This window comes from Apteryx mantelli, chromosome 17 (assembly GCF_036417845.1).
Source record: "Apteryx mantelli isolate bAptMan1 chromosome 17, bAptMan1.hap1, whole genome shotgun sequence".
Classification (NCBI taxonomy): Eukaryota; Metazoa; Chordata; class Aves; order Apterygiformes; family Apterygidae; genus Apteryx; species Apteryx mantelli.
Genome location: NC_089994.1, coordinates 19735537 through 20312252, shown reverse-complemented (window position 1 = coordinate 20312252; position 576716 = coordinate 19735537). Strand labels below are relative to the sequence as shown.

The 576716-nt window shown below is 42.1% G+C and overlaps 10 protein-coding genes and 4 long non-coding RNA genes across 29 annotated transcripts; 8 read left to right on the top strand and 6 right to left on the bottom strand.

Moving 5' to 3' along the window:
* Nucleotides 1–12574: 12574 nt before the first annotated feature.
* LOC136993550 (uncharacterized) lies at nt 12575–20902 on the bottom strand. 7 transcript variants are annotated; one of them, XR_010885917.1, is made up of 9 exons: nt 19871–20005; nt 19580–19735; nt 17747–17919; nt 16866–17558; nt 15999–16190; nt 15725–15913; nt 15223–15306; nt 13974–14247; nt 12575–13857 (listed from the first exon to the last, which is right to left on the bottom strand). It is a non-coding gene; the product is annotated as an uncharacterized lncRNA (long non-coding RNA). The 7 variants fall into 7 exon arrangements; XR_010885916.1 differs by having other exon boundaries at nt 12575–14247; nt 16866–16990; nt 17373–17558; XR_010885918.1 differs by having other exon boundaries at nt 12575–14247; nt 16866–16981; nt 17373–17558.
* A 7580-nt stretch (nt 20903–28482) lies between these two features.
* SUSD2 (sushi domain containing 2) lies at nt 28483–55608 on the top strand. The gene is made up of 15 exons (XM_067306973.1): nt 28483–28549; nt 30247–30451; nt 32230–32381; nt 32884–33051; nt 33301–33475; nt 35117–35318; nt 36565–36650; nt 37254–37522; nt 39907–40050; nt 42697–42852; nt 44727–44975; nt 46054–46326; nt 47324–47506; nt 52882–52972; nt 55527–55608. The coding sequence occupies exons 1-15, from the start codon at nt 28483–28485 to the stop codon at nt 55606–55608; spliced, it is 2502 nt and encodes an 833-aa protein (XP_067163074.1).
* On the bottom strand, nt 51193–52943 carry LOC136993545 (uncharacterized). Its single transcript, XR_010885906.1, has 2 exons — nt 52848–52943; nt 51193–52208 (listed from the first exon to the last, which is right to left on the bottom strand). It is a non-coding gene; the product is annotated as an uncharacterized lncRNA (long non-coding RNA).
* A 3701-nt stretch (nt 55609–59309) lies between the features above and the next one.
* Nucleotides 59310–100793, top strand: KREMEN1 (kringle containing transmembrane protein 1). 2 transcript variants are annotated; one of them, XM_067306818.1, is made up of 10 exons: nt 59310–59603; nt 70758–70920; nt 74794–74885; nt 80900–81024; nt 81486–81639; nt 85606–85938; nt 86552–86710; nt 88646–88730; nt 89605–89808; nt 100684–100793. In XM_067306818.1, exons 1-9 carry the CDS (start codon nt 59525–59527, stop codon nt 89765–89767), a joined length of 1353 nt encoding a protein of 450 aa, XP_067162919.1. In that variant the 5' UTR covers nt 59310–59524; the 3' UTR covers nt 89768–89808; nt 100684–100793. The 2 variants fall into 2 exon arrangements, with proteins under 2 accessions (XP_067162919.1, XP_067162920.1); XM_067306819.1 differs by lacking the exon at nt 100684–100793 and adding an exon at nt 91365–91561.
* An 85-nt stretch (nt 100794–100878) lies between these two features.
* On the bottom strand, nt 100879–209433 carry ZNRF3 (zinc and ring finger 3). Its single transcript, XM_067306817.1, has 9 exons — nt 209191–209433; nt 142832–142957; nt 115806–115880; nt 112040–112171; nt 110998–111108; nt 109571–109738; nt 107333–107435; nt 104785–106527; nt 100879–103655 (listed from the first exon to the last, which is right to left on the bottom strand). The coding sequence occupies exons 1-9, from the start codon at nt 209431–209433 to the stop codon at nt 103612–103614; spliced, it is 2745 nt and encodes a 914-aa protein (XP_067162918.1). The 3' UTR covers nt 100879–103611.
* Nucleotides 209434–226710: 17277 nt separating this feature from the next.
* Nucleotides 226711–228357, bottom strand: LOC136993561 (uncharacterized). Its single transcript, XR_010885935.1, has 2 exons — nt 227918–228357; nt 226711–227024 (listed from the first exon to the last, which is right to left on the bottom strand). It is a non-coding gene; the product is annotated as an uncharacterized lncRNA (long non-coding RNA).
* A 206-nt stretch (nt 228358–228563) lies between these two features.
* On the top strand, nt 228564–231974 carry XBP1 (X-box binding protein 1). Its single transcript, XM_067307014.1, is given in 6 exon segments — nt 228564–228838; nt 229034–229130; nt 229198–229326; nt 229938–230015; nt 230018–230101; nt 230933–231974. Coding segments are annotated over 6 exon segments (1146 nt in total). The 5' UTR covers nt 228564–228638; the 3' UTR covers nt 231491–231974.
* Nucleotides 231975–237669: 5695 nt separating this feature from the next.
* CCDC117 (coiled-coil domain containing 117) lies at nt 237670–245121 on the bottom strand. 3 transcript variants are annotated; one of them, XM_067306991.1, is made up of 6 exons: nt 244991–245121; nt 244425–244789; nt 243638–243688; nt 243005–243238; nt 241424–241561; nt 237670–240877 (listed from the first exon to the last, which is right to left on the bottom strand). In XM_067306991.1, the coding sequence occupies exons 2-6, from the start codon at nt 244781–244783 to the stop codon at nt 240625–240627; spliced, it is 1035 nt and encodes a 344-aa protein (XP_067163092.1). In that variant the 5' UTR covers nt 244784–244789; nt 244991–245121; the 3' UTR covers nt 237670–240624. The 3 variants fall into 3 exon arrangements, with proteins under 3 accessions (XP_067163092.1, XP_067163093.1, XP_013808077.2); XM_067306992.1 differs by lacking the exon at nt 241424–241561; XM_013952623.2 differs by lacking the exon at nt 244991–245121 and having other exon boundaries at nt 244425–244786.
* Nucleotides 245122–245565: 444 nt separating this feature from the next.
* LOC106492736 (solute carrier family 2, facilitated glucose transporter member 11-like) lies at nt 245566–261851 on the top strand. Its single transcript, XM_067307362.1, has 11 exons — nt 245566–245681; nt 245908–246004; nt 249251–249349; nt 250698–250858; nt 251463–251587; nt 252512–252641; nt 253892–254040; nt 257428–257615; nt 259003–259093; nt 259637–259764; nt 260804–261851. Exons 1-11 carry the CDS (start codon nt 245566–245568, stop codon nt 261005–261007), a joined length of 1488 nt encoding a protein of 495 aa, XP_067163463.1. The 3' UTR covers nt 261008–261851.
* Nucleotides 261852–261887: 36 nt separating this feature from the next.
* Nucleotides 261888–266713, bottom strand: HSCB (HscB mitochondrial iron-sulfur cluster cochaperone). Of its 3 annotated transcripts, none has more exons than XM_067307124.1 (6): nt 266463–266713; nt 266292–266388; nt 265802–265891; nt 265081–265225; nt 263727–263774; nt 261888–261967 (listed from the first exon to the last, which is right to left on the bottom strand). In XM_067307124.1, the coding sequence occupies exons 1-6, from the start codon at nt 266687–266689 to the stop codon at nt 261897–261899; spliced, it is 678 nt and encodes a 225-aa protein (XP_067163225.1). In that variant the 5' UTR covers nt 266690–266713; the 3' UTR covers nt 261888–261896. The 3 variants fall into 3 exon arrangements, with proteins under 3 accessions (XP_067163225.1, XP_067163224.1, XP_013808087.1); XM_067307123.1 differs by lacking the exon at nt 261888–261967 and adding an exon at nt 262239–262405 and having other exon boundaries at nt 266463–266711; XM_013952633.2 differs by lacking the exons at nt 261888–261967; nt 266292–266388; nt 266463–266713 and adding exons at nt 262239–262405; nt 266078–266183.
* A 56-nt stretch (nt 266714–266769) lies between these two features.
* Nucleotides 266770–289319, top strand: CHEK2 (checkpoint kinase 2). 5 transcript variants are annotated; one of them, XM_067307119.1, is made up of 17 exons: nt 266770–266827; nt 267824–267870; nt 268541–268795; nt 269437–269561; nt 269811–269958; nt 270760–270850; nt 272893–273001; nt 274943–274996; nt 275763–275824; nt 276301–276400; nt 276977–277024; nt 277781–277944; nt 278166–278281; nt 279698–279783; nt 286678–286758; nt 287415–287506; nt 288758–289319. In XM_067307119.1, exons 3-17 carry the CDS (start codon nt 268546–268548, stop codon nt 289005–289007), a joined length of 1776 nt encoding a protein of 591 aa, XP_067163220.1. In that variant the 5' UTR covers nt 266770–266827; nt 267824–267870; nt 268541–268545; the 3' UTR covers nt 289008–289319. The 5 variants fall into 5 exon arrangements, with proteins under 5 accessions (XP_067163220.1, XP_067163218.1, XP_067163223.1 ...); XM_067307117.1 differs by having other exon boundaries at nt 276938–277024; nt 288758–289318; XM_067307122.1 differs by lacking the exon at nt 288758–289319 and adding an exon at nt 288305–288742 and having other exon boundaries at nt 276938–277024.
* Nucleotides 289320–290316: 997 nt separating this feature from the next.
* Nucleotides 290317–528347, top strand: TTC28 (tetratricopeptide repeat domain 28). Its single transcript, XM_067306781.1, has 23 exons — nt 290317–290490; nt 305517–305795; nt 440072–440219; nt 443403–443675; nt 444701–444831; nt 472385–472892; nt 481827–483168; nt 484215–484738; nt 486392–486501; nt 486968–487097; nt 487534–487752; nt 489637–489802; nt 498503–498643; nt 506160–506304; nt 511933–512112; nt 513244–513964; nt 515720–515844; nt 516904–517135; nt 517625–517701; nt 519826–519849; nt 520702–520831; nt 521930–522037; nt 522764–528347. Exons 1-23 carry the CDS (start codon nt 290398–290400, stop codon nt 524392–524394), a joined length of 7437 nt encoding a protein of 2478 aa, XP_067162882.1. The 5' UTR covers nt 290317–290397; the 3' UTR covers nt 524395–528347.
* Nucleotides 528348–535395: 7048 nt separating this feature from the next.
* Nucleotides 535396–574293, top strand: PITPNB (phosphatidylinositol transfer protein beta). Its single transcript, XM_067307410.1, has 11 exons — nt 535396–535459; nt 538171–538201; nt 539079–539224; nt 541172–541263; nt 541877–541884; nt 543128–543202; nt 544347–544430; nt 559424–559501; nt 566611–566721; nt 567892–568014; nt 572352–574293. Exons 1-11 carry the CDS (start codon nt 535440–535442, stop codon nt 572400–572402), a joined length of 819 nt encoding a protein of 272 aa, XP_067163511.1. The 5' UTR covers nt 535396–535439; the 3' UTR covers nt 572403–574293.
* Nucleotides 546625–551026, top strand: LOC136993564 (uncharacterized). Its single transcript, XR_010885937.1, has 3 exons — nt 546625–547064; nt 548437–548609; nt 549177–551026. It is a non-coding gene; the product is annotated as an uncharacterized lncRNA (long non-coding RNA).
* Nucleotides 574294–576716: the final 2423 nt, after the last annotated feature.

Sequence of the window (576716 nt, the reverse complement as noted above, 5' to 3'; positions counted from 1 at the left end):
TAGCTGGCTGCACAGAACAAGATGCCATCCACTGGAACAAAACTGATGCCATCAGACCACTCAAAAGACAACAGATGCCTACCGCACTAGTGCTGCACAGCATGCTTCTTGAGCACAAGGAACAAGAGCAACATCAAGACCTGAGCAAAAGATAGCACAGCTACAATGCACACCACATAGACTACACAACAACACAGACACAGGCTGGAGCTGCCCTGCCTAGAACACACTCACCTTCTGCCACGCACACCCCACCACCTCTGCCTCACACACAGCACTCATCCAGAAGAGCCTCCACACTGTACTCACCGTCAGCACACACACACACACACACACACACACACACACCACCAAGACACACCAACACCCTTTGCCCCTCAGCTTAGCCTTTGCACTGCTCTGGGTCACCATCTGTCCTTCAAGAGGCATCCTCAATAGCAGCCGCATCCTCTCTGATCTTCCTCCGGTCACCACATTCACCTTCATCACCTGCCAAAACAGAGCGCAAGCGGTCACCCCCCACACCAGTCAGCTCCAGCCTCATCCGCAAGAGCACCCTCCATGCCAAAGCCCCGCTGGCACTGCGCTCACCTGCACTGCGCCAATCCCAAACTCCAACATTGTGGCCGGGGAACACCCACGGCACCTGCAAAAAACAAAACAAAACAACATTTCTCCTCCGCCAGGCAACGCTCACCAACCCCACAACACCAACACCAGTCAACGTTCCAGTCCACTACTCTCCTCTGCACACTACCATAGCTAAAACCCACAAGCAAGGCAGCTCCAGCCCCAAACAGACACACACACACACACACACATCAGACACAGACATGAAGGAAAGCCCTACACAAAAAGAACTATTCCTACACATAAGACACTGCCAGCCAGAAAGCACTATGAGGCCACAACCACATGGCTCGGATGCTCTGGATGAGCCCAGAAAAGTCAAATGCCCACTGCCCCTGATGGAAAGGGCCTGCAAAGCCAGGCAGATCGATGCGGAAGAGGCCGGCAAGAAAGGCCTAAGGACATGACGATGCAGGGAAGAAAACCCTGAAAGGAGGCCAGGAAGATGCAAAACGAGAGTGGCCTCAGAAGAGGAGCAGCCAACGAGGCCTCAATGAGGGCCACGGAGATGACCGGCCTCAAACGGCCTTGATGCAAAGACGGAGCAACCATCAGCCCCTTTTAGCTGGCTGCACAGAACAAGATGCCATCCATGGGCACAAACTGATGCGTCAGACCACTCAAAAGACAGATGCCTACTGCACTAGAGCTGCACAGCATGCTCCTTGAGCACAAGGAACAAGAGCAACATCAAGACCTGAGCAAAAGATAGCACAGCTACAACACCACACCCACATAGACTACACAACAACACAGACACAGGCTGAGCTGCCCTGCCTAGAACACACTCACCTTCTGCCTTGCACACCCCACCCACCTCTGCCTCACACACAGCACTCATCCAGAAGAGCCTGTCACCAAAGGAGCAATGCACTTCACTTCTAAGAGGGAAGCAGCACTACATTTATTGCAGTAAGACAGCAACTTAACAAAGCTTACAATTAAATAAGAACAATTTAATGAGGTTCAATTGGCAAGGTTCACTCAGTTATTTACTGCATGAAGGACAGGGTCAGATGCATGTGCAACAGAGACCCTCCCATTGGAGTCATGAGGTTCAGACTGGACCCCCTTGCTTTCTAAACTCCTTTCGAGAGGAGCCTAGGTGCGGCTGGATCCAGTCCTAGTCCCAGACTTGGTCAATGGTTTATGTCTAAAAGCAGTGAGTGCAAAGGGAACCCTCCCAATTGAGTCATGAGGTTCAGACTGGACCCCCTTGCTTTCTAAACTCCTTCCGAGAGGAGCCTAGGTGCGGCTGGATCCAGTCCTACTCCCAGACTTGGTCAACAGTTTATGTCTAAGGAATTATGCACGCAATTAGTCAGAGCTATAACTCAGGAAAGTTTCACAAAGTTCGCAAAAGTTCAGCATGCTATTAATCACTTGCTGAGGATCTGTCACAGGTAAGGAATCTCTCAACCTCGAGAATTAACCTGGAGAGGCGTCCCAGCTCAAGAGGAGGTTCTGCAGTGCAGTCCGCTGCCCTGCAGGAGGGCTCAATGGGCTCTGGGCTGCCCCCTATTTATTGGGGGGGGGGGGGAGATGATTGACTCATAGTCACATTGGCATACTAGACAGGCCTTAGTCGGCACATGCTCAACTAGCCCCTACATACGTGCTGTTTACAGGGAAATCAGGTTGAGGGGGACAGAGCACATCAGTGCTGGGGGGGGGGGGAAAGGAGCACACCATCACAGAGCCCTCCACACTACACTCACTGTCAGTGCACGTGCGCACACACACACACACACGCACACACACACACACAGTCAAGACACACCAACACCCTTTGCCCCTCAACTTAGCTTCTGCAGTGCTCTGGGTCACCATCCATCCTCAACAGCAGCCGCATCCTCTCTGATCTTCCTCCAGTCACCACATTCGCCTTCATCACCTGCCAAAACAGAGCGCAAGCGGTCACCCCCACACCAGTCAGCTCCAGCCTCATCCGCAAGAGCACCCTCCACGCCAAAGCCCCGCTGGCACTGCGCTCACCTGCACTGCGCCAATCCCAAACTCCAACATTGTGGCTGGGGGGACACCCACGGCACCTGCAAAAAAAAAAACAAAACAACATTTCTCCTCCGCCAGGCAACGCTCACCAACCCCACAACACCCAACACCAGTCAACGTTCCAGTCCATCACTACTCTCCTCTGCACACTACCATAGCTAAAACCCACAGCCAAGGCAGCTCCAGCCCCAAACAGACAGACACACACACACACACAAACATCAGACACAGACATGAAGGAAAGCCCTACACAGAAAGAACTATTCCTACACATAAGACACTGCCAGCCAGAAAGCCCTATGAGGCCACAACCGCATGGCTCTGATGCTCTGGGTGAGCCCAGAAGAGAGTCAAACGCCACTGCCCATGACGGAAAGGGCCCGGCAAAGCCAGGCAGATCGATGCGGAAGAGGCCGGCAAGAAAGGCCTAAGGACGTGACAACGCAGGGAAGAAAACCCTGAAAGGAGGCCGGGAAGACGCAAAACGAGGGCGGCCTCTGAAGAGGAGAGGCCGATGAGGCCTCGATGAGGGCCACGGAGATGACCGGCCTCAAACGGCCACGATGCAAAGACGGAGCGACGGATGGCCCCTTTTAGCGAGCTGCACAAAACAAGATGCCATCCATTGGCACAAAGCTGATGAGTCACGCCAAGCAAAAGACAACGGATGCCTACCACGCTAGCGCTGTACAGTGTGGGCTGTGCTCCTTGAGCACAAGGAACAAGAGCAACATCAAGACCTGAGCAAGAGATAGCACAGCTACAACACACACCACATAGACTATGCAACAACACAGACACAGGCTAGAGCTGCCCTGCCTAGCACACCCTCACCTTCTGCCATGTACACCCACCGCCTCTGCCTCTCACACAGCACTCATCCAGAAGAGCCCTCCACACTACACTCACGCACACAGAGTCAAGACACACCAACACCCCTGGCCTCTCAACTTAGCTTCTACAGTGCTCTGGGTCACCATCTGTCTTCAAGACACATCCTCAATGGCAGCTGCATCCTCTCTGATCTTCCTCCCATCGCCTCATTTGCCATCATCTGCGAAACCAGAGCACAAGCAGTCACCCCCAGGCCAGGCAGCTTCAGCCTCATCCACAAAAACACCCTTCACAAAGTGCCATGGGCACTCCGCTTACCTGCACTGTGTCAATTCCAAACTCCAACACTGTGGCTGGGGGGAGCCCACAGCACCTGGAAAGAACAAAACAAAATTACTCCTCTGCCAGGCAGTGCTCACCAGCCCTACAACACCCAACACCAATCCACTCACCTGACATCCTCAGCCATGCCTGGAAAAGGCCCACATGGTACCTGAAAAAGCAGAGCAAAAGACATCACCAACAGGCAGCCCAACACCACCCACCGCACAATAAACCTCTGACCCGACAAGCTCCCCCTCTCATCTGCTCAGGCTCTTGTCAGCACTCAACTTCTCCTCTCCACAACTTCCAGCAAAACCTGAAAACACAAACAGAAAGCAAGCACTCAGATCATGCCTGCAAAACCACAGCCCACCCACATCAAGCATTTGCTCCCACACCTTCACCTGCTCTGCTCACCCATCCCGACCGCCATGCTACGGGTCGCCACGCCGAGGCCTGCCACCCACCTGTAAAACCAAAAGAGTAGTGGGCAACACAGACAGCGCCAACGAGACAACAGCCCTACCCTAGGCTCTACTTCCACTATCGGACTGACACTCACCTTGCTGTGCTCCTCCTGCATGCAAGCAACCTACTCTCCACATTGCTCCACACCTATAAGCACAAAGCAAAAATTAACCAGAGAACCACTGACCGCAACACTCCACTTCCAGCAACAAATCTCTAGCTCACCTTCCTAGGGGCATGACCCTTTCTTCCTCCATCTCCCTCGGGCCCGCTGGGAATGCTGCACCACATCTACAAAAACAACAACATAAGGTGCACGCAGAAGCTGACCAATCACCATTCCAGTTCATCACTGCCACACTCTGCACGCTACCATTGCTAACACCCACAAGCACGGCAGCTCCAGCCCCACACAGACAGACATACACACAAATATCAGACACAAACATGGAGGAGAGCCCTACGCAAAAAGAACTATTCCCACGCATAAGACGCTGCCGGCCAGAAAGCCCTACGATGCCACAACCGTGCAGCTCTGATGCTCTGGACGAGCCCAGAAGAGAGTCAAACGCCACCGCCCGTGATGGAAAGGGGCTGGCAAAGTCAGGAATATTGATGCAGAAGAGGCCGGCAAGAAAGACTTGAGTTCATGACAACGCAGGGAAGAAAACCCTGAAAGAACGTGAGAAACACACGGAAGAAGAATGGCCGACAAGATCTCAAAGATGGCCGCAAAGATGACCGGCAACAAATGGCTACGATGCAAAGCCAGTGTGACAGACCGCCGCTTTTAGCTGACTGCACAGAAAGAGACACGATCCATTAGCACAAAGCTGATGAGTCAGGCCAAGCAAAAGACAACGGATGCCTACCGCATTAGTACTGCGCAGCGTGGACTGTGCTCCTTGAGCACAAAGGAGCAGAGCAGCGTCAAGACCTGAGCAAAAGATAGCACAGCTACAACACACGCCACAGACTACGCAACAACACAGACAGGCTGGAGCTGCCCTGCCTAGCACACCCTCACCTTCTGCCATGCACACCCACTGTCTCTGCCTCACAGCACTCATCCGGAAGAGCCCATACTATGCTATGTCAGCACACACACAGCCGAGACACACCAACACCCGTGGCCCCTCAACTTAGCTTCTGCAGTGCTCTGGGTCACCATCCATCCTCAACAGGCATCTTCAATGGCAGCTGCATCCTCTCTGATCTTCCTCCGGTCACCTTGTTTGCCATCATCGCCTGCCAAACCAGAGCGCGAGCGGTCACCCCCGGGCCGGTCGGCTCCGGTCTTGTCCGCAAGAGCGCCCTCCGTCAAAGCCCCACGGGCGCTCCGCTCGCCTGCGCCGTGCCAATTCTAAACTCCAATATTGAGGCTGGAGGGACACCCACGGCACCTGGAAAACCAAAACAAAGTTTCTATGCTGCCAGGCAGCACTGACCAGCCCTAGAACAACTAAAACACCATTCTGATCGCCCATTCTACCTCACCTGAAATCCTCAACCATTCCTGGAAAAGGCCCACACGCTACCTGAAAAAGCAAAGCATACAGCCCCAGAAGCCAGGGTAGGGGTCAGAAGCAGAGCCACAAAAGAGCACGTGGCAGTGGGTTCAGGGGCACGGACGGAACAGAGGAGTTGGCAGGCAAGACTGCCGATGGTTTCCTCGTGGTCCAGAGGAGTCCAACAGTTTCTTCCCTCTCAGCGCCAAGGCTTGAGCAGGAAAAGAGATGAGCTCATTAGTTGTGTGTAGGATAGTTTCTGAGCCTTTGGGGCACATGCGCTTACAGTTGGGTTTAGTGTCCAATGATGTGACTTCTTTTCTCATCATACTGCACTTGCAGGGTGGGAGGACGCTTCCTTCCCTCTTCAGATAAAGTCGGGACTCTTCTGCAAGTCTACATACCACAAAAATCCCACACGGTTTCTCCCTGAACAGGGCTGACAATATTTCTGAGGAGCAGCAAAACATCCAGCAAGCGAGCCAGAAACCAGACTAGCTGATGAGAGCGATACCTCACACACATCCCAATTACTAGAAATGCTACAAAAGCAAACAAACAAATAAAAACACACACACACACACACTCCTCTAGGGTGTAAATGTAGGAGGAAATGTTTTCCCAGGACCTCTGCTGTCTCCTCTTGTCTGCAGTCCAGGAGAGGAACAAACAATTCCTCAAGTGTGATCCTCTTGAAAGAGTCCAGTGATGAAGCTGCATCCCTTCCATGGTAAACACAGAAACACCAGAAAACAATACTGACAGGTAACAGAAGATACAACCGGACATTCACAAGCCCTCTTCCACCCCTGAACACCCCACACCGAGATACTGACCCAAGAAAAAAAACTGTCTGCCATAAGCAGCTTTCTGGCATGCTCACAGCTCCAGCTTGAGCCATCCCCTTGCTCTTACATCAAGGAATAACCTTTGCTTCTCCAAATGCAGCAATAAATCTTCCTGAGTAGCTTTACTTCCTCAAATGCTGTTATTTGCCAAGGCAATTCCAGACCACTGCTCCCGTAGGAGAACAAAAGCAGAATGAACTCCCTGGCCCGAGACCCTGGGTTTATGTAACCCTAATCCCACCCACTGACCCACCCACAAGCCCTTGGAAGGGGAGGGGCAAACCACCGGCAGCCATAAATACACAGGGCTAGGCAGAAGCAAGGCTTTTTCTTCTGCTCGGTATCTAGAATGGAGAGCACAGAAAGCATAAACAGGCCTCTTTGATGAAACGGACCATCTACTTGGTTACTGAGACTTCATGTACTGTATCCATAATATCAGGAGGTATGTTCTCTTTTTACCCTAACTACACTAGCCTTTGCATTAAAAACTAGAAATCAGTTCTGCTTATGCTTAGGAAGAAAGCTCCAACATTCCACATAACCTATAAAGGGCACACACTATACCACACTCCTGTGATTGGTTCAGGCCTGCAGATAGTACAGCTGTTCTAGCAGGGCAGCATTTCCTGTAGGGTAAAGCAAGTTATCAAAATAAACTCCTGGAACATGTGTGCTTCTGTAATGTGAGTACTTCCAAAGAGAGATGTTTCCTATATAGTACCTAGAGTAATTAGAAAAAGGGGTCAGTGGGCAGAATGGGTAGATCTCCAGGGGAACACGAGCTCTGTTTCTCTAGATGAATGAGACACACAAGGAGACAAGAGGGGTGCTAAGAGGACTGGAGAACCAACACGGGGCTCTAGGGCACAAAAAAGGCTTCCAAAAGAGGTTCTGAAGGCACTAGAGGGGTCCTACAAAGTCTAAAGGGCCAAAACAGAGCTTGGGAACAAAAGGAAGGCTGAAAGAATAGTCCAAAGTAAAAGAAAGGGGTTCCTCAGAGCTATACAGGACAAACAGAGATCTATGCAGAACAACAAAGCTCTAAAGAGGAATCCAGAACAGATGAGACATCTCTTATAGAGACTAGAGAAGAACTAAAAGAAGCCAGAAGAGAACAACCAAGGTCTCCCAAAGGGTCCAGAGGAAAACAGGGTGCTCAGGCAGCTGAATGATGAAAAGAGCACTCTAGGGCGTAAAAAAGGCTGCAGGAAGAGTTCTGAGAACACTGCAGAAATCCTAAAGGAGCTAGAGAGCCAAAAGACAACTCTAGGAAACAAGAAAGGCCAAAAGAGTAGTCCAGAACATGCTAGAGGGGTCCTAGGGGGACCAGATGGGCAAAAAGTAAAAACAGGGGAGCAAGGAAGACCTGCAGAGGTGGTCTGAGGGGACAAGAGAGGTTCTGCAGGGTGTGGAGGGCCAGAAGGCAGCTCTGGGGCACAACCAAGGTCTCTGGTCGGGTTCTGGGGGAACAAAAGGGGTCCTAAGGGGTCTAGAGGGCCAAGATAGAGCTCGGGGGCAGAAGGAAGCTGAAAGAGCAGTCCAGAACTCACTAGGGGTGTGCTAAGGGGTCTACATGGCCAAAACATGACTCTGGGGAACAAGGAAGACATCTGGAGGGCTTCTGAGGAGACTAGAGGGTTACAAAGGGGACTGGGGGGGGCCAGCAGACAGCTCTGGGGCACAACAAGCACCCCACGAGGGGTTCTGAGCAGACCAGAGAGCTTCTAAGGAGATTACATGGCCAAGAAATAAAAACAGGGTAACAAGAAAGATCTCCAGAAGTGCTCTGAGGAGACAGGAGAGGTCCAGTGGAATGTGAATGGCCAAAAGAAGGCTCCAGGGCACAACAAAGATGTCGGGGGGGGGGGGTTCTGAGTAGACTAGATGGGTCCTCAGGGGGCTGGGGGGCCACAAGACAGCTTTGGGGCATGACAGAAGCCTTTGGAAGGGTTCCTAAGGGGACTAGAGTGGTGCTGAGGGGTCTAGAGGGACAATGGAGGTCTGTGGGTGGAAACCAAAAGGCCAAAGGAGGGGGCCAAAGCAGAACAGAGGGCTGCTAAAGGGACTGGATGGCCGACAGAGGGCTCCAGAGCATGAAGAAGGGCTCCAGAGGGATCCTTGTAATCCTGCCGAGTCTAGAGAGAAACAAAGACTTCTTAAGGGACAAGAGAACAAATGCAGTGCCTTGGAGCACACCTAAAGGCAAGTGGATAGGTCCTGAGGGAACTAGGGAGCAAATATGAGAGTGCTGGGGAGACAACAGGCAAAACTGAAGATTCTGGGGCATTAACTCACCCGCCATCATCTTCCTGCTTGGACCCTGTCTCTTATCTCTGAGAAGTTGGCCTTTGCTTTTATTCTACAGGCAGCTGTCAGCTGTTGCGTAGTCTTGGCAGACAAGTTGGGGACCACTGCCCAGGCAGTCATGACCCGCAACACCACATGTTCAGAACAGTTCTCAGGAAGTCATGCAGATTCATAACCCGAAGAGCAAAAAGCAAATATCTCTTGAGAACAGTTTTTATTTCATCATAGGAGCAATTTTTCCCTCTCTTCTCCACTGTACTGCCTCTAACAACACACCTTCCTCATCACCATTTTCCCCCATTACTTCTACTCCTCTCAGTTGCCCCTGTTGCATCTCAGTTGCATCTTAGTCCTCTAAAGCAGCTGTTTCTCATCCACATGTACTTTCATTTCCTGTCACCGATTCCCCTTCCTCTTTGTCCTATAGCAGGCAGCTGAGACACCCTGGCCTGGTGTTTAGCCGCACACCCCTTTTCGTCTGGCCAGCAGCTGAGACAGAGCAGAGGGCAGCAAGAAGGGTGGCTCTGAACATAGTAGACCTGGGTACCAAGCAACACAGAAGCAACAGCAAGGCATCAAAGAGATCGCATCTTTGTAAAGAAAATACTTATAGTTCCAGGTCCTTAGAGGCAACTGGGGATTCTCTGTATGCATGCCCAGGCCTCCTACAGGCTCCTTCTGCACAGTTAAAGGTACCTGAATGCAATGACCTTGGGAGGCAGGGACACAGTGTCCCTGGGGCTGCTGTAAGGTACCTGTGGCTGTTCCAGGGTCTCTCAGGCTGTTCTAGGCTCCTTGGACAGAAACAGTGCTGATCACATTTCCTTGAGGACTTTCTCTTGTGCTGCATAACAGGACAGCTCTGCACCGAGCCCTCCCAGCACCGCTGCTCCTCATAGCTGATGCCTAACTAGCCTCAGTTCTGAGCAAAGCTATGACTACCAGTCCACACAGCCCCTCACACTCTCCTTGCCCTCCCCATTGCCGAGAGGGACAGCCCCAGCCCCTGGGGACAACCCTGCCTGGTCACACCAGAGATAGAAAACATTTCCTGACCTGTACGAGGGAAAAACTGGGAAATTCCACTGTCCCTGATGACCTATGGGGACTCTCACGTGAGTGGCACACGTCCAGTAAGGACCAGACACAGCAGGCCACTGCTGCAGGGCGGAAAAGGCACAGGCACCTGGAACTACAGCTGCTGGCCTGCCACAGAGCACAACGCGGAGGGCTGCTGGGAATCCTGCTGACAGAGACCTGCACCTCCTGTCACCTCGAGAGGCGCAACGTGGTCTCCCAGAAGGCCAATATAGGAAGACTACACCTCCCGGCATGCCCTACAGAGTAAAATGGCCACCAGGAAAACCATTGTTAAAAGACTATGCCTCCCAGCATGCCGTGCAGGCTAAAATGGCCTCCCGGAAGCCCCGTGCCGGAAGACTATTGCTCCCGGCATGCCGCGCAAAGCAACATGGCCGCCCGGAAGTCCAGTGCCGGAGGACTACTGCTCCCGGCATGCCGCGCAAACCAACATGGCCGCCCGGAAGCCCCGTGCCGGAAGACTACTGCTCCCGGCATGCCGCGCAAACCAACATGGCCGCCCGGAAGCCCCGTGCCGGAAGACTACTGCTCCCGGCATGCCGCGCAAACCAACATGGCCGCCCGGAAGCCCCGTGCCGGAAGACTACTGCTCCCGGCATGCCGCGCAAACCAACATGGCCGCCCGGAAGCCCCGTGCCGGAAGACTACTGCTCCCGGCATGCCGCGCAAACCAACATGGCCGCCCGGAAGCACCGTGCCGGAAGACTACTGCTCCCGGCATGCCGCACAAAACAACATGGCCGCCCGGAAGCCCCGTGCCGGAAGACTACTGCTCCCGGCATGCTGTGGGGGGGGGGTGTTTATGCAGCGCTTCGTGAGGTTTGACCGTCTGGCGATTCCGTTCCGATCCGCCCCTATTCCCCCCCCCCCCCCGGGACCCGGATACCACCGCAAAGCCGGGACCGCGGCCCCGCGATCCCCAGCACCGGCCCCGGACTCCCACGACACCGCCGCGACCGGCCCCGGTTCAGCTCCGACACTGCCTCTCCCCCCCCTCCCCGACACGCTCCCGGTCTGACCCAGGACCCCCCCCCCCCCCCCGCTCCTCCGACCGCGCAATAAACCTCACCACAGCCCCGGCGCACCCCCTTCCTCTCTCCCTCCCCCCCCCGGCACCAGCACAGCCCCGGCGCTCCCCCTTCCTTCCCCCCCACCCCACCACAGCCCCAGCGCGCCCCCTTCCTACCCCCCGCACTACCAAAGCCCTGGTGTACATCCTCCCTCCCCACTCTCCATGGCCCCAGTGCACTGCTCTTCCCCACCACGTCCTCGGCCGGCCCCCAGTGCCCCGGTGCACCGCCATCCCCAGCCCCGGTGCGCCCTGGTTGTGCCACATTGCCCGGGACGCTCCCATCCGTCGGGACCCTCAGCACGTGGGGGACCCGCAGCCCCGAGTGTGGACACCCTCACCCTGCTCACCTCCTCCATGGCGCAGCCGCCGTGCTGGTCCCAGCGGGCGGTGCTCAGCAGCAGCTCCATTGTCCCGGACTGGCCCCAGCACAGGCTTCCCCCAACTGCAGCCCCAACCCTGGTGCATACCCACTGTTGCCATCAGCCCCACCTGGGGCTCATCCTGCCCCCCAGCCCCACCTGGGGCTCATCCCAGCCCTAGGGCCCACAGCTGCACCCATCAGGAACTGGAGAGGGGGAATGGCTATCAGCCCCATCACGGACAGCTGGGGCTCCCAGGGTAGCAGAGGCACCCCCACTCCTGAGAGCAGCTTGCTGAAAGCTGAAGGGAGACCCCTGGGGTGTACAGAGAGGAAAAGGGAGTATTCAGGGGACAAGAGAACAAATCCAGAGCTGTGGGTGCAACAAAAGTAAAAAAAGGCAATGATCGAGCAAACAGTGACTCTGGGCGCACCAAAAAACAAAGGGAGGGCCCTGGGGCACACCAAGAAGCACTGCAGAAAACTCTGGGACAGGGGAGAAAGCTAAATGAAGAACTTTGGGGTGTGCTGCAAAGCAAACACAGGGCCCTGGGGCACACCAAAAGACACACAGGGGGCTTGAGGGCAACCCAAAATGTGAATTGAGGGCTCCTGAGGGCATCAGAGGGCAAACACAGGGCTCTGGGGCAAACCAAAATACAAACGAAGGGCCTTGGTGCATACAAAAGGGGCCATAAGGCACATCACACGGCTCGAAGTGGCTGACGGGACAGTGCCTGCAGGCTCCCCCCTTCCCCACAGAAACTATCTCCCAGCTCCAGGCACACAGGCCTCATCCCAGACACACGAGGGACATGGTAAAGTGCTGAAAGCAAATCCGGAAGCAGCCTGGGGACCTCACACAGCCCTGGAGGGGCCCTGGCTGCCCCCAGGATGATGAGAAACGCCACCGACACCGCCCCAAGGTCCAGGCAATGCAAGGGAAATTCCCCACAGCCCTGCGAACAGCACTGGGTTCCCTGGGAACCGCAGGGACACCAAAGTACGAGGGACTTGGGGACCAGCTCCCAGCACCACACGCAATGTGTAACCTCCTCCCCTGGGCATCATCTTCAGGCAAAGCGATGGCAGGAACCACAGACATGAGTGCAAAGAATAAAGCAACTGTTTATTGTTTTACTGAACAGAAACAACACCTGGGCGCGAGTCTGCCATGCTTCCCCTTATCCTGTGACACCTGCAGAGTCATGACCACACCAGTGTTCATCCATCCGTCGGGGAAGGGTCAGCTCCTGCTGCTGCCCCTGACGTGGCAGGTTTCTGAGTAGTCAACAACCTACCCCCTCTGCTTTTTCCTTCAGGGATAGGATCCAGCTCTGAGAGTTGAGAGGAAAATGCCTGATGTCGCCTGCCTGTGCTTCTGCCCTACCCCAGACTAGAGCCCTGCAGGACACTTTCACAGCGCTCAGCTCGCCCGTCACATCGCCAGTCTCGGTGTGATGGGCCTGCGCCGCATGAAACCCGGACCTCAGGTCAGCGCACAGAGCTGAACGCTGGGTACAGGGGAAGGTTACAAACCTCAGAGGAGGGTTTGCAGCCTGCTGCTTAGGCTTCAGGGCTTACAGTTTATTATCCGAGGATTTAGCCCTTTTCGTTTATCAGTAAGCTGAAAACCCTGCACCCTAAGTGACAAACTGCAAATCTTGGAATGCAAATGGTTGCCAAGGCTTTAAAATTATGGATGAGGTTGGATTTTAAATTCTGTGCCCTGACTGCTAAATGAGCAAACTGTAAACTCTGACTGATAAAGACTGAGCCCCACAAAATAAAGTAATACACCGTAACTCCTGAGTGACAGAACCTCAACAACAAACTAAACAATAAACCTTAAGTGAAAAACTTCAAACCCTCAGCTTTAAGCAAGAAACACCAAAGCACCCATGAGCGTGAGAACCATACAGAGGAGCCATGGGGTTTTGCCCACAGTTTAAGAAGTTTCCCCTTCAGTTAGAAGGGCAGCAGAACAGGAAGACATGCACCAAAATCATGTGACAGTTGCTGTTTATAGGCTTGGTTTTAGCCACCATTCAAATGCGAGCATGTGCAAGAATCACACCACTGGACTGTACTATGCTGCACTTCCACTGAACCTACCTGAAACACTGCAAGCACTAATTCATCTCTGTTACAGACAATTAAATTTTTGGTCCTCTCAGCTCCATGGGCAAACAGCCACAGCCAACGACACCAGTAACCACCTAGGACAAAAACAGCTTCCACCTCCCAGCCCTGCTCACATACAGTGCAGTCCCAGGACTTAACTGTGTCCACGCTGCAAGTCAGAGCTCATCCTCCATGGCCAGCCGCAGATCTCCACAGAGCTCCCAGCTGTGTCAACACTCCTTCAACTGCTGGACTATACTTCAGCACCTGCAAAGCGGCCAGAACAGTTACTGAGAGGCACAGCCCTCCTAGAACTACTCCCTAGTCCAAGGCCCGGAACTGTTTCCACAGTTACAGCTGACCCTCTGTGCTGTTTCACTCACCCTCTCTGGCTCCATTTGATCACAGGGACGTCACAGCAACCCTCACATACAGTCAGGCTCGATCAGTCACCTGGCCACCTCCAGCCTTTGGTAGATGATACTCCTCAGGGAAACTGCCACTCACAGACACTCTCAGAAAGCGCTGTCCAGCCAAGGCAGGATAAAAACTAAGGCCTCCAAAAACTCCAAACTCTGGAGAGACTGAGCTAATGGGAAACTGACTCTTGCCATGACAGTGACAGCAGGAGGATTTTGCTTCACTTGCTCAGGCTGCCTAGTGGACAACAAAAGTGGCCCAAGTCAGACAGATACTGCTGGAAAGCCCTATGACATAAGTGTGCCAGAAAGCAGAGTCGAGCACAGGCTCCTGGAAAAGGAGCAGAGCAAGGCTGATGTAGGTCTTGCATAAAGGCAGACCTGACAAAAGTGGGCCCGATGCCAGCACCACGACCACAACTCGAGCTGCACCGCGCGGCAGCCCTGTCTGCGCACAGGCAGACAAGACGCAGTAACTGCAGGCCGCGCTGACGAGTAGGACAGACGACAACAGCAGCTCCAAACCGCCCTACCATGAGCACCTGCCTTACCACCCGAGTACTCGGAGCCTCTGCTGCTCTCTGCCTCCGTGACACCTTCCTTCCCCAGGAGCCTCTTCACTGCCTACTACATCCCCCACCGCATCTCTGGCCCGTTAGCGCCCCCCCACTGCACATCCACAGCCCTCTGCACACAGAGTCCCTGCAGAGGTGTCTCACGTGACCTGAGCCAGGCAGATCGATGGGACCCACTGGTCACTGCTGGCACCGGCCCGAGTGACAGGGAAAGAAAGAGAAGGGTGGCGAGCTGGACAGAGGGACAGGGACCGGAACTGGATGGATCCCGTCAGCCCGGAACAGTTCTCGCCACGCTCCAACCCCACTCGCCTGCCGAGCACGCAGAGCTCTCTGCGCACCGCTGTGCCCAAAGTCTGCTTGTGGGCCTGCTTGCCCGTTTCCCTACAGCTCCAGGGTGCCTGCGTCTGCCAGAGCGAGGGTGTGCGCACAGGTCTGGACTGGGGAGGAACCTTGTGTTCAGTCACGGTATTTCACTGCTCCTTGCGCCTTAGCCCCTTTCAGAGGCTTGACCCCAAATTCTCTCAGCCCTTAACAACTTCAGTACGTTCATGGCACCTAGTTTTTCCACATGCTCCAATCTTCCTTGCTCTTTCCTGTCCTGCTCAAAAACCCTCCCAGATCCTGTCTGTACTTACGTGCTTCCTTAAAACAGTACCACTGAAATCAACAAAACGGGCTGAACTGCTCCTCTTCAAGTTGCCGATCCTCAGAACATTACCCTGCAAATAAATCAAACCACCAAGGTCACTGTGAGAGTCTCGTTTTGGAGCTCCGCCCCCCCCCCCCCCCCCCCCGCAAAGCTTTCACGATGGTCCCCTAACCCAGGCAAATGCAGATCCTCCCTTAAGCACTGTAACAGTTTTTATTCTGGGATCCCGAGTTGCTGTCACGACATTAAGCAGCAAAGCAAGGCAAAGACAGCTGGGGTCACAGCTTACCCATCTAGCCACGAAAATTCTTATTTGAGGCCTCACTGCTTTTTCCTGGTAAACAGACCAAAATAAAGCTCCAAAGAGGCAGCTGAGGCTTCACACGGGCCTTGCGGCCCTGCTAGCAACAGCAATGCCGTAGCGACTGGGCTACCGGTCGCTGTTCCCCCCTCCTTTGCTGGTCCGTGAATTGCGGCTTATTACTCACAAGTCCAGTAAGGACGTGGCCGACCCTCCTACGGCCAAAGGCTCCTTGTCAGGACCAGGCGGAGAACCTTTCTGCTGGCGTTTCGATTCTCCTGGCCACTCTTGACATGCGATAACTTACAAAGGGCTGAGGACGGTGGCCTGTAGTTCTTCACGGCAGCACGCAGTCGTTCCCCGACGTTCTGAACGCCTAGGATTAACACAGTTTATAAATACAAAAATACTACCGCTACAGGGTGTAAAGCCAAGCTAAAATTTCTGCAACCAAAGAAAACCTCTTCGTGTCTGACGAAATGAGCCGTGTGCATCAGCGCCTATAGCTCAAGGCTAGCAACCCCTCCCGGGCGACGTTCTTCCGGCAGGCTGCGTACCCGAACTCCCCCGTCTTGCCTAAGAGTCTCCGTTGGGACATGATGTAATTTTGCCAGCCAGCGCTTGTTGATGGAGGCATAGTAAAATCCATCACCCTACAAAAGTATAAAGCAAAGCAAAAACCCCCAAAACCATTCAAAGCTCTGCAGAGAATCATAAGAATCCAAAGTTGTTTATAAGCACAAAAAACGGATCTAATACACGCACACAAGCAAGGTAAACGAGAATACGCAAGCCACAAATACTGCCTCCCCCAACCCCTCTTTTGGAAGCTATGTCGACAGTCAGGCTTGCTGTGAAAGGGAAGGTAGACTAAGTAGCCGCTAGAGATTAATCTTTCAGAAACCTTCTGCGTCCATGTTTTTGGCACAACCGTGCTCTGTCAGTTCAGACACGCGCAAGAAGATCCACTTCTTGTGACGCTTGCACAGTAAAGCCCCCACCGCGCCCCGCTCGTTAAGATTAGTGCCCACTGTGCCACTTGTAGAGATGATACTCTGCTGTCTATTCGCTTCCCTGACATTAGCTACTACAGAGGGAATTGAGCAGATGGGATTGCCTCGGTGCTCTCAAAGGGAAAAGCCTCAAAGACAGTTACCAACCAGACTGCTGCTAAACACACTTTCTCACAGCTGGAGAATTTCTGTTCTGGCCCCAAAGGGGATGCAAGGATGATGCTACTGGCACCCACTTTTCCTTACTGCTGTTTTCTAACGGTGCTGCTCCCACGGAGTCAGCAGATGTGGAAAGCATTACTGAAAAAGGCTTGCCTTGTCCTGGGAGTTTGAGGGCAGCAGATTTTACAGCCATTTCTTCCAGTCCAGTGAAAGCAGCGGCACGTTCCTTGTTCCATTCCTGACTCCTTTCCAGGAATTTCCACCACGGCCTGCTGATACTGGAAAAGCTACGTTAACACTGCTGGAGGAAATTAAATCCTCCTAAAACTGCTCTAAGTTGGAACTGATGAGAAGGAGCCTTAACTCCACAAGGCTTTAACCTTTCTTCTGTCTGCTGTCTTTCCCTTTCCCCAAGTACCATTGCCAGGCATTTAACCTGGGGCTGCGCTAACTGAGCCTTCCTGAAAGCGATCTCTTAATTTTACAATTCGGACACTTCTGTCTCTCTGTCTCTTCAGAGACTCTGGCCACTTGACCACCATTACCCTAAGATAATAGCTTGCTATCTTGTAGTTCTTAAAGTATGATGCTTCATAGACACATAAAGTCACACGTGCAAAAATATACGTACGTAGCATACTTTTTGTAACGCGTACAGACCTTCAGACCTTATATGTTGGTGATCTATTAGTCCAACCGCTATTAATGGCGATCCTTCCTCGCCAGGAGGAACGGGCTTTCCCTTTTTGGGCGATGCAGGCAGCTCTCAGTTGGCTACGTTTGATTTCATTACTTCAGCTTGCTTACGTTTTTCTGGTCTCTTCAACTTCAGCCATAGCAATTAATCTAAAAATTAAATACGACATCTTTCCCTTTCTACATATGCACGTACGATAACAAAACAAAATAGAAACAACCAAAGCAAAACTAAGGCAGATACAGTGAACAATATCCACGGGGTAGGAACGGGTTACTTAGTCTTCAGTGCTGCCTCTGGGAGGCCGAAATAACTAACAGCCATTATCAAGAGTTACCTTAGTCACCCATGCCAGAACACCTCCTACTGCAGCAGGTTCTGGTGATATCAAGGGTCCGCTAAACTGCATTTTTGCTTCCTTGCTTCATCCTGTCCCTTCGGTATTAATCATCAAAAAACTGCTTGTCCAGCTTTTCTCTTCATCAGCATTTGCTATCATTGGTTCCATCTCTGTAACAAAGAGAGAAACTTGCATTTCATTGGCTGTGAAACACTTAGATTTATGTGTGTTCTTTTTCTCTTTACTGTATTCTTTTTTTTTTCTTTTTTTTTTTTCCCTTTCCTTTTCCTTAAAGGAAAGGTCTTAATACAGCACCTTGCATCATACTTTACAGGGTAAGCAGTTTGGAAACATGACATACAGCAATTCGGGCTAGGTTATTAGACAGGCAGGCACATCACCTAATACTTACCTACACCATCTTCCATGAAACCTGATTTTTATTCTGCTTCAGTATTATTGTTACTGTTCAGTAGCCTTTCTCAAACCCTTGTATACGCACACTTAACCGACAAGTCTCTCAGCCTTTAGCTAAACGGAAGAATGACAGCACTTTTTTTGCCTCTCTCTGCTTCAAACCTATCACCTTTTTGATACAGCTCCTAGATTCCTGTTACACTCGGATGCTGGCCTCACAGGTGATGACCAAAACAAAGAACTGGATCGCTAGGTCGAGCTGTGTCTCTTCAAGATGTCCCCCTTTGGTGGACTACCCTGCCAAACAAACCAAGAAGACTGACGAGGCTGTGAGGGTATCAGATCTCTGGACCACTTCTCCAAGGCTTTCCGGGTGATTGACGTAACCGCTTCTCTTCACGTTACTCAAAGCCACATTCATCTATTACTTAAAACTAAACAGTTTCTTTTTTAAGAGAGGATTGTTGTTGAAACTTTACACGTAGTCCATAACCCGCTACGCATCATCTCTAGTCCCTTCTGCTTTCACAACACTTTCGGTAATTCAGGGTTGTAATTAAGAGCACCCATTGTCCTATGGGCTGGAGTAAGTCATTTCTCCTGCTCTGAGGAGGTGCCTAAAAGCCATGCTGTTTTCTGTAGTAGCATCACTGGGGCTTCCCGTAGCCCACCAGCGTTCTCTTAGGCTCTTCCTGAGCCCTGTATTTTTTTAAGGTTATTCCTTAACCAGCAATTTTATGTTAAGTTGTTCTTAAGCACTGTGCACAATGCACTTATCCCAGACTAGCCGCATTAACAGAGTCCTCTTGCACACACAGAGGCTTCTAAGAGGTGGCTCAGAAGAAAAGAGAGAAAAGTCTGCTTGTCATCTGTGCACCCACCCGTCAGCATTCTTCACCGAGAGGTGCTGTAAATTCCCTTTTCTCTAAAGTGGGACTGAGTCAAGGGGGAGACACAAATCACCCCCCATATTTATTAGAACACCTCACTGCCATGGGCACTGGGTCTGGGAGTGGCTTTAGGATTGCTTGGGGCTTTGGGACATCAGGCTACTGTGCCACTGCTGGAGACATCCGGACCCCTATGCAGCATACGAGAGCCTGGGGAGACATCAGAGGCAACGGAGGACCCGTCACTACATACTGAGCTGGGGAAGCCCACGGCTTTGGGGCAGCTGGACAGGAGGGAGCGGGCCTTTCAGTCAGTCGGTGCCCGCATTGGCTGGCGCCCACACTCTGTGCCTGGGGGTGGGGGAGGCCTCCAGGTGCCTGGGAGTGTCATTCTTCTATCCATCTTCTTGCTTGCCTAGCCACAACTCTCAAGGAAATAACCTGGGGCTGCACTAATCGTACCTGACTAAAAGTGACCTTCAACCTGCTTGATCCAGAAGTTTTAAACCTCCATGTGACTTACCAGCACTCTCGGGTGTGCCTGCCGCAACAAGAGCTGTCCTCCCGCGGACGCCGCGCCACAAGCCCGCTCTGGGGCCCGCCTGCCTCCCCGCTCCTCCGGGCCGCGTCCGCAGGGGCGAGCGCACGTCCCGGACCGCACTGGCGAGGAACTGGGGTCCTAAAGGCGACACACGGAACAGGGAAAGTCAGACCCGCACTCCCGGCGCGGCGCGGGCCCCAGCCCCCCCGCCCCGCCGCCTCCACGCAGCGACGGCCGCAGCGGGCAGGACACAGCCCGACGCCCCCCACTCGCCTCATCGGGGCCCCCAGATCCTCGACTCCAGGCGGCCTCGGCCCTCACCCGCCGCCGCCGAACGAAAACGCCGACGCTGCTCGCCGCCATGCTGCTCGCCGCCATGCTGCTCGCCGCCGCGCATGCGCCGGCCGCCAACGCAGCGCGGCCGCCGCGCCGGCCCGGCGCTCGAGCACCGCGCATGCGCCGGCTACGGAACGGCTCGTGGGGGGGGGGGAGCGAGGGGGAGTGAGTGAAGCAGGAGGGAGGCGAGATCCGCAATGGCGCCCTCGCGTGCTTACGGCGCGGCGCTGCAGCCGGCCGGCTCACGCGTGCGAACCGCAGCCCGCCGCGGCCCCGCGGGGCTCCCACCGAGCAGCGAGCGCCCCGAGAGTGCTCTGCCCGTGCCCGTGCCCGTGCCCGTGCCCAAGAGAGCGGCGGGAATCAACGAGCAGGCTCTGGTGCTGCACCAGTGAGAGGGCACCGCCCGTCCCCGCGACACCAAGAAGCACCGATAAGGAACAGCGCTCTGCCCTGCTTCCTGCCCTGTACCAGGGAAAAACAGGGAAATTCCACTGTCCCCGATGACCTACGGGGACTCTCACGTGAGCGACACACGTCCAGACACAGCGGGCCACTGCTGCAGGGCAGAGAAGGCACAGGCACCTGGAACTACAGCTCCTGGCCTGCCACAGAGCACAACGCGGGCAGCCGGTGGGAACCCCGCTGACAGAGAACTGCTCCTCCTGCCCCCTCGAGAGGCGCAACATGGTCTCCCAGAAGCCCAGGATGTGAAGACTACACCTCCCGGCATGCCATGCAGACTAACATGGCCGCCGGGAAGGCCTCTGCCAGAAAACTACATCTCCCAGCATGCCGTGCAGATTAAAAGGAACTCCCGGAAGCTCAGTGCCGGAAGACTACTGCTCCCGGCATGCCGCGCAAAACAAGATGGCCTCCTCTTCAAGTTGCCGGCCCTCAGAACGTTGTCCTGCAAATGAATCAAACCACCGAGGTCACTGGGAGGGTCTCGTTTTGGAGCTTTTTCCCCCAAAAAACGCAAATGCAGATCCTCCCTTAAGCACTGTAACAGTTTTTATTCTGGGGTCCCAAGTTGCTGTTATGACATTAAGCAGCAATGCAAGGCAAAGAGAGGTGGGGTCATGTGACGGTGTGCTCCTTCCCCCCCCCCCCCCCGCCCCCGATGTGCTCTCTCCCCCTCAACCTGACCTCCCTGTAAACAGCACGTATGCAGGGGCTAGTTGAGCATACGCCAACTAAGGCCCCTCTAGCATGAAAATAGGACTATGAGTCAATCATCCCCCCCCATAAATATGGGGCAGCCCAGAGCCCATTGAGCTCTCCTGCAGGGCAGCGGGCTGCACTGCAGAACCTCCTCTTGAGCAGGGATGCCTCTCAAGGTTAGTCCTCGAGGTTGAGAGAGATTCCTTACCCGCGACAGATCCTCAGCAAGTGATTAATAGCATGCTGAACTTTTGTGAACTTTGCAAAACTTTTCTGAGTTATAGCTCTGACTAATTGCACGCATCATTCCTTAGACATAAACTGTTGACCAAGTCTGGGACTAAGACTGGATTCAGCTGCACCTAGGCTCCTCTCTGAAGGAGTTTAGAAAGCAAGGGGGTCTTTTCCGAACCCCGTGACTCAACGGGAGGATCTCCTTCGCACACACCCGTTTAGACATAAACCATTGACCAAGTCTGGGACTAAGATTGGATCCAGCTGCACCTAGTCTCCTCTCTGAAGGAGTTTAGAAAGCAAGGGGGTCCAGTCTGAACCTCGTGACTCAACGGGAGGGTCCCCTTTGCACTTGCATCTGACCCTGTCCTTCATGCAGTAAATAACTGAGTGAACCTTGCCAATTGAACCTCATTAAATCATTCTTATTTACGATTGAACTTTGTTAAGTCGTTATCTTACTGCAATAAACATAGTGCTGCTTCCCTCTTATGAGTGAAGTGCATCGCTCCTTTGCGACAGGTCACAGCTTACCCATCTAGCCACAAAAATTCTTATTTTAGGCCTCACTGCTTTTCCAGGTAAACAGACCAAAACAAAGCTCCAAAGAGGCAGGCGAGGCTTCACACGGGCCTTGTGGCCCTGCTAGCAACAGCAATGCCGTAGCGACTGGGCTGCCAGCTGCTGTTCCCCCCCTCCTTTGCTGGTCCGTGAATTGTGGCTTATTACTCACAAGCCCGGTAAGGACGCGGCCAACCCTCCTACGGCTGAAGGCTCCTCATCAGGCCCAGGCAGAGAACCTTTCCGCTGGCGTTTGGATTCTCCTGGCCGCTCTTGACACACGATAACTTACGAAGAACTGAGGGCGGTAGCCTGTAGTTCTTCATGGCAGCACGCAGTCGTTCCCCGACGTTCTGAACACCTAGGATTAACGCAATTTATCAATACAAAAATACCACCGCTACAGGGTGTAAAGCCAAGCTAAAATTTCAGCAACCAAAGAAAACCTCCTCGCGTCTGTGGAAGAATGGTTAAGTGAAAAGGGGCATGATCTCTTAGAAGTGAGCAATCCTATCTTCACGATGGAGGGAGGATCCCACGGCTATGTGAACTGTCCTTGAACATTCCTAGACCATTACAAAAGGGGAAGGCAAGTAGTGGTAAACAAGTCAAGGAGGGGGCCGACAAGCCCCTCCACGTGAACAGCAACTTTGCACCAATCATGTATTCGCTTTAGGCGTGTGAACAGAGACTGTAAACCAATCATATAGCTATTGCTAGCACATGCTCTATCGCCTGTCTATATATACTCTGTAACAGCTTGAATAAAGGGAGAACGATCATACTCACATTGAGACTCATCGTTACTCCGGGTCCGTCTCCCACTCCGACACGCGTCTGACACAACGAGCCATATGCATCAGTGCCTATAGCTCAAGGCTAGCAACCCCTCCCGGGCGATGTTCTTCCGGCAGGCTGCATAGCTGAACTCCTCCGTCTTGCCTAACAGTCTCTGTTGGGACATGACGTAACTTTGCCAGCGAGCGCTTGTTGATGGAGGCATAGTAAAATCCATCGCCCTACAAAAGTATAAAGCAAAGCACAAAACAAAAAAAACATTCAAAGCTCTGCAGAGAATCATAAGAATCCAAAGTTGTTTATAAGCACAAAAAGTGAATCTAATACACGAACACAAGCAAGGTAAATGAGAATATGCAAGCCACAAATACCGCCTCCCCCCAATCTCTGTTTTGGGAGCTATGACGACCGTCAGGCTTGCTGCGAAAGGGAAGTTAGACTAAGTAGCCGCTAGAGATTAATCTTTCAGAAACCTTCTGTGTCCACATTTTTGGCACAACCGTGCTCTGCCCCTCAGTCAAGTCAGACACGCACAAGAAGATCCACTTCTTGTAACACTTGCTCAGTAAACCCCCCCACCCCACCCATTAAGATTAGTGCCCCCTGGGCCACTTGGATAGATGATACTCCGCTGTCTATTTGCTTCCCTGACATTAGCTACTTCAGAGGGAATTGAGCAGATGGGATTGCCTCGGTGCTCTCAAAGGGAAAAGTCTCAAAGAGTTACAGACCAGGTTGCTGCTAAACAGTCCTTCTCACAGCCGGAGAATTTCGGTTGTGGCCCCAAAGGGGATGTAAGGAGGATGCTACTGGCACCCACTTTCCCTTACCGCTGTTTTCTAACAGTGCTGCTCCCACGGAGTCAGCAGATGTGGAAAGCATTACTGAAAAAGGCTTGCCTTGTCCTGGGAATTTGAGGGCAGCAGATTTTACGGCCGCTTCTTCCAGTTCAGTGAAAGCAGCGTCACGTTCCTTGTTCCGTTCCTGACTCCTTTCTGGTAATTTCCACCATGGTCTGCTGATACTGGAAAAGCTACGTTAACACTGCTGGAGGAAATTAAATCCTCCTAAAACTGCTCTAAGTTGGAACTGATGAGAAGGAGCCTTAACTCCACAAGGCTTTAACCTTTCTTCTATCTACCTGTCTTCCTGTTTTCCCGAACTGAATTCCCATGTAATTAACATCGGGTTGCAACCAACTGAGCCCTCCTGAAATTGATCTCTTAATTTTACAATTCAGACACTTCTGTTTCTCACTTCCTCTTCAGTAACTCTGGCCACTTGACCACCATTCCCCTAAGATAATAATTTGCTGTCTTCTAGCTCATAGAATATGATCCTTCATAGATACATAACATCACACACAGAGAAATACATGTTTGCATCATACTTTTCATAATACATACAGACCTTCTGTTATATATTGCTGATCTATTATCCTGATCACTATTCGCAGGGATACTTCCTCAACAGGAGGAATGGGGTTTCTCTTGTTAGGAGATGGAGACAGCTTTCAGTTGGATACATTTGATTTTATTACATCAGCTTGCTTACATTTTTCTGATCTCTTCAACTTCAGCCGTGGCAATTAATCTAAAAAGTAAGTATTATCTTTCCCTTTTTATATGTGCATACATGATAACAAAACAAAATAGAAACAACCAAAGCAAAACTAAGCCAGTTACAGTTAACAATATCCACACAGTAGGAATGGGTTACTTAGTCCTCGGTGCTGCCTCTGGGAGACTGAAATACAAACATTCATTATCAGTAGTTACCTTAGTTACCCATGCCAAAACACCTCCTTTTGTAGCGGTTTCTGGTGATATCAAGGGTCCGCTGCATTTTTGCTTCCTTGTTTTATCCAGTTCATTAGATATTACACTCATCCATCTTTTCTCTTTGTCAGCATTTGCTATCGTTAGTTTCATCTCTATAATAAAGACAGATACTTCACCTTTTATTTTCAAGGAGACTGTGTTAAATTTATGCAAGTTCTTTTTGTCTTTACCCTGTTCTTTTTCTTTTTTCTTTTTCTTTTCCTTAAAGGAAATGTCTTAACACAGCACTTGCCATCGTATGTTACAAGGTAAACTGGAAACATTACATTCAGCAGTTAAGGCTAGCTTATTAGACAGGTAGGAGCATCACCTAATACTTACCTACACCATCTTCCATGAAACATTATTTTTATTCTGGTTCAGGATTATTGTACTCTCTCAAACCCTTGTATACATGCATAACTCAATTCTCTCAGTCTTTAACTACACGGAAGAGTGATAGCATGTAATTTGCTTCCCTCTGTTTCAGACCTATTACCCTTTCGATACCTTTCCTAGGTTCCTCCTGTACTTGGATGCTTGCATCAAAGATGATGGCTGAAATGAATGAGTAGATCACTAGGTCTAGCTGCTTCTCTTCAAGTTGTCCTCCTTCAGAGGATTACCCTACAAAACAAATGAGAAAACCAATGAGGCCATGAGGGTATCAGATTATCAGTCACTTCTCCAAGGCTTTCAGTGTGATTGATGGAACCACTTGTATTCACATTAGGTACATTCATCTATTACTTAAGTCTAAACTGTTTCTGTTCAAGGGTCTTTTGTTGTTGTTTTTTGTCTGTTTTTTTTTTGTTTGCTTTTTAATTTACATATGCTCCATAACTTCCTGTGCCACATCTCTAGTCTCTTCAGCTTTTACAACACTTTTGGTAATTAAAGGTGGTAATTAATAGTACTCATTGTCCTAAGGGCTGGAATAACACATTTCTTCCTTGAGGATGTGCCTAAAACCCATGCTGTTTCCTGAAGCATGATTGGGACTTCCCACAGCCCTTCAGTCTTCTCATTGACTTTTCATGAGCTTTTTTTTTTTTTTTTTTAGGCTATTTCTTGTTCTGAAATTTTATCTTAATGCTCTCCTTAAGCATTGTGCACAGTGCTATTATTCCAGACTGGCCACATTTAGAATCATCTTGCACGTACAAAGGGTTCTGAAAGATGGCTCTGAAGAAAAAGAGAAAATATCTGCTTGTCAGCTGTGCATCCACCCATCAACATTCTTCACCAAGAAATGCTGTAAATTCCCTTTTCTCTAAAAGGGGACTGAGTCAAGGGGGAGACACAGATCACACCCAATACTTATTAGAACATCTTTTATAAATCAATCTGTTATTATTAATAAAATCAAGCTGCTATTACCTATTGTGAATAGCTACTCACACAAAACATCAGGTTGGTGGGAGCTTTAGAACAAGGTATGGGGGCCCTTGGACAGGGCTTGATGGTGTTTTGGGTCTTTGGGATTGCTGCAGTCCCATTACAGGTGCCAAGGAAGATCCCAGAGCAGCATGAGACCAGCAGGAATCACATCAGCATCCAGCAATGACGGTGCCAAGCAGGTAGTGGGGCTGTCCAGTTCAGCCTCACTGTTTCTAACTGACTCTAATGACATCTGCGTTAATTGAGAAAAAAGGGTATTGAAGGGCTACCTTGCTGCTATTCGGATTTGGGAGTGGTATTGCGGTTGTATGGGGTTTTGGGACAGACTTGGGGGGAGTTTCTGGAGTTGATGACAGCACTGGGGCAGAGTTTGGGGGTTCTTGGGGGCTTTGGGGCAGGATTTGTACGTGGTTTAGGGGCTGGTTTGGGGAGGCGAGTTTGCAGGGCCCTCACGGTGTATGTGTGGGGGGAGGGGATTTTGCAAGGAAGGTTTGCGGGGGGGAAGAGGGGGAATTACAGGCAGGGAGTCAGGGTAGGGCAGTTCTATGTCAGAGGAGAGCTGAATGCGTATCGGTGCCCGTACTTTGGGTGCTGCATGTGGCTGCTGTGTTGCAGAAGGAGCCGTGGGGGACCACAGAGGATGCATCAGGGTTGATGTTAATTTTAATGCTGTGTGGGACCAGGCTGCTCCACAGGGCTCAGGGTAGCTCTGGAGACCCCAGAGAAGCTCCAGAGATCATAGGAACAATCTAGAGATGCTATAACTGCCTCGGAGTTACTGAAGAAGCCATAGGGATAATGAGAAAAGTCACAGAGACTGTGAAACAGACCCACAGAACCCATTGTAACCCTGGAGACCCCAAAACTGGTGACCTGGAATCAGAGTGAATACAAGGAAGACCCAGAGATGAGTTAGGATCACTGATGGTGTCATTTCCAAATTAGCAGAGCAACCTGAGCTCTCTCCTAGTTCATCAGTTGGTTGTTGAAAATTTTTCTTAAGCTAAAGCAGCTCTAGTCATGCCCACATCCCTGTGTATGCTACAATTCTTGTAGCCTCTGTGCTGCTGCCCCATGGCAGGATGGAGACCGCCTCTTGCGCACTCACCTCTATCCTCTGTGCAGGCGCAGGAAGCAGGATACTTGGTACAAGAATGAACAGTGTAGTGTGAGGCACTTGCTCCTGCTCTCAGTTGCCCTTCCTTCCACTAGGGAAGAAGCACATATGTGAAGGACCTCCAAGCGGCAAGGTGCCAGTTCAGAGTCTCCAGCTTCTTTAAGGAGTCCAATACAGAGTAGCACTTCTGCAAACAACAAACAAGGGAAGGAGAAGGAAACAGAGAGCACCCAGACCCCTAAAGCACTAGAAGTAGCTATTATGTTTCCTTTTCACCCAACCCAAACCTAGCTGTTTGTAACCTTTACTTGAAGAAGTGCAACATGGCCTACTGCTGCCTTCCCTATATCTGAAGGAATGTGAATCAGAAGTCCAAGTTTTGTCATTTTTCCCTAACTTTAGCTCTGACTCATCTCGAATTCCAGTAATGAATGCATGCTGTTCTAGCTTCCACCTTCCCAGCGAAGTGCAAGGTCTAAGTGACTATGACTACGAAGAACACCCCTGTACATCAAACTTAGTTGCAACTCTCTTGCTGCACCAAGCAGCAACCACACTTTCCAATCAAAATTGCATGTTTTAGCATAAACCGTGCTAATGGTAAGCTGCTTTGACCCCACTGTAGACCTTCTTTCAATTCACATGCAACAAACCTCAGTTATTCCTGTGAAAATCTCCACTGCACAAAGTCAGTGAAAGAACTGCTCCCAAGCCTTCAAGCAGTGTGCAAAGTCAAAAAGAAAAAACAAAAAACAAAAAAACCAAAAATCTTTTATCGTAAAGCTCCTTTCTCACTATTAGAACAAACAGTTATACAGTAACTTCTACAGCACCAGCTCTGCAATATTTCTTTGAATATTCTCGTACTTCTGTCAAAAGGCTTCTATAGTCCATTTCATTTCTCTGCCAGCATACTGTCATTTTCAATTATAGCTTCCTCAGAATGTTTTTACTTCTCTCATTTACAGTCCTCTCCTGGCACACTTTATGCAGTAAACATGTGCTTTCTCAATGTCTCAGTATCTCCTGAACAAAACTGTACTGTCAGCATCTACTCTTTATGGCTCCTCTTATCGATAACTGTTGTCATTCTCTCCAATAAAATTAAAACATATACCTCATGCCACTGACCCCATGGTCCTGAACTTTGGAGCAGAAATGCTTGCAAAAAGAACATACACTTCCTTGCTTTACAGAAAAAGTAACTATTAAAGTAATATATAGTAGTTGCACTGACTAGGTTTTTTTTCATCTTTGCCTGTTTACACTTTTTCTAAATCAGAGATGAACTTTGAAAAGGAGCATCTCCTTCAGTTTGTTTTGCTTCAGTAACTTACAACAGACCTTTGAACACTGAGAATCTCGATCATTTCTGGGCACGTGTTTCTATAAAAGGCTTTTCCCTGACAGACACAAAGTCAATTACAATCACTCATCTTGAATCATCCGGACAAGTCATGAAATTCATTGGCATAGGTGTCTCTTTCTTCATTCCCATCTCCCTTGCTGCCCTTTGGAATGCAGGTGAGTGACTTTCAACAACTTTTCTGCTTTAAACTACAAACCTTTTTCACTTTTGAACCTCAGAATATGTACCTCAATAATAAATTACTGATACCATTTGTACAAGCTAAAGCAGAGGCACACAAGCCAGCTCTTATCCATACCTTGTAATTTACAACCCCTTCCTCCTGTCCATTTTCAGTAGGGCAGTGGATCTCTTCTGTAAGTAACGAGACAATCTGGAGAACACAGTAACTATTTGTAAGGGCCTAGATCAACTCTCTAGTTTCCTGTATTGAACAGGCATTACTAACTCCATCACAGAAAGGTTTTCTGGCAGAAAATGAAGGCTGACCTTTATTTCTGACCCACTACCACTGCTAGGATGGAAAGTCACTAGCAAAAACACATATACACCCTCTACCTCCAGACAGCGTGAGCTTTAAATTTGTCCAATATCCACGCCCAGTTCCCAAATCCCCTAGCTGGTCAACAGCGGGTCTCTTTCTGCTTGCTGACTAGTCGAGCTTGAAGTTTGCCAGCAGATTACACAGAACAGAGACCGCGATCACACAGAAGATAGGAATGTGATTTAAAAAAAGATTGTGGTGATCAAGTGCAGGACTCAGTCAGACAAGCATATTGACCAGCAATTTGTTTACATATGACTAGTTCCTTTTACCTTCTCTTCTCTCTAATTTTTCTATACTTGTTCTTCCTCATCCGCTTCAACCCCTCCTTTTCTCTTCCCTTGTGTCCTCCTAAATAAACAACCCTTCCCTAATTACTTTTTCCTCATCGGTCCCAGTTTTGCCACATCCAATCTAAATTTGGTATTCCTGCTACTGTTACCTAGGTCATCTCAGCCTTACGTGGTATTATTGATATGGCTACCCTGGCAGCGTTGGCCTTGCAAGAGTCCGGTCCCCCAAAGGTCCTCAGTACTCCTTTCCAATTATGTGTGAAGCTTGGTCATCTCTCATTTAACTCCCCCTTAACCATCTGTGAAATCCAGCCATTCCTCACAGTGCTATCTGTAACTTCTGACAGCTTCTCACTGTATTGTCTGCTGTGTTCGGCAATTTTTCATGTCACGTCCAGCAGTTTTTCACATTCTATTCAGCTAGCTAAACCTCAGGCCGGAGCCTCTCTGTCTGCATACCTTAACAGCGACATTTTTAGTTTAGACTCGGACAAAGTACACAACAGAAATAAATTTTAGTAGCTTTTCGTAATCTGATGTTGGAGGACACTGTGTCATTAATGTTAACTTTCCATTCACCCAAGAGTTCTAGCCTTCCATTCTCATTGATTCCTGTGCAGTCTTGACAACAATGGGATCCCATTCTGGTTTGCTGCATAAGAGCTACTCTTACTAATAAATATGACTAGTGATACTCACCAAAGGACTGCTCTGGAGATTTATGATTCTCCTTCTATTAGATGTAAAAAAACCATGGAGCTGGTGGCATTATATATTGGTTAGGAGGTAAATAAATGTATTTCTCTATTCAAAGCAGAGCCACTTTAATACACAGCAGATTACACCCTTCATCTAAATACATTCCCAATCTAATGTCCATCTAACATAAACACCATACTTCACTTATTTACAGTGGTTCTTTAGACATTGTTTTTCTGTTTCAGAAACCATCTAGAGAAGCTCAGTAACATTCCTAACTAAGTGTTTTTCTTCCCTTACTTTCTTTTTTAACAAGGAACTCCAGATTCTTGTTCACACCGATGTGGGGAGCTGCTCAGTACCTGTTCTTGCCAGGTGACATGCCAGTCCTTGAGGATTTGCTGTCCTGATTATAAAGAATTTTGCCTTCACATTTCTCCATACTCAGGATCCCTGATGGGAGGCAAAGACTTTGAGATTGAAAATACAACTTTTAATACCTCTTCTGTGCTGAGATGCAGGTGGGCCGTGATTTAATATTCCTATATCAAAGAGAGATGAACCTTTGTAATCTCACTAAGAATTTCCAACAGTAGGTAATTACCACAAAACAAGACTTGTCTGTACAGGAATGAAAGCGTACTTTATAAAGTTGTCAGAATTCTTCTAACTCCTCAAACATGCAAAGACTCTGCTAACCCTCACCCTCAAGAATACATCTTGTATGTATTTCTACACAGGAGCATTTATTTTAGTTTGAGTCATTCCACGATACAATCCTTGCCCTGTTAGTCCTTCACTTAACATATCACATCAGTGGCTTTTCTAAAAGGGAATTCTTTCAGGGCTTGTTCACGGTTGTTAATATTTTTTTAGCTTGCCATTTCTGGAAAAAGAAATACTAATTTCTCAAACTGAAACAGAACTCCAGCAAAGAGAAAGAAATCCATGTAGGACACCTTATTTTTGGCTTGTAAGACAAAACCTTAGATCCTAAGTATATGTCATTCTGTAAACCTTATGCACATGATATGTAAGGTATACTGCATTTTTCTGGTGCCAGTGTCCCGACATTTTTTCCGCCAATGGCTCTAAGCAAGATTTTTGAATCTTTGCTCTCTGGATAGCAGCACCTGAAATGATTTTAGTCCTACATCAGGAAAACTGTTAACTTTTTTACCATGGACCTTTGGAAAACACAGGAATTCATTCAGTAGAAATACAACTGTGTACTGTGAATTACCTGCACAGTTGCTTTATCATAGCCAATACAAACTTCAGTGCAGAGAAGCAAAGATATCACTTAGCGGCAGGCCTCAAACTTCCTACGATACAAGGAGTAGCAATACAGTCACCCTACATCTATTGTCTGGGAGAGTTCCAGGTAGGATTATACTTCAGGATAGTGGGCAAGAACCCTAATTGCAGGCAGATGGTTAAATTAGAATCACAGAATCACAGAATCGCTGAGGTTGGAAGGGACCTCTGGAGATCATCTAGTCCAACCCCCCTGCTCAAGCAGCGTCACCTAGAGCACATTGCACAGGATTGCGTCCAGGCGTGTTTTGAATATCTCCAGAGAAGGAGACTCCACAACCTCTCTGGGCAACCTGTTCCAGTGCTCTGTCACCCTCACAGTGAAAAAGTATTTCCTCATGTTCAGATGGAATTGTCTGTGTTTCAGTTTGTGCCCGTTGTCTCGCGTCCTGTTGCTCGGCACCACTGAAAAGAGTCTGGTCCCATCCTCTCGACACCTCTTGACACCCTCCCTTCAGATACTTGTACACATTGATAAGATCTCCTCTCAGCCTTCTGTAGTAATGAGTTCTCAGTTAATCTTTGCAACAGAAATTCTAGAATGGTGTTAAATGACCTTCATTGCATTCATAGCAAAAAAAAAAAAAAAAGATCAGAAATCTATCTGTCATACCTATGTATCGCTGTCATTGTTAGCCACCCTGTAATCCTATAATGTTAACATCACTTTTGTCTTACTGCTCTCCCTTTTGTTGTTTGTTACTAATTTATCACACTCCCTTTTCCCAGAAATTAAATAGTAAATCTAAGGCTTGCAGCTTGCTGTGTATTTGTGCAGTGCACAGCAGAGTCCACACTGATGTAATATAAGCACAAAGTACACATGAACTTTTCAAGTTTATATTCACTGCTACAGGCAAAACAACCATGGGGCTTTGAATGATCTACACACGACATGAGAGTGCTTAATGAAACACAACTGAGACATTTAGAATGTTTTGTCTCTCAGTAGCACACTGAAAAATGTTTTCAATATTAACAGGTTCAAGCAGAAAATTGAAACCAGTGGCTATGTTGCGAAGGATGGAAAAGCCCACTGCATCTCTCCGCTGCTGTATGAGACTGGTTTTGTCCCCTTTGAAATTTCCACAGATGACGGGCTGACGTTTCCATACTCTGGAACCTGGTTATCAGGTTATTTAATTAAATTTACAGTATCCCTCTTGTTTTCATATTCTTGCTCCATGAATGCATTATGTAAGCCTTCCCTTTTAATCACTTCTTTTCTTCCTAAATGGGCTGTTTGACCTCAGAAAAGTCATTCTTGCTCCCCTCATGGTAATTTGTATTTTGAGAGATGAGCTTTTGCAGCAATCTAGTTCTGCAGCTATTTAGCACCAATAGCATTAAGTCATAAAAATTTCTGGTCAAAAGTAAGATCGACCAAAACAGTGCCCTTTCAGTAGCTACTTCTATCAGAAAATAACTGCATCCTGATGTTGAAATCTAAGGACTACACACATTACTCAAGGTTCTACATTCTCTCAGCTTCAGCTTACTGTTGTTATATCATGCATCCTGTTAGGAAACATACACAGGGGAAATACTGCTAAATCTCGTGCTATAGTGGCACCTTTTTTAGGGCCATGCAAAGCAAAAATGTCATTAATCCTTCTTTTTCTGTTCTGTAATGCAGTACATCACAGCAAAGTTTCAGATGGAGAAAAATCTGTGCTGGTAAATGCGACAAAATGGCAATATTATGGCACTCCTAACACTGACGGAAACTTAACTCTCACCTGGACACACCAGGCGCTTCCAGCAACCCATATCAATATAGAAGTCTGGGGATATGAGGAAACAGGTAAAGTGACACTTTGCCTATCTGAGCATAAGCAGCCATCATCTTGTGTAACTTTTGTGCAGAGCTCTGTGCAGCATGATACTACCACTTTCACTGAAGCCTGAGGAAAAGATATGCAAGTATGAATAACTCATGACTATAATGTCGGTTTTTCCTCTTCATTTCCATATGGGTGGAGACAACCAGTTGACACAGCGTAGGTAACTTCTTTTCCGGCATCCAAAAGCATTTTGTGCCTTTATGTGACAGGTGACAGCTACTCAGACAACTGGCTGGCCAAATGGAAATATCTTTATACTTTGGCAAGAGAAGCACCCAATACTGGGACATTTTCTTTCACACCTGTACCTGCTAAAGGAAATTACAATACTTGGGACTTTGGAATTTTGAGAATTACACCCAGCAGCTATTCTGACGGGCAGAGGCAAGTACTTCCTGACATTCGTGTATCACAGATACCTTACTATTGCTTCCTGTATTAAAGCTGCCATCTCCTTTGATGTTTAAAACCGGGGCTCAAGCTCTATTTTGTAAAGAAAAAAACCAGCATATCCTCTTCAAAAACTACACCACTTACATTTTGGGCATAGACTGTATCTAAAGAAAAACATGCAATTACCTACACTAATTAGCACAAGATAAAAATTAGTTGCACACACAGTATTGAAGATATCTAATGGGAGATACCAGAGTGCGTTGTCCGCTCTAGGTATGTTTTCTTGATTTCCTTCTTTCTAGTAAGAGTAATCTCTCTCAGGCTTAGTGTTGCCTTGTTTCTGCAAAAATTTTTTTTTTGTTAACAGCAACAATTTGTTTTCTTTGCATTACTGGAAATTTTAGCTTGTATGTGCATTTCCATAATATTCTGCTCGTTGTTGTTTTTGAAATGGCATCATGATCATTCCTCCAAACATAGCCAAATTAAAATTATATGTTTGAAAAGGTCCGCTAGCAAAGACTCAGGCTGCAGTTTAGACTTCTTCATTCCTTACCATTGCTGGTAGGTGGAACTTTACAAGCCGTTTTTTCGTTCTCTTGTGCCACATCAGTTTCACTTGCACTGTTTAGTCCTCTGAGGTCTCAGTTTGATTATTTGATGTGATATATTTTGCTTTTTCTCAGCAAACTAGGACATGCTGATTTCTTTTATTACAACTGTGATATAGGCCTGAATTGTAGAATTTTTCTTCATGGTAACCACAGGTCCTCCTCTGTGTTTTGCTTTCTTCTGTTTTGTATGCAGGCATTTGCAGGCCTACAAATTTTATACCCACTTCTTTTTATTTCATTATGTATTTCCCCATGATTTTTGGTGATTTAGCTCTGTTAGTACTCCATACATACTCAGAGTTTGGAGGCATTTGCCTTCATTATTTTTCTGAATGTCTACAGTTATTGGTGTAGATGGTGTAGTCCCTGTGAATATGTCAATTTCATCTCTTCAGCGTTTGATCATATTGCTAATCTATCAGACCTATTTATCTTATCAGTTCGGAGCTGCTGAACATAGGAGGATGACCATTACTCTTTCTGCAGGATTTTTTAATTGCACTTCTTGAAATTTTTCTTTTTATGTATGATATTTTTCATGGGTGGAAAACAGAGTGGACTTGGAACACTTCTAGGACTCTCAATGGTTTCTCGCCACTTACTGACATTGAGCCCAGTACTACTTGGACACAGGGTTACGTTCAGATTTCTGTTAGAGAATCTGGACATCCTGAATTCTGGCCTAAATGAAACCATGATGTGAAAAGGTATGAAAAGAAAACCTGTCTTTCAAAAGATCAGTGTAGGCCAGAAGCACAAATGCTAAAATGTATTTCTGATTATTGCATACTTACTGCATGCGTCATGTCACCTTTTAAATTAGAAAAATTCCAAAGTGATATAACTTTTTGCAGGAAAAAGAAAACAGTGACCTTTGTAGTCGAAGAAAAATTTCAGGTTATAAGATTCCTCATAATTATAGTTAGTGATTAAGACCCAGAATTACTGTAAAAATAATGTTTCCTCAGCCATCTGATAAATTTTTCCTCTTGCTTTTCTTTTCTTTTTTCCCCAGCAACATTCCATCAGTTTGGAGCTCAGTGCATGCATTGGCTTGGCACCTTGGGGAAGACTTCAGAAATGACCCAACTGCATGGGCAACTGCTAAATGCCTAGAATGGGACAGGAAGGAGGAGAAGCTTCCAAACTTCCTTGAAGAAATTATAGATTGCCCTTGCACCTTGGCACAGGCGAGGGCTGACACTGGCAGGTTCCATGTAAGTTAGTAAATAGAACGCTCTGGTTTATTATGGTTCTAAGCAGGAGTTTAGGGACTCCTGTACTTCCCCACTCCCCACACACCCCTGTTCCCTCTAAAATTCAATATGCGGAAATAAAATGATATTTAAATTTGCATAAGTAGCATGTCAAATGGCAGAGGCAAATACAGCTTATCTGGGCAGTATGAATAAAAAAGTGCCTGTAGGACACCCAGCTGAAGCCATCTTCAAACAGGGAGTTAAGACAGTGATTCAACAGATGGATAAAAAACACTCAGGGAGGGCACAGTGAGCCCTGTGGAGCTGGGAGCAGGGATGATTTCTTCAATGTCCTACAAGTTGGCAGTCTGCGTCTGTAGTCAATATCCTAACACATTTCCTTGCCAAAAGAAGCAGACTGCATTTCTGCCTGGTATACCATAATTTGCTGCAAGCCCTTCCATTTTTTTCTGGAGTTTAAATCCGTAGTCTGTAATCCACTATTTCCAGTCTCCTGCTTCCTTCTGCCTTCTCTGCTTGGCTGTTAAGAAGGAACTTATACACATGGAGAAATCAGTTGCCATTTATTTTACATTTTCAGACTTACAACATGGACTTGAGGACCAGATAGTGTGACTTTATCTCCTATTTATGATACCAAATGATGGCAGTGTATTTATGCATATTGAAAATAAACACATTAGATATTTTTTGTTACCATCCTTTCCTGGTTATGAAGCTCCAAACATGATGTGCATTTTAAATCATACACACAAAAACACATAAAGAGAAAAGATTAAATCTACTGCCTCCATCTAAATACATAGGACAAAAGTATAAGCTTAGTCTGACATGATCTTTCTTATGCTTACAGTTGAATCCCCCATTTACCCCCATGTATTCTTCAAGGTCTGCCGTATTAGTCTGCAAAATACTGAGGTTAGACTGACATGTCTCTACTTGCTCCAGTCACTTCAGTTTTAAATTCACTGTTTTTCCTATACCATGCTACACAACTATCCAGTAAAAAGGACCATTGTTGAATTTGCAGTCTTGGTATTTTAGATGTCCTTCCAGATCAAACTGATGGAAAAATCATGCTGATAGCATGGGGGTCAAAATATGAAGCAAACAGCAGAGCCACAACCAGATCATTTAGACTATCCACATACCTCAGAGACAAAGGGGAGGAAAGAGGACATTAAAAAAAAAAAAAAAGACAAAATGAGAACTCTATTAATAGTGAGCATTGATCTTTTTTCAGACTGATTATGGCTGTGACATTGAAAAGGGGAGTGTGTGCACTTATCACCCTGGGGCTGTGCATTGTGTGAGGGCCATTCAAGCCAGGTAAAGAAAATTTTTAAAAACTGCATTTTTTTATGATTTGTTCCACTTGAGATGATAGATAGCATTACCAGAGGAGTCACAAAGGTCTCTGGACCCTCAACTCTCAGGCGCATAGCAACCATTGTTTCCCTCTTATTCACTTATTAGCCCTCATTGCTGAGATGAAGTTAAGGCTTTAGACTTACTAAGCAAGTAACTGCACTGTGCTAAACCTCAGTATACCTAAAAAAGCACCAATGCCTAAAAGAGATTTGATTAGGCCTAATTAAGCCTTTCTTGTATTGGTCTGCTTTAGTTCAATAAGTTAGTCTTTGCACCTGTCCTATTAGAACAATTTTAAACAATGCAATGTTCCTGTAGTTAAAAGGCCTACAGACCTTCCTTACTGCCTTGGTTATAGCCCCCTCCCTCCCACTCTCTCATATAGTCTGTTTTGCAAGAATGGAAAAAAAAATCTGAGAAGCGTTATTTCCAGACATCATATAAAGTTTGCTAACCACAACAGTTAGCTGCGTCCATAAAAAAGCAATAGGTGAACTCCAAACACAAATGGACTTCACAGAGCTGAACAGTGACTTTCTTCTCACTGCATTTCTCAATCAGTCCCCAGTACGCAGCAGGGCAACAGTGTTGCTATGATGCTACAGGGACCCAAATCCTCACGCAAGACTCCACAGGAGGCAGCACTCCTGATCGAGGCCACGACTGGGGTTCGCCACCCTTCATGAAGCCTCCCCGAATACCTGGATTTTCCCATTGGCTTTATGATGTCATCAGCTTCTATTACTGCTGCCTGTGGTCTGATAATTGTCAGTTCTACATGAAACGCCGGCCCTCCAGCGACTGCAGGACGTACCGCCCGCCTCGGGCTGGTAAGGGTTTCAGAATTCCATTGTGGAGTACAGCTATTTTATACAGGTTTGGTTTTGGTATGTTATATATTCTCAACTGACAATGCTGAGGGTACAGCGTCCGCTGGAAAATTTCCACGGAAGGCTTCAGTTGATCTGTCGGTGGCAAAAACTGTATATTTCTTTTAACTCTCCCGCAAGATTTTCAGCTATTAAGTATCTCATTAACCCCTGGAAGCTAAATAGCTGAAATTTAGTAATCTCCATGGCTTCTTATTGTCTGTGGGCACTTTCTCAGTAAGAAGCTAGGGATGTTTAATGACAACTCGGCAATAGCTAGAAAAAGCTGTCATGCTGAAAAAAGCTATTCATCAAATATGGAAGTATTACTATTTGCTAGTGCCTCTATTGCTCCTTTCCCTCACTTTTAGGAAGCAGTCCTTGAGTCTTGCCATACTTCTATTGCTACCACATGTCTCACCTTCTTCTGCACAGCTAGGGTGCAGGTACCTCCAGCAGGACTGTGTCCTCCTGTAAAGAAGGAAACAGCAAGGAAGCAGTGGTTGGTTTCAGGCAAAAAGGAGAAAACTGGAGAGGGCACTAAGGGATCTAGCTTGACATGACATGACATGATACGAGCTAGGATTGGTGCCTTAGCTTTGCTGCCTTCACCTGCCTCTCTTGTAAAGGTGAACTGATCTTTGATTTTTTTTTTTATTTTTTTTTTGCACGTCCCCCATTTTAACAGCTTTTTTCGGTTCTTGATGGTTCCTTTGAGACTCTCCCAGGACTAGCAATAGTGAATAGTCATAGTCTCTGCTGATTCCCCCATTGAAAGTCCCTGTCAGGAAGCAGCAAGGGCCAGCTTCTCCCTAAGGGTTGGGGAACTGGGAGCCAAGTGTAATAGCAAGGCTGGTACACCTGCCACATAGCTCAGGCAGAGACTGAAGGCCCAGGCCGGAGCTTAGGCAGATCCCCCAGGCCAGTGGGCTGAGCATGTAGGCAGAGGGCCCAGGTGAGGCCAGTCAGGGCAATTAAGGCCTGTTAGTGTACTCAGGGCCCTGACAGCTGCTCTGCATGAAAGAAAGGCTAAAATGTGCCTCTCTTAAGCAAAGACAGTTGATGAGGGATGTGAAGCACATGGTCTCACAAGATTCCCAAATGTAGTTAGGCCATTACATCCATCGTTCAAACGTGACAAAATCCACCGTGCAATTCTCACTAAGCCCCAAAGACACTTGCCTTTCTTCTGGGAAGTATACACCAAACTGCCTATGCAACTGCACAGCCAGCAGAGTACTCTTTAACCTTGTGCAAGCCTAAGCTTCTGAGAAAAGTAACCCTCAAACTCCACCAATCCCTCTACAAAGATCTTAATGCTAAAAACTTCTCAGAGCATGCCTAAAATGGACACAGTGGAAAAACACCTCAAAAAAAGTGACTTACCTCAGTACTTAGAGAACTCTCCTGGAACATGAGATGCTCGGCTTAAATACCCCCTTTGTCTGATGTGAAGAAACTCCTTGAACCTACCTCTCAGGTGTTCGATGTGACTAATTATAATAGGGACTTGCATTTTAGCCTGCAAATCCCAAGTGGGTGCACTAACTATGGCAGGGAAAAATGACCTTCTTTCCCCTGGTCTAGTGAATATAATTTATGGAAGGGGCTCTCCCTCAAGCAAGATTGAGAGAGGCAATCATCCCAAAATATTTAATAACCAAGCAGTTAGGGACTCACCTGTCATATGGATTTCTTTAAGCATGTTATGGTTCAGATGGCACAATTTCAGCAGCTTTTTTGGTTGGGGGCTGGAGGAGAAGGACCTTCTTCCCTCTTATTGTTCTAGATGGGGAAAATCAAGGATATCTGCTGAATTCCGGAGAGGTTTCAGGGCTGAAGATCACTGGCATCTCTCTCTGTTCCGGCCAGATGAGACTTCAAAGTCCCATCCTGTTCCTTCGACTCCTTCCAGCCTTTGAAAGCTCCCTGGTGAGCTGCTTTTGGAACAGCCCTGCCTGTGTGCCCAGGCCTTCCCATGCATTACATGGGAGTCAGGCATCTAGCCTGAGGGTGAGGATTCCAGTAGACTGCCTACCAGGTAAACATTGCTGCACATGGCAGTCTTTGAACCTTTTGTCCTAAATGTTGGTGGATGAAGGCAAGAGTCACTGGAAAGACATTTCTAACTGTTCCCACGGTGCTATTCAAGGTGTGTTGTCAAGCTTGTACCTCATGTCACATTTACCACAGGTCAGCCTCCCCCTTGCATTTTTTTTTCTTTCTCTAAGTGCCACTCTTTGGATCACCACAGAGAGTTTTTTTTTTTTTTCTGGTGAACCTAGGAAGTGTAATGAGTGGCATTTTTCGGTTGTTCTGATTTGTCTTTCCACTGTTTAAAACAGCATCTACTTTTGGGGACCCTCACTTGGTCACATTTGATGGTCTGAACTTCACCTTCAAAGGCCAAGGGGAATACACATTCGTAGAGTCTGATCTGACATCTCTAAGAGTGCAAGGGAGGACCCAGCAGGCACACTTTCCCAATGGTAAGTTGGTAAGAGAGGAAGTGGTGATGACAGATAATAGTATGTGAGGCTGCTTGATTTACTCTTTATAGCATTCCTCCTGTCTTCTCTTTTCCTTTTTTCTCTCCTTAACCAGTTACCAAGCTAGGTTACTATTTCTCTGGTCTTTAACACTGTCCTTCCTCCATCCTCAGACAGAGGAACATCTCAGATTGATGTTCTTATCAGTGACAACATAACTTTTTATATACAGTATACATTTGTGCTTTCTGGGTAGTCAGTATAGATATTCAAACTTCACTGTAAGATAACTGACAAAAGAATGAGTTGGGTTACTTGCATCATGTTTAAAAACACAGTTGTGAAGCACAGTATTTCCTCATATGTGTGCAGAGTAGGGCTAGTATTATCTGTTTAACTCTGTATTTATTGACTCAAGACAGAAAGTAAAACCCCAGAAAAACAGTAGTCAAGAGAACTGATTATAACTCAAACTTTGCAAATCTCCAAAAGGAGATTTACCGCAGTAAATAAACAGATGAGTCCTGGATAAATTGCAGAGTCCGAAATGAAGTCAGGAATACAAAGTACTAGTTAAGAATAAATTTAAATCTTTAGAAGATTGCTTTGTAATAGTTACAGGATGCCGATGTAGCTTGGGGAAATCCATCAAAGACAAGCTGAAAGAATCACATGTGAGACAACATAAATAATTCCAGAATTAAACAACAAGTAATAGTTTGATAGAGAATTGTTACTGACCTGTAGCAGAAGCTAGGTATTAATAGAATCTCTTTTATGTTGCATAATGTAAAAAGAGGCGGCAAGATATGGATGAGATAATTTCTGTATGATCTGGAGGAAAGAGAGCCTGTGAGAAGTACTGAAGTTCAAATGAAAAGCTGTAGGGTCAGGCATCTCTTTTTGGGCCAACTGATATACATGCATGGGAAGAAAGATAAGCCTTTGGGTATGCAAGTCCAGAAGTGCCTTTAGAAGTATATAACAGCAAGAAAGAAAGGAGGAATACCAATTTATTTATTTATTTTTAAGAAGCATAAGAAAATAAATGGAAACAGATTTTTCTGAACTTTAGTTACAAAAAGCATTATTTTGCAAAGATGGAAAGAGCATGCTAGTGTCGTTTTTATTACTGAAATTGCCAAAGGTTTAAAAAAAAGAACGTCATTTTTTTCAGGCAAGTTGACCATTTGTGAAAGATCAGCATTTTGAAGCTAATCAAAAGGCAGTCAGGATGTTCAGTGGAAAAAATAACTTCCTGATCAAAGGTTATTTGCTAGTTTTGTTGGGTTTGAATAATGAAAGTTTAAGGATATATGTTGCCTTTAAGAACTCAGGGAAACAGCTGTCATTTCTCTCCACACCCATCCCCATCTGTAAGGAAACATGAGGTCAATACTAGGAATCAGTCAACAGGCATAACTCCCAGCTGATTCATTCTGATAATACTATAGCTGGTAATTAATAGGAAGCAGGTAAGTGCATGTCCTGTTTTATATTCCTCCTGCGTTACATGTAGAGGTATGCATGCGCTGACAGAGAAAAAAATGTCGCAGAAGGAGCTGAGAGAACATCTTTTGAATAAGGAGAAAATTCTCTCTGAATACCCCAAGCTAGTAGAAAAGTGCTGAATGTCTGACATGAAGGTGGCTGAGGGGATTTTGTTCAATGGGCCTGATTGCCCTGTTCTTTTGGCTTGTTTGTAAAACAAAGCCTAGGGCACAAAACCTAGAGGCACCTGTGGCCTTCATCATCTGACTGGGCAGATTGCAAAGCAGCCCGTAAGATGGAGACAAGCATATAACCACACTTTAAAATGAGGGAAGAAATTGAGTATAAAACAGCTGAATGGCATCTCATTTCTCATTACAACCCGAAAAGCCTTATATCAGATACTTTCATTTATGCTCTTCCCGTATCTAGTGCCCATGGAGCATAAAACAACAGGCTGGCTTCAGGAAAGAATATTCCAGCTGACATCTGGGATGCCATTTAAGAATTTGGTATTTCTCGTAAAATTGTTAGGATGGATTAAAAATCGTCTGTGGCTAAAAGCATCCAAGCAGACATGAATCCCCTATCCATACAGTGTGATATTCAATATGAGATTATCAGGGAAATATTAGGCTCTTGATACATTTTGCTGTAGCTGTGGGAGAAGTGACATGAGTCACTGAGCAGTCCAGTCTTGAGTTTACCATAGTGGTACTGTATTATACTTTGAGATCAGCTGCTTAGTTCTTGTTCACCCCTAATCCTGTCTGCTATTTTGTTCTCTCAGCTTCCTCTGTTTGCCACGCCTTCTGTGAGATCATGGGTTTTCCTAGGCCATACTCAGAGAGATGAACGTGCAATGAGATAAACCATTCTTCTAACATACCTCTGCCACTGCCATTGGGTTGAAGAATTTAGTATTTCCAGACTTTTTGAGTATTTAACATTCCGCTTTCAATACATTATATTGGTAGGAGAATTAAATTGTGGGTTTATATGTGGTTTATATCCTTAACAATTCCCTCAAATACAAATAATCATATTTATTTATTTTTAGTAAATATCTGTTTTTTCCTTGTATGATTATTACTTTCCATATTTACTTTATATGATGTCGGGTATTTTGGGGGGGTTGGTTTTTTTGTTTGGAAGGAACGGAGGCTCAGGTGACAGGCTTGTCTGCAGTGGCCATGCAGGAGAACAACTCTGATGTGATTGAAGTACGCTACTCGGAGGATTTGAATATGGAGGTCCTGTTGAACCAAAGGGTGGTCAACTTCTCTGAGCAAAGTTGGATGGACTTAAAAGGTTAGATACAAGTATCAGCCTTGAAAGCTATTGATTACTGCGCTTGTGTTCCGGGCATGCTTTGTGTTCCCATGTAGCCCATGTAAAATCTCTAGATGCATGTGTTTCAACTCTCTTTTCACTGTACTTGTGAAAAACAGGCTGGAGGTCGCTCTGAAAATTATGTGATGAATGAAACAAAGGACTAGCAATATCCCAACTAATGGTATTTAATTCTTTAACTTGACTTTCTTCAGTCCAGTTGCCGCCAGATGATGAAGAGAGACACTGAGTCAAGGCAGATTTAGTGGTATTGCACAGCTGGCATGGGCCTCAGTGAAAGAAATCAAATTGAGGGCAGGGCGTGGGGGAGAATGCCCTATCTATCCAATCTGCCTTGCTAAACCTGTCTTTATAGTAGCCTGGTGCATGGATTCCTCTGGCCTTTGAGACGAATTACAGCTGTGCCATTTGTACTCTTAATTGATACACTGGGGGCAGGAGTGTGGCCACCAGAGTTACAGGGTATGAATCCCTTTCGAAATAGCCGCAGATCAAGCGTGCTGCCAAGAAGCGCACTGTGACTATGTCCCTATGGAGAGGTATAGCGAGGAGTGGAAGTTTGGGTGAGCACATCATATCTCGCAACCTTCCTGCTTTTCATCACCATTACTTGTAAATAACCTAGTTGTAGCTGGAAGTACCTATGCTATGTCCAGGAAGAGATGGAGCTGTCAAATTTGCCAGTAGGCTGGGCTGTGGCATGTTCTCCTCTCCCAGCATGTCCAAATAACATAAATGACCTTGTCAGCACCTGGTGCTTCCCTGAGCTTTCTGGGATGTAAGAGGGGAGTACAAAGAGATGGCATGCAATCCTGCCAATGATATTGAAACGTTTAACAGCTGGCTTCAATGCCCACTTCTTCCATGCCGTGTTTCAGAGGCTCGTGGAACAGTGGTTTTCCTTCTCATCCCATGAAGGGTGAATGGAATGAAGAACTCCTTCCTCTTCATTCTGTTTTGAGCCTACTAGGTCAAATGCAATTAAACCTACCAAAGTAAAATGAAATGTAACAAAATATAACCAAAATATGTATTAAAATACAGCTTAATTTCACATTCCCATACCAGGAGCTCTCTTGATTGGTCAGATGCTATTCCATCATTCTTCTGTCAGAAGAATGAACAGTTGCACTTTTATTCCTCCATGGACACGAGCATTTGATTACTCATTATGATAATTTGACAAATATTCTAAACATTACTGGAATTTTAACAGTGAGCCTCCTGTTCTGCAGAAGAAGTTTCTGTGGCTAGCATGTAGTATACCTCAAATGACTGAAAAACATAATGAAGAGCAGAGGGAAGGATACATAGACAAGGAGCTGCAGAAGCAGAGAGATGCAGGAAGGAAAAAATGGATGGGACAGTGATGGGGCTTGGAAAAGAAATCATAATAGGGAGGTTTTGGCAAGACAATCCAGGAAAGTTACAGAGGAAATCTGTAACTATTGAGAGCAGTGCTTCCAGCTCACAGACACTCACTAATATAATCATCTCCTATCCTAAAGCTTCTGCTCCAGGATGCTGGCAGAAGGCAATGCAGCTCATACCAACTGTGAGCCTTTTTTTTTTTCCTACTACTCTGTAGTAGTTGTCTTACCGCAGTCATACAAATCTACTGCTCCAGTCCCAGAGGTTTTTCAGAGCTGTGCTCCTCTTCTCATTCCAAAATTGATGGTGTGAAGGTGCAGCCTCCCTTTAAAAGCCTCTCAGAGTGTAGCCCAGAGAGGAAGGGAGGAAATGCTTTAAGAAAAATGGTTAAAACTGGTGACACAACAAACTGTTTACTATGGATGATGAACTATTTTCTCTTCTCCTTCTCATTGTTATAGGCCTCTTTCTCCATTCTACAGCTAATCAGAACATCACAGTGATGTTCTCTTCCGGGGCTGGAGTGGAAATAAGAGGAAGTGGAGGACTTCTGATGCTGACCGTCCTGCTCCCAGAAAAATTTATGAATCACACACAGGGTCTCTTTGGGGTAATGAATGGTAATGCGGAGGATGAGTATACCTTCAAGAACAAAACAACCATATCAGTTCATGCCAATCCCCAGCAGTTGTTTGAGTTTGGAGCTGACTGTAAGTGATTTCTCTGAACTGTAATTTCATTTTCTTTGCAAATTCAAGATTGTTTGTGATTTACAGACTAGAAAACTACGTCTATGCTAAGCACCCTGTACGGGGAGGAGAAAAGGGAGGAAGAGAAGTGTGACCTTCTTTATACAAGCGGGCGAAAAATCTAACCCAAATAGATGAAGCCAGAGCCAAGAGCCTCCTGCTCTTGGCTCCATCAACAGTTAGTGTCCATATGTGACAGCTTACACGCAGAATTCTATCTACTGTGCCCAGCTGGACACAGGATCACAACACTGAAGTGTCACAAAAGTACGGCAATATCCAGGGTCAGCTATCTTTTTCCAGAATATTAGCAATGTTTCCATTCAGTACCATGTTGACAATTTTAATAATCAATTTTCCCTTTTTAAAAAGGTAAAAGAATATCTTCTTTCATTTAATGAAAATGAATAGGCTACTATGTCTCACCTGCAGAGTTAAATTGTCTGCATTCTTCCTAATGTAAAGTAAGCAGATGAGCCAGAAACATGATGCAAAATACGCTCTGGCTACAGTCGCTCTCTGTATCAAGCACAGCATGGCCCTACACCAAGATTCAGATCATACTGAAAAGTCTCACTGCTCCTACTTCAGCAAGTTTCCCATGTAGCACAGTAAAAGCAAAGAGCAGGACGACACTAGAAATGATAAATTATGGACAAATAGGATCTGGATTTGTGTTGCTTGTAACGTTTGGTTTAACTAGTTCTGTCTGAGGTATTTTTTATCACCATTTTGCCAGCAGACCTCTAAAAACCATCTTTATGTAAAATAGCTACACAATTATTTGGATCTAATTTTAAGTAACTGATCAAACACTAGGTTAACCAAACACTGACCTTAGTGCTGGGTTAAGATGGTACTAGTGAAAAGAAAAATGATCTTGAACTCTGGGAGAAAGATATACTAAGTAGGGCTTCATAGGTCTTTTCCAGCTCTAGCTATGTTTACATAAATAAGCACCTGGATTATGATCAGAATGTGGTATAGGTCTGTAGACAAAGTTATACCTGAATCTCTGTCTCTTTCTCTGTTTCCCAAGGGGCTGTTGAAAATGGAACTTCCCTTTTTACTTATGACACAGAGTTCTTATTGAACAATTTCTTTTATGGGGAAAAGCACAACTCCTCTTTTCTGCCAGTGTTCTTTCCTTATGAAGACCCCGCTGATCCCTTGGTGAAAGACATGGTCTTGCTCTGTGACTCTGACCCATTCTGCAGATTCGATGTCCTGACAACCAGAAGTCTTCAAGTAGGACATTCAACAAGACTATCTCATCAGAATCACAAGTGGCTAGTAGAAAGTCTAAAGTCAGGTGAGATGACATTAAACAAAACATCCACCACTAAGTTCTTTCTGCAGGGCATCTAAATAGTTGAGACTATTAAAGGAAGCTTTGCTCAACTGTTACTGCATGTGCCTGTAAACACTCTTACCAGGAGGAATCATCATTGTACCAGGAAATCTGCACTGGTGGAATACTTAGACAAACACAGAACACATTTCTTTGCATCATCTGAACTCTTCCACCATTGCCGTGTGTAGAAACCTCAGCTTCATTTTCTGTGCTTTCATCTGTCCTCCTCAGAATTAAAAAACAAGCAAAATGAACAAATATCAGATAATCCCAAACTGCGCTGCGGATGGTCTTCCATCTCACCTACAGTTCCCTTGTCCATTTATAATGTGATGCTAGCTCTTATTGCAAGGGGTAACTTAGCAACCTACCTTCTGGGTTCCAGGCTTACCTTATACACAGAGTGACAGATACACAAAGGACGAAGATTTTTAGCACTTTCACACAACAGGAATTTCAGGATTCAGGAAATATGACATACTAAAGAGAACCTAAACGAGACACGTCTGCCAGGCTCTGAGGGTCTGGGATTTCTATCAGTCAACCTCAGCAGGAGTAGTATCTAAATTCATGTCTTGAGCTAGGTGATCAAGACATTTAGATCCAAAGTGAGCATACATCCTCAACCACCATCTTCAACCTGAATACCTCCCAGCCAAGTCTTAGAACAGCACCTGACAAAGATAATACTCTCCAGTTTTATGGCTGAATCCTGCAATAATTTTCCATAGGGCTAATCTGGAAATGTGGCTGAAAATGTAACTTGCTTCAGTTTTCTGCAAAATCATGAGCTATTGAAAGAAACTAGATGGATGCTAACATAGTAATCTCTTTCAGTTAGCCTGAAAATCTTTGTCCTGTTCTGAGTTGCTGCTAAAATACTCTGTGAATCATTGTGATGTGGATTTGCTAACCAAATCCAAAAGACTTTAACCAAATATTTCTCTTTTACTAGTGATCTCTTGTGGCTGGCTGGATCATCCAGCCAATGGAAGAAAGGAAGGAACAAACTATCTGTTGGGCTCAGCCGTCCATTTCATCTGCAATCAGGGCTATGAGCTCACTGGGTCAAAGGAAAGAATCTGTCAAGCGACAGGCGCCTGGTCCAGGGAAACACCCCGCTGCGTCTGGAGAACAGGTCTGTTTCTTTTTAAATGTTACAAATCGTCATCATAAATCAACATCACAAACAAGGCAATATTATGATGCCTCTTGAGAAAAGCAGCTTCCTTTGCTTGAGAAAACATTGGACGTGAGACCCTTGAGCACCTAAAAAGACTGGTACTTAATCTTTCTACTCTAATATTTCTAGGATTTTTTTTTTAAGCTAAACTCATCACCACTTCAGTCATCTGTAATAGAAAATAAAGTACTCGGGGCATAATGCATCTCTTTCTCTTGGTTTGACCAAAAGGAACTGGTAGTCATGCTTCTTGAACAGACGATTTAAAATAAATTTCAAACTCATTCATAGAAAAGTTGGAAAGTGTAGTACTTAGCTAATAATTGTTACACAGGTACAAAGGACAGAAAAACAATCCTTATTTACAGCACTATTTTTGTGCGCTTTTCTCCTATAACCCGAATGTTCTTTCATCAGTTTTCTAAGTATACGTATCTACATATACATACATACACATAGATAACTGTAAAGTATTTAATCCTTGAGTATCCACATAATTAGAGCTATTTTTCAAGAATGAATGATGGCACAGTCCCCAACCATTTGTTGCCATTCTTCGTTCTGTCATGCCTAATTTAGTTTTAATTTAGTTTTAACTTTCTTTGCAACTAACTGGGGCAAACAGAGATCCACTCTGAGCCATCTGAGGGGTGGCTTATGAAGTCACGTATTCTAAAATGAATCATTCAAGAGAAACTCGCTACTAAACAGTCTGTGATAATAGGGGGCAGGGAGCAGACATAGCACCTCTACCTCTCCCCATGCTTCCCCCAAAAAACCTGCACTTACTGAACACCTCTGCATTTTTTTGTTCTGAAGTACTATGCTATTTGAACATACAATGTATTATTCTATACCAGCAAAAGTATTGTGAATGATGTAATACTAATCATTATAAAAACCAGGAATTTATTACCCCTCTTGTGCCACTACTATTATATTATTAATTATCCCGGACTTTTTGTATTTAATAACAGTTAGACTGACTCTATGACTTATAAGAAACCGCATAACATTTTCTAACAGGCAGCTTGTGTAGAAAATAAAGCTCTTTTACTCATAGCCCATAGATAGTCTAAATGTCCACAAGGTGGCGATGTTTCAAAGCACCAGGGCGAGGCGAGGCCACATGGCGCGTTGAAGCACTTTTAATGCCGGGTTAATTGTTCTGAAAATACTCAGCAAGGAAGTCCCGTCAACGAATTCTCCGTTCTGAGCTCCTTCCAAGGAAATGTGGAAAATGCAGAACACATCAGCGATGAGTTCTTGGCCAGCAGACACACTTCATCAGCCTTTGCAGGCCTGTGCCAACTAGTTGTTTATTTGCCACACAGTTCCACACATTTGATCAGTGATACTGGCAAGATGAACCACAAGGCAGTAGACTGGACTTTAGCATAAAGAATAATTACTGAACATTTGCACAGAACAAGTACGAAGCAGATGGTGTTGCTTAATTTTAAATAGATGAGTGAATGGTTTATGAAATGTTGTTATCTTAGACCAACTATTGTTGTAGTAATCAATACGCAGCTGACTGCGTTCACAGAGGCCAATCTCAGCAGTGATGCTATTTTGGAAAGCGTGAGGCTAGAGGCATTCATACATTTTTATTTACTATGATAGGCCAAAGATACTTATGGAGTACCTTAGTTAACTGTTGAAAATGTGAGATTCAGAAGCTCTAGCAGATGATAATTTACCATCCTTCTTAGTTCACAGTAATAACAGATCTGTCGTCAAAAGTCTGAGAAGAATAAAATCTTCACTAAGTAAGGCCAGAGCTTGAAAAGGATCAGTGGCAAAACATGTTGCCAAACTGAAAACTTAGAACATTTTTCCGTTGCTGCCATCAACCGCATGCATACTGGATATGAGCCAGTCAGTCTCAATAAGCAAACTGGATGTTAACATTTACACTCGAGAGAAGGGGGCAAAAAGCCAGCCCTGAAAGATCAGAGCGAAGGAATTGGAAGATACTCAGAAATCAACTGCATTCAGAATGACGAAGTGCCACAGCTTTACGGATAAGCAAACAAAAAATGAATGTTTTCCAGCAGTTTCCTGAAAGATGGCAAAGAAAAAGGTGTGAAAGATTTAGTTTTAATTTGGTTGTAACAAAGACCTTCCTTACTATTGGAAATTTGGGATTGTGGTTCATTTCTAATTTGAGCCAAAAACTGTATTCTTTTCAGGAAGCTGGAGTAACAGTGCTGCCCATAGCAGCAGGATATCATAATCAGACAATATAAAATATAAATTGCATACAAGGTTTTTCATGCAGTTTTTCTAACTGCTGTGTCCTGGTAATGACATTCCTGTATAGCCTTATTCCTCCTTTCCTCCTTTGACATCAGAAGATATGCTTCTGGATATCAATCTCCATCTGAGAAAGTTATTTTTCTGAGAGATCCAAGTTTCTCCAGAGAAGACCAGCAAAACAGACCAAAGTTCCTCTCACTTGAGTTTAATGTTCTAGTAATTTTATAACATGGATATCCAGTACTTGCTTTTCGCTAAACACATTTTAGCCTGCAATCTAACAGAGTTGAAATCCAGTGACAGTTTGCCTTATGCTGATTTTGAATTCAGCATAATTACAGAGAACATCTTCACATACCTGTTGCTGCTGAGGTCAGTTTTCCTCGCTGTTCTCCTCTCCACACAGCAACATGTTGCTGTTTCACCAACATCCATTTTACCAAGCTCTGTGACAGAGCGCCTTCTTAATACCAGAAAAACGCTGGCAAAATTAATGAACAGCCCTTCCAAATTTCTGGGCGCCTGAATGGGTGACCACTGGCCTAGCTACTGTGATTACTGGTCACATTTTTACTTCCAGCATGAACTATTAAAACACTATTTTATTTTTTTTTAACTCTGATTTCTTTCATGTTCATCAAGAACACAGGGCCCAGACTTCTCTTATTCTCAGCTTCCAGGGGTACTTCTTTCCAGTGTTCATTACACTTCCTGCAATTTTGTAGCACATCAAATTCAATCTCTTTTTATAGCAAATCACCCAGATTTTTTAGTTGCTACATGCTTCTGTTTTTCAGAATCTAGAAAAGCTAAAGTGAAGGCATGAGGATTTTGAAAACTGGATAGGAAGGGAAGCAGAAGCAAGAAAAGAAAATTAAACAACAGCTATTTTGCAAGCTATATTTTTGTATTTGAAATTTCAAACATACATTATGCTTTTAGGCTTGCATATTGTTGCTTTTGAGTTTTGTTTCCCTGAATTAAAGTTTCCATGGAAATCCTCTGCTAATAATTATTTTGCTATGCTTCTAATTACAACTCTGCTGCAAGGCTTGCCACTGCCACAGCAATCCCTCTTCTCAGAACATTGCATAGCAGGAGAGTAAGAAACCATCCAGAAAAAGCAACAAGGAGAATCAGAAGTAAAATGCAACTAAAAATTATAAAACCTCAGCAATATACATACATAATCTGTTCATGATAGACAATGATTTGGCATTGTTAAGCACACTCTGCTTTTGTCTCCTTTCCCTCCTCTCATCACTTCAAGGTCTAATTTTCCAGGGTCAGGTTCTGTGTAAATACCATTCTTTTTTGGAAAGTTGGCAGAAATCTCATTAGTTCTCCCCCTTTTTTTCAGATGAGAAACATCAGGCAGATTTACTATGAAATTTTTATTTATCTATGGTTTCCAGGAGAATGACTGCAAAACATGTAACAATGAAGACAGATTACTTGAAATTAGAAATGAAATAATACAAAGTTTTCACAATACAGACAATTCGCCACTGGACCAAACTACCAAGACCAGTGGTGGGTTCTTATTGCTTGACAGAGACAGGGTACCTGTCTGTACGGTGGTGTTTGAGTCAAGCATAAATTATTGGGCCTGGTACAAAGGTTACTGGATGAAGCATTAATGTCTGTGAAATAGTTTATCTATCTCACTTCCTTCCTTAAACTTCAGTATGAGGCAAGTTACCTATTCTAGGTTCACAGAATTGTAAATTACATCACTCTGCCATCACTGTGTGCTAGGCTGTAGCTTGGGCAGTCCTTCCTGCAGACATGACAAAGCAATGGAGAAGCAGGCAAAAAGGGATGTTAGAGCTCAGATGCACCACTGCTCATCTGTCTCCAAACAGACTACATGCTCCCTGATACATGCAGACAGTGCTATTGACAGGTGCAACAAACAGGGCAGAGTCTTGAATCTAGTTCCACCTTAGGATACTACAGTGTCTCAGAGACAAGGGACTACACAGCTGTTTGGCCCTTTGGCACTGAGCGTGGGACAAACGTTGCTCACACTGGGACTCTCAGTTTTTCAGAGGTAGTGCTCTGGCTGGTATTTTCCTTTCTTAAGTGGGACATAAAATTCAGGAAGCATTTGTTCTGCCAGACAATTCACTCAAGATACTAAATCTCCTAAAATTTTACCAGTCTTCTTACATGTCATCCAAAATTTACCTTCATGATATCTTTAGCTTCTGTTACTCACCACAGCCATACAGAAGCCTGCTGTCACTCTCCTACATCGGTAGGGAAGTGATAGAACTGCCCCACTGGTACTCTGCAACCCTTTGGTAGAATGAGAAAACAGAACTGAAGATTTGTTCTTCAAAAACTGTCATGTCTGATTTCTTTATGTCTTTCACATATCCTTATTACGCAGCTGCAGAATTAAATTGACACTTTTAGTGTGTTCACATGCTGATGCAAGAACAGTTCAATGTATTCACGTATCACAAGAACGGTCACTTTTTCCCTCAAGCTACACAGCACATGAAACAACAGTTACAGTTTCACGATTTTAATTTTCGTGGAAGAGCTTTGCACAATATTTTTAGGAACCTCGCTGTCATTTAATGTCAAGCTAATTTGACTTGAACAGCAAAACAAATTCCTGTTCTTGCTAAGTCCTTTCAGAATACTAACACAGGCATGTCTTTATTTAATCATCAGAAATCACTTGAGGCAAAAATAAGGGCAATTTTTAAAGCAATCAAACTATTTGGGAAAGTGATTGAAAAATTGTCAGTTGCTGGGGTAGGGAGTTCTAAATTAACATTGTAGATTCATGACACTGACTGCATATAAACCACTAACCATCCTGTCCTTGTGTTAGAACAGCTTTCACAGACACCTGCCCTAACCTTCAAATGTAGGAATTATGTGATTTCCTACTCTTTACCGTTTTGTTCCTCAAATACAAAGAGTAGTAAAATAATAGCACTACATACACAAATTAAAAAATTCTCACACGTGACTACATTCAAAAAAATTCATACGAAGAAAAATATCAGTGTCTTACTGTTTTGTTGTGGTTGCTTTCTTTTTTTTTGCAGATGTCAAGCAAATAATCCTGCTTGGCTGTGTATTTGGAGCTGTCGGTCTTGTAGTCCTGGCACGTCTGATTTTCTTGTGTAGAAAGGAGAGGTAAGGACTCAACTGAACTGAAAAGAAAAAGGAACCTGCTAAAGAAATAGCAAATGTCATGTCTTTTTCACTCATTTTTCTCAATGAAAAAGAAATCCAGCATGATATTTTTTCTGCTACTATTTTTAATAAAAAAATCAAGTCTCGATAGCTCTCACGTCCTGCTGGAACACTATGCAGCAATGTTGGGAGTGTATTATCAGGACAAGCAAACATGCAATTGATTGATTGAGAGGGGACAGGATTTGGGGGTCATAATTTCTTTGTTAGGTGATAAGGTTACCTCTCTAAAAGAGTTCTGTTTAAGAACAGATGTGCTGATAACACCAATAAATAAATTGGAGGTATCTAAAGAATGTATTGCATGACACTGTAACTTAACACACATATTTGAACCTATTCCCATCTTTAGGCATGCATGAATCTGCCTTGAGAACACTTATAGCTTTTGTGCCAAAGGGGTGAATAGAATTTAAAGGATCGTATCAGTTTGCTGCACATTCTTTGAACCTTTCTACCAAAGTTGGCAGAAATACAAGGCACTAGAAAAACTATTCTGTGTTTAAAAGAAATCCCTACAAAATGTTTGGTAGCTAATAAATTACTGTGAGTTTTTAGTCATTTGTTTTAAAAGGTTGATATGATTTTATCTATTCTGTATACGATCCATTCTGTTAGCCAATATTAACAAGACACTTTAAAAAAATATTTTTGGCTCCAAGGCTTTCCAACAGGTTCATCTTGCAGGCGCTCTTGGAACATAACCCACTATGACAGCCATATCCACCACTGAAAATATCATTGAGTCTGTGCTCAGTCATCAATTAATTGTGTCTATCAGAGTGCTAAATTTTGCCGCTCTCCTTTAAATCACTTAAGCATTGTTTTCTATACTTCACAAAGAACACCCACACCCAAAACATTTTTTCTTCTTCCCCTGTATGAAAAAAAGCAGACTCTACACAGTATAGATATTTGCAGCAATTAATATTTTTTTGTATACATATCAAATGCATAAACAAAGGGAACCTCCCTTATTTGCTACATTTTACACACACCTGATTCTCACATTCAGAGCCTTAACCAACTGCTATGAAACAGTTGTTTTACTGTTTTATTACTACTATTACTGATGCCTAGACTTCTCACATTTGAGAGTATGCTTACAGAACTACCACTGTAAGCTCATCATTGTGCATCAAAAGCCAATTAAAAAAGAATTAAACCATCACCCCTTCAAAACTGTTGTACATTTTGCCTATCTGTAGGTAATTTCCATATGCTGCAAAAAACTTGTCCTTTATGAATATTTTGAGAGAATTTAGTGAAAGTCCATAGCAATCAGTGGGGCTGTATGGTTGGCTAACAGTAAAGAATGCAGTCATTTGTGTAGCTGCAACAAATTTTGAACAGAGAAATTTTCACTGGAGAAGGCTAATTAGACCATTATTGACTCATGAAAGTCTGTCATCTACTGTATACTCTTCTGTATCTTATCCAGTATAAATATGACAAGTAATATGTTTTATATAAGAAGGGAAAGAATAAACTGTAGGACTTTGAAAACTTCTGTCTCTGCACCCAGCCCATCCAGATGAGGAGCTGCTCGCAGCATTCACGACTAGGACCTTACTTACATAATAAGATGTATAATAAGTATCTTAAAAAGCAGAAAGGCTGATAAAAATATACAAAAATCCTAAGTCAAGACCCAGAAAATCATTAAATGCTATGTGTTTTTAGATTTCTTCCTGCTTTAACACACAGAAAAAAAATGTAGGGGTTACACTTTCAAGCTTACCCCAACCACCCTTCTATGCTAAAAGCAAAAACTGAGTCTCTTAGTCAATCACATGCTCTTTGAGCAGAGATTTGTTGGGGACAGAGATCACAGGACTTACAAGAGAAATTGCAGGAAATCAAAATACTTAGTAAATTTGCTTTCCCTCTCAGTTAGCTGTGAGAGTGTCCAGGTAGTTGCAAATGTATCTATTAATATTTTGGCTCTATGCTTCTCTTAGCCAAAAAAAGTCAGTATAAGGTCCAGAATTTCCCATTGAGTTCTGAGTTCCCTGCTCACTCAGACTTTTTTGTTCTTTCCTTTTTCTCCTCCAAAACCAGCCTTTTCTCCAGACACTTTGTTATCGTTATTTTCAAAGCAGATAAATTTGCCCAGTTTCTCCTTTTGCTTCTGTAACATTGACCATACTACTAGAAAAGAGAAATAGATAATTGCACAGGGATAACAGCAAGTCATCAGTATTTTGTAATTTCATTAAATGTTGCTCATACAGAAAGAGTGCTACTTATCCTTCAGTCACTTCTTTTGGTGATTTGAGCATCTCGAGTCTTCAGCAGTGTGTGACAAGGGAGGGATATAGTGCCTCGGGGGAGATATGCACTGAAATTACACAGAACTGGTACTTTAAAATTTGTTATGTTCCTATTCCACCTAACCCTGTATTCCTCTCACCCTGCTTTAAATAATATTATAACTATTTTAACAGTCATCTCTAGCTTTTTTAAAATTTTTTCTTTGTCTTTTCCTCCCAAGACACAAACACAACCAGAAGCTTGTTTCAGAGGTTCCGGTTACATCAGAACAAGAAACAGTGAAGTTCCAGAGAAGTTTTTAATGATATACAGAAAAAATATAGTGGAGGATTAAATTAGCTGCAGCATGTGCCTTTTTATACATCAACCAAGGACAGACTTTTCAAACACAAATGATGGTTTTACGTAGTATGCTAACAGTTAATTTCTGCTTTCTATACAATGAGTGTTCAATTGCATAGGGAATGCTAACTGATTTCATGAGATTATGTCATGGCAGGTTCAGCCTATCGTGTATCACAAGCAAATGATAATACCTCTGAAAGCATCAGTTTCAAAGTTATGTGTGTTAGTTTCTTATCTCAGTCACATCTTCCTCAGTAGAACCACAGCTCTGAGAAAAAAACAAAAGAGTTTGTAATTTTTCTGCACTTTTATTCTTTTATGCTTTTACTTGAAAACAGATAAAATGAAAATAATCCTAGTCTCTAATGCTAGCCCTTACCTAAAGAAAGACCTCCTTCCTGGGGCATGTAAGGTTAATTTAGGAAAATGTGAAAGAGGATGCAGAGTCAGATGGATAAAAACTACCTGCAAGTCAAGTTGAATTTACAGATTTTTTTTTTTTTGATGGAAAGGAAGAGATATTGAAAATATTTAAACATTGCATTCTTATATTTTGGTGAATCATGGAATACTCTTTGAAAAATGACACTTTTGCTTCAGTACTGACTGAATTTTAAAAAGGGGTGCAACTGAAAAAAAAAAAGTACTCAGAAAATGAAACGTTCATTTCGGGTTGATATGAACAGATTTTTTTTGAAATCTGTCTTTATTCAACTGGCAAGTTAGGGTCCAGCTTCAAAACACAAAAAATTCACTGCTTGCACAGTTCCACTTGCAATGTTTTTCTTGAATAGCTGCAATACGCATACTTCTCAGTTAAAAGACTCTAAGGCTTTTTTTTTTTAAATATCTAGCTGATTTCTGAGTTACTACCTTGTACAGACTCTCTTTACAAAAAATAATCACCATTTACCTTTGCCTGTGTCCCAGAGGGCTTGCAAAGACAGTTCTGTGTTGTGCAACTCTTTTCAATAATGAAGGAGTTATTAACCTTGCAGGTCATAGGGTCTGTTTTTCTAAGGTCTTTAAATCATAAACTACAGGAAAATCATGTTTTTTTTCAAAAAAGCAAGAAAAATTATATACTACATGTAGAGGAGAGAATGAGAGAATGATAGAATGAGAATGAGAGAAACAGTACAGACTTTATGATGGAAACACAATGAATTGAAAGAAGAGCCTCAGACCACGTATTAAAAGTATAAAAGCATTAATTACTTATTAGCTGCTGTTGTTGTCATTGTTGTTGTTTTTAAACAGAGACCAGAAACTATGAGCAGAAGATTACAAAATGAGAATGAGTGATCTTGAATACAGTAAGCTGAAATACAAACAATTTTATAGAACAGAAATAAAAATCTTGTAAACAGGAATTTTGAAAGAAGACTGGAGAATGACCAGAGGCAACAAACTGTCTATTCATTGCCACTGTGCTCCAGTGAGGAAAAAAATTGGTGCAACTAGTGTGTACACACACATCCCAGTTGTGTGTGCAGTGGCTGAGTGGAGAACATGGGCAGCTGAATGAACCAAGGTGATTTTGCCTAGAAGTGCTGGAAGACCGAACTGGACTTTTCTGAGATATAAGAAGCCGATTTTGTGAACTTGGGTGTCAATACAGTGTTTAAAGAAAGATTGCAAGCCTTCTCTGTCCCAGGGTCCCTAAGGAACAGAGTGCCAGACCAAATGGGATCCAAATCGGGTGAATAAGTAACACAGTGGGGTCCCAGTCCTTGGATGGGAGAATTATGTGTGTTAGTAAAACACAAAGTAATAATGTTTCGTATGCTGTTAGACAGCATGTGCCACAAGGAAGTGCTGCATGCACAGACAGTGAATTATAAAGGAATGCTAGTGACACTTCCTGTCAGTAAGAAAGACTGGGATGGGAATATATGGAATGAACTAGATTCTGGCCTTCCTCCTGAAAAAATTGTATGTTAATGTGAGAACACAGCTGGTTTCTATGAATCAGAATTATCCAGCTTAGCCTATCATAAACAAAGCAGTGGTAAAAACAGACACAGCCACACACATGCACACACACACATTCAGTGGGCACAAAATCATCTCTTCTCATAGAGCTCTTGTGCAACCACAGTTCAGGGTCCAGCAACTTTACCAGAATGTGTGAAACAAATAACTGAACATACATAAACAAAATATGTTTGAGGAGGAACTCAATACTTCAGCATTTACCCCAAAAAAAAAAAAAAAAGCTTAACACCAAACTAAGAACATTTTTTTTTCAATATTTCATTATCTTAAAAATTCCCCATTTGCTAGGAATTTAGCTCAAAGTAAGAAGAATGTGACACAATAAACTCTGGTACCAAAATATACATGTAAAGCCGATGCTGACATGTAATCCCTTTTCTGTGTTCTATATACCTCACAATAGCCAAAAGAAATTTTAGCACATTTTTCACCTCAAAATCAACTTTGCAACTACATATAATGAAAGGTTCCTGCATGCTAAAAGCTAGGCATATCATAGTACGTATTGATATAACAGTTAAAGCCTATAAACTTTTAGATGTTTGACTTTCTAACTCCACTATATAGCAAAGGTATAAAGGTGCTGAAAGGACAAGAATGTTTGTTCTGTTCCTGTCACTGACAAAGGAAGCGTAACGTTCTGTAAGTGGTTTTTGCTGTTGTGGTTTGGTTGGTTTTTAGCAAGGAGGCACTGCCATTGACAAACATGCTCACAGGTCAGCTATAAAACCTTTGTAGAAACGAAGGCAGAGGCTTTATAATGTACCACCTTGACAAAGAACCAGTTTCACTGCTTGCACGTAGCCGAAAAAAACCAAGCTTACCTGCGTTTGCAGTTACCGTGCTGACAGTAACCCTGATACTTTTCCTTCGATTGCGTTGCCCCCGAGTGATCCACAGGCTGTTGGCTGGGCTACCTGTGTGCACGTGTGTGTGCGTCTGTGCCTCGGAGTCTGGGTCCGCGTACGTCCATGTCTGTGTGTCCTTGTGTCCGTGTGTTTGTGTTCGGGTGTGTACCCGTGTGGGTGTGCGCGGGTGCGCCCCCGCGGCTGTGCGAGCCGCACCGCGGGGCCGCAGCCGGCGCGGGGGCTGCAGCCGGCGCGGGGGCTTCGGCCGGCGGCGCGGCCGCCGAGGGCTGCGCCCGCGGTGCCCTCTCCCGGGGCGCTTCGCCTCCCAGCCGCCGTGCTTGGCGGGGTACGGCTTTTCACACCCCCTCATGTCCTGAGCCGCGAGCCTGCCTGCCTGCCGCCCGGCCCGGCCCCGCCGCGCCCGCGTGAAGCGGCACGCGGTGAGTGCGAAGTTTGTGGCGGTTTTGTTTGGTTGGTTTGATTTTGTTTCCTTAAAGCAAAGAAAGACGTGCTGCATCTGCTCGCTCCCGCCTGTTGGCAGACGCCGCCGGCGCGGAAGGGCCGCCCGCAGACCCGCGGGAGCCGGCCTGGCGGCGGGCGAGCGTGGCTCCCGTGCCCGCGGCGGGGCCGGACAGCAGGACCGCGGGACAGCGGCCGGTCGCAGCAGAGCCCTCGGTTGCGCCGCGGGGCTGGCGGGCTCCTGCCTGGCCTCTCCCCCGGCCGCGGGCGGGGCACGGTGTGCGGGAGGGCAAGGGGAGGCGGCCCCGCGGAGCCCGGACCGGCAGCCCAGAGCCGTCGTGTCACACGCAAAAGCAGCAGTTCCGCGGCCCGGCGCTGCAGCAGGTTGGGGTGTTGGTTTCTATCCTTTCCTGTCACATGGCTGGTAATAGGATCCCTCATCTGCCACTCGGCACCTCGCCGGGGCGCAGTTACGGGACACGCTGTAGGGCCTCCGCTTCTCGCACTTAGCGCTCTTCCCGGCCGCCGCCACCGCCCCTGCTCGGAGCCGCGGCGCGCCGGCCCCGCCATGGAGCCCCCCGCGCTCGCCGCCGCCCTGGCCGTGGCGGGGCTGGCGCTGAGCTGCTGCCGCGAGCCTCTGCTCTCCGGTGAGTGACGCTGGGCGCGGAGCGGAGCGGGGCGCGGAGCAGAGCGGGGCTGGCGGGGCCGGGCAGCGGGAGGGCGGTGCCGCCCGCTCCCCGGCTCCGGCGGCGCGCGCGCAGCCTCCCGCGGAGGCTCTGCCGCCCGGCAGCACCGTTGGGAGCTCGCGGCGCCGCCCTTTCTGCTCGCCAGGTCACTGCATGGCTCGCAGCTGCTCGTGCAAAGCTGCACGGGGGGGGGGGGGGTTGTGCGGTGTTTGTAGCGTGCGGCTGTTTGCGGATCTCCTGGTGCTCGCTGAGCGCGGAGTTTGGAAAACGTGCGGAAACGTAAGAGGAAGAAGAGCGGTGCGTTTCTCTATCAAAGCGGTCTGCAACACGGGATCATCTGCAGGGAGAGGGGAGTGGGTGCACTTAATCACTGGGATATGAAAAAAACAGGTGGCAGCAGGGCAGGATCGGGACCGCAGAGCCAGAGCTTAGGAGGGGGCCGTCTCGCCCCCCTGCCAAGCACCGACTCCTCTGGCCATTCAGGTACTCATTCAGCCAGCCAGTCCGGAAAGCCTGAAGCTTTGCTACCTGTCAGTGAGCTTTTCTGTGATTTTTCACTTAGAATTTCTCACCTCAGTTACTGATGATTGCAAGTACCACAGTTCTCTGCTGGTGAGCGCTGGTCCTGCTTCTCACGATCTGTAGCGGCTGTTCCAGATGGTCACACTCCCACAGCCATCAGATGCTTGGTCCTCCTGGATACATTTTGCATATTCTAATCCTTAAATCATTCTTTGTAACAGATTAAGGGATATATTTACTCATTAAATGAACACATAATTTGCCCTGCTTACTTTACCGTGAATAGAAATTTGTTAATCTTCACTTTTTTGGCACCACTTTTTAATTTGCTTACAGCTATAAAGCAGTGAAATGTCAGCTTTTAGTTTTTGTATATGCACTTAATTAGATTTGGAGATGATTAACATAGATTTTCTTGAAAAAAAAAGTCCTTTTGCCAGAGAGAGTTTTCAAAAGGTAAACTTTACAACTTCTCAAAAGGAACTTCAGTTATCTGAAGTGAGTAAAACATAAGAATACTTTCACATAAGCCTCTAGGGAGCCTGAGAGCTGCACAGAGAGGGACAAGTCTAGGCCTTGTCTAAGGGTCCGTTCATAGTACCATCAGGCCCTGTTAGTTGCACAGGGTAGGTACCCCTTCCTTAGCAAGTTGAAGTGACTGCTTGTAAATTTCCTGAGCAGGACTGAGGACAGAACACAGTCCTTATGTTACCCTGTTCCTCACAAGACGCTGCATGAGAGCAAGTGGAGGATATCCCTGTGTGAATGTTTGTTTCATAGGCTATTGAGAAGATTGTGTCTATTATATGCACCTGCACTTCCATCCTCCAGCCCAGCCAGCTATCTATCTCCTGCTAAAGGACCTGAAAACAGTGCAAACCTGCTCTTCAACAAGGACCTGCAATTTGTATGGCACCTACAAAATCTGCAGAGTTCTTCATATGCACAAACCGTGCCTCAAAATCTTCTTCCTCACCCTTAGTCCCACAGGACTGAAACAGGATGAGCTGGGTCAAGAAGCACTTAAAGCAAGGCGTGCATTTCAGAGTTCTGAAATGACACGTTTTAATTTCTTTGGTAAGGTAGCTTGCCATATGGTGTGTTTTTAATGCCTATTCTTTTTTTCCTTATTAAATACAAGTTTTCATACTGTTATAAAAAGTGTAGTCTGAAAATGCAGCACCGTTGTTTCCCAAGTTGAGAGAGAAACTTTGACTTCCGGAACTGCCTGATGAAAAATTACTTGAATAGACAACAATTAGAGTTAACTGACAATCATTTTTGCACTTAGTACTGTGCTACATTTCACAGAAAAGTAAAGATGCAGTCTGTGAGGTATCTAACGGTTTCTATTAATTCAAACACTGAACTTTGCAGCATTCAAACTTCAGTCTTACCACATTTCACAAGCAAGTATGAAATTAAAGATGGGTGAATACATTGCCTAAGATTAAAGGACTATCTGAATTTGATGAGTTTAATATTGCAAAGACAGAGAAATTGAAATGGCTTCCTCTAATCATAGTTTCAATGAATAAAGGTGTTTTTACATATTCAGTGTAGTACGTTCTCACTTCCAGTTTCTGTATTTATAGAGTTCACTTAGTTTGCCCGTCAGGAACAGATAAGATTATCAGATAGTTTCTTTTTCCTTTCTCTATTGTCTTCCCATTCAGTAATACTGGATCGCCATGTGCTTGTTTTCCTTCCCAACTGAATCTTTCCTTTAAGCTGCTACTTCAGCCCTTTCTGACAAAGCTGATATCACTCTTGCCACCCTTTTCTGCTTACGTCTTGCTGATACAGTGAAGCAGTTGGACTTGATATGCCTTGAGCAGTTGTCATGGAAATACTTGAAGCAGCATTTCTAACCAGACGGAGAGAAAATGAAATAGTCACCCAGACACTTCAGTATATCATGTTTACACGTCATAGAGTGTAATTCAAAATCCAGAGTTATGTGAATGAATTTAAGCAGGGTGGAGTTAACCGAGTGGGAGGGAGGCAGGAATTACAGTGCAGCCAGCTGCACAGTTTGCGTTATCATATCACACCATAATAGTTGTGTGATTGACCGCTCCCTCCATCCACACAGTGGCCATGGCCTATCCTGGTAAAATTTCCAAAGGGATTCAGTCTACCACACTTGACAGTGGAACAACAGTTTTAAAACTTCACAAAGAAAACAAACTGCTGTATTAAGGAACAGAAATTCCTCTGGGGCCACATCATGCATTCTTACTTGCAGAGATAAAGAATCACAAGTCAAACGTATTTATCATTTTGTGTCTGAAAACCAGCCAGCAACTGCAAAGCTGTGGCTAATACAGAGTGTTTGTATTGTGTGAATAAAAAGGCAGCATTTACAAAACACATATTTTTAAACATTAAAAATAATGGTAACTGTCTCTTCGGCTCATATCCTATTTGCCTGCTTCCAACATGTTCCAGAATCAGTCTGGCCCAGTCAGATAGTGTTTCCTGTGTTTTTTTTTTAAGCAAAAATGATGAAAAACTGATTAAAGACAAGTAATCAAACTTACCCAAGGATAGCAAACTCACATATATAACCACTCATGAACTGAGACGTATGTGCCAGGGAGCAAAAATACAGAATTGCATATGTCCATATATCCCCAGGCTCATCTTTACTGGACAGGCCAATGCTTAAGTTGAGGTTTGAAAAAGTGTCAGGTGAGTATGCACTGAGTCTGCTCTCTGCTTTGGACTGATGCTAAAAAAGCCTCTGGTGCTGAGCCGAGAAAATGGTTATATTTGAGGATTTTAAAAGATTATGTATATGTGTGTGTTTGTGTATACAGAGAGTGAGAAAGATTTTTTTTTTTTTTTAACTATATCCAAAATACCCCTACGCTGCAAAGGAGAAATCATCAGCTAACCTGGTGACTTCATATCATCAGATCAGGTTTTTATTGGGTGAATTACCAAATGGGGAGGCATTTTTTTAGCAATTTGAAAATCGCATTTTTAAACAGAGATCATTCTTTCTTGATTTTTTTCTGTAGTTCATATCAGCTGTTGTGGTTTTCTACCATTACAGTGTAGGCACCCAAGCATGATAGTTTTGATAAGGACTTTTGTTACATTGGTAGCATTTAGAATAGTAAAGTAGTGAAATGTAAAAATACTACACTGATTTTCAACTGGGGAGATCTAAAACAGTCATATACTTCCCCAAAGCATTTATTTTGCATCATAACATAATATGGAATGAGATTTTTCCTGTCCAATCAGATGGAAATATGCAAATGAACTTTTGGTTCAATCAGTAAAACTGCATCTTCAAAGAAAACCATTGTACTGCTAAAAATATTTTTAATACTGACCACAGAAGCCATATTTGCCTCTTTGATCTCCTGAAGCGTCTTCTGTTTTTAATCAATGTTCCCACATAAAGCACTGTGGCAACCTACGATAATAAAATCCCTATTCACATGTCCACAGGGAAACAAAAAAGTTCTCATCTGAAGAAGGTAATTTGGTGTTCTGCCTCTTCCATCCATGGGCCCCTGCCTCTTACTGCTGGGGTATCTTGGCATCAGTTAAGTGGTTTCTGTCCTTCGCTCTGTGCATTACTCTCTCATTGAAGTGTTTCTGCTGTCTAATTATACCCTTTCAATCAAATTAGAGACTGCAGCATCTGGTTAGTGCCTGTAACTGTTGCCATCTGCACCTAGATACAGTGCTTTCATTTAAGGAGGAGTGCTCAAATTGCAAACTCGAGCAAGAGCTTTGAAAACAGTTTAGGTAGAATGGAAATAACTTGAAACTTTTCTTAAAACACAGTGCAAGCATGTGCATCAAGCAAGTGACACCTAGCCATTATCAGATCTGGCACCTTTGGTTCCATATTCTTAAATTCTGCTCAAGCATTTCTCTGACTCTTCTGAAAGGCTTCAAGAAAAACAAGTGACAACCGAGCAGGCAGTTATACCAGGTAAATTATAGGAACCTTTATCTCTTGCTCCAGCCTTACAGAGCATTTAGTGTTTTGGATATCACATCACTGTAATGAAACCTAAGGCGTAAATGGCAGCCACTTTCATTCACCTTGCATTATCCTTTAATCTTCAGATTCTGAAAAGAGAACCTTGCTTCTTGTCTCACTGTGGCTAGTAGGATAATTTCTGGCCAATTGTTATCAACTTTAGTCTCTCTGGCAGCAAGCCAGAGCTTCAAGTAGCTTCCCAAACGTAAAGCAAATGAATGAATCAAGTAACTTTATCTTTTGGTGAAATAGTTAAATGAATTGACAAATGACAATTCAGAATGAGAATTCCGAATTTTCTAATAACCTCCCTCAAAAGCTACATATACAGCCCAAACAGAGTACTCTAAGATGGCATTTAAACCACTCCGAAACTTCCATCTTTTTGGTCTGCAATCTGCAATGTCACTAAATACAGGTCTTTGAGAAAAGATGGCTTTGAAGAATGTTCAAAAGATACATAAAATTTCATCCTTGTCAGCCTGAAAGGGAAGAATGTTTGAGAGGTAGATAGCTGGGGGGTTTTGTTTGTTTGTTTGTTTTTAATTGTATAAAAAAGGCTGCAGATAAAATTCAAATGTTGCATTGTCTCCATCTGGGGTTATGTATCATGAAATTAGTGTTTCTCAGGTAACTAGGTCTCTCACCATTAAGGATACTACAGATTAATACCATAATTGAAACTCCATCTTAGCAAATCATTGGCAGCCAATATAGACTCTGAAATTTCAGTGTTTTATTGTCAGTGGTTCATACAGTGTGGCTATTATTCTGCACTACCTTAATTTTCCAAATGATCCTAAGGTGGCACCCATGTGGAGCACAGGCATCCATACAGTCCCAAAGTAACAAAAGCATAAATGATCATTGTAAGGTCCCTACATCGAAGAAGAAACCAAGGCAGATGGAAAAAATTTATATTACAGCTGCTGTTTGATCTTCCAAACATCGATCTGACTCTAATGAAACTAATTGTGAACCTGTATTGCACACTGATCATTCATGGTGGACAGCCATTGCCAGGCTTACTTCTCTGCTTTTTCTTACTAGCGGTTGCCACCCAATACATACATATCTAGTCTCAGTAATCATTAAAAAAAAAAGTGTTTTTTGTTGTTGTTGTTGTGTTTGTTTTTTTTGGTAACTGCAGCATCTGATGTATTGAAATCAAAACAACCTTGACAATACACTGCAGCCTGTGTTTTCACACTGTAGCTCATAAACATTATCCTGAACAGGACCTGTTGGTCTTTCCAGCTTTTCATGAATAAAACCACTGCAGTGGTTTTACTTCTAATTAATTCTATTTGCAGACATCCCCATGAAACAGAAGAAGCAGCAGGGTCATTAGGCAATTAACAGTGGCATCATCACAGACACTTTGATTTTATGCATTGATTTGACACAAACCTCTACTTCAGACTATGGCTGAAACCCAGCTGACTAAGATCTTAGAAGTATGAGGAGCCCAGAGACTTCAACATTTGATTGGAGATAGTTTTCTCCATGACCTTTCCTTCTAGGGAGCTGTCAGCAGTAACTCCCACAGAGTCCATGCTCTTTTCTTGCTGTCTTCACCAGCCAGAGGAGACTAAGATACATTGCACAAGTTCTGTCAAAGTATACCATAGTCTTCCAAAACTTCAAGGAATAAAGTTTGCTGAAATTCAGGTAACTGATATTAACTTCCTTGAGTCACTGTTCTGATATTAGTTAGATTTCAAGCTAACAGTTTCATAGCTCAAGGTAGTATGGAAATATCAGCCAACATAAGGCAGTTGGATCCAGCAGGTGACAGAACAGTAAAGGAGAAGGTGGTTGCTTTTTTGTTTTCTGATTATTTTTTTTTCTTTCTCCTACATGATCATAATCTACCAAGGAGAGAACAGGTAAATGGAGTAAGCCCAAGAGTTTTACCCATTCTGTTCAGTCCACCCTTTTCTGACTGTTTTATTCAGATGATCTCTCCTGGCTTAATTTTGTGCAGACAAATCAGGCTGATATTTTAAGTACATCTTTTCACAGAATCGTTGTAGCAGTAGTGCAGAACAAAATTAGGACAGAGGTTCCAGCCTACCATTTTCTGGAATCTTTTAGAGCGTTTGTCTTGAAAGAGCAGCTATGGGTCTGAAGTGGAAAGGGCAGTGGTCTGTTTGCAGATGGAACATTCACTTCTCACCTTCAACATGTCCTGAATATTAATGGCATGGTGAGATTGCTAAGGTAGCGTCTTGGATATCATGCAGCAAAATACAGAGAAATCAATATGTATGATAAATTAAAGCAGCTATTTACTGCCAAGATACTGAATATGCTGAGGGATCTCTATCAATTTTACCAGGAATTTTATAGAAAACAGTACAATATATACAACCATAGTTTAGTAGAACCCCAAACTGTTCAAGTTTAAAAAAAAAGTAGTATTGAGGTCTTGATTTTTTGAATACCAATATTTGCTTGAAAAGTCTGCACTCTTACGCTACAGCAAAATTATGATTAGTCATTAAAAAAATGAAAATTTCCTAGCAACTTCCCTTTAAGAAATAAAGTACTTGCTTATATAATTTGATAACAGCTACTAGATCCCATAATTTAAAAATAGTTTTAATTTCAGTATTGTTGGGATAATCAGTGGTTTTACATGATATCCTACTCCTTCCCCCTTCCACATCTAGATGCTAGCAAAGCCAAAGGACCTTCACTATGAGTCAACTGGCACATTTTCCCAAATCTCCTGGCAGTGCAAAAAAGACAAAGGAGACAGTGTTACAGCTACTTATTGTCTGGAGAACAGTACCTTATAGTTAAAAGGAACGATGACAGTTCTGGCTCTTCTTCCCATGTAACAGGACATACATTAATTATTACTGCAGTGAAGTTTGAAGAAAACCTATTCAAAGAGTAAGAAAAAAAAAAGCTGAAGATCAAAATGCAAAGCAGCTGCTACTGCAAGTTAAAACATGGGCCAGTCTTAGCAAAGCCTAAAATGGGCTGACATTAACTTCAGTTTGATGTGCGTGCCACATTACAGTCAGGTATTGTACCATTCCTCAAGTTTCTGAGTGGATGTTAGTAAATATTGTTTCTAGTTTAAAAGTGAAAAGAAAACTAGTAATAGCACTAAACGGAAGTAGACATCTTTTCTGGCTGTGCATATCACTCCTCACAACTGCTTTTTATACTGTACATTATTTTATTTATCCTGTTTGACCATATGTTCCGCTCTTTTCTGCCAAATGCATCAACTTATTTTTTCAGATAAGACATAGAAAAGCTTTGATATTAACTGCAAAGCAGGAGTACTAGAGAACATGACAACACTGTGGTGACTTAAAAGGTCTTTTTCATGAGTTTATGCAAAATTCTATAGTGGCCTGAATACTGGAAACACAGATTTGCATTTTCCAATAAATGTGCATTGCTCATCTGCATGGGTGATATAGCTAGGCAGACTGAAGTGTTTTGAGTTTGCATGGTTCTACACTGAAAATGTCATGTCGCTATGGAAGATATTTGCCTCCATCTCACTAGAAGCAAATGAAAAATTGCTTTGTACAGTATTGTTGAAGAATTGCATTGTACAGTGCTGGCTGTAATAGGTAAAGGTTAAAATGTTATGTAAATTAAGCTGTTCTGTGATTGAAGCTGAAGTGAACAAATAGACATGTATGTCACTTTACAAACTCTTGGCTAACACCTAACAGCAAGCTCAGAAGTTTGGAAAACATATGAGTTACACAAGTGAACTATTAAAATGTATAATCCATTGGTAAAAAAAGTTGTTTCTTTATTTTATGCTCAAAAAGACACTCCCAGTGACCTAGGAAAACAGGTCTTGTGAAATAGACTGGTATGATGCACCTCAGTATATGGACTACTTGGCTGAATAAGTGAGAAATAAAATACACTGAACCGCATATATGGATTATATTCAGATGAATGTGTTGCAGTTCCTCACTCGTGAACCTAAAATATATAGAGAACCACAGACAATAGGCCTGAAAAGGGCCTGAAGAGTTATCTATTCCATCCCTACACCCAAAGGCAGAATCAGTTTTATGTATGCTCCTTCCAGCTCTTTTTTTCCCCTAACTTCTTATTAAGAATCTCCTGCGATGATAATTTGACAATCTCCAGGTCATGAGAGTTTATGCTGAGGTCTAACATAAGTGTCCCTGGCTTTAGTATATTACTTGTTTTTCTATATGATTTGGACATAGAAAATAGTTTAGCTCCCCTAGCAACTGTGTTTTAACAAGTCTTCCATCAAATTCTTCCCTAGACTTTGCAGCTCCAGTTCATCCAAGATTTCTCTAGAAATTACATTTCTTAGGCACTGGTCATTTCTTTTTTTTCTCTCTCTCATGAATTTTCTTGACATCATCTGCATTTTTCTTGGAGCACAGTATCTAAAATTGCCATCCTGAATAAAGTGGAAAAAGTAATTGTTTCAGTTGTCTTGTTTATGTGTATCCGTGTGTGTGTGTGTGTGTGTGTGTGTGTGTGTGCGCACGCGCGCATGTAACCATATTGTTGATTCACATTCACACTTGTGATCCATGGTAAACCCTAAAACTTTGCTTTTAGAGCTACTGCCTGGTCAGTCTATGCCCATCTTGTATTTCTAAAGTTTTTGTCCTCATATGCCATCTGCACACTTACTGTATAGATGAAACCACAGGCATCCACTATTTGTGCTTTTGAGGATTATACAAGATTAATGAAAGGATTGTCATTTCTTTGTTCTGGAGATTATTCAGTAGGTAACACTATGTGTTACCGCTCCTAATCAACCTTTGTTTTGCAATAAATCTTAGTTCTTAGGTAAATTAGAGTAAGGAGGAGTATTGACTTGAAGTTTATTTCTGCTAAATTAGATTTCTGTCCACAGTTGATGGTAGTGTCCATTAATGGCTGTGCAGACACCTTTTCTATGTGCATTCAGCAATAAAGTTACATTTAAAAGAAATTCTAACCTGCCTAGACAGGAAAATGCATAGTGATGTCACACAACCCCCCCCCCCCCCCACAGTTTTTATTTGGCATGTATGCTACTGTGAAATAGTCATACCATTGTAATTGCAGAATTTTGGTATTTGTGGGCCCAGATGAAATTGATTTCAAATATGTGCTTTTAATAATAAATCTTCCCTCTTCCACAGTATTTTGAGATACAAAAAAAGGTATACTGGTTAATATCAGGATTAAGCTTCCCCCCCTCCCCCTTCCAATGGCTGTCTTTCTAGCCCTGTTTTGTAAGGAACATCTGATGAGGAACAGCTCAGATGAGCACAGTCCACTCAGGGCCCAGCAGAGCAGCAGAGCAGTTTCCCTTTCCATCAGGGCAGTGAACAACAGCATCTGTGCAGCTGTTACATGATTTCTGCAGAGAGAATATTGTCAGATAAGACAGAAGGTTGCCCAGCCTGCAAAGTCAGTAAGAGGCACTTGTGACTTTCCCCAGTAATGCTACTCAGGACAAAGAAATGTTTACAGCAGTGTAACACAAAGTTTAATTCTGTTGTGGAATGTTGTATTTTAATACTATTTTTAAATAAGTGAATGGATGACAAATGTTACCAAGTATTAATTATAAATAGGAGGGGTATATTTTTGGTACACTATAATTACTATTTCTGGAAGATAAGATGCATCATTTAATCAAAAAATTGTTTTGCACTTTTAGTAGATGGTAAAATCATGCATGCATATGAATATTTATTTGATCAGAAAATGACATTAATAAGAGACAGCAAAACCAGGCAGCATGAGAAATAGGATAGCGTATTTCATGACTAGAGAAATCACAAGGTTTGCTTTAATCTCTAACTTACTGAATATTAGGAAGTTAGAGAAGCAGACATAAATGGGAGAAAGTATATGAATAAGGCAGAAAAATACTGACTTGTAAGCTTTAATCTGAACAAAATAAATGCTGTAATGGCAAATCACAGTACCATGATTATATATTCTATATAAGGAAATCCCTTTGTAAAGCAGTTCAGGCCAGAGAAAAAAAATCCCTTACATACCTAAGTATTTTTCTAAATCATGATATAAAGGTTTGCCAGATCCATGCCTACAAAATCTTTCACTTTATAAAGTACACAGGATCACAAAAGTAGTTAGACTAGCATGAGAATTCAGTAATGTGCTGTCAAATGGCGGGATGATATCATCACCTTATCTTGTTTTTGGAAAATCTGCACTTTACAGATTCAGCCTAACCGGTAAAACACAAAGAAAACAGTACAAAATGTAGTTTGCTCATTCAGGAAATGTATTTTAATTTTATTAATCACTCTTCAGACCTAATTGTTGTCTTATACAATGTTTAGTAAAAATAATGAAATCGGTAATCTCTTGAAGAGATGTTTGACTCTGAGAGAACATCTAAATCCCAGAAAGCAACTTTAATGGCCTAAACAATGCAGAAAGCATTTTAGTGAAAGGAAACTAGACTCTTGGGGATGGGAGAGTTGGGGGGGGGGGGTGGGCAACCAAACACCAAACCTACATACATTCTCTCTCTTTCTCTCTCTCTCTCTCTCTCTCTCTCTCTCTCCATTTCCATTTCTTCCCAGAATGTTATACAGCAAATGGGGCTGACTATCGTGGCACTCAGAACCAGACCGCCCAGTATGCAGGGAAACCTTGTCTTTTTTGGAATGAGACCTTTGAGCATCCTTATAATACTTTGAAATATCCCAATGGGGAGGGAGGGCTTGGAGAGCATAACTACTGCAGGTAAGGAATGTCTCATTGCTACTAACATTGCCTAGATACCCAGTGTTACTTTAAACAGTTGACACAAAATTGGGGAACTTCCCATAATACAGTGAAGAATGTCAGAGACATGGATATCGAATAGGCATTGTTTTATCCTGGGATCAGTACCCTGGATCTTTGGTTCAACACACAAGCACTGTTAGCAGAGTAACTTTTCTCAACCCAGATCTCATCCAAAGTGGATATCATATAACCAATCTATAGTCTGGCGTAACAGAGAAAGATTACACATTGCTTAAATAAAAAGGGTAGAATGTAAAAAACAAAACAAAACAAAAAAAAAACCCTGCTTCAAGTCAGAAGCAAAAAGCACTGGTAAATGTCTGTAGGAGCATCTGGACCATTATGGTTTTCAGCCTCACCCAGAAGCCTGGTTCTGTTATACACTGTGTTTCAGAGCTTTGTGTTTGTGAAAGTTACATAGACACTAAGAATTCTCAGTGAATACAAGCTGTTCAGTGACTTAGAGTTGTTATTAGATTTCAGAAGCTCAAGGGTCAGTGATTATAATGCCCTTTCAAGCCATGGCATATCTACTTTCATTTCCTTGACTTTTAGGGACTTCCTCTGTAACTGTGGACAGTTACTCAGAATAGAAACCTAAACAAGGAGTTTAGCAGAATTTAGGGGTCAAAGAAAAATCTGCAACTCTGAAAAGCCCAGTTCAAATGCCACCTACATTTGGAAATACTTAAACTCTGCAGGCTCTTCAGCATTCAGCCTTGACATTTCTGCAACATCTAACTTTCTGATGTTGTGCATGCCCAAAAAGCATTTCTGCCTTTGCCCAACTGAGTTTTTGCTCAGTTTTTGCTCACACTTATACTTGCCATGGAGGTAGGTGGGGAAGAACCTGATAGATATATTCTTTAAACAGTGATAATCATCTACTCATTTAGGCTGTATATGAAGTCCAGTGGTGTTTCTTACTCTCTGGGTAATGAGGACAGAACTGCTTAAACCAAGAGATTAAGAATCAAAACATTTACCTGGGGCATGGCAAGAAAAGCTCTAGGATCTCCTTCATGAGCAGGTTCAAACCACTCCTCCATTCTCCTGGAAGATACCGTTAATTAGCAGGTTATAGGCTTTTCTGGGACTAGAGCCTATACACTTGCCGCCTTCGTGCTCAAGTCATTTCATTGTAAGTAATATAAATCAGGATGAATGAGACAAAATGAAGATGCAGGAGTTCAGCCTGATTGCTCTGTCATAGACATAAGAGTTCTGGTTCTTGATTGAAGAACTTTTCTATATTTCATCAGAATTAGTTTTTCAAGAAAATATGGCAGGGACAGAGCCAGTCAGTTAGCAGACAATAGCTAACACTGAACTCTGTTTTCAGCTGTAGAAGGAGAAAGCATCATTGTCAAGTTCTGGATTGACTTTCTTCTGAATCACTTCAGTAGCTCACCAGAATAGAGAAAAATACTGCACTTACTTAAAAGAGAAACTCCGTAAAGTTGGGCATTCTTTTTTGAAAGTGTCCTGGAAACCAGATAAACCTATCAAGCTGTCTAGTCTCAGTTTGGTATCTGAGCACAGGAAGGATTACTTTCACCAGAAACATTTTATGTCATCCTTACAGCCCCACTGCCTTAACCCAACAAGACCAAAAGCATAACAGTCCTCCTGACACGTAGAGATGTGTCTCAGGAAGTGTACTAACACAGAGCTATAAAAAGGCTAGAGGCCACTGAATAAGCCGTGACACAAATACCAGAATCAAGAAAGTAATTTTGATTGCTACTGTGTGGCAATATGCCAGATAGACAAGCTACAGGGTCTTAATTTTGGCAGTGGACTCTAGCTAATACTTAGGCTAGTACAAAGCAAAACATGTGCATGCTGTGAACATGTCAAAGATCGTGTAAGAGACAGAATGTACAGAACAAACTGGTTGCTAATAATCCCGGTATTCAAGTAATCCTTATTAGAGTCTCATTTTAGCAAACGGTTAGAAACGGTTGACCGTTTCCCTCTTTTTTGTTGTATCACCTGGCTCAGGCATAGTCTCACAGGTGTATGGAAGCATGATCCTAAGTGATGGATGCTTTTTAAGTTCACATCCTGTTGAAAAACAGTTTTGAAAGTCACTGTTTTAAGAGTGTCACAGCATAGCTTTAGCATGCAAAGCATGTCTAAGACTTGTGAGTCAGAATACCACTGTTTTAACTCTTTCTCTGCCAATCATTTCCTGCTTGTCAATGGATAAGATCTCCCCTTCTCAGTGGCAACACATATCTCACAAGACTTAAGACATGATACTTTACTTTGAGGCTCAATTTTAGGGACAATATTTGGATAATCTAATTTTATATTTCACAGCATTAATTAGAAGGATGCTATCTCTCCACAGCTGTCCCTTACTTGAAACACTTTTTTTTTCTGCAAAACAACTTGTTGAGATGGAAATGCCTTATAATGTTCTGCTAAACCTCATTTCAGCCATGACAGAACTATGCAGACTGAAGATTTCAGAGATTTTGGAACACACTCAATTGTTTTCTAACTGTGTGCACTTTTGAGGTCTAAGGCAAAGACTTCTAATGATGCTAATCACATTTCTCTGCACTTTCCTTGCATTTTAAGACATTTATATGTGGAATGCCATTACCATGATTTAATTACTGCCATCAGGTTTCTCTCATGCAGATGTAAAAGCAAAATGTCCCATAACTGTGAAAATGAGGAAAATTGTGTTATTTCCAGTACAGGCTCCCCCCATAACTACTGATGAACATCTTCCATCAGCTGATTTTGTATTTCTACCTTCTTTAGCTACTGGAACCTCTGACACTATACCTAAATTCTTAGTACACTAGTCTTGGGCTTTCCTCCTCCACTACTTTTACCAGTGTGTTTGAAAGCCTAACCAGCAGCAGCTTTGCCATTTTAACCAACTGAACTCAACTCACCAGCTGTCTCCAGCATTCCATTGTTTGACCAAAAACATCACTGGCAGTTCTAAAATTGGACCTCCCACAAAGCGTTGTTAACATACCGCAATGACAACATGTAGCCAAACTGACGCTTCACTATATGGGAGGGTCTAATTTATATAAATCGTGCCAAAAATACATGATTGTTGCTGGCCCTAGTTACAGAAAAAGATCATAGTTCCACCTAACTGTCCAAAATATCAATTTATTCTGTTAAACTGTTCTTTCAGATGTAAATAGTTTTTAAAGGCATACATAGAAAAAACTTTAAATGACCTAATGAAGAATTAGGAGTGCATTTGTAAAAGATGCTACACAGCAACAATGAATAATCACGGACAAATAATGAATTATCTCACCCATCCAATATATCAGATCACTGAAACAGATTTCTTCTCCCTCAATAAGGCTGAATCAAAGATCTGAATCTTCCCCAAAACTTTATCAGACATATGGTTTTGTCATTATACACAGAAAGCTGGAGGCTGGACAATATATTTGTACCAAGGCAGGACTCAGTTTTAGGAGTCTAAGGAACTTGTACCCAGCACACGCTGCTGAAAATCCTCCTCTCTCTCAGTACCGTCCAAAAATAGCTCTGCACCTTTTAGAGTTAGAGGGGAAAAAAGGGAGTTCAGAAGGGAAAGAAAGTTTATGTTTTAGACTTTACTAACCTTTTGTGCTTGCTGTGTACTATAATAACCAAAGTTATCTGAACTTCTTGTCCACTTCTGCATTATTCTTGGTATATAAGCCCAATTGGTTAAATATTCAATAGGAATTAAAACAAAAATAGTGCTGAAACTTAAGATTAGTAAGATTTACTTTTGTGTGATCTTTGAAAACATATGATGACTTTTTGCTCACTCTGTCTATTTTTCTCTCTCAGGAATCCTGATGGAGATGTCAGCCCATGGTGCTACATTGCAGAGCACGAGGACGGAGTATATTGGAAATATTGTGAGATTCCATCATGCCGAAGTAAGAACACCGTGTAATTATTTTAGGCCTGCATCTCTGTTGAACAGAGACTGGCAGTTATACAACAGTGGGTAGTGATTTTCCCAACAGGAACTAGGATAAGGCCAACCAGCTTATTTCCACTTGCAGACTAAGCAATATTTTAAAATGGTCTCTAAAGTTAATAACAAGCTTACTGTATATCTGCTCCTCCACTGCTACCCTCTTCATCTCCTGTCAGAATTAATGGATTATATTACTCACAATAAAATGCAAGAAGGGAATCACTCAGAACTTCAGAAGTATTGCTGGTTTTCTGAATCTGTAGAGATAGGTCACTCACTTATTAAAATCTAAAGAGGACAAAAATGAATAGGAAATTATTCATTAATTTTTTTAAAAGGTACATATATAGCCATCATTTGAAATTACTTTATAAATGGATGGTGATAGTTTAATATGCATAACACACAACATATACAAAATTGTTTTAAAGAAATAAAGGCAGTAGGAGAGGATACAGGAAAAAATGTGGCTACTTGGTAGCTATATGGGAGCTCAGGGCTAGACTTCCATTACTTACAGGTGCATATACTTAGCCTTGCTGTTAAAGCACAAACTGTATTTTGTTTGACTTTTTAAAAACAGACAATTTGCAAGCTATTTACCTAAATGTATGTCATCTGACATGAATTCCCACAAAAAATCCTCTAATTCTCTCCTTCCAGTATTTAGTTTCCTTAATGTATTATATTATCTATCTAATCCCAAGTGTGTTTCTTTTTTTCATGATTCCTATCAATGTGTTCCAAAATTTTAATTCGTAAATGCTCCAGGATAAAATCCTAAGAACGAACCATGTTTTTAAAAAATTTGCCTAAATATTTAAGAAACATTCCAATTTTGTATGTCAACAACCATAACTAAACATTTTATTAATTCCTTTACCTGCTTCATATATACAAGTACTCTCAGATTACTAGGGGTTTACTCATGTGTATACTCTTAAGAATCAGAGCAGTTGTCCTTACTTATATGTAGTTTTGATTTGAAGAAGTACAGTTCTTACTTAAGGTTAAGAAAACAAAGCCAAACAAAGCAGAAGGGGTACAATGTGATTTAGACTTTGTCCATAGTTTTCTTTTTTTTATGAATATGAGCAAGTGATTCACATCTGCAAGGCAGGTAAACAAACAAATAAATAAATAAATAAATGTGATTGTATGTCAGATGACTTTTACCTAGACCTAAATACAGATTAAGGAGTTTAATTTAAATAACATACAATGTAATACTTAAGCAATGCTTTTGTTCAGATTGCATCTTACTCTTTCTTTTCTAAGATATCAGGTCCTACTCCAGGAAACATCACCCTACTAATTAAGAAATTTATCTTGGTCTAAAATTCAAGAATTTGCATTTTCTTTAATGTCCACACATGCTAACAAATTCTCTGGATTTGGCACCAGTAAAAATGTTGGAAGGCAAATTTTCTCCACTCCAGTTGTTCTGCACAAAGAATCCTTTCAAAACCAGTCTCGCTCATTTTCTCTGTGGTGGGGAACAGAAGATTTAAACTTGGACACTTATTTGCACAGATAATCCAGACTTACATTTATGAAATGTCCTTTTGACCAGTAGCAGCTGCTTCAAGCATTGCACTGAAACTGGATACTAGAAAAAGGAATCGCAGCAATTTAGAACAAACTGTACATTGCAAGCCCCTCCAAGTCTTAATACAAACCTCATGGCTTATGCAGTTGTGTAAATCAGAAAAACTTTTATTCTTTACCAGATTTTCTGTTTTCAGTAAGCCTGATGATAAATCACAGGACCATCAAAATGAAACTTGTGAAGTGCATAATACAAAACTGGGTTTTATGATACAGGAACAGGAAAGTAACTGTGTAAAGAAAGCCTATCTGAAAATTTTAGAGAAGTTAAAAAAATTGTCTCATACAAGCTGCTTTCACATCATGATATTTAGTACTAGAAAAGCCATGTATCTGGAGGATAATTTAGCTCTAAACCACCTATGCTCACATAAATCCAGAACAAGGTTGACAACATGAAGCTTCTTAATTGCCCAGAGAGATCTGTGTATAATGGTTCATGGTAATGATAATTAAGACTCTACAGTTCAGAAGTTTTTATAGACAGTAATTATACCATGTCTCAAGTTCACTAATATTCATGCTTAATAGTAAATGTTTCATTTCCAAAAGCATTTTGGTATTCTGCATTTGTAAACATGTTGTATAGAGTTTTAGCAGTGTTAAATGAGGGTAGATGGTCATAATCACAAAAGACTATGGTAGCTATCCCAGTAGGAGCTTAGTCTGTCTTTTCCTCCCTCTCCTCTCATTAATGGCTTGTCTTCTAAGACGGCTGGAATGGACATAAACAAAATGAAAGAGAAAAAGCCAATGCTGAGGCCTGAGAGAACGTGTGCATCTCATATGGAAAATTCATAACATTGCTGTCTGAATCCTTTAGACAGTTAATTTGCAATGTTGCAGCTCTTCCTGGCTTTTATGATCTCTTTGCGGATGAGGTTAGGTTGAAATTCAAAGGAAAGACCAGTTTACACTCACTAAAGGCAAATGAAACTAAGGTTCGCTGTCCCATTAAATTGCATCACCATGTTTACGGCCCATATGACTCTCTTATGACAACATGATTTCGCTACTAAAAGCGTATTTCCTCTGTGTGTGTGTGTATAACGTATACTATATATATCTAGATATACTATAAATTCTCCATTGCTTTCAAGTTTCTAAATTGTATATATATTTTTAATAGAGATATATACGCATATTTATTTATTTATACACAGAATAAGAGGATACTCCAGGTTGGAAGGTACCTCAGGAGTAAAGGCACTTCCATGTCTGGCTGTAGTCCTCTTAATACAGCCCAGGATGCTGTTGGCCTTCTTTGCTGCCAGGCACGCTGCTGGCTCATGTTCAGCTCCCTGTCTACCAGGACCCCCCGGGCCTTTTCTGCAGAAATTGCTCTGCATACATAAATGTACTCTGTCTTCTTTTAGATTTATGTTGAGTAGCTCCCTGTGCGTACATCCTGATTCAGTTCAATATCATATGAACAAAGAATGTGTTTTTCTAATATACTAAAAATATTGTCAATAAACAATAATTTTTGATTCTTGTAGATCTGATGTGAAAGCAGTGTTTAACCAAATTAGACCTTCTTCCTCACTTCAGAATACAAATGATCTCCTCTCTACTATTGTGTTTATACTAAGTGTTCTGATTACCATCCAGTGGCAACTCAGTAATGGCTCAGGTCTATGACCAGCCTGGTCATAGAACTGGCATATTAGAATCATATCTGCATATAGAGGATTCAATTTATTAAGTGCTGTCCCAGTTCAGAAGAGTATTTAATCATATATTTGATATGAGACTACTCAAGTGCTTTTAGCTGAACATATGTTTATGGGCTCATCTAGTTTGTTGATTTGATATCAAAGTAATTTGAAGAACTGGGCATTTGCTTGAAAATTGCTGTTTAGCGTTGGGCTAGATTTAAGCTTCTCCATGAACAACGACTTATTCCAAATCCCATGATGCTATTTCTGTTTGCTAGCTATGAGAAAGTCAGAATACCCCTGGGACACTGAAGAGACTCGTTAGCTTTAGGATGTTATCCAAATGGTATGCTTGCTTTAGTTACAAAATGTGAGAAATTTTCAAATGACTGAGTCTGGTTTCTCAGCGTGGAATATATTAAGGGATTAGTCCTCTGGAAACAGAGTTGAAGGTTCTCACCAATAAAGCTAATTTTTTAAAAAAGCTTTAATATGTGGTTTTAGGAAATCCTGAGTCTCCCGGGTAAAATGAGCTAGGTTGGTATCTAGGAAGCATTTGCTGGGCAATGCAGTCATGCACTGTACAGAAAACTGATCTCTCTGAGAATTATCTACCCAGCTGTACTCAGCTGGGATGGGGCTCCAAATGAAAAACCCCAACAGTGTGTTAAATTAGACTGTAACGTGAGATCTGAGTACTTACAAGCATGTTGCTGCAAGGCATATTAGAGCATAGCTCCATGCAAGCAATTCCAGTTGAAATTGTATCATCCTTCAAAAACATAGTTATTTTATGAATATTTGAAGCAACATTATCTAATTATTCAAAAAAACTGTACTTGAATTTTCTTCTCCACTACATTATTTCCTTAATTCTTCTCTGTAATGTTATAATCATCCTCCTTATGAATATAATCATATACATTCTAGTACATTTGCTGGTCACCATAGCTATGCTAACCCACTTCCTCAAAATTAAGACATTGTTGCAATCAACATAGCCTAAGTCTGGGACCAGGTTCTCAGACAGAGCTGTTACTTTTCCAGGTGTCCAGATCACCCAGATTTTACCACCAGGCTGGCATCAGTTACTTGTTCAGTATGTGCTGCTCCAAAAGAAAAGGAAAGAGACCATCTTTGTTAGAATTAGACAAATCGAAGTTTCTGAACTGAGGTCATTATTTGAATTCCTGCTACAGGTGGATGTGTATAAGAAATCCCAGAACTGGGCCTTCCAGAATGCAATAAGATGCTTTCATGACTGCTGTACAAGCCTGCTCATTACAAAAAGAAGCATTACAGTCCTATTATATTTATGTGAAAATACAGTAATACAGAAGTAGTCAGTTTACTAACACGCAGGTTATCTGACAGAGAAAAGGGCCACACGGCTCATCCTGTCCAGTCTTCCTCAGAAGCAGGCACCTGTGCAAGAGATGACTAGTTCAAAAGGAGCCACAAAACATCTAATCCACATGCTATCATCAGACATCAGAGGCTGCAAAACATTTCCCCCAAATCTATCAGTAAGTCAAAAACATGAAGTTGTGCTGTGCCACAAGACATTAGCAAGAGAGTTCAGAGGCATCATCAGTGCACTGGGTAGTGAAATGAAAGATGATTAAGTGAAACTCTCATATGGCTCTAGGACTGCATCACACACTTATGCAGAGGTGTGGAGGTTAGGTGGACAATAATAATCTTTGTCAACTTGGCATAGGGAAAAATTCCCACCTGACCACAGAGCTGATGATAGATTTAAAGCCAAAAGTATGTGAGCAAACATGCCAATTATACATAAAGGATAATTTTATGCCATTAGCATAGCAGTATATTCTACCCCACATCCTGTTTCTGGTAGTTATGGCTAAATTCCACTGTAATGATGGAAAGTGCAAAAACAAAAGAAAACAAAAACAGAAGACAAATTATATATTGAAGGAGGAAAGATTTCTTTCTGACCTCCCACAGTAACCAGAGGAGCCTTGAAACATTGGATTAATATAATATAAATGTGTGTTGTTTTTTTTTTAAAAAAAGCAATATAGCTCCTTTTAAAACTCTTTGTATACACCATAAAATATGATACGTAGAATTCATATTAGAATTTTTGTTCTCAATCTCATGGAATTCTCCTATGGAAATATGTACTCCCTCCCATAAAACTTACCAAGTTCCATCCTAAAACAATTTAGGTTCTCTTCCTCAGCTGTCCTCTTTAGAAGACTTTCAAGAACTTCACTGTTTTGATGGTCTAACAGAAATCGTATGCTTTAATGGCACATTGTTAGAAGATGCACTTCTCTTCATCAAAAAAAAAAAAAAAAAAAAAAAATCACAAACCAAACCTGCACCTAAAAAAGCTCTGCACACATTTACTGACCTTTTTTTTCAATTGTCCCTGTCCGGAGAGATGAATCAGGCATTTATATTGTCTGTATTATTATAGCATACAGAAATCAGTTACAGAGTATTGGAGATATATTGTTAGATAACGTGATGCTATTTCACTACTTGCCACCTATCCCTGGCCATGTTTGGAAAATATGACAAGGATCTAGCAAAGAGTAACATTTCTCATACTGTGACAACAATACTAGAATGTACAGAGAGCTGCTTAGTGACTAGATCGTACATAAAGTAGTCTGTCTTGGGTGTTTCTAGGCACACCTTTAGAATGACTATTCTCTGTTATTCTTGCCAGTGCCAGGGAATCTAGGGTGTTACAAGGACCACGGAGAGCCACCGCCTTTGACTGGCACCAGCGAGACCTCCAATAAACTTACTATCCAAACGTGCATCAGTTCCTGCCGACGTCAGCAATTCAAGGTGATTTCTTTGACATCCATTTACAAAATCATTTCAAAGATGACACTAAGCCTGGAATCCTCTGTCGTATTTCTTTTTTTCCCCCCCCTTCCCCCTTTTTTTTTCTTCAGGAGGTTCAGAAAGTCTAATGTCTCGCTCCCACTCCAGGGAGCCCCCTCTCTGCATCCAGAGCAATTTGGGGGGGGGGGGGAGAACCCTATTAATAATGTTTCGTCTGCCAGAAGACAGTATGTTTGCTTACTGTAGCTACGAGTGATAGGGTGCCCTAATTGCCTTCTGTCCCTCGCTAGCCTTAAGTAGCATCCTAACAGCTCAAATACCCAGTTCATGGTGAGACTCCAACTAATCATACTGCTCCAAAGAACACATGCTCTGCTGCCAGCTTTCTTGCTCATACAACCTACTGCTGTTGCTCTTTGAAATATTATCCCTCCCTTCCTTATGCATCTCTGTTGTCAAAGTTTGCAGGCATGGAATCAGGTTATGCCTGTTTCTGCGGAAATAATCCTGACTACTGGAGATACGGGGAGGCAGCCAGTACGGAATGCAACAGTGTTTGCTTTGGAGACCATACTCAGCCTTGTGGTGGGGATGGCAGAGTCATTCTTTTTGACAGTAAGTATTGAAATGAGCTGACTTTTTCCCAGAGGAGAGGCCTCAAGTGTTCAACAAATTAGGGGAAAGGTTTTAAAGGCTATAAGAACTGTTGCACGCAAAACAGCAAGACACCTAAATTCAGTAAAAAAGAAAGTTGCATTCCACTTCTGCATATAATTTGCAGCCATTAATAGTGCAAAATAAGGTCTTCCAGAAAATGATGTCTGCTCAGGCAACTGACTCATGCTCCAGAGATTGTATCTTACTTTCCCACAAATGGTGCTAACTTATCCCTCACAAACAGCACGTCATGGAAAGGCTCCTTCAGAACTGATCTTACCAGAGCATAGATATACAATTAAGTGAGGCACCTCAGAAAAATTTCAGCCTCGTTGTGTGAAAACACTTTTTTTTTTAAATTAAGCCAGGTGACAATTGCCAAAAGCCAGTTACACAACACAAAGCAATACAGTAGAACTGTGAGAGCAGCAGGGTGTACAGTAAAGGTACAGCTAGGTTGCTAACAGAACCATCACTGATTATATAGTTTCTTAGACACAGAACTCCTCACTTCTACACTTCTTTTCAGTATGCTTACCAGTGCCGGCTGTGTAACTCCGTAGATTGAGGGTATGAGTACCCTAATGCCTGGCTCCAGCACAGGCTCCCAGTACAGCTGGGGTGCTAGGTAAGTCCACAGTGTGTACTGATATGTCATTGATTCTCAGATTTTAACTGCCTCTGATGTAGAAGCTACCTTTAAAGTGAAGTTATAAACTTTCTGGAATTAAAACAGGCATCGTGTTCCAGCTTCTGAATATATACCCAAGCCTCCCATCACCTTACTCGAAAACTCTGGTTCCCAAGCAGTGAGACAGAAAGGTATTTCAGTTGAGGCAGGAATTCACCACTTTGCTCACTCATTTCCAACTTCTTCTCCCCTAGAGATCAAAAGAAACATTTCAGTTGCATATTGCTTTCAATATTGCAATAGCATGTAGCCTCATACTGCAGTGTTCTCTGTTTCCTTCTGCTCGTGGCCTCCCAAATCCCTGATGGGTAAAGGCTTCTTTGTACCTTTCCTTCTCTGACATGACTGAGGGCTCAGCAAGACATTACCCTGAGCATCTTCACTGTCTTTTCTGGCAAGCAGCAAAGGAGAGAAGTGTGGCCAGGTAAGGGAGGTCAGCCCAGTAACGGCCACCTATTTTGCTTTGCTGGTGAGCAGCACCCACTCACCCCACTGCTCTTCTGCAGGGTCATTGGCTTCTCACCTACAGAATATCTGATATCCCCAGCACCATTATCCATGAGCTCTTTCTCTTTCTACAGCCCCCACTGCCTGTCTCTGACAGTTTCCTTAGCTTCCAGCATCATCCCAGTACTCATAGAACCACCCCCCAAGCCCAGTGTCACTTAGTCAACAACAGTTCACCATGCCTATCACTCCAAAGTCCTCTTCAGACACAATAATATCCCATCCCTTCTCTCTCTTCCCCTTGCATGGGGCCCTAGGAGCCCCAGTGACATAGGGCCATGGGGAGGAGATGAGGACAGTAAAGGAGCAGTGACAGGCATCAAAGAGAATTCAGGGTTCTTATACTAGTTCTTTACACATATATTATTAACCTACGTGCTTGTGAGCCACTAACATCGCCTAAAGCTATAACATTCAGATCCACAACACAGAATTCTTCCAGGTCTGGAAGGAACTGATAGAGGGAAAGCATTCCCATTCCACGTGGGGAGATGCTGTACTTTGTTAGGCATCAGTGGAGCACTGGTCATTGCCATTCTTGGTTAATATTGCTGGTTTAAAGAACATCTTGCAGTTCAGTAATTTCAAACGGCACGGCCAAATGTAATAATACCTATAGGAGACCAAACCTGATATCTCAATGTCAGATTTGAATTCCATCATTTCAGTGTTCTGTTAGCATGGAGTAAGTGCCAAACAAATTCCTCTGTGGGGCTTAGCACCTCTATGCGGTCTTTCACATTCTTTCAGTTCCTCTGCAGGGTTTTCCGTAGCACAACACTGAAGCGTAAGGTTTGCTGCTATGATCAGGCCTTTCTCCATAAAAAAAGAGAAGTGTTTTCACATTATTTTCTGGCAGACATTTAGTTCTTTTTCTCTTTCCCACAGCTCCCTTTTAATTTGCATTTATTAAAGTTCTTTCTCAGAGACCTGTGAAAAACAAAAAATTTCACTTCCGTTATTTTAATTTGAGCTGAATGTTCTCACAGGCCTCCATTAAAGGGTTTTCAGAGAAAGGTAGAATATATAATTTGTAACACCAGGTATAAGAAATGTTCCATACATTTTCCTTTCTCCTGCCAATGAGAGACCTTCAAATCAAACTAGTAGTTCACTTTGATTTGGATTTTAGAGGTTTTAAAAGGCAGAAAATAGAGTCAAATAGCTTCAGTAGGAGAGTAAAGGGGAGGAAGAGAAGCCAATGTAGGAGCTATGTAATCTGCATACATAAGTCTCTATATTTACAACTGTGACTCCTCAGAAATAACTGGGGAGAGGGTCGTGGGACTGTTCTCCTCCCCCCCCCCCCCCGGCAACATTACAAACATTTCAGGAAGAATTCTACTTTGAGTCTTATGACCTTCAGCCCATGATATGGGGTACTGATACTTCCAATCAGAACAGTTTTGCCATGAAATAAATTATGATATATATATATGATGTCTATATATACACATATAGAAAATACATATATATGCATGTATAGATGTATACAATATATTATTTAAATAGAGAGAGAGAGAGAAAATCGGTTGGCAGAGTTTTTCTCTGGATTCATTGATCATTAAGTTTGCGCTAGGAATCTGGATAGTTGTCCAGGAATATAAAGACTCATTGTGAGTGTACTTGTCCAATTGATGTTTGACCTTATCTTCACTATGTAACTTGAAAAAGTGCTGGTTATAAAGTCTAGAGAAAAGCTTTCACAGTTATTGCTGTGATCTGATATGATCTTTTATATTCAAAACAAGATCAAACTACAGGATACTTAAAAAAACATATGTAAACAGCCACAAAGATAGTTAAGGGATTAGAGCACCTGTCATACGAGGAGAAGCTAAGAAAGCTGGGATCATTTAGCCTTGAGAAGAGAAAGCTTGAGAAGAGAAGGGGGATCTTATCAGTGTGCATAAATACCTGATGGGAGGATGTAAAGAAGATGTAGAAAGACTCTCTTCGGTGGTATCCAGTGAACAGAGAGGAAGATATGGGCAATTGAAATACAGGAAATTCCTTTTAAACATAAGAAAAAAATTTTTTTTTTTTTTTTTTGGTGAGGATGGTCAGCCACTGGAAGAGGTTGCCCAGGGAGGCTGTGGAGTCTCCTTCCTTGGAGATATTCAAAACCCAGCTGGACACGGTCCTGGGCAGCCTGCTTGAGCGGGGTGGGGGGTGGACCAGACAAACTCCAGAGGTCCCTTCCAACCTCAAATATTCTGTGATTCTGTGATAAAATCTTTTTTTCTTTAGTCCGATAAAGTTGGTAAGCAATTTAAATAATGTGGCAGTGAGAGCTGCAGTTACTATTCCACTTGCCTACCTGCCTCAGAGGGATGGAGTAGAAGCCAGTGAAGCAGTGATCTAGCTGCTGATCCCAGTCCTGAAGGGATGTGGGGATGGGGTTGAGTGAGAGAAAGGGTTCGCAGTTACATCTGAAGACAAAAGAGGGAGGCAGAATTCCAGGTGGATACTTAGTTCTTAGACGATGAGACAAAATGCGTGTATCCCAGACAAAGCGCAGCATAATAGCTCTGCTCCCAGTGTCATGGAAGGTAAATAACATCAGTCTGAGAGACAGTGGGTCCTCCTGGGGTAGCAAGTCTGTGCCTTAAAGCCACATTTGAGTCTTAGAATCTACAGAGTGCAGAAGTTGTGCATAATGCATGTATAACTTACATCAGTTTCTCTTTTTTTTCATTTTTCTCCTTCCCCTCTTCTTTTCACAGCCCTTATTGGTGCCTGTGGAGGGAATTACACTTCTGCTACAGCTGTGATCTACTCCCCAGATTTTCCTGACACGTATGGCACAGGCAGAGTGTGTTACTGGACCATACAAGTTCCAGGAGCATCTCAGATCCACTTCAGTTTTGCCCTTTTTGAAATCAAAGATGCTACAGATATGGTGGAATTGTTGGATGGCTACACCTATCATGTTCTAGCTCGTTTTAATGGCAGTAACCGGCCTCCCCACTCCTTTAACATCTCTTTGGATTTTGTCATATTGTACTTTTTCTCAGACCAAATCAATCAAGCCCAGGGTTTTGCCATCAGATATAGAGGTAAGAGGCTAAACTTTGCTGTTCCTACCTTTCAATGTGCCCTTAAAGCCTTTAATCCACACAGGTGATTTCTGATGTGACAAAAAAAGAGCAAATATTTTAACTCAGATATCTACAGGTTTTTCATCTATCTTATTGCCACTGTTTAGTGGGTAAAAGCTGCTGCTAAAATTTCTCTCAATTTTGAATACTCCGGTCAACTATGTTATAAACAAGCAAACTTTAAGTTTTCCAAAATCCAATCCTATACCTGCCTGTCAGGATAGGTTGGAAAACAGGAGTTGAAACAGAAAAAGCATAGTAGTCTATCTGCATCTTTGGTTCATCTCAGCTCTTTCCAATAGTCTATTCCATTTTCCAGAAAGTCACCAGGAGAAAACTTTTTAGCTCTTCAGCTGTACCTGCTGGTATTACAAACAATTAGCTTCCATGAAAATCCTCTGAAAACCCCAACTTGGTGAAGTACAGGATTTCTCTGGCAGCAGATGTAATTAGATTATTGGACTTCTCAAAGTAAACCAGAGAAGAGCACAAGTCTGGTTATAAACACAAAATATAGTCCAATTTAATCTGTTAAGAAGTTATTAATATACTCACGCTGTTGTGTTTGCAGCTGTTAAGGACAATGTGCATCAAAACAAGATTCCAGTGAATCAGACCCTTTCAGAGAAGATAAACGAACAAGCAAATCTCAGCATCCATGCAGCCCGGTCATCAAAGATACTTTATGTCATCACAACCAGCCCAAGTCATCCTAGCAGCTCCATGCCTGGTAATATTACAAGGGAATGTGGAAATCGCAAAAAGAATCTAGAGTCATTGTTCCCTCTTACTGCTCCCTCACATTATCAGATCCACTGGTCCTATCATGAATAGGTTCCTGAAGATGAATTTTCAGTTAGTCTAATTATAGCTAATTATGTCATTACTTTTCAAAACTCGCTTCTCGCACTAACTCACTTAAAAATAGTGTCAAGATGATGAATCTTTGAGGAAGAAAGCACATCAGAATATGTTGTTTTTAACTTTGTTTTTTTTACTTTGCTTGAGTAGGAAAATTAAATGGCAAGTCAGAGCAGCCTCCTTACCATAACCAGCATTATTCGCTTCAGTGACCAGCACATACTGTAGAGGTGGTGAAGACTTCTGAAAAGAAAGCATGTTTTTACAGGGTCTTAAAATAGCTTGAATGCTGTATGCAGACCAGTTCCTCCAGAAAAGCTACAGTAGTAATACAAAGAAGGCTAGATGACCATGAAGCAAGTTAATCGGGGGGAAAGAATGCGACTGAGAATTATAATGTATCTAGAAATCATCATCAGGAGATCATGTAATTCAGACAACTGCTGAGTTGCAAATAATTGGAGACTGGAAATATACTCTTGAAAAATATCACTACTGGTTTCCCCTATCTTTGAACATTCCTGGGTATCTGCTCTTCAGTATTTTTGGAGCTGGACCTCAGTCTCAGTATAGACACTCTTAACAGTTCTGTAGTCCTGAGGGTACGTCTGCATTCCAAACCTAAAGTCCAAGGGCATGACCGAACATCAGCTGCATTTACCCAAACTAGATAATTATTTGCTGATAACAGTATAACCTCTGGTATTCTTATATTCAGCATGAATAGCAGAACATGCCCAGAACGCTGGGTAGATATTCTGGCATTTGGCCCAGGCTGGAACCCAAGTTACCACAGCCACACTTAAGTTGCCGACTGTTAAGCTAGCTTGGGCATACCTACATGAAATGAAACTGTCCCTTTGGATTTTAGGCAGTATGAAAACACTGTTAAATCATCATGAACAATCTTTGCATTGAAGAAGAGGTGGGGGGGTTGGGGTGGGCGACTGCCTCTCTCTTATTGGTCCTTTGAGGTTTAGGACTTTTGAAGGCGACAGCCTTTACGCAGTTGTGCTAATAATTAAAGGGCCTTGCAAGGCTGTTCAGGGAGCTAAGTTTGTCAGAGTACATTCTGGTCCCATCCCTTTCCCATCTTGACATGCTCTAGCTTCTTATTGCCAGGTTGCGGAAATCTGAATGTAGAAGTGATCTAATAATTTAGAAATCAGCTGCTCCCCTCCCCCCATTATTGTAAATAGTTCAAATATTACGATGTTTCCAGCTCTTCTTTGAATCTTGTTTGAGGTGCTGGTACAAAAAGAGAACTAAATTGGAATGCAAAACACAACGCCCAAGAGCCTTCAATGAAAGGCGATGAAATAACAGAACACAAACACGGATCACAAGTCTCGGTAGACTCTAGAGTGGGAGGAAAAAAAACCAACACACTTAGTGATTACTTACATAATTACTGACATAAAGCCAGACCATCTCCTTGCAAATGTAGAGTTACTACTGTCAGCATATGTTCAAGTATGTTGTTTAGCTTACTTTTAAAATTTTCTAGGAGTGAGTTTCAATTCCTTTCTTAGACACTAGTTAGACAATTTTCTTGATATTTGCTTTTGCATTTTCCCAGCTTTGAATTTTACAGCGAGCAGTACTGCATGGCACAAATGGTCCTGCCCAAGAGTTACACAGTTTCTGCCAGTTATTTGCTAAAGGTTTAAGACATCCTCAAATTACAGTTTTGAATAAAGCGTCAGAAGGCCATGTGTTTCTTTTTTGTAATATTCTTACTTTAAAAACTGTGAATAAATTAATGTGCTAGGAGACCTCCCTTTCTCTCTTTTGTTTTCCACAGAGTGGACAATATACGGTCTCACAGCACTCCTCATCCTAAGCGTTACAGCCATATTGGCAAAGATATTTCTCCACATTACCATGAAGTGAGTATGGAGCAAAACTGTCCCCGAAGAATTGACATCTCAGCTCTGTACCAACACTGGTACACTTCCTTTTCATGCCTGCTGATACTGTCATATTGGCCACATTCAAAACTAAGTTATATGCTACTACTTATATGTGTCCTCAAAGAAGATATAAAATAAGCACATTTTTTTTTAATTTTCCAGTCTGTTAGGATAGCATTTGCTGCTGGAATATCTCTTTGTTCTTGTTTTGACAAGATCTGTATTTCAAGGAGTAAAAAGGATTCTCATGCTGAGTAATGTCATACAGCAAAGAGAAAAAAGTAATCAGCCACTTAGCATTCATGGGAAAAGGTCAAATTATGTCAACATTTTATAAAAAAAAAAATTAAAACTTCATGCCAGATTGATCACCTGCCAAAAAAAAAACAAAACAAAACCAAAACTGTTAGAAAACAATAAGCTATTTAATACTCACTTTTTTTTGTGGAAATATTGAAAGTGGTTCAAAAAGGAATCACAAAATTGATTCTGTGGACTTGAAAAATCTGTATCATGGCATGACACTTAACCAGCATAATATTTTTAGCCTGTTAAAACAAGATTATTTCATTACAGTCTTTTTCTACACCTATACCAAGTTATTCTTGTGTCCTCTAGGTGGACACTCATTGAATGAAATCATGGGAGAGTTATGAACAAATCACAAATGTTAAATGTTGTATTTACTTACCACCAAGTAGCTTAAATATACAAGGAAATGAATCACAGAAGTGTCACAGATTTAGTAGAACCAGCCGGCATTAGCATAATAGCAGTAATGCAGACATACTAATAATAGCAGCTTCCAAAACACTTTAACACTTTTAATGAAATAACACTTGTTTTCTAGATCCCATCAGATACGATCTGCCACTGAAATAGAAGATTCCCACCAGGTTGCTACTGCTGCCGAGATCTGGAGTATTTTTTATGAACCTTCTACCTCCATATCCATCTTCAAGAAAAAGCTTCGAAGTCAACAAGATGATTGCAACCCACTAGTGGGAAACTGAAGTGTCTTTCATTTTTCAAGATTAATCTTCTTAAAATCCAGGTGATTTGGGAATAATCCCTTTTTTTTTTCCCTCCCAGTCTCATACTTGTCTTCCAAAAACTCTGTTTCCAAAGGCCTTTGAATGACTTTTCCTATCTGTTGCTCTCTTGCATATACTAGTGACAGCAGAATTAACTGCTGCAATAATTCTGAAGTATCTGGTGCTCATCAAATCTGTCATGCTGTTAATTACTGCCTTTAAACCAATGTACTTAAAATACATATAAAAATCTTCAAAATTCAAAAAATCCTGCACATCTGCCCAAAGTAATTGAATGAGTATTTGCAGACTGGGGACTTTTTGTCTTCCTGTATTGCTATGTTATATCGGGCCATTTTAGTCCCAAGGTTGAACACAGAGGTAGATACCGTTATCTGTTCAGCTACCAGAGCTACAAGAGCTTACTTAGCCTTAATGTAAATGTGTTTAAACAGTACTGCACAGTGAAATGGGAGTCAAAGACTCTGAGAAGTTTATCAGCCGGGGTGCCAGTGTTCTGCTATTTCTACCTGTTCTGTTTCTACAAGCAGAGATACACAAATAAAAGTCAAATCACAGTCAGGAGGTAACTGCTCTACAGAGCTTCAGCTTCAAGTGTGAGTTTCCATGGAGTAATGCTCACCAGCTCAAGGGCTGCATGAGAAATGAAAAATTTTAAGTGTGTCTGAGCCATCAGATTCACTGTAGTCATGATAATTTTCTTCATATTCCTGAGTGATCCTTTCAGAAACTATCTTACTCCAGTCTGAAAGCCTCCATTGAATTTGGATGTGAGCGTAGGGCTTCTTAAAGAATTGTTCAAGGAAAATGTAAACCCGCTGAAATACTAGATAATGAAGCTGACTATACACAAACTCTTAGGTTAAAGCTATCATTGATACCAGTCCCTACAGAGAAGATGGCACTTTAGGTTTGCAATCATTATTGAATGACGGCATAGCGTAACACTGTCCACAAGAAACAAATAGGCAGTATAAGGCTAAAATCCCTAATTTATAGCCCACAAATGTCAGAATAGTGTGCAGGTTTCTTAGAAGACCACAACATGAATAGGAGTCTTTCAAAAAGGAGTTAAATACCACAAACCAAAACACTGCTAAATGCTTACATGAGCATGTTTATTCTGCATACTGTCTTGAAAGGCTGTGAGCTATGAGTTGTGTGACCACTTGAACTGCTCTGACCCTGAACCATAGTGTGTGTAGCTGTATACACACTGTGAGCTGCTATCAAGAAAGAAAGGATGCAAAATTGAAAGTGCTTTGCAACTTGCCGGATGAGCAATAGAAATGTGTCAGAGAAAGAAAATCTTATTTCCAACATGCATAACAGTTACGTGCACATCTCGTGTTTAATTTCCTCACTGGGACATTTGAGAGAGAACAAAGTCTGCTTTTTTGAAAATCTAGTTAAGAAAAAAAAGAATTACATAGGCCTTATAATTTTTGTCTTTTAAAAATGCTGTTTCTGTGGTAAGAGTAGCTGAAAAAAACAAACAATAGATTCCATAACTCAGTGCTTCATCCTCATTTGCGCTCCTATATCTTGTGTCTAGACAGCAGACTCAGACTTTCCTATACCGGAGGCTCCTGCATACATTCATCTTCCACACCTGCTTCCCTTATGACCTTATCAACATGTCTAAAGTGCATCACATACTTCCCAGATCTTGTAAAACCAGACTTAAAACAGTGGCATATTTAGCCTCGGCTAGCTCAGGCTGCCTTGTCTGTTCATTCCAGCCCACCGAACCACACAAAGAATTGGTGGAACAGTTGGGCTGTGTGTCTGCTGAGTGGCGCAAATATGTAACCCAAATAATCAGAGCAAAGCTCAAAACAGACAATAAGAGAGGAAAATAACTGCAAGGAACAAGCAACAGTTAAGTCAGTCAAAAATCAATAAATGCATCAGATTCAAAAGGAAAAAGAAAAGGTCGGTGTGTCGGGGGGAGGTAGCTGATGTTTTAGGTGGAAGGCAATTTTGAATAGCATTACCAATAGTATCATGAGCAAAAAAGTTCCCTCTTACGCTCTTTGATCCTGAGGATGTGATACTACTTTCATAGCTGTTCTTAGACTCAGCAGTACTGCACAATAGCTTTTCTTCTGGAACCTTTGGAAACGCATCAGTGGATGCTTGCTGTCCCTGTGAGCCTATCTTATGCTGTTACAGACTCTCAACAATTCTTCATTATTCTCAGGAATGCTATAAAAGACAGGAGTCCAAAAATTGGCTCTAGGACAATTACATTAAACTTCATCCAAAAAAACCCTGAGAATTGTGCTTTAATCTGAGCAAGACTATAATTTTGCAGCAAGCTAGTTGATGGCAATCAAGATTACTCTTTATCCTGTTTGTAATTAAGCTGATTGGTAGAACTGTCTGTCAGGAGTTGCCTTCACAGCTTTTGAAAGGTATATAGAAAAGATTAGCATAATTTTAGACAGGATCTGCAGGCTGTCCCACCCTGCTTTTGATAATATGTTTTTGTCTTCCACATCCAAACAGGCACTAGACTTTCCTATTGAATTCAGAATGTGATCAACTGGAATAACTCTTCTGCTAGATGCGATTAGTGGTAAAAAGGGGTAATAGGAAAGGGAATGTAAGATGTAGAATGATACTAAGAAAGCCAGCAAAAAGTGTTTTTTGAACAGAATACTTAGTCCCTGAGCAATAGATTTGGCAACAGCCTTTACTTCTCTTGTTATTTACCGTAGACAATGAAATACTGTGTTCTCACATGGCTACTACCACCCCTGCAGTATCCCACTAAACAGTCTGTTGTTGGGGATATTGCAATCCAAAATTCAGCGTGTCCTTCTACAGTCTCAGGTGCATGCTGCAAAGGATGCTCTTAGTACCAGACTGCTATCGTGGCTGAAGAGATAACGGCTTCGGAATTGGTTAGGAGGTCTTTGCCGGAGTCCCTCTGCCAGGCTGCTGCTGCTCCTCTGTGAAATTTCCAGAAAGTCATAGTTTCTTTCTGTTTCAAAACACTCAGCCCTGCAGCCAACACCTCAGATTTCTTCTTCAGTGCCGGGACTTCAAAGAAAAGCAGATGGAAAACATGTTTCTCATCAAAAAGTCTTTAGTACCAGCAAGGTATTCTTAGCTTTCTCAACTGTTTAGACAGTGGTAGCCTGCCATTGACAGCTCGCTATGCCTGGCTGTGCGTCTGGTCGGAACGATCTCGTCATGGAGAACAAGGTAACGTGGTTGCCTTGATACTTACCTGTGAGGAGAAAAAGCGTCTCCCTGTCTGCACAACTAAAACTGAACTGCAGTTTTAAGAATAATGCTCTTAACTGTCACAGAACTAAAATATCAGTGCGGATCTGTCTGTGAAATAATTTATTTTTGCTCACCAACAAACAGCACTATTTTTTCTCTTTGGTGGACTATCTGTCCACTTATAATGCTCAAACATCTGATCCTACTAGTGGAAATCAGCAGTGAGTCTTTCAGCCTCAACAAGTCCAGACCAGCAATAGTTAGAAAAAATTGACAGAACAGCACAATCAAATAAATGGATTAAAAAAGTTTACTGAGTGAGCAGTTCCTCAAGATAAGTCAGAGTAAATTCAGTGAGGGCCCTTAAAGTACAGTAATTCTAGCTAAGAAGAAAGGAATAAACACCAGTTTAAACATAAAGCAATGGGCAGTATACCAGAACTGTGGTCTGAGAGTAACTGTTAAATGGATCTGCAAAAGATAACTAAGAAAAGTAAGAAAACTGTTACCGTGTTTATATTCACTATAGCAAGCATCTGCACTTCTGTTTTTGACATGTTTCCCTCCCTGCCTTATGGCTATCAAGTTCCTTGAGCCACAGGGCATCTAAGAGCTAAACAATACAACATTGTGCTTTAGTTGCCATTGTAGACCTGGTCTTTTACCTGAATTGAATTCAACCCAGCTCCATTTATGTACCACAGATGAGTGCCAGAGACAGCTGAACAATTTCAAAATAAGTGCTTAGTATGAACAAGACTTTACTAAGCCAGCAATTACAGCAATTATGTTCTTGCACAAACGTCCTGGAAAGATTACAGGGAAAGATAATTACAGTACCTCCAAAAATCAAGAGAGATAGAAGATTTGTAAAATATATTGATTCTCTCCTAAGTGTCAATAGGTTGGACTTTTTTCAGAATTAACAAAAATTCTAAAATTCTCATTTTAATACTCAGAGTTCACATCATGCTGTGTAGAGAAAGATTCCTCTTCACAGATCTGTAGCAAAACAAATGAATTTGCTTCCTATCCATGCTTAATATGGTCCACCAGTGGAGCACAAACCAGCTAACCTAAGAGAAGAGAGTCAGAGAGTAAAGCTAGGTCCTTAACAGATAAGTTATGAGCACATCTCAGAGAAACCTCATTTTCTTGCCTTATCAAATGTTCTTGAGCAGTTAAACATCTAATACTAGGAAATAGAGGAAGAGATAGAAATGCATAGACAGAGTGTCGCAAAGGAACGATTTTATGAGGTTCAATTGGCAAGGTTCACTCAGTTATTTACTGCATGAAGGACAGGGTCAGATGCAAGTGCAAAGGGGACCCTCCTGCTGAGCCACGAGGTTCAGACTGGACCCGCTTGCTTTCTAAACTCCTTCAGAGAGGAGCCTAGGTGCGGGATCCGATCCTAGTCTCAGACTCAATCAATGGTTTATGTCTAAGGGATTATGTGCACAATTAATCAAAGATATAACTCAGGAAAGTTTCACAAAGTTTGCACAAGTTCAGCATGCGATTAATCACTTCCCGAGGATCTGTCGTGGGTAAGGAATCACTCTCAATCTTGAGGACTAACCTGGAGAGGCGTCCCTGCTCAAGAAGAGGTTCTGCAGTGCAGCCCACTGCTGTGCAGGAGAGCTCAATGGGCTCTGGGCTGGCCCCTCTTTATTTGGGGGGGGGGGGAAGATGATTGACTCATAGTCCTATTTTCATGCTAGAGGGGCCTTAGTTGGCACATGCTCAATTAGCCCCTGCATATGTGCTGTTTACAGGGAGGTCAGGTGGAGGGGGAGAGAGCACATTGGGGGGGAAAAGAGCACACCATCACAGAGTCCCTAAATAGCACTTCTTTCTTACAGGCTTGAGACCATAAACAGCATGTAGAACTGCAGTGGATTTTTTCAAAATGTGGTATGGTCACTTGCAGTCCCAGTGCATATGGCCAACATATACGGTATCCATTGGCACAGCACATTATGATCTTTGCTGTAAGGGTTCAGGAGAGAAAAAGGAAAAGCCTGACATACACATCTGCTGCAATCCCGCACGATGCATATCTAGAACCCCCAGGACACTGGCAGCTGAGCTCTGACAGCTGGAGGGCGCACTTCTGCACATGTGATCATGCTAGTGCTTATGGCATTTGCTTCAACACATCAAAAATAACTGCAGCCAGGATTTTGTTTGGAATTTTAACTAAACGGCCTCCTGGCCTCCTACCCAGCAGTTCCCTCAACAGGCTGGGCAGGCTGCAAATGTGACACCAGCCACAGTTTCAAAAGCAATTCTTGTGAGAACACAACTCTCAGGAGGAGCTGCCTCCCCACGTGCACACATGCAGCCCCTGCACTGGCCTCTTCCTTACCCTGTTGTGCTGGTATGGCTGGCTTGCAGCGTACAATAAACTGATCAGGTTAAGAATTACCATCTTTCCAGAAAAATTACCATTTTTCTTCCTTGAGTTACTTTCAACACAGATGAGTTCTTTGATTTTGTTGATTGGGTGGTTGCACAGACAGGTGAGCTACCATAGCTAAGGGGACAATAACCCATAGGAAAGAGAGAGAGGTGCTGAGCCAGAAGCAGGGGCAGTGAGCCCTTAAGCTGGCACTGCCACCAAAGCCATGTTGTCAAACTGCCTCCTTACTTTATGCAGTGTGTCGGTCACAGTAGTCTGCAGAACATTTGGACCTCAGGTGACAGGGAGCCAGCTGGAAAAGTGGCCTCCCTAATTCTAAATTCTACTTTTAAAACTAGCTTAATTTGTTGACTAAATGATTTTATATGTACTTTTGTCTTAATATTGTAATGTCGAGGGGTGAACAGAAATGATGTTATTTAAAAATATGTGTGATGTTATCTACAGTAATATATATATTTATACATGTATAGGAAATGCACTATTTAATACAGCATATTATGCTTGTATTTTGCTAACATCTCATAGGAAGAAAAGCTGTTAGCTTACATTTTGGGAAAAATAAATGTTCTATACACTGTAAATAGAAACATTTAAAGATAATTCATTGGTATATAGGTGGCAGAAGAACACTAAACACTCAAACTCACAGCTTTGTGGCAGAATAGATAGGAATGAAATAATTGCTTGAGATACACATTCTTCCTTTGAATCTCATTTCCAGCTTGTCATGGTATTAGGCTGTTTGTCAGATTCCACAAATTCATATGCATATGCATTACCCTCAAGACCTTTGTAACTTCAAATACTTCATCTCCTTTTTCAATCAGGCATTAACATCATCATCTTAGTTAGGGCTAGTTTCCACCAGATTTTCTATAGCTAGCTAAGGGACTTTATCACATTGCTCATCCAGACAATCCAACGGTCTTGCAGAATTATAGTCACTGTGTTCCAAGCTTCCTTGGCAATAATATAAATGGAAGGTTTTTACTGATAGTCCTGGAAACAATGTCTGTACTGAATCTTAATACTGTATGACTATAGGCGAAACGCATCAGCGGACACTTGGCTGCCACTGAATGCAAATGACTAGCTATTCCAGTTTCATCTTCTACTTAATAAACCTTCTCAGGCAGCAGAAAGGACTCCCAACAGATTTTCTAGTACACCACTTTGCCTCAAGACAAGGTCAATTACAACAAAGTTTCTGGCAAATACTTGTCCAACTAGTTCTTAATAACTTGCAGCAATGATATTTCTTCCCATGCAATATATTCCCATGACATGGTTTCATCTGAATATTAATTCAGATATTTTTCAGCAAGCTTATCATTCTGCTACCTCAAGATTCTGAGAAGGAAAAATTGCCATTTTTGTATGATACCCCCCTGAATTAATGCAACTCATACTTTTTCAACTTTACTGAGCAACTGTGTTTTGGGATGCAATCTGGCATTCTGAATTTCAGTCTCAAGACAATTTACTGTAAATCCAGAGGATATCGCATGAACCAAATAAGACTGACAAGAAAACAGAACAAATCAAACTTGAAATGACTCACCACTGAAATATGTGCTGTGTCTATATGTGGTCATCCTGCATTCAGCAAATGACTGTAAGTAATAATTACAAAAAATTAAATGTTGTGAATTTCTGCAGGAGGAGATCAGTTACCATTACTAAAGGGTAGCAAAATATTGCATGATGGAGGCAGAAACTGCTGCAGGTTCCTCAGCAGATCACAGCAGGATTATTTTCTGTGGAGGTTAAGAGAGAAAATTTGAGCAGAAAATGCTAAGAATCATTACATATGCAAAAATCACTCTGAAAAGCATTTTCTAAGATAATGATTAATTGAAGTGTTCAGCTTATAAACTATTTGGCTTTTTAGTTTAGAATTCAGGCAGCTTCATCATCTATCAGAACCAGCTGTAACAATTGTTCCAGGGTTTTCTCTACAACTGCAACACGCTCATTTTACTAGCTAGAGATAAACCTATTTCCACTTGTGAGATTCATCTGTTCTTTCAGTAGTTCTTCCTTCTGACCAAAATAATGCTACACTCATAGAAATCTTCAACTGCATTTATGTAAATGTCTGAACACCATTGTCAGATACTGAAACTGCCTCCAGCTTTTCATTTGTCAGGACTAATTTATTTTTTCTCATTTTCTTTTAGAAACAATATTGGCAAACAGGTATTGGCCTCCTTTTACCTGAGGGGGGGGATCACTTTGCTCTCCTTTCTTGCCATTCAGGTTATAAGACTCCTCTTATGCTTCTGTCTATTCTGGGAGCTGTTGGGTTTTTTTTTGTTGTTTCCTAAGCACCAGGTTCATTCCCCACGGAGGAAATGTATTCTTTATTCTGAAAGAGACACTTTTCTATGAAGTGTTTAAGGCCCAGAAGCACAGAGCTGCTACTTCCAAGTAAAATATCTCGTTTCAGATATTGTTTTCTCCCCGGACAAAGACTTAGGGCAGGCTGATGCCACACAGTATAAACACAGCTGTCTCTTTAAAAGGCACTCTTCTCTTGACACCAGGGGCCCGTAGGCATAAAGAAAACTGTTAAATACTGAGCACCGAGTTCTGCAGATGCAACTGTGCAAAAGTTAGGTAACAATCAGTGTTTTCCAGCAGCAGTAACAGGATTTGACAGATGCACCTGATTAGCTGCAGCAAAAAAGAGTGCACAAAAATGCCAACTGTTACACAGCGTACTATCTCATCACGAAGCTTCTGCTCCTGCTCTTCTTGTTTTATGGCATGAAGGTTCCGCGTGGGTTTATGGTGCCCACAAGACTCTCATTTTGCCACCAAGTTATTCCTTAAATACTGAACCTCAACAATGAAAGGAAACCCCCCAGAATATCAAAATACTCATTTTTTTTTGACAGCAAATGCTTAAATTTAGTCATTAAAAAAAAACACAGCAAAAAAGGGATAGAACCCACTCACCTACCACCCACCCCCCAAATAAGCGCTGCCTTTGAGTTCAGGCAAGCTAACTATAGTTCGGCCAACAGTCCACAACCACCTTTCTCCTAGAGACAGAGTAGGTGTTCACTGATTATTTTGTAGCTCAGCAAGGGTAAAGGCATGTTGTGTTCCCTAAAGCACAATCCTCTTCATGATCAGTCTCATGGTTTTCTTCACAACAAGAAATGAAAAAACAAAACACTACTCAGGCAGTAATAAATTGTGAGGGGCAGATAGATAGAAGAGGAAAGATTCAGAATTGGCCTGCCAACATAGGCATGGCAGCCAAACACATACACCCATACACCCTAAGCTTCATGAGTTTTTTTTTTTTTTTTTTTTTAAGAGTACTTGCTTAATAAGCCAATTTGCAAATAAAATGCATTTCACTATAAACATCAGCAATTACCAAGATTCTGTTCTCCAAGCAAAAAAGGAAGTGTACAACGACTGGGAAGCACACGTTACCTGCCAGTGCTGGTTAACTCCCTCCTGCCAGTTGCTCTTCCATTACTGTGGCTGTCTTCTCATACGGACCAAGCTTCCCCATAGCACCTGAGATGAGGATGTCAGATGATCCCCATGCTAGAAAGTCCTGTTCAAAATGACACTTTTTAGCACAACAGCCTGACATCCCAAAGATGGAGTTTCCCCTTACAAAACAGGTGGTTGAAGCAAAGGAAGGCTGATTTCTTGGGAGAATTCTGAGAGGTGATTGAATTGCAGTGCACTTAAACAGGCTTGGATGAGAGAGGAAAAAAAATCCAGGGGATTACCAGGTAAAAATGCATGGGAGAAGAAAAAACCTGGAGGAGGAGACTGCAAGGGATTTATTTTTTTCCTGTATCACTGGATGGGAAATAAGTAACATTTGGAGACAAGCTATTTAAACAGTAACATATGTACATATATGACACCTATATGTACATACATACCCACACACTCACACAGAGGTAGCAATCCACTAGCTACCACACATCTCCAAGCCACTCTCTTTAGCTGTCTAGCCTTCTTGAACATCTCTGGTCAAATTATGAACTCTGCTGACAAAACGAGAGTAGCACAACACTCATTTTAACTTCAGTGGGACCAGGGATTTCATTCTCCAGGCTAAAAACTTGGGTCTAGCTTGACTACTCAACATGACTCCTCCAATTATGTCCATCTGCATCATGCTGGCTCAGGTTTTGAAATACTTTTAGTAAAGGACAATAAATTATTCTTAGCTGAAATTGAAGCAGAAATCAGTTGCCCTGCTACAGGCAACACACAGGTTCCAAACACACATGAGGATGCCTTCCAACAGGTACTTAACAGGTATGTGCCACTCATGTTCTCGGAAAGAAACCTCAGGGGCTTAAAAGACCCCTTCAAATGGCTTGCACACTACACAAAGACCCAAGCGTTGTCCTATTTGTTAAGGACTGACACACTGCAGTCTCAACGTCGCTGCTTTTCCTTTCCTGTTTCGCCTGGCAGAGCTCTTCACTCCACCTTTTCCACAGCATACTCTTTCATGCACTACTTTCCCAACCCTTTTCTTTTCCTTCTCTACCCCACATCTTCTTTGCCTTCCCAATTTAATTTTTGTTTTCTTGAAATGAAAATATCTAACTTCCTCCTCCTCAACAGCAATATCTGCCAGGTGAGAGCAGGGACCCTGAAGCAACAGGCAGCCTTTCAAATAACTGGGTAAGATTACCTGGGGACAGTATTAGGAAAGCAGCTAAAATTTTCAAGTGCTGGCTTTACCCTAAGCATAATATACTAGGTTAAAAAAATATATATATATATATATATATATATGTTTGATATCCAAATGTGGCACATTTGCTCTAAAGACAGAGCCTCCCTGGTGCAAAAATTGCCTAAGCCTGACATATTCAAAGTGAAGTATGAAAAGGTAAAGAACAGGTTAGTGTGAAACAGCTAGTTAATGTCAGATTTTTTTAATTATGTGTAGATCTTTGTATTTTAATATTTATTTGCTGATAACTCATTCCCTGTCAATGTTGTAAAAAGTGAATTTTAAAGGAATCAGTTGCCTGAAAACTGAATGGTCCCAAAACAGAACATTATGGGTTGGCTCCAGAAGAAGCGCTTCTAAACTTTCTATCACAATCATTTTTGCTAGGATCTGTATGTGTGTGTACATGCATAGATACCTGTTTGTTTGTTTGTTTGTTTTTTTACAAAAGTGATTATTGCTGATAACAGTTCATTTCAGTGCATCTAGGACTGTATGTTGAGAAACACAGCTATCTGTGTCCTTTCCCCACCAACAAGAAGGACAACCTCCACATGTATATGCAATAAAACTGTATTTTTGTGTTTTTACTTTTTTTTTTTTTATACAGACATTTGTACACTTTCTTACAAAACTGCAGGTAACTACAACTTTTCTTAAATCATTTTTGGTCGGCAAGTACTGTAAAATCTTTGTGTGCAATTATCATGTATTTACAGGGCCTCATGTTAGTGATTTTCAATGATTATTACAATAATGTCACACACTCTCAACATAGGACATGGCTTAAGATAAATATATTAGTAAATAAATATTCTGAGAACATATTTCCATAAATGAAATGTGCTGCTATACATATACAGAATATATACAAGATGTTTTCTAGCTTTTACAACATTTTAAAAAATGGTAATGAAGGAGAAAGAGCCCTTTGACCATATTACAAATTTTACAGCAAATTTTATACAAAACAATTTTAAGTGCTATAAGATAACTTTAATTAAAAACATTTTAAATAGTGCCTCATGAGCCAAACACAATGACAACTGTTCATGTAAGTAGTAGAAAGGCATTTTGTTACAAAAACATCTATCATGGCCAGCTGGCCTATAAGTCTGTATGGACATATAGGTAGCAGAGAATTAACTAAATGTTGAATATAAAACCAAACATAGAAATCACGTGTAGGATATCTTTATAGTAAGGCCTGTAGAGATTATTGTACTGGCAAAGATTTCTGTGACATGTGAATGAGACCAGAATGTCCAGAATCATCATAAGCCAGAACATTCAAATAGCTTTTTTTATAACCGCATTTTACCACAACATGTTGTGTAGTTATAGAGTACAATGCATCTTAATGGCCTTAGACAGTGCCTCATAATACACCAAATAGGATAACCAAGGTAATACACCATAGTTTCTACAACACATTTCTTTTGAGGGGAGGGAGGAGTAAGGCAAGACTGGAAAAAACAAAACAAAACAACCAAAAAACCCCACACCCTTTGGAGTTTATTCTCCCAAAACATACCACTTACTACAGTCATTAAGCGAATGAATAGCTTTTCTTTAGGTTTATACACAGAAAATGTGTTTATTGTAATTTTTCTTTTAACTTTATACCCAGGTATTATCTTGCATTAATTCTCAGAACAGCTGAGGTGGTAATTAATTTAGAGAGTTCTAATGTGGGTTCCTTTGAATAGTTTTATTTTTCTCTTAGCTATTGAGTACTGAAAGTAAAAGGAAACAGGTTTTTTTGTTGTTATTTCTTAGGTGTTTGCTTCTTTTGAAGTATTTCATTTGGGACTATAAAGCAAACAAGATAACTTTTCTGGTTCTCACAGTTAGTCCAGTGCTATCAAGGACTTTGTTTTGGTAGAAACTGTAATGGGAAGTATACATCTCTTCTTAATATCTTTTAAATATCTTCAAAGTGTACTGAACTTTGGAAAAATCTTTTCATAAGACTGACACTGAGTATTAACTAATTAGTTTCCCTTTAGGAGAATTCCTGCTGTGAATACAGACAGGATGACACTGTGTCCTCAGGCACATGCAGCATGACAGGCAATTTAAACCATGCTATGGTAGCCTCTTACTCAGAAGCCGCTGTTTCCACAGGAAACAAGTGCTATCAGAAGTGACGATGTACATTATCTCTTGATAACAAACATCCCCACTAGTACAAGAACAAGAAAAGAAGTATGTGCCCAGACTAATGGGGTACAGAAAGCACTCTGTACACAAGTCACAAATGAAGCGCAACTGGCTGGGCCCAAGAAACCTTTAAAACAGATTGATCTATAGAAGCTACATCAACCACAGCAAAGAAGGAAACAATGACTTAAGCAAGTCCTCACTTTCCCACATGCACAACAGGTGGAAAGCAGTAGTTTTATTAAGCATGCTTGCAGTCTATGTGGAAACAAGACACCATCTGATCTATTTCCAAAAGAGCCAGGCAAGCTATAGGCCCCCTGCAAGCTCTGTTTTCCTGCGTATGCCAGCATTTCTCACCGGGGAACAAGCATAACAAGGGATATGAGTGCCTGAAAAATTGCCTATGGAAGGCAAGATTCATTACGTACAAAGCTATTACCCTTTCTAAGCATTTCCTTCTAATATCTGTTTGAGGGTTCCCCAGCATTCTTCACCAGTCAGAAGGTACAGAGAGGTCCATGCTTTAGCAGGAAGTGGGAATGAGAACATTCTGAGCTACCAGTTTCCCTACCCCCACTCTGTTAAAACTTAATCATAATGGCAGGAGACCCTTCCTAGCCAAATCATCAGAGCAGCATGAAAGGAGGTTGGTGGAGGCGGGGAAGGAAGGATACAGTCCAATGCTTCATCTCCCTCCAAATCTCTCATATAACTTGCTGGCTACTAGGATTTGCTACTAGGAATAGTAAGTATCTGAGCATCTCTTCAGCAGCTGTATTCCTCTGGACTACTTTACTTCAAGGTGCTATCTGGTTTCTAAGGCAGGTGTAGCCCTGAGCTTATCAAAGGCTGGACTCCTTTAAGCAGGAGATAACAGCATCTACACATAGCCTGGCTTATTTAATACACCGTATCACCTCTCAGCAAGAGCTAACACGGTCATTTCTAAAAAGAAAATATAAATAACACTTTGTCAGTAATATAGATATGGCACTAGAGCTCAGAGATGCTCTACACCACGTCCCACATGGGCTTTGCACACCAATGGAGGCCTGAAGGCTTCAGACAAAAGGGAGAAAGGAGACAATCAGGCTGATGTGGACGCAGAGGAACAGAAAGTGGGGGAGGGACTTTCCACATTACCACTTTTGCGTTTGTCAAAGCTTAAAAGATTTTGAAGTTCAGGAGAATTTGGAGTCTCTGATAAGTTCCGCTTTTCCACCTGTGGCAGTCTGGACAGATCTAGTCACTGATCTGGCTTCTCTCCAAGGGATGAGATCCAGCACCTGAAGGATAAAAGAAGAACATTACTGGTTAAAACTAAGGAACACTGCATTTAGAATACTGCATCCCCAGTATGTGAAAGTCATTGATCAACCAGAGCCATATCAGCAGAAAGCCACCAAGATGCTCAGAGGGTTGGAGCACTTGCCCTGTAAGAACACACTGAGGGAATGGGGCTTGTTCAGCCTGGAGAAGAGAAGGCTTTAGGGGGGACCCCATAGCAGCCTTCCAGGACCTGCATGGAGGCTGTCAAGGAGAAGGAAGCATGCTCTTCGGTGCATGGTGGATTAGAGGCAACAGGCATAAATTGAAACAAGGGATGTTCGGACTGGATATATGGAAAATCTTTCCACCATGAGGACAGTCGAGCACTGGAACTGAGGCCCAGAGAGGTTGTGCAGTCTACATCCTTGGAGGTTGTCAAGACCTGACTAAAAGCCCCGAGTAACCTGGTCTGATCGCAGAGCTAGCCCAGCTTTGAGCAGGAGGTTGGACTAGATGACCTTCTGAGGTCTCTTCAAATCTGAGGTATCCTATGATCCTACGAATACCCTTAAAAAAAACTGGTAAGGCAGGTAAGTAATACCTCATTCTTTTTGTGTTTTTTTTTTTTTTTTTTTTTTTTGCACTTATGTAAGCCCATGGCAGAGACCTTTCCACATATTCTTCTACAGCAATCTCAAGTTTTTCATTCTAATTTTATCCTCCAGCTTGTCAGTTCCCTTCCAGCATTCTGCCCTTGCCTACTCTGGGACTTTCCATTCAAACTCACCATGGCTGCAAGGACTGTTTCAGTGTCCCTGGCTGTAAGAACTTTAATGGGGGCCTGGTATTAGCAGACACCTTTTCCCCCCCTCCTCCCCACCTCCTGAAAGGATGAGTATGAAAGCTCTATACAGGGTTAGGCAGGAAACTATCATCTTCTATCCATCTAACTGAAACCAAAGGAGCAATGGTAACAAGAGAATAAAGTAACACTCTTGGATGGAGGATTAGTCAGTAACCTGCTCTTAGGTAAAGGATAGCAGTAACCTCTACGTGTGCACACACCTGGGCAGCTGGCAGGGATCTTGCATTTGATATGCTAGAACAGAAAGTTAGTGAGTAATCAAAAAAAAGCACATGCATTACCTGTGGCCATTGTGGTCACCATCAGCTTCTGGGAGTTCAAAGAGGGACTGGGAAAGAGCATTCTGGCTTCCTCCTCCTGAGAGAAGTTCTGCCGCAGGAAAGACGATGCCTCATAACACACCTCCCTCTCGTCCTGTACCTCTCCTAAACTTTGGCAGTGCAGATAAGTATCTAGCTCAGGTGTCCCATCCCAGGAACTACAGCCTCCTGTGTAGGTCCCTTGACACTCTGTAGGTAGAATCAGCTCACAGTCTCTGTCTTCAGGAATGATGGGAATGCGCTGACCCAGATCACATACACCCTTATAGCAGCTTGGCAAGGTGTCATCAGGAAGTGTGTACTGCACATTCACTGCATAGTCTTCTGTATAGCAGCCACCACCTCCACTGCCACTGTTGCTACTACAGGCTACCTGCTTCTCTTCATAGAAGCAGCAGGGCAGCCCCTCGTATTTTACCCCATCTGTCCTATGCAAGTGGTCTGAGTTAATACTGTACAAGCCCTGCGTGCTCCCTGACTGTGGCTCCATCCCTGGGCCACATGCTCCCCACAGCGGAGAGCTAAGGAAGAGTGCACTACAGTCAGCTGCCCCATTGCTAGGCTCCAGGGCAGAGTGCTGGAGTTCAAAGCAGCAGGTGCATGCTTGCTCCATAAGTGGCCCTGCTAACTCTGGATTCTTCCAGTTCCTTTTAACATCCAAGGCAGCACCAGGAGTGGCCTCAGGTCCTCCCTCTGAGGTAGTGCCATTTGGATCCCTGTGCTCTAGTGAGGAATTACTGCTATAGTTCATATCCATGCTGCAATTAGACAGTTGGTCCCCTGAGGAAGAAGCTGGCACAGGCCGGCAGTCAGCACCCACCAGACTGTGACCATGAGCGGGAAGCTCGTCCTGACAGGGGCCCTCCAAGAGAACAATTGCACCCCTGTTTGCACCACCAACCTCGCCCACTCGGCAAGGGCTCTTACTGCGGTAAATGTAAGGGTCATAGTCACTGCTCAAAGAGCTACGAAAGGTGGAGCAGCTCCCATAAACCCCCTGGTTGCTGACTTCAGTGCAGTCAACCATGGAATCACTAGAGGAGCAGTGGCACTGACCAGAACTGCTGCTGCTGCTGTCACTCCCAGGGCAGTCAGCCAAATATCCACTGCACACTGAACGATGACCATGATAGCAGCTAAAGCTGGAGGTACTGCCACTCTCCAAACGGGACGAGGGCACCACATGTACCACAGGAGGGAAAAGCATGCTGCTACCAGGCTGGAAGGCACGGGAAGGACCCTTTGAGGAAATGCCAGCTGGAGGCTGTCCATCTTGCTCAGGGTAACTAAGGCCTTGGAAGTAGTAGTGCTGATACATGGTCTCATACTGGGAAAAGCACGCTGCTTTGGAAAAGTTGCGTCCACTGAATTTGGGTCTTCGGAAGGTGTGAGCTGGAGAGTAAGCCCTATGTTCCAGGCTACAGTGATGTGTGTTTAAAGCATGGTCCAAATGAATCGGCTGATAACTTCGGATATAAGCTGAGGACTGGGCTGGGTAGAGACTCTGTTCACCATGCCGGTCAACTGTAAGTACCGTGATAGGGTTTCCATGAGGGTCCATGCTTGTCCGGGTGGGATATGCTGTAATCTGGTTTGCTCTGTGCACTCGGCCTGGGTAATGTACAGGCAGAATCACCCTCTGCTGCCGACTGCGTGCTGGGGTGGGTTCCAGACAGACTGGACCTGCACTTCCCTTCTTCTGTTCTGAATGGGAGAAATAAGGACAGAGAAACAGTGATAGGAGGGAAGAAAAAGGAAAATACTTTATGTAGGAAAGACAGATATTTGGTTCTAAATTTAGTTACATTTTGGGCACAACAGAGTTTAAAAAAAAAAAAAGCATCAACTTGTTAAAGAGGAAAAAGAAACAACTCAAAGTCAGTCAAGTGCCTCTGTCAGGAAGCTTCTGAAATACTTAAATGTATTTGCTAGAAAAGAAATAGCAGTGAAGTGGCTGCACATACTGTTCTTCTACATGCAAAGACTGCTACTTACAAAGCATTCCCGATCTTGCAGGTTAAGAGCAAGCCTCAGAATCATGATTTAAGTTTTCACATTAGCTGTTACTTTACATAAATGTGCATTAACAAAAAACATTTTCAAGCCATAGGAACTGAAAGAAGGAGAAGGCAAATAAGGAAAACCACATTCCAAATTAAAACACAAAGAAGAAATCAAAGCCAATGCATTTCCTTTTCTTCATACTTATGAAGAGAAAATACACACATCTTAAGTTTATTTGTCCTTCTGCCATTCAGAGGCTGACCAATGCTGCCCTCTGCAGGGCATAGAGCCCAGAGCAAGGGAAAATCAGAACTGACCCATTTTTTCAGGGCATGCAGTCATTTTTAAAGAGCTTACCATCCCTAACTAGGGTTGCAGTACAACAAAGACTATGGGCTCTGTGGAGATTTACATACTGGCACAATTTCTGTTTCATCTTGTAAGCTGTGAAGTCTAAAACGGGCCACACAACTGAGCATCTGTGCTCACGAGTGTCAGCACTTACCTATAATGTTATGGCGGCAGTGAGGGCAGGTATGATGCTGCAGTAGCCACGGATCCACACATTTCTTGTGAAATCGGTGAGTGCAGGGAATGACACGCAGTTCCTACAGGAACAAAAGGGATGTGAAAAAAATGCTTCTTCCTAAGAAGTGAATCCTCACAGCTTATTCCTGGTTTTTTCAACCTAGCTACTAAACAGATCAATTCCTAGTCTCAAAAAAAGCGATTAGGAAGAAAGAAACGCTGTCTGTTTCAACATAGCCAAGAACACAATGACTAGTGATTCAGTAGTCACTAAGAGAATGGTCTGCAGACATGTTAGAACTCCATACAGCCATCCTACATGTCTTTAAGACACTTTTCGCTATGTACCCCTGCCCTAACACTTTGGAGGACCCCATCATTAAAGTTTTCCTTAATACAGTCCATGAACTTAAGAAAAAAAAAGAGAGAGAGAGAGAAAGAGAGAGAGAGAATGAGAGAGAATGAGAGAGAGAGAGAGACACACACACAACCCATTTAATGCAGTCAACAATAATGCTGTATTTTATCTCCAACTAGCAGCCATGGCAAATGCCCAGGGAAAAGTAAGAACAAGACAGCATATATGATACTTCATCCCTTGCCCAGCACTCTTATTTTTCAGCTATTATCTGTTTATGGTATTTCCTGAGTCTGCTGAGTATCTGCCTATTCAGAAACCCTCAACAAATCTTTCCTCCAAGCACTGCTCAAGTCTCCCCTTGACTCAGGGGTCTGCATTTGTAACATGCTTTGGCAAGAGTTTCAAAGGACTATCACCTGCTGGAAGAGAACCACCACATTTTGTTTCAGATTGGGTCCTGTCAGCTTCATTTAATTGCCCCAATCTTGTACTGGAAAACAATGAACATCCGACTCTTGTTCATGCTCTCCATTCATGATTCTCTATCATAACGCCCTCTCCTCCATATCATTTTTCTTTCCAGATCAGGACTAAATAGTCCTAGCCTGCTTAGTCATTCCTTTTAAAGAAACCATTCCAAATCTTTGATTACTTTGTGACTGCCCTTTTCTGAAGCATCTTAATTTCCAGCATGTCTTTCTTGAAATGAGGGGATCAGAAGTGCATATAGTATTCAATGAGAGAACAACCCTGAACTTATGAAGTGGCATAATTGTTTTCTCTGTTCTGTTCTCTAGACTTTTCCTTCTCATTCCTAATACCTGATTTGCCTTTTTGACTGCTACAAAGCATTGAACTGTTTTCACAGAGGTCCCTACAACAGCCTCAAGATCTTGTTCCTGAATGATAATGCTCAGCTCAGAATGGACCACCTTATACATGTGAAGCTACCATATGTTCTTCTCTATGTGCATCACTTCACATTGAAGTTTATGCACAAATTTATTGTCCAGTCAGCTTTGTACTATCCTGAAATTTGTCTGCCCTCATTCTTGCTCCTCTAAATAATTTCCCATCAGCCAACTTCACTAACTCTCTGCTCAGAGCTTGTAGCCCTCAGATACTGACACAGCTGATACGTTCTATTGCCTGAAAAAGAATGAATCTTTTAAGAACCACTTCAAAAAAATATGCCCTCAAATCATTTTTTATATGGAAGTTTAAAGCTGTAAATGTTGACTGTCTTTGTTCTACGTGGCCTACTTTCTATTTCATACCCTTCATTGCTTCCTCTCGGTGGCATTATGCCAAAGAAAGCAATCACCAACGTCAACACAGAGATGGTAACTGAGGAGTTAAAAGTCTCTTCCTGAACCTTTTGGAGTCTCCTCCTCCTCCTCTGGTTTCCCAGCAGTGCTGTGTACCTGGCACTTTAAAGGCACCATCAGAGCCTGAGAAGCAAAGGACAAAATGTATCCCTTATGTCCATGACTGTTTGAACGCACCATCACCTTGGATAGCATAACATTTGATAAAAATAATGAGATCTCTAAATGTTTAGGAAGCCCCGACTTTTCTTACAAATACCTCCTCAGAAAATGAATGTGAGGGAGGCATCAACCTGCAGAATGAGATCCCTCAACTCTACCTCTGTAGCATGGGAAAGCCCTTGAGATTTCCTTTGGGAGCTGCAGAATGCAGTTGAGGCTGTCCCTGAGTAGGTTACTTGATGCAACCAGTCTGGCAACCCTCAGCCTCAATGCACAATGTACCCAACAGTCAGCTGCTTGCCACAGTGCTAAAAATAATTCAGCCATACTCTCAACCAGGTTGAAGAAACTATTTATCCTTTACCTCCCCATCAATGTACTTCTCCAAGCAGATGGCACAGTCAGAGGTAGAGCTGCTACTGAGTGTGTCCAGTGCTCCACAGCTACCTTCTCGGTGTCCCTTACTTTTGGACTTAAACTTCCTGGTTTCCATTTTTTCCAGTGCTTGCACTGCAAGCCTGTTCATAGAATTCTACAAAAGAAAAAAAAAAAAAAAAGGGAAAAAAAAAAGGAAGGCAACACTGTGGCATAGGGATTGTAGGAGCAGAGAAATGCCACCATATCAAATTAACACATCTCACCAAATCACATCAGGTTCAGACTGCTGTACAATTTCATAAATTAAGCAGGGAGAAGGCTAACTAGAATTTAGATCAGAAGCTTCATGAAAAGAATGTATGCCACCTGCATGAGTGAGAATGATGAGCTAATTCGAATTGAAACAGGGTAAAGGTGCACACAATTGGGATACACTGCAATTGCTTAAATGATAGGCAGCAACTATTTAAGGCATCGTATAGAACTCTGTGAGGAACTTTTTCTTAATCTGTCAATATTGACTGTAATGCCCCATTATGGTATTACTACCATAGTACTAGAGGCAGTATTTCAGACAAGAATTAAAATGAAATGTTACTGAATTAGCTATATCATTTCAGTCTCCTCCCCCCTCAAAATTTAGTTTATGAACATCAATAATGGAAGTCTAGGAAGACGGTGAATTGTTTTCGTTTTACTGTAGAATGCATCATCTCCCTTTCTAACACTCCTACTACATGCTGTTGGTCCATAATATCTTGGATTACTATGCAAGATGTGCAAGTGAGGAGCTCTAAGCACCTACAGTGCTTTGCATTCCTTTTATATATATATATGTATGTATGTATACTGGACAGCCTACAACTACAAGCCACAAAGTCCATTAGCTTCTATTTGCTGTCCCTTTCATGTCTGACAGGAAAAACTGAAAATATCTCATCTAGAATTATTCCTAACCAAACTTTTTACCTTGCAGCCTTCTCCCATTAAGAATCAAAGGATGTCATTCTATTGAAAAGAGTTGCAATTTCTTTGTAACCCTGATATTCCTTCCACAATATAGCAACAAGACTGTGGACTTCTTTTGAAGTACACCAATGCTACTGATAATCAACCTCTGAACAACCAGAAACACTCTTCCCTTCCAAAGGCACTTCTAAATCCACTGCTTCCACATATCCTTTTCATTTCAAGAATTAACTGAACAGACATCCCAGTTCAATGCACATCTCCTTTAAAGACATTTGTAAGTCTTTTCAAAAGCTCTGCATCCATGGATAAACCCCTTTCCACACAGATGGTTATTCTAAATCAATGTTCTGCATTTCAGAAGTAGTGACCAAGTTCTGTGAAAAAAAAGTAAGAGACAGCTATCTTCCAGCATTCAATGAATATATCGTTAACTGGTCTTACCTGACTACGTCGCTGTTTCAGTTTGATCTTGACAAGAAGAATGAGGCAAACAAGAGACACAACCACAAAAAAGGCCAGGAAAATTCCCATATCAAAGTACTCGGTGGGTTGCTTAAAAATTAAAACAAAAATATTAATTTTTCCTCTCCTTAGATCATATTTAAATCTATTGTTCCTTTCTTTTCTCTACTCTCTCAGTGGTCAGTTTACATGTACACAGTGCCAATGGCAAGAATCAAAGCACACACTGTCTTGATCATTCACTATGACTCTATGAGACAAAACCAGGTGTTCATACTTTATTGCAAGTGAGTGAAATACGGAGATTGACAGTCATGGGATGTCAGTTTTATAGCATCTCTGAACTGATCCTACAAAAACGAGTCATTTTTCCCCAAGTGAATCACACTAATACAAATTTTCATGGGTTACTGGTTTGCTTGCACACATATGGAAGCAAAAATCAAAGTTTGAATCTTCAGCAAATTGCCCACTTCTCATATACTTCATATTTCTTAACAAAAGAATTCCGTAAGAATACAACAAAAATGAAATGGAAACTGGGTAATGGCTGATCTTTAGGTTTGTTTTGATCATGTAAACTACATGTAGGAAGTGTTCCCGAGAAAAAAAATCTCAGAAAAACTATTTTATATTATAAATATAATTTTCAGATACCAAATACTTAACCCAAATTTAAAATACTAAATAAGAATTATTAGTCAACACTGGGAAGACTGTCTTACAAATCTGAACTCCCAGGAGTGTGCAATAATTAATTTATTTAGGAAAAAGGAAAATTAGTATATAAAATAGTTGGCCATTTACAAATTAAAGAGGATCCTTATGAAAGACATCATGGGTCACACTGAGGATGCAGTTACTTAATTCTATTTAGAATGTAGAATAGAATTTCGCATCTATTGGTGATCACAGGATGCATCAAACATCATCTTCCCAATCAGTGCAGTTAACAAGCACTGCATGAAAAAGCAGCAGTGTAATACATGTAATACCTAGATAAAGTTTCTTAAAGTCTCACCCGTGGGGCGCGATGCTGAATCCTTGCTCGTGCCACTTTCTGCTTATTAACTATGTTCATTAGCTTAACAGCATCAGCACCTTTCACATACACCACTGGTCTCTTCAGGGGGTCTTCTGAGCCCTGGTTCAGCTAGAACACAAAGAAATAACCTACTCAAAGGCACATTTCAGGACAAATAACTCTTTTGGAGAAAGGAGAGAAAAGGAAAGGAGTATGAAGATGGAAATAATTCAAGCATCAGTTGTTCTTTTCTAGCACAACCCTTCACTTAAGTGTTCACACATTCAAGCCTGAATTTAACTTTTGAATTAACCTGATTTTTTAATTCAATTTTTTTACTGACCAAAACTAAAATGCGAGTATAAGCAAATGTTACTTCTGAACAGCAGCTCAACTTAAGCGCATTATGTGCCAGTGCATATTTTAATACAGTAATAAATTAAACTTCATAATGAAGAATAAAAATCTGCATTATTCCAATAAAAATCGGCCTTGCAACTCTATAATTTTTTGAACCTTTTGTTATTTCAACTTCGAAGTTATATGATTTATATACAGATTTCTTTGGCTTTCTGAACAATCTCATGTCAAGAGCGTGAATTCCTACCTCTTAGGTTCATTGTACCTTGCCCATTTACTCAGGTCTGTAATTTCTGGTGCTTAATTCCACAAACTCATTCAAGCAGTTATTTGGGTTGTAGCACTTACTAGAGCTACTGAGGGAGGCATAGATAGCTTAATTTGCCCTGGAGCAGCCTTCCAGGTCCAGCTGAGCTCTTTTGAAAGGCCAAACCATAGAATCCGAGAATAATTCAGGTTGCAGGGGACCTCTGGAGTCCAACCTCCTGCTCAAAGAAGGGTCAGCTCTGAGATCAGACCAGGTTGCTCATGGCTTTATCCAGTCAGGTCTTGAAAACCTTCAAGGATAGAGACTACAAAACTTCTCTGGGCAACCAATCCAACCAATCTGCTGAACTACATACCAGAGTGAGGAAGAGCAAGACAAGAGAACTGTTCTGCTACCAAATGGCGCACACATGGTAAATTCAAACAGCCTATTCTGACCCAAAAGAGAAATCCTAACGCTGAGACTGACTGATACGAAATAAGCAATCCACTGACAAACAGATGAAGACAGTACAGGGGAAAGGAATGAAATGACAGGAGTTTGAGCAGATCGAACAAGAGTAGCATATGGCAGCGATACCGTACCTACTGGCTAAAGCATGACTAAGACATGCAGAAATTACCAACTGGCTGGTCTATCACTCTGCTTACAAAGTGCTCTACTTAGTAGGTCCAGATAATGATGGTAGATTTCATAGAGACTTTAAAGCAGAACCTTACCAGTATTTAACTGGGCTTCTGAAAAACAGATCAAATTATTTTGTGAGAGAGATGTCTTCTGAAGAGCTAAAAGCTAGCTCACATACTAGAATCCAACCCAGGGATTCTATGTGTCTACAAGGCCTGCTGGCCTAAGGCCAAATCCAATCACTATCTTTAGGTTCCCTGACACATACTCTCTCTCTCGCTAGGCTTCTTGTCTAGGAAATAATTAATTTGCTTCGCCAGTAGCTTTTGCACATTGCTAGACTTTTGCTACACATGACGTTCTGGATACTGTTACTCCTCTTCAAACTATGTGAAAGTAAAACCAAGAGACAAATCAGACTTCACAGAGCAACTTCTAAAAATGAAGCTTCATTCTTAGTCTACAGAAAAAGATATTCAGATCAATGGAAAAACAAAACAAAAAATCTGCATGTAAAGCCTTGCACTTAATTCTTCAGCATTCAGAGCCCTTTCATTTGGTAGCAATATTGGTACCAAACTGTCCAAGGACAATCTTCCCGGTCAGTCCTGCTTCATGTTTCTGTTTAATGGCTGGCAGGAAGGATCACCTTTTATAATCTTCCAGTCCTCCTTTTCAGAGTACTCCCCCTTAGTTGTTCCATTGATTGGTTACAAGCAGATCTGGGAAAGCTTCCTAAAGCAGCAGCTCCCCTCACTGTGCTAGGATACTTCCATTTGAACGAAGGATACTTCGGATCAACTCATGTCAGTTTTTCCTCCATTGTTATCCATCTGTCATTGTTTTCCACAATTCTATTCCAAGATGGAGGTTAAAAAAAACATTTTCAAATTTCATCAGCATCAGTCTTGGATTCTGAAAATGGTCAGCAAAGGTGATTTCAGGTATGAAGATGGTATAAGCCTCACAATGCACAGACTGTCTCAGAATCTCTTAAAAAACATTTAAAATTGGGTGCAGTGGAATCAGTACCTTTTTCAGGGATAGCTCTTTGCAGATCTCTCAGTCCATTTGACATGCAGAACTAACCTGATCTCACTTTTCTTTAGAGATTTAAGCAACAAGACAATTTAGCACAAACTCTGATCTTGAAAAAATACTTGAAGTAATAGGTTTTACATGCTTTCAAGCACCTTAGCACAAAAAGTAAACATTTTTTTAGTGTTTCTTAGAAGGAATGACTGCCAAGAGGCCATTGCTTGTGGAACTCTTTCTCAGAGTGCCAAATCATACTTATTTTAAAGACAAATTAATTATCGTCCCCTCACGTCAAGGGTTCTGAAGACTTTGGCTGAGAATTAAAATGCATGAAACACAAGTGTCCAGAGCAGCATGAGAAGGGAGCCAAACAACTAACACTTACAGTTACAGTATGAAAGCTAGATAGCTGTAGCCATTCACCTCCTGTTTGTGTATGTTTGCATAAGCTGCTCCTCTGTCCTCTAACAGAGCCTACGTTGTCAGCTGCTGCACTAAGCCACTAACCTCTTCCCTGTTTACTGGTACCAACATTTTCAACTGTCCACTAGACCGGTTTCTCAAATTTGGTGGATAGTTGCACCCAGGTTACTGTCAAGAATCAAGGAAGGACAGCTACTACTGGTAGAGGGAAGGGAGCAGGAATCACTGACTCAGCTTCATAAGTTCAGAGCAGAGCTGCTGAAAGTAACTGCAAAATGTAATAGAGAGAAAATACCGGTGTGTGTGTGTGAATAAACAGATTTCAGCTTTGTGCAGATAAATTTTCTGTGTACAAAAGGGGAAAAACTGTCCCTGAGAATGTTTGCCAGATCAAGGCTGTAACCTTGATGCAAAGCACAGTTCTCAAAGCATCCATTGCACAGGGTCTGCATTCGTTTGTCCAACAGATGCTCATTTCAGCTTTTTTAACCTAAACATACCCTACTTGTCTACCAAAGATGTAGCCCAGAAATCATCAGCTGAGGGGAAAAAAAAATGTTTAGAACTTTTCTAAGAATCTTGTTTAGAACAAGGTTTGGAAGCCATTTTGCAACCTCAAAAATAGTGGTTGCTTGACAGTGGCTGCTTCCAGTGAGTATTATCAGTCGCAAGCTGGGTAGGTCCAAACAGACAGCATTTTGTACACAGAGTTGGGCAAAGAGAACTTCCTTAACTAAATAACGGGCCACAAAAATCTGCCTCTGTCCTTTCTCAAAACCCCAATCCCAATCCCGGATTCTCTGTTCTAGCAGCAGGCAAAAAAATACCTCCCAAACTTCCCTTTTTCTTTCATATTCTCAACATCTCCATTGCTTCTTGCCTGCCAAAAGAGGAATAGGAAAACCACAGTGCCATGTTACCCTGCGTTAGAAGCAGTATGTCTTCACGTAGGTGTGCTATGAGACGTTGCACGCTCTCAAGTCTTACCTCAGCAGCCCTAAGAACAGCAAGCCCAGAGGGTGAATAAAGCTAGGCCCTTCTTCATACCTGATCAATGGCATCTGGGTTTTCAGAAACATCAAAGATGACTGCTGTGGCTCCTCGCTGCACTGCTCGTTTTGCCTGCAATAGGAAAGACGGCATCCTCAGTTTCACCCCAAAAGACCACCTCTTACCTCAAAAATGACTCCTCCTCATCTCCAGACACCAAACTTAAGCGTGTGGTTTAAAAAAAAAAAAAACAAACCCCAAACCACTCATAGAATAATTACAAATATAGGAGTCACTGAACCTCTACGGAGTTCAGTTAAACTTCAGTATAGCTCCTACAGTGTCTCTGCTCCTTCCTACACAGACTTCTTCACCAAGCTTTTAAAGGAATTCAGATGAGATTTAGACCCTCTAAAGACTTTAAATATAATAATTCTTAAAACTAAATTATGTTTTTCTTCCCTCTATGTTACTTTGAAGATCACACTAAAAGGTCCATAAAAAACAACCTTTCCTGTCATTTGGGGTAGAGAGCCAAGCTCATTATTGTAGGAAATAAACGTGGACCAGTTTCTTTACACCTTTTAAGTCTCCTGGGTCATACTCCCTCGCAGTCACAACAAAATCTAGAACACTGCAAACCTTGTGCAAAGTGCCTTTTTGTCCTCATCAGAGGATACTTCTCTTTCTGACCATTAGAGGTCAGAAGTCTTGCATGCAACTCTTCTTATGCAAATAAAATCAAACCTACTTAAGCATAAGGCTTTTCTACAAATACACAGTTCAAAACTGAAGTCACCAACAGCACAGAAGAGGTATTAGAACATATTAAAATCCTCTGGGATACAGAAAACAATGTTTTAACCAGTTTCTGCAAGTGTGCCTCTGTACATTCTGCTGACATGTTGCTCAGTGGCTCCATAAAGCAAACATTCTCAATATCTTTTCAGAACTGTCACTACTTCTGTTGGATGCAGAATGCAAACAGCTATTTCTCCAGGCAATGACAGCTACCACCATCACAGACTAAACAAGAGCACCCTGGCTCTTCACAGAGACAAGCATACCCTGAACTTAAATCGAGATTATAAGATAAACTTATAAAAGCGATGAATTATGAAATACCACTCAGTGTTCTTGTAAAAAGAATGTTGGCCAGGACAGGGCTGTTAGTTTGAACATCTACAGGACTTTTTTTTTTGCGCTATTCCTGGATTTTGTTTTCATTTTAAATCTAATAAAGCACATCAGACAGCACCTGAGGGAAACTAACTCCCAAATGGGGTCTCTGTCTCAGCCCAGCAAATATTCATCCCCTTTGAAGTCAGCACACCTGGCTAATCACTAATAGCTGTCAGGGAGGAAGAGTTTAAAGGAATCTAGTACACATTCTCCATTGCAGAGACATGGCCCTGAGGTGAAAGCTCACCCAAGTTTCCCTAGAAGGTGCTTTTTACAGACACCCAGTGCTTGCAGAACTCTTCAGGACATTTAGACTGTTCTTTCAGGATGGTCAGTTGACAAGCAAGGTACTTCTGATCTCATAAGGTATCTTTGAAGAGAATTTGTAGCTTGGTTCAGAAAAAAGCCTTTGTTCTGTGAACACAGTGAATGAGTAGTTCACAGCACAGCACTTCATCGTTAAATTTCCACCAACAAGATGCAATCTGTATTCCCCACTCTGCATTGCAGAATCATAGGTTAGAGATGAAAAGTACCAATTGACTTCAAAAACTGTGCTGGAGAAGTTATTTTTTTCCCCCATTTATCAAACTTAAAATTAAGCTGTATAAAACAACAGGAAAGAATCCCAAGTAATATAGCCTGAAACACTTTCTATAAGACTCTTCAACAATAGTATCACACCTGTCAGGAAGATTTCCCTTACTGTTCTGCCTGAATTTTTCCTCCCTCTATCATTTACTCATAGTAAATTTTATTTATGCCGACTAGCAATTGAGTGACAAGTCAATACTCAGAAGAAAAAATTACCATATGTCATCTTTAGTATCATGGTATTTTTTGGTACCAGTATTTTGAAAGACTCAAATAGTATCATTCATCATTACCACAGTGCTCCCTTTGCTGTAAAATTACTAAATTCCACTCCACTGGGAGGAGCACAGTATCAGCGCTGTGTACATTTATGGGGGCCCAGTGGGGAGTGTGTCCTTTTTGGCAGATGAATAGACAAAATGAGCAACAGACATGTGTCTTCCTGTCCTAAAACTAGTGACTGTCATTCTAAAATGGAAGTTAAGTACCTCTGAACCGCATAAAGCACTGTGAGCGTATGAACGCAACGAACTCTGGCTGTAACTCTGTCCTACAGCTTCGTGGAGAGCTGCACTTCTGAGCTGTCTCTAAGTGCTGATACTTGCACCCTTTGCAGAAACTTTAACGCACTCAGCCTGCTGGATGAAGGCAGATTCAGACACGTGTTAAAGTACCTCCTCAATTCCCAACCCTAGCAGTAACACTAGAGGCAAAGTCAGTGTGTTCCCAGCAGCACTGCTGCGCAAGCCCCTGGAGCAGATGCTGTCCTGACAGGAGGTGGACAGCCCCTGCTCCCCCGCTCCGGGCTGGGGCAGCGTGCAGGGAGCGGGCGTCGGGCTAGCGGCGTGCCGCTTCCCCTTCTTCACCAGCCATGCTGAGCCAGGTCAGCTCCAGCCAGCACCACCCAGCAATTTTTGCCAGGCCCCAAGCAAAGGAAGAGAGCGAGAGCGCTGCGCAGCCTCCTACCAGCAGTTCCCCCTCAGCACATTGTCCCGCTCCCCATCCCAGGTCCCAGCCATGTCCCCGCTGCCGAGCACAAAGCTGAAAAGCGCCCTGGCGGGCAGCGGGCCCGGTCCCTCCCCAACTCGGCAGTGCTGAGTCGCAGTCGCGGCCGCGGCCGAGTGGCAGAGGCGTGCGAGCAGGCCGGGCCCAGGCGCAGGCTCTCGGGGCTCCTCGCCTTCCTCCCTGCCGCGCAGGCGGGCGGCCTGGCCCGGCCCGGGCCCAGGCCTCCCCGCGGCCCGCCTCAGGAGCCCTGGAAAGCCTCGCCACCACTGTGCCCTACTTCCCTACCCAAAGGAGGATCATGTAGGACAACTAAAGCCAATACGGGTTTGAAAATACCCTATCCGCCTGTCAGGAACTGGGACAGCTCAAAAGAACGCAGCAAGTTAAGTCCCACTTATAGACTGGGATCATTCTAACAGGCATGTGATTTTTCATTTTAGGCTGTTCAACATTTAAAGACTGCCCCCGAAAAACTTTTTTTTTTTTTTTTTTTTTTTAAAGCAAAGTGGCCAAAACCTAAATCAAAAAGAAAGACACAAGTTGGAAGAGGGGAAGAAAAAAGTTATATAGGTGCATTCTTTACCTTCATAATATCTAATATCAAACAAACAAAAAGGCATTTCCTCAATTCAATTCCCATGCAATTGACAGAGAGCAGTAAAGGTGCAGGGCCATCACTTGCAGAGATTATTTCCCTTCAGTGGTTAAAAAAACCCCCAATAAACTACTGTCACTACACCCCAGTACTACTACTCTTTCCTTTATCAAAGACCAGTGCAAAAAATTATAACCACACTTTTAGTAATTCAAATGATCATTCTTTGTTGATAAAGACTACAGCCTCCCAGTCTTTCCCTGCTTGCATGCAGAGTTTGAAAGCCTGCACTACAGAACAACGGACTCTGACCTGTTTGCTCTACATGGCCACTAAAAGCAAGTGTCACCATTGTAACTTTTTATGTAAAGCACTTCTACGTCTGGATTGGATTGGTAGGGAGGTTATGTATGCTCTGTATACATCAGCAGCATATAGGGCTCAATCATGCAAAAAGACTCATCAGAGGCGCTTAAGTGCTCCTTTTTCCTAGCAGCAGGACTGGAAATGACATCTTTAGCAAGCCCTGTATTGGCAATTTACAAATTCTTTTGTCCTTAAGTACAAAAATAACAAGCCACAACAAACAGGTTAGATATAAGTAGCTCTCTATAGGATAGAGACAAGTAACCTGTTGTCTTACTTGACCAGCACAACCTTAATTTACTGTCAGGAATCACAGTAAGTTTTGTGGAAAGGAATTATGTTCTTTACAGGGGCATCTGACTGTTACAGCATTTCCCCCTTTCTGTGTTATATATAATGATGTACAAATTATGGTTTGTACTTGCAACCTATGCCACTGTATCTAGGTGTTGTGGTTGGGAACTGCCTTACTTAGGCAAAAAACCTCTCAAACCATTTCTGGTAGAGCACAGATGGTCAACAAGGGAGACCTGACAAAAATCTGGGTGCATACAGATAAAAAAGAGAAGTCTTCTCATTTTCTACTTTCATTTTTAGGAATGAAGTTCCAAATGTGGAATGTCTGTTCCTACAAGGAGTCCTCTGGTATGCATCTCTTATCCTGATCACAGCTGGTAGTCCCTGGGATATGAAGAAGGTTCGTGCTGCTCACAGGGAGGCCCTCTTTTCCTAAACGAGCTCTGACTCAGCTCCCTAACTCCTGCTGCCCAGATAAGGGTACTTCATAAGGCAAATTACAGCTTGAATCTCATATTGCTTGTTGTGTGAACTTGGAGATAGCTATGGATACATTAGGTCTTCGTTTCCTTACCTCAGTCCCACTTTTAAGCTTCCTCAGCGTCAATTACAATCCACTGGAAAGGTCCTCACAGGTCTGGACACTTACATAAGGAGCAAAAACCCCTCCAATTTTGTTTTTCAAATCTGAGCACTGAAAACTTTCACAGATTCCTTCCACAGGTTTCAAAGTGCCCCAATAAGTACAGCTGCAATACAGCCAGAATCACACAGGCCAAAGAAGACAGAGCAACAACCAGCACTTTTGGCGGATGCAGATAACAGGCCATGCAAAAGTAGTCTATATTGCATAAATTTGCTAGAGGGGAGGAACAAGTCTTTAGAATTGCTGAAGGGCAAAGGAACAGGAAAGAGTCTATTAACAGCATGGTAACATCTTGGAGTGGTGATACAGACGGAGCAAAAAAACCCCACCACACCTGATGAGGAAAGCAATATTTGTATTTAAAATTTATCCTAGCAATCTGGAGTAACAAAAGCAGCAAAGGAAACAGAGAACTTAGTCTACAACTGCAATGAGCATTTTCAGCAATGTATTGCAACTATAACAGCAGCAAATACTGTAGGCTGTATTCCAATATCCATTCTAACCTTTTCTTTTGTTACTTATATACAGATTCAAATTCCACTTCCACTAATGTTTTTCTATGTTGTTTTCAAGTTTTATGATTTTTTTCTCCTGAAAGTGCATGCAAAATCAGCTTATCTCAGAACAGCATATAAACTTTTCTTGTTCTGTAGAAGGAAATATTTGTATTTCTTCTTGATAACAGAGTTAAAAGTAACTACACCTGAGTATTTTTAATATTAGTGCCATTTAAAACTAGCATTGTCAAATCTTCAAAAGTTTATTTTTTTTATACATCTTTGATGTAGCATACGGCAGCTAAAGGTGCTTCTGCAATACTTCATTTAATCATAAGCCAGGCATGGAACAATCATGCAAGTTAGTAGTGTTTTCCCCTTAAAAAACAAAAAGAAAACAAGCTGCAAAAATCCACTGTCTTGTGTATCAACAATACTATAGAACTATAGGGTTTGAGTTAAACTTCAAATTTATAATTTGAGATTATCACCTGGATTATATCATCTGTTCCCTATGGAAGAAGATGACAGTAGCAGAGAAACAAAGGCAATCAAGCTCGTGAACTAAGAATGCTGTTAAAATAAGCAGCAAAAATTTGTACTCATCTACACCATAACATATAGAGAACACACACCTTGACTGTAACCCCTATTAGAGTTTCAGCCAGTTTAGGAATCTTTTCAAATGACTCCTTGAATTCTTCTTTGTAAATGAGCATCTGCCATTTGCTATAATTTATTCAAACACCAGGTAGATGTTCGAATATCTTTCCTAACTGAATGCTGGATGCAGGTGCCTCTAAAGCAACCAAACTGATCAGGGATACAATACTTGCCTCTGAATCTGCCCCTCCTCAATTCCTGAAGCATCCCAAGCCTCCTACTTTATCAGAGTCCCTTTGCTGAAGAAAACATTTGCCTACTTCATACTCAAAGATGTGAACAGTAGTATACAGTGTATTTGTTACACATTTTTATAGGCCTTTTATTTTTATTGCAAATACGTTATACTGATTTCATCTATGTTTTTGTAGTGTTTCAATTCACATAGAGATTCTCCTATCACAGTTCATAGAGAAGGCTGAAGAAAAGTTACTTGAGGAGTGTTGGGTCACAGAGACCTATTTGTTATGAACTCACTGTTAATAATCATTATCAGTAAGATGAACATTAAATACTATCTGAGATGAAAACGTGAAAGAATTTACTAGCCCCTGCAATCTAGAGAGCATGAGACAAAACATATGACAGAAGTATGAGGAAAGTATCTCTTCACATCTCCAAGCCTGAGGAAATTCTAGTTATTAAATCTTTCTATAGTTTTCTGAGGTAAAGAACTCTGCACTCCCTTCCTGTGGGCCAGACTAATAGAATAAGGAAGCAGCAGCTTGCTTAATGAGACAAACTTTCAACCCAGGTGGCCAGATGATTATTAAACAGGTGGACCATTTCCTCCCATTCATTCCAAACAGGCAGGAGGACAGCAACAGTCAGAGCAGCAAGAAAGCCTGCCACTTACTGACACAAGGACCCGCAATGCTTGCTGTTATGAACACTTAATAATCTCAGAAGCATCTCCTGCTCTACTTTCTAGTATGACCTCATTCCAATAAATGTCAGTTCTTATGCAGCACTTGTGAAATCAACATAAGAAAAAAAGCTGCTTAACAAGGTCCCCATTTAAGAGAAAAATCATACCAATCTCATTAGCCTTTATTCACTACGCTTACTTCCTTTGCCCAAGTCAGAATTCCCTCACAATAAACAGCAGTATTTACATGTGAGCACAGGACACTAATCTGATGGGTTGCAGGGAATGAATAAATTACAGATGAGAGAGGGAATGAGGCTTGGAATCATAGGTGAGGAAAGCAAAGTTCATTAAGCACTTTTAGGTCTGCCACTTACATAAAAATAGTAATGCATTCCACATAAATAAAACAATAACTTAAACCCTTTGTTGAAAATAGCTATTGGTAGAGCCAGACACTATATACTACATATAAACAAAAATGCTCTTTTTAATTTTTTTAATAAACATTCTAGGCACAACTGACAGGCCGAAGAGAGAAAAATATGCTTTAGAAGTATTGGCTGCCTATGTGAAACCTCAGATATATCCTGCTGTTTTAACACTATGTCCTCGCAAATGCTATTCACATTGAGAATCACATATCTGTTTTCCTGGATTAGCCTCTATAGACCATCCTACTCTAGAAATTTTCTTCCTGGAACACAGTACGCTGTAAATAACAAATGTTAACTATAAATATGGTATATAGTACATTACAGAGCTGATTTATTCTCTGAGTTAAGAAAATGTTAAAGATGGGTGTGAGGGGAGAACTGGGCCATGGTTTAGGTAGCAAACAGTACAGATGACATTGAACAGTTTTAGCAAACTAATTTTATTCCGTCAGGTGTCAGCATGTACTACTAGCTGGTCCTCCAAAATGAATGAGGCAGGAAGCAGAAGAGTAAGGATACAGTATGCAGGAGACAGTCCTATAGATCCCAAAAGCAAAACACTACTTTTGGTCAGAACTGAGGAAAGCAGCACAGCTGCAACAGGTATAACCAAGTTTTTTTTGTTGTTGTTGTTGGTTTTTTTTAAACACTGCTATTGCTGTTTTAGGCAGAAAAACTGGTAATTGGTTTGCCCAAACACTGTGCAGAGACAGCTGAGTACAACAGTCAAGAAACTTGGTTTATGCATCCTTGTTTAGTTAAGAACTGAGCCAGACTGACCAAATTTGCACTCCTTTGTCAGTTTTTGAGGTTTTTCCCCTTCAATTTCTTTATGAATTAATAATCATGGAACTTGAGGCATAATCTGTTTAACCCAGCACATCAGACCCAATATGCCATGTCAGGACTCTCCACACTGCAGGGTTAGGGGTCACTAATCTGCCAAAAGAGTGGGATTATGTAAACTGCATGAGATGGAATCCCTTTTCTATAGCTAATTCTTCTGTCAGCTGTCTTTGATCCTCTGAAATACGCAATAAGCCTCTCACATAGCATATTGGTAATATGTAATCACCACTCAACAGCAAGCAGTTTACATAGTCTGTGACTTAAAGGAACATGATTTTTGATGAAAAGGTCCAAAGTCTTACTTTATTCCTTTGGAAAGTCAGGTCAAGGCTTTCAACAATCTTGATTGCTACGGGATACAATCAGAAAGGGACCAGGTTTCCTTTTGTAGTATTTCATCAAAAGAAATGATGTAGCAAAAAGTAGCAAAATCTGTTCCAATAGTCTTTAGCACTCACAAAGCAATTGATTTGCACATTTTCTCCACATCGACAGCAAGTGAGACCACAAAGACGTCAATATTAGCAGAGCTATGATACAGAAAATGCTGTAATAGGCTCTAGAATATCAGCTTTTCTAGTCACCTTCTGCAGACTTGTCCTCATTTGGTTTTGTTCCATTAGCAGAGGGCAGCTTTGGTACTGAAGAAAACATTCATGAGCTTTTATTATCAGAGTTTGACTTCTGCAGAGGCTCTAAGTTTTAAGGAGTCTTCAGTTAAGTGTGGGTAAACCCAGGAAGGTCTACACATGAAAAACAGATCACCTAGGTGGCTAAAGCATGGTCCTTGTATGAAATGCATGATATATCACATGAATCTCCAGGGTTGACAAGCAGGTTTTGCCACTACCAGTTTGCAATTTCAATCAGTCAAGTAGCATTCAGACTCTGATGCTATGAAAGCCCTAAATTTCTTCAGAAGAGAGGTATGAGTTAAAAAAAAAATCCTATTAAACTGAGCAGTGAGTACAAACTGCACCTCCATTCTACGGATGGCAGCTATAAGCATGATGCAAAAGGTTCACACAAACACAACTGTAGATTTTCAATATTTTAAAAACAGTATCACTTGAAAGTAGGTAATAAAATCCAAGAGTTTTGTGACATGATTCTGACTTCTGCTTGGAATAAAGATTCTCCTTATTACAAGCCAGGTGTAATCTCCTGTCAGGACCAAGATGCACAGGGATTTCAGAAAGTTCTTTCCACCTTGATTTTACAGTACAGCACAGCTACCTTTACAGCGCTATACTTATTACTGCAAAAAAAAAAGTGCTCTTCACTGGAACACCTTACCTGCTTCTCATCATAATTGGGTCATCCCATTAAGGAGGGGGGAAAAAAATGAAACAGCTCAGCAAAATCCGTCAATGCATTTAAGAACTCCACTGGACTGACTGCTACAAAGCCAACTAAGGTGGATATCACTACTGAGGTCAATTTTAAAATATGTTTGGAAAACTATCTGTTAAAGTAAGCAAGGACGTGTGTTCCCTATTGACATCAGACTATCCATAACATACTCAGCAGCAGCAGCTACTGTTAGGGAAAAGAATATGCAATGTTTATTTCATCAGCAGAAGAAAGCCCATTTCCAGCCCCAGACTCACAACTGTACTTGCAAAAACATGGAGCATCAGTCACAGTCAAAGACATTCCAGCATAACACTCCACTGCACTCTGCTCAACGCTGAGAACCCTGCACAACCCCCTCAGCATCATGTCAAATACACTGTTTTATTGCAACTGATAACCCCCTAAATGCCTTTTCTCTCAGAGCTACAGACAATACAGATTAACAACACCTGAGCAGTACAGACATCCCCTGTATCTCTCCTCCACTGAAATTGGGCTCAATCAATCATCAAAAAGTCCTTGGCCCTTGAATCCCCAGCAGAGCTAGAAAGCCAGGCCACAGGCCAATTCTGCATGGCAGAGAAGGAAGGGGAAAAGGACATCTACCCTGCTAATAGCAACAGTTACAAATTAACCAACTGATGTCTTAGCCCTGTTAATGTACAATTCTCCAGTAATTCCAGAAACACAGAGTTAGGCAAAATGTAAGCAGGACACCATTTCAAACCTTTTCTGAAATAAAGAAAAAGGAACCTACAGATTTCACTCTCAAAGCTAAGGTAGACAGTATCACAACAGAACAGTCAAATCCCTGAAGTATCACACTAGCATAAAACCCCTTCCTGACTGGAATCCTCAACTCAGTTCCTTTGGCACTTTCGTTTTATAGGTGTAACCTGTAGATACTGCATTACATGGCATTATGACAACTGCTTTATCAATGCAGCAGTGTAGAACTAGAAAATTCAAAGCAGTAGTCTTAAATTTAAAAATATAATCATAACTAAGAAAACAATACTATAAGCATCACTTAGGAACATCCAGCTTCAAAAGAAAGACACTTAAGATTTTCTAGTTTAAGAAAAAGATCACCTTGTGTTGATTCCTGTCTTACTATGTGGTCACATCAACAATACCAACGTTTTCTGTATTGCTCAGTACTGAGTGGCTCTCAAATGGTTAAAACCGGGGGGGGGGGGGGAAGCATCTGTCAATTCTCAGTAGAAACAGTTTGATTAGTTCATAGTCTAGAGCACATAAAAACAACATAAAAAAATACATTTATTTCATCCTGAATACAGTGAAGCCTTCTGGTTGCAAGTTTCTTGTGATGGATTTTGGAGTCATGGGACTCCATTTCCCAAAGCCTGGCTTATGCTATCACAGACCATGCTGCAGAGCAACAGCCTGCGTTGCTGTGAGGGGGCACAGCCACAGAGAGAAAGGTGAGCTCTGAAAGACAGCACAGAAGGGGGCTGAGGTCTTGAACAGGATGGCATACACAAAAGGGGTTAGCACGCTCAGCAAGAAGTGGTCAGACGCAGTTATGACAATTGATGCTGAAACACAGAAGTGCTGCTACATTTTAAACCACTTCAAGCTTTTTCAGGACTTTAGAATTCCTATATACAGTTACCTCCAAAATATAGTAGTCACAAGATGCATTTATTTTGGCAATTATTTACTAAAGAATAATTTATTATAGAATACCACTGCAGCCAACCCAAACAATTCTTAATTTTATCTTTTCATTGAAGGTGTACAGAAAGTAGATGAACTAGAAATAGAAAACTTGGACTAGGGCAATTAAGTAAAGCATACATATAAGCATGCTGTGATGCTGAGAGAAGTCATTAGGAAACAGAAGCATGGGGAGATGTTGGTGGAGTTATAAGTTAAAGCAACTATTAAGCTAAAGCAGCGTGAGAAGCTATTCCTACAGTACCCAAGCTATGAATATAGTCAGAATGTACCCAAATTCTTCCTGTTCAGATGCACAAGACAATGAAAAAAACAATCTCTCTGTGTTTCAAAAACAAACACGCAAAGCAAAAACTACCTAAAAGCATTTCCTAGGAGTGTAAAGACACTAGATACTCGCCTCTTTTGCTATGGGAAGCAATATACAACAGTCCAGTACTGTTCTCTGGATTTTGAGGATTTTTGGTTTCTTCATACCCCCTTTGGCTATACCTATGCAGCTTTCTCACCCTGGACTCAATCTTCAACCTAAAAGTCAAGTTGGAGATCATAATTTAGCAATTACCTTGAAGATTTCACTAAGAAAAGAAAGGGGGGGGGGAGGGTTGGGAGGAGGAGATTTTCTGGCTGCAAGGCTACACTACCTAATAATCTTGATTTAACTATTGAGACGAGGTTCCTGCAATTGAAGTCTACTAGGAAAATGTTAATACTGTCACCTTAGCTCACTATCAGCTTCCCAAAACTGTCTTCATATGCCTTGCATCTGGACATATTTCTAACTCGCTTAAAACTAACACTCTAGGGGTTGAGTTCTGGTCCATCAAAAACATGGGCACAGAGTCCTTGCACATTTAGTAATATGTGGATTTAAGTTGTCAGAACTCAAGCTCACAAGAAGTCATCTCCTGATCAAGTCACATTCAAGTGAAACTGAATCTCCAAAGATAAGCTAATGTAAAAGAACTATACCCTAATTCCCTTGTGCTACTGTACAGGTAAGTCAATTTCTCATTTTCACTTCCAAAAGTTTTTGATAATGCTACCAATTTCTTCTGGATCATCTCCCCCTAGTTTTATATCTTCTGATCTCTATTTTCTTCTTAAATAGGTGTTTGAAGCAGCATTTAACATCCAGATGTTATTAATTTCCACAATCCTCTCTTTTACAGAGAGACCTCTAGTAGATCTGACGAGGAACAGCATTTCATCATTATCCTCTTTACACTAGCAGGGAAACTTAATAATATGAACACAGGGAACTCAGTGTCTCCAGTCTTCCTAGGATGCCTTGGCCCTGAGTTCTTTCTAAAGTATGTAAGCTACCAGAGAGAACACAAAGTGTTACATGAAATAGGAAGGTAGGATACAATGTTATGTAACTTGTCAGAAAATTCTCAAAATTAACTGTTTAAGCAAACACATGGAGTCTAAGAACAACAGAGACACTTTTTCTTTTTAAAGTGCATGGCAGGAGAGTGTCGATTAGCCAAGCTTAGTACAGCAGGCACCAGACATGTCAGCTAGACACAAAATCATCACTAGCACTAGAAAACTCACATTAGGTTGAAAAGGGTAGTGTGATAAACTATACGGGGGGGGGGGGGGGGATAAAAATTTGCTTTATTTGAAAATGAAAGGTGAACCTGTGAGGAGTTACAGGTCACTTTTTGATAAAGAGCAGAGAACAAGAAGTTATCTACAGCACAAGGAATCCAGGGCCTTGGGATTCATTGTGTACTTCTCTCCACAATCAACACACTGATTTCTCCAAGCCTCTTCCTCTCCACTATGCACAAAGATCTCAGGTTTTCCAACACCCTGGAAACATGAATACAGAGGGAAGAAACCAACAGTGAAAAGGCTTACACTGAGCTAGTGCTACAGAATAAGAGACTCAACTCTATCATCAGACACACCAGATACCAAATTCCGCTCCAGGTGGTAAATTACCTTACTATCAGTTTTAAACAATTACCACAAAACTAAGCAACAACAACAAAAATATCACCCAGAAAAAAGATTACATGTGTGTATCCAGAAGAACAGAGTTAAGTCACTATATCCAATGCACTCACATTTGCAGATGACAGAACATTTTGACAAGTAAAAGCCCTGGACACTAGACTACTCATACATTATGAATTTGATCCAAGCTTCTCTTAGGATCCCCACCATGACCACCAAGTACTTACCAATCAGTTCAATCTCTTTTCTCTGGAAAAGGAGGATTCTCTGTTTACTTGATCTAGGGAGGAGCTGGATGAGTACAGCTGTGCTTTCCTAGGGCACATGAGTAAGCACCACTAGAGATTTTTATAAAGAACTGGAATGATGCAAACACATGGTGCACTAAGTGAATTTAGAAGCTGGCAAACTGATATACGTGACAAACATCTTCAAAATGTGCAAACAGGGTCTCAAGGCTTATGCTAACATATTTTCCATCACCTGAAAGAAAACAATCAAGAAGTTCAATACTGGTAAATTTTGCTAACAAAAAAGATTTGGGGAACAGCAGCTTCTCCAGAGGACAGGACAGATAACTGGTGAAGTTCCAGACTGTCCACTTGCAGCTTATAAAGCAAAACAGGTGCATTTTAAAGTTAAACATAACTTAGCATATCAAAGAATTTCTATGGTCTGATTGATACAGGAGCTGGATGAAATTATTACAATAGCTCTTTCTTTTTCCAAATCTATGAAGAATTAGTGCTATTTCTTTTTTTTTTTTCTTTCTTTAATCAAAATAGCCAGCAAACCAAAAGAAACTCTTCCTGTATCATGACACAGAAGCATCCATTGCATATACACCAATTTCAGCTGCTTCCCACTCTAAACAAGCTCTGAGAAGCTAACAGGGTCAACTGCAAGTCAGCACATGAGTTAATATTTTAAAAACACCAGAGTCTGAACATTGGCTTTAACTAGGACCAAAACAATTCTTTTTGGGCATGCATGGATGATCTCTTGCTCAGAAGCGTATGTATTCCAATAGTTTTGGGTTCATCTACAACACAACTGATTTCTGGTGATGAGCTAACTGCTATTTTCTGAAAAAGGTGACAGAATTTCATGAAAATAAAACATTTTAGTGAAGGACTTCCTGGAAGATGAGAAATAATGTAAAATTGTCCCTTGATAGCTACTATTTTCATTTGTAAAACTCCTTATTGATACCACATCAGGGAATTCATGCTTGTTCATTAACCAGGTTAAAAAAAGACATGAGTTCAAGTACCAACAAAAAAGACAGAGCCACTTCTAGAGATAATAAACTCTGCAACGTATCACAAACATGCTATTTACCCCTAAGGGTAACCCTAATTCTATCCCTCATTAAGGAGGGAGAAAAGGAACAAGGTAACAAATACTTATTGTATTGAAATCACTCACATTAGTACTACAACAACACACTAGCCTTACAAAGACATATATTGTTCCTTTCCGAAACCAAAATAGAATCAGACTTTGAACAACTAGTAAAAAACAGACTGCAATTCCGTCACTAACTTGAGTTTGTATACTAGAGTACTAGACACTCATCAAGCACACAACACTCCCATTAACTGCTGTTTGGGGAAACAAGCTAAATTCTTTTATCTCATTCATCGCCACAGCTGTTGGACTGCCTTCCTGTATTATATTTACTATTTTACCTACCTATTATGTAGGTTCTCTCCTCCTATCCCCAGAGACAGAAGCATGTGCCATAATAGAGTATTACCTTAAATCTATACCCTGGTATTTATAAACATCAAAAGGGAAAAAAGAGAAGTACAGCTTTTGAATTTTTTCAGTCCTACAGGAATTCCATCTAGTCACAGTCAGGTCAACGAGGAAGTCCATCAGTCCTCCTGAGAAACAAGCTTTACATTATTGTAGAAAGTTCTTTTCACCAAACAACAGCTTTAGGCAAATACATAAGTATTTCAGGCAGAGTGCAAAGAAAGACTTTGAACAGACTCAGTCTGTGAAAAATTGATGTAAAGAGTACAGGACAGGTCTGAGACATTTACAGTAGTCTATCCAAGATATACCAACACATCTACATTAACTAAAAATTATCCTAAAGGCTGAACAGCTTTGTGCTCATTAATATCACAGTGCTATCCTCTATCTGGAAGGCAAGACAAGATACGAATATGAACACAAACCACCAAAAGTGCTGAAAAGAAATGAAAGAATGCATAAGCATGAAAACTTAGCAGGTGAGGAACTGAAAAAAAAATACTCCCAAACTACAGGCTGATTAATGCCACTTTTAGGCATATACCTGTCTTCAAATACAAGGCACTGATAGGACTGAAAATTCATGGTGCTGCTTCTGCTTACTATCACCTGTCTCACTTGGGCTCACCTTCAACCAGCTTGCCTCCATCCACAGGTTGATCTCTACTGTAAATGAGGAAGGACATTTGGAGATAACACTACCATCATCTGAAGTAAAGAAACAGCAGATTCAAGCCTCAATAGTGACAGAAAAGGCAATGCTCTTTGCAGAGTTTTTAAGCATCTGCATGCAGTCAGTGAAAGCATGGTCAGACAGACCTCATATATACACCAAGGGAAACTGTCAAGCAGCAAAGGTGTTTTCATTTTGACACATATTAGGGTTAAGCTGCTGTAGCACATTCCCCTGGAGCTTCTGTTCCCTCTGTCAGGTAGGAACATCTGTATTGAACACTACAGAATATGCATGTAACCCACAGTAAGGGATGTGAATCTTTCCAAATGAACAAAAGCTGGCAAGATTCCCTTGGTACACAGTATAATGCTACTGGTGCTTCAGTGCAAGCTTCAGACTTGTGCCTTCTCATTTTTCTTTCAGATTTGTCAAATTATCTACTAGAAGAATCAGCCTGGATAATAAATTCAGTAGTAAAAGGATGCATGGCCCACCCCAGTACTCTAATTTATCTAGCAACTTTGCGTGGGTTGGCTAATAAGAGATAACATGGTTGTTTTTTCAAACAGTGGTCCTTGGTTTTGGATTAGATTAGTTTCAAGGTCCCAAACTGTGGTGGGCCCATGTTGTTAGATTGTTGCTTCTTTCAAAAAAAAAAAAAAAAAAAAAAAAAAGGGGGGGGGGGATTCTTGTTACAAAGGGAAACTGGAAACTTCTCTCCACGCAAGCAGAGACATGGCTGTATTGCAACGGCCTCAGGGTAAGGATTAAAGAAAAACAAAATAGAAACCCTTCCATCTCTAATTAGGGTCTTCATTTGCCAAAGAGCCATTCCACAGCAGGAGGAATTACATTCAGCCCGTTGCTTGGATAACGTATCCCAGCAGGTTGGCTCCTCAGAGCAGGCTACTCTGAGCCAACAATTTCTGGTTACTTGGAGGCAAGCTGCCTGCATATTGTTTTAACTGGCCTGGCTTTTGCAGCCAGTTTTGCCGAAGAACAATCTTCTATTCAGAATGCAGAGATAAAAGCTTCGTTTGGTTTGAATTTGTCCCCAGTTTCTTTCTCCCTTTCTTTTTTTAAACATGGGAATTATAGGTTCTGGAGTTTGCATTATTTCTCTTGTAGACATCACTGTTTTCCCCCCTCTAGCCACTTGATTCTTTGCCAGTGAAGGCTGCTGTCTGGAGTCCAGCCATTCATCAGCCCCTACCTCATCATTAACACTGTGGTGCTGGCGGTCACAGCCCACTGCTGGCGACAGGAAATCCTAACTTGCAAGAGGTTAACCACAGCCCATAAACAGCCAAGCCAGCTCATTAGTCCCTTACAGTCAGCTGAAGGGACCCTCTGGGAGTTTCAACACTGTTCATGGACTCAAGTCTATGTAGCTATGCAGTTTGGGCCCCTAGCAAAATAGCTTATTTTTTTCTCCCTGAAAAGCATTAAAGAGCACCAATAGTTCCCACTGCCAAGCACATCTCACTGCTTGGATCCCCAGGGCTAGGGTCCATTTTTTTCCCATCTAAAGCTGACAAAGTTCTCAGAGCATTTTGAAAAATTAAATATCTGTGAAATACTCTAGGTTTACCAATTAAGCAAAACACTGATGGGCCTATAATTCAGATGTTAATGCGCTAGAACATATATACATGCTTTTGAGATCTTTAATAGTTTTGGTGAGTTTCATATCCATAATGAGCACTTCTAAGGCAATAGCTATGCAAGTGTTTTATATATATATGTATGTATTTTATATATATATATCATACATACACACACACACCCCTAACCTGTCTAGAGAGTTCATAGCACAAATATGTGCAGCTCTAATCTTCAAGAGAGAACCTGCCAGAATTGCAAATAGCTTGCTCGGGGCTCCCTGCGTCAACCAGAAAGCCCACTTCCTACTCATTTCAGTGGTGAGTTTGCAGAATGAACACGACTCATTTGGAGTTGATTCCTTGAACTTAGTACAAACATTAAATCATCATGTCAGCCAAGTAGGCACTTCTATATAATATCCACCTGGACATTGGGAAGACAATGTTTAGAGCAGAGCAACAGCTTCTGACAAATTCTTGGATGAGTAGGATATGAAACACGGCTTGTGTTATATTAAGCTTTTCTTTCCTCCCTTTCAATCCCATGAAAATGATTGCAAAACATTCCCACTTTATGTCTGCAATTTCTCTACAATCCACTGTTCATTTTCTACCGCTGCTGATTAAATCTCTCCATTTGAGCATGCCTTTGAACATCCAAATCCCTCTGATGCAGCTCTAGTTACATTCCCCAGTTCTCCAATTTCTTTCAAGCCCTTCTGTCTCTCAGTGCACTGAAATTAGGCGCGTCACTCATCTGTAAAGTCCAAAATAATTCCATTCCCTGGTTCCACGTCTGCTGCCTGTTTCTTCACCTCCTGATCCATTTACCTCATTCTGCTGCCCAACCTCCTTGTCTGCTCATATCTATACTCCAACATAGCCTCACTTTCTTGCCCATTCACTTCTCTCCTTCAAACTCTCTGTAGTTCTTCCAACCTGTCTGGCATTGTGCATTTCTCCTCTTCTTCCATAGGTGTATTCTGTCTGTAAATTAGTGAGTCCAGAAAGTCTCTCTCAATGTTTAAGAGGCTCACAAATCACATAGAAACATTAAGGTTTAAAAACTTCAGAGACATAAAATATTTACATATTATTATTATTTGAACGTGGGGCATATCTGACAAAATCATTCCTCAGTCTTTACTCAGCCTGGATTTACATTAATTTCACTGGGAGTTCTGACTGAGCAAAGACTCCAGTAACACATGCTGTGCAAGAACAGCTGTTTCTTTAGATTAAGAGAGAAGCAGCTGTGTTCCACAGTTGGTTGCAAAGGAGCAAAGATGGTGGCAGGGACTGTGAAGGACTCGGCGCTAAAAGTGGACATTTGTTTAAAGTAATCAATCCAACAATAGCAAGTCTAAGGAGTGCCTGGGGGGGGGGGGCGGGGGGCAACACAGAGACAGCCTTTCTTCATGGATTGCTATTGCAATGCACAGAGAACACAAAGAAGTTAGTAAAATAACCTAGTAACAGATCACTGGCACTAGTTGGGAATGGAAAGGCCCTGCCTTCCCCCCACCCATGAATTAAAAGCTGACATATCTGCTACTTCATAACTGCAAGACCTGATCCAGTCCCTGTTATCCCACTCCTTTGAGCACTCCCCTCTTTGGCTTTGATCCAGCTTCTTCCTTTCTTTTTACTTCTTTCATCATATGATCCATACACAACACTAACTTTTCTTGTTTCCAAAATTTAATTGGCTCACTTGTCAGTTCTTACCCGTTCTCAAATGTTTCCCTTCTCTCCTCAAAGGGACTGCTGAAATTAAGGTAGAAAGTAATCATGGAATGAGAGGGTTAAAAGAAAAAAACATGAGAAAGATGCTTATGAACTCAAGGCTTCAGCTATAGTGATGAGACTGCATGTTCTCTGCTGCCAAACACTGCTGAAAGCATCTGGTATAACATTTCTTCCTTTTGCTTTCTCATTCAAATCCCTTTTTGATCTATTAAAAGAGGTTTTGTGTTAGAATGTGGTCTGTGGGGTACAGAGGAAGAGGCAAGATGGGAAGCAAACTCCTCGAGCTTTTGGCAAATGTGTTTTATTTTTACACATACGTTATTTTTTTGTTCCAAAATATACACTTGTCCATATCAGGAAGATTATGAGGGCTGACTATTTCTTTCTCTGTCATTATGAAAATGCTGATTCTTCCTGGATAACCATACTATCCCATCTTCTGACCTCATCTATGCAGTTTTGTTAGAACTCCAGAGATCATTATTTCTATATGTTGCACAGGTCTGGCCACACAGCTAACACCGGAGAAGAAAGAAACTAGAATGTCAAAAGAGAAATGACATCAAAAATATTTGCACAAATAACATTATCACTTCAAATACCAATTTTGAAAGATGTTTTATAGTTGTTTAAAATGGATGTTAACATTTCAGATGTCCTGGATGTTATAAAAAGCAACAAGATGGGGAAGACCAAGGAATATTCAGTATATTTGAGTGCTTATGTTCTTCTTTAATGCTCCACTGGCCAGGAAAATGGTCATTCTCTCTTTCCATTTCTCAACATGTTCTTTAGAAGAAATACAGGTAAGAAAAACACCCACACAGCAGGGGTTATAATTACATGTACTACTGCCTTTCATAGTTAACTCTAATTTTAGGTAATGATAAGACAACAGACCATAGAAACAAAAAATTAACATACAAAGTTAATGGAGTCTCTTAAAGAACTTGACTGGTTGAGCAGCTTACAGTCTTTACTGTGACACAGTAAAGTCAGGATACTGTTTTTCCCCTCAAAACGTATACTCTTTTTTCAAGCAAAACCATTGGGATTGATAAACAATGTAGTTTGTGTTTTGGTCAGAATATGGCATGTTAGCACCTTTGCAGTTTAAGTCTACCAACTAGCACAAAGCCAAAAAGAGCCTAATCTCATTCAAGAAACCTTTGTTTTGGTTTGTAACAGCTTGCTCGTTAACACACAATGTCTGATAGTTCAGAATAACCAATATTAAGTTTCTACTGCTGAACTGCTCTTCTTAAGCTGTAGTTTGACATGCATTTAGGCCTGCACTGCCGTCAGAAAGAGCAGTTCCTGTACCCTCCTCCTCTTACAGGTTCCTACCTCCACTGGACTCTACACTGTGCCAACACAAATCATCTTGTAGCCACACAGTGAAACAAATGAAAAAAAAAACAGCTTAAAATCACCTATATTAGTTACTTTTCAACCAGACCAATTATCTGGCTTAAGTTTTGAAACTACTGCCTCCAAATGAGTTCCAAATACTTGTTTTTTAGATACCATTTACAAATAAGAAACACAGGTTGACAAACAGAAGTCAGCAGAAGTCCCCAAACTGTGAAATAAGTACCACAAATGGAATGCCGACTACTTCAAGGGATGTAAGAAGTTTTCCTGAAGTGACAGCATGTTCTGCTGCATGTGCACAGGACTCATCATTGGGTGGCATGACATTACTGCAGCTGCCAATACCAGCTAAAGTGTCTGAATAAGCAAAGTTTTAGAAACACTGATCAAGGATTTTAGACATCTCATTAATTTTAGATCTTAATGTACTGCATAGCTCCATCCTAATTTCTGAGCAAGTTCAGCATGGAAAAGCGTTTGCCTAAATTTCATATGCATTTCTGCAACTGAACTGAATCCATTTGTACATGTGACTATCCACACTGTACATCAAATTAATGATGTTATACATAAAAGATATGCTTATGCAGTCATTGAAATTCTAATTTGTATATATAACTGTATGCTTAATTTAGGGTATGAATATCAAAGTATAAGTTGATTTTAATTTGCTTTTTTCCCCCAGCAACTCAAAACTAAAAGGATCAAAAATGTTTTTTTTCCCCCCAAAGATGCCACCAACTCTTTACACATGAGCAAGACATAATTCAAAGCTATTTTTAATTATCAGACAAGTCCAGTGCTGGTAAGGAGGAATCAAAAATAGTCTAGATGTTCTTGTAAAAAGAAGTTGTCCAATTTTTTTTGCAATGGACTTGCAAGAAATTGAGACATACAGAAAAAGTAACTGCACATAAAGCTACTTACAAAATGCATGTAAAGTGTTACTCTGTTTTTAGAGCACAAACTGTACCATATCCAAGAACCTATTTCCTTATCTGAAAAGGGCCTCTCTCACAACCAGGAAACTCTTGAACCATTATTTGCAAGCAACAGAAAAGCAGGATGGAAAGAAATCAAACAGATTGCATTTCTTAGACTTTATTTTGTGTAACTAACCATTACTGCCACAGAAGAGCGTGGTTTTGAAAACACACTTTTTAAGAAAGATTTTCACAGGTAGTAAATTAGGAGGTGCATCAGTTGATTACCTGTCCACCCATACACATTAATTCAATCAGCGTATCTTAATCTATAGAGCACTTTTATGAGTCTCGTAAAAGTGCGGTTTGCAAATGCATTTCAGAGCATCTCTCCCTCTTCCCCCACAGATAGCCACCAAAAACTTCATTAAGTAATATAATTGTTAGGACAAGAAACAAAAATGCAGAACAGGGCCTGAAACTGGACAATAAAATCACCTATGCTCCCACATTTAGTGCAACAGTGACCAGGCTCTCAGTGAAGTTTTTGATATTCCTGGATAAAAGTATTACTGAAGTTAAATAGAAGCCAATTAGTTTCACAAAGTCCAAAGAAACTTCCCCACAAGCCCTTCTGCCTTGGTTCCTCAAGTCTTAGAACAGATCGCTCTTTTTGCGGGAACTAAGCTACCGACATAATCCTGTGATTCCACATTTGATTACCTTACAAGAATCTTTACATTAAGCTAATCATTAGACAAATTATTAGGAATTACAACTAGACTGTTTAATGAAGACTCAAAGTTATGATGATTTTGGCTCCAACCTAAGTAGTATAATCATAGTGATGATGCAGCAAACAGGGGATTCTTCTAGTCAATATTTGTGTAAATGTTATGTAAACAAACTCTCAAAACAGAAAAGAAGCGAATGGATACTGGAAGAGCTGTTAGGAATTTCCTCATATTCATAGATTCCTTTGATCTGAAGAAAACAGGAAGCTGTAGTAGCAGGGACATCCTCTCTTTGTTAAGGTCTACTCAGATGCATGTCCTCAATTTCACACATCCTATTAATACCAAAAAGTTGTTCTTTAGCAGTCCTTGGAAAAGGAACAAGAAACAAAATCGCTCCCTGTGGGCTTTCCAGCCTGTGGAAGAGGGAAGAAGTTCTAGTTCAAGCAAGTCTTCAAAATTTTCTCAGTATCTTTATTAAAATGAAAAGCAAGGCCCATGGTGGGTTAGGTTTCACCACACCTTGCAGAAGTCGTTACTTCAGACGCAGCCGGGCGGGGGATGCCCCCGCCAGCGCGCAGGACACGCGAGCACCGTGGTGGCGGAGGCGCACGGCGGGCCGGGCCAGGCCAGACCGGGCGCTCTCCTGGTCCGGCGCGGCTGGCGGCGGGGAGCAAGCCTGGCCGCGCCGAGCCACACCGCGCCGTGCTGCAGGCGGGCGCTGGGGAGGCGGCAGCCCCGCAGGGGAAAGGTTCCCTTTGAAGCACATGGCACCAAGAGCTTCCCAGAGACCATGGCAACGGGCTCAGTGGGTTCCCAGCCTGAGAACCGAGCTGCTGCCACCATGCCTCAAACACAAAAAACGTCTGAAAGAAGGAAAGAGAGAGGGGGGAGGCAGGGTCGGGGCCAGGGAGGGAGAAGTCGGGGCAGAATTAGCCTGGCAGAAACCGAGCGGCGCCCTGGTAGGCAAATCCAGCCAATAATGCCGGTCGGGTTCACGGGGTTTCCTTTTCATTTCCAAAGCTTTCTTCTTCCTCTGTCATTCCCCTTCGAGCCCTATTCAGGAGCTCATGAGATCAGTAAAACCCAGGCCTTTGCTTCACTCGCACACAGCATTGCCTCAAACAGGGCTGCGCGCTGATCAAAGGCGGTGTTAAATCACGGCTGCCACACACACCCCTTTCCCAACTGGCATCCAGTTTTTATGGGCCATCTAAGAGAAGATTTTTTTTTTTTTTTAAACTCTCATGCTTTCACTTCCATTACACCACATAAATCTCACTAAAAAGAATGAGCAATTCAAAAATGTATATGGAAATGGACACATTAAATTCTATACATCTACTGATTCTATTTGGCAGATGGATAGAATTAGAATGAAGCTACTGGAAACACAGGCCATGGTTTTACTAAAAAACAAAACAAAAAAAACAAAAAAAAACAAGGAAAAAAACCATATCTTTGTACCAGATTTCTACCTCATGGAATTCAGCATTACAAACAGTTTTTAAATATTCTCTACATCTTACTTCAACACATTCCAAACTTTCCACAATCTCTTAAACACATCAGTTTTCGTCCTTTACCATTGCAATTTGAAGAAAAACTTGACATTTATTCCTTCATATATGCATGCATTCCACCACACAGGCACAAAACCAATAGCCTTTTTGCTTCTACTAGCATATTACTCAACACAAAACTTCAGAAGTTTTAACAAAAAGGGTTTAAACCAGCTCCCTTAAACTAACAGGAGCTTCACATTCTTTTATGGTTTGTATTGCAAAACTGATTTGAGTTAGTCTGAACTTTTAAACAAATCCAATTAAGATAGGCTTAAACTCACAAGAATATCCATTCCTTATGCACATAAGAGATGGAGAGTTTTTGACAGCTGAGCCAGGGTAACTCTCCATGTGTACGCTCTTAGTGCATAGCAAAGATGAGGCCATTCAAACTAGCTTTCTCAATGAAAGTCTCTAAATCAAACAGAGCTGCCCACATTTGCTGTAAGTTGGAAAGAGAAGTGTATACATAAGATCACTACTCTGGCTCTGCCAGGGTAACTTTTTACTTTGCTATAAGTTGTTGAGGTATTTAACCATTCAATTATGCCCGTGACAGTTTTGAAAGAAAGCAAGTCCTTAACTTTTCCCACCTTCATGGCACCAACTTCATTCCTATCATGAAATCAATAGATCAAACTGATCCAATCACATAACTTCTCCCACATACAAGATCCAGCTTTCATTTCACAGAATGGCTTCTAATGGAACTAAGACCAAAGAAAAGATACTAGAAGATCCCAGCCCCAATTCCAGCAGTAAGAAACAAAGGGAAACTCCAGAAGGGAGATGCATCTGTTCTCAGCAGCAGGTATTGTTGATCACACAGTCAGACTGCACTGGACAAAGCAGGATCTCTGTGGCCTCTCAGTTCAAAAGCTGTACATCCTCAGTTTTATGCACACTGCTACATCTTTTAAGGAGCTGAGAATACATGCATTCAAGGAAGTCTTACCTTTACCCACCTGAGTCATTAATGCAGATGTGCACGTAATGAGGGGTGGCTTTGCCATCTATCTCACTTACATAATATCTGGATATCTGCAGTGCCAGCAAAGCTGAAGTGCAACAGTGCATATACCAATACATTTTTAAATGTGTCATCAGTTCTGCATCTTGTAATATCCAAATTATCTCTGCGAGACATGTTGCAGTTGGGCAGTCCTACATGCAGATTTTTGGAATAGCAACAGTTTACCATCACCATACTCAAAGGCAAATGCAGTAACTGCCTGTAAGATCCAATAATGCAGGAAAAGCCACTTTTGGGGCAGGGTAAATCAAAGTAAATGAGGAACAAACAAAAATCAACAATAGTAGGCTCCTTAATTTTCCCCTTCTTTAAATTGAATAAGAAGTTTCTTTCCTTTTTCCCCCTCCCTCAACAAAGTGCCTGCTCTCTCCTGTTTAAGGTCTTTCCCTACACACACACTATTTTGTTTTCCAATTTCTTTAAGTCAAACAGCTACCAAATTCTGGGGACAACCAGAAGATGATCCATATACACATGCAGCAGGTATAGCACTAGCCAGGCAAAACAGTTTACCGGCTGAACTGATTGCTCATGTAGCCATTTGCATCAAGTTGCACGGAAACTGAATTTTTCAGAGACCCAGCCAATCACAATGCAATTTGTGACAGTGCTAAGATACCCAGGGCTGACTTGCTTGACAGAGCTGCAGAAAGCTCACGGCTGATGCTCCTGCTGGTCTGTGCACTCAGCAATGTGCAAAGGAAGTCTGAGAAGTCCTTTTAAATAAGGGCATGACTTGAGCATAGGGAGCAGAAGGGCTGGAGAGAAGAAATGGAGAAAAGTTGCAGCAGCAAGCAGGAAATAGGGAACAAAGATATTTCAGGAAGAGAACGGTAGATGGTGACAAGAAAATACAGGATAGGGAGCTGCATCATGGTTAATGAGAAAAATTATTGCCTCAGGAAGCACCCTGCCAGCCTTTTTCACCTGTTGAATTACCACTGCACATGAACTGACAGAGAAGAGATGGGTCCAAACTCTCCTGGCACACTACATGGAGGATAAAGACGTCACACTACAGTCATTATGCATCTGTCATTCCAAAGTGGATGCTATAGAGCTCCTAAAGCAAAGGCAGTGTCCGCTGTTCAGCATGCCAAGCTTTGAGAAGCGAGGATCATCAGATACTGAGGGGCAGTCATTCTGGAGGTCAGTTTGGCTGCGGAGACATGGAGAATATAGCAGGGGGAATTGGGTATATAGGTGTGGGGCAGGCAAGCAAATATTCCAGAAAATATTTATGACATCTGTGCAGGATATCCCTGTTTTTCACTTTTTCTTCCTCTATTTCTCATCTCTGCTTCCTCAAATGCTTTTCAGGAGCCTGACAGCTGGGACTGAACAGATCCCTTCCTTAAATGGTTTTCCCCAAGACTCAACACCACTCCTGGAGATTACTTATGGATTACTATACATCTTTCAGTACCCAGTCTTCCCTAATTACCATCCTCATCAGACCTTATCCTTAAATTTTATCCTCCCAAGATCAAAGAAGCATCAGCTAGTATTTCTGTGAAACAAAAACAATATAATTTTTGTACTGGTAAAGGAAGGGCAGTCACTTCTTGAGAGATTAATTGTCACCAAGTATCCCACGCTAAACCTGCAGCAAGCTTTAGATAAGCAGATGGTTTCCCAATTCCCTTGAAACATATCTTTTTCCAGAAGTTTTATATAGTTTGTAAATACTCCAAGTTTTACCTACAAAACTTCAGTCTATGATTTTATTTTCTGCCTGATGCAGCGCATTTTCACTACTCACCTGAAATTACCAACAGCACCGTAGCAAAGTCTGAGCAATCTGGGCCAGCTGGATTTTTCCACCTACTCAGCTACTTGAGGCTTATGCCTTTTCACGCACAGACTACTCCAGACCTCAAACGTCAACACATAAAAACCTCAATCCTCAAAGTTCCAAGCAGAGAACAAAAAAAGGACAGCTTTCTGCTTTCCTTTTTAAGATACCTGGCAGAGGTAATGATATCTTTACTGACTTCAACCCATAACACAAAGGGCAATGTTTTGCAAGGAATTTAGATGCTAGGGGCCCTATTCCACAGAGAGACTCCAGCAAGATGGAAATTTGCATTTCTTTGTCCAATACAACAAGATTCACTTGTTATTTAGTGATATCTATCATGCAGTCACTGCAAAGAAATCTCTTCTAGGGTTGAAGACTCCTCCTCCAAAAAAAAGAAATTAATAGATGTTTTCCAAAACAATTGTACCTAATATGAAAGCATTTTATTGTTTTTTAACTGCTTTTGATGAGAAGCTTCCTTTGATCAAGTTCAGCATCACACTGGCAGTCCACCCTATTTCTGCTCCATTACTGCTTCTGCTAAACAGCCTTATTTGCCAAAATCTTTGCTAGGCTCTTACAGAACTGAAAAGAGAATTTATGCACTCAGTTCCCCATCACCATCTCTATCAATTGATTTATGATATTAGTTCTCCCTGAAGCACCTAGTGTGAAAACAGGCAAAAGGGGAATATTTCATAGAGTAAAAGGGTTTTACTCTGGTTTTATTTCTTGCTGATATTTCTCTGAAAGGAACTAACCATTCCAAGAAACAGTTACATGCAGCATTTACCCCAAATTATTCAAACTATATAACCCTCTTACTCCCTTACCTTTCCTAATACAGTGAGGCATGGTTTAGGTTCCAACTCTGGCTGTTCCAGCTTCACCACTCCTACCCAGCCATATTCATATAGGTCTTCTTCATCGTTGCTATTACACAGTCCAAGTGGATGCATCTGAAACAGAATCAGAAAGAAATCTTTAGCAAATCAGTAGAATTCATAAAATGCATATAGTTTGCTTTTGAATAGTTACAACAAATACACTTTTTTTTTTTAAACTAAGCAACATCAGAAAAGCTGAAGTATAAGGCTGCATATGTTAAGAATTCAGTACATTTCTGAAGCGTGCTCTCAGTTCTAAATCTTGCAGTGTTATGTGAACTTACTGTTATCTTGTTTATGAACAATCAGTTGAAGGCCCCCAGCTAAATGTAGTTATAAGTCCTCATGTCAGATATAAAGGAATTAAATATAATGCTACACTTGGGCCTTTCCTTGCAAACTGACAGAAATAATACAAAATCTTTTGTGGATTCACTGACAAAAACTTTAAATAGCCAAGATCCAAAACCAATGTTTGAGAGGCATTAACAGTCTTTTTACATATCTGCACAATATTAACTGTCATCCCTTAGAATATCCCTATCACCCAATACAAAGTAAGGAACAAGAAACTGCCTAACTATTGTGAAACAGTCTCTCACTCATTATTTTGGTTCAGAAGAAGCTAGATGTAGCATGAAGCAATAGACTTTAAGTTTCTTAAATATTTATGTTTCTTACACAGGGCAACAATACATATTTATGTTATTTTCAGACATTCAATCTCTTCCTCCTCCTCCCTCCTTCCAATGCTATGTCATTAGTGTCTGGTTTTATTATTGCAAGGAACTTCCTATGCATTGATTTTTCAAACTTCCTTCATCTGTTCCAAGCTTGCTATCCTTCATTAGCATAGTATCTTCTTGTATAAAGTAGGGTATCAAACATTTAACTTCTTACACAATTTACTATGCTCTGCTTGTTCTCTTGCTTCCTCAGCTAAAATCTAAGATTTTTCAGAGACTTTTGCCCAAGAGTTGCCCATGATGTAACATACACACGCATGTGTTTATATATGTATAAATGTGTGCACATATATGTGTGTGTATGTATATATACACATATAAAAGGTTCACAGCAAAAGAGAAAAAGCTTGTACTTTATCCAGCTTGATGTCTTTCCTTAAATCTCACCTTTGCCAAACTAGGTAACCCCCCCCCCCCAAACTGGTATCAGCAATATGATCGTTTTGTTTTCTGCTACTTGATTATAATAGAAGATTATATAATAGAAGATTATACTGCACAAAATTTCACACACATATACATGTATCATATATATACACGTATAATGTATACACACACACCCCTCAGTAATCCATGCAAAGTAGCACCACGTAACGCACTAATCCTGCCACCTCTTCTGCATCACTACTTTGTCATCTTGTCCTTTTCTTCTTCGTGTTGTACCTTTTCTTTCATTTTGCAAGCTATTCAATCCAAGGATAGCTATTTATATTGTCTTGTGGGGCCCTGCCTTTCTGAAAGACTTGAGCTATTACTGCAAAATACAGAAAATACGCTGGTGATTTGACACAATACAAACAAGAGGTTTTCCCACATCTCATTATTTTTCAGGATACATCACCAATTCATTTGCATTTAGAGGGAAAAAAACAAACCAAACCAAACCACCACAGTACTGGGCAGACAGAAGAATCCTCTCTCCAACTTTTAATTCACCCTACCTCTATTTTTTTTATTATGACTTACTACTCTGCACTATTGGAAGTGTTACTGAGCTGTCCACCTTATCACATGGATCAGCAGTTCAGCTTACTATGTTTAAAAGTGTGGGATATCTTAACTACCACTAGAAGATAAAACACTCCATTAACTCAGTACCTGAAAGATAAACTATTTAGCATACACATAAAAACCAGGAAAGGAGTCAGGTAGAGAGGGCTCTCTCCAAAACTGCCAGTGCATATATTCCAACATAATTAACCCCCAAAGGGCTCAATGTACATTTGACTTATTTTTTTCACTACAAATAAAAATGGAGTTTGCAAACTGCTCCAAACCTATAAAGTTAGACTATAAACAAATACTTTGTCCAATGAGTGGCAAAGAGTCTATGCATTCTTTTGAGTTAACAGAAAACATTAATCAGTGTTAAATATCTAAAGAAACAGAGAACCAGTCCCTTGATGTACACTATATCAATCAAGCTGTGAAACCATAACCCATATCTAAGAAGTTTCTAGTTTAAAATCCTTGAAATGTACTGAGGCACTTTCCACATGCCTGAAAGGGCAAAACTGAAACCACGACTGGGAGGTGCTTTTATCCAAGGTTACAATATCTGTATACACTGCTTAGGGTTTAAAATAACTTCAAAAAGAGCCGCACAAATTTTAAGTGGGTTACTGTTACAGAGCAGACAAACAGTAAAGGAATAAGGAAGGAGGAACATTTTACTCTGTAACTCTATCACCTCAAAAAAGTCCTGATAGCTAAAAGAAAACTTCCACCCTTTTGTCCTTTTCTTTGTCTGCCAGGATAGGACATTATAGTGTTACAAACAACCATATGAACAGCTCAGGATCTTTTAATACACTGTCAAAAGATTAGAAGTCTTGGTCTTTTTTTCCCCAACCATATAAAAAATATCATCTCTGCCTACTTTAGTCCAGAAAACATGTTGGAGGAAGGCCAAGAGGAACAGAAAATTCTTTCCGTTTATGTATCAGCTTCTTTCCTCTAGAACTGTGTTATTCCATAACAGCTTCCAAGTGTGCATAGGCCTTTAGATCATAGCCACAAAGCACATTCTGCAGTTACACCCCAGGAAATCAGGATAAACCAAATGAAGTTAAAAGAGCCTCTTCTCTTCCTTTTACAAAGCCCGAACTTCCCTACCCTAAGAAAGAAATTGGTAATTTTGTCCAATAACAATATTGGCCAACACCTTGTCTCCAGTAACATGCCCCAAACACCTGAGAAGAGAGTCTCCTGATTCAGAGGCAAATTATACTTAATTCCAAAGAGAGGAAAATGTGTGCAGTGTATAACATTAAAGTCCTCTGAATAGAGTTTTCTAGACAGTCAGCAATTTACAATATCAGTCGGTGTGCACTCAGTGTATCCTAGCTCATGCATCTCACTTTCATGCACAGGTCATATACGTTATGCGGGACTGGGCTCCCAGGCATTTAGCAAAATCAAAGTTGTATCTCTGAACACTCCCTCTGCCTTCTTCAAAGAGCTAGATGAGCTGGAAAAAGACCTACATACAGGTTAGTAGACAAAAAAAAAAAATTCACAGACCTGAAAGCAGTAGAGCCTTCACAATGCAAACAGCCTCCATGTTTCCATCAAGAACTGACAAATCCACTCAAACAGAAAGCCTTGCTAGACTTTCTGGGTGTCATAGCTAACAATTCCTCATGACTTTAGACTTTACTAAGTAGAAGAAAGCTTTTCAACCATGATATGAATATTTTGCTGCAGTTCAAGTGGAGGACAGGGCACAGGACTCAGCACACTCTGAAAGCAGTAACAGCAAATTAATGTTGGTAGGGCTCAGGTGAGCTTTGTGGTTAGCATCCCAGGGAAAGGGTGAAACTGTCCAGAATAAATTCTGCTTCACTCTACCTTTACACAACAAGAAGCACGACCAGAAGAGACAAACATGAAACTAGTCAGAGAGGAAGATGAACAGCAGCAAGCATATGGAGCACTCTGGGGCACAGTCAGGTACCAACCTATGACTCCTGAAAGTCCATGCCAGGTTTATATCACACATCAAGAGCAGAGCTCTGCTGAAATGGGGACCGTCACATCATTCGATCCTTGACTCTAGCAGGCCGTAATCCAGCAGAAGTTGCTGAGGCTGACATGGCTGGATCACTTTGACTCTAGCTTCATGTCAAGCCAGCCCCACTCCAAATGGAATAATGAGACCCCTAGAAAGCCACTCATCACTTTCTGGCAAACCACTACCCACATTCACTGTCACTTGATTCTCCAAGATAAAACTGCAGCACTGTATCTCCTGTCATATGAAAAATTTGATATGCAGATTCCAGTATTACAAAGATTAGCCATTCCGGTAGTGTAACTTTGCAAGCCTCCTGCCTTTCAGTCAGGAGAAAGCTATCCAATAGGTTCTCCCTTCCAACAGAGGTACTTCAGCAGGTATATGCTGTCCAAAGACTTGCAGAAAATCTTTGAGAAGAATCCTCTCATCTGGCTTTCCGAGATCACAAGAAAGACGACTCCAAGAAAACTGCATGCATTGAGCAGGATTGGGAGAGCACCATGTGCTTACAGCTGCCTCAAACAAAATTTGCATGACAATCCTGGCTAATATTGGCTGAGGCATGTGTATCGCACACAAGGTACCAGGTATTAAGTCTGAAATCCAGAGACTGAATTGTGGAATATGCAGTAAAATTAAGACCAATGTGTATAACTAGATGAGCTGTCTTTGAAAAGCTGCACGAGACTTCAAATATTACATGGAATACAAAACTGAACTGGAGAATATGTAACAATGAAGAACTGCATGAGACCTGGGAAATATCATGTGTTTTCCAACAAGAAGTGACTTCAGTTCAGCACTTACTGACCATCGTACTGCATTCTGAAACTCCTTTTCCAAATACCACAGTCCTTGTGCCTTGAACCTTGTCCTCAGAACTAGATTTCCTAGAAAGTTTCTGGAGTCTGTTCTGATGCAAGAAGCTAAACAAGGGAGCCCTGGCAAATTTGTCAATGAAGGGAAAAAAAATGAAGCAGGAACTCGTCTCCTTAGTACAGGACTCATGCCATTCACACAGTTGCATTCATGCCGAGGGGAAGAAAGTTTCAAATTCTCATTCAAACCCCTGAATTGAGCCCACTTAGAACACACCCATTTACTCATAAGCTATGGCAAGGCTGTACTGTGAGCTACTTACCTAGAGGAAAGCTGGGCTGTGGCTAGCAAACGAAAACAAGCAGGTGTCAGAAAGGGAGAATTCTACCCCAGTATGGCAGTGCTGCCTACTACCACTGCTACTTAAGGACAATCATCACCCAGAGCAAGTGAATTCTGTTATGCAGTCCAAGAATCCAGGCACAAAATGTTTTCTACCTTACATTTCTTAGATGAATGTGAAGGACTGAAGACTGAAATTTATTAAAACACCACACATTGGCAAAATAATCCCGCACATGAGAAACCTCAAACCTAAATGCAAAACCAAGTGTAAGCAGCAAGCAAAACAGTAATAGGGTGCCTCAGGCTCTGTGCTGGCAAATATAGAGGACTTACTAGGTACATCTGCAGGCTACAAGTTCCCAAGGATTTTGTTGCATCACAGTGGAATCTCACCAGAGTAATTAATGAAACGAATCATATTATGCTAGCAATACTCAAAGTTGGTATGTTTCAGGAAGGGACAACTGACAAAAATATTGTACTGTTCAGTTAAAATCATATGCACTGTAAAACCAAACTGTTGCTGGACTATTTGAATATGAGTGAATGTGGAGATTTACAGGACAAACACCAATACTCAGCTGAGAGAAGTCAGACATTAGTCATCAGTTGTATGGAATCATTAAGACACCTAGGGAAATCATATTCAACTACTTAGCATCAGCTCTTTTAATCAAGTGGCATTATAAAGTCAACTACAGATTGTACAATTTACCAATTTACTAATGTTATCACGACCAAAACTTGGACCATGATCTCTCTTCTCACTCTCCAGCACCATTTGGTTCCTCTTCCTTGATCAGGAGTAGTCAGCATGTAGTCAGTCAGCTTGTAGTCAGCATGGCTTCACCAAGGGGAAATCATGCTTAACCAATCTGATAGCCTTCTCTGATGGAATGACTGGCTGGGTAGATGAGGGGAGAGCAGTGGATGTTGTCTACCTTGACTTCAGCAAGGCTTTTGACGCTGTCTCCCATAACATCCTCATAGGGAAGCTCAGGAAGTGTGGGCTAGATGAGTGGACAGTGAGGTGGATTGAGAACTGGCTGAATGGCAGAGCTCAGAGGGTTGTGATCAGTGGCGCAGAGTCTAGTTGGAGGCCTGTAGCTAGCGGTGTCCCCCAGGGGTCAGTACAGGGTCCAGTCTTGTTCAACTTCTTCATCAATGACCTGGATGAAGGGACAGAGTGCACCCTCAGCAAGTTTGCTGACAATACAAAACCGGGAGGAGTGGCGGATACGCCAGAGGACTGTGCTGCTGTTCAGAGAGACCTGGACTGGCTGGAGAGGTGGGCGGAGAGGAACCTCATGAAGTTCAACAAAGGCAAGTGCAGGGTCCTGCACCTGGGGAGGAATAACCCCATGCACCAGTACAGGTTGGGGGTTGACCTGCTGGAAAGCAGCTCTGCCGAGAAGGACCTGGGAGTGCTGGTGGACACCAAGTTAAGCATGAGGCAGCAATGTGCCCTTGTGGCCAAGAAGGCCAATGGTATCCTGGGGTGCATCAGGAAGAGTGTTGCCAGCAGGTCGAGGGAGGTGATCCTCCCCCTCTACTCAGCCCTGGTGAGGCCACATCTGGAGTACTGCGTCCAGCTCTGGGCTCCCCAGTACAAGGGATGTGGCACTACTGGAGCAAGTCCAGCAAAGGGCTACTAAGATGATTAGGGGACTGGAACATCTCTCTTATGAGGAAAGACAGAGAGCTGGGCCTGTTTAGCTTGGAGAAGAGAAGGCTGAGAGGAGATCTTATCAATGTGTACAAGTATCTGAAGGGAGGGTGTCGAGAGGGTGGGACCAGACTCTCTTCAGTGGTGCCGAGCAACAGGACGCGAGGCAACGGGCACAAACTGAAACACAGACAATTCCATCTGAACATGAGGAAATACTTTTTCACTGCGAGGGTGACAGAGCACTGGAATAGGTTGCCCAGAGAGGTAGTGGAGTCTCCTTCTCTGGAGATATTCAAAACACGCCTGGATGCAATCCTGTGCAATGTGCTCTAGGTGACCCTGCTTGAGCAGGGTGGTTGGACTAGAAGATCTCCAGAGGTCCCTTCCAACCTCAGCGATTCTGTGATTCTGTGATTCCTCTGGGCTATTTGTGATTTTCTGTGCAGGCACTCCTTACACCTTCTCTCTGGGTGCTCTCACCTGTTAACATAGTTCAATGTGAATTATATGAACTATTTTTTAGATGCAGACTATTTAAATCTCAACTCAAATCAGCTTCTCCATCAACCTTGTCCAGATCTCATGCTTCATGGATAAGTTACCAACGACAAACTGATGACCTTCCTCAAAATTCCATTCTCATCTCACCTGCCAAGAGAAGACACTTGATTCCCCCACCTCAAAAAACATGAGTTCTTTAACATTTTTACAGCATTTCCAAAGATCTGTTCTTTTGTTTGCTTCTGCATGTAATGCACACCTCTTCATTCATATAATCACCAATTCCCACCTTACCTCCCGCAACTTTCTTTTACCTGAACACACCAAACCATATAGTAACCTTTCTGATCTACAGTTAGAATCATGTTCATGGTTCCATCACTCTGAGAATGCAGTTTCCACCCACAAATCTCTTATCTGCATAAAACCGTCTCCAGCTCCACATATCCTGGCCAGTCTATTTCATTCACCCTTCACATTGAGACTCCAATGCCTAACAGGAAAGCCAGCCTCAGCAGTCCATTCATAGTTTTTTTGGTTTTTTTCCACCTCCCACTAAAGTAAGGATCCCAGAGGGCCTAAAGAATCAAAAAGAGCCAAAGAGTACACTCACACCATGCAAAGATCACAAGCTAGAGTCAGCCCAAGCCATTAAGCCCACACTGTACATCATGCCACCGAACACGTTTATTGGTTTGGGTGCAGAAGCACGATAGTAATGCTTATACACACCATGAAGATTCAGTTATGTTGTTTTGGAGCCTATGCTCACTTGGGTAAAACAAGCTGGCATTTCTGTACATTGCATACAGTTCCAGTAGTTTATCAACAGACAGAGCATGTCAACACTATAAATACAGATTCCCTAATCTCAGATCCACTTAAAACAAAAGCACAACGCTACCAGTTCCCAATTCTTCCCTTCCCCCGCCAAGACTTTAGTATTAAAGAATACAAGGCAAGTCTGAAAAATGGGATCTGGAGAGTCTTGAAAACTTTAGTAACATGCCTTTGAGAGACAGCACTATGTTCCCAAACTTTCTTCTTGTTAAGTTCTTCATTGTATGTTCACTTCTACTGTAAATCCCACAAGCTGCAGAACATCACTCTTTCCCCTCTACCCTTTGGCAAGAAATAGCTAAAAGATTGCCCATGCTACTAATACCTTCACTGAGCAGCTGCGTGGCCTTAGTGATATGACCTCTGCTCCCCTCTTGAAAAGGTTCCTGAGATATAGCAGTATGGAAACATTAACAAGGCACATACAAAGTTTAAAATGTGTGCTCTCTGGGTCACAGCAACATGAAATCAATAACAATCAAATTAAACAAGAACCTCTCCAGTAAGATTACCTATTTATTCTTCCCATTCTTTTCCTAATTAAGTTTTGGTCTTCCTCCAGATAGTGCTGCCAATATCTTCTTCCATGCTTAGTCCTCTACTACTAATCAGGTGTCAAGAAATAACAAGGGAAGAAATGCAAGACATATGAATTTAAGTTGTTTTGGGGTTTTGACCCCACATTTGAGGTTGCCTTTTTTTTTTTAATCTCTCAGTTTGAGTAAGTCTTCTAGATACCTGTTCACCTTCTGTGCATCATAAAAAGTAGTCATATCTGCTCATGTGTACTGTGCACCAATAAAATCTATGGATGATTTTTATTGGTAATTCAGCATATAATGAATTACTTAGCTTCACAGAGCTACAGTTATGATGTACATACATGTCACAGGGACCTAAGGGGCTATCTGCATTGATCTGGAACCTCTGTTGATAACACTGCCATAAGGACTTTCATACATCCTATGGAAGAGGATTAATGTTAAGAGAAGTATTAAGTACAGTCCACAGTTCATGAAACAAAGGCCAGGGTGTCAACACATCTCCCTGCCTTCTTTAAGGGAGAAGGCATCCTTTTTCAAAAAATCCAAGTATGACTTCCTCACAGCCATGAAGGAATATTTGCTATAAAAACCCAAAGTATAGGCTAGCAGAATCACATTTGATATTGCCTGTCCAACCTAAAGTTTCATAGCCATTATGAAGAAATATATTCCTTTGTGAAAAATCTCTCCAGAGATGTGAAGAGGAAATTGAATTCTGGCACTGTCAGCAGAATTGGAATCTGAATTATCCAGCCTCTCAAATCACTCAGCTTCCCCAACTGCTGCTGTGCCAAGATTAGAGATGGAAGATGTAACTACTTCATTTCCGCTTCAACATACAGAGAGTTACACAAAGGTAAGCATCTCCATCCTTTTAAGGTTCTCACTTGCCTCTGACATACCAGAATATTTTAAAATACAAAATTAAAGTATTTTCCCCTTCATTTAGCTATGTATTTGACAGAAAGATTTGCATAATCTACCTATACCAAATGCTCATGATTTTGCAGCAGTAACGAGAATAAATACCACTTTTTGTTTTGTTTGGGGATTGGGGGAGTAGGGGGGTAAGGGCCGCAGGCAGGTGACATTACTTTTAGCACACATCTCCTATCCTCTGGGTAACTACCATCCCTGCAAGCAAATAGAACTGATTTACTCAAAAAAAAAAAAAAAAAAAGTTTACCAGGCAGGACAAGAAAGGGCAAAAGCGACAAAAAAGGGATTTAAGAATGGCTCACAGACACCTGCCAGGAACAGGGGAAGAGTGAGATACGTTTTTGTAGTGGTGAATGTGGTACAACTGCAAGACCAGCTAAGACCACAAAAGAATGCAGAAGAGCTCTTGAGACCTCCCCTGTCCTAAAGACTGTACAGGATGGGGTGAGAAAACAGACATGGTAAGTTTTGTCTTGATCTGTGTTCTGAAATAAAACGCAATATTATGTTCAAGGTGCAAATCAGAAGTGTCACCCCATGCTCTGAAGAACAGGTGTTTAAAATACAGAAAAATCTAAAGAGTCAACACCAAGGCCAGTAGAACGTGGACTGTGTCACTAGCAAGTTTTCTGTCCACAAAAGCATTCCACCACACCAAAGTAGAGATAGTCCCCAAACTCTGTTCAGTTTTTGCAGGTTTAAATTACGCTAGTCTCGGTAGATCAAGAAAGTGTTGCAATTTTCCAAAACAGGGATAACTAGATAAACTAATTCAGACTGGCATTGTGTAAGAATACAAGCTTAAAATACCAGTGTTACCCCTACTGACTAGGTGTCTAGATGCTACAGTGCACCACCCACTGCAGTGGACAGTGCTTAAAACAGGACACAATTCAATGGAAGTGCCTGTCATGTTCTCGTCCCTGGTTTCCAAGCGAGTTAATTCTGATTCTCTGACAAAGGAGTGGTTTTCTTATCTCCCCAAGATGGAGGGTGTTTACACAAAAAGACCCAATAAGATCAGCTGTCTGACTGGACTTCACTGCATGGCTAGAAAAATGATAGAAAGGAAGAAGGTAGTGCAGCATGAGGACTTAGGCCAGCCTAAAACAGAAATGAAACCAAGAGTGAAATACTAAGGATTTTTTCCAGCATGAACTTCCAAAAAGCAGCATCTAAAACTGGAGTAATAGTGTGGAATTTGAACGTTTGAATGAAGTTTTTCAGCTTGATGGAAGGTGGTCTGTTTATTTTAACATCAATAAAATACCATGCAGCTCTAACATTAACTGCACCTTGCACATGCAGCACATGCAATTCTGCAGCAAGTTCTCCAGTAGATAGAAGACCTGTCCAGTCCATTACTGCACTAAGAAGAAATTGAGACCTTGCTCAAGGGCCTGTGCGCTCTATAGGCACCCTTCTGGCCTCTCGTATAAATGGCATTTGAAGATGCTAGGCATTTACTCTGTAATGATTGTATTCCTAAGCTGTAGCTGCCTACAGAAACATAGGTTATATTTAAGCATTCCCTGAAATATATGCCAAAAGTTACAGGTTGGGGAAATTTGCAAAATAGAAACCGGCACAGTCTCTGCCTGTCATACCAGAAATGCAACACAGACAAGACCCTCCTTCTCATCAAGGCAGAAATCTGCTACAGAGAAACAGGAGAGCACCTTCTCTGAATCTCTACAGCAGATACATACTGGAAGCATTACTTGACAAATTAAAATAAATTTGAAAGAGAAGATACTGATTTCATCTTTTCTTTTGGAAGACAAGCAAAGTGAAGGTACACTGGCTTTCTCCAAAGAGTTGAGAAAGCACCTCCCCATCCTACACTCACATACAGCCCCAAAATTGTCTTGGCTGAAGCACCCTGGTTCTATACCGCTGACACCTTGCTTTGCCTTTTGTAAGAAGAGAAGGTCAGGGGACTTGGCGGGGAAAACACGATGTGACACAGACTAAGGAATCATTCCACTTTAAAGCCTGCAGAGATCAAAGGACATAAAAGGAAAAGGATGAATGAGGATATATAGACAAAAATTCAGTCTCTGAGAGGGTCCAGGGTGTTTCTGGACCACAAACATGTTCACTTCAGACATCATCTCTGACCGATATCCCAGCTTAAATTCAGAACAGCACAGCAAGTCTGTATTTACCACTCACCTCTGCAGAGCTCTAACACACTAACCACAACATGAAGGACAAACTACCAAGGCAACAATAAAACTGAGTAATTATTTTCTGTGAGCGGAAAAAGGATCAGTAGTTTCAAATAGTTGCAGTAAAAAATAAATTCAAAAAAACTACACTACATAAGCCTCTAAAACACAGCAGAACTGTTGAGTCTTTTTGTGAAGACTTGAATTCCTTACTGCTCTGGGGCCTGAAACAACAGAAACACCACAGCTTTCCCACCCGGAATGCACTTGGCACGGATTTGGCTCCCTCCACATGAATTCACATTCTTTCACCAGACAGGCTTTTGAAATAAAATTTATGAGGTTTGCAGGGTAAAAAAGTAAAATAAAAATAACTGAAGGAAAAGCCTATCATCAGGAAAATTCAGTGTCTTCCCAAAACTTCCCTGAAAACCAGGTGTATGTGGAAGCAGCATCTGGTAACTGAGGGGAAGTGAGCCTCCTCCCTCAGCTTTGCACAAGTGAACAGAAGCAGCATCAGGTAACTCAGTGTACACTTCAGGGACCTTTAGTTACCCAGCCCCTTGGTTTTCACTTATCACTTCCAAGCTCAAGGTCTCATTCCTTACCTCAAACTACATTCCCCATGGAGGCTTTTCCTAAGGGATTGATCCAAAGCCTGGAGTACACCATGGTTCAAGTGAAATAAGACAACCAAATGACTTAAATATTTATACGGAGGGGAAGTTGTTAGTACAATTCTTCAGGGACCACTTCTCTAGTAAACTTTCCCCCTACCAAACAAGTCTTATTATACACAAAAAGTGGTCTGACTGTACCTCTTTCCTTCAAAATGCAATGAAGGGAGTTCTTACCAGGTTTCTAGTAATCAACAACTTCCTTGTTCACCTTTAGAGGTTTAATGCACACAAAGTGTGTGATTCAGAGACAATCCAGTATTTTGTTGCTTAGAACCTCCAGAAATTGGATGGAAAGGAGAGATGGAAGAGGGGGCAGATTCCCAAAGACAAATATAGAAACATTGCTCAGGCATGCAGAGATGCAGTTAGGAAGGCAAAAGCTCAGCTGGAGCTCAAACTGGCAAGAGATGTCAAGAATAGTAAGTACATTAATAGCAAGAGGAGGTACAAGCAAGATGTAGATCTGCCACTGAATGGAGTTGGGCACAAAGCAACACCAAAGCAAACAGCAAACCACTGATAGCACAAGAGGGTTGAGTTAGGGATCATCTGTACAAACCAGACGCATAGTAGTCCATGGGATCTGAGAGGATGCACCCAATGGTGCTAAGAGTCGGTTGACACCATTGCAAAGCCAGTCGCTATCATCCCACAAAGGTCATGGAGATCAGGGGAAGGTTCCAGATGACTGGAAAAAGGCAAATACTACACCCATCTACAAAAGGGCAAAAAGAAGGTCTAGAAAACTACAGAGCAGCCTGCCTCATTTCAGTCCCTAGAAAAAATTATGGAACAGGTCCTCATGGAAGCTACTTCCTAGTACACAAAGGACAAGAAGGTGACTGAAAAAGCCAATTTGGATTTATCAAGGGTAAATTGTTCTTGACCAACCTGAATGCCTTCTATGATGAAGCAACTTGCTCTGTGGATGAGAGGACAGCTGTGAATATCTTGATTTTAGCAAAGTGTGTGACACGGGTCTCCTACAACGTCCCTGTTGACAAGCTGCTAGGATATGGACTGGACAGATGGACCACAAGATGGGTGGAAAACTGGTTAAAATGACTCAAAGTCAGCAGTTAGCTCAAAGGATGGTGGTTAATGGCTCAAAGTCAAACTGGCAGCTGGTCATGAGTGGAGTTCCTCAGGGGTCAATATAAGGTCTGACACTATTCAATATCTTTATAATCAATCCAGATAACAGGATTTAATGCACCCTTACTGAAGTCTGCAGATGACAGTGAACTGGGAGGAGAAGCAGATACATGGGAAGGAAGGGCCACCAGACAGAGGCACCTTGAGAGGCTGGAAGTCTGGGCCACCAAGAATTGCACAAGGTTTAATGAAGATAAATGCAAAGTCCTGAACATGGGACAGAAAAATCTTGAGCAGCAGCACAGGCTGTGGTCTAACTGGCTGCAGTGTAGCTCTGCTGATAAGGACTTGGGGGTCCTAGTGGACAGAGAGCTGAATGCTACTCAGAAGTTGAGGCTGCATCAGCAGCTACAAGATAATGAGGCTGCATCAGTAAGAGTACAGCCAGATCAAGGGATGTGATTATCTTGGCACTTGTTAGGCCACACCTCAAGGCTGGATCAGATGATCTCCAGAAATCCTTTCCAACCTAGACTTTTCTATCATTCTTTGATTCTAAGTTCTGTCCTCCAAATCAAGGCAAAAATCATTTTCAAAAGTGGCAGAAACACTTCAGCAAGCTACTATTAGATCCTAAAACAATTTAGCAGATATGTCACATGAGAAATACAACTGTTTTATGGATGAGCATTCCATTACAGAAAACTTTATTTCTATTAAGATGATTTGTTGGACTTCCAGACTGAATAATGAGAAGCCGCAAGCAGAAGGAAAATTCAGTAGAGGAAGTTTCCAATTCTCTGCATAGCTTCAATCCTCATTCATTGTTAATGGGAAGGAGCAAATAAAGAATCATAGAAGTGAGAGGGGCAAGAGTGAGACTGAGTAAGAAAGTTTTAAATTTTAAATTCAGCTTCAGCAATGACCATATTGTAATAGGAAGGAAAAGAAAATCTTGGAGAACAGAATTGCCACTATTTGGTGCCTGCACCTCCTTCTAAAGCAGCCGGTACTAGCCACTTTCAGACCACATACTGAATTGCAAACTAGTTTTTTAATCCTGTACAGCTGTTTGCATGTATTACAGGTGGGGGAAGGGAGAAGCGTTGATTCATTCACACTACTGAGACAGCTGTCACAATGAACTAGAATGACATATACTCAGATTTTGAAAGTTTATCTGCAAGGCTTACCTCTCAGGACATACACAAGAACTCTGGAATGAAAGTCAAGGATTTCAAGTTTCCCTGGAAGATTCTGTTTTAGATTTTGCCTTTTGCTGGGGTGATAATCTTTTCTTAGCATCAACAGCAAATGATTGTGTTGTGTGTGATACAGCTAAGACAGCTTCTCTCCACATCTAATAGAGAAGCTAATACCTCTGCTCTGATTTTCCTTGTTTGTAGTCTCTGAAGCACATGATGTGTGTTAAAAATTCTCAACAGTTATTCATTGGCATCAAAAACATTTCTGGTAGCCACTGTTGAATAGTAAGGTCTGACCTTAACAAAACCAGACACATTGATAAAGGCTAATATACATATATTCTGGAATACTGGCTTACCAAAAAAGCAGCCTTTAAGTATATGAAAAACAATTGCCTAAGCAAATAAAGCTATGACAATGAATTCACTTTGTCCTTGTTCATATTCCTATGGAATAAGACCTTTTCTGAAGAAGCCCCTTTTTCTAAAGAAGTTGCTTCCATCTATGAAAGAAAAAAGTCCAAATCAGGTTGCCTGAAATTGCTTGTTTTTACATAACATTTTTGTTTAGTACTTGGCTCCAATTTGAAACTTTCAGCACCCTCAGATGTGGAATCTGTGGGACATCTGGCGATGCTTGTAATATGAAATGGTTTATTGACATCAATGAACTTGCTGCAAGTTATTGGTTTCCCATTCCAAAAACACTGGAGAACAAGTCGAGAATGTTGTGAGACGTATTTCCAACACAACTGTACAGGCCAGAACAAATGATGCACTATCTCTATGCTGACAAAAGGCACTGGTAGAAAAAACATCTGTGAACACTAAGCTGGTATGTGTTCTTAACAGCCAGAGAAAATACCTTTCTCCAACCTGATGTGAAAAGCGTCTCATGTTTTAAAGGGGAGCGGAAGAGAGAAGAGGCCAAGAGACAGACTTCTACCCCCTCGTCAGACATAGCACCTCCCTCCCTGGCAAAACAGGGGTTCTCCATCAAGAAGGCAGGCAAAATCCCACTGCACTTCAGGCTGGAAGAAGTCTTCACAGGAATGTCAAGCTCCCCTGCAAGCCTTAACATTCTCAGTGTGGAAAGGAAAGAGGCTGCTAAGTGAGAGAAACCCAACAAAAGCTGACAAGCAGAGCTTCCAGCAACACTCTTAAACAGCACTGCACTCTTTAAATCAAAGGTCATTAACCTATTAACAATGAAGAACAGAAGCTGTCAAAAACAAAAGTTTTGTTCAGGCAGGAAGGTACTTTAAAAATTAATGGAATAGTTGCTACTGCAACTATTTGCATTTGGGGGACTGAAGTGCAAGGCTTACAACTCAATCTGTAACAGCAAAGAGCCAGCAAATCTCAGCATCTAAAGAAGAGGGGGAAAAAGTCATGAATGAAATGTGAGAGTGGTTAAAATTTAAATATATGCACATGCATGCACACACTCAACAATTTTAGATCTTTAAGTTTTTGCTTTCTCTGTATTCTACTACTCCCAAGACTTGTATCTTTCTGCAGTGTAAATTAATCTTCAAATTCATTTATTTTTCAGGCAAAATTCCACCACTCATTTTCCTAACTGAAAGTTTTGCTTGTAACAAAACAAAAACAACATATGAAACTTGTCTGCAGCTTTCATTGTTGGGGAATTATTCTTACTAGATTTGCTTTCAGAAACAGAATCAGCAAATCCTGGCTACCACATGGAGGCCACCAAAAATTCTCCTTCCCATACCTTACCCACCTCCCAGTAAAGAACATCCCCCCCTCCCCCCTCAAGTGAGCAATATCTAATGTTAAGAGAAATGGGGAAAACTCCTGTCAGAAACAGAGGACTGATGAGAGCTCAGCCCATCACAAAGACAGGATTGAGCCAATTTCTAGGCTGTCTTGGTGCAAGGCAGTATAATAAAGCCCGTGATTTATCCCAGCAGAAATTGCAGATTTGACAGCTCTATGACACAGAACAATTACTCAGGTATTAGTTAAGTCCACTGAAAAAACACCAAACTTGTCTGTATGTCTCAAACATACTCTCCAACACCAGAATCCAGAAAGGATGTAGGAATTGAGTTTACCGAGTGGAGCTGAGGTCACTGAAGATGAGCACCTAAAGGATGACAGAACTAGAGCTCACTAGCAAAACTGCTCCTCTCTTCCATCTACTTCAGCGACACGGTCAAAACAAACTGATCTCTCTGCTACATGCTGCCATTATTAAAAACGAGTAATTTCTCCACTTTCATCATATGCGAAGAAATTCAACTGTGACAAAGCACAGAGCACAGGACCAAAAAGTGGCATTGGATAGAGGGGAAAAAAGTGGCAATCTAGAGGGGTTTGCATCAGGGCACAAAGCAAGCCTTTTCAGAGCTAAAGAAAGCTTGCTAAAACAATCCAGTGAGTACAGTGAACAGACTGTGTAATGTATTCTAGTACAGCTTATATATTAAAATATTCACTATGAGGCACATGAGGCTGCAAAACAGTCAGTTAATGTTAACAACACTTGGTTTTATTTCCTCTGAATTTGTTCCCAACTTAACTTCTTACCTCTCAAAAGGAAAATTATTTCTTAAGAACTACAAAAACTACTTTACACTCATTCTTCAGAATAGTTTTGACTCATGTCAGCTGGGAGAGATTTTTGCCACTGATGTGATTTTGATCTTGAATATAATGCAGCTACTAATACAACTCCAGTACCACAAAACTGTATTGCTTCGTCTGCTACTTAGGAATACAGTGGAATGAAGAACATCACTTCTGCATCTCAGTTTATTCTTCTGTACCAGCAGAGCAACCTGTTGCCAAAAAAAATGCTTTAAGATCCTTGACTGCAGAATTCCAACCCAGTAGTACTGACTCCCGACTGGGAAGAAAAGGCTCAGGCTGCAGCTTCTTTGTATCAGTGATTTTTAAAAAGGCATCAAGAGAAAGTGCCATTAAAGAAAGGCAATCCAGAACTGTATAAATGGAAACAAAAAAATTAAGATTAAAGAGTTTAAAAAGAGAGAGAGAGAAAAAAAAAAAAGAGGTTTTTGTTGTCTTTGCAGCCTGATAAAAGACAAGGTTTTTATGCTGGCAGGAGCTGGAACATAGCAGCTCTTCTAAAAAGGTGAAAGCCTGAAGCATTTCCCCATCATCCTGTGCTCCATTAGAACATAGAGCTTAGCTATGCAGAGAGGAACATTGAGCCTCCAGTGCAAGTACAAAACTTCCCCATTAAAACAGTTTGTTTTGGTTTTCAAAGGGTTTTGTTTTGAAGAACATCATCCTTCCAAAAACCAAACTGCCACAAAATGTACCATTACAGGACCTGATGATACCAGCAGTGTGCTTTTCTTGGCTATCAGCCGTGACTATGTAGTTCGACCCAGCAGTCAGCACAGAACCCGCGAGCGGGTTCCACTGAACCTTCTCTGTAGCAAGAGCATCAAGCACTCCTGAAATCCTCTCTCAGTCCACATTACTCAAAGCCTGGAGGGATGATGAGAAACCCAGTCTATGCTGTAATTAAATGTAAAAACAGAGATGGACAGTTGAATACATCTACCATGCAGAAAAGCCCGGTAAAATCCTACAATGTCGATGGGCCAGTACTAAACACACTCCATTAGATCCTGCGAACAGTAGTGGAAAACTCTGAGGAGCGATCAGAGCAAGTTTGTTAACTAGGGAGCCAGACCTTGGAAGTGATCTGATGCAACCTAGACAGGCATCCTCTCACAAATCACTCTCACTGAGCAGTGTAACTGGCCGAACATCAGCACACTTACCACCTGAAGCGAGAAGCAGCATCATTCGTGTATTCCTCCAACACAGGGATACCCAACCTGTGGCTCACAGAATACACAAAGTGCATGTGAGCAACTCTCCTGTGCCACAGCTCAGCTGCAAATCCCTCAGGAGAGGAAGCCAACTGCCAGCTGAAAGACATACCCAGCAGCAGCAGCAGCCTGCTCTCATTTCCTTGCTGGGACCGCCCCAAGTCAGAGCAGCACAGCAGACACCACAGTGCTTGCATAGTAACAGATGTGTACAACACTCAAATTCAGCACATCTGCATCAGATTTACTGCACAGATCAAGTGTGCTGCCCACACCACGCAGCTCAGTGACCTGCTACAGCAACACAGGGAGCACTAATGATTGCAGACAGCCCTCTGCAAGGGAAGCTCCCAGCCCGCTCACAACAAGCCCCAGCCTCTCCTCCCATCGCAGGGTCTCAGATGCACAGGTCCATGAGCAAATGTGAATATTCAAGATTAATCTGAGGCAGATCTCTTCTCTCAAGAATTTAAAGGCTTTGAAAAAAACCCTGAAAAAAATCCTCCTCCGTTCTCCTACCTCAATGTTAACAAAGAGGAAACAAAGTCATGTTTATAGCTGCATTTTTTTCCTCTTTAAATGGGTGGAAAGATGTTGGCAAAAGATATAGGTACAATGCCACTAATGAAGGTGGAAACTGGAGGGAAAATGAAGAGCAAAATGATATGTTCATAGACTGTTTTGACAAAAGAGGGCTGCCAGTAGCTATATAGTAAAATCTAAGAGTTCTGGCACTATACAGAACAAGACTGGCCCAAAAATATACTAGTGGCCTGACCAGAACATTAAATATAGCCATAATTGGCTGGGAAAAATAGGATTAGCTTACATCTCATGAACAGCTAGATTTGTCCTATAACACTCAGTGGGAGCTTAAACTGCAAGTATCAGGTCAGTGCCACATACTCACCTGGGCTTCAGTTAAAGACCTCACATGGAGTTACAAATACTTTGTAAGCAAGTTTTCTAGCAGAAAAGGAAAGTAGGAAGAGATCTAACAAGTACTGTACAACATAAAGGAGTCTATTTGTTCAACCCCAAAGAGTGTTTGGGGCCCCAAAAGAATGAATATCATCATTCAATAACAAAAACCAACCAGCTGATTAAAGCTTTTAATTTGAAGATAAATCTCCATTTGCTTTTCCTTGCCAAAAGCGCAGAGGATATACACTTAGAAAAGGAATGAGCTTGGCTGAGATAAAAATTAAGAGTGTTAGAAGGGAATTAAAAAAAACACATGCACAAACACACAAGTGAAGGTAGTATTTTGTTTTTCAGAAGGACAGTTACTGCAACAGTTCCTCCAAAAATCAAATTTATTTTGTCCATCTCTGAGCAACCCATTTGGAGACCATATTTTAGCAAAAAAACTTAGGAAGTAGATTGACAGATCACATGCTGATCCAAAATTTCACAGTAACTTAAGTCTCCAGACAGATAGTGATTGTTCTTTATATACAAACAATGAACTGATTTGTGACTGATTTTTCCAAACTCAGTACAGCTCATTTTTCTGAGATGTAATCTGGTCTAGACCCTGACTTTCCATGAACTTCTTGGTGTTACGTGGAGTTTAAGGGATGACTTGCTCTTCTAGAGTCCTCTAAGACCCTGGAAAGAGAAGATAATCTTACTCTGCATTTTGCAGTTAGCTGTTAACAAGCATAGCTGGTTTGCTCGGGCTCAGAGTTGTGGGGAGCTTTGCTAGATTAGTGGAGAAGGGAAGTGAAGAAGAAAAGAAAGGAGTTAAAAATAACACAAAATAATTTGAAAGCATTAAGTTTCAAAGACAGAATCAAAGCAGCCTCAATAGAGGTCATGCATCAACATGCATAGTATCAGCCAACATGACTTGCAGAACTACTACAGGCCTAAGGCAAAAAAAAAAAAAAAAAAAAACAGTTCACTTAAAATAGACAAGTTATACTAGGAAATGAAGGAAAACCATTTGTGTGAAATTTCAATCAGTAGTTTTCAGTTTTTGCCAGCCAGACTTCTAGGGAATAGGGAAAGATGAAATGGGGAGTTGGGGGGGGGGGGTCAGATCTAAGAGGAAATATCTCTTATACATATTTATTGCATCCATTTGTGAGCTGCACTGTTTGCTGGGGAAATCTTGTGTTATCCATCAATCCTATCTTCCATAATTACTGTTTCTGCTAGTATGTGCTAACAGAAGTAAACACTGAAGTCAGCTCTAAGAGTTAGATCTTCTCCAAGTATGTGGAACAGGGAGGTTAATTGCTGTAAGCAAGGAACTTGTGGAATATATACACAATGATTTCATCTAAAGATGCACAGAATTTATTTAGAAGCTAAGGGTTTGATTCAAGGAAGGCTTTTGACTCATGTATGGACTAGAAAGGTAACTGGAACAAAAGGGTATGGTGTGCCACTCGTTGCTAACATTTCATTAGATTTATAGCAGCAGTTTAAGTGTCCTTCATACATGGAGAGCTGCTTCAATGTCTCCATTTTAGCAGTGAAGAGACTGCTCTAGAGGAATAATCTGCCTATCACTTTACACCCAAAAATGCGCTAGAAAAAAAAGGTTGCTACATAAACTCTGGATTGATCGTGGTGATTTCTAAAAAGACAGAGTTTGGCCATAACCTTCCTCTAAAACAGAATGTAGGAGCTCACTTACTCCATAATGAACCACAATAAATATTTCAACTAGCATAGTAGTCTCTTTACAAGTCTGGCCATACGACCAGAGAAGCTAAAGCTAGACATGATTATTCAGGCAGTCCTGTCTTTCTGCAGCAAGCATGCTGGCTAGTTTCATCTTGCTTCAGTCAAAAATTCATTAATTAGTTATACCCTAACAGCAATTAGTTATCCATTTGCGTATTCTAACTGGTCACCCAGGAGCAAAATCCTTCTGCTTATTGATCTACATTCTGGTCAAAACCCTTGGAGAGCTTGCAAGTATCACAGTCTCCCTTGCTACCCTGTTCACACCCCAGACCAGCTGATACTACCTGCTAACCAAAGCCCAAGAGCATCTGCCCTGACAGAGACACAAAAGTAACTACTAGTCCTGATGCAAGAGATACAGCTACAGTAAGGGCAAAGCTTGTCCACACAAGGAGGGGAAAAAAGTTCTCACAGGGGCTGATCGAATACTACAGAATGAAACTCAATAAATATTGTATTTTTATTTCAGAGGAAAACTGTAGGTATACAACAACTGCCAAGATGCATTAGACTACACCACCTACATTAGCAGTCCCTGGGACATAAAGCACAGAGTTACAGTCTAAATGTCCTACTTTTGCTCATGTAATACAAGGATAAACAAGTTACATGAAGCAGGTTGGTACAGAAAAGACACAGCAATGTTTTGATTTCCATTGGAGAAGCAGGAGAAGGAGCACAAAAGTATCCCTGCACCTGTGTCCTGAAGACAGCCCTTCTCAAAGGAATAATTTATTACTTTTACTAGTCTAGTTTTTCCACTTACTATTTCTAGCAGAGGAGAAAGCAGAGAGGTTGGGTTTGTTGGTTGTTTTCCAAAGAGGAGACTGGGAGGCCCAGTTTGAAAGCAACATTCCAGAAAAAAATGAACTAGTTACATGCAGAGATCAAATATACACCTCCCATATTCTACCGCTTTAAGTTTGGGCACTACGCTGCATTGAGGCATTCTAGCTGCATTCACAGCCACATCCAAGATATTTTCCTCACAGTTACAGTAGAATACCCTACAGCGTGCAACTCCTGACTTCGCTCATCATCATTCAATTGGCAGATGACACTTGCCCTCCTGCTCTCCATGCCCACACTTTAACAAGCCTGAAGACATCTCAGACGGATCTGGTGTTGCCATGGGTAAATTAGAGCGATTTGATCATTGAGGAAAAAAGTGAGAAAGGAGATGGTAACATTTGTATAAATAAGTAAACACCATTAGTCACAATGCCCGGTACTAGACCAACTCCCTCGTCAACCTTTCACTGTACTGAAAATCAGCCATCTATTCCTATGCTTTGTTTGATCCATGACAGTACCTTATTTCTAACCTCATAGCTACTCAGTTTCCCTAAAAGCCTATCAAGAAAGATTTTGTCAGTATTTAATGAAGCCTGGTCATTTGTACTTCCAAAGGGATTCAACATCCATGCAAAATACAACCTAGGCACAGGGCTCTAGTGTCTCCGTTTCCCACCACGACCTTCACTAACCAGGTGAGATGTGCTGTGTTGCCTCCGAGAGGTGCGTACACTGGGCCAGAGGGGGTGAAGGGGGGCACAGAACACGTGCACAGAGGAAGACAGCCCTATAACTAAGAACAACATTGTCTTTAAAAAAGGGGGGGGAAGAGGGACTAACAGGAGTAGGTTGTTACAGGAAGAATGCAGTGTCCTCACCACAAAACTAATCAAACTTCCTCTGTCTTATATACAGATGCCAAGCAGAAACTGCGCATTTTTGCCAGCAACTATTTTCCATATGTATAGCCATATACAGAGGTAAAAGCCACAGAGGAAAAAAAAAAAAGCTAAGAATGCCAAAAGAAATGAGGTTAAAAACCCACAACACTCCATCCCATCCCCCTCCTCATGCCAACCTCTCATCTATAATCCAACACAAGAGAGACAACAGACAAACAGCAAGAGGTCATCTTCAAAGGGCTGGTTGCCAAGGGAGGCCAGTGCAAAGAGAGCAGGCATGTCCCCATCAAAGTCCAGCAGCTGCGAGAGCCGCAGAGGTGCAGCTTCCCCCGGGCTGCAGTGAAATTCAGAGATGGAGGATAGCGCCGGAGCTGCCCTAGCTGGCAATATGAAATGGGTGGCTTTGCGCTTTGCAATAGGGAAAGAAGAACAAGAGAACGGTTGTGATATTTTAATCCTTCTCTCCACCCACTTTTGCATTTCAGATACTTGAACTATCGTTTAGACTCATCAAGATACATCCCGCTGAATCACTACAGTGGAAGACAGGAGGCAGAACCAAAGATGAACTTTGTGCTAAGTTCAAAATTAAAACTCAGGCTCAGTGATTGCAAGTGGAACAGAGATAGAAAAGATACAGCAGATAATGCGCAGTGGTTACTTCTCACGGAAAACACAAACACACCTTCATAGCCAGAGCTTGGGAGACTGCCCCCCCCAAAAAAAAAGCCTGCAAATATTATACAGCAAAGCCTATATCATTTTTCCTGTTTTCCTGGACAAAGCAAGAGATAATAATACAGACTCCTAGCCTACCTGCACCATTTGCATAAAAAAATTAGAGGTCAGCTTACAAACAGCCACAGACTTTGGTTTTATCAAGCCTTGCCAGCATACTGTTCAGTGGAACCATATTCAAGAAGCTGGTCAGTGCTTGCGAGCCAACACACACTCCACACTGCTACATGCCTCGGACAGAACATTTGATCTTCTCCACATCCGTATTACTTAGCTTGTTATTACACTGGAGTCTGGTAGCTTAGTTTTTAAGCTTACTAGAACACTGACACAGAACAGCCCAGCAGTTTTAATTTTTCCTTTACACAATTTTGTATACAGTAATTCAAGATAGTTACGACTAGAAGCAAAAATAAAGAGATGATAACTCTGCAGAAATGCGGAGATAACACCCTGCTCTGAAATATTCTGGGTCAGGAAGACAGCATAAATGGGATCTCAGCAGCAATCCCATATAGATGGGGACGTAGTATTTTAAAACTTATTTTACCACAAGTCTTTTGATCTTTGGTATATTTCTTAGAGCTTTAGCTGTTTAGATTAAAGGAGCACGTGAGACTCATGTAAAAGTTAAATTTCTAGTCCTCAAATATAGGGAAAGAAGTTGCAAATGCAAGCAGTGAAGTCTAACAGATTAAGTAAAATCAGAGAGTAAACATGAATCATTGTTCTATTATGCAAAAAAAATCACAAACTAAAATTCTGACTTTTGTAATTCCCAGAAGACAATGGCCACTCTGTTCCAGATAAATGACCTGTCGACTTCCCCAGGCAAGTGATTTAAGTAGCCTACAGAATTTTAAAATACAGTTGTTGAATTATCAGGTAATGGTAGAACAGAAATACTTTCATTATATCTACCTCCCACTTCATGCACAGAATCCTCCCCAAAACACACACGCGAGAAGCAGCTGGCACTTGCTAAGGACTAACAGACACACTTCTAGAGTATGCATTTTGGACAGAGAGCAGCACAGAGTTTCAGTTGACTTTAGCACGCAATGGTAGCTTGAGCAAAAATGCAAAAAGCACAGAGTTACATGGCCTGAACAAATAGCCTGAGTTGCAATACAAAGGTTGATGGGAAGGAATGTTTTAATATTTAGAAAGTTCTTGATCACCAGCTTGACTGAAAGTCAGTCTGGAAGCATCACCAAGGAAGCAAAAGACCCATTAGAACTGCATTCCTGTTAGCCAACATGAAAAAAGATTTTCAAGGCCAAAACATAGTATTTCTTATGCCTAAAGATGTACTCTATTTTTTAGGTCAGCATGCAAATGAATCTTTGAATACTTGCATAAAGGCTCCTTCAAGATTCTATAAACTGTACAATCTACAGGTAATAAATGTTCCTTCAGTCTGTGCCTCAGAAGATGCTCTCGTAAGTTTTTGAATATGATGGAAGTACTGACACCCTCTATTACAGCAATGCACACTAGACAGCCTAACACAGAATACTGATTTTTCATATTGCTAAGGTGTTTGCAAAAGTTAACTAAAACAAGTAAGCCTTGTCAGCAGTCTTAAATTCAGTACATAAGAGCCTGTTTTAGGAGATGGAAAACCAAGGAGATGTTGAAAACCCTAAGTGTTGGGCATTTAATTCAGAATTTTAGATCTGCAAGAGCAGTGCACAGAGCAGGGAGTTTGTGCCTGCACTCACAGCTGAACCAAGCTCTACCTGGCCCACATGACACGATGACCAAACATCTGTGGAGTTGTGGTGCTTACCTGGATATTTGTTATCATGTCTTCAATATACTGAGTACCCCAGAGAAGAACTTCTTTGAGAACTGAAACACTCTATACCAGCTCTGCTTCTTTCTGTGAACATTCATAGCACAGCTTATTCTCTGAAAAAAAAAAAATCGCCATCTCTGAGATTGTGCCTCAGAGATGCATTTCAGCTCTGGTGATAGAAATAATGATTTCTCCGTTCCCAGAACAAGTCGTATGCCCCTGAACCACTGGCCCAGAGTTCAGGTTCTTGGGTCTGCCCAGGCTACCCGCTACCCAGGGAAGATTTTCCAACATCCAATGTCTCCTCCACATTCTCTCTCACTTGCCCACCCTACACTGCATTATTTCTACGGAATCTTATCTGTTCCTCTGTCTTGATTAAAAACTATCAGCTCTGTGTACTCTTTCCAGTCTTTCCCCAATCTACTCCCCACAAGAAACTCCCTAGCCCTCTGTTCAGATCAGTCTATTGCTAATCCTGTCACACATATCTCTTGTGAAATAAGAGGAAGAAAAATATTAAAATCAACTATGAGTTTTACTCTTAAATACACATTTTCCTTCACTATGTTGCTACAAGGTTAAACTGTTTTGGACACATCCTCCCACACATTTCTTACCTTTGCATGCATTTCTCTGAAGCTTAACCTTATGTTTTCTAGGTTTATAAGTAGGTGACTTGAGGATAACAACCATTCTTGCACTGTATTTTATCATAAACTACAAAGTACTTTCCCTCTCTACATTTTACTTTAGCTTATATTGAAGCAAACAAAAAATGTTCAAGAACAGTATCTACGACATTTTAAAGAATCTGAAGATACAGAGTTCAATCTTAAATCATTTTTCAAAGTTTACCTTTTGGTCAGATTTGTGTTTACATTTTATTGGCTTTAAGCCATCCTGGAATAATACACAAACAGCAAGAGCACACAGGTCACCTCAAGTTTACAGAAGTTCTGTTTCAAACTGCAGCTGTCACATGCCCCTTCATATCCCAGTTCTCCCACTTCACTGTGCTCCAAATTCTCCTTAACTTTCCTCCCCTAGACCTATCACTTGACCTCATTTTCAGTTTTGACAGTCCCATATACTTCAGTGGATTTGTTTTTAATTTACTACTTCTGACCATTTGAAATCATTTTAATGCGTAAGGAAAATTGCACTTCAGAGGGAAAGGAGACAACTAATTCCGGAAGCACAGGTCTCCAAGCAGGTACAGCCTCCTATTTCTAGAATGTCTGCTCTTCGATCAACATCACCAAATCCTCAAGAAATTACCTCCACAGCCTCCTTCGTGCCCTGCCCCTGCTTTGCACCCACATTCACTGGGCAAAGTCCAAGCATTAGTTTTAAATACAGTTCCTCTGTTAGATCCAGTATCATAACCGATACCAGCACAGTCTCTCCAATGTATAGAAAATGGAAATGCAGGTTAAGCCTAAGCCTCTGCTGCAATTAAGTGAGAAGAAACTCTAGAACAGGCTGTACGGAAAGGAACAGAATCTCCTTCATTGGAAGGTCAGGCAACTTTATCATGATATCTCAGCTTATCTCACAGCAGGAAGTTGATGCATCCCCCAGCTCCCAACGTCCCCTCCAGCCCTACACGTCTCGGATTCTCCCAAGGCCACTCCGCTTCAGAGTCCCCGGCGTCAGCAACAGAGCTTTCGGGAAGATACCGGCCATGCTCTGTCACATCCTCTCTTTTTACCAGATGATTCCCTTGAGACCACACGCGCCCAGGAATACATGCACACTTTTGTTATGCTGCTGCCACGCTCCACGTGGGGAGAACCGACGGTCTAGTGATGGGATTTAACCCTAACAGAGGATGGCGGTGGCTGGATTTCTGCTGCAACTAAGCCTTCTCCTGCTAAGACTGTATGGAAGTCGTTCCTTTCTCCTTCTGCTTTAGTTCCTCGTTCACAACATAGGGAAAACATGTCCCTGCCCATTGGGCAATTCAGTGCTTAAAAAAAATGTAGTGGCCAGTATTGGGACATACAAATTTGGTGCAAAGAGTTGTTCCTGGAAACAGATTAAGGATTAATTTTTTTTTTTTCCATAATAGAAAATATCCGGTACACTAGGTTCTCCACTTCAAATAAAGTAACAAGTAACTGCACTGTTTTCAAAGTCTTCCATTGCAAGGATTTAGTGAATATTGAAACATGCTATATCATCACACGGAAAGAAACATTCAAATTCACTGAAAACAAAAATAAATGCCCTTCTTAAAAACAGCCACCTGGTGGCAGCCTGTGGCTTCAGTCCTATTGTTCCCAGTGGCAACTGGCAACCATTTTGAAGGGGATTAGCTCCAGGCTGAGTCACCGCTGAAGAATGCTCTGTAGTAGGGAGTAAAAAGAATGACTTTAAAATAAAAAGGCATTCTTAATTCTAATGTAGCGCATCACAGAAAAAGTCACTGCCAATATTCCCATCTCACACACTGAAATTCTTCTTCCCTCTTTCAGTCTCAGTTTGCTTTATTTTGCACAGCAAGCCAATAACCAAGTTAGGTATAAACCACAGGTCTCCACAACCCAGTCCAGGGCACCATTCAAAACCCCTCACCAGCATACACAAGGCTCATGTGCAGTTTTGCTCATGGTTCACAGTCTATACTTTGACATCTTGAACAAAAATGCTATTTGGTACTCAAGAAATTATTGACCCTTCTCTCTTTTCTATCTTTCGAAGTCATTTATAGAAACTTAACACCTGGGGCCTAAAGGACTCATTTCATATTACTTGAAGTCAAACTATCAATAACAAAAGTTTCTGAAAGTCTGGAGATACCTGATGCATTTCCCTTCCATTACAGAGATGTTAATTCCCTGATCTACAAGCAAAATTCAAATTAACTACAACGTGCAAAATAATACAGCTTTCCTGAGCTGCTTCTCTAACATTTTATTAATGTACATGCTTATCATATTACTGCACCTCTAGGCATGAAAAATAAAAAGCAAAAGTACCAGTAGTTATTAAAACTTAAACATTTGGAACAGCAATGTCAGAAAACTATTTGGACAAAAGAAAAAAGCTTATGTAATTTTATCTAAAACTTTTGTTAAGGCTGCTGTATCAAGTGTTTCATAGTTTAAGTACCAGATTTAAGGTAGCCCATTCAGCCTTAATTTAAATACGTGTGCTTCTGTATTTCAGGATACAAAGATAGTTTTTCCTCCACCCTTTCCCTACCTCTTCCTGGATTCCTCCTTTCTATGGCCACTAATCTATGGCCTGATCTCTCCTTGAGATTCACCTTCTACTTCCTCTCCCCACACCCTCTTTTTTTAAACCAACTTCTGTAGTGCTGGCACACAGCCCCTGATAATAAGTCCAGCAGAGCTTATTGGTGTTGGTTAGTGCTGTGCATCTACTGCTGGCACACCTCACCACGGAGGTATGCCCTACTGACTGGGAAATTAATGGTGTAAACTGTACTCCAAGAACACAGCAATGCAGGGCAAATGAGTGCTGTCTGCAGAGCTCCCTCACACATTACAGAAATTGGACAGTGTGCAGTGAATGAGGTAAGATACTATGAGAAAAGAAAATATAGTCCTGCGGTTAAAGCAGCTGAATGCTTCCCAAGATATTGGATTGCTTCCCCTGCCACAGAGTTCCTAAGTGATGCTGGGCAAGTCATAAAAACAGCCATACAGGGTGTGACCAAAAATCCAACCAGCACAGTATCCTGTCTCCAACAGTGGCCAACTGCAGAAGTTTAGAGGAGAACAGGAGAAGCAGAACAGATACATAGTGATCCTTTCTCTGGTACAGCCTCCAAATCAGAGCTATCTGTGATTAAGAGACTTCCAGAGCTGAGCCTTCACCTAGACCATTACATTTAATAGTAAGCAATGCATCTGTGTTCCACAATTTTGCCTAATCCCTTTTGGAGGATGTTCATGCTTTTGGTTTTCACAATATCCTATGGCAAGAGTTCTACAAGTTACCATGTTAAAAAAAAAAAAAAAGTACTTTTTGTTAGTTTTAAAGCTATTCCATGAATTTCACTGAATACACTGATAGCTCCTATATTGTAAAGAATAGCCAATAATTGTTCCTTAATCACTGTCTCCACATCAGATTTTATGCATGTTCTCAGCCATGCATATTCTCCAGCAGCCTCCTTTCCAAGCTGATGCAATTCAGTCTTTTTCAGTGGGTGTCACTGCACTACACAATGAGGCTGAACTTCACCTTGTGATCTTCCTGTTCTTTCTCTACTCTCTTCTTGCCCTAGTCTCCCTTCCCAGTTTTACACTGCAGTGACTAGGACTGCACACAACATTCAAGCTCTTGGAGGCCAGTGGTCCCTGTGAGGTAGTCTGTTCTGCTATCTATTCCTTTCCTGGTAATTCCAACATTCTCATGAAATTTTCAGTGTTGCTTCCACCAAAATTAGCATTTTCAGAAAACACTGTATCCATAGGAAGGAAAGGAAATCTCAGCCACAATTTTGAGAAGCCTCCCGGCTCCCACTGGTGCATGCTTCTAGCTTGCATTGTAGTTAACCAAGATCTTCCAAAGATCAGCACTGATGCAAAACCCACTGTATATACAGTTGTGACTTGTTGGGGAGAATTCCTTTAACTAAGGTCCTTACATGGCACATTCATCCAGAGATACACATAGAGCAGGGTCTGCAGAAAGTCGGAGACATGTCAAAATACAAACAAGGTCAATGGGATCTGTGCCTAAACTTAGAACAAACAAAAAAGGTTAGCCATCCTGAAAAGAACAACCACGCTCAAAAATACATCTTTGTACTGTAGCTAGGGAACTGCTAATTTTATCCTTAATACTTAAGTAAATGTTGATGCTTAGTTTTTAAAAATGCAAATAAGAGTCCCTTCATTTGATCAGGCATTTTGAAAACAGGTTAGTTAAATGCATATAGAAAGATAAAATATATTGGGACCACTCAAAGAAAAGCCCTCCCCCACCCCCCCCTCAAAAAAGAGCTGTAAGAGAAGAGTTGGGGTTAGGATGCTCTGGTGACTGTCATGTCACATAGAGCCTCTGTCATTTAATTAATAATCAACAAAACTATTTACCAATCTTCAGATGGATCATGTAGTTCAAACATCCTAAAAGGTATTTTAGTTTCTTATTAGTACCTAATATCACAAGATAGCATTGCCTTTTGTTCAGTGACCTTCAAATCATCATAGTTACTATAGTACTAAAACAAAGTATTACTGATGTCAAATCTGCCTCTTACTGACAGAAGGAGGAGTAATTTCAGGCCCAGAAGCCTCCAGTTAGTAAAGTTTTCTTGACATTAAGGAGTCAGCACCTTACTCCCACCATTCTTAGAGCGCTGCCAGCCCAGTCCTGGCATTCGCCTCTCCACTTAACACATTCACCCAGTCTAACAAGAGCTCTCTGCACAAGATCCCATCACCACTGAGTTACGAACTTGATTAAATCCCCGCACAACCAACCAGTTTATATTGTGCACTGCAGACACCTGTATGCTAGTACTTTAGCTGATAAGCTCCTTCCAGATGGGAGATGTTCGAAAGAGAAAAAAGCCAAGATCTCCACCATATTTAACACTGTTCGTGTTAGGCATTAAGGATGCAGTTTCATTATCAGCCTAAAATCAATCTGTGGCCATGCTGCTCCTTACTGGGACAACTGCATTTCCACGTTCCTAGCCACGTACTCCTGCAACACTCCTGGCATCAGTAGTAGTTAGCACACTGCCACACTGTGTATCAGATCTTGCTAAATAACTAATCCTAAAGGAAAAAAAACATAAAATATTTATTTTCTTAACCAGCTCATGATCCAACTCAATTATTACTTCCAACACAAGGAAGTCAGCAGCAATGCCTCATAAAGGACAGACCAAGGACAGGGCTGCAGCAACAGGGCTTTAGATCAACTGCAAGTGAGCACAAACCAACACCCAAGACACTGGCCATCATTTTGACAGCCACTGCTGGCAAGATCACAGCAACTGCCTGATCATCTTAAAACATTCTTCTATAGCATCCTAATTGCATGCAAGCATTTCTTGTGGCCTGTGCAGCTTCAAATGCAAGAGTGAGGTCTATGAAGAACCAAAAAGGAAATGAAGGATAATCTGAGAGAAGAGTCCAGCAAAAAAGGGGCAAAACACCACCACACAAAACACTCCTCACCCTCCCCTTTGAGCCTGAGTAGTCTATTTTGTGACAAAATTTTATTGAGATCTCAGAGTTGGATGTTCACTGACCCCAGCACTTCATACCTATAGAACAGACACCAACACAAGCAGAACAGAAACCACAGATTCGCTGTGGCTGCAGAAAGAGCCTACGTCTCAATGCCTTTTTGGTGCAGGTAAAGGGAATCAAGAAAAGTCATTTTCCTAATGCAAACAAGTCATAGCGAGGTCAAATTGCGCTTCCACAAGCACTGCATTCAAACTTAAACTAGAGTATGAGAAATACCATCACCAGACATCATGAAAGCTTGAGAATGAGAAAAAACCTGAGGAACTTTGTTACATGTGGGTGGAGGGAGAACAGGGGGAAGAAGTTCTCCGTCTCTTCCTCCCCACTGATCATGTTACCTGAGCGGTCGTAAATCAGCTTCCCCAGCGTTTATTAGCCATGCTTGAATCTGGTCCATCACAAACAGGACAATAAATGAGAAAACATCACCTCTGTCAAACTGGACAGAATTCATGATCCCAAAAATAAGAATACAACCATTTAAGTAAACTTCTGTTTGCCTGAGAAAGTGACAGACAGAACTCCTGGATTTGTAGCTGCAATATCACTGTTCAATTAAAAAAAGATTACCACATTTTCTCTCTGATCAATAACCTCTTCCAGTTTTTTTAAACAACTGCCCAATGAACAAATTAGGCACTATACTTGGCAGTGGTACAGCTCAATTCTTATATAAGTTCGCTCAAGCTGGAGTCAGAGTAAAACCTGTTCAAGGTCAAACCCATCTGCTCACTATCATTTGATCAGCTTCCTTTTCATTCACAAGTACAGCAATGGCTACAATACGACCATCAAGACAAAAAGATGGCTTTACAGGGAACATCTTAGAGGAAAAAGTTACATCAGCCTAACACTCCTTTGCTCAAAGAGCTCTGAACATTAATAGCAACTGAAGATGATGCAGCTGCTGCACAAAATTAAAAAGAGACAGAAAGAACAATTACTTTCTGGCAACATTTTTTCCTACAGCTCAAAAAAGATCAGTGGAACTTGAGCTGAACAATTAGGGAATGAGATGAAATTCTGGAGATTTACTCTTCTTCCTTCCATTCATGTTAGTGAGCAATTTCACTAGGCACCTGCCAGATATGCCAACTTAAACTGTTGTTCTAGAGCTCAGAGAACAGCACATTGCTCTTGCATTGAGATGCACCAACTCTGACTCTCTTGCTCTCCAAAAATAAGGATAAGTAGAATGTCACAGTACGCAACAAACCCCACAAGGCCATCAAAACCAGCATAGATCTTCCCCTTGCTCTTCCAAACTCAGACAAGCAATCTATGAACTAAGTATCAGACTGAAAAGCCTGTGGAAGAAAAAGCCATGAAAGGCTCATATATTAGTATATGCTAATAGGAAGTCCTAAGCCATAAGGCTGGACACATACACTGCAGAACTCTCACCATGTGTTTGCTCTAATCTTACATTTTTTCACAGGTATCTGCTACTGGCTTTTGCCAGAGATAGTCAACAGAGCAGATGAATTTTTAGGTTGACTTGGTATGGCAGTTGTGTCAATTCATTTGGCTGCATGCATCAAAAGGTTATGGATGCTGCTGACAGAAGTGGCAGCACAAATTCAGGAAATCAGATAAAAGCACTTTTTCATTCTATTCCTCACTAGAGGCAAAAGTATGAAGATTCTGCATTAGTGGCAGAACCATTCAATACTTCCTTTTCTGTGGGTGGAGAGACCTCTGCTTTATCAACTACTGTCTATACAACAGACTGGAACAGCCTGTACCCCATAAATCTGGTGGGATTCCCAAAAATGAAAATATTTTAAAGTGGATGTGCAAGTTCCCAGAAAGTCACAGTAACTGCTAGGATTCTCATCCCAGAATTTCTCTCTAGCCTCTCCATATCATGAGGGGAAAAAGCCTGAAGCAGTAACAAAAGTACATGTCAGAGCCCATCTCAGAGCTCTGTAAGATGTGCAAATTTCCTGGTGCCTCAAGGTTTGGTAACTAGAAACCAAAATCAGCATATTTCAATTGTATTGAAGCTCATTCCACTAGTGTCAAAGATCAAATCAGTCACATCTGTAGAGGGAGCAGGGCAGAAGAGAGGTTCAAGGGGGTGGGGGAGAGGAAAGAAGTTTTGATGCCAACCAGCAAAATGGGGAGACTTCCACATGAGAACATAGGAACCCCAGTATCATCCCAGCTACTCTACAATAAAGCAGATCCAGCCCTTTTTGAGGCAGCACTTCTTATTGAGGTAATAAACTGATTTAGCAGACTATAAATATAGCTCCAACCTTGGAGTGAAGCATGAAAGCCAACAATATGCATAACCTCCTGTCTATCATGATAGACTTAGATTCACAGTGTCATAATTTTGGGTATTTAACTGTGCTGTAGAATCTCATGCAATGGGGGAAAGCTGGAGACTTTGCCAGCTAGAAACAGCCACTGTGGTTTCTAGCATCCTGGAATATATTTTGGGACTGAGATAATCCCATTAGCTCTTTCTTCTAAAACAATCAGTAAGTGAAACAATGCAGAATGGTGAAGAGTCAGTTTTCAGCTCCAGAGTTAACAGCTCACCAGAGACTAATGGGAGCAGCTCTCTCCCACAGGGACTGTTTCAGGTTGTCACACAGACAGACCCCTAAGTCTATACCAGGAGCAGATGCACGCAGACTTTACTCATGATCCAAGCAGACAAGTTTGTTCTGCCCGAGTTCCAAGCACATAAAAATTAATGCAACTACATTAACTAATATATGTTGCATCTCTATTAATACTTATCCATTCAGGCTTAACATCATGTCTACATGGTCACACAGCTTTTGGAGATCAAACTGTACTAGCTCAGGTCATCCGCAATATATCACAGAGATATATGTTTGGGGAGAGAAAGTTGTATTATTGAGCTCTTCCTCACAATTTCACAAGGCTCCTTTTGAAAAGCTGTTTTCTATCCTTCACCATTATAATCAGAATAAAGGTTCAGAAACAGTTCTGTGGCAGTTTTGCAGCTGCAGCATATAAAGAGAATTGAAGTTTCTAAATGAGAAGACTGAAAACTCCTTCCATCCCCACATGCCTGTTCCAAAAAAGTCACACCTCTCCTTCCTCCCTTCTACATACAGGAGGGGAGGGACAGGGTGGGGGGACAACAACTCACTGTTTCTTTCCCACTCACTTTGTGCCTGAACAAGTCTGTGCTTCTTGAAAATGAACAGGCTTATCGCCTTCCCCTCTAAGTGTACCTTGCCTGTGCTCAACTTCTTTTCATACACATCCCAGAAATCCTTAACTGCAGTTCACAAGAGCAAACAAAATAGTTTCCATTTTAATAAGGAAGGAAGCCTCAAAACAAGCATTCCTTCCTTTGCCATTTTCCTACTTCATCCCACATGGACACCACAAGTGTGAGAATACCACATGCAGAAGTTGTGCAGAGTAAAATAAGGAAAACTGCAAGTTTGCAGTTATTTCCAAATAACTGGGCTGCCTAATATCCACGGAAGTCTTCTAAATAGTTGAGTATCCTTGCCCTACCTCCATGGCACATGCTTCACCTCTCTAAACAAACAAGGACTGTCTTTGTGTCTTTGTTTAATTAAAAAGAAAGAAAAAAAAAAAAACAACCTGTCTCACAGGCTATGATTACATCAGCAAGAGCTTTCTCGTTTTCTCTATCAATCCTGCCTTACTCAGGCTTTGAAGAGCCTCTGTGTGCTGCTGCCATGCGCTTTGATCTTTCCATTTTATGCCCCAGGGCCAGCGCTGATAATATCTGCTTTGCCTGCACAGTTTTGGGCAAAGCAGTAGCACCCATTCCTGCCCAAGAGCAGCTTTGTTAACACACTGAAACAGCATGTGCATCCCTGTGACCCCATCAAGACCAACACAAAAACCCACACACATTCAATGCACATACACCACTATAACAACATTTGGACAAACTACATTTTTCCTCCTGTTAGGAAGTTGTTGAGTGTGACAGTTTATTGTTAGTCTCTCAGCTACATAAAGCCAAGTCACTGTATATCAGCTACAGAACCCAGAAACTCAGATTTCCACATTCTTGTTGCTCCATTTGGTTCAGGATATTTAATAATAATACTGAAACCCATCAAATTCTCTATTCACACAGAGGTGGGGAATATCCTCAACATCAAAGTGTGTCAATTATCACAACTTGTCCTACATGGCAAATGGACTGGAGTTTTTTTTTAATTCTTTTCCTTGCAAAGCCATGCAAAAAGACCTCCACTGCACAGGAGGAGCCAGGCAGCTCCCCTTTCCAAACAAGGATCTAATACAGGCAGCAGAATCTTGAAAAAACAAAATAAAATGAAGTTCCAGAAATGCTGCTTTGGGGCCCTTCACTTTTGCCATGGCACTACTCCTCACCTTTCTAGAAAAATGAATGTGCCAAGTGTAGATTACAAGTAAAGATTTTTAGCGACAGCTTTGGGATGAAGCCAGATCGTCTTTTCTGAGATTCTTAGGCCTATCTTACTACACGCTTTCTCTGGCACTGAAAGTGTTAAATGTGAAAGCAAGGAATTTCAGGTATTAATATGCAAACATTTTGACAGCACCCTCCATACTATTCATAAGACAGAATAAAACCTAGAGGAAAATTCTGCCTATTTTAGCAACTGAATTCTTGACACTTGCGGGTTCGGAAAAAAGACAGAGGTAGGAAGTGAAACAATGAAGCGCTAAGCAGTGAGAAATAAATCTGGAAATCCTACTCACAGCCAAGTGTCAGATCCTGAAATGACTAAACGTAAAGGTACAGAATTATTGCAGGGAGTTAAAAGAGTTTAAGAAGGAATATGATGATCTGACATGCAGCGCTATCATCATCTGCCCAGCAGGAGCAGGTATAAACCATACCCAGAGATGGTGGTAGGCACTGCACACACAGCTTACAGACCCACTTGTGTGGAGGGCAAGGACAAGTTAAATAAATTCAGGTAGGAATCAAATGTAAAGCAGCTTTCCTCATTTCCCCAAGAGACCCCACCCAAAGACAGCACCATTCAAATCCCCCTCAGTTTTTGAGACAGATTAGGATTTGACAGAGCTCTGGCTGAGAACCAATGAAAATAATTTCTTTCCTGAAGTAAAAAGCAGAGAGAAGGTTTTCCAGCACAGAACAGACAGATACAGCCAGGCGTTTTAATGTCACCACCTCACTAGCTGGCGGGTAAACTGCTTTTGATTGTCCCTTTAACGGCATTGATTGCTAAAATGAAGAATTTCTTTTCCATAGTTTCAAACAGTAGTGAAAATGGTATCTCTCAGACTCAGACCTTCCCCAAAAAGGCATATAAATAATTTCAAGAAATACTTACTAGAAGGCACAGTGTTAACCCAGAAAACCAGACAGCAGCTTCAATTAGTCTAATTCTACTGCTGGCAGGGGCAGGACACAGCAAGTGTGCTGGAGCCCAGCCTGCATCAGGTTTCATCTATGAAGAGATCTGCTTTTAAGAAGCCATATAAAGCTATTTCATTCATAGTTATGTAGCATGCTGTATACAGCAGAGAAAAGGGCTTCCTGCCCTGCACAGCACTGTAACCCTGTAGGTAGCAACGTGATGTTCCCCAGTTTGGTTTGAGCAGTCCAGGCTGGTGCCACTGTCCTATCAGCAATTTCACAGCTAAGCTAAGAGATCACCATCTCCAAGATATGGTGTCAGGCCGGGGATTTCACAGGCTCTATCAAACTGGGAAAAAAGATAACTGAAAGCTCTAGAAACATACACTGCTCAAAAGTGTTTGACTCCTTCCACCACTCAGTGGAGACAGATTTTTCTATCAGGACTGCAGCTATGTGCACCTCACTGACAGAGGCAGGCCAGGACCTTTGACAGGAGTGCTAACTCTGGCCTGCCTGCCTTTATGGGAAAGGATATTTTAATCTGCAATTCCTATAACCTGTCCAAAGCCAAGATTTTGCCAAGAATTAACTAGCATTTAAAGAATTTCAAAAACAAAGACTTCACACCAAGACAGTAACAGCGAGTGTGAAAGAAGCGCTGACCTGCTCTGCTGTCTCACACTACCGCTGCAGCCAGCTGCCCGCTCCCTAGCTAAGCCCACTGCAAACCACTGAGCTGCAACCCCATTCCAGGTTTTACACTTAGCCGCTCCTCCCAGGACTTCAAAGGAAAAGTATTTTTGTACAGCCCAGCAAGGAGTGTAAACTGCCCAGCTGCTTCCAAAGCAAGATGATTTAACCCTTCAGTAACCAACATGCTACACCCCCAGCAGGGGCTGCGTGTGAAGAGAGTTGGTGAAAAGAGTTTCACTGGGAGCCTAAAAATTAAGTCTGTTGTGCTACAAAAGTTAATGGCCCATCTGAAAAGTGACATACCTATAGTCACCTTCCCATCTCTCCTCATTCTCCCCCCCCTTTTTTTTGGGGGGGGGGGGGTCAGGATGGGGGGGGGAAGGGGACTTGAACATCTAAAACAAGTTTATGATATGCACATGGATATTTTCTGTAAAGCTTCTGAATTGAGCTTAAATGGCTACCAAGACCTCCCCCTTCTCCCAATAATGCAAATTGTCATCCATAAATATTCCAATACCATCTCAGGCTGGACCCTGAAAGGATCCCAGAAACTCAACACTTCGAGGCAAAACTCTGGTGAATTAAATATCCCCTTGACCTCCCACTTACTCTTACAGTAGTGAGGAGGAGGAAAGCAGGCTTCATCAGAAAAAGAAACTCAAGTAACTCTTTGCAGCAAATACTAAAATGGCCTGGCCATCTTCATGCTGGGAGACAAACAGAAAGGTAAAGGAAGATACTGAATGAAGCTCTTCTCACTGAAAAATGGGATGAATAGAATATCTCGTCAGCTCTGTGGATATGCGAGCGCATCCCTCCGCTGCTCTTATTCCGTTCAGGGTTCCCCCTGAAGTTTGAGTTTCTGTGCTCTGTAGCCATTTCCCCACCACTCTGAGCAGGTAAGAAGCAGAGGCAGTGGTCTGCCTGTTGTGTTCCCTTGGGTCTCAGTTTTGTTTCAGGCCAAAATGGTTCACAGCCAACTCCATATGAACACGGATAACCAGCCTTCAATCAACACAGAGACCCTGAAAAGGCACTCTTTTGTGTGCTAGCTGGTGATGGGTAAGCTTTGATCTCAAACAGGCCACTTGCTTTTGTCTGACATTAGCATATTCACTCAGGTAGTTCAGTTAGAGAATCTTGCAAAACCCAATAGGATTTACAGGATCCAAACTTCTTTTTGCCTAATTATTAAACAGAGGCTGTGTATTACCTACAGACAAGTCTTGCTTACGTTGCAGCTGTCCATGCTTTTATTTTACAGGGGTTTTTTGTACAGGAGCTTGTTTGACTTGTGTATTTGTATGTTACAGGCAAATTAAAGTAGTGTCTTCTTTACTAAGGCACATCTGTATTCAAAAACTCTCAAAACAGGTGGATCAGCTGCCAAAGCCTACAGCCAGATCACACCACTGGGTAAAATATCTCTGCCTTTTGAGTTCAGACATCTTACTTTTGAAATTAGTTTCTCTCCTACACCTAGCTGATACTTCAAGCAACTGCATCTCTGTTATAACACTTGAAATTAAAGCTAGGGGTTGCTTGGGATAAATTTAACTCCCCTTGCTCTTTCAGGTGTTCTACCAGATCTGCAAAATGGCAAAGGAGTTCCTCTGCATGATGTTGCAGGTGCATAAGCAGGTAGGTCCCTTCCTGCAAAGAGTAAGGGGAAAGCATGTTCTACAGCATGAACCCTAGTGGTGCACCATTGCATCTGTGCATTGCTGCATCATGGTGGCTGCACAGTCTCCAGAGGAGGCATAGAGCAGTGCTTAGAGCACAGCATTCACTGCTTATAATCCTCCAGATTGAATGCTAGCTATTCAGACTGCTATGAATAGTTCTAATAACAAGGATGTAGAATTTGCCACAGTAAATTACATGCCAGTTTGCTTCCCCTATTGCCCTCTCTGGTGGCATAAGAAAAAAATTATCCTTTTCTCTCCTTTCTCTTCAGTAGCCTCATCTCCTTGGAGTATAGTCCTAAAGTTTTGAGAGCAGGACAGAATGATGACTGGAGAAGTCAGGGGTGTACATGTGGAAAGCATAAGCAATAAAACACCAAGGGGTGTGTGCATGTTAAATGCACACACCTTGGGTGTGCTAAGGAATGAAGTATAGCAGAGTGCCTTTGCCCCAGACCTGCATTTGCTGAAGGGCAGCACAGTCTCAGGTTCTGTTTCTGAAACTATTAGAACCTTAAACATTCAGCCCACTTGCTGCACCTTCCAGTTTCTCTAGGTACATAATTATTTCTCCAATAACACTTCAGCAGCTAGGCAATTGCGGTAGGGAGGCTGATGTTCTGGCAACGTTCTCTGTGGGAATCCTTGCGCATTGCTGAGTTCAGAGGATGCCCCCTTCAATTCCCCTCCCTGTGAGTTATCTTTCTCCTTCCCATGCTCCAGAGGTACAAGCAGAAAGACTTGCTGGGGAACACAGAGCAACACCCTCATCTCTCCTGCTTCCCCAGGAACATGCTGAGGGCACACAGCTCTCAACTCAGCAACTTGCAACTGGTCAGAGGAACCAAGCAGTGCAAGAGGTGGGCTGCTTTCCTAAAGCTATAGGTACAGGGGAAGCAAGCAAGAACATGGCAGGAAAGCCAAAAAGCAGACAGCTTATCCTGATAATCAAATCTAAGGACCTGCTCTCGGTTTGCATCAGAGCCATTATTCCTTTTTATTCCCAATGTAACAGCACAGAGATAAGTGAAAATATCTGATGCTGCCATTTTCCAACTCTTCCTTTCCTCCCATGCAGTGTGTTTGTGAGTGGGACCACTCCCACACTTCTTCCGTATAAAGATAGGAAATTACAGGTTTTCTGCCAGTAGCATCGATTTTTGCATAGGCACAGCTTTATAGTCCACATGTGCGTTCACTGGTTGTGAACAGAACAGTTTACCCTTCAAATGAATTGTACTTTTCCTCCCATTTCATCACAAAGTTAGACATGTTTCAGTTTAAGCCAACTGAAATGCTAAGCACAAGTCGGGCCACAGGTTTGATATTAGAATCCACTTAACCTATTTGAGTGGCTACGTGCTTTCTCGCTCCAACTTAAAAGACTGCTCCCTAGAGATCAACTCTAAAAATTCTGTCTCAGAATTTTTTCTTTATGTCTCTGTTCCAACCAGAGAAATTAACTCAGATTTAACCTGTGTAAGTTTTTCAATACATAAAGCAGGCATAAGTATGCTTCTATAATATATGGCCATTGTCCTCAGGACCTTTTGAGAACAGACTGTTGGGAGTAACATATTTGGTTACAGCCCAAATGAGACATGGCTCACCTTAGGTGAAGTTACATCAGTTCAATAAGCCCAACTATAATGAATTTTTGTGCTAACAGTTAGCACACATCAGTTCTAGGGATTCAGATTCTGTGTTAGCTGCTTTAAGGACAAAACTGCTTGCATTTGCAATAACAATGGTGAAGGTGCCCTAAATACTTCTTCAAGACTTCTTCGGGCGAAAGTCTTTGGACTGGTGGAGAGAAGTCTGCTTGGTTGCTTCCTAGACCTTGACAAAAGACTTTCACATGCAAAGGCCTTCAGGTGAAGGATTCATGCTGTACTATATACATTTTTCTCTCTGAACAGATTTTCTATCATTTCTCTTTCCTCCTGTCACTTTTATCTCCTTACCAAATAAGTGCTGTGCAGGAAAAAGTAACGTAAGTCTTTAATAATAACATTTTCTTTTAGGATGTGTAACCAACTTTAAAGAGATTGCCACTTATGTTAAATACACATTTGAAAAACAGACCAAGGTAATGCTTTTTTACATAATGGATAATTAAACCATAGCACTCACTGCTGTAGACATTGTGGCAGACAAAAATAAAAGTGGTTTCAAAAGGTGTTAGACAGATCCATGAAGAAGGGGACAATGAAGTTATTAAACACAGGCAGAACTGTGGCAGGACACAGCAACTGGTTCAAGAAAAGTTTCCAGACCACTAACTTAAATACCTTTCCCAAGCAATCACATTGTTGGCTGGTTGTCAGAAAGTGCACTGGGATAGCTGGATCTTCACTTTTATTCATCATATTCCATAATATTTTAGGGAAGACACTATCCCTTCACCCAGCAATATGAAAATCAACTAGTGTGATGATACTATCCAAGTCTAGCAACAGTTTTACAAATGTACCTTTAAGCTTCATCTAATCAGGAAGGCAAGGAAAAAGGTCACGATCACATCCACTGTGCTGTCAAAGACCCAAAATGGCAACCCGAATGCCAAAGACTCATCACACAGCCCTATTAGTAAAGAGACATAGGCCCCAGCTGGAGAAAGAGGCCAGACCTGGCATGAGAACAACCCTTCTCTGCAGATACGCTTGCACCAAAGACTTGCATTTGTAAAAAGCAGAAGTAACAGCCCCATCAATCTGGTGCTCAGCAGATGACTTATGTAGGGGGAGGGAAGGAAATGGGGAGACTACGATCCTAACGTGCTTCCACTGGTCCAGTGAGAGAGAGGGCCTCTCGACAAATTCTCAAGTATAGAAAAATACAGTGGCAAGCCTATTATAAATACATCAGTCTTCAATCTTCAGCTGTGAACATACCAGTTTAAGCTCCAGAATCCAAATCAGCATGTTTGAGCTATTCCAAAATTGCCATTTTGTATTCTCCTCACTTTTATATTTGTCTAAGATATAGACTGCAAGAGAAAGATATTTGCTTGAAAATTGCAAACTTATTTGAGACCTGTAAAAAAAAAAAACCAAAAACTGTCTCTAATTTCCAATATCTAATGTACATCCTGCACAAAAAGTATGGGGGCAGGCATAAGAAAACTTATTTCAGAACATTTTGCTTTGCAATTGAGTCACAATTTTGCAACTGATAACTTCAGAAAAATGAGAAGTTCAGTTGCAAAACCAGAGGTATTTAACAAATAGACCAACACCTTGGATTGTCTTTAATTAAAAAGAAGAAACAAAGAAATTTACATTTTTCTTCAGAAACTTTTCCAAAATAATCTTTGACAGTTCAGAAATAGTGATCAGTAGTCAAAGTTAGAAAATAATTAGGTTTTTTTGTTTGTTTTTTTTTTTAAATTGCCCATACATTCAGCATACAGCCTACTGAGAAGCAAGAGGCTGCATGACAGGATAGGTACTAGGTCCATACCAATGTGAATTTTACTATAAGGAAAAAAATTATGTTTCAAAGTTAAAGACTGTTGTAACTGAAAAAAACCCATACAATTCTGACCCTCTGAACGTTTCCTGTGATGAAGTTATCAATTTCATTACAATATTTTTCTAAAAGACCTATATTAGTGCACAAGATGGATAGACAAAGGAATTAAGTCAGAGTTGCATATTTACTGCAGTTTCTGCCTATAAGAACACCTCCTTATTTAACTGTATGTTGGAAATTTACGTGTCAAACAATTCTATGCAAACATGAGATCAGTTGAAGACCATCCTCAGTACATCTGAATCATAAGGCTGTCTAAATAGTTCCTTCATGGATTTCCTCTACAAAAGGCAGTTTACCTTAAAAAGCAACTTGCACTGGAACACAAGAAGGTAACAGCCAATTCCACATTATTCAGGTTTTTGAATCCCAGCTCAAAATATTTAATGCTACAGTTTCTGGATTACTGAACAACCTAAAGTATGCAAAAGCTGCACGATTCACTCACTGGCAGAGTTTGAAGAGTGAGCATAAACTCAACAGTTAGAAGACTCTAAAATTCAATTTTTTTCCAGGGACTACCTGGATAACTTTGGCCAAACCCCTACAGCAGGTTTCCTCAACAGACAAACCAGAGATAACCGAGTGAAGCAGGACCACAAAAACACATTTCTTGCTGTTTGAGACACACTGATGTTACGACTGAGAGCTACAAGAGAAAGCAAGTCCCAGGGAATTTGGATATCCTGCAGTAACGCCTGCAGCTGCATGCTGAGCACCATGCTGAAGAATCCTCATGCTCCAAGCCTTATCAGTTCCAAATTGGCAAACAAGACGGAATCCAAAATATTTGATAAGGTGACAAGATACCATCATTACCTAGAAGCAGCATTAGGTTTACATGGGCAGTATTTATGAATGGATGGATTTTTATGGATGCAAAAAAGCATTCAAGATAAACAGTTTGCCATGGATTACTGAGGCAAGGGGATGAGTCAGTCCCCCAAAAGCCATTTAGTCATATTTTGAAAGTTAAAAGACTGTTTTATATTTAATTGAGGGGAAAATGAAGCTCTGACTCTGTCAACAATTTCTTTTCAGAAATTTCTTTCATCCAAGTGGCAGCTGAAAATCTCATATTACAATTTCAGAAACATGGTTTGGGCAAATAGGTAATGGAGAAGGGGGAAGATAAATGCAACATATCACTAGATTCGCAATAAAATGGAAGTTGATGACATGATTTCAGCATAGGATTCTACAACATGGTCTACAAGACTACTGGATAGAAGAAGTCCGTTATGTTAACGATGTAAGACACTGCTGCAGCTGTCTATGTAGGAGGAGACCCATTCTTTATGCAATACTATAGCAAAAAGTAAATCTTGCTGTAACTGAGATACACATGCTTAAGAAGCTAGCTCTTTGATCTGCTTTATTTGAATTTTAATTCCTCTTGTCAAACTCCTCATTGTGACTGTAAACTTTTATGATGGGCACAGAACTGATTTCCAAAGCAGCACTAATCAAAAAAGGTAAGATTTCTTGATACAGGAACCACCAACCTTGGTTTCTCTGTCTGCACCCCATCTGGAATACAACTTATCTGTGAAATACAGGAACACGACAGAAATCATCTACAATATCACCATGAAGGAAAACCATGACTCAGCCATCAGTAATTATTCCGTGCATGACATGGACAATAGGCTTGGGCTAAGAATGCCAAGATTTTAAAATAACTTGTCATTTCCCTTCAGCATCCTTTTAGATCTGGTCCATGTCAAAGGACTAGCAATAAGACATTATCTTAAAAAAGACATTTAAAGAGGATCCCATACAAGAAATTCTCTCTCCTCTTGTCTCACTGCACTTCTATGTCTAGATATAAAGAAGGCAACTAGCTTATACCAGACACATCCTGACTGCATAAAACTAGAAGTATCACATTTCAAAACAAACCAAAGCTTCCTTCTCTCCATTTGCAAATGAAGTTCAACAATTCAGAATTCATCTCTGCATTAGAGGTTTATCTTTTTTTTTTCCCCTGTTTTCTACTCAACTGTTCAAGTAAAACACTTGAAACTTTCTAGAGACACAATTTAAATTAAGAGCGTAAGGTATCCAATTCCTAGAATCTCTTCCCCAAACATACTATTCCCTGCTCTAATACAGTTCTGTATCAGAAACAAGTGATTTACAGCTTAGATTCTTTCAGTAAACAGAACCTTTTATACAAAAACGTCTACAGGTATATTGAAGGTTGTCAGCACTGGAGAAATAATACATTTGTGCTGGCTGTTTAGTCTCTTTCACACAGATTAATCAAAAACTGTCATCTTACCTCAAAAAGAAATTTTATCTCTGAACTTCTACACAAATTTGATGTGCTATTTCAGTGCTACACCCTCCAAAGGAAGGCAAAAGGCAGACACCTAATATTTACTCACCCTCTCCAAAGCCAGGCACCTGACCATCCATTCCATCAGAATATTCCCCTAGGTGCTGTAGCACTTCCTACTTTGCATTTATTACTGCACAACAGACATCGAAACTATAGAATCCTATTTAAATTAGGGCACAGAGCTCTGCCACAGGCCTGAGCAAGACAGACCCCTGCCATGGACTTTCTTTTGTATAATCCATTTTAAAGTGTATTTTTAAAGAGAGATTGATTGCTTGAGTACTCCAAGTTTCTATCTTCTGCAGTTTTCCACAGCAATGCAGAGAGTAAGCCAAATCTTTTGGAAGGGTGCTGTTTTCATTTATTAATATAAACTTTATTTTCATCTCACATCATAATCACAAACCGCCTAAGGTTGGAGTACTCCCACAATCTAAACAAAGAGAATGCACCTAGTACACATGGGGCAGAAACTCTATTTAAAAAAAAAAAAAAAAGAGTTCTTCACTCATGTAACAGGACTTAGGTTTGCATACTGCTGTCATACCAAGCTTGCTGTTTTTCTCTTATTCACACTCCAACAATCCCTCAAGAATTAAGGTAGGTTTGAGGACACACCACCATTTGCTGCCCTGTAGAAAAATAGTTTCAGAAACACCACACTGAAGTTTAGATAGTTTTTCAGGGGTGGCAACAGTCTCATCTCTTATCTGAGTATGCCCCGCAGAGGCCCAAATGTAGCTCAGAACAAACCAAGGCACAGCTCTAAAGTTGAAGGCAACAACTGGAGTTCAGCTCATTCTGATTTCTTCTTCCCCAGATACCCATCACCATCACAAGCTTCCCATCTCCCTTCTCTCTCCTAAACAATCTCCAGTTTTTCAGTTTTCCTTTCTTTTCAAACCTCTCACCTCTCCTCCACTTTGCGTTGCATCTGAAGTCACTGCTTCTCTGGTCCATGTTTTGTCACATCCCTTTTGAACCCTACCTGTTCCAAGTCCACCTTGTTAACTAACTACAGGCTCACCCCACTACCAGAAGCGAAAAACACAGGACTTTACATGCACTTTTCCCACTCCATGCCCATCCCTTCTCCTAAAAGTCTACCATTATTTCTTAATGGCACTAGTCTACAGCTCTAGGATTCCACAGGAGAGAGGATCATTCGTCTTATTCAGCATTGCCTCAGAAACCCTTGTTCTCCCTCTTCATTCAGGACCCTGTTAGCAGTTTAAAAAAGTGCTGGTCCAAGCATCCTGGCACTGCACTGCCAAATACTTCAAAGCACTACTAACCACCAAAACTTGCTTCAACTTCTATTCTAGCTTTTCTCTATACTACAGTCCACTCCAAGCAGACATGCTACCATTACAGTCTCTTGCTGGTCTCTCTCCCCATGTGTGAAATCTGAAAGATGGAAGACTACTTTCCCAGATTAAAGCTAGAGGAGCTTTAGAAAAGTTAGACAAACCTCATTTCACATGCTACCCAGCCATCGAATTCCAGAGTCCTTCTGCTCATTCTTCAGCACCCTTTAGTTTCCCAGTGATCCATTTTCCCCTAGTCATGCATGTATATATAGTTCACAGAATACAGTCCAATGACCCACCAAGTCATGTTATCATCTTAAGGCCCACCCTTGCCAAGATATCTACCTCACACATTGAAGAGTGGTACACAACACTATTTGCTGAGCTATTTGGGCATCGCAATTATGCTCTCTGCCTGTTCATTCTCCACCTGTTATTTTTGCACATTAGATAGCAACCTTTTATCACGGAGCCATGCAATTACCAGTGCACAGGGGCAAGTACAACAAAGCTGCACCCTCAGCAAATTGGAAGTACGCTGTACATTTTACTCCAAGATTAAAAAGAACTGATCCCAAGACTAGTCCTGAAGCAATACTGGTTCAACCCCCCCCCCCCCAAAAAAAAAACAACAACAGTGTAACAAAAAGCATGGCTGAAAGATACCTCACTGCACAATTCTTGTACTAAGCCCACTTCTTCCACAAAGCTAATCATTTCCCCCATGTGGCATCATATCCAATGGTCTATTGGTATTCAGTAGATCCCATGTCAGAGTTAATCTTGTATCCCTTTCCAACATGTAACCTGGAAGAAGACTTTGATCTTAATACTTTCACTTCAGATATGGACATCTGTATTTTCCCATTTGTTCCTCTTAACTATTCTCCATTATTCCATATTCAGTATTACCATTCTTTTTAAACAACATGAAAAGATATTCATTTAAGCTCAAAAATACCATGATTTCTCAGTATTTTCACTGCACAGCAGTGCCGATTTCCACTCCTTTATTTGCATGGCTGAAGACCTTTCGTTATTTGTTTCTAGTTCTTCAGCAATGTCCAAATGGGACACAGGATAAGAAATGCTAGGAGTCATGCTATGGCAAAGCTCACCCCATACACACTAGCTGATTATCCTCTTTCCCCTTTACCGCATTCCTTATAATGGCTGATTTTCATCTTAATATCCTCATTTAGTTATTCAACTAACTCAAACTATTGCCACGGCAGAATAGCAATCTGCGTTACAGAAGTACAGGACAAGATTCAGAGAAGAGCCAAAATGTTAGGATCATGAACTTGTAATTCATTTTCTAGCTCACAAATCAGTTTCACCCAAGAGTTCTGAAAAGTCAAAGACACTAGAGGGTGTCCATGCTAACGCACCGAGAGTTTACACAGAAATCAGGAGGGATCAGAAGGCAAGATATCAAAAGCATGGGAAAGAAACAGCAGTTTTGCCATAGATAAGTTATAGATACAACCTTTTCTTATACAAGACAATTGAAATTGTTCAAAATATTCTATTTATAACTGAACTCTAACAGGAAAGGACAAAAATAAGAGCAAGACCCCAGGAAAGAAATAACAGGTCAAGCCTAGATGTTTTTATTCTTCACACACATCCTCATTTAATATCATACACTCCTCATCCATCAGGGCTCACGTAACCATCTTTCACCCCCAGAAACATCTCCCAGCCTATAATCAGCAGAAGAGTCCCTCTTTAGCAGGCTGCCTCTCACCCCCTGCTGCCCCAGGCAGTGCCAGCCACTTCCACCTCCGAGAACAAGAAAGGAGGCTTGGAAAAGCAATCTGGATCTCTGGAGGACAGCAGGGGAGTGCTGCTGCTTTGCCAGGATTAGCCGCCAAGTTTTAAACAGCCTGAATGAAGTTTATTCACCCACTACCTACCTCAAGAACAGAAATATGATCCTAGAGCTTTAACATCAGGGATGCAATTCCTTACCAGCTAATAAGAGACAGGAACAAGCCAATGTCAGAAAACATATTATAAATATTTTCCTAAAACATGCATGATTTGAAAGCTATCCTTTCTAGCACTTCAGATAGGCAGCATACACTTACCCGTAACAAAGCAAAGCATATGTTCTGTTCTAACCCATTTTGTTCACCTTCCAATAATTCACCTTGTTCACTGTCAACAGCCACCCCATAGCATCTGCAAGAGCATTTCACTGACAAGTTTCTGAATGGGCAGTTAAAAAAAAAAAAGAAAAAGAAATACAGGTACCTATAAAGTCCTGATCAAGTGGCACGTTCTTAATTGCTTTCAAAATGACTGTATGTAAGTCTTCTTAAGTAAGAAAGTGACCAGGAGAAACACTGAAAAAGGCTGCACTTTTATATTTGCATAAATAATACAGTTTAAAAGTGACTTTTGTTTCTCAAAAGCTTTTCTTTAATTGACCATATTCTTTTAGCAGTCTCTAAATTGAGTTTGACAAGGTAAACAAAACCATCCCCTCCTCCCTGAGGTACAATTTGTGGTGTTAATTCCATATACCACTAACAACAACAACCTGTGAATTCACTTGGAGATTCTCTCTCAAACCAAGAAATACTATTCTGTGATCAGAAATGGAGCACTACAGTTTAGCATGGATATGCTGCACTATCGTACTGATAGAAAGATCAAATTCCTCTATCATCCAGTTCATGAGCTGTTCCTTAAAGCAGAGGAGCCATAACTACCATGCTTCTGAAGGCAGAAGGAGTGCTAAAGGGTATTCTCCAGCTGTTCAGTTTTTACAGTTTGAGTTATACACCAGCAACTGCTTAAGGCTTGCTCAAGCTCTCTCTATCCTTCTGAGCTTCATTTTTATCATTTTCTTTCTGGTGAGAATGTTATTAAAGAGCGAAGTCCTCTGTCCACAACCTTGCCTTGGCAGATATTCAGGACTCCTATTATTTTCTCAACCTTTTCTAATTGAACTGCAAGTCCTAATCTAGGTCAAAATCTGCCTTCTAAGAATACGTTCAACATTCATCTTCAAAACATACAGTATCAGTGTGTATTCTGTTTTGAAGACCACAGTAACCATTTTATCTGAAATATGTCTATAAAGATTAGATTTCAAGATTCAGCAACACTTGGATAGTAAAACTACTAAAAATACACTCCAGCTTCCTGGGCAATGCAACCTAGTCCAAAGATCTTTATCTAAGAAGTTATTCACTATCAGCATCCTCATCAGCAGCCATATGTCGTATCACTTATGCAGGGAGCGAATACTTTCCTAGCTTCACCAATCGCAATTCAAATTCAAAGACACCAAACAGAAATTAGTGAAGGGTTGAAAATCATTTGTATTCAATTTCCAAAAATTCTCTTTGCAATAGGATTGAACTAGACATATGTTACTGTCTGCTGCTTCCTTGTAACAAGCTCTAGCACAACAGCACCAAGTGAGAGATGGAAATAGCACTGGAAGAGCCTGCTTAAATTTGTTCAAGAACGCTAGGATCTCCACCATCAATCATGTCCTGCAGCATCTCAAAATATTCTAGTTCTGGGTCCCCAAGGAGCCACAGCAACACATTTCAGTGCTGGCATAAGCCTATTCAAGATCCTAGCCAGACCCCAGAATGGCCAGTGTTGTCCCCTCACAGAGGTGGCACAGAACATCCCAAGGGAAGATCTGAACCTGCAGCCTGTGACTTACTTAAAACAGACATAAAAATTAAATAATAAAAGCAGGCCTATTGTAAGTCAGCCTGAGGTCCACAGCTTTTCTGGGAAAAATGTTAGGGAAGTAAATTCTGTAAGTTAAAAAGAAAAAAGTTCTGTCTGTAATCTAAGGTAACAAGTTAGAAAATACAGGCAGCAAGTGTTTGATAGCCTACCTGTGACAATGACAGGGTAGGGAGAAAAAGGGAAGGAGATAATGCTATGTGAAAATAAAACCCCAGAAAGAAGAATCATGCTAAATATTAAGTATACAATCTAAGCAGAACAGACCAGATATATTGAATCAGAAAAAACATATTTCTACCTAAAAAGTCACAAGGTTGGTACAATCATAGCTAAAAAAAGTTTAGTGCTTAAGAAGTCTAAAATCCAGCAATACATTTGTCAAGAAAACTTGTTTTCCACATGTAAACATGCTTTCCAACCAGACTTTTCTCCAATAGTAGAACATACTCAGTGTCCTTCATCAGATGGAAGTAACCCTTTCCAAAGCAGAACCTTTTTCCAAAGACCATTCTTTCTCTAAACATAAGGCAGAACAACATTTGCCAACCACAGTACATGTTATTTAGTTCACTTAAAGGATCTGACAACTCAAGTAGGGTGATGAGAAAGACTATAAAGCTGCAGACTCAACCACAGTGGCTACAGCTACTGTTTCCATATGTGTTTATCAGTGACTCCAGAACACTAAATGCCACTGAAAAAATATTTTCTCTAAAAAAACAGATTAGGAAAATGGGGGAACAATTAACAGACAGGAACATAAAGTCCTCATTTGTGGCAATAACTAAGTGTGTATGCCAACAGGACCAAGGTCTCTGCTACTAGTGCAATAAGGATTCTTCCCCAACATAACATCGCACCTTGAGATTATATGGTCACAATCACAACAGTCCTCTCCAGAGCATCCTTTTAGTGCATGAGTTTATAAAAGCCCATCCAACACATGAACATTCAATACCATTTCAAACTAGTTTTGAAAAGGGCAGGAAAGGAGCAAGGAAAACTAGATTTTCTACACACACAAACACCCAATTCCTCTCCTTTGTATCATGGGATATCACCTGCCAGAAACCCTAAGAGCATTTGGGCCTTTTCAGTAGCTTTCCATTTGGTCTTGATGACTTCAGGCAAGACTGTTCAGCAGGAGGAGGAACCAGCAAGTACTTAAACAAGTACAAAGAGACATCTGTCTCAGTCTACACAACATTAACAATGCTGCTGGGACAGCTGACCACGTGTAGAGGAAGCAAGCTCTGTAAAAAGGAGTTCACTCATTTGCAAATGAGATGTCAGCGTAACCAGAGTTACTGCCGCAAAACCAGGTTTTATACTCCCAAAGCCCTTTCCAAATATGAGAATGCAAGTAACCAAATAAACACTAGAAAAAGCAATGCAATGGCTTCAGGCTGACATTTTACTTTACAACTGGGGAAGGGTAAGAGTGCACGTGATGTTCTCACTTCTCAGCTCATGGATGGCAGCTTTGCACAGCAGCTCAGTGTCCTTCGTTTGAGTGGCCATACTGCAACAGTCTGTGCAATAGTTAGTCCATAAGGAAGGCTGCGAAGTGGAACCAGTTGTTAAGTTCACAGAAGTGAACATGGCAGCTGCAGGCCTGGAAAACTGAACTTAAACTAGCAACAGTGAAGTCACATAAATTGAAAACATTGCTCTACAGAGCCAAAAATCAGAAAGTTTTCTTTTTGACTTGCAGCTTGATCTTTGTATTGGATACTGATTGCTATTAACTTTCATGCTGAGCAGCGATGAGGAGGAAAATTCCCCTTTCCCTTCCGCCTACCCTGTTTTTAACATAAATTTTAGTACTGGGTAATTTGGAGTGGGAAGGGACAAAAAAAAGCCATACTTCAAAACCCCTTGAGAAATTTATTTCAAAAGAAATTCTACTCACAGCTTGAAGAGGCATACCAGTTTCCAAATTACAACACATTTTCTATTGACCTTAAGATGTTTGAAAGTTAAACTTAAGGTTGCAGAGAAGTTTTTGTTCAAACCACAGGTTTGGTGCTGCTCATTCCTAAGTGACAGAAGTTTAGAACTGGTTCTTCAGTCTTAGTGAGTGGTTTTGCTGATACAAGTATGCTTTTTATCTAGGTTGCGCAAACATCCCAAAATGTTTTAAGAAGTTACCGAGTCTAGACCCAAAGTAACTTGCAAGTTTTTCCATGAACTGTAACACCCCTCCTTTCAAACAAAAGAAAAAACCCATCCTGAAGTATTTTTTATTTTCTCAGGAAGATGTTGCAGAGCTAATTAAGAAGTCCACACATGTATTGCACACACATGTATTGCACACCCCTTGCAGTTTGTTTCTTCACATTTCTATAATTCTTTTGTACTAGCAATAGTACCATATCCTGATGGGGGGGAATGAGGGGAGGTGGGGGAAAAGAGCGAAATTTAGTAAAGCTCAGCCTTAGACCGGTAGGACCAGCTTTCTATTACAGCTCTACCAAAAAACAAAGAGAAAGCTGTTGATCTTTGAAGAAATCCATCCCAGAGACAGAAGTATTGAGTATTTTCATACTTCAAAAGTTTCCCTACCTCACAAGGATGTTGCAGGGTATGAGGGGAGAGGGAAAACAATCTACATTAAAAATAATTGGGAGAAGGAAGTGGAAGGGAAAAAAAAAAGCCACAATCATACTCTCCAACTCTAGAAGGAAGTGCTCACATTGTGGTGCAGCAGCCACACGATTTAGGCAAAGACTTCACATTGGCATTAGCATTGACTTCCTGGAGATATGACACTGCTGTTTTACTTTCTACATATGTCTTCACTTTTTCACAGCTAATTTTGAGAGATTTTAGATGCTGTGGGCAGAATTTTGTTTGCTTTAGAAAAAGCAGCAGTACTAAGATATTTGTCTAGTTTTGTATGTTAGTAAAGCTCTGTTCATTTTGGCTTTTGACGCTGTCTCCCATAACATCCTCATAGGGAAGCTCAGGAAGTGTGGGCTAGATGAGTGGACAGTGAGGTGGATTGAGAACTGGCTGAATGGCAGAGCTCAGAGGGTTGTGATCAGTGGCGCAGAGTCTAGTTGGAGGCCTGTAGCTAGCAGTGTCCCCCGGGGTCAGGACTGGGTCCAGTCTTGTTCAACTTCATCAATGACCTGGATGAAGGGACAGAGCACACCCTCAGCAAGTTTGCCGACAATACAAAACTGGGAGGAGTGGCCGATACCCCATAAGGCTGTGCTGCTATTCAGAGAGACCTGGACTGGCTGGAGAGGTAGGCGGAGAGGAACCTCATGAAGTTCAACAAAGGCAAGTGCAGGGTCCTGCACCTGGGGAGGAATAACCCCATGCACCAGGACAGGTTGGGGGTTGACCTGCTGGAAAGCAGCTCTGCAGAGAAGGACCTGGGAGTGCTGATGGACATGAAGTTTAGCATGAGGCAGCAATGTGCCCTTGTGGCCAAGAAGGCCAATGGTATGCTGGGGCGCATGAGGAAGAGCCTTGCCAGCAGGTTGAGGGAGGTGATTCTCCCCCTCTACTCAGCCCTGGTGAGGCCACATCTGGAGTACTGTGTCCAGTTCTGGGCTCCCCAGGACAAGAGGGATGTGGCACTACTGGAGCAAGTCCAGCAAAGGGCTACTAAGATGATTAGGGGACTGGAACATCTCTCTTATGAGGAAAGACAGAGAGCTGGGCCTGTTTAGCTTGGAGAAGAGAAGGCTGAGAGGAGATCTTATCAATGTGTACAAGTATCTGAAGGGAGGGTGTCGAGAGGGTGGGACCAGACTCTCTTCAGTGGTGCCGAGCAACAGGACGCGAGGCAACGGGCACAAACTGAAACACAGACAATTCCATCTGAACATGAGGAAATACTTTTTCACTGCGAGGGTGACAGAGCACTGGAATAGGTTGCCCAGAGAGGTAGTGGAGTCTCCTTCTCTGGAGATATTCAAAACACGCCTGGATGCAATCCTGTGCAATGTGCTCTAGGTGACCCTGCTTGAGCAGGGGGGTTGGACTAGATGATCTCCAGAGGTCCCTTCCAACCTCAGCGATTCTGTGATTTAGAAATTCTCACTGCTACATTAAAAAGTTACAGGTCCTTTTTCTCCTACAGAATTTTGATGACATAAATCTTAATAGTAATATAATTTTACAGCATAAAAATGTATGTGATAACACAGGATTCATCACTGAGCAAACTATGTGGATCAAACAGACATACATGCAGTGTAGGTGATCAAGTACTCTTCTCCTGTGGTTGCTTCCTGGCACTATTTAGTTATGCAGGCAGTGACATAATTGACTTCACTTGCTGAACTAGAATAGGCTGTACCAGCAAAGCAGTGCACCTATAGCAGGAATGTCAAAGCCCACAAACATTTTAATGCATGGCCTGCAGTAGAAAAGTTATTATCACTCAAAGACAAAATTTTTACAAAGTGAAGCCATTCAAATTAATACATGAAAAATCTGCTACTTAGGTAACTGAACTCCAGATAAGCATATGAGAAGAGAATTTTAGTTAGGAGATACAGAAGGAGATCATCACAAAGTGAAACAAGCAGAACTTTACAACAAAAGCAAAGCTCAGTAAAACAGCATGCAGAAGTTGGCCCATACTATTGGCATCCACATGGAAAAGTTCTAGAAAAAAAAACAACACAGTTTTGCTGTCTCAGTTGACCATGACAACATTTTCTCTGGGACCAGGTAGTCCACACAAGATCCGAAAGAGAGCCAAGAGGATAAAGCAGTAAAGAAAAATGGCAGGAAAAGAAGGAAACTGGAAGTTTACCACCAAAGCTAGTCTGAAGAAATACTTTTGTATGACATACACACTTCCTAGTGTGGCAGCACCAAGGCAAAGATTCACATCACAACCAGGCCTTTCCAGGATACCAAAACTAGCAGAGTTAAAGTGGCTAAGAAAAACACATTTCTGTTTTTGAAAGGAAATAGGGTCCCAGCTCTCAGCTCAGCCCCTGGCTGCATGGGTGCTAGACCGCCTCAGAGTCAGAGACAGTGTCTGACAAGCTGCTGGGGCAAAAAAAAACTGGGAAAAGATTTGGCTAGTAGCTGACCCATCAGCTTTTATTTTTTATTTTTTATTTATTTTTTTTTTTTTTAAGATTCTTGCCTGAGTTTGATCGGAGTTTCATATAAGTCAAACCATCCAAGTGGAATGGTTCATTTTAATAAATCGGCAAATTCCAACTAGAATTTTTCCATAATTTCTGACCAGCTCCCACTGAGAGCCTAACCTCAAGTTTTCAGTTCCTCTTTAAACTACAAACCATGATTATAGCCTGATTTAAAAGAGAGAAACTCTTTCTCCAAGACATCCGAGAGACCTCTGCCTTTTCCTGTGAGAGAAGGCCCGCTGCCGAGCCCATAACAGCCTGCCGAACGAAACAGACCCAGGTCCGATCCCATGTGGACACAAGTACCCAAGTTCCCAGAGAAAACAGATGTTTTCACAATAGCTACATTTTGCTTAAATTCCGTTTCACTAGATCTCTCTTCTACAATATAGGTATCTTCAGTGAGGTTCAAACAAGGAGCTAAGATTTATTAGCCAGACTAACCCTACACTGCAGAAACTAGAAGGGAAATCAAGTAGTTCCTCCCCCACAGAAACAGTATTTTTGCAACATAAAACCACTCAGATGACTGCAAATCCAAAAGGCACCCAAGAGTAAACAGAGAGAAAGAAAGTTTGTTGTGTGAGGAAGAACTTCTGCTCCAGTTAAAAAGAATACATATTGTAGTGATCTGAAGCTGCCTATAAATATTTGAGAACATCAAAGCCGGTCCTGTTAAATTAAAAATGCTGTCACACAGATAGGAACTAGCCTCTAGCACTGCCAGCTTCAACATGTGAGCCTCTGATCTGAGAGGCAGAGGCTTTGCTCAAGAAATTTTATTTACCATAAGGAAAAGAAAAGAGAACCAGCAGTTGAGTTTAATAAGGATATTAAATATCTTATGAGTGAGCTAATTAGAGCTTAACTCTTTCATGATACTACCACAGCTCTTCAGACCTTTTACTGACAAGGACAGTAGTTTCTTCCCATATTATTTTCACCACTGGCATGTCTCTAGGTTCCCAGGACACCGGTATCCAAGCCCCCAACACAAATACTGAAACAGACTTCAAAAAAACAGATATTTTGTTGGATTAGTCTTGGCATAACTTTAAATTAATCATACTGCATACATCACATACACACTTACACATGCATATTGGCTGGCTGTCACACATCAGGGGCCTACATTTAATACTAAAACTGCCTGAAAGATTTCAAAAGCCTTCTGCATTTTCCCATTAGCTGATGAAGACAACAAGGGGGGAGAAGAAAGGAGACCAAACCACCTTGACTTCTGTTATTTGGGGAGATTCAGCTTCCAGTGGTAACTGCATATACACAAAATGCACACTGAGAAATTTATCCCAATCTGCCATAACCACCCTGTATTTCTACTATGGAAAAATCTCTGCAAATTCCAAGTACCAAAACTTACAAAGATTATCACCGAAACTTATAAATGCAGTGAGGGAGGAGGAGCTCTGGCAGTGCAGCTTTCTCAAGTAATGAAAGACAAATAAGATCACACCTTGAGAATTTTCTGCATTACCTATTTCGTAATGTCTTTTCCTCAGACAGTTTTGGGATGCTAGAGAAACTATCTTTCAAACAGGCAAAACTGTGCCAGACAGACAGGGGGCACCTTGCCTCCGAGCACCAGGAGGTCTCCAGCCCTCGGCTCCCACGAATCCTGCGCTCGGCAGCTCTGCCCAGCTGCTGCTCCACGGGCTCCCTCCTCTGCTCCCAGCCTCGCGGCATGCCATCCTGGGAGCTGGCTGGCTCGACACCCGGCACACAAGGAGCCAGCCACCTCAGCACCCGGAGCCGGCCGGCTCCCCTTTATCCTCAAAGCACACAAGATGGTACCTGCTCTAAAGGGCTCCTGAATTAATACCAAACAGGTCAGAGGCAGTATGTTGGACCCTTGTAAAATAAAACACTGCAGTGGGAACCAACACACCCTCCTGTTACTGCACACACTGTGGGCGTCAGACACTGACTTCAGAGAAACCCCTGCCTGCCTAGAGAGAGGGAGCAACAGCTGCACCAAATAGGCTGTTCATATCTCCAAAACCAGCATGCAGAGGCAAACCTGGAGCACAGCAGGGACAGATAACAACCAGTGTGCACAACTGGCACACTGTGCATGCATGTGTTCATGTGTGTGTGTATATATATATATATGTTTTAAATAATAAAAAAAATCTGTGTCTCATAGTTAGGTAAAACCTATCAGGGCTCAACTGTGACTGCCACCATTTAGCCAAGCCCATGTCACAAGAAAAATCTGTAAGTCTTCAAGGGCACTCTTTGCAGAAAGAATCTCAGCCTGGGAGATAAGAGTCTTCTCCATGAACGACCAAGTTCCGGGAGAATCGATGCATCAGTGTACAAAGCGGAACAGAATACTTTCTACAATTCCAAAACAGACAGTCCCCAACTCTGCACTTTTCTTAATCTGTCAAAGTGGATTGTTTAAGGCTGGAAACTTTCAGTTCCAAAGGTGAATTCATTGGAAAATTTGGTTAGAGTCTCCTCTATGTTTGGCAAGGGGTGGGGGGAGAGGAGGGAAAGAGGAGGAAAAGGATTTTTCCCCCCACACTTGATCCACTTTCTTTTTTTTGAAGCAGGCCATCATCAAAAGGCTCAAATTGGGAAACCAGATCTTGGCACAAACTGCATAAACTAGGGTCTTTCCTGGATTAAAAGTAATTTTTCAAACACCACAATCAAAAGCATTCGAAAGTTGCTTACTAAGCACATGCAATAAATTCACAGTAGGAGGCACGTACTTGCAACATGCACGTCTGTACAACTAATTAAACAGTTGTACTCAAACCATGACTGCAGTCTCCAAAACATGCCCCTTAGTCCTTCGTCAGGCCAGTCACCTCCTTAGTGATTCTTCAGCTTGTTTTACTACTGCAAATGATACAGGGTGATAAAACAGCTTAAGTGCAAAAAAACAACAAAAAAGCTTAAGATGGCCAACAGCTTCAGAAAACAAGATTCCTTACATTAATGCACAAAGTAACATGTGTCTGGGAAGTCTAGAGAGTCTGCATATATTAAGCTACATATTTAAGGGTGTACTTGTGTCTGGAACATAACAAGCACCTAATCAACCTTTGTAAACCAGCTTTTCATCTTAAAGCCGTGTGACAACAAAAGTCTTTTAAAGCAGCATGAAAAGAAAAAAAAAAGAATAAAAGCAATTCATCACTGAAGAGGACACCCTAAGCCACCACAAACCTATTTCCCTGAGCACTAATACTCAATCCTAACATAAGCATAGCTCCACCAATGGGATAAGTGCAATGAAGTGCAACTTTTGATAGTCTCTACTGGGTATCCAAAAAGACCACACTTTCCTGGTCACCTCAGGTTCAAGTGCCAAGTAGCCAAAAAATGCAGAAAATTTGAGTTTGTTACAACAGTAACAGAAGAATCACATGAAAAAATTTCAGAGCATGTCTTCTAAAAAATCTTTTTCCTTTGCCAGTCTCCTTTACTGTGAAGGGTTCTCCCTTCAAGTCAGGAAACATGAGAAATGAGGCCAAGCATTCAACATGCATTCTGTTTTCATACGTAGGCAGCACAAACTCTGGTCTGACCACATTTGAATACAAAAGTGCAGATGCCCAAAAGGAGAGACTGTTTGAGCTAATATTTAACACTTCCTAAAATAAGCACTTCTAATGTACTCTAAGTGTATTAATGCAAATATATGCACCAGTTGCATAACTGGGTAAAAAAATCTCACAGAATATACAGCAGATTACTGCCTCCAGATCTTACCTTTCCTTAACCAATAAGATGCTGGCCTCTCAAAAGTATTCACACTTTGAAAAACTATGTTTATGAAAGTTATTTTGGGCCAGGAGGGCCTCAGATTGAAATGCCAAAACAAAGTCTAGAAGACTGTAATAAAAAAAGGAGCATTTTTAAATGCACACTACACCACAAGATGGTATAAACTGGAAGAAAATTACTATGTATGCTAATCAATGGTTTTATACAACTACGAGACTTTCCTATAAGATTTGCGTGCAGCAAAGCTGCCTGCATCTCTTTCTTACCAAGTTATGCCACACCAAATCATGACCTCTTTATGCTTCACCTGGAGCCATTTCAGAAGCCCTTCACTAGACAAAGCAATTAAAGCAAAGTTACCCTGTCCCATAATCACATCCACCAGTGGCATGAGCAGAAGAGCATATGCCAGCTCTACCCATGGGGCATGGCCAGCCACGAGCACTGGTAACACTAGGAAGCAGGCTGTAATTACATCTAAACCATCATACTCATAGATCCAGTCTCAACAAATATATATAAATTAAAAAAGTTCTCCAAATGGCTCCATGTTTAACAATTTTTGAGTCTCTCTCCTCTTTGGAATTTTTTTTCTTAATTCCACCCCCCAAACAAGCAATTTGAGTACACAAAAGAGGAAGTGGTCAGCACCCTGCCAACACAGGCAAGGATTTCAACAGTACAGATGCTAAATGTCTGCGTGGAGCTTGAACTAAGCTTACGAACCATGCTGAAAAGTTACCTGAACTTCCTCAAACTATTTCTTCCTACTTTCTTCCCCACCTTTATTTAGCAGAGAACAGAAACTGTACTGGTTAGAGGCTGAGTACAAGACCCAGTGCCATAAGCTTTCTGCTTCTATTTACTTGCTTAACTATTTTATTCTTATTCCTCCAAACAGGTCACATTAGTGTTTTTTTCCCCTCCTTCCAGTGCAACTTTTCCTCCATACTTGGATACCTTTTACTTCATTCTCTTATACTGTGCCTCCTACCTTCTCCTCAAGGGACTGTCTCATCCACGAGAGCCGACAAGGCTCTGGTAAAGGCATTATGGTATTGCCACAACTGTCAGCAAATAGTACGGACACTGGAGCTTCCTCCAAAATCAGCAGTTCATCACTGAATTTGTACCTTATCTTTTGGGCAGCCTTCTCCCTGTAGTAATGACTAGAAACATTTATTATTACCTTAGACTCACTTAAAAACAGTTTTGACTGGTACCCTTATTCTCCAAGACTTAACATATATTAGTTTAAAGCTTAAAAGTTCAACATTTTTAACTAGGTAAATATGGTTTATCAGCCCTTAAAACTCTGTGATAATTTTACATTCACCTTTTTCACTAGGTGTTTCTTTTTCCATTACCATGCAAAAAGATTTCAAAGACCTCTAACTGTCCAACAGAAGGCGGGACAACGATGCGCTCACAGAAGGTTTAAGCAGCCAAGCGTCCTTCTTCACCACAATCTCCAAGATTTCCCTCTTACAGTGTTGCAGTACAACTTAATAGGATATCATACATTTAGGATTCTCAAAGCAGAGCACAATACCTGTAAGCAGGCATGACACAGTAGCAGGCAGCTATCACAGAAGGAGCTATCAAGTCTTTTCACCACCATTCTAAGAGACATCTTGGATATCATAATATTGAAGAAATTTAAAAGAAAAAAACTTAATTACAATAGTGCATTAAGAAGCTGATGAGAAAAGCCAACCCCTTGTACACTAAGCAGCAATGCTATATCTGGGCTGCAGTGTGAGGATGCAACTGGGCGAGAGGACGAACAACCAATGCAAAATACTTTGATGGGCTATCTTCATCTCTCTCCATGTACTACCCTGCACTTGATGGACTGTGACTGAAACTTGGGGGGGGGGGGGGGGGGAGAAGATGAAGGGAGGGATGGAAACAGCCAGACTACTCTAATCTGGAATCAAGCACACTACAATACCTTTCTAACAGCAAACTGCTGTTGCATTACTCACTATAAAGGCTGTCTAGGTGCCTTAACTGTGCATGTCCTTACCTCAAAAATCTCTCATTTTAAATGAGAGTTACAATTCCTCTATCATCTTGGCCGTCTCCTGAAGCAGACCCAGGACCTGTAACTACCCATACTGTTCACATGGATGATGCCTTCCTCTCACAGCAGGCAGGACTGGAGAGTAGCAACAGAGTCTAGGACCCCAGCCCCGACAGCTGCCAGGCAACTCTGGGCATGGGCAATCTCCACTCTTCTACCAGAGACTGGTGAAGGACGAGCACCAATCAAGCTCACATCAGGCATGGCACACAGCAGTAACTAGCAGAGCACCTTGCTGTCAGGAGTACTAACCTGCAAATCTAATCTTTCATTCGCCTATCAAATTACTCCAGTATCCAAGAAGGATGATGAACCCTGCCAACTCACAGAAGCCACCAGATCAGGCCTCAAAACCTGCACTTATGTTTTAGAGAAATAAAATGCGCGATCAAATATTGTAAAATATTTTGCTATTCCATGCATGTAGCAAGGCTGTAGTATGGCAGAGTCTTGTTCCTATCAGCTGGACACTCAAGTCTCAGTACAATGGTAACTAGAAAATAAAAGAAAAATAGAAGCTTAGATTAGACAAGGTTTCTGACCCACAAACCAATAAATCAACAGCTACAGAAATTACTCACTGCTCTGATTGAATAGCAACAAATATGCATCTGATACTGCTATAACCAAAAAGGAGCTGTCACTGTCTTGTCATTATTAAAAAAGAAAAGGAAACAAGAACCATGGAAGCCCAGAGGCTTTTTTTTTTTAAACTTTATTTTTTAAGACAGTAGCAATTAAAGTCCCTTCTATTATTGACTTAGCCTTAACAGGTCAGCTCCTTAACATTAGACAGGCCTTCCAAACAGGGATGGGACTCAAAGTCCTGTCAGAAGCAGGTCCAGAGGAGAGGCTCTGTAGTAGGGCAATGTTTGGATTCAATGGCTGGAAAGGGATATCTCAGAGACGACCTTTCTTACTCGCCTCTCAATGTTTGCCAAATCAGAATACGTGTTCATAACGCCAACGACCAAAATCGGAGAGGACAACATCCATAATCTAGGTCAGCTTCTCGTGTAATACAGACCAGACACATTCCAGGTCTCCTCCTGTCTTTGTGCCGTGATAGAGACACAGTAAATACCAAATAGCCTTTCCTCTGCGCTCCTCTTGGCATCCCTGGCACATCAGCTCTGCATCTGCTGCAAATGAACTGCCACATCCCTAGGGATGCTCAGCACCGGATACTCCACTCCAAGGACAAGATGACATGGCAAACCCGAGACCCCAAAACTGGTACTAGAAACTGAGTTTTACCAGAAGAACATACTACCCCTGATGTCTTCAGGACCTTTACTGTAAACCAGAGCTTTACAGTTAAGGTACAGAAACTAACATAAAAGCAATCACAGGTGTCTTCATATTCTAATACGATAACTAACAAAGAAAATATCCAACAATATGGTGACTTAAAGCCACAAATAATTCCACTTCCTTAATTTGAATGGCCTTCAGACACTCAACTCAAGCAAGAAGAAACTTAAGTTTTTAGGTGAACAGGCAGGTTAAGAAAGTTTTATTTTTTTTCCCCTCTGTTCTCAAAGGACACAAACATTTCCTTGACTCAGACTCCTCTGATCATTGCCAAACATCCATATGTATACACAGTCATTTCAAGTCACTGATTTCAACTCCGTTGAAAACTCTCTCTTAATACTTCTGAGTATGAAGCCTACCTGACAGAATTTTATAGCATTTAGCCATTTTTGCTTTTTGAGAAATCAGAGGGAATGTTCTCAAGTGAAAAAGGGGTGGGAGGGAAACAGAGGGAAGGAACATGAACACACAAATGTGCACGCAAACAGTTTTGCGGTACAATTCAAAGCCTCTCCATCTCCTGCAAGATGACAGGCAGTGGCATTGCTGCAAGAAACTGAACTGTAAGGAGTTGAAGTGCCCCACTTCCATTCTCCTCAGCTTAAAGCTCCAAGTTATGTTTGTTCTTCCCAAACTCTAGCTTTTGAGCACAAAAAAATAAATGCAACTGGAGATTATTATGTAACCTATGTATTTCACTCATGTTTGATGGCTACACAAAGTACATTATTCTCCTGCTGGGGCTTCCAAACAGGAACAGACCAATCAAAACCCAAACTCATATCACATGAGGAAAACAGTGCAACATTCCTGTATATTCCTATATATATATATAGGTTGATACAACTGTACTCAGCAGTGTATCTAAGACAGGGTTAGCAAAATAAAGACTTAGAGAAATAACAACTATGGATGCACACCATTTAAAGTTTTTGACATGCCAGATTTTTTTAATGCAATCTGAAACAGACATTAAGTTCAATCCTCTTTTCCCCACACTTGATCTGACCAGAATCATCATCACCACAACTTTACAAGAAACACAGCCATTGGTGCTCCATACCTTAGCTATCAGGCAGAAACAGCAACTGAAACAGTGTGTTTTGCCAAATGCAAATAGAATTAAGACAGGTAATCCTCCTTTGAGCAAGAGAGCCAGTGCTGATTGACTCAGTGATGCTTATTATCATTGCAGTATATGTCTGTGGTCATGGAGTATACAGTCTGACAAGGAAATATATCTGAGCCTTTGGTCCAAGTGCTACAAGAAGTCCCAACCACAAGGGGTTCACGGTCACAATTTGTTTTAAAGCAAACTATCATTCTAGAGCTTTTCATAAAGTCTTATCTTCACAATGACTCTCTAATCAGAAATTCTCAATTTACAATCTCAACTGTACTAATGCCAGGATATTGCCCCAAGAAACACCATGGTGTACGGGCATGCTGAGATATTCTGTGGTGGTTAGACCTTTGAGGGATTTAAGGACCAGCTGACACAGCAACCTAGGGATGAGCTTGTTGAATACACACTGCGGCCACATTAAAGAAGGCACATGAACATTCCAGCTTTCTGGAGAGTTACTCTGGCAGACACCTGACCCTAATAAGACTTGGTCACAATAACATGAGAAACAATATAATAGCATACCACCACTGGATAGGAATCTCACCAACAACCAGTTTAAGAGTGAACATATGACCTATCAAAAGCTAAAAGTGCATTGTTTCTAAAGTTTTTTTGTTCAGAGACTTTCAAGACCAATGAGTAATTGATGCTATTAACACAAACAAAAACTAAGCCTTTGCATAGTCTCAAAACCACACTTCCTTTGATTCATTCTTTAATGTGTGCCTGATTTTCAAGAATTTCTAATATTTCATTTTAATGAAAAATGCATTTTTCTTTCTAAAGAGCTGTGTACACTGACAAGATGGTCGGGGCCAAGAGCAGCTTGCTTACCTGACTGATGTACCACTAGCTAATGTTAAACAGGTTTTTAGTGTCATTAGCCACATGATGCATTTCTAAATCTCAACATGAGCTTGAAATAATGATCCAAATGGCAGATTCATATAAGGTTAGTTTCATAAATACACAGCCTATGTTAAAAAGGGACAAGACAACATTGTGAAAATGTTTACAAATTTAGGCTCTAACAAATTCATTTTCAGGAGGAGATGAAGGAAGCACAATTCAGACAAGATATCCTATATGTAATCTAAAGTGTCAATGGTGAAGATGTCTGGTAGTATTCAATCTAGCTGTTTTGGAGCTATGCCTGACATATTTTATTCTCTGAAGAAAAAAAAAAGCACACTCTGTGGCTTAGGAAAAAATAGCCCATTCAAGCATAAACCAAGGATATTATTCAATATATGCACAAGTTAGCAAGCAGAACAGTTCTGAGATAAACGATTGCAAAAGGTTTGCCACATAATTTGGCTTTCACTATAATCTTTCCTGTTTCGAGGGCTGTCTCTTTAGGTTTAGAGAAAGCAGATGGTTGATGTTATAAGTAAAAGGCCTACAAAACTTCATTTAATATATTTACTTCAAGTTCTCACATAACAAATCTGAGTCTTAAAAAAAAGTCTGTTTTTTCCATCCACTTTCACTTAAAATCACAAGAAAAGCACAATGTCAGTAAATGGCCTCTGCTCTATTCTTAACACTAGCACCTGACACAAAAATGAAGCTTTAGTGTCTCTTGTTTTCCCCAAAGACTTATAGCGTTGAGTCTTACATATATTGTTTGATAATGCACCAAGAGGTTATAAAATGCCAATGACTGTTTCAGCCCCTACTAACACCATCTTTTTTTAAAAATCTCAAAAATATAAATTAATTGCTCCACCCCTCCTTTCTCTGGAGGAATAAATAAGAGCCCTTATCAGCAACTTGTCCTCACAGCTCTCCTGCCTACAAGAGAGCTTTTACAAGAAGTTCTCCCTGTGACACACTCTTAAAATAAAAAGCACTAGAAAGGCAGCAGTATTCTTTCTTGTACAAGAAGAGAAAAACAGTTATTTTGACAGTTGTATAACTGTGCTTTTAGAGTTTTACCTCACTGCTTGGCTTTTTTTAATACACATACATTATATATACCTATATATGTATATACATACAGTACTAAAGCAAACAAACTCCAAAGCTGTTAATGAGAAATAAGGACTACTATTGGCAATTGCTTAACAGTCAAACTTATTAAAACACCATTTAAGTCATTTTTCTTTACTTAGCCAGAGGGGTAAAAAAAAGTCAACAATTACAAATGACTACAAAGGAGTTCGATAAGCACTTCAAGAGTTCCAAACGCAGAGAGGAACAGTTGCGTTCAGATAAGCACAGACATTATCTCTCTGGCCAGAGACAGGAGTAACTTCAGCACGAGACTTCAGGCTGTAAAACCACTTAAAACCCGCTCCTGGGGCAGGAGCAACAGGCACGAACGCGGGGATTCCCGGGAGGTCAGACGTCCCGGGAAGCCGGGACGAGGCGCAACCGCCCTCGGAAGCCGCCGCGCTCCTCGCGGGCGGCAGTTTCCGCACGGGCTGCGGCCGCGCGGCGGCGGCCCCGGGCGCGGGGAGCCACGCGGGAGCCCCGGCCCGCCCGCGGAGCCGCCGCGCCCGGGGCCGCCCGGCGGGGCGAGGGGCGGCCGCGCGGGGCCTTTGTGCGCGCGGGGCCGCGCGGCGCACGTGGAGCGGCGGCGGCGCGGGCCGCTTTGTGCCGCCAGGTGCCGGCGGCCGCGTCGCGGAGCCATCTTGGCCGGCGCCCGCGGCCGGCGCTCACCTGCACGATCTCGCCCTCGGCGCTCAGCGTGGCCCCCGCGCGGGAGAAGCGACCCTGCAGCCCCGTGGTGTAGGTGGTGTAGTCGCCGCTGGGGCTGGACTCGAAGAGCACCACCTCCACGAACGCCGTCTCTTTGCCCAGCGCCGCGCCCGGCGCCGCGGCCAGCAGCAGCCCCAGTACCAGCAGCAGTGGCAGTGGCGGCGGCAGCACGGCCGGCCCCGCGCCGGCCCCGCGGCCCCTCATCGCGCGGCGGGGGGGAGCGGCGCCCTGCCGCCGCCGCGCATCGCTCCCGAGCGGCTCCAGCTCCGGGGCTGGGCACCGCCGCGCCTCAGCGCCCCATGGCAGCAGCAGCCGCCGCCCGCGCTCCCGTCCCTCACCGCGGCGCCGCCCCGCCCCGCCGCGCCGCTCCCCTTTCATGTGCTCCACGTGACGGCCACCGCTGGGTTAGCCCCGCCACGCCACGCTCCGCCCCCCGCCGCTCCGCTTTCATGTGCTCCACGTGACGGCCACTGCGGGGTTAGCCCCGCCCCGCCCCGCTCCGCCCCGCCCCCACCGCTCCCCTTTCATGTGCTCCACGTGACGGCCATTGCGGGGTTAGGCCCGCCCCCCACCGCTCCCCTTTCATGTGCTCCACGTGACGGCCACTGCGGGGGTTAGTCCCGCCCCCCGCGCTACGCCCCGCCCCCCGCCGCTCCCCTTTCATGTGCTCCACCTGACAGCCACGGCGGGGTTAGCCTCTGGCGCCCCCGGGACCCGGCCCGCTGGCTGCGGCCTGCCCGGCCGTTGTGAAGCGGCGCAGGAGGCGGCTTGCGAGCTGGGGCCGGGCAGGGAGCAAGTCCGCTATTGCCCCGCTCCGGGGCTGCGGGCCAGCCGGCAGCGCAAGCCCCTGCGCAGAGGCGCCTTGGGCTATGGAGAGCTGAGTCTTGGTAACCAAATGTGCCGAAGAGACCGACTTTCTTTAGGCAGACACTGCTCCTCAGTGGCCTGTGCATGGCATTACCCTAACCCCTGCCGTTTCTAGCAGGCTACTGGGGTCCAACAGGTTCCGTGTTTGTGTGGAGCAGAAATGGCTGATCCGGCCCTTGAACTCAGCCCACTGCACTTGCTCCTGTTGGTGGAGACTAGGTAGGCCAGGGCCCTTTGGCTCATCTGTTAACTGGGGTCTGCAAAACCTCCATGAATGATGTGGAAGAGGTGAATGGGCAATGAGTTTTGTCTCAAACTACTGAATGGCAGCCAATGATACAATTTTTCTTAAAACAACAAGTATGTACAACTAAGTTGTGGAACTTATGAACACAAGATGTTGTGCTCATGCACACAAGATCTATGCTAAAAGCATAGATCAGTTACAAGGGGGATTAGACAGACTGATGTTAGATCTCTTGATGGTTATGAGGCAAAATGTCAGGAAGCGAACCCCAGCCAGGGGGAATCCCTACTCCCTAGCTCACTGACAGAAGGGATAATATCAGGGAACAATTGATCTACAAAATGCCTGCTCTTTCCCTAAATATCCTTGTTACTATTGAAGGCAAAATAGTAGGATCCTTAGTGTGACACAGGGAACAATATTAGCTTAAGAAGTCAGTGAAGGCACAGGGTCAAGAAGGGATTACAGGAACATATATTCTGGGCTTCTATCACAAGCCACAAAATACCCCACAAACCTAAGACTTTAGTACAGTGAATCAAAGGTCGCAAAAACTATTGCATAGAAAGAGAGCTGTACAGGGCATCATTGTGGTGCTTTAGCCTGCTAACAGCAAAGAATGCCCGGTATGTAAAATTAGATCAGGTTAACACATGGAACTTTTAGATTGATATAGACATGTTTCAGTATATTTTCAGACATTCATAACGTGCACTGTACTAGATAGAAGCGTATTAATCCCCTACTACAAACTACCTCAACTTAATTTTCCTTCATCTGTGAGGGAAATGACGGGTGTTTGGACCGTATGGGTTTTGCTACATCATAATCGACATAGGAAAAGGTTAAACTTCAGGAGTTTTTCTCCCTGCAGAATCAACTAAATTGTTTCACAGTCTGTAGCAAGGGGGCAGATCTATGCATAGATGATGAGACAGTCACAGTTACCTGTGCATGAGGAGAAAGTCTCTTCACGTTCAGCTAATTCTCCATCCTTCCTCGCTAACTTCAGTGGCTTAAGCAAATGCTACTGAGACTTTTTAACTTTCTGTCTTCTTATCCTTTCAGGAGTCCAGACAAGGCAGTAGCAAGTGCTTGTTCTGTAGGTCCTATGTTCTTCCATTCTTCTCTCTAATGAACAGGGGTCCCTAAAATGGAGAAGCAAAGCTGAATGAGGTCCAGCTCTTACTCAGTACATCCCATCATTCCTTCTTGCTTCCCCATGGGTGTCTCACATTTCTTCTCCCTCCTTACCTGTTTCAAAAAGTCCTTTCAAAAAGTCTTGAGTAGGATTTGTATCCTAAGGACAATATCTCAGAGATTGTTCTGCACTCCAGCACATACGCACTCAATGCATAAATGCATTGATCTTACTTCCTTTATCCCACCTACACTGTGCCAAAGGGTAGGTTTGTTCCTGGGGCCCTTCCTGCCAGCCTGGCCACTTTTTGCCTCTTTCAGGAAAGGAAGAGCAAGAAAAGAGCAGGAAGCCAAAAGCTGCTGAAGTACAACCACCTCTTTCACTAATACCCACAAGACAGCTGCTTCCTGTTTCAGAATTGGAGGACAGGAAAACTTAATCAATCGTAGTGTAGAATGAACCATAAACTACTGTAGACCTGACAGCACTGAGGACATAACAGGTCCAACAAAGAAAGCATCCCACCCAAGAAAGCATTACAGAAATTAACACGTGGAATGCTTATTCATTTGCATGTGAAAGACAGTGAAGGAGCTGTCATTTTTAGTTGCAGTATCATTTCTAAATAAAGTGTTTGAGAGCAGCTTTCTTTTTTTTTAAATCCACCCTCTGTCAATTTTTTTGAAACCATTAAGAAAAACTGGACTTTTGTAACCAGTTCCTCACATTCATCTGACCCATTTATGACGAACACTGTTAAATTCCATGTACCTCTTTTCTTTATTTGAACTGCCTTTAACTTCCAGCCATTAGTAGGTTTTTATGCCCTGCTTGCTAGACTCAGGATTTTTTTATCCAGTATTTTTCTTCTTCAAATGACCTTACACCACTGTAATCAAGTTCTATCAATGCTCTATTAGTAAAGGCAAACAGCTTGAGTTGTTGAATTCCTGTAGATCAAGATTTCCCAACCATCCTAAACTCAATGAATAGCAAAGGATATCGGGGTGTGTGCATGTTGTCACACAAAAGGGAATGAATGGTGCCCCTTACAGAATATGTCTTGCAGTAGGCCCCCTTTGCACAGCTAGGAGGAACTGACAAGCATCACGGTATTCGTCCGACTCCAGGGCTCTCTATACCAGGCACCGCTTGGAGCTGGAGAACAGCCATAGCACTGGATGTGCTAACTGATGAGTTTTGTACTGAGTATGACTTGCCATATCTGGCAGAAGTTTGCCTGTTTTGGCAAAAGCACTTATTTTAAACAGCTCTTCCTCCCACCACTTGTTTCATTTCTCTGATGCCTCCTTAATCATGCCAAAGTAACTGTTTTGTGGAGCTGTGTGGTAAACTGGATCAGGGAACAGACCAAGGCTAAAAGCAGCCAGTGTGTGGGGGGGAGGGATTATTTTTAAATTGAATCAGCAAGCTAAAATAGTATTGGGAAGAGCGGCTTAAGAAGTGGAGATGGGGTTTGGAAATCTAAGTCCTAAGACACCAGGATAAGAGCTCAGTGTATATGGAATTCACAGTTTTAGGCCTACAAAAGCCTGGAAGAACTCAGGATTCCTGATTCTTAGCTGTGAAACTGAGAAACACTCCATGTCCTCCCCTGCTGGTCAACAAAGACACTACCAATTTACTACTGCAGTCGAGGGGCTCAAATGTCAGGCAAATGTGTAAGTTTCATTGCATCATGCTTAAACATCCCTCACTAGGCACAGTAAACACTACACATTGTTTCTCTTTTTTTCTATTTCCCCTTTAAAAATTACGTAAACATCATAGCTTGAGATATTAATAAGATTGCAAATTTAAACATCAAGAAAATACGGAGTATCCAAATTAGACAATCCAATAGTTATCTTGTCCCCTGTGCACCTGCACCGTGAAAGTCTTCTCTTACCTAGGTACATTTTTCCCACAGGACCTTGCTTCATGGGAGAATCCCACTGTAGGTAAAAATCAATGAAGTATAGTGGAAAAAACATTATCTATATAAGACCTCTGCCTCAGTTGTTAATGAAGTAGGATCATTTGTACTTCAGGGATATTTTCTAGGAAGGGGTCCTCTTACACCTGCCTGGAAGTAGGGGCTCTCCCAGTTAGATTGAGAGGTAGGAATGCAGAAATGGCAGTCCAAATAAATCTGGAAACTAACTAATGAAAAATACAGAAATGGGGCTCTATATACCAAGTGGACAGCATCCTAATTCTAAAACAAAAATTGCTGAGATATGATCCACCCAGCAAAACTATCGATATCTGCCATCATGGAGTGCAGGCTCAGCAAAACTGACTTTGCGCTAGCCTCACAGTCCTTACTGAGGAGTGACATGAAGCACTACCTCTTAGGCCACTAAATTCCCTCTGCTTGGGCAGAAATCCAAGCAGAGGTTTTCAGGATGAGAATGGACTGTCTATCATTAAAGCAATCAAATATTACTAGCTGGCTTCCTTTCCCGCTGGCAGCATACAGTTCACAATTCGGTTATGCCATAATACTACAGATATGTTTCTTTTTTTCCCCCCTACATATCAAACTTGAGACCCAGGGTCTGAAATACAGAAGTCCCAAGCATTTACAGCTGCAACTGAGGTCATTAAGAACTGTGAGTTGAACATAATGAAGTGATATATAATGCCAGATGGTCTAAGAAAGTATGTTCCAGGCATCTCACAAGAAGGCAGTCAACATTAGTTGGTGATTTTGACACTAAACTATCTATACCTCATTTCCCTTGCTAAGAAATGGATATTATAGAACCCTCTTCGCCCCACACACTGCTCGTAAGAGAAAACAATGTTAGTGAAGTACCCACATATTACCATGATGAATGTTACCGAAAAATTCCAAGACAAAATTAATAATTTTGTACTGACAGCAGAACTGGAATATTGTGCAGGAAGTATGGCTCTGCACACCAGGCAAGAAGAAAATAAAATGAGTATTCACTCATAATGTGATCATCAGCCATTCTCAACATTATAAAGAGGCAGGAACCCAGTTTCCCTGCTCTTGCGCTTTCTGTAATTGAAAATTCATTTGGCTGAAGATGTCTTTAAGGCTGCTTTCTGTCTCATCTGTGCAGTCAACCACAAATACAGCACACTGGAGAATCCCTTCCAGAGCCTCTTTTAGCCTCATTTCATAATGAAATTAAGCATATGTTATCTGTCTGTCAGCCCCGTTCCTCTTCTGAACTTATTAGCTAATTTTAACTGGGCTTAAAGGCAGAACAGAGGTCTTAAGATAGTACATCCTTGCAAATGCTGTGAAAATCAGAGGATCTGAAGTGGGTGGGTACTGCAGCAGTATCCAAAAAAGACATGAGGGAAGCTGGGGCTATGGCAGTGGGAAAACATCTAAGAAACAGCTTTTTCAATTCTGCACTAAGAACAGTTTGTTTGTTTGTTTGTTGCTGATTTTACATTTATATAGAAATCCATTCTAATGGTATTCCATGGAATTAACAAGAAGCTTTTTTAACTATGCTGGCATTTTAAGGGATTACCTCCAGGACAGGAAGTAAATAAATGTGTGTGTGTGTGTTTAAATGTCTGGTACAAAAAAGTTAAAGGTGTGCAAACACCTCTTTTATTGCTGTAAATTAGTACACTGATAACATTAGTGATATACCCAGGAAACAAGTGGCAAGAATTTTTACACAGTGTAGACATAGAGCTATCTGGTATAAAATTGTGTGCAGATAGATAAGTAACTAAATTCTAATATAAAAATAAGATATATGAACAAAGGGAACTCTGGTTTGACAGTTGCCTGAAGAAAATAATGTTGTTTTGCTGTAGACAATGTATTTTAAGGTAAATCCAAGCCTCTACCTGAGCAAATGCTTCTTCAATTAAGACTGTTATGATGCACGGAATCAGGATGGCATATTCAATTCTTCTAATCTCTAGAACCCATTTGTTTACTAAATTAGCATGGTACATTCCGTATGAAGAACTATGAATGTGCTAAATTTGTAAGTCATACTAATTGTCATTGTTTTCCAAAAAGAATATATGAATTTCTTGTAAAATTTGAAGTAAGTTTTCCTAACAAGATATAAATGTACATGCTATATATATTAACGCAACTCAAACTTCTTAAGCGTTGCAGAACATTTACATTTTCAGATACATTCAGCCTGGATTCCAAAGGAAATAAGGTTTCTGTGTTTGCACTGTCCATGTATTTATTTGTTTACACATATCTTTTGAGCAGTTGGCTAAATTGAACTATATCTGAAGGAGAAGCAGAAGACTTAAAGAACAAGCTTCCACAAATTATATGAAAACTATCAGTGGAGAAACTTAAACAAGTGCCTGACGGTAGGAGTGGGGGTAGATTGGTGGAGTTCAGCTGTTACACATTCTGTGTGGCAGTAGCAAGACGAGCTGTGTGCATGCGCAGCAGCAGCAGATTAGCCACAGCATGTGCTGTCTTTTGCAGGATGGGGATGTTGAAGGAATGCGAAGGGGAGGGGAGGGAAGGGGAGGGAAAGAAAGGGAATGGGAGGGGAGGGGAGCTGATATGAGCAAACTCCATTTGGGTACCTTTTCTTAATGTGCTGGGGCAGCTAAAGATGCAATACTGAACACACTTGCTTTTTGGGCCTGAAATGGCTATCTGTCCAGATAGAAAATTTCATGCAGGAAGAGCAGTCAAAGGAATTTGAGATGCAGTGGCTGAAAACTAATGCTTAATAAACTGAAGCTGAAAATAAGGTCCATTTTAAACAAGGCAATTGGTTACTATTGCAGCTTACCTAGCAAGTGCGGTGGATTATTTATCACTTGAGGTATTAATAAAAAAGGAAGACCATATTTTCTCATATATATTTTAGCTCAAGCCATGAGATTTAGACTTTATGAAAGAATCTTTTTTATGAAACTGTATGCATCTGTATTACAAGAAACTCAGATTAGATGGCCAGAGAAAGTTCTTTCCAGCCTTATTCTGCAAGCGAAAGCCTTGCCCCACTAACTTTGAATCGATCAGAATTTCACCCCATCATTTCTATTAACCTTTTATTCTTCTATTTGATGCACTTCCTTGATAAACAGACACAAGCCACCAAAGCATTTTAGGAGATTCGTGACTTATTTTAGACAAGAAATTAGAGAAACGAGCACTGTATAGAAGTCTAAGTTCCTTATGTTGATACAGCTACTTTTAATCAACCAAACTAAAAGGCTCATTAAAACAAGTGTTTTGCCTAAGACCTATTTTCAATAATTGATTGACATATACCTGTGAAGCAGAAGAACGTAAGCATTGATAAAGTTCTGCAACCTCATACAGAACAGAGTAGGAGAATAAAATGAAAACTTTTAATTTACATCCTAACACATCATGATCACAGTGGCCAGAAGAAGGCCAGAAAGGCTAAAACATTAAATATTTTATGCTGCACTTAATAATGCTTTGCAACCCATAAAAAAATGGTTTTAAAACACATAATCTTGAGTTGCTCTGAGGCTTAAAGAGCCCAAACACTAGCAATCTCACTCTCTGTGGATGGGTAGGAATACTATCCAGCTCACTGCAGTGCTGCATACCCTGGCCCATTCCTGACAAAGGGAGGTGTGTGGATCTTGCCCATTGCTCTTTTCACTTACCACGGAATATGGAGGCTTCCATCAACTGAGGTACACTGCTTTGTGTTCAAATAACCCAAATGTTACAATGCAGTGTTTGAGTACTGGGGAGAAAGTCCATGAGAAGGAGGCTTCAGGAGAGAACCTGGGTCAATAAGCCCAGACTGGTGTTATTACAGACACCACATTCAATCCTGTTCCTAAACTGATCAAATTCTCCCTTAAAATGGATTGTCTTCACTACTGTGAAGAAAGTGGTTAGAATCTTGTAAATGCCAGGTTGCACCTATCAGTAACCCATTTGATGCATTTGTTTTAGACTAACAGAGTTCTTTAGCTTAAAGAATGGTCATCTTCTTCCCCAGTAAGGAACAATATTATCTCACTTCTGCATTAGATTTCAGATACTATTTTGACAAACAGTTAGTGGAAAAAAATCAGGCTGTGCATGATGACTGTAGACAGGCAAGCAAATTCCTAAATTATTGCTCCAAAGCATTTGGAGAAAGGATTGAGAATGGGGGCACCAGAGCAAGTTACCATGAAATAGCTCTGGGTATGAGATTACCTCACACTAACTAGAGGATGGAAATGTACAAATAGACAGTTACCTCAAATAGCTGCTATGATATAAATTCATAGACCAGCTTAACCAGAGTAATTAATGTTTGCCGATGCCTAAGACACTGCCTTTCTTTTCAAACTCGAAAAAGTTCAGGTGAGACCCAAGAGAAACTGAGAAAAACATCACTGACCAATCAAGAAAGATGCCAATCCATCTGGATTAAAATGTAAGAATTATGCTAAATCATTATACTTTAAAATAAGAAAGTCTAGACAGTACCAGTAGATTTGTTTGTAACTTCTGTTTAAAAATTAGGCAATTAATTCTAAGTACTCTTTACAGTGTTTTATAAATGTTGTAAAAGTTTGTTTGAAGTGAGACTAGCAACTGAGGTACACCTCTGCTTATATCTGCTGTCCCTCCTAAAGGGAGAAGTGTCTGTCTTTTGTTTCAATCAAACCACTAAACTGAAACAAAGGAAAAAGTGTAACATGATATAATTGTAAACTACATTGACTAAACATCTCCTTCCTACATTATAAATATTTATTTGGCATTTGTTTTCAAAGTCTTGGCTGTTATGACACTCAAATTTAAGAAGCAGGTGGTGTGTCAAGAGCTGCGTTTGTATAAATTAAAGAACCTCATAGAGGGATTAAGGATATACCTTCACCACACTGTGCAGCAGAGAGTTCTGCACAGCTAGATACAGGTTTTGGTGAACAGAGAGGCTTACTAGACTCTTTACTGAGTGAGAATGCAAGTTTTTCATTAAAGTGATTCTTAAACCAAACTTGAGATCCTTCTTTTCACAGCAAACAATCTATCTGAGAAAGCCTTATAGCAGACTGAGCGGCTGTGTGAAGGACGAGGAGAGCTGTTTGTCTCATTCACCCTCTCTACATCTACGTTTCCAGATGGTTTCAGTAACTGATAACTCAGACTCTCTTCTGTTCATATTCCCTACACACTTTAACATCACACTCTGCAGAGGCCAGGACTACAGTTTATTTCACAAGCAAATGAAATTGCTGTACCTCCTAATATGCTATACAAACAGGAGATGTCTTTTTACCAGTAAATTCAAGGCCATGTACATTCCTGCCCTTTTTATCACTAAGTAAAATTGTTATTCTGCCTCTCTGGAGACATGATTGAACAGCATAAACAAGGGCTTAGGACTGACTGAAAGCTTTACTCAGACATATCCGAGTGCTTGATGAGTTTCCATTCCTGAAGCAGCATCAACAGTTTCATTGTTTTGTACGTGGAGACACATCTCCAGCACTTTTCGGTCATTTCTGGTGTTGCATTTCTAGGAAGATGTCGCATGCACTGAGGCAGAGCAGCCAGTAGGTGACCTCATAGTCTCAGAAAGCCAGACGTTCCTTTGCCCACTGGCAAAACATGCCACATAGTAAAAAAATATGTCCAGAAATTTTAGTTTAAGTAAAGATGTCTCCCATAGCCTTTCGTTTTCATGCACTCGAATTTTACTATTGCAATTATGAGCAGAGCAACAACTGTAATGGACAGAATGTTTTTATATTTACAGAAAACATGTTTTCATTGTTATCATCAATTATTCTAAACGATAAACTAAAGTAACAAACTACTGTAATTAGTAAGCTCACTGAAAGGCCCCCCCACCCCCCTCCCCAAAATCACAAAATCAGTGAAAATTCGTGTTATGAAAAAGTATCATCCAGCTGTGGTTTTGCATCTTGCTATTTAAAGTTAAAAATTGTAAACACAATCTACCCAAGTTAAACAGCATTGAAACAATCCAAACTAACCAACAGACTAGCCATGACAATTTTAACTATAAAAACAATTTTTGAACAAATTTTCTGTTAATGTTCGAAAAGTTAAGGTTTCCAATGTCTGGAACAATGTGTAGTCATTAAAATCTGTGTGAAGGGGTAACATTCTGATTTGGGAGCACTTCACTATCTCTGTACTTACGTAATTGTCTATGGAAGGGAAAAGATAATAAGGAATCAGGCCTGCAAAACTGATATGTGTTAAATAACCCTAAAAATAACCTCATGTAAATAACTGGATCCTTTTCTTTTGGCAATCTATCACCCAATATAAAGTAAAAGTTTACATGAGAGTTGCAACACAGTACAGACAAGCATGATGCATTCTTTCAGGGCCCCCACCAAGCATATAGGTACAGCAGATCTTGTTGCCAAAGAAAGAAAAAGAATATTAAGAAATAAGCTTAAGAAATTGTTGCTATATACTATTTGATTATCTAAAATCTCTGCAAGGACAGACAGGAACAAACAGTATGAGCACTTGGAGCCAAATTTTCTAAAAATTTTTGGAAACAACATCCATTCATTCTGCAAATAGTACCCTCCAATGCATCCATATAAATGTCTTTCACTGTGTTCTTACTCACCTGAGACTGCTCTGTATCATCTCTACACACTTCCAGCTACAACCTCACTCAAAATAAATCCTCTGGGGCCTAGATCAACATTATTTGTATCAGTGTTCAACATGCCATTGCTTAGCAGTTTGTTCCCTTGTAACACTGAAGAAGCATCCAATGTAAATAACATACATTGCATATTTCTGGAAATTACATTTAAGTACAATCTCAATGTTGACTGATGAGCACTAGGGCAAAAGGTATAGTTTTGCTAAATTTAACATGCTATAACAAAAAAAAAAAAAAGCAAACAAGGACAGTTTAGTTGCATCTGGGTCAACTTTCTATAAGTTCTTATTCTAATACCACTAATTCCCAATGAAAAAGTTGGTTCTCACCACTGCAATTGTCAAAAACAAAGTTATAAGCAAAATTAGATTACATGGAATTTTTCCTGTGCTATTCCTGTCTATTCAAGCAGAGCCCAGTCTTCCAAGCACTGCACACTTGGGCAAGTTCAATACTGATACTGCAGCTAGATCTGTGTCAGTGAACTGTCTTGTGAAGCTACTGGTTTCAACTGAGCTTTGCATAAATATAAGCATTTCCCTCAAGACTCAAAGTTTTTATTCATCTGATTATTTGCAAAAGCAAAACTACTTGCAGTCTTGATACAAAGCCACTGAATACCATGGGTAGTCCTGACAAGTCCACAAGCATCTGCTGGCTTAAAACTATAAACACTTCAGTATTTAAGTCAATATTAATATTAGTATTTCTGGAGTCCTATATGGTACAAGTTGCTGTTCATGTGGCCCTACCTCAAGCAATCCATGATTTAAAGTGAACATGTAAACAATACAAAATAAATTTGAAGCATATAATCGAAATCTATAATGTATCAGCTGCTGCTACGAATTGCAATGGACAAATCCTGCACTATTAAGAACTCCTGTGGTTAAAGCTAAGAAATAGATTCCACCCTTTCTGACTGCCAAAAGCAAAAAACATTATTAAAATGTGACAAAGATGAAATTACTACATTAAAAATTGATTCATTCACACAAAAGTGAGTTAAGCAACTATTTATTCTATTTCATCTTAGCTTATCTATTATATTAAAGACTCTGAGTTATGAGCTCTGACAGGGACTTTTAATTAATGAGCTTAAAGCACTCCACTTTGAACACACAAGGAGTAGCATACAATTTATTTAATTAGTACACAAAGGGCTTCATCTGTCCCTTACTATTTACATAAGAAATATGTAAATATCATAATAAATAAATATCATTAAGACCAAGTGCAGCTAACAGAGCAAATAAAATGAAGGTAATCAGAAAAAAAGCATAGCAGATTTGTCCCTCTGTGAACACAGACTATTACCCTGCACCCACAGAGCATTCAGCAAAGCAAAAATGAGTGAGGGAGGAGACAGATGATTCTGGCAATAGCCTTCACATTTTGTGTCTTTTTGAACTTGTGTTGAGATAGAACTCTTTCCTAACTTGCCATTTCCTGGTAACTTTCCCCAACCCCTTTTCATGTTGGGTCTCTTATGACAGCTGAATGCAGGCTTCTGTGTAAAAATGCAGAAATAGGTGAAGTAAGCCAAATAGAAGAATATAAAGGAATCATTTTAAAATTACAAGACAAGAAAGATGCCAATACTCTCAGGGGCTCTGAACTTGTAAGGGAATTCCAAAGCCTGGGGAGTGGCTAAAAAATAACAGCTATTTACTTTCAAAGGCTGGCACTATTCCAAAGAAGAGCTAGCTTTTGCCAACAGGAAGTAGTCATCAAACTTTCCTAAGCACAGTTGTTTACCTCCCACAGTATTTTGCAAGAAGAGTTTCCAACTCTGAACCAGGATGTGCAAACAGGAAAACTTACTGGAACATGAGCTTTTAGGCATGTGAGATTTCAACAGTTGGCTATTTTCCTTAGAGAGCTGGCTCAACATGTTAAATATTTGCACAGAATACAGAACACAGGCTGACAGTTTGCTGCAACAGCACAACAGTAAGTTCAGTCTCTCCAGTATCACCCAAGCACATTCTGCAACATCACCCTAAAGCAGGTACAGGGAAATTTCCCTGCCCAATGACACACTTGCAGTATGATTTCAACCAAGTGCAGGGGACTGCTTTTGGTAGCACCTTTACCTTTTTTCTTCTACTTGTGACTATCAGCAACAATGTATCACCAGGCATCATTGCACAAAGATGGACAGAATACCTCTCAAGGAACACCACAGAACTCACAGCACGCAACTCTACCCTCTAGCGTAGCCAAGACTTTAATCACATTTAGAAATGCTATTAAAACATGGATCTTCCAGAACCTCTAAATGTTGCAAAATCAGAACATCTCTCAGATCTACATTCTCCCTTCAGCACTATTAGGAGAACTTTGCACCATACTTAGGACCACTCTAGAAACAAAGCAGCCAAAGAGCTAAAATAGGACTAAGGCAAGGAAACAGGTATTTCAGTCAGACAAGTCACACCCAGGCACCAGAGATACCAACAGATATACCTTTTAAAGGGAAAGGGAAAGGGAACCCATACAATGAAGTAAAGTCAAGGATAGTGGGATAGCAGGGGAACACGATGGGCTCAGTGCTAAGCAAGCTGGTTGGAGACAGAAGACAGAACAACAAAACAGGGCCACAAAGCAAGACAAACTCTTAACAACCACAACCTCTCCCTGACCAGTGGGATTCCTTCATATATCAGATGGTTGGGGCACCCATCAGTCAGTTTCCCTGACCTGAGCCTAGACCCCTGGCCAGCTGGTCCACTGCTGTTTGATTCCCAGGTGGAGCCTCCCAGGGACCTGCAGATGTAACATAAATCCTGCCAAGGGAATCCAGTCACTATGTACAAAGATCTGTTTAAACAACAAATGTTTGCAGAGCTTTCCAGTAACGTTTCGGATCACAAAGTAGCACAAAGGCCATGTTTGGATTATATCTGGTCAAGCATTTTTACAGAACTAGCAGCGCACAGTTGCAGGGAGGCATGCCCTTCCATTTGCTGTGCTGTGAATAGCTTGTCTTCTTTTTAATTCCCATGGAGAGAGTACTCCACTCTCTGAATCTGCAAAAGAAATTCAGTTCTCAGTCTGACAGCACAAATCCCATCAAGAAATCTTTATCTCAAAATACTGGAATTTCCTTGTAAACATTTTGGCTTTGTCTTTACAAACAGCATTCTGTGCCTGGGGTGGGGGGAGTCAATCTTGATCAGAGCAGGGATTAGCAGGGATTAACAGTTCTATACAGAGACCTCTGCTATTTAATAGTTATGCCAATTTTCTGGAAAAAATAGAGAACTGACAAAAATTGCAATTGTCACAAAATTATATATGTTAGTATATATGTTAGTTCTGGACTTTCCTAAAACCAGAGAATTCCTGAGTTTTGGAGGAGTCTAACAAAACGAAGCCATTGGAAATTACAGTGCAAGTGAAATCCAGTGACAAGATGACCCCATCTATTCGTAAGGATGCTTTTGAACTCCTTATATAGGTTGCTTGTTTTAAAATTTACTGTTACCACTCCAAAAAGATACTATGTATCATTAGACCAGTTTCACATAAATCTGCTGCCTTGTATGCCCTTACAGGAAAAAAAGGAATCTCACAAAATGTTAGAAAGCATGAAGCATGAGATGATTTTGCTGCCAAAAAATCTGTGGTGCAAAAAGGTTATAGAAAAGGGCAACAATGGAAATTCAAATTAAGAAAAAAAAGTTAATCAGTCACTATAAATGAGTCTACAACTGGTTTTGGGGAACTGTGCTCCACACCTGCCTTTTTTTATGAGGCCCTGCATGAAATTAATTGCCATTAAGCTACTACTAAGCTTATAATAGGGCACAGCCACTTTGAATGTGGAACAATGCTACAAAAGTGCCCAAAGCAGCCCCAAGATGTGCTTCAGTGCTTGTAACTGCTGAGAACTCCAACAATAGTGAAGGGAGATCCTTTTCCTGAAAAAAGGCCTGTTAAAAGGCCCAGCCCCTAGCCAATCTTTAAGAATTTGTTCCAAAATGCCTAACAGGATTGTCTGAGTTACTTCATACATCTCTTGTGAGCCAGAAACAAAGCTTGGGGAGATAGAGGAGCCTGGTATGAGGGCATGTGATCTCTGTCAAAAGACATACACTGCCTGACAGAATGAACAGATGTTGACTGTAGTGGCCAGGACACAGGTTGGGAGGAAAACACAGACTGAACTTCAGCATGAAGTTCTGATGGTATTGGAAGACGAGCTGCAACAAGACACGCTCAAGGTGCAGATGTGACAGGATCTCCCTCTCACCACAAAAGCAGCTGGGGACAGAGGACTGTGCCAAAAAGATGATCAAAGTAAGAATCTCCAGCCTATGCCTGTGGCCCACCACACAGGTCTAAGATGGAACCGAGGCTGGTCTACTACTGTTCTTTGTAATTCTGGGTAATAACTGGTCCCAGTAATGTATGTGGGTGGAACATGAGGGAGAGGAAACAGAATGTAAGGTACACATTGGTATGGGAATCAGGGTTTAAAGTCATATTGAACGGGTCTTTTCCAGACTTTTTTGGTGGTACACTAAAGGCCATTAGAGAGGCAAGTGAGGCAGTCTCAATAATAAGCATTAATGGAGAAGGGACAATGGATGAGTGAAAATCACTTTTCTGCAGGATTTGCTGGAGATAGTTCTAGAGAAGGCAAAGCCAACCTCACTTCCTACAGCACACAGGTGGGTTGGCAGTTCTGTATGTTAGGCAAAGGACACAGATTCTGCATAATTCCTTTTTACAGCAGTATCACCTCTTTGCTGAGGGAAAGACATATCATTGTTCCTACTATGCTTGCCAGACCTTGCTGAAAGTGCCATATCCTTTACCAAACTACTGTCACATTGCCTGTAGATTGCTCTCATCCCCTACAAAGTTAGGGCACTGTCAGGGAAAATAGCTGTGTATGAAAAGGACTCACCTGGTGCCAAAAAAATGACCCACAGAGAGATGTAGTGGTGCTCTACTCACTAATGACATGACTAGCTCTCCTGCTCTCCAAGAGAGAAAAAATTGGTGACATCATTTGCCTTGTGGTCATTTCAGACACTAAACAAGGACTTGTGTTCTAATGACATTAAAATCTGGGTCACACATTTTCCTTCTGATAGAGTCCTGAGGGCTAGTATTAGTATTAGAGTCCACCACAACTCACAGTAACCACACTGCTGAGGACACCTGGTTGCAGGAATGCACTGGCTCCATATCTGGCACACACAGACATAAATGTTAACGAGGTTTAAGATCAGTCCTTCCACTTAGGCCCAGAGGAGTGGCAAGAACCCCAACATAGGTCTCCAAGCAGGCACAAAGGGAAGAAACAACATTGCTGATATCCCAGAAAACTGAGTAAGGCAGCTGCAGTAAAACCCTTCCCCTGCTCCAGCTGGTGAGGAGCTCAGCGACTAGGTTAGTCCAAATATCCTACTGGAAGGTCACGGTTACTTCCCACCTAAAGACTGAGAGAACCAGAATATTCAGAGGTGCACTTTTCTGTCCCAGTATGTACTGATGACATTTCAAAATGAGTAAAATGGATACAAAGATCATTGCAAACATTAAAGTTTTGGAATAACCTCATTTTAGGCTGCAGAATAATTCCCTTTGTCATTTAATGAGTTACTGAGACAGATCTGGGAATGCTTCAGCTGTTGACACTAGCCTGAGGCCTTAGGCCACTTTACAAGTGTTTTCAGACACACATGGGACAAACAAGTTGTTTCTCAAACTATGCCCTTGACTCTCGTTGAATTATTTAAACTATCTTTTCTTTACACCTTCTTATTTCACTTTTTTTCCTTCCTCTATTCCCCCCTTTTTCATATTGGTAACACTCAAATATTTCTTTCTCCGTATCTGACATTACACAATGGCAAGGTCTCTCCACCTTTGTTAAACAAACAAAGCTATTTCCTTTGGTGGGTTGGCCATCTGGAACATACCACAAAAAGGTATTTTAGCAGGAACTAAAATGTGCAGTTGGGCACATTGTCTCAGGCAGGACAGCCAACAGTATCCTTGTTGGCACATCCTTTAGACAGTTGTGCTGACTATAAGGCTGGGTATGAAGCTCTCTTGAATAACTTGAGCATGTGGTTCACAGGCTTGAATCCAAATGACTGGGGAAAAAAATGGAAAAAAAGAAAAAAAGGAATGTGTGAACAGCGAGTTTTCCAAAAAGTGGTGCAAATCAGAACTGCACTCGAAGCCCTGCAATTAAAGCTTTATGGAAGAGTGTCTTAGTTCAAGACCAACTTTATTGAACTTTTGTTTTCTGCAATTTTACCCAGTGACTTAACGGCATATTTAATAAAAGACTCTATGTATCCTAGTGATAGTAACATAATTGTAAGTCTGAATATATTCTCAGTAATTAGATCACAGCTAGTCTTAGTAATACTACTACAAACATTCAACAAGACTAGAGCGCAGGGTCTCATGACCTTCTTTTGCCAGCTATTACCAACTAGCACTAGCCATGTTAATGGGTACCATTATTATATTCAGTAAGAATGGACACAACTAGTGTCAGTAGCAGCTTCCAGTTCTGTGCCTGGTCACATACTGATATGCTGAAGTGTCCTGTGTACCACTACTAGTACATATGTCTCTGCACTTGTGAAGTTTATTCATGGTCATAATTGTTTTTCTCTTAAAGAAAAAGAAGTTTTTGTTCTGATTCACTATACAATTATATAGGAAAATTAAATCACATACAGACAAAAAGTTAGGATTTTTCTTTGGCCATAATACTAAGAAATCTGGATTTACATTTGATAAATCACATCATGGCTAGTCTCAGCAGTACGGCTACAAAGCATCACAAAGCAGCAAGAGCAGGGGCAGCCTGTTTGCTGTAAAAAGTTCAAAACTTCTGCTTGTTGTAAAAAAGAGCAACTTCAGTACTTGATATGAATGCCTGAAATCAGAAAAAAAGATATTAATACTGACCTGCTTTTTGTTAGAAAACAGTAAATTTGTTAATTGTGAATTATAATTATAGAAGGAATATGAAGAAATAGGAGTACAAATCCAGAAGAGACATACAAAGGAGAAGCAGATAGTTTTTAATGACTAGTATCTGAGAGGCCTAGCAGGACCAGAACAAACAACTTCTTTGCACTCAGAATAAAAGCCTTATCAAAAGTTGCCATATTTTTCACAGTGTCAAATTAGAAAGGTGAACTTTCAGCCTTTAGTTAAATGTCATGCTGCAGTAAGTAAGAAAAGAACAAACAAAACTTACAAATGCTGTGTTTGTTCTCCATATCACGAAAATCTGGCAGCACTCTAACGCTGGAATAATGCCAAACCAGCACACCAGTTTTGCAGTGCCTTTGAACTTTTAAAGCTAATGTTTTTCCTTTCCTGTTTAACATCGTAACTATTTTTAATTCACTGTACAAATGGACTTCAGATATAAACTCAGTAGCCAAAATTTTAACATTTCATAGCTACTCAGGTCATGGGCAACTGCCCTAGAACAGCAAAACACATGGAACATGGAAAGTTTAGTGCACCAAGATAAAGTTGACATTTAAAAATGAATTTAGTGCCCTAGGTGGTTGTATATTATTGCTTGCACGTTGCTAAACAGCTGTATTTCTATGTGCCAACTATTGCAAGGTTTTCTATCTATAAGACTTTTCCTTGCCTGGGCCCGAGATATCTCAAATTTGACATTAGTCCATTAGTCTCTGATATGGTAATGTCCTTCATTAGACATTCCTGAAAGTGTATTTTCCACTTATCAGACAGTAAAAATCTGGTATTGCTACTGCTCAGAAATATGTTGAATTCAAAATACATCACCTGAGGAATTTCTTTGTGCTCTCTGGCAGCCTCTGCTTGTCCATCACTAACTTCTCTTTGGCTTTCAGTTTTAGCCCCTTTCCCTGACAGCTAGAGCAGCTGCAGTCACGGCACCTGCCTCTCCACAAACACTGCCCTTTACTTCGTTCCTGTTTTTTAACGACCTTCTGTTTGCGATTGCTTTGGGAGAAAGCATACCTGGAAGATAGCAACAGAAGGGTTTAACTGTATCACCAGTCTTTAATCGCGTCTGGTCTCTGCTCCCGAGGTACTGCGCAGCAGCCCCGTGCCCACCCCGGGCTTGCACCCCCCGCAACACCGCTGCGCCGCGGCGAGGCCCACGCGGGGCAAGTGCACAAGCCAGGCGGCGAGGGACCCACGGGCCGCGCGGCGTGGGGCCGCGCCCCCACTCGGGCCGGGCCGCGAAGGTCCCGCGCCCCCACTCGGGCCGTGCCGGGCCGCGAAGGCCCCGCGCCCCACCCCGCCCCCGCGCGGCCACGCAGCGGCGCTTCAGCTGCCCCAGCCCCCTCCAGCTGATGCAATTCCTTCCCCCCTTGCTTTCAGCCACGGGCCAACCACAGGCCAGCCTGGCGCTATCGTCATGCCGCTGCGGCCAATGGGGAAGAGCCACGGTGGTAGAAAGCAGGGAGGGGCGCAAGGCGCCCAGAGGCCGCAGGTCGCGGCGCTGGGTGGTCGCGTCCTTTCCCGTCCCGGTGCTGCCATGGTCGCGCTGCCCGGCGCCGCGGCCCCGCGGCTGCTGCTCATCCCCGGCAAGGCGGCTGAGCCCGCGGGTCCCGCGCCCGGCCGCCACCTCTCCGTTGTTCTGCCGGCGGGAGCGGCCCCGGGCCTGGAGGCGCCGCAGCCCGCCCGCAAGCGGCAGCGCCTCACGCATCTGAGCCCGGAGGAGAAGGCGCTGCGCAGGTGAGTGCGGGACCCCCCGGGGCTGCGGTGAGAGGACCCGGGCTGGGACCCCCGGGGGGCGGCGGGGCAGCGGCGGCGGGACCCGCGGGGGGACCCGGGCTGGGACCCCCTGGGGGCGGCGGCGGGGGGACCCGCCGGGAGGGGCGGGCCGGGGCCCCCCGGGGCGGCGGCCCTGACGGCCGCGCTGCCCCGCAGGAAGCTCAAGAACCGCGTGGCGGCGCAGAGCGCGCGCGACAGGAAGAAGGCGCGAATGACGGAGCTGGAGCAGCAGGTGGTGGAGCTGGAGGAGGAGGTAAGGGCGGCCGCGGGGCGCGGCGGGCGCCGGCGGGGCCCGCCGTGACGCTGCTGCCTCTCTGCAGAACCAGAAGCTGCTTTTGGAGAACCAGCTCCTGCGAGAGAAGACGTGCAGCCTTTCTCTGGAGAACCAGGAGCTTCGCTGCCGCCTGGGCTTGGATGCTCTGAAGACAGAGAATGAGAGCGAGTCCAAGGTGAGCTTTCTGCAGTTCCTGCTGGTGTGTCTTCCTCTGCTTCATGGCAGATCTTGTCAAGGTCTGCAGTGCTCCACAAGGTAATGGTAGAGGGAACAAAAATTCCCCCAGTGCTGGGAGCTCTCAGGCAGAAGCAGGCATGCTCTGAGTGAGACTTCATGTGTCAGAAAGACACTTGCTGTCCTCCAAGTGGAGGCTTTTCCACAGACTGAATATGAGCTGATTCTGAAGTGAGCACCGCTGGCAGTGTGGCAGATGACAAGCTAGTTAGTTATAAGCCATTTAAAACTAAATGGCCTGCTCTTCTACTTTCTGTTCTGGAAGTAAAGTAACTACTACGATCTTGTCTGCCAGTGTCAAAAGAACAGAGGGGATGATGGGAAGTCAGGCTGTCACTTAAAAGTGATGTACAAGCTGTATTTGCAAATACCTAATGTATTAGAAGTTGGCTCAAACTTCCATATGTTTTTGTCTCTTCTGGCACCTATTCCTGCACAAGCAAGTAGAGATTCTAGTATTGGGAGTCTTTGCAGTGAGTGTGTGATCTTCAAGAGGCTGTACTGTGAACCAGAACATCTGTGGTGACTGACTGGGCTTCTTGTTTGGGACAGGTTGTGAAGGAATCTCAGGTGGATGAGATCAAGTTGGTGACCGGGTCCGCTGAGTCCGCAGCACTCAGACTACGTGTTCCTCTGCAGCAGGTGCAGGCCCAGCAGTCACCAGTTCTGACAGCTTCCACATGGATTCTGATGGCAGTGATTCTTCAGACTCTGAGGTGAGCATCCACTCCTGTCTGAAATGCCTGTGAACTTGAGAACCATTGTGGATTTCTAAGTAGTAGGAATTTTGTTTTAACACTAGCTTCTTTGTGTGAAATATCTTGATGGCTTATCATGATGTTCCCCATTCCTTCCTCCTCTTCCCCCCCCCCCCCCAAGCTTTGGAATGCCTTACATGTGGTTCAAGACAGCTAGATAAGTCTATCTAGTGAGTACAGCAGAAGTTCATGCAGTTTAAACTCCTGTTTCCATAAAGTTTTAGATTTTTAGCTCTTGCAGTGAAAATATACAAATATGTCTATAACAGTAAAAGCACAGTATGCTTTCAAACTTGAGCATTTGGATACTGATGTACTGGGACTTTGCAAAGCTGTTAGTACTTAAACTGTCCCACATTACTGATGTTCAGGAAACTTTTAGGACAGGCCATTCAAAGCTTAGATTGCTTTGATCTAAAGTAAACCTTTGGTCATAGACAAATCTGCCTAAGCTAGGTTCTGGCATTTGCTCTGTGGAGCCAGCAGGTAACTGGTGCTTGTACATGATGGGTCCAAGATCTTGAGGAGCAGCTAACAGAGGTTTTGAGTATCAAACACATGAAGAGTTCTGTGAGGATCTCCAATACTGTTGCAAAAGTTAATGGGCTAAAATTCTGAAAGAGATAATTGCTGTAAGTGTTTTTTGCTGATAGCAATGTTCTTGGTAAACTCCTAGTTTTATGCTCGTGTTAGCATACCTTAACTTCCAGGTAAGGGTGTATAGGTGCCAAAACCAGATGTTTTCCTGTAACAGTAGGAAACTTTCTAAAACAGTATTTCATTCTGCAGTCTGATCTCCTGTTGGGCTTTCTGGACAGTTTGGACCCAGAGATGTTTCTCACATATGCCAATTCAGAGTCAACATGCCTGGAAAAGCTGGAGGAAGAGATCTGCGGAGAAACAAATTCCATACCAACCTCCCCCTCTCCCTCTTTGGGGTCCCCATCAGCTAAGTTGGAGGCCATTAATGAACTGATAAGGTTTGATCATGTATACACAAAGCCCCTAATCTTGGAGATTCCTGTTAAAATGGGCAACCAAACCAATATGCTAGTGAAAATAGAGGAAGTATCTCTTTCTCAATCTGAAGATAAAGCTATCCCTGAGACCCCAGTATCTGTGAAGGAGGAACCTGTAGACAGCTTCATGCCTGAACTGGGCATCTCTCATCTGCTCTCCTCTCATCCCAGCCTTGCAGCCTCAAGCTATCTGTTGGATGCCTGTAGTGACTCTGGATACGAAGGATCCCCATCACCCTTCAGTGACATGTCCTCTCCACTTGACACTGACCATGCTTGGGAGGATAGTTTTGCCAATGAACTCTTTCCCCAATTGATCAGTGTCTGACTTGGTAGTGTTAACTCTCCTTGGTTAACTATACCGGTAGGATAACAGGACATGCCCCTTCTAGGGAGAGGGGGGTGGATAGAAATCAAGTTTCTTCGGAAAAGTGTTGCTCACTTCTCTCCATGAATGCTAGTAGTGATGGCCAATGCATTTCTTCTGGGAGGAAAAGTAAATTCTCTTCCCCCCCCCCCCACTCCAAAGATATAATGAATGTTGACTTATGAGGAATGAAATTTGTTCTCTCAATAACTTGCCAGTTCTGGAAGAACCTGAAAATTGGAACTTTTTTATTCTTAAAAGTGAGAATTCTAATACCCAAAGCTTTGGGATGTTTATGTGTAGACAGCTGGGATAAAATAAATCTGTAAGATATACAGACTGTTTAGTTATGTAAATGCTTGTTTTCCATTTGCTATGTAGAGTTGCTTTTTCCATTTTAATATTTAAATGTATCTGTGCAATTAAAGTGCAATGCAGCTCATTATTCATTTTTGTCTTGGGTCTTATGGGGAGGGGAGAGTATCTGGGGCTTGCAGGGTTTAATCAGGGATTGGATCTTTCAGGGGCTGATCCTTGTACCACCTTGATGCATCATTCCGGCAGCATTTACATGCTGCATGTTTGTAGCTGGATGCTTTAGCAGCCTTTGCTATGTCTTACAGCACTTGATGTTGCAAAATAATGTTCAAGGTAGAATGGGGCTGTGTGATGGCCAATGCTGCTATGGCAAAATCTGTTGCCAGAATAAGGATTGCAGGTGGCAGGAGCTTGATGTCTGAATAAAACTACTGTAACAGCTTTTTGTTGGCAATTGATGTCATTTTCAAAACACTGCAGAAAGTCAGTGCATTTCTAGTGTTCCTGAAGCAGAGTGAGATGCTTACGTTTATGGAGTGAAAAATTGCAGATTCTGTGTTACCACAGGACTTGCTGAAGTATAAAATTAGTTTTGCAGGGACTAATTTCAAATACCACAGTATGACTAAACGGTTTCATTGCCCTCATCCACTTGCAACAACACAATACTAAAAATACTTGCATTGGAGTGACTGGGGAAAGAAACTTAAATTCTGTACTCAGTATGAGAGCTGGTCCAGGTGTTTGTACAGCCTGGTATGGTGTTCTTGGTTTCAGTCTTGCATTAAACTTTGACAAAAATAACTTTAACTGGGAGGATACTTGTCACTAAGTCTTGAGGTGACAAGACTTCTTCAGACTACAAATTTGGCTAACTTAGAATGCTGTAATTAAACAGTTATCTGAATATTGGATTGCAATAAAAACTATAGCTGTGCAATGTAGCAGAAAGTTGGAATAAAAAGCAAGCTAAATTTTTACAGTAACTGTAAAAATGTAAGTAATCAGGTAGGTAGCGGGTCTTGGCCTAGTGTTGCAGTGTCTGGCAATAAATTGCATACATTTGTACACTGTAAAACAAAGATGACTGAAAGAGGATTTTCTGTGTTGTGAGTCTGAAAAGCAAATGGGCAAGTGATTGATTCATAATTTTGTATGACTTCATATGAAATTCAAAAATCGATTTAGAGTAGAGTGGAAATGATGTTTTGGAGATGTAGGGAGAAACAGTCTCATTTCTTTAAAACAGTACTCAGCATTCCCTACCCTGGAAGTCTAAAACATAGTTAACAGTTCTTTCTAATATTAAAGAATACTAAAAATTAACACCTGTAAAAGGACTGAGATTTCACATCATTTCCTCTGGGCTACAGGAAGGATAAGATTTGCCACACTGGGGGTGTGCAGCTCATTCCACTGCTCTCGTGGCTGTATTTCCTGTTCTCATGCAGGCAACATCTGGCCTTTGAAAGGCTGTACAGAAAGACTAAATGTAGTAATTGATGTAGCTGCATTTCTGCTCAGTGCTGTGTATTACTTCTAGGCAATTTGTGTGTTCTTGTGAATTCAGTGTCTGAGAAAGCAAAGTGTGGCTATGATTCACTGTAGATGTAGCCTGTTCTGTGTAAGTGTGTGGGGTTTTTTTGTTTTTTTTCTTCCTTCCCCAGGAGCAGATGCCCACCTTTAGGTAAAGGTTTTTAGTGATAGTATTGCCCTTAAAATAGCTCAGGTTATTAAGGATGTCTCAGCCCGGGTTCACTCATTAGCATTAGAATGCATTTTCCATGCATCTACAGGGACTGATGTGGTTAAAACAAGCACTTAAAAAAAAAACTACTGAAAGTAAGGCCTTTGCCAAAAGAAATTTATGTAATAAAATGAATTATATTAAATAAAAGCTGTTCAGGCAGCTAGAATATTAATCTTTCTCTTCCCTTGTGATTGTATTTGGGAGTAGTGTGAACACAGACAAGAGGGCTTGCCATATACCATGAGATGATTTAAATACAGCCTCTGTTGCTAAAAAAAAATATGGTAAGGGCAAGGCTTTAGGTTTTTGGGGGATTTTTTTTATTATTATTTTTTTTAAGTTTTAACATAGCTTATGCAGTCAGAAAGGGTGGCATGGTAAAAGGGCTTCATAGAGCATTTATGAACCAACCCAGAAAACCTTAATGCCTAAACCGTCCCTGTTTTTTAAGTTTCTATGTTGACTGTCTTCATCAAAGAAAAGAATGCCTTTCTAGCCTTTGTCTAAACGCACAGAAATCCTGGAATTTCCCCAAGAAACTTATGTGGAAATAAAGCCAAATTCAAAGGAAATAAACAGTAGTTCAAAGCTTGCAGCATGTAATGCTCAACATCTGCACAATAGGCTTGGACCTATGTTTCTCCTTTCATGGGAGGTGTTTTTTTTTTTTAATAACAGCAATTCTCAAGAGAGAAGTTCTTTTCTCACATTACCTCAGGTTAAGACCTCACAATGTTAGCTGACAGGATGGGGAGGACAGGAGGTGGTGAGATATGCATACTCTCTAGCAAACTGCCCATGAGAACTGCCTGTACTGTTTTCAGACTTGCATCAAATTTCTGGGGAAAGTGAAACCTTTGTTTTCAATGAATAAGGAAGGCAGCAACAATTTTAACTTCAGCTTTTGATGCAACATCAAGATGGCACTGTCCAGTATCATATGCACATTTCATAGTAACTAAATTCAAGGACTCTAAAGAGTAGTTCAGCTCAAACCAAGACCAAAGCAAAGCAATCTTCCTTTCTATTACCAAATTTCAGAGGGACACAGAAAAATATAGCTGCCTGAAAAGAATTGGAAAAGCCATCTACACAGAAAATGGCTTAGGCACTGCTCTCAGCTGTTGTGTTTTCTAGAACAGAAGCCAGTGAAAAACTAAAGAAACTGCTACCACTCACATGTCTGGCAGACATTAAAGTCCAACAGCTGTACAGGAATGGCACATTTGGAGAAATATGAATACATGCAAGAGATGGCCATCCTAAACAAAAGATCCTGTACAAATTCTCTGCCTTCCCTGGACTTCAGCCTCAAAATCACCACCAGGAGTTCAAACATCATAAAGGACTGCTTCAGACAACATTCAGAATCCAAAAATTTATACCTCTACTGCATACTGCTTTCCTTCGTTCTTGTGCCAGCCAAAATGCAGTTCTCAGCTTCTCCTGGGCAAGCTTCTGCTACAGCAATTATTCTGAGCCACTGGTACAAGAGTTCAGTGCTTGTAACTTTAATGAATCAAAGCAATTTCAAATGTCCAAGTAGTTAATGGTGGTTTTAACCAGCATTTTGGGCAATATACAATTTGATAGCTGCACAGGTCAGCTTTTTAGGGCTCCTGTAAACTGAATCCAACTTCAGAGCCTGCCCTAGAGCAGCCAAGTGCTTTGAAGCAAAGGCTGCTACCAAAGCAGCAGTGGTTCAGGTCCCCTTTTCTCCACCTTAATTGCAGCAGCTGTCAATTATCACTTTGAACTAGAATACTGCAATCCTCAGAATTTTTCTTTTGCTACTACAGATACAACTAGGCAAAAGGAGAAGAGTGGGATGGGTGTGTGTGTGTGTGTGTGTGTGTGTGTGTGTGTGTGTGTGTGAGAATGATATGGTAACAGGAAGCTGCCTTCATCTACTGCAGGAAAACCCTCCACTTCAGCTTGTTCTGCTATTGCCCCAGCAGGCAGGAAAAGCACTTCTTGTGCCCTGTGGTCAGAAACACCTCAATGTGGGGCCAGAACCACTTCACCTCTGGCCTTCTCTTCTTCCCTGCAACAGGCTGCTCTGAATGGCTTGACGACACGTGATTTCTCCACCTTTCTGCCTTCTGCCAAAACTGCCTCCATGATGTAGCACTTCTACCCAACTAGCTAGTGTAGGTGCCTGCAATCGCTCTCCAGCCCTGTATCAAGGCTAGACCGATCCTGTTCAGCCACTGCAGCACCATTTGTGACCATGCAGTGAATGAATTGTGAAAGGTCATACAAGATTAAGTGAAATAAATAATCCTCAATGTTTTCTATTGAAAGTTGCTTCAATACCCTGATTACCCAGTAATTTCCCAGCTGTGACTTAAAAATTAAAATACTGCCAACACCGCCATCCAGTGCCTATTTGCAGTATTGCATGCTTCGTAGGCATGACCGTACACTCTCAGCAGCATATCATTTCACTTACCTTACAGATGAAAACATTTTATGTCTCTATGAGCAACAAACATTTTAAACAGAGCTAAAAATTTCAAAGAACAGTTCTGTTATGGTTACATTCCCATCCTATTTGGAACATGGGCTTCTCTTAATAGGTTCACAGACAAACCTTGTTAAACACAGTAGATGAAAATTTAAACTAAGTATTATTTACACCTCTTTGTTTCCCTTTTTGAAGTTTACAGCCACATATACTTCCTGGCATGCTTTATCGAGAATTACTGTCAGTACAGGTTCCAATGTAAATTTCAATTGCAAGCTGTTATCTTTTACTAAAACCTCTCCCGTTAAAAGTACGCAGCTATTTCTTCAGAGGAGTTAGGCATTTGGAAGCCCAATGGAATTCAGAATTCCCATTAGCACTAATATTTTTTACTGGAGTCAAGCCAGCTTAGGAGCTAAGGCACTACAACGTTTTATGCATTTAGATAGTACATCAACATCCACAGATTAAAGTGTGAGAATTTATAGTGGTGCTGCGTGTGCGCGTGTGTGTAGAGGATGGGGGGGATAATACATGCTTGGAGGGACCTCTGAGGGATGTCACCTTTACAGCACGCTTCCGTAACATGACTACTTTCCGATTGCTCTAAATTGTTTTTTGGAGTCCCATGTTCTACTGAGATGCAAGTAAGTCCACTTGCATTACAGCAAGCACAGATCCAGACCCAGCACACATCTGTCACATCTGCAGTTGATTACAAACTATCTGTGATGGAAGCAACACATCTGCCATAGCAAACTGATACAAGACACAAGCTTTAGAGCAATTGCAAGTCCAGCTCCAAGTCCCTGCCAAAATAAATTCTGTCCACAGGGTTGGCTCTGTAACTGAAATACTCCTCCCATCTCCACAACTTGACAGCCACATTCCCATGAGACTCAGCCAGCTGAGAGCACCGTACACAATCCCAGCTGGGTTGGTTTTTATACTGTTTTTTTCTCTCTCCTGCTCCCTGCACTGGAGTCTTTTTCAAATTCAGAATAGATTTAAGTGAGTCAGTGTTTGATTCTGTCTGGAAACTTTTTTTTTTTTTTTTTTTTTTTTTTTAATAAATTTGATGTGTGATTCCCCTCATTTTGAAAGCAAAGGTAGTACTGATCTGGCATAGACATTCATATATCCTGTGAACTGCTTGAAAAACTCTTGAACAGAAGATGTTAAAAGAGGGCAAAGCATTACACTCCAATAAAACAACCTATTAAAATTTGGATTTGTTTTAAAACTCTCCTCATTCAAAGATTTCTTGATTTTAGACAGAGCTAGCTAAGTTAGGCATTCCTAATTTTAGTCTAAAGTAAAATGAAAGATCTGAAAACAAAAGCTATAGCAACACCTCTTGGTGTCCCTTTGCTTTCCCAGAGGCCCTCAGGTCATGACACACCTATAGCCACTCTTCCCTGCCTGCAGCTTCAGGTTTATTTCTACCCTGCTGTTGAGAAAAGTGACATGTCCTTGGGAATATGTGGTTAAATTAAAAACTTTTCCAGGCCAAAGGCCAGAACACTATTTTACCCCCAGTAAAAGGACTGGACATACGCTCTCAATCTTTGTCTTCACCTCTATTAAGAATGAAACACAGCCATCTAAAAAATATTCTAAAAAATTTATTGAAAACTGACATACAAAGGGTGATTTGGTCCCAAGAGAAAACAGACCAGGATCAGATCTTCTATATTTAAAAATAAAGGATAAAGATTTTCCTAATACTGCATCACATGTGCCATCTTGCTTGTAAACAGAATTAATGAAAGTCTTTTAAGGAAGCCAACAACAAATGGAACTGTCACAAATACAGAAGTTTGAAACGACTCAGTAGCCTTCCCCTCCCTTACACTCTCCAAGTCATTGCTAGAGCAAAAAATTTGCTCAATCCTCCTACATGATTCCTACTCATACTCTTCTCCCCTCCCCCAATCAATTTAAGAGATTCAGCTGTTCTCTTCTAAAACAGGAGCACAAATGAATTATGAAAGATTCAAAATAAACATCTGTACTAAAGCAAACTTCTTAAGACATTTTTTTTCCACCATCTCATGGTCTTCATCGATAGTTCATTGCTAAGTTCTTGTTTCAGATGGCAGATTGACAGGGGTCAGTGATACTGCATTGGCATAAAAGGATTAAAAGAAGAAATACTCTGCTAAAAGTCAACCTTTAGTACAAATATAACAGGAAAAAATCATTTTTAAAAGACATCTACATAAGTTTGTTCTCCTGCAATTTAAGCAATTTGTCATTTAACATTTTAAAAGGAAAAAACCCTGCATCTAGATTTCACATATTTAGGCCTCCCACAGTTTTGTACATCCTCTGCCATAATTCAAGTGTTGTTGAGATGGCTTCATCAAATCTTTAATTTTTTCTCCTTTCTTTTCAGTTCATTTAGGATCAGAGCCATCAGGTAAAGTCCCAACCTTGAACCTTCACTATAATCCTGCAAGCTTAAAAACAGTTAGGTATTTAGAGGCATCATATTTTCTACCCTTAGTGACTACAGCCTTCTCCAAACTGCATTGCTTTACATTATGCTCGAGCAACACAGCGAGCAAGACAGTATGTTGAAGACTGTGTATTTTAAGCAAGTTTAGCAGTTTAACAATACTCACATGAGAAATTTTACACAGTACATGCAAGAGATTTATAGCAGAGACTGAAAGGAAAAAGCTGCACACATTCTCCAATTTAATATAAGTTCCAGAATGTTAAAGTTGTACACCAGTTTCCAGACTAATACCTATTCAAACGTTGGTATGATTTTAGTGCAGTTCTGAAATCTTTTAGCAGGAGACAGCAAATTTTACACAACCTTCAACAAGAACAGCAAGACAGACAGGATTTAACAAATGCAGGACTCCTCTCCCTTGACTCAAACATCCTTGTCAAAGATATCTTTCCAATAAAGAAGCTTCTGCTGTCAACCAAGAAAATGACTGCAGAAAGGGAAGCTTGATTTTAAACTATCAACTACGGGTTATTCAACAGTAAAAAACAAACAAACAAGCAAACAACCCAACAAAAAAAAGATCAAAGATTATTAAGAAGCTGTGCAAAGAAAGCAGAGATGATTTTCTCATGCAAACAGCTGCATTACTGAAAGATCAATTATCTGCTTCTCTATGTTAGACAGAAATCAGTAACAGACTGGTTATGCAGGTGGTAACACTCCCAGCAGAACCTATTACGGGGAAAGGAATTTCTTAAGAAAAGTCTCAATTTAGACATCTCTGAGAAAGCTTGGAGACTGAACAGAAGATAAGATTCTCTGCTTTGGTTAAGGGTTTTAAACATAATAGAAGTGTTATGTATTGAGTAAAGGTGAAAATAACAACTCATTGACAGTTCCTTTTCCTAACACCATAAACTGAGATAAATTCTTTTGGCATAAGTCTATATTAACTACGTGGCATTATGTTAATGGCACATTTTCTGGCTTAGACTGTAAATCTAGTTTCACTCAGGAAGAAGGCAAGTATCTTCCTCACTTCACCACCAATGCCAGCAGTCACACTTAAAGTTTGGGACTTAGTTATATATGGTAAGCAGCATTTAACCTTCCTTACCCAAAAAGCAGCTCCCTGTTATCTGATTTACTTACCATGTTTATCAAAACTAAAGCATACCATTTATTTCATCAAAAGTTACACTGACCTCAATTGACTTTTCAACTTAATGCATATAAACAAAGAATCACAGCAAAACATAAAATGTGAATCAATTGGCTGGGAAATACTTTTCTCTAGACTTTGCATCATTTGAAAGGGGAAGGGGGCATCAAAAACCCATAAGTACAATTTTATGGGGCAGTGAACCAAAGAGGACTAATGTTAGGAGTTATCTTGCAAGTTAGTAGTCAAAATTACTTTTTACAAAGCAAGAGGCTTATACCCAGCTATGACATTTCTTCCCTACCACAGTGCAGAATGTATCATTTCTACATTTGAGTTTAAATCAAATGCAAACCAGCCACATATGAATTAACAATTGTGTGAAAAAGTTGTATTTTCACAGGGATTGCTTTTTTTTTTTTTTTTTAAAAACCTGTGGCCGGACTCAGAAGTATTCCTTTCTTTCAATACCTTTGTGTGATTCAGATGGAACTAAGTGACAAAGCACAGTATATGCATCAAAGTCTCAATGGCTCAGTAAGTGAAAGGTGTGGCATGAGCCACAGTTACATTCGGAATTTGCATTATATACTTTACCAGGTACAATTAAGAGGATATTTCCCCATTAACCAATATGGAAAGCTATTTCCTTGTTCCAAAGGCCTCTGGATTTTCTTCTCACCAAAAAAAAAAAGAAAAAGAAAAAGAAAAAAAAAAAAGTGTATTTAACAGACCAGACTACAGAAGTCTTTTCAATTTCCTAAAGTTGTGTCTGGCCAATCTATATTCATATGATAGCTACTAGGAGAAAACAAACAAACAAACGAGAAAATAAAACTCCAGATTCACACATCAAACCAGAAATAAACAGGGAATGAAAAAACAGCAATAAAAAACATCAGAAGGTCACCACTTCCAGTCTAAAATCTGATATCTACAACTCCATTTCTTCTTCTGCACACCCAGGGATCCCCAAACTATCATACAAATTTGGAGACATTGCAGTCTGTTGTGGTTCAGGGAATGAGTCAGTCTGTGGGTGAAAAGCAGCTCCTGGTGATGACTGCTTAGCTTGACACCCTTCTGTACTCTGCTGCTTGAAGTTCTTAACAGAAACAGACGTCAGTTTATCTGTGAGAAATTCAGGAAGAGGTTTCCAAAGCACCAGCTCCATAGAAGGACGGCTCCTAGAAGGGATGAAGTCTCAGTTTAATTAAAGTTCTCCAATCACAACTATTAAATGCAGAAGAGCAGTCAGTATCTTCATCCTTTGTGCTAACCTGGAACTATGTCTCAGAATGCACATACCATTTTTTTCCTATTAAATTTCCTCTTCCTTAACTAGTTCCATTACCTCTAGTTCTAACCCTGTACTCAAGAAAATTTTCTCTTCTGTTGCACCAAACTTGATGACCACTGTTGGTCACACTTTAGGACCTTCTTCTTTTGGAAGCTCACATACATAAAAAACAGGGTATGTATGTGCACTCAACATATTTCACTCTGTACAAATGAGGAGTACAAAACAGACAGCTTGATGACAGCTACAGTTACACTTACTTCTGTTTTACATTAAGATAGCTTTTCCTATTTTTGACCAGATGAATGGTGTGTTATACAATGCTGGCTGCATCATGCAGTAATAAAGGACATCTCCACAAATATGAGACTGGGTCTCTCTTTTAATTTGCATGTGTTAGCTACATAGCACCATGATTTCCTCCAGAACTTACATAGATTCTATTATTTTCTTTGTCAGGACTTCACCAAAATCCCTCTTCATCCCTTTTTTAAGGGTATCTGACAGGATAAGAGTGGGCAGATTGCTAATATTTCCATCAGCATGAACTTCCTCATCTTCATCAATTATCCTAGGAATGGAGGGGGAAGAGGGAAATAAACACCTTTGAGCATACCATTAATAGGCACATCCACTGCAGACTACAGTTATATCTACATGCACTGCATTGTACAGTGTAGATATCTGACCTAGGCTGGGTACCAGAAGCAGCGGGGTCGTGTTAACATGAGTCTCTCTTGGGCCAATTTAACCTAAGAATGAGCATTACAATATAAGCCACTTGAGCAGCTATGCCACTTCTGGTACCTGAGCTAGTTTTATTATCTCTGCATTGTCCAGCAGTATGCAATGCAGACATACACTAGGAGAAAGAAAACAAATTCACTTCAGGGAAAGTGTACAATTCAGTCATATTACAAGAATGAATCTTAGTTATGCAGTAGCTTAACTTTCTCAGCTCCCCATGTCTTAATCTTGAGAATTACTGAAAAGCTACCGAATACAGTTCTTAAACTTTTTTTGTCATTTTAATCCCAGAGAAATTGATGCAATGTCCTTAAAGGTTAAGCATTTAGAACAAACTTAAGGCAACTCCTTTGTTTTTGATAGACCTTTTAAAGAAAATTTAACAGAGTAGCTGGGAGGGATGGAGAACAATCCTCTGAGAGTGCCAAAGCAAACTTTGTAATGTAGATATAACCAGATGGTAAGACAAATATTACTACTCTGATTTGCCCACAAAATATTAAAATTGTCTAACAGTACCTTGCATCCTTTCCAACATTGCCTATGGAGTAATCACCTAAAAACATCTTTAATTCTGTAATTTCTATAACTTTTGGCTTTTCTACTAACTGTTTGCAGGGGTCACTTTAGAATATTTTGGAATACTAGCTCAACTGTGATCAACTCATATATACACATGACATTCTCAGAAATTTTTCAAAGGCAAGAGCTGAATGCACAGTACATTTATTAAATGACTGCCCATATCTGCCCCATTATCCCAATATCAAGCCACCTGACATTTAACTGCAAGAGGAACCCCAGTCTTACTGCATACGTGCAGAAAGATCTCAGTGGTTGCTGCTATTCTGTACACTAACAACTTCACATCTATCCTGAGCATCTAGAAGAATTAATCTGAACAAGTTGCAATTGGTGGAGAAAATGGTGAGCTCAAACCTAACCAGACTACATCAGTTAACATTTGAGCTCTGGATACTCACAAAAGAGCATACAAAACCTACCCTGATATTATGGTGCTGCATGATAATTTTAAAGAGGTGGTTATTTATTCAGTGTCTCCTGCTCTATAACCCTCAAGTTCAGATCATAGTATTAACCCCAAGAGGCATAAGACCATAGGGAGCCTAAAAAGAAATCACTTGAACAAAAGGTTCATCTCAGACTTATAGCGGTGTTGTCGCACTGCTCAATGCTAATTACCCCTGAACGCCCAGCAAAAAAGGGAAAGCTCAGCAAAGCCCATCTACTCAATCCCTGCATTTACCTGTCCTCAATTTCCTGAAGCTTCCTGCGAGCAACCTCGCATTGCTGTTCCCCCATTGTCTGATCCATTTCTTCACCGGGAATTTCTAACATGGCAGCTTCAGGACGGCTGCCACCATACTGACTTGCTACCTCCCCAGCTGCCTGCTGACCTGCACAGAGAATCCATTCTTCAGTGTTGGGATTCAAAGGGGAATTTTTGGCTCCTGTCAGTCTCTTCTTCCTCACAGGACAACTAGGAAACAAAACCAATTTACAATTGACAAAAGAGAAATTGTATTGAGAACTGTTTCCTGTATTTTACAAGAAAAAAATATTTTAGAAAGTCACATGCATTTCAATAGATTTGACACACTATGGAAATTAAATCTCTTTCTCCAAAAGCATGTAAACCAACATTCCTCTTACTAAAATGCAGGTACCCATGAAAGAAAAAAAATCAATGCTACACAAATAATTAGGTAAACAAAATGCATTTGGGCTTGTATATGCAATTCGGGGGAAGAGTTCCAAACAGAAACAATAATAGAGGTTCCTTTCCTATGTATCTTGTAGATGAGATGCACTGAAATCCTTACAGAAAATAAATAGCAAATTAAGATTTTTCAGGCTATAGAAGACAAATTTAATTTACCCTTCTGCCTCTTCTTCTAGTTTATGCTTCTTTCCACAGCGAACAGAGACACTGCAAAAAGAAAGAAAATGGTTATTTGGCTGGTAATTATCTCTTCCAGGGACACTGGGATTTTCAAATATTTTTCTCCCTTTGAAAATTTCACTCACAGCTTGAACAATGCTAAGAGCAACTTGTAATGTGTCACTAGCTGTGAAGGGAGTAGAAATTTGGATAAATAAATAATGGACCAGTTTGTTCCAAAGAAAGTCAAAGAAGGGTGGAATTACTCAGTTCTCTGAGCTGAATTCCAAGGTAATTTCTCTTCCTGTATGGTATTTGTTTTCTCCACAGTGAGCAAGACTGATTTTTCCTAAAACTCAAATGCTTCAAGAAGCAACATGTGATCCAAATTCAGTCTCTAAATACACTGTCGCACAGTAACCTACTCAAATTAAATGTGATCAAACAATAAAATTCTGCATCATAGTTTTTGTCTTCATACAAATACTTTGTGCTCACCTATGAGAAAGAGCAAGTAAAATAAAAGTACAAGAACTTACAAGCACGTCAAGATCTAGCTAAACATGACCGCCTTTCTTTCCTTTCTAGAAGGCTTCTTCAACCCCCACCAATAAGCTTCAAGGTAATAGGACAACCAATTCAATTCTAATACTGCACAAGCAGTGGAATACTAGAAAAGCACGAATTATGGTCTTTTTTGGACAGAAAATTTAAAGATTGCACAGGCCTACTACAACCGAGTCATATTTTGCTCCTCTGCTCGGGGTAGTTGTTTCGTACTTACTGGCTGTGACTGTGCTGCTGGAGCAAGCCCGGGGGACGTTCTGCGTTTGTGAAGGAACCCACCGGGGCAACAGTCAAACCCTCGTTGTAGCTCCCAACCGCCGCTAAGGAGGCGAGGTCGAAGCTGTTCCGCAGCCGCATGTCGGCGGAGCCGCAGCCGCGGGCGCTGGCGCTCCCGTTCCCATTCCCCGCCATCATCACCATCCGCGGCTGCAGCGACTCGACGCCGACGGCTCCAGGCTGCGAACCGGCCCGCGCCGCTCCCGGCTGGCCGTGGCGGTCCGGGGCGGCGGCCGGGGCCTGCGGGAGCTCCGCGGCCAGGGCAGGGACGCCCCGGCGGGGCCTGCCCAGCGCCGCCATCTCCTGCTGCCGGGAGAGAGGAGACATGGAGCCGGCGCGCGCGGGGCCACCAGCGGCCGCCGACCGGGCCGCGCCGCCCCCCGCGCCCCGCCGGCTCCCGCCGCCGCCCGGGCGAGGCGCTCCCGCAGCGCGCGGCGCCGCCCCAGAGCCCTGCCCCGCCCCGCCCCGCACCGCCCGCCGCCCTCGGGCCGCCCCGCAGCCGCTCACCCGCCCGACGCTCTCCGCCGCGCCGCCCCACGCCGCGCAGGGCTCGCTCTCCCGGCCGTGCCGCGCCGCACCGGGCCGGGCCCGGAGCGGGACGACACCGCCAGCGCCCAGCTCCTTCCAGGCCTTTCGCGGCGCTCGGGGAACGCAACCGCGGGGCACGCCGGGAGCCGCGGTTCCGGGCGGCCGCGGGGCACGCCGGGAGTCGTAGTTCCGGGAGGCGGCCGGAAGGACTATGGGAGCCGTAATGCCGGGAGGCAGCTGCGGGACACGCCGGGAGCTGTAGTCCGGGCGGAAGTTGACGCCTGCGGAGTGTGAAGGCCGGGCCGGCGCGACGGCTGCGGCGTCGCTTTCGCCCTAGGGCAGCCCGGGCCCGGCACCGTGGCCGCGCCTGCTGCGCGTCCGCCGGGCAGGCGGCGCGGGGGCTGGCGGGGAGCCCTGCTGCCTTGTCCGGCCGCGCTGCGAGGAGCGCGCAGAGCCCGCGGCCCCGGGGGGCCTCGAGGGCGCGGCGCGTTTGGCCGCGGCCCGGCACCAGGCGCGGGCGGGGCGGGCTGCCGCGGCGGCCAGATCCCAGTCAGATGAGGAGCTTAGTCGGCAGCCGCTTGCTGCCCCGCTGCCCGGAGCCGCGGGAGCTGCCGCGGCACGAGGTTACTGCCCCCCGGGGGCTCTGGCGGGAGTTCCTGCCCCGACTCGCGTGAGGGAATTGCTCCCGTGGTAAGGGGGCCTGGAAAGCTCTCTGTTGTGAGTTGCTCCCTAGCTGCCGTGGCTTGGTAGGAGCTCGCGGAGGTCGGACGTTGCTGCCGTGGGGATATTGCGAACCGCCGAGAGGAGTCTCGGCGGCCGTGCCGGAATGCAGGCCCCTCGCCCTGTGTTCTCGTGCAGCAGTAACTTCCTTTCTTTGGCACCTTTTACTCCTGTAGTGTAGTTTTTAGTAAACTTTGCAAAGGAAATGTAATTCAGCTGGTGCTAAGAATGGAGTACCAGTCCCTGCTGAGAGGGTCTGCCAGGCAGCGCAAGGTGAGCAGAACGGCCTTGGCCCGCAAGGCTGGCTCCTGCAGAGACTTTGTGACTTTAACAACGATTCACGTGTTTGAAAGTCTCCAATTGTTTCACGTTTAGTTTCAAATCAAAATTACATTAAATGATCAGGCTTGTGAAGTTTTATATTTTCCTGTGACTCCTAGCTGTGTCATTAAAATGGGAGCTGTAAAAGCACATTTTCTGATTCTTATGTTTTTACGCTGAGTATAAGTTGAACTGGCTTTTGTTTCTGGCGTGTTTCTGAAATGAGGTGAAAGTGCTCCTAAGCTGTCATGAGTTAAGCAGCTCACAGAACAGGTAAGGCCGTTGTCTCTGCTCTGAAAAGTCTGGGCCTAAGCTCCCATGTGACACAGCATGTGAGAGTAATGAGCAGACTGATTTGAGCAGGAAGAAGAATGGAGATGCTGTAACAAAATATAAGTTACATGATATGTGTTAATTTTTCTGGGTTTGCTTTTCTTTTTTTCTTTCGCCTTAAGTGATATCTTTTCACTGTTTTATTGTTTAGTTCTTGGTCCAATATTAAATAAATCTAAGTATTTTTGGAGAGAAAAATAAGGCTCCTGTGCTATTTTTAACTAGGATTAGAAGATAACAGCATTGCTTAAAATAAAGTGATATAGTAGGAGTGCTTTCTTGTAATTGTAAAATAATGATAATTCTTAATTATTCCTCTGAGTAGAGCTTGAAGTTCTTAACAAAAAGTTTTAAGCATCTATTTTGCTGATCAGGAACCTGAGTTGCAGGGAAATTAAGTGGCTAGCTCGGGTCAAATGGTCAGTGGCAGAGACAGGAATCAAATCCATGGGTTTTGTCTTCTATTTCTGCGCAAAATTCATGAGATTTGCATTTCTACATGTGACTGGTGTTGCTGCTGTGTCAGTGCTGCTGCATTTTCGTTGGTCTTGATAAGGATGATGTTATTTCGTGTTTATTCCATGTTAAGCATGCTTTGATTGTCTGTGGTCATATTATGTAGGTTAAAACAGTGACCTTGGTAAACGTAGGAGATCTTTACAGGAATGTCTTGACATTGGATTGTTCTAGAATTAAAGTGTTAACCATGAAACTTCATTCTGGTTGGTAGAAAAAGATAATATGGACTTGGAGGAGTTAATCACTTGTTAGATAACATGACTGCTTGTCTTATGTCGAAGAAAATTCTTCTCGACAAGAAGTAAATTGATATTTGATCAACACTGCTTTTTCTCTGATCTATTTGTACTTCAGTGGAAGTCACCAATGGGCTCTATCAGAAAACTGGTCCCCTTCATGCATTCTGGGTGTTGGAAAGAGCAGAATAATATTGAGAACTCCAAACTGTTTTGCAAGGGGTTGTTCCAAAATTACTACTTCTCGTTGGTAATTGGAAATAGAGGGCATATGGCAACATCTGATAAGAATCTACTATCACAAACATGCATCAAAGAAATAGAAGATAAAAACCATGGCTATTTTAAAGACAAGAGAACATTGCCTGGACCATGGATGACCTTTTATGGCTTTCAGACTTTTAATATAGTTAATGTTGATGCTATTTTTAAAATTCATCAACACTGCTATCTATTTATAGAAGGTCTAACATATGTAATAATCTGTGCAAAAAAATATTGTATCAACTCAAATGCCATGGAAGAATCAAGCAAATCAATTACTGTCTTTTCTAGATTCCAGGTTGCCTCCCATGAGATGCACAAAATATGCTGACAGTATTTGGGGTTATAGAAAGGTTTGAGTATACAGTGTCTATATTTACCACCTGTAGTTTTAGTTCTCCTATTGTAATCACTGCAGCCCTTACTTGTTACTCTTAATTAATTGCTTTTGAGCAGATTTTCGGAGAATCTCAGAGAAACACTTTATTCTGAGGAAATCCTAAGGCACCTAATGGAAGCATTACTTGGATTTTACTTTGATAAGATCAATTTCAACTCCCTCTGAAGATCAGTTCTGAATGAAGAAAGTCATGGTCAATTATCTTCAGAAAGACAAAACACTTTCAGAATACAGTGTAGCACCTGGAATAACTCAACATTTCTGGGAATAGGACCAGAATGAGAATGATGAAGAACTGGTTTACATACCTTGAGAAGGGAGTACAAGTTTGTCAAAGAGAATTGCTTACAGTCCTTACCTGTGAAGGAAGAGGAAATTAGATAGGAAAAGGGCATTTAACAGGAGATACAGATATATAGATAGAATATAGATATATATGTAGATATAGATCTATAGATAGAATATAGGAGACAGTGCATGACAATGTTGTGTCTACCTTAAGTTAGACAAAAAGATACTATGAGATGAAATTAGGACCTATTTTTTAATGAAGGGATAGTTAACTATTAGAACACCTGGGCATTAATTTTTGTACTGTCATATTCAATATAAAGGTATAGTCAAGAAGCATGACATTATAAAGCCAGACTCTGTATAAACCTCTAGAAATCCTCTCTGACCCAGAGGCCTTATCTGAAGTAAAATGTTTTATGACCAATTAGACAAGAAATTAGAATGTATCATAACAGTGGTTTCTGTTGACCTTAAAATCTCTAGGTCTGTGAAATTATTAGTTTGAGCTCCTAAATATTGACTTAGGAATGTAACTTTAAGTCATCAGATCTGAAAAATTAAACACATGCTAAAAAACTTTAGATTGAATATAGTTATCAATGCACTATGTGTTGTAATTCAAGGTATTAAGGTTTAGCACCTGCTAACTTGTAGAAATTTAATAATCAGCATATGGTCTTGTTGAGGTAAATTAAATATTTTTGTTTCTTGCATCTAGACGAAACGTGAGTTATAGAATTTGGGGTTTGGTTAGTTCTCACACTGATTCCTTGTGCCTTTAACACCAAACATTAGCAGTTTTGACATTCTTTCATAAAAAATGGGCGCCATGAGCAGCATGGTTCATTCAAAAAGCGTTTGCACAGTTCAGTAAATATGCTATCGGATATAAAATGATTGTGTAGCCCACGTTTAATCTGAAAACTTCTAATTGGTTCATCTCTCAAAGATGCCAGTGATCATGGCACAAGTCAGCGCGAAATGTTTCTCCTCCTGCAGGTCTTTGCGAAGTTGTATAGTTTTATAACCAAATACTTTCACTGTTCAGGAATGTTTGATTGTTTCACTGTGATTTTCTTCTAGACAGAATATGTGTGTGAGTTCAAGGCCTTATCCCTTTTCATGCCTCTGTTACTCTCTTTTGCTCTCTAGCTTCCCAGCTGGACTTTATTTCTGTCTGTTTGTGCTGTGGGAATTGGAGGGACCTTTCAGTATGGATATAATGTTTCCATTATCAATGCACCCACCCAGGTAAAATATTGTCCTGTAGTTCACAGGGTTGTTTTATCGTAAGGGGGGTATTCTGTCTCACTGGACTGAGAGGCCAAATGCACTTTGATTGTGATGGCAGTGGGAACCAAAGCAGATTTCCTCTCATATGAAGAATTCTTGTTGATTTCCTAAAGGGTTTCATATGAATTTGTTGTTTGAATATCTCCCATTAGAGGTATTCCATGTCTGATAAAAGTGACAAAGCATGCCACCTAAATACCTCTTTGAAAGTCTGTTTTCGAAGGATTAACTGAATGAATAAGTAACATCTTCCATTAATACCTTTGGCTAATGTAGCCCAGAATATTAAAGATAGTTACAGCAGTCTATTACAAGAAAGCATATTGAGAAAGATCTTTTTAGAGAGCGAAAAAAGTTGGATCTGTGCTGTCTGAGCCTGTATCTTAGGCGTTTCCACCCACTTGTTCGTTTTGCATCCGTTACCATGGCCTTGAGCATTCTGCATACTTCATGGCTGACTCAGGAGGAACTGAGCTAATGATCTTATGAAAGTGGTGGATATCATTTTCTGCTGTCAGCTGATTTATTTTCTTATCCAACTGTAAAGACTGAATTTGCTATAGCACTGTATGCTTTTTGTAAATGTTAAAATAAGCTGATCATGAAGGAAGATGTCATATGCTAGAAGAGGAGGGAGTGTCCAGGAAGTTGGTTCATGTGTTAATTCTTTGTTTGCTGGCTAAAAGCATGAGTCTGTAATTGCAGATGCATGTCAGTTCAAGAGTTTCTGAAGGCAAATTTTACAAAACCAAGCATGTAGAATAACAGTTTGAGAGTACTGACATGTGAAGACTGTAAGAAAGGAGGAGGAAAATTTGAGCTGAAAAAGGGGATTTTACTGTGAATTGTTGGATTACACTAAAAGCAAAATTTAAATCAAATGTCAGGATGAATTTCCTGGCAGTCAGATCTTTAGATTTTGAGACCTCTTTTCTGTGTGGTGTTGCTAAAGCTGGTGGGACTTGCCCATCTTCCCTGTCCCCCTTTCGTTCAGAAGGACCTCAAAGCTCTTTCCCAGGGGTATATGGAAAGGTTATGTGTTTCTAGTGGAATATAGGCTCTCCTGAGATAAGGTACTAAAGGAAAGCCACTCAGCAGTCTTTGAGATGTATGGGGAATAGGAAATGGTATTCTGGTCAGAGAAGATTCTGCTAGTCATTAATATTTTTAATGTAATGCCACTAAGATAGGTGTCTCTTGTTAGCTCCCAGAATGGGATTTCAGGATTTAGATGAAAATTATTTATAGCGCTATGCTATAGGGCTTACACATAGTGCTACGCATTTCTCATTCTCTTGTACTGCAGCATATACACAACTTTTTAAATGAAACCTGGACTAGCCGTTATCACAAGAAGCTAAATCCAGATTTTCTGACTTTCCTCTGGTCTGTCATTGCTTCTGTATTTTCACTTGGAGGCCTGTGTGGAGCCCTTATAGGAGGCAGCATGGCAATCTGGCTAGGCAGGTGAGTTGTGGCACCAAGTAGAGATATAGCATGTTTTTTTTTTTCATACTTTTTTACTGTAATATAATGTAAATAAATAGAAAAAGAATGGGAGAAAATATACCTTAGGTAATTATAAATGTTTTCACTAGGAAGCAGTTTTCTAGCAGTATTTTACAGTTTATTCCAATGTTACTTTAAAAGAGGAAGAATGCTGATTTAGTCTTCCAGTCCAGCCCTTCCATTAAATTTATTGATATCTAAGCAGAGGTATGCACATGCTGTACGGCATGAAACATAGTTTCCCCATACACACGTTTACAGCCTTCATGCCAGTAAGGACATGCTGCATAATTTGTAACATTTCATAAGCATTCCATGTAGATACAGCATGAATGAACACAAACACACCCCTACCTTGTTATGCATTTCTGTTGTATTTATACCTTATGTTTATGTTGGGACTTATTTTTAAATATGAGTAAATAGTTCTATTAGCTAGATTCCAGTGAATATAGTGTGTCTTCAGTACAAAGCCCTTTTTTCCATATTATCAAAAAGGAAAAGGTTTTAAAAAACACGTTACTCCATATATCCATAATGTTCTCTTTTTTTTCCTCTTTAGAAAAGGAGCTCTTTTGATGAACAATATCATAGCAATACTGGCCTCCATTTTAATGGGGATCAGTTTTCCTACAGGAATGTTTGAGCTATTGATTGTTGGCAGGTTTTTGATCGGCATAAATTCAGGTAAATGAATTTCTATTCCTACTTTCAATAAACTATAGTGAATGATAAGTTATCATTACTGCTGATTCTGTACGTAGCCTGATTCATCTTTGTATGTTGCTTTGTAGATATGATGACAAAAATACTCTGCAGTCTAAATTGGAATCCAAAGGCTGTTAAGTTCATAGACAGATCAGAAAAAGTCTGATTTCTTATATGTTTTGAGTAACCCTTCTCAAAGCAAAATCTAGAGACTAAAAAGACTGTAGTGCTGTAATGCTGACCTAGTGTAATATGACATGTTAGTAAAGGCATGGAGAACCATATCTCTGGTGCTATCGGGAATAATGATTATAATAGTGGTGGTATTCTATCACAAGTTTCAGCAGTGGGCTGTGGCAAAGATGGTATCACTGGAGGGACTGAAAAAGCTCTAGAGCTGGTTGAGGGAATTCTTGTACTAATAGTTTGGGAAGAACATCGTAAGAGGCAAAAGCCAAATAAAATCAGATCAAGACAACTTGGATCAGGATGATGGGCAAAATAACTTTGATACAGCCTCCTGTGGAAAGAATCCTTTAAATGCAACAAAACTCAGAAGAAACTATTCTGAGTTTCCAAGGATAAACTCATAGCTCTGTATGCTTTAAAACAAGCTCTTTGTCACAGCAGATGTTTGATCCTGCATGTTGAATATTAAATCAGTCAGGCCTATGAAGAACCTTTGGAGTTTTGGGAGGAAATAGAGAGGACAGTTAAAAAGAATCCAGAGTAAACCAATGTTTCATTAATGGTACTTCGGTATTAATCAATAAATAGAATATGGTAAAGGAGCAAACTTTCTTGAGCGCAGAAATCCAGGGTACATGCTGACTATCATGAACTGTGTGAAAACCTAGTAAGATTTAATCTATTAAAAGAAGAATGTTTTTCTTTTCCTTGCAGGTATTGGGATTTGTGTGCAGCCTCTATATCTTGGGGAGGTTGCCCCAAAACATCTTAGAGATGGTATGGCCATGGGCAGTTCCATCTTTCTGAGTGGGGGGATTCTGACAGGACAAATAATTGGTTTGAGGTTAGAAATAAAATTTTTTGTGTGCCTTGTATTCATCATATGTAGGGAGTTTCAGTTCCGTGCAGCTCCCTGCAAAGCAGTCATTGTAGCATTACTGAATCAACTTCATACAGAAGATCTACCTGCAGGAAGAAAACCCTGCTTTCATGGCCTTATTTCTACTACTGCAAACCATCTATACTGTCTCCCTATGGAGGTATTGTCAGATTAGATGGGTCAGCCAGAGCAACTTCAGTAAAGCAGATACAGTTATGCTGAATTGGTGTTTCTTCCAGTTTCTTGCTGGAGACAGTGGGGCATAACATAATTTATAAGACCAGATTGAGGCAAAGACTATTAATTTATGCATTTTAGCACTACGGCTGTTCTTTGTCCTTTCTGAGCTCAGACCAGGTTGCTAACAGCTTTATTGAGTTGGGTCTTGAAAACCTCCAAGAATGGAGACTGTACAACCTCAAAATGAACAGCTTCTTTCGTGAAGTCTGCTGGAAGCTTCCAACTGCCCTAAGAGCCACTGCTAATACCCTGAAAAATAGCATATCATCTATTGTTCCTCTGTGCCGGTACTAAGAGCCATTGGACTTCCTTTTCTTTTTCTATATTGCCACTTTCTTAACTAACTTCTTTTGCTGGATGCTTTAGGTGTGAAGTCGTACCAGATTCTACGAAATAAAGTAGAAGACAAACTTCAGGCTATATAATCTTATCTTACTTAAAGCTAGGATCACTATTTAAAATGCAATACAATTTCTATTTTAACAAGTTTGTATTGCCCACAATGCATCATTCTGCTGACTCTAGCTATACCAATTTTAATGATTCATTTCTATATTTAAATACACCTTCTCATCAGATCAGCTTGAATGGGAGGTGGGATCAGATGACCTCCTGGGTTCTCTTCTAACGTAAATTATTCTGTGGTTATCAAAAGCAGATATATTGCTGCTGACCTTAAGGTGAGGTCCTTATGTTTTTACTTTTCCACACTACTAAGAAGTACTGCTTTGGCAAACCTGAAAATAATGCTTAGGGCCAACACAGCAGTAAGCAGCAGTAAGGCAGTGTTGCTCATCTCTTTACTTTCCGAACTTTCTGCTGAGCTTCACAAAAAGTAGGTAACTGGTTACAGGGAAACTTTTCTCAAGGGAGAAACATCTTGCTCCCAACAGTCTTCTGAATAGTCACCATTAGCTAATTACTTGGTTTTTTTGTTTGTTTTTTTTTTCCTTCCCTTTCCACACTTCCTCCAGGGAATTATTAGGTGGAGAAACGTATTGGCCTTTGTTGCTATCCAGCAGCTGTTTCCCAGCATTTGCCCAACTTGTATTCCTGCCATGGTTTCCTGAAAGTCCCAGATACCTTCTTATTGACAGAGGTGATGAGCTGAGCTGTGTCAAAGGTAACTTGCAGCATTTATGCTTTCTCTGAACCTACAAAAGATCACAATGGCTATATGGGGTTCCAGATTTCACTTTTCTCTTCATCAACGCAGCACAGTTATATTGCCTTGTGCTTTTTGGCCTGAGTTTTTCACCTAGTGAGCTTACATGGAAAAATGGGTTCTGAAACTCAGGAATCTATAATGGATTGTGAACAGAACTTCAGCACCTTGCTTCAGATATATGTTCATATTTTGTTACTGTCTACTGAAATCTTTGAAGGTTTCATAATTTTTCTCTTATATTAAATAACACATGCAAAATACTTAATCTCTCACTGTTTTGTTAATTTCCCAGGATATATCACAAGTAAGTATCCATTACATCAGATATTTTCTTCTATTCAGTGATACTATTGTACTTTTCCTGTTAAAAAAATAAAAAAAAAATTAAAAGTAATATAAAAAGGAGACAGTATAACTAGCTGAAAAATTAGAGAGCTTTTTATTAAAGAAGATGTCATGTTAAAAAGGGAATCATTAGCTATTTGAGTAGCAAATTCCTTCGATCTCTGTTTTCAAAATATTTGGTTATATTTTTAAATATCCCCCCTTTTTTTTTTCCCCTCCCTGATGTCTCATATAGGAGAACTATGACAGCTTAAAGTTTTCAGGTTATTTTCTCTTTGAGAGATGTATGATTGTTCTTGTTTTATTCAAACTCTACTCATGAAATAACTATATAACTATATAAACTATAAACTATATAACTATAAAATATGCGAAGTAATGCATAAATGAGCAAGTGAAGCCAATGCGCTATGAGAAGAACTTCAAACGCAAAAATTTAGATTATTTCTGATTTTTATTTATCCTGAAATTACACAATTCTTTTACGCTGCAAGAAGAAATTCATTATCAAAAGATTTTTTTCATAATAAAATGCCAAAAGGAGACACCATGTTAGTCATTTGTATCCTCACACACCATGGATAGTATTTCACTTCCCAGACATACCTCATGGAATAGTACTCCGAGGAGCAGGGTATTAGCCATTGTGAGTAAGTAGGTCTACTTAATTCATTCAGCTTGATAGAATGTCAATTCTTTAAATATGAAAAGGCACTCTTAAAAAATCGGGACAGAAAGACTTGAAAGGGATCCCAGTCTACAAACCCACACAAGAAAATAGTGAATCCCAAATTTGACAGAAATGTGCTCAGTGTTTCTACTTCCACCAGGTTTGATCATTTACTGTGACATAAAATAACACTTGTGACCTCTGGATCTTCCATTTAAAATGCTAAACAAGAGAGAAATGAACAAGGGACAGCATATTCTCTTCTAGGAGTAAATTATAACCTGCTTGAGAATGGTCAGATAGGTTAAGTATTGCCAAAGCTCTGTAGATTCCGTGAAGTTTTTGCTGCTGTTGTTGTAAGCTTGTCCCTGTGAGATTGTATTCAGCAGTTACTTAGATCAAGATGGATTCTGTAGAGATGGTGATATTCCTTTGTGTCAAATTGTTGTTTTTAAGATAAATGCTTGTGTGTGAAGTTCTTTATGTAAAATCTCTGACGTGTTTCAACACAAATTCTACAAATTCTACATATCTAGAAGTTTATATTTGTGTAGTATTGCTCAGAAAGAAATACACAAAACCTATTTTCTTTGGCTATTCATCATTAGGTATCATATACTGGGAAGCTAGTGCATCAAACTCTTTCTGTACATAAGGCTAGATAATATCTGCAGAAATTTTAAACTTTAATGATGCACTCAAGGATTGCTAAGTCTGCTTTTTTTCTCACTGAAATAAACCTACTATTGTATAGCTTTATGAGAATATGCATAGTTATTGTATGAATATTATATGAATATACATAATTTAGAAGTTTACCTTTTTAGCATCTGATAAGTGTTTTTTTTTAAATTTCATTTAATTCTCATTGTATGCATAAATAAGGAAAAACTTCAGTTCTTCCTTTGCTTTTTTTAATGTTTCTTCTTTTGAAGTACTGTTGATGAGCCTGTGAGTTTTTACCTGTCTAGAAAAAGTATTCCCAGAGAGAGCAGTATGCCTTGTGGAAAGATCTTCAACAGTCTGTTTAAAAGGAGTCTGAAGAAGCCTCTTTTACTGGGAAGTCTCTAGGCCAAGGTTAAATCTGTTGGAAATGACAAGAGAGGGAAAAGGAAATTCATAGGGAAAGGTGAAATCTTCTGTTAGACTAGCTGTGTAATTAAAAAACAAGCAGACAAAATAGGAAAATTTTGGGGTATGGCCATGTGTGCCTGCAAGTCTATCTCTTCCCCTCCCACGCCCCCAGCCAAGTTTGTCAGCTGATCAGATCTCTCTGCTTACTTTGCCCCAGAGATATTCATAGACCATCACAATTGCAAAAGCACAATAACTACAAATGACATACAGAGTTAATCCTGTCTAATTGGGAAGTCACAGATGATTTTACTGTTACTTTCAGATTATGATCCTTTTTTTTTAAATGCAATTTTGTTAATATAAGTGAAGCTTACAAGCCCCATATCATATTGAAGTCTTTGCCTCTCATTTTTTTTTAACAGCATAATCAAGGATTGCTTTTGTTTTATGTTGTTTTTCTGTGTTTTTTTCTTTTTTTATTGTTTGAGTTTGTCTTTTTTTTTTTCCAAAGAATTGTGGTTGCTCCTGAACTGATACTGAAGAATGGCTAGAACTTCAAACACATTACAGTGTTAACGATAACAATAGGATTGAAAACTTTTTGCTTTCAGGATCATCAAAGTTCTGATGTTCTCCTTAAAAAGACAAATGGTCATTTATGATATACTTAATCTTGAAGATTTTAAAAGGGCTGATTTAGTAGAGATCTTTTAGTTTTCCATCCGAATGAATTTTGTTGATACTTGCTTTAGAAGAGTTACCTATCCTCTTTACTGTGGTTCACTAAATGCATTCCGCTGGCAAAATTAAAGGCATGGACATAGCAAAAGACTTGGTATCAGTCTATAATTTAAGCAAAAGACTTTAAGGTGCTTGCAAACACTGGTTGGAGGTCTTTGATTCAGATATAAAATACTTCAAAATATTCACCAACAAAATATTCACCAAGCTTAGTATTTTAAAGTGAGACAGTCCTCTAAGAACAGCAAACACAAAGAACAAAAGCGAAGTCACGTCAATGAAATGTTCAAATCCACCAGAGCAAAAATTAAATAAAAAGAATACCCTTCATGGTGGAAAACCAACAAGCAAATACCAAATCACTGACCAAATGGCTTTTTCCACAACTTCCTAAAACATACAGTTTTCATATCCTAGCAAAGGTCAGGTCATTATGGAAAAACATGATTTTCCAGAAGTTGTGTTCAATAGGTAAATATACAAGAATCTAATACCTTCTTTTTTATTAGCTTTGAAGCGTTTTTGTGGCTCTTTACAATATCAAATGGAGACGGAAGACATACAGCGGGAATGTTTTGCCTTAGATGGGGAGAAATCCAAGAAACCCTGGCAATTATTCACTGATTGTGGTGTGAGATGGCAGCTCATTACTGTGATTGTGATGACTGTGGGCCAGCAGCTCAGTGGCATAAATGCTGTAAGATTTCATACTTACAAACCTAAATAATTGCTGATTTCCATCTGTTTTTTAACCTTTTATTAAAACGAAGGATCCATATAGAGAAGCTCGGAGAGATGGGGTAAATGAGAAAGAGTACCTTTGTTTTATTCATGTTTATTAAATTGAAACAGATTTCTCCCTGACTTACCAGGTGCAAAGAAGGGTGAATTTATATTACATGATATGACAATAGTGAGTGAAAATCTGTGCTATTCAAAAGAAGCTGTCAGGATGAGAGCTGCATAGGTTTAAATAGCAACGTAACTAATGACAGCAATGAAACATTTCCTAGATGGATTTTGATTAATTCTAGAATGATATTTCCCTAAAATAAGAGAATGCTGTAAGCTAAGAATTGATTCTGTATTTGTCTTAAAGCTACAGTTATGTGCTTAATGCTGTTAAAGTTAAGTAATGACAAAACAGCCTCTTATTCTTTTTAAGTAATTTTAGGATGAAATACTACATAGTGAGATTGAGCATCAGAGTCTGCTTCAGTCACTTGTAAAACAAACAGAAAATCTTTTAAGGATGTTGAGGTTCAAAATATACTTAAGCCCATTAAATCAGAATTAAATGCAAATTCACAAAAACTGCAGAAAGCTCGTTAGAGGTATTCATAGTGCCCTAAATTCACCATGTGAATGTGCTTGTTGATGTAATATAAGGAAATGCATCATAAATTGCTCTGCTTATGTTATCAGCCTGAGTAAGGCAGTCCCACAAACATCCTGAAATGAAGGTTAGAAGAAATGCATCTCTACATTTCAAGACTATGCTCTACTATATACTTATGGTGCAGTGTTAAGGGCCCCATTGTTACCTTCTGGTAATCCAAGCAAGATGATGTAGGTGCAGCTGTCCAGGTCCCTGTTAAGTGCCGAGTCCTTCACAGCTTCTTGCAGGAGGAGCTCCAACAGCAAGCAACTCCATTCAGTTAGTATTTGATTGCCTGATAAATCCTTACCTGACTAAGGTAGGATTAAAGAGCTGTAACCCTTTCCCCATCCACACCACTGAAGTTAACAGGTGCATGTATCGCATGTGGTCACATTTTGGGTCTGATGCTTGGAGGGACAGTAGGTCTACAGGCTGCACAGGTTGTCAAGGAGGCCACAGAAGTGGCACCTACAGGATGTCTGTAAGGTTGGAGTAGAGTAAGTTGCTAGGCCAGGCAAAAAAAATTGACTGAGCCAGGCTTTAGGCAGAGCCTAGACTTAATTATTTTATTGTAACTTTTTGTAAACTTCTGCTTTTCTTTTTGAATAATGAGGGTTGGTCTTAGTTGCAATAAAATAGCTGTGAGAACTGTTAAGCCAGGCTTGAACACTGGATAATCAAAATCTGAATTGAAACTTTTCATTCTCTTCCTTTCCAGGAACTGCACTCATGGGTGCCATATGTGAGCATGACATCTATATTTGCCTTCATTTTGAGCTTTGGGTTGGGACCAGGTATTACACACTAATAAAAGTTTATAAGTGGTGAGATGAGTGTTTGGGTAAAAAAGTCAGAAACTCTGCTGTGCAAGCCAGACAGTGAGTACTTACTGTAAAGCTGCTGATGCTCTGGCTAAAGCAACAAAAGTGGTCCTATCTCATCAAAACAGAGTAGTCTCATATAACCTGAAACACACTTTGAGGCTCATAGTGCATTCTTTTCAGCGCCAGTTAGACATGAGGGAAGTCTTAGTTCTGGCCTTTGATGCATTCTAGTCACATAAAAAACAAGAAAAAAACTGTTGTGCTTTTAAAGGAACGCTAGCACCCTGAGCAGTCCCACTGAAACAGGGACACTTTTTAGAAGGATACGTACAACGTGAGCAATCGATTCATAATTTTGCAGTTAAGAATAATCTGTTGAGAATAATTTTGAATAGAAGCAGATCAGCTAGTAGCATATTCAAAAGCAACTGCCTTTTTTTCAGCTTCAAACATACCCTGAAAATGCACACTTAGCATAACGACCTGTTCTGTTTCTGAAACTGATTCCCCCAGGTGGCATAACAAATACCCTGACAGCTGAATTGTTTATACAGTCTTCACGTCCTGCTGCTTACATGATAGGAGGAGCTATTAGTTGGATTAGTTTCTTCACAATTGGAATGCTCTTTCCCTTTATAGTGGTAAGTATCTATAACTTCTTTTCCTAATTGCCTCACCTCCCCTTACCCTTCTCTTAGGTTTCCTCAGATTGCTTTTTCTTATACAATAACAGTCAAACATAGGATGTGCACAAACCCTCAACAGAGTATAATTAGATTCAGTCCATCTTAAAATATTTTTAGATATCTAAACAATAATAAAACATGACAAAATAATTGAAAAACAAAAAGAATGTATGGGGGTAATTTTCATGCTCAGTCAAAAAATGGAGACTGTATCAAAACTAAAAAAACCTTAATTAGATGCTGAGATTCAAATAATACATTTTTTAATAGCTTCTACTTTGACACAGTAGCAAGAAAAGTAGTACCTGAGGCTAGTAGCTTGCTTACTTCTCTTAGGTCTCAGTAAACTGTCCAAGCTAAACTTACTTACAGGGGGTTCTCTGACCAGAAAGTATATTAGGAAAAACAGTATAGGCTTTCATTTCTAGCCTATTATTTCCATTTTTAGCAGTTACTCTTGGTAGTAGTTACTCTTGAACTGCATGCAGCAGGGTATCTCAGTTTAATAATCCTTTTTTTTTCTTGGTTGAATTCTGCTGTTGAACAAGTATTTATAGTAAAAACTCTTCATAAACATTTATAAAAAGATTAAAAAAAATTTTCAACTCCTAAAATGAGTCAGCTAAGTCTAAGCAACTTTTATCTGAGCAAACAATGAGTTGTCAGTTTATGTCACATGTATAAAAAGTTTTTGTAATAAAAATTTGTCAGATTATACTCTAAGCCTGTGCATGTATAACACGTGTGTGTAAAAAACCCACACTTTTTTAAATGAAAGATTACCAAGTGTATTGCAGACCGCTTGATAGTCTTTTGTCTTCAGGAAAAAAAAATTACATGTAAAGTTATGATAATAGGTGGAACATCTCTTAAAAAAAAAAAAAATCGGGGTGGCAATGTTAGGTTTGACTGGAAACAGAAAGCTTTACATTTTCCAAAACTCACTATCATACTTGACACATGTTGTAATCAAACAAATGTATTTTATTTTCAGAATGGACTGAAACAGTATTGTTTTCTGGTGTTCTTAGTGGAATGCGCCTTAGTTGCTGCTTTCATCTTCGTTGTAATTCCTGAGACAAAAACCAAATCTTTTCTGGAAATCAAAAAGGAATTTCACAAGCTTAATTTTGGAAGAAATACTAAAGAAAAGGAAACAGAGCTGTATGAAAGAAGACAGCTCCATGATGAATTTTGAAAAAGTCTGTGCAACTTCACAGCTCTAACTAATTTAATGGGAATTATGAATAGTCTTTTAAATTAGCTATAACAACATGAACAAGGAGCTTAACTCCTCCTGTACATTCAGATAGAATTTAATTAAAAAGCAAGTTAATCTTTCTGAAATGTTATTAAAAATATACTGTATTATACATAGACTGAATGGTTAGACACAATTTACTATTGCACTAATGCAGAAATGCAGGGGGGAGGTGTTCAGTGGGTTTCTCTATTTTTTGCAGATTTCTTTAGACAGCCAATAAGATTCAGCAGCTCTTCTTTTTATTTCTAAGCCCAGTCTTCAGATCCAGATAATCAAATATATGTTAATATGTTTTATTCAATAAAACATAGCTAGTATTCTGTGGACTTAAAACCCAAATGAGAACTGACCCACTCAGAAACTCATATTTCAAATATTTTAGTTAATATAAAACTTGAGGTATTTGGTTGCTGTTTTTCAATGAAGTAATTCCTTTGAAAGATTTCAGGACATTCCTCACTCAGTCCTAACACCGTAACAATACAAGGATAGTCTATCCCATAGGAACAAAGGCTGTAGAGCACCTATTTGAATTATCCTTATTATTAATAAGGTTTATTAGACAGGCTTATTTCCTAAAAGGGTACAATATAATAGTTTTGAGGGGTTGAATTTATTTTTTTCCTTCCCCAATCTAGCATTTTAACATTTTAAACTGTGTGACAGGGTAAGACCTGCATTGGTTATGACGGTCAATTCCTAGCATACCAAGATCAACATCGTAAAAAGCACCTAAGTATCAGAGAGGGCAGACAATAGAAATTAAATACATTTCACCTTTGAAGACCTTCCAGAATTATCCAGTAGAACGCAGACAAGGAGACTACATAGAGCTTGGAGGGCCTGTGGAATGAGCTTTCTGCTTAATCTTCAACATTCCATACTGGACTTTTCCTCAAAATAAAATAAATTCTTAACATTTTAGTAGCTCAAAAATCTTAATTCCTTACTGTGTTTGTATGCCTGTTTGATACTAATTTCCATACCTGTAACCCCTGCTAGGATGGTAGTCCTAACTTACTATTACAATTTTTCCTGGTTATAAGCATTTCCTACTTCCACCTGTTATTTAATCAGTGCTGCAGTAAGCACTGAATTTCTTTTATGTTAACCTTCCTTCTCTCAGGATCAAGACTTTTAACAAAAAAACAGGAGGCAAACACCATTTTTCCAGTTTTGGTTACTGAATCAGATGTTTAATTGAAGATAACACTAACTCCTAATGGTAAAGGAAGCAGTATCAGGAAGGGATCTTCTTGTTCTTTAGTTTATCCTCTAAGTTTGCAAAATATTTCATTTTGGCTAGAAGCTTCTTAGCTTCTTGAAGATCATCTGAAATGAAATAAAATATTACTACTTCATAGAATTACTACTTCATAGAGGGCTGAATTTTCATTTTCAAGACACATCTCAACATTTTACTGAAAGCGACTGTTTCAGTATTAGAACTGAGAACTAAAAGTTGTAAGGACCCATATACTATTAAAACAGTGATACATATAATTTTCATTTCAGAAGGTTTTGGGGGCCTCAATTCAGGTGTTCCACAAAACATGTAAGAATGTCTGGGACAAATGGCTTACACCTGAAAAAAGAAATGTGACACAAATACCCTTTAATGAGTTTCCTGTAAAGTGGCTATAGTGTTGATGTAGCAACTGGGGAAGTTTAAGTATATAGACAGTTTTTTTTTTTTTTTAAGTGTAGATGATTAGACCAACAGCCATCAATGAAAAATGCAAAAGATTTGGTGTTCAGATACAGGCTGTTACAAAACTGGATTGAAACAATTGCTCCTTACTTAAAAAATTAAGTAACTGGAGAGGAAAGGTGGTTTATCTCCTGCTGACAAGGATAGATGCAACACCGTCCTTAACTCTCATGGAACAAGGAGTGACAGAGTATACCATTATAATTCTTCATATGCTGGTCTAGTCATCACTACTTTCCATATGGTACTTTATGAGTTAACTATTACAACACACACTACATAAACCTAACAATAAAAGCATTCTGAGACGCGGCAAAAAAATATTAAGGTTTCTTCCCTGTCTAATAAGCTAGTATGGATTGGTTCAAACTCCTGTCTGCCAACTGGTCATGTTGGTCAACATTATGTTAACGATGGTCCAGGCAGTCCCTAAAACCTTAGGCTTAGCTAAATGGGGCATCAGGTCCTCTTTTGCTATACAGGTTCAGTTGCAACCAGCTGAAGCATTCCTGTTTGGTTGCTTGCTGCAAAAAAACAGCACCCAGACACTACTTTGTTAACAGCGTCAAGTCTGCAGAACAAGATCTCCAAATTCAAGTTTGAAGCTTTAGATGTTGATTTGAAGTTTGATTAAGAAAAGAGTCTGTCCTTTCCAATGTTTTGGGAAACAAAATCTTACTGTCCGGGATGTGTTGGGAACGATTGTTCTGATGCAACTGGAATTAACTGGAACTTTTGTATTGGAGCTTCCCCCTCCCCCCCATATGAGGTCTGGGACTAAAGGAAAGGTCAAGTTAGAACTATTTGTTTTAAATATCCAACACGGACCACTTATTTAGGCAGTGAATAGTTCAGAAAATATTTGCCAATAAGAGACTGTGGTTTTTTTTAAGCATTTATTACTGATATTATGGAAGCTAAGTACTTAATGGAAATAACTACCTCTTTCAAAAGCTGCAGTCACATCTTTGGTCAGTTCTTCTTGTTTAACTGTAAAACAAAATAGTCACAATTTGTCACATACTTAGTATATTTAATACCACTGCATTATGATGGTCTGTGTGGGAACATTGTTATTTGTATCATAGTTTTTTGGGAGCCAAGAGAGCTTTCTGTATTATTGCTGTCAATTACTTTCACTATCATTTCAAACATGCTTCTTTGTTTAGACAGGTTTTATGGACAGTGACACCAATGGTCACTAGCTTCTTAGAAGTCTGACTTACTTTCAGAATTTCCGTTTACTCTGCTACAATTAATTTTCTTTTTATTCTAATAACTTTTTATTCTAATTGCTTCTGATATACTGTTGTTATTACAAAGAATGAAAAACAGTAATGAACTTATGTTTTGGTTATCACCAACCACATAAAAAAAGAAACTTGCTAGTGTAAGGATAGCGATCATTTACTAAGTTGAAGAAAAATACCACAAGTGATAGTTACTAAGTTGAAAAAAATTACTGCAAATAAATACAGTATGGAGATAGTAACTGTGTTTGTAAATTATGTCATGGTTACTTGCATTAATATGTAGAGAAACTAGTTTGCTGAAAGGCTTAAGTCTCCTCTGTACAGAATAGCTTTGACAGAAAGCGTGTCACATCTCACTTGTCTTATCCTCTTGGATTTGTTCAAACTCCACAACCTTATCACCATCAGATTATGCTGACATCTTGTCTGGATTCTCCACTACCACCAATTCATGAACTGCCTTTTAATGAAATATTTTATCAAGTTCTTTTCTACATTCACCAAAATACTCACCATTTTCAATTGAAGAGAGAACCCGGTAAAAGTTTGGAAGTCTTGTCACTGACAAATGACCACTTCTGGTAGAAAATACTACTCAGTTTGGGCTCCTTCATCACACAAGATTTCCACATATTATTTATCTCCTTGAAACCAGGAGATACCCAGTTAAGTATTTTATTGAACTCCATTTTGAATGGTTCTTTCCTTTAGAACAATCTATTTGCCCTTATCTGCTGAAGACTGAATAAGAACTTCCTTTTTATTGTCAATATATATACCTATATACCTTCAGAATAGGTACTGTCATGCAGATTTTCTGAAACCCGATTTGATTTTTAGGTGGCATAAATTGTAAAAGATAACATTTCTACAAAAAAAGCGCTTGGAGTAAGTCAGTTCAAGTCTAATGCAAATAAGTAATAGGAAACTAAATGAAATACACTGATAGAGTTGAGTCTTAAGAGAGACTAGCTTCTTTTCATGTGACAGAAGATACAGGAATGTAAATTAGTTCTGTACAATACTTCTAGATTGCAACCTACCTTTAATTAAGGTTTCAATTTCTTCAAGGTTACCCTCATTATTAGGCTCTGCTAACTTCTCATTAATTTCCATGATTTCCATGAGAAACTCCGAATCAGCATCACAGTCTGTCTCTTGTGCCAGCTGTATTCCATTCAGCTCCAGCTTGTGAAGAAAATGGGAATTTGGAAACAAGTGTTGTTACATCTATTTCAATGTAAATGATTTTCTAGAACACTAAGTCTTTACACAGAGCTAACTTACAGAGACTCCTATTTGATAAACTTCAAGTATGTGAACTTACTCAGTGAAGCATGCGTTAACAGAGTCTGTTAAAATTAATTCCATAGGTAGACCCTAAGAATAAACAGTTAATCAGAGCAAGAAAAGGTAACAAAGGCTGCAAAGAGCCTGACTCAAATTTAGAAGGAACAACTATGGCCAAAGACAACGTGTGAAACAGGTAATAAATTAGTGACCTAAGCAGGAAGAGAGATTACAGTAATCAGTAAAGCGTTAGAGAAAATAGTGGTCTATAGAAAGGCTGGTAACTTTCAGACAAGCTTGTTTTTGGTTCCTCTTCTGTCCTAGGTAGAGCTGTTTGTTCTTCAGAGGAACACAAATTAGCGGTGGAGTCTGAGGAAGTTTATAAAGCTCTAATTCATTACATTATCACCAGCTGCCCTAACCACCTACGACTAGTTATGGGAGTATTAATATAATATGTAATGGAAGCCTTACTAGATATAGGCCACGGCTCAAAGGATTCAGGAGGGTTTGGTAGGCTTTGTTAATCAAGGAAGAGTGCTGCTCCGAGTAGTACTGTTCTTTCTGTCAACAGAAAATAAATAATACTCAGTAGCAAATTATTCATAATAATAAATAGCAAAATATATTACGTTTAGTTACCTGCAGAGAAATAACATTTCCACACCAATACAGGTGTGTAAAACTGAAAGTTCATTCTTAACAGAAGTAAAATACAAAGACTGGGGAGAGGACGGCCCAGAACGGTACCTTTGCCATCTCCTGTGACCAAGGTCATAAAACCCAGGCGGAGCGCTGGCGGCGAGGCCGCAGGGCGGGGACCTGCCCCGCTGTCACCCTCCCAGAGAGCCTGTGAGCAGAGGCTTCTGCCGGCTTATAGGGAGGCAAAGCCAGGCAGCCGCTGACGGCCCCCCAACGGGAAGGCCGCGGCGCTGCGAGGCGGCCGGGGCCGGGCAGCACTCACCGGCGGCCTCTGGCCGAAGCGGTCGGGGTGGAGGGCGCGCTGCAGGCTCCGGAACCGCCGCCGCAGCTGCTGCTCGTCGAGGCGGAAGGAGCGGTCACTGCGGGCGAGAGCGGCGCCGTGAGCGCGCGGCCGCCGCCGCCGCCCCCCGCCCGCCGCCGCGCCGGCACTCACCAGGCCATGAGGCGGAAGAGGTCAGGCCGCGGCCCGGGCGGCTGCAGGGACCGGCAGGCGGGGCAGAAGCGAGGCAGCCCGCCGGCGCTGGGAACGGGGCTGCCGCAGCTCCAGCACCGCGGCGCCGCGGCGGAGCCCGGCCCGACGCAGCGCGGCCGCGGGGCCGCCTCGGAGACGCGGCAGCCCCATCGCCCCCGGCAGAGGTGCTGCCTGAGCGCCGCCCGCATCCCCGGACTACAGCTCCCAGCAGCCCCCGCGAGCCGCGCCCGGATTGGCGCAGTTCGTAGCGAGGATTCGCGGGGCGCCTGCGCACTGAGGCACGCGGCTCCGGGTCCGCGCGGCGGCCGGCGCGGGCGCTCCCCTCCGTGAGTTCGCACCCGCGTCCCCCCGCCGGCCCGGCCCGGCTCTCGGGCGCCCCCTCCCCGCCGGGCGCTGGGCGCCGCGGGCCGGGCTCGGCGCCGTGTCCCGGGAGGCCCGTGCACTGCGTCCGGCCTGGCGCGGCCGCCCTCGGGCGCTGCGGCGGGGCGCTGGGAGGCGCTGCGGGCGGGCGCTGGGAGGCGCTGCGGGCTGCTTAGGGGGGAGGGGGCGCTGCCGGCGGGCGGCAGGGGGCGCTGCGGGGTGTGAGTGAGTGAGTGAGTGAGTGTGTGAGTGAGTGAGTGTGTGAGTGAGTGAGTGTGTGAGTGAGTGGGTGAGGGGGGCGCTGCCGGTGGGCGGCAGGGGGCGCTGCGGGGTGTGTGTGTGTGTGGGGGGGGCGCTGCCGGCGGGCGGCAGGGGGCGCTGCGGGGTGTGTGTGTGTGTGGGGGGGGCGCTGTGGTGGGGGTGCGCGCGCCCCCCGCTCCCCTCCTCCCCGTCGTGCCACCTCCTCCCCTGTCGCCTCCTCTAGGGCGGTAAAATAAATAACGGACAGCGCTGAATGCTGCTCTGATTGAAGCACTTGGTGTTTGCTTATTCCTTCTAGCTATTAATCTTTTTTTTGCTGGAACACCGCATGCTAATTTTTAAGTAAAACTGATGTGGTGCATGCAGCACAGTAGAAATATGTTGCTCGTGATGGTTTTTTTGTTAGAGTAAGTAATGGCAGAGCTTACAGGCCTGTCTGTGTTTCCAGACACCTCTGTATATGCACGTAAAAAGTAGAAAGGAAGCTACTTTTTCTTCGTGACTAGTAAAGAAATGTAGCAAGCTGGTAAGGAGACTGATTTATGCACTAGCTGGGTGGCGAGGAGGCAGGAGAGCGGGCAGGCACCGGGACCCGAAACTCGCCCGTCCCGTCCCGCCCCGGGGCCGGGGGCGCGGCGGCAGCCCCGCGGCTCGCGGCCGGCCGGCGGGGCGCGGCGGGTGATGCGCGGCCTTCCCGGCAGGAGGAAGGCATGATCTCCCCACCGACGCCCCTGCGCTAGCAGAGCAGGTAAGCGCCGCTCGCGGCCTCCTCCTGTGGCTGCCGGGGCTGCCGCGTGTCCTTCAGTCTAGCAGGGCTTTGTACATCAACTTTTTGTGTATTCACGGTGTACCGGTGTGGTTATTTTGTGAATAAAATTGCTGAATAGAACCTGCTCGAAAGATACGTGTGCACGTTTGTGAGCTGTAAGATGTGTTAAAAGAATTTTCAGCCACAACACTAAACTGGTTTGCTGATGTGTTATGTCTATTGGGCGCTTTCAGTGCCAATAGAAAGTACCTTCATTTTATAGTTCTTTTCCTTTTTTCACTTTTTTCCTTTGTGTTTTGGGAGCTGCAATGGTTATTGTTACGTGGGGGTGCTTTGTCAGAGTGCTGCGCAAATGTTCACGAATTACAGCGCAAATCCTGAAGAGCTTGACTAAAAATCGGGGAATAAGATTTAGTGGTTGCTTTAGAATCAGTAGAGGGAGCACCACATTCTTATTTAAATAAAGGAAAAAAAGTTACTGTTTACAAAAACTTGTGGATTTAAGTATGATCCACTTATACACACTTTGGTCGAAAGTTTTACTTACTTGAAGACTGAAAGTAGACTTGAATGTGAATAGTACTGTATGTAGGTGACTGCTATTCTCACTTTGCTGTAGTAACTTCTCTTTTAAACATTCTCTTTGAAGCCAACATGTCTCGGGAGACTGGAAGTGAAGCGCAGCAGTCTCAAGGTGCTCCGCAGTCACAGAGTGGTACCAGCTCCACTTCCAGTGGGTCGCAGGGCACCAGTCAGTCTTCCTCAAGCTCTGGAACCCTCAGTTCTTTGGACACTGTTCCCACTCAGGAGCTCCCATCAATTCCTGAGGATCAGGAATCTGAAGAGCTGGTTCCTCAGCCTTGGGGTCGCCTCTTTGCACTTGGAAAAGGTTTCAGCAATTGTGGTATGTACATACTATAATAAGTCTCTTGGTCCATTTGTTTAGAAAAACTTTGAGCAGCTTGGTAGAGCACCGCTTTTCATTTTCAAAGTACAAGCAAATGGGAGCTTGCAACGACTGTGTATTCCATAATAGTAATGTTAAATAATACTAAACAATAAACTAATAATTTAGTAATGATCTAATAAAAATACAAAATAATAAACTAATAAAAACCTAATAACAATAAATAAACTAATAATAATGCTAAATAATACTAATAATACTAAATAATGCTTTTACATTAAGCACTGAGATATGTAGCTTCCATGGACTTAGAGGAGGAATTCAGAGGTATTTATGTTCTTTGTTACTTGCTTCATTTTCCATTTCTTAATTTATTTTGTTTATACATCGTATGAGTCTCTATGTATTGCTGAAGGTGACTCTGCTATTAATAAGGAGGTTATACTATAATGAAAATATTGTAGCAAGGTAGACGGCTTTCACAGTGTGTGCTGTTTTGTCTGAATTAAGATGAATAAACTTGATCTTATCTGAAGAATCTTGTCTTACTATCGTTTGGCATCATTCTGTAGTGCCAGACTTAATAACTTACTACAATTTTGTGTTCTCTCTCTGCTTTGCTTTCCCATCCTCTGCAGACTGCGTGAATGATGAGTACTGGTTTGGAAGAGACAAAAGCTGTGATTATAGTTTTTCTAAACTAGGATTGTCCGAGACTGGCTTTTACCAAAACTATAGCAAGAAGCACTTCCGAATTTTCAGGGTAGGTGTTAAAAAGGCTAACTGTGTCTCTCTGTCCTGGCATAATTCTAATGAAATCGAAGTTTAAATACTCTTCAGTGTTGACTCCTTTAACAAGATTCTTGACAACACTCTATTAACCAGGTTTATGAAATAACCTTAATAATATCTGACTTCCTGAGCTAACGATAGTACATTTCTATAGTCTGTCGCATCTTTACAGTAATGTCCATTTTCCCTGTTGTTATCTTTCCCACCTTTTCTCTTTTAGGAAATGGGTCCAAAAAATTCCTATGTTGCCTACATTGAAGATCACAGTGCAAATGGAACTTTCATTAATAGAGAGCTCATTGGGAAAGGGAAGAGGCTTCCACTGACTCACAACTCTGAAATTGCACTGTCTGTACAGACTAATAAGGGTAAAATATACTATAACATAAGTAGATTTTTCAGGTGTTGACCGAAAGGTTCTTTCTGTAGATTTGAATTTTGTTTTCTTGCAATTTAAACTTTTTTCCCAGATACTGTATAGCTAAAACAATAGCTGAGAATACAGTTATGATTTAATGTTTTAGTACTCACATAAAAATTCTCTATATCTACCTCAAGCCTAGAAAAAATGAAAAAAGAAAATCTGAAAGCAGCTGCATCAGGAACCACCATACCAAACTATAAACTTTTATAGTTGTGTTCCTACTTTTGAAATACATTTTTGCCTCAGTAGCTGCATATGTGGTGGAGGAACAGGGGAAATGACTATTCAAGGGAAGTGAAGAAAACACTTACTTAAATGTCTGCTGTATAGTATTAAAAAACTTTTAAAAAATTAGGAGGGTTGGGTTTTTTGTTTGTTTGTTTTTCCCCCAAGGTGTTCTCTTCCTGATTGTCACTTCTCTTTGTTCCTTGATACGAGACTGAAGTTCTTGCCTGTTAATTTTATCCTTAAGTTTAGTGTTAATTGATTAAGTGCTATTGTGTGGAGTTTATACCCAAAATGTAACTAAGTATAGAACTTATTTTTCAGTAATGAGATCATCTTGCTAATCCATGGCTGATGTCTTTTCTAGCGTCAATTAATTTTTCTTATATATTTGTTTTTCCTCTAGCAGTCAGCATTTTCTAAGTTATGTTGTTGGCTAAATGCTCAGGAAGAGTAGTTGTTCATTATAACGAAATTTTTAAGTTAATAACAGGAAAATGATCTCCACTCATCTTCCTAGTGTTTGTATTTTCTGATCTTATGGTGGATGATCAGTTGGGGTTTCCTAGAGAATTCAGAGAGAAATATATCATGTCAAAGACTTTGGGAAGGTAAGCATCCTTCTTTCCACAATATTAAGCGCTAATTTTCTTATAGTTTTCAGTACATTGTACCAGGATTATGACCAGTGTTAACTGAGCTGCTGTTTTAATTTTAATAATCCCACAAATACTCAAGGTGTTTTACAGGGTAGTAAAACCCTGTTTAAAAAAAAAAAAGTAGATACCATTCTTGATGTTTTGGTAGCTATTTTAATCTTTCAGTGACATGCGACAATTCAGTTTGATAAGGACTGAAATGCTTTGATTTCACTGTATTTTTTAGAGTCAGTACGAGGATATCTGGGACTGATATCAGTTTAGAGAGACCATGAACAGTGTAGTATTAATTGCTTCATTTACGTGGATGGTCTAAAGCTGATGCCATTTCAGAAAGCATTTTGCTTGTCCCAGAGGTAAGGGTTTCTCTCCGTGAAAGAGATTAAACCTAAGATACTTTGTGGCGCAGTGCACTTACTAAGACCAGAATATTGAGAATGCAGATGAATATGGTCTTTGTATGTGGGTAATTGGAAATAGAAGATGCTTTCAGGCAGTAAATGATGTGATTACTGAGTTCATTGCTCAACACTTCAAAAAAACATTTTTTTTCCTTTGATGTAATTACTTTCTTTACATGCAAGAACGTTTATATGTTTACAGTTGTTAAAAAGAGGAAACTGGAATTTGAAAACTTTGCTGGAGAAGTTTCTTTTCAGAATACTGGAAAAATTGTAGTATTAATGATGGACAGTTTAATACTTACTTAAAGCATCATCTTACTCCTTCAGACAAAATATTCTTTTCTGTCACTTATTTTAGAAATTGTTTGCTTTTGAGGTATAGCATTTCTAAAATTAAGTTATTTTATAAAACTGTATATAAAATGAGCTTATTCTTTGTTTTTATTTTGAAAGTATGGGACAGAGGCAGAAGGAACTAATTCTTTACAGACAGAGTAGCAGTAGTGACAGTAAATCTGAAATGTAGTAGACTCTTCCTTTATTTGCTCCCCAAATACATGGCTCTCCGATCTGCTCTTTCAACTTTCGGTCATCAGAGCAAAAATCCCTTCATTGGATTTTAGTTCTGTACTCCAGTTTTAACTGTTAAACGATGAAATAATTAAAAATTGAATATATGAATGATAACACCTGAGTAAACCTTTTCTTTACAGCAGCTTAGTCTGGAATTTTAGCTTTAATTCTTCTCATTGGCTTGGGTTTATAAACTCCCATTAACTGGAAACTCAAGTTATTAGGTGATGAGAACAAAGTTTGTAGATTCTTAGCAAGTTTTAACATTTTGTGTATTATTTTTCTCAATGATCAGAAGTAGAAGAAAGAATTGGTTGTATGTCAGAATATAGCCTTCTGCAACATTACTTTTGAGGCCTTCAGAAGAGGAAAGAGCTCTTTTTCAGGAGGAGGGAGACAGGCCATTTTAAGCAGGCACTTTTTTTTTCTCTCTTGATGGTCAGTGAAGAGTTTGGAAGCGTGATTAAGTGGACACACATCAGAGAGAATGATAAAGTAAAGAAATCTGAATGGAAAATGTAAGGCTTTCTTTCTATATTTTCTACAATGCAGAAAAAAAAGAAAGAGGAAAAAAGGAAAAAAAAATAGGTTCTTGCCATACTTGTTTTTCAGATTTGGGCAGTCTTGTGTTGCAAGGGCTCTTTACTAGGTTTTCTTCTCTTCTTCAATACAGAAAGTGTACAAATGCATTTGTGTGATGGAAATGTTGACAGAGCTTGTCCTGGATATTCATTAGTACTCTTTGTACAAACCAACGATTTGCTCTACATGTTTACTCCTGCATTTCTGAATTGGTGGTCCTCAATATCACTTACTATTTAAATAGTGCCTTCCTAACTATTGAACACTTCCTGAGAAAGTTTTGACAAGTTGCTATAGTCAGAGGGTTGGAAAGCGGTAGCCTCTAATTGCGTGTAATCTTAATCAGCCCAGTGTCTTTGTTTTACGTGTTTATACTTGTTATGCAGATTTTGAAAAGTATTTGTAAGCATTAACATAGCTGTGCTTTTCTATTAGTGGCGCCTGTGGAGAAGTTAAACTGGCATTTGAGAAAAGCACCTGTAACAAGGTTGCAGTAAAGATAATCAATAAACGGAAGTTTATGGCAAGTGGTATTAGAGAGGCAGTAAGTATTTTTGTTTGTTTGTTTATTTGTTTCTTTCTTTCTTTTGTTCATCTTGGAGCGGTCCTGAAATATTTGGTAACGTCTCTCTCCAACTCCCCAGCTGTCCTCAGCTGATGAGGTTTTTCTCACTTTGTCTTCTGCATGTAATTTCAAAATGCCTTTTGATTTTACAGAAACCATAGAATTCTGTAGAAAATGTTTTATTTTTCTTTGAACACTTTTCATTATGCTCATATTTTCAGACTGTTTGTAAATGTGGTATGTGCAAAGGTGGGGTGGGTGGAGTCTTGCAGGATGTATCTTCTAAAATACATCAGAAAGGTACATCGTTAACCCATGGAGTCTGACCAGAGATTTACAAACTCTTTTTTTTTTATTTTTGTTTTGTTGTAAGCTCATTAGTTATTTTTGTTGTAACTATCATTATTCTCCACCATTCTCCATCATAATAATTTTTAATAGAATTTTATGAAGCTTTTTGGGAAGGGCTTTTTCTGTGTCTAGTCTTGTAGCAGAAGCCTGAATCTGAAGGAGAAGAACAAGCCAAGTGGCCATATCCCAACAGATGAGAAAGAGGTCCAGACAACTTCACATCTATTAATCTAACTTTAATTATATGTAAGGGTATAGGATAAATTCTGAAGAAAAATACAATTAGAGGTGAAGGTGAATGGGAAATGGGGTGCTGTAATTTGTGTAGCTGTGTATTTACAAAGTTAGATCAAGTTGAACTAACCTGATTATTTAAGAAAATGGACTTAAATGCACAGATTACAATATACAGAATCTATTCAAACTCTGACAAAGGATTTGATAGGGTACTGTGTAGGAAACTACTACTTAATCTGAGAAATATGTTTTTGTAAGGACAAAAATTCTAAGGTGGAAATGTAGCTGGCTGAGGAAGGGATACCAGGAGGCTTCACTGGGAGGGGAATTAGTGGATGGAAGAGAAGTTACTGATGGAGGTTCTCAGAATTTGTCTTGAGATTAGTCTTCCTTGGAAGAATATTTAGAGATCATGGCACAAAAAGTGGGAATGTACTAATTTAACTGTTTGACAGTGATCTGAAGTTGTGTTGATGGAAAGGAGGATTGCAGAATTGTGTAAGAAGAGCTGACACCTTTGTGAGCTGGAGTAATAAAAATTAGATAATGTTTAACAGACAATGCAAGGCTATGTATCTCAAGACTAGTGACATTTTCTGCTATAATCCATGCTTTTCCTAGTTCAGAGGAGGAGGTAAATATAGCTATTTGTAGATTAGTTAGTGGCATCAATGTGATTGAAAACTGCTAAATGCCATTTTGGAGAATTACTAGTAAAGATTAAGAAATGCTGTTACGAATTATAATTATTAAGAAATGCCATTGTACAAAGCAAGATAGGACCTCATGTGGAATGTTATGTATAGAACTGGTCACATGTCTTCAAAGATGATTAATTTAGATTGGAAGAAGAACAAAAAAGACTGCTGGGATGGTTTTATGAGTTGAACCTAAACCATGTGTTAAAAGAGATTAAAAGAACCTGTTTACTTTACCTTGCAAAATAAAGGCTAGGTGTGAGTAGCATTTATTTTTAGGGGTAGCTCACATGGGAAGCATCTCTGAGGCAGGAAAGCTGTTTAAGCTAAAGGACAATATTGATATATGCTGGTCAAGATTAATTTTTTAGCTAGGTAAATTAGGTGAAGATTTCTATTTCTTAGTGAAATGACATGTCTGGAGCAATATCTTGCTACAGATAGTGATGGCAGACTATTCAGTTAATTCGCAGAGGGTGCCTGATCAGTTAAGGAAAAAGGTTATATGTTATGATTGCTTAAAGTAGCAAGGGATGCAAAACAATTGCTTCTCTGGTACTGTCTCTTATTTCCTAAATGTCTTATTTTAGAACATCACTGTCTTACTTTGTATGATATTTGATTCTTTTAATAGAACCCAGCTTTTAATATCAACACAGAAATAGAGATTTTGAAGAAAATAGATCATGTGAGTGTTACTGTACATTTTGATTCCTTTTTGCTGCCTACTATACTTCTCTAAGTCACTTACCTTAGCATAGTAACTAATGTTCAATTTTAACTTTTTGTTTAGAAAATATTTTAGAGGATACTTATCATTCTTGCTGTAAATAAATTCACTGAAAACTTTTTCTTTTAAATAAGCTATGTCTTTACAGACTTGAGATTTAAAACCTTGAATAACGGAGATGTAAATTTGGGAGGAAACTTCACAGTCATGTTTCTACCTGAACAACTTTTGTAGAAAATCTTTTTCCTTGATGCATATTTTTGTAAATATTGCCAGATAACCAAACATAAAAATTACATTCCCCTGGCAGTTTTTAGGATTTGTATCTCTTCCCCCCATTTTTTCCAAAAAAAGCTTTTCTTTTCCTTTCGCTATGTGGAAAGTTTGCATAATTCAATTAACACTCCCTTTAAATGCAACGTTCCCTATAGAGAAAATATTGAGAGTTTGGAGACTCACAATTGGAAAAAAGAAGGGTGACTGAGTTGAAGTTACTGCAAGTCGATATTTTTGTGTGTGGAGGTACAGGGGAGAAAACAATGGACTTGAATGTTTGCCAAAAGCTGGGATGCTAGTGGCTAGTGCATAAACATTAAATTAACTGGCACGGTTAAAATCATACTAAAATAGGAAATTTTGGATGATACAGCGTTGGCAGTGTTAGTTTTTACAAATGATTCTGCTTTCTGTGTCTGTGTGTGCGTGTGTGTTCCCTTTTTATTAGCCTTGCTTAATCAAGATCAAAAACTTCTTTGAAGCAGAAGATTACTACATTGTTTTGGAACTGTAAGTAACTTGTTTGAAAGTAAATGCATAAAATGAAACATTTTTCATGGCCACAAAAAATGTGAATAGTTGTGAACCCTGATTTATTTATTTATTTATTTATTTGGTCTCAACAACCATCTGAAACCTCTGTAAAATTTATGAACTGTGATAATTAGGAGAGTGATCCTTTTACACTTTGAAGTGCCTGGGCAGTTGCCCACCATGCTGTTGTTGTGGATTGCTGCTACTTTTGATTCAATCTTGTAAAAGAAGGTTGATCGAAAGTGTTGAAACAACTCCCAGTGAAGACTAAGAAGACAAGACTTAATTCAGCAGTGCATATGCTGTGTTTAAAGCATTGCTCAGTCATTTTCAGAAATTAAATATATTCTTTAGCCTGAGTAGCCAAATGAAGTTGTTTTGATTTCAGTCTTGCTTAATAAGGTGCATCTTCTGGAACTGATATAGTGACTCGTTACTGGCTTCTCTTTTAGGATGGAAGGAGGAGAATTGTATGACAGAGTGTCAAGACCAATCAAGATGAAAGAAGCTACTTGCAAGTTGTATTTTTATCAGATGCTGCTGGCTGTAAAAGTATGTAATCATGAGTTCTGCCAAAAAAAGTGTGGTTGTGCATATGCATATCCATCAGATTAATTTTTCTGTCATTTATCACTTCTGAAACGTGTGCAAGCAATCAGTACAGTGCTCTTCATAAGCTAATTTAACAAGATTCTTTACCTCATTGCAGCCAAAGAACATTCAAACTCTCTTACTTATTAAAAGCAGGGATTAAAACAGTAATACAAGCCATGTGCATTCATTGCAGGATTATCACGTGAGACCTTTAGCAATGTGTGGGTGAAGAGTCATTGTTGCAGTCGCCTTCAAAAAAAACCTGTGATCAGATGCTTGCATTAAGATTCACATTTGAAGTATGATGGTTTCTAAGTTTTTTTGTTTGTTTGTTTTGTTTTAAAAAAAATTGTGAACTGCATAGCCTTAAATCCATGCACGCCTCTTAGGCATTTCAGTTATCCTGCCATAGCTGTCAGAAAGATTGGAAAGCTCACATTTAAAGAAAGATAATAGTCTGTCTTTTGATGTATGTGTATACTTAAATATATTTAGTACCTTCATGATAATGGAATTATTCATCGTGATCTAAAGCCGGAGAATGTGCTACTTTCATCTTCTGAAGAAACATGTCTTATAAAGGTAAGAAATTTAAATTTCTTTTTGTTCATTTAAAAATCTGAGAATGTTCCTTGCCATTCTTCTCAATATTTAGTTAAACAGAACGATAAAAAGTATTATGGAATTAGTCATACAAACTATGAAGTAACCTAAAACATTGTTTTTTTTTTTTTTTGTAAATTTAGTTTTGTTGTTATGGATATTTCAATCTGTACATTCATGTACGAACAACTGAGAAATTTTGTGCTTAATATCTTCCATAGCACTTAATGGAGTGCGACTTTAAATTTAGTTGCATTTTTTTCAATAAAATCTAAATTCTTGAATCACAGACAGCATTTCCGCAAATATCTAGGTTGTTTGGTGACAATGTTTTTCAGACAAAACAACGAATAGATTTGTACATTAACTGCTTATTTTTCAAGTAGTGTCTTCTTAATAAGGTAGAAAATCTTTATCTTGAGGTCTTCAGTTTGCATTCAAATCTGAGAGTAGCTTTTGCTAGTGCTAAATGTGATCCACTGTCATATTCCTCCCTCCTACTCTACCCTTCTCAGTTGTTGTTGCTGACTTTTTAATAATGGTTTAGGTAACTGGTTCATAGTCATGTACTGGAATTGCGCCTTGGAAAACAGAGTCTTAATGTTACCTCCTGAGGTGTATTGATACCGTATATTGGCATTGTATCAATTTGACATTGATTGTATATTGTATATGATGGGTTGTAGTACAATCAATCCTAATATGTAATGTGCTGTTACTCTTTTTAAATACAAGATTACAGATTTTGGACAATCCAAGATTCTTGGAGAAACTTCTCTTATGAAAACATTATGTGGTACTCCCACATATCTTGCTCCTGAAGTTCTAAATTCACTTGGGACTGCTGGATACAGCCAAGCTGTGGACTGTTGGAGTTTAGGAGTTATTCTTTTTGTATGGTAAGAAATTGCATAGCTGTTGTCTTGATTGGGCAGTCATTGGCATACACGGCTCAAGACTTGGCAACTTTAATATATTTATTGGGAAGTGCATGTGTGTTTTAAAAAAAATTGCACGTGAAAGAGGCTGTGATAGCAGATGCTTTAAAACATCTGATTTTAATTTTTCATCCACTATTGCAAAACCTGTGGTGTTTAATTTGTTTTCTTCTTTTATATAGCTTGTGTGGATATCCACCATTTAATGAGCAGAATACTCAGCTATCTCTGAAAGACCAAATCACCCGTGGAGAATACACATTTATTTCAAAAGAATGGAAGCATGTAACAGACATGGGTATGACTCCATTACAATGGCTAGCAGTGTATCTAGCTCTTTCCTTGTATTTTTTTTCTTTAACTTCTTACCAGCTTTCAACTGTAGGGCACATTGCACACTGATACATTTTTTTTTTTTTTAAGTTGTCTCTTAAGCAAACTTTTTTTTTTGGTTCAGAGTTGAAGCATTAGAATGAGCAAATAAATTTTTCTCGAAGAGAAACTAGCTACAAGTACCTTTCTTAGTAACGTTTAGCATTATTAACTTTGAAAGTATACAGGTCTTGGACCCATACGTCTATTTTTCGTCTTTTGCTCTTCTGATTTCATCAAGCTGATCTGCAGGCTTTGCCTTGCTCAAAGATTCTTTTAAGTTTTGAACAAAAAATGCCCAGAGTTTAAGGAATGTAGGTTAGAATTCCAAGAGAGAAATGTTAAGAGTAATTTTAAGCCTGAAATGCAAAGTCTAGGACCATGAAGCATCAGCCACGCTTATGGAATCAATTGTTAACTTTGGCCCTAAACTAAGTAGTCTGCAAAGCTAAATGAGTCATAAACTAAAATGATAGTTACTATCTGCATGCTTTTTCTTTTCAGGACATTTTAGATGCACCAAATAGTTATAGTATTTGCCATGGATAATCCTGTATATATGCAGAGGTGTTTCTAACAAATGATGTGATTACTATTTTTCTAATAAACTTACCAAGTGTAACCCCTTCCTGAATTGTTTGAAGCTTATCCAATAATAAATTGGACATAGTAAAGAATGTAAATAGTCCTAAACACCTATGGGTGTTTAACTTTGGATCCTGTTTTATAGGCATTGTACACTGAAAAGTAAATCTTGCCAATAATCCTTTATGGGAGATTGGGAGTCATTAAATATGACATAAATGCTGTATTTTTCACAGTGTTTATTAAATAGTTTCCTAAGAAAATGAAATTATATGTGATCATGTTAAGCATACGTATGTATGTCTTGGCTTTTCTTCCTCTGTGAGAGGAGTATCCATCTGGGAAGAAGAGAAACTCATGCTTTCCAAGGCACCATAAACTGTTATTATTTCTCCAGTAATAGGAAATAGATTAAACTATCTTTGCATGTCCATGATAACGTTGAAGCTTTTAAGAAAGTATTGAGCATCCTGTGCATGCGCAGAACATAAACTGTGGACATGCTCAGTAAATCTAGTGGTAGCTTTGGTATACTGAAAGTGTTGAATTGTGTGTGCATATGATGAAAAATGGCTATGGTCTGCAGTTTCCTATGCATGGAAAAAAGAAAAGTGACCTGCCCAGCAGGTATTTTTGGGCATCACTGTTCTGAAGTGCCATTAGACGCATTGCTGCACAAAGCTTTGGTGTATGCATATTGCGTAACTTATTTTCAAGTTACGAATTTATTGATCATATGCCAACCAACTCTTCTTAGCTCTGGATCTCGTGAAGAAGCTGCTAGTAGTGGATCCAAGCAAACGTCTGACAACAGAGGAAGCCTTAGAGCATCCCTGGCTTCAGGTAGGAGTTGAGCCTTTGTTGAACTACAGCAAAGCTGTTTTTTTTTTCTGGGAATAAGTTCTTAATGTAAATTCAAAGGCAGTTCAGTAGTCTGAATTTTATGAGGTTTTGTTAATACCATATGTTTTGTCTCCGCAAGGAAGCGGGGGAACTGTGGCTACTCTGGTCACCAGAGATCTATGTATGCCAAATCCTGCTTCTGTGGAGCACACCATGAAATGCGTACAATGATGGGCAATGAGAACTCCAATTCTGTAGCTTCATGGGAATAACAGCTGTTATCCTAGGTCAGAGCTTAAGTCTGCCTGCTCACAAGCTCTCTCTGACAGTAGCCAGCAGGAGAGCAACTGCCATTTTGTGCTTCTCACAGGCACTGCTGCCTGCCTGCTGGCTGGCTACTGTTTCTGTGAGACTGGTGGGATCCTGCTGCCTACTTATGGAGAGAGAAGAAGAGTAGAAGGCAAGGCTGTGTGTTTGGGAATTGTTTGTTTGTTTCTTTTATTGGTATTGTCAATGACATGCAGAAGGAGGAGCCACAAGATCCCAACCTGTAGGATGACATTAGCCCAGATGCCCTAGCCACCACCTTCCTGTTGGGCAACTCTAAACCAAACACAGTGGACATCTTGAGACTGCTGCCTTGTCTCTCTGCTGGAAGCAAGATGATCTTGCAGCACTTTGTTGTGTGTCAAAGAGTTTGTAGGTTGGGGCCTTCTCTCTGTCAACCCTCTATGCACCTACCTCATCTATTCCTTACAGCATGCAAAATAGACTTGTTTCTTTGCTCTCCTAACAAGCAAATCTGCAAACAGCTTTCCTCCTGTTCCTGTTCTTGGGTTTTCTTCTAGCAATGGCAACTACTCCCTCTGCTTCTTTTCATTGCATTTGTCTTCTTGGTCCCTTTCCCTGGCATGTTCCATGTTCCTTTCCAACTGTTATTGCTGCTATTCCTAGTCTTGCAGTCTTGTCTGATGTTGTCCAGTGCCTTTTCCCATTCTCCTTTTCCCAGCTTCTCCTTTGCCCTCCACCTTGTCATGGTATCTCCACATGTGGAGTAACTTCCTCTCTTTCCAAAAGTGGTCACACTATTCTTAGTTTATGTCCGGTCCCTTTTCTTTTATTCATTGGGTACCGCAACATCTTTGCGGCTTAACTATCTACTAGCACTGCAGATCTCATGACTTCCTGTACCCTCTCTGCACAGGCTGAGGTCATCTTTCAACCTTGACCAATATGATTACCTCCTGATACAGCCTGACTCATGCTGGAATGTTATCACTGCCTGTGTTGGAACCCTTGGCAACAGCCATAGGAGACTGCATAGAAGAGCTTTTTGCTCTCATACAAAAAGGCTCTATGATAAAGGTGTCTCAATGCAGCTCAGGTCCTTGCTGAGTAATAGGATTCTCCCAGACTAAACGCATAGTATCTTATGGTTGATCCATCTTCAGTAACCTCTAACTGAATATTACCTATTCAGTAATATTCAGATAAGGGAGAAGATCTCAGATGCTATGTAGAATTTGCTCTCCTGTCTTCAGCTGGAAGAAGGCACTTCACAGTTTGTGTGATGGCTATTCTCTGGTTATCCTATGGGTGTTTAACTTTGGATCCTGTTTTATAGGCATTGTACAGTAATGAAGAGTTATTTTGTCAAGCTTATCTGGGTCCTGTTCCAGCCTATCACCTTTAGTCAAGGAGTGTGTCAGGAGTCCTCCAGTCCTGCCATCTCTGGCCTTTCTATCAAAACCTTTGTCTCCTTTGTGGGAAGAAGAACAAACAGATGTTGATGTTCAGAAAATAGATTTCAGTAGTCCTAATGGTAAATACAAACAACGAGCTCCTCGTGGTCAATGCTCTGGAAGACTTGGAATAGGTAGAGTTTGCAAATATCTTCCTGGATCAACTCTATAGACTGGTGGTCAAGCACAAGTGATAGGTACAATTCTTTCCAGCCATGTGCTACTCCATTCAGCATGTTGCGAGTCTGCTGCTCTAATTTAATGTCAGCTTTGCTGCCGCATATTCTTGCTCACCAGCCTGTTGGCTTCTGCTGCAGGCTATGGCACCAGTTCAGCAGCAGAGGTTAACAGGCTTTTCTGTCTTTGTTTTTGTAGAAGGATATTGGTCTTAAGGTAGTCACGTCCATACTCTGGTCCTGCTTCGACATCCTTTGTATGCCTCCATGACCTGGTCTGAATTTAATGGAAAATCCTGGATCTCTGCAGTTTTTCTTCAGCAAATGAAGCCCAGTCTGCATCTGTAGCTATTCTAAACTTTCAGACCTTTAGTCCCTGCAGAGATGGCTGTACAAAAATGCCTAGAGTATTCTAGTGAACACCTTCTTTTAATACAACTGACAGCTTCTGCATCCATTCTGAGATACATCTTCCCAAATTTCTTTAACATCTTCTCTGAGAATCAGGATGCAGTTTTTGGAGACCAAGTCCAATTGTGGTTCCTATAGGAAGGACCTCTTCCTTTGAACACTGTAAGAGAGTCACACTCTTCATCTTTTTTCTGTGGGCAGGCAGTGCAGAATTCTGCAGATGTGGTTCCTGGCAGGTGTTTGGGAGCCCTGAGTAGGAGGTGATAGTTGCCCTGCCTCCTGTAATAGTCTAGTTAGGTTTGTGGGAGGTGATCTTAAGTTTTTATTAGCTTTGGCACCCGAGAGGTGACTACTGGGCCTATGAGTTTTCTTGGCTAATTTTTACTTAAGTAGGCTGAAAGAAAGTCATCTAGACTGCCTCTGAGCCACACAACAGGTTCTACCTATTCATGCTGTGCATAGTGCCATTCATATTCCTCCAGTGGGAACAGGGGCTAGTATTAAATGCTTAGGTAAAGAGCATAACAAACAGGGTAGAAGCAATGAAGTATCATTCTGTGCTCAACAGTTGGCCGTTTCCTGAGACAGAGAATGCATTTGGACCCTTCTTTTTAAGAGTCATTAACTTGTCCTAATTATGCTGCTGGGCATCAGAAAATTCTTCCTGGCATTCCTGTCTTTTACTGTTTTAGTTTTGTATGCAGCTTCTACACAAAACTAAAATAAAAGTGGGCTAATTGGCTGCAAATTCTTACATCTAGATTATCATTCTGAGCAGGATATGTTATTGATAAATCATGTTACACTGATTTTAAGATTCAAGGGCATACATAATGGGAAAGGGGAAATACAAGATAGTGATTCAGACAAGCTAAGAAACTGAGATATTTCTGTATGTAAATAGTTTTTAGCATCTTGATTTATATATTCCCTTGGGAAGAGCTCTTATTGCCATGTATAATTTTGAAGACAGGACAAAAAGTTTCAGAAGATATCATACCTGTAAACCAAAGTATCATTAGGTTCAGATGCTATTCTTTAAACTATTTCCCTTCATGGGCTGTTACTAAGAATATCAGTTGTTTATAGGTGATGTGCACTGCCTGCTTGGAAGGCCAACATCCAATATGTTCAGTTCTAGATATCACACACCTTGAATACTACCACCAAAAGAGCTACTTGAGTGCTGTTACTGTGAGTAGTGAGGAGGAGCTACTGGCTCCCCACTCCCTCTTGTATTGTCTGTAAGTATTGTCTTTAAAAGTTAATACAGAAAAAAAGCAGCAGACACATGCTTTGTGTGTATAGCTGATGCATGTTAGCCCTCTAGAGATTTTGGGTCTACTAGAGAACTCTTCAACTATTAAAAGTAAGCATGTTCTCCAAAGAAAACTTAGTTTTCAGCTCTTATCTAAACCAGTAGGGCTCTCAGATTAGTGTTTCAAATACCTGTGCTGTTTGCTCCATTCTTCGTTAAAATCAAAAGCTTGAAAATTTAGTGGGCTGCTCAAAACTGAGTGTTATTCGTTGGAGATGCCTTACCTGTATTTACCTGAGTCATCTGAGGTTTTCAACTATAACTTCAAGAAATCTGCATTAGCAAAATAGCTACTTAGTAAAACACTTTTCAAAGGTATGTAAGCCATAAATTGTTGTCTGTGCCTCTGAAGTTTTTACTGTGACCTTTTGAATGGGACAAGATGAGTTTGGTTGTGTGCTGAAAAAAAAAATCTGTTTGTTATATAAGTGAAAATATTTATCTTGCCTATCAAATTCAAACTTAGCCAAAGTCAGAACATACAACACTGGAAAAGGAAGGTCAGTCCAAATTCCATATAAAATAAACTTGATGTTCACATCAAAGCCTTTTTGTAGTACTTAAGAACATAATTAAAGCAAAAAGGGAGATACTGCAATACTCCATAGCTTCGAAAAAGAACCCTCCCTGTCTTTCCCCCCCAAAACTGTTAAATATTTGAAACCCTTAGGAGTTAAAAGATCCGTATTTCTAATTGTGTCAGTATCGGTGAATGTCCCATTCACTTCTGAGTTTACCAGTCTTTGCAGTGATGATGGAATGGATTTATTACACAACCTGTTAGCTTCCGTCTGTTGTTTAGAATAAAAATCTGGTTTTGGTTCTAGATCAGTTGTTCAAGTGGTGCACATGCAGTCACTGTTCAATCTCAGCCAAAGGAAATAGCCTGTATTAAATCGCTGAGTATCACACTTCAGGTAGTTCTGGGAAAGGTTTAAAGACTGAGTTTCAACTTTGGAAGTCTGATTTAGGGTTTGCAGGAAATTAATCCACAGTAACTTATTCTAATAAAACTCGTGCAGGAGAAATTGCTGAAACTAGAGAAAGAGATTTATTTTTAGAACAGGGAGTACTATGCCAACTAGACTTCTTTTTGGCACTCATTTCCTGTTTCCCTGAGGTTGCCCAACATAGACCATGAACACCATGGTCACTGACTGCTGAACCAGAACTGGGGCTATATGCTAGCTTTTTCTCTTGAAACTCTTCTGAATTTCTACTAAACTTGCTGCTCTCAACAAACGATCTGTGCTGCCTTTCCGGCCTCTTAATGCTTTTGCAGTCAGGCCTGTTTATGCACAACTGGGACTAATAACATGCTTAAGTCCACTCCTTTCAAAGCGCACCTCTCCCAGTTGTTCTGCCTCCACTAGTGGCAGCTTCTGGCTTATCATTTTTGATCTGACCTGGTAAACAGAGAATGAACTATACTGTCCAGTGAACTCCTGTAGCAGTATGAATGCTCTATGAATGATATTTGTTGATAATCATTTAGGTTTTTTAAAAGGGAAACTTCATTTCAGCAGCTGCTTGTCCCAAACCTGAATATTTGCTTTACAAATGTCTCCATTTATAACCTTTAATATGTTATATGGACTTATTGACGTTAAGTGCAACTGTGGGGTATTTTTTAAGATATAATTCTGTTTGAAAGATTTTTGTAGGATATGGGTGTTTTAGTTGATTCTTCTCTACTAGTCATATACAATATTTTTTTCCCTCGGGAAGATGAAAACTACCTACATTTGAGATACTGGTGAAGCCAAGCTAGTGGAAATGAAAATACTCTGTTAGAATAGGAAGTTATTATGAGAACAGAATGTGAGACAAAACACTCGGTCTTTCAAGAGCAATTAACTCTGTTTTGATGAAACCAGTCCGCAAGAGCTGATAAGCGCTCTTCTGATGAGGTTTTGCCTAATGAATTCTCTTCACAAACTCTTAGCCTATGTTTTGCTGTTTCAATGTTATTATACTTAGTTGAATGATAATGCAAGTTCAATTTTACCTTGGCTAGTATTAGCTAAGTAGTAGTTATTGAGGGAAGCTGTCTCTTTGTAGAATAAAATAGAATTATTTTTTCATAACAGTGGTATACAAAAACCCATTGCTCAAAATTCTACTGTGGGGTAGACTAGGAAGGTGTTAATTTTGGGGAAAGCAGGAGGGAGGAAGGTTGTATTAAAGGTTGACTGTTACTGTTGAAGGTCTTGAGAGTGCTTATTCCTGAAAATTTATGTTAGCTAGCACGTTATTTTCACAGAATCACAGAATCGCTGAGGTTGGAAGGGACCTCTGGAGATCATCTAGTCCAACCCCCCTGCTCAAGCAGGGTCACCTAGAGCACATTGCACAGGATTGCGTCCAGGCGTGTTTTGAATATCTCCAGAGAAGGAGACTCCACAACCTCTCTGGGCAACCTGTTCCAGTGCTCTGTCACCCTCACAGTGAAAAAGTATTTCCTCATGTTCAGATGGAATTTTCTAGAAATTGTATATGCTCCAAATTTTCCCTGGGGAATAAAGCAGATCTTTCAAAGGACCAGCAGTGAGCTTGAGCTGATTTGCAGCTGATTGTGCTTAGTCTAATAGCCACAAAATTAGTGTTGTATCAATTACGTTCAATTCAGGATGGAGTCAGCACTTCTTTTCACAAGGACTGGTTTCTTAAGCCTTGGACTAATGAATGGATTGTGACCCCTGTTGTATAGTAAGTTCCATAGCAATCTGGGACTAGCGTTACCGATTCTTTCTCCTAGCACTATATGATTCTTTTTTTAAGTGGTGGTGGTGGTGGAAGGAATAATATCCATGAACATTCATTCATTCCTGTTATTACTCTGCGAGGAATTTTTTTTCCCTCTATTTTGAGGGCTGAACTAGAAAAAATTGCTTGTGTGATAACACCTACCTTTAACTCTGCATTAATATAATAATGTGTTTTCAGTATTCTTCATGAACAATGATGTATTTGACAACTGTGTTCAAATTGAATCCTTCAATTTTCATATCATCATCAAAAATTGAAGTAGATTGGATGAGTTTGCTTTAGGAATATGTCAGTGCCATTATTGGTTTTCTTGCAATAGTCAAGTCTTCAGTGCCTAGCCTTGATCTTCAGTATGTGTGGTTGCTCAGTATCCTGGCAATGTACTTTGAAAATCCTTAATTGCTGATACACATGATTAAACAAGTGTAGACTTTTCCCTTGAATATTGCATGTATTAGAGTTACCACCTTTTTCACAGGATGAGGATATGAAGAGTACATTTCAACATTTACTTGCTCAAGCAAGTGCCACTATGAATCCACCACAAACATCAAAAATGGTATGTATAACAGATTATTTGAAGATTAATGCTTGATGCATAGAGAAACTAGCTTTGAAAGTAATCTGTAATAAGAAAAATCAAATAATTTCCAGAACTTATTGTAGAAGTGTGTATGCTGGCTGTATGTAGTAGCCTGCTACATATGTGATCTCTGCTTTCTGAATAGAAGCAATAGACCTTTATGCTTTGGCAAGACACTTGGCTTAAACACATAGAAACAGTCTCCTAGGCATTAAAGGATTCTTCATATATTTAAAATTAATTACATGAATATGTATACTTTGATGGATTCAAGTCATGGATGCTTAACATCCAAGGAAAAAATTCTCATGTTAGCGAAAGTTTAGAAACGGTATTATAACATTCATTACTAGACGCTAGTTAGGAAAATTTTAAGCACTAGTGAAAGAAAGCTGATTTTGTTAAAAGACTGGGGGCAGTGGAAGCAGGAAGAGGAATGAAGGACAGTGTATTATGTAAGAAGGATCATATATGATTAGATGGGTCATAATAGAGAAATATTTGTTAGTTGTGCTGCTGTTTTGGTTACAGGAAGGAGAGTCTATCCAACATCTGTAATTTTGTAGCAGGCATGACAGTCAGCCTCTGTCTTATCTGATTAATATAGCCATCCTGCTGCATCTTTCTTTTAGCCAACCACAACTAGAAAGCGTCTTCATGAAAATGAGGAAGAATCTGGCTCTTCTAAGCGTGCTGTTCCTTCTACGTCATTTCAGAAAATGAGGTGAAAAAAGAGAAAGTGACTTTTGTTAACTGTAGCTTTACTTTATGTAAAGCAGGCTTTTTATTTTAAAAAAATCTTAATAATGGAATAACTGTTGAAATTGATAATAAATTGATAATGAATTGATAATAAAAATAACTTTGTAAGACTGAAGTGACTACTGTGTATGCATGAGAACCTACACAAATAGTCATGCTACAGTTCATCCAGCTGTCTCACTCAAGGGGAGTATCAGGAAAATTAGTATCTGTTTCTTGCATGAAGTTACTAAAATTTTTTTAGGCTACTTTCATCACCACCTGCACCCTTTGTTATTTCTGTTCCAATTTCTAGCTTAGGCATGGAGATGATGCTTAGTGTACTCACAGGTAAAACAGGAATAATAAGTTTGCTGCGCTCTTGCCTCAGCCATAGTGTTACCTGCAAAATGCTGCCCACAGACCTCTGAAGAGACTTATAAAGGGAACTTTGCTATGAGAAGGATTATGAGTAGAGTAGTTGTAGTCTGTCAAATGATCATACCTGATATAGCATCTTCTCTTTTTGTTCCACAGATTCATCCTGAAAAAATATTAGGGACTAATTTGGTCATGTCTTATTCAGCTCTGAATAAGCACTGATGGAGCTCGAGGCTCTCTGGACTCCAGATAAAGGTTAATGCTAAATACTGTGCTGACATACTCCATAGCATTGTGTTCTGTGAAGTGGTTGATAGGCTTTCAAAGCAGAGGTTATCATCTGCATGTGGGTGCTATTGGTCTCTTCTTGAAAAGTGTGTACTGTGCTTGTTTGCCTTAGGATGGATTGAGTAAGAAGAAACATAACAAATGATGTAGTGGAGATGGATAAGAAGTTCCTTTTCCTGCAAGAGAAGAACAAGGAGTTGAACTGAGAGACTACCCATATTTAATTTGCTGTCTGTTAAGTGAAAAAGTTTTTGGACTGTGTACTTATTACTACAGGGCATTAATTCCATTATTTACTGAGAGTCAGGGAGGAATTTAGTAACTTTGTTCTAAAACATGCATTTTCTGGTTAGAGGCATTTACTGTAAATGGATTTGGAAAGAATAAAGACTAATGCATTATGAAACAAACCAGTGACGAGTTTAAGATAACACATTCATGAGGCAGGTTTTCCCACATCTGCCTATTGCAGAGGGCCGGTACGTTTTGAGATATTTGATATTAGCCATTGTTAATGATAAAATGGCAATTCTTGTATATTTGTATATTTTCCTTAACGAACCAGATGGAGGGACACGGGCATCTGGATGAAAAATACCGCTGGTTCAAATCCAATCCAGATGAACAGAGGTGAGAAAACAGAAGAAATGCATGTACGTCCTCTGACAGCATTCACTGCCGGGTGCACCTGTGAGTGGTCGGCACAACCTCAAAGAATGCTCGTGCTTACCGTGGCTCCTCGGACGCAAAGGGGAACACGTAGCTGCCATTTGCTAGATAAAAGAATCGTAAAGGACTCGATGTGTTTGGGCTAGGTTTTTGACGTGGTGTACTGCAAAAGTTGATGCCTTCCGGATTTGGTTACCAATGATTTTAGGAGGATCTGTCATTACAGAGAGAAGATAATTCGCTAGCTACCACTTACACTGTAATTTAACTGTAATGGTCCTCATGTAGGAACAGAAAACTTCTAAAATGCCCTCATGGACCCTTTCTTCAGATCCTGACTAAGGTCTGTTTCCCCTTGAAATCTTACTTTTGATCTCATTCATTCAAAGTCAGACCTTTGAGCCTATGGCTCATCGTATTACTGCAGAAAGCTTTCTGAAGTTTCAGACTTTTATATTTTTCTCAGGAGAAGGTAAATTTGGAGGATGTTATTAAATTCCACTATACTGAAGTAGTGTCCAATTTCCACTTAGTCAAGAAATTAATCTCCTTTGTGTTTTTTTTTCCCCCTGAGCAGGAGACTGCAGGGTGTTCATAAAGGTAGTGTTCACAGTACAGGAGCTTGCAGTGTTTCAGCAGGCAAGAGTCCACTGCATTTTGAGGACTTCAGTTTGGCTGCTGCTTGTGTAAAAGTCACGGGAAGGCAACGGCTGGGCCTGGTAAGAGCACGTCCCGCAAGGCTGTTGGTGAGCGCCTCTGCTTGCGCTCGCAGCGGCGGGGAGCAGGACACCGCTTTTGCGCGAGGAGCTGTGGCTGAGGCCTTTAGGAGAGCGGTCTCCCGCCTCTGTGTCGATAAAGTGATCTGGACCCCTATTCTTAGGGCCGAGGGGGCTCGGAGTTGTTCAGCCAGCGCGTGCGGCGGGAGGCAGCTGGAGTGGAAGGCTGCTTGCCTCTGCTGCTGCGGTGCGGGCTTCGCTTCTCCGTCCCGGCCGCGGAGGAGAGCGGGGACAGCGGTGCGGGAGGCCCGGGGGGATGGCGGGCGCCGACGGGAGGCGGGCAGGTCGAGGGGGATGGCGGGCGCCGGCGGGAGGCGGGCGGGATGCCTGGCTGCGGGCGGGCGGCTGGGCCGGGCCGGGCCGGGGGGGGGGTGGCGGGCGGCGGGCAGGAGGCGGGCAGGATGCCTGGCTGCGGGCGGGCCGGGCCGGGCCGGGGGGGTGGCGGGCTGCGGGCAGGAGGCGGGCGGAATGCCTGGCTGCGGGCGGGCCGGGCCGGGGGGGTGGCGGGCTGCGGGCAGGAGGCGGGCGGGATGCCTGGCTGCGGGCGGGCCGGGCCGGGGGGGTGGCGGGCTGCGGGCGGGCGCGGTGCCGGCGCCGTGGGGCGGGGGGCGCCCGGAGCCCGCCCCGGGGCGGGGCCGGGGCCGGGGCCTCGCGGCTCGGCAGAGCCGGGCCCCGAACGTGGCGCCGGGCAGCCGGCGCGGGATCGGCCCGGCGGGGGGCGGCAGCGGCCCCGGGGAGGAGGAGGAGGAGCCGCAACGCGATGGAGCAACAGGCGGCGCCGCCCGCCCCGCCAGGGGCCGCAGCGGGGGGCCGGGCTCGGCGGCGGCGGGAGCGGGACGCGGAGCCTCCCCGGGTGAGTGGTGGCCCTCCCCGGGCCGGGTCGGGCCGGGCGGCGGGAGCGGCCCCTTCCCCCGCCTCGGCCGCCTGGCGGCGCCGGGCCGGGCCAGCGATGGCTGCGCGGGGCGCGGGGCCGCCCCGGGCCAGGCGGAGCGGGGAGCGGAGCGGAGGGAAGGCGCGGGCCCGCGGCCGGGGCCGTGGGGCCGTGGCGGGCCGGGCGGGGGCGGTGAGGCCGGGCGGGGGCCGCTCCCCCGCGGCCGCTCCCGGCGCGTCCCCGCCGCGGGGCTGCGGCCGCCGGTGCGGGGCGCTCGGCCCGGGCTGCCGCGGCCGGGAGCGGCGCTGCCCCGCCGCCCCGCTCCGGTGCCGGCGCATCGAGAGCGGGTGGAAGATGACGCGATCGTGCGCGTCCGACGCCGTTCATGGGGCAGAGCGCCTGGCCCGAGAAGCGGATTGCCGTGGCGGTACCTCGCTGGGGCGCGTCTCTGTGTGAGAGAGCCTGGGCAGCGACGGGAAAACAAGTCCTCCTGGCTGAGCAAAAGCTGAGCTTGTTCGTTAGAACGTAAAAACTTTTCTGGTAAGTGTGTCAGCTCCCTGCTTCGTAGCGCTGCAGAGCCGCTCGCCCCGCTGGAGCTGGTGATGCGGACTCAGGTTTTCAAGCCGACTGCGCCTTAACAGCACAGACAGCTACCGAAAAAATTGCCAGTAGCGGTTTTGTTAGTGACAGAGTTTGCAGCCCGGAGAGCGGGCTCGCTCAGCGCGCCGGATGGCCGCGCACGCTGTGAACGCCGTTCCGCTCGCTGGCCGCGGTGCGGGCGGTGGTGGAGGGAGAGGCGCCTGGCCCGTCGGGGTGCCCCGGGTCCTCCCTGGCAGACGGCGAGTCGAAGCGGCTGGGTCAGCCACTTCTGCAACGGATCCCTGCCTTTTTGTCCTCCCTCCTCCTCTTTGCCAGTGGCTGTTCGCATTTATCCTTGGATGCCTTTCATTTCTCTTGGAGGTCTTGCACAATTGTAGGCAGCGTGTCATCCCTCTTGTGCTGGCTGCTGGTGCTGTGTGAGAGCTCTTCAGGTGCTAATGAAACTCCTCACCGGTTTCTTTGCAAAGAGGTTTTTGATAAATGGGTGGATGTGGCTCGAATATTGAAAGATTTTTTTCAGCAGTAGGACTGGAATTCTTCATTTCTGTATATTCTTTTGTCTGATATAAATGCAGAGTCATGTGTTTTTGAAGAGTTAGAACAAACTCATGTATATGAGTAATGATTATTAATGATAACATTATTAATGATTATTATTCATGATTACCTGTACTGTCTAAATATTCACTTTTAAGAGAGGAAATCCACTGCTGCAACAGCATCGGTCCGTATCTATGTTTCTGCTAGGTATTGATCATTTCCTGACTTATGGCTGCTTCGCTCTATTTTACCATGTTATCCCCCTCTTGACTGAAGCTGAATACCGCTTCCTTATCCATTGCATATCCTTTCCTCCTCTCCTGGCTACCGGTTACTTCCATTCCTCCCGGAGAGGTCACCGGGGAAGGGAATTGTAGTGTGAGATTGAAGGTGAAGGGCCTGTGTGCCTGTAGATGCGTGCTTTGTTGCCATTGTGCTGATAGACCTGCACTTGGAAGTGGTGCAGGCCCTTTCAGAGAAGGAAACAGTTGTACTAGAACAGTTGAATGATTAGCAGACAACAACATCCAGGGTGGATGTACACCTGCTACCCTAAGAAGTCTTTCTTAAGTGGCAGTTCCTGTTTAGACCTGGCTTTAACTGTATTATTGACTCATTTATCGTCACTGTCGTGTCTGTCTGCCTGTGACTGACAGATCAGAGGAAAAGGTGAGATTCCACACTGATAACCAAGATGATGAATTTAGTTATCGTGAATAATAATTAAATTAAGGTTTTGTGCTCCCCACTAGATCTTTCTCTTACATTAACGGGAGATTTTTTGGATAGCAATGGGAGCAAACAACCCTTTAGACAGGAGGTCAACTTTTATTTCTTTTCTGTGTCTCAGTGTCATACTAACTCTTATGAGAAAATGAGCTCCTTTTATAATTTCTCCTTCATCTTAGCTTTTCTATTGCTTGCCTTCTGTGCCATGTCTTCATTCTGTTTTTCCCATTCTTTAAGAACTTTTGCTCTTTCACGTTCTTTTTCTGAAATGATTAACAGTAACATAAAGTATTATGTTGATGATGAGGGACTGTCCTGATCTTCAAGGTCACTTTCTAATGAGATTAATAGGGACCTGGAGAATTTGCACTTCTGAGTTGGTTTTAGGCTTTCAGCATGCTCAAACACAAACTTGAATTTGCATTCACTAATTTACTTTTGAAGATTATCTCTGAGGCCACTAATGCTAGATTTTTGTTTTTAAGAGAAAAGGAGAAAGTTTAGTCACCCCCCTCCCACCTGTCCAGTTTGAGTCTGTTGTGCAGGCTGCGTAAATGCATCGTGCAAGGTGGACATGGCCTATGGCCAGTATGTTTGATGACATTGTGCTGAAGTTTCAGTAAGTATATGTTGAGTTTCAGCTGTTCTTACAGTGGAAGCATTCTGAATACACAGGACTAAATAATAAATGTATATTTTCGAGCTTCTGAATGATTGACTAGCAGTGATATATGAGGACTGGTCTGTTTTAGGCATCTGTAATGTGTCCATTACCATTACTGTGGATCTAGGCATCCATAATACAAACATATTTTTTAAACAGAATCTTGTCTCTGCCGTTATTTGAAACTAAATATCTTAAGAATTGAGGTGCATTTGACTTTTGCTTTTACTTGCTGTTAAATTATAATGAAAGCACTGTTTTTTACATAAGTTTTTTTTATTTTGAATGCTTTTTACAATACTTGAGAATTGAGTTAGTAGTTACCTACCATATCACCATATTTTATTATGTAAATGATATTTTCCCTTCTAGCATTGTTGGAGTTAGAAGATAAATATTAATTTTAATAAGCTTTTCAACATTATAGTTCCTTAAATATAAAGATGTATAAAAACAGAGCAAGTCTGAAGAGTAAGTTGTGATTTATATGTAAAAGGCTTACTTTTCAAATTTCTTGACAGTGTGTATTTACAAAACCAAAGACAGTAGTCTTTCATATCAGGCTATTGTAACAAACAAATAATATGAACTTGCTGAATATTCAAAACTTGTAATTTGGCATTCAGTAGCATTCAGTGAGTTTTTTTTTGTTTTTTTTTTTTTTTACATTTTTTTAAATTACTTTTCAAATGCATTATTACTATTGGCACTTGTAACACCTGTGAGCGTGTTAACTACACTGCATGTGTAAGGCTACTTTATTTGGCTTTATTTTCTGTTTGATGTCTGTTTGTTCCTGTAAGAAACAGTAAATAATTGTTCCCTACTCATTTTACCTTTTCCATGTTTGTCATGATTTTATAGACCTTGACTTACTCCCTTCAATTCTCCCTTCAATTTTTCAAGTTTCATAGTCTATCTCAGCCTCTCTCTGGATAGAGAGATTGATCCATGTCTTTGGTTATCTGTTACCCATCTGTATTCCTTTTCTATTTATGTGTGTATCTTTATGTGGGAGTGGGAACAAACCTGAATATGGTATTTAAAATGTGCTTCATGGCATGGATTTTTGGCATGGCACAATTGTTTCCTGTTTTTCAGTTCCCTAAGGATTCTCATTCTTTTACTCATCTTTTACTTGGCTCTCTGACTGCTCATGAGCACAAGGAATATGTTTCCAGGAGAATTTCCCCAAAGACTCTAAAATGTCTCTTGTGAGAGTTAAGGGTAAGTTTAGAGGCAGTTTTCCTTAGCTGTTCATCAGAATTTTTTTTTTTTCCTGTTACTTTGCATTTACTGACATTGAATGTCTTCTGCTACTTCCCAGAATATACTGAAGAGTCTTCTGTGCTCTGGGCAGTTAGTTTTACATTTGACTATCATTTTGTTTCATTAGCGTATAAAAAACAATTACATTTCAGTAGCTCGCATGCATACTGCGTCAAGCAATTTGGGTTAGATCTCTGAGAAGCCTAGAAAGTTGCTTGTGTGTCACAGTCAGAAAATGAGAAAGACCAATGCATTGCCAGTGTCTTGAATTCATTAAGTAAATTTGCCCAGAAATTTGTGAGTGGCATCCACACTCCATGTAGTCTACCTCTTTAACATCCTTGCCAATATAACTTTGTATACATTTCTTTTTAAATTCTAGTCTCATGATTGATTTGACTGTGATCAAGAAACACTAGCAGACACCTGAGAAAGAAGCTGCAGGAAAACATTTTAGAATTTAGATATATTGTCTCCATCTGTTTGTTTCTTAATTCTTTAGAATAAGGTAAAACCTGTCCTCTACACTGAAGGTGTCTGAACAGTTGTGCATTGAGGAAAACTCTTCTTAATAATCCCTATAGGTAACTGACTGAGGCTTTGAAACATTAATCTGCTTCCAGTTTTCTTAGAAATTCTTGAGAAAGTGTTTAACGAGGGAGCTTTTGGATATAAAGCTTTGGATAGAGGTGTAGCTCAACAGAAAAAATGGTTCTTGTGCATGAAATTTACTCTGTCATGAAAGAAAGACCCCCCTCTTTGGTGACACATATTTATCTTGAAGTGTATAATCTGTAAATTAGAATTTTCCATCCTAGTAACAATCTGCCAATGAGGTCTGCGCAGGAAGTCCCATTTACCCCTATGCATCTCCTTGACTGTGTACTGAGCTGGCAGACACAGACTCTCAGGTTTGTTTGCTTTGATTCTGTTTTATTCTGGGCCTTAAAAATAATTTGCTAAGGAAACTAAAATTATATGAAAGTTCTCTTTTGTATTGTGACACATGAATGTTAATTGGTATTTTAAGGAGTAAAACGATTATTGTTTGTTTTGACAAATTTAATTATCGTCCATGCAGAATGTTAATCTAATTCTAGATCAGAAATCTGATATATCAGAGCCTATTTTTATCACCTCAGTGTTACTGTTTTAGTAAAGGAAAATATGGAATGTAAAATGTACTGTATATATAATGGAAAATGAAATAATTCTATATTTGAGACATTGATCACCTTATAAAAGGGACTATGGTTACTTTTATTGTCTTTTAGTGCAATGTGGTCCCAATGGATTAAGGACCTTGTGGACTCATGCACCCAAATGATGCATCATCTAGTCTCCGTGAACTTCCAATTTAAATTTAAGATGCACTCTAACCAAAAGGTATAACAATCAGAAAAAAAACAGGACAGTGAGAGAAAGAATAACGTAGGCTGATTTATGACTAAAGAGCTTCTAGAACCCCCCCAAAAAGTTATGTATGAGAAGATTTTCATGATCTCAAAGTCTGTCTGCTTATTTAGTAGTAGTTGGCTTCATATTGTTACTTGAGATGCTTCTTAAGGGAGGCCTGAAAAGAGCTTGAATGTCACCAATTTTAGGAAAGTGGGAATAAAAGTTTTCAAATAACTTGATGCATATTGCTAATAGCTTTTTAATTATTGTAAATAATTACATTTGGGACTAGACATGTTGTATGAAAAGCTTGCATTATTACATGATCCAAATAGTATTTTGCAGTGTGTTTATAGTGAAATCAGGTTAGTTTCTGAATAGTATTTAAAAATAACGTTTGTACAACTCACTTCTTTCTTGTTTTTGGAGTATATTTACTTAAAAATAGAAACTTATTTCTTAACTTAAATATGTTTGCTAAAGTGTAAATGAGGGCATAGTTTTGTCTGCATAACCTGTAGGTTTTTTAAATGATGTATGAACTGAAGTGTTGCTTAAATTCAGCTATGGATTGCATAGTTCTAATAATTTTAAGCAGCATGTAGCATAGCCTACATTAGAGTGGATCTGACTGATGTTACAATTACAGATATTGGTGGACAGTGATGGCCTTTCTACCCTCGAATCACAGCAGAACTGAAATGATGCAGACCAGGTTTACTTCAGTTATCACGTGTTCAAATTGTAAGCTAACTTTTGGGGGTGTTTGCACACTGTTCCTTCAGAACAGTTGATTTTTTTCAGGTTCAGTACTGGAAGCTCACAGTTGCTTCTCGTTTTTGTTGAACTCTTTAGAAATTTTGTATAAATTCAAGGTAAAAAATCAGTTTCCTTCCTGTTGGTAATTTCATATTTAAAATATGTTTGTCTCTCATTACAATGAAAAACTGAAATAGTAAAATATTTTCAGAACAAAATGCTCCAGAAGCTTATACATATATTCCATTAGGAAATTTACTGAAATGTGTTTTTTTCCTTAATCAGAAAACACAGGTTCATTCTTTTTTTCATAGCAATATAGTCCTGTAATTTATAGAAGGAGTTTTCTGTTGAAGGTATTTATTCCTTCTGATTTTTTTTTGATTCCTTTAGGTAAATTATAGCTTGTTTTTTTAAGATACAAAAATAGATTTCTGTGAACTTCTAAAAATCCTTTCTAGAAGTTCATAAAGTCTTCATCTTTCCCAAAATTCTCTCCACGTGAAAGCAAATTTGCAGGGAGCACAGAGTCTTTAGGTTCTGGTGGATTCTACTTGAAGTTTGAAAAATGAAATGTATTTGGAAGTTTGACTTAGACTTTCACAAAATAATACATAAAATAGAACTTGTTTTTTCCCTATAATGTAGTTTTACTAGAGGAGACTAAAACCTTCTCTGTAAGTAGAACAACATTCACTGAGCCTTGCAGGAGTTCTTTAGACTAGATTAGATAAAAGGTTGGACACCCTGATAATTAACACAGAGTAAATGTTAGGGTTCAAAAGCTGCAGAACATTGAAAATGTCGGAAGCAACAGGAGCCGGTAGGATTTACTTCATACTGCTTCTGCTAGAGAGAAGATTACTTCAGCAGTATGTGTGTTGGGTGGTGGCAGTGTTTTTGTTTTCGTTGAGGCATCAAAATTGCATAGGCCTGTTTTAGCCAGAGGGAGAGGGAGAGGAGAGAGTGTTTTTCCAGTGACCAGACCATTCTGTAACTGATCGTTGAGTAGCGTTTCTCTCAATTACCTACAGTTGTAAGGGAGGGAAGAGCCTTAGCCATTCCAGTTTACTCATGTCCTGCTTACTGGGCTTATATATTATGTTACTGAGATTTAAGGAAATGTTTGCTCACATCTCTGTAAGAAGAGACGGGAGATGTGTTGTATGTACTCCCAAGCATGATACTTCATAGCAATCTGTGAAGATGAAATCCAGGCTAGAAACATCGAGCAGTCTGGATAGCTGTTCTGCACATCCTACAGTGGGCTGGGCAGCAGAAGTAGGTTATTTGAAACGTACAGTTTCAGTGGCTTTTCATTTATTTCTGCATTATTTTTACACAAACAGTGTTCTGACTGGGTGAAGGCTGCATGCGGCTTGGCAGGTTTTGGTGTCTGCTCAGAAGTGTCGTTCTGACTGTAGCTGAAGTGCTCCGAGGTTACGGGGAGGGACTTCGGGTTCTTTGTCTATTCTTGGACTCTTGTCCCACATGTTTTCCTCTACAATAAAGCAATAATACCCAGAGTCTGGAGTGAAAAAAACATGAAGCCTTTTTAGAGGTGAACTTTTCCAAGTTAGGTGAAAGAATCATTCAACAACACTTTCAATCTAGCATGCTTTGGAGGGAATTGTAAAATATGAAATGTTATGTAGCTGTTTTTGGAGAAAGGAAAGCTCAGTTTTAGATTTGAGCTGGTTTTGGAAACCTGTATTTACAGTAAGTAACTGTCACTTTGCTTCAGAATCCTTTTGGAATGCCAGCTTTTTCTGCTTAGCTTTTTCCATTCATTTTTACCCTCCAGATGCTTCACTGAATATCTTGAGCTATTTAAATAATTTAAAACATAAAAATGCTACATATCATACTTAGTTTTTTTTGAAAGTTACTAGGTTTTTTTTTAAAAAGGGTCTTTTAATTATGGACTTGCCACCAAAGACACCATCTATATAAGGCATATTTATTTGAATTGCACTTGTATAACATTACATAAGATAAATTACATATGAAGTAACAAGCTCTGATGCGTAAGAGTCATCATTCTTTAATCAAGCATTCTGTTTATGCTCTTGTACCATGTTGTTTTCCATTATGCTCTTTTACCATGCTGTTTTCTATTGCCCTCTTTTCTTGGAGCAGAATTTGGATTTTTGCTGTTATCTTTTGTCACTCGTATTACTGGAATTCAGTGAGAATCTACTCCCTTCCATTTTCTGTATGGCCATGTGCTGTTCAGACAGTCAGATCTTTCTGCGCATATGAGCACCTGTTTATTTTTGTTTATAAATGTTCAGTCTCTGTAAAGGACTAACCTTAGCAAGCTTGATCTTGGGAGATAAACATTCTTGTAATGTAGCTTTGTCAGTGTGTTCAACTTATTATTTGCTTTGGGGGTTGGGAGTTCATTAGTTCTTGAAAATAAAATGGCTGAAGGAAATTGTGTTTTTAACACTCATCTTGAATATTCAGAAAGGCTGAATCTTGAGCACTCCTGCAGGAGGAGGAGGTGGCCCTTTCCCCAGTGAAGGGGATTAATTGTTGAGTCCAGTCTGAGGCAGATACTGTGCAAGCTTCTGTCCGATGTGACCTCTGTAGTAGGAGCTGGTTTCTGGTGCCCAAGCCTGGTTGCAGAAATGGTGCCGACTCATGCCATCTTCTTCTTTGTTAGTAATACGGGAGCTCCTGCCTTAAATTGTCTCCGCTGGATCCTCTTTTCTGCTTGAGCAGCTCCTTTTTTGTTCCACTGCAGTAAGAAACTTTTGCTGCTTCTACAGTATTGGCTCAGTTTGTAAACAGTGAAGGAAAGAGCTTCAAGTCTTGGGTATCCTGTATAACAAAGTGCTAGGCGGCCTAAATATGTGCATTACCATCACCTTTTACTATAATAATAGGACAGAAGAGCAGTTGTGAACAGAAAATGGGGATGTTTTTGTAATGAGTACTTTTTGTGCGTTGGTACAGTACCTCGCACAGTCGTAATAATCTCTTTTTATTTGTGGTTTGGGTGCCAGAGTGGCTCAGTTTTGCTCTGTGGTTCTTTCCTTTACGTAATGACATTCTACTGCCTTAAGTAGTTCTCCTGACAGCAGGAATTAAATAATAACGTATACTAGAAGTTATCATCATAGTTTCCTTTAAAACAATTCCAGCTTTTTTTCATGAGATTACTTAGCTTCATAGGTTATTAAAGGCAGGAACCATGTTACTTGAACTGAGAGGATGTCTCCTCTTTGTTACAGGCTCACAGTGTGATTCCGGGGAGGTCGTTAGCAGCTTTGTGTTTTGATTTGTTCATGCATAATAAACAAACGGACACAGAAGACAGCTATTGTACAACTTGTATATTCTTTCTGTCTGGATTGTACGCCTTGAGATTTTGCTTGATGAGATCTGCTCTTGCAGTGACCTATTTATGCAGAGTTGAGTAACTGTTAGGTTGTTAAAGCTGCTCCCAAGCAAATAGTTTCTGTGGCTCTAGCAGCATCTGTCCTTGTGGTTGGATGGAGGTGACGAGAAAGATGCCATCTGCTGCGAACTGTGCTGAGCTAAAGGTGGGTTCTTCAAAGTGTGATGCTTCAAAAGAGACTTAGTTGTCCTTTCACAGCTGGACCGTTTTTGGTTATAACAGTTACTGTAAAGAATCTACTTCTTAAAGTACTGCTCTTCTGAATAACTCAGTAAGGGTATTTTAAACATTATTTCATGAGACGTTCTGGTACTCTTGCATCTGAAAGGTGCAGTCATTTGCTCTGAATGTGATGAAAGAATGCAAAGTACGCAACATTTGATGTTTTCATTGTCCTCAACACAAGCAAGTAATCAGTAAATAAAATAAAACAGAGACAGGACACCTTTAAAAATACACCTGAGAAACCAAAATACTTTGTTTGAAATGTTGTGCCCTTATTGTGCCCCCTCATTGTTTAATAAATGAACTATTTTTTTATATGAACAAAATGAGCAATGTTTAAGCTGGAGATCACCTTGGCTGATTCTATTGTGTACCGTTCCTGATAGGTTCAGCTCAGTAGGTCAAAATAGTAAGTTTTAGAAGCAAAATTGTTTCCTTCACAGTCTGTGCTAAACACTGTCATAAAGGAGGTTGTTCCTTAAGAATATATTCAGGCTTTCTGCTGAGAGATTCATGTTTTTTGCTCTGGTTATGTTTGTGACGATTGATTAATTTATTCGAGACTATGCCCTGCTTCTTTCACTCTTGTTGATGGGAATTGGCTGTATTTAACACATCATAATGAATTAAATTCCTTAGTGGACAATGCAGCCAGTTATGTAAGGGAAATTATAATTGCAGTTGATCATTTAAATTAAGGTAGTCGTATAGTTCTTCAGAATTTGAAACTGTTATTCTGTGCCCGAACAATAACACCTATCTGTCTTATTCTGAACAAGCTAGATAAAAATAACAAACTTCTCTTCCGAAGGGAAGAGAAATTTAGTCCTAGTTCTTATGAAGTTCAAATTGCCTCAGTGGAGCCCTGTTACTTTAAACCTGAGGAAAATTTCTGTGATTACTATGAAGAAACATTTGATGATTGATGTGCTAATAAATGAATGCTAAATGGTATGGCCACCTGCAAGGAAGCCACAATTGCAAAATAGTCTCATGACCAGACATTAGAAAAAAAAATAATTTTTCTGGTCCTATAATTGCAGTGCAAACAAAATATATAGTTTAGAGACTAGGGGGAGAACCTTGCTTCAGTTCTAAATGTGGATGATTTCTAAAGAGAAGATATTTGTAACTTTTTCTGAGTGATTTGTTCTGCTCTTCTGATGGATGACTTGTCCTTCTGATCAGTTATGCATATTGTACAAATATTATGCATATTAGTTGTGCCAGAAATTTTGAGTTGTGCTTCCTGACCTACCTCAACTTATTTAAGTTGAATTGCACTGCAGAAGTTTATTTTTATCATGAAAATCTCTAGGTTTGTCAGAATTGTAGCAGGAAGCAAAGAAGCTAAGAAAATAGCAGGGGATTCCAAAAAGTTTTGGTAAATCTATATGGATAAAAACAACATCTATTGCTGTTATAGCTGACAGCTTTGAAAACGGTGTTAGGTTTTTTTGTTTGTTTGTTTGTTTTTTAAGACAATTTCTAAGGATGTTGGATCAGGATGATTGCTGACATCACGAGCGGAATATTGCTGAAGTGCTTGCACTGGTTCTGTTGTTCTCCCTCTGAAACTCCCAGAACTGGCAGTGTAAATTCTCCAATACTCTTGTTGATTTATGTTTGCTAATTTTCTCGGGACCTTCTGAAAAACGTATGATAGTTCTGTAGACTGTCAGCCCTGAATATCTTTGAATATTGTATGAAAGTTCAGCTGCTTTCAGAACATTTTTGACATGTTTGAATTATAAACTCCTTTTAGACCTAAACTAAAGGGTGTATACCTTTTTATGCGTGGAATAGTGCTCAGGTTAAAATGCTCCATACTCCTTATATAGAATGAGCACTTCTGAAACACTACTGGATTTTCATGCCTGTAGTGACTCTGGAGTGTTGGTTCTTGCTGGTATAGAATCAAGTTTTCCACTCTTCTGGTAATTTCCAGGAACAAAGGCTAGTGCAAACATGAGACAGCTGAAATAAGAACAGTGTGAAAGTTCATTAGTTGCACTGACCTTAACGGTAGGAGAAATTACATGATAGCAGTTAGGTCTGCCCGCTGAGAAGAATCTAGCACAACAATATTACATTTGTTAACTTAAATGGGCTTCAAGAGCAGGCAGAAATGTAATTTCTTGGAATCAGAGAAGCTGTTCCTTCTGAAGCTACAGAGGAAAATAGCAGGTGAAGATAAAAGGATATGGGAGGAATCTGATATTTCCTTTGGCTTTTTTTCCCTCTTCCTGCAATGAGGCAACTCTCCATGTAAACCATCGTTTCTCTGGGTGGCCACCTGAGCAGCTGGGTACTCACCAACCCCACCTTTCCGCCTCCTCTCTGCTCCTGTCTTCCCCTAGAGTACTTCTGTAACCTTCCAGCGACTGTTGGGTTTTCTCAGGGATTCCTGATCTTCGTGCTTGAACATCCACTCATCTATAACTGCTGCAAAATACAAGCATCTTCATATTCTGTCCTTGCAAATCCTCAGGTAATGCCAAACTGGCCGCATGATGAAGTTTATGGTTACGTGCACACTTACAAAGATGTGAATTATCATACTGCTTGGCGTAAAGTAATATGTTCAGCTTAATTATTGGAGTTGTTCAAAGTAGGACAATTTTCCTGCTAGTACTTGAGAATATATGAAGTTGCTGTTTCTAAACTTGACTGAAGTAGCAGAGAAATATGCCAGTGCATTTAAAGATGTACTGCATATGGAATGAATTTTCAAGGATGCAGAAATTTGTTTTTTTATAGTGCTGTTTCTAATAAAAAAAATAAAAAAAGCAAGATATTAGCTTACGTAGGCAGGAGTACTAAAGCAATTACATAGATAAAAGGAATGAAGTCTTTGGATAGTCCTGCTGTAGACAGGACAAGAAACTGCATTTACTGATGCAAAGGAGATTTGGAGTCGATATTAGGAAAAATATTTTAATTACGAAAATCAGGAAGCAGTGAAATAGAATTGCCTGAGGAAAACGTGGAGTCACCTTCAGTAGAGCACTTTAGAAACAGTTTGGAAAAACACCTGTCATAAAAATTTGGATATAATCATAAGGAAAAGAAGAGATCCATGCTTTCTAATTTGAAAGTTTGTTTATTTTTTAATTTTTTTAATACTTAAAGAAGTCTATAGACCACTTTGACGCCTGAGACAGGATGTCAGTTTGCATCTTGCTTCCCTTTCCACCTAAAAATATGCCTCAGCTTGCTCTGGTAATGCATTTAAGCTGTGCAATTGTTGTGTTGTGGTAACAATATGTAATTTTCTTAACCTTTTTCTGTCTGGAGGACTAAAAATGGGAAATGCCAGTCTCAATTATAATAGTCTCGAAGTACCTTGTATGTTTCCATATGTACATATTACCTGTAGCCAAATAAAATAACTGTAAAATTCTCAACTGTCTTTTAATCAGAATTATACAAAGATGTTCTTGTGTTGATGTTTTTGAGGGTTTTGGGGAGGAAATATGGTACACATGACAGAAACAGTTACTAAATGAAGATGACTGGTTGAGTAGAATGTAGAAAGGTAAAGATAGAGAGTAATTGGAATCAATGTAACTTCAAGTGTTCTACACTAACGCACCTTTTTTTCTGAGATCCTACAGAGTCCTATGACTAATTGTTAGGAATATTTTTAGCACAAGCCTTTATGACATCCTTCACACGTGAAAAGAAGGTACTGTGCCTGTTAACCCACCTTTGCGCTCTTTAATCTTTCCATTTCTCCACCTGTTGTAAATCAGAATAAGAAAAAGTTAAGGAGAATATAGTTCTCACCGCACCTTCCTTTTACTTCCTTTCAGCATTTGTAATCTTTTTCTGACCTTCCTTTGTGGTCCTGATATTAATTACTACTGAATTGTTACAGACTTATGTTTATTGTTAGTGGGGGAATGAACCAGGTTTCTAGGTTTTTTTTGTTTGTTTGTTTGTTTTTGGTAAACTCTGCTCTTAAAATTCCCTGTTAATGAAACCTAAGGACAGTTGCTTGTTCATCTGTTCATCTAGAGTATGAACTGCTTGATTTCAATGGTCATTTGTATTAATGATGATGGTTTGAGCCTCAGTGAGATCGAGTGAGATTCTGATGCTTCATTTTTGTCCCGTTCAGAGCAGCACCTCGTGCTGAAATTAAAACAGACAAATCTAGAAACTAAGCCCCCCCTTTCTGCTTATACCTGTAGCATTATGAATTTGAGAATGTTCCCATTCTAGCAGCCCCAAGCATTTAGCATGTTGACTAAATGTAGCTAATATTATAGTATGGGAAATAATTCATCCATGATTTATATTGTTATGCCTTAATATTGTGTTAGTCTCATCTGTCAAAGTTCTGGAACATAAACCTTCACTTCTTGTAACGAACTGAAAGCAAGCGTGGTCTTTCCAGGTGATACTGACGTTTGAATGAGGATGACTGGTTAATTGTTTTGTGACTTTGTTCAGCAGTGAGTTGAAACTGCCTGCATGTGTATGACGCCTCCCTGCAATTACGGGATTGGTTACTAGTGAGTTTCAGCGCTGAATGATGATGTTTAAAATGTCCATCCAAAAAAAAAAAAGAAAAGCTACTTTTTGAGTTATAAATGTACAAGACAGCTTGTGCAACTGGGGGCTACTATAGCTCACTTTAAATCTTTAGAGGTCTACAATTAAAGGGCCAAAAACTGTGTAATTCAAAACTGTTTTTCCTCGTCTGTTTGTATGGTCTGATTCTGGCAATCCGGGGAGCAATGATGACTGCTCTGTTGCTAACACGGGCTTTATGCCCCACTGATTTGTGCAAGTATACCCTATTCCACAGACTCATCCTTCTCTTTCCATTCATGAAGAATTTGCAGCCTGCGCTTGGCTTTATATAGAAGTTTGTGAGCAGATGCAGCAGTGCAAGTTCTTTGTTTTAAAGAGAATTTATACCTTTGTCTGTGCGCACACGCGCTTCTTTGTGACCTCTGTATCGAACTTTGCATATACCAGCGTCATCTTCACATTCACACCTGCTGCCTTTTCAGTAAACTTCCTTACCCTTGAAATATGCTTGATGTTGTAGAATCAAGTACTTTGGCTGAGGGAAAAAAAGGTGTGAATATGTGGGGTGCAGCATGTTAAAAACATATTACAGCTTGTTGTATGCCTGAAGAAGGCATACATTTTCTGGAAGACATTCTGCATGGGAAATAAGATGTTTTATAAGGGTCTCTTTTGTTGCTCCCATACCAAAAATAAGTCAATAAATAAATAGTTCAAGATGGGGGGGAAAAAAAAGAAAAGATTCCCAGTTCAGAATTCATTCTGCAGTAATGCTGATGGCTTTAATTTCTACTGTTCAGTTTCTAATATTTTGACAATTTTCATAATATTTTTGAGCAGCAGTTCTTAACATTAACATCTATTTTTCCCCCACAGATTTCTTTTTTGGGATCAAAATCTTTTGGAAAAAGAAGTCCTGACAGCTCCATGTTGAGCAAAGCTGAATTTGTTGAAAAAGTTCGCCAAAGCAACCAGGCTTGCCACGATGGTGATTTTCATACAGCAATCACGTTGTACAATGAGGCTTTGGGAGTCGACCCTCAGAACTGCATTCTCTACAGTAACCGTTCAGCAGCCTACATGAAGATCCATCAGTATGACAAGGCGCTGGATGATGCAATCAAAGCACGACTTCTAAATCCCAAATGGCCAAAGGTAAGAAAGTTTATTTCTTTTCTGGGAAAGCAGTAATTCCTTCACGATTATTCTTTACATTACTAACATGTAATGTAGATGTGTGTAAATATTTCTGTACTAATGGCTCTCTTTGCCAAAAACTCTAGACAGTTGCTTGACTTGCATTTCCTGCTGAGTATTAAACTGTTTTCTGTATAAACAAACCTTTGGCTTTTTTTTTCTTTTTTTTTCTGATGCCTGTGAAGTTACTGCTCTTAACCATTTTTTGGGATGTGAAGACCAGATATCTCTCTTAATGCTGAAAGCAGTAAGTGTTCAGGAGCATCCAGGATTATTTTGTTCTAAAATTTCTTAAAAGGTGTCACGGAGATTCTTATTACTAATGGAGCGATAAGACCTCTCAAAAATAATGTTTAAAGAGTTATGTGTAGTATATTTTGAGGAGACATTTTAAGAAATTCTGTGCATCTCAACATTCTTACTAAGACCTAACTACACGAGGAATCATTTTGGAAAGAGTAAATGGTGTTGGTTACCTCTTTCTTCTAGTGTTGCTTCCCACTTGCTGCTGTTGATTGCTTCAGTCACTCTGGCTCACTCTTGGCTAGCCCAGGGCCAGCCATTTACCTGCTAATCAATTTTAGTAGTGTCTACTGCAGATTCCATTTTCCTGTCAATCCCTTGCACAATCTTACTAGTCACTTTAAAGATGCAATTTAAGATGAGATTCATCACTCGGGTTCCTCTACTCAGAAACTGTGGCAAGTAACAAGCATAACACTCTATATTGGTGATCAAAAAGTACAGTGTGTTCAACTGCCTATCAGCTGGAATCCAAAAAATATAGGTTTATCTCTTTTGTAAGACCAGAAAAGCAGTTTAGAAAAAAATTTTAGTTAGTGTTTTCTAGAGCTCTGCACACTCACAGTCCCAAAACAAAGACCATCATAGTAAGCCACAGGAGAGCCTTCCCTTTTGTGAATTGTTTCTTGGAGTTGCCATCTTGAATTGCAGCACTTCATTTTGTGTTTTTCTTTCAGATTTTATTTTCATGCTTAACCTTTGCACTTTCTTTTTCTTTTCACTTTTATGCTGCTGCTTAATCTTTCGGCCTTTGTTAATGAAAGCAGGGGCTTTTATAAATTCTCCCTGTTATTTGTACTTAGCCTCTCTGCAGTTTATAGTTTGTATCATAGCCCACATTAGCAAGGAACTCCTGTTTCCTCAGGGTAATTATTTACAAGCTTCTCAGTTTCTTCCATCGCTGACTTCTGTATTCTGTTACTGAATGTGATAACAGATTTTGCATGTATTTTTATCAAGGACTGTGTTTAAAAAAAAGAAAATTGCATTACTTTCATTGAACTCCAGATTTCCTGGTCAGCTGTGCAAATGCAGGGAGTCAAAGAATATAAATGCAAGGGTGCTTTTGCTTAGCTTTGTATCCTGTTTCTAAGAAATCTGGCAATGATTTACTGTAGAGCTCACTTAGAAGAACAGTTATGAAAAGACTTCATAAAAGAGTACTCTCAAAATGCCAGTCACAGATAGAAGTATAACAAGACTTTGGAAATGGATCGTTGGACTAGGTTTGTGGATCAAAATGCCAAGTAAGATGGAATAGGAGATTTAGTAGCTTAAATGATAGCTGTGTTAAATGAAGACATTGTTATCAGTTTATTAAATTTAATGCTGCATCAGTACACACTCAATTTTTAAAGTGGAATAGTTTAAATTTTCTTTTGATAATTTAAAATATGAGACTCCTGTTTCAAAGGGATTACATTATCGAGTTAAAAACTTGAAATATCTCTGTTTTGATTCCAGTTCTGCTATTAAGCATCCACCTGACTTTGAGCAAACTTTGTTCCTTTGTTTATTCTCTTTTATACAAAGAGGTGAGGAGTCTGTTTTATAAAGCATTTTGGGCCTTACTGGTGAAAAAGCAGTGGAAGATCTAGATGATATTGTTATGATGACATAGCATCTGTTCTTGCTTTATTGGATCAATGTGTAAAGGATATCTTGCTCCATGGTACAAAATGCTTATATCCATGGAAAGCTACTGTGAGTAAGAAATAAAATGTTCAAAGTAGGTTTTGCAGTCTTTCTTTCCTGTATAAAGCTCATTCTCAATCTCTATTTCTATCCTTCCTTTTATCTTTCCACAGGGGTATTGTCGGTTTGTCAAATTATCAAAGCTTCACACAGTCTCCTCTTTTTTCCCATACCATGAGACTCCCATCTGGAACCTTATTTTCAGTTTTTTAACTTTAATGATTCATTGGCTTGTCATTTTTCTAGATTTGCTCCTACAGCATATACTTTTTTATTATAAGTGAGTACCAATAAAAAAGAGACTTTGTTTTTACTTTGACTATATATGGCCTGTCAAATGGTATTATGCTTTTATTAAAAAAAAAGCCTAATTGACATGAGAAACAAAGCCAAAATTTAGCTGTGTTAGGACATGCCTGTCGATAGGTTCTTAAATGTTACCTTTATAAGAGAATTTGTAGATGAATCAGAGCAGCTGTCTCACAGCAGAAATACTGCATGTCTGCAATTGATATTCAAGAAAAACTTTTTTTTTTGTCAAAAACGGCTGAGTTTTAAAAACTGTTAGAAAATGTCCAATGTTAAAGCATGCCTTTCTGGTACCTATTTAACCTGAAGTGAAAAACTCGTTGTTTGTAATAGCAGCAGTTATTATAAGCTTGTGCTAGTATAGACTTGGTTCCCAGCCCATGCTGGTCCTGAAGCACTTTATCCCAGATGACTTGTGTGCTGGTTACAGCACTTCTTCCTTCTCTTCCAGCCCAGGGCTGGCTGACTGTATCTGTTCACCCCTTTTCTCAGCAATCAGCCGAGCAATGTTCCCCGATTCCACTGCCAGCTCACCTTAAAACTCGGTCTGCCCCTCACTACACAGCTGTGAGACGGGTTCACCCGTCACTGGCTGAGCTCCTGCATGGGACCACTGGTGAGCTATCTCCATCTCAGAGCCACCAGTGACCTTCTAGCTACCAGCTCAAGACTTCAAAGCCAAGCTTTTAGCAAAATTGAGGAATAAATCATACAAGTATCAGAGTATTTAGAATTGATAGGTTTAAGGCTAGTATGTTTTGAAAGGGATATGAAATTGCATACATGAGAGAAGAAGCTGTTTTCTCTAGCTGTCAGAGTCTAGGGTGAGATTTAACATGAATCGGCAGATCGTCCCACGTTACTGAAGAGGTGATGTCTTAGTTATGTCCTCTGTGAAAGTAGATTTATTTCAAGTCTGATCTGCAATTACATTTTTTTTTTCTATGTTTTTTTTAAGCTTTTGAATACGGAAACAGATTTTCAATTTCACTTGTGCCGTAGGTGCGGTAGTGGCATAAACATAAAGTGAACTTCCTTCCAAGGCTCTTTCATTAATTGGATTGATGCTCAACAAAGTGATTGTTGAACAGGAAATGATTTTTAGGGGTCAGAGTCTGAATGCACTCTCTGCCATCATCTAAACAGTCCTGACAGAAGTCTCATAAAAATGGCTTGGCAAGGCGTGCATCCTGGCTGTTAAACAGGAGCCATCGTACTACTACAGTAATTGAGATAATGAAAACCCACAGCTGAATGAATTATTATTTTTTATATTCTGTGTGTTGTTTCCATCTGGACTTGTGATTTTCACACTCTTCTACATATTACTCTCCTTTTGCTTTCAATTGTTGATTCCATAGAAATCATCTAAAATTACCTGAGATTTAGAAGAAAATGGAAAATTTTGCCAAGCTCTGTTTTTTCATTAATTTGGCTGCTGGACAATGAGGGTGACTGTTGTCTGAAGACGTGTCTGTGTCTATAAATTTGAGGCCAGTAGCTGCCGCTGCTTTCTCGTGCCATCTCATGGATCTGTGTTAGTGTGGCCAAGAAGGAGCAGTTGCTCGAGCTGCTTAATCTGACTGTGCAAGTCTCATCCCAGAAGGCGTTTGCGGCCGCCTTACGGCTTCCAAGCCTGAATTCAGCACTTTCTGTCCTGTTTCCTCCAGGGTGGGTTTGTTAACTTCTCTTCACATGCCCTTTCCTATTCTGAGTTAGTGTCCACTTTTTCCCACCTTATTGTTTTAGCCTTATTCTCCAAATAATCTTATTTATTAGAAAATCTGCTTTTTTCACTTGGACACTTAAATAATGCTTTAATTCTTTCATATATCTATGGCTAAGGAGGGCATATTAGAGGTGTCAAAGCTAATTCAGGCATCTGCCTTGGGATAGAACTGGAACTTAGTTATTTCTAGTTTTTGGGGGAATTTTTTTTATTCTGAATGGTGTCAGAAAGTTTACTTTTTTTTATTCCTGAAAATGTAGTGATAATTTTCTCATCAGCAGAACGCTTTGCAAGAGGACAACATTATCATTGTACAGATACGACAGCAAGATCAGTTCAGTGATAGAAAAGCTGGGTGAATAGTTCTAAGTTTACTGTTACAAATCAATTGTCTCCGCTGCTGCTATTTCAACAGTGTGACTAAATGACAATATCAATTAAAAATATTAGAATGAATGGAACTGAAGCACTGAAGTCTGTTGCTGATGTTGTCCTGTTTAATAATAATTCATGTTAATTCTTTTTCCATAAAATATCAGCAAGAGAAAAGAAAAGGATCAGTATCTAGAAAGCTCAGATGAACTTAATTTTAAAAGTGCAAGCCTATTAATGTTGAAAGCCAAGCCTATTAGCCAAGCTCTACCAATCTTTGAAACCGTTAAGAGAAATGGATTGTGATTCTGGCTGCTTTCAACACACCAGCTATTAGCAACTGTTCTAGCCTTATTAACATAGGTCAGTGCATAAGATAAACACTAATTATCTGTAATTGTTTTACCACTGTAAGACGGCTATTTCTCTGTGTGTAGTTGATGATGAATTCTGCATCTCTGTAGACTCAGCTGTATTTAACACATTTCTTTAGTGTTTTCCTGGAACGGGGACTGAAAAGTGCAGTGCAGCCGAGGGATGTTGGTGCTTGCAGGAGCTGGAGCCCTTGGGTTGCTCTCCGTCCTTGAGTGGGAAAGCGCAGGGGAGCCTTTGTTTCTTTTTTATTTAGTTGAAGGACGCAAATATAAATGAGTTTTCTGATTGCCTCGTGTGACTGACAGTTACTTTCCAGATCAGAGGCAAAGTTAGACTCTCTCCTGGCCACCAGGCATTTTCTGCCCCTCTTATTTTACCCCTACTGACAAGTAAATAGTTTTTCTTTCCTTTCTTATGAAGAATTTTCCCCTCCTCCTCTCCTCCAAGATCACTTTGTGAAGTATCAGTCCTCTGCGCTTCTGTGACAACGATGGGAATGCTAGGTAGAAATAGTGCGCGTCCTCGGCTGTTTCTGGTTGTTGGGAGCAATGCTTACCCGAAAGACAAGCTTTGGAAGTCACAGCAGAGATGGGAAATCCTGGAAAGGAGGCAGCTAAATTTTGAGTGGTATGTTTTCCTCATCTAAGCACTTACATTTTCTAAAATGTCTGTTTGATTTTTATGACAAAATTAATTATAATTTTAGTTAGAACAGGGAAGGGTGTACTTTGGGGATTAATTAACTAGTCTGATATTTTTTGAACGCAGAACTTTCAGGTTGGATTTGATATCTGATATCAGAAAATATAAAGCAGTGCTTATTATCTTGTTGCTGGTCTAGATGGTTGGTTGTTAGTCAAGTACAGTGTTTGGTTTCCAGTGCTGTCGCTATAGTTTATGTGGATCTTTTGTGCAGCTTGTCACTGTGAGATTGCAGAAGGGCACTGTCTAAAGTTGAACACTTACGTTACATATTTCAATATCAAGAGCTGCTTTGTAATAAGTTTAAAAATCTGTTTGATTTTTATTAACAGAACATAACTAGAAAATTTTGAGTTTGCTTTCAACATGCAAGCAATTTTATTCATTAGCCAGAAAAGGGAGCTTAACAGGTGTAGCTGGTGTTCTGTTTAAAAGACCTGATTTAAATACAAAACCTAGTTTCTTTATAGTTGGAAAGTACGAAAATGAATAGTTTTCAAATCCAGGTTTTCTGAGAACTAAGCTAGTTGTTGTAAATTTCTTTTTCTCTTCCTCTTTCTTTTTGTCTTGGGTATGCAATTTGTCAGTTCTTAAATTCTCACCTGTTATCACCAACATCTAAAATGTTAATGGAGAATATCACGCCTGACATCTTAGGTCTATTTGAAATACATTTATTTTCACTCTGTAATCAGGCCAGTACAATAAACTGATCCTTACTTCAGAGGATGGCCAACAAAAAAGTGTGGAATAAAGCTGTGAAATGAGACATGGTAGAAAGTGGGAAAGAGGTTGTTCTTGCTTTCTAGCACAACTGGTTATCACCTAAACTTCTGTAGAGCTTTTATTTTCAGTTAGAATCTTGAGTAAATTTAAGTGCTGATATGCCTTCCCTGCCAGCTCCCCCGTGATATTTTTTGCGGGATCGTAACTGAGCACTTCTGAATACTGCAAAATCTGAGCAATGCTCCTTTACGGTGACATAACTCCGTTTCCTGTCTCCCTGCTCCAGGGCACACTAGAGCACACTGTATCCCCAAATGAGCTCATCTTAAAGACGTATATGTTCCCATTGCAGCTGTCCTCTTGTGAACTTAGAAAAAGGCTTGGTGATGGAAATCTGTGGCTGAAAGTCTTTTTCTTAACATAGTTCCCCTCCCCTCCCCCCAAATTCTGTCTTTAAAGCATACATTGATGTTGAATAATAGACAGGTACATTTATACATATACATCTGCTTATCTACTGCATCTTTAAACCAAACATGAACTATGAGAAAAACAATTACAGTAAGAAATTTTCTGGTCTGTTACAGATCAGAATAATTCACTGTGGGTCTTGTGTTATGTGACTGTAGCCTGTTTATCCCAACAACACATAAAACTAATGTTTGCAGTGTTTGTTTGAGAGGGTTGGCTTGTAACTCCTGCTATTTAAAAAATATTTTGTGTAAATATCACTGAGAAATGCAAAGATAACAGAATATTTCAGGAATTAAGTTGTATTTTGTGAATTCCCTAAAGTCAAATTGTATCAGGCTCATTTTCCTCTTTTGATTTCCTGCCAAACAGTTTCCTTTGTTTTATGGTTGATCTGGCTCTAGAAAATTTTTATTCAATTTCTCCTCTCAGCCACGCAGCCTGAGTATCCTAGGTGTTGTAAAGGAAAATGGTGGGATATATATTTTTGACTCTGACATTTGAATACTCTCTTCTCAGTTGGTGCTGACATTTGGGATATGGGGCTTTTTAATCCTCAAATGACGTAAAAATATGCCGTGGCTTAAACGGTTTAGATTTGAACATAATTCTGTGTTAAAATCACTAACAGTTGTAAATGTATACTGCATTTGGACATCAAATATAGATAAAGAACTACTCTGCGTCCTGGGATAGGTAATGTAACTGTATGAAAATTGTACCACTAATAAGATAACAAGAACACTTGCATAAGGTGCATTTTTTTAGTAACCCCAAGTAAAACCATTTCTCTGCATGTTGTAGTGTTAACTTTGCAGAGTCTGTTAAGACTGATGGCATACTTAAGTTTAGTTAGGCACAGAGCAAACTATTTGTTGGATTTTGACCATTTGTTTCTAGTGGATGCTATAGACAAACCAGTATATTAAAAAGTAAAATAGGGTAATTTTGGTATTCGTGAGGTAATTTTATTTCGACTCTGTAAAACATTTCTTTAAAACTGTTTATCCTTATTTGCAAAACTGTTCCAAATGTAAAGCAATAGTAAATGGAAGTGTGTCATTTTCCTGATCCATAGGTTCTGGGTAGCCCTAGGTTTAACTGGCCGTGCCAAACCTCACTGAAATGTGATTCCAGAGTCTGATTACAAATGTCTAAATGACATCAACGCTTTTGTCACTGATCTTTTTTAATAGATGGGCTGGAGAAACTGGGAAATTGTGCAGGAAGAACTGTGAGTTCCTTCAGGGAAAGAAATGCAGAGTGAAAAACAGGGGTAGACAGCAGCAGGTGCTGGAGATACTGGCTGTTCCAAGTGTGAGGAGGTTCTGCCTTCTGAGCAAGACAGATAAAACTTAAGGAGTAGCTAAAAGTATATTAATATGCCCTCTCTTTGATCATTAGTTCTGGTTAGCTCTTTGTCTGTTCTTACAGAAAGTACGTACACAGATCTCACTACATCTTTATTTGACTAAGTGACTTGCCGTAGTGTCACGCTATTTGTTAATATCATTTTCCTCTTTCTAAATAGTGTGGGGAACATGGAAGAAGTCTTGCTATTAGTTATACCATACTGAGGTTTAATGCTCTTATGTTCAGAAAAGAAATGATCAGTTGGGTTGGGCGATGCAGTTGTTGCACAGTGCCTTCGGTGCCTTAGCTTTTTGTGTTGCTAAGGACCTTCCACTTGCGAGTTTGCAACCTGCCTTTCCCTCACAGCTCTGTAGCCTTCCACCCACACTGCGCTGGCAGCGTTTTCCAGAGCCTCTGGGCCAGTATTTTTTTGCTTGCTGTTCCCATGCTGCAGTTTTCACTACCTTGCACCTAAAAAACCCCAACACATGCACACACATGCGGGCCTACCTGCATGCATGCTCTCTCTTCCTGTCCTTTTGTTTTTCCCAGTTTGATTTTTACAGAATTAGCTAGCATTTTGGAGTTACCTCACATGTGGCTCTTGTGCCACTGGCATAGGAAATACTCGCAGTTTTCATATTTGTTGTCAGACAAACTAAACTGAAGTCGATGGGAAGTCTGGTTAAATATGGCTTGCAGATCTTGGCCTTTGATAACATTTTGTTGTAGTGAAATCTTCAGAAATGTAACAGACTGAATGCATCTATAAAAATATATGAAGCATGGCCTGAGTGATCCAACATGCCTCTTGGACAGTTATATACTGTTTGAAGAGTGCAGTTTTGTACATTTTATACATGTTGAAGAAATTTGGAGCACGTATGAAGGGAACACTTAAAATATTTTTTGCAATATTTGAAGAAAAGCTTGAATGACAAATTTTTCTCTGTTATCCAAAGGGACAAAATTTCATATGGTAAAAAGATACCATCAAAGATCTGTGTTCTAGCTTATGCATGGACATAGGGTTTTGGAAATCTGCTCTTTAATTCAGTAAGACTCTGAAAGTCTGGGTCTACACCTGACAAATGCTTCAGATCCAGCAACTATTTGGGTATATTTCTGTAGCATTTAATGGACTGAACTTGACTTTTCTCAGTGTTGTCCAGTGGCAGGACGAGAGGCAATGGACACAAATCGAAACACAGGCAATTCCACTTGAACAGGAGAAGACACCTCTTCATTGTGACGGTGGTTGAACACTGGGACATGTTGCCCAGGGAGGCTGTGGAGTCTCCATCCTTGGAGACCTGAGTGGACATGGTCCTGGGCAGCCTGCTCTAGGTGACCCTGCTAGAGAAGAGGGGCTGGACCAGATGATCTTCAGAAGTCCCTTCCACCCAACGATTCCGTGACTGTGTCGGTGCAAGTATGCAAAGTACTCCGAAGTGTACATACATAACCTGTTCATTGGATTTGTTCTGCTAGACTCAGCTGCATAAAGTGATGTTTATAGTATCTGTGGCCTATCTTTATAAGAAAGGTGCAGTTCTGTGAAGTATGTTAAATTGCATTTCTCAGATATTTTTACTTGAATCTTTATATTATAAATAGATATATTAAATACTAAACTTTTTCTTTGGTGGAACAACATTTTGATGTTTATGTCTTCATATTAAAAAAAAAATCCTTTGAAGGAATTTTTCATTAATCCCCCCCTCAAATCCTTCTTTCCCTTGCTGCTGTTTCTAATAACCCCTGTGGGAGGCTGGTTCCAATCTTCACATTCTCTGAGATTTTATGAAGCATTTTCTGAGTTCTGAGTTTCTTTGGGGGATGGAGAATGACAACGTCTTAGAGAAAAACTTTTTAGTATTACAGAATCACAGAATTGCTGGAGATCATCTAGTCCAACCCCACTGCTCAAAGCAGGGACAGCCAGAGCAGATTGCTCAGGACCGCGTCCAGTCAGGTTTTGAATATCTCCAAGGATGGAGACGCCACAACTTCTCTGGGCAACTTCAGTGTTTCATCATCCTTAAAGTAGAAAAGCTCTTCTCACGTTTAAATGGAATTTCTTTGGTGTCAGTTTGTGTCCGTCTCCTCTTGTCCTTTCTCTGGGCACCACTGAGAAGAGCCTGGTTCCGTCTTCTTTACCCCCCGCTCCCCATCAGGTATTTGCATGCACCGCTGAGGTTCCTGCGGAGCCTTCTCTTCCTCAGGCACGACAGTCCCAGCTCTCAGCCTCTCCTTGTATGACAGACGCTCCAGTCCCGTAATCATCTTTGCGACTTTCTCTGGGCTTGCTCCGATACGTAGGTGCGTGTCTCGTAGCGGGGAGCCCGGAGCAGGACGCAGCGCTCCGGATGTGGAGCGCTCGCCAGTGTCAAGAGGAGGGAGGACGTAATCCCCTCGCTCGGCCTGCGGCGAGGTTCCTTCTAGTGCAGCCCAGGGCGCTGCCAGCCCTCTTTGCCGCAAGGGCAATTGCTGGCTCGTGTTCAGCTTGCTGGGAACTAACAAACATCCTGTTGGTTTTATAACTAGAAAGTCTGCACTTAAAATTGAGTTGTATATAAAATGCTGTTAATACTATGGAAGTAAAGTGTTGCTTGTTCTGCTGTCATGGCAATATCTGGAATGAGCCTAACTCGCTTTAGCTTTGGGAACACTTACAAGAAAAAAAAATCATTTTTGTAATCATGCAAAATCGGATGATAGAAGACTGCACTGTAGCGCTGAACTTAGTATTTGTAGGTTAGAACCAGTGTTTGATGACATGCACAAAGTTCAAAATCGTTAGTGTTGTATCTGTTTGGCTTCTGAAGGGTAGTACCTGCAGTAGTTCTTGATTTCTGCTCGTGTTTCTCATTTTGCAGAATTTTATCATAGTGCTTCTGCTTTTCTCTAATTCATATTTAATCAGGGGATATTTGCACATTTTATGTGTTTGTTATGGAAAAACTTTCTCTTGAGGGTTTGCGGTGATTTGATAATGGGACAGTTGTAGTTTCAAGTAGAAATTATTTAATGAATGTGTTTCGTTGTCACAAAATTATGACAGATGATAACTGGAAAGGAAATCACCTGCCATCAGAATGCATACTTTTCTGTATCCAATAAACATGCAGCTTTGGAAACAAAAATGAAGGTCAGTGTATTTTAAATTATTATCTGAGAAAATGGATGAGAAAAGATCCTTGCCAACAGCATATGAAATTCTACAAACTTCAATTCCTCCTTCAGTGATGTGCGATTTTATCAGTAAGAAGTGCTTGGGAAGTGAACATTTCTTCTGCCTTTGAGAATGACAACTGGAGTGGGTAAGAATGTAGATGAGAGATCCCAGAAGAAAACCAGGATGTTTCTAAATGTGATGCTAATGATCTGGTAGTCGGTACATGTGTTTTGAAATAGCTAACACCTCATTGTGCAGTAATTGCCAGATTTCCCGGAAGAATAAATTGCATTTATTTTCAGAGCATTTTGAATATAAATAATAAAACATATACAGGTCAAATATTGCTTTAAGTGGTGGCTATTAATGATCAGTAGCCATCCAGTTAATCAAAACCCAGCTGAATTACCCATTCTCAGCTCACACACACAAACTCAAATGTTTTCAGAAAACTGAAATCTAAATGGACCTTAACAAAAATAATTGTGTTTTTTTTTTCTTGAGAATCCTTTTTTGCGAGAATCCTTTCTAATTACTAATTAATATTCCACAAAAGTCTATACTTAAAGTATTTTACTTTTTAGGGAGCATAAGGAAAGAAGGCCTGGAAACTTTGAGAATCCATTTTTTTTTTTTAAACTGTATGTAGCCTTGCAAACTGTCTAGAAACTTCTAGTTCAAAAGTAGACTTTTCAGAAAATTCTCTAGATGCAAAAGTAGAATTTTGGTTTCTTCCATCTTTGCTGTTATGCAAATATATATGTGTTATTCTAATGCTTTGCTGTAGATGAATACTGAATCATTTTCCGTCTTGTTAATTCTGCTTGCTTTCACTACATGCTTTTTAAATTTTTTTTTTTTTTTTTTACGTTTTAAAGTTTTTAATGTTTTAAAGTTTTTAGCTATACGTGCATGAATTGAAGTGGAAAAAAGCACTGACTTGAGAAGAGATTGAAAAATACAGAGTTGTTTGCTTTAGAGAAAACATTAATAAAGGGGAAATGACAGATATTGAAAGCTATAAATGGCAAAATACCTAAATTATGCAGAACAGCTCATTCTTATAATACAGGAATGAGGAGGTATGTGAACAAGTTGAAAGGTGACATGTTTAAAACGGACACACAGAAATGTTTTTGGATAATGCATACTTGGTCTGTGGGAATTGGTATCACGATACATCACTGAAACCAGTAGTTTAGCTATATTTTGAAAGGATTGGAAATTTACAGATGATGAGAGTATCAGAGTTAAAAAGGCAAGAGTTGAGGGTGGAGGAGATAGATGAGAAATAAGCTTTCATTTTTGGGGTCATTATCCTCTCATTTGTGCAAGATTTGATACTTTTTTTGGCGAGTGGGAGAGGGCTGTTTTGTAGCTTCAGAGTTCTCTTTCATCCTCCCAGGCATCGGTTGCAGGCAGCTGTTGGTAGTGACCAGCCTTGACGGAGCTCTGGCCTTATCCCGGGCTTGAGTTCCTGATCGTATGTGGCAATCGGTGTTAAGATGAAAACGTAAAATATTTGTAAGATTATGAGCGGACATTTCCTCTGTTATATCGAAATACAGAGGCTGGAATGCACCTTATCCTGATCCCATAGACATTTCCTCATGCATGTGAGGACCAGGATTTGGGGTTTTGTCTTTGTTTTTTGAAAACTTGTCTTTTATTCTTTTGAACTAAAATCTTAGTTTGATCTTCTTGACGGAGATGAATGGCTAGATTGCTTGTTATTGTATCGGCCAAGTGGGTAGGAGTAAGCTGAGACTGAATCCTTACTGGAGTCGAGTTAGGCTTAGGAGCTTCCCTCGCATAGCCCGATGACTTCTGCCTGTTGCTGGGCGCAGCATCTCGCAGTTTGAGTACGCCCTCTCCTGTCCGTGCTGGCGGACGAGCTGCTGTTGGCTACGGTCGTGAGCACAACGTTGTGCTGAACTGCTTGTGTGGTGCTATTCTGAGGAATCATGACTTTAGTCCTATGTTTTGAGACAGTATCTGATGTATACTTAAGTATGATCATTCACGAATTTGCTGCATGTTTAAGTACTGTGAATGTTTCTGTAGCAATAAATATGGAGATTTCCTGATTATGCACTTTGACAGAGTTTGTTTTTCACAGTCTGAATCACATAGAAATGTCTGTGACAGTTTTGTTCCTAGAATTTGACATATTTAACTTTTTGCTTGCTTTTTTTGTTGGCAACCTTAAGTCAAGCTAAACTTGTTTGTCTAATATGCACTTTAGAAGACGCTAAATGTACACAGGCTAGAGTATACTTGTACCAAAAGAATCATTCTGTAAATTAGCTTTTTAAACTACGGCATGCGTGGAGACTAACAATAAATCTTTCTGTAGCTGTGTCTAAGTTTTGCAGAATCTTCTAACTGCAGAAGGGTTTTCTGCCTTTGACTGTTTAGGGAAGGAGACATCCAAAACCCTCCCTATAACAGGAAAGCAACAGCCTTGGAGGCATATATAGGGTTTGATTAAGGTAACTTTGTTCTAGGTGTCAGGAGGTAGTACAACGTAGTGGTGAGAGTTTTTTTTCCTTTAGCATTCAAAAGGCCTAATTGAAAAAAAGCTGGTTTTATTTAAAATAAATGTCTGAGCATTTTCATCGTTCCAGTTCTTAGGTTACTGGAAAGAAATAAAGAACATGCGGCAGAATATGAATAAATTCTGTGGCTAGCATGTCGTTATACCTAATTAGGGAGAACTGAAGGAGCTTTTAATGATACTATTGCATGTAATACCGGGAAGATGATGTTCCTAACTTCTGCTGCAAATTGATTTGCCAGTGTGATTCATATTCTTCAGAAGGACAGAAAAGTTTTGAGTTTCAGAGGCTTTATGCAGGAAAAAAAGTAAGATACTTATTCTAGTGTTAATGTGTGAACTTTTAGTACTGAAATTTACTTGTAATTAACACTTGAGCTTCTTCTGATCATTTATTTTCTTGGAGAACAAATGTTTTGTCTTACAACTATAGGAAGCTTGGGCATAAAGATTTTTGAAATTTCAATAAAAACATTGTTTTTCATATATCTGTGAGGAGAAATCATTTTAACTAATTCACAAAAGTAATTATAAAGGTGTAGCCTATCTTTGCAATTTTTAGGACACTCACAGGTTTACCACTGCTGCTTCCCATTGTCACAGGACAGCAGAGAATATTTGGTTTTGTATTGCAGGACGTTGCCCCAGCTCTTTAGCCCCTCTTTCAGACCTGGGTTGTGTTCCCCTTATGCTGCTTAAAAAAAAAAAAAACCAAAACACCAAAAAAACCACTTCTTTCTCCCATGACACTGGAAACTACAGATATCTGGGGTGATTTGCTGATAGGAAATTTCTTTGTAAGTTTTGGCAGCCGGTAGGACGGCTGGCTCTTGGACATTGCAGTCGAGTTTCTGCAGAATGGTTAGTCGTAACAATATTGGGCAGACAGCTTGCCAGAAGTCAAAACACTAGAGAAAAAGAAGTAGCAGCATGGAAATTAGATCTTCAGCTAGACCTGCAAGCATCAGTGGATACATGTTTTTTCACAAGCATTAGGGTTGATTTCTGTTCCTGTACTGGCTTTCATCACTTTCCCACTAACATAGGTCAGGGCATGAGCTCTACTATCAAATGTCTGCTGTTCGCTGTGGCTTGCATGAAAGCCCTTCTTAACCTTTTTAATGGGGGAAGCTCAAATCCTTTGAGCAACTTCATATGTTTAAAAAGAAATAATGTGAAATAAATCTGGTTTTTGGTTGGCTTATTTTACCTAAGCAATACTAAGTACATCATAAGAACCTTTGGGAAGTAGTAGTGTGCAAAGTGACTCATAGGCAAATGTTAAAGAGCCACATCCACCTGTGTGAGGTTAGTTGTGAAATGAAGCAGGTAAGCAGCCTCTTCTGGTTAATAGGTTATCTTTTTACATATGAAAGAAAAGCCAGATGTGATCCAAGAAAACAGTATCACATTCAATTTTTATATGGAGTTGAAGCATTGGAAAGACTTGTTTCCAAATGGAGGGAAATGTGATACTCCATTAAGGGTTACTGCATTCTAAATCTCTCAGCTTTTTTTTTTTTTTTTTTAAATAACCTATGAAACAGTATTTGCATATAGCAATATCACAGAGTTACCTCTGGAGAAGCCAAAGGATTGGGGAGAGAATTGCTGGTTTTGAGTCTTGAGCAATCTATTCTGCTCTTCTTTGGGATCCAAATGTTTCCGGAGTTATTTCTAAATGGAATAGTTTTCAGTTCTGACGTTCCGATGATGTTTGGTAGCAATGTCGGCCACTTTTCAGATATGTTTCGTTCATCCTCCTAAAGTGGTAGAGAGAGCAGTAGGGCTCATCTTGGACATGAGAAGTTAAACCTGTTCTTCGTATTTAATATATAAAACAAAATTTATTAGATGTTGCTGTACACACATAGTTTGTAAAGCATATGCTTCTGTGTTTTACCAGGAAATAGGCAGCTGAGTCTGTGAAATGGTGGATCTTGCACAGTGTTCTCGCCAGCGTGGCGCGTTGCGGGGCAGGTGGTAAGCCTTGCACCGCTTGTGCGGTGTTGGCGGGATGGGGAGCGGAAGAGCCTGCAGGATCCGTCAGAGGAAATGTAAACAGGGAAGGAGGGAAGAGGAGCCGAGGAGCTTGAGCAAGAGGCTTTAAGTAGGAGGAAAGCGGACAGAGGCTTGAGATGCTCGTGTTGGTTGTTGTAGGCCCTGCTTTTAAGTAATTTTAAAATGAAGACAAGCTGTCAGGTTTTTTAGGGTAAGATTCCACATCTTGTTAGCTCACTAACAGTAACACTACTGTCTCCTCCCTGCAGAAAGGTAATTCTGCCTTAAAGTGATAGTCCACATGTACATTCACATAGCAGATGCATTTGTTCTGTGATTTCAGACTGCAGAATTTTCTCTTGCAGTATCTGTAGAGGGCATGTGCTGACCTGTTTTTCTTCAGGCTCAGCTCAGAGCTTTTAAGGAGGAAAGTGGCTTAAATGAAAACTCAATCACTCTGAGGGAGAAACGTTAATCTTTCAACGGACGTGAAGGATTACTGGTCACCTTCAGGGGTTTTCTCTCGGCCGTTGTTCCAGCAAGGGTCACGGCTATGCTACTTCCATGGCAAGCGGCAGTAACTAGCAGATTAACAGCAGCTTAAAAGCAAGGTTGTTGATAGTGTTCATCACATGGGGAAACAGGCACTTTCACAAGTGGGAACAGTTTGACCGAGCCCTTGACAAGAGGACTAATGGTTAAAAAAACACCACACATGCAAAAACACCGCAACCGCCCCAAAACCTTTTTGAGCATTGTGCAAAAAACAGGAGTTAAATGAGCCTTGAACAAGCTAAAGCATAAGTTGGATTTCCTTAGCTCTAATAAATAATATAATCTGAAGTAAAAAGGGAGACCTGCGGGAATACCAGACCAAGTCCATGTGGCCAGAAAGGTGTGCTCATTTTTCTTTTTAGTCTGGAGAATGGATACCGGGCCAGCAAAACTTGTGACCCTGCAGTGACTCCAGCCATTGGCTAGTATGTTGAAGGGTTCCGAAGACGGAGCACAACCTGGTACACTCATTGTCTGATGAGCTACTTTCAAAAGTGTAACTGCTTTTTGTAAACAGGGAGGAGACAGTATACCCTTTTGCTTAATTATATAGCTTGTAGTGGCCGTGCTCTGCCTCTTGTTACTTAGGCATGATTAACTTCTCTAGCTTTGAAATGTTTGTCAAACATTTTGTGCTGCGTGAGCTCCAAAATGCGGTGACGTTGCTGCTGCTCTGAGAACAGTGATGTGTGCTGCCAAAAGTTTTTGAGTTGAGCTTCCCAGCCCATCCTCAGATACTGCAAGGAGAAAAATCTCTGGTCTTGAATGATAATGCTCATGTATGAATGTAAATGTGGACTATATGTCTAGTAGAATTCTACTTAAGAAGCAAGTAGCCTCTTTTTCATCTAAGATTTGGTCTAGGGGAAAGAGAGTAGGTAGTACTTGCGTGAAAACAATTAACTTTTTTTTTTGGTGTTGATTTATGGTCTTCTCCCCATAGAAAAGCTGTTCATTAACAGGAAATGAAATGACTCTGTGAGACTCTAATACATTTGGTTAAAAAGTCATTTACAACCTGAGTCTAACATGGAAGTAGGACCTAGAGAGATGAATGTTTTCAGCACTCTGAAGGGTACCTTGATTTTATTTTTGTTTTATGTGAGTAGAAGGATGTTGACTGAATAATTTAGTCACACCATGACTATTTCAGGCCCTAGATACTGGTGTTTGAGTACCAGCGTTCCCCAAAGAGCACAGTAAGTTTTTCTCTGAGAGGGAGCCAAGTTGGCTAATAGATTTGAAAACCAGGATGCAGCAATGGTCTGTGATTCTGTGCAAATGTTCAAGCTGCAGACCAGATCAAAATGTTACTTCTCAAAACCGTCACATTCCTTCATATCAAACTATTTTTGAGCTGCAACACTTTTTAGAAGAAAGGTGAATGGGTCAGGAGAATTTCACTGATGTGAAATGAATGCCCTATCTATATGTACGCATATTCCCTTATAAAATATTTAATCTAAAAGTAACTACAATAAATGACTCCTGCTTTTCATCAGGCACAAATTTCTCTTGCTGATCTTTGTCCATCTCTTCTGCTTCATTTTAAAATGTGGATCTGTGTATGTAGATGGAGAAGAATGTTGAAAAGCAGCAAAGAGAAGGGGGATTTTGAGCCATGAGGCCTCTGGGTGTTTGAAATGCAGGAGGGTTTTAGATGTTGTCATGTAACTGTAGGGGAATGCAGCAAAATAGCTTGCACTGGTATTTTGTTAATTGACTCCAGCTGTTAATCATGTGACCATTCCTTTTAAAAAGAAAAGTGACATTTGCTCTGCCTCTTGTACTTCTACTGACTGCTTATGTATCTTTAAAAATGTACCCTCGTGCTGTAGCAATCCATACCAATCCAAAAGTTTCTCAATGAATTGCAAGCAGAATGCTTGCTCTGAGTTGCCATGAAAACTTTTGAGCAAAGAATGTGACTTGACCACATAACTTTTTTCATGAATAGGGCTTTTGTTTTTAATTTGATGAGCAAGGAACTTTCCAGTCCTGTCTTCATCTTTACAATCTGTCTTTAATTTGCAGAAAGATGTGTTCCAGTTTTTCAGGCATTAAACTGTTTAATGGATTTTTTTTTTTTATTTTGCTAGAACTTGCTATGTTAAGTTATACTGAGATTTGTACGTTTGGTTCTCTCTTTCCATCTCACAGAATCACAAAATAATTGAAATTGGAAGAGAGCTCCGGAGATCATGTAGTCCAAACCCCCTGCCCAAGCAAGGTCAACTAGGGCAGGTTGCTTAGGGCATTGTCCCTTTGGTTTTGCAATATCTCTAGCAATGGAGACTCCACAACCACTCTGGGCAACCTGTTTCAGTGTTTGACCACAATCCCTGTAGAGTTTTTTCTTATGTTTAAATGGAATTTCCTGTATTTCCGTTTGTGCCCATTGCCTCTTGTCTGTTCATTGGATACCACTGAGAAGAGTCTGGCTCCGTCTTCTTTACTCCCTCCCATCAGGAATTTGTGCACATATTGATAAGATCCTCCTGGAGCCTTCTCTTTCTCAGACTCAACAGTCCCAGCTCTCTCAGCCTCTCTTTGTATGACAGATGCTCCAGTCCCTTAATCAGGGGGACTCACTCCGGGATGTCCATGTCTCTCTTGCACTGGGGAGCCCAGTATGGGCCAGGATGGGACACAGTACTCCAGATGTGGTTTCAGCTTCTGTTCTCATTATATATAGACTTACTTGTTAGGCATCTTGTTGTTGTTGTTTTTAGTGGCTTCTTCTCATCCTTTCCTCTTTCTTCTTTCTGAATAACTCAATTTTTTGCTGGTGGAGGCGAGCTGGACCTTGTATGGAAGAGATCATTACCAGTGCAGTGGTAGAAGAATGCTTTGTATCTTGGTCTACTTATTTATGTGAAGAAATGTTGTTGTTGTTGTTCATTGTTGGGGTGGAGCTCCAAATCAATAGAGTATGTTGTTTATTGTGATTCAGGGACTGCAGTTGTCTCATTTTCCTGCACCCCACCACTCACTGCTGTTTTCTGGCAATACTCTTGAATGTAATGGCAAGTTTCTGTATCCTTTTTAGTAGGATGTGTACATAACTTTTTTCCTGTATTTCCTGTAACACATTCTTACTGTCTGTACAGCGGGTGGGGTATTGCTATTCTCATTTTACCAGTTGGGAATGAAGAGAGGAAGAGTGTATTTGTTCTGTCGTTCAGTGATACTTGTGTTAGTGCCAAGCTGTGTTGTTGCATCCACATAACATGGCCTTGCCAATGTGGATCTGAAAGCAGTACAGCTGCATAGCTGCAGAACTGTAATCTGAGCTAATAAATCCAGCCTTGAGCATTACATCACCTTGATGTGGCTATATTGCTCTTGGTCCTGGACCTAGGAGAGTTGGACACACTTTAAGCAATTCTTTCCAAGGTCAGACGGGGAGTCTGTGAAATATTAAATTTAACCCAGGTCCTAGTCACTGGACCATCTTTTCTCTGTGTCAGGTGTTTTTCTAACTATATTTTTAAATAAAGAGTATCATGGAGTATTTTGACAGCTTTACAGGATTACATTTTCCTAACACTTAGTCCATTGGAGAAGTATTCTGTTACCTTCTCTGCACCAGAAGTGGTCATTATGGTATTGGTAGAGAAAAGCTGTAGTGCAGATAGGCTGTTTAGGTGTTCCTTTCTCTAAATTGTTAAAATCATAGAGCAGCAGCAGTACACCGCAGGGGGGAAAAAAACCCAACCTCTTTCACTATAATTATGCAACCCCTTCCAAAATCCTTTCCCATGTGTCATGTAACAGTTATCTTTCTGAGAAGAACATACAGAAAAACTGCTCCTTTCTAAGAAATAAGGTTACTGCCTTAAAGTTTGAAAAACCTTAAGTACTTGAGTCTCAAAATGCAAAAAAAACCCCCACAAAATATCCCAGCATTTACTGCAGGCTTTCATTATTCCTTTCTGCAGTTTCTGGAGCTTGTTTGTATGTGGTAGACTTTTTTTTTTTTTTTTTCTTGTGGAATCAGGTTGCAATTTTTGTGCTTATTCTAAATTCCATAATGTAAATTTCTTTTCTGGAAAGTGATAGCTTTTTACTCAACAGATTTCTTCCCAGTTTTAATTCAGTGTTAGAACTATTTATACTGAAGTGTAAAATTGATTCAGTGCTTTTTATTCTTCATAGATCTAAATAGCCAACACACAAATGCAGAATTTTTTATCGTGATGGTCTGTGAGGAGGAGAAGTAATTCTGGATTTCAGAAATCAAGCTGAATCTGCAAGGGTGGTAGTTAAGAAACGGTATCTTTTCATCTGCTCATTGAGAGTCAAGTATAGAGCTACTGGATATAATTTTAAGAAATCTAGATTGTCTTCACCTACGTGTTCAGTACTGGATTTTGTACCCTGTAGCTGTAGACTGACAGTTTTAGTGTGTGCTTTTACCTCTCTTTCTCCCCTCCCCAAACCCTAAGGAGTTGCCAAATGACTTTTCTGATCAGCTTTCAGCTCTGCCGAGGTTTCTTTATTTCGGCTTGTTTATTCTTAAAAATCAGGTATTTATTCCCTCACTTCTCTCATTGTACAAAGAGTGATTTTCCTCATCTTGGGGATTAACTTCCTTATTACCTTCATCATAAGGGTCTCTCATAGTTTATAGTTGAGGAACAGTGAAGAATTATATTAAACGATGCCCACATGAGAGGGCGCTCTGTGCTCAGATATTTAAAAAGTAGTGACTATAGGATTTACTTTCAGTCGTATATAGATTTTTACATAGTTTAGATATTCCTAACAAGATTTCATTTATTTTCAAAGTGCATGCTGTTCGTACTACCTTTTATTTTTCTTTCTTTTCAAACTTTGCCAGTGCTAAACTGGGCTCCCTGAGACTGGAAGATGCAGGGAAGGAGAGCAGGCTATGTCTTATAGGTGCTTTCTGGAATGATTTGCTTTAAAATTTATATAATATGTATACATTCGTTTTTCTTTGCATTTTTATTGTTTGCTCTATTTTGTTGTTAATGCCTCTAAGCCCCTTATTCCCATCCATTGTTTCTTTTTGCTACATTGTTATTTGCTGCTTTAATTAACCAAATCACAAAAAAGTACCTCAGAATTTTTGTTGTTTTTGTTCTGTGGCAGATAGTCTTATTTTTATTAGTTGTATAGTATCCTAGATTGCCAGCTCTCTGGATTTGTGGTACAGTTCTGGCCTGCAGGAAGGCTGCCCAAGGGGTGGAATTCGAGCAGCGCTGCAACACACAGAGTCTTGGACTTTGTGCATTAACAGGACTGCAGCAAGAGCTCCCGTCTGGAGAGCTGCCGGTAGGTGGCTGTACGTCAGCAAAGAACAGAAGGGGATTCGAGGATGCTGGGCCTGGATCCTTGTGTAGTAGGCAGGAATGTCCGTGGAAACCTGCCTTTCTTGTCTGGGTATACAGTTTGATACGGCATCGTGGCTTGCCTAGACATCTTTGGATCCTCGTCAGAGACCTGCTACCTCAACCAGTGCCTGAGGAAATTAAATGTAATAGAAAGTAGGGGGGAAAATAGCAAAGGGAAAATACTTAAAACAGAGGAAGCAGGAAATTATCTTGATTAACAAATCAGTAGGAAACACTTAAGTGTATTATCTATACAGTGTACTGCACTGAGCCAATATCTGAGTTCAAGAAAACCCAACCAACGTGCGGTGAGGCTTGCTCAGAACTATGTAACAGCAGCTTCATAGGAGGCATGTGCTTGGCCTAACAGTTCCGTGTTATGGGCCTTTCAGAACGCACCAGGACTTTGTTCAGGAAACGGCATTCCTGCCGTCTCGCTCCCCTGTAGCCAAGCGCAACGTGCAGTGTAGGTGATAATGTGAAGGTAGCAAATGCAGCATAGGGATAATCACAGCCTGGACAATCTCGCTGAGTCAAAGCATGATCACAGTTCAAACTAAGGAATACAAGAAGGAAATTTGTAGCAAGTCTTATTATTTCTTTAAATCAATTATTCTCTCAGAGTGGTCGCTCTCCTTTGGATCTGAGAGTGCTAAGGTCTCGGCCCCTGGCCTAAACTTTTAGACAAAGCAGTTGACAGGTTTTGGATGAATATGAAAGTTCTGCAGTATTTAACTTCAACAAAAAGACAGTGGGAATAAGCTGATTCTCATTGTTCTTCTGTCAGATACATAGGGTCAAAAGCTCAAGTCCACGAAAGGATTTAAGTGTTCTATATATGATATAGAAGAAATATGGATTTTTAAATTCAAACATAAGAGTTTTGGAATCCTAGTCAAACTTAGCTTTTGTAATCTTCTTTTTGTGTAACACCAGATCAGACCAGGCTGCAACTTAAGAGATGATTGAATTGTCTACTATTAGGAGAGGGTTTGGGGCTGAGGATCTGGCACGGGTGGTCTTTCTGCGCCTGAATTAATCACCTAATCTGGAAGAGGGGCATGACTGAAGTCTCGCTCCTCTTCTCAGCATTTTCTGTTGGCCTAACTCCATGTCTTGTGAATTCCATTCTGACCTTGTCCATGGTATAATACAGAGGTTGAGTGCCTAATCCAGGGCTGCAGATTCTGTTGAGAGCTGGGAACCTAAACGCTAAACACTGTACTTTTATTTCCAAGTCTCTTCGTGGATCTGGCCATGAACGTCTCCCCTTTGCTGCAAGTGTCTTTTTACATGATTTCTCCTGTACCCCAAATGACAATAATTTTAAAGCCCTCTCTCTTTTGTGGAACAAAAGAAATAAATTACTAAATTTGGCTATTATCTGTCTGAGATACCTAAGATCTTACCCTTGAAGTAAAAAAAAAAAAAAAAAAAAAAAAGATTGTTGAGCAATATTGTGGTTTCTGTCATGCAGTGAATGAACAGAGACTCTAGTTTTGCTTTTATTTTCTGGATTTAAGTTAATTCTGAACTCTTTCCTTATTCTCTTCCCTTTGGAATGTTAAGTTTGCCACTGGAAGTTAAATAACTGAACCTCTGTAGAAATTATTAGCAGGGTGTCATAGAACCCCGAACATGAAATACAAGATTTTCAAGCTGTTCGGTGCAGTTATTCTTATAATCTGTTATGGCATTTCCAGAAGTTGGTAGGGGTGTGCAAATTCCTATAATGCTTCTTTTCATTCTAAAGCTGTTGGCTTGGAGCCACCTCATAGAAATTATAGATCATATGTATATTAACATATATCAAAATGTATAGTCGAGACATCCTCTTTTTTCTTTTTTTTTTCTTTTTTTTTTTTTTTTTTACTATTTCAGCATTTGAGTATATTTTCACCAAACTGTGTATCTGATGGATTTTCTTAGTCTTGCATTGGGCACTTGTAGAAATCCGGCTCAATGTGCTTGATAGGCTTGTGACTGAAAACTGTTCCTTTTGTTTTTCCTGCAGTAGAACTAATACAGTGCAGTCATGTGTTAGAGAGACTTCTGTTCACTTCCCCTAGTGGAAAAGCTATTCTCTATTTGGGCAAATGTTAAATTTATGGTTTTATGATGCATTTTTAATGTATTTCTTTAAAAATGTATACCAAGCCCTAGTTATTCTGGATGCTAACTACGAGAGTATGTGCTTTGATGAAACCTTTGTTAATAGGAACTGATACCATATGTGAAGCTGAAGGAAACCTTCTTGAAACACTGCATTAAATATATTCTATGGGCATAATTTTCCATCCTTCTTCAGAGTGAAAAAGAAGATTTCATTTTTGCCATGGGTTATGTAGTCTTTGTTTTAGTCACTGTGGCTATCTGCTTGTAAGCTTTTTTCCTTCACAAACAAGTTACAAAGACCAGTGCAAGAGCTTATAGAAGGGAAAAGTGATTTGTCATACAAAATATTTAAGCAAGATGATTTTATACACCCACATACTCAAAAGCACCAAAACGCATGTGTCCAGGTAGTCTGTCCCATATCACTTGGGTGCAGCTGTGCAGTGTTTAATTATGTCTCTTCGGTTCCTCTCAAATGTTACCAGGGAACAAGTCTTTCTATATATCTTTTATATACCTTAGGAGTCAGTAGTTGTTATGGGGTGGGCCTTTGCTTCAAACTCTTTCTTACTTCATTTTCTATAAACTGTAGGCAAAAATGCTGCTCATTGTATGTTTTTCCTTGATGTTTGAAATGTACGTCTGATTTCCAGGTAGAATAATAGGAGAAGGAATGGCGTATGTGATGTGCTGCAAACTTGTTGTTGTTCTCATGTTTTTAGAGTACAGGGTGTTGTGCTGGTAAGCCATCTGTGCTGTGGTCTGGTCAGAGCATAGACCCTGGGATCATAATAAAAACAACATGTTCCTTGATGTTACTGCTGGGAGCAGTGTCCTGAAATTGGTGTTTTTCCTTATTAATGTGGGGTATTCTTTTAACCTTTTTCTGCTGTTTCTTCCAGTTCTTTTATACATGCACATTTCCATTCATGTTACATTCTTGCTGATCTTAATATTTCTGTTACAAGTCTCTGAGTGCTTATGGCCATTTCTTTTTATGTAGAATTGTTGTATGGCATCAGCTGTCCGATATGTCTCAGTATGCTGAATGCCACTCTCAACTTCCCTCTCTTTGTTCAGCTTGCTTATGCCACTGTTTGATGTTTAACTGAAGTTAGACTGTGTTTGTGAAGTTATACTTTGGTTGTACAACAAAGTAGAAGACAAACACAGAATTTACTTTTTTAGTACACACAGCGCTCGTCTGTTGCAAGAGTGGTCATTTATGGTTATTCTGACTGGGAGGCAGAAGGCCTTTGTATGAGCATAGTGAGACTAGGCAAATCTGGCAAAGGTGTGTATAATCATGCTGGTACCACTGGAAGCATGACTGTCAATGCTGTAATCAATTTAATCTAAACTCATTTTTATAGGATTTGTTTTCTAAAATAAATTCTTCTATTTTTATTCTGTTTTAAAAAAGACACAATTACAATTACTAACATGAACAGCTTTTTAAAAGGAACTCAGGCAGCTGCTCAGTGAAGACTGGCAAAAGCCCGCTTCTACCTCTGAATCCTCTGTTCCCTTTGGACATGGATAATATATGATGAATATCAATTCTGCTTTCATAAGAACTGCTATGTGGGATCATATTGAGGGTCCTCATAATGCAGTATCCTATTTAAACACTGGCCAGTATGGGATGTTTAAGGAAACAGGATGTGTTGGGTGAACCTTTGCCTAGCAAACATTTCCACCTGCTAGCAGTCAGAGATTCAGGGGTTTTCTGACCTGGAGATTGCATCTGAGTTGTTGTATTTTCATTATCACTGATGGACTTCTCCTTGAGAACTTATTTAATCATTTCTGAGCCCATTTATCCCATAGGCCCATAACAGCCCATAGAAGTTTGTTCCATAATTTTACTAAGTGTTGTGTGGAAAAACTAGCTCCTTTGTTTTATTTCTGTTATTCTGGTGACTTTCAGATGGTGCTTTGCTGGACAGCTCCCCAGTGAATTGGGCAGAGCATCGAGAGGGTCCGGTCCTCCCTTTGTCCCTCAGTTGGACTGTTGGAACTCAGGACAGTAATTCTGGACAGCTTCTCTTATTATGCTCTTCTTCTTATTGTTTCTTGGATGATATTCAGTCGTCTTTGGTCCAAAGCAAAAAATCCTCCTTTGCTTTTCTTTTACCATATGGGCGGGAACTGGAAAATAAACAAAGCTAACTGTTTAATCAGTGCATGCACTGTGAGATTTGCCTGGCCTGAGAATAGGATCTAAATGCCTGAGTTCCAGTGTATGCTCAGCCTGTGAATTTCTACAACCACATGTTGTATTCAACTCAAGTTTTCAAATGGCCAAATGACCTGAAATGACTTGGGGAGAACTGGAATTTGCTGTGTGGAATTCGTACTGCAAGTCTGTGAAAGAATGGGACTGAAAACAAAGGGAAATTAACATGGTATCTTTAAGCTCTTCCAGAATGGAGGTTTCTGGGCTAAAATCAGATGAATAGCTTTCTACAAAAATGAAGATTTGTTTAAAAAATAAATAAAGCTTTAAACACTTGCCAGTAAAACTCTCTGCTACAATTCGTGGAAGAGAGAGTTCAATTAATTATAAGAGGAGTAAATGTAAAATTGAGAATGGCATCTGAAATTTCATCAGTTAAAATAAAAAATACAAAGGATATCAGCCTTCTTGCACGTAGTCACAAGTTTGTCACTAGACAGTTTCATATCCCTTTTTTGGTTCTGTATTTTAAAATGGAAAGTATTTGGAGGAATTTGCATCTTTCCCCCTGAAACAGTATTTGTTGCTGGAGACAAAGTACCAGAGTTATCTGACCATTGTTTATTCAAATACAGCAGGTCTTGTGCCACTATAGCATGTAACTTAACACCTACAGTCGCAACTCATTAATTCAGATCACCCGTAGATTCTGTTCTTCCTCATGAAGCACCATCTTACAGAGAAATAATATTGGTGATACTTTTGGTTCATGAGGAGTTTTGCCGAGACCTGTATCTTTCCTTGCCATAAGTCTAGTCTTGAGACTTAAGAAACTGTAAGTCTGGGCTGTTTTTTTTGCCTCATTTTGAGGAGACAGGTGTAATCATTTTGATAATCCCATTTGGCATTGCAGACAGGTGTGGGGGAAGAGGAAGGGTGAAATCTAATGATTCTTGTAAATGTAACCTTCAGTCTCCCTCAGTTATCATGCAAGGATGGACTTTTTTGAAAAAACAGGTAATTTCACACGTAATCATCTTGATTATCTTTTGCTTTTCATTGCTCGGGCATCTCGTTTTTGTCTTTAATAATTCTCCTGCAGTGAGCCATACTGTTACCAGAGTATTGTAGGCACTATTAGCAATGTATTTTAATGACTGTTTCCCTCAATCCTCTCCCGTGCATTTAGAGATGTGTCTCGTTAAATCTTTGCTGGGAACACAGACTAGTAGTTTCACTCTGGAGAACCGAGATGTGCCACATGCTCACGTTTATTTTATGTTGGTACCTTTTGTTAAGTCACCTTTGTACCAGTTTGTTCAGGGAAATTACCTTTGAACGTGAGTAGTGTGGATATGAAATGCGTGCAGCTGTATTTCAGGGAGTAAATTTTTCATGATTCTAGCACATGGATACTAAATAAAAAATGCCAGCTTCTTGGATTTGGTTGCACTGTGAATGTGTGCCTAGAAAAATGGATTCTGTGACCGGAAAAGGACAGCTATAGCACTGAACCTAGGAGAGCAGAAAATATGTGCGCTTACTGCAGAGGGAAATGTTCGGTGCTGCAATGTACGATCATTAAGGCTTTGGAAAGCTGTAGCAAAATAGGGAATACAACAGAACAGGAATGTGAATGAGAGTAGTGTGTGTAGTAAACATAGCTTTTATAAAGAGCCTAAATCAATGTTTCAAAGACTTAAAAAAGAAATTGGTTGCCTGTTTGATTTCATATGCTCCCACATTCATTCCGCTTTGTCTCACACTTGGGCTGTGCTGAAGAGTGATGCCGGTTCTCAAGTCTGTCTGCAGAGGAGTAGTAAGCATCAGAGCTGCTAGTTAATAATCCAAAACAGCAACGCAGTTCTGGCTCAGAAACATCCTTTGTCCCTTACACTCTCACACAATTTCTCCTTGTAATCCCTTCTCCTTTTTTCCTTTTCTTCCTCTCTCCCCACACAAAATTACGCTTAAACTAGACGAAAAAATTTACTAAATTGCCAACAATAAAAATTACCTTTCAGAGTGCTCAGGACTATTGAGTGTTATAATGCTCATTATGTTGTTCTTGGTGTTTTAATAAAATAAGGAAGTTTAAAATGTGTATAAAAGTAGTCCTCTGCATTTGACCAATTAAAAATTTACTGTAGCTTCTGTGAATTCATATTTTATTAAAACACACTGTAGAACAGAAAGAAGCAACTTGCAAATTCCACTTGAACAGGAGAAGACACTTCTTCACCATGAGGGTGGTTGAACACTGGGACGTGTTGCCCAGGGAGGCTGTGGAGTCTCCATCCTTGGAGACCTGAGTGGACATGGTCCTGGGCAGCCTGCTCTAGGTGACCCTGCTAGAGGAGAGGGGCTGGACCAGATGATCTTCAGAAGTCCCTTCCACCCAACGATTCTGTGACTCTGTAAACTTGCATGTAGCAGATCTACAAACCTACCTTCTGTTAACCTAAGAAATGAAGATAGTCTTTATGATAAGGTAAATATGGTGAACTAGCTGGTGTCTTGAATATGGATGCCTCTGAAGAGGCTTTTAAAATTTGTTTAGCTTAATTTCTTGCATTTTGTCAGAGTAGAAGAAGGTGTTTGTGTTTTACTTTAGGTGCCTCTAACAGTGTGTTCATGTGGCTACAAGCTCCCGAAATCCTAACCATGACATGCAGACATTTTGTTTTCTACTTCTTACCCGTGCTCAGGTGAATACCCCAATCCTTCAATATCTGATTCAAGCCCTAGCCTCTTCAGCTGAATGGAGAAGAATTGAGAGTTGGGAACCAGTATACTTGTTAGCCCATATACTTCTTCCAAGAGAAACTGCAGAAGTGAACAGCAGCACGCTTCAAATATTGTATAGCCTTCAGGTTGAGTCTAAGACTATATTTGAAACTCCCCCTGTAGGTGAAGTTCTTACAGCTGTATGGGAACTTCATCTACTATCTTTTAATCAGGTGGCAATGATAAAGATGGAAATACGCATACCCTTTGTGATCAAGAGGTACAAGGAGTTTATCACAAATAATATGCAGGAACCAGACACAAGAAAATGTTGTTAGTCTTGGAATATTTCCCAACAGCTAAATATGCAAAATTTTGAACAATATCCAACAGGTTTTTATTTTATTTGCAAACAAATACAGGATGTGACTATTTCTCTAGTAATGTAGAGAAAGCTAAATTTGCACTCAAGAATTAGAGCAGGTATCCAAAACAATTGGCTCTTTAAAAAATAAAACAATCCCCTCCCCAGTCACTCCCACCAACAAAAGTTTTTTTTCCCTACCAAAAATTAACCATCTGCTTGTTAGATGTGTTACAAATGTAAGAATCGGGATGGAGCTGGTGTGGATTGCAGCTTTTTGGCAAATGCTGAGAAACATAAGTAGGGTTTAGTAGTACTTTTCAATATTAATAATGGTATAGACAGGCCTATATCAGAAATACATAACCATGTGAGAACTATTTACATTCCAACAATGCCTATACTGCACGCATAGCAAGTTTAATAGCCAGCAAGGAGGCCTCTACCACATGTTGCAGGCATTTTAAATAATGAAAGCCCTTGAAAGACTATTATGAAATTTATATCCTTCACACCAATACAAAACTCAGTCCTCTGTGAACTCCAGAGTCTATATTCCACACTTACTGTAATATATAATGCCAAAACCAAATGTGTAGTGTAGGCATTTTGCTTCTGCATGAAATGCAAAATTTTTATGATAAGCTAGTCTGATTAAGATACATAGGAGATTCTGTAGTTTAAAGCTTTTCATTTCAGTGGCTGATCAGGAAGGGACCTGAGACCTATGCATTCAATACACAGTCCAGTGGCTGTGGAGATAGAGAAGCATATGGGCAGTACATTTTTGTGCCTAACATATCATGATTAAACCCCAGTTAAAGGCGTCTTAAAACTAGAGAGACAGCTTTCAAGATAATACCAACAATTGGAGAAAGAGACAGCTTTTGAGTTAATGCCAATAAACCTTTAAGTAGCTGTAGGTTAACCTACAGTCCACTTTCCAAATATGTTTCAAGCATTTTTTATTGTCAAATAGCTCTTGAGGATGTTCTGTAAAGTAAAATTCAAGGAAGCACGTTTTCAGCTCTAGGTTTCTGTCTTTGTTATAATTGTGAGTGATTTGGGGGAGCCAGCTGATGCATAGCAAAGGATTAATTGAGATAATTTTTGAATGAGTTTGCTTGGACATGATTATAAACTTTGCTGGAAGAGAAGAATCCTGCGAAGACTCCAGTTTTCACATAACTGAATGGTAGTTACTGCTGAATATCCATTTGTATTCAGAATGTTGGCACTATTCTGAAAGATAAATATGCTAAATAAAAGTGACCTTGATTTTGAAATGAGCAAGGAAAATTGCTAATAGAGAATATGATGAATTAAGATTCAGCTTCTGTCGAGCTGGTATTTAAGTCATCCACAGCTGCTACAGTGACAGCCCAACACTGCGAGTGGTTCAAGCATATGGTGAAGGAGAATGCCTCTTTCGGCAATGTGGAGAAAAGTGGGCGGACACAGCTATTAAATGACAGCCTTGCTAGTCCCCTCTATTCTGCTGCAGCCACTTCAATAGGGAAATTAGTCGTGACGGGCTGTGTCTCAATCTAGGATTGCTGCAGTGCATCCTAATGAAGCACATTAGTGCTCCATCTCTCACATTACAGAATATCTTTTCTTTAAACTTTCCATAAGGGCTCCGTAAAGAGTAACTTGCCACAAAAACAGATGCAGAACTGAAATTTGGGAAGACTAATTCTGTTCCTCTGATAATTATGTGCTGCTTTTCTCCTGGATTGCCGATACAGGTGAGGAGGACCAGAAGTATTCAGAACTCCCCTAAGTGTTGTTAAAGCAATCAAACTCTCTAATTGTAAGTCTAGCAGTGCAAGGTTGCTCTTGAGGATCTACTCCTTGTTTCAGTCCCTTTTAAATGTGGTATTTCTAAGGGCTTTTACTTTAACTACAGTTGTGATTCTCTTTGTATAATGTGTTTGTCTCCCCTCTAAAAGTAAAATAGAAAATACATAATCACTAGAGTATCATATGTGAAGATCAATTTTAAGTGTTCTGAAATTTAGTGATCAAAGAGGTTGTATAAATGTATATTTGAATGTGGAGAGTGCTACAAAATTATAACTAAATAGCATTTCCTAATTTTTATGAATACAAACTAAACGATTTAGTTTAAACACAGATCATCACTGAAAAAATGGTGAAAAAATCGCCTTTTATGTGGCATAACACCAGGTGAAAAGGAACTTTGCAGGGTGTATTCACGGAGGAGGATGATCGGTACGGTCATTCTAAATTATCAGCTAATTAGCCTTATTTTTGGTAAGAAACAATGGAACTTGTTTAAAGTAGTTATTACAAGTATGTGTAAGTCTGTTCCATCAACTCCTTTCTGAATGTTTTTGTCAGTTTCCAAAAAATCCAGAGAAACCAATAAATTCTTTCACAGTGTTACTGTGGATATTGATCTGCTATTACACGGCATGATTTGGTGCCCGAGGATATCCTGCTTGTGTTCAGAGGGCAGCGGCTGGTAAGAGAGCTCCATGACATAGTACAGCAGGATTAAACAGTCGGTCGGCCTTTCAGAAATATGTTCTGTGATTCTTTTACTTCTTTTTCTACCTCTCCTGTCTTCTAAATGACACAACCTTTTTATTTTATGTTTCTTAAAAGTATGGGTTTTCTTTTTAATCTTCTCTTAGGTATGTTTTAGTGGCACTAAACTGGATTCAGTACTGTAGCCTGTAGGCTCCACACTGCTGAGTCGAATGGAATAATTACCCCACGTCTGGAATGTTGTACTTATGTAAACGTGTTCCATAAAGATATTTGCCGCCTTTGCTATAATATCGCATTGTTAAGGATCAATCTGCTATATTTTCCCTTTTAAAAAAAATTTCATTTAGTACTGCTGCACAGTCAGTTATTGAGTTTGGGTTTTATTTTCATTTACCTGTTTTTCTTCATGGAAACAATATTTTATATCATCAATATTAATTTTTTGTTGATTATTTTTAATACCAATTTACCATTTTATCAAAAACTTTCTATTCTGACCTTTTCTCCAGTAGTGCTTTTAGTTTCTCCTAGGGTGTCACCATTTACATACATAATAAACATACTCTCCATTCTATCATCCAAACTATTTGAGGAAGTATGGATTGCTCTCTGATCAGGTGCAAGTGCACTCAGCGTCTCACTGGTACTTCTTTCCAGTCTGATAGTGAACCGTTCATGGATAGCCATCTCTGCCTGTGCTTTACAAGGCTTTTTATGCCGTACAGTAGTTTAATTTGACCATGTTTCCCTTCCTTTTGACGCATCTGCAATAGTGTCAAAAAGCCTTGCTAAAATCAAAGTGCAACACCTACTGTATCTTTCTTATCCACAATGCACTTACCACGTTAAAGGAAGAAATTAGTTTAGTTTGAGATTTCTGCTGGATAAAAAGCAATTGTTGGTTATTGGTTAAACTTGTCATCTTGTTTTCCATATCCTTACAAATTGTTTGTGAATTCTTTTGTTCCATTATATTTTCCAGGAATGAGTGTTAATCCCACTGTCTTTCAGGAATACCTATAACTATCTGCACATTGCTCTTAGACTGCTTGTCTGTTCTGTGTGTATTTCTAACTTAGATTTCATCAAGCCCAACTAATCTGAAAACACCTGACTTAATAAATGCTCTCAAACCTGTTCTTTTCCTATTTTAGCCAAAAGTCTCTACCCTGAGGTGCTAGCATTAACTGCATCTCTGTAATTGACCTTTTAAGTGAAGCTTGAAGCACCTGTCAGTAACTACAATTAATTAGTAGAATTTGTTGCTGCCAAATGCAGCAGTTTAAGCATGGAAACCCTTTAGTCAGGGTAGGAAATATGAACAGTTTTGCTTTTGCCTTTAGAAGCCTAGCGACTTGAAATAATTTAAATACCCTCATTTCTGTATCCTGGAACATTAGACTGGTATCTGGAAACACTTCAGTGGCCAGCAAAAGAGATTTCAGCAGAATCACTATATCTAGAAATGTAAGTAGTATCTTGGGAAAAATGGATTTATGGGCTGCCGTTGCTTTGAGCCAAAATGCTTGTTAATTTGTGGTACATCTAGCTTCTAGCTTTTGTCATATTTCTGTGGTGCCCTTTGAGTGACCCCAACTGATGAACTAGTTGGCTCTGTTGCACATGAAACTTTTTTGCATGAGGGGAGAACTGAATTCTTCATCTTGAAACCTGAATCTGTTGCAATTTTTTTCCACCTTATGAATTCCTTCAGGGTTGATAATTCAGCCTACTTGAATGGACTCAATCCTGGAAACTGTGTTCTTCATCTGCACTGGGGGACTTGTTGCTGGGAGATCTTAACCACCTTGCTTGTCTCTCATCATTGCTTTGTTACCAGTTGCAGTATCTGCATACCTATTTTCTTTTGACTTACTTTTTTGGAATCAATAAAATGAGCTGAAGCAGAGAGCCAACTTTGGTAACTGCCGAATTTCTGTAGTCGTGGGAGATAGTTTATGGAGATGGGCACACCCAGATGATTCATAATTTGAAAAAGATATCAGTTCTTAATTCCTAAGAAATCTTAATATGAGAGATGCAGCTAGTGAGAAACTTAGAGGTGGTCCATACTGCCCCTGTTGCTATCCCAGCAACTCAGTGTCACGCAAAGAATAGCAAATCCGTGCTACTTTCTTCCACTTATCTGAGAGAAAAACAAGAAAATCAGAGTGGCATCCTGTGCTAGAGCATTGAAAACTGCATGATGTTCTGCATTTATAGCACTTGAGAGCTTTTCATTCAAAAAGCGTTTTCCAGCTTCTTCTTGTCCTTTGGTCTCAAACTTACCTTAAATTTGCTCAGATGAGCAAGTGTTGCTGTTCTTAGGACACTGATTGCTCTTTCCAAAAACTTCAGGCTGATACTAAGCAACTTAATAAGTTGCCATCTTCATTTCACAACAGTCTAAGCAGCGATGACCATCAGCTTCTGTCTCGCAGTCTGGGAGCTCTAACTGATTTGAAAAACTTACCTCCTCTCCTTGGCCAAGTGATGGGATTTATCCTCCTTTTTGTTTGATTGAGGTCAAGGTGCATGCATGGTGTGTTTCTGGTATAGAAAATAAGCACCTTAAGAAAAAGACAGCATCCTGATGACATATGCCAGTGTGCATATGCATATATTTATGGCATGATAGATGAAACTTGGTCTTTAGGTATGTTCTTTTCCTCTTTCTTTTGCACTGATATTGGGAAAGATGTACAGAAAAATATGCATGTGTTTGTGTAACTATATGTGTGTAAATACATGTATGTAGATAAAAGTCATCCCTTAATGAGTGCAAAAATGATATGATGTAAAATAAAGGAAATGTAAGTGACAAATAGTTATGAATTACTGGCCCTATAATTCCTTCAAGTGAGCTTGAACTCATGATCTCTTAACTCATGAGACCAAAGAACAAACTTACAAAATAATACTTCACACACATTCAGTTACGTACACTGGAACATATACGCTATATTCATTTTAGAAAGTAACTGATACCCTAATTTGTACTGCAAGTCCTCAGGTTAAGTTAATGTGCAGGGAAGTCTTCCAACATAAGGAAAACACTGAAGTAGGAAAACAGATATTTTCCAGTATGAGATGCTGCTAACATTAATTTCTTGAATCTTTTGAGTAATGCTATTACTCTTGCAAGATACAGGTGATATAAGGAGAAGTGGGCAGTAGCTTTAATTCAACTCAGATTTTTGTGATCCTGAATTGGATCCTCCATGGGACTTGTGCAAATCCATAGTGGTGACTCCATCTGACACTTTGCTTAAAGAAAAAAAGAGATGCAAGGAGGAAGGTTGAGAGAGACTGACCAGCAGCACTTAGGGTACACTCCACTGGTCATAAATATGTATTTTTTGAAGGAGAGATTGAATCTTTTAGCCTTAGGATTAAGACCTTCACCAGAGGTGTTGGAGATGCATTTTTCAAATTGCTTCTCTGAATTTCTTTTCCCTACTTTCTAGGTGAATTCTTTAAACATTAAGTTATCAGCTCTCTTGGTGTGTTTTTTTCTCCCCTCACCTTCCTGGATGTGAAAAAATTCCCTTATACAATCTGCACTGAAAAAGAAAATTCCATGAAAAGCCAAATTCCATGAGCCAGTGTTTTCAGTCTAACAGCTTCAACGAAAAATGCTTTTGTGACTGGCTTTATCATCCTTCTATTTCACAAATTAAAAGAGCAAAATCTTGAAACTGGGCAGTGCACTGGACCACATTCAAGATGTGACTATTAAAAAGCTACTCTGTAATAGTGACTGAATTCAGTATCCCTGTAGCTAGAATAAACAAAAATTGATCACTGTAATGGTGAACTTTTAAAAAAAGGAAACAACATCAAAATGAGAAAGCTTGTGAACAGAAAATTTAAAGAGCAGCTAAAAGGGTAAAATGCTTGCAGGCAATATAGATACTGCTTAAAGATACTGTTTTACAGCCTAAGAATAAATGTGTATTGCCAATCAAGAAAGACTCTCAAAGATCTAGACAGGGCTTAAAAAAAAAAAGTTTAAGCTGTAACTGAAAGAAGTAGACCATTAGAAATAAAAACATCCTTCCGAAAGGCGCAGACATGTTCAAATGAGGAAAACAGTATAAGCTTTGGAAAGCTAACATAGAGCAAAAATGAGAAAAGTCAAAATGGGAATTTTTAAGGAGTAAATTGCTGAAGGTAAATAGTTGGGTTCACTATAGAAATCAGTGATAATATGAATAAATTTCTGTGTATTTGTGAAATTCTGGGTGTTGTTCCTTACCAAAGGCATGTACAAAACCTAATGTGTCATGAGACGATGGGGAAGCACTCTCATGCATTAAGAACAGATTAAAAAAAGTAAAAGAGGATAGAAATATGTGGTAGATTGCCTATGGGTCCCAGAGTAACTACTGAAATTTGTAGTGTGCTGTGTTTTCATAATTGGGTAAATAATGAGGTAAGAATAGTTGCAGATGATCCTGAATTGTTCAGGATAGTCAAACTTAAGCTGCTTATGAAGAGCTACAAAAGACTTTGGAGCATAACTGAGACAGATTTTTATAGTGGTCTATAAAATCACAGTGTGTGGAGAATAAAAATAGAAAATAATTATTTATAGTTTTTCACAATACAAGAAGCGTAGGGCACCAAACAAAATTATCAAGCAATAGAGTTAAAACAAATCTAATTATCATACCATTATACATGTTGCTCTGGTAATCTGTTGAAAATCCAGTTAGAGGATGGAGGCTGTGGGGATTCAAAGTCAGGATAGCTCAAGTACCAAATGGAAGAAAATTTCGCTTTGTGTTACCTGCACAATATAACTGATGTTAGGCTGAATCTCGGTGCTATAATTAGCTTTCAGGTTGTGTGTGTGGAAAATATGGATTTTTTTTCCATAAACAGCTTAATTACTTTGTGGGACATTGTTTTATACTTCCTTTGCTTCTTAAGCATCTTCAAATCACAGCTGTCAGAGACCAGGCACCCACATGGTCTTTTGGTCAGACTTCTTGGTCTGGGTCACTGTAAGGCTTTAGGGCCTTCCGCATCACAGGTGAGTACATAAGTCTTGGGCTGTTGGATCCTTCAATGTTGGCATATGTCTTGTTTTTCTATAAAATGCTTTAAAAGAACATTTTCTATAAAATGTTTTGTTTCATAGACTAGAATTATTTTTTCTTCTAATTTGCTGTACAGGGTAAACAGTATTTTCTTACTCATACTAGAGAGCTTTCTTGCTGTTGAGTCATTGATAAATAATGAATATCACACAAGATAAGCCATTGATCTTTTCTCCAGAGAGAACAAAGAATCTGTACTGAATCCCTACTGTTACCCATAGCAATGAAAAACAAATATAGCTTTCTGGAGGAAACAGAGATCTTGGAGTTTTCAAGCAGATAAAGAGTTAAAAAAACCACTGTGAATAAAAGGAAAAAGGCCTGTTCTGTTAGGAGAAATTATGTGGCCTTGCGCAAAGAGAAAATGTTTACAGGCAGGATAAAATAGACGTAATTTAGGAATGATTTGAGAACTGTTTCTGAGCTGATGGGAAGTAGAATAGGCATGAGTAGGAGAGAACAGAATGCAACAGATGAAGCATTAAATAAGGTTTTGCAAGAGAAAAACCTTTTGGGTTGGAAGTTAGCCCTTCTCCCCCATGGGGACTTGGGGGCTCTGTTTTGGTGGTCTGTACAGTAGAGGCTGAGCTTTGGCAAGCCGAAGAGTGCATGATGTCATTGGATGCATAACATATGCGCTGAGAGCTAGTAAATGCTGTTCACACTGCAGTGCACAGCCAGATGTGTGTGCTGGAACACACTCTGAGAAATGGAAAAATCATCTTTATGAAGATACGAAGAAATGAAATAAGAATGTCCTGTACTGAGCCTGGTCAGATCCACAGTATCTGCCAAGTACAAATACTCTCTGCAAGGTTTCTCACTCTGAAACATCAGGTTTCTGCTCGCAGGAGCAGTCTGTTTAGAAGGCCTTATTCAGCATTTTTCTGCTGTTCAGAGATGAGCTCAGAGGAGCTCTTGTTTTATCCAGAAAAAATATTTAATGCTTAGTATGAATGAATTGCAGCAGATGAGAATCAAAGGAATCTATTCACTCCAGTTTCCACCTTTCTTTTCCTTTCTATTACGAATGGTCACAACATTATCCTAGCAGAGGCTTCTGGTGCCGGCCACTGTCCTGTTTGCTAATGCACAGATTTCTCTGCAGAGTAACGTGCTTCCAGGTCACATCTGAAACCCTTACTCAACAGTGTTTCACATGCAACAGAAGTAAAGGTGGGTTTACATTTTTCTGTATTTCAGGGTGAAATTTACTTCTGTTTTATCCTACCTGTAAACATTTTCTCTTTGCATAAGGCCTCCAAATTCCTTCTAAATTTTGAGGTCTGCTGAGGCTATTTGTGTTAAGTACAGTATGTGTTATCTGGTCATCAGTATGCAGAGAGTTAAATTTAGCTTTGCTTCTCCTTGCTTTCGCACAGGCTCTGAGTGATTAACGGGAGGAGGGGAGCTGCGGGAAGGCAGCAACAGGAGCACGCCTACAGAAAGTCAGGAATTCCTTACCCAAAAGGGAAGGATAGAGTGCACTTCAGGCTTGGGAGATGTTTTGTATAGTTGTGCTAGTTTTCAGTGTTTACTGATGATTTTTCCTGCTGAGAGGATTATTGCTAACTAATGGTATTCTAATCTTGCTGGTTTGTTCACAGGAGCACAAACAAGTCTCCTGTATTAGTTGCGCAGATAAATTGCCACTTCGGAGGCTGGAACTGGGCTGTTTTTAAGAGGTCTGTTTCAGATGTACTCTGATCATTGCCGCGGGGGAATGTTGTGCTTAAATCTGTTTCTTGCTGGGAGATTCACGTCTTGCACTCGTTGAGCAGGAGTGGTTCTTCTACTGAGTTTTCGGTGTGCACCACCGCAGGGACCTGCGTCCTCCCGTTTGGGATACCCAAGCATTTCTGTTGTGCAAATGGTAATTAGTGACTGTCAGAGAGACCGTATCAGCAGTTTGTGCGGGTACTTCTTGAGCTCAAGTACTAAGGGGGCAAATCACGTTCAGTGCCATTTTATTAAGGAACAAGGAATAGCACAGTCTTGGAAATCTCACTGTGCTGGATAGACAGGATAAATAGTACTGAACTTCAGACTTCAAGGCATAAGTTTTTAACAAGTGGTGTCAGAAAGGAGTTTTCTCCCTCATGTGCAAGATCACACAATTTGCTATATCCTTCCTTCTGTAGAAGGAAGATCTGCAAGAGGTATGTTGCCGGACTGATTGGACTGATTTTGTCTGTAATGTCAGAAGGATGGGGAAAAAACAAAATAAATGATTTATTTAGTAGGCTCAAATATCAGACTTAGGGAACAATTTGTCTAATCTGGTATGCGGTTCCTGTGGCAGTTCAGCAGCCAGGACTCCTTTCTGTTATTAAGGCTGAAATAATTTAGGAGAAACCACTGCAAAACTATTATAGTTTCAGGACTTTAAAGTCATGGTTATTTGGCCTAAGCCTTTACACAGGTTAAGTAGAAGGGATTTTTAATCAGAAGAATAGTAAGTTTCCCTCAAGTGTTGATATGAGCTTATTGGCAACACTTTACCTAAAATACGAGACTTACACAATGTCAGGCGGGGAGATGGAAAACAGTCATTCCAGGTGGTTTCTGAAAGGCTGCTATGTTGTCGTGAAGGACAGCGGAAAAGTCTGTGACCAAGCAGAGAGAATGTTACCAGGCTAATTTCTCTCTTACCCTTCATCACTTCTATATATGGCACATACAAAAGGCATCATATGTAAAATTCTACATGTATGGTTTTTTTTCCACCTCACTTAGATTTTAGTAGATCACAAGGGACAGTTCTCATAGTTTTCAGTTCATTCTTGCCCTTTCTTATTTTTGCTTAAACCAGCCAAGTAATTCCTTCCCATACTTACTGTTTTAATATTTCTGACGTATATTCAGTTCCTGCTCTCAAAGGTATTGCTTATCCAATTTAAAGATACTTGCCACAGTCTTTTTTCCATATGTAATTCCTTCATTATATTGTGAGTTTTTATTGTGCTTTCTGTGCTGCTTCTGGAGTATCAATAACTTGCTGATGAGGTGCTCAGAAACGAGTACTATAGGAGAGTAATAGCAAAGCTGCCTCAAAATTGCGATAAAGTATTATTATTATCATCCTATCAATGACTGGATATATGTAATATAAGACTAAGTTGGTTTATCTTGCAGCCATGCTGCATTCGTACACGGACTTGGTTTGTTTTTGGTTGTAATTCTGCAGTCTCTTTCAGTTCCCCGTTGGTTCTGTCATTGTATATTGAAGTTTTATTAGCTTGCATTAGAAGAAGCTTTGATGGTAGGCTGCTAATGAACTGATACACTTTTGGCCAGAAAAGCAGTATTTCAGAAGTGATCAGGAAGTTCATTTTTCCTTTTGCCTTCCTTTATATCCTTATTCGTTTGCTGGTACTGACTTTGTTCAGCAGTTGTTTGAACTGGATAAAACCTTGGTTTCTGCATCCTAATGCTGAAGTCATACGAGCCTGAAACTGTGTGTCACTAAAATAGTGACTTCTATTTATTTGTCTGATTATTTGAATGAAAGAAAGGGAACGGTATAAGTAATTTTGCAGTTAATATGGTTGCTCAAAGCCGACTCTGGAAAGAAACATGGCCACGTTTTTCTCCACTGATTTGGTGTCCTGCTGAATTCATGTTCATACTGAAGTCATAATTTTACAGCACCCAGTAGTATAAATCAGAGGGTTTTTTTTATGCCCAGACATATTAAAGGTCAGTCTCTGAATTTAGCAAATATAACAAATTATTGATCTGTTCAAGTCTAATGACTGAGCTGTGTTTGTGATGGCATGATTTGAAAATAGCACTGGCCATTATTGATCTGTATTACAATGTGCTCTGTATTATCATGGTACAAACTCAGTGTGATTTATTTTAACATAAAGAGTAAAAGAAAAGTGTCAGGCTGATGGGATGTTTGAGGGGATTGATAATGTATTTATATAGATTTAGGCTCACAGGTCACTGGTTTGAAACAGCATAAGCTTGTGGAAGTTGGTAGCTGCTGGGTAGAGCGGAGCTGGTGGTCTGTTCGGTGCCTCGCAGGTGGCGTTTGCATGAGAGGATCTGCGTCTTGAATCGACATCGAGCAGGTCTGGCTGATGGTCACAGCAGAGGCCGTGTATGAAATGGGCTGTGGAGCCTGGGCACGGAGTCCTGCTCCGGCCTCGAGAAACCGTCCTTATCCTGCGGATGTTGGACATGTCAGCAGCGATGTCATGGGGAAGCGCGTCATGTTACTCATTCTTTTCTATCTGTTCTGTACACATGTAAAGAGCCTCTGTTTTGGGGTATCCACTGATAATCTCGTTTTGGTAAATGGCAAAATCTATGCTGGAGAACAAGGAAGGTGAAATGAGTACAGCTGTAATAGTTCTTAATGACTGAGTTTGTGCTTTTGTGTCTGTCATGGGATCAGCTCTCATGATAAACATTTAATTAAATGCAAAAATTGATGACGGAGCAGCCTTCTATTTACATAATCTTTTAATTGAATGGTTTAAATATTTTTTCTTTAAAAAGTATTTAAAATTAATCTTTTAGCATCAATAACTACTTAGGTAGATGCAGACTGAATACATTCTTAATTTCAGTTCTTGCAAATAACTTGCTCCTCACCTTTCCTGTCAGCCTGAGATGGAAATGTTACATGGTTGGCCGCTTCTGCTTCTCCACTTAAAAAAATTTGTAGTGCCTCTCGAAGTCTCATGTTCTTTCAGTGTTGGATGCTTCAATACAAGAATTTAAATTAACCAGGTATGTGCTTTTAGGCTGGAGCCAAGTTTGTGCTACAACTGACCTAGTTATTCTTAAATTCTCTCCCAACTTTATGCTGAGAAATGTCGTTGTCAGGTTCTGAATAAATGTTTTGTGATATAATAGCATGCTGATCTGTCCATACGAAAACAAAGTTGACTGAGACCTGCCTTGGTCACTGGCCTGCAGTGTGGTACTAGAAAGCTGTGAATCAGTTGGCCACCTGACAACATGAGGCTGTGGTTTGCAGGAGTTATCCTGACTGTCCAGACCTTTTTCCTGATTTTCTTGCTTGCTGTCATCTGAAAAAATGGCCTCTGAAGCCATCATGTTTTTCCTGGTATGAAATAGTAAATGTCAGACTAAAATTAAGCTGAAAGTATGTAGTAGAAATTAGGTGAAGTCATTACTGCTAAAGAAAAATCTAGGAATCTATAGGCAGTTAAGGGTCTTTACAGTTCATAGTGTTTACAAGTGGTGATAAAACCAGCAATGCACTAGTAAAACTCAATATTTTGTTGTTGTTTTTGCTAAGCAGAGAGGAGAACGGGTTCTGACATTGCTGGTTATTTGGTTCCTTGGAATAACTCTGTTGTAATAAGCCCCAGAAAATAAGTAGCTGTGTTTCCAATTTAGGATATATTTGTTTTGGCTATTTAGTTCTTATTTTGATAAGCTCTTCTGAGCTTACTGCACAAAGAAGTGAAGCAAAACTACAAAACTGCATCAGAAACACTTCATCATGGTGGTGAAGTGCACTAGACTAATCTGTATCTACTCATCCGATAGAGGTCCTTGTTCTTGAAGAAACAGGCTCTCTGTAGATTAAAGGTGCACTGCACGCTGTAGGGCTGGACATCTGCTCAGTGTGGACACAGTGGGAGAAGATCTGGGCTGGCGGTAGTGTCAGTCATGAGGACGATGTAAGTTAAACTTCCATATGGATGCACTTCTCCAGCACCAAAAATCTTAGATGTGGAACCTCGGAGGGTGCAAACTGTCCCTCCTCCAGTGATTTCAGTGATGCTGTATCATTTTACAGCACCTCAAGGTTGTTTCCTACTTTTAGAAAGGTTATCTTAGACATCGCAATGATAAGTCTTGTATTCTTCACATTAACTGTGGTCTAAAGAAGGAACGGCTCTTTCTAACATCTTTCTGAAGAAGGTCTATACGATTTTTTTTTGGGGGGGGGGGGGATAGCTCATTGGCTGTGTATCTGTGGACACTTTGTCATGGTATGAAAGTTCAATTTATTCCCCAATCTTGTAATGCTGTAACAGAGAAAAGGGCTGCTGTATAGCTTTAGCATGCTGTGGTTCAGGGAAAAGATGATACTGAGGATGGATGAATTGTGTCACATATCTTATTCATATATTCCCAGCTGAATACGTGAACAGACACAAACGAAATTCCTCTTCCACTTTTTGCAAGGAAGTTCAACAGTAAGTAGAACTATCTATCATTGTAAATCAGTAAGAGGAGACTCCTTAGAGAGTTGTAAGTGCTCTTTCTGACTGTTACAGGATCTTTCGTTGAATAACTCAAGGCTCAGGAGTAGGATAGATGTTGTAACGTTCTTACGTTTCCACTGTGTGGAAGAGAAGTTCTGAATAGACAAAACAGATTTTTTTACAATACAATACAATAGTTTTATTGTGCAGCCTTTTCAGATGAAACAAAAACACCCTCTAAATTAAACCTTGCATTTCTTTAAAGTTTGAACATATGTTCTGTGTCCTGAAAAGCAGCACAAACTTAAATGCAGAGTATCCTGCAAAACTCTGTAACTTCCTCCCCCGATTTCCTCTTTCAAAGAGCCCTGTGAGCTCCAGGAAAGGTGTTTGTTAAAGTAGTTTGCATTGGACTTTCCTCCCTTCCCCCCGATAAGTTCTGCAGGTTTCTGACAAACGGACTGACGGACGGCTGTCCTCAGGGAGGATCGCCACCACTAAGCAAACTGGTGTTCGGACTGGCTAAAACTTCCATAACTAATCAACAGACAAAACAGAGTGGGTAAGGCTTGCAGCGGTGGAGTTAGTGCCTACAGAGCACTGACGTGAGTGAAAGAAGATCAGTGTCGATTCTAGCAGCTCTTCATCTGTCGCGTTGTGCTGAGGGGAGGAAGCATGCGGATGCGTGTGCGCACACCTACGCAAAGATTTCAGTTGGTATCTTGACTTGCGAAAATTCTTCCTTTCTGTTCACCTTTTGTCTTTGCTGCATCCTGATTGCTTTGAGCTGATACCTGTGGGTCAAAAGAGTGATTGTAATGATATTTTTTAAATATTGGGCTATTTATTGTTTGCTAGGGAATTAACTTGCGTGTGTACTGGAGAGAGAATTTCATGCCTTTGAATGATCTGTGATGCATAAGTGGTATATATTTTCTGTCTGTGAAATGGGATTGGTAAGGAAATCTATTAATCTGTTATGAACTCCTAAGAGAATGAAAATTACAAATTTGAATAAAATGTTCTGTGTCTGCTCTTGGTAAGTTCCAGGTGCCTTGGTACATAAAATATCTTTTAACTGATGGGGGATTAGGACCAGGTTTGTGGGATTTGTGCTGCATTGCCAGGTGGTGTTTGAGATTTCCCTTTCTGGCTGGGTAGATCATTAAGATACAGAGCACGGTAATGGAAAGGTCCCTTTCGTAGCTACATTACATGTGGATGGACAGACGGATTTGTGCAAGAAGCGATGGTTTGTTTATATTCCTCAGGGTGTGTGGCTGGAAATTGAAGGGATGCGTGGGCTTTAAGGTTTTGATGTGTGGTAGCTTAAGTCAGTGAGCTCCCTTCAGGCAGAAATCAAGCGGCTCCTCCAGACTTTGTTTTTCTCCCCGGTACTCTCTCCAAACTGGTGTCCAGTTTCAGTAGGTTCTTTTCAGCACTGGTGATGAAAGAAGATCGTTGCTCTGGCAGTTCTAATCTAAGTTTTTCATTTATGGCCGATAATGATAAAATTAAGGAAAAAAGAGCTTGGCTTTCTGGAAGCCTTGGTCTACTCCAAGCAGAATGGAGTAGACTAAAGATGTAAAGAATACAGCTAATAATAATAGATGGTTGTTCTCCACCTGGCCTGTGGTGTTAGTTCTGGATACAAAGCAGCTAATAAAATAAGATGTTATAAGCAGTTTGTAGGTAGGAAAGAGAAAGAAGCCCTTCCCTCTCCCAAGCATGCCCCAAACAAACATCCAGCAAACCCTCCGAAGCTCAGGAGGCAGCTGAAAGAGTGAGTGAGGGAAGGTTTGCGTATTTTACAGTTTGAAAGTGTTTCCAACTCTTCACAATATTTTTTGCTAAACAAGGCCGCTTTTTAGCTCTTCAGAGGCAGGCGAGCACTTCTTCATGGCACTGGGCACGTCACCACGTGGGCTGCAGGCACCAAGGGGTGTTGGCACATGTCTACAAATGGTTCTTCTGTCAAACGGTTCCTGCACCGCACCTCTGGCGCTCATGGGGTTTCACTTGCATCGTTTAGTGACCAGTATTTTTGGTGAAGTTTATAGCAATGAAATTACAATTTTGTATACAAAACTTAAATGGTACATACTCATTTATTGCTATCCTTGTTTACAAGCATTAGTGAGATACAGGATGATCCATAGATTTTTTTTCCAAAGAAAAGTAGGCGTTCCCTTGATTTAATAAATAAAATAATTTTCAAAAGTTTGAGCAACATTGGTGCTGTGAGTCTCTCTGACCCTGACTGAAGGTTCTCTAAGATTGTCTTGTACATTTAGGAAATCTCCCATATATTAGACAATATTTGATGTATAGAGTTACCAGTTATATAGCTTTGCATACTGGTGGGCTCTCTCTGCTTCAGACTTTTCATCCTTACCCTCGATTGCAAAAAGTCTGAAAATATTTCTTCAGGAGACCTTATTGAAACAAATACTTTGAAAGAAAACGGTCTCTGAATAGGTTAAAATTTGATATTCCTGGGCAACCTGTAAAAGGTTAAACTTGATAAAGCTCTAATGAAGAATCACAGAGTTATTTGTCTGCCTCTTGGGGCCCTTGGCAAACGAGACGATTCATCTCACTGTGCAGCCAGTTGCATTTCTTAAAGGAAATTAATTAATGCAGTTTGTCTTTCTCCCCCACCTCTTTTTCTCTGATTATTCTCTTTAAATGATCACTTTACTGTCCTTCCTAGTTTTCCTACCTCATAAGCTTCTTTTTTAAAGCTTCTTGCATTCTGAAACACTGATAAGTGAACGCAGTTTTCTTCTGTTTGTAATGTTGCTTCTTTCTGTGTAATTAGCATTGTCTTGCTTAGGAATGTGCCCAGGTTCCTCCCGACGGCAGAAGAATTGCCCAGGCTCAGTCTCCTTCCCTTCAGCTTTCTTTACCTTCCCCTCCTCTCCCAAGGTATGTTAGTATTTCACAGAATTTGAGACTATATACTCACTTAAGTTATGTTATTTTTCAGTATCGTCATGTCATTTCCAGGTGTGTCTGGAACCCGCCTCTTCTTTGGGAGCCGTATTTGTGAGAGATCGTGGTTTTAAACTGCAGCGGGAAGTACTCCCTCCGCATTCGGGACAGTGCTCGAGCTTGGGTAGTTGTTCCTGTTCTTCTGGTGGATTCATAGAGTTGTGTTTCCACAGTGCAACAGCTGTCTGCTTCTCTGTTTGGTGTTATTTCATATTCAGACGCAGAATTCCTTTGTTTCAACACAAACCCTTCTTTTAAATCACCGCCTCTTCCAGCAAACGTTCGTCTTGGCCCTTCAGTCCCAGCTGGGCATCGTCCGGAGGAGTGCAGGGTTGTTATCAATCTCACTCCTCTCTGCACGTAAGGAAAATTTAAATCACTGCTGGATTTCCTGGAAAGGATTGATCTGAGTATGCTCCAGGTCTACTGCACGGTGCAGGCAGAGGGGGTTCTGGGGGAACACGAGCAATATTTTGTATCGCGTGTTGATCAACGGCAGAATAACATCAGAAAGTTAAGTGACTTAGGCAAAACTGATTATGGCTTCTCTAAACCTAAAGTTGAGCTTTTATTGCCTCTATGTGACAAATGCACAGATGAAGTTGTCAGGTTTTGGTAACTGATGACCTGGACGTACATACTTATTTAATGTGTTCGGATAGGGTTGTGCTGAAGCGGGACAAATGTGACCCATGTCCATGGATGAAGTTCCCCTGCCTCTTTTCTTTTTCTTTTGTGTTTACGCTTGGACATTTCTATGCGAATTTGTCCATACATAGGCTCTGTATACCGATCCTTTAGAAACAGAGTTTGTTTTTTTTTTTTTTTAATTTCTGTGTGGCAAAGAGGAAAAGTGTATAGATTTTTTTCTTCACAGTGGATGCAGAAGCAGCTCAGAGTCATTACCTGAAGATAATACCTTAATTTAGAGGTGATTTCATTTAATGTTGTACTAGCTGATTGCAAAAACACAGGCAAAAGGCCATTTGTTGCAATTTGTTTCTAGAGAGTATAGCTGCTGTATGTAGAATTTAATGCAGAAATAGCAGCTTCTGATTGCAGTGTGACAGATGAAAATTGACTGGAACAATAAAAATGTTAAGTAAATTTGATTACTAAAACATTCGACAATGAATAACCTTTACTGAGGGACTAATGGAGGGCTATCCAGAAAATGAGTCCAAAGACTCTGAAATACGCTTTTCAGAAGCTGATTTGAAAGAGGTAAATTTCAATTTTATAAGTGGCTTATAATCTCCAAATAACAGAACAGGTGTGGGGGTGTTGCCTCCCGAATTTTCATCTTTGCTGGGACGATACCGTTAACTCTGCATCAAGAATTTGGTGTCAAGCACCATACGGCAGTTTGACATCAAAAACAACATTAATGCACAGTTACAAAATGTGGACGTGCTTAGCAGTCAGCATATGCTGTCTGGCAAATTAACGTTTTGTTTTCCTCCCAAGCGTGCAGATTTTTCTGCCGGTCCCGCTGTGGCATCAGAGAATGAAACCTTTCTCTTCGCCTGCGCAGGGCGGGGCAGTGGCTTGTGGGTCCTGAGGTGCCATGGCCCAAACCGCTGCCGTCCCCAGCGTGTGGGGTCGGGATGGGAGCTGGTTTCCCGCGCTCGCAGGACGGCACGGGTCTCCCCGTGGCCAGTCTGGGGCGAGAGCCGCACGCGAGCAGGCAGCGGTGCCGCTGCGGATCGTTATTCCTGTGGCACCGCCACGGGCGAGCGCGGCCGGTCGCCGCAGAGCCCTTCTCTATCGCTGAGGGAGGCCGGTGCTCCTTTCCTTCTGAGGAAGGGCAGAAATCCCACGGAGCACAACTGGGGTACATTTGTGGCTGGAAATACATTTCCAAGTGTAACTTTTTTATTGCCCGATGTCTGCATTCCTGGATTTGACAGAGCGGTGCTGTACGGGGTGCCTCTTCCAAGAATTTTTAAGTGTAGTCTTTCCTATTTACCTGAGAATTCCTTCTAGTGTTTAATATTAAAACTTTTTTTTAAAGAATTGGGAGGAACCTGAGAGCATCATAAGTTTATCTAAAAAAAGGTTTAATTTATATAGCCTTCTCCAGTAAATTAGTGAAATTCTCTCATTTTGGGATAGTAAGAGCTTCTCTGAGACCACTGTGACCCCTAGAGACTCCGTTCTGATTGTGAACAGAGACCCTGTTATTAATGATAATAAAGAATTTAGTTCTGACTTCTGAGAAATACCCAGAGCACTTTGGGATAACAAAAAAAATGTGGTGCTTCATCCTGGAAAACACCCTGAACGCTTTGGGGCACTGAGAGTGCGCTGGGCAGAAGGCCTGGGATGGATTAATAGATGTGTTTAATACTCTCCGAGCATTTTGCTAAAAACATCAGGGCACTTCTGAGAAAAAGCAGTGTGCTTCAGTGATTCTTGCCGTGGATTTTGCGGCCCCGTTGTCCAGGTAAGTGGAGCATGACGGGATGCTGCAGGCCTGCGTGTAAAGCACTGCTGCCGGAGGGCTTCTTGCTGGCGGTAGCTTGAATGCTGTTTTGAGCATTGCAGTTCTTCAACTCAGATGATCCGAATACAAAGCTGTTCTTGGAACAACGCATTCCTTATAGATGGGTTTTGTACACTTCTATCAGTCTGGTGTATGTTCTGAACCTTCACTAAGCAGGGAAGCTTAAAAATGAACTTTTCATCTTGTTCTGCCTTAAATGAGAGTTTCTGAAAATGTTTGGTTTTGGCTCACATGATATTACCAGGATTCTGGTGATAGTGCTGTATTTCTTTTCTGTATTAGGCCCTCAAAAAGAAGACAAGAAACCAAATAATTTTTACAAATATATTTGGATTTTGTAACACTTTTTCATTAAAATGAAGTACACCTGCATGTTGAGAAGAGATGAGCACCTGCAGCTCAACAGCCTTTTAATTTTCAGCTACTCAGTGTGGAATAATAACTCTCATTTTCAGTGTTAATTACTCTGTTGAGAGAAAAAGTGTATTTTTCAACAGTTGCTTACATTTTCTGAAAGTGATTGTGCGTGACTCTTGAGAGTCAGTCTTGTGCTACATTAAGTATACCCTGCGCGTTACTGGGGGAGGCACACCATTTTTAAAAAACTGTCACGGAAGGCATTGAAGAACATATGCTTGGAAAAGGTGCTTTTTGAATGGTTTTTAAAATACAGCACAGAGTAATAGACATGTGTAATGCAAGTTACAGCAGAGTAAAAAGGAGCTCAGGACAGCAATTAATTTCTTGAACTAACATTTAGCTTGGATGTGCCATGACTTGATAAGCCCTACGTGGCATCAATAGCAGATGGTCGCAGGGGTTCGCCCGTTCGTCCGAGTCTGCCAGGGAGCAGTCGTGTCACATCTGCGGTTTATACCTGTGGAAACTGGAATGTGAAGCTTTTGAGTCAGTTGGCAAATTCAATTTTTGTCTATCTTAAGATGTCTGCATTCCAGGTATCGCATTTGCTGTAATCTGCGTGGTTTTGTGCGTACCCCGATTTCGTCGAACGCGGAGGGTTTTCTGGTATCGCGCTGGGTAGGCTTCTTTGCAGGCCTCAAGGAGTCGGACACCCACGTGTGGTCGAGGGATCCAAATAGGGACCATCGCAGGCTCCCTTGCGAACCACCCTTGCGGCGCGGGCCTGCGGTGGGGCCTGGCCCGGACGCGCGGATCTCTACGTGCCGTGCTGGTTTCTGCGGCCCCGAGCTTCGCTCTGCACGGCCTCGTGAGCCGTGTGTTTGCCGGGTGTTCGCTGCGTGGCATTGCTGTGTGCCACCGTTGGGTGGTACTTGGGGTCCTCATAACTTTGTTGTTATTTGTGAGCTGAGCAGAAGTTGCGTCCCCGCGGCCCCGTCCGGAGGGATGCTGCCGCTGCTGTGCGCCGCCTCTCGTGCCTCTGCTTTTGGCTCGTTGCTTGCAGACAAACTGCAGCCTCCAGGGTTCCCACAAGACGATCCAAGAGCTGGAGGAAAGTATGCTTTTCTGTTTTTAGCCGTGTCTGTTTTCATTCTTAAATTTATATTTTTAAATAGATGGTAATGGTTTAGGCTGCTGATGGTTAAAACACACGTGCTGTAGTGTGGCTGGGGTTGCTTGGCAACCGGCAAGAGCAGGCAGGGAGGGGAGAAAAATAAGCTTCCGAATACGTGAACAAAAGCATCCCCTGCGAAATCACAAGCGTGTGAAGGGGGGGAGCTTCCTCGCAGACCTGCAGCATTTAGGAGCGATTCTCGGAGACTTAAGTGAGCGCTGTGAATATTGGAACACTGGGCAAAATTGTTGTTGCCTTTGAATTTAACTACTTACAGTCGAAAATATTTATTTCTGTGTTTCCTATTGGTGCTGTTGTCTTCCTCGTCTCTGACCTGGTGGTGCTCCCGTGTATTCCCTGGTCTGGATCCGTGTTGGTGCTCTGCAGCGTCGCTGCCGGTTCTCTGGGGTCCAGCAGCGTGGCTGCGGGATGTCGGGTGGCGTGGAGCACGGGGGATGTGCACACGCGTGCAAACGCGCATGGGCATGCGCGCACACACGCGTGCTATTTTTCTCTCTTTTTCTCTCTCTTTCTCTCCCCATCCTCCCCCACTCACACACCCCTTTGTTTCTGGCACAAAAAGCAAGAGAACTAGGTTCAGAACTGAGGCTATTTTTCCTTTGGGGTTTTTATGTAATCAGTTAATCTTGCACAGTAGGAATATAGAGCTGAGCTTCCCAGGGTCGGGACGGTCCTGCCTTTTCCGTTGTGGAAGCGCCCTGCTGCCCACATCGGCCTTGCAGTAGTGGTGCAGGTCTCACCAGAAGTCTCGCTTGTGTATGAGGTCAAGAAGTATTTGTGAGATTTTTTTTTTTTTTTTTTTAAATCAAATTCACAGTGTCACTAAAGAGACAATAAATTTCCTTTACGTCTGGTTCTTTTTACCAGTCTCCTCCTCTCAGGTGTTTATTTTTTCTGTTCTGTGCTAAAAGCCACTTGACAGTCTTGTTAGCTGGAACCAGCTAGAAGCAGAGCTGCGTAATGTGCAGGTGTGCAGCAGGCATACAGGGGACGTTCACGCTCATTTTTAAGGGCAGGAAGGCAAAATCCTCTAAAGCTGGGTAGCTCTTTTCACTTGCAATTTGATCAGGTTGCCCATGGATCTGTGGCAGTAGAAAGTGTGCACATGGGAAATGAGAGGGAAGAGGAACCACGACAGGTTATCCTGGTAAATATTGACATGAGGTGAGAAAACAGTCTGAAGGGTCATGGAATAAACAGTTGTTTTTACTACAACGAACAGTGACAGACATTTCCATCAGTTGATGTTCTGGGGCGAAAATCAGATGGAGTGAGATGGTCCTGCTGGGATGAATGTACAATCTGGGCTCCCTGGATTTTCTCCTTGTGTAGAAAGAATCTAAACACTGCAACTTTGGTGATGAAATCTCCTTCTTTGATATTAATTGTGTGGATGGAATTATAGCAATGACTTAAACTGTGGATCCACTTCAGTTATTGGGTGTGGACGTGGGCAGGTCCCTCCTGTCCTGCTCAATGTAGTAATACTTCCTTTCTTCTAATGTCTCTTCTTGACTGTCTATGGAGTATTGTGGATTCTTTGGGAAAAGTACTTTTCTTGAAGATTTGGAAAGTGCCCATTGCACAATTGACTCTAGCACTGATAAGCGATAACTAGTGTGTCATGAAAAATAAGGCAGTTTCAGTGCTCTGAGGTAGAAGGTGGTTTCCTCCTCAACCTCAAGCTTTTGGAATCAACCAATTCTTTTGGAATCTGCAAAAATATCCTTGACGAGGAGGTGGCTGAAGCTTTCCTTTGGAAGCTGTCGATCTCTGCATGCAGTGGGTGGAACCACTGTGGTAAGTGTGGATCACCCCATGGTCACGGTCCTTTCAGAGACGGGGGGCATCAGCTGCCTGACTGTTGTGATGTGGAGTGAGTGTTAGATAGTGGGTGACGATTTATTTGGTGCTTGGAATTTCTGTCTTGACACAGCGGATGGTGGTGGAAGTCGTCAAAGGAGGATTTGGAGAAGTCCCTCCTCCAAGAGAGGACAGATGGCAATGAAGATGCTTTTTGGTAAATCTTTTGCCCCTCAGTATTGCTTTGACACACATCTTGATTGAATCACACTTGTCTCCATAGCAGCAGTAATTGTGCTAGCTGTGGAAGAAGTCATAATTAGAAGCAGGTCCCAAACACGATGTTTTCTGCTCAGAATCGTACAAAATTTAAGGAAGGAGCTGAAGCTTCTTAAGCCAATAACAGCGTGACAATTAAGAATTAGAAAAACAACCACCCTCCTTGGTAAGATACAGTTAAAATTCAGGATATATTTCCTGTCGAGTGAATTACGGAAATACATTTTTCCATGAGACTACCACATAAATATTTCAGAGGCACAACATTACATTTAAATAATGTATCTCTTGTTGAAAACACTCACTAGTCAGAAAATTCCAATTTGTGACTGAAATCTTCATTGTTAAGCTTCTTGATCTGGAAGTTCCCAGTCTCTCTCTTCCAGGGTGCAGTATGTGTTTAGCTTTTCCCCTGCAATTAAAGATGGATTTGACCCCCCACATTTATTTCTGAATATTTTAGAATATTGTCAAAAGTGGCTGCTTGTGGAGGATGAGGCTGCCCTGTCCATGTGAGTATAGTTACTCCTTCCCACCTTTCCTTGGTATTTGTCCCTGCTGCAGATGAATTTGAACAGTTATTCCATTAATACTGGACTCCCCTTTGTTTGGGCTGAATTCTTTTTAGTTCTGCCTGTGGATACCCGTAAATTGTTTTTATTTTCTACACACATCTGCTTTGTTGAAGTGTTGGACACTGAAGTATTCACAAACTGATGTTTTTCAACTGTTCCTCAGTGCTGAGATATGCATTTTCTATATGCTGCTTCCCCAGTCTTGACAAATCTCTTGACCTCTCTATCCCTCCATGATGTGATAATGCTTGTTTCCTTGTACCTTTTCTATCTTATATTTATGGATGTGCATGCACAAATACTTAGATTCACGGTGGAGATGCCAGCAGGGACTCTTGCTGTGCTGTAAAAGGAAGGATGGTGAAACAGGGCTGTCTGCTCTTCTCTCTTAGTGATAAAAAGCATAGAGCAGGGCTCTCATTTGGAATACCAAAAGGTAGCGTAGAGGACGAGGCAGTGCTTGACCGTTTATTTCCCCAAGCCTGTGAAATGGTTGGAGTTTTATCACAAGATTTGGTCTATTAATTGAAAGAACTGCCTAATTTTAGGGCAAAAGCCCCAAATGAGGTAGAAAATAGACAGACGCATTTGCATGCCCTCTAAGGATGAGTATTTTTTTTTTCCTTTCCCTTCTGTTAAATGCAGGAACATATGTTAAAACGCTGCTTACGGTCAAGGCAATGCTGCAGTATTCTTACCAAGCATATTGTATATCCTCATGCAGGCTCTTTCCATAGAATGATTCCTTTTCACCTCATTATTTAAGACTGTTTTCTCAATTCCAGTTGCTAAACAGAAATTGCTTTAGCAGCACCTGAGTGAGATTTCAGCATACAAGTTCAGTTTACTTGCTTTGTTTGAAAATTCCCCACTCCCTGTTCTGCTGCTTTTACTGCACTGACAGATTTTTCCATGTTTGCAAAGGAGATTCTGACAGCTTGTTTTTTGCCTTTTGTTATTTTGATTCTTTTCAATTCTGAGAAAAGCTTGAGGGGAAAATTTGGCTGAAGAAATTTTGAGGGCAAGGAAGAAATAGAGATCTTTGGTTTTTGAAGGGGTGTTCAAACATGTCAGGAGGATTCAGCAGCTCCAGCAGAATTGTCGTGGAAGGCCAGAGGCTCGCTGCCGTCGGAGCCCGTGTGGGACGTTCGTAAAGAGCCTCCAGAGATGTGCGAGGTGAGGAGCCCTGTTGTGCCGCGAGGCCGTGCGGCTTGGCGTTGTCCGTACCCAGCACAAACGCCGACCTCTGCACACTGGAGCGGCTGGCGCCATCGTGGGTCAGGCCTGAGGAACGGGGCTGCCCGGCAGCGGGGACCCTCGGCCCGCGCAGGGGAGCCCCGAGGGTCCCGACGGCTGCTCGGACCGGAGCCGAGTGCGCGTGCCCCGAGGGGCTGCAGCTGGTGGGGGGCGGTGGGGAAACCTTCACAGCGGTTATGGATCGTGTGCAGTGCCTGGATATCGCTGCTGTGGATCCTGAGGGAAAGACATGCTGCCACCAGCCCCTTCCCAGGGCAGCCCTACTGACTGTGCGTCTGGTATATCTAAGAGCTCGTAGGTGTTGAGACCAAGAAGGCAAGACTGTGGTGCTGTGCTAAACCTTGGGAAGTCTGCATGTTATTCCCATAAATTCCTTGTAAAACTTCGAGAAAGCCTCTCCCTTTATCTTGTCTATCTAGACTGTAGGCTCTTGGAGGAAGGATCAGCTTCCCATTACGCCGATGTACAGTGGATAGCACTATGTGGTCTCAGTTTCACAAAATAATTGGCAGCGACCCACTAAATATTCTCAATGAGTTATGAGAACGCAGCTGCTCTGTGACTTTATGACCAGTTTAACCCAACTGAAGTCAGCATCACTGCTGAAAGAGGCACACGGGGCCTCCTGCACACCTGACAACCGGCTCCTGCCTTTGGGAGTCATTCATTCATTCCTTCGTTCGTTCATTTGTTTGTTTTCTCTGTCTGTCTCTCCATTCCCCATTTTTGCCAGTGAAAGTCTTTGCAGATCTGCATGATTTTGTGGAAACTTACCCAGACTGAGACTCACACAGTGAAGATCAGTGGCTGAACCCAGAGGAGCTCCCCATCCTTGCTCAGTTACGGCCGTGCTGACCCTGCCACAGCACGGGCCCACGTGCGCGGTGCTGACATAGCCAGAGTCAGGAGGAGGAACCGTCTCTTTCGGTAGCAGTGCCACTTTGTGCTGGTTTGAACTAACTTTCACTATGGCACTGGAGTGAACGGAGACTCACAGGAAAAGAAAATTCCTTTCTCGGTGTGTCCATCAGCCGTAGGCTGTACCTTGTACTTCTGGTACCTTTTGGGACATTGCCTCCAGTGTCTTTCCTTTCCAGCAGGTTCCTGGCCTGCCCGTCTCTGCACCGCAGCTGCATCTTGAGCAGGGATCCTTGCTGCCTCCAGCTTTTTCTGCTCCTGTTACTAGATCAGTGTTTTAAAGTGACATCATTGACTTCCACACATACTTTGTCGCAAAAAGGAAAAAGCAGGCTATGTCATCTTGCTTTTCTGCTGGTCCATAATTTGTGTTAGGCAAGTACCATTTCAGACTAGGCTTGCTTTCTGAAGAAGGTACTCCCAGACGAGTGCCTGGCAGGCGGGGTGATGGGTCACAAGGAGAGCAGCGTGCCGCGCTTCCTCGGTGTCCTGTGAGGTCCCGTGCTCCCCGTGGCTGCTGTGGCCGGGCGCCTGTGCGTTGCTTCGCTGCCTTCACGGGCTGCTGGGGTATCAGTACTTGAGGGGGGTCCTCTATCGCAACAAGATTAACCGTAATCCTGTATTAACTTATTTGATCATTTCATGTTGCCACTGAATAATTTGTAATTAGGGACAGGCACCTGCAGCCTCAGATAATCCTGCCTGCATGCCTGCTTCCCTCCCTTGCCCCTCCAGCTCCACAAATCCCCTTGCCAGTGATAAATGCTGTAGGCTTTTTCCTTATCTTCAGTTCATTGCAGTTCTGCATGTCTTTGAACTAAATCACGCTACAGCTCCCTAATTAGTGTTAAGCAACCAGTTTTTCTCAGCTTCCTCTGCTGTCAGATGTGGTATTTTCCAGATAAGCATATCCTCATTTTTCAAAGCCCTGTCCTTGGTTTTTCTGGCTGGATTATACCTCCGCGAAAAGAGCTTTTTCTGTTTGACTAAACAAAGTATTTTCCAAAGTGATTTTCAGTCTTTTGAAGAGCATCAGCTGCTGAGATACAAACCCCAGGTAACCTGATAATGAAATGATCCACTCCACTGCTGTACGGCACAGAACAATCAGCCTTTATCAGCGGGAGAGCAGGGTCAAATGCTGCAGTCAAGCAGCAAAATGCAACAGGACGAAAGGTAGATGGACCAGAAGAAGAAGAAAAAAGCATAATATACAAAAACTTTGTAGGAACTTGAATAGCTTTCCTAGCCTACTGTATTCTTGCCTTTTACTGTGCATTCTTTCCAATGCACTTACCAGGGTTATGCTAAGCGACTCCAGCGGGTTTCTTTGAACTTTATACTTCTCTCTTCACACATAAAAGAGCCCTCATTCTGTGTTTCTTCTTTCAGCAAACTCCAGTGCTGTGTTTTCCAGTCTACAGTCGCGTGTGGACTCTCGTCAGGTGCAGCCGCCATTCCACCCTGGGTCACCAACTTGCCTTTGCGTGTGGTGTGCCTCTCTTGTCATCCCTGTGGGGTGGTACTCCTTGAGGGGCGAGCTTTACTCGATGTGGTCAGTCGCTTCCATTCAGGCATTTGCTTTTCAAGTATTTCTTTTGCTTCTCCTCCCAGGTTAGAAGTTGATTTTCCTTCTCTCTAGGAAACCACAATAATGCTCTCATTCTGAAATTATTTCTCATTCTGAAATCATTTTAAAGATACTTATTTTAAATGTTCCGGAAAAAAACTCAGCAGATGAAATAAACAGCTAAAAGAAGTTTGGAGAAATATTGCTAAGTGTTCTTACATAGGTTTCTTGGGTTTCTACCCCCCAAATTGTTGAAACCCTTAGGAAAACCTGGAAAATCCACCTTTTTCCCCCTGTATTTCTGCATTTAATGATTGTTATAGTGTTCTTGGAAGAAGCGTGTTGAGTGTCAGTAATCCCAAATCCATTGTCACTCCAAAGTGTCTGGTCTCAACCACAACCCAGGACTAAGCTATGTATATTTATCCTTTTAGATGTTTTATCAGATTCATTATTTACATGAAAATAGCTATAGAATATGGGATTCAGCAGAGAAGACACTTCTTATTAAGTCACCAATGATGAGGAAAAATTCTACCTCTTCTTAAACAAGCAGATTTTTAGTCAGTTGGATACAGGAACCAAATCCTGATTTTTTTTTTGCGGGGGGGGGGGGGGGGAAGCTGTTGTTTGTTTGGTTTTTTTTTAGGGATATTTGCTTCTCCAAGGAAGTGAAAGAATGCTTATTAAATTATAGGAATGGCCAGACTGTCTTCTGGTTAAAAAAACAAAACCAAAAATGGTCAAATCCATCTGGACCCACTGCAGAACTGTGAGGAGAAGACAGAGCTGAACTCTTGCTTATATACTGAACTAACATCACAGAGAAATGATTGATTTTGAGACATTTTAGCAACATGAACCGGCAGAAGCAGTGCCTTTGGAAGGAAGCAGCTGGGAACGCCTATCGGAGATTCGAACCACGGCAGTTTCGTGCTGCTGTTATGCTGCGCTCCGTGAGAGCGTAGTTTACTTCTCTGTCCTTCCTTCCTTAGGTGTTTCTCATCAGAGACGAAGGAGAGGAGGTCCTGTTTGTATGAGGAAAAATGACAGAATACCTGTTCTGAGTTACCCATTCCTGTATGCTTTTAACTACTCTGGAATTTTTCTGCTACATAGGTATTCAGAAGTAGTCAGTGAAGAAATAGAACTGGCACTATTCAGAAATAAAATGGCTTTTATTTTGGAATAATATCCACTATGGGAGTTGTTATAATACAACAGTACCAGTCAATTTCCAGTGAAGAAGCTCAGAGTTTTTTTGTTGTATTTGAGTTTTTTTTCACATACTTGGACTATCCACTTCCTATTTCATATCTCATTACCCAACAGTGATAATACAGGGGTCTTTATGAATAGAGGCTTAGAGTCTAGGTGCTAAAAGAGAACATTTCTGCTTTGCAGCTTATTCGCAATCCTGTCATTTGCCTCTTGGTTTCTTGCTCTGCTTGCTTGCTTTCTTTGTGCACCAGAATCGTTGCTAATTTCACCATTGCCGAGAAAATTGTTCTGTTCTTCATTCATCTGTATCAGTCAGCCTTCAGGGCACAATGTTATGACTCTGGAGATTTCTTTAGTTAGAGGTTTCATGGGCTAGTTGCAGAAGGTATAGTTGTGTTTCTAATCCTATGTACTTGTTATAGAAAGGTATGGCACCTTGTATGCCCAAAGCACCTTTACTGTGGAGGCTGGAAGTAGATTTTGACTGTCATTTGCATCAGAATTTGCTGTAAGTTAATGTCTAAAGATGAGTTAGCAATTACTGATCTCTGGTACTTTAGAGAAGTGAGATTCTTCTCAGAACTCCAGCACACGACTTCTATCGTTAACCGGAAGGAGTTCCCTCCTTACTAATATGTAGATTTCTCCAAGACTAGGAGAATTTTCTGAAATACTTTCTCCCCTTTGTAGCCCATGCTTGCTTGCAGCTGCAGTGCCTCGGATCAAGTGTGCTGTGTCTGATCTTTAAACAAATGTGTGGAACTGAATTTGTGTTCAGTGTGTTAGTGTGGGGCAGACAAATCGATAGACGCAGAATCATTGTAATGAATTGAAAGTCACTTTAATAAATCAAGAAATAAAAGGATTTGATTTTATTACGTTTAGTGAATTTGCCAAGGGACTTGGCTATTAGGAGCTTGATCCTACACCCGTCCTGCTGTGTTCGTGTATTGTTAACTGTTAAGATGCTGGCATCTTCCAGACTGCTAATCCCATGAATTCACAGGAAAGCGTACACCTTATGGTAACAAGATTATTGCTCTCTAACTAGGTAGGTACCTGCTGAACGCTGTCAGGTTTAGCCACTTGCTAAGCTGTAGGATGATGCAACGAATTTGATTCTTGTTTGCTTTGGGTAGCCTAACTCGCAGTCTGCTCGACAAGCCATCTCCAGCAGGACTTCTTTCTACCTGCAGCGCAGGGGGTTGATTCTAGGTGATACATTTCAGTTGACTATGAAATTTCAGGCCATAGCAAACCTATTAAAACTCAAAAGTTATTACAACTGAAGAGTTATGCAGAAAAGAAGATAGATCTCAAATAGTTCTGGGGCCTTTTTTTTTTTTTTTTTTCCCCGAGCCAGAAACGAGCATTAACGGCACAATTAAAATCAAGTCAGAAAGTGTGACTGTTAAGATTCCATCAACAATATTAAGTGTTGCCCATTCTTATTTTGTAGATTATGTTCTCAGTAGAGACAATGTTCTGTTCTGCTAATTTAAGAAATAGGAATAGAAAATATTACTGTATCTTAGGGTGGAATTTGATAAATAGCAAATGTCAAAGATTAATTTGAAAAAGACACTTTTTTTCTCCGAGTTGTAAGACTGAGATCTAAGATCAGATATGTGTTAATATGACACAGCTTTCTCCTAAGCTATTCAGCATCTTCAGCAGAAGAGTAGCAGTTATTTGGCACAATATACTGGACTTGTTAGATCTACAATCCCAATTTTAAAAATCCCAGGGAAAGTAAATCAGGGGGGAGAAAAAAAGAATAATGATGTAGCCAGTCATTTTGCTGGATGTCTTTGTGACAACCAGCCTAAATGCTATTATTCACTTATAAATGTTGGAAGGAATAAAATATATTGATGTGTTTTTTGGACGGTTTGGAAGAGAAAGCTGCTCCCTGGGAGCTCCACCACAGGGTCCAGAGGTCTTGGACCACTCTGTCAGAACGAATTCATAATACTGATTCTTACTGAAAAGATATGTCGGTAACCTAGGAGAGCCTCTACGAACAGGGCATAATCTTATATAGGAAATGATGGCATACCGCTGTCTAGACAGGAGCAGTTTTTTGAGCCAAGGATGCTGGAGAGGGGAGCTGGTGGTTGCTTTCTGTCATTTCACCTTTAGTGACCTGGAGAGGCATTTAACTTTGGACCAATATTATCTGCTACTTTGTATTCATATTATTAGACAAACTTGGCCACTGATTCAGGCTGAACTTTACAAATCCCTAGTGCTTGAATTTCTTGGCTTTGCTGATTACTTGAGAAAATGAATCGGTTCGCTCTGACATGAGCATGAGGTTTCCCTTCTCACGATGGAGGAGATAGCAGCTGCCAGTGTAATGGTTTCAGCAGAATGGTTTCAGCATTTTCTGGCAATTGAATGACTACATACCAAGTAGCTTCCAAGCTGGAAAGAGAGATGGAGACCTTAAAAAAAAAAAAAACAAAAAACCAAAACCCTGCATTTTCTTTAATCTTAAAAAAATTCAGATAGCTTTGAGACTTTGAAAGAGTGAGTAATGCTTGCCATTTCCTTTAGATATCAGTCATTTATACAGCCTTTATTCTGGATATTTTCTATGGCTTTTAGAATAGTGTCAACATTCTTTTTTTCTACTGTTAAAAAAAAAAAAGTAAGTTTAAATATAGCAGAAATGCCAATCACTGGAGTAAGAATTAAGATGAGGATTAAAGCAGCTTGCTCCCGTTTCTGACGGGTGTATATGTACAGCTCCTGCTTTGCTTCCTGTTAATTATCTTCACTCAGGAAGATTTTCAAAAACCTTCTGTTGATCATGTCAAAACAAAACATTTTGCAATCTGTCTGTGAATTAAACTAAGCTTCTTTCTGACAGCACCATGGTAAATGGCATTGTCCAATTCGGAGCATTTCTTTTCTTCACTCAAATATTGACTCTGCTATCTATATAGCTCTTCAGAACTGTCCATACCTGTTTGTAAATGTATGGAAATCGAAGTGTTTCAGAGTTGCTGGGGTCTACCATTAGTATAATATAAGGGCATAGCTCCATGAGATGCTAGCTGTGATGAGGAGAACCAGATAAAGTTCCTCTTCTGCTCTGTCACATCTGTTCTTTTCCTGCATCTTCTCAGTGATTTAATTTATTGCATGCTGCCACACACGCTTTTGGTAATGCAGCTGAAGGTGTGGTGAACAGCAGCACGAACGGAGAGCCGGGGTTTGGGGGCAGGGCAGTGTGAGAGGTGTCTTTGCGACCGGGCCTGACCTGATCTGGAGCAGTTGCCTGAGGCAGCAGCATCTGTCCCCGTGTGCGTCGCTGCAGGAGATGCAGTGTTCGGCCAGGGCAGCTCTGAGCTGAAGCTTCGCGCCCCGTACAGCATAGCTGCTCTCCCCTCCATGTGGTCTGAGCCATACCACCTCCCGAACAGAGGGACCGCAATGAGGAAAAGTTGGCTGGTATGTTTTCAGCGGTCCTAGCAATGAATATTTGCTGATCCACGTTTTGATGCTACAGTCTGCCATTAAATGTATGTACTTCTGTGAGATGCTGCATTGTTGGATGTTCATCACAGCAATAAAATTGTGACTTTGCACCATTTCAATGATATCAAATACAGTTAAACTGTGGCATTTTCATGTATTGAAGATTTTTAATTCTCCTGAGACTCTCCATTCGTTCTTTAGAGAGCTGGCTCAGATCAGTACAGTAGCTCAGGCTAAAACTTTGCAGTTTTAGGATAACCTCTGCTTTTCAGAGATGGCCAGGATGCTAACACTGCCTGGCTTTGCCTTCTAACCGTGGCTTTGTTAGCAGTGAGAAGAGCATGGTGGAACAAATACTCCAACCGCAATATGAATCTGGAACGATGCAGATAGTCCAGTAATAAACTTCTCATTGAATTTCTTGAGCAAGCAAATGAGAAATGAGCTGCTGCTTTTCTCTGTGGTTCTGTCCTGTGTCCTCTGTCCTTTGCAAGGAGCACTGCATGCATTGACTTCCTTTCCCTGTGACCTCCGAGGTGGAGTCTCAGGTCAGCTGGTGGCACCGAGGACCTGGACAAGGGGCCGCCTGGGTTACATCAGAGATGGGTCACACCTGAGCCAGGGAAGCAAACGAAGGGGATAATGTCATGGACCTTTCTCTCTGTGGAATGAACAGCTCCTTGTTTTTCCTGTTCTTGGTCATTTTCTTGGAAAAATATTACTGAGGGAACAAAAAATTGTTGCAGATTTCAACAAGTGGGCTTTTTTTTACTACCCTCTTTAATAGTCATTTCTACATGAAGTTCATTCTGTTTCATTTATTTCGGAAAGAAAAGACAGAGCAGATTCCTCTTTGAGGAATCATTTCAGTAAAATACATAATGCTATAGTTAGTGCAGAAAAGCCAGAGCTTCTTACAATCAAATCAGTTCTTACATCCTACGTCAGGATGTTGGTAAGAACACACTCTTTGGGCCAGAGTTTGAATCCTGCATCTTTTTTATCCAGATCAAAACAAAGCTCAGTACTGAGAAACTGTCTGGATTGGTTTCAGTCTAACAAGTTTTGCAGGTCCTGTAGAACAGCAATATACTGTGACAGTAGTATATGAGGTTTCAAGAACTTAGACTTTCTGGAGTTGATGGATATAAATGATGTATTAATGATTTTGCTTTGGGTCCCAGGGAATTTTTCACAAATGTTGGAATTGGTATGTCTCGTTTGATTTTCTTCTACTGTAACAATCTAAATGCTTCAGCAACATGGAAGGAAAGTTGTGATTTCCCTCAGCGCATATGAGACAACCCAGGATGACCAGAAGTAAGAGATGCATTAAATAGGAAATTACATGGGAAAATCCAGTTTCATCCCTAGTTTGTTGGTTGCTTTCCTGTGAAAGCGAGGCCAAAGAACAGAACAGGCTGTTCTCCCCAAAATATTCTCCAGTGTCTGCTCCATGTAGATCATATTTTGTACTGCATTGCAAGCACCACAACACAGGGTAACTTTGGTCATGTCATTGCTTTGTCTGTTCAGCTTTAATATGCAGTGGGATTTCTAGCTTTTCCGTTGATGATCTCAGCCCATCGAGTGGTGCCTCAAAATGCTTCTGTAATCCAAGATATTCTTTCCTTTGGTGAGCCCTGAACCTTTGCGGTTTGGAGTATCACGTGTAAATGGCGTTCTGGCCTGCTTTAAACCACAGCATGTCGCCCACTGTCTGGATTCTGCTCCAAGAAAAAATGTACCCGTGAGGTAGAAACAGCATCATTTTGCCCCTTTGACTGTGTGAGACTGGGATGTAAAGGGGTTTGACTCACCTGGCAGCGCACAGCAGCTCGTGGAAGAAGCTATGTCTCTTGAGTTACAGTTCAGGGTTTTATTCACAATTTTTATTTGTGACAAAGAATGAGGAGAACAGAAGCCCGCTGACTAACTCAGCATTCTGCATTTTAATTCTTCTCTAAAATATAAAGGTTTGTATGAGCAGAGGGAACAGCACCAGAAGTTGTGCCCGGCGCTAAGGATTCATGCTCTGTCACATTCTCTGTCCTTTTGTAGCTTGCCAAGATAGAGCAGTGTGGTACCAGCCTGTCCTTCCTGGTTGTCTGCTTTTCTAAATTGTTCCAATTTGCAATTTTGTGTTGCACTTTTATTGAATTCATCAGTAGAATACTGTCAGTCACTTTGATCAGATTTCAGTGATGACAGAAAACAGAGACAGTTTAGTCCATGTGTTTTTCAGCTTCTTTATTGCTTCTTTATGATTTTGTATCACTAGATAATATAGGATTAAACTTCTCAGTTTGCTTTGAATGTTTATATGTTTGTAGGCAGAGTTGCAATTTGGCTGTCGTTTTGAAAGCCTGTTTATATATTTCTTCTGTTTCTAGTGGTATCAGAAAACAAGATTTGAGTATTGGAGTTGAGCAGGTTCTTGTGCTTAGAGCTGTAAGAAGGCTGGAGTGAGAAGTCTCTAGGTAATGGAGGAATACAGTGATTTGTGTCTCTCTAGGTTGGGTGTTCAGAGTGGCTCAGGTCTGGGGGATGCGAGTTGTCCTTGTGCAGCGCGATAGGACCTGGTGTGGGAAGAGCAGCTGGCAAAACGCCCTGATGGAGACGCCGAGGCTGTTCAGCCTCTCCGAGGGCTGCGCTCCGCACCAGCGTGCGAAAACTCTTCCCTCCTAGGGCTTGAGTGCTTACGGGTGTCAGGTGAAGCGCTGTTAATGTTTGTGCTTCGTTTCGATTCTTGGTCACCTGCCTATTCTAAACTCACAGTTCTCCTTTTTTAACCCTTCAAGAGTAAATACGGGTATTATGTGATGCCATTTTTGTAGTTTAACAACAAGAAGAACAGGAACATCTAGAGACGTTTGGTGGAGAGGACCACTTTCAAAAGATGTGACTGTTTTGGACCATTTTTAATCTGAAATGATTCTTCCCTTCTCATAAACCTGGTTAGAATTTGTGTTTAGGTGTTTGTGTATCTTGGTTATAAGCATTATGTAAATGCTTAGATGGAGATTTACTACTTTAAGATATTTGAAATATAGTTCTAGATAACAACAGTGCAGTTTTAAAATTACTCTTTGTACCATAACACCTGAAACAATGTGACCTCTTTTATAAACCTGTTCCCTAGTCACCTTATTCCAAATCCATTGTAAAAATTTTTATATGTGTTTTGTAGTTAAGGGGGAAAGTCATAGAATGGTTTGAATTGTCTTCAGAACAGCCTGGGAGAGACTCAAGCCAGAAAAACTGCCAGTGTGAGAATGTCTCTAAGGGGTCAGAGCAAAGATCTATCTAACCCCAAATTCTGTCTCTAGAAGATCCCTCCGCCACCTCCCAAACTGGCCAGAGTGGATGCTTAAAGAGCAAGCGTAAGAAGGTGACAGCTGTGCACGGATATTTCCTCCGTGCTCCCAGCTTCTCTTGTTCTTCCTGACTTCTGCTGGTTGTTAGATCAGGGACTTTCTGGGCCAGAGATCATACCTGCATCTTTGTGTTTAATAACCCTTGCTAGACAAACTATGGTATAAAAATTCAGTTTTTCTTCTTTTTTTTGAAATTCACTGATACCTTTCAGGTTTTTCAGTACTTAGTGTTGTGAGTTCCACGATGTAATTTTCTACTGTGTGAACTTCCTTTGGTTTGTTTTAAAGCTTCTATCTGATCGTTTCATGCCTCTTACGTTTTTCAAGTGGTGCAATGCCTTTCCACTTACCTTCTGCATGCCATTTGCAATTTTGTACATCTCTGTTTTCCCTCTGTCTCTATTGTTAGAAATTTTTTGAAGTTCAGCAGACTTAGTCTCTTCAACCTTATATTATACAGAAGCTTTTCAGTATGTTTTTGATCATCCTTATTTCCCATCTATATGTTATTCTTACTTCTAATGTCTCTTTCCTGAGAGGGAAAGATCAGAATTACACATAATATTCAAGATATAACCATACCGTGGAGTTTATACTGAGCAAATGTTTTTTGCCATTTCCTGTATTGTTTTGGTTTTTCATCATTTCCTTTCCTAATAATCCCAAATTGCCTGTTCTCCTGACATTTTCATACCTGTACTTATCTGCCATGTCCCATTTTTTCCCCTGCCATCTGAGGCTTATAAAGGTTTTAGATGTTTTACAGGATGCCCTAGAAATAAACTCTGTGGAATCCTGACTGTAAATTGTATCAAAAAGAGAAAAAGCAATTCATGTGTTTTGTCACTGCTTCATATTTTGTGCTTTGTTAATTCTCTCTGGAATTTAAGAAACCTGTTACTTTAATTTTCCCCTTACTACGCTTGTTAGGGGACCTACAAGTTTAATGTTTTTAAGTTCTCTTGCAGTCCCTTGAATGGTAATCGAGTGTGCTCTGCGGGTACATTGCAACTTTGGCCTTTCTGCTTTCCCAAGATTTCTGACCGAGGCTCTAATTCTTCTTATTCCCTTTGCTTGGCTCAAAAGGAAGCTGGAGGTGAAAAAGGTCTGCACGATCCCCTTCCCTCAGCTTCTTTGCTCTTTGTCCGTAGTGGCACCGAGAGGCCTGCCCTCAACCCATTGCTCGGATCAGTACCATCCCCCAGGCTGCGGGCGGGCGGCAGGACCCGGGGGCTCCTGGCGGCGGCGGGCGGGCGGGCGGCAGGACCCGGGGGCTCCGGCGGCGGCGGCGGGCGAGCGGGCGGCAGGACCCGGGGGCTCGGGGCGCGGCAGGGGCGGGGCGGGGCGGGCTCGGGTCTCGGCTGCCCGGGTGCGCGGCGGAGCGGCGGGCAGCGCCGGGGCCGGGCCGCGCCGCTCGCTCGCGGGGTCTCGCCCCACACCGGGCGCGGAGCGGCGCGGCGATGCGCGCGGGGGCTGGGGGGCGGCGCGGGCTGCGCGCGGGGGCGGCGCGGGCGTGAGCGGCGGCGCGGGCCGCGCCCGCTGAGGGAGCCGGCGCCGATGGCCCGCGCGCCGGGTCGCGGGGCAGCGAGCGCGGCGGCGGCGGGCGCGGCGCGGGCCTCGCGGCGGCGCCGGGCAGCATGAGCGGGCGCTGCCGCGCCCCTGCGCCCGCCGCCGGGCCCCGAGCGCGACCTTGATGCCCGCCCGCCCGCTCTACAAATATGATGAAATGGCAGCCACGGAAGAAGGTGAGTGACCGCGCCGCCCCGGTCCCGGGCGGGCTGCGGCCCCCGGGAGGGCTGCTCCGCCCCGGCCCCTGTCCCGGGCCGAGCCCCCCGGGCCAGCTGCTCCCCCCGAGCGGGCCCCGGTCCCTGTCCCTGTCCCGGGCCGAGTTCCCCGGGCGGGCTGCTTTCCCCGGTCCCCCCCGGCCGGGCAGCCGCCGCCCCGCGCCCGGCGCTGCGGGACCCCCGGGCGTCGCCGCGGCGTCGGGAAGTCCCGTCCCGTCCCCGCGTCGCTGCCTCGCTGCCTCCGGCCCCGGCGCGCTGGCAGCGGCGGGCGAGCGAGCGGAGCGGCCCCGCGCGCCCGGGGCTCCGCGGGGCGGGGGCGGCCCGGGGGCGGCCCGGGGCCGGGGCTCGGCGGTGCGCGGGGGCGGCGCGGCCCCGGCCGTGCCCCAACATGGCCGCCCCGCCGCGCGGGCCGCCGCGCTCGCCCGCGGCAGCGCCGGCGCTGCCCTGGGCCGCCCCCGGCCCCGGCGGCGACCCCCCCCCCCGGCCCCCGCCCGCGGTGCCGGCCATAGCGGGACGCCCCTTCTCGGCGCGCTTGGCTCTGCTTTTTATTGACATTCCTTTAAGGGAGAATCCAGCAAACTGGACGCGCTGTGCCGCCCCTCTTCGCAGTGACCCCTTGCTCCTGGCAGCCGCGCTCTACTGTGCTTGCCTTTTTTTTGGGGGGGGGAACCTGCTTGAACCAGCAGGGCTCTCTCCTCCTTTGTAGCATGATGTGTGATATTGTGTTTTGCATCAGGGAAGAAATAGAAATCATATGTGAAACGCATGAGAGGGTCGCTTGCTTTGAGCGTTGCTTGACACCAAAACGAGCGGTGCCCCGGCGTGTCCTGGTGGGCACGCGTGTTCCTGCCGTGGCGCCGGGCCATCCGCCGGGCTTCCTGCCTCACGTACCTCATCTCCTTTCTGCTCTTCTGAAGCAGTTCCTCCAATTTTCTCGAGCGGGTGATTACTTCTAGTGAGAAGAGTTCATGTTTCAAATGTGCAGAGCAGATAGGTGAAGGGCAAGTTTGATGAGAGCTTCCGTCCATTTTTCAGGCTTCTGTGTCTGTCTCAGATTGGTTTTCAGATGTCTACAAACAAACTATAGGTTTATAAATGTCTGTTTTTACTATTTCCAACTGAACGTACAGTCACTGCTGTGGTTATGGCTATGGAAACCCCTCTAGGCCATGGTAACAGCCGGATCGACTGAACCACTGAAATATTGTTCTTGGCAGCTGGCTGGACTCCTTGACTGGAGGATCCTGTTTCGAGTGTCGGGATTCGCTCTGCGGCGTTGGCTCACCCCTTCGTGCCTAGATCGCTGTCAGACGGTTGTGCTTTTCTCTGCATTATCATCTGTGTCCTAATCGAGCTGATTTGGGGCAACCAAATTTGATTCGGTAGAGGGTATAGAAGATAGCTCAGGCTGAATTCAACTATCAGGTGTCTTATTAGCCTGGGTAAAAATAATTCTTACTGCTGCTATGATGTGATGGAAACTATGTTCGTGCTGGAATAGGCTCTGTTTTCAACTGTAGTACCATACTAATAAAATCTCAGCAGAGATCGAGTTTATTTTGTCATTGTTGCCAACATACTCACGTGAGCGTAGCCAGGATTTTTGCTGGCCGGGCCTGAGCGCCTTTGTAGTGTTGCAGTCATGTGCTTTACGGAGCAGTTTCAAGAAAATGACTCATGCAAACCGCTAAAGAACGGTACTGCTGTTCCATCTGTTAATAGGAAGATCAATACTGTTTTTGCAAAATGAGAAGGTAAGTATAGCAGTTAGCATTCCTGTAGCCTTTGGTCACATATAACTGTTGGTCTCTTCTGATAACGAAGTGATTTGCCTGCCTCTTCCCTATTGAAATATCCAAGTGTAAGAACTGTAAATACCAAAGCTGAACATGTGGGCTATTGTACTAAATTAGGAGCCTCTTTTGATTTCTTAGGTTTGTAGTCATGCTGTTTCGCTTCCCCATACTCTTTTCATGAAACGTTTAAGGTGTTTTGTTTGTTGCTAGATTTTTGCTTTTAGCTGTAGAACTGCGCAGCGTAGGATTGCATGCAGATTTAGTCCTGTGGGTAAACCTAGAGTAAACTCCTTCATTTGCTGATATTAAGATACAGCTATAACCCTTCCTGCACAAGGCATTATCTTGCCTCCAAGTAACAAAAAAAAAATCTTTATATGACCAAAATGTTTTTGTGTCATGAACAGCATATGTTTTCTTACGTTCAGAAAATTGTTATTGCTTACTAAATTTTTCCATGAGCACCAGAACTAATAAAGGCTGGTTCCCTGTGGACTTTCACCACTTGTCTCGATTCCATTTCCCTATGAGTCCCCCTGTCCCCTCTTGGCATCGCTGCTTGGCAGGTGGCTAGCCCGGAGCAGGGTCCCCGTTGATTGCCTGGTTGAAGGTATTTCCCTGGTGAACGGTCAGCAGCCCGAGAGCGGGCTCTCGGGGCTGGGGAAGGGGTGTGGGCTGGCAGAGGGATTGCCAGCGTGTTGTCTAAGCCCGTTTCCTTATGAAGCCAGGCTAAAATTCAAGCATATGATGTTCAGTGTTTTAGGATGAGCAGAACGGCACTCACAAGCTCTCAGGAGGCTAGTAATTAAATTATGCATGACCTGGATACAGATATGGCTGATATGTTATATTGATTATATTATTTGAAAAACCTAAAATTAACATTAATATGTTAAATGGCTCAGGCTGCAGGAACCGTAGCCTCCTTTTCCACTCATCCCTTATCACAAGCTCTTTTTGAAGCAGAAGGAGGCTTCGGGGTATGGTTTGCTGGGAGGATGGGTGTAGCGTTGCCTCCTGGCCCCGCGTGCCGTGTGCGCTGTCCTAGGGATGCTAGCTCAGCCTGCCCGCTCGTGAATGAAGCGGTCCGCTCCGTGGCGCTTTTCGCGGGATCTCCTCGTCCAGGAGCCACCTCGGGCTGCTCCAGCCGCTCCATTGACTAGGATTTGCTGCAGCCTCCCTCGGCTCAGGGAGGAAAAGAATGGCTCTGCTGATACTGTTTGTTCTTGTTCGCTAATGCAGATTCTTTTCTCAATAAAACCATCCATTATACTTGTGATTGCGTGAAGGAATACTGGAGTTCTGGTGAGAGAGCGCTCCCTTCAAAATTATTAAATTTGTCAGGTTGAAAAAGGTGGGGCATCAAGTTTATTGAACATACCTTGTTTATTATTCGGGAGCCATTTTGGTAAATTTTGCCTGCTTTAGAAGCTGATAACAGAAATTGATATTAAAAAAAAGGAAGAAAGTGTACGCAGAAGTCATCTGCTACTCAGTTATGATGACTAAATGCTGGAGATAACCTGAAATCACTGACTGACCATGTCAGGTGGAGGTTTCATGGAAGATTCATTAAAACATTAACAACGATAGACTGATGAACTGCAGTACCGCATTGTTACTGGCATGCAAAAATCACATATGTTTATTGAGAGCTACAGCATTTCAGTAAGGGGATTTATTCGTATATACTACCTCCTTATAAACAAACAACTAATTCGGTCTTTCTGCAATACAGGAGAAAATCTGCTCCTAGTAGATTCATGCAGATCTCATTAAATTTATGCCATAATTTATTCTTACAGAAATTTATTTTGCTTTTATGTAATGTGGATCTATAGTACTATGGTATGTTTAAATGCTCCATCAGGATTGTAAATACATGTTCAACAAGGTAAGGTTGTGTTTTATCTTGTTCACTTTCATTTTAAAAGTGTAACAGTAGGATCCAAAAGAGGCTCAGCCTCTTTTTTTGCTTTGCTTTTAGCCTGCAATAGTGCACCACAATTCATAGCTCTGTCTGGCAGCGCTGCCACTTACTCTGGGCATACACATCCATTTTTGCATGCATGGAGAGGAGCAACTTATTCCCTGTGCAATTTAGAGTTTTAAGTGGAGCCTGAATGAACCCAAACCTATTATACAGGATAGTCTCTTTAATTTCATTTGAAACAATGGAATATCTTTTTGTGACCTTTTTCTTGACAGTAATTGTGCTTGTGTGGCATATTACACAGAAACACTGCAGGGAAAATATGTTAAATGCAGTCTGTTTCTCTTGTGAAATGTAAGAAGTTGGAGAATTCTTCTTTTCCTTGGGGAAGGAATGGACTGATTCCCTGGCAAGTTGTTTGTGTAAACCTAACCTGTTCCTTCTGCGATGCATGGTGTGAACTGAGAGTTGCTCTACACTTGATGAGAGAGTCTTTCAAAAACAAAACAGGGACCAAGAAATTTTTGCAGCATACAGAATAATAATTTCTATAGAGGAACATGAAGTTTAGTTGGCCCTTACTAATTTACAGATTAGTAAGTCACAGTCAATAGTGGGGTCAGTTGCATCAGGATTTATCTTTGTGGTAAGTGCTCTGATTTTCCAAGCTGGAAAATCAAACCTGTTTGGCAGAATTCTGCTCATACCAGGTGAAAATAAGCAGACTGATTCCTCCCCCCTCCCCCCCCGGTTTTAAAACTAACAATTACCAGACAGTACTTAAACTTACTGGAAATACAATAAAAGCAATCACAGTAAGTTTTTAGAAGAGCCAGCTTATGTTTCTCAAGAGTTTTTGTAAATCTATGTCTACCTTCTTATAGCCTTAAATAAATAAAAATAGATAGCATTACGAACTCTTAAGTATTGTAGATCTTTTTCCATTTAAGGCATTATAATGCTTTGCTCTGGAATGGTGTTCTGCCTGAATTTATAGCAGTCTGAGCTGGTAATCCATCTTTCTGCCAAAGTGATAGAGCTCTCTCCTGGTTTCCTCTAACAGTGACCTGGAATGAAGAAGTTTCTTCCAAAGCTGCTAGGTCTGAGGAGATGTAGGCTCTCCCATTGAACTAGCTGCCAGTCAGAGGACTTTGCATTTTGGATTTCTTGTGATGAACATTGTCTGCAAACCTTTACAAGCTTTTAACTGCAGTAGGCCTGTTTGCAAAAAAATTGTGAAGATTGTGGTGTGGGTCTAGGTGGGGGTTTTTTTGTTTGCCTTTTTTTTTTTTTTTTTTGAAATTCTACTACTGTCTTTTTTTGTAGTTTTGAAGGAAAAAGCCTTAAGTGGAAAAGGTTAAGGGGAGATTTCGCTGCTGTCTTAGAGGTGCGTAATGAGAGGGTGTGGAGGATATTGAGCCAGAGTCTTGTTGGAGGCACACAGGGACAGGATGAGAAGCAAAGGGTGCGAGTCAGGATACGGGAAATTCTGACTGGGTACAAGGAGAAATTCTTTTTTACCATGAGGGCTGTAAAATATTGTAGCAGGTATATATGCAATTTTAACACATTACTAGCAAAGTTACTGCTGTTTCAGTTTACATTTTTATTCATTTGCACTGTCTAGTAGTCTGTATTGCCATAGTATACTCTTTGTCCAGCAGTGATTAAAACGGCTCTGAGTAATTCAGTGCAGTATTCTGCTTCCCTAATGATTCTTACTTTCTGGTTCTTGCAGTCAGAGAGGGCATGAGAGAGCCTGTCACTACTGTTCTTTATTTCTTTTCTTTTCTTTTTTTTTCCTAAAAAACTAGCTGTAGCACTTTAAAGGTATAGCATCCATTCTGGTGGTGAAGGATATGATGAGGCCCTTGAAAGAGCACAGAATTTCAAAATGAAAAATTGACATTCAGCAATTGATTTTGTTGTTCTTTTGTTCTCGGTTCATGTGAGTGGCATGGTATATGGGGGAGCCATCAAGGTTATTAGCAATCTCACTGTTTTCCACAGAAGGGGAGAGAATGAGGGTATCTCCACCAGATGAAAGCTGGTTAGGCAGGCCTGAGGCTTAGTGCAGTGTCTCTGCTGATTTGTGTCTTTCCAGGCACGACAGAAAAACCTATGAAGTCCTCATCAGTTTTGCTCCCTAGCCCGCACGTTATGATGGGATGTAAAGTGGGATTTGTTATTACAGTGCATTCTGTATTGGTTTTAGTACACGATCTTTTAGTATACGGGTCTCTACATCTTCCTTTGACAGATTCTTTCAGTCTCATAACTGTGTGAGATAATACGACACCTCTTGATTTTGCGGACTCTTTCCATAGTGTGAACACAAAAAAGACCCCCCCTGTTCTTGAGGAGAGAGTGCCCCAAAACCATTTCTGACTTTCATGTTTTGTCCTTTGCTATCACGTTGCTGTCGTCTTTTGTCATCTCTAGTATTTGTGTTTCAGAGTCTTCCAGTGTGTGGATTATTGACTTCAAGCTGTCAGTGAATATTTAGGGGCTTTCAAAGTGGTAGATATCGACCATTTCTTAATCCTCTTTAAAGAGTTTCAGTAATACAGCATATTGACGTGGTGGACGGAGCAGCTCTGGAGTAGCTGGTTCTTGCAGACTCTGTGTGGTCTTTTGTAGATGGCTGCTGAACAGAACGTGAACTCTCGTAAGCGTGATTCAGAAACCTCTGTGCTGAAACGCTCGGGAGATGCTGTGCTATGAGCAGGCTCAGCCCATCACTGGTTTTCAGATGCTGCAGAAGTTTCTGGTTGTGTGTAGCGAGCACTGTGTTAGTTTTTGCATGGGCTCGGAAGAGGCTGCCTCTCGCTGTGCAGCTGGAGCCCAGTCAGTACCCTAGCAGCGTGGGTAAGCGGTAACGTATAAACCGGGATACGAGAGGACAACAGACTTGCAGAGACAGTGGAAGCCGGCAGACTTGGTTCTCACTGTCAGTGCCAAGATATGTAGGCTTTTACATGTTTGCTTATGAAAAAATAGGGAATAACTGACTTTGCTTACATTTTCCTTATGCACAAGAAGAAGAACAAATGCAAAGCTTAGTTTCATGTAACCTCTGGTATTTTGTTTGACTTTATACAGTTTTTACAAATATTACAACAGCTGTTGCCATACTTGTCCTTATTGCCCTAAAATAGTGCACTTCAAAATGCTGTCTTTGAGCCTCTGATTTACCCAGCAGAAAAGGATTTCATTGGATAACTGTGTTATAATTTGCTCTTTCTTTACATTAACTTGTGAGTGTGATTTATTCCTCTTCTTTTCCACGCACACTTTTAAAAATCTGTGGTTTTTTGGTTTTCATAATGACCTAATGATAGGGTCATCGGGTGGAGATTGGTGATTCTTGTTGTTGTTATTATCGAAGACAGTTGCATATTCTGACAGAGTAAAGCCGTAGGTTAATCAATGTGATGACAACAACATGCAATTCACCAAAAAGCAATCTCTCCTATATTTCCTAAATAGAGCATTTGATAGGAACACTCTTTGCAGTAAGTGCTGTACTGGAGAATTTCAGCATACAAGATAATTGCTTGTAATTATAGAAATTTCTGCAAGGGAAATTGTCTTAATTTGTTCCTGTTAAGAAATAGAATTGCTCTAGTTGCAGCATTTGAATCCTTTCAGGAGATTAATGTGGTCTTCCTTCATTACTGTGAATGGACTTTGTAACCTTCTGCTCTATCTGAAATCACCCTTTTAATCCTGCTCATCAGTTTGTATCTCTGCTAAAACATAGTTCAGTGTAGGGGAAAAAATTATATGCGCAAAGTTTCTGTTCGACGGCTTCTGTCTTTAGTAAAGGCCTACTTCTAAGGAACGGTGTGTTTCTGGGTAATAGGCTAGGTGCAAGAAGTCACTTCAGTTCTAGAGAGGGAACATCCTCTCTCAGCTGTAGCTCTGGGGTACACATGCATCATAACATTGACATAATCCTTCAGCTGGGGGGGGAAAGATATTGGAATCGACCATCTTGGTACTGCCAGGTGTCGGCACGTGGGACAGGCGCTGTGCAGGACAGACGCAGTTTCTGTGGGGTCAGAAGAACCAGACTTCACTTCCCTTGGTTTGCTCCTCCCTACTGGGCTGCCTGCATGGATAAACTGAGTGCTTTGTGCTTCCAGGCTGTGATTTTTTTTTTTTTTTGGTCAGGGTAAAATCTATACAGTGTCATACTGACCAACCAAAAAATCTTTAATCTGTCTGTACTAGAATGAAGCAATGTAAATAGGTACGGATGAGCACTTAACATGGTGTCAGCAGATATATATGTTTCCTGGTTTGTTAGTTTGTGCTTACAAGAGGAGTCTGAACATAACACAGAACTGTGGCTGCTGAATCCATGTGACTAACGGGATCTCATCTTGTAGCCTTTCATTGCTCACAAAACTTGCTAAATTAAAAAAAGACTTGATGCTAGATATGGCATTTAGTTTCCTTTGACTTATGTCTGAGAAATTTTTTCTTTTTAGTAGCACCATCCATAAGAATTTAATACAAGACCTTGTAGAAGTGCTGTGGTGCCAGAATGGTGTCATTTTATGTAGTTTACAACTATTCAGAAGAATTCTGTAAAGCACCTGAATTTCATTGGTGACAGAATTCAGGGGCGCTCTTCAGAAATTTGAATAATTTCTTGTTTCAGCAAACCTCTATATTGATTTTTTTTTTTTAATTACTGCTGCCAGTATGATGCAAGCAAATTCTGAAAATTAGTGTAAAAACACAGTAGTAGCACAGCGTGTGCTTTGAAACCCCAGATTCCCATTACTTTACAGCATTGTAGGCTTCTCAGTATTCCTTGGAATAGTGAAATATGTGGTCTTTATTTCAAGAGCTGATAACAGAGGTTAGAAATAAGCACATGAGAAGAAAATTGTGGGTAAAGATGAAAGAAGAGGACTGAGATATTCAGCAAAGGTAAGAAGTTTCTCCTTACTGCAAAGAACTAAGACATGTGCATTGCACCTGCACGTTCTGCTGAAGTCCTTGACTTCCTGATTGTGGACACTCTAGTTAATGGACTTTCATAAAGGTGATTCCTGGGTCAATTTGTAATAATAGTGATAGCTTTTATTGCTAAGTATATTTAACTTGAAACTGGAATATCGGTTTGAGAGAAACAGCTAAGAATACAAATTGCCAAAATACATGCAAAGTAAAATTTTATGGATATTAATACATGTTGAAAGGAGTGGTTCAGCCACAGAGTCTTTGGGAAGGAGTGCATGCCTGTGGAGGAGTGGGAAATGATTCTTTTGGAGAGATGAACAAGGCAGTTGAAGAGCTGACTAGAGAAATGCCTAGTCTAGGATAATAGGAGAAGCCCAGGATGGGTTTTTGATTGGGATGCTGGCTTAAAAAGGTTTGAAGCGATAAGTAGGGAAGCATTCCCTGATTGGTTCCTACTGTGCTGAAAAAAACAGGACTTTATAAATAATGAAATACTTAACTGTGTCATTGGTTTGACTGGAATCGTCTCTGGGACCATTCATCTTTGGTTAGCCATGGTTAAAAAGGGATGGCAGTATTTGTCCTGGAATACTTATAGAACTGTAAGGATTGTGCCATCAGCACAACTTAGATTCCCCCTAAGGTGAGGCACCATAGCTTAAACTGATCCAAACAAATGCTTCTGTAGTCCTCTCTTCCCTTTGGGCTGCACAGTCCCTCTCGTACCCTCTCACACGTGCTGTCACTAATGCTTGTCCATCATACAGTGAGCTGGTTTGGCAGGCTGAGTCATCTGAAAACTAACCCATCAAAAAAGTGGTGTTTTCAGGTGGCTCAGGTCCTTCAGCAGTTTACTGTGCAACAGCGTGAGTGCTGTGGCGAGAGGAGGTAGGCAGGGCTGTGCCCCTTAGGAGGACGGGGTGGCAGGGCTGTGGTGGCTCCGGTCCTGGCTTGAACCGAATGCCAACACTAGGTCCCTTTGATAGCATCTCTGGTTTAGTAAGAGATGGAATTGGATGTCAGAAGACCTTTAGGTCACTCATAGAGTAGTGTTGTGATTTATTACCTTTTGGCTGCACAAATGTTATTTTAAACCAAGAACCTTGAATAAATGTTTGTTGGGAGATGATGTAGTGTCCAAACAATGAACTGTTTGCATGCTAGTGGCTGCAATATAGGCCAGGAGATGCTCAGGAGTCCTTTCACCACTGGTTTAACTCAAGGCGCTTGGGGAAGAGGAGTGGGAGACTTGTTCCAGACACTGTACAGCAGATATCCTTTGAGAAAAGTAGACTTCAAGGTTATGCTGGGGGTACAGGAAGTGAAGTGCTTTTCTTTCCACCTGCATTAATTTCTACCATGAAATCTGTTTTCTAGGAAGTCCATGTTTGAGTTCTAAAGGAACATCCCTGAAAGAAAACAAGCCAATGCCTCCCTTGCTGCCCTTCCCTCCCCCAAATTTGTTGCATTATACAACTTAGAGCCAACATCTCCTATTTTGAAAGGACAGGAATATTTCAGAACCCTGAGTGTGATATCTCTTTGCTTAGGAGATAGATGACAGTAATTTAGCTCTCAAAACTTGATTTTAATGACTTTTCCTCCAAAATTTGAAATGGATACTGCTTGCTTAATTTTTTAAGCTTTTTATAGACTTCACATCCCATGCATGTTTGGCAACTAAAGCTTTTACTGTAGTTTCCTTTAGCTCACAAGACTGCACAATAGTGACAGAAACCACAGGTAATAAGCCTTGATGTTATTGTTGTGGTCTGTATTTTTTGACAATGCACAGTGAGTCATATTTTCAAATAAAATGTCTTTTTTAATTACATGGAAACATTGCTCTTTCTATCAAAGTTGATCATAGTTTCTCCTATTCTCGTTTTTATTGTTTACTAGCTTACTACATTTAATGGAGTTAAATGAGGATTGTGAAATGGTCCTATGTTTGCCATCTTACTGCAGATTATGCTTACATGCCTTTTCTGGAAGCACGAACAACTTAGTTACTTTAGCTATTTTAATAACTCAGACTTGGACATGTTTAGTTTCAATTGTATAAATGGTCTTGCTTAAATACATGAACATTGGAACAGAATTATACAACTGGGATGAGAATGTTTATGGGATAGCCTAGTCTGAAACTCTGAATTTGGAATTAAATTTTGTGGCTTTAGTTGCAAATAATTTCTGTCATTTTAATGGGAGGTAGTCTGTAAAAGCACTTATTGTAGTTAGTGTACAAACCAGCTGAATCTTTTCCAGAGAAAAACTTTTGTTTGGCCCATGATTGACATCATACAGATTTGGGTTTTACTGGCGAGCCTAGCAGAACCGTAGCTGATGCCAGCAGAACTAGGTGGATGCCTCCCATTGTGGTCTGGGCAGGCTGGTCGCCCTGGGTTGCAGTGCTGTACCCAAACCGGCTGCTTACATCTCTCCTATAAGCCAAAGAGCTGGGGCGGTTAGTGCAGTGACACCCGAACACAGAGCAGCTTGCATTTGGCTCAGTAATAACCAGTATCAACTTAGACTGGCTCCCTGCAGGGAGAGGGAGTCTTTGCTGCTCTCCTGCAGGAGCAACTCAGTGCAGGGATGCTTTGTGTAGAGCTGAATTCCCATCTTCCTTGGCTCTCGCTCAGGTGGAGATCCATACCTGGCACGCCTTTGGGCTCACACCCTACGTGGAAAGCACTGGCTTTTTAGCCTGGATTCTGTGAAGCAAAAGTGGCCGAACAGCCCTTGGAGATGATCTAGCTGTGCTTGGGCTTCTCACAGAATCACAGAATCACAGAATCACTGAGGTTGGAAGGGACCTCTGGAGATCATCTAGTCCAACCCCCCTGCTCAAGCAGCGTCACCTAGAGCACATTGCACAGGATTGCATCCAGGCGGCTTTTGAATATCTCCAGAGAAGGAGACTCCACCACCTCTCGGGGCAACCTGTTCCAGTGCTCTGTCACCCTCACAGTGAAAAAGTTTTTCCTCATGTTAAGATGGAAGTGTCTGTGTTTCAGTTTGTGCCCATTGCCTCGCGTCCTGTCGCTTGACACCACTGAAAAGAGTCTGGCCCCATCCTCTCGACACCCTCCCTTCAGATACTTGTACACATTGATAAGATCTCCTCTCAGCCTTCTCTTCTCCAAGCTAAACAGGCCCAGCTCTCTCAGCCTTTCCTCATAAGAGAGATGCTCCAGTCCCCTAATCATCTTAGTAGCCCTTCGCTGGACTTGCTCCAGTAGTGCCACATCCCTCTTGTACTGGGGAGCCCAGAACTGGACGCAGTACTCCAGATGTGGCCTCACCAGGGCTGAGTAGAGGGGGAGAATCACCTCCCTCGACCTGCTGGCAACACTCTTTCTGATGCAGCCCAGGATACCATTGGCCTTCTTGGCCACAAGGGCACATTGCTGCCTCATACTTAACTTGGTGTCCACCAGCACTCCCAGGTCCTTCTCAGCAGAGCTGCTTTCCAGCAGGTCAACCCCCAACCTGTACTGCTGCATGGGGTTATTCCTCCCCAGGTGCAGGACCCTGCACTTCCCTTTGTTGAATTTCATGAGGTTCCTCTCCGCCCACCTCTCCAGCCTGTCCAAGTCTCTTTGAATGGCAGCACAGCCCTCTGGCGTATCGGCCACTCCTCCCAGTTTTGTATCGTCAGCAAACTTGCTGAGGGTGCACTCTGTCCCTTCATCCAGGTCATTGATGAAGAAGTTGAACAAGACTGGACCCAGGACTGACCCCTGGGGGACACCGCTAGCTACAGGCCTCCAACTAGACTCTGTGCCACTGAGCACAACTCTCTGAGCTCTGCCATTCAGCCAGTTCTCAATCCACCTCACTGTCCACTCATCTAACCCACACTTCCTGAGCTTGTCTATGAGGATGCTATGGGAGACAGTGTCAAAAGCCTTGCTGAAGTCTAGGTAGACAACATCCACTGCTCTCCCCTCATCTACCCAGCCAGTCATTCCATCATAGAAGGCTATCAGATTGGTTAGGCATGATTTCCCCTTGGTGAAGCCATGCTGACTACTCCTGATCACCTTCTTTTCCTCCACATGCGTGGAGATGGCTTCCAGGATGAGCTGCTCCATCACCTTTCCAGGGATGGAGGTGAGGCTGACTGGCCTGTAGTTCCCTGGGTCCTCCTTCTTGCCCTTTTTGAAGACTGGGGTGACATTGGCTTTCTTCCAGTCCTCGGGCACCTCTCCTGTTCTCCATGACCTTTCAAAGATGATGGAGAGTGGCTTAGCAATAATGTCCGCCAGCTCCCTCAGCACTCGTGGGTGCATCCCATCAGGGCCCATGGATTTGTGGGTGTCAAGTTTGCTTAAATGATCTCTAACCCACTCCTCCTCCACCAAGGGAAAGTCTTCCTCTCTCCAGACTTTCTCTCTTGCCTCCAGGGTCTGGGGTTCCTGAGGGCTGGCCTGAGCAGTAAAGACTGAAGCAAAGGCAGCATTCAGTAACTCTGCCTTCTCTGCATCCTTCGTCACCAGGGCACCCACCCCATTCAGCAAAGGGCCCACATTTTCCCTAGTCTTCCTCTTGCTGCTGATATATTTGAAGAAGCCCTTCTTGCTGTCCTTGACATCTCTAGCCAGATTTAATTCCAAACGGGCCTTAGCCTTCCTCGTCGCATCCCTGCATACTCTGACAACATTCCTATATTCATCCCAAGTGGCCTGTCCCCCTTTCCACTTTCTGTAGACTTCCTTCTTCTGGTTGAGTTTTGCCAGGAGCTCCTTGCTCATCCATGCAGGTCTCCTACCTCCTTTGCTTGACTTCCTACTCATAGGGATGCACCGCTCTTGAGCCTGGAGGAAGTGATGTTTGAATATTAACCAACTCTCTTGAACACTCCTTCCTTCCAGGGCCCTCACCCATGGGATTCCTCCAAGTAGGTCCCTGAAGAGGACAAAGTTTGCTCTCCTGAAGTCCAGGGTTGCGATCCTACTTGGTGCCCTGCTGCCTCCTCGCAGGATCCTGAACTCCACCATCTCATGGTCACTGCAGCCAAGGCAGCCCCCAACCTTCACATCTTCCACCAGTCCTTTGTTTGTTAGTACGAGGTCCAGCAGCACACCTCTCCTTGTTGGCTCCTCCACCACCTGGGTCAAGAAGTTGTCACCAATGCTCTGCAGGAATCTCCAGGACTGTTTGTGCCTAGCTGTGTTGTCTTTCCAGCAGATATCGGGGTGGTTGAAGTCCCCCATGAGAACCAGGGCCTGGGATCGTGAGGCTACTTCCAGCTGTCTGTAGAAGGCCTCATCAACTTCCTCATCCTGATCAGGTGGCCTGTAGTAAACACCCACAACAGTGTCACCTCTATTAGCCTGCCCTTTGATCCTTACCCATAAGCTCTCGACTCGCTCTTCATCCACCCCTAGGCACAGCTCAGTACATTCCAGTTGCTCTCTCACATAAAGAGCAACTCCACCACCTCGCTTTCCTGGCCTGTCTTTCCTAAAAAGCACGTAGCCATCCATGACAGCACTCCAGTCATGCGAGCTATCCCACCATGTCTCTGTAATGGCAATGAGATCATGGCCCTGCGACCGCACAGATATCTCTAGTTCTTCCTGTTTGTTCCCCAAGCTGCGTGCATTGGTGTACAGGCATTTCAGGGAGGTGCTCGAGCATGCAGGTTTCCCAGGAGGGCTAAAAGAGGGTCCTCCATAGCCACATCCCATGCGCACTTCCCTGGCTGCATTCACCTGTTGGAGGCATCCTGACTTGAGCAGTCTTTTGCCAACTACCCTGTCACTATAACTCTCCCCTTCCCCCATCTTTCCTAGTTTAAAGCCCTCCTTACCAGGTTGGCCAACCTGTTGGCAAAGACCTGTGTGCCCCGCCTCGTGAGGTGGATCCCATCTCTCGCCATCAGTTGTCGATCTTCAAACAGGGTCCCATGGTCGTAGAAACCAAAACCCTGTTGCCAACACCAGCGGCGCAGCCAGTCGTTAACCTGGAAAGTCCGTCTCCTCCTCCTCTCATCCATCCCCCTCACTGGCAGGATTGAGGAGAAGATGACCTGGGCTCCCAGACCCTTGACCACCATCCCCAGAGCTCTGAAATCCTGCTTGATGGTCTCCAGTTTGCCCTTGGTGTCATTGGCGCCCACATGGGCCCCACATTCTCACTGCAGGCACTGCTCTCATGGCCAGTTCTGCTGATCCGGACTTGAGTAAATGGGTGCAGATGTTTGCCAGTTGACTGCAGAAATCTGTCTCCATCTCAGATTAGTTCTGAGGCTGTGTATTTGCAAAGAAGCATGCCAAAATGTACTCTGTACTAAACTGCCATCAGAGCAATAAAACAACAGTCTGATCTCATGGTAAACCATGTTTTCCTTTTTTCTGATACTTTTTTTCCTGTTTTATCTTGTAATTATTTTTGTTAAAATTCTTATCTTACCTGCCAGGTGATGAGCATTAGCTCATCTACCTTGAAAAGTGTGAGCCCCAAGTTTGGAATGAAAAGCAAGGTAGTTCCATTGAGAGTCTTCCCAGTATCTGCATTTCCCTGGCAAATACGCTGTTTTGTAATTTCCTTCAGCAAAAACTACTACTGTGGAATATCCATACACCTCCTATACGGATGACTCCAAGGGGCTAGCAATTCTGCCTCGTCTTAAAATGGAATCACACCTTAGCAGCCATGAATTAACCTCCATAAAAGCATTCTACTATTTTTACTTGAAATGGTAGGGAGGGGGGACTTGGGCTGATACGTAGAATATCCAGCTGTGTTATTCATCTTAACTGGGACTTTAGAGAGACTGTACGAGTTGGCACCATCCCATTTTCCGTGGAAATGCTAACTTGTTATGCTTGGAGAGCCCTTTCATGAATTTCTGTGTTCTGAATCTTAGACCTTACTCGGATACAGACCCACATCTGGGTAGTGAGATGCCGATGCCAGTCTGCCAAAATGTGGAGTCTGTACCACAGTGTCTCCCCTCCTCAAACTTGCTGTTTTTTTGGCATGTCCCTGATGCCCTCCTATGCGGGAGTTTTGGTTTTCTACTTACACTTCTGAAATACTAAGCAGCAGTAAAGCCATGAGTTGGCATAGCAAAGAATTTCTTCACCACAAGTACTATTATTATTAAATGACATTACGGTTGCAGGACTCTAAAATGCAGCAGACTTTGGAATGACCTTGTCATCCTCGTGAGCTTTGGTTGGTCAGAGTCCCTAGGACAGACAGCCAGACTTTGTCCAAAGAGGTTGTACAGTCTTTTCCCCTCTACTTTTCATTCCTTTTAACTGATGCACTTGTAGCTAATCCCAGTTCACATCTTGCCACTGGAGAAAGCCTTCCTGGGATGTAGTTCTTGGCTACCACACTGTTTTTTTGCTTGTATATTCCATTCCTTCCTGTGTCCGGCATATTTTTGCTCCTTAAGCCATGAGTGATGTAGGTCTACTGCTTTGTGTGTGTGTGTGTGTGTGTGTTCAGTGCCTGGCACAACTGGGTCCTGTCTTCTGTTGGGCTTCATGCAGTGTTGCACTATTAGTGAACTAGTGGGACACAAACCAGTTGAAGGGTATGCAACATGGAATTATATATTGGTGAAATGATAATCATTCTCCTTTCAGCTGAAACTCCATGGTGCGAGTGAGGCTGATCAGCTGTTTTTGTTGCTATTGCATTTAAACAGAGAACAGTTTCCATTCATATATCAGAATCAACTGGCAGTTTTATTTTGGATAGCAGTCTCTGTAAGTTACCTCTGATGCTTGGATTCCTCGCTTCTTGTTAGCATAGCTGCTGCTGTTGAGAAGTTTTGGGAAAGACACAGTTTGATGTAGAAAGTGCTGAGAAATCATTTGGAGATGATGTTTAACTTCCATCTGTTTTTTTTGGGATCAGATCAACGTAGCTCAGATTAAAAAGAGGAAGAAAACATCTTTCCTTCAGGAAGTAAAGTAGCTTTCTCAGTAAGTATTACTGTCTTGCTCCTGTTTTCTTCAGTCTGCCACAAGTTATTAGCAACGCAAAAAAAAGAATAGATTTCTCAGGTTGTAGGAAAGATAGATTAAGCTATAGGGTATTTTGCACTTAAGAAATGTGCTTGATAATGAGCCAAAAGCTGTCATTTCCCTTTTCATCCATTAAAAGATTACACTAACGCTGTCAATCAGCAAGCTTCAGAGGTTAGGCAAATACAGTGAGCATCTGCTTATAAAATCAAAGTTTTAAGACATCTCAATATCAAGTTACATGAAAGATAGAAATTTGCCATATGGGCATAAGCCCTAGTTGTGTTTCAGCTCTGATGACTCTGAGTACCTGATATTTTGAAAGCTGTACTGTTCCTATTGATAAAAATAAAGTGTGACTTGTTGTGCAGTGGTTGGGAATGAAGTCCAGAACTCGTTTGTCGTGCATTCTTCTGGTCATGGTGAATGTTATTAAGGCCAGCTATTAGAATTAGCAAAATCTTGCAGCATTAGGACCACGCTGTGTCACATAATGCAGCTGGTTTATCATGATGTGTTTTTTTGAGTACAGATGTCACATTTGTATGTTCTTCTTAAAGATGAATTCTGTATTTTGTATAGCTGGCAGAAGATGAAAATGTTTTGTGGGGTCTGTATATTGCTTTCCTTGCTAACTGCCAATATCTTCTGAGTGATTAGGGGCAGCACTTGAGCCCAACAGTCCAATCTAAAACTGACTTGAGTTAGTGGAGAAACTACCATTGTCTTGATAGCTGTTGGATCTGGGTCTGCCCTACCATTTTTTTATATCAGGACTGCTGTTGACGTGAATGTTAAATAGGATATGTTCCTTTTCTGACTCTGTAGGTTAAGCTTAGAGCCTTGTCATACCTTCCCTTTGCTGTCTGTTAAGGAAGGAATTTTTTGTTTTAATAGACTCCTATATAAATCTAGAGAAATACCTATTTTTTTGTGCTTTTGATCTTTAAAAAGCAAAAGTCTTGTGAGAGTTTTAAGGTAATGGAATTTTTATGCAGTGTAGTGATTCAGAAGAGATTACTTGGTATTCTGTTATGGGATAAGAAGCAGGCTTTGGGAAGATATGTTCTGACAAACATAATTCAGAGAGTTAAATCTGTGGGACAGTGAGGGGTAGACTGAGTTTTTATATTGTAAATTCATTTCAAATGTAGTGACTGTTTTGATTGATGTGTGATGTTCAGTATCTGATTTGATACTGAGAAAATAATATTTCAAGCCAGTTAGTTAACAACAGTTACTCTTGCTCTGCCGGTTGATTGGATATTGCTCTTGTACCCTTGTTCTTATGCTGAAGTGTTTTCTGAACCCAGTGATCTCCATGCTTTTGTATTTATTGGCATAATTTTTTTTACAAATTAATTAAGAATTTCTGGGATTATCCTGATTCCTTTAGTGGTTCTGGATTTTTCACAGTGGTTTGGGGAGGGGGCACAGGGTGGCAGGTATTATTAACTTGGTCAGGAAGTTCTGGAGAGCTGGGGCTTTTCTGTTTCTCAGGTTTTTTGAGTCCTTTTCAGTTTTGGCTTTGAAGCTGGATTATTTTAGTTGTCCTGCTCTGCGGATAAGACATCTAGATCTTCTAAAATGAAACTGTAGACATGTTACAGTACTTTGAGTTACAAGCAGTTCAGCTATTTTAAATGGAAATGGTGTAGGATTATATACTTGATTTGTTATAGTTTCTTAATTCCGCCTGCCTCAGCACTTTCTTGGCAGCTAATTGCACCGCGGCTTCGAGAAGCATTCCATAAGTTGCTGAAGATGCAGCTTTGCCGGAGGCTGACACACTTTCTTCCTTGGTTACGTAGCAAATGGGCACTCTGGGATGATTAGTAAGGAGGTGCTCTGGTGGCCCAGTTACTGTCTTCTGCAGCCTTTTTCCTATGAAGTCGCCTGTCCCCCAGTTGGAAGTTTGTTGCTGTGGAATGTGGATGTCTGCAGTGCTTAGAATGAGTCAGACCTGCATTTCAGGGGGTGAAGAGCTGTGTAAGGAAAAGGCTTGTAACTTTGCATGGGCGCTCGGTGAGAGAGACACAAAGTTCTGCAAAGCCACAGTTGTTCCTGGACTCTTGTTCTGGACGAAACTTCACATCAGCTGCTGTAATCTGTTCACTTGTGTTCTTGTGGTTTTAGCCAAGAGCTTCTGTAGTTTTCCTGTTTTTTCCTGCCATAGAGACTGAATCAAGAGCCAAATATTCTTCAGAAATGTTGACTTTGAAGCTTAAACTTTGTGCTTTGATATGCTGTTTGAGTAGTGTGTATGCTCACTGCCAGTGATTGATTGTACTTAATTGCACAGATAACCAAGTAGTAAGGCTGGTGGTAAAGCTGTTTGTGTGCTAAATGATTTAAGGAAATTCAAGGCAGCATTTCAGATTTTCTTAAGAGCTGACACAAGTAAAGCAGCCAGGTGCTTCTTTTTATATATGTCAAGACAAACACAGTGTTCATCCTGTGGTCGAGAAGTTAGCTCCACGCTGAGGATAGCTAGTAAGGTTGTGTCTTTATCTGACATAGGGCTGTCGTCGATCTCTCAGGAATATGGGTAGTGCATAAAGTTTTTGCGGGCTCCTCAGATGCCCTTTGTAATGCAGCTTGTCATAAGGGAGGAGACAGTTACTCCCTTCTTTTCAGTTACATGTTTTCCTAATGCAGGATGATCAAACAAACAGGAATTGATAGTTTAGATTACAAGGCGTCATTTGTGTTGGAGTTGTTAATCACTGGCAGCAGCTGTCTCACATATTACAATGTTTTGGTTGTTTTTAAGTGTCAGACCATAGCATGACGCACTGATTCCTGACCTAAAATCTTGCAGAGCTGAGAGGATTACATGGAATGACCTTGAAAAGAGATGCTAATTTGGGCTGAAGGCAGTGTCGTATTTATTCTTACAGGTTAGGACCACTGAGCTAGGTCTCAGTGTTCAGCGCTTCTGCTGACACCACGAAAAAGGCTCCAGATGTGAAAGGATCTGCCTTATGCCCAGATGCTGAGAAGGTTCAGTATTACAAATGCATTTGCCATCCATCATGTTCTTGAGATGAGGCAAAACAAGGCCTCATGGCTGAAAGCTGGAGTTTCATTTCAAATAGGGAAAAAAAAAGTATGCTTTTAACCATAAATAAGCATTTTAACAACTGTGTAGGGATCTGGGCTGTTCTTCGGCTCTCGACTTTGCATGAACAGTGCCTTTCCGAGGGGGGCGAGTCCACAAGGCGTTGTGAGGCTGTGCCAGGAAACACGGGGCCTTCTGGCCTGTGTCGCGTGAGGGACGGCCTCGGTGTCCTAACAGCCCTTCTTGCTCTGTGAGCTGAAGTCCACTAGAATTTTATTGTCAACCTTTCTGTGCAGGCACCCAGACTTGAACACTGACAAACGTTACTGTGACTGGCACCCAGGGAACATACGACTGTCAACCAGATTGTCATCTGGTCTCCAGCAAAGTGGAAGAGCTCCCTGGGAAGTTAATGATGGCAGCTGTGTCAAACTGACACTGTGAGGAGAGCCAGCTGCTGGGGGAAAGCACTACTGAGGATAGCCATGTGCTTCATTAGCCTGGTGACTAATAAGCAGTTTTTTTAAGAGGAGAATCCAGTGAATGATATTAAAGTAATGAAGGAAGGCAGGGTAATCCTGCCTTCCTGTAAAGAGCAGCCCAATGCTGTTCTTAATTGTAGTTTCCCCAGAAATTGCTTTAGCTTTTTCCTAGTTTTATTCAAGGCACAAGAGAAGTCTTGGGAGAGGAAGAATGTTTTTTGAGACCCAGTGTTACAGAGTAAGAGTCTTGGCAGCAGAAATTACATTCAGTTCACCAGAGACAAGACCTTTATGTCAGTGCGATTGTAACTGGCTAGTTCAAGTGCTTAAGTTTGAGATTCCTAGATACAGAAAATAAGATGACAATAACTCAGCCTGTATTTCCAGACTCCAAAACACAAAAGCACTGGCAACCATTGTGTCTTCCTGATGGCTCTGTCTACAGGATGCTGAAAAGTTGCTTGGCTAACCTATTCAAAAGTGGATGCAGGATAAGTTGCAGGGGCTGCCGTGTCAGGATTGACAGCTCTTTAGCTTGCTTTCACATTATTTCTTCGTATTCCAGTTCTGGTGCTTAGGAAAGTAATCTGTGATAAGACTCAAAGTAAATGCTTAAATATGAGTCTTTTAGACTCTTTGCCACACCTCAAAATCCAGAGGGTGTAATGACCCTTTGTTGCTTGCGAAAGGTGCGTGACACTATTAATATTTGATTCCAGTTGTTCAACTGTATTCCTATATTATAATCTCGTAATTGAGTATTCTTATCAGTGTTGTGGGGCATGGATTATTATGGAATTTCATGTATGGGTTGTGCATTGATCTTTGTCAAAGGTGATAATGTTCCTGATCCTTCTAATTCTGCATTTGAAAATGCTGGATCCCTGGCATCTCCAGCATTGCATTTTTCATTTCTGTTGTTCAGTATCCCTGTGGGTAGGTAGTCTTAGGGCTCCCACAATCCTGATAAGCTCTATAAGTGACTGTAAAGTAGGAAGTGATAAATGCCAAACTTGAACAATTGGTGCTGTCTGGAGAGTTGCTTTGTATAGTAGATTGGTTGATGTGAAATAACGCATTAGAGGAAAATTTTCCTGAGGGAAATTTAAACTAAAAGATGCTGGTGTGTGTCTCCTGTGAAAAGGCATGACTTCAGAAGCATAATGAAAGTTCTTTCCGTTTATTCTCAGAACACACAGAGAATGGATAAATGTGACAGGTGAATGACAAGCATATACACAGGCTAGAACAGGCAGACCGGGTGAATTTAGTTTTCTGACTAAAGCTTCTATTATGAGCTGAATTCATGATTGTTATGATATAAATATGAAATTGTTTCTGCCATTCCCAGTGCTGATTTCTTTCTTCCTTCTTTCTGTTATTTACAGCAACCTCTTACCAGCTCAGTCTTGTCCTGAGTCCCACTCCCAGGCTGCGGTGCATCGCGGTTTCGGCCGCAGCTGAAGTCAGCGCGGTGGCCTCTGGCACAGCCCTCTGTTCTGGGCAGCTGGAGGTACGGCGAGCCAGCCGCCGCTTTGTCGGGCTCCATGCACAGCCTTCAGCTGCATGAGTCAGCCTCTTCTTTGCTTACAGTGTCTAAAGCCTTGAGGTTTGAGAGATTGATGACCTGCCAGATACAACATTTATTTCTTAAATAGGCTAATAGATTTTCTAGTTTTAACCATAATCTTATCCCCTTAATCATCTCAACATTGACTGAGTCATATTTGTGTTCCAATGTGCAGCTAAAACTAGGATTCACCCCATTATAGATATACATATTATCTACATTAACCTGTACCCTCTTTCCAAGCTTCTGTTTCATCACATCATATGTGACCCCAGATCTTGCATATATCTCTAGAGACAATATTAAAAAGATTATTAGAATCTTTATGATCCTGCTGATTGTTCACCTGTCCACTTCTGTGCAAAATCTGGGGCTTCTTTAATAAGTGTTCTTTAATCCCAGAAAACCTGGAAACCCCCCTCCTCCCTCAGGTAGTTTATGCTGTCTACACAGAAGCACAAATTCATCCCTTCGGAGCTGGAATATACCTTGTGCTATTTGCACAGTGTCAGAACGATAATTGTCTTAATGTCTGTGGTGCTCAAAGGAGGAGACAAGCAAGCTGTATCCCAGTTCTGTCTAGGTCTTTGGGTCTGAAACCTGTGGATCTTTGACTGTCAGAGAGGGTGTACAAGGATGTTCCCCCTACTCACCTCTGGATTTGCTGCTCTTTGACTAATCATGTCCAATTGAATCCATCTGAAAAGTGCAGGTTCCAGCGGAACCCAAGCATTTAGTTGCCTGATACTTACTTTTTTTGGAAAATAGCATTCTCATTTGAGCAGCATTGAATCCTTTGTGTGCAGCTCAGACCTGCTAGGCTTCTTGGACTCGGACAATACTGAAACTGTTGACTTATGCAAAAGGACACTTATAGCTGCATTAAAATCACTTGTGCCTGAATCACCTGAACCTGTTGTAGAAGTTCTTATCTTAGCGTTTTTAGACTACAGCTCTGCACCTTGTTCTGTACTGTGCTCCCGTCTCAAGGGAGAGATCAGAAGCACTGAGGTTCAGGAGCTGGCTTTGTTATAGACCAAATTCAGCAAAGGTTTTCATTTCTGTTTATCTGAAGCCCCTCATTTAGAAACACAGACTGCTGCAGCTGGAGCATTTGTTGTTTAGTCTCCCCGTCCTGCCATGATCAGACCCATAATTTCTAAGGCAGCAGTTTCATTGCAGTCTTTGCTGCCATGGAGACGCATCACCAGTGGCCATTAAACCAGCACTGAGGTGGCAGCTCCTGCTGTTGTGATTCCTATCTTTTTGCTTCTGTCAGCATTTTCTGTTCTGAATCCTGCTTTGATGAATTCAGTCTCCTCTGTGTTCCTAGTACAGTACTCATTTTGCCGTTCTAGGCAGATAGCTGTACGACATAAGGCTTTGTGGCCCAATAGGAGCTAACTCTCTTACTTTGGAACCTTTTAATCGTTGAGATGCAGTGTTCTGAGCTGCTTCTGCCATCTGATTTTTGCATCGGGCTTTTCCTCACTTTTGCATGATATGTGAGAAGACAGGAGTTCTTCAGGCATCCTACATCAGAGGAAAAGTGGTGTGTGTACGCTGGATCTAGCTGTGAGAGAGAGAAATGATCAGAACGGACTATAGATAATTCCAGTATGACTGGGGACTCGGGGTAATTCCTTCCCATAAAATGGGAAACTTGGCACAACAGGCAGAAGTCCTATGGATTATGATGAAGGTACCTTCCTCAGTCAGAAATTTGTTTATTCTTTCAGCTGCAGGGGTCAATACTGGGTCCAATCCTGTTCAATTTATTCATCAGTGACCTGGATAACGGGACAGAGTGCACCCTCAGCCGGTTTGCTGGTGATGCAAAATTGGCAGGAGTGGCTGGTACACCCAAGGGCTGTGCTACCATTCAGAGGGACCTCGACAGGCGTGTTTGGGATCATCTGCCACATTTAGTAATTAAATAAAGCCATGAGGGTTGCTCTGAAATTCTGACTTCCTTTCGGGCTCTAGTTTCATCATACCCAGGATATACTGCTAAAACTGATGTAGGGTATTCTGTTTTTCAGCAATGGTTTCTGTGCCGCAAGGGCCAGCACAGGTGTTTGTGGAGCTGTATTTTTAAAAACAATTAGTGAACAATACACTTTTATGTGTGTGTTTGTATGCATATGTATATATGTGTCTGCGTGACTTCAGTCAGTTCCTGCTATACTTTGCTGTTGAACTCTTTAATGTGAAAGTGTCCCTTACCTGGAAACATGCTCTAATGCTTCTCAATTTGTTCATCATTTGTACATTTGAACAATGGCTTTGGGAAAGTGTTACCATCCCTGCTGTGAATACCAGCATCAGGGAGTGCTGTGACTGTGCCCAGGGGGTCTTGCAAATCGTGTCTTGAAATCGTGCAACTCAGCTAGGCAGCAGCAGCCTAGCACTGAAGTAAGGCAGGCTCTGTGCTCTTCTGGTCTCTAAAGTGGGCTCAGATGACTATGCAGCCTGACTGCGCTAGGTGGTGTCCCTAAAATACCTGCTGGTTTCTACATAAGGTCTTCCTTCCTGTGAGAGTCCCAGCATTAGCTTCTGCTGATTAATAGTCTCAAGTCTCTTGACTATGTTACTAGTATAACTATCCCTTTGAAATGATAAGGGCTTTTATTCTGCTTCTTTGTTCTGTTTTCAAGATTAATCTTACTGAAGAGAAACAAAAGGAGCCACGACTTCATCCGGTTCTATTTGTTTAATGCATTTCACTCTGTTTCCCCTCATCCCAAATTTAGTGGTGTAATTTGCTTGATATTATTCCTCTGTCTCCTGTGTAACTTGTCTGCTAAGGCCAACAGATGTTATGGAAACTTGCGCCCTTCTTTAAGAGGCAGGAGCTGGAGCTGCTGCAGCATTGCTGCAGTTTGCTTAGAATCAAAATACGTGAAAATAGCATATGGAACACAAATTTGTTCTTGATGCGTACAAGGAAGTTGTCTCCAGATTCCCTGTATTTGTCTCATAGGTTGTAGAGGAAGGGACTCTGTTATAATAAGGGAGGAAACCTGGTATGCTGCAGAAAACCCAAGGACGTTGCAACATGAAGAGCTGCTGCTGACTGCGGTGTCAGCCAATCAACAACTAATGAGCTTTTTTCTTTTTTACAGTATTTAAAGTAAAAATTTTTATACCTCTTAAACAGAAATAGGCATCAGGGAAATCAAATTTAAAAATGAAAATTGGGTTGCTGTGCTTTTGGGCAAGATTTTTTTTTTTTTTTTTAATTTGAGGGGAGTTTCCAAACTGTAACAGGTTAAGTTAGAGATTGTTAACTTGCTCTACCATTTAAATTTTTCTGAACTGACTTTACCAAGTTGTGCGTAGGGCATCCTTAGTTTTTGTTTTTTCTCTGCGTTTCTGTTCCACTTGCTACTTATACCTTGTGTTAGTGTTCTGTCGAGATCAAGAGACAAAAGGTGTTTTCTAGAAAGTAGGCAGGAGGTTTCCTTTTGGATTGCAGCTGCATCAGCTAACATGCTAAAGTACATTTTGTTTGCCAGCTACCCTATTCTAAACATATACATGCTTTTGAAAAGTGTGGCTTTAATTCAATTACAACAAATCTGTAAATTTGGAAACTCTTAAAAACTGGGCTTGAGTTACTGCATTGATAGCTGTGACCTTGATGCCCTGTTGCTGACTGGGGTTTTTGGGTTCTACTATTATTCAAAAATGAGTGGGAATGTTAATAGTATCTTTCTCTTTGGTGGGTTACCGGGCATTTTATCAGTATGAACAGGGCCACCGAAATCCAGCCATTGCAAAATGAAATGTGATCAACTCACAGGCACAGTGGACAGGAAATCAGCACTCACTCTGTTTGCTGTTTACCTGGTGTATTTATCATGATGCTGCTAAGTGAACTGCAGTTTTGTATGATACTGGGACTGTCATCCCAGCTTCTTCAAAGCATCCAGCAGACAATTGTGCCTGCGTTGTAAGTGTGGCTCTTGCTCATACTGAGTCCTGTTGGGTATACGAAGTGCTGATCAGTTCCTCATTCTAATTTTCATTGTGTTTTCTTTTCTGCTTCTGGCATCTCCAGTGTTCATGAGACAATTCCATCTTTGTTTCAGTGTCATGGTCTAATGCTTGGCGACTGGTGACAGTAATACGCACAGAGCTTGTGAAGTGTCTGTGAACTTGCTTGCTTGCATCTGTGTGAAGAGCTGCAGCCAAAGCCTCTCCTTTTTGAGGATTAGAATCACATCATTATTGGAGGGAGTTCAGAGAAGAGCAAAAAAAGTGATTAAGGGCCTGGAGGGACTGATGTATGAGGAAAGATCAAAGACGCTAAATTTGTATCATTTGGATAACTGACAGTGAATGGGGAACATGAAAGTCTCTGATTATTGAATGTGAATAAACAGGGAAAGAGGGGGAGAGATTCATCAGGGTGGGATGATGGGGGAATGGGATTACATTAGCAAGGGGGAAGCAGCTGTTAAAGAGTAGGGAAATTGCCCAACAATAAGATGAGTTAGGGTATTAAAATCGTCTCTTGAAAGAAGACCAATGACTTAAGCTACTGCTTTTTGATTTGCTGATGACTATGATTAAAATGTTGCAAATAGAGCTGGATGTATAAAGCCAAGATCCGTGCAAAATTTCCTCCACGTTTGTATGTATGTATTATGTTTGACATTGGTGACCACATTTGCATGGTCTAGCCTCTAATTTAGGTAGATCTCACTGAACTCGGCAACAGATAGGACGTCATGAGAAGCAGGTCTTTCCTGGCCTTTTCATCAGGATTAACTTCATCAGGCTGATGCAGGTCATTTGTCTGATTCTTTTGTCCTTCTTCCGTTATCTGGGATTTCGAGAAATAAGTACTGCACAGGGTCAGTAGTTCTGTCACTTTGATTCAGAGGTTTGGACTAGTGCCTAGATATTAAACTGGGATCTAGGACTTTACTTTCAGAGCTAGCAATTTCAGGAGTTACTGATGTTTCAGATGATGTTTCCACTACTCTGCTCTAAAAATATGCCTTCTGTCAGGCATCCGTTCTCTTACATCTCGTGGCAGTTAGTTCATACCTCTCCTATTGAGTCACTTTATTTAACAGCCTCTGAAACGGCTGTGGACTTTTGTGTGAGCTGATTGGTTTTCTTCTTTCTGCTGATATTAATAATATATTAATAAATGAAAAACCTGTTTTAGAAATTACAGACTTAAGTTCCAGCTGTGAATCTTTGTTTTCAAGCTATAATCTGTTATTTTACCTGAAGTGGCAGCTATTTGGGGTCTTTTGAGCAGACTCGAAAGGTTTCTTTCCCAGCTGTGTATAGTACCAAAGCCTGGGAGCAGGGTTGGTGCCATCACCAGTTCTGCATTTTTCTATCCCATTGTTGATTTAAAGCAGATCTTTTACATTACTTTTTAACATATTTAGTCAGTGTAAACAATCATATGCTACCAGATCTGCAGTATGCCTACTGTTTCCACAGTCTGGAGTTCTTTACAGTTTATGCAAGCAACAACTATCAGTTTGCCATTTTTCAGAGCCCCAAAAATGGATGACCAATCTTACTGGCCAAACCTAGTCAAAACTTTACATAAGCATTCCTTGCAGATTACGAGTCCTCTATGTTTCTAGAAGGTAGTGATAGAAAGATAAGCTTGCTGGATTTGCCAGCAAATTTTCTGTAATTAAATCAGTTTGCCCAAGCAGAGCCTTCTCTCTTTACCATCCATAAATTGAAACATGTCTTGCTTCTTTTTGTATAGAAACAAAAGTTTAAGTAGAGGGACACAGTCACTGGAGGTTATGGAGGTGCACTTGTATCTGGTCCGCATTGGAGATGCAGAAAATTCTGTATTTTTGAATATCTCATACATGGTAAAATATGGGCCTACCTGGAGCTGTGGCTGCTGAATTTTCTTTAAACTTGGTGACTTCTCATTTGGAATCCTGATATTGGCAGTTTATTGCTAGTGTATGTTCTTTAGGATATGCTTTGCACCTATAAGAGAGAATATTATGGGAGGGATTCATATGTCTCTGATGCATAAATAGATAATAATAAAAATAAGTGAAATTAAATAAAATAATACTATTAATATTTAATTATTAATAAATTATATTAATTATATATATACACCTGTAAAGTATATGAAGAAGAATGGTAGAAATAATTCAGTGTCTGAGGAGACTGAGGTGAGACATTGGTGTAGTTGTATGTTGTTTCATCATTGGACAAATCTAGGAAGTTACTGGAAAGCAAAGCTAAAATCACATGAGACATGTAGCCACCAGTTGGGAAGGGGACATAGCTGGTATGATATATAGGAGGAACAAGGATTTTAAGAAAATTAGAAGGAAACTAAGAGAATAAAATTTAGAAAAGGAGAAGGAGTCCCATTGGTTTGGAGAGCTAGCCCTAGACAAAGTTCTCTGCCAGCCCTAGAAGATGAAGTAAAAGGCTGATAACAAGACAAATTATCAGCCAGTCCAACTGTCTTTATTTTATTCTTTGTGTGTTTCTTGTTTTTTGGTTGTAGAGATGATTAAATCAGCTTTGAAGACTTGTCTTTACTGCTCTGTAACTTCAGAAGGTATCACCAAGCTGTGTCCTAACTAACTGCTCTTCGCATAAAATTCCTAGTGACTTTTTAGGAACAGATTGAGGAATGAAGCTCAAGATACTTCTGAAATGTGAACTAGTAATGCATGGAGTTGCAGTAGGTCCAATTTCCCTGCTTTCTGTTCACGCTGTGCTGCGGCCTGCGTTCACCTGAGGTGCCCCAGCATTTCATAGGTGTGGTCATCGTCACGAGAGGGAGATGAATTTAAAGGTGTGGTCTGATGACAATTTAAACCAAACTCAGGGCTCCCGTGGTCCTGGATGGAGACTTGGTGTTGGTACTGCTGCTTGTCTGACCTTGTGGTGAGTCAGTTCAGGGAGCCAGCAGAAAACAGGGGCTTAGAAGTTAAACTGTAGTGGAAGCACACTTAGTATAGTAGAAGAGCATAGTAGTTCTGACCGTTTTTAAGTAACGCACTGTATGTACCCATACTGGTTTAAAGGATTACTATCTGCTGCTTCCAGCTGGAAGCACAGCTGTTTATGAGGCAGTCCTGTGCATCAGATCAGGAACCTAATCCACTTTTAAAAATAGGTACGTCCTTAATTCAGTTCACAGAGTAGCTGCACAGTTATACATGTGAATGAAAAGTCATGCAGAAGTGCAGAACGGGTGCCAACATCGTTGCTGAAGGAAGAGATGAAGCTATGTCCTGCTGGTCACAGTCCCAGAGCCAGATGGGACAGCTGCTTTTTTCGGACGTTGGGATGTATTTATTCAAGGATGTTACTTGCTTTGATTTCATGTAGAATTGTGATGTTTTCCTATTTAAACAACAGAAGAGGCTAGGAGCAGCCACAAAAATACAGAAAGCCTGAAAATTTCCATGCGTATCTGTGCAGCCAATGTATATGCTTCTAATAAGACCATGAGCACTCAGAGGACTAAACGCTGAGTATCGCTGAGCAGAATTCACCGCTCTCAGTGAGGGAGGTAGCTTCATGGGATCAGATAGTCTTTGCTGTTATGAAAATGAGATTTGTCCCATGATAATATCTCCCACTAGTGCCTGTTGCATGTCTCATCCAGTGATGAGCAGGTTGTCTCCAGAGACGTGTGCTGAGTGCTGCTGCAGTGATTATTTGCTAGGAAGGAATGCCCCTCGGTAGCTAAAGACAGCATGAAGCCGCTTCCCTTTGCTGGCAGCAGGTGGACTATTCAGCCTCTAATGACCTCTGAGACCCTAGAGTCAGCTAAGCCCTTTTGGTTAATCTGTGAGGCATAAAATGCAGGCTTTTTTGTGAGACTAGGAATGGCTTTCAGGGGAGAGTTTGCTTTGAATGACTTAGTTATCTCTAAGGTTGAGTGAAGTCTCGGTTTAATGCTTCTTCAAAAGCTCTTCTAAGAGATCCGAAGAAAGGGCACTGTGATCCTTGGGGAATGCTGGGCTGAAGGACGGCAGCGATACAGAGTATGACAATAAAAGGAGCCGACATGAAAAAATGTTAGCAAAGCTTCGACTTTAAAATAGAGTGCCATGTTCAATAGCAAGTAATATAGTGGAAAATTAATGGCAGCAGCTTAGCTGCTGTGTCACCTGGTCACTGCTTTAGCTGTTGTTTTCTTAAGATTTCTTAGTATGGTATGTTTCAACTGTGCCAGAAGAATATACTACTTGATGAGGTCTTAATAGCAGATGAAAGTGATGCTGTCTATGCCAGTGATCTGCCTTTAAAGAGGGCAAAAGAGTGCTTCAGGATTTAGGCTCAGTGTGAAGTGCCCCTTCCCCAGGCTACTTCTGAAGGGGAAAATGAGGTCTCATTCTGGTCGGAGATGCTGAGTAGCTATTGAGCAGAGGGAACAGGCAGGAGTGGAAACAAGCATCTTAGCTTGGTAGGTCACTTTAAAAAGAGAGTATAGTCCCTAACTACATATACTGTTTCAGCTTTGGTCTTGCTGATACTTGACAGATTTTGTAATGTCCAAAAGAGCGTTGGTTGCTTCACAGAAGGTTCCTCCTTCCATGATTGCTAGAAATAGTTGCACAGCTGAAGCATGAAGAAGCAGGAGGCCTTCCTCCAGGGCCTTCTGCGACAGGAATAGTTAGAGCCCTAGCTTAGCACAGATGGAGGAGCTCATGGCACCAAACCAGCACCAGCACCCCGTATCGCCTGGACTCGTATGTTAACTCTTATGGGATCTTGGCTCCACCTGCTTTAGTTTCTGAAGGCAAAGGCGGTCATTCTGATAAAGGTATGGCTCGTTGCACCTAGGCTCTATGCGCTCGGTGGTTAAGGGGAGGTCTGTTTTCTCTGCACTGACACAGTTTGGCCTTGCGTGCATGCTCAGGCTTTGTATGAGGCTGAACATTTCATGGGTGTGCACAGCAAGTGCAGGGAGTTGCATGACCACAGCCACCTTGCAAGGTGTAGTGCTGCCATGTCCGCTGGCTGTCCAGGCAGGTGGGGGGCCTGTCCTGGGTGACTTGATGTGACACTTGCTAAAAGAAAGCTCAGTGCCAGGGACACAATAGCTAAGTGAAGGTAGGAGGATTGGAATAGGAACACAGTTTTTCAGGATTATTTTATTTAGCTCGTAGCTTTAAAACTTTCTTATTAAACTTTCTTGCTTCAGTTTGTCTATTTTCCACCTGACAGAATGGTTCTGATTCAGGCGATTAATGCAGTCAGGTACTCCTCTAACATCCTTCAATTTTCCACAAAAAACCCTCATAACTGGCTCATTCATAACTACAGACTTAACAAAGCAAAAGAACAACAACGGTATGAGTAGCTGTCCTGGTGGCTTTCCTGTCTTTAAGAGGAGAGACTGTATCATGTGCCTATAATAAAGCAAAGAATTGGCCTCTGTATCTTATGTCTGGATTTCTCGCATCTCTGTTTTTTTGGGTCTGGGCAGAGAACGGGCCTGACAGGACAGTATCAGTGTGGTTATGAAAGCAGTTGTCATTTATGTCCTTTTTGAATTTCTCTGCTTTAACAGTCAAACACTCTGTGTGTTTGTGTAGATTAGGGATATATGTATTCAAAAGCAAGGGGAAAGCATATTTCCTTGCTGTGCTCTATTTTAGAGCAGAGGCTTATTGATTCAGGTGCCTGGAATAGTGATATTTTGAAGCAGTATTTCCTTTGGGAACAATGGTGTGAAAGGGCAAAGGGGAAATGATTAAAATTTAAGCTTTCAGATCCTGCTGAATTACTGCTCCTTTTTTAAAATGAGACTATATTACTGAAGGAAGAAACCTCTAGGGCTGCCCTAAGTTCTACTTAACCACTGCATCCTCATGTAGGATAGGGTGATGCTAAGAGGTTGTTAGTTGCAGGGTTAAAATACTGCATATCGCATTAAAATATCTGCTGTTGGGAGACTGGCGTATTTGCTTTGTACAGAACAGAAGTTCTTGTTGAGGATACATGGCTGCGGGCTGCTTTTCCACCGGATTAGTGTACCAAATCTCCCACTTGTTTATGAAATACACAGTCACAAAATTACATGTCAACACGGTTGTTTGATACGCCACTTCTCCAACCTCTCTGTCCAATGGAAGATCTGTTGTGTTGAGAAATCTGCCTGGTAACTGAATTTGCATTTGGTGATACTAATGAAATATTAATTTTGGACAGCAGGAAAGGTTAGTCTAGCAAGAAGGTCATCTTCTCACAGTGAGCAGGTTTTTCCAGATAGTAGCTTTTTCAGGATTTAGGTTAGGAAGATTTGGGGGTTTTTTTGCAGGAGGATACTTCAAACAGGATTGTCAGAATGAAAATACAAAGATTGGCCCCAAAATAATTTTGCCCTAATCAGGCTTAGGGGGCTAAGGCTTCAAAACAGGTGTCAGGGAAAGATCTGTTAGACGATTTCCTGGTCTACTAATATACTTTTGGCTTTTGTATTCTGATCACAGACTCTTTTTTGTGAAAACTGTCATATGGCCAGCATTTCAGAGACTGGCTATGTGATTGCAATTTTATATAGTAGTATAAACACATACAGAATATATGTATTCATTTCCATGGAGGGATGACTCTAGCACATTTCTTGCATCAAATAATACTCGTAATTCTTGAGAGTTACATGTAAAATTAGAACATCTGATAGTGAATGCTCTATAAGACATTTATAAGGACTCGATGTTATTTTCAGTCTGAAGGGATCTCTGTTCACTCCTCACAGATCCTGTGTCTTGTCCTTATTCTTCTGCACAGACATGGATCAAGAAAAGCTTGCAGAATTGTGCATACCTGAATATATTGGTTCAAAAGTCTCTTGCGCAAGTGAGTTGTTCCTAATGCTGTCATGCCACTACTGACTTCATTGCACAATGTCACTAATAGCCAAACAGCTCCTTTAAAACCAAGCAGGGATTTTACCATGTGCAGCGCTTCTGATCTTTATTACTCTGTTAATTATGTTGTACTATTTAACAAACTATTGTTTCTTTTCTGCTGCAAAGTAAAAGGAATTGGGATAAAGTGGGTTGTTACCCTTTACAGTGCTTTCTTTCATGGTGCTTGGCATATTGGTGGTGATGCTAATATACAAGCGCAGAGGAGTTTACTGCAATGACCTTCTGCTGTCTGGGTCCTTGGATTGCAGTCCCAGCTGGGGATTCAGATTTATGACGAGCGTGTGGCAGATCTCACTTCCTCCAAGACACAGGCTCTTCATCTTGCTGACAGGACGCAGGATGTTTAAGCTGCTGCTCCTGCACGAGTCCAGGAGAGCACTGTAGTTCTAGTATGTGTCTTTGCCTATTCAGGAAGGTGGAAAATGGAGGGAGAAAGGAAATGCATCAGGCAAACTGCAGTGTCTAAAATTAACTAAATTAATAAATTAATAAAATTAATACTGCAGGTGCGCAGGACGTGAAGCGTTTTTCGCTGTCTCTCCTGTGGCATGGGTACTCTGGTACGTGTAGCGTGAAGGCTCGGGCTCATTCCCCTGCGTTCTTGGCTGGAAATAAGCCTGGCAGAAGCCTGACTCTGTTAGTTTGGTCACGGTGCTATGCAATTGTGGTTGTTTAGCTTTTTTCCAGTTTACAGGCCAGAAAGAACAAGCTTTTGCTGACCCGCAACATGCAATGTAAACATACCCTCGAGTACACAGCTCTTAGGTGGGCGAATATGCAAAGGCAGGGTCCTGGCTCCTTGCTAAGAGTGGGAAACTGCTACCGTTTCTCTCTTTCTTGCCTGTTTGTTGGAGTGATGCACGCTGTGGGCCCTGTAGCCTGGAATTTCCCCTGTGACACAGGTCGTGTCTTCAGAGCACCGGAGGAGGCAAAAAAAGTTTGTGTTCATTTATTATGCTAAGGGAACGTTATTTTTCTTGTTTGTTCAGCTCTGACTACATAGTCCTTGCTGGATTAGGTAAAGACAGCAGTGTGCCTAGAATCTTACTCTAAAAAATAAAAGGTAGACTTGTGGTATCAAGAGCAGAAGATTGAAAACAGACTGAGGGGTGCATAAAACCTGAAGGTTGCTGGGTCAAGCACCTCTTCGCATAATAGGAAATGGCAGGATTTATTTATTTATTTATTTATTTATTTATTTTTGCTGTTGACTGGGGGAAGGGAACATGTTGATATTACTAAGGAAGGACACAACTTATATGTGGAAAGCCTGAATTCTTTTTGCCTATACATCTTAATTTTGTAAATTCTAATGTTTTGAACTTGGCTTTTTTAGTATTTTAATATTGTTTCAATTTAGTTTTTTAATGTAACTTGAAGACTTAAAAAAAACCCCCAAACACTCTAAAAACCCTCCATAGTGTGGAAGCATGGCTTTCCAGCAGTACTGAAACTTCTTGGGCCCGTAGCAGGGGTTCTGGTACGTGAAGTAAAGGAGTAATTGGTGGCTGTAGGTGGTTATCATGCTCTCTTGATTGGCTGTGGGAGGCACTAAAGGCACACATCCTGGTAGAAGGTTTCATGGCTCTTGGCTAATAGTAAAATAATATGGATTTTCCTGTTTATTTTGCTTGTGCCAAGTCTCTTAGGGTCTTTGGGCAAAAGGTGTCACTGTGGGGAAAGATACACAGCTTGCAGCATTGGGTTAAAATGTACCTGTAAAGGATTTGGAGGGTTAGGTAACTGCTAAACTGTACCAACACTCTGCAGTATGTGCGAAATGAAGTTCTGTAGGTTGGCCAAATTTGTTTGTGCTTTCAAAGGATATGTGCTAAAGGCATGTTCTTGACACAGGGATGAGTCCCTTGCTAAGATTCACATTCTGGTTCCAAATTTTGAAGGAGCCAGGGGGAAAACTAATAGCTGTTTTGTTTTTTTTTTTTTCCTAATTAAAAGGAAAAAAAACCCTACAATCATGCTCTAAGAAATGGCTGTACCATTTGGCACTTTTTCAAGGTAATTAGTCTCATGTGAATAACCAGTATGGGAAACTTGAACAGTAATAGTTTGGCAAAATTTTATAAGCAAGAGAAAATGGAGATTATGTAATGGAAAATGTCAGGTAATCATAACTGGCTGTGCTGTCTGCTCTGGCTATGACACAGTTACGTGTTTGCAATGCGCTAGTGTCTTGGGGGAGGTGCGTTTGTCAAATACTTATTTTTACTTGTATTTTCTTCCTCATATCTTCGGACAGAGCAGGAAGCTATGCTTCCTGGCACCCTAGATGGTAGTTCAGTTTCCTTGAGGTCTTCCACCCCAGCCCCTTTCCCAAAATTGCTGATAAAGTTGACTTTAACGCTGGAGGTTGTGTGAAGTGAACACTTGCACACTCAGGATCTGGGCTGAGTTATACCAGCTCTTGTCCATCAGTTTTTGCATGGTTTAGATTCCAGCAGTAGCAAAAGCATGTAAATGAAAATGTATTTTAAAAAAGCCTTGATGCTTAGTTGCCCAATCTCTTAAAAGTTTAATTTAGCTTTTCCTTCATCTGATTTCTAGCTACGTAACAACAGCCAAAAGCGTCCCTTTCAACATATGATACGACTGTCTTTTTTGCCCATGAGGCTGTTAAACTAGAAGAACGCAGCTGAAGTTTATAACCTGTGACTCCATTCACTGAAAATTGTAATTCTGAAAGCAAATCTCTGCAAGGGGATTGAGTTACTGTGATTTCTCATACAGTATAAACAATGTTCCTTTAAATTTACATCAGTCAGAGCTGCCATTACTTCCTGATTTAATGGAAGCTATGGTAATTGCTTTTGTAGGTTCCTTTTATAGATCAGACTTCTATGACTAAATTTAATTACTTACAGCTGAATCCAGTAAAAGTTCAAAATAACCTCTGCAGTGGAAGCGGCGTGTTCCCCCCAAACCCCACATTTCCTAATTGCTTTATTTTTCAATTAAAAGAAAAGAGTTTAGCTTTTGCATATTTAATGTCTGGTTAAGTGAATAATATAGTTCTGCAGAACTCTCCCACCTCATGACATGAAGCCTGATGACAGACTCCTTTCTCCTCTGCTTAGCAGCACTTAAAAAGTTTGCTTAGAAATGGTCTTGTCTTATTTTGCAGAGGTGGGTAGATGTTCTTCTTTACAGGTCTGCTCAGCTGCAATATAGAGAGAAGTGCCTTGGCCAAGGTCACACATCAAGCCACTAGTCCATGTGAATCCAACCTTGACATCTAGAAAGCAAATCACATGGCTTTTCCTATGTTTAACGCTTGCTTGCTTGCCTGAATTCCTGATCCTGAAATCTGGTTGCCTAATGAGACAGAGAGATGCCTCCAGTTACCAAGGCAGGGTCTTTCTTTGCCCCTTTTAGAGCAGCTTATCTCAGAAGAGCTCTTGCTCTGGCTGCAGAATGTTGCTCAGTGCTCGCAGGTGAGCTCAAGGCTGTCTCCCCTTCTGCTTCGTAATGTTTCAGATCCATTAGACTATTTCTGAAAAGAGCTAGTCCTAAAGAACATTTTATTTAAAAGTGATCTTAATGAATATTTCAAATCTTATATTAAAATGAATTATTTAAGGTGAGGGTATTAAACTCTGACTTGGCAATTACTAGAACATGATGTGCTGCTATGAAATTCTTTGGGTTTTTTTCCATATCATTTTGCATTTCATTATGTGTATGGCTTAATGAAGATGAGCAAACCATACTCTGCATTTCTGTCATTTTCTTTAATTACAGATCTTTTGTGTTTAGTGCAGAGTCATAATTTCAGTTATCTTATTCAGGCCATCAGTCCTCGTCTTCTGTGCCTTTTGGATACTCCATAATCAGTTAAGATAATGAACCAGAAACTGGGAAGGATGCATTTAGAATGTTATTAAAAAAAAAAATCATTAAGCCTGTAAGGTCAGAGGGTAGGGAGCTCTGATAACAAGAGACAAGTCCATAGTACCCTTCTGTGATTTTTTCACTCTGGGATGTGCAGTTGAGAATCTGCATTCTAGATTCTTGGCCAAAGCGCTCTCAAGGGAGCAAGAACCAGTTCTCCTGAGGAAGCGTTCATCCTCCATCCTCCTTCACTCCCTCCTGTGTTCAGCTTGTCAGTGCAGCTCTTGGCATTGGCTTGCCTACTAATACCCAAGCATGTGGCCAGGGTGCAAGTTCCTAGGGATTCTGTTGTTTTACCACACACTATACTTAATGTCATAACTGGACATTAAAATTATTATGTATGCTCTTTATTGAGGTAAAAGGTCATGATGCAATTGTTCTGTTGGGTGACTGCCTTATGGCAGTTGGTGGGGCAGTTGCTAACCTTACTCGGTCTCTCCCAATGGCAGTGCAGTCATCTCTGCAGCTGTAGCGTTCTTCCTGTTACCTACCAGGGCCTTTGCTCCAACTGAGGTTTTTACTTTTTTGCCCTTTGCATTTTGTGCAGTGAATGTTGGGAGTGGTTTATTCCTTTCTTCTTTACAGTAACCTCTTCTTTATTTAAATCCTTTTCTTATGTCTCCCTTCAGTTTTTTTTTTCTAGACTAATCAGTTCCAACTACTTTGTTCTTTTATCATGCATGTGGCCATGGAGCATCATCAGGAATGGAAATAAGATGAGGTGTTGTAGCATTCTTAGCACACTGTGCAAGTATGCATATTCCCCATAGTCCCTTGTCTGTGGTGGCTGTTGGACTAGACTGAATAGCAAGAACGAATTTGCAGAGAAGGGGAAAGTCAGTCTGTAGAGCGCAAAAGAAGAAAACAGAGGTGCATTTTGCATAAGCTGTTCATGGAGGTAGCAGGGCCTGGAGAGGTTATGGTGGATTTTGAGAAAGAGACAACTTTCTCAAAATGATGAGAATAAGTAACTTAAACCTAGTAATATTCAGGAGAGGCACTAGTGAACAGACACAGAGGGCAAGGGTTGCTGCTGTGAGCTTGTGTGAAAGGTGAGGAAGATGATCTTGACAAGTGTATTTTTAATTCATTGAAGGAGGCATGGGGATGCAGTGGTCAAAAAGGTACTGGGCATTGTCATTATTAGAATATAAAACACTAGCTGCACTGGTTAAATCGTATCAGGTTACCCTTATCCTTTTTATGTCTTTTGGTTAGCTGTGACATGTCATAGTTTAAAAAAAGAATCTATCTACTTTGTGTACCTCCTATGATGGTATAAGTATGGTGAAAGGAAGTATACCATAGAACTGGTTACACTGGAGAATGTGTGAAATTATGCAAGTTCACAGTGCTCTCAAGGAAAAAAAAAATCTATTTGGATGCCTAGCAAGGTTCAGGTACCAAAAACAAAGAGTAAGCCTTATGGACAAGTGACAGTGGGGTCCACGTTGTGCTTAGGGAGGAAGAAAGAAGGATGCATCTGGCCAGAGTTGTTGATTTCACCTTTCACCTTTCCATATAATTTCATTTAAATGACAAACAGATTTGTAATAGAACCAATAAAAGGCATTTTTTAGTCATCAAAGCTAGAAGAATGTGTGCAGTTTGTAGTTGTAGTAAATACTTTCTATTTCTTCAAGCAATCTGTTCATATTTGCTTTACAAAGTTAATGTAAGCATAGGTAAGAAGAATTCGTTGATGAGTGCTGGCCTTTCTGCAGAGAGTGCTCCGAGCACGCTGCTCTGCTCCCGATAGCTGCTCTTTCCTCCCAGAGAGGTGCTCGGGGGAATCCTTAGCTAAGGAGCAGCTTTCAGTTATTTAAAGGATGAACTGGAAGTAATTACTTATGCCGGCAGGTCAGATGAGTTAGTATTGATGAGGGCTGCTGCAGGACTGCTGCATGTGGATAAATTCTTGGTGGCTGAGAACTCACTTAAGTCCTGCAAGCTTTGTTGTGCCTGATGGCAGCTTGTGAATTCATATCGTCCAAAGCAGGTTTCCAGGACTGACTGAGCTGTGCTCTTTGATTCTATCATATGTTTGACCACCTTGCCGCTCCTCTCTCCCCTCTTGGAGGTTTTCTGCTGCAGTTTTAGGGCTGAACGAAATGTTCTTCCCAGAGGTGGCTGGTTCAGAACTGATGTATGTGGTTTAATACTGAAAATATGTATATACTTAGTTTTAGATACCTTTTTTGTTCTCTGTCTGGTTTGTTACCTGGGATTAGGCAGTCAAAAATCATCTGTTTGATTTGAAGCAAAAAGATTCTTGATTTTCTTTATTTCTGTTGCATGCAGAGTCTAGTGCCGTCTCCTCACTAGATCTGATAAATCCTGAAAGGTATTTAGGACCACCAAATTACTATTAACTGATTCATATATTGAAGGAAAAGCAAAAGGCCAGTGGCTAACTTACAGGACTAACATCTACCAATCTGCTAATCAGCTGAATTTACTCTTTTCAGCATCCTGTTCAAAATTCTCCATGATCCAAGAATTTAGGATATCCAAAGGTAGTGATGGAAATTATTTACTAAAGCATGAAGGCTGTATCCTGAATACAGGATATGTTGTCAAAAAAGCTGTTACTGAAAATATATCAGATACTCAAATCAAAGCACTCATGGTTTTAGCCCAGAAGAGTATGTTTAGGATCTAAGTTTTGGTTTATTGCAACAGAAGACTTGTGCTTCTAGGAAGAATGGCCCAATAGTTTGCTTCCAAGGGGAATTATTTCAGAATATATGCATTTCTTTTAAGTGGTTGGATACTGACGTGTTTATAGACTCTGCTTCAGTTGTGTCTAGGAAAACAAGGCAAGGTTCAGAGCCCCACTGTGCTAAAGGAAATACAGTTACATGATAAGACGAGGGCCTCCGTACCAGAGTACGTGTGGTACTGTGCCCCAGACTCAGCCATAAGCATTCAACATCAGTGAGTTGCTGTGGGGGGGATACGTTGGTGGAGATAAGCGAACGGTGGAATGAGCAGAGTTTGGCAGAATAACAGAAATCTTAACTTACCTTGCCTAATGAGCAGTAGTATTTGATAGGTGGCATGTCAGAAATAGTTCTTAAAGAGAGATTTAAAGAAGATACAAATTTGAAGGATGAGTGTTCTGTTTGGGAGATACAAAGGTGTGACACTAGCAAGGCTGGTATATAGATACAGTCTGAATTTGTGGATCTGGTGCAGGAAATTCAATGAAATTCAGTTCTTCTGAAAAAGATGATGGAAGTTTTGTTGCTGCAGACTTTTAAAACAGATGATAAAAGCACTAGAATGCCTTCTGAGGGTGTACAGTGGTCTCCAGGAGAGAATGAGATCTGAAAGCTGTCAGTTCTTCCTCTTCACACAGCTTCCAAAATGTCTGTGATGTGTATGTAGAAATACGTTTCTGTAGTCGGACACTGCCAGCAGCAGGGAGTGGTATGTGGAGTGGGAGCTGACTCCCTGCCTGTTTAGGGAGCCCGACCTTGGTGCACGCCCCATCTTTGGATACCCCATAGCCTTCAGTCACAGCTTGCTTAGTGAACCCACAGGACTACAGCATTCATCCGTGCTGTACCTTCCCGTGGTGACAAAAGGAGTCCATCTGTCAGAGCCGAAGCAGTTGTAGGTTGCTTATGTTGTATCGTACTCATTAGCTCAAGCACAGGTATGTTTAACTTGATAATCCCAAATCAAAAAAACCCATGAAGCAGTGTAGGGTCTGTCAGTGCTGGAACTGTGTATGTAGGCACAAATCAGACAAACATGGGACATTTTTATTGTTTTTGTTCTTTATAGGCTGACCAAGCATACTGTGTGCGCCGAACGGAGGAGGTTTTGCGCTCTCCTGTACGTTTTGGCAAGAGTTGTCTCTTAAACAAAGCTGCAAACACATCAGGGCTTGTAGAAATGCTTGTGCCAAGGATAAGATGGCTCTTGTATTTTCCAGTAACAATCGCACATTCATTTTTACTTAAGGTAATTTGCCAGTATATGCCTGCACATTTCCTGTTTCCTGAAACTGCTCTAGCAGCCCTCGACGACTTCATCCGCAGTACGGCAGCTCGTTCGGTGATCTGTTCCAGCATCTAAGGCCAGACTGTCAGCCAGGAAGGAAATGGAAACGCCAAATTAGGATAAGAAAACACAGATAAAATGGCAATGACCTCTTCCCCTCTTCTGGCTTCGAAGGGAAGTATTTTTTTCCATGACTTCTCTGAGAAGTTTTATACTCATCCTTTAGATCGCAAGTTTCATTTCTGTCTACGTTGCTAAGAAGCCCTGAACTGATGCTGAGAGAATGAGCATGGGATACCGGTGTGGCTGTGGATCTTCTGCGATGTCTATTTACAGATACTAAATTCCTTTCCTGGATCCGTGCAAGTTGCTGGTTACTTTTGAATTTATGTATGGAAGTGACAAGCTAGAAATAGACTGTGGGACTCTGAGGAAGTAAGAGCACACTGGCATTCAGTAAGTCTGGACTTAAAGTTTTTTCTGACGTGGAGCACCACATAACTGATGGATATTCCACTCCAGGAGAGGAGGGAAGAACTGTTAACATGGTTGGTGGCCGGTCTGTTGTGGAGATATCCTGCTCTAGTGAGCTGAGAGATTGTGCTGCTTAGATCTCACTTCTAGTTGTGCTTTCCTTTCTTTAGATCTTTTCGGGATGATCAACCCAGGTACAGGGTTGCAACAAAGCCTTTTCACTGTTTGTGAAGGGTAATTAGGAAAATAGACTGAACTGGACACTTGCTCCTTCCCAGGGCTAGACTCCACGTGGATCGGGGCTTGCATGAAGCCGTTATAGGGGCCCCTGTGATCCTCTCCAGGACTTCCCATGCAGAGCTGCGTGTGCACTGTGTAGTGCACGTGTAGCTTGTGTGTGATCAGCCCAAGGGTTTGCTGGTACATGCTGGCTGTCAGTGGGTATCTGGGTTCACGTTGTTCTGCAGGGGCACTGCCCTGCAGAGAGGTGTGGGATTTCAGGTCACTGTTCAGTAGCTTTGTCAGGTTGCTGACTGTGCAGAAATCTCAAACAAGTATTAAAAAAAAACCAACAACAAAATACACTGAAGATCTGCTCAGACAAGATTTCTAGAAGGAAGAAGAGGGCCTCTCTGAGGCAGCCCAGATGTGTGCTAGCCTGGTGGCCAATGTCGAGGTTCAGCATCTTCCTTGGAGGGCGAGGAGAAAAGTATATAATGCTCCCATCTGTCCCTTTCTGCCCATGGACCATGTGTATGGGGGAAGGCTTTGGTGAAGGTGTTTTGAGAAAAGGAGAGAGGTTGTGCCTTTTTTTCTCTTGCAGTGATCTGTAGCATATATCGCTTAAGGCTGGCTTGCGCATCCTTGATCCCCCTATATGCTGTCCTCAGTGATGAGAACTGAAGGCTGTTTGCCCTACCTGTGCACTAATGGGTCCTTCCAGCAGCTTCACAAGCTGGTAGCAGGTGGCAGCCTGAAAGGATGTGTCACTTAACTTGTCAATGTGATGTGCAGGAGGGGCTCTCTCCTCTCTGGTGTGGGCACGTATGGCTGTGCCAAGGACACTCAGGGCAGGAATAGTGTTGCTCAGCAGTGCCACAGGTAGCGTGAGGCTGGTTCTCAGTCGTACCATCGAACTGCAGTGGAGCTACATGTCTGGAAAAGTAGGAATGCTTCCTCTCAGAAAGCTTTATTTTCATTATTTAGGCTTAGTTAGACGTGGAGGGGGGGAAAGAGAGGCCAAGTGGTCCATGCCTGGAAGACTGCTACCTGTGAGCTTTTACATGATCTGGAGTAAGCATAGATCCTAAGGCTTAGCCTCAGTTCTTGGTGTTAGGGCAACCTGCCTCCAGACGTTACCCTTTTGTCTTACTTACTTCTGTATGTTAGAAGGACAGCTCACCATGCCTTTGGGCCTCTGATGTGCCAAATTTCGGAACATCTGCCATGCCAGACCTTGGCACAGGACAGTCCAGCTGTCTTTATTTTCTTTAATTAAAGGAGTATCTCAGGCAAGCAACTTATGTTTTAGGAATGCAGAAGAATCCAAGCAGTTCAGCTTCAAGGAGAATAATAATTCTATTTCTTGGAGAATTTTAAGATTTCAAAACTCAGGCTTTTCCAAGTCTGAGCTAAAATTTAGAAATTATGGTTTCTGAAAAAAGGAAAATTCCCCTCCTTTCTCAAGGTCAGTTTTGAACCATAAAAACATTGATTTTCAATCTTTGTTTTGTATTTTGGCATACAATACAAAATAAAAACTTGACAAAAAGACTGGTTCTAATACAAAGTTACAGGTGCTTAAAATTTTGAGGGTTTTTTTTGTCTTCCAAAGGAAATTGGTCAAGTTTCAGAAAGGCATTAACTTTTATCAGAATTACCTAGTGTGGTGGACCATATGGTTATGAAGAAGTTTTCCTTGGCATGTTGACTGCGTGCTTCAGTCGGCAGCCTCGGGCTCTTGCACCTGCTGCCTCAGTACACAGCTCCCTGCAGTTCCTTCTCAGACTACATCAGATGGGGTGTTGGGAGGGGGCTGTCGCATGTGAATGCCGGGAGGTAATCTATCTAAATGGCTGAGTATGGGAAGAAGCAAACCAGCCAGGTGCACTGAGGCCAGTGCTACGGGTTAGGTGTCCCCATTGCCTCTCCAGCCCTCTGGCAACCAAGAGTTACAAATTCTGGGGAGCTGTGGTTATTGCCTGCCTCCAGAAACCTTGGGGAGGTGTCCGGCCCTTTGGTCCTGTACCTGGTTGGACCCTGCTTGGAGGGGCAGGGCATGCCTCTAGAGCTCCTGGCCATGTAAGGGCTTTAGTATGCTGCTTGTAGAGCCACAAGAGTTGGCTTCATGTAGTAAATCACAGGCTCTGTAGTTGTCGAACTCCAAGCAAGACCTTGACCTTGGAATCACGCTGCTGGTAGAGGGAACTCACCCGGGGTGACTGGCTACTCCTCTGTCAAACTTCTCCTGAGGTCTGTCCTTTTGCTGTGCACAGCCCTTCCTGCCCTTGGTGTTTGCCTTCAGGTGGGTGGGTGTGGGAATTGTGAGATTTTCCTTTGAAATACAAGGATTATACCTGCTGCTCTGCCATTATGGGTTAAACTAGTCAGCTCTGCATTGCTGAGCATGAGCCGTGTGTCACTACTCCTCACTGAACGCTAAAAGCATGGAAAAATTGAAACTAAACCAGTAAAATTGGCTGTTAAAATCTGAGTGCACATAAATATCTAGGAGGTTCCAGATGATGGCTAGACAAAGGCTGTGCACTGCTCATCATACTGGTATTAGTATTTCAGTGGGGTCTTTGTCCTCATTCACACTTTCTTCTTGACTTGCTATATTACCTGTTTTCTTATATACAATTAGGTACCAAGTGCTGTGCTGGACACTGCCTTTGATTTTGTGTATAAAGTATTTAATATCATAGCGCTATGACTGAGACTTCTAGATACTGCATATAGTTAACAGTTTTTCTGCTGTTTTTCCTATTGGATGTTTGGAAGAATATGTGTAATTAAATAAAATGGGCCTCTTTGTCAGAACTCCGAACGCTGTGCTTCAGACAGTTGCAGCAGAACTGGGAAACTGATGTGGCATTCTCATGAAGCTGCGTGTATAAATTTGTTCTCAGTATTTTTTTGTCCATCAGGCGATAATACTATATGCAGCATTTCTGTCAGGCAGTATTTTCTGTGTGAACGCAGTCAATCTGCTGAAAGGTTTGCTCCAGTGCGTCTCGAGGAGCAGTTCTGAGGAGACGACTCGTGTCAGTATACAGCTGAAAGCTGGGCTCGGATAAAAGACAGCAGGCACCGGTTTGTGAAGCCAGGAGCTTACAAGAAATATTCCAAATTCAAAGAGGCAGTTTCATAGTTTGTGTTGTCAGTCATGTTTCTTTTTTTCCCCAAATATACTTACCTTCCTACCTGTACTTACCAATATGCTTACCTTCCTATTTAACAAGACTGTTAAATAAGGTTCCTGGAATTGGCATCCCTGTCGCCTTGGTGAGAGTGCTCTAGAGCGCAAGGGCTGGGCTGACTCCTCTGGCTTCACTTTTTTCTGCCCTGTGCTGTGACCAGTACACCTTGTGGGGTGCTGTGAACTGGTGTGAGCCTGTTGGGTTGGAACCGGATGAGCACATGTCCGGGTGACAGGATGGTAGGTGCCAGCCTCTGATCTGGGCTAGCTTCCTGCTCTCCAGCTGCTGAAGAAGAGCACCAGGACTAGCTTCAGACGTGTTGTGGCGTGGCACTACAGCAGGCGCAGAATTGATGGGGCCTCGTACGCACGGCACGTCTGTGGGTCCAAGCGCTCTGGTCTGAGCTTAGCCTCTGAAGAGGTGACGGGGTGAGCTTTCATCTCCTGCTTGCTTTGGATCCCACCCATTAAGCGGTTCAGACCCAGTCAAGTGTCTTGAAGCGTGTTGGATTATCACTAGCTTTGAGCGAACAGCTGCTGACCCAGAATTGATTACAGGAATAAATTATTCAGTGTGTCTTATTTGGGAATTTAAAGGCTTCATGGTGAAACCTACAAAACAATATTATGTCTTTGACATTCTGAGGTTTCATTATTTTGTCTTCAATTATTCACTAAGCCTGCCTGTTCACCTCGCAGCGCACTGGAGCTGCAGGCTGATGACAACCAGCAGACAGCGTTGCGATATCACTTTCTGCTCTTTGTTCTACTGGCTTTTTCTTGGTATCGTTTGAAAGAAATTTTCATGTTGTCAACTGTCTTAAGCCTTTTGCCCCAAGGTTATTCAAAATTTTGTGGTTCGCATAAAGTGAAGAGGCCATACCCATCCCTATTTTCTGGAGATTTCCCCAGCAAACTGTAATTATTATTAATTTGTTCCTTCCCTAGAGGTAAATTTTAGTTTTCGCCATGACTGCATTTGTCGAGCAAGAATGCTACAATGAGACAACAACATACTGTATTTCAGAAAATCTCCTGTGGAAATGCCAAAATGGAGGCCAATAGAATATGAAGTTGCAAAAAGTGTTTAATAAATGATTTATCTCCAGAAGCACTTCTGACAAGGTTTCTGCAGATTATATGTGCCTAGCACTTGAGGGCCTGCTTGATTTCTACCTTTTTTGAGAGCTGAAGTCCCTCACTTCCCTTACTTGAAGTGAGGGCCATTTGCATAGTTGGCCTTTACCACATAGTGTTTAGTTAATGAATATCAAGTGGAATCGTCAGTACTGAAAACTAAATGGTGCTGGTTTTATAGGGGCAATTACTGTACCCATTAGTCAGGAGAGAATTAATACTTTAGATCATTCTGTTGCTGTACAGCTTCAGTAAACTCAGATTTACTGTCCTCTAATCATGACTTTGGCACTGGGAAAGGAGATGCTTGGCTTTCTTTTTCAGAATTCCATAGTCCTTAGCCTCTGGAGGTGTGCATGATGCCTGTTTGCCAGGCATGTCTCTTTACATGGTGTACAGGGGAATTTTACTATCACCTGGCACTTGCCTGCATCAGAGTCCAAATGTGATGAATTCCTCTTACTTACAAGCAACTGTGACATAAGAATGCACCTCTTCAGGTTTGATGTATTTGCAGCTGCACTTGCATAATTTTCAGTTGCTGTGGTGTCCTAACATTATATACAGTTATGAGAAGACAGTCATTTCCTTTGCATCCTGCACCTTTCAGACTTCTCTCGCTCACGAAGTTTTGCTCCGTTGCTTTGCCTTCCATGAGGCCCCTCATTCTGGGAATAGTCCATTTGTTAATAGAAAGAACCAAGCATACACTTTTTTTTTTTTTTACTCCTCTTTTTCTCCAAGAAACTTCTAACCATGCCCCCTGTGCTTGAGCCCATCCCATGCGCTGCTGCACGTTTCAGTGGTTGCCTGATGATTGTGCCCGGTGCAGTGGCTTGTAGGTTTACTGCAGTGCAGCTTATCTGCAGTCTGGGAGTGACACAGCGCTGGTGAGGAAGAGAAAAGAGTCTGTCTAGGACACTCCACATACCCATGAGGTGTGTGAGCCAAATACCCTGTCTTCAAGGGATAGAGCAGTTACCAGCGACTCTCACTGAAGTTAAAATTTTTGGTCTTCATTGAGTAGAAAGAATTTTTAAAGAATTACTACGTCACACAGGTCAATAGAGAGTCTGTTTTCCAAAGAGACCCCAGACTGTGTTTGCCAGTCTTAAATAGGAGTACGATAAACAAGAATTTGAGTGAGTGCTTAAGATTAGAAGCTTACTCCGAGTGTAATCACCCATAGTTAATTCTCTCAGGTGTCTGGACTTGTGCTCTGCAAGCAGGAGAGCCCAAGACCAGCAACAGCCACCAGCTCTCCCCAGCTCTATTTCAGATTGTAATAGCAGTTATTTGGAAAAGTGCATTTTACCCTTCCTTTCTCTGTGAGTGTCACAACAGAACGTTGTTAATGTATATGCTGTGTTTTGGTGTGTGGAAGTTTTAGTGCGTGGAGAATGATTTTAGAAAGGAGAACCAACATTAATATCATGAACTCACCACCTGAAAGAGGGGAGATTCCTTCCTGTGAATATGGACTAGTCGAGGGTTGTACAGAGAAATGTCTTCATTTCTCCTGAGGTTACTTGGAATCAAAAGTTTGAATAAGAGCTGGATTCTCCATACAAAGACATGCCAAATGCTTCAGACTTTAGAATATTTTCTTCCAAGCCAGAACTTCTGAGAAATAATGGAGTTCACAGAGTATGTGCAAAAGACTGGAACAGGTCTACACATAGGCAGCATTTGCATTCTTCATCGTCACTTTGATAAATTCAGCCAAATGAAGAACGGAGGGAACATGTGAGGAAGGAATAGAGTCGGCCCTTTAGGGACTTGCCCTGAGCAAAGAGCTTGGGTGTGTCTGTCATTAGAGACAAATTCAGGTATAATCTTTAATCTCTTAAATTCAGGTATAATCATTCTCTCCTGCCCACCCAAGTTATCTGAATACATACAGTTACAGCTTGAAGATGCAAGATGTCAGAATAAGGATTTCCATCCGTTGAAAGGAAGCAGGAAGTCGCTTGGGACTGAAGCTGTTTGTATCCTCCCTGGAGGAAACCTTCTTGCTTCTGTACTCCTGTTACTTTTGGCTGGTGCTTTTGGGTTTACAACAGACACAGGTGAATAATTTCTTAAAGAAAAAGTGTGTTGTTTCCCAGGGAAGCCACATTCAAGAAATGGGATCGATGAGATATTTGATGGGAGACGAGGCACTTCCATGGGACTGAAACAAATCCTAGTGAGTTTAATACCAGTGCTGGAAATCTAGACGGTACTCTTGCTCTTTGCCTACAGGATTAGATGTTCTTTACTGGCATTTGTAATTTCAGATGTTAATTTCCTTGTGATGAATAAAGGAAGGTAGATTTCGTAGTTTCTGATAGCCTAGTGCAGACAAGGTGATGTTTTGTCTTCCCAGAACACAGAGCCGTGCAGCAAGGGAGACGTTACCTTCTCAAAGTTATGGAGTTGGATGTTGGGATGGGTGCTCTTTTACTGCTCTGGGTGGTCCATGCTCCAAAGTGCAAGTGGATCAGTCAGGTGGGTTATTCATGCCTTAGCTTTTGTAACCAGTAATGTGAAGCCTGTGGGGATCACAGTAATAACTAACTCTTTGTGTTAGTTCCCATTCCTCAGGTCAGTGCTGATGCGTGGAAGAAAGTGTAGTCTGTAGTCCCTTAGCAGTTCAGCTTGAACGCCAGCGAGAACCAACTCAGTAGGGCTCCTGTGTGTGAAGGATTTTGCAGTGCAGAGCATGAGAGTAGCTATTTTTGGACTTACCTGTTGTGGCCCCCCTGCAGAATGACACCTAGTCTGGAGCTGGTCCAAATACTCTTCTAATAACAAAACAGAGAAGTGGCAGGGCAACTAAAATGAAGCAGATGTTTAGCAGGGAAATAATTTACAAAGGATCAGTTTGATGGTATCTCTTGACCCTTTCAGGGCTGTTCAATAAAAACTAGCAGTTCCCATAGCAACAACTAAATTACTTGGTGCTTCAGAGATCTGTGATAAAGGAGGCAAGTCATTATAAGGAAACACAGAGTTGATATTTCTCTCCTTTGCCTTGCAAGAGTAATGATCTGGCAGAACTTGCTAAATATGATGCCCCTCCTGAAGAATTTTTCCCACGTTCACCTTATCCAAAAAGATTTGTAAATTAAATACCTTTGCAAATTTGATTTCCCCGCTTTCCCCCTTCATCAGCTTTGTCCTTTTATGGCAGCCAGTGCTGACTGAGCACAGATGGGGAGGCGACTGTGAGCCAAGAGGCAGGAGCCTGTGTTTTGCAATGGATATTTGCTAGGCTTCTCTATCACAGTCCCTCCTGAACATGAGATGCTTGTGTAAGGCACTTGGACCAGCTCCATCCTGTATGGGACACAGCAGCCACCCGCATGTGAATGCATTCTAAGTCATTGTTATCTTGTGCCATTAGTACATTTCATCTTATTTTTGTCTTCTATTTCGTTGGCTCTTGGAGCTTGTGAATGTTGTGTCTTTCACCTGTTTCTGTTCTGTGATAGGTAGCTCAAGCTCAAGGAAGTTTTTAAGATGTAGCAGTGGAGATGTATGCTGGGGAAGTGTACATAGGGCTTGTTTACCACAAAGGGCAGCATAATTCTAAATGCTTTAAAGGTGCATTCCAGCACTCTTGCATCTCCACGAATGTTTGGTTGTATGCAGAGCTGTTGTGTCAGTGGAGTATGTCTGATGTATGTTGGGAAGACCACCTGTGTTAAAATCCTGAAATGCCTGTTTGAAATGCTATAACTAATCAGTTCTTTTGACATTTGAAGTGCTTTTTACATTTGGTATTGATGACCAAGTTCACCTTACTTTACAGTTATGAAGGTTTTGAGTCCTTTGGATAAAATACAACGGTAAGATAAGAGACCCGACTATCTAACCCTTTTTTTTTAAACTTAGAACTGTTGCTGCTTTCATGAAATCTCAGAGGGCTTCTGTCAGTTTTTACTCTTATGGTGATTGCTGCACCTATCCACCTCTCTGTGCTAACAACACTGAAGCAGATGTATCCAGGTGAAAATGAGGAGTAAGTTTGCTGGCCTCTTTATTATTCTGGATGACCCCCAAAGTCCCCCTGTGCTCCTTCAGCGATTGTTCAGAGACTGTAATTTAGCCAGAGGCTGGAAGAAAAAGACAGCCAAAGAAGCTTTGTGGAGCTCAGCGCATGTGTACTGTACAGAAATGCTGAGCTGGCACCTCTCCTTCAGCCTCTGGTTTTCATTTCCAGATAGGATGCTCCGGGAAGATGACATTTAGTTTCCCAGTGTTCATTTGAGCCGTGCTGTTGTGGTGTTGAAACCATAAGCTGATGGTAGCATGTATAATTAGTAACCTTAATTTTCTTGTTAGCCAGCCTTCATCAGATCATCTTTTACATGTCAAAGTTAAGTTTATAAGATGGTTGACAGATAAATGTTTGCCAGGTGATGTGGCCAGACTCAAAGTCATGCTGTTGAAAGGCAGGCCGAGCTTCTGCTGTGATAATTTATCCTGATAGTTCAGTATTCTGAACTAATTCTGAGCCATATCATTTTGGCATAGACGAAGGAAAACTACAAAGCTATGGAGGATTGCCATGCTACTTTTACATTTGGCAACAGTAAGAAAATTCATTGTAGATACACAAATGAGAATGGGATGTGGTAAATTATAACTATTCCAAGCAAAAGCCAGAAGGTTGTTGAAAGAACTCCTTCGTAGTTGCCTGAAATGCAGCAACCTGGAAGACAATTGGACAAAAATAAGTTTTATCTTCTGTTACCTCTTCTAGCTAAACTTTTTAAGTAACATTATTTCTGTCACAGAAAATATACAGGATTTTCTTTTACAGCAGAATGCTGGTTTTGAAAAGAAGAAAAGAAAGGCAGAATGTGCCCTTCCAAAGGGTATAATGTTCACCCAACAAATGCTTTTAACAATGTTTCCGTGACCCATCTAGTCAATCTTATGTTTTCTAGCAGTTTGATATAACCATACCAGTTTGTATAAACATGCTTCCTATTGTTCATATCTGTCTCACTGCCTGACTTTTGATATATATCAAATGCTGTATTACTTTGGGAAAGTCTGCTGTTATAGTCTAAATCTACATTCACAAAGTTATACTGATATCATCAGTTATTTATGTGGAAACAAAACCTTGTGATTTTGAACAACTCCAGCGCCAAAACAACTGGAGATAGAAGTTTGTTTGAGTTTGGAAATAAGCTTGAGTTTAAAAAAAAAAAGGCTTTTGAGTGTTCCAGAGATAACTGGCAGAGTTAGTAGTGTGTGGGCTAGAGCTTCCCTCTGCCCCCTTTCTGCATGTCTGCGTGTCTAACTGGGCTGTCTTAATGTGCTCTTCAACTTACCTTGATTTAACGTTATACATTTACAGGTGATAGCCTGTAAATGCAGGTTAAGAGTAAATCCTAGTGTTGATTAAGAAATAAATCATGACAGTTTTACAGTTTCAGATGCTAACTTATCCTGGTTCTGTTCTTGAGCAGGTGTTGTTAATTGAGCTGCTAATTGTCATTCAGAAGTGATTATTTTCACTAGTACTTAATAGACTTAGTAAAATGAAAGCTTTTTTGGAGCCAAAGCTCTTAGAGCCTTGTTTGGAGCCTTTTAAGAGTTGCCTGTTGTTGAGTCCAGATTCCTGGTCCTTCCTGCAGGGCGGTTCATTTGCTTCGTGCATTCTGGCTGCATTGCTTCCCCAGGCCAAAAGTTGCTTGTTCGTTCTTAAAACTGAAATCAAAATGCCAGGAATGACTGTGGTTTGGCTTGAAGACTGTTGCCTGTGCACGTAAGAAAGGAGAGAAGGGACATTTGGCTGATCTTCCTTTGAAAAGTGTATTCCCAGAGAACGTTATCTCTATGGTGTGTTCTGTGATTGTGTCTAGTACTTGTTTCTCCTGATTTTCTACTTGCTAAATAGTTCAGATCTGACTGCAGACACTAAAGCAAGAGCAGAATCAGTTCTTACTCTTCCTGAGTTGAGACAGGTATACGTTGTCTAAGATTGTGCTTGTTAAACTCTTCTTAAGCTTATCTTTAATGATAACTGAAATAAGGCAAACTAGGCTGAGACTTTGCTGTTTCTGGGCATTTCCTGCAGAATCTTTTTCTTCCACTCTTTTCTCTGTCTCCAGTGGGAGCTAACCAGTTGGGCTGGTTGCCACCAAAATTCACTAGTTAACCGCCTTGTCTCTTCATTCAGAGTTCAGGTATCTGATGTCAGAATGACCCAGCAAGAGAAACAAGCACCCTCATACTAAATTTGAGATTTGGAGAAAACCCAGGGATCTACTAGAAATATTTGGAAAAAAAAAAATCAAGGAACTGTTTTCCCTGCCTGTGACTTTGAAAAAACATTATACGAAGTCAAAAAAATATCCACAACATCAGCTTTATGGCCAGTGTAAGATTTCTAGTGTGGGATTGCATTAAACTCGGTGTTTCTTTGTGTCAGAAATCTATGTTATTAAAACAGCTTCTCCCTTTGCAGTCCAGGTGAGCAGCCATGATTTTCAAAGGCACTTTAGTTACCTTTGTTGTAATGTTGAAAAACAAGTAGAGAGAAAATCCACTGTAACTAGAAGTCTTTTCTCTGAGGTTTCCTGTACAGCTAAGAGCTAAGTCACTGATCTTTTTATCACAGCTGAATCTTGCCAGACTAGCCATTCTTTGCAATGACTTAACTACTACTTCTGCATAATTACCCAATTTTAGCCATCTGAGATCTGGCAGGATTCAGTACTCAGCTTGGTTAAGTGTCTATAAATTGTTAATGTCCTCAAATATCTGCTAATGTGACTAAGCAATCTGTACACCAGGAGGGCCTTACTTTCCTTTTGGGAATAGATGACTATTGAGGCTACTAAAGAAGTGAGCACACTCAGGGGTTCAGAGAAAAAACAGCTAAACCCCACAAAGCCAGAGAAACCTGACCAAAAAAAATGTTTTACTGGTTTCAGGACTCAAAATAGAAGATGGCACTTTCTGGCTCCAAATTGCTGGTATGCAAGTCACTGTATTTGCCTTCCAGCTGTCTTGATTTTAGTAATCCCATTTTATCTCAGCTTACCTCAGTGTGGACAGGTGTATGCATTTCCAAAATGACCCTAATTGGTCAGAAACCTCCGACTTTGGCAAATGATCTTGAAAATGTAGCTTATGTTTTTGTCATTTGAAATAAATCTTTGGGTCCAGCTGCAAATCCGCTTTTCTCTAACAACGCGGTGCCACTACGTTGCCGTAACGCTGGGCAGTGTAAGGATAGGGAGTTGCCTTCCCTTCCTGCTGGACGCGCCGCAGAAATGGCAGCGAGCCTTGCAACCCCTCGCCCTTGGGGGAAAGGTGAGCTGGGCTGTGGAAGTGGCATGCGCCGCGGGCTGGGGAGCGAGGTTGAGACGGGGAAGGATGCGCCAAGGAGAGTCGTGCTGCTTTCAGGGACTTTGCAGTTTAGCACATTTAAAACAGAGATTTAAAACAGAGATCATGGTAGAAAAGAAGATTTGATAGGAGATTAAAGCCTGGGAAATGGTTACGTTTGTGTCTTGGAGAAAAAATCCTTTCCGCTCAGATCTGCTTCTTGAAATCGGAACTACAAAAATGTAAGTTTTCCCAATCCGCAAAGCTGCTTTGACCTACCATGTAGGGAGAGAGCCACCATCTCCAGAGCAGCCGTGTTGCCCTTGTGCTCTGCAGGAGGATGAGGAAATTTGTAATGTGTTCGCTGAGTCCACTAAAGCGTGAGGGATTAAAGGCCTTGCTGGTGTTTGGGGATAGTATCTGCCTTCAGCAGAGTGCATTTGCTCAGGTTTGGCGCTTCCATTCGGCAGCACAGAGTAAATCAAACTGTATTTGCTTGGTAAGAAGCTGTCCTGCATGACTGCTGTTTGCGGCTACTCTTATACTTTACTTTGTTTTGGATTTTAGAATACTGTGCAAGTGCCACACTTCCATTTAAGATAGCAATCAGACACTTCTGAATTCTTTGGTGGAAATTGATACTGGAAGAGCAGGGGTCTCTTTAAAAAAAAAAAAAAAAAAAACAGGCACATGTTACTGTCCAAAACAGAAGTTGCGGTAGGTGGATGGAGCATCTCTGGGTATTTTTCAGTGAAAGTTTCTATGTTTGTGGGTTTGTTTTACTAGCAAAATCAGTAACTTGGCCTTTCTCTTATCCACATGCATGTATATTTATAAAATTCTTCATCTCGAATTAAATGGTGCTTTAAGTTTGATTTGGGTGAATTGAAGTTTGAATGATGCTGATGATTGAAAATGTAGTCCAATGATTTAAATTAAAACCACTCATCAGCTGCTAGCCACTCATGCTGTGTAACTGAAATAATGCTTTATAAAGCAGTCCTGCTAATATTGACCACAAGAACTTAGTAGAGTTATTGAGCGGATGCTAACTTGAGCTAAGTGTTGCAGGGAAATAGAGTGTATGAGAGAAACAGCAGAAAGATTGGAAGAGCAGAAACAGAAGGCAGCAGATAGGTCCTAGATGCCTTGACAGATGTGCTGACAGAAGGGATTGGAGAAGAGGCTGAAGGTAAGAGAGGAGTTTCTGGCTGAGTGGCAGCTGAAAGATACTAGAAGGACAAGGGCATCTGTATCCTGAGAGCAAGAAGGGACCTGCCTGAAGGAAGACCAGAGAAGAACTCCTAGTTCATCCTTCTGCCCCAAAGAGGGATCGTGGGCTCGTTGGTCCTGCCAGGCATTTGTCTCCCTTGCTTTCTAGCTCTTCCATAATGGAGACTCCATAGTTCCCTGGGCAACGTGGTCTTCAGAAAGTTTTTCATACGTGTTTGTTGCAGTAGGTAAAAGGCAGTAGTTCCTGTTCTGTCTGTTACTAAGGTAGGAAAGTGATGTTCTCCTCTTCGCAGCAGTCTGTTTGTTTGACTCTTACGGTGTTTCCCATTAGCCTCCTCCTCTTCAGAACAGTGCCAACTCATTAAAGGTCCTCTGGTTATTCTCGTAACTGTCCCCAGGGTCCTTTTCAGTTGGTCTCTGTGTGCTCTGGAGTGCAGTGCCCCAAAGTGGACCTCTCTTAAAAGTTTTTATGTCAATTTCAGTGGAAATATCGCCTTAATAGAAATAGCATGAAGTGACCTGAAAATGCCCAACTACACCTGTGTATGTTTGCCAAAGAAGTCATTCCCTGCTTGCCAGTTACATCAGCTGAAAGCACTCTGATAAGCATTTCCTATTGTTTTTATTTCTCCCTCCCCGATCTTGTTCATGTGTTTTTGCAATGCGTTGTCCAGGCGGGGTGTTTTCGCTTACTGGCCAGTTCGTAAATCACCACGGTTAAGCTGGGCTAATGATATCTTTTCTGCTGTTCCATAATAGGTAATGTTTGCATCTTCTGAGGCTTGTGGTGAATGCAAGGTATCTTAATTTTTTTTTTAATTGAGGGATATTGTAGCTCCAGCTAAGCAAGTAATGGTGTACACGCGTGGTTACGATGGAAACCAGACACACTACAGTTCAACGCTTTTCCTCAACCTGCAATGTTTGTATCTACACTTATGTCTTAGGTCTCTCTAAAATTGGGGTTCTGATGTAATTTCAGAAAATAGAGTTTAAGTTACTGAGTCACTCCCATATTTTTAATGATTTAATTTGGGCTTTTTCCCAAATTTGTGGTTGAAATGTCTTCCCCCCCCCTCCCCTTTGCCCTGTCACAAGGGTGACAGGGATTGTAACAGATCTGTCTCCCTTCTGGTATTTTAGGTGCTCTGCCATAGGAAGCAGACTCGCCTGCAGGGTGTCTTGCACCCGCGTACCGTGACGCTGAAAGGAGGCTTTGCCTTCAGGCTCTTGCCAGCGTCTTCCCGCGGGCCTGCCGCTTCGCTGCGCCGCTGGAGCTAGGCGCTGCGGGCTCCGTTCGCGGCTGCAGAGCGCGCCGGTAACCGCGTGGTGCCGCGCGCTAGCGGGAGGACGCCTAGCTGCAGTTAATGCTGCCTAGTAGAGCTGCTCTTCTGGAAAGCACAGCCTCATTAACGCTGATGAAACCATCGCAGTGTCATTTATTCTTCTGTCCAGACTCCTAGATTTTGGTCTGGGAATTCCAGATGATGCTGTACTTGTCTCTGCGCCTTTCAGCCTTAAACACAACAGGTCGATTGTTCTTTCCTCGTGCTGTATTTTGGCATCAACAGACTGGTTGTTAGTCACCTAGAGCACTTTTCTCCACTCATGGCTAATTCTTCCTATTAAATAAGGCTTAGTAGTTTTAGCTGATGAGGTTAGGAAGATGCAGTTGAGAGGTGAAAGATGCGCTCTAGAGAGGAGGATCTAGATTGCAGCTTGTTTATAGAGCAGACCTGGAGCAGGCAGGAGTGAGACAGCAGCACTGAACTAAGAGAAAAGCTCTGCTGTCTACTTTTCTGCTAACCAAACTAAGCAAAGGATTGACTCTTCATTACTGATGACTACATTTAATTCAGGCGGGAAAGCCATCTCTGCACAGTCTCCCACTGTGAAAGCACACTTCCAAGAATAATTAAATGCTCCTTGGATAAAACAAAGTATGATATTTTGCCCTCCAGATCCTGCTTTTCTGTACAGGCTAAGTGGGACATGGGGGACTATCCAAGTAGTGTAGTTTCTGTAAGAGATAACTTGGAAACAGGGGTAACATATAAAGAAGCTGTGCTGCAGAGACAATAATTTTGTCAGATCACTGCTCGTTCTTTAGGGTAAGTTAATGTTAGTGGTTCAGGTGCCAGCTGAGTGTTTGGACTGTGAAGGAAAATTGTTATCTAGGGTGCAACTCCAGCTTTGAAAGCAGGAGTGTGATTCGTATGGCCTACAAGCAGTATTTATACATGTGCTGCATGTGTTCTAAATTACAGCACATTCTTCCCTCTCCCCACATTCCTGAAATCCCACAGCAGAGATTTGTCCTGTACTTTTCTCTAAAATTTGGCTGTAAAGCAGTTACAATGGGAGAGGAAAGATTCAACCTGGTGCTTGGCCTTAAGAAGCCGTAGTGGCTGTTAGAGTGTTTTTGTTCTTTTCTTTAGTCGCACACGTTGTGTTCATCAGATGCTGGCTCGGCTGGCGTGGAAAGCTGCGAGGGAGCTGGTTCATGGACGCCGAACCATCCCACGCAGTTTGATGGAAATATCTAACGTACCAGCGTTCTGCAGATGCAGGACCGGGCAATTAAATGCATCATAGATTATTCATGCTATTTTTGGCATCATCTCTGGATCCACAAACCAAGGGAGTGTTGTGGAAAAAGCTTTTCTTATATTTGCCCTTTCTGTCCAGGTAGCCGGTTGTCCAGGGTCTACAGCTGACATGAATATAGAGGTGTTTTGAATTTCCTCCCTTGTGTGCAATGAAAGTCTTTGTCTAAGACTGAGGCATTTTTTTTTCAAGTTTTCCATGTTTGTTTGACAATTATTTACTGCTCCGAGTTCTTCTGATACTGTTCCAGTTTCGTTCTTCTGTCTCTATTATCCAGTTACAAACTGGCCAGCAATTCATTACACAAGTGAGCCGCCCTCTGAGTGTGACTTTGGTGACAAAATTACCACGTGAATCCTGGTGCGGCAGCGCGGAAGGGGCTGTGCGGCGTCGCGGGACCGGCCGCGGGGTCCCCACGTGGGGCAGGCGGAGGGTCTGCGGGGTCCCCACGTGGGGCTGCTCAGCGCGGCCCTGCCCCACGCCGCGTGGGCACGTGGACGCCTGGCCCGTGGCAGAGGCAGAGCCCTAACGCGCGGCGCTTGCTCACCACACTCCTGCGGGCCGCTCGCTGCCAGCAGGATGTCCCGCTGGATGCTCTAGGAGGGTTAGCTGTCGTACACGCTGTCTTTCGTCCCTGATGCCCTTCAGAGGGGATGGGCTCCTCCAGAGAGAGTCGGGGCTCTTGTTTTCTGCCTGCTTGTCTCAATGTGTCCTAAAGCAGCCGGGTGACAGGATACTTTCAGAGGACTTCTACATGCCAATTAATCCTCCAATTCTAACTATTTTAAAATAATTATAAAGAATACACCATCTTGTCCGGTAAAAAATATAATATGGACTACTGTTAGAAAAGCATTTGTGCCCTGATACTAAATTTTATTCCAGGAGCATGAGCTCATGCTTCAGACATACACGAGACCATGGTAAGGACTGAGCTCCTGCAGCTTGTTCTTCCCAGCTCTCGCGAGCGTTGCATATAGCACACGCTGAGGATATGCATGATTTATTGCCATGGATTCTACAGGGAAATGGGTATGAGCACAAAGAGTTGTACCAGAACCTACTACAGGTACCGGTACAGCATGAATATTTGCTGTAGAAGCTTAGGTTGCTGGTCCAAAAAATTAAAATATATTTTGATATTTATCTGGGAAGAAAAATACCAGATTGTCTCTGACTTTCCTTATTGGACTTGCTTTCATATGGCAGAATCTCGGGAAACATAGAGGAAAGACAAGAAATCCCATTCATTTATGTAAATGTTGTTTCTTTGTATTGTAATTTTATCTTTATTGTATGTGTTTGTATTACAAACCAGCTACAACTGTTCTGCCTAAAACAGTTCATCCATATCAATATCAGAAGAGTTGATGAAAATAATTTCAGATCCCTTGTTAATAGCAGTCATTTGAATGATTGCATTTGCATTCTAATCCTGTTTGATTGCACATGAAAATCTAAAATTCATGTTCTAGACAGTTATTTAGATGGGATCTTACACAGCTTGACAAAGAGGATCAAAAAGCTAACGAGCACACTTATATTTACATTGTCTGGGCACTGCAGCATCTGGCCCCATGGCAACTCCTAGCAGAACGGGATAGAAATTTTCCTCATGCTTTACATGGACTGTAATAAAGGCAGATGAAAAATACTATCCTGTATAGAAACTACGGTGATCAATAAATTGAGCAAAACAAGTAGGACTTGTGCCTGGAATTGCAGAGAGCGGTGATGCCTGGCAGGGCGGACGCTTAAACTCAGTCCCAGCCCAGCCGTCAGCCTCCTCCGTAGACCTGGAGCAGCCCACCAGGAGCCGCAGGTCGTCTTTCGCATTCTTTTCTTGTTCGTGTGATTTTTCTGAATTTCAGCTGAGGGTAGAAAAAGCTCTAAGAACTATATTCTTGCCATGAAAATATGACGTGTTTTAGTTAACCTGCATTGATACAGAACAGCAGGCATGAGCTTGATGTTTGCATTGGGCTTCTTGTGTTTCATTGTGTCATAACTGGAGGGTGTATTTGATAAATCCGGAAAAAGTTTACTGTGTTCTAGAGATCTCGTCTGTCATTCTCATATACTTACCCTGTCATTTCAGGTTATATCAGACTGGGAAAAATTAGCACAAAACTGTAGACAATGGGATACTGATGCAGCTTTAAACTATTGAAATGGGTATGTGTATTTATACTACAAATGCTCTTTTAAAAATGCATCCATCAGTTCTGCTGTTTTCCTTGGTGTCCAGTAGAAACACAGTTTAGCTGTAGTCAGCATAGTAACTGACAAACGAGAGTGTTGTGATTTTTGGATTAGATTTCCTTCTTAATGAGCATGTAGCCATTTTAAATCATTTGGTAGATTTGGGGCTTTGAATAGAACAATACTGTTATTTGATAATTACAAGTTCATTAACATATTAACAGATTTAAGGCTGTGGCTCAGACCTGTATTAGAAGATGAAAATTTGCCTCTACCAGGAAAGTTGCTTCTTGTTCAAGAAATATTTCCGTGCAAAATATCTGAAGGAAATTAAAAAGAGTGAGAGACTGATGGAAACAATGCCTGCAGTGGAATGAGAGGTGAAGGCTTCGAACCATCCTGAAAAGCATGGGGTAAAAAGGAATCTCTGAAAAAATGTAGGGGGGAGGACTGTCACCTTGTGGATGGGTCCTGTTTTGGGAATAATGCAACTTCAGGTTGGATTTGCTATCTGAACAGCCTCTGTTGTGGGACAGTTTTCTGCACGGCTTTGAAGTCACAAGTGCCAAACGTATTTTGCAAGTTGAATAGTGAGGATGATTTATTTTTGTTTCCAGAATATCAGCTGTGCTTTTGATGATATTATGGATAAATAGCACTAATTGTTCCCTGTCCTCCTTCCCAGGCCATCCCTGCTTGGCTATATGAAATCTGTAAATTGACTGAAGTGACGTTAGTTGCCCAGTGGACTGCAAATGACTGAGTGCATGAGACTGCAGTATGGTCTGATTTCCTGAAACAAAAAGTGCATGGCTGTGTGGGATTACTCACTAACAGCCTCTCCCACATAGAGATCAGTGACTTGATAAAATCGGCTCTTTGGTAAAGCTATTGTTTACCTTTAATCCTCTTCCCTTCCAAAAGGCTCCTGCTGGTAATGCCTTATCCCGGCCCTCACTTCTCACTCCTGAGATTGGAAGTGGAACCGTCAGTAGATGCGCCATGTTAGGACCAGTAGGTTGTGCCTGGAGGATTGGGTGACGCTGCTCTAGTCAGTGGTATGCTAGTGAATCTGGGGTTAGGAATAGGTGAGCATATATTTGATCGCTAACACAAGGAGAGGAGTAAATAATTCCCATTGAAAGAGATTTGTCTAATGCAAAATTTCAGTCCAGATTATCCTTACAGGTATGCCAGAAAGATGGGTACGGTGAGAACTGTTTAGGTTTGTTTTTATCTTTCTGTAATACAGTGAATGGATAGTTTTAGTGCTGGAATATAGACCAGTTCAGGGGAACAGCTACAAATGTTAAAGCTTTCCCAGATTAATGCAATGATCTGCTTACTTAGACCCTGCTTCGCCAGTGGGAGATAGAGGAAGAAAAGAAAATTTTAACTTTGTAATGTAAAGAACATCTTCCTTATTCTCTTTACTGACTGTATAAATGTGAAAGCTAAACACCGTGTGTTAACATAGATCAACCAAGAAGGAACGTGTCATGTATATATTGCAATCCCAATGCCCAGTTGGTTTTTATGCCTGTTAATGTATATTTTGCTATCTGTCTGTATTCAGATCTAAAACAAGCACTTAACAATGCTATAATCTCCTAAGGTAGTATGAAGATGGCAGAGTGTTTGCAGTTACTGGGCCTCACTTTGTTCTTGGTGAAGGTATGTTTGTAGTCATCAGTTCTGCTGCTTTGTTGTTTATCCAGATTGTTTGCTTTAGATGAAACAAATCTCAAGGCTTTCCAAATAACAGAATTGCTGCGCTCTGTCCATAGGACTTGGGAAATGTGATTCTTAAATTTGTGTGTTTAGTTTTAAGCCTATATTTTTGAGGAACTAAGGTTTATGAGGTTGCTCTCAGTCCTTTCATAGTTTTTTTTTTTTTTTTTTTTTAATTCTTTGGCCAATTAAAAGATGTAGGGAAATGCTGAAACATCAGTCCTAATGTTTTGTCAAAGTTGGCATTTGAGTAAATGTGAACTCCTGTGAATGCTGCCGGTGGAAAGCAAGGAAACGGTGACTGTTACCTACTCTTTTTGCTAGCTCTTGGCCAATTAGCTCACACCAATTTCTTGGCTGGCCAGGGATTTGCTGTCCCTTTTCAAAAAAAGTTCTGCACGCCGCCACATCGTCCCAGAAGCAGGAGCCTGCAAAGGGGAACCGCCGCCTTGTGTCTGCCTCCGGGCTGCCTTTGAGCCAGCCTGGGCGCGCATCCACGTTAAAGTAGCTCCGCACCTGAACTCAGAGACTTGGCAAGGGCAGAGTTGCATCTGTGGCATGGGTGATCCAGAACTGCCTAAAATGCTCTGTGAGTAATTATTACCCTGAGTTAACTTTATCGGGCTGTCGTGGCACGCGGCTGCACGCATGTGCTGATGGAGGCTTTGATCAGACCGCAGGACCTGCGAGGCCAGACACTCCCCAGCTGTTGCATGTGCTGCCACATCTGGTGCTCAGGACATTTTGGAGAAGAGTCAGCACCATTTGTTTGAATATTAAGGGGATCAACCTGAGACCTGGGGAATACAATTTCAATCTTCACAAGAACTGCAGTGCGGACAAATTGCATGTATATAGTGCATCTTCTGAGCCTACATATGTAAACTACTATTTCTAGAAATGATCAGTGCTCCCAGCAAGTTACTGTCTTGCCTCCATCTTAGTTTAGTGTGAAATATTTGGCTTCCACTGGCGCAATGCAGCAGGTCCCTAAGAAAAGAGAGAATTAAGAGGTTATTTGTTCAGAGTAATTTTTTAACTTGCATACTTGCAGAACTCTTTGCAAACATGCAGAAGCTTTGAATAGTCAGTCCTGGATATTCAAATATAATACAGCTGTTGAAAGAAGTTTGAAAACCTGTAATTTCTCATTCTGGAAAAGTGAGAGTCTAGAAGTGTTCTGAGTGCTGGAGCAATCATCAGCTACTTTACAAACTGAAGCATTGATCTGTAATTTCAGGTAATTCTTGTGTTCTGTAATAACTTGCCATTATTTTGCATATAGTGATCTCTTTGTCCTGATTTATGCATTCAAATATGTGTTTACTCAGAAACTATATTTGTTTTCATATGGTTAAGTTAAATCTTGGTAGTCATATTGTATAGATAGTTTTAGCTAGGCTGAGACTTCTGTATATATTTCCTGATTTTAAATTTTTATGTTCTGCAGCTATATATCAGAAGCTGAGCTCTGTGAAGCTGCTCATAAAGCAGTGTTCGTTTACCCTCTTTCATGGCGGTTTCCTTACAAAATCGGCAGTCGGGGTACTCCAGGAATGCACTGGCACAGTGCATTCGCACTGGCAAGGGAAAGCTCCTCTCCCTCCCCAGGGCAGGTGCTGACCAGGAGGCTTGAAGCATTGCTGAATGGAGGGGGGTAGTAGTGTAGTAAGTGTAAATTGTTGGGAGAACAGAGATCCCTTCCTAAAGTCGTCATTAGCTCCTGGCTAAGGGAGTGCGAGGGGAGGAGGAGAGGGGAGAATCCCTCAGTGCATCCGTCAGCAAGGTGCAGAGGAGTTATCTGCAGTCTTTAAATAAGGGTTTTTTTCCTAACGGAGAAAATGGACAAAGTTTTTCTGCCCTGATTGGTCCAGTTAGTTAAGATGACAGTTGCATAATTTGAAACCAAAGGAAGCTCTTTGGGGAAGTCGGGGCTGGTGCGGAGCTTACATGTCTTGAAGTCCGTGTACGATTATCCTTTAATTGGCTCTTTCTCCTTGAAAACTGTCCCTGGATACAAATGGAAACCCTGAACTTCACATCTGTTTGCCTCAGTGCTCTCACCTGCAACTTTACTCATCGTTGCAAGGAGATATAAAGGGAAGGGGAACTTGATTCATTAGTGTGTTTATGGCGGATTGAAAAGTCCTTTTGTAAGGTGAAACTCTAATATTGTGTTGCTGTTATTAAGGATTAGTACTGCCTCTAGGGATCTGTGTACAGGCATGAGGCAAAATCCAACCCTGCTCAAAAAAGTATATGGTAAAGGGCAGAGGTAGAGATGAGAAACAAAACTGATTAGAGCTCAAAAAAATCTGTCAAAAGAATGAAAACTTGGAACTGACTGTTTTTGAGAGAACATAAATATGAGAAAGTAAGATAGAAGTATGCATAGGGAACAGATGAAATGTTCTTATTTACCTTGACCCATGATTTCAAGAGGAAATAAAGGCTCAATCAGTGCAATTGAGATGTAAGACAGAAAATTAATAAAATTGTATACGATTAGCCTATTGAATTTAATGCTGAAGCATAGCATAGTCCACAAAAGAACTGGGTGTCAGCATTTAATAATAAAGTTGCAATTTTTTTCAAGGGAATTCAAATCCTTCCATTGCAGGTTGGATCTGGAACTGAATGAGAGTGTTTCTTGGACTGAGATTAGCACGTATCCAGCTTCCCAAAGGTCTTCTAGCTTTGGGGAGTGGATGGGGTGTGATGCTATCTTCTCTCAAATAAAGAAACTACAATAAAAATGTGTGAGGTTTTTTCTAATACTGCAGTGTTTGTGTTCCTAGAAAGTATTATGCAGAGATTTGAAAAATGAACAGGATTGTTCCAGTCTTTGAGGATAAAAAGAGCCACAGGTTAGAAAACACCTGCTGTTCCTTTCTCCTGTCTTCAGCAACACATCATTCTCTTGCTGTTTTAATCTTCTTAAAAGGAATCAATAGGTTTTTTCTTACCTGGGATCACTAGTAAATTGATGTCATTTTTGTTGTAGAGTGAGTACTTTTCTGATCTTCATCTAATGTGATTAAAAATGTAAAGTTACTGAGATGTGGGTGGATTCTGTCCGCATCGGGATTGGAAAACAGTTCCTTGTCTCATTTTCTCAGCTGCCGTTGCTGCCTCCCTGCCTTTCCTTTTCCTTTCCTCTTCCAAAGGGTGATTCTCCCCATTTCCTGTTCGCAGCTTTTTCCCTCAATATGGTGTCTTCGTTCCAGTGCAAAAATAACTTGTGAATGCCTCTTTGGAGAGAAAATAGGCTAGAATGCTCTTTTTGTATTTTGTTAAAGGGCTCCAGAGACCACAATGTTTGGAGAGTGTTCTGTAAAAGCTTGCAACTGGGGGAGGAAGGGACAGAGGGGTTTTTGCAGGAGAAAAATTGGCCAAAATCTTCCTTCAATTGATATTAATAGCATTCAGAACCCAAAAGAAAACCCTGTGTTTGTATTCAAATTAAGCAGCTTCCAAGAGAGGAATGGATCCAGGAATGGATGTGGGGAGGGGAAAAAAGCTCTTTCCAGGCAGGACAAAGCAGGATCCCGTGGAGAAGGTATGGTACTGAATTGCAGGCTCTTGCTTGTACGTCTCCTTCCCGACTTGTTTCCTTCTGCAGAGCTCTGGGGAGGAGGACTGTTTTCTCCACGCTGTGAGGTGTGCTTAGTGCTTCGTAAATACAAATAACCGAGTGGAAGGGCAGTTACCGGGAGATCGGTCTCCCTGTTGCAGCAGCCGGTGCGTCCCTGCGAGGCAGATGCCCCCCCATTGCTGTGAAGACAGTGCAGTTCTTGAGAAGGGAGTAACGGCGAGCCAAACAGGCACGCTGCTTCTCTGTGCTCTGAAAGTGCTCTGAAACCCTGCGGCCAGGCTGGTTTTTCTTTTGTGATATTGCACCTATTTTTATTTTTTTTTTCTCCCCCCGCTGCTGAGAAAGCTGCTCATTTGGATTTCTGTACGACAGCTGGCAGCAGGAGAGGGGCTCCACATGTGCCTCATTTAGCTTGCTTTTTCTCCATTTTCCTCACAGGAGTCATTTTTCTTCATGGGACATATGAAAGTTAGTTGTTGCCGTACCTGTAGTTGAATAGTATGTTATTTCTTCTTCTACAGCCTTTGTGTATAGGATGGGAGGTTAGACAGAATTGCACTAAATGATCCTTTCTCAACCTTGGAAACACCAACTATATTAATCCCTGTTTTCTGTGGACTGTGGGAAGTTTGTCTGCATTGCCTGTAGCATCCATCTCCCTTCTGTCTTTTCATTAAAACCCTGTATACACCTGGATTTTAGGTTTCTGGGCTGAGCTGACTTTCTGCAATGGTCAGGAAGCAAAATGTTCCCTAATGCACAGTCTGTCCTGGTAGTATGCGTTTTGAGAGAAGAGATGACAGGCAGAACCTGTCCTATAAAGGAAACCGTCCTATAAAGCATGGGGTGTTAGCTATGGCTACACGCAATATAAAGTTCCCTTGCTGGCTGCTGCGTGTTTGTGCCTTCATCCTTGATAATCGAATCAGGCAGGCGTGTTTGTCCTGGGTTTGTGAAACAGCCTTGTTGGCCTGAAAGGTCCCCATCAGAGACATGGCTTTCAAGCGCAACATCATCTTGACTGCTGTGTCAGACTGCCTCTGTCATCAAGCGGTAGAGGAGGCAATTAAATGAGAATTCTGGAAAAAAATAACTTAAAAATGGGCACCATGATTTAGGTGACAACACGGTCACTGCTTGGAGAACACATGCTGGTGGCCACTGCACGTTGCTAGTTCTTTGTATTTTCTTTGATTTAAAGCATCATGCTAGTAATCTAATTAACATTGAGCTGAGTTTCCAGTACAGTACCTTGTTTGGTTCAATAAGAACACATTTAAGCTAAAGGTTAATGAAAAGAATTTTCTTTCCATTGAATTCATTAAAAATTGTTCTACAATCAACGCTTGCTAATAGAAAAGAGATTAAATATTCATGTCTATAAATTTCTCATGTCATTTCTGATTTTCCTTAATCTCTGCCTCTCTGGGTTGGATTTTGAAAATGTCTGAAAGCTCTAGTGAAAAACTATTTTGGATATTAACTGCAGATTTATCCTCTTTAAGGAAGAAAGACTTCCGCACTTTGTGTACTTAATGTATTTGAACACAGGTTTAATTTTTTAGTACAGATGGAGAGAAACAATGATGAGGTCTTATCCATGAATGCAATACTAGGGACAGATCTAAAGGAGCAGTATTATGTTCCTGAAGCACTTTTAGAGAATTACAAAGAAAGCTTTTTCTTTTGTTGTGGCAGCTTTATTTGCATTATTGAAATAGCTTTGAGTGAACCAAAGTGCAGCAAAGTTTGCATCAGAAGAGTATTAGCTGGACATGAAGATAAAACATGAATAATGAATATCAAAGATGCTTCTCAAGGATTTGAGTGCTTTTTATAACAGAGTCAGTGTCTAGACACAATTTCTACAAATGGATGGTAGTTTCTGTGGTCTATTACCCAGTAGCTCTCCAGCGAGTTTTAGATATCCTTTGGGTGAGAGGCTTTGCCATTGCTTCACCTATGAGCAGAAAATGTTTCTGCACTTCTTGCTTTGTGTAGGGTCTTGGTATCCCAGCTTAGGGAAATGCAGATGCTCTTTGGGAACTCTTTGCTTCTGCATGTTGATGTCATTGCTGATGTAGGAATGGAAATACATGGTGACAAGAGATAAGAGTTATTTTGAGGATATTACATACTCCCATGGATGGTTCCCTTGGAAAGGAAGAAGTAAGGAAAAACACTGTTTTAAACATGTTCAAAATTATGAGTGTCTAGGCTCAGTCTAAGCAAGTGCATATATATACACTGGTGCTTCCAGTGTGGTTGGATTGGCTTTTTCATTAGTAGTTCTTAGTCTGGCTCACACCTTTGATCACATTTCAGTTCTTCTGCCTGGCTGCTGTAACTGCCGTTGCTCATTGTACTTTCCAGCCCATCGTATTTAGCATGTCTAGACCTATGCCCGTCTGTGTCATTCCTTTTGCTGGTTTCCAGCTTCTTCTCCTTGTTCTTCTTTCTGCAGTCTCATTTTCTCCCTAGTCTCTGTTCTGACTTGCTGCGTTCTCCACGCTGTTCCCTGCACGTCTAGCTCTTGCTCCCTGTTACATGCCCTTTAGCTCACCCTGATGCTCTTCCTGTTTTTCTCCAGTTCCATCAAAACATTCCTCCGAGAACTTTTCCTGCCTCGCTTCACACGCTCCCTGGCTTGGATTACTGGATTGCCTAGTCCCTGGTCACTGACTGAGTTCTTAGATAATGATTTCAGTACAATATTGCAGCTTTACAGTACTGCAAATCTGTTTGCTTGGCTCTCTGGCTGATATATTATCTGTTTCTTTAATTCTCAGTTCATTCATAAAAAAACCAATAAGAAGTGCCATCTTAAACACGTAATAAGAAATACCATCTCTTGATGGCTCTGCCTTGCTTTGTGTACACAGGACACTCTCTTTTCTCTAGCAAAGCAACTTTCAGCATTCTGAATCGGGCATCCTGGTTCAGGAATGATTCTGTAACTGAAACAGAACGAGTTCGCGTGTTACTGTTAGTGCGAGTCCTGACTTGCTGGGGCAATACAGGTGCAAGATGGGTTATGGACAAACAGAGGATGTTTGCCCACGCAGCAAGTGGGACAGCGCTGGGCAGTGTCTGACTGAGGGGGGCGTGTGGAGGAGGAGGAATCAGCTCCTGTCTGGAACTTTGCAGTGTTTCATTGCAACTTGAGCCTTCGATATATTTTGGTCTCTACTAGTACAACGTTTTTATTGGGCTCGTTGGCAAGAACTGAGGAGAAAGGAAGCACGTTCCTTGTACGCTGTGTGAACCAAGAGAGTAGAAACGGAGCCCTCAGTAGAATAAGTATTTGGTTATAAGTAGATAAGAACAAGTAATTTGCCGAGTCCAAGGGAAAAGCTTTATCTAAGTGTCTATTATCATCTTTGGTCTCCAGCACAGTTTAAAGGCATTGCCAGGGTTGAGAAAGCTATCACATCATGGGGAGAAGTGACTGGGTGGGCAGTCACAAACCAAACTGCAATGCTGGATTTTTCTGACTGTGGCCAGAGTAACCAAAGAAACCAGAATGTGCTTCTGTAGCCTGGTGTCCACCAGCATGAGGTCACTGCTCAGGCAGATTTGATATTTGTGACTTGTATCAATTCAGTAATTGACGCTTCTTCCTTTTGGTTTTTCAGGCATACTTCCGACAGGGTGTGGCCCTTCAGTATCTTGGACGTCATGCAGATGCACTGGCAGCGTTTGCCTCAGGGCTGGCTCAAGATCCCAAGAGTCTTCAGCTTCTGGTTGGCATGGTCGAGGCCGCCATGAAATCTCCCATGAGAGGTAAGCACCAGGAGATTTTCTGAAGGATAGTGGTCTGCAGCTGAGGCACTCAAAGAGGAAGTAGTTTCAGTCCATGTGCGACTCTGAGCCAGCATCTGAGGGGGAGAGGATCTGGAAGCATGCAAGGAAAGATTTCAGGATTTGACTTTTCTGCGGAGTTGGCAGGTGCTAAGAAAAGACCTCAAAGTGGTAGGAGGAAGAGGATAATATTCCTCTGATGCAGTGGGACAGTGAGATGGTAATACCCAACTCCAGAGACACTGGAGCTGAATCCAGCTGATGCTGTGTAGCAATTCCTATGAAATCCTTGCTCTTTTGTCTAATATCATGCGGATGAAGAGAGGTGTACTGCAGTGGCCCTGGCTTTATTATTACTTTGAACGTTTTCCCCTAACGCTCTGGTGCTTGGGTATTGGCAAAAGGGAGTCTTAAATGCTCAGTACCAATGTTTGCCCAACAGAACTCTTCAGCAATTTTTCCGTGGTGTTCATGTCTTTCAAAACACAACATTCCAGAAAAGGCAGAAGGCTGTTCTGCTATTTCACTTTTATTCAGGAACAGTATTAAAATCATGTGGAGCTTGAGGTAGTATTAGCTGTACCACATTTTGCCTTTCTTTTGTAATGTCCCATTTCCAGGGGCAGGGATGTTTTCCCTAGAGGAATGAGGTAGTCTCTTTGCATGTTTCTAATGCGTTTTTTCTGCAAGCTCTTTGTTGCAGTTCCCTAATGGTATTTCCCAGGAGGAGCACGGCAGTTCTCATCCTCTGCAGGTACTGCTGGGGACTGCAGGGCTCAGTGACCAAGCAGCGCTGAAATGAAAAAATATCCCCATCAGTGTTTCTCTCTTTACAGTGTTTTTTTTTCACCCTTTAAAATGAATTTGTCTGGAGGTTTCTTTCCTGTATAGCAGTTGCCTTGTGAAGATAATTTCATTTTGTACCTAGAGGCACTGTGGCTGCTGCTTAGAATGCAGGTTTAGATGCGATACCAGGCTCACTGTTTGCTGTCTTTCAGTAATTTGTTTTTATAAGTGAGACTAGATCTGCTGAATGCATTTGGTACAAGCTGCTAGCTTCTCTCATAGGATAGCTCTTGCTGTACACTGGCAAGGTTTTAGTTGCTTCTGAATTTGGAAAACGTGCTGCCATTTCTCATCTGGGGCCAGTTCTTTTGGTGATGTGGCACTTCTGTGTAAGCATCCCAAAATCAGACTGGATGACCTCATTGCCCTGTCATATTGCAGCTGTATAGCTATACTGTTGCTCCTTGCTGTGCTTCTCAGTTTAGCTGCTTTCCTGTTGTTATCCTCCCACTGATAGATTTGATAGATTTTAGATTAGCTTTGCTTATGAAGCATTAGTTATTATGCTGAGTGGATGTATATACTGTACTACTGTGCTGTACTAGTGTAATGATACCCTGTTCAAGGCTCTTGGTTCCACCAGGCACGCTATAAGCTCTTAAATAGCTACCACCTGTCGTTCTGGTCCCCTTTCCTTGGGTTTGCTGTCTAGGAGAGGCATAAAAGATCTGTCCAAATAGTATCTGTGGTGTAAGACCAGCCCCCTGTAATTTGATCGAACCAAGAGGCATTGATTATATAGTGTGCAGTGTGTCTCAGAGGTGCAGGGTGCTGGCTGAGTTGAGGGCAGCCATCAGGGGTTTAAAATTGGGGTAAGCTGTAGACAGACTCATGTGAGTGGTGGTGTCCGAGATGCTTGCCTTCAGAGAAGGAAGAACAGCTGGAAAGGCAAAAGGGTTGTAAGTGTTAGTGGTGTGCTAAAGATTGTTCGATGCAGACACTGAGGGATTCAGGGAGCACAGATCTGCTTTATGTATAGATGAAGCCGAAAACCTGTTCCACAGTAACTGAATCACTGTTGCTGTCTCTTTGCCTGATTGTGGCTATGTCTCTTCCCTTACCATCGTATGAGAGCAGTAACGAGCTCCATGGCTTCCACTGCCTTGCTGGTTCTCCCTTTCCTACTGGGATGTAGGGCTACCAGGAGCTCCTTGTTTGTGTTTTCCTTTTTCATCCTTTCTCCTCCTCTGTATCCCTCTCTCCCCATTTTTGCCTGCATTACCTAATTAGGATTGTAAACTCCTAAGACAGGGACTGAATTTGTACCTGTTCTTGCAGTGTCGTGCCTGTTAAGTTGTGCTCTATCGGCAATAATCAGGTTTGTGTCCTGGTGGCACGTTAAAGCAACAGTTTCTGTCTTACGTCTCTCTTTAATCCCAGTATCTAACCGGTTGTCACTAACTGACGTCACATACACCGTTTGCTTCTTCAGGGAAGCATTAAAATCCTCTTTTGTCATTGTTTGTACGCGTAGTGGTTGTAGAGAGGCAAAAATGATGAAAATGGAGAGCAAATGGCTGTCTGAGGTTGCTGTGGTAATGTTGATTCGGGCGAGAGCAATCTAATCAAGAAATGTGACTCAGTAAATTTTGAAAATTACATTTTAACCCAGCATGGTAGGATGAAGTGTAGCAAATTTTGGAGTCCTGTTATATTGTTGTCCTTACTGAAACATGCAGCCAAGCGTTAATATGAATGATAAAATAATTAGACCAATTCTAACTAGTCCAGCAGGTTCAGTTTCACTGCTTTGCAGGAGCTTCTGCAGCTCCACCCTGTTTATGAGAGCAGAGAAGACTGTGGTTTGAAGAGGTTCTTTCCTGTAGTTTTTGTCTTCTCTCTTGGCGCACATTGTGTACTGCGATACCTGAACAAGTACAGGTGTTTCAAAGACATTCAGCCAAAAGCTTGTGCTGAAGGAGCAGAGAATGCAGTGCTCTCATACACCGGTGATGGCACATGCTCAATTTCCTGCAAAACCCTACAGGTGTTTTCTGTATTCCTTCTGTCATTAGGCCACTCTTCAGAGCTCAGTAGAGGACTGCTCTGTATTTTTGTGTTGTCTTCCTGAAGTCCTTGCTACAAGCAAAACGTCAGCTTGCTTGTTATCTGTCCTGTCCTGATGTGCTTGTGCTGGGTATTAGAGGATGTGTTTGAGTCCTGAGTTACCATAGTAAACCTTGGTTTGACTTAGGCTGTCTGACTCTTAACTCACACGTGTCATTTCATTACCAAAAATGAAAGTGAGGTGTTAAGCTGTTTTCTAGATGTAAATAATATAGTTTATTGAGTAATTATGCCTTCCTTTTTGTATTTTAGAGTCCCTGGAGCCAACCTATCAACAATTGCAGAAGATGAAGCTGGACAAGAGCCCCTTTGTTGTGGTGTCTGTGATAGGCCAGGAACTTCTGACTGCAGGTCATCACGGTGCCTCTGTGGTTGTGCTAGAAGCTGCCCTGAAGATCGGCACTTGCAGCCTGAAGCTGAGGGGATCGGTGTTCTCTGCACTGAGCAGTGCTTACTGGTCCCTGGGGAATACGGAGAAAAGTACCGGATACATGCAGCAGGACTTGGACGTAGCCAAGACTTTAGGTAGAGTTCTCATTTCACTCACTTAAGTGCTGGATTGGTATAGATGGAACACATTAATAGTTGTGTCAGTAGCATAAATGAAGGGCAGCATCTTTCTGTAATACTCAGGTTTCTGTGGCATTTCACAAGCTGCTAAAGCAAATCTAGAATTTCTGAAATGCACAAACTACAGGCTTGTGCAGCGTTGTTTACCTGTTGTATGAGAGGGCAGATGATCAACAGATGAACTAACCTTTAAGAGGGTCCTCTAATTCTCTGGTGTCATGTATATGGGAACTAGTCTTATCCCCTGTGGATATTTGGGCTCAAAACCTTAAATGAAGTCATCTGCTTTCTCAAGAATTAGATGGAAAGGGGGACTCTACCTGAGCTACTCGAGCAGTTGCCAGGGAAGGAACAAATCAGGAGCAAGACAATGGCTCACCAAGAGAAATTGGTAAATCCCTCTGATACGTACAGTATATCCTGCACTGCTCTGGGAGCTTTCATGATGCTGTAGGAGAAGAGCGTGTGTGAGCCAGAAAGGCATAAGCTTGCAGAGGTGGAGAAGATAGTGACTGAGGACTATAGCTAGGAGAGTTGGCTGAAAGTATAGGGACTACTGTCTTGAAAACAGTAGTGGATATACTTTGTCTGAGCTGAGTTGTGCTGCAGACCTGCTTTCTGGAAAAATCTAGCATGCTCTCTGTGCTATTCTAAGCTTGGACCATCCATTTATTCTCGCAAACAAATTGCTAATGTCAGACAAAGAATAAACATGGAAGAATGGGAGCCTGCCAGGTGTTAGGCCAAAGAAGAAATTAATACAATTCTAAAAATAAGGTTGAGGGTTATTTTAGAAGATCTTGAAGGCCAGGGAAGAGAAGGAAAGTTCTGGCTGTGTATTAAATATGAGGCTGAGTGTTTGTCTTGATCCTGGTCCTCACTCTGGAGCATCGCTTCTACAACATGTTCCAGTTTTTCTGCTGGACACTTCCAGTGATCCCTTTGTTAGCTAATCTTTGTTTTGTTTGTATGTGACTCAGGTGACCAGACGGGAGAATGCCGAGCTCATGGAAATCTGGGCTCCGCATTCTTCTCCAAAGGAAATTACCGGGAGGCCCTTACTAACCACAGACATCAGCTGGTGCTCGCCATGAAACTCAAGGACAGAGAGGTAGGAATCTTATTAAATAGACTGGATTGGGAGTCAGCGCCATGTGGTTTTCTAGAGAGACGGGAACATGTCAAGAAGCCTTGTCTGTCTGCCCTGTTGTTATTCTGAGTATTTGGAAGCTATATGATTTGTCTTCCCAACCTTCCAGTTGCATTTTGTTACGGAACTTGTATGCATCAGTAGATACAGTATTTTTGCACAAGTGACAGGATACTTGGTTGTGTTCTGGCCTCCACCTGCCTCTGATCTACTTTGAGCAAGTCATTCTACCTCTTCATGCCTCTGCTTCCCTTCCTGTCCATTTTGCCTACTTCACATAGACTCTAGGATCTCAGGGTAGAAGCTGTTGCTGAGCAGGTGTAGATACAACAACTTATGCAGTTGATCCATGACTGTCATCAGCTCCAGTTTTTCCTGTGATGTAGATGTTGCTAATTGGAGCTGTATTAGGGCATATCATATATTGTGCCTTTTCCAGGCAAGTAATGAGCCAAGTCCCTGCCCCAGACATTCACAGTCTCCATAAAATAAGCTGTGTTTAAAAGGTAGTGAAAAGAAGAAGAATCCATGCGAACCTAAAAGTACACTGTTGTGTAAAGTGTAGAGGTTGTTTGGTCTGAATCTGCTTTGCCTTGACTATTTACTGGTCAGCTTTTGAAGTGTTATGCCGGGCTCTCTGCCAATCCAGAGAAGCATGCTGTGTGGACTGAAGAGCATGACCCAAGAGATTCCCACTGAAAGTTCACTCTAAGGACAGGATCGTAATTTTAGTGCAAGTTACTCTCCAGTGGGTTCCCCTGTAATCTGAATGGGAAAGTGGAGGGCTGGTGGGTTGCATGACAGATGAGTGAGTGGCTGGGGGGGAGCAGGGCAGGTTTGAATTCATGTAAATGCAAATGAAGTTTTTGTGAGATCCCAAAACTGGGGGAATGAGTTTCTCACCAATGACTGCTTGAAAGATCCGTTTAAAATATTAAGTGCTTTACTAAAGTGTTGTTTTATGATTTAAATATCAAGTAAGCCTTTGAGAAATATATCTTTCAGTAGGCTGTAGAGGGACTGTGATTGGGGAAGGGATCTGCTACACAATTTCATGATTATTTGACCATCTGGAAAACCTCCTGAATCACTCCTGATTTCCCTGTTTCCATTCAGGTTAAGCAGAGAAGCTGTTACCCATCATTTTTTATAGCCTTGTTGATTAGGGGTCCCTGTTCTTGTTAAGAATCTTAATCTACGTAACTGCTCCTCCTCCCTGGGATTTCTCCAAGCAGCAGATTTTCTCCTCCACGATTAGGTAGGGGTTGAAGGAGGGAATGGCGGGAGCTCGCTGTTCCAGCATTTGGAGAGACTGCCCCAGCCTGTGCAGAGCGCCTGAACTGATGAGGGCAGCAAGTCTTGGTGTGCCCGCTGACTGCAGGGCTTTGATCTAAACACATCCCAACAGTTAATCTGGGAGGAATCCAGAAAATAAAGTCTAATTGTGATAGTTCTCAGGTTATGACACATCTGGGTACATAATTAGCAGTTATTGACAACAAATGACTACTCGGGTTAGCAAGAAAGCTGAGCTACTTGGATTTCCTATAGGATGTAACCACAGGAAATTAATTTGGCGCTTTCTGATGACATCATCTTGACCACAGAGCTTCCTCTGAACAAAAAGCTGTTTTTCTTGGCCTCCTTTGCAGACATTTTTATAATGCAGATATTATAAAGTTGCAGTAGTGCTGATGTGAATTCCACCAGAAGGGAATTTGGTGTGTGACTGTAATGAGGTAATTGTTTTACCTCCAACTGTACAGAGAATTGGCTTAGAAGGTAAAAATGCTCCTCTGTATGAGTGCCTGCTGTCCTTGCGGGGAGCTCTGGGCTCTGAGGCTGCTGTAGCACGTGTTTGTGCCACAGGCTTCTGCTGGGTTGAGATTATGTTTGGATTGCAGTTAAAGAGAAAATGCAGCACAGCTTGGTTGTCAGTCATTTCTCTGCGAAGATGAAGCAGAGCAGATTTCAGTGTGGGCTGTGTTGGCCTGCTGCAGACCTTGGGTATGTCCTCAAGTTGAGGATCCCTGGTGCAGCCTGTGCTGCTTGTCTCACGTCTCCTGCACACACTAAGATAAAGCTAATGTAGATGCACCTCTCTATGCTCCTGCTGTGCCGCTGGTGGCAGCATGGATTTCACTGACAGGTCCTTTATGGTCTCCAGGTAAATGGCATAAGGCTTGACCATATGCTCACAAGTGCAGCTCATTTGAACACCTCGCATCCACGGGGACACAAAAATGGCTAGCTGGGCTGTAGCCGTGCACGTGTGCGTGCGTGGTGGTGGTGGTGGGGGGTAGCATCTTTGGACAGAACCATTAGCACTCTGTCAAACTAAGACCTATTTCATTTGTGTGCAGAGAAGGAAATACAGCACTGTTTGGCTATGGCCTTGATAGAGGAACCATATGGGTAAGTGGTGTAGCCCGAGTTAGCTGGAAGCTGCATTGATGCCACCTCTGCCCTATAGATGCCAAATCAAAAATCACTCAAGGTTGAATATACAGGACAGGACTCACCTGTGACAACACAGCTAAGTACTGTTAACTAAAGTTCTCTCTGCTCGAAGAGGGAATAAATCAAACTTATTTTAAGGGGAGAGATGGGGCAGAATACCAGCTGCAATAATTATTAAAAGTCCAGAGAGAAGATAAAATGTAATGAATTCCTGATTCTTCTTATAAAAGACTTTGTACATGTGAGTAGGCTGGAGCAGGGTTGCAAGGCAAGGTTTCACTTAAAGGATTTAGTTAATCTTTAATATAATTCACTGAGTTGAACTTGACACCAAACTTAAAATCTATTTCCTATGATCACCTCTCAGGAAAAATAGGTAGTAAATTTAACTCTAGACAGTCTGTTACCAGATCAATGCAAGACCTTATTACATCTCAGGAGTAGCACCACAAGGTCATTCTTCTTTTAAGAACCTAAAGATGCCAGAGAAGCTGTCCCCTTCAAACTATAAATTGCAGAACTACAAGTTTCTTTTCAAATTCATTGGCCTACTTTCTTAATGCTAGACTTCAAAGTGTCTTGGCTAAATATGCAATCTGACTGTGTCTTTGCTGCAGAAAACCTGCCAGGTTGTAGCAAGGACAGCGGCATGTGTTGGCTCTCATGTAAAAATATTGGCTTGTGGATGTTTCTGCCTCACTGCAGAGGCAGAAGGAAGGCTGAGATTTCCCTCAACTGCCTTCTGATAAAAGCTGATTGTGTCTTGGCTGTGTGTGGGTTTGCAAGATAGCTAATGCATGTTTGCTATTTTGCAGTGGAAATTACCTATTTTTAATAATGGAGATGCAGACTGTTAATGTCTGTATTATATTTTTGAAGTAAATACTCTGTCTTTAATACTGGGTAACCTGATCTTGTGAAAGCTGTCAGTCAATCTGTGTAATGCCTGTTGATGCCACATCATGAGCTCTGATTTAGACAAGGATAATGCGGCTGATGGGCTATACCGGGGTCAGAGGGAAGATTAGAGTCAAAAAGTACCTGCAGAAGCTTTTGATGACCATAATGGCTACTGCTCCCATGCCCCTGTTCCTCTTGTCTCTGCCCTCTCCGTAGGTATGCAGAGTTGTCTCATATTACGAAGTTCTATATGTGCTGTTACTTGCCTTTGCACGGCCGAGCTCCACGTTTGAGCTAACTGGAAATCTCTGCCCAGCGGGGCTGGAACGGCCCTTTCTGATGACCGTTTGTCACTTGTGTTCCTTTCAAATCATTCAGTTTGAAAGAGTACTACTTGAGAGAGGGCTTTGAAGCCGTGAGGACTGATAAGCAGAGATTAAAAGGGAAAGGAAGGCCACGGAGTAATGTGTTTCTTATTGCACAGTGTAGCCCCTCCTGCGGGATGCAGCGTTTGAACCGCGCGTGCGCTGCACTTGAATTCTTGTCTTGAGGCGGCCGCTGATACCGCAGAGACTCCGCAGCGTAATAGCTCCCTCTCGCTTGGGCCGTCAGACGCCTTCTATTACAGCCCTGCATTTAAAAATAGCAGGGCAATGAGGCAAAATCATAAACCAGCTATAACAAAATTAGTGCTTGTGTGGAAGTGTATTGCCAGCGCTGAGCTCTTAGGAAGTCGGGTGTTGCCAGAAAGCCACCGGGTGCTGGCAGCGCGTGCGTGTTCGCTGGCCAGCGCGCTCAGCACTGAACTGGCCCTGGTGTTAAAGACGCAGCATCCCTCTTCGCTGGGCATGGAGAAACAAAAGGAGCCTGGTTAGGAAGAAGGGATTGTCTCCTACCCTGGGGCTGGGGAGGAGACATAGTTGTGCTACTCACGGTCCGTTTCCTACTGCCCCTTTTCCCAGGGAGTGTGACCGCGAGCAGGGAGGGGAGCCGGGAGGACGGGACGGATGGACTGTAGGTGCCAGACCTGTTCTGTGCAGGAAGGTGTATTGTCCCCATGTTGACTCAGGATGCCCAGCAACTTGCATATAATCACTCTCAGTCAGGTTTTGAAGGATTCTGCCCACCTCCCCTCTAGAAGCAACTGGTTTTGGAAGGAAAAGTTACAGAACTGGCTGAGGTTCAATGTCCTCTTGTTTCTGTGTTACCATGGCCAGTGGCAGCTGCGCTCAGGTATCTTCATCAATGTATGTGATCTCAGTCATCCGCAGCACGTGGGTGCGTTTGGTGACCAGACTGATGATGCAGTGTCTCATGTCGTGAGATGGTTTCTTGGATCCGTTGCTGTGCCAAGGAAAACATGAACTGACATTGAGCCGTAGCTGGCCTTGCTCACTCTAAGCCTGCTGAATACCAAATGCTCATGTTAGCCGTTTCCCTAATTAAATGATTATTCTGTGTTGCTTTCATCTGAAATAAAGCCCATTGAGAACAAAAGGAGCATCTAACATCATGCTCCATCTTTCTTTTGAGCATGGCTTATGTATGCAGTAGATGTCTACATTTTAAGCTGAGAGGATTTGTCAGGTTTGGATACAGGACTTTGTGCTACATGCAGAATGAAATACAGGCTCTCAAATTTAGAAGTAGCATTTTGCCAAGGTTTTGTTGCAGCTAAGCAAACTGTGATAACCATTTCCTCCAGGAGGCTTGCTCTCTCCTTTGCGTTGTTATGTGATCATGTTGGGCATAATTCATTTCAGAAGGATGGCAAGTGCAACGAATGACACAAAAAACAGATACACGGACGCTTGGCAGCCCTCGAATTTTACTGAGTTATGAAGTTCTGGGGAATAGAGACTCCTTTCTGACCATAGCCTCCAGTTATGCAGTTCATACATATTACTGCAGAAAATCTTGACCAATCTAATATTGTCACCATAGTTTCTGTGCAATGCACCAAAAGTCCCAAATAAGTGGGGAAGAACTGTGAGGCACTCTAAGGATTTGCTCATTTGGGAGTACTTGGGCCTTTGTACAACCATTCTACAGTTTGTCCTTTTTGCAATGATTTGGCCTCTGTTCCTTCTACAATGCTTCTACAATATTGTTTGCCCTGAAAACTTTGTTGATTACAAACAGAGGAAAATTTTTTATTTTATTCTTTTAGCTTTTTTTCCCCTAATGTGAAGTTTACCTAGTTTTTATTTTCAAATTATCCAGAGTTGAATTCTGGATGGTAGAAGAGGTTTTTCCAGGAAAATTCAACTGGTGCGGAAATTCAGCTGCTTTTTAAGACACAGAGATTCTATTTGTTACCACAAGACAAGTTTAAAATAATCGTTTTTAACAGTAAAGTTAAGCAGAAGGGTGTTCTGGGGGCCTGTAGTCTACTAGAGAGGAACAACTTGAGTGTAGTGGAGGCTGATATAACTTTTAAGAACTCCAGTAGTTATCTCTGAAGAGAGGATTTGTATTGCATGTAAAACTGACAGTGAGCTGTTTGCGTTGTAGTGGGCCCCAAAACAGCATAAAACAGTGAGTTGTTGCCTGCAAAACTTTGGGTCCCTTCTCTAATACGAAGGTGTGTTAACCCACAAAGCTACGGTTGTACAGGCAGAGTCCAGCAGGCATTCGTTGCCCTGAAGGGTTTTACTTGCACATAATCCTTTCTGTTCATCTTTTTCTGTCGGAGCCTTTCAGATTAAATATTTGCAGTCAGTGAGAGGAGTTTATAGAATATTCCTACAGTTAATGTCAGAAAGAATATCTGAAGAACTTGAGTAATTTGGTTGGATACCCAGGTTTACTTTTAACTAACACGTTGTTTGAGAAAGTGTACTGTTCTCAAATAGACTGAAAAATTAAAGCAAGAAGCTGCCTTTTTCATTTTCTATAAATGCGTTTAATTTAAGAATGCTACAGGAATACGGAAATGCTGCAGAAATACAGAAGAGAGATGCTCTCAGAGCTCCTTGGCTGCTGTACAAGTACCAACTCGTAGTCTGGGAGATAATTTCTTGCAGGGGTCCACTAATACAGCAGCCTAAAATCGCATGTGGCCCTGGTTCCACACTGCGCTCCCTAGTGCATAGGAAAAATGAGGACTTGTTAAGATTTATTACTTTTTCTGACCATGCAGCTCGCTTGCTTGTTCGCGACTCCCAAAGTAGGACTGAAACTACTGATAAAGCAGAGTTTGTTTCTGGCCGTTATTGTTATTATTTAGTCGGTTCCAAGGTTTTAGTGTAGCTAGGACTTCCATAAGTCTGTGTTAGAGGCTGGTTGTGCTTGTGAATTTTATTTTTTGTTTAATTCTCTTGGGGTGCAGAATGCATATTACAGGGCATTAAATGTGTATCTGAACATTTTATCCTGAAACTGCATGATTGTTGCTTCTAGAAAGCCCGAGATGTGCTGAAATGCAGGATATAGCTTGCTGCTGCCTCCCTGCTTATAACCAAAGAGAATGCCTTTTTGCGTGTAGGGTTCATGTGTATCTTGTGCAAATGGTCATTATACTCAAGAGTCTAAATTGTGATTGTTTAGAGCCTATTTTTCTTGCTTGCTTTATTGCTATTCACTAGGAATAATTTGTAACATAACCTGCAGGGAGGGAGTGGTTATTATGCACAGGTAGCAACCATGCTATTTTTCTCATTCTTGGTGGAAAGCATGTTAACAGCAGATTACGTGTTTGAAGATTGCTTGCCAGCACTTGCCAGAGAGACATCCAAACTGAGGAGAAAGCCTACCTCCAGTGCAGCTGGACCTGTTCTGCAGATGAAGAACGGGTCTGCTGCTGGCAGTTGGGTGCCATGCGAATGGCTTTATGTAGTCAGGACAATCCAAAAAGCAGAGTTTTCCACCCTTTCTGTGAAACAAATATTTTGTGCAGAAGTTCTCCAAGAGATTGACCAAAGCGGAGCTTTGGAGAAACCTGTGGCTTCCTCAGGGCTGTTTCTTTACATTCGTTTGAGTGACTGGGACTTTGTGCATGGGAGGCTGATTAAAAAAACACTTTTGAGGTGAATGGGAAAAGAGCTAAAAAGCAAATTGGATCAGGATCATAGTATTTCAAATGATCCATAAATATAGCCCTGATGCAGCATGTAAAATCCTCTTTTTCTTGTTTAGTGGCTCACAACTATTGTTTGCATAAAAATCCCTAATTTACAAAGTCAGTAGCTGGGATAAATGAGTGGTATGAGTGACTGCAGGGGAGTGTTTGCTATTTGTGAGAGTAAAGGCTGCACAACTTCCATTTGTGTAACACACAGCAGTTCTGAAGGCTTTTCTTCTTGAATCAGTGACCTCTGTTTTGGCTTTGTCAGGTGTTGTAATGCTTAGCAGGGAATTTTAACCTTACCGTTCTTCCCTGCTGCTCTCCCTCCATACTCCTCTGGAGGTTCATCTCTTCCATGGGACTACAGTAAAAAAGTGGCAAGGGCTGTTAAAGTCCAAGAGTGCTTCATCCTGCGTCACTGTCTTCTCCGCACGCAGCGCATGGACGAAACGTGTCACTCTTGGCTGCTGGGAGCTGACCGGCTGCTGTTCAGCTGTGATGTAAAATAGCATATTATTGCCTTGCCTCATGCTTCAGTCCAGGATGCTCCAGCTTTGCCTGCAGGGGATGAATGGACCTGCTCCGTTCTCTCATAAATGCCTGGTCCCTTTTAATGAAGCTTAAAGGGAACTTTTTAGCGTTACCTTAAATGAGTCAAGTCACATATTTTACAGTAAAAATTTAGCAGACTTAGTAAAAGGAGGGGAAGGGAGAGTGAGATCAGACTGGATGATAAAAGTAGGGTGAGATGTGCCAGACCAGATGCTGAGAACAATCTAAAGAAAAGAGCTTTCCACCCCTTCTGTGGAGCATTATTGACAGTCTTGGAGCTCTGTACAGTATGCAGCACAAAGCACTTATGGCAGATTTCATTTATGAAATAGCAGAACTATTAGCTAGGTTATATACTTACCACTTACCGTGTTTGGTGCAACAGAATGGAAGATAGAACTAGGAAGCCTGCTTTTATGAAAGAGACTGAAAGACTAGTATGCCTATTGCTGCACCTAACACACTGCAGTTTGTTATTAGAGAGAAATTTTGCCTCACAAATGCATTTGAATTCTTTGAAGGAGTCAGCAAGCATGTGGACAGTTGTGATACTCTTGGTACCATATTTCCAAAAAGAAGAGGACATGATTCTTAGCCAAACTAATCCTTGTGAGGGGAGAGAAAGTCTCCTGTCATGAATTAATATTGGTTTAAAAAGAGCACTAAGCCTTCATTTTGCAGTGAGGGAGTTTTCCAAGTCAGGCCTCTCTGAGATCTGTGCTGTTTAATATATTGATACATGATCTAGAAAACGGGACAAAGAGTGAAGTGACAACATTGGTGATGATAATAAAGTATCAGGGTAGTAAAATGAAAGCTGACAATTAAAAAGTTGCAGAACAATTTCAGAATACTGAGTGACTGGGAAATAAGATAGCAAATAACATTTGCATCAGTAAATGCAAATGGGTTGAGAAAGCTCCTAAAATACATTCTCTCTGTATGTACGTATATAGGTATGTATGTCCAGTGATGAACTCTGAACTACCTTTTACTATTCAGGAAGAAAAATCTTAAGAGTTATAAAAGATCTTTGAAAACAAGGCTTCAGTGCTCAGTAGCACTTGTTAAGAATGTTAGCATTAACTAGGTAAGTAAGAGAGAACAAAATGGAAAGTTGTGTTGCTATATTTACTGCTGTATTTAGGTCTGCTGCTCCATCCTGAAAAGAATTTTGTAGATCTGGGAGACAGAGAGAGAGGGCTGTCAAGGATGGTCATAGATATTGGATGGCTTCTGTATGAGGACAGATAAAAGAAGATAGGACCTTTTGTCTTGAAAAAAGAGATAATTGAGTGTGGCAGAAGTCTATAGAGTTAAGAGAGACAAAAAGAAAGTGAGTAGGAACAAGTGTTCACTGTTTCTCATAATGCAAAGCTAGGAAGGAATCAAACGAAATTATCAAATGGCAGTTCAGAGGAAACAGGAGCAAGTACTTTTTCACTGTATTGCTCCAGGATACTGTAAACACTGAAGTTTGCATGTGTTCAAAAAGGGATTGGACAAATTTATGGAGGAAGAACTGACGGCCATTAAATTAAAATACAGCTTTGGCTTTGGATGTCCCTAATTGTCAAATATTCTAGGAGAAGTAGCTCTATGAGCCTTCCCTGTTGTTATACCCTTCTTTAGGCCTCAGCTCTTGGTTTCGGTTGATGCTGGTTTCCACAGGATTAAAACCCATCCTAAAAATACTGAGAACACTCCTTAAAAGATGGGGATGGATGCATAGAAACTTAGGTGCTATACTTTTTGCTGCAGAGAATATTGCCATGGAGCTGACTCACATGAGTGGCCTTTGCTGGTGTCAGAGGATTGACGTGGTGGAAGGGTGTCGGGCACAGCAGGCTGTTGTATGCGACAAGGATCGTGTTAAGCATCTCTGAAGGAGCAGCGTTAGTGAAATACGGTTGCTGTGGCAGACACAGTCTATGTCTGGATTCAGTTGGGAATTTGCAAATTCTGCAACTGTCTGAACATTCTTTGTGTGCAGTTCAGCCCACTGATGGTTATTTAGGTTTGCAGTTCTGGTAGGTTTCCCCAGTCCCCTTTAAAGCAATGTCCCAGCCAGCAATGAAGCTCAGCATAAAGCTTCCTACATTTTCTAAACTACAGCTACTTATTGTCAGGCTGTGCAAGTCAAAGATCAAATTTCACTTTCTTATTTCCAGTAGGAGATGCAGAAAGAAAGATAGATCATTCCCTTCTACTGGAATTTGTAAATTCTGTAAAGCCAAAGTTTTCTGCCCCTTCCTGAAGGGAAGGGAAATGCTTTCCAGGTGTCCTTCCTGCTGTGCTTTGTCTGCACAGGCAACATCTTTAACAAATAGCAAAGCTCTAGGTATTTGGCCTTTCATCTGAACACCTTGTGTGTATTATGGTACAGAGCATGAGAATATTTTATTCATGTTTCTTGCCAGTCATGTAGAAATAGGTATTCTGCTGAGTTAGCTAAGGAGAAAAAACTGGAACATAGTCAGAGTTAGAAGTGGCACAGCTCTCTCTTAGGAGAGACTGTCTTCACTCTCTGTAAAACCTGGCCTGTGGGACCCTTCCATGTGCTTTGAACCTTGCCTGCCGTGGTCTCAGCTGCTCTAGGTTAGGATGCTCATGCAAATGCTGGGATGCTGTCTGCGCCTTAGACCAGCCACCTGCAGCATGCCGCGCTAAACTGGAGGCAAACGTGTCAGGCTGGCATCACTTCTGTCTTGTGCACAGGCAAGGTCTGTTTGCCCCGGCCGAACTTCCTTCTGAATGAATGGCATGAATGTTTGCCCAAAACATGGAATATGTCCATAGCTGCCTGACTGCACCCCTTCCTGGCCAAGGGTGCTTTTCATGCTTGGACTGTGCTGGTTGCTGCAGGGCTCCTGCAGAGGTGAAATTATGATGGTCTGCGCTTCCATTGCAGAGGTCCCCGTGCTTGCCGTTGTGCTGCAGGTTTGGCTGAAAGCGCGAATCTGCACAACCTTGCCTCTCTGGAGCAACCATCATCAGACATGTCAGTGTGGAGTGAGCTTATCAGAACATGTGTGGCTGATTACTTGGGGGGCCAGACTGTCCTCTTGGTGATGCTGGCAGGAGTCCAGAGTCTTTCTGCAGCTGTGTAGGCACCCCCCACGTTTACACTACTCCAGCCTGGCACAGAGAAGAAGCGGGAGCAGAGCTCGGGCTCAGTAGCAAGAACTGCTTTTCCTCACTGCAGCTTCACTGCCTTACCTGTGCAGCAGTGTCATGAGCAGTCTGCACCCTCCAGCACGACTGTGCTGTGCTCTGTCCTTGCAGAGTCAGTGGGAGCCTTTTCCTGCTGCTATGCTGTTTCTCCAGTCTGGCATTGCAGTTCTCCCTGTAGGCGAGTTTGTGTAGGCATAACCTGCCTCCATTAGTAATTATTCAGGCCTGAACTAGAGTCCTGTAGCCCATCTTTCTGGCATAGCTTGTAGAATGGGCTGGTCTGTTTTCACCCCAGTCCACTTCCCAGTCACAGCCCATAGTTAGTGTGAATGAAACATTGCTAGTCTGCGTGATTTTTCTTTTTCTTTTTTTAATACACTTTCTGATAGTTTTTAAGGGAATGTGAGAAATGTGTGCAGTGAGGTAAAGACTCTTTTGGTTAGCTAACATCTGCTTGCAAAATCTCACTTGTACCGGGTTCCGATTTCTGTAGCACGTTTGAAAACACAGAAGGCACACCCAGGAATTCTCTGTGGTGTCTTTGCAGAATTTTTATACTGCATATGCAAACAGACTCTGTGTGTCTGTCTGTTTTTTCTGAGCACTATCTTAAGCACTGCCAAGAAAACCCTTCTGTTTATCCTTTTGTTCATACATCATTAGTCATTTGGGTGCACAGCAGTAGGCTGGGTGCTGCTTCTGTTTTATGCAGAATTTAGCTTTGGGTGGATTCCGTATCATTTATTGGCAGGGTTTTGGATTGCCAGTCATGTGCAGGTGAATGGTGGGGCCCTGGGATACTGCCATACAGGCAGTTCTTGACTTTGGAAATTCTTCTCCTCTAGCTGCTAGATTCACCCATTGCTTTTTCCAGACTCATCACATGCACTCTGAATTGTGCTGTGTTCTGGTCTCTGTCTCAAGCCTCTGCCTGGGAATTTGGAAGACCAGTAGTAAAGCAGCGTCTAGAAGCCAGTTGTTAAAAATTTGCAGACTCTTTAAAAAAACACCAACAAAAAAGTGGCCCTCTTACACTGCATTCACGTGGCTTTGATCTGGAGGAGAGAGAGAGAAATGTTCCAAAATCATATGTTCTAATCAGCTCAGATACCTTGAGCCTTTCCACTTCCAAGTATCTAGAGTTGAATCTGTCTCAAGTCCATCTGATCAAAGAGAGTTTGACTCTTTTAGCCTCCTCCAAGTTAGAAGCGGTGATGGGTCTCTTCTCAGTGTTGCAAGGAGGCAGAAGATGGCAGATATTTGAAGCAGGGACAGTGTGAGGTTTGCAGAGCTGTGTGACACTCAAAGCTGGGCCAGGAGATCAGAGGAACGGAGGAGATGTGAACCACAATGTATTCTTGGCTTGTACCTTTGCATTCAAGAAAGGTTCATATCTTTGCATTCTTGGTAAGCCTCACAGATGTCTTGCACCATAACAGGAGAGTTGTGCCAAAGTGCAGCCAGGTGGACAGTGACCTTTAGCTTTCAGCAGATAAAGGCAGTGCTTTTATCTAGGATCTCCTGCCTGCATTGGTCCATCTACAGTGGAGAACAGGGCCTCAACGTAATCCAAATGCTGATTAGAGGGAGCAGGGCTAGGTATTCAAGTTGGCTGTCTAGCATTAATCTAGATTTCTCACAGTTCCTGGGCTACCAATACTAATAGAAAGAAATGTGATCCTGCATCTTTTTACAATACTTAAAATTGAGAAATGCTATCATCAGCTGTATACTGTCAAGATAAGAGCTGTAATGTTGCTGAAAGGAAATCAGATGAACCAATTAGAATCAGTAATGCATTGAAAGTTAATCCTGAAATTGGTTATATCATCAAAGTGCTACTAAAAATAATCCTTATGCACTCTAAAACAGGTTCCATGAAGAAGATGCTTTCTATTTTGTTAAAAAGCTAATCTGAGTATTATTTTTACCATAGTTAACTAAAGAGCTGGGTAAAAATCTTCAGTGGTAAAATCAAACTGGTTTGTAATGTCAGAATAACCCCCTTACTATTCTAGTTTTCTGTGGCCGTCAAACCTCGCTCTGCATTTCTAACAGCAATTACTGTAAAATACAATGTTCTTGATAAGTAGCAATCTGACAGAGAAGACAGATTCAGTCTCTTGGAACTTTTAAACATTAAGTGCAGAACACACTGATTCTGTGAGATAATGTTTAGGGATGCCTAAATTCACAGGACTTTCCTCTGACTCTTTTCTTATGTAGGTGTTGAGTGTCCATGTATGCATGTGGTATACTGCCACATTCTCAGACCTAAAAGTTAAATGAAAGGCTGGATGTCCCCCAGTTAATAAGAAAGTCAAGGGACAGAAAGCAGTAGAAAGGAAAACAATATACTCTGTACAATGTGCACGATGGCATAGTGTTACAAACTCATTGGCAACCCTACTATGCTGAACTTTTGCAGACTAAAACTAGAGCAGAGAGGGATTAATCCAAAGCTTGTATTCTCTTTGTTGTCTCATTTCTCAGTGATGTTCAGGTCCTGAAGTTGTGAAACACTGGTTTGTCACCCCAGGAACTTGTAGGCTCTATCTGGTACCACCTGCCTGTAGCATCCTGGAGGACTCTGGTTTGAAGCCCGCCACTGGGCTCTGTGCATTGGTTCACTCATGCTCAGATTTGGTTACCCCAGTTTATGTCTCCTCTAGGAGGTTGTCCCACTTAAACCAGCAGATCAAAAATGGTAAGTCTTCCATCCAGTATGGTGATTATTAGCATGCCATTCCCTACAAGCAGAAAAAAAACCAGAAATCTCTTTTGGAGACCTTAGTAAGGTTTATGCATGAATGTTGGGCTCATGCTAAGTTTGACATAGGCATCCTTTAAAAATTGTTCATCTCTAGGTTTAGGGTTTTTTTAGCAGGCAATTATTCCATTTTCACTGTAGAAAAATTACAGACAAGTTGAACAAGTTGCTCTCCTTGCTATCAAGATGCTTCATGACATATTTTTCCATTGTGGAATTTCTTTGTTAGTTCTTCCAAAATTTATATGCATAGGGAAAGTTTCTTGAAAACCCACCAAGATGAACCTCCCCTTACAACCTAACGTTCTTGTGATAGATGTGCCTTCAGCTGTCTCTCCCCATAAGCATGATACGCACTTGCCTCACGGGCACCAGGTTATGCCTCTTTCTGCTCTGTTATGCCCTTTCAGGTGTTTTAAAGTACAGTCTCTTACAAGACAAACTTTGTCTCCCTGTTTCTGCTGGACCTGCAGTGATCATCACCTGGTCACTTATGTCCTCATTGGCCTTAGCTTTGATCGCAGGTGGAGTTCTAAAGAGCAGATCCAGTCATTAACTGCAGTTTGAGGGAGCCCACAGCAGTTTCTCTACCCATGGCATTGGTGTGGGACTCAGCCATACGAAGAGGTGGTCTTTCCTTGGGGCTGCCACGTTTTCAGGGGAAGGAAAAATCTAGAAATCTTATGACTGCAGTTATCTTGTTGTGTTTGCAAACTGTCTGGAAAATGAGGGCAGGATATAAATACCTCACAAATGAGAACTGGAAAGAGTCTTCAGGCTAAAGCAATTAGTCGTGCATGAAAACCTTGACTAAGATGTCATAAGCAGGCTGTAGAGGCAAAAGTAGGGAGATCTTTAGTAAGTGACAGAGCTCTGCAGAAAACAAGCAGAGATGGTACTTCTGTGTTCCTCTGCTTTCCTATCTTCTGTCACCTTTCCCCTTCCATAGTGAAGCCACTGCTTCAAAATAATTTATTATAGTTGGCTGCCGGAGTAGAGTAGATTATCTACTGCCTGTAGCAATGTGAAATGAGAAATACGAGGGTATACCTTGTTCCTTATAGCTTTATCACATCTGACTTAAGTTCCAGAAGAAAATAAGAAGCAGAGAAGGGCTTTGTTAATCACTTATGTATGTTAGTAATTAATACAGCCACTATTAATACAATGAATGATAAGTTCAGAGTGTGACCTCTGCTACTGTATTAAACAGGAATTGGCTTTCACTTTTTAAGCTTTTTCAGGGGTGGAGATTGGAAACTCTAAGAAGTTCTTTCGTTAAGAAATTAGAATGTCTTCATTTGTTTACTGATACCACAAAAACCTCAAGAGAGTATAGCCCATTGGCATAAATGCTTTGCATATGTACTGCAGAGATGGTCACTTTGCATGGGTGTCCTCCTGTTTTCATGGCATAAGAAAGCCCCAATATTTTATGGAAAAGGGAAAGCAGCAAGGAGTGGGTGACTGTGGTGCATCTATATAAATAAATGTTTTTTTAGTTTGTGTTTCCGTTATGCCTTCTGTCTTTCTCTGGGGTCTTTTAGGGGACCTTTTGAGTCCTGGAGGTACTTTCTAGAAATTGAAACAAGCTGTTTCTTGATTCAGCCTCTGCGTGAGAAACAGCTTTCCAGATCCCAAGTCACTTTACGCAGGATTTACAAACAACAGTATGGTTGATTAGGCTGCTAACCACTCGAGCAAAAGACTGCTCCTAATCTCTGCTCTCCAAAAAGAGGTGAGGGACCAGGCCCAGTTTCTAGGAACTTAATGGAAAATTATCCGCAGAAACCAGAAACTGGTAAAGATATCCAAGCCCTTGCAGTTTGTGGACTCGATACTTGGAAAAAGGGTCACTTTTCCTTTGAAAGTTGTTGTCTGATCCAGCCCTTACATGAAGCTTCACAGAGCCTTCTTGCTGATTTGAGGCCAGTTTTGATGTGTTCATTGTTAATGGGAAAGAAAGCAGCCTCAACAGGGATCAGATTGCTGAGTCACTTGTTACCCGGGATAATCTATGGATTTAGCCCTCGGTGTTGCAGGTATGGGTATGTTCCAGGTGTGCAACTGCCTGAAGTTTCCCAGCTGGCACCTAAAATAGTGGAAGGGCCCAGAAGGATTTGCAGGGATGGGCCCTAAGGCTGAACAGAAGCAGGCAGGGACTCGAGGCATCCCAGCACGTGTGCCCGATCATTGCTGCGCTGAGACTCAGGCTTGGATGTTGTTTGGATCCATGTGGCTTGGATGTTGTTTGTATTATATCTGCCCTTCAGCAAAGGCAGTACTGTCATCTTTATGACTGCTTAGGAACAAAGAGTCTGCTTTCTTCACTAGGAGACTGCAACTAGTACTTTCACAGCTCTTTGAGGACGTGTTTGCATATTCGGGTCCATAATTTCTAGAATCACTGCTGATTCTGTGCTAGACCTTGAGGGTGACCTGATTTATAGAACTGAAACTTCGATGTGGTCGCTTGCTAGGAGGACACAGCTGAGCAGACCAGGTTAGCAAAGGTGTGCTGAATCCCTGTGCTGAGTGAGGGGTGCTGCTCTGTGAGGAAGCCAATACAGAGTTAGGTGAGAGTTGGGCAGATAAGTTCTCCAGATTTCCTAATAGGACAGCAGCTTTGTCTTCCCCCCTAGGACTTTAAGCTGCCCTTAAAGTCCCAAGTTCTTCAGATCTTGTGATTTTGACCTAATGAAAACTTATGAGAGATTTGACTTGGTCTGCAGAATGATTGTATATCTTCCTGGCCATTTTTTTCAGCATCATTCAATGCACTAAAGTTCAGTCTTTGTCTGGCACAGATGTTTGGCTCTGTTGTTGTGTGTACAAAGTTACAGGCCTGTTCTTTTCCAGTTCTTATTGTTCCCATCTATACTTCTATTTCAAACAGCTGGTCTTTGAGAAGCCTCTAATTAATCACTGGAACATCTGACCTGTGATGTAGGTATAAGTTCCAGGCTTGACGCCCTCATTAAAAAGTGCAGTGTTAGCCTTTGCCTTGTTGATTTCAGCCTCTTGTTGCATGCAGATGGTGGTCTCACTTCATTAGGGATCCAGGAATGAACTCCCACATGCACTTAATCCTCTTTCATCCTTTGAGGAAGTCGTTCTCATTCTAACTCAGATTCTTTGCTGCAGCAAGGAAAACTTGAGTATCAGCTATTAGGAAAACACCATATGATTTCAGCTGAAGGTTCTGGATCTTTCAGGACACTGGTATTACATTAAATCTTAGAATGAAAAACATGCCTAGGTGAGAGGATAAGTTCATTGATGTGCCCTCCACAGTGCTTGAGCGTGGAATAGTTGGATTTGTATAGCAGCAGATGAATGTCTTTAACAGCTCTTTTTAGAGAAACTCAGGTGGTATGGCCTCATACAGGTCCATCCAGTTCAAACTTGATGGGATTAAGCAGAATGAGAGGAAATCTGACCAGTGCAGGAAATTTGCAAATGCACTGAAAGCAATATGCTTTGTGTGGACTTGTGACTCAAAGGGGAAATGTAATACTTCCTGAGGATCTTTAAATGTCCCTGCTTGACCTCTGCAATACAATACATGGATTTTAGTTGGCAGAAATGCAGTCTTCTGGTTTTACTTACCTCTCACAGTATCTGCAAAACCTAGCACTTCTGAGGACTGTACCCTGATTATGATTAAAAAAAAAAAAAGAAGAAGAAACCCAGTGTAAGATCTGCAACTCAGGGAGCAGCACAGTTTGGGTTTTCAGAAGGCCCACCTCAGCCAAACCTTTCCCATACTGAGTTTCCTAGTAAAGAGGTGTCCAGCTTTAAGAGCAGGAGTAACGTTAGGATTGGCACAGGTCAGCACACTAGTGGGGAGCTGGTGCTTCTCTGGGTTCTGTGAGATCCCAGACTTCATATGCTGGCTTGTTCTTCCAGGACTGGCTTTTTCCAGAGCACGAATCACTTTTCAGTGTCACCACCTCAAGGAAGCTTGTGGTTTGAAATGAACACTACTTTTCTTACATCATCACCAAAAATGTCAAGTCAGCCATCCTCCGTAAAGTGATTACGTACAGTTGCCTTTTAAACTATGTCCAGAAGGCTACCAAATTTTGGCTGCTTAGGGAAAAGGTACGTGAGCCCCAAGCGATGCTTAGATTTCATGTTGAGCTCTGCTCTCTAGTGCTCCTGGGCTGGTGTATTTTGTGTGACTTCCTTTTCCTCCCAGAATCAGAATTCGATTCTACAGGGCCCTCCCCCAAAACTGTGGCTCCTCCTGGGATTCCAGCCGTCAGGCTGCGTGGTGTTGTGCAGGCTCATGCAATGAGTGTGAATGGCCTCTTCAGTATGAGTGACAAGATTTGTATTCTAAGAAATGGATATCAGTGTGGACTAATTGCCACTTCTGCTTTCCAGATAAACTGCTAACCTGGTCAAGAATATTTTCAGTCCTGTTAAGGGGGTAACTCTGTTTTGGTTTTACAACTTTTTTAGGCACAACTGAACACCTAGCTTCTAATTAATGATGGTGGAGATTGACTAAATAGGTTTTTCTACTGGACCAGTGCTATTTTGATCTCCAAATGAGCAGCTGAAATTCAGTGTTCCCTTTGTAACCTTTGGTTTCAGGAAAAGGACAGACTGTGAATTGCCTTGCAGTCAAACCACTGTTCAGATTTGCCTGGACTCATGTAACTTCTTGCTTGATTCTTTTGCCATGAAACAGGCAGAATAATGATTAGTGCTCTAAAACATTGTCATGCCCTTGTATAATTAAACAAAGAGAGGTCTAGAAATGGATTGTCAGCACAATCCACAGCAGCCTCTGTGATTAGCAGCCAGTTCTTTTCACATGCAAAGCTATGGATTTAGTCCATTAATCAAGAGGGAACTGGAGTTGTCTCTTCCTGCTGTATTTTTGACATTGTTCTAATGTGTCATTAATTCTTGGTAACAGGTTATTCCCTTTTATTCAGTGGTAGTTACAAAGTTCCTTCCAGACAATCAGATACTAGTGCTGTTGTTTCATGGCTCTGGCTTCTTTGGGATTTGCTTTTAATGTCAGTGTTTCTTGAGCTACTGATTGTAGAGTAGTTTATAAGCATTCACCGCTCTGCTGCAGCCTTCCAGGGTGACTTCAGGCAAATCACTTGATCTTGCTGATATTCTCTGTAACGAGATTGAAACGCTGTCCTCTGTGCAAAGATGCATGGAGGTTAAAGCGCCAAAGAGAGAGTGGAGCTGCAGAGTGTATTAGATAACCCTCTGCGGTCGCTTTGTAAGAGGATCTGAACGTTCAGATACTATTCAGGCAAGCCTGCTCTTTCTCCAGACACAATTCTGCTATAGGACACCTGCTAGTAGAGCTTTTCTCTGCCCTGAGTTCCCAGCAGGTCACGTCTCCTGTAGCCCGTTTGCATTGCTCTGAGACAGCAGCTGCGTGGGGCTGCTCTGCAGGGCTGCCTTGGAAGGGGCAAGGTTTACTTGGAGGGTCTAGTGTGGGAGGAAGAACGTGCAGGGTCAATGGCAGCAAGCTCGGCAGCATGTTTTGTGCATCTGAGAGCTTTCATCCAGGGATGAAGGAGGTGCTAAGCCTTTATTTGGAGCAGCTGTAGTGGGAAGAATTAAGAGGGCCCTTAGTTCCTCCCTGCCCTGTGCCATGTACCTCAGGTATCTTAATAATGGCTGCAAAGGCCCATATCCACATTTCGGCAGATAGGGAGTCCTATGTAGCTGCTGCAGTAGTCAAGTGCCTTGGTGAGAATCTGGCATGGCAGGTGTGGGTCTTGACCTCTGCAGAAAAGCTACCATAGAAATGCAAGATTGCCTCTCATTTCAGTTCACAGCTTCCAACAGTAGGGCAGGGTGTTAGCCAGGGCAGTTGACTCGCTGGCTGAGTGCAGACTGTTTAAACACATACCACGTTTTTTGTCCTCTTAGTGCCTTTTGCTGCGTGGCTGTGCGTGTCAGTACTGCCAGTGAGGACACGTGTTTCTGACACCGAGATGGGGCGTCTGGGTTCAGCAGCGCTGCTCCTCCTCGCTGGTGTTTGGTTTGCTGCAGTGCTTAGCCCTGCAGTTATAAAGAATGAAATACAGATTCTTAGACAGCGAGACTCATTGAAAATAGAAGTTGCTATATTAAAGACTGAGACCTTCTACAGAGAAATAAATTGGATTTGACAGGGATATTGATTCCAGTGTATTTTTTCAGGAAATAATTACCTTAAAGCAATGTTGTTCCTTCTTTCTGCGTACAGATAATACACAGGAGGAGAATATTGCCTCCTGCTTCCTTTCTTGTTTTCAAAAGCATGCCACACAAAGGGAAAAGCTGGATGTAACACTGATACCTCGAGCTGACCTTTGAGGGAGGAGGGAAGGGCAGTTTTGAATGATAATGACATCTGCTGTATTTGGGTGTAAAATTTGCATTAGTACATAAATCAATAGATCTCTAAGGCTGATTGTGAAATACTGGTGAATTCTGAGTAAATGATAAATGGGCTTAATAGAAGTGAACCAGAAATGAACCGGAAAACCTTTGTACTCATGCAAGAGCATGTATATGATGAAGTATACTGGTTCTTGCATACTGGTGACTCTGTCTTGAGTACAGGTGTTATGGATATGTGCGGTGGATCTTTTTGGATGCGGTTCTTCTGTGTCCTGTGGGACAGGGCACTACTGTCACACCGTGACCGGAGTGAGGAGGGAAGCGGGGGGAGACATCTGTGAAGCCTGCAGCGCAGTGCTTTGCACTTAGTGCTCCCATTTCACCCAGGGGTGGTTATTCTCTCCCTCTTTGCACAAAGAGCAGCGATAAAGCAGAATGAAGCTGTGAAGGTTGAGCTAATGGCAGAAATGTTTTGCAGGTGTAATGAGGACCCTGGTATGATGCATTTTGAAGAGCCCCAGAAAGGTTTGTGGGACCCCCCCACACACAAAGGCTTGAAAGACCCACACTGTCCTTGTGCCTGCATTAGGTCAGTTCACATCCTTTTCTTCAGCTAGCTACATTCCCAGTGTCTCTTCTGGCATATGTTTCAGTACCCCTCCACCTCAACACCCAAACCTGTCTTATCAGGAGTGATATAAACAGGAGCCATGGAAAATGGTTAAGGCTTTGTGTCCCTACAGGCTGGTATTAGCTGCAAACAGAGGGCACAGCATGTTCACATCCCTGTGCTTGTAAACTCAGATGATTGTTTAAATTCATCAGTTTGAAAGGCTGCAGTCCAAAAGGAGTGATAAGTCTTAGTCAAGACCTCAGACTTCACCACAAAGGCCATGCTGTTCCCAAGGTCAGCCACTTTTGACCTACAACCAGACTTGGCTCCTGGGAGCACCTACTCTGACAAGACCATGAGCTCGGTAAGGCTTCCTGCTGAGTGCTGCAGTCAGGCTCTTGAATTTCACAAACACCTGATCCACACCAGTTCTTTCCCCACCTGGGCAGTAAAATGTGGGTCTCTATGGTTAATCCCTGGCTGGTGACTGCACGTGGGGATTAAGGCTACCTTACAGTGAGGTACCAGGCAGAGTATTTCTACCTTACCCATATCAGGACACAGGCTGTATACAGCGTCCTCATTTAAGGAGGCTGTGCAGTCAGTCACAAAATTGTTTCCATGTAACATAATTGGGAAATCACTGTTCTCTGGCATGGGTGAAATATCTGAGGAACACTTCTCTCCCAGCCATCAGGTGCTTTTTAGTTGTCATTCTGCAATGCACATCTGTTTAACATCAGACTCATCAGCTGAAAAACCTAAGCTGACTGATGCTCCCAGGTAGAAGAGAGCAATTAGAAACCTTATTGAGAACTCCCTCCTGTGCCTCGGTTCTGTGGCAGCAGAATCTGCTTTCTATTAGATAAATTGTATAATTGTAGGTAAGTAACTCCCACTGTAAAATTTGTCTTTGTCAGATGTATAAAACATTAATTTTCTTTGTTTCTTGATGCAAAACCCCACTGGTATGAAGCTGTAGTCTCCCATCACCCTGTTACCAAGCGAGAGTTCTTACTAGCACGGCTGGAGTCTGTGGCTCGCGTGCACAGCTAGTGTTGGCCTTGTGCTGGCCATGTGCTGATGCTCATGCCAGCGCAGGTGGGAATACCTCTCTCCTGTTGGCCCCATGTGTGAGCCACTTAGAGTTTCTAGTGGACACTGTTTTATGAATGATTTTATTAAGCACACAGTGATGAATTTGTTTTCCTGAGTCCATTACCAACCCCCTGAAGGTGAGTCATTGGTATGCCCTAGCAGATCTAATCATCAAATTGTTCCCGAACATCAAACACCTTTAATATCAAGCTCCACAGTCTTTCCACTAATCACCCCTAAGAGTACATAGAGAGCCCTGATTTTTATCTTGCTGGAGAAGAGATCTTTCAGGCAGCCAGCCCACAGGAAGCTGAAAGTGCCATAGGCTCTGTTCATGCATACTCCAAAATGATTAAGAAGTGCCTCTTTGAGAGCACTCAGATCAGGTAACACTTCAAACAGCTGCAGAATAAAACACATGGGAAACACTAATGTGAATGCCACAAAGGGTAGAGGTGACCTCTCTGCATTAGTTGGGTTGTCTACATGACCAACAGCCATGCCTCTGGAAACAGTTGCAACTTTTTAATCAAGCTGGACTATTTCCCATCACTTCTTTATCCTTCATTTCCCATTTCTGTTTTGGTCTACTTCTACTTATTTTTTTTCTCTCCTTTTCTTGTTCTCCTCCTCCCAGTTTAGATGATCGGGCCCTGGACATTCATTCAGCAATGTAAGCCAGGTCTTTATCTCTCATGCCCTGAGGCTGTCTGCCAAGCTTATACTCTTCATTCTAGCTCTTTACCTTGTGCCTGGAAATACTGTTGGGAAAAGGGATTATGAGTCCTGGGAATAAACAGTTCCAGCAGCACAAATTTCACTTCATGTGATCTGCTTCCCAATCTAGGAGACCTCCTGAAGATTTCTTCCCTCATACAGTATGAGCAGGCTCTGTATCTGACAGGTTTCTCTTGTGCAGAGAAAGTCTGAGATCTGTTGCTTTCCTTGCATGCCTCTTTTCCTTAGGCATAGCCCATTAGCATCACCTGAGTCTCTGTCTACATGGCTCTTTGCCATGGCTCATCTTATTCAGCAATCTGCACACGTGATCATCCACAATTTTTTTTTCTGTAATGGCCCAAGAGAACAGTTCTTGCTGCATCTGACTCCCAGTTTTCCAGAAAGCATTTCCATCCTCTTTCTAGTTGTATCAGATGTGCTAGTGGTGATGGTGGCCCATCTTCCAGAACTAACTGCGGCTGCTGAACCAGTTCTGTTTAAGGTTGTGTTGCACTGGCTTTTGATTTTTGCCCAAAACATCCTACCAGTCTGTTGTGTGCAATAACAAATATGTCACTCACCAGAGAAATTGGGAGAACTCAGATGCACCTTGAAGTCTCACTGGGCCTCACGCGGTGTTTCGGCCTGGGCCTGTGCAAGGTGTCTGCATGCATCCCTTTTCTCCTTTTTTTCCTAGTGATATTGAACATACACACAGTACTGAGTCACTCACAGCTTCATGAAAATTTTTGCTCTGTAATGTCACGTTGGTTTTGTTGCAGCCTCAGAACCGGCTCCCTCAGACCCACTTTTAAGTGAGAGCCTTTCCTTATTGGTATCAGCCAAAAAGTTAAGTCAGTGAGTTGCTCGGGAACCTGTCCAGAGGGCTGTGATGCCGAGGTGGAATGAGGCCTCCTCCCGCGCTGCCGGTAGCTGCTGCCAGATGGATGCCTGGGAACAGGCTGGTCCTGCTGGGGCGGCCAGTGCTGCCCGCAGTTCAGCGCGTCATCGCTGGTGGTGTCTGGGGCCACGGCTGTGTCAGGAGCCTCTGCCAGCACCTGCTTTCCTGGAGTGATGAGCTACTGCCCTTCTCAGCCAGCTGCCTGGTTTCCACACTCAGCAAATCCAGATTCCTTCCCAGAGGAGTTGCTATCCTGTTGGGCCTAGCTTTTGTTCTGCTAGTTGGATGCCAGATCTTGCTGATGAGTTAAAGCTTTCCAGCAGCAGGAGGAGTTACGGGAGTTAGAAATGGGGAAGCGCAGCTCTGCGGGGTGTCCTACAGAAGATAACTTTTGGAGTAAATACAGCATTGGGCCCCTGGTTTTCTGAATCAAGTACCTGTGTCTGAAGAAAAGCCTGTTCTGTCCACCTCACTGTTGTGTGGGCAGTGTGTCTGTGCAGCCTCCTGCCAGCTACCGGCGTCTCTGGTGCTGCCAGCGCAAGCTGGTGTTGACTTCCTGACCCTAGCAGGAGCAGTTTCTCCTTTTCTTGAAGGCTTGTGCTGACTGAGAGTCTGTAAATCATTTCTTTCCAGAGGCCTTAGCTGGTTTTCACCCCACCTGTGGTGCTTGCCGGCTGAGATAGCACCATCCAAGCAACCACTTCGCTTTGCGGCCACGTGCTCGGTCGTTTTGTCCCCAGCCTGTCATCAAGGTGTACGTCGCTGAGGAATTGCTGCTAGCTGCTCCCTTCTAGTCTGCAGGAGTTACAGCAGCAAAAGCGACTGACTTTTTCATTACAGTGCGCAGTGGCACTGTTAAATCCAGCGCTGCTGTCAGTGTCCATCTCCCTCTGCCCCTGGGCCCTGAGGCAGCACCGAGGCTCTTCCGTCCTGCGCTTGTGCAGGACGCTGCAGCAGCTCCGGCGGTGCCGCAGCCGGTTCCTGACCGGAGCTGCAGCTCTGCTGCTCCCTTGCTCTTGCAGAGTCTCTTGTGTTGCAAGAAGTTAATCTACAACACCGAGTGAAAAAAATTATGATATTTTAAATTCTGTTAGTTCTTAGCATCATAATTAAGCTGCCTGAAAGGGTACCTCAGGGAAAACAAATGCAGCTTGGCTATTTATGGAGCTGGCTGAGGTAATGCTTCCTTCCAACTTCCATATCTTGTGATCTATAAATTGTGTTTAATAGCTAATCTGTCACCTCAGGTTCTTGTATCAGAAAAGTTGGTTTCCCTATTAATCTGTTAATTTGTATCAGCACAGCATGATACAGATCCTCAGTCTGGCAACATTACTCTATTAATGCTGCTGAGCACAAAAATAATTTATCACCTGTGCTATCTGCCTCTTGTTCTGGCCCATAGATCTTCCTGACTTAGCATTACTCCTCCAATTGTGATATAATTTTAGTAAAAATAATCTTTATGAAGGCTTCTCTTGCCACAGTTTCTGAAAGTCATGGAAAGCTCATTTCCTTGGGGAAGCTGTATCAACAGTCTGATATGGTTCCAGCTGAGAGGTGCTGAGCCGGCTCTCCTACCACAGAAGTTTTCTTCTAATCTGCTTTCCATTTATACCTAATCTCTGGATAGTGCAGCCAGGAAGAGGTTAATCTTTTGCTTTGGAGAAGGGAATTAAAATCCTGCATCTGTGGGACATATCCAGTCTGCAGGTGGGGACCAAGCAGGAATATGTCAGTTTATCAAGGCAAGGAGAGTGAGCAAGAGGCTCAGTTTTTACAACTCGTTTTGCTTCCCCCTAGGGTTAGGGTAGTATCTTTGTCTGTGGGACTGCACTGAAGCCTGTCTGCAGTGCCATAGTGTCTGTACTGGAGATGGCTGTTGGCTGACCTATGGGTTGCTTTTAGCTGTAGCTGTTGCACTGACCTATGGGGTCTCATTTCATGGAAGAGCTTTTGGTGTTGTGCCTAGAGATGTTACTCAGAACAAAAAAATGTGCTTGCTCCTTAAATGAAAAGCAAAAGTGTCAGCCATGCTGGAAGGAAATCCAAGCCGTAGTAACAGGGGGGCAATAGCAGAATAAAGTAGAGAGATGCCAGACAAGGTCCCTCCAGTGACTGGACTCAGAAAACAGGAATGTGCCTTTCTTCCCAAATGTTGGAACAGCAGAAGGGACCCTACCTGTTTGCATCCTGGTGTTGTGGTGGAGTGGCTTTTCCCCCAGTCGTATGGCTCGGTGCAAATATCTTGCCCCCTGGGAGGTAGGAAATTTGAACAGTTGGTCACAAGAGACTTCCTAGGAAGAGCCCTTAGCTCTGGGTCTGCTGCCTGAACAGGAGTGCTAGCCTAAGGATGCAGTGGGAGCACACAGCCAAGGGCAGGAGGAAGGTGAGACTGCCTCTTTGTGGGTGGCATGGAGTTACGCCATCTAGAAGAGAGAGGACCAGTGTCCTGAGATACTGTATCACCGTCTCAGGTGGAAGGGTGGACTGGGTTTTTCCTGATCTCTGTTGCTGGGGTGGGGTGAGACTGAACTCTGTGAAGTCACTCACCCTGCCTGGTCCTCTCTGGAGGTTTGGAGAAGATGGCTCTTCTGGAAATGGGTCACAGGTGCAGCTGGGTACTGAAGGAAATGCATATGCAGGGACCGTGGAGGATTTGGGATCAGGGCTTAGAGCAAACAGCCGTGCTGAGGCAGCAGATCTGCACTGGGCAGAGGAACACATACCTCTGCACTGGGCTCCGTGCCCTGTGCTCTGGATGTGTATGTTCTGCCTCCGCCAGGTGGAAAAAGAACCTGTGTCTTGGCACATGCAGTGGGCAAAAGAATCCGATTCTCAAATTATTTGTCTTGTTAAATGCAGCTGTTTCTACATGGTAAGAACTCAGGATTTCAAATAACTTTGTATTTATTTAAGATGTCTCCAGGGAATGGGGCTCCAACTGTTTGAAGTACTGTTGTCTTTGCTGCAGTCCTGAGGTTGTTTGGGGCTCAGTAACAAATGGTTTTGTGCTGCAAGGACCCTGATGCCACACAGTAAGAACTGTGCTCTTGGTAAAACGGTGTGGCTGGCCCAGCAGAAGTGCATGGAGGAGTTGGTGAGTGCACAGTGGCTTACTCGTGCTGCAGGGTAAGCAACAGAAGCATCTCGTTCTCCAGACTGCAGACTCCTCGGAGCGGCTCGGCGTGCAGAGTGCTCGTGTTGCTCTGGTGTGCGTTCCGCTGCTGTTCTTTGAGGGTGGTGTCATTGGCATCTGCCTGCAATGTCTGAGAAGTCTGCCATGCTGACGTGAGCTTAGGGTGTGGAAAGCGGAACAAGGCAAGCATTCCTTTGTAATGTTTTCTGCAGCTGAATATCATTACTTGTCTGCTTTCTCAAGAGCTGCTATATGCAGGACTTTTGTTTGCTTTAACAAGACTGAATGTGGATGTTAGAGTATTTTATGAGAGGTAGCCTGAGTTGTGGCTGCTGTGGGGGGAAAGTGCTGCTCTGAGACAGCTCAGGCTGATCGATCCCTGCAGTGGCTCCTGGTGGGGTGCAGTTTTCTGCGGCCACCACTTTCTCTGTTTTCTCAGTGGCCTCTGTATCTTTGCAGTGCCTGCCTTCCTTCCTTCCTTTCAAGTGTACATGCACACTGCATGCTTCAGGGAAAGAGGCAATCTTCAGACACTCTTAGCCTGGTTCTCCCAAGTAAACCCCATCCCTACTGCTTCCACCTAAGCTGCCCTGAGGAGAGTGAAGAAACTGCAGAGAGCAGGTTTCCCAGCTGGTAGTTACAGTCTTTTTCCAGAGTGGCCTTTTGTGGCTGTGATTTCTGGGACTGGGCTGGGGCCATCTGACTTGTTTCCATGAGGACTTGTACTTACTTTTTCTCTCTTACCCCTGCAGGCAGCGTCCTCAGCACTGAGCAGTTTGGGCCATGTGTACACAGCCATTGGGGACTACCCAAATGCACTGGCTAGCCACAAGCAGTGCGTCCTCCTCGCAAAGCAGTCCAAAGATGAAGTCTCTGAGGCACGGGAGCTGGGCAACATGGGGGCAGTGTACATTGCAATGGGGGATTTTGAAAATGCCGTGCAATGCCATGAACAGCATCTTAAGATCGCCAAGGAGCTGGGGAACAAGCGGGAGGAAGCCCGAGCCTACAGCAACCTAGGCAGTGCTTACCACTACCGGAGGAACTTCGACAAAGCCATGTCCTACCACAACTATGTGCTGGAGTTGGCCCAGGAGCTGGCTGAGAAGGCCATTGAGATGCGAGCTTATGCTGGCTTGGGCCATGCAGCTAGATGTATGCAGGACCTGGAGAGGGCTAAGCAGTACCATGAAGAACAGTTGCAGATTGCTGAGAGCCTGCAGGACCGAGCTGCTGAAGGCAGAGCCTCCTCCAATCTAGGTAAGGCCCTGATGTGGAGCAGAATTTGTCAGCCAGAGAATGCAGTGGTTATCTGAGCTGCTGCCAGGATCCAGGAGGTTTTCTGTGTGCTAGCTTTTTAGTTACCCCAACTCTACCAGTTTGTCTTCATAAAATAAACAGGCACTTGACAGATTGTGTACTAATGTAATGCATCACATATTCAATTACTAACCTGCTCAGAAAGGTATCAGGACACACAAGGTCATGGCAGAAAAGCAATGAGAAGGTAGAGCTATTCAGGTGTCAGAAGGAAATGTAAGAAGTCTTGCACTGGGGCAAGGAGTGACATGGTTTATTACCTGGCCGTGTGTCTGGGATCCTTGTCAGCTGGGCATGTCAGCCTTTTGCTGCCTTGTAACTTGGGAGACGCATGGGTCAAATCCTAACTAAACTTGTTTTCAGAATCTATTTATTAAAATAATAGAGTCTAGGAATCATATTTTTTTCTGAGGAGAAACATTGGCATCCTGCTGGCAGGCTGGAAAGAACTGAATTGCATCAGAGATGTCCCTTCCTATTTTTCATAGTGCCAGGTGTGGAGGAGACCAAAGAAGCGTTTGCTTCTTGGCCTGTGGCATTTGGGACTCTCTGCACTGCTGACGTTCTGGCTGTGCTTAAGGATATTTTCTGGCTGTAAATCGTCTCGGCTGGGTGTGTGTAAGCTGTGGTGGGAGTGGCAGAACAGAGCTGTTGTTGGTAAAATGAAATATGTGTTTGCTGGCAGCCCCTGAATCTCAGCTCTTGCAGGCTGCCCCACACTGTAAATTAGCTTCTGTTTCTGCCTGGCAGTTGGCACTTGGTTCATTTGTAGATGCTAATTGTACTCTGATGTTATCAACCTCAGGTAATTGAAATAGGCTTGATGAATTACTTAATTTCTTTTAATAGCTGAGTCCTCAAGAGCTGAATGAAGAAGATAAGGTGAGCTGGAGAAAACAAAACAGTCCTAGCTTTATAATTAGTGTTTCGAATTTCCTCCTCCTTTACACAAATTATGGCAAACGTGTGAGGCAAAATAGGTTTATGAGGCCAGAGCCCCTGTGGGGCACTGAGCATTGATAACATTTCTATTAGCGTGACAAAGCAGCCAGCAGGCAAGCGTGTTGGGAGGATGAAGCTTTGCATCTGTCTTTCCCTAACATTTACGTAGGGGCTTCATCAAAGTACAACAGCAGATGCATCTAGCAGAGCACTAACTACATCCCACGACATGCCGTCAGCGTGGGGTGGCCCTGGGGAGGTGCAGGGACATGGGGAATCCGTGGTTTGTAACGGGGACAGAGGGGTCCACCTGGAGGAATGGGACCTTGAGTTTTCTCGGCTGGGAGCAGGCGGAGGTGGGAAAGTTCTTGGCTGCATTCGGGAATGCGCTGGCTTTGCAGCTCGTGGTCAGGACTGAGGGAGAGCTCCTCTTGCTATGAAATTTATCTTCATGTTTTTATTTCCAGTGGAAGCTGACCGAGAGAGCGTGCAAAGGCTGTTGGGCTTGCTTAGTTACTGGGAGAGGAGGCGCTGGGCTGCCGTCACGTGGCTGCCTTCGGTTGCGGGCGTTTCAGTGCAATGGGAGGGAGTTGACAGACCTCCAGTCTGGAAGTGCTTTTGTTTGCCTCTTCTCTGGAGCACACGCTGCTTCTTGGAGAATATCCCCCCCACTCCTGAGCAAATCCAGATCCCTGGAACTGCAGTCTTGGGAAGCGGGAGCTGTCGTTTGGTTTCGGTTTTGTTCCCCACTCCGGTGCGGTGAGCGGTCCTGGGTTGCCTGCGTTGTCTCCTCCCGTTGCTCTGAGGCCTTTGCCGTCGGGCAGAGCACACCTCTTGCTGGAGGAAAAGCTTAATTCAAGCTCTGTGGCATTCTTCTAACTGCCTGTACTTTCAATATACTCTGACCCTGTGTTACTGAGCATTATGGGGGGAGGGAGGGGGAAACCTGGTACAGAAATACTGAGAAGAGATGGGTTTAGCAATTCTCTGCAAGTGCTGCTTTTCCCAGGAATTGCTTTGCCTCATCCCAGAAGGGAACAAGTGCCTCTACAAAGGGAAGCAAGTTGCTTTTGCTCCTCAGCCTTCAGGTTTCTCACCTGTGTTTTTAATTCAATGTTTTGCTGGCTCAAAACCAGTGAGTCAAGTTGGGACTAGAGAGTTCATCTTGATATGATTATGAATTTTACAGCTTTGGATTTAATGGTGCTTTCATCATGTGATTCCAGAAATTTTTGTATAAAATTGGAAAGAGTTTTGATGCAGCAGAGAATGTGTCTTTTGTATTGGATTTAAGCCTAAATGTAACTTTAAGTTGGTATGCTGACTCAGCCACTCTACACTTTGTATTAGAATAGTTTTCCTAGCTTCTGAGTACAGGAGCTCACGTTTCGGCTGCTATTTGGCTGTATTTTTATGTCCTCTCTGTCAGAGTTAAGTTACACTGGGAAAAGAGAACATGCAGTTCTTGTTGAGAAAGTCTATTACTGTTGTTTAAAATGCATCCAGTACCAATTAAAAAATTAGGTCTTAATTGTCTCTTTCATCTGGTCCACATGCAAAACAAAACCTCATCAAAATAACCATGCTGACAGGCAAAAAATATATATATATATCTAAATGTGCGTTTCCAAGCCAGAATGTTAGAGTTGGCCTCTTTGCTGAAACAACAGAAATTTTGTGTTTGCATTTCACTGATTTAGATGGAAGGCTCTCTTAAGTGTATTATCTAATGCTGAGCAAGACAGACGCAGAATATAACATAGCCCAGCTGCTGTAGTGCTCTGCAGGGAGATATAATATGCTCTGTGACTCAGTAAGCAGAAGGTAATGGACTGAGGGCAAGTCACAAGTTATCAAGCCCTTCACAACAAGGAGATCTGGAGTTTAACCAGAAGTCCCAGACTGTCAACCTTTGCAAAGCAGATGGCGTTTTCCAATTCCAAGGCTCCATGCAGAGAGCTGGCTTTTCAGCCTCTGCAACTCTCAAGAATTCTTATTGTGATGTAGGGAGGATACTCGAGATTATTAGCAAAACATGGTTTAAAGTCTCTCCCTCAGTGCTTAGCATCCATTTGCAGTTCTGAGAGAACTTGCACGTGTATCTTGATGTGCTCGCTGCTCAAAAGCATTGAATGGGCTGTCTGTGTCGCAGGAAAGGAGCGTATGCTTCGGTTGCTCTCTGGGGCCTTGCTTATTTGCAAAGTAAAGGAAAATTTAGAAAATTTAGACTAGTTTTCATTGATGATGATTTCAAATCCCCAAATAACATATAGAACAAACTAGAAGTGAATGCTGTATATCACATATGGGGAGAGGTTTTTTGTCAAATATGCCCTGGCAGGTGCTGAAGTTGTGACGCCACCGAGCAGTGAGTGCTGCCTCTCTGGTCAGCAGCTGCTGGGTGCAGGTGTGTCTTGGCAGAGGGAAGGAGATGCCTGGTTAGGATGCATGGCTTGAGGGAATATTATCCTCTGGTAAGCACAAGAAAATATGCATTTTTCTTAATCATCACAGCAAATTCACTGAATAAGTACAGTGATGTAAAGGATGAGATTCTAGTTCTGTTTGAAGAAAATTTTTTTCACTAAGAAAAAGTATTTTCAGGCAGTTGTACTTCAAAACATTTAAAATTCTTTTGGATGATGTTTGTTTTGTTTATTTTTCAGCTCACCATGAAATGAAATAAAACACAAAAAGTCCATGTTTTATTTTACCACATCAAGATTTAGAATGTGAAAACAGTTCTCTGGTTTCAGAATTTTGGCAGAGATTTTTTTCATACTAAAGCTCCCTTTCACTTCTGCTGTAACCTCATGCCTGGCTCCAGCACAGGTACCACGAACACTCTGACCCAGAATTAGTCTGAGACATTCCCTCTCCCTTTCACAGTTTGTTGCCTGAATTGAAAAATCAGTGATTTACATAGGCAGAGCACAACTGGTATGACTTTTTTGCTCATGCCTTTTGCAGATTTATGGCTACCCAGTTCTAACTGTATTCATCATCATTAAGATGATTAAAGGAAAAGAATTTGTGAGTGTATGTCATTTGTGCCATTGGTGTTGCTTAACCCTGTATAAGGCAATAAAGGCTCTCGCTGACCATTTTGCCTCCTGTCTGCTGGGTTCTGGATTTGGATCTACTCTGCCATCTCCTCTGTGTGCTGTTCCAGGGTGCAGTCTGGTTGGCCGGTTGCCTGGGCAGAAGACTACCCTTAACTTTGAAACCAGTGATCATAGCTGTAGGAATGGGTCAGCACACTGATGTTTTGGAATGGCAGTGTATTTCTGGATCCTTTTTCCTCATGTGACCAGCACAGAGGAGTGACAGCTCTAGCAAATTAATGCAATAGCAGGTTCCAGGGACGAGGAGAGCACAGCTTTGTTCTCTGTTATGCCACTTGCTTGGCTTTGTCCCGGGTGTTTCCTGGTAAATATTTGCTCGCTGTTTTTCTACATTCTTGGCAGTGAAGAGGCTGACTAAAACATTTAGAACTGTGAAGACATCATTTCTCATCCATCTGAGAACCTCAATTTTGTCTGTCAGGAATGCACAGAGAGAGAATGTATTTGCTAGGTGATGATTTTGGGGTCTGAGTGAGAACCTTTCCCCTTCCTGGCTGTCCTTTGTAGTCACTACTAGCAACTGATGGAAACATACCAGGAGGTGCTGTAGAGGGTCTTTTGCCAGTGTTTTGTTTTGTTTTGTTTTTTCTCTTAAGCTTTGGGGCTGAGCTGGGACAGCTGTGGCATCCTGCCTCCTCAGTAGGGCATCCTAAGTGACCTTGGATACCAAAGATTTTTCCTTCTCTGTCCAGCCAGCTGGGAATGTTTGCCAAATTAAGAGTAACATCCCCTAATGCTGCCAGAGATATGGTCCAGGGAGGTGAGAGGGCTGAGATGGAGATATAAGATGATGAACTTTGTGGCAGGAGAAGGATGCCCATCTCAAGGCTGGTGAAGCTCAGGGGTTGCAGAGGAGTCTGAGTAATCCGAGAGCACGGGAAGGGGCCGCCTGAGGCATTGGATCCAGCCCCCTGCTATTGCACATGCCATGTTGTAATACTAATACCATGACTCATAAACTAACCAAGTGCTATTTTGACAGTAATGTTTTGTTTGCTTTACTATCCTACTGTAGGGCTGTTCTGAGACCTCACCGTTCTGACAATCAGAACCTTTTTCTAGGGTTTGTGCTCCTCCGTGGTCGCACCAGCTTTGTTCTGTAAATTGCATAGCTCTTCTGCATCCAGCCAGGCCTCACATTTGCCTTTCTTTAGTGGAAATACATTAATTAACTTCATAGGTCCTTCTCTTTTTGTTTCCAGATGATGCTGCCCTACCTTGTAGTAGGAACTCTTGTTATTAATGTTAAAGTGCATGTCTTTGCATTTTAGTGTTGAATTTCATCACCCCATTCTTGCTTCTCTAGTACATAGGTTTGTCCAGTCCTTCCTGCATAATAATCCAATGCTCCTCTGTGCTGATTGTGCTTCTTGACTGTGTTTCATCAGCAGATCTCACTGTAGCACTCACTTCCTTTGCACCAAAGTTGTCAGTAAAAACATTAAGTAAGGTTTGTCCTGATCTCTGCCTTCTGATTCTTAATTAATAATTTCCCATGTGAGACAATATCAGATGCTTTACTGAAGTGCTGGTAAATGAATTACCATATTTTTCATGTCCAGGAAACAATGCATCTTATCAAAGCAGGGGTTGTCTAGGCAGTCAGAAAAAACCCTATTTGCTTTTAACCTGTCTTCTGTTCTCGCCATCCTTTTTATTGTCACTGCCAGCTGATTGCTTTCCCACACCTGATTCTTCAAAGGAGACAGCGGCTCTGGCGGAGAACGTTTACGTGTCTTGTCTCCTTGAAGAATCTGTCCATTTAGCAAGAAGAGGTTAGGGACTGTTTACTAGGCCCTTGATTTTGGAAACCCCGGGTTTTTCAGATGTGTTTTTCTGTGAGCCATGTGTTTAGCTCTCTCCTACGCGGGGCCTGCTGCATTATGTCACCCTGGGAAGGGCCTGGCTGCCTGTGCTGATGGGACAGGCTCTCGCAGAGCCAAGGCACAGCGAGGCGTTGGCTGAAGGGACAACAAAATGTTTTGGAAACGGAGCTGGGGAGCTTGGATCTCTTTCCTGAGGCAGTGTTGGTGCTGCTTGCTTCCAACTTGGGCACCTCTGGCTGTTTTAAGGGAAGAAATATAGCTAATTTCCATCTTTTATAGTTTCTGAAGCAACAGGACACCTTTGCAGTGATTGTTTTTCTGCAGTCTCTAAATTACTTAGCTTAGCATCCAGATCCATTTTCATCCCTTGTAATTACTTTGTGGTTCCCTGCAGAAGTCAGTGCTTTCCTCTTAACGATATGTGTGCGCTGCAGTGCGGCCGTCTCACTGAGCCTTGGAGCGGCCGTGTTTCTGGGTGGGAGAGGGAGCATCAAAAATACTCGCGTTGTCTTTGACAGCTTACAGCACACTTCAGATCCCTGTAGAGAAGGTCACTTAGCTGATTTAGCCAATTCTTGTTGCTGCTGCCTTCCCTTACCATACCGGAGGGAAGCGTTAGCGCGCGTCAGCCAGAGGTTCAGTGGCGGAAGATGATCAATCAGAGCCTCAGGGCGGCGGCAGAGCTGGGGCAGAAGTTGGCTTGGAGCTTGACTAAAGACGCCAGAGAGCCAGTCCCTCGTGTTATGAACTGTAGCTTCGATTGCAATTTACAGTGCAGGGAGAGGGAGGGGAAGAAAGGAAAGAATTGGCATCAGCAGCCAAGTGTCCATTATTTCAGTTCTTTTTCATTCTGCTCATGTTTTCTAAATTGCCTTGTCCTGAAGCATCATGGTAGTAGGAAAGTGCATAGAATTTCTGAATAACTCGCTTTGATAGAAATACAGATAATCCAGCCAGAATGTTCATGTTCACGTAATGGAGCTTGGGTTTTCAGTCCTACATGAATTTAAAAAATGAATCTGCGAGGTCCAAATTGCTTCAGGGAAGCAAATTTCAGCCATCGCGTTCCAGCCTCACTTGGAAAGGCATCTGTCTTCACATTTCTGTTCATTAGTACAAAACAAGATGGGATTTAAGTATGGTGCCTGTCACAGCGTGCTGCAACTACTGGTGATGGGGGAAGGCAGCTACCTTCTGACCCCCCACATCTCTTCTCCTCATGGTGGCTGTGGTATGAAGTCAGAAGTTGGAAATTATTTTCTTTTAGGGGCAGTGAAGGACCTGCAGTTGTCTTCCAGAATCAGGTAATTGTGCTGTGCATGCCTCCTTTGGTGGCACCTGGAACTCCAGGCCTGTTGGTGAGCGTTTGCAAAGGAGCCACATGTGCTGCAAACACAGAGTTTCATTAGTGCACAAGTCGCAGCATTGACAGCAATGTGGGAGTTCAGACCTGTGCTGCATACAGATATTCTAGTGACATGTGCTCAGCCAGATGCATCTCCCGATCACCATCTCCATGTCTTTCTTGGGCTGCTGCAGCTGTATGAGAGCATTTTGCGTGTTCAAGAAGTTTTACCACATTTGGTCTTTGTTGATCAGTACTGTGTAAGCTGTAATTCAATATATATATATTTTTTGTCAGGTCAGTTGGAAAGATGCTTGCCTTTTTGAGACACCTTAGCGTAGGTTATTTTAATTATTGCTTCCACTTCTTCAAGCATAGTGAATAGGGCTGTGCCTCCAAAGCATCGAGGCATTTCTGAGCTTCCATGTAGACCTCTGCCAGTGTAGAGGTCTGTGAAGGGGGCCACAACACCTCAAAGATGTTACTGATATTCAGGATACCTCAACTGTGCCATGGGATTTGGAAGAAGGGCTGTCTTTTCTTTTATATCCTTCTGGAGGGACTCCCTAAGGGACCACTCTTTGCTGGTCTGAATCGTCAGTAGATAAAGGTCTTGGGAGTGAGCGTTAGATGTTTTTCTTTGAGTTTTATTTATAGAGCTAGAGTGTGGAGACTGTGGTCCCAAATACAAGAGTTCAGAGTGTCCAGAGCCATGCCTGGCCTCTGATACAGAATTCAGCATGCCTTCTCCTTCCCTCCATGCTCTGGGTGAAAAATGTAGTATTGTGTGAGTGGAGGTGGAGAGATACCATGTGTCTTCATATACTGGTGTTTAGTTCGAAGCTGTGGTCAGGAAAAAAGCAGGATGTAAGCAGTATGAGGAGCGGAGTGGAGAAAACACGAGCTATTATAAAGCAGTTAGGTAAATTGATGACTGGCCTTCATCTTGAATACTGTGTGCAGTAATGATCAACTGTCTCCAGTTACTGCAGATGTAGAGGGTGCGAATACCTCAGGTGTGGATAAATCCTCCTTTGAAGAGGGTTGACTGTATTAGGATTGTTGCCGCAGGAAGACTTTAGTAATGGGGAATATGACAAAAAAGATGATAAAATACTGCTTCATGTACAGAAATTAGATTCAGAGCTGCTGTTCCCACATGTCTTGTAACAAGTACAGGGAGATTTCAGTGAAACTGAAAGACAAATGCTTTTTTGCACAGTGTGCTTGCTGTTTGAATGTAGAGCTCTAGAGTCACCAGGTATCGCTGAAGAGAAAAAAATGTAGCATAATTCAAAAAGAGGATGGGCATTGTATAAGGTCAAACTGTCCAGTTGTTGTAGTGAACATGCATTTCGCATGTAATACAAAACCTTCTCTGGGGTTTGCCTGTTTGGAGCTAGGAACCCATTAATTTGAGAAAGATTGTTCTGTGTCAGCTGTGCCGATTATCTGCCAGGGTGCTGTGGGGAGAGGATAGGGATGTCTGGTGTTGAGAGTATGGAGAAAGGGCCAGAGCGTGGGTGCCAAGGGCTGGGTCGCAGAAAAGTCCTGGCATGGCAAGGTGTGGAAGGGTTTGTGTGGAGGAATGTTTTCATTGAACCTGGGTTTTTTTGTTTTTTTTTTTTCCTCACAGGAATCATCCACCAGATGAAAGGTGACTATGACACTGCGCTGAGGCTGCATAAGACACATCTGTCCATAGCTCAGGAGCTAAGTGATTACGCTGCCCAGGGCAGGGCCTATGGCAACATGGGCAACGCTTATAATGCTCTGGGCATGTATGACCAGGCTGTGAAGTACCATCGGCAGGAGCTGCAGATTTCTATGGAAGTGAATGATCGTGCCTCTCAGGCATCCACACATGGGAACTTAGCAGTTGCCTATCAAGCATTGGGTGCTCATGACCGTGCTCTGCAGCACTACCAAAATCACCTCAACATTGCTCGGGAACTGCGAGACATCCAGAGTGAAGCACGGGCCCTCAGCAATTTGGGCAACTTCCACTGCTCACGAGGAGAGTATGTACAGGCAGCCCCTTACTATGAGCAGTACCTGCGCTTGTCCCCAGAGCTGCAGGACATGGAAGGGGAGGGGAAAGTTTGCCATAACCTTGGCTATGCCCATTACTGCCTTGGGAACTATGAAGAAGCTGTAAAGTACTATGAGCAGGATCTTGCCTTAGCGAAGGATCTTCACGACAAGCTGAGCCAAGCCAAAGCATATTGCAACCTCGGTTTGGCCTTCAAAGCCTTGATGGACTTCAGCAAAGCAGAGGAGTGTCAAAAGTACCTGTTGTCCCTGGCCCAGTCTCTGAACAATTCCCAGGCCAAATTCCGAGCTCTGGGGAACTTGGGGGATATTTTTATCTGTAAGAAAGATGTAAATGGTGCAATAAAATTTTATGAACAGCAGTTGAGCTTAGCCCATCATGTTAAAGACCGGAGACTGGAAGCCAGTGCTTACGCAGCCTTGGGCTCTGCGTACAGGATGATACAGAAGTGTGACAAGGCTTTAGGCTACCATACGCAAGAACTAGAGGTGTACCAGGAGCTGGGAGAAATGCCAGGTGAATGCAGAGCACACGGTCACCTTGCTGCAGTGTATATGTCACTTGGGAAGTACACCATGGCATTCAAGTGTTATGAAGAACAGCTGGAGCTTGGGCAGAAGTTGAAGGACCCTAGCATAGAAGCCCAAGTCTACGGTAACATGGGCATTACCAAGATGAACATGAACGTCATGGAGGAAGCTATTGGCTACTTTGAACAGCAGCTGGCCATGCTGCAGCAGCTCAGTGGAAATGAATCTGTGTTAGATCGAGGCCGAGCGTATGGGAACCTGGGAGATTGTTATGAAGCTCTGGGAGATTTTGAAGAAGCTATAAAGTATTATGAACAGTACCTGTCTGTGGCTCAAAGTTTGAACCGTATGCAAGATCAGGCAAAGGCCTACCGGGGCCTGGGCAATGGACACAGGTAATGAGCACATGAGGCAGGAGCACTGCATTATGTATTCTAATGAAAAGCAATGTGATGAAATGAGTGAAAGCACCCAGAAAGGCCACTGTTGTTCAGTACTGCCAAGTGTTGCAGGCTGCACATAGCCTGCGTGGCCCTGGTCCAGTGGGTGCCTGTGAGCCCACCTGGTGTTCAGGCTCCAAACAGTGAGTTGCGCCAGAGTTCATGAAGATACGGGAAGCCAGTAGGTTGTTAGGGATGTGCGTGTAGGGGAGAGGCAGTGACTGGATGCGCCTGTGTTCACTGGAAGGGACCTGTGGGATATGTGTTTGTGTAGAGGGGAAAGTACAGATGCACTAGAGAAGGAGGTGCGTGAGATGCATGTCTCAGACCCTCTGCAAAGTGAGACAAAGGGTTCTGTGTGTGCACCAGCACAGGACACCGCTGGTACACAGTGTGGGGAAGGGTGTGTGCTAATAAGGGAGCATGTGGAAGTGCACATGGGTGAATAGGGATGGGCTTGAGCGTGAAGGAGTGGGAGATGTAGGTTGTAGGGATGAAGTGTGCATACAAAAGGAGAACTTGGGCAGCTTGTAGGGGGCTGTGCAAATGTGTGGTAGAGATTGGGCCAGGCAGAGGAGTGCAGACTCACCTATGTCATTCATCACCAAAGGGGAGGGTGGGACAGGTTGGTGTCTAGTATGAGGACAGATGAATGCACTGTGTTGTTGATGGGATGTGCTTGTGTGACCATTTGACACATGCATGGGGATGTGGCATAGGACTGAATAGCAGAGTCCTCTGGATGCTGAGAAGAAAGTGATTTAGTCTGTGCTACTGTCTTAAATAATGAAGCTGACATGGTTCTGCCCTTAGAGCAAGGAATTTATAGGGTAGCAAAGGAAGGAGGTAGATTCAAAGGTGCTGGGGATGGCTCCTTAGGGGAACATTTGTCTGTGCCTGAAAGGTTTGAGCTGGCCGTGGCGATGAGGCCTCTGGAGGAAGTGACAAAATATTTTGTTTCGAGCTGGTAAAATAAATGCTGCTGTTTTCTTTCCCTGTAGGGCTATGGGGAGTTTGCAGCAGGCTCTGGTGTGCTTTGAGAAGCGGCTTGTGGTGGCACATGAATTGGGGGAGGCATTTAACAAAGCCCAGGCCTATGGGGAGCTGGGAAGCCTGCACAGCCAGCTGGGGAACTATGAGCAAGCCATTTCCTGCCTGGAGCGCCAGCTAAACATTGCTCGGGAGATGAAGGACCGAGCTCTGGAGAGCGATGCTGCCTGTGGCCTTGGTGGAGTCTACCAGCAAATGGGAGAGTACGACACAGCCCTGCAGTATCACCAGCTAGACCTGCAGATTGCAGAAGAGACCAACAACCCCACCTGTCAAGGTCGGGCCTATGGGAACCTGGGCCTGACCTATGAGTCCCTAGGCACATATGAGAGAGCAGTTGTTTATCAGGAACAACATCTCAGCATTGCAGCTCAAATGAATGACCTAGTGGCCAAAACCGTGTCTTACAGCAGTCTGGGAAGAACTCATCATGCCTTGCAGAACTACTCTCAGGCTGTGATGTATCTGCAAGAAGGTAAGAGGCTGAATTACCCAACATTGCATGTAACGATAGGTGCAGGGGAATGGGAGGGAGATCTGAAGAAAAGGAGAAAAATGAAGTACTGTGAGTGTGGAACTAAAAGATGTGTTTGAGAGTGGCATTTGATGCAAAAGCTCCTGCAGACATCCATAGCTGTTGTTGAACGTCCATGTGAGCAGCTGCACCACGCAGGTTATTATGGATGGCACACCACATCAGTCAGAGCCTTGCTGGTATCCTGAGGACAAAGCACAGTCTGTGCCTTCTGGGGGCTTCTCAGCTAGCTCTGAGCTTGAATCCAGACTGCACCTAGTGGAGCCCCTTTATAAAGCTCAGTTGTGTCTGAGCCTAGAGAGTGTAAATCTTCTCTATCCATAACATTGCAAACCAGGTACTGGTCCGGGGATAGCCACATCAGCTTGTGCTAGATACATCTGTTCTTGAGAGTAGTCCCAAAGTGATGTGTGCTGAGCTGTGCTTTGCTGTTAGCCTCCTGTCTTTTCCTTTCAAGCTAAAGTGGGAATGAGACCAGGAAGGTGAGTGTCCTCTAAGCTGTGAGTGGTAAGACCTTGTGTTTGGATGGAGGGGTGAGGTAGGTGCAGTTCTGAGCATCTGGAAGCCATCTGCCTGCTGCTGAGCCCCTACCCAGGACCAGACCACAGCCTCTGCTGCAGCTAGAGTCCAGTGTGGAAGCGGCATCTGTTCAAGGTGGTAGCTCTCTGGTGGAGATGAGCAGCATAGCTTGAGTTTATGAAGCTGGAAGCTGCAAGATTAATTACATCAGTTAGTCAGGATTTCCTGAAACTGACCTTGGCAGGATTCCAGCATGCTAAGGAAGTTCAATTAAATTGGAGGGGGAGAAATTAAATACAGCTCCTTCTGCTGATGTGATTTAAAATTCCTGAAAGGAGTCTGTAAATGCTAGCTGCTGCTAAGCTTTGCAATCATGGCCAGAGCCTCTCTTTCCCAGCCTGTATAAAACCTGCAGTGAACATGAGGAGATGTCTGTGTTGTCAGCAGGGCCCATAGAGGCGGGAGGTTTGAAGTGTGGTGGGATGGAGGACGACACAGAGGAAGCTGTTGGAGGTCAAGTGAGACACTGGGTAGTTCACGCCAGAATCTAGCCCTCTGCTCTGGCTCAGTAAATAAACTATGCAGGGGCTGCCAGAGGGCTGATGAGCAGCTGGGGAGGGCTGGTGGGAAGTGAGAACAAATCACGTGGCAAGAGGTCCCTTCTCTGGCAATTTTTGTAGCTTAGGGTGATTTTGATTGTCTGAAGGGCTTTTAAGGTGTAAAAGCAAAACTTCCTGGCTGGGGCTTACTGTGTGTGTCTCAGGGGACTGCTCCTAACCTAGCTTGGAGCAGGTCTTGATCTGTGCTCCCCCACTTCCCAGTGCTGTCTTACTTGCTTAGGCACCTCTGGTGTTGGTGTGTTATTCGTGTGTTAGAGCAGCCACTACCCTCGTCAGTGTCCCAGTGCTCTGCATCTCAGCAGTTACGGCTGCCTAGGACAAAAGCTCTGGAGGCCCTTGGGGGCTGCTGTGTGAGCTGGTAGCTCAGCCAGACTGAGGCAAAAGAAGTGCTCTCACCCTGGTGCAGAAGCCACAACCTTTCCTTTGACTCTCACTCACTTTGGTTCCTTTTCAGGACTGAGGCTGGCAGAGCAATTGGGTCGCAGAGAAGACGAAGCCAAAATCCGCCATGGCCTGGGCCTCTCCCTCTGGGCGAGTGGGAACCTGGAGGAGTCTCAACACCAGGTACGCTGTGGTCTGTCCCGTGCCTGCTGGCTTGTGTTTTCCAAGTCCTCCAGGTCACCTCTGTCCTCAGGAGGAGAAATGTCCAGTGCATCCTGGGGGCACTGCACTCTGTGCACTTCCAGTGCTCCTGTGTTATGTCCTCCTTGCACAATGCCTTGTGCACTGCATTGCTCTGGCACTGTGCTGATTTGGTTCTAGCTCCTGAGGATGCCTGTTTTGCATCTGCCCTAAACTGAAGTGTTGGTAGTTGAGTGCTCCTGGCCCCTGCCCGGCCCTGGCTCACGTTTCTACCTGCTCTGAAGTCACTTCCCCTCTGCCTGGGATGCTGCCACCCTGAGTGGCTGTTTGGGGGAGACCTCCCCTGCCTGAGAGTATGTTGGTGTCAGACCCTCCTGCTCCCACAGGCAGTGGTGTGTGTGCTGTGTCTGTAAGGCTGAGAGTCACCATGGCTGTTTTCTCCTCCCAGCTTTACCGGGCCTCGGCGCTATTTGAAACCATCCGACATGAGGTGCAGCTGAGTACAGATTACAAGCTATCACTCTTCGACCTGCAGACATCCTCCTATCAGGCCCTGCAGCGAGTACTTGTCAGCCTTGGTAAGAGATGCCATTGGACGCTAAGACTCTGAGCTCCCGTCCCACACCAGAGGTTGATTGAAGCTCCAGGGATGCAGTTTACGATACACCCTTCACTCCCTGCCTGCCCCGGGCAGCACGATATTTGTTTGCCAAGATGGGAATAGGGATCTCCTGCTTTGGGCTGCAGGAACTTTTTGCTTCCTTTTCCATTTACCTTCCTTTCTGCGACTCATTTGCCCATTCATCGTGTGAGTGCTTGCAAGATGACCTGTGGGACAGTATTCCAGTGCAGGGGCCACTGTTCCCAGACATAAGTACAGTTACCCTGCTTCCTTGGGTTTTAGTATGGGTTGGGATAACAGCTGTCCCTGTTTCTCCACAGTGCACTGCAGACCACATTAGTGTGAGGTCTGAGAGCGAGCTTTGTCTGCTGATGTACAGTTCTTTTTTTCAGGTCACCATGATGAAGCCTTGGCCGTGGCAGAGAGAGGACGAACGAGGGCTTTTGCTGATCTGCTTGTGGAACGCCAGACTGGACAGCAGGACTCTGATCCCTATTCTCCAGTGACCATTGATCAGGTCCTGGAGACAGTGAATGGCCAGAGGGGACTTGTTCTCTACTACTCACTGGCTGCGGGTTATCTGTACAGCTGGCTGCTGGCTCCTGGGGCAGGTAAGGTCCCATCTAAGGTGAGAGCCTATGAGCAAGCCTTACAAAGGGAGAATCCTGCAGTTAGGAATAAATCTGGCACCAGAATGGATGTGGGAGGGAATCCTTTGGGTTGAATATGTCCAGTACCTTGGAGTTGGAGACTGGCAACTGTGGTATAGCCCTGGCAATATTCAGATAGAAGTGCTCAATCAGAGCTTTGACATTCACCTGGAGATGGAAATGTTTCAGGTGTTTAATATTTCTATTTTTCAACCTCCACTCTATGCATTTCCCACAGGGCAGTGCAGAGCAGTAATGAGATTCTGAGTACGTTGGCTCTGCGAGAATCTTCTCTGCATAAGAATCCCTACTTTAATTACATTTCTGTGCTTTATACCTCCAAAAGCTTTTGACATTTATTCACTGAAGTGGATTCCAGAGAACAGAAGTGCGTCCCTGCATCCTGATATGCCATTGAACTGTCTGATCCTCTGAATTCTCCTCGTATGAATGTGGAAACACTTATCACAGAGGAGCAGGGAGGATTAATTTGAAGAGGATTGCTTTTTGCAGGCAGATGCTGTTCATTATCTAATAAAGTGATGACTGTAAATTCTCATGAGTTCTTTCTGGATATAATTTAATAATTGTAACCCTTCACCATGACAAAGCTAAAGAGATAAAAAGCACTAATTTAGATTGCACCGAAAATGCTTTGGGAAGGGAAGCAAGCATTCACAAATGCCTGATTTCAGATGGGATGACAGTCATTGGAAGATGATTTTTTGGGGGTATTTTCCAATATTGCATGTATAAGGGTAAGATGGTGTCACCCTGCCATGCATCCAGGCACTAATTGGCTCTTTAGTCCTGTAGTTTGCACAGTAAAATGCCAGTAGTTCTATAGTATTGAGATCAAATCGAGTGCACTAAAATTTTATTGATCAGAAGTACATGATTTGCCACCAGACTTCATAAACAGTCTTCTTGATTTCTTCTCAGTTCCCTTGATGCAGATGGAAAGAGTAGCTTCAGTAGCAGCCCAGGATCTTCCTTATCCCACTGGGATTGTGCCCTCAGAGCCTCTTAGCTGGGTCCTTCACTATATTTGTCAATCTTGCTGCAGAACGAGTTGCTTTATTCTTTATTCCCCTGCTATTGTTAACAGGTTTAATAATTTATGTTGTCAATGCAAGCAGGGCATCCAGAGCAGCCTTTTACTGTTGATCACAGGCAGTGGTACTGTAGAATTAATCATATCAGGAAGAATATGCCAGTCTGAGTGGAGGAAGGTTTTATCTGCAGTAATAGCTGAATTCTTGCCAAAATAGTGAGTGCTCTTTATCTGGTTTGCCTATTGTGAAATGCTAACTTTTAATATTTTAATATGCATTAATCCACCATTTTCTTTCTTTGTATTTAATGTATTTTCATGCATATGGGTGAAATGAAATCTTTGTGCAACATGAGGAGGTTCTGCTGTAGTAATAACATTTTTGTTCAATATTTGAGCCATGTGCAATTTATATGATCAGAGAATATTAATAGATATTTTTCATGTGCAGCTATTGAAATGTGTATTACCATAGTAGATGCTTGTAAGAAACATCTGCTTTATAATTTATATGAGGCTGCTGCAATAGCAAGTGCATTCCGAGTGTCTCATAAAAGCACTGCTCAGCCTTCATACCCTTGAGCCATCATCTGCAAAGTACAAAAACAGACTTTAAAAGCAAAGCTGTAATACAGAATGCTGTAAAAGCCTTGTGGAGACATGGCACAGATTGCTTTGTCCCAGTTGTTCCGGAGATGCCAAATGCTAGGGACTGTACCACTTGCCTGGGCAGTCGCTGGCAGCGCTCTCCCTCCCCTGCAGCAATAACCTCATGATTTGGTGCCTTGCAGGAATCCTGAAGTTTCACGAGTATTATCTGGGTGACAACCTCACGGAGAACGCAGGGGACTTCCCTGAAGCCAACAACATGGTCCTGCAAACAGTTACGAACTCGACACTGGAACTGTACATCTCCAGTGTGCGAGAGGCTCTGGGTGTGGAATCCTACTACAGCCGGTAAGTTAGGGGGGTTAACACCCTGCTTCTCTCCCCCACCTGAAAGCAATTTCTTAACAGTCTGGGATGAGCTAATGGCTGAGAAGTCTGAGAACTGTGGGTCAGAGGAGGGCAAATTTTCAATGCAGTGACAACAAAATTGCTTTATTTTTGCATCCATGGCTATTTTTTCTGGCAAATAATTGTGTATGCACATGCAAATAAGGTTTGAACTGATAGACTGAGTAATGAACTCGTAGATTGGAAAATGCGGCAGATTTTGTGTCTAGCTGTATATGGGCAGATTCCATTCTACTTATAGTTACCAGTCTAATTAATTCCCCTTCAAAGGTTTATTCCTAAGGCTTTGCAAATACCGTAGGGTTTTCCTCCCTCCCTTCACCCCCTCCAAATATGTTCCCTGGAGGCTAAAGCGGAGTAAACAATTCACAGTGAATTAATCCATCTGGTGAATTTCAGCAAACAGGTAGGAGATTTACTCCAATTCATTATTCAGATAGGTCCCACAATTATCTTTCTTCATTTTTTTTTTTATCCTGTGTGTTTATTGTGAATAACCAAATTGAGGCTTTGTTGCCTAGCTGAGCTCACGCTTATGATCTCTTGTGGCATTTGTTTTGATTTACTGATTGGTTGAATACTTACATACTTTCTATGCTGATATTTGCAAGTTGTACCTTTTCTCTAAGTGCTTCATTCTGAAAAGTAGAGTCAGAGATGTCCCTGTCCTTGCACATTCTTTGTGAATGAATCATACAGTGTAAAGGATGTGGTGCAATTTAGCTTGTTAAAATTGCTGCGTAGTCATAAATTGCTATATTTGAGTGGGTTAGTAACACTGGCAGTTTGCAAGTCTAATTTACTACTAATGTAAAGGAATCTGACTCAGCCAATACATACCTATAACCACCCCCCAAAACTGGTGTGAATGGAGGCACTGGCTTTTTTTAGGTTATATCATGTTTTAGTCTTTTTGAAGCTGTTTTGCATTTGACTCTTTTCCTACAACACTGAGATCTGTGAGATATTTACTCTCGAGTCCCTGAGGCTGAGGGTACAAATGTCCTCTTCCTCATCTAGCTGTGATGGCGAAAGCACTAACAGTGCCACCCCAGCACCACTCATGGTTAACACCCTGTTAGAGGTTACCACCACTCAGATCTGTCCTCTTTGAGCTACCTGCAGGCTCCTAAGGGGCGGTGGTAGCTGCACACAAGAAACTGGTCTCCATGTAACGATTTTGGCCAAGAAAGAGGCATTGATCCTAGAATTGATTTGTGCTCAAGATTCTATGGGCGATAGTGGAACTGTTGAAGCTCTTCTAATACAGTAAATCATTATTTATCTTTTGTGATAGCTACTGTAAGCAGTAGGTGCAGTCACATACCTGACACTGCAGTGGTGTCAGTTAGACCACTGTTGTGCAGAGGGCAGCAATAAAATCAAGATGTGCTTTGTAGTCTACTCACCAGCAATGTCCTTGGCTTCCTGCCCCTAATGTTCACACTTTAGTCCGACAGGATTAGAATTTTCCATTGGATTGAAATAAGAACATAAGCCTAGTCCTGCAGTTTCCCATAAGGTGTTTGAACTACACAAAATGTTATCGAATTTCCCAGTCGCTTTCCCCAGGACTTGCTCCAATTTCTTAAAGATAAATTAATTCTCTCCTCAGGGTCAGGGAAACATGACACTTGGTTATATTACGTCCCCAGCACCAGTGAGTAATGAAATTGGTTTCAATCAGCTTGCTGCTGCTGAAGCTCTGAGAAAGCTGCGGACACTTGTACTCAGCCGGGAAGGTGAGCTTTTCCCTGCATGGGAGCTTCAGGCTGCCAGAAGGAAGCTGGAAGCCATCAGAGATGCTGGACTTAGGCCCAGGAGATTGCTTTCATCATTTTCACTGATTTCAAAGTGAATTAAAGAATGTCAGTCTGTGATGGGATGCTGAATGTGTCCTGAAGGGTTTGCAAGGCAGAACAGGTTCAGGTTGCGGTGCCACATTCTCCCATTTTTACCTTTCTTTAGGGAATTGAAGAGAAAACTCTGCCTAACACATATATATTCCATATCAGAAAAAATGGCTGGGTTTGTGAAGGACTGGGAAGAGGTGTGTATCTAACAGACCACGGGTGCACAGTGCCAGGCGTATCTCCGCTTCCCGAGACTCTGGCACTGCTAGTTGGGCAGCGAATGCACAGGGCCCTCATCCCGGCCCCCACTCCGGGAGCCTGGTCCTGGGCTCAGGCCAGCTGGAGGACTAGTTCAAAGAGTCGGTGCTGAGCGGCTTAGCCTGAGCACTGGGTTACAAGGCAAGAATTGACACTGCGCGCTTAGTGCCTGACCTCTGAGGCCTCCGGAGCCTCGCTGCTTCCCCGGGAGATGACACCGGACACCCGCGGGAGAGCCTCTGCTGGCGGTGTGCCCAGGCAGCGATGACCATGCGCCGAGAGGCAGGCCAGTACGAGCACCTCATGGAAACCCAACAGCTTCTCTTATGCTAATGAGGATTAATTAATAAGGGTAGGTGAAGATCTGAATGCAGCTTGCCTGCCCTTCTTTGGGAAACAGCGTCCTCCCCTGTTCGTACGGGCGCAGCGTTGGGAGTTTTTCGGGCCGGAAAGGTGAGCTGTGGCCGCTGTAAATATCTGACAGGTTGGCAGCACTAATCTGGGGCAGATTTTCCGGATTTCAGACCTGGTCTTCTCCTGCTCGCTGGTGCCTCAGGCCAGCAGGGCTCCGTGCTGGTGGATGGGGCTCATGGTGCTGGTGGGCACAGGAGGAGGAGGAGGCCCCGTGGGGTGAGCAAGGTGGCCTTCCTCTGTGGGGCGGGTGAGGGGGCCGTGCTCCGAGATGGCCATGTCCCATGGGACGGGCGAGGGAGCCGTGCTCCGAGGTGGCCGTGCCCCATGGGACGGGCGAGGGAGCCGTGCTCCGAGGTGGCCGTGCCCCATGGGACGGGCGAGGGGGCCGTGCTCTGAGGTGGCCGTGCCCCGTGGGACGGGCAAGGTGGTCATGCTCCAACGTGGCTGTGCCCTGTGGGATGGGCGAGGGGGCTGTGCTCTGAGGTGGCCGTGCCCCGTGGGACAGGCGAGGTGGTCATGCTCCAACATGGCTGTGCCCTGTGGGACGGTTCCGTCAGGTTTTTCCTGGCTCTCCTGCCTTAGGCTGCTGCTGCAGGTGTGACTGGGGCAGCGTGCTCAGGATTGATCTGGAAAAATCACCATAATGAGACAGCATTGCTGCTCTGTTTTAAGCTCCGTCAAGAGGCCGGTGCGTGGCCTGAGGTGGAGCAGCTAAGGGAAAGGTGCTCCAGGGCCTCGTCCCTGGAAGGGAGCTGTGTGATAACCCGCCTCTGTGGCAGGGCTGGGTGGCCTCGGAGTGTCTCCAGTTTGGATGTTGGGTCATCACTGGTGCTGCCAAGACACAGAGTGGCTCTTAAAGTCATTAGTCTTTAGATTTCCACCCCATGGAGCACAGGCGGCTCCCTGGCCCAGGAGAGATGGGGATGGCTTCGTGAGCAAACAGCATTTGCATTAGCTTCTCGGTGCCTCTCCAGGCTTGTGTTTCACTGCTGACGATCCTGCGGTGGCGCCCGGCTCCGTGCCGGGGTGAGGAGCAGGTTTCTGAGCCCAGCGATCCCGTGGCAGCGCCCGGCTCCGTGCCAGGGTGAGGAGCAGGTTTCCACAGCCACTGCCTGGCTTCGTGGGACATAGCCTTACAGTGGCCATTCGATTTACCTTAATAAGGAAGATAGGATTAAAGTGAAAATTTCAGATTTCCTAGGCCCGCCAAAGATAGCGAAGACCTGTTTTTAACCCCTGATGAGCTCTCACTAATGGCATTGTGTGTGATTCTTAATAGGCAGTGATAGGTGAAATTGGCTCGAAAAAGTCAGTCTCTTCCAATAAAACATGTTGGCTCCACAAAGACATTTTCATGATGGTGTTTTCTAATTGCTTTGTCCTTTGCTCCTCTGCTGTTTTTCCAACTGCATGCTAACCAGAACTGATTAATGCTGGGCAGCCATGGGCTGAATGTGCAGAACTCATCCAGTGTTTCCTTGCTGCGTTGTGCATGGGGTTAGATAGCAAAAAAAAAAAAAGCAATCACTGAGAGAAAATGTGAACAGAAATAATGTGTTCCCATTCAAGTGTCCAAACCCTGAAATGCAGCCAGTATTCCTGCTTGGCTGGGAATGCCTGAGCTAAAAATAATTGTGTCACTTCTAAAACAGGCAAGAAAAAAATCTGCAGACTGACACTAGTTGGGCCTAGAATGATTTCAGCTCACTCCTTAACAAAGAAAGCTCATTTAAAGAAAGGTCCTGTGTATCAGTGTGCTGCTTGGAAGAGTCTTGGCAGCTGGCTAAACGTTTATATGCGATTTATGAATGGAGTTCATTTCCCAATAATTGTCTGTATTTGCATAGAGTCTTCTGGCCTGAGTGCCATTACTGGTGTTAAATCCAACTTCTCTACTGAAGCTTGTCACCTGCATTACCAGAAAGGAGCCTGTCCAGGACACTGCCAGCACGGGGAATGATTTCGGGGTTCTTTGTTCTTGTTGTTTGTTTTTTGTTCAGTGGCATGGCTACTATGTCAGCCTCCTAATGAACACAAGGTGTTTTTATCCACCTTTTGGTGGAAATCTGCCTCCCAAAAAGCCAAGCTCCTGCTACAGAAATTATTTGTGGGTTCCTGGAGACACTAGAGATTTTTTTTAGACACCCTTATTATCATTAACATTATTAACTTAATCCTTTAAGAGCTAGACAAGCAGTACAGTCCCAGCATCTTCACACAGTGACAGACTGAAGACAGATCGAAGTCTTTGAGGTGCTGGTTCAGAGCACTAAAACCCAGCGGTCCATAACCCATGGCATTTTCTTAAGAGGTGCAGACACAGAATACAAGCAGATTGGTGGCCATGCTTGGCTTGGCCAGGTTGCAAAGGAGGAGGAAAGTTAAACCATGCCCTGAGACAGGAAAACACAAAATAAACCCTAAGTCTCCCAGACACGAGAAGGAAGTTAACTGATATGAGAGAGAGGTGAGAGAGATCTCTAGGTTGAGATGTATCTAGGAGGCATGTATCTAGGAAGAAACTTATTTGAGCCATTTTCTCTGCTTTGCTGCACTGGTCTCCAAAGAAAGAAGTCGTGTCAGAGAGATCTGTGTGGTTTATGGAGCTTTGCAGCTAGGAAGTAGATAAAGACATGGGGTCTGAGGTTTAATTCCTCTCCTGAGGGTTTTTGCTCCTTTGGGGTAGCTGCCCAGGGATTTTCTTACCCCTGCTGATTGTTCTGCTGCCATACATAAACATTTTTGTGACTATAACTCTGATTATCTGTAAGTGATGATACAAGATACAAAACAAGTTGAAAAAATCCACAATTCTATTATGAAAAATTATGGTGAACATGGTACTTGATTCAAGTTAAAGATGTTCTCCACTGAGATATATTTTGTCTGTGCCTGATATTGGAGTCTGGACAGTCCTTTGGAGGGTTGCTGAGCATTCAGTATTGCCATTGTAGGAGGAAAGGCTGTAGCAATCCTGTGAGAGGAGGGATTCAGGGATGCAACGAGCCTTGCTAATGCAAACCTTGCATGTGTTAACTGAAATACTGGCAGTATCTGTAACACAGATTTTGAGCACGAAGAGTTGTTATTGGTAGCCAGAATAGTGCATCTGGTACAGCAAGCTGAGGGCTGCAGTCAGGTTGGACTGGTCTTCTCTCTGTACTAAACTCAGTCTGAGCTTGTCATCTTGTGACATTACTCACCAGCCTCACACGAGAGGTTTGCTAGCCACAAAAAGCAGTGACAGTCAACTCTTCCCTCCAGTGATTCCCAAATCTGTGTGTATTGGACTTACAGTTGTGTCTCATTTGGGTGCATTTTTTGTACTTTCTGACAAGGTGCACAGCCTTTCATGATTCTAAAAGTGCCTTTCTCAAGAAAAACAAATATTTTTACAGCTCTCTGGATTATTCTTTTCACTGTGAGCAGTAACAGACTGCGTATTAGTCTAGGCTTTTTGTGAAGGTCTCTGGGAAGGAGCAATGGGACTCTCAATGAGCTGAGTACTCAAAATTTAAGGGAACAGATGTATACAAGGAAGTAGCTTCCTTCACACTTGCTTCTGTTAGCTTCAGTTGCACCCTTAGGGGCTACGTTTTTCAAGTCTTGTTTGAGAACAAGTTGTATGGCTCCCATTAAAGGAAAATTCAAAAATTAATTCCCCCCAGCTTCAGCCTTGATGTTTCCTGGGTTTAGCAGATGAGTTGCAGGATGTTGGCCTTCATCCCATTCTGTCATGTGCATGCATGTGGACCATGAGCTCTCAGTTCTTTGTGGAAGAGTAGAGTTACCCCCTCCAAGGTGTGAATGTTGACAAGAAGAAGGGAGGAAAAAAAACACAGTGAATTGGTTTCATCTACCCTTTCCTTATAGCAACAGGGTTACATGTTTATATCCTTTTCTGGGTATTGATGATTGAATCTTACCCTCTAGTCAGGGATATACCCAGCTGAAATCTGCAGTTACTCTTTGTGTAGCAGATTTACAGATACTGTTTTCAGTTCTGTTCACCATTTGTCATCACAGATTTTCTTCCTGGCAAAAGGAGTCCTTCAAACCTTAAGTTCTGGGATGAGTTTTTTACTTCCTATGATGTCAGCTTCCTCTTCTCTTTGTGGTAATGGTAGTAGTATGTTCTCGGTTGAAGATTCAGGATTTAATGCTCCTCTCTGAGATTGCTGGGCTGGCCTGGCATGATCACAGGCAAAAGCTCCTTCCCACTTCAAAACTGTGTGCAGGGAATCAAAAAAAATCTTGTTCACGCCATGTGGGTGAACGTCATGTTCTGCTTTGAAGCTCTTTCCCTGTACGTATCAAGTGCTTCCCCCCAGCATGGCTAACCTCCGCCGTACTCTAGCACACCAGACCCCCAGGAGAAACTGCGGTCTGCAGTCCCTGGGAGCTGTCCTCTGTGCACCAGTGAAGAGCAGAGGGAGTTAAATATGGGTAGCACAAATGTGAAAACTTCTATTTGACGCTGACTCCACAGTTCACGGCTTGCTCAAGTGCACTGTAGGTGTGCTTTGTGCTGGCACTTAAGTGCCCTTCCCTTCTGTAATGGTGTAATCATGATCGTAGGTACTGTTGCCCCCTCCAAGGTGGCACATCTTCCCATTTCCTGCTCCTGGGAAGAGGAATGCTGCCATGACCTGCTTCATCAGGATTTTGCTGTGATGGCATTAAGTTTTACATGGCAGTCTTTGCTTTGTTCTGGAAACAGTTGCTTTCAGCTGGACTAACCGAGTCTGCAAATGCACATACTTGCCAAAAATAAAGTATGAGGGACTTGAGAATCTGCTTAAACCTGTGCTGAGACAGATTCCTCTCTCTTTGGGGAGACCATATGACCTGCTCTCCCAGATGCATGAACTCAAGATTTTTGCCTCTTTAGAGAGTGCCAGATACACATTGTAAGCAATAAGCAAAACTGTGCCAGAGCTCGGGAGTGAGCATACTTCTCTGCTGCTGGAAGAAAAACGTGCAGGAGGCAACTGTTGACAATCTTTCAACTTTTTTTTTTTCCTCTGCTGTTCAGCTAGCCCCCCCATTCAGTGTTCAAGGAGTGATTGGCTTTTGTCAGGACTTACTCTTTCAGGTAATTAAATTATACTGACCTGGAAATATGTTTACAAGACATCCTGTGGTCCATACAGCAAGGCAGGGACAGCTGTAGTTGCCTACACAAGTGCATGTTGTGTATTAATGGGATTCGTGTACACCTTATTGGAAAATGTGCCCTTGAGGAAAGCTGTTGGGAACCCAGCAAAATGAAACAAGTGAGATGTGGGGCAGCTTCAGCAGGCAACATAGCAGGTTTAGCTTAAGTGTGTAAATTCCAAGGTTTGTGATGCACCATATGATATGCAAATTATTTATTAAATTAAAGGGAGGGGTTGTTAAAATGCACATACAGTAGTTGTGTTTGCCTTCTTCCTTTAAAAAAAGAAAAGAAAATACTACTCTGGCAATTTGATAGAAAATCTACACCAAGATGCTAATTTAGATATTAAAGTCAGGAGATGGAAAATGTAGAAATTTGGGCTCTGTTTCTTACTGTGCTGCTGTGTATTAGTGGCCTTGACACAGTTGTCTTCCCCCCCGCCCCGTGCTGCTTTCCCTGTTTGTATAATAGGTGCTGCAACACATCTCCCCTTTGTATATTGAGCTTTGCTAGTGAAGGGAACATACAGAGTTTGGAGTTGTTATTGTGAAAGTCTGAAAAGGACACACTAACAGAAGTTGTTAGGCAAATTGTGGGCTGAGTTGGTGTTTCCCCAAGACCTCAACTTTTCTGGCTTGTGGTAGAGCTTCAGGAATCAGTACCTGTTGCAAGGCATGGGAACGTGGGTCCTAGATTTCCATCAGTGTGCATCATACTTTAAATCCTTGAAGACTGGATCTGTGAATGCCCACAGCAAGAGGAGGGGATGAGGTTGTTATTCTCTTGTAGCCATGCCTGACAGGAGGAGTGGTGACATTCAGGAGAGATTTGACCTTAGTGTTTGGTGAGGTGGTGTCTGAAGTCCATCTTCCCTCAGCCTGGCCAAGCATTTGTCACAAAGCTGTTGCTCTGTCATGCCTCTATGACTCCTTCTCCCTGCTGTTTTCTCTATAGAGCCTGTGCCAGCAGCGAGACTGAGAGTGAAGCTGGGGATATCATGGACCAACAGTTTGAAGAGATGAATAACAAGCTGAACTCAATGACTGATCCAACTGGCTTCCTGAGGATGGTCAGCAGGAACAACCTCTTGAACAGGTGACAATGCAGCACTGCACTGTGGGCATCAGCAGGCAGACAGAGGGACATCTCTGTGACAGGCTTCTCTTTAAACTAGGAGATATAAAGGGGCCTCAGGTGCAGCTGGTGCCCTTCCTGGTGGTCTCCTTATTGTGGTATTTCTAGAGGACAGAGCAGCAAACTGACATTGTCCTTCATGGTTGCAGAGACAGTGTATTTTCACCCAGGAAATTAGCAGTTTGATTTGGGAGATGTTGGAGTGGCATCTCATTGCATTTCCAGGTAAGACTCAGTAGCCTAAGGTGATAGCTAGCAAGGACTTATCAGCAATTGATAACTGATAACTGCCCCAAGGGGTGGGCATTTTTAATTTCCTCTTCTCCTGGACAGGCACTATTTTCGACTGTCTGAACAATTGCAGAGGAACTCTGTCCCTGTTGTCTGTGAGGTGTGTAGTTTGGGACTCTGCTTCAGAAGTCTCATGGAAACGTTTGCTTCCCATTAATTTTAACTATAATAGTAATTAGCTGAGAATATGCTGCATTTTCAAGGTACAGTGCTCTGCCTAGCTGCTTGGTTTCCACTTATTTTCTGCCTCTGTAGAACTTGCTCAGATCTCAGTCTGTCACATCACTGTGCTGATTAAAGCAAGCATTGGAAATGAAAATTTAACATGGAATCTTTCCAGGGTCACCACTCCCCTCAGGGAGAGAGGCTGTGTGATGTTGAAGGAAGTAATGCTGGGTTTCTGGCTGGATCTGTACTCCTGCACAGATTCTGAGCACAGAGTATACCAGGTCTTTCTCAGCTGGAAAAGAGAATTGGGTCAGGCTGCAGTGTTGTGAGCACTCACTGGAGCTTGTGAGCTGTGCAGCAGCATCCCCTTGAAGCTGGGAGTTGCCTGCTGGCATCAACACCTGCCCTATTTTTCTTTCCAGAATCCACATTCATATCTATTCAAGGTGCTGCAATGATGATGAACTATCAGTATTTGCTACTTTGGAGTCAAACAGGCACTCCCCCAGGATTGCTGAGACATTTTGCTAGTTTATCAGGGTCAGAGGATGAACAGGAGAACCCCCCACTCTAATTACCTGGGGGGGAAATACACTCTGATTCTGCTCCAAGAAGTGCTAATCCCCAGGAACACTGCAGAAGCCAACCGCGCAGCATCTGCATGTCTTTCTGCTCCTTGGGAGCCAAGTGCATGGCCTTAAAAGCCATATCAAGGAGCTTACCTCAGGTGCCTTGTCAGGAAACTAGCTTGAAACTGTTTGGAGAACCTCAGGGATGGGGAAACTTAAGTACTTTATGAAAAGCACCTTCAGAAGAGCATCAAGAAGCAGCCAGAACTTTGATGTTCTCATGGTGCACACTGAGATCAAGAGAACGGCAAAACACTGCTGTGTGGCCTGCCTGCCTGCCCACCTTCTGTCTGCAGGTGGGGAATTCTGGGGGCTTTAGTGGCAGAGCTAATGCTGCCACATCTAGCTTGCTAAGCCCTGAATTCAGGGCAGATGTTGCAGTCCTGGCCAAGCATTTGAGTGCCTACTGTACATAGGTTGTCTTCAGTCCCATAGATGATTAAAATAGAGGCTACAGAGTCTAGGAGGGCACTGTAGCAAGCATTAGCTGGCCTACTCATCTACTATATGGTTCTTTCCAATTCAGCTGTGCTGAGAATGGTGCAGGTCATGGCATGCAGCACACTGAGCTTGGGACAACAAGGAGACATTCTTACAGCAGTCCTGCAGCTGTAGGAAGGAAGCCAACGAAGGTCAACGTGGAAGAGAGCAGATTAAGAAATGAAATGGGAGCCGGCAGCATTTTTCTGTGCTGGCCTGCAGCTCTAACAAGGGGTTGTGAGCTCTCAAACTTTGGGAAAAGACTGAATTGAACAGTTAGGAAGAGCACAAGCTGTAATCTTGGAGCTCTAGGCTCCAGCTCGCATCTGTGCAATTGCTTTTCTGCCAGCTAGCACTGGGGTGAGTTTAAGTAGCTGTATGTCAGTGCTGAGTGGGTTGTTGGTGCTGCAGTGCTTCAGAGGTTGGTAATACTGTGCCTTACCAAGCAGTGACTGAGATTATGGCCTCTGCTTTGACTTCTACACTGCAGGGGACAAGGAGGAGCAGGGCCTGCTTTGAGATGAGAATAAGTGCTTGCTTTCCCTACTGCCAAAGCAAGCCCTGCTTTCCTCATGTGGAGCCTGAATGCAGTGTTTACATCTTGTGCTTGAATGTTGGAGCTCTTCAAGGGAGTTTGCATGGCTTGAGGCCAGTGCAAATTCATTCACGCACAGGGTTTGCACATGCTGTTAAGGTCCCATGTTAGAAAATGAGGCCTCAGAAATGCTGGGATTGTGTGGAGCCGTTCAGTTTCCATGTCTGGTGACAGGTGGGTGACTGCAAGGAAGCCCCTGGTTTGGGGCGAGTGCCTCCTCCGGCTGCTGTCATCAGGTAACTTGGTGAATCTGGCTTCTAAACAGAGAAGAATATGATTTTTTTTGGCATCTCTGCTTAGAAAAACAAAAATGGGTTTGGCAGTTCACTTAAGGAACTTTTGGGAAGGAATGGACCTTGGAGGAGAAAGGAGCACTGAAGAGATACTGACTGCCCCATCTCAAAACTGGGCAATAGCTGTCTAAGCTATAGATGCCACTGATGTAGCTCCCAAGACAGTCCCAGGTGCTCATGTGCTAAGCAGCTTCTCTCTTTCTGCTCCTTTGGTCTACTAGACTTCTGTCAGGTTTCTAGAGTAAAATCTGATTTCTTCTCTGCTCATCTCCTTCTGCTCAAGCAGGGAAGCTGATCACTACCAGCCTCTAGATATAGCTCCCCAACCTTTTCTTCGGCCTTTCCACCATCATGGGAACCCAGTTTATCCTCCTTCCCTGTACCTGCAGAAAACATGGGAGTCAGCCCTGCCACTGCTCAAAGGGTAATATGCATTTCCCAGAGGGCAGTTTTTGCAATGCAGCGTAGTGAGAGACTGTAAAAGGCAAACAGGAGAGAAGCAACATAACTTGAGGTGTGAATTCACTTCTGCCAAGGCCATTGTTATCTCCCAGCCCACCTTACAATTGCAAAGAGCTTTTTTTTTTCCAGCCAAGTCAGATTGCAAAGACAACAGTCCATGGCCAGTTCCACGTGCACAGCTGGAGATTTCCAAAGCAAGCTTGGTGCCCTGATAAGGCCAAAGGCTCCATGGAGCCAGACAAAAGAACATAACCCAAGGTGGTATAATTCATATGGAGCCTCAGCAGCAGTAAGAGTACGGCCATCATGCAGATGCAGTTTCATCTCTTTTTGCTCAGGGTTTCATCCTAGTAACCAGTGTGATATCTGAGCATATCTCCCCTCTCCTCTTGGTGTGGGACCCTGCTGTTGTTTTGATTTTGGCCCTCTTGCCTGTGCTTACGTGAGGGTGCAGCAAAGGCTGGCAGCTCCCCAAGGGATGGGGAGCCAGGAGCTGAGCGTGGTAGCAGCCAGCAGGGCCGGGACTGCCAGCCAGGGCTGAGCTTCAATAGAGCTCCTGGGCTTGTGGGCAGTGTGTGGGTGCAGGCCCCAGGTAAGGCTGGTCAGGGCCATTAGGGCCCGTTAGTGCCCTCGGGTCTGGATAGCTTGCACTGGAGAACCATGCAGCTGACCCCTTGGGAGCAGAGGGCTCAGAGAGCGGCAAGGGTGCTGACTGGCCCAGAATGAAGTGAGGTCTTTGGAAGGCAAATGCAGAAGCAGTGGCTGAAGAGCCTCTTATCTGCCTGGTTCTGCACTGTACAGGGTGCAGCGCCGAGGCTACCCAAGGACAGACCACACAAGCAGACTGTGCTGGGTGGTCTGTGGGTTTTGTGCAAGCATTGGTGGGTTTTGGAGATAATTGTGGATGTTTGAAAGCAGCCACAGGGAACTCCTATCTGAATGTTTTCTGGAGCTTCCCACAGCTTGGTATTGTGAGTGTGTGAAGGCCCTGAATGTGGACACGGGGCTACATCTCTGGGGAAGGTCTTTTGAAGAAGGTTTGGAGGATGACAGATCTGATGGGTATGTGTTGTTCTGAGGCTGTCAGATCACTGCAGCATAAGTCTGACTCCCTTGCCTGGGTGCCAGGGCAAGAGCAGCTCTGTGCCGGTTCCAGTGTGAACCCTTCTTTCCTGCCTGGGCCCAGCCGTGTTCATCCTGTGTGAACAAGGCCGGGTCCTGTGAGGCTGACAGTAGGCCCCATCAGTCTGAGCTCAGTGCCTACATGATAGCTCCTTCCCCACCCTTTCTCTGGGCGTGTTGTAGGGTCATTGGTTTGCTCCTGCATCTTCAAGACAAAGGGCAGAAGGAGAGTAATGCTGATTATACGCGGGCGGTCCCGAGTCCCAGTGTGTGCAGTTTCCTCTGCTTGCTGCAGGGTTGGACTCCCTCGCACAAAGGGTGATAAATAAGCAGCACTGCAGAGTCTGTGCAGAGACTCAATGAGAGATGTTATTGTTCCAGAAATCAGGGGAGGGGACACTGCAAGAGAAAGGTGGAAAGCGCAGACTTGCTGCTGTGCAGCACCCCAGAAGCTAGCAGTGGCACTTAGTAGAAGGGACACTTGGCCAAATGATTCGGAAGAGCCTCTTGTATTGAAATCACTTGGATGCAGATACACGACAAGCCACCTGGAGAACAGTTTGCACTGGTTTGGGAGGAAAAGGAGCAAGCTGGCCAGGGTTCCAGGTCTGCTGGGTTTTCTACAAAAGATCCAGCCTCCCTCTATGGATTTTTGCACTCTTTCTTGTGTGCACAAACACTTGGGCAAGGGATGTGAAAGATTTATGATACCCCTTTGGTTTTGTTTTAATAAAAAACAATCTGAGTGGTGAAGGGATAAATCTAGAGCTGCTTGGCTGCAAAACCAAGATGAAGGAGGCTCTGCTGATTAGAGTAATCAAGCCCCTATTCCCTGTAATAAATTAGTCTGTTAAAATTAGTTAATACAGAAAGAGAGGCTAGCGACTGCCACCTGCTGGCACATAGCTGCTTTTTAGGAAGGTCGGGGACTATTGTTCTTGGCCCAGGACTTTATGTGCTCACTGGTTCCTGAATGAGCAGCAGCTGGATATCCCTGCCCTGCTGGCGGGGTGTTGCAGACAGGATAGAGCAGAAGGGTGTGCTCTGAGCACAGAAGGGTTCAGAGGGTTCGGAGCACAGCACAATAAGAGCATGAGTTGGGAAAAGCATAGTTTTTACTTCCTCATATGATTTTAAAACCTGTGTTACATAAAGTAAGGAAGCAGCTGAGCAGTGCACAGCGTGCTTGGCTCAGTCGGCTCCTGCAAGGAAGCTCGGCAGAGGGGCCCAAAGGGGAGCATGCTGCGCTGAGTCCATCCTGATTCTGCATGAGCCTGGTATTGGGCAAGTCACCCAGCTCAAGTTTCCAGCAGCAGCAAGTTGCTCCAGCTCACCCTGGCTTTCACTGGAATCCCAGTTTGTACTGGAAGGTGTGGGCATTTGGTCACCGGGCTTCTATGTGTGCTCTTAAAATGCTCCTGCTGGCCTGTAAGACGTAAAACCCCGTATTAGTGGGGAACATGATTGGTAGCATCATTTTTCCTATAGTGAATGGGTTTTAGACATGATGTGAACTGGTCTGGAGACTGGTTTCAGCAGTTGTAGAGAGACAGAGAAGGGTGAAAGATTTCCTGAATCTGGTTCTTGGTATGTGTCAGAAAAGGCTAGAGGTATTTCCCAAGCCTGTGGTTTGTCAGGAACAGTAGGAGCGCTCTTGAGTGCAATATTTTTGCTCTGCTTGTCTTTCCCTGCATGTTGGCTTAGTTTGTGAATATGAAGAGACACTGTGCAGATACATATGCCTGTAGCAGATATACAGTCAACTGAAAAAGTCTGTATTAATACACCTCACTGACTGAAATAACTTTTGGACACTTAGTTTTGTTTCAGTTTCCTGGATGTGCAAATACTTTCTGTTTCTACTTTTGCTTCTTTTGGGTGTTGATAGCCAGGAATTGATCAAGGAAAGAGATAAAAGTAAGGAATAGAAACAAGGCATTTCTCGTGAGCGAAGATCCTTAAAAATGCCATTGTAGACCAGTATCCTGATAAAGCAGCATGGGTTTGGTCCTGAATCCAGGAAACTGTTTCTTTCCTGTTGTGTAAGCTAGGAAGGGCAAACCGCACTGGAAGGTGTTTGAGAAGCAGAGCAGCAGTGTGCTTTCTAGAGACCGCAAGTGGAAGGAGGCTTTCCCTGTGCAGCAGCACCAGAATATGGTCTGGACTGGGATTATGGGGAACCATCCACTGAAAGCTTGCAGCACTTGGAGAACAACAGGGCATGTGTTCCTTCTTAGATGGTCTTTTGTGCACGAGGTGAAGACTCTGGTTGCACTTCAGAGCTTGCACTACCATTACTGTCCGATGCCTGGGTTCCCCCCTGCCCTTTTTTATGGCCCACCTGCTACAATTTTCTGAAAAATTATCTTTTTCACATAAAATGATTGTTTATGGCCACAAGCCCAAGATAACTATTCTGGGGAGCACAGAGTGCTAGAGTAGGCAGACCAGAATGGGCAATGTCATTTCCTCGACAGAGCAATAACTTCTTGTGCCCATGCTGTCTCAGTCTCCTCAGAGTGCCAGTGTTTGGTGGCCGATGCCAGGAGAATGTGTGTAGAGTTCTGCCCGTGTGGATTAACCCAGAATTGTCCCTTTCTGCTGCTTGCATGAAGAAGAGATCATCAGGAAACAAAATCAGCCCTGTTTGGGTGTAGGGAAAGGGAACTGTGCCATGGTATTTGGGCAGTGCTTGGAGGCAGCTTTGTTTGTGATTGAATTTTGGCAGTGAGCATTGTAAGAGAGTGGCTGGAGATGGCCAGATAGCGAATAAAGGAAACCCTAGCTTGTATTGCCATTGTCCCCAAGGAACAGGAAAGTGGGAGCAAAACAATGTTGCAGGAAATGAGCAAGCTGTCAGGAAAACAGAGTTCAGATCAGCTTTCATGCTGGAGATGGAGTTTAACCTGCATGCACGGCTCGGGATGATGCTTAGAGGCAGCGCCCAAAGGCAGCAGCCCTGACTTCATGGGGCCATTCAGAGGGGAGACGGCAAGCACAGGTGTAATCCTCACCTCCTGGTGTTTGCCTGTTGTCTTATTTCCTTTCAGTTCCATGCCAGAGTAGCTGGCGCAAAGTGCCCCGAAGCTTCCTGTGATTGTAGTCAGTTGTTAATGGCTCTCACGTTTGCCTGCGCACAATCACTACACACAAGTATGTAATTAAATACTGTGAACAGCACTTTGGGGCATTTGATTTTGTAGAGAAATACCACAGAAGCGTAAGCTGCTGTCTGCAGCTTGTTCGCCCTGTCATTCGTGTCATTGTTTACTGCGGTGTGAAACTGAGTGGGATAACGAAGCTGTGGCATGAAGCATCTCATGGAGCACCATTGCTGGCCTGGGCTGGGCTGAAGGGTCAGCAGAATGATGTCAGGGCAAACTGCTGTGGGTCTTCAGGTTTCTGCAACTAACCTTTCAGTTGTCTTTTGTCCACAGGAGCTGTCAGAGCATGACCAGTCTGTTCAGCAGTACCATGTCTCCTGTTAAGGATGGGACATCTTCTCTTCCAAGGAGGCAGACTTCCTTCACCAAGCCCCCTCTCCGTGCGCTCTATGACTTATTGATAGGACCCATGGAAGGAGTAAGTCTTTAGTGAGGACAAATGTAGAGCTTCACTTACCAAAATCCCCTGTGATGCAGGAAAGCAAGGACAGACAGCTTGGGAATTGTATCTGAGGCAAGGTGCCTGTCACTTGGTCTTCCCAGATGGTGAGACGGGGTATGCTGGGAGATGGAAACAGGGGATGTTGTCATTGATACTACTTCCAGTCAGCTGCCGACGTATAGGGCTTCTGATGAACTGCAGTAGGAAGCGTATCTTTGTTTCACTAATTGGCAAGCTGGCAAATTTGGTAGAGCTACCTAGGGCCAAATAGGTCAGGGAGAGCGAAAAACTGTTCTCAACACAGGAAAGTTCCCCAAAGGGGAGTTATCTTACATGTGCCCATGTTGTGAGATGTAGCAGTGTGAGTGGTTTGCCTGCATCTGAAATGAAGGGAGTTCTTCACTGTCTTAATAGTTCCGCCAATTTATGCTTCTCTTTCCTGTGGAGACACAAAATGTGCCCTCCACCCTATCCCTGCAGACAAAAAAAAAAAAAAAAAAAAAAAAAAAGTGTACTTGATATTCAGTCTCCTTGCTTATGATGTTCCCTCCCCCACGAGCACCTACCCACACTCCACTTTTCGCATCTCAGGATTTTGCATGCTGTCTCTGACCTCCTCTGTCATCTTTGTAGAGGTAATATGTCACACTGGAGAATATCCTGGTGTATACTCTATGTGTGAGTGTGGGAAGCCTGGGAGAAGGGGAGGGGAGGACAGTGACCCTGAGGAAAGGTGATGTCCAGGAAAGCCACCTCCATGGGAAAGGAGAAAGCTGCTGCTGGACAAAGTGGTGACAGGGACTTATTCCACACCCCAATTACAAGAGATGGCATGTATCACCATTTCTGCCAGCACCTACAAACAGAGCTGCTGCAGTCATGTGGAGGAATATATACCCTGGAGTAGACATGGTGAGATTTCACAGCACATAGAACAGAGGATTTTATGAGGCTTGCCAGCTCTCTTGCAATTTTAAGCTTATTGGGCACCTGAGCTCTACCACTGTCTCTGTGTATCCTTAGGCAGTGGACAAGTCTGTGCACTGTCTTTGCTTTCTCTTAAATTTCGAAACTTAAATGCAGCTAGTGATGAAACCAGAAAGTCTTTATTTTTTTTATTTCTTATAAATTCTGTATTCAAAGGTCAGAATGGTTAAGATGAAAGTCATAGCCATCTGGCAGTAGCTTTTGATGCCTCTCTCCAGAGCGTTGTATCGTTCTGCTGCCCTTTTGCCTGCTTGCTGTCTGACCGGTAAACTCTAGGTTAGGGACCATGGTGTAGATAGTGTGTGCACTCCACTGTCCCTAGTGCAGGCATGCCTCAAAGATAACTGCCTACGCAGTGAAGGTCATGATGAATTCTTACCCATGTCCTTGGGCAAGCTGCGGATTTCCTTTTAGCAGAATGCTTGAACAGATGCCCTGGAGTTTTCTGCATTGTTGCTGTGACATCCTTCTCCTCTCTGCTGTTGACTCTGTATTTTCAGTGACTGATGCTCACCCTTCCACTTCTCCTCTACCTTCCCAAGGTCCTTTTTTCTAAGCTCAAAGCAGTTACTGCTTTTTCCCAGATCCCTCATACAAGCTGTTCCTTGCACTGTCTGGAGTGCTTTTTCAGTATTGGCAGTGCCCTTTCTAAAATGAAGTGAACAGAGCTACAGACAGCTTTCTAAGTAGAGGACTATAATAGCTGCTTCTGATTTATGTTCCATACCCGCTGCAACGAGATGTAAAGTTATGTCCTCAGAGCCCAGTTGTTGTTTCCTTTTAGTGCTGCTAAACAAGGTGCAGACAGTTCAGTGAATTGCCGCCTCCAGCCTTTTCCTTCTTCCCACCCCCTTTTGCACTGCGGTAGCACAGAGAGGCTGGCAGCACCACAGACCCACCCTGGGCCTCTGAATGTCACACAGTACCACCCCGACAGCCAGGTGTGTAGCCAAGTGATGCTGGACTTGCTCTCTCCCTCCTATAGGTTGGTGCTTTTGCAGGGGCATGGAAATGCTCCTAGCCAGGGCCCCCAGGTGCTAGCAGCAGTGATGGATGGCTGTGTTTGCATGCTCTGCAGTCCTGCTTTGGTTTACTGACTGAGTATCCCAAGGTTTGACCCAGACTGTGCTCTGAACGTGGCTGTTGCTGGCATCTGGGCACTTCTGTTGGCTCAAGCGCTGAGGGTGTGGGCAAGGAAACATCTTGTGCTGGTGAATCAAAGAGATGACCAGTAAATAGAGATGCAAAGGGAAGCTGGATTGCTCGGTGTCCTGGCTATGTCCTAGGTCTTGGATAGCAGGCAGTTCTGCTCCAGAAAGTGCATGTGCATCCTGTTTGCAGGGCAAGGAACCTTTCCCTTTGGAGGGGTAGAAAAAGCCATTTATTGGTTTTCTACGTCTTCTGCTACAATGTCCTTGAAATAGCTTTGCCTGGGCACGTAACATCTGCCATAGTCTAAATAGGTATGATAAGTTGGGAAGAAATCTTCGGCTCAAACTCCAAGAGCCCTCCTTTCTCCTTCCAGGCCAGGAATAACTGTGGTTGAGTATTGCTTGGTAGTTTTGTGTGACTGCTACCTAAAATTGCTACGTCTCCAGTAAGATATTGGATACTGGGCTTGGCAGGACTTTTGGAGAGTGCAGAACTATCAGATACAGGATTCTTGCTAGCGTACAGTCTAAGAAAATGTAGTTCAGGTGTTGCATGTGGTCTGGCTGTCCCATCATAGTGGAAAATTCTGATTATAGCAGCACTAGCTGCACATTAGAGGCCCATCCAAGCCAGCAGCTGTCAGCAGGCTTAACGCGGCACCGTTGTGCTCCCAACAAGTTAGGCACCAGAGACTTTTCCATCTTCACCGGCATAGCCTGTATTGTTACTGTGAAGCAGACCACAGGTTCCTGTGCTTTGCAGTTCAACCCTTGCTCCTCTTTCTCACTGAATAGATTCTTTTTGTTAAAACTCACCCCTAAAAATAATTCTTGGAGGTATATGAATGCAAATGAGCCTCATAATTTTATTTCTCTCTCCCTAACACATGGGAAAAAGAAAGTATATTAAAGTCTAGGGGTTTTCCATACAAATGGAAAATTCTGCAAAGCACATGTCACTATGGCTTAGATTCTGTTGCCAACAGCTAAAATTCCTGCAGCAGGAAGTCAAACAGAATATCTACAAAAACAACCAAGAAAAACCTTCAAAACATCTCCAGAAAACAACAGCCCCCCTGGTGGGAAGCTGCTGCTTGTCAGTTTGGTCTCTGCTGAGAGGCAAGGCTGGATGGAGCCTGGCAGATTGAGCCGCAGAGCGTGCAGGCTGGTTCCCCGCAGGCGCGTGTGCTGGGGAGCCTCCCTGGGCCCTCGGCGCCCGCAAAGAGCGAGTCAGGACGGAGCAGGCGTGTTTCACGGGAGGGTCCCCGGCAGCTGCACGGCAGTGACTGAGCCCATGTCGTTGCCTTCAGTCAGTGGAGTGGGGTGAGTTGGGAAGCTGTAAGGAGGACAGCAGAAACAGCAAGAGGTCAGCAACTATTTTTAACTCCTTTTAAAAGAAAATTTTCTTACCCTTCAGCAGTTTTGTTACCGCTTTACAAGCCAAAAAGTATAAAAGCATCTCACTGTCTATGCTCGGCTTTCTACTGTGTGACTTTCTCCCTCATATCTGACCTGATTTGGTATTTCAGACTCCCTCTGGAGGAGACAGCCAGACTGATTTTCCTGTTTCTTTATTAATATTCATTCATCTTTGCTGCTGCCTGAGAGCTAAAGCTCGAGAGTGACTGCAGATTCCTGCTATGCTTTGACTGCTAGGGAGATGGGGTCAGTGCATTTCACATTAATGCTCAGCTGTCAGTACGTCACTCTCCAATGTGGAAGATAGACCCTGACCAAGGTGGAGGGAAGGAATTGTGCGCTAGGACCAGGGTGCATTTATCCGAGCTCTCTATGTAAAACTTGTCTCAAGTAGTAAAATTCACCCTCAAAATGCACAGTGTCAATTTCTTTTCTGTCACATTGTCTGTTTATTCAGCATGTCTCACTTCAGGATTTTCTAGTGTTGCTCTTGCACCCCTTTGTTCCAGAAGTTTGTTTTTCCATCAGATGTTTCATGGCAGTCATTCGCTATTGACAGTGGAGAAATATTTTCAGACAGAAGATTCTTATCTCTCCTGTCAAATGGGGACTGGATTGAAATACACTGGCTCTAAAACAAGGAACTCAGAGTAATGTTTGATAAATAACAGAAAAGAGGCAGAACCTGGATATTATTTCTTCCAAGAATGATGTATCTATATAGATAGTTTTTTAGGTTATTATTTATGAAATACAAGTCATGTGTTTGAAAAATAAACTTGTTTTACTGCTGCTGTGTTGAAGCCAGCATTTTCAGTAGGAAGAGGTAACATTGGAAAGTAATTCAGAAATCCACCTGGAATGGACCGAGGCAGTTCTGTCTCCATTAGCTGAGCAGCCTGATTTGCTCTTCTCCTGTCAAAACAGATGTTTGCTACATCTGATGACAATCAAAATAGTGTCACTCAGAAGAACTTGCAGTCCTGCCTACTAGGTCCCTGTCTCCATCCTGCAGTGAACACTGCAAAGTTAGCTTGTGTTTAGGAAGAAAAGGCAGTCTAGAGGGAAATAGAGCAACACTAGTTGAACTGGTCGACTCCAAAACTATGTCAGGTTGATGACTTGGTCTCATCCAAGCTTGTGCTAAAGGCACATTCTTTACCTAAGTGGTTAATTTACCAGGCCAAGCTGTATCTGCTGCTCTAGCTTAAAGGCACAGAATTGTGTAGAAATTTACTGCCATTTTGCATCAGAGTCCTTGAGACTTCTTTTTTTTTTTCTGCTGCAATTTTGCAAGTGGAAGCAAATTTTGATTCCTTGGAGTTACCCTTCCCTGGGGTGGTAACTAGTTATTTTTAAGACATATTAGATAAATAAGAATGAAATTACCATAGTAACATGGGACCAGAAGCAGCAATCACGTTATATGCCTATTTGCATGTTGTCTGTTTATTGATCAGCCTGTCTCACTCCTCCATCCATAAAATGTTTTCTGTTTAAACCCGTTTCTGATTCTGGGTTGATTAGTGTCAAGCATCTCGCAGTGCAGGTCATACATGTATCTGTCTGCGGATTGTATGCTTTTATAGGAGAAGCTGCTGTTCTAAAATTCAATACCAGAAGAAGTGTTCTTTCAAAACATGAGGTGGTAATATTAACAAGACACAGGTGGCTGGGGTTAACTAAGAGTTTACACCAAAATGGAAGGAGTTGGTGTACTGTGATGAGGCTAGACACCAGCAAATTTGCCTAGGCTGGCTGTGACTGCTGAGGGCTGTACAGCACATTAGTGAACTCGAGGCTCATTCATCTGGATGGGATTCTTCCATGCACAGATAAAAGCAACAGTCCAGCTTTATACAACTGTCAAAATGTCAGTGTGTGTTCACTGGTCACAGCATCTGGGGTCAAATGCGTGCACATGAAGAGTAATTCTGAGGTGGATATTGCCAAACTGTGGGATCAGACTAGAGCCCAACACTTGGAGAGTGCAGCCTGCGGGACTGAGGCAGTGAAAGGACCAAACTGATCTCTCTTTCCTTTTCAGGGTTTGATGCATTCCAGTGGTCCTGTTGGCCGCCACCGTCAGCTGATCCTGGTTCTGGAGGGAGAACTGTACCTCATTCCTTTTGCTCTTCTGAAGGGCAGTTCCTCCAATGAGTACCTCTATGAGCGCTTCAGCCTCATTGCAGTGCCATCCATCCAGTCGCTGAACCCTGGCTCCAAGGTCTGGCATTGCCTCGTAAAACCTCTCTCTCATAGACCCTCTCCCGTGAGGTGCAGGTCCCGGTACATGCTAGAATAGCAGCAGCTGTGTCCTGCTGCACCTGATGATAGACTAGAAACCACAGATGTACCACCTTCCCAAGGCGCTGCCAGTTCTGGAGCATGCTGAGCACCACAGGTGTGAAGTAGATTCTGGTGTAGTTCCTGCAGCACAGAGATCACTGTCCCAAGCATGCTGGGGAGGACAGGGGGAGTGGATCATTTGGATATCTTCCTCTAAGGGTGCCATGTCCTAGGGTGTGGACCTCCATGGTAGACTGCAGAAATGTAGGTGTTTGTGATCTAGACTGAGCTTCGTTGCTGACTTCACTGCGTCCTAGCAGACTCCTGGTACAGTTGACTACTTGACAGCTCTCTGTGTGGAGAAGGCCTCTCATGTCTCATGATACTGAAGCCATTAGTCAAGGTTGATACCACAGGCAAATCCTGAGGAATTACCTTCATGCTGATGTTTGGCAACAACCTTCAGCTTTTCTAAGGCCCCAGGTCCCCAGGGAGAATGACCTAGTCACATCTGCTCTTGCTGAGCAGCGTCCTACTGTGTGTCTTGCCTTGCACTGGGTTAAACGCAGTCGTTGGAGCAGCAGAAGGGGTCTGAACTTTGTCACTGTTAATGATGGGGGGATTAGTCTCTTCTGTTCTTTATCAGGCCCCAGTGATCAGTTGCATGCAGCACCATGCTGCTGGCAGTGGTGATACCGGTCCTTGAAATACAGGTGTGAGAAACCGGTTAGTGATTACAAATAATTTTTCCCATAAGGTGGGAAACTGGAATCTCCTTTATACTTTTAGTTCTGCTACAGCCCTCCAAGGTGATCTAGGCTAAGTCTCTTTTTTTTCCTATCCTTATCTATTTCTGCACCCAAGAAATGGGGTTAGAAACCCTGACTGGAGTTGAGTGGGAGCTGTTCCTTGGAATAGCTGAATGGAAGAAACCAAGGAAATGCAAAGCATTTTTATAATTACAACAATCAGACTACTCTTTAGAGCCAAGGATACAGCATATTTTACAACCAGCACCCCAGCAGGCAGATCTTTGAACCCCATTTTCTGTTTCTCTTTTTCTCTGTAGTCCCACGTGAGGAAGAATACTCCTACTTACTCCAGTTCTACCTCAATGGCAGCTGTCATAGGAAATCCCAAGCTCCCTTCAGCAGTTATGGACAGGTGGCTGTGGGGACCTATGCCCTCTGCAGAAGAGGAGGCATATATGGTGTCTGAGTTACTTGGCTGCCAACCCTTAGTTGGCAATGCAGCGACAAAAGAGAGGGTCATGAGTGCCCTCTCTCAGGCAGAGTGTGTCCATTTTGCAACCCACATCTCCTGGAAGCTGGCTGCTTTGGTCCTGACACCCAACACTGACAGCAATCCAGCCAGCAGCAAGAGCTCTTTTGGGAACCCCTATACAATCCCAGAATCCCTTCGGATGCAGGATGATGCCAGCGATGCAGAGAGCATCTCAGACTGCCCTCCTCTTCAGGAGTTTCTGCTCACAGCAGCTGATGTCCTGGATCTGCGGCTTCCTGTTAAATTAGTGGTTCTTGGATCTTACCAAGAATCCAACAGCAAAGTCACTGCTGATGGGGTCATTGGCTTGACCAGAGCGTTCCTGGCTGCTGGGGCTCAGTGTGTCCTAGTGTCACTCTGGCCTGTTCCTGTGGCTGCTTCCAAAATGTTTGTGCATGCCTTCTATTCCTCCCTCTTAAATGGGATGAAAGCCAGTGCAGCCCTTGGAGAAGCGATGAAAACTGTACAGAGCAGCAAGCAGTTCTCACATCCATCCAACTGGGCAGGTAGGAAGCATCTGCTTTTTGATAAACAAGATGGGGTTTCTAGGAAGGGCTCTTATGCCAAATTGCTTATGTTAAGCAAGGAATGATGCTAGCAGGTGGCTGGGAGCCGTGTATTGCCCATGGTCTCCCAGGAGTCATCCCCTGTGCTTCAGACTATGCCGTCCATGACTGCTCCTTCCACTCCAAGTGGGGCTGAATGTCAATGTCATGGAAAACTTGAGCATTTCACAGCGTACAGTACGTAGATTATGGATTTCACGATTTAAAGTAATTGTGAGATGAAGTGTGTTTCATCTCAGTGACTGGAAGGACATAAGGCATGATACAAAGCTCATTCGCTGCATGGGTGAAATGCGTTGGGGCCTAGTTCCCCCACAGTTGGGATAGTTAGCTGGAGTTTGCTCCAAGTTATAGAACCTTGTCACTGACAATGTAGGTTTGACTCTGTAATGAGGCAAGAATAGTACTTCTAGAAGCAGTAGCAGCAATCAGCAGCTGTGATTTCCATGACGTAAACCTTGGAGGTCTCACTCGTTTGGTCCTGTCAGGAGAAAGGTTTCCCTGGCCTCCAGTGGAAACTTCCCAGCAGTGTAAGCAGACCCAGGGTGAAGTGCTGGTGCTCGCTCCCTCTCAGCTGGATTAGCGAGTTGAGATTCAGAAAGACAAAGTCCTGGAGTTCAGCAGTGTTACTGGGATAATTGTAAATAAGCTGCATTTTTTTCCCAACACAAGTCCTGTTCTTGAAAGCTGTAAACATTCTCCGAATGTTTTTTTCCTTTTGTGCAGGCAGCAATGCCTGATTGTTTGGATCAGACAGCTGCTGTGCGTATGACTCTGATGTAGAGTGTATGTGGCTGGAGGAGTGGGAAGCTCACTACAGCTTGTTAGAGAGGACACCTGGAGTTAGTCTGACAGACTGATCTCAGGCTTGCTGAGTCCAGTGTTAGGATGTGATTCAGAGAGTATCAGATGGGAGCTGGGTTTAGTTTAGAGACCACAGTTCAATTTGTATTTTCTTTTCCTTTTAAGAATTTGCTGTCTCAAAGGAAAGAACTTTTTTAAAAAAAAAAAAAAAAAGTTGACCTAGTTCCAGGCAAAACAGAATGAGTATGAACATGGGCTCTGAGCATCACCACCAAGCAAGGTTGCTCAAACTGTCTTAGTACTGCTTCTGTGATTTGTGAGCGAAGTCACTATACTCATATCCCAGTCTTCCCACTTTGACGATTAGCGGCGAGTCCCAGAGAGCACCGCAGCCTGGGCAGCCCCACGTCCAGCGGCAATGGATAAGGAGGGGCAGGCAGAGCTGCCTGTGCTGGTGCCTGGAGAAGCAAGCGTTTATACAGTGTGTAAGCCAAGACAGGTTTTTGACCCAGCCGAGGAAAGCTCTCCATTTTCTGATTTCTGTTGTTTCTAGGCTCTGTTTAGCATCTATTGATTTCTGCTGCTGTAAAGCAGACACGGAGCATGCTAGGACCGGTCTAGCTGCAATACAGCGTTTTTCCACTTGCTTGAACAGGAGAACAGTATTGATTTAATAGAGAAGAAGAGTAAGAAACATCCAGGGAGCTTTCTGGAAGTTCAGTCTATGGGACTGAGTAAGTGGACAGCTGCTCTAGGGAGAAAAATATAACTCTGCAGAGGGCAATGAACCATTTATTTCATTAGTCTGAAAAGTCAGGGGATATCTGCCTCTGTTTTGCAAGTTTTCTGTAATGAGAGAAGATTGAAAAGCTCTTATTCTGAATCCTGCAGGCTTCATGCTCATCGGGAGTGATGTGAAGCTGAACAGCCCTTCTTCGCTGGTAGGACAGGCCCTGACTGAGATTCTGCAGCACCCCGAAAGGGCACGAGATGCCCTGCGTGTCCTGCTACATCTGGTAGGAGAAAGGAAACGTTATAGCACTGAGCTGGCGTGGGGAGGGGCATTGCAGCCTATGTAGTCCTGAGATGATGCTACCTGTGGGTGTGCATCTGTGAATGACTGGGAAGAGAAACAACAGGATTTAATCACTTGCACTTGAATATAAACCTTTCTCCCTTAGCACAAGGTAATATCTTGCTGAAATTCTGGGTCACAGTGAAAAGAGTGGGATACCTGATGGGGTTTCCAGAGCAGATACCAAATCCTACCTTGTGTTGTCACAAACTCTTCCTCAGACTCATCTTGTTTGCAATAGCTGTTGAATTGAGTCTGTGCTTTAAAAATGAGATAATTGCTGAGGTTAATTGTTTTTACAAGAAAAACACTACAAACTTTGCAAGGGAAGCAGTAATGGAGTTGCAGAGTAATTTAGTGACCACTGTCTCTTTGCATATTTGGAGATAAGAGGCAATTTTGTTCCCATATGTGCCAGTAGCCTGCTGTGGGGAGCAGCAGGACCAAGGCCAAGCTGCCAGATGGTTAGAATCATCTCTCATGATTTTGAGTATTTTTCCTTCCAACGTGTCTTCTCTGCTGCCACAGGAATGTGGAATATCCATAGGGTGGTGGAAACCTATGAATAATACTAGTCATCCCAGTTGCTGTTTATTGTGAACGCTTCTCTCTCTTTGCTGTTTACCATATAGCTGGTTGCACGGTCTTGCCTGGTAATGAGCAGTGTGCTCAAGAGACTGGAACCTGAGCATGAGTCATCTTTTGGGGACAAACGCAGCTGCCAGTCTTATAGGAATGATCACAATCAAACTGGTACCTAGTTTCCTATGGCATTCATTTCCCCAGCATCCCAGAGAATAGTGACTGATCACAGCGATTTTGCAACTGAGTATTGAGTTACTGGGGCCTCTGCTTCCAAGGGCACTAACATCCTTCTGTGTAAGACAAGGCAGGTTCAACGTCGGTCTTGCTGTCTGCCTTTCCTGCCTCTTCACTGCGTACAAAGATCGTTAATAAAAATCTCTTATAAAATAAGCTAATGCTGTATTTTTCCCCAAAGGTGGAGAAGTCATTGCAGCGGATCCAGAATGGGCAGCACAACTCCATGTATACCTCCCAGCAAAGCGTGGAGAATAAAGTTGGTGGCATTCCCGGCTGGCAGGCGCTACTCACGGCCGTGGGGTTTCGGCTGGACCCTCCTGCCAGCGGCCTGCCCGCAGCAGTGTTCTTCCCCACCTCTGACCCTGGTGAGCGGCTACAGCAGTGCAGCACCACCATACAGTCCCTCCTAGGTAAGCCCCAGGCCAACCATGGGCTCTGTGCAAGCAGACCTCTGCCTTTCCCTGCTTTTCTTTGATGCAAGCCTACAAAATGATGAAATTTGTCTGATGTTGTTCTAGGTTTCTACAATAACAAAATAAAAGCATTTGACAGGACAAAGGCTCTAGAAGTAAATGTTTGTTGAGTATTTTGTCATACATGGAAATATTTACCACTGGATCCAGTATCTGGGAAGCATGATGTGACTGTTCCTTTCTCCCTGCTCTCAGTCAGAAACTGTGTGATCAGATACAAAGTTGGGAAGATACTTTTGCTTTCCAGAAATTGCTGCTGCTTCCAGAACCATTCACTGATGTGGGGGAGAGATTTTAGGAATTAGATGAGTTTGTGTTCTGTTCAGATTGTTGTATCAAGAAGCAGATTTTGAGCAAATAAAGAAACAGATTGAACAATCAAGCAACGGTTTTTGAACGAACCCTGTTTCTGTTGATGTTTTTCAGGTTTGCCTAACCCTGCACTTCAGGCACTTTGTAAACTTATCACAGCTTCAGAAACAGGAGAACAGCTTATCAACCGGGTAAGTTGGGAGGTTTCTCTCCAGCACCAGTTTCCAAATGCTTCCTTCCAGGCCAGTGAGTTCAGAAATGAACAAAATGGTTTATGCCCCAGTTTATCAGCCCAGCGGTTGCATGCTAGGAGACTTCAGTATTGAAATTCTAAACTTTCCTCTTGTGCGAGTGAAAGTGAATGTCCAGGAGAGCAAAATGCAGGCATGTTATTGAGCTGCATGGCCTTGGGTCTCCCAGTTCAGAGACAGAAGTGAAAACATAATACGTACAGCAGTGAGGGGGAAGCAAAATACAGGAAAAAAGAGTGGTAGAAGCACTAACTGCTTTTTGGCAACCCCATCCGGGGCCCGTGCTGGCTGGTCTTTGTCCAGAATAATTACCAGTGTCCCAAACAATAGCACCTACTTGGACAACGTGAGGTCTGTGAGGTACTTCTCAAGCCTGAGCCTCTGCTGGTTTGAGTGTTCATAGCTCTGCCAGAAGGATTCGGTATCTTTAAGAACAGAGCACTGCCTCCCCTTTTCACATTCCCCTCTCTCCCCATCCTTTCTAGCATGCGTAGGCTAACCTAACCTTACTCTGTGCCACCAGCCTGGCTGGCTTTCTGTCACATGTTTCTTACTGTCCTGATTCTCCTCTAATGCAGTTTATCTTGATCATTTTCCTGCTTTAGTAAATGCACACAGTGAATGTTGTGAATAGGTGCATAGCTCACCTTCTTTCCCCTTTCCCCATGCAGAAATGTTCTAGGGAAGCGCTGCAGTGGGTAGCTGGGATTATCCCCATGTAGTTTTAGAAGGGTCCCCTTCACTCTGTCATGTTGACTCTCTCTGCACAAAATACAAAACAACAGGTCCAGCTTTGCAGTTATCCATTAAGAAGCCTGCTTTGGCTATCCATTAGACTGAGTCTGTTTCAAGGAAATGTTTTTTTGTCAGAATCTACAGTAGCATGTGAGATATTTCTAATGGTTTGTGCTTTATGGGATTTTGCTGTCTTGCCTTGGCTCTTTTGTCAGTGCCTGAGGCTTTCGTGGCTGAATAGCAGTAGGTTATTTTGTCCTCATTGCCACCAGAGGGAGGCCCAGAGTAAGTGGGACGTGATGAGTAAAGGACATTCCAGTAGATCTGTATGTGTAACAATATCCCTGAGATTATTTCCCAGTTGTCGTCTTGCCTCAGATAATTAAATCATGCAAGGGAAAGAAATTCAGATGGCTATACACAGCTAACAAAAGATGTACTCACCATTTCCTTATATTGGCAGAGGTATTGCGTTGTTTTTGCAAATGTTTTTCTGTAGCCCAAAACCCCAGCAGAATTCCCTTTTGCACAAGAGTCTATCCAGTTAAAAGTTAGGGTGGTTTTGACTTAGCTCTTCCTTCCTCTGCTGTTAGTCGCTTTTCCTCCCCTCCTTCCTCTCAGCAGTTCAGTTAGTGAGCAGCTAAGGCTCTGCCGTCCCAAAGGACTGAAGGCTGTTTAAAGTATGTTGGGAGATGTCTCCGTTCAAAGCTGTAATGACTGGTAGTTCAGTTGCTGGCTAGTGCTTTCCTCTGCATCTTCAGCAGAGAGGGATAGGTTTCATAATGGAGCAGGTGCTCTTGGTATTAGTGAAGCAGCAAGGCAGGGAGCAGATCTCTTGCTCTGGATAGAAAGTATGTATTTTTATGTGCGAAAATGGAAGGCAGGAACCGGAAAAGGAAGAACTCTGGTACTACTGCATGTACAAGAAAAAGCTAGGGATCGTTGACTGCAGCAAGGGCCGATAATGTATCCCAGAGAAAACGAGAGAGGCTTGTTTGTGTTCAGCCTTCTGCCAGAATGTGGGTCGGCCTGGGGTATCTGCCCGTTCTGTGTCTGGTTTGATTGTAATGAGCTGGGCACTCCCAGATTCCAGCTGCCTTTTCCCATGCTGCTGGGCTCCTCCTGATTCACTGCTCAAGCCATTTCCATTACTTTCTTCTTTCTCTGGGTAGAGCATCTTGCACTCAGGATGCTGGTTTGCATGCAGATGTGTCACTGCACGGCAGGGTTCCCTCCCACAGGCACTTTGTAGCACAGAATAACCTGTGTTCTTTCTTTCTTTCCTTCTTTTCTCCTCTCTTTTTCTTTCTTGTTATCTGCTGCCCGAAGGCTGTTAAAAATATGGTGGGAATGGTGAGTATGACATGCAGGGGGGAATGACACTCCTGTGCAGGATAGAGTGCACAGACACAGAGTGCACGGTCATTGCAGACCCATTTCCCTGAGCTGCAGGGTAGTCTCTTCACCCTGCTTACAGGCCTGGAATTTGCTCTGTAATGCTAATGTGGAAAAAAGACAGTGTAAGCTTTTGTGGGTTGTAAGAGCTTCCAGGCTGAGATGGGTGGTCCTGGGATGCATTTGGTCCTGGATTAATGACTTTCCATCCTTCCTGCCCTGTCTGTTTCTGAGTTCAGTGGGATCCTGGCACCTTAATTTGTGTCAGATCTTCATAAACACATTTTTTCTAAACTTTGCTATTTCTGTCTCTTGGGCACTGTTGAGAGCCTTCTTTCCTGGGAAGTCATGAAGGTATTAGGAAAGTCTTCTGTAGTTTCATATGACTTTATTCTGCCCGGTTTAATGCTGAGAATGAGTTTCTTGGGATTCACAGAAGGGGTATGGCTCAGTCATGGAGTGGGCTTTAGCAAACATCTGTGAGCAGCCTCAAAGTGTCTCTTTCCTTTTCTTTCATGTCCCAGATTTTTCTGCTGTGCTTCCTCCTTGCTTTTTCCACTGGCCACATCTCCAGCCCTCACCCCTGTTCTGTCCCTTGCTTTGCTGGTGTTCAAGTTTGTCGATCGTCACTGTCCCTGGACTGCTTCCTCTGCCCAGACCTTTTCATCTCACTGTTCTGCTCAGGGGCAGCAGCTGATTATATGGGTCTATAGAGAAAGGGCTGTTTGCAGTGCATTTCCTTAGCTTTTCATCAGAAAAACGATGATATGGTTTGTAAGGAATGGCTAACGTTTGTATTGTTATCTTCAGCTACATCAAGTCTTGGTTCAACTTCAGGCAGGAGAGAAGGAGCAGGATTTCTCCTCTGCACCAATCCAGGTTTCCATCAGTGTCCAGCTCTGGAGGCTTCCTGGCTGTCATGAGTTTCTGGCAGCTCTAGGTAGGAAAACACTTCCTCCCATTTTCTTGCTATTACTCATGTCTTTGTGGTAGCTTCAAGTAGTGTGGGGGCTCACAGCATTAGATTTTTTTGCCTGGGTACTGCTTGGTTCTCTGCGTCTCTGGATGCGATCCCTGACTGCTCAATATATCTCTACCAGTTCACATGCACTCACTGGTGGGCCAGTGGCAGGGTGAGTTTTTCTGCATGCACTGAAACATCTCCTGAGGCAGCAGAACATGGATTACAGGGTTGACAGCAGCTTGGTGCCATCAGGTTGGTTCAACCCCATTTTTTTATTTCAGGGTTCTGTTCCCTTGCTGTTTATAATATATACTAGTTAGTTTGCTTCTGGCCTTCTATGGAATGAACCAACTGTTCCTTTGGCAGTGAAACCTGTGCACTGAGCAAGGATAGGACATACCACTGTGATAGTATGTACCAGGGTCTGTGTCCTGCAGAAAAGACAAATGAGGACTAAATATCAAATTAGACTTTATTCTGTTTTGGACCCTGCTTTGGGGAAGGGCATTGCAGGGAAGAGGCAGCACTGCAAAAAGAGACACACAAGAAAATTGCAAGAAGAGCTAGCAGAAGCCAGGCATCATTCCTAACACACATTCATGCCCCCTCCTGCCCTCACTGGCTAAGTTCCAGTGTCTCTGCTCTTCTTCAGGCCTATTTCTGTGAGAAATCTTTGAATTAATGACGAATGTCAGGGGCACCTGGGACCCCTCCCCAGAAATGTGGTTAGTATATGATTTCCTGACAATTCTAAATAATTTGCACATAAAAAAATTACTGAGTGCTGTATTATGTTTATCAGTTTGGATAGGAGTGATCAGTGTATGTGTTCAGAGTGCAGCACCTTAAAGCTCCTTACTGCTTGCTGGAGTAGACATGCTAAATAGTAGTAAAAACAAACCAGCAACAGTACATTGTAGGCCAAGAATCATCATTCTAGGACACTGCAGGATCTCTTTGTTCTGTTGATTTGATTGCTTTGTTCTGCTTGTGTTATAAATGAGATCACACCTCTTTTAAGGCATAGGATCTTTCTGTGAGATACAATTTTTTTTTCTTCATATTCTGCTGCAGGTTTTGACCTTTGTGAAGTTGGGCAAGAGGAGGTGATTCTGAAAACTGGGAAACAAGCTAATAGGAGGACGATGCACTTTGCTCTACAGTCCTTGCTGGCACTTTTTGGTAAAGCTACTTAGAGTAGTTTTTGCTCCTGTACCATCTGCTGATTTGATCAGAATGGCCTTTCTTGATATTTCATGTCATCACCTTTTGTGCTCACATACATACCTCATCATACCTACTTCCTACAGACCGCACATCATACAGTAGGTGCAGCAAATGGTTTTTTTGATATGTAAATGTGACTGACAACTTCCAAACTTCAACTGCCTCCCAAAAATGTTCCAGATGATAGGCAGACAGCATTACAACACTATCCTGCTGGAAAGATGCTAAAATAGAGGCTGTGTGTCTGGATAGTTCAAAATGTTTTCAAAAGAAGATTTTAGCAGGCCTTGTAGCACTACTGTCTGGGGTAGGAAATATTTGCCCCGTTTTAAAAAATGGGAAACAAACACCAGGACTTGACTGAGGCTGAAGCTGGAACTAGAATCCGGCAACTGGAGGATGTATAACCCATGATTGTTTTTTGAGATCTAAAGTGATAATCCATTGACAAGTTCCCAGAGTTTTCCTGTAGGATACCTGAGCTGAGTTCCTACCCATGCACTTCCTGGGCTGTGCACGTTATTCTTCTCAACTAAGTAGTAGGTTGTTTTTTTAGAGTAGCATAAAGCCTGTGTGCATACTGTAGCATTTCCTCTTAATTCTGGTGAGAACATTACCTGGTTTTAGTGTGTATCTAGGGATGTGTTTGTACATGTATGTTTTTTTTTCTTTCTTTTTTAGATTCTACAGAGCTTCCTAAGCGCCTTAGCCTGGACAGTTCCTCATCACTAGAGTCACTGGCTTCTGCTCAGTCTATTTCCAACCCAGTATTACCCCAGTATCAAAACCCTCCATTCTCTCCTACTTGTCCGGACAGCATTGCATCAGATGCCATTTCTGTGTATAGCCTGAGCTCCATTGCTTCTTCCATGAGTTTTGTTTCCAAGCCAGAGAGCGTGCCAGATGGTGTGGGGCACAGAGGACGCCAGGACTACGAGAGGCCCAAGAACATCTATCTGCATAGGCCTTCTGCAGCACAGAGCCAGCTGTCACTGCAAACCAGCACTGCGGTGAGCAAAGATGAGGAGGAGTATGAAGGATTTTCCATAATTAGCAATGAGCCTTTGGCCAATTACCAAGAAAACATAAAAACGAGATTTTCCCCTGATCACAAACAGACCAAAACTGGTCAGACTGGAGGTATTAAAGAGTCTGTCATTTCCAAGGGGAGCATAAGTACCCCAAATTCTCCTGTTAAAATGACTCTTATTCCCAGTCCAAACTCACCTTTCCAGAAAGTTGGGAAACTTGCAAGTTCTGATACTGGGGAATCTGACCAATCTAGCACTGAGACTGACAGCACTGTCAAGTCCCAGGAGGACAGCAATCCAAAGCTTGATCCACAAGAGTTGGCCCAAAAAATTCTGGAGGAAACTCAGAGTCACCTCATTGCTGTTGAACGTCTTCAGAGAAGCAGTAGTCAAATAAGCAAAAGCAACAATTCCGATGATGGGGCTTCCACACCAGCAGGTGCATCTGCATTCAGATCCTCAGAGACCAGCGCATTCAGTAGGCCAGTCAGCTCTAGTCAGAAGAACCAGTCTTCACCTGTTGCAATTAAACCAAAGCCTCCAACAAGGAGTTCGTCCCTGCAGAAAGTGAGTTCTGGCTATAATAGCCCCACAACATCTGAGATGTCAAACAAAGAAGGCACAGGCCCATACAGTGGGCAGCCGTCTCCAAGTTCTGATTCACATGGATCCTTAACTGAACAGCCTCACTTTAAACTCAAGTACCCCAGCTCTCCTTACAGTGCTCATATTTCTAAATCACCTAGAAATATCTCTCCAAGCTCAGGGCATCAGTCTCCTGGTGGCAGCACTCCATCTCCTGCTCTGTCTTATTCCTCAGCTGGTTCTGCTCGCTCAAGCCCAGCTGATGCCCCAGATATAGACAAATTAAAAATGGCTGCCATTGATGAAAAAGTGCAAGCAATTCACAACTTAAAGATGTTCTGGCAGAGCACTCCCCAGCACTCCACTGGCCCAATAAAGATTTTCCGAGGAGCTCCTGGAACAATGACTTCTAAGAAAGATGTCCTCAGCTTGCTAAACTTATCTCCACGACACAGCAAAGAAGAAAGTGCAGATAAGCTGGAACTAAAGGACCTATCTATTCAGCAACACCTTGCTTCTCCACAAAAGAACCCTCCAAATGGACACAGGCGCCCTGAAACTACAAATGCAGTGACATCAACTCATTCTCCACCTTCCAGTAGTGCTCCAGGAACTGTACGCCCTTTGAGGCTGCCATCTGGGAATGGTTATAAATTCTTGTCACCGGGAAGATTTTTTCCTTCCTCCAAATGCTGAAATGTCCTGTATACCAACTGATGACTTACAATCTTGTTAAAAGTATTTGCTTCTGCCCACTTGCCTTTATCAATACAGAACCGTAGGATATTACCTAAAAAGCCATGGTCACACCCACAGCTGGCAATACACAGGTGTGCAACAGATTGGCCCTGTCTTCACTGCAGGAACACGGGCCTTTCACAGATGGGTTTTGGTTCCCTTACCTGGACCCTGGCCGGACTCGCTTGATAACAGTCCTTATGTAGCATTCAGTATTTGCAGCAGCAGGTCCAATGAATCTACTTGTCTGTTCTTAAAATATTAGCTCTTAAGCCACCTACTTGTATTTCTTATCCTAACAGGAGGTTTTGCAGCGAGCTTTTTATACAGAAATTAATACATATCAGGGATTGGAGAGGGAAGTGAGAGAAGGCAAAACTTTCATTTATATCACAAAGAAAGTGTGCACAAGTTTCTGCCTAGAGAAGTACAAGCCATTTCTTTGGTTGCTTTCAAAGGCTGACAAAGAGGATAAGATAACATACCTCCAGATACCTCTGCTAAATTAGCCAAACACAAGAAATTGCTGGTACAGCAACTCCATAGCAGCATGATACTGGCAGTTGTCTTGCATCATTCAGAGGCTAGTAACGCAAAGACGAGAGAGGTGTCCCGTTCCAAAACCTCCTTCTCGGGTGCCCTTTTTCTGGAGGGAAATCTTTCAGGTGAATTTTTGCTGATTGGTCTGCTCCCAAAAGAATGTTTTGGGCATAATGAACAATCTGAGCCTCTTGCATGAGGTAGGGGGAGTGTGTCAGAGAAACAAGTTCTGGTTTTATTGAATGATCTGATCTTTCTGGCACACAACTTCATGATGGTGGAGTTCTTATCTTGGCAAGTATTTGATTAGCACAGATGTCTTCTGTCTGCTAAGTGTGCACAGAAAAGGGAGACAAACACTGCAGCTCAGAGCATTGTTTTACAGTTCCACAGTAGGCGGGAATCTGACATCAGTGTATGTGATTTAGAAATCACATGTCCAGATAAATCCATCACTAATCCTGCTGAATCTTTCCAAAAAGCTCATCGCAGGCAGGTCTTCAAATCTTTCCCCTCCTGTGGTGGAAACTCATTTCTTTTGGAGACAAGTATCCTAGTGTAAGCACATGAGATAGGTTTATGTCCGCGTGCAATCAGAACATGCACAGGATGGACCATGCAGACTGGCTACTTGCAGAATCTATGCACCCTCTGATCCATGGAGAAAAGAGAAAAAAGAGCAACCCAGGGGTGATGTGTAAAAGACAGTAAGCTTCTCTATCTTAGATTGTATTTAGGTGTAATGGATCGCATTTGAGAGGGTTTTTTTTTTAAGTGGCCATTCAATGCAGTGATGTAATAATAATCAAAAGTGATCATTTACGTGCACTGAAATCTATGGACATGTGGTAGCATTAACTCAGCCACATTACACACTTAGATCAAAGAAAAGTATTTCACAGGCCACGAGCTATGAAGTCGGAGCACTGGATCAGCAAGGCTTTTGGTTTCTATTCTGCACTCCCCAAATTTCTTGAGCGACTGGGGGCTAATCACTTCACCTCTCTGTGCCTCGTCTTCCCCATCTAAGTGGGGATAGTAATACTTACCTACCTACCTCACAGAGGTGTTGTGAGGCTTAATTAATTAATTAGGCCCTGAGCTTTAGTCAGATCTTAAGTCAACTTCCAGTCTTGCACCTGACTACCTGAATGGTGAGTGCAGTCAGCTCTCTAATCTTACAAGGGGCACACGGTTGATGCAGATAATTGTTCCACCCATCATGTCTGGATGCTCTTCTTGCAAATATGGGCCTGATCATTTGTGGTTTTCTTCAGGATCTTGGAGGAAAGGCATGGTGGCAGGACAGAAGATTAAACTCTGACACCTTAATATAACATTACTTGTGTTCAGCTTCCTGATGGTGCACATATCAAATGCTTGCTTTGATTATTTTCAAGAATCCAGTGGTTTTGGAGGAATGCTTTCCCTTTCACCATTGCAAGGAATTAATATGAGCACTAAAGGCACAGAATATAGGGCTGTGTTGTTTTAGTCAACTAACAAGGGATGGATGATGACATTAGTTTCAGTGCAGAAAGACAACGAGACTTTAGTTATTCATTTATTCATGTTATGCAATGTAGCAAAACAGTCAAGAAAATCTGTTAAACTCATATGATGCAAGTTACTTGTCTGTACGTTACATCTTCCTGTAATGGATTGGTGCTAGGTATCTTCTTCATTAAGCAGGAAGAGTTAGAATAGTGGGCTGAAATGAGTCAGTACAACACGTACGCTTCATGTGGATGGTGATATTGCTGATCGTGCAACTCGTTGTGGTCACAAGACTTCTGAGAGACTTCACGTGACCTGCTGTTTGTAACCAACACAGCTGTCGTCGAACGACATCCCAGGGACATCCAGGATGGAAGTGGGCAGCTTTTTGCTTATAGCAACAGCAAATACTCCCTGCAGTGCTGCATAACATGCCAGAAACAAGCCTCTCTACTTGCAGTTTACTTCCATAACTAAAGGATCTTTAATCTGTAGAAATTATATATTGCCATTTTGGTACAGCCCATTTTTATGCTGCCAGTGGGTTTCATATTGGCTTTGGATAACTAAACTTTTCAGAAAGAGCTAAATCTTTTTTTGTTGCTGTTTAATGGTTGGGAGGGGGAAGCATAAGAAGCAGGGAAGGGTTCAGATGTAGAGGAAGTTCAGTATTTGGGAAATTGGTATTGTATAAATGTGGAAGGTAAGTGTCAGTAGAACAAGTCTTTTGGGAAGTTTATTTCCATTGACAGGGCACTTCCACTGGCTTATTGAAAGCTATGAACATGCATGCTTGTCATGGTTGGGATACACTTCACACACCTTGTGCCTCACTCCTCCACCCCCTGAATGAGAAACAACCCTTTTGTGAGGAAAAAAAAAAAGTTTTATCAGGTTTGCCCAGTATGTGGAGAAATTCAGGAAATGAAAATAACATGTTCTCCTTTTGATATTAGAATTCCTTCTGTGGAGTTTAAATGCATTTGTCGTTGTTGTATTTGTGCATGGTACAAGTGACAACACTGCTTAATACAGTGAGCAATAAGAATTAGGTATTATTCACTTTCACATTAAACCTTCCACATGCAGAAAATCCCCAAGGCAATAGAATGTATTTTAGTTTGGTTTTACCCAGTATGTTTTACTGTGTGAGATACTAATTACATATATTTTATTGACTGTCTTTAGCTTAACTAAATGGGAACAGTAAACAATCTCAGTGATCAAAACACAGTTTCATTTCATTTTGTTGGTTAGCCTGAGCTGTGGCCTGGTACTGATTTTCCTTCTTTTTAATCATACCTTATTTAAACACGGAAAAAGCATTGAAGGGGTGCTACACCCATATATATTGCTCTTGGCTGTATTTCCTTTCATTAGGTCAAACTTGTTCTGTGAACATCTCTTTCAAATGAGGTTGATCCAGGTGTACAGAAAATCTGTGAATCTGTTAAGAAGCACTGGTAGTTTCAGGCTAGGTAACAACGGATTCGAGCAGTTTTGGGATCATTGCATCTATTGTGCCATGCTGTCCGGAAAGGCTGTACATGGGTGTGGTAAACGTGGCCCCTTCATTGCAGATGCCTTCAAAAGGACTTTGAAGATGGTAACTCAAAGAGGACTGTCAGCAGGGATTCTTCCAAGCAGCAGCCCCTTAGCACTTGCTCTCCCTGTATGCAGTGTTAGCCATGTTTGGCCTATGTGGACTTTTTTTGTAAATTAAAACTCTGTTTCCAGACAGCATTAAACTTTTTATATTATGAAATTTACCATGTAAAAAGATTTTCATATTTTTATTGAAATTACTGAGGCATTTGGCCTTCTTTCTTTGTGATTTCAGTGTCTATTAAAGCATGAGTTCTCTCAGTCCTGTAGTCTCTTGTTCTAGGATGACGTTTGTAAAGAACTGTTTAACACTGCTCTCTCCGTCCTAACACCCGGCCATACGAGCTGATTGCTGGTCTGTTCCTCTAGCTGCTCCGAAGAAGCAAATAAGTCATGCATAAATCTGCCTGCTGTGGCTGCAGAATTTCAGAGTGCGACTGGCAATAGGACAGCTGTCCCCAACTTCTCCTATGGATATGTGGGGTCACTGAGAACTTTGTTTGTTTGTTTTGTTTTTTTGCAGAATGTGCTCCTGTTACAAATGATGATTGGGAAATTGCTTTTCCTTTTCCTTGCAGATGATGGGTGTGTCAATATTTGCTCACGGTCTTTCTTGTTTTAGCAGCAAAAGGACACATAGGGTTGGAAGAAACCTTAAGGATCATCTAGTCCTCTCCCTGCACTGAGGAAGGACCAAGTGCTGAAGGTATGATATATTTCCCCCGATACCCTTTGTCAAAATCACTTAAATCTCCCCTCTGCCCCCACATGAAAGGTGCCCTTGTCCTTAGGGGAAGTCTTGGTGACATGAGTACCAAATGAGACTAAACAAATTTTGACTTTTTGTGGTCTCTGAAGTTTTCTCTGGTGTCTCTCCCCCAGCTGTATAAATGGAGCCTCTAGCTGTGTTGACATAACAACATGCAAACCATGTCCTAGATCACAACACTGCAGGTTCTTACTGGCGTCCAGTTTCTAGGCACCAAATCTTTGACCTGCTAAGAAACACAGATCCCAGAATAGTTGGGGTTGAAAGGGACCTCTGGAGATCGCCTGGTCCAAGCCCCCTGCTCAAGCAGGGTCACCTAGAGCAGGTTGTCCAGGACCGTGTCCAGTTGGGGTTTGAATATCTCCAAGGATGGAGACTCTACAACCTTTCTGGAACATGTTCCAGTATGAGGAATGAGGTGACCTAAACCCCATAAATCACTGCAGGCTTCCTGCTGTTAACTCTTTGGTAAGGACCTTTGCCAGCATGTTTCTAGTAGCTGATTCTCTGTATTTGAAGACATGGTCAGTGCAGACCCCAACAAGGGTTTTGTAGATGTCTGCCCTGACTTATTCATGCCCTTATGATTACCTACAACTTGGTGAAATATACACTGTAAATCACTAGGCAGCTAATGTGGATGCCTTGGCTTTTTTATCACTGTTATTAAGATAATGCCACATTATCACAGAGATACAAGAAAGTCCCGTTGCTTTCAGAAGTTTACTTCTAGAAGAGTTGGAAGAAGTCAGTTCAGCACTGCAAGAGAATAAGGGGAGTTGTCTAAAACCTGACCTTAAACTTTTGTTTATCTAATACTTAATATGCAAACATATATCAGGACAGACTGGAGCATGCTGCAAGCTCCCGGCTAGTGGCAGCAGTTGTTCCTCACTGAGAAGTGTCATCAGCTTCCTTGTAAACGCTACTTGTAGCTCTAGTTCTACTGTCTTAATTACTTTTGTCTGTTTTTCTCTTCTGATTATTTTTCCTGCTTGATTAATGCTTATTCTTGCATTAGAATTTCCTCATCAATAGTGTCCTGTCCCTGGCCATGTGGCAGCCACATGGCCTTGCTTCCTCATTTTTTTCTCATCTGCATGAGGTCTTACTGGTAAAGAACTGTGGCTGGTGGTTCACTGGCTTCAAAGAAAGCCGTTTCATAGGGAACTGCAGTAACTGCCACCTGCACAAACTAGAAGTGATCAGGGAATTGCGTTCGCCTTAGCAAGTCTCTCCCATGTCTTCCTCTGAGAGGAGAGGGACATTAGTTTGTTTTCCAGTGGCTGACAGTCCCCGAGAGGCGAGTCTCGCCTCCGCCACAGGCATCTTTTCTTCTCCTGGAGAGTCCTCAGACTTTGAGTGCTGTGTGGCTGAGACCTGGTGGCAGCGCGTGCGCATTGCGCCTCCTGCGTGTGGCCAGGACGCGTGGATGTATCGGAAGGATACTCCGAGGTGCAAAGGGAAAAGCAGCCCAGCTCCTGTAGCGGGGCATGCGGACACCCGCACTGCATGTGCACGCCTGGGTGGGTAGGGAGAACTCCAGCTGCTTTCAAGTATCAGAATCAGAGTTACGGCGCACTTGCTTCACCTGCGCTGTTTCTGAATTGCATGTCAATGTAATCTGCGCTGAAATGCACAACCTTGATCTTTTGGCATAAAAGGGAGAGTGTTTAAATACTAAAAAAAGGCATTCTCATTTGCTGTTCATTATGTGAAAATGTTTGCAGCTGTTATAACCCTGTTCTGTCACAAGATAGGGGCCAGGGAGCTTGCAGGAAGGCAGCAGAAGTTCGCGTTTCAAAGGGACGGTGCCATCACCTGCGCTGGCAGCGTCTGCGTCCTGTCCCCTGCAGCATGTGGGTAACGGCTGCGTTCGTGACCACCCTCCTGCCGCCTCTGCGGAGAAGCGGCGGAGCAAGAGCAGAGCCCGCGGTGCAGCCACGGAGCCAGAAGGAAAGTACAGGAGAGTCAAAGGAACTTCAGAAACCAGGATTCTCCTTAGGTACAACTTAGTCCCGCAGCTTCCTTCTGTCATGAGGTCTGATACAAATGCTCACAGAGAGCATCAGGAAAAAGTTGCAGGCCCCGAAAGCCCCCAGAGAAACCAGCTCAGTGTGATGCAGACTGTTCAGTGACAATATCATCTTTAACAGCAGTGTAAGAAAAGATGGTTAAAAAAGGTTAATGTGGGAAGTGAATTTGGATTAGTTTTTGAGATGTTAGATACTTGTAAAGCTACAGCATAAAAGCTCAAAATTAAGCATTTTATCCACAAAAAAATATTGCGTTTTAGGGTGCCTCAGCACTTGCAGCTAATCCCAGGTGTGAGGTCATCAGGAACTGAGCAGTGTTTTGCAGCCCTCCCTTTGCACCCAGGCATGGGCTGCAGACCCCATTCCTGCTTCTCCTTGGACCTGGCCCCTTGGCTCTGCTGCGGTGTGGTCTGTCTGAAATGACGACCTGAGAACTGCTTGACACTTAATGAAGCTGAAGGTGGCTCCCCTGGGAACCCACTGCTGGCAGAGATCCCTTAAAAATTACCTGCAGAATTAGAGCAGTCTCCTAACGGCTCTACACGGGCACAAAGTCATCGGGAGCAGCGCAGACCGGCGCAGCGACCCGGTCCGGCGTGCGACTGTGGCCGCGTGTGCCGCTGGAGCGGGTCCCACTGCGGAGCGCGTGAAGGACACTCCTGCGCCTTGCTGCCACCGTCCCACTGCAGGTGAGCGGGGCTCCAGTGGGGCAGCGGGCTCAGACTCGGAGAAGCCGCTCTGAAAGGTGGCTGCCTTCAGAGGGAACGGCCGGCCGGGAAGGTCCCCTCCCCAAGCGGAGACCGCGGAGGCGCTTGGCTGGGCTGACGTGGCTCTTCTGGGATCAGCAGGATGCAGCTACTCAGATGCTACTATCGTGTGTGGTATGATTTGGATATAAACAGAATGAGGGTTTTGGAGAGAGCACACAGTGCAGCTGGCTGAGTAAACAAAAGGCAAATGTTGCCCATATGGGGAAAGCGCAGCAGCAGGGGACCGCGCTCAGCCAGGGTTTTGAAAAAGCCAAATAAAGGAAAATGCTGAATGCTGGCGGGCCTCGGGAAGCAGACTCTTAAAGCCCCACCACTGTGCCCTGGCACGGCCTTTGTGATTTCCTCAGCTCCTGGCTAAGCCCGGGCAGGCACTAGCCTGAGTGGCAGTTCCCGTAGCGTCCACCTTCCCCAGTGCCAGAGCCTGGAATGAAAAGTAGAGGCAGAGGCCTACTGAGGATTTTCTCTAAAGTCATTTATCCTGTGGGAGGGCCACTTGGCAGCGTTTAATTTTCCTATTCTGGGACTCTCTGCTCTCCTTTGCTCTGGTGGAGGCAGTGTGTAAATGCATCCTCAGTTCTTGGTACTGGCAAACAAAACTTGGGAAAGGTGGTTTCTCCAGGGGAAGGATGGATGGGGTGAGACCAGAAGTGGGGTCGGTGGTAGTTTATGGGGAAGAGGATGCAGTTCAGGTGCGTGGGAACACGGGCTTCATGCTGGGGCTGATCCTCAAGCAGGAGGCCACCGTTCAGCTAGGCGCAAAGACCTGCCCTCGTCAGTTCTGGCCGCTAGCAATTACCCCACAGAAGAAAAAATGCAGTTTCCAGACACAAATTAAAACTGTGTGTTTAAGCTTCATACGGGTTGAGAGCTGACACAAATGTCCATTTAAAATGATGCCTTTCTTGGCAATAGGGCAGCATTATTCACCATGAAAAAATCTCTGCGTGTGTAGAGAGCTGTGAGCTGTTCTGCAGCAGCATATTGCCTTTTTGGGGTGGGGGGGAGGGAGAATCACCCCCCTTCCACAGTGCCAAACTGCAAAGTTTCACCCTCCCTTTTGGCAGATTTTTATATGTTTGATATTTTTATTCTGTGTTTATCTAATAGTTTTATGATTCTGTGAGCATCTTGACTGCTCTGAAGAGAAAGTAGGTAGTCTGCATGAATAAAAATCGGAAAAATGAAAGCTAATGCTCAGAAGCTAGAAAGCAAATGAATATATTTAGAATGCATTATTTTAAATAAATCCTGTAATTTCACCAGAGTCATGACTTTTGAGCACCTGGAAACAGAAATGCTGTCCCCCAATTGCTTTGTTCTTAGGGCATCGTTTTGCCGCAGGATGTACTTTAACCATGACAGAAACAAGGCGAAAGCCCAACGTGACATGCTTGGGAAGCCTGGCCCTCGCTGTTTATGCTGTGCCCGTGCTCAAGCGCCCCGTGCAGCCCAGCAGGAGGTGGGGCTCAGTCCTGACTCTGCGGTAAGGTCTCTGCAGGACACAGTCCCCACTGCGCTTAGTTCCTCTGTGCTCCCCCTCTGAACAGCCAAGTTACGACTGGTTCTTGTCCTCTGTCCCCCATACCGTGTCTCTAAGCGTCACCATTCATTTATAGGTATAAAAACTTCCAGCTAGTTTATTTTCATCTGATGTCTCCTTGGCACCTGTGTTGTCTTCGTCATCGCCTTAATTTTCTTGTTTTCTCTCCAGAATTTCATACTGCTTTGTCTCCATGGTATTCAAGAGACTCCTACGTAAAGATTTGTTACTAGAGAAATCCCTGTTTGAACTCACAGAGGCTCTACATGTTTCCTTTTTTGGATTAAATACTTAGATTAAAGGTTTTGGCTCTGGAAGTTAGTATTTTTCCAGTCTCTCTGCTGCCCCACTCTGCTGTTTTGATGGTTATGTTAATGGAGAGATGTGGGATAAAAGTGGAGCTGGGCCATGTGGTGCTCTTGCAGCCCACGGGGAGAGCACGTCCCTGTCCTGCCCTGGGATCTCTGTAAAACTTGTCCCTGCCAGGAGTTGGCGGCGTTGGCCCCTGGCGTGGGGGCCAGGCCGCCCCACAGAGGCACGCGGGAAATTTCTCTCCCCAAGGATTAGCGTTTTGGTTCTTTACAGGCTCCAGGCACTTCTCTGGGTATTCTGCTCTGGGGACCAATCTAACCTTTTAATGTCTCTGAAGTCTGAAACTTTTAGGTTTAGTTTTTAATGAAAGCTTATGGTCTAATGTCATCACTCATCTGCTGGCCTGGAGGGTGCAGATGGGTCTGAGCCCAGTAATGGCTATGTCCCCTTCTTCATTGTGTGCGTGTCGGCTCTTTGATTAATTTCTCGTATCCTTGTTATCTGCGAATAAGGCATAAAAGAAGTTCTGTCACAAGGGGGCAGCATTGGTCACAGTAATCCCGGCTCCTTGCATATCCTTTAATGATACCTTAAGAGCATCTTTCCTTTGGGAGAGGTACTGCCAATTCTGTTACTGATTCAGTGCATCCCCATTTGTGTGGCCAAAAGGGCTGCTGTTTACCGCAGGAGCAACCTGGTTGTTTATGAAGCAGAGCAAGTTGGGGGAAGAGGATTTGGCCAGAAACACATTGCATAAGAAAATTTTAGCTTTTTGTATCAAAAACCAGAGGTATGGCAGCATTAGTGCCAGAGGTGCTGGGCAACAAAAGTACCGTAGTGCTGACGGTCCAGTGCTAGACGATAGTGCAGTGACCTTGGTGGCGATGCTGAAAACAGATTTGGAAAGCAAGCAGGAGATGCACGTTGTGCTGCGTGTGAGCAGGGGTGTACCGTGTTACGAGGTGGGTAGTGGCAGCATCTCCAAGCATTGTGTTGTCTCGCTATTCGACAGTATTTGTACTGGGAACAAGTTTGAAATGAGAATTACAAATTGTGATTGCCGCTGCACTGGGCTTCCTTACTAGGAGTAATTTCATTTGAACAGAAGTTTCCTTCAGCATACTTTGTGCAACTAGATCCTACTCAGAAAAAAACAGCAAATGCAATTACATTTTATTGCAAGGAATTTGAAAAACGACTTTTCTGAGAAGCCAGCTATTTTGAAGCGCTCCCTGGGGCTGCGCAGAATGGCTTCTCTCACTGGCATGACATGTAACGAAAGACAGCAATGTGTATGATAAAAACTGTGTATTAATTACTAGCTTCATTTTTGTGAGGCAACACGAAATTTTAGGAAGGGAAAGGAAGTCCCACGAACCGTCTCACGTATCTTCAGGAAAAGCCAGTCAAGCGGCCGCGCCTGACCCTGGCAGCGCTTGGGGCTGTCTGAGGAGTCGCAGCCCCGCCCGCCCTCAGGGCCTGCTGGCGCTGCTCGCGGCAGGAGCGGGGCAGCTCCCGCCGGGCCGTCTAGAACCCCCGGGCCCCGGCGGTAGGCGGCCGGCGGGAGGCGAAGGCTCTACCCGGGCTCGGGGCCGCCGCTGACGGGAGCCGCCGCCGCCGCCGCGCGCATGCGCGGGACCCGCCTCGGCCGGGCGCCCCCTGGCGCGAGGCTGCTGTGCCTGCTGGGGCGCGCCGATTGGCTGCCCGCGGATGAGGCGAAGGCGCTGCGCGCTCTCCGATTGGTCGCAGTGAGAGAGCGCTGGCCGCCCCGCGCGCTGAGCGGCCGCCGGGTCAGAGGGATTACGCGACGCGCACGGCGCGACAGAATTGGGTGCGCCGGCCTGTAGGGGCGGGGCCCCGTCCCGGAAGCGCGCGGTGCCGGCTGGGTAGGCGGTGCCGGCAGCGCGTGCGCAGTGCGGGCCTGCGCGGGGAAGATGGTGCTCATCAAGGAATTGTGAGTGGGGCCGCGGCGGGCGGGGGTGGCCGGGCCGGGGGCAGCGGGACCTCGCGCCTCGCCGGGCCGGGCGCGCGCCCTGCTCGCGGGGCCTCTCTCCCTCCCTCCGTCCCTCCCTGCCTCCGCTGCGCGGGGCACTGGCAGCGCCCGCCCCGCCCCGGGGCCGCTGGGGCCGCGCCCGGTGGGGCCTCTGGGGCCGGTGCCGCCCCGCGGCGCCCCCTGCTCGCCCGGCCCGGCCCGGCGCGGCCCGGCGGTCCCGGCGCTGCCCCCGCGGCGCCTCTTGCCGCGCCGCTCCGCCCGTCTCTGCGCCCCTCTCGCGTCCTCCGCGCTCCGCGTTAAAGGGCCGCGCGGCAGCCGCTGCGGGTGAGGCCTGTCCCGGGCCTGTCCTCGGGCCGCTTCCCACCGGGTCACCGTCCGCGTCGCGGTGCCCTCGGTGCGGGGTAGCGAAGCCAGGAGGCCCTCTGCGCCCCTGCGCGCTGAGCGGGGAGCCCGAGCTCGGAGGCAGCCGCCTGCCCGCTCGGGAGCCATGCGTGGCTTCGCGAGCCCGGCAGTTGGGTAAAACGCTCCCTGAAGGCCGCGAACAGCTTCTGCTGGCAAACTGGCAACTGCGTTTGTCCACTTGGCTGTGAACTATGTCCAAGCCTGGCCGCATCCGGACTGCGCTCTGGTAGCAAAGACAGAGAATGGTTCCAAAACAATAGGCGGCAGAAAGCGTGCTCCTTAGGTACAAATCAGGCTTCCAAGGGCTCTTTAAAGCTTGCACCTAAACTTCAAAGAATAGGCGGAAGTTGGCAGAACGGGCGTGCGGGTGCCGTACCCTCACGGCGAGGCATGCCGAGCCAAGTGCGCTGCTGTTCTTGCCTTTTAGCAAGAACTTGTTCCAGTCCTCGTGGGGGAGGCTGTCTGTCTGTCTTTCCGCTTTCTTACAAGATAAAGACACGCTGTGTTCTCTACTCACACATCCTCATTAGCTTTCTTTGGTACTCTGCTCTTTTGAATTGCTGCATTATTTGTCTGTCATCGCTCCTAAGTTTGAACAAAACTGCTCTTTCTTTAATTCCTCTCCTTTTCCCACACATACACATTAGCTGTGTTTTGCTAATTATAGTCCTGTTTTACGTGTTGCTGTGTTATGTGTTGACTAAAGTTGAAGTTACCAAAGTCTAGTATGCTGCCTTGCAGGTCATGAATGGTTCCTGTTCTGGTATTGAGGCAGCAACTGCTACTACCAAAACTGGTGTCTTCTATGTCCATGGTTCTTGCTAGCCAGCTTTAAAAAAAAAGTGTAGGGACTTCTGGTCAGGAAAAATGACATATGACAGGGCTCATTATAGGTATTGATTTTGGTTGCCTTTTGCCCTTTCTGTATTTGGGTGCAAGCTCTGGTTTTGGTCTGAAACTTGCCATGATTTCACATTTGGGGTGGGTGATGTTTTTCTCAGCTTCTCTCTGAAGGTTTCGGATGATTTAAAGTAAAATTATTTCAGTGAGACGTATAGATATGTTAAAATACAAAATTTTTACCCAGTAGGAGATAAGGAGAGAAGTTGCATGGAAAATGTAAGATGTATTTATTTAAGACTAAATTTGATGTGCTGGGGTGACAGTTTCTCAACAGTACAGCATGTTCTGCCTTGTGGGGCTGGGAAGGGGTGCACTCAACCTTTTTGTAGTAGGCCTAAATAAAAACATCAAACCCACCATTCCCCAAAGTGCTGAGGGTAGCAAAAGTTGAATGAGTTAACTATGACTTTTTTCCTCTTTAAATCAGTGGACAAGCTAAATTTACATAGATATTTTCAGGAGTATTCCATTGTATTGAATCTTAATGGTCACTCAGTTTGTTGGTAAAGGAGTTAATATTGACTAAAAGCAGTAGTTTGTTCCTCATAAAACTAATCTAGATACTTAGGATTATATACAGGTGATTCTTGTATTGAAAAGGAAAAATAATTCAGAAGGCTTAATGTTATTTTAAGGGTAACTGTTCAGAGTTGAGTGCTAACTATAGTATTAAATTTTTTATAGAAGTTTTACAGCAAAAATAACTTGTCTGCATTGTCTTTGTCTATTTTATTATGTAAGGTGAAACTAAAAGTATTGTCTCTACAGTATACTATTACTGTGAAACATTAACTTTTGCATCTCCTGACATTGTTGTTAACTGCGCAGTTTATTGTATTGGAACTGAACTGTTTGCCTAAATGCACCTGCTTCTGCCACCTAAATGTGGAATGAGCTCTGGTTGTTCTTCCAAATGATTGATAACTGCAGTAATTGCCAACATTCATTTGTAGACTCTGAGGGCCTGTGCATTTGTTCTCCTTTAAATTGTATGGACAGGGCTGTTTTGGGTGTTATATATGAAAAAAACTAAGGCCTCAAAGTTTAAACAAGTGCAATACAAAGTTATGGCAGAGCTGGGAATAAGTCCTAGGTTTTCTGGCTCTTCTTCTGCAGCTTCTAGCATTATTAACCCCCTTTTCTTTTCCCCTTTGTAAAACATCTGATATGGGATTTTACTTGGGTTTGTCGCTTTATATCCATGCAGCTTTATTGTATAAGGTATTTATACAAAGAAAAATTGGGTTAACTGATTTTAACGCTTCCTTCTTGAATATCTTTATTACAGTTTGTATCTGTTACCTGCAGAACAGATGAAACCTGACTATTTGCTTCATTTTATTGATTTTGCTCTTTTCCTCTTTCAGCCGAGTGGTTTTACCGTGCTCAGTGCAAGAGGTATGTCCTCATCCTACCTGTTTTTGTTTTGGGGGGATCGGTGGGAAGATGCTACTGTCTTATTTAAATCTGACTAGCCTGGATCCAGATATTTCCTGTGCTGTGCATCCACCAATCTACCACATGTGTAAGCCACCAGTCAAGCAGAATGAACCTCTTGCACATCAGTGAATTTCAAAGGAGGCAAATGCCTACAGGCCAAGAATCTTTAGTTGTTTCTGAGCCACTCCATGGCTTACGATAAAGAAAAGAAAATTGTGCTACTCTGCACTGCAGCAGAATTTTCCTGCTGATCGAGGCATTGAGTGACTTCAAGATGGTAGGGACCATCTTCCAAGATCTGAAACCAACAACTTAAATGATACAGAAATTCATTTAACTGAAACTCCCTCTCGGATGTCCAAATGTATTTCTGAGGGAAGATGTTACACCTTCTTTCTTCTACAGTTTGCATTTTATTGGTCCTGTCGGGTTGGTATCTAGTTGGTTAAAAGTATGAACTTGGGAGGCTCAGTGCTGGAAATAAAACTAATCATTTCAAAATCTTAAATGTAAGCTAAAATTTATATTTATTTTATCGAATTAAGGAGAACTTTGCTTGTGGGACGAGGAAACAAAGAGTAACACAATTGGTATGCTATACCAAAGTGCTGTGTTAATATGAAACAAGTGGTGTACAGATCTGATTCTGGTGAACCACAGATAAATTTTGCCATATTTTGTCATATTTTACTAAATACTCTTTATAGAATGTTATTTTTCTTTCCTAATCATCTTCATTTACTACCAAATTTTCGTTGGAAAAATGTAAATTCTGTGCACATTGACTGTTTTGTCTAATTTTAGTACTGAAGTTTTGCCTCTCTTAACCTTTCAGTATCAAGTCGGGCAACTTTATTCTGTGGCAGAAGCTAGTAAAAATGAGACAGGAGGTGGTGAAGGAATTCAAGTCTTAAAAAATGAGCCTTATGAAAAGGATGGTGAAAAGGGACAATATACCCACAAAATCTATCATTTAAAGAGGTGAGAAAAGTGTTGATCCATATTATGTTCGGTTGGTTTTGACCAGGAAATGTTTAACAGTGGGGGGGGAACCTGCCATCCTTTACCATTCTGAGGTACTTACTTGTCTTTTTTCTACCACTCTGTAACTTGCTGAATTGTGTGTGAATGCTCTGGTGAGTGGGAAAACATGTGAAATACAGTGGATTTTAAATATGTAGGATGGAGTAATGCAGTAACATGTAAAATGTCTGTTCTGTGAATAGGCAGATGTCTCTCCAAGTAGGAATAATCTGAATTATTAGCGTGCAGCCAAAATGATAGGTTAGTATCACAGATGCTTTGCAGGGTAGTCTGAAGGACTGTAATGTTGATATAGAAGGGTGGAAGAAAGGAGAATGACTATTGCACTGTAAGGCTAGAATGTCTTTATTTAATCTGATATATAATGAGTTCTTATTGCATGGATATTTTTTGCGTAATGTTCTACAGAGCATCACACAAGTTCTTGCAGTGTGGTAGGGTAATTCATTTTGTGAGAAAGAATGAGTAAGAGAGAGGATATTTTTAGAAGTTATGTGTACTGCAGTGCTGATAAAACCTGGATTATTTGGGGAGATGACCCAAATCGTATCTGAACCTTCAGGGTTTTTTGGTTGATGCTACTCCAGAGGGCTGCAGTACGGCAAAGGGAAGCATATTTTTTGAATTTGTATCTGATGTCAGGTTGTGAGGTTTAGTATTCAAAATGTTCATAATTGGAAAAAGGATCAAAACTAAGTTAGAGAATTGATTGTATTTGCAGTGGGCTATTTAGGGGGGGGAGGATAAGAAAAGGCACAAATATGACATGGGATATACATACAGCGGCACCATTTAAAAGCATCTGAATGTTAAGATGTATCAGTAATGTGAACATAAACATGAAGGAAAATTTCCTTCAGGTCTGTATTATATATTATTGTTGCATACAAGTTATGGGTGGTAATTTTTTTGTTTGGCTTTGAGCATTGGACTTTCAGATGCTTGCAAACTAGAAAGAAGCTAGAGGGTAAAAAGAAGTATGGACAGCATGACTTGTATGGAAGAGTTGAAAGAACTCTGTTTGCTTAGTCTGGAAAAAGAGAAGTCCCAGGTGAGCAGGACATAAGTTTCCTGTTATGTGAAAAGGAATTGATCAGTTGGCTTTTTTCCTTTGACTGTGAAAGAAGGACGGACAGGAACTTATTTGCTGTATTTGGGGAAAAAACTGAGGAAAGAGTGCTTACATAGATTAAACTCTACCTGTCCCTTATGCAGACCCATATATGAAATTTGTTTGAACTCACCTACTTCAGGGCATCAGCCTCAAATATGCACCTAGGTAATACCAAATTTCTCTTGTATGGGATTTTGGTACTTCTTTCTTGAGCATCCAGTTTTTGACAACTGTCATGAACAGGCTGTTGGATTTGAGAGGGCAATTATTATCGGAGATTATTATCAGTAACTCTGCTGATGGCGAGCTGAAGTTTTCCTCTGAAGGCATGGCTGAAGTGGTTGAATGGCCTTCCATCCAGGCTCCAGGCCAGCTGAGTTACAGGCTTGCTCTACTGCTGACTTGTGGTTTTGCTAGAGGGTTTGGAGACGAGATCTCTTGGGCAGCGCTGTCTCTCAACAGTTGTCTTCACTGTGCTTGAGAAAAGGAGGTGTAGATAGCACAGCTTCCATTGTGATCACAAATGCTTCCAAAATTATTTCTAAATTGCTCTTAATTACTTTGTGATTATCTTCCATAATTTTCTCTTAATTACTTTGGGAACAGTAACGTTGTTGGAGTTTCTGCATATTTAACTGTAGATTACTTGCACATCATAATTTTTAAAAACCTTGAGTAAAATGTGTCTTTCTTGTTAGAATGAAAAAAATCAATGAGGATCTTCTGTTGGCAAAAATTTAAAAAGTGTGAGTGATGTTTGTTTTTCACAGTAAAGTTCCTGGGTTTGTAAGGATGATTGCTCCGGAAGGCTCCCTGGTGTTCCATGAGAAGGCTTGGAATGCATATCCATATTGTAGAACAAGTAAGCATGTCCTGCATCAAATATTATATTTTCACTGTTCTATTAAGAGATGATCTCAAATGGTTTAGGATGAAAGTGTGTGCCATCAAGTGGTAAATATTTTTCAAATTTTATTGTTGCTTTTGTGAGATTTCCTATTTCGAAAGGGGATCTGCTTCAGAAAAGCAACTTCAATGAACCAGTTTACTGGTTCCTACATAGTCTTATTGTGCAGTATCCCTAGCATAAGACTGAAGAGTTGACTGTCTTTCTCCAAATACAGAACAGAGCATGTTTGAAAGGAAGTAATTTAATTCCTCATAGTCTGTTAGAATGTTGTGAATGCTTTATTTTAATACATTTAATTGCATAAGTTCTAAGAGTAGGGTCTACTTCTTTGGTTTGTCTTTGTTGAATGGTTTGAAGTATTGCATAATGAACTTCTAAAGTTAAGGCTAGCAAACTGTATTCTGCTGAATTCTGCTGACTTGATGCACACAAATGCTATTAGTCTAATTTTCAATGTTTCTTATCCTTTGAAGCAATCTTTATATATGAAACTTGTCAGAAACTATTATATCTAATAATATTTTGTTTCCTTTTCAATTTCATTGCATGTGATTCCGTTGACCAGTTGTGACAGTGAGTATTTGAATTACTATCAGTCCTATGTTGAGTTTTTTGAAAAACGTTTTGAATCTGTTTTTACTGTTACAATTGACTCTTTGACTCTATCAAGCTAGCTCCAAGCTTTTACATATGCCTCACCAGAATTTCTGGCATGGAGCTCCCTGTTACTATGTTTGTCTGCTACTTGGCTCTAATTAGAAACAACTGTAATTTGTCAGAAAAATACTTTCATTTGCTACATCTTCTTTTGTGTCTTTACTCACCAGTACAGCTGCAGAATGTCTGTCCTGGTGTGACATAATGCAAAAAAAAAAAAAAAAAAAAAAGCCAAATCAGAGGTTTTGACAGAATCTTGAATGTGGGAAGAGCAGTGAAATAAAATCGGTCTCTATGTGTCTAAAGTCCTACTTCTGTAAAGTGAAATCCTGCCAGGGTTTAAAATGGGTTAGTCCAGAGTCTAGATGGATTGTCATAGTTAGGATTTTTTTGAAGACACCTGACAAAGAGATAGATCATGAAGACTTTAACCTGTTTAAGGATGCCCATCAGTTTAATGTTAAATTTCATTATCTGCTCACTTTCAAACATGATTTAGATAGTCACCAGGTGGATGCAACATAAGGAGTTACGAATCAGTTAGTGAACAGTGTTTAGCCTGACTCCTCATGATACACTTGCACACTGGTGTATGCTTTCTTACTTCTGAAGTTAGAAGTGTTCTGTGTTACTCTCTAGACATACAGTTCAGAGGTAGTTGGACCTTTATGATCTTAATTGTGCTATACAATAACATGTAATGTTCATTAGCTATCATCATTAGGTATCATCTCTGCTTCTCAGAATATAGTCTCAATTATTAAAAATTCCATGGAAATATATCTTTAGTTGTTCTGTCTTTACTGTATTACTAATAATTTGAAAACTTGAACATAGAGATAAAGAATTTCTGGGTTGAGAAAGAGGGATGCCAAATGAGAAAGTACTCTTCTTTTTGTATGTATGCACATTAGAGTTGAGTTTCTTAAATACTGCTGTGGTTTTGAGTTAGTACTTAGCGCTATAGCTGATATTTCAGGTTATCTCATTGTGCCCATTTCTATGTGAAGGAAAGGGACTGTTTCTTTCTAGCCTTTAAATAGAATGTGTTGCTGGTCAAGACTTGCTAGTGATTTTGTTATATATAAATACCATTTATCTAAAAGTTAAGCTGAGAGGGAGTAATCAGACTCCTTCTGTTTGATTTTAATTCTTACAGAATGAATACATGAAAGATGACTTCTTCATAAAAATTGAGACCTGGCATAAACCAGATTTGGGGACATCAGAAAACGTGAGTTGGGATTTGTATACCTAACATTAGTAATACTATCAACACATAGTCATCCAAATAAAGTGTTCTGTGTCTGGTAATGGCTGATAATTATTGTATGAAGTCAAAGCCCTACACAGTGATTAACTTAAAACAAAAGGCATTATTCAAATCCTTCTAAAGTGATCAAGCTATTTCTCCTAAAGAGATGTAAGAACAAGAAAAAAAATTTTTTGTTTTGTTTTTTTTTAATTTTGAAGTCAGTGCAGCTGCTTGATTCTCATCTGAATATTTAAACAGGTTTTCAGTAAGTGTAAAATTTTTATTTCATATCCTTTTACCTTAGGAATACTAGTGCTGCTTTTGCTAGCAAGTTTGAAAACAGCTTTGGCAAGTATTTTAGAGTGGGATGAAACTGCTGTTTGTCTTTATACATTTCCTTAGAGTTATGTATTGAACCTACTTCTGTAAATTTTCCAGGCTGGTGATACACTAGTTTTTGTCCTTAGAGGGATGATTCAGTATACAGGTCTCCTTCCTTTCTTCAGGAGCTCTTTTATTGATATTGACAAACATATTTATAAAGCATCCACAAAAGTATAGTTGTCAGTATGTTTTGAGTGCCTGGATGAACTGTTCTAACCCTAAAGAAGGGATATGCTGTAAGAATTAAAAGTGTTTCATGGGCAGTTCTGCTTGCCTTTAATTGTAAGTGTAGGTATGCCTAACAGGCTACCTTTAATTGTAAGTGTAGGTATGCCTAACAGGCTGCAGGTACTTGTACAGGTTGGTTACATCTGGGACCTTTATGTAACTTCATACCACATATCTTTCACCTGGTGTGTATTAAAGGCTGCATTTCAAAGCAGTTCTCTATCTAGCCAACTTCAGAATGTGACAGGCCTATGATTCAGGGAACTTACTAGATTTAGTCAAGTTACTGAAACCTGCCATATCTGTGCTTTGGAATTTGTGCGGGCTTATTTCTAAATCAAAAAGCTTGTCTGGTTACTGAATGTGTAATGTTTCTAATTAGTGTTTGATCTCACTAGCTATGATGAATGTGACAGAAGAATACAGCTTAATCTTGCGTAAGCTTGCATACATACTGCATCCACTGTGTTAAGATGACAGTCTGAAGATCATTCCTCTTCCTCCTTTGCAGGTGCACAATTTGGATCCAAACACATGGAAGAGCGTTGAAATTGTCCATATTGACATTGCAGATAGAACTCAAGTAGAACCAGGAGTAAGTAAATGCTCAGCTATTGGGATATAGTTTTAACATGCAGCTAATTGTATTGATACTTTCTGTTGATGGTGAATAAACTAAAAATGCAATGGATTTTATCCAACAGATAAATGAAAATTGTCTTGAATAGAAGCATAATTTCAAAAGTTCCCTATTTAGTAAATGACTTTGTAACTTTAATTTACTGAGTTTGACTTCAAGGGTGACAGACTTTTGGCACAGGTGTAGCTTTTACCTTAATTGTAGATAAAGTAATTGATTTAATCAAGCAAATATTTGTGTGCTCATCTTGGTGTGTGAGACCAAGAGCAAGAATCTATCCTAGCTGGTCCTTCATGATAGAGCACAGTATCTCCACCAACCTGTCCCTGTGCTTCTGCTGCTACTTCTTGGTAACAAATTGTTTAAATTGTTCTGTCCCTTTACTCATCCTTCACTCTAGAGTTAGGGCAATCCCAACAGGAACCATCAGGTTTTACTATAGAAGTCTAAGAGAAGTGGTTTTTTTCTTTTAAAACATTGTTCAGGAGGGAGTTCTCAATAGATGAATTTTTCATTTCTTCTGAAATGCTGTAGACAAAGCTGATTTTGCTTTAGAAGGTTTGGGATTACTTCTTCAGTTTTCTCTTAGTGATTGTTTTGGCAAACAGAAGCATCCTGAATACACCAGAAATCTGTCCACAGGAGCCTGTGGTCCATTCCTTGAGAACTTAGTTTGCTATCTTCATATAAGAAACAAAAAATTAAGGAGAGGTTTTATCAGTAAAAGTACATGGTTGTTCAGTGAAGTTGTACGTGGAGCGTAGGTATAAATTCATAAGTCACAGCTTTAACCAAGAGTGCATGGAGGTCCCATGTTAGCTTGCTTATACGTGTGATGGAATTAGGCAGCTGGAAAAGGAGAATGTGGCAATATACATGAGAGGAATCCTTCTGAAAAGCTGTGTTTAGTCGTGGGCATGCACACTTTCAACTTACTGCCTTTTCAGTTGCATCTTGCACAGAAAAATAGTGGTGTGTTGAAACTGTTTGCATCAAATTCTACTGATATAAATATACAAAGGGATTACTAGTTCAACTTTCTCTGCCATGTTAAGATTTTTGCTAACAGGAGAACATTTAATAATTGTAATAATTCCCATTCTGTTTCCATCTATTATCAATTTTTTGTTAACCAATTCACAGTGTGTATGATTGATCTGATTAAGAAGGTAGCATATGTTGATTTTAGAAGGTGGTTTATGCAGCTTTAGAGGACAACCTCACTGCTCTTATTTGCCTGTCTGTCTCTCTCACTTGGTATTACTGCTGCTGCTTTCTACACATCTTTATCCACTTCAGTTGTTGCCTGGTTTGTTTTAATTGTAACAGCTGGACTGTTTTATGTGTAATCATTTATTTGGGGAGAGTAGGAAAATGGTATGTCCTGATACCTATATTTATCAGTTTGTGTTTATATAATAACCTTGTCTCATTTTCATACAAGCAGCCATTCTCCATACTATATAACTGTTATTTTCTGAAAATAACTACTTGGATGTCCTACACTGTGGGGAGAGGGCTCCTTTGCAGAAAAGTAGAGGAAGAGGGCAAAGGGTTCTGCTTCATAAATTTCCCTTTGTATTACCAACATAAGTTTATAACCTGCACTATTGCTTAACTGATGTTTAAGAGATGATCTGTGGATTTACATGTGTGAAAATACATTGTTTGGAGAACCTCCATGTAAATCAAATTAAATGTGTCTTGCCTATTTTAATGCAGCGAGGAATCGTTTTGCTGCCCCTTGTTCTTTCTGACATTCCATATGACCTTAGAGATGAACTGGCAGGTAAATGTATGTTGTGCATTCCCTATTCCATGCCTGGAATTGTGGCAGACAACTACGATGCTGTCATCTGTCAGAATGCTTGCTTGATCACAGTATGTGTCAACAAACAAAGGGTTGTGCTTATTATTAATGTTGTTTGAACTTAAGTATTTATTCTGTTTGAAGTATTCTTAGTGAACAGCACAGTTTATGCTGTATGTCCTCTTGCACTGTTAGATTACGTGACCTGCCTATGATATTACCAGTTTGCTTTGTATGGAAGACTGACAGATGGTGGTATGCTAGAAGAAGTTCCATTTTTGGCTCAGAACAAAGATCCATCTAGCCCAATATCCTGTTGGTGGCCAGTAGCAGATATCTGGGGAAAGGGAAGGATGAGAAACTTGGGAAGTATAGAATGCCAGAAGCTGGGAGATGCATATCTGTGGAAAGATCAGTCTGTCCTTAAAGGACTTCCTGAGCTAGTGGTTACATCTGGCCTGTTGCATTCTTTAGCCACTTACACGCCCATGAGCTCATCTAATCCATTTTTGAACCCATTTATACTTTTGACCTTTCTGGCATCATGAATTCCCTAGTGTGTTAGGTGGTATGGAGGAAAAGTACTTCCTTTTTGCCTACCTGGAGGGGCTGGGGGGAGAGAAACTATTTACGCTTTCTGCACAATTTGTCTTACAGATTTTGATCGTCTTTCCTTTTTCCTCACCCACCTCCTCTTCATCTTATCTTTCCAAGCTGAGAGTCCTTATCTTTCAGGCCTTCTTCATATGGAAGCCACTTCATATGTCTGAAAGTCCTTGGTACTATTTTCAGTATATTATCCATTTTTTTATATCTTTTGTATAATGTTTGACCTATACAGAGGACCCGAAATAGCGCAGAATTGTTTAAACCAGTGTCTTAGTCACTGCTGATGTTTCTGTGTTCCTCTTCTTTTCTAGTAACTCCTAACACCATTTACCTTTTTAGCTGTAGCTGAGCATTGAGCAAATATTTTCAAATTTAAAGTCACAATAGAGCCCATCATTGTAAAGGAGTAGTTAGGGCTAATTTTCACCATATAATTTGAGTATTCTTAGCTGTTTCACCTCCCAGACATTAAGTTTTGCAAGGTCTTTTTGGCTCTTTAGTAAACAAAGAGTGACTTTGTGCCCAAACTTTTATGCCAACTTAGATAACTGAGTTATTGCAAACTGACATCCTTTTCACTCCACTTTTTTGCCCTCTTTCCTAGACGGTTTAGAATTTGTTGGACAACAGTAATTCTCTGGGGCCCCACTTGTAATCTCTTCTGTTATGAAAATTTGCAGTTTCTAACCTTTATTTTCTCTGTTTTTTTACTGGTTATTAGTCCATGAGAGAGACTTTCAATTTATGCTAAGATAACTTAGCTTCTTTATGAAGTTTAGGTAATGGACTTCATTAGTTTTTGTTTTTGGAAGTTCAGATACATCATAGTAATAGAATTGCCCTGATCCACATGCTTGCATTATGCCTTACAGTTTTGGAATGAAAATTTCCCCTATGAAAGCATTAGCTGTGTTCCATATGTTCTGTTTGCTCAGAGGTTCTTTCCCTACTATTTCTTCCTCTTTGTTCAGTGATATTAGAACGATTGCTAGCTCACTCTGTTGAGTAGTCTCTAAAATCACTTACATTATTTGTCCAATTTCTTTTAATGTTATAATGTTTTTTGGGAGCAATTATCATTGTAAGTGGCTGGGGGGGTTGGAGTGCTAACTTTTTAGGTGCACTGGAAAAAGGAATCCTCAGTGCTGTCAAAGGAAAGTTTTATTTATACATTTATTCTGTCGGTCATTGCTTTGCCTGGAAAAGTAACCCTAGTGCACTGTCTTGGATAACAGTATTACTGAGAGAATGGAACTACATTTAAAAGATCCAGCAATTTTGATTAAAAAAAAAAATTCATATGTTCAAGATTTATCTTTGTGTTCAGTGAATGAACCTTGGCCGAGCCATTGTAGTGTGGCAGTTACTTTAGCTTCAGAACTATAATTAACATAAATATAAAAATAGTAAATTTCTTGAAGATACTAATGGCATGCATATGCTAACTCGTGCTCATTTAAAAATGCATAGAAATAATTTGGCCAACATCTGTGACTTTCTTTAGGTATAAATTTAACTCTGGCCTCTCTTAATCATCTCCAGCATACAATCAACATAGCTTTATGTGATTTGTATATAACAGTCGCTTCCCAGGAGAGGAGAAATTCTTAAAGAGTAAGCAGAAGTGAACACTCAATTAACATCACAAGAGGCTACATTTTTGGAAGCAATTTGAAAGAAAATAAGCGTAATGAAAACAAAGAAATTGAAACCAGGTTTGTAGCCATTTCTGTGCAATGAGGAGATTAGATGTTTCATTTGAGACCATATTAGGACTCAATTTATAATATGGTAGGTGTCTAAAAAGTCCATTTTCCTAGCCCGGAAGCTTAGTATCATCAAGCATTTTACTGGTAGCAGTCTTGGAACATTCTGTCTTGGTCATGAAGTAGACTCTATATTAGCAGAAGGATCACATTACACCTCTTAATTTCTTTAAAAAAAAAAAAAAAAAAAGTATTTCAGTTTGAAGGAGAGAGAGAAAGCCCTATTGCCTTAAACTGGATTTTTATCAGACTTCAGTTCTGTGAAGCTGTTTCATTTTGGTGTCCAGATGAGACAGGTATGTGGGTGCATGGGCCATTACTGATGCTTTGCTGATGGATGGTGACTAGATGACTTTGGATCATGTGATTGTATCTTTATTCTGAAGTTGTTTTTCAAGTCTTGTTAAACTCCAATATCAAACTGCCTTAAGTGTTTACAGTCTAGAATACAAATTACTGTGTATTGAAGAATGCTACAGTGTTTATGGGTCTGAAATGTTTATTCTCTTTATTTAGCTGCTGCTGAGGAAAGCCCAGTGACTTCTAAAACTTGTGTGATCCATGGGATTGTGGATTCTGTAATGTCCTTGAGTTGTCTAAAAATACATTAGTGATCAGAATCCATGTGTCTAAATGACAGTGTTGTCCTATGTTCAGAGCACCTCCTGAAAGTCACTGAATGGATGTATCCCTGGTCACCAGTGTTCTCTCTTGTGCCAGTATCCAGAGATGTGTGCAAAACAAACAAACAAACAAAAAAAACACCTGACTGCTACAGACCTGGCTTTTTGACCCGAGGTGTTTCTTCTGCTTTGCCATGATGGACATTTGTATCCAGAAAGGCTTGTCTGAATCATTGAATTTGAACAGATGAACCATTCAACCTTCAGCAGTACTACTTTGGAATAAAGATGCACAGGATTAAATGCTTGCTCAGGTGATCATTAGATAGCCCTTTTACCTTCTCCCAAACTTCAGCCTGCTAACAGAACAGGATTTCTTCATGTTGGGGATGTTATTTATTGGTTTGGAAAATGGAAACACTTGTATACACTTTGAATTTTGCTTATTTCCTTCTGTAGCGCCCCATGATTTGCAGTTTTAAATACACATCTTAAACTGCACATCCCATAGAACAACCTATGTATATATTAATTGAGCTTATTTCTACCTTTCTACTGTTTCCTCCAATTTTTTTGTCCCCTGACTGAGGTTTTTTTCATGCTGCCCTGGGTACTTGCAACTTTTTTCCTAGACTGCCTTATAAAAAAAGTCTCTTCCGTGGAGTCTTTAACTTCTAGTACAAAGCACAACACTGCAGTTTTACTTCTGTGCTAATTTAACAAGGCTGATTTTATTTTTCATTTGAACTTCAGCATTCTTTCAAAGGTGAGATCAGGTGATAGTTCACCTGATAGCTGTCCTGCAGTTATAATGCTCTTCAGGAATTGACCATAAGATGTTCATTATTGAGAGGAAGGTGCCATTTAGCTAAACCTACCAAAATATGTGAATGCTTTTCTTTTATATCAGGAAGTGGAAAGTAGTGCTGGTGATTGTTTTGGTTATGAGACTCAGGAATCTTGCACTGCACTGGGAATATGACATACTTTGATCAACCTGGTTTTGAACTTTTATAATGCTGTGAACAATGTGTATTTACAGAGCTTTGGGTCATATAAGTGAAAAGTACTGTTATTTGTTTTTTTTCCCCACAGTCAACGTTATGTGTAGTATCTGCTAAACAGCACTGATATGTGTGTTCTCCTGTTTAAAGATTTAATGCAATAATGAATTGGGAAGCCAGAAATTGTGTCTGCCTGCCCAGTCAGTCCTATACTACTTGGGAAGTTTTTGTCATGACCCTGCAGATAAGACACCAGACTTGTATCATTTCTTGTGTTGGGTAAAAGTTTTCTTGAAATCATTCTGTCCTGTATATATGCTTTCAAGTTTTATAGTACCTGGGAGAATGAACAATGAGCTATCAGCAAGACTGTTATGACTTTTAGCAGGTGTCATAAATGAGAAGAGGTGGTATCACCTCTGTAATGTTGTTATTCCCACTACATTGATGTGTCTCGACGTAACTTTTAGCCTGTGTTGGAGGGCTGCAATAGCTTTCTCACTCAGCAAAGAATTGTAAAAAAGTGCCTAGATTCAGGGTTTGTTGTGATTATTGGTTTATCTTACATAGTTCACAGTGTCTCTAAATAATTCACTATTATAGCTTGCTGAAAAGCTAACTACGTAGGTCTGTTGCATTCATGCATGGGATACTGTAATTTGGGGCAGAAAGTGCCTGTGAAACAGTATTTGTGTATTTCTGTGAAATATATTTTTTTTAACTCCTCCATATTGTTACCTTGCTGCAAAATAAAGTTTTGCTTGTGTAGCTTTCAAGAGGGCTTCCAGATTTTTTAGCTGTGCTGTTTGTTCCAACAGTTGACTGCTTTTCTTCCTAAGAAGGACTTGTTGCTGTCAGGAGTTACGCTCTTGCTGCATAGATATTTTCCTTAAACTCTGCAAAGAACTGTTGTTTATTTGTGCTCTGGCTTTAGTCCAGTCTCCTTCATTGCATGCTGGTGGGGCTTATGTATTGAGACGAGTTCCTGCAATAGTCTCTTGTCCATCTAGACTTTAATCTAGACTTTTCTTTTTCTCCCCCTTCTGTCCTTAACAAAACTTGGTTTAAGTGAGTTTTGAAATGTCTTGGTTCAAAGCTTCTGTATATGGTCGCTAACAGAGAAAATTCTATTATGACTCATATATTTTCTTTGAATCTTTGTTTTCACTACAACATTTGACTTGTAGATAATATGTATTTCCATTGTTTCCAACTGGGCTTGCCTAAAGGCAAGAGCACAGTTGCTTTTTACCTATGTTCCTGTGTAGTGAGAGGTAGGATGGCAGATAATGTCAGGTCTTGTGGACTGGTGTGCTCCTATGGTATTTAGTCAAATAATTCCGCAAGATAAAATAATGCTCTCAAAGTTGCATATGTGAGTTTAAATGCCAAAATACCAAAGCAAAGATTGCATATGTCAGCCGAGTTCTTACTTTAGTTATCTGACCACTGTGTACTTGAAAATCTGCATCCAGCACCGTGTTTCTATAAGCTTGTATGGTATACACCATAATATACATGTATGAGGTTCCACAGTGTTTTGAGGGGGTTTTTTTTAGTGAATTAATGCAATTTTTAATATTGGCTTTTTGGAAGATTTTGGATGAACATCCTGTTACCTGGAGATGGTGATGCTTGTTGGTATTCTTGTTTTGTTTTTTAATCCTTCAGGAAGGAGATTGCAATGCAAATGTGGAATTGTCAAGTATATATCACTTTAATCATTTGGCAAGACCGTTTATACTTCTGCTGTGTGCATTATACCGAATGTAGTATCTGTCTTTCTGTTGGAGTTATAGTCTTGTTTTCCAAAGTTTGTTTAACTTCCTTTAAACAAGCATGCTGACTTCTTAAGTCTTTTTTTTCATTAATGGTTTACTTAGATTTTGCACTGTAGTGCTTACAAAGGAAAGTAGATAGTTAAACTTCAATATTTACAGCCATGTTTGGAACCATTTTACTGCAGACCTTTGACAGTGGCTCGCAGTGAATTGCAGAGGGTGCCCACTAGTGAGTTGAGGTGTTTCCTCTTTGGTGCGTGTTTAACCGTGGGCATCGTGCTGGGGTAATGAGGCATGTGTTAGTGCTGGGTAGCCTTCTCGGAGCAAGGTGGTTCTTCCTGTCGCAGCTCCTGAGCGTGGCAGGACTGCAAGGAGTGATGCCAGTTACTGTGACTGAACGTTTGGAGTGGAGGGATTTTGGACTTTCGGAGGGGATATTATAAGCTAGGGTATTATAAGCTAGTGCAAAGGTTACAGTCCAGTTATAAGTGATGTCACCTCATCAATATATGTGCACTTTATAATCTTAGTGATTCATCCAATCTCCTGTGGATTTTTCTTACTGGCCTTGACACTTTCAGATTGGACCAGGACAGCGTGCTTTTTCAGCAGCGAGCAACACTGGATGCTAAGGAAGGTGAACGTCCCTCTGCTTCCCAAGCAGAAGCGGTATAGGAACGAATAACCTGTTTAGGCAACAGTTACGTTCAGTGTTGTCTAATTGGAACCAGAAAGCATGACCAGAAGCCTATGCTTTTTAAATCCTGTGCACTGCAATTCCACATGGTTTACTTATCACCATGTTTGTTTAATCCTAAATGGTAGCAGTTTATCATTTTGTGGCAGGCATTTTTTGAAGGCTTTTAATTGTTCTTCTACCGGGGAGACATTTGTTAGGTGTACTTCAGTTCTTTGAAAAATAGCTTATTGTTCACGACAGGGGTCAGTAATTATAGCCCCCCCCCTTTTTTTTTTCAGTAGTAACTGTGCTGAAGGAAATATGGTGGATTGACCACATGGCACTTCCTGACACAGATTCAGCTGCTGATTATAGGGTTTTAAAACGAGTATGTTAACATATGCTAACCTGATGAAAATACAGCTGAGTTCACTGACATCTCTATAAAAATATAGATCGTGGTTCTTGATGCTAAATAAAACATCTTAAAAGAACAAGTCTTCACTCTAACCTTAGACTATCAGTTATGCTTGAGGCATTTTATCATTTATTTAGTAGCTAGTGCTGTATGAAAGCACCCAGCCAAGTGTGCATTTCATTATAAAAATATTTAGTGATAAGACTGGATTATTTTATGAAATTATTAAGGTTAATGTTATGGAAAAAATCTCTTGTTCAGTGCCTGTTTTCAACAAATAGCTTTTTACCATTCAGATTTATAAGACTATAGTAATTTGTTATGCTTAAAAAATATTCGCTGTCTCTGTAATACTGTATTATCCTTTTTTTTCTTCTTTTTTTTTTTTTCTTTTTCCTTCCACTTAGGACAGAGATGTTCTGCTTTCTATCTTTGTATGCTTTTGGTGCTTCCATGTCTTACTGCTGTCCAGGTTGTTTCATAGATCAGAAAACTGTTCAAAATAATCTAATCCTCTACCTCGTTTTCTAAAGTATAGCATTGACTAATAAACTGTGTTTTTGTCTGTGTTAAAGTTATGGGTTACAGATAATTTGAGACAGTTATTAAAACAAAGTGCTTCTCTTCAATCCCTACCCTGTCTGTCCTTCACAAGAAGTGTTGGAGCTCAGCGACACGTCACTGTTGTAGCCTGGCCGTGGGGGGTTCAGCCAAACACTGCCTTCTCATAAGGAATTGGTTTCCTTTAAGAAAAGGTTTTCAAAAAAAATCACTCCCTTCTAAAAGATACGTGTGCTACTAGGAAATCCAGGCTGCATATTCCTTGACCTTTAATATTATAAATGGAGAGTGTATTAGGCCTTGAGTTTGCCTAGAAGCTGGGTGATACCAAGTTACATGTGTTCATCAAGCTAGACCTCCAAAGAAGTCTTGAGTTATGGTAGTGTGTTAAACTTTGGCCTACAAAGGTAGACCAGGACCAAAAAATGAAAAAATATTTTTGTTTGGAGATCATACTGATATTTTTGAGTATCCCAATTGCTGCTTCATCATAAAAAGTCATGTGAGTTTTCAGCTTTCTTTCAATTTTATTGAATGAGCCTTTTTCTTTCACCAGGAGAACAGTGAATAGCAAAGTGTCCAGTCTGGCACTTGTGTAGACTTTATTTTGTGCATCTTCTATGTCCTTTGCTCCTCAAATATGTGTCATTTCAATATTCTTTAGATTATTAAAACCTGCAAGGAATTTCTGTTTTCTGCACTCTTCTATTTTTGCTCTAAAGATACTAGGGCAGAGTTAAACACAGTGTTCCAGGAGAGGACTTACTGATCTGCTGATATATTTTTAGTATGCTCAGTCTTGGTAGGTGTTCCGGTATTTTTCTCTTCTGTCCACTGCTGCACAGAAAAAAACAGTTAGTTTCTCTTGTGCTCTTAGCTAAAAACATGCAAAGGTGTGCGTATAATTTGGATTGTTGGCTGCGATGCGTATGTGTTTCTCAGCTTTCCATGCCTTCATTTTGTCTATCAAACGATGTATTCTTTAGAAATGGTCCTTCCTCTCCCTCCCGCTAGCTGTTTGGGGGATGGTATAAAACCCACCAGGAAAGGAGCTTGCCTGAGGTGGAGGAAATGGGCACAGAAAACTCCTTATCAAATGCCACTCAGTTTCAGGAAGGTGCTGTATCAGTGCCCTGCTGAACTGGATGTAGCTCAAGAGGCTTTGCTTGTGGAGCAAGGAGTGTAAGAAACTTGGTAGTATTTTATAGAGTCCTCCCAAGATGGGCATACTACTAAAGTGGAGGGAAGTGTTAATGTTAAAATACAGCTATTCAGAAATTAAAGTAGCTACATTCTTGTCGTTAATGTTGTTATTGATCAGCTGGATGGCAAACTAAGCAGTTTATCTGATAAATGTGATTATATCACCTTAATCATTTGTCATTCTGTAATCTGACCTCAGATCTTTACCACTGGCTTTATTTTCAAGGTGAGCAACCTGATATTTAACATACCCGTAGAAATCTCTTAGAATCCATTAGGAGCTATTTTTAAGAGGCAGCACTTCCTCTATGTATAGACTAATTAAAATTAAAATGAAAAATAACTTTCCTTTGGATTCAAAGTAACATTACTTAGTGGTTCACATTAAAAAAAAAAAAAAGGCACATATGCACATGTACACACAGAACAAAGCACTAGAACAGCCTTTAACAATAAATGCACTTTTCTCTAACTAAAGCTTTTGGCAGAAAATGGGGAAGACTTTTTACTTAGGGAAGAAAAATGTCTTAGCACACTTCCTCCTAGGAAGAGTGGTTCCAGAAGACTGGCTTTAGCATTGTACTAGATTAATCTTTATGCTGTTGATTTGAAAAAAAAAAAAAAAAAATACTGTTTATAACAACTTAGTGGCAGAAAGAGAATTTTTACTAAAATGAATAGCTGATGTCTGGAAGTGAGAGGTAGAATGCTATGCTTGTCTTAAGTAACGTTCAAGAATTTCACTGAGAATGAACATGAAAGCAGCACAAGTGACAAAACTATTACTAAGTGTTGGTTAAGTGGCGCAGACATTCAATTAAACACACAGGTGCTGAATAAAACTGGAATTATGTTCTGGTTTTGGTGTGAGAGGAGACCGGTGAAAGCTGGAGTGGAACTCTGTGGTTGTAACACGTCCAGGACCTTCCCTGCTGAAACTAAGAAAGTCAAGGTCATATCTAAACACAGTACCTGTTTTTATTTACAAAACTGGCATTAAAATGTGAAAGCTCTTGTATTTCATTGTTCCCTTTAGATACATCGCTACCCCAAAGAAACAGCAGTACTTATGCCAGGAATTAGTGATCTAAAACAAGATGTTTCTTGGAAAATTGTTTATTCCTTAGTATAATTTAATCCCCTTTGCAACATCATCCATTCCAATGTTTAAATGAAATTGTTAAAGGGCATTCATAATGAGAAATTTAAAACATGAAATGTATAAGTATTTATATAAAGATATACTGCTACAGTATTTTTGGATATTAATACTCATTTTTAAAGGTGATTTACTTGTAAAGATTTTTCTTTTCTTCTTCCAAGGATTGTAAAAAGTATGTATCAAATTAAACCTTAAGAATACCTGGGACCTGAGGATTCAAGTAGGCTGCAGCTGTCTTCACCCCCAGTATTTGAAATAACTAATAAGATGGGAAGCCTACAGCTGGTGGCAGGCACTGTAAACCGTGCGCCAAAGGCTTCTCGCTGTTCACTGCCCCCATTGGCTTCCTAAAGAAGAGAGAATACAGAGCCAGCCGGCTGTCTCCTCCTGTGCTGTTGCTCGCTCGCAGGTGTAATTGAGAGTTAGGGCTGTGTACTGTATGCTGAAGCTATTGTACATCAAGGAATGTATTTGCTTGTTTTAATGCCTATAAAAAGGATGTGCTTTATTCCAGTAAAATCATAAAGAAGCAAGTTTTTAATAAATTTCAAAAGGAAAATATTATTATTTGTCTTTTTGCTGTTATAATAACTCAATTCAAGATTTAAATAAGTGGACTTACATTTAAATGTTGCTGACTTTCAGTGTTAATGTACAGTGCTTACGGTGTTTCCTCATATTGTTCCCAAGTGCTGGATAAAGTATTCTATTAGCACCAGTGGGAGCATTCCAGTTAAATTTTCTGGCTGTTATCTGGGTTCTCATTATAAGCATGTATTCTTTTTATAAGCATATTTATATCATTTCAGCTTAGAGGGAGAAACAGAGGAAAATACTTTTTTGTGGAAGTTTATAAAATATATATTGATTAGCAATACGATTGGCTTTTGAATCACTTTGGTGTTTCTAGAAAATATTTGCTCAATTCTTAGAATATGTATTTGAATGCTTAACATATAAAAGTTTAGTCTATTTATCTAAATACCTATTAATGCTTTCTAAATGTATTATATAATGGCTGAGAAAAATCTTAAAAACAGTTTCTTCAGTCTATTTTAATGCACAGTGTAGGTAGGTGCATTAAAAGAACTGAGAGCAACATGAGAAAACTGGGGATAAGAAAGGATTGGGGAATAATAGCTGAGTTTCTGTAAGTGAATTCAGGTTCATCTGACAGGACTTCCTGGATTTTCCAGTCCCATGTAGCTTGCAAAAATACATTGTAAATGTCAAAATGGTTGTGAAAGCATTAATAAGTAATAGTTTAAATATTGCTAGTCAGCTGTAATTTGAATAGTCTGACTGCGGATTTGGAATTTCAATCTAGAAGTAGCCTTTGTTTCTTCATGGTATGGGTAGAATCTAGATTTGAAAACTGTCATGTGTTAAACGTGATCTTTGATTCTTATGCCAGCTTAAAGACTATATTACTCTAACAGCTCCTGAATTGTGTATGATATAGTATCATCTATTCAAGTGACATGAGTTGCACACAAAAGATACAGAAATGGAACTGTTCTGGGAGGGTTGAGGAAAGCTGGAATTCTTTTGTATGGCTGCTTGTACCCAGGTTTGTTTGGGATTTTCCTGGTGAATAAAGATAATCATGGTGAAAAAAATGTCAGATATGAAGTTCAGCTTTCCCATATCAATATAAGAATAATGGGGAAGCCAATGAAATGGAAAGAAAAAATCAAACCATTTGAAACAGTGGGAGAGAGGAAGACTTTTGCACAGTTCATAATTCATTAGTCACTAATTACCGCAGGGTGCAACTGAGGCCAAGAATGAAGGTGGAGAGAAATACCTAGTTATATGAACCTCCATGACTAAAGAGTTTACATCCTTTCTAGGAAAAAACATAATGTTGAAGACCAAACTGTTTACTGCCCGGGTTAATAGCTCTGTCAGTGGGTTATTTGTATCCTTCCATGAAGCATCTGTTACTGGCCACTGAGACAGAATATTGGATTAGAATGGACCAGGTTTAACCCAGTCTGACAATTGCTGTTCTGTAATGCTACACTCTTTGGGTTTATTTTAAGTAAGCTTATGTGCGTGCCTTTGTCTACAAGAACTTTATAATTCAGTTGTCTAGAGAAACTAGTTCTCCAAGCCACAATACTTCTGCAATGGAGATGTAACTGGATGCTTTCAGTGCGCCTCAGACGAAATACGTTTCAGTTGCAGTATTCGGAGACCCATTTGTTTCATTTATTTTTATCTTGGGGCTGATAGTATTTCATTTGGAATATAGGTGATGCATTAGAAAGGTAAATGTTTAGTTTTACTTCATCTGTGAAGCAGTCTACAATTGTGATTCCTTGTGACAACTCTGTGATGCAGGAGTAGGGAAAATGCCAGTAGCTGCTTTTCGGTGGCATTCCTCTCACTCTTTGTTCTGAAAATTTTGTCCTTGTTAAAACTTATTTTTAAAAATGAGACGTGAAGCTTTGCTAAACTTAGAATTTTCCTCTGAGGCTTTCTTGGGCTTTTCTGTAGCACCCACGAAGTACTTGTCATACTTTAAAGTAACTTTAAACTTCTACAGTTCTCCTTTGTTGCATGGGTGTAATGGTTTTCTTAGGCTGGTGTTTTTCAGATACTGTATGAACCTCACTTGCTGTCAGTTACTGAGGTCAGGGTTTCATATGCTTTCCTAATTTCCGAAGTAGTATCTTTATCAAATAATCATTTCCATACCCCTCATCAGTATAATAAGTTAATCCATATGTTGGAAGCATTGGTCATCTTTCAGTTTTACTAGGATTAGCTCTGTTTACACTACATGTGACTTGGTAAGCAGTGATGTCTGTTCTAAAGCTTAAAGCAGGGCCACTCAGACTGCTGCCTTGGCCCTCTCTGTGCTTAGCCTGCCAATGTGTCTCTCGGACTGAGATTATGCCGTTTCTAATTTTGCAAGTTAGTTTACTTACGTCTTCTTCCCTTTCTTCTCTCCTTTCTCTGAAGTGGGCATATCTTGCACTTTGGGAAATGCTGGCATATGCGTTTCTTTATTATTGCTTTCCCTGCCCCCAAAAGTGTCCAGAACTGAGAGGATAGTGCTTATGTTGCACGGTGCCCAGCATAAGAAAATTTTGACCTAGAGGGGGGGCCCTATAAATAGATAACGAGCACCAGTTGTGATATTCAGTGGATTAAGCTGGTGTGATGGTATATTGAACACAAGCTTAAAAACAGGGTAACAAATCCCCCCCGCCCCGCTCCAGACCACTTGGATGAATCAACTTGGTAGTCTTGAGGAGAAGCTTTTTACAGTGGGATATTGTATGCATTTTTTTCTGACTCTCAGTTCTTTTTTTATGTTATAGGACTACAAAGCTGATGAAGACCCTGCATTATTCCAGTCTGTTAAGACCAAGAGAGGACCTTTGGGGCCAAATTGGAAGGTACTAAGAACTGACTTTACAACATTACAAAGTCTTAATCGTCAAAAAATGTTCACAATTCCTTAGAGACTAGCACTGGTGATGCTAGTCTTAAAACAGTGGATAGAAATTGAATATTTATTTTCTTTTTCATATTCAGTTAAAATTCTGAATGTGTTAGTAAGCAAAGTTGCTTGATATTACTACTAAAAATAAAGTGATTTAATTGAACAAGTTTAAAAATTTGCAATAAAAGCTATACAAATTAAATGGGATGGATGTTATAGGTACTGAAGATTGACAGCTGAATATGCACTATGACAGATTTCATGCAAGTCATCAGACTGTTGTGTTAGCCACTGGAGGTAAATTAAAATGCAAAAAAACTAATTGGAATCTTCCTTATATTGAAATGATTACAAGTGTATATTTCTTAGAGCACAGTAAAGGATCCTACATGTGTATGTTTTATTTAAGATGATCAAAAACTAGCAGAATGTAGTGACAAATATAAGCCCGTCTTTACCTTGCCCTATTGAATATCTAAGTGCATTTGACTTGTGTGGTATATATGCATAATGCACACAGAAAACCTACAGTATTTCATCATAATGAAGTATTTTACTTTGGTAAGATAATACACCTTGTGTATGTGTGTGAACAGATGCATCTACCATGTTCCTGAAGTTCTTAGCCTGAGATAGGTAATCTGGGTTGGTTTGTGGAATTAACTTTCTACATTCTTCGGTCATTTAGCAACTTTCTGATAAGTAGGCTTTGTATGACTATGGAAAAATGACTTTTATTTTAAGGTAGAGCCATCAGCCTTTTACCATGACTGCAGTTACCCAAGCCTTTATACAGGAAATTTTCTTATAAGTGCATTATGCATGCTGCTTGCTTAACATCACCTACCTTTCTCTTCCCTTCTCTCCCCCCTGCCAAATCTGACCAAAATGCAGTGTGGTAGATTTCCCTAATACCATTAATGGATAGTGTGAGAAGTTTATTTTAAAGAGATATTAAATTCTGTGAAAGCTATTCAGCATTAGTGCTTCCTTTCTGCATAAACAACCTTACATTATTGGTCATCAATATGACTGTCATGTGAAAGCTTACCACTTAAAATCACACCCAATATAAATTTGCTGTGCTTGCATATTCAGCTACAGGAAAATCATGTTTGAAGACTGATGTTCTAGTAGGCAACATAGTACTGATCCAGATATGTCAGTGACACCCTTACATCACCTTTGTAATTTCTTACTACCCATTATATACTTCTCTTGACAGTTTAGCCTAAGACACTTGCTGCATGCGTAAAGAAGATCCTATCTTGAAAAAAACTTTCCTAAAATCTGCTTCCTGAGCCTTGAAATAGCTCCCTTCTCATTTCTTTCAGAACCTTGCTCCACTCAAACTTAGATGCAAACTTGCTGTAGACCAATGTATACCAAATGGAAACCAACCACACCTGAACAGCAATGCAAAACTTGTCAGCACATCCCTACACCCATCTCAAAGCATGTCCTTCCACACACAGCCATCAAAAGTCATCTATGTATTTACATCCATCCCAGAATGAAACATACTTTGCTACATCAGGTATCCTTGTAGAAAAACTAACCACTGTGTACCAGAATGAAAGTAGATGCAATTTGTCAAGAATAGGTCCCTAGTTACCGATTAGAATATACTCTTTCACAAAATAATTGTTCCATCTGTGACCTCAGCTCTGGTTTGTAAGGGAGATCTGTGGAACACCTTCAAAAATGAAGCAGAGATACTAAAAGTCATGGAAGATTTGTTTTACAGTACATCATAATTTTCCTGTCCCACGATTAAACCAGCCTGTGTTCCACAGGCAAGAATGGCCTGTTTTTCTCCCATCTGTTCAAGACTAGTGATCTTTTTGTTGCTCTATTTTTAGCATATCTTCCCGTAGGCATTGTCTAGTGCACAACTATCATTGATAATCATTTAGACTAATCGCAGCCTCTGGGGCAGTTTCTGCGATTCTGCACACTTATCAACAAAACTTGATCTCAGATTTTCAGATGAATGCCTGCACTGATAAGAACCAACCTGTTCATATGGTTCATACTGCTTTTTGTTTGTTTTAGTATAAAATTCAATTTTGCAAATAAATAGTTATCAGAGAAATATGCAGCTGACCATTTTGATATGTTTATAGCCTTTGCTGAATTTCCAATATAGGAACTGATGTCCTGAAACTGATAATATGCACAATTTGTCATTACTGTAAATGCAACATTTCATTGACAGTGATGTAAATGAAATTTAGGGTCTGAAAATCTTGGCATAATTTTACTACTTAGTGTGTACTTTGAAGAATTATGCTTAAGTAGCTACTGAGTTATTTTTTTAAATGCATTACAAATGATACCCCAAATTCTTAAATTTTCTTAAGCATTAGACTTCATTAACATTAAAATCATTTAGTTTTTCATTACCAAGAAAAGTTGAAAATATAGAATGAATGTTTCTTTCTAAATATAATGTGAAGTACTTTCTCTGAGAGGTGTGAATTTTCTTCCAGTTCATTACTTTAGATGTCACCATTATTTATTTACTGTTAGTTTTTGCAAAGCATCAAGATAAGTGTCAGGTGTTGGAGTAGAATGCGTTGGACCATCAGGCTATCGGTCCCTAATTTCCTTTCCTAAAATGCAAGCAGAAAGGTAGGCAGAAGATATTCCCCTTTCTCATATCAGAAGCTTGTCCTTTATCTTAAGTGTCAAATAACTGACTACCATGTCTAACAGCACAGAGTTGCCGTTGCCCGCTAAGCAGTGCCGGACGGTAATGAGAGTTATCAGCTAGCCTAAGATCATAACACTGAAGTAACTTGGATTCAAGGACTTAATGTCTCTTGTCCCACTGTGGACCGAGGTTCTAGTTGCAGGGGTACTTCTGTGCAGCACTAACCATTTGCTCCTGTACCACCCTTTCCCATATGCTGGTACAGTGGTTTGAATGCTGCATGGAAAAGAAGACAGCCGGATTTTTGTGAGGGTATGGGAAATGATGGGGCAACAGAGGCAGCTCAACTGAGATGTGATGTGTCAGTGGAGCGAGCAGAAGGGGTACAGGCTACTAAAGCTGGCACATCGCTGCCCTTAAGCTGCATTGTCAAAAGAAATGCTTGTGAAACTACATTTGGGGTGCTCCACATTCTTTCATTTGCCTTAATTAGACCTGAGGGTGCAGTCGATGTATGCTGCTGACCTAACTGGGGCTATTGTAGCTGTTCCTTACGTTGTCTTTTCAACGTGATGAAAGTTGATCCTGTGATAGCTCGACTGTATGGACACCGCAGTGCTGTCATGGCTCCGTGGGAATTTTGTAGCAACAACTTCGCAGCTGAGCACTTAAGTAATGAGTGCTTGTACAAGAGACTCTATAAGAAAAAGGATTTCACTAGTCAGTGCCACATGCACACTTAAATGTTGGCTTGTGTGATAAGTCATTGGCTGCTTATGTTCCCCAGAGGAAAATGTGGAGATTTCAGAGAGTCAGCAAGTGTGTTCAAGCTTGTGTTGTGGCAGCAAGGACTACTACTTCTGGGACTTGTGGGTGTGGAGAGGGATGCATGACTGGTTAATGACCTGTATTTGCACAGAAGATTTAGTTGCTGTACAAAAATTGATTGACTTCCATCTTCTCTATAGCTACTGAAGAAAAAGCGAGTAATAATGTACTTTTTACTAAGCAACATCTTTGGGTGCAGTTGTTCCTCTGTAGTCAAAAAAGAACAAAATACTGGTTACTGTGCTTTTTTTTTTCATTGGGAAACTTGCAGAACCAGCTCCACAGAATACATGGAGCAAAAGACTGTTTCCGAGAGTGTTTTGCACAGTCTCTTGTGAAAGCTTGCCTGTATAAACAAATGTTTATGGAGACCTAGTCTCTAGGAAGCAGGATAAAGACAGTCCTCTACAGTTCTTTTCTGAAGTTGGTATGCCTATTTTATTTTTGTTTGGTGTCTAGATACTATGACAATGATGGACCTTAGAGAAGAATCTAGAGTGTGAATGTTACTTCATTTTATCTGCTACTTCCCCTGCTCTTTAGTGTTCAGTGTCTTAGTCAAATGTTAGTAGAAGCAGAGATTTTTAATTCTTTGTGCTGCTATTGAGTATAGTCTCTTTTAAGATCCAGACCCATCTATAGGTTTACCTTAATAATACTTTCTAGTTCAACTTGAGCATGAACATTTCAAAAATAAGCAGGTGAGCAGAGTGTTAAAATACCATGAGCTTTGTTCATAATAACTTCCAAACTGGAGTGGTTTTGTTACTGTAAGTTGCTGCCGCACGTCCAGGCATCAGTGATTCTTTAGCTCAGCATGCTAAGAGACTTTAGAATATTCAATGCATTTAAAAAAAAAAAAAAAAAAAAAAAAAAAAAGTCTCTTAATTTTTAGTTGCTTTTTAATGTCTCCCTTGCATCGAAACTTTAAACTGTATGAGAACTGGTTAATTGATTGTTAGTTAATATTTAAGATGTCTTGTATATCAATATAGGTGTATTATATGCCCTAGATACTATATAAATGTTAAGTTAGAGTTCAGCAATACCATATACATGGTATATGTACACAATCTATACATATTTACATGATCTTAGTTCTGCTGTTTGTGTATCCAAAGACAGAAAATAAAAGACAGAAAATAATTCTGGTTCAGAAGTTTTCTAAGCTTGTAAATAGCTAAACATTGGTAGAGCTTCTGGGGGAATTATCAGTATTTTCTTCCTTGAGTTTTATATTCTTTCCTAGGTGTCTGCCACTGGCTGCTGTCAAAATACTGAGCCAGGTAGACCTTTGGTCTGACTCAGCGCAGTTGTTTGTAGGTGTGATCTGGGCCTGAATAAGGCTGGAATCTCATGGAAGAAAATTAGTATTTTGTGCCTTTCAAGGTGATAAAAGGGGACAGGCATGTATGTGAACTTCCATTACTATAATACTCTTTCTCCCTGGGCTAAATATACTGGCTAGCAGAATAGAATTCTCACATTATTCCTATAGACTGTGCTGAAAACGTGCATCCTGCCTTAGACATTTGTTCTTCTTTCCTCTTCAGGGAGGAAGCGGGGGGGCTGATGCAGGATTGGCCTGTTTGGGCCTGTATGCCCAAACAAAAGGCTTACCAAAAAAAAAAAAAAAAAAAAAAGGCCATAAAAGGAGGAGGAGGAGGAGATCTTTGAATACTTGGATTGGGAAGCACTGAATTTATGTATTTTTGTTAATTCTGGCCTTTTACTGGTGCCTGGACATAGACTCGTACAGTTTGGGAGCGCAAAGCAGCAGCAGCAGTGCTTTCTTTCCTGTTTGTGACTAGAAAGAATATCAGTCTTCTGAGGGTAATTGGTTTTCTTTTACTCTAAGAAACATGTAAGAACTCTCTGATGATGAATCTTTGTGATAAAAGTTCTGTCTTAAACATGCATTATTCAGTTTTTGTTGTCCAAGATTTTTAAATGTCTAGATATCTCTGAAATCTTTTTACTGTGTACATGACCAAAGGAAGTGGTCCATTTCACAGTCAATAGAAACCTAGTTTAAAAATGCCATAAGTATTTCCATTTAGAATTTTGTTACAGGTATAAAGAATAAACATCTGTGGATGTCTTATACTAGTTGCCAAATGCAGGTTTTGGCAACTTCATTTTATCCTTTTTTTTCCTTTCTCTTTTACATGGCTTGGAGTAACCAAACATGCTTTGTTAAATTAAAAACATGATAGAGTCTCTTGTATTATGTAAATTTGGCTGCATGAGTTGTAAGGAAATATCTGTATACCATGTTACACACATCAGAGATACTTCAAAGTTGTTTGGAAGTAAGAACTGTAATAAAACCTAGTTTCATGATGCTTGTATTTTGAGTTTTCTTATTCCGATTTGATGCATCTTTAGCAGCTTCACAGTCTCTTGCAATGCTGCTCCTCTGAACTTCTGGACTGTGTTAACTCTTCATACACACACTTGGAACAAATCTGGTTAAACAAACCTCATGCGTTCAATCTCCTTCTGAGATAAATGGGAGTGAAGAGTTTCTTCCGCCCTCTCCACAGATTGTGTCAACAGGTTGCAAGACCAGTTACATCTAACTAGTACTTTTTGCAGTTAAATAATTCTAACCAAGTCCATGCTTAGAATTTTGGTGTAGGAAATTTTGAGGGTAGTTGTTCTTGCCCACTATGTTTGACAGTGCTCCTGTCTTTCCTAGCAGCCGCACTTCTGTTGTTATAGGGAATGGTGGTGGTTGTCTCCTGAATTTCCCCTCAGTTCATTCTTTTGGGGATCCTTCTTCCCCACTAATCTTTGAGCCAGAGCTGCTTCCAAGCACTCTTTGAACTGAAGCTTTCGTGAATCTTAAGGCCGCTTACTTGCCATTGAGGAGGAGAGGTCCTTTCCCTTTTTTTTCCTCATGTGAGCAGGAGGTCTGCAATTCACTATGCAAAAATGAATATGTAAATTATGCTACGCAACTAGAAATTTCCTCTAGTCCTGGGTAAAAACATACCCTTCTGGCACGGTCTCCTAGGGAAAGGGAAATGAGGGAGAGGAACTGGGGAGAGCTTGCCAGGCTTTAATCTCTCTTTGCAGTGTGTAGACAAAACAGAATTGAAATGGACTTAAATTTTATGCTTTTGTGAGAAGTGATCTGGGGATAGGGGGAGGTATTATGTTTTATTTGAATCTTTTTTTTCAGTGCATGTGTTTTCCACCATTGTAATGAGGTAGCAGCTCAGATTATAATTGTGTTTTGGCAATAGATCCAAAAATATAAAATAATTTGGTGCCAGCTGTTGTAATTAAGCATCATTGTCCCAAAGAAAACCAAGAAAGTATATGACAGTGCAAATCATGAAAATAAAAGCAATGTTAAAACTTAGATTTATAGTATGTGTTTGCAGCATGGATGGAATTTCTTATAGACTTAACCTGACGACATTTGTTAATCCCTTGTACCCTGTTTCCAAAGTACAGTGCAGCCATTTAGTAATAATTAGAGTGATAATTTCCAATAATCATATTAAATACGTTTGTCTGAAGTCCTTGTTTTTAAAAAAAATAAATTCCTTCCAATTATCCATAAACAGAAAGAGTTAGCAACTGATGAAGACTGTCCTAAAATGTGTGCTTACAAGTTGGTGACTATCAAATTTAAGTGGTGGGGATTGCAGAACAAAGTTGAAAACTTTATCCAAAAGGTAAGTGCTTCTCACTAGCTGGGCTGTTGCTGGGGAGGTGGGATTGGTGGGGGGCGGGTAGGGGTATGTAGGCAGGTTGGTGCTGTTTTGGCATGGGGTTTTTGAGGGGGGAAAGTGATGAGGTTTTCTGTTGCTTACAATCAAGCAGTTCCTGTTCATTTCTTCAGCAGTTAGAACTGTTTGTGTCTAGCAGCGATGGTGTTTCATTGGCAGTGCTAGAATAACTTTAAGCTAAAAAAGCAAAAATAGAAGCCATGATCCTATCATTTAAGTTTAAGCCTTGATTGTGCAAGCCACAACACTTGACAGAAGGAGAATTCTTTGAGGCTGTTTTTCTTTTAGATTAATAGTTGTGCAAAAGATGTGCTGGAGTTTTTCTAGTGTTGTATGTACTAGTTTTCTTATGAAAGTGTTCTTATGTTTATGCTAATTCTATAGTATTTGATTTTACTGGAACTGAAGGCTTGCAAGACCAGTTATAAGTAAGGTATAATCTAATACTTTAGAATTTAATTGACAGTTGTGGTAGTTTGGGCAAATTATATTTGCTTTTTATTTCATTAGCACTGTATTATCAGAATATGAATTGTGATTTTTTTTTTAAATGCATGAATAAACACTCTGCCTACATATAAGTTTATATTCTAAAAATTTAATCTAGACCGTCGTGTCAGTTCTCTTGAATCCAGCCAGAATGTGCTGGACCAGTGAGTTAACCAAAACATGATATTCCAGTAGCTCTTTCATATGTTGTTTCCTCACAGACAACTAAAGTGAGGCCATTTTTATTGTGGTAACCAGGGCTTTTAGCTCTGAGTGCATCACACAGCTAACTGCCTTAAATCTTTACGTATTTCAAAAAATATGATAGTAAAAGAAGAAAATTACAAACCATAATAAATGGCAATGAGATGGAAGAGATAGTTTGTGATGGCCGCAATACAAAGTAAGAATTAGGAGATACTGGAGACTGTCTTTAGTGTGGGGGTGGTTTTGAGAAGCAGGTGGCTTTGATTAGGATCCAGGAATGTGGAGAAGCTGAACTGTAGCACTGTGAAACAGCACGCACCTACCTAAAGATTATACCTCTTCAAATGGAATAACTGCAGTCACTTCACCAGTCTGGCAAAATGTAGACCTGTTATCTAACGTTTGTTTATCTTCTTAAAGCAAGAAAAAAGGATATTTACCAACTTTCATCGCCAGCTGTTCTGTTGGATTGACAAGTGGATTGATCTGACTATGGAAGACATTAGGAGAATGGAGGATGAAACACAAAAGGAGCTGGAAGCGGTAAGAATGCTTTAAGATTAGTGTTTGCATGCCATCTATCCATAGCTCTGCCATCTAGACAGTTCAAGAACTGAGGCAAGTTGAATAGTATCCATCCCCTTGCATGTGTTTGGGCAATTGCTGATAAACATTACGACTTCTGTAGTGGTTCTCCTCTGCAGACCCATGCACTTGAAGCTTCTGCATACTATGTTGTGTCAATCTGGAAGTGGCTGTAAGGTAAATGCTCATGAGAAGTCCCTAAATCCAGAAAGTCTGCACTGAGCATCTCTTTATGTGTTGTCATACCCATTGCACAAAGTCCCCTTCAGTGCTTTTTTACCGCTTGTGAGTTAGAACTCAGAGCTGTCATTTCACTTTTCTATTGTATGTCTTGCTTTGTTTAGTTGCTAATCATCATTAGAACTGATTATTTTCCCTTCAAACATGTCTTGAAGCAAGTTGTATGTGTCACATGACAACAATTGCACTCATCCTGATTAGCATGACAAAATTGAGACTTTGAACTGCAAAAAGGTAGTTGGTAAAATTAACAGGCATAAGATGGTCTCAAATTTCATGCTTTGGTGGTTGTGAAGACCAAATACATATAGTCTGATCTGTCTTTGGACTGATGTCTGGAAGGAAACTCGCCCATAGAGCCGCTTTCCCTACTCTCTCTTTTAAGATGTAGAGGAACATTATAGGCTAGGCAAGGAGCTTTCTTTTCTAGTCTCTTTCCAGAGCACGACCTTTGGCGAGAGCCTTTCTCATTTTAAATACTGACATCTTTTTAGGTTCTTTGCAGTCTGTGGAGTTGCAATTCTATTTCCTTCCTATTTTGCCATGCCATTTGCTTTATGTCCCAAACCCATTCAGCTTGTCACTTTCCATCTATTGTCTTGGTTCTGTCAGGACACATGTGCCCTCAGCTATGACTTGATTTTTGCATGGTTTTAGCTCATTTCAGCTTCTAGATGTCTTTAAACAGATTGCTTTGTGCTTTAGACCTATTGTTGATAGTGGCTCTGAAGTGCACTTTACTTCAGGCCTAGCCCATCTTTGCTCTTTGTGTCAACATTCGCTGTAACTCCCTCTTCATCCACGGTTGCTGTGCTCTTCGTGCGTGGACTTCATGAACTGCCTGTAGCCATCTTGCATTGCGTGGAGATGTTTTCAGGGTTTGGGAGAAGTGCTTCTTCCCTATGTGTGTGTGAATAGGTAGATGTTCTGAGCTAGTAAAAACAAACTTTCTTTTCAGATAAGCTGAAGGGATTGTCTACTTTGGCAGTTTCCAGAAATATATTTTGAAAAAGCATGATGTCCGTCCCTTCTCACAAACGCTGTACTCTCTCACTGGCTTTTGGATATTTTTGGTTATGGCAGGTGTTCTCAAAAAAACACATGGAATTCTTCTTTTATTCTACTTTATGCCAGAACCTATTCCTAGAGCCAGCTGTCTGTGAAGGAGGAAGAGTAACCACTTTCCTCTGTCTAACTGGCTTTTATCAGAAGGGTTCTCCTTTTCACACCCGTAGTTCTTAATTTTGAATGAAACAAACTTTATCCAATTTCTCTGAGAAAGAATAGTGGCAGTGTGAGGAGTGCATACAAGGTATGTATTGGAGAGAGTAACTGGTGTTTAACACACACATCTATGTGCATGAGAAAATTTCCCTTTTATGTCTGTGTGGACTATAGTTGTCAGTCTTCTGTAGAGAAAGTTATCTGTTTCACATTTTTCACTGGTAAGTAACTGCTTTTTGTACATTTTTTGCAAAATACTATGTCAGAAATAAATCATAGATGATTCTCTTGCACAAACAGGATATGCTCTGTGTTGTTTTGTTTCCTGTGAAACAGTTTGTTTTATAAATATTGTCTCCTAGAGAAGAGCAAAAAGGAGCAGAATTTATTTCTTTATGCATCATGGCTAACACAGGATCTTGATAGCAAAGTATTTGCTACTTTTTAAATTTTTAACCTTAAGTGAAACCTGGATCACTTGTTTCTAGGTAACATTGATCCCTGTTAAAGAGCAAATCTATTTCCCTAACATTTTCTTGTTTTGCACAGCAAGGCAAATAATTTATTTCAAATAGTTTGTCATGTAAGACTTCACCATCAGGAGCTTAAATATATTTTTTTCGCAAGAGAAATGCATTAACACTAACACAGCTTTTCTATATATATTGTGAAATGTGAGAGGAGTGGGAACCTACTGTTACAATATATATATATATATTTTTTTTTTTTGCCTAAGTGTTATAACAGCGGTATCTACAAACACCTATAAATGATGCAGTCCCAAAATTTTTGTGGTGAGGTGCATTATTGGAGAATAACAATCTAGAGGCAAAAAATGTCACTGCAAATACAAAGTGAACACTAATTTATACCAAATAATTTGTTTTTATGTTTTATATCCACCTACTTCATCCATTTTGATAAACAGTAACTTTCATTAAATCCTAAATAAACCACAAAACATTTGTTTTATGGCCTGGACCACTGGAAAGAGCGAGCTTCGTGGTAAGGTACTTAGTATGCCAAGAATATCTTCATGCTTCCAGCCTTGCAAAGAAATATTCAGCTTTTTTGACACTATGCAGTTTTATGATGCTTAAAAAGAAGAAACTGCAGAAAGCAAGCCAGTATCTAATAATATTGGCAGCATTACATTTTCTTATGACACATTGCTTTCTGTTGCTATTCTCTTTCACATTAAAATCCTTTCTTCTTCCTGGTTTGAACTAATCTTTCTCTTTAGATTCTGTGCACATTTCAGTTCTTTTGTTAGTCCTGTTCTTCATCTTAAGCCAATTTTTATTGTCAGGATCTCTTCTTTTGTTACTTTTTCGTTACTCCCTGAATTCTCATAGGTGTTCTTCCAGAGTTTCTGTATCCCAGCACATTCTTTTCTTAGATTTTTCTTTATCTTTCACTTAATGGTTTATATATCTGACTCCTGGAGATGAGGAGCACCTATGCCTCATTAAATACACATCAGCTAATCAGTGTATAGTAGAAAATCACCTGACCCTGCCAAAGCACTGTGATCTACCGCATGCCTTTGCAACAGTGGGAATCCCTACTGGATGTTTCGAGCAGTGTGGTGTAGCACTGAAGCATCATGGGCTTTTAAAAATCTAAGAAGCATCATTTACAGCTGCTGTACGGTTCCCAGACTTCCTCCACCAAAAAGAGATGCTCTGTATATCTGGTCTCCACAAAACTTCAGCTTTAGCTGAGGCTGCTTCCCGTTTTGGTCCTGGCTGGGGAAAAGTCATGTAGCTCATTACTTCTCTCTTACTAACCAACAGCAAGATAGGTTCTTTATTTGGTAGCTTACAGTTTTATTTTACGTTTAGATGCGTAAGAAGGGTTCCGTTCGAGGCACATTGGCTGCTGACGTCTAGAGGAGTTCTCTGTAGGTTCTGAGGCAAATCAAGCCGTGTAAGTGAACTGTTGGATGAAAAAGGAGAAAAGTTACTAATATACTGATGATGGGAGTTGTTGGCAGAAACATCTAAATGCATATATATCCAGATAACACTTTGGGGCCTTACTCCCTCCTGTTTGATAACCTTGATGTGATGAAAAATTGGACGTGATCCTTTATGGCCCAGGTGCATAAGAGACCTTCACCACAAAATGGCACTGTAGTAGACTGCAGATGCTCAGTCCAGTTGCAGAATGCCTTACATGTTGGCCATGTAACCCCTTTCTTTGTGCTTATCTAGTGCAGAAACCCAAAATGCACGCCCTTGTTGTCATCACTGTGCTGGCACTGAGCTCTGAAGCCTGCAAGTTCTTTTCTGGGCACAAATCAGAAAAGCCAGTGAGTATTATTTTGCTACTCACTCAGTCTGGGTTTGTCCACATAATTTAGAGAAACTGTGGACTGCCATACTCAAAGCATGTTAATTTTTTAAAATCTAGTTCCGCACAGAAATTTATAAATACTAAATTGTGTTAAAATTGTTACTGCAGGAAGCAGTTTGTCCAGGAGTTGGAGACTTTTGAGTATTTGTGTTCAGTACTTTAATGTTGGTGTTTCCCACTGTGACTGTGTTAATAGCTCAGATGGGATCTCCCAGTCAAAGCAGTTTTAAAATCCTGCTGATCTGTGTGAAGATTCTCAGAGGACTGGAGCTGCTGTCCACCAATGAGGAGGATGGTATCCAAATTAAGATTTCCTTACAAAACTTGCACTGCTTTGGCATGACCTTGCTCAGTGCTGGTGATATTTTGACTGCCCTGCCCTATTTTTCTTGGAAATTAATGAAATCACCTATTTGGAATTTAGTGTTTGAAGTAACTGTTAATGCTTAATTGTGTATTTTCTTTTCCTGCAGTTACGTAATCAAGGCCAAGTGAGGGGAACAAGTGCTGCCAATGATGAATGATGATGGATTTAACCGTCACATGCAGTGTTGATATACAAATGTGTGTGTGGATGCATGATTATTTGTATATAATTATATATACGCACATGCATACTGAAGGAGGTTGTTACAGTGTCTCCAGGGTACTATACCTATCCTCAGCAAAGATGCAAAGGAAACTGCTTTCATTATGTATACCTGAAGCAAATAAAAAAAATCAACTGAGTAGTGTCATTTAAAGGATGAATTAACTGCAGAATTATGCTAACTGGTATGTTTCATGAATGTCAATACTGGACCAATTTATTCCCTACTTGTTTTTTTTCCTGTCTTGAGTCACTCTGCTATAACTTGCCCACATCTCATTGTAAAGAAATGGATTCAAATAATTTCAATTTTGTGTCTTCCCTATGTGATTATTTTTTGAATAGGAACAATGAATGTATTTATAGCTATTTATTTCTGGATTGTCATTATCCTATAGTCAAAACAGAAAAATTTTTCTATTAGTGGAAATTGGAGGACTTTTATTACTGAATGAGTTTGACCCAAACTTTACCCATTCACTGATTTAAAAAAAAAAATCATGTTTTATTGGACTTTTGTACATTGAAATGCTGATGTTTTTTCTTCATTAAAATTGGCGAGATTAAGGAAAAATGACTTGTGATTTATAAAATAATTGTAATTTGAAATTTTCCAGAAGCTAGCTTTTTAGACAAAGAAACTGACAATACTTGTAGACTCTTTCAAGTATATATTAGGCCATGCAGTAAAAGTGTGAAGGGATAGCCCTTCTCTAAAGTAATACTTCCTGTTAATGAAATCGCTATTTTCCAAAGTTTCAGTTTGGAAACTATGCAAATGGTCTTGATTTCACACACGTTACGCAATGGAATATAATTGTGATTTTAGCTCTTTTCATGTTGAAAATACACTTTAAAAAAGATGTATACTTTCAGATATGATGAAAGTTTAAATTGTAGCATCTGACATGTTTCTCTGATATTTGTTAGGAGTAGACACATAAAAAGAAAGATGATATAATAAAGACCTGTTGTAGATAACTCTCAAATAGGAAAATGTCTTCAGCATTTTTTAAGAAAATATTCAGATAGAGCATATCATAGATGTATATTATCAAAAATCTTGCTAGAGCCGAAACAAATTATTTTAGAAACACTAGTTAGATAAAGGTCTATTAATACCTGGTTTCCTCCCAGCATCCCCAGAAACCTCTGCAGGGCAAGCCGTGCTAAAGCATCCAGCTCCTTTCTAGTCCCACATACATCCAAGCTTTTTGGAATCACGGTTGGCTTAATTTGCTTACAAAAGGATTTCCGTTACAGTGACAAAATTTGCCTGGACTTCAAGGGTAGCAGGACCGGGTCTGCCACGTGACTCGCCCTGCCGTGCACCTGCCTGCTTGGACTGCCAGGCACCGAAGTGTCTGCCAGTGCGTGGACATATTTTGTACATCTCTCCTGCGTAATTTCACCCTCTTACCTTCCACACTGCAAAGTTAATCTTTTTCCTGTTTGGATTACCAGTTTAAATGGATGTTTGTTCTCTATACCATCAGGAGGTTGGTTTTGTAAATATACATACACACATGTGCGCACACACAGACACATGATTTTAAAACTGTTTGCTACCAGGAGGACTGTTGCAAGCCTGGGAACCTAAGGGCTCAATTCTCCTTTCAGTGCTGGAATGTAAGTCCCACTGTCATTAATGTAAGTCATAATGCAAACTGAGGGAAAGGGACCCTACACCTTCCATGTTTTTGGACTAGTTGTGAAAATTTGAGAGAATCTTGTAGTGAATGTAAAATGTTTAGTTTACTTTGGCAGTCTCTGGTGTGACCTACAGTAAAACAGTCAAATTTAATTAAATAAATTTGATCATAAAATGCTCTGTCTCTTGTCTTAGGTCTTAGTATTTGTGGTTTTCTAATGACATGGCATTTAGTTTTATTGAGCTGTATGAGAAGTCTGGAAATCCTGTAAGGATGTGCTTTGGTGGTTGTGAGCTCAAACCTGTGTTTGAATGCTAGTGGGAATCTTGATTTTTAAGGAGTTCAAGCTGAGTAACAGATACTTAGAACCTCACCACTAACTCGAGTATGGGGAAGGTATTTTGGTTCTGTTGTTCTAGTACTGTATTATGATTGCCTACCTTAATGTGCCAGGCCAGCAGTTTTGCAGAATGAGCCATTTGCAGGAATTATTCTGGTGATACAGTCGCTCTCTGGTTGGTCTGTGGCTGTTTTCATGTGTTACAGCTGCTGCTAATTCTGCATCTTGTCTATGCCAGGAAAGGATCAGGGAAGATGGGGTGGAGAATTTATATCTGGTTTCCAGGAGGGGACTGCAGCACTGCCAAGATGGCATTAGGAGATGGAGACGTGGGAGTTGCCCTGCCTGGTGTAGAGGCTCGTCTCCAAAAGCGTGGCTCCCTCAGACTGAAGTGGTGAGCAGCCGTTCTTCCAGAATACCTGGGGAAGTGACATGTAAAATTGCAGGTCTCGTGGGAAGGATGTCTGGGAAGCCTTTGAGGTTGGGGTAAGACTGTATAGCTATAGAATGAGTTTGTTTGGGGTCAAGGGGAGAGGTTGGGCAATTACAGGCTTGTTTAGTCTGACTTCAGCGTTGCGCAAAGCTTCAGAACAGTCTTCTGGAGAAAGGAATTAGAAATGGAGCAAAGAAAATAACAGAGACAGCTGCAAATAGGTTGCACCAGATTATTCCGTTAACTATTGAGAGCTTTTAGTGTAGTCATAAGAAGAATAAAGATATGTGTTACGGTGGGAAAGGTAAAGCAGTAACTAACAACAAGGGTAGAATCTGGAATAGAGACGAGCTGCACAGCTGTGGGCGCCGCCTGAGCATGCACCACTCCAAGAAGTGCGAAGGGGGGTGGTGGCATCCCTCCCACAGCTGATCCCATCTTGTGTTTCATTACTCTCACCTGCCTGGCAAGCGCTCTGCGAAGAGCGCTCACGCCTGCCTTTGCTTTGGAGGTGCATGGTTGCCAGGCCTGCCTGGGGGAAGGACAGGGAGGAGGCTCATTTGTCTAAGGCAGCAGCAAGAGAGGCGGTGTTTGACCAAGAGGTGCTTGTAATGTCGTAGAGTCCATGTTGCTTCCCTGTCAGTGCTGGCCTTTCCCTGCTGCTTCGGTGACTAGATGCATCCACTGGTAAAATAGCTGGCCTCTAGATGAGGAGCAGGAGCTTGCTAATGCTGAGTAAAGCCCTTGTCTTCTGGGGTCAGAATTCTAGAAAAAGACTGGGGGGCTACCAAATCGTCTGAAGCGGCTTGATTTCAGAAACCATTACAGATTTTTAAAGGTTGTTTTTAAAATGCATACTCAAATAGCATGTACTGTCTTTTTTCTTACTGATCATATCCCAGTAAATGGGACAAGAATTGCAAAGTGGAACAAGAAGACTGCATTCGTTGTTCACCAAGCAGAAGCTTGCCTGTTGGTGCCCCACTGAAAGCTGGGCTCTAGCCTTCCCTCCCCAGCTTCAGCTTTCTCATAACAGAGCGTTCCAGTAACACTTTTCTTAAGACTCAGTTTTCTATTTGAGCTTCAGTCTGTGTTCTGCTTAAATAGGCAGATGTTGAATAGACAAGCGTAAAAATGGTCTAGAAAGTTTGAAAACAAATTTCATTATTTATCTAGCCATAAATTTATGTTCATTTGAAGTCTTTAATTGCTGGAGTGAGGAAGAGGAGATCAGAACTGTGATGGGAAGAATGTTCTGTTCAGTCATGTAAATGATAAATTATAGAAAAGCTCAAGAGTAATGGCAATTTATTGCAAGGTATCTTTGTGTGCAAACTTTACAAGAATAGTATCATTTTTCCTCTCAGGTCCCAGTTTTCAGCATTTCTTGATGAAAGGATAAGCTAAATTGGCATCCGCATTGCTTCTTGGAGGTATCAGTAATGAGGATTTACTCCTAACTTTTTTCCCTCTCCCCAGCACTTGTCGTGCATGAGCTATTGCTGGCAAGGCGGCTGGCAGTGGATTTACTGCCTGGCCCTGCTGACTCTGTGTGCCTAGGGTCCCCCGCTGACAGCAGCGGCCGCTGACATTGCTGGAGAGCGGCCGAGGAGCTCAGCACGGGGCTGGGGCAGCTGGAGCAGCTGCTGCTGCGACTCGGCTTGTGGTCCTCAACTTCTGAACATCGGCCGTCCTTTGAGGGGACCCGAGGTAGTTGTGTCATATGGGTGCTGGGTGTGATTGCAGTGATGCTTCAGTCCAGAGAGGTACAGCAGAGACCCGGCATTTCCCTACAGAAACGGGTCTGCGGACGGAAGGTCCTGC

Coding starts and splice junctions, on each gene's coding strand:
- CCDC117 (XM_067306991.1), bottom strand. CDS start 244,783: ATGGCGGCGCTGGGCAGGCCCCGCCGGGGCGTCCCTGCCCTGGCCGCG. Junction 241,562..243,004: donor CTTCAGGAAATTGAGGACAG/GTAAATGCAGGG, acceptor CTCCATTCCTAG/GATAATTGATGAAGATGAGG. Junction 240,878..241,423: donor AAGAAAATAATAGAATCTAT/GTAAGTTCTGGA, acceptor CATCCCTTCTAG/GAGCCGTCCTTCTATGGAGC.
- KREMEN1 (XM_067306818.1), top strand. CDS start 59,525: ATGGAGCCCCCCGCGCTCGCCGCCGCCCTGGCCGTGGCGGGGCTGGCG. Junction 74,886..80,899: donor TGAGATTCCATCATGCCGAA/GTAAGAACACCG, acceptor TATTCTTGCCAG/TGCCAGGGAATCTAGGGTGT. Junction 81,640..85,605: donor CAGAGTCATTCTTTTTGACA/GTAAGTATTGAA, acceptor TTCTTTTCACAG/CCCTTATTGGTGCCTGTGGA.
- ZNRF3 (XM_067306817.1), bottom strand. CDS start 209,433: ATGAGGGGCCGCGGGGCCGGCGCGGGGCCGGCCGTGCTGCCGCCGCCA. Junction 106,528..107,332: donor CTGCCGCCATAACATTATAG/GTAAGTGCTGAC, acceptor TCTCCCATTCAG/AACAGAAGAAGGGAAGTGCA. Junction 103,656..104,784: donor GGTGACCACAATGGCCACAG/GTAATGCATGTG, acceptor TTTATCCTTCAG/GTGCTGGATCTCATCCCTTG.
- PITPNB (XM_067307410.1), top strand. CDS start 535,440: ATGGTGCTCATCAAGGAATT. Junction 535,460..538,170: donor ATGGTGCTCATCAAGGAATT/GTGAGTGGGGCC, acceptor TTCCTCTTTCAG/CCGAGTGGTTTTACCGTGCT. Junction 544,431..559,423: donor GAACTCAAGTAGAACCAGGA/GTAAGTAAATGC, acceptor TTTATGTTATAG/GACTACAAAGCTGATGAAGA.
- LOC106492736 (XM_067307362.1), top strand. CDS start 245,566: ATGAGGAGCTTAGTCGGCAGCCGCTTGCTGCCCCGCTGCCCGGAGCCG. Junction 250,859..251,462: donor ATGGCAATCTGGCTAGGCAG/GTGAGTTGTGGC, acceptor TTTCCTCTTTAG/AAAAGGAGCTCTTTTGATGA. Junction 257,616..259,002: donor AGCTCAGTGGCATAAATGCT/GTAAGATTTCAT, acceptor GAAACTTTTCAT/TCTCTTCCTTTCCAGGAACT.
- HSCB (XM_067307123.1), bottom strand. CDS start 266,689: ATGCGGGCGGCGCTCAGGCAGCACCTCTGCCGGGGGCGATGGGGCTGC. Junction 263,775..265,080: donor AATTGAAACCTTAATTAAAG/GTAGGTTGCAAT, acceptor TTTGTTTTACAG/TTAAACAAGAAGAACTGACC. Junction 262,406..263,726: donor GACTGCAGCTTTTGAAAGAG/GTAGTTATTTCC, acceptor ATTTCATTTCAG/ATGATCTTCAAGAAGCTAAG.
- SUSD2 (XM_067306973.1), top strand. CDS start 28,483: ATGAAATTCATTGGCATAGGTGTCTCTTTCTTCATTCCCATCTCCCTT. Junction 32,382..32,883: donor CTCTGGAACCTGGTTATCAG/GTTATTTAATTA, acceptor TCTGTAATGCAG/TACATCACAGCAAAGTTTCA. Junction 42,853..44,726: donor AAGTTGGATGGACTTAAAAG/GTTAGATACAAG, acceptor TCATTGTTATAG/GCCTCTTTCTCCATTCTACA.
- CHEK2 (XM_067307117.1), top strand. CDS start 268,546: ATGTCTCGGGAGACTGGAAGTGAAGCGCAGCAGTCTCAAGGTGCTCCG. Junction 270,851..272,892: donor ATGTCAAAGACTTTGGGAAG/GTAAGCATCCTT, acceptor CTTTTCTATTAG/TGGCGCCTGTGGAGAAGTTA. Junction 287,507..288,757: donor ACGTCATTTCAGAAAATGAG/GTGAAAAAAGAG, acceptor TTAACGAACCAG/ATGGAGGGACACGGGCATCT.
- TTC28 (XM_067306781.1), top strand. CDS start 290,398: ATGGAGCAACAGGCGGCGCCGCCCGCCCCGCCAGGGGCCGCAGCGGGG. Junction 486,502..486,967: donor TGGAGGAGTCTCAACACCAG/GTACGCTGTGGT, acceptor TTCTCCTCCCAG/CTTTACCGGGCCTCGGCGCT. Junction 487,753..489,636: donor GCTGCTGGCTCCTGGGGCAG/GTAAGGTCCCAT, acceptor GGTGCCTTGCAG/GAATCCTGAAGTTTCACGAG.